Source organism: Nycticebus coucang, chromosome 3, assembly GCF_027406575.1.
Source record: "Nycticebus coucang isolate mNycCou1 chromosome 3, mNycCou1.pri, whole genome shotgun sequence".
In the NCBI taxonomy this organism is placed as follows: domain Eukaryota; kingdom Metazoa; phylum Chordata; class Mammalia; order Primates; family Lorisidae; genus Nycticebus; species Nycticebus coucang.
In genome coordinates, this window is record NC_069782.1 from 116,283,426 (window position 1) to 116,770,237 (window position 486,812).

The following is a 486,812-nucleotide window of genomic DNA, read 5'->3' on the forward strand; positions in this document are numbered from 1 at the left end:
CTTTAAACAACCCCCAAGGCCTCAAGGGAAAATCATGCTTTACAAGGTACATGGCTGCTGGAGAAGATAAATGAGGCACACCTCTCTTCCTCTCTCCCTCCCTCCCTCTCTCTTGCACACACACACAAACATCTCTGTCCTATTAGCAGTAAACTGTCTCTGTCGCCCCCAAACAGGGACAATTATAGAGGTCAACAGGATGGCTCACGAGTCACATTCATGTGAAATCACTTCTATAATGCATACAGAGTAAAGCTGCTCTTTGAATGATTTGTTGACTTTTCACTAAGTGGTTACAACTTCAAAAGCAGAGGAAGTGCCTTCAAATGAAAGTATGACAGCGGGCTTCAGAATGTCCTGCTTCCGATTGTGTCCGAAATATTTTATTCTGTAGATTCCAGGCTGGGCAGTGTCCGGAATATGCCATTCTATGGTTGCATTGCTCTGACCCAGTAATCCCTTGTGCCAATGAAAACTGTTGGTAGAAAACAAACAAGCAAAACCTAATTTTACTCTTTAAAATGTTTAATCAGAAAAATGCATAAGTATTCACTGAATGACTATTCAAGAAGGACCTACAGTGAGCAAGGCACTATTTAGACGCTAAGGATACAAATTTTAAAAACCAGCTGTTTTGTAGAAATAGCTTTATGTGTTCCTCCTTCCTAACTACTTCAACTCTATCCATCCCAGGAAGCCTTACCTGATACTCAGAACACAGGCTATCTCCTGCTTTAGAATTGCTACAGCATCCTTTCAGCCCTGATCATACTCCATGTCAACTGACATTTCTTTTCACACCTAGAGTCATTTGTTAAAAACAGGAATCTCCTGAGCACACGTGCCAGACTCTATTCCCAAGTACCGAGGGTACTGCAGCATACAAGAGAGACGTGGTCCGAAGCTTCATGTGGCTTATGTTCTACTCAGGTGGGGAGGGAAATAAAGCCAATTGACAAACCAACACATTGGAACATTTTAAGAATGGTGACTATAGGGCGGCGCCTGTGGCTCAAGGAGTAGGGCGCCGGTCCCATATGCCGGAGGTGGCGGGTTCAAACACAGCCCCAGCCAAAAACCACAAAAAAAAAATAAAAAAAGAATGGTGAGTATAATGCAGAAAATAAGACAGTCTAAGGAGAGGTCATTCAAACAGTCCACAGAGATCTAGCAAAAGAGCATCCTGGGAAGAAGGAATGGAGAATACAAAGTGTTCAAAGCAGGAACAAACTTGCTATGGCCAAGAAACAGAGAACAGGTCAGCTGGAATGGGGAACAGTGGACTAGGGGATGACAGCTGAGAGAGAAAGATCATGTTGGCCCCTGCAGGCACAGAAGAGAGTTCAGATAGTCACAGAGATACAGTGCAATACAGAAGGCTAACCGATTGATGTCCTCAGTGAGGTTGCAGGTAAATTCCTTGGGCACAGAGAGCCTGCTCAGCATCCCGCACTTCTCAGTCACAGGACAGGACTCTCAATAACTGATGATCCTGCTACTAACCAAAAGGCAGATCTAAACAGATCTCCAGTATTGATTGCTAGTCTGACTTTCAGCTTTTGAAAATAAATCATTCTTTTTTATTATCTGCATAACCTTCTTTTACAATAAATATCTATTACTTGTTAAAAATTACCTATGCTGTAGAGCTCAAAAGAGCAAAGAAAAAATATGCCCATATTTATACATGGCTATGAAAATGGGCCACAAGGTCCCTATCTTCAGGTAACAATCTGAACCAGACCAACACACAAATAATCGCTTAGTTTGAGGTAATCTGAATTAGACACAAATTACCCAAAATTTTACCCACTTACCTGCCACTGTCCTGTGGTGTGAAATTTATAGAGCTGGGAACAGCAATGTTTTCTTATTTCAGGTGCATTGTCAAATCTTTAAATACCTATTCAACACAGGAATCTGATAGCAAAAGGTACAGAGACAAGGTCTCTCTGAGGAAACCGCATGAGCATATTATCTCCTTAGTTGAGTCAGGAAGACTTCAACACTCAAGCCTCTAGTAACTACAATGAAGAATCACTGGCCACATACAAACATGCAATACATGTCAGCCGTAGGCCTGTGATGTTCCCAGGTTTTACAGAGAAATCTCAATGCCTTCACCCAATACCCCTTTTGACCAATCTGCAAGGAAGCTAGTTAGCTTGTAGGGGTGATGCCTGTGACCATGGGGGGGAGAACAAAACAGAATGAACAGATGTCTGTAAGAACGGAAGCTATAACCTCATTAGTGCCTAATCTCACAAAAGCACATTGTTCTGTAGAAAAAGAGAATCAAAATGAAGTCTAATAAATCAATTAAATGCATCCAGAAGCCTCCTTGGCAATTTGACATTATTAACATCACGTATTGAGTCAGCCTTCTCATTTGTCTTCCCTGCAACTGTTTTCAAGTTTTGAAAGACATGTTGACATGTTACATGCTCACCGCGTCTCCCAGGAGACATCGTTATCCACTGTCTGCCATGAGGCTGACGCCGCCTCATACTTCTCCACAGTGAGGAAGGTCTGATGAGTCTGAAACGCAAATCACACGCGTGATCAGAAACTGCACAGTCGTGAGAAGGAAGCCAGTTTTCAATGTTCCCCCTGCTGACCGTACACTAACTTACCAATGTTGGATGGAGATGTACTCGTAATTCACCCCAATTCATAGGTGTTTCTGTTAACATTCTATACAAGGTCGTCACAATGTCAATGGATCTAGTCCATTAAAAACCATGACTTTGTTTTGGAAATTTGAAAGAAGAGTAATTGAGGAACTGATAGCAAATGTTGGGAATTAAGGGCCAGAAGAGATGGGGAATAAAACTTGAGATTTAAAAAGACATAAGTCTAGCCCTTTTGTGACATCTTTAATGATCTTTGTCTAGTCACCCTAAGATTTAGAAGAGATAATGGTAAAGCTTCATCATCTTTCTATCTTCAGGTAAATGAATTATTAGTTAATGCGCCTCCCTGAGTGAAAGAATTGAAAAAATATATATAAATCTTCCTTGCCCTGTGGTTCTCAAGGCAGCCCCTATATTTTGTTGTAATGGATTCCTGGAAACCACATCATAAGCAGATTTTATTTCCCCACTGAAGATTGGTATAATAGAACAATTTGTTTCAGACCAAGAATTCAGTTTCAAATAAAGCACAGATTTGAATTAATGTGACAAGTTTATAGAGATAAAGGCCATAAATCTCCAATGCCCCTTAAAATCCCTTAGACTGTAGACCTTAAAGCCAAGACTTCTATCTAATTCACCTTTATCCATCACAGTTCTTGACACCTGTCATTCACTAGTATTCAGATAACCCTTTGCTAAACAGATCACTTATTTACAGATGGGCCACTTCATTGTTTAAGATTCTTCTCTGATTATTCAACTGATGGATTATATTCAATAAAGATGTTCTCATAACCATGGTAACTTGTAAAGAGACCTGTTCCTGTTCATTTAAGGAAAAATGATATTGGGAAGGGCTTAGATTGAGTAGGAGAGAGGGTAGGCCCTGAAAAGCGTGTGAAACACAGACTGGAGAACAGGTCAGGACCTCTGACTATCAGGGCTAGCCTGTCCCCATCTTCCTACCATAATCTGCTCCAGATGGATAACAAGTTTCTACAAGTTACTTAACTTCTCTAGGCCTCAGTTTAGTGATCTGTAAAACAGGAATAATTAAACTTAAGTCATTTGGTAGTAGTGAGGATCAAATTAGGTTCATGTGATAAGTGTACATAAAGCACTTAGCCTGCCACTAGTAAGCATTCAATAGTGATGATGATGATAATTACTAATAAAGAAGCACACTGGAAATGATTTTATACCCAGTCCCAGAGCATTCGTAGAAAATAATTTTATTACCATGATAATGCTTTAAGCATTGTTTTTTTTGAGACAGAGTCTCTCTTTGTCACTCTTCATATAGTGGCATGGCATCACAGCTCACAGCAACCGCAAACTCTTGGGCTTCGTAAGAGACTAGTGGCAGAATTACCTCTGGAAAGCAGGTAGGTGGGTAGAGGGATACTTTTACATTCTATTTTATGCACTTCCATGTTGTTTTTCCTTGGAGATGTATTCCACTGTGTCATTTCTTAAAGATTAATAGATAAATGTCCTATGAGTGGTAAAGACTAGGGAAGTGGCCAATGCAAGATGAAGTAAGCACATGGGCCAGGACTCCAGGTCAGGAGAGTGTCCACTAGGGATCTGTGGTCAACCTGCAGTAGTTGAGGTGGGACTAGAAGTAGCAAAGCTGGAGGAGGAGGAGAGGTCAAACGGGGAGGAAGGAGCCAAAGACACACTTCGCTAGACTGGTTACTCGGCCATGTTTAGTAGAGTTTTAAATCTGAATACAGTCAAGTGTTGGATGTATTCCAAAAAATGTGGCATTAGGTGATTTTGGTACTGTGTGGCCATCATAAAGTATACTAACCCAAACCTACATGGTGTAGGCTACTGCACACCTAGGCTATAGGGTACAGACCATTCCCTAAGCCACCAACCTGGTTAGCTTGTTACTCTACTGAACGCTACAGACCATCGTAACACAGTGGGAAGTATTTGTGTATCTCAAGATATGTAACAGAAAAGAGACAGTGAAATATGGTATTATAATCTTCTGAGACCACCATTGGCTATTCAGTCCATCACTGACTAAAACGTCATTATGTGGCCATGACTGTACATAAATGGGATTGTGCTCAAATTAACCTCTTCTTGAGAGACAGTGCCATTCTATACACATTGTGCTGTCTGTGGACCCAAGAGGAGCTCTTTGTTTCCGCTGTGATTTTTCCCAAACTCAATCCACCTTAACTGTACCCACTGAACACTTTTCCACACCAACAAAATAAGATGGAAAACAAGTTGGCACACTTTTTCTTTATGTTATTAACGTTAGAGGGATATTCAAATAAACAAATGGCAAAAAAAAAAAAGTGGATTTAAATTTGCAAAAGAAAAGCTTTTGATACTTACCCGGTTTTCTGCTGAATTTTTCGGGTTAGCACCTACAAATGTAACTTCAGCAACTTCTCCCTGAAAATAAATTTGATAACTTTTAATAAAAAGATTTTTGTTGTACTCCTATTTGGGGCATTATCTAGTATACATTCTAGGACTCAGGGTGCCTTATGGATTCTACTCTACTTAATCAGTGAGTTATCTTCTAAGAATATTAGAGAAAATAACTCTTGCAATAATTGACTGAGTCTAGTAGAGTAGTCAAAACTTCCCATGGATTACTTATGCTTACATGTACAGTTAAACTTATATTTATAGAAGATGGAGTGACAGGGAGTATATTTACCCTCCCACCTGAAACAACTAAAAAACTGGACAAAATATGAATTAAACAATGATTTTAGAGACAATGGACATTGGTCAATGAAGAACAGCGATTCTTGAGTGGCAGAAAATAAACAAGGTGAGCTCTCTAATCACCCCACCTTAATGTCTCCTGAGAGTTTACAGGCCATGGCAGAAGGAAGCAGAAGTCAGGCCAAGTCAGATGGTGTATGTAAATTTAGGACATGAAGGTCAGAATCCCTGAAGGACAAATAGTCTTGAGTTTAGGTGCGAAATAATAGTGAGAGGAAAGCGGCACAGAAAGAAGAAACTCAGAGAGAGAGAAAGCTCCCCTCCACTCTACACTCATGGAAGGGAACCACCTGAAGCTAGGACAAGAACAGCCCAACAGGTTAGACGCAGTGGTTCTCAACCTTCCTAAATGCTGCGGCCCTTTAATACAGTTCCTGTGGATCACAACCCACAGGTTGAGAACCGCTGGATTAGAGGCACAATCCCTGGCCTCATACAGAGTTATAACAAGTTCCTACTCCCACCAACCAGGCTGAAAAACCTCACAATTCAAAAGACCTTTACTTCATTTTTCTTCAATGTGTGTTTGGAGTTTGGGGAAGGGTGGGGAGGGAGTTGCTGGGGAAAATAGGGAAGGGATTTTCTGAGAAGAAAATCTGCGCTGGCCCTTCCTAAAATGCTTAGTAACTGGTAAAACGATAGTTAAAACAAATGAAACTAAGAGCTACTTCACTGAAGATACAAATTACCAAAATCAGGTAGAAAGAGGATCATTATTCACCCCACAGAAATTAAAAGAATTATAAGAAACATTATCAACCAAAAAAAGAACAAATTTTATATTAGACCAACAAATTAATAACTTAAACATAAGACCTGAAATTATAACACTACTAGAAGAAAACATGAGGGGGAAAGCTCTGTGACATTGGTCTGGGTAATGAATTTTTTAATATAACTCTAAAGGCATAAGTAGCAAAAGTGAAAATAAAAAAATGGGACCACATCAAACTACAAAGCTTTTGGACAGCAAAGAAAACAATCCACAAAATGAAAAGGCAATCTATGAAATGGGAGAACATGTTTGCAAAGAAAATATTTGATATGGTGTTAATATCCAAAATACACAAGACACTCAACTCAATGGCAAGAAAACAGTCTAATTTAAAAATGAGCAAAAGACATGAATAAATATGTCCCAAAACAAGACATATGCATAGCCAGTGGATATATGAGGGAATGTTCAACATCACTAATCATTAGAAAAATGCAAATGAAAATCACAATTATTTGTTACCTCACACTTGTCTGAATGACTTTTATCAAAAACACAAGAGACAGACATTGGCAAGAATGTGGAGACAAGAAAACTCTTTGCACACTGTTGGTAGGAACGTACATTAGCACAGGCATTAGTAAAACAGTATGAAGGTGCTCCAAAAAAGTAAAAATATAACTACCATACGAACAACAATACCATTCCTGGGTATATATATGCAAAGGAAATGTCATCAGTCTGCCAAAGAGCTATCTGCATTCCATGTTCGTGCACCACTACTCACAATAGCCAAGACACGGAAGCAACCTCAGAGTCAATCACTGGATGAATTGGGAGAGAAAGTATAAACACAACGGAGCACTATTCACACTTTATTTATTTCTTTTGTTTATTGTTGGGGATTCATTGAGGGTACAATAAGCCAGATTACACTGATTGCAATTGTTAGGTAAAGTCCCTCTTGCAATCATGTCTTGCCCCCATAAAGTGTAGTCACACTATTCACACTTTAAAAAGAAGGGAATCCTATACCAAGCCAATAGATGATCGAATACATTCCCACATAAGAGAAAAATTCAAATCAATTCAAGGTGGGGGGCAGGGAAACGAGTGTGTAGGGAGAGGGGAGGAGGGAAGGGATATGGGGTCGCAGTGTATGGCACACCTCTTGGGGGTGGCATAATTATAAGAGGGACTTTACCTAACAAATGCAAACAGTGTAACCTAATTCTTTGTACCCTCAATGAACCTGTAACGATAAATAAAGAAAAAAGGGAAGGGAAAGAAGAAGGGAGGGAGGGAGGAGGGGCGAGTGAGCTCAAAGAACTAAAAATAAACTTTCCATTTGATCCTGCGTACTTTCATTCTTTCCTATTCATGGACTTAAAAGTGTTTTTGGCTATACATTGTCCACTTACCACTTTCAATATTTTCCATGTTAACTTGAATAAATCCAATTTAAAAATAAATAAATAGGGCGGCACCTGTGGCTCAAAGGAGTAGGGCGCCAGCCCCATATGCTGGAGGTGGCGGGTTCAAACCCAGCCCCAGCCAAAAACTGCAAAAAATAAATAAATAAATAATAATAATAAATAAATAGACGGGAAACCTATTATTTAAGACAACACGGATGAACCTGGAGGACACTATGCTTAGTGAAATAAGCCAGACACAGAAAGACAAATGCTGTGTAATCTCAGCCATCTATGTAATCTTAAAAAGTTGAACTCACAGAAGAGCAGAGTGTCAGTTACCAAGGACTGGGAGCTTGGGGCATTGAAGAGATGTTGGTCCAAGGATATAAAGTCTCAATTAGATAGAAGTAATTAGCTCAAAAGACCTATTGTGCAACATAGTAACTGTAGATAATAAAAATGTAGTGTATTTTGAAAATTGGTAAGAGAATAAATTTTAAGTGTTCTAATCACAAAAATATGGCAAGTGTGTGTGAAATGGCCATTCCACATTTATACATAATTCAAATGTATAAATGTATTGCACACATTAGTACACATTTAGATATATTTCAAAACATCACATTGTATATAATAAATACAGTTTTATTTATCAATTTTAAAAGTCAAATTTTTAAAAACAAAATATTCTATTTAGCCAGTTAATAAGGGGAAAAATTTCAAGACATTCAGAAAAGAAATTCAGAAAGGAATAAGGAAACTTATTTTTATTTGCAGATGTCATGATGCTATATGTAAAAGTTATTAAGGAATCCATACCAAAAAAATAAATATTGGAACTAATAAACTATTTAGCAAGTTTGTAGGACACAAGATTGATATACAAACCCTGCTTCACTTCTTTAAGCTTTTCTTATCCTTGATTTAAGAGACAACTTAACTCTAGTGAATGGTTCTACAACCATCCACTTAAGAAAAGGAATAATCTGGATTTTAGAAATTCAAATTTATACAATTGTCCCCAGAAAAAGATAATTATTTCCCCCTTCCCATTACTTTTACAGAGCTCTGCAGAAATAAGCACAATTAATTACCAACATAATTATCATTGCTAACAGCTGGTCTATGGCATGATTGGTGGCAGATGGTGACATTTCCCTCAGCCCCCGAATCAGGCCCCTGAAGGATTCAAAGTTCTCTCTGAGTCTTACCACTTGGTAAGTGGGTTTAGCCGGCTGCAGGACATCCCCAAACATTCTGCCGATTGGTGCTCTATCCACAATGTTAGGAATTAATGGGATTATTAGTTGTTTGAAAAATGGAGGCTCTGGACCTCTGCTCAGGTTGGCTACTGTGTCCTGGAATAAGAAAGCATTTGCTTAAGGAGTGTGCATGCAGCGTCAAAGAGCCTTTCCCCAGAGTCCACCCCCAGAAATGCCTTCATTAAAGAAGCATGTGCCTCACACCCACACACCACGCTTTCTCTCTCTGAGAGCTAACAGCCTTTAGCAAAATATGAGGCCAACCTTGATAAAATATGAGCCTAGAGGTCCATAATTTAAACTGTTGTCATTAGAAGGAAGTCTTAGCGATTGACAACTCTACATTCCCCTGGGCAGTTTAGTGATCAAAGTACAAGGTTGGAGGCACACCACTCAGGTTTGGATTGTGAGACAGATAATTACATGACTTTGGACACAGGCCTAACACATGCTAAGTAAGCTTTTGCAATGATGACGCTGTAATTATTCTTTTAATTTTCAAAAAGTAATGAGCTTCTTTCACCCAGAGTCAATACCAAGTTTTTTTTTCTTAGATCCTTGTATGTGCTAATAAAAGAATATATTAAATACATTTTTAATTTAAAATATTTAAGACCAGCCTACATCTTGACTGGTATAATCTATGTTTTCCATAATATTTATCATTTTAATAGTGTCATAAAAATGCAAATCTCAATTTTTAAACAGCCCTTGATATATATTTAATGTTCCTTAATCCTCACATCATATATTTAATCTTGACAACAGTAGATGAGAAAGGGATGTGTTACCATTCCCCTTTTAAAAATGAGCAAGGAGGGCAGTGCCTGTGGCTCAAGGAGTAGGGCCCCGGTCCCATATACATATACTGGAGGTAGCGGGTTCAAACCCAGCCCTGGCCAAAAAAAAAAGGGCAAGGAGATAATGGGTGTTTTTAAAGGTCACATACCTAGTCTTAAGGTACATAACCATAAAGTTGACCATGAAACAGATTTCTGCAGAATGAATGGATCTTCCTTCACTAAATATCACCAGAAAATTTTAAGAATCTGTTTTTGTGGAAATACCGATATACCTATGGTTGTAATAAAATTTAAATGGTGGTTATCTCTAGGGATGGGTTATAAGTTTAGACTTTTCTGTACAATCTGAGTATTGTATAGGTAGGTTTAGCTTTCGTGATATAAATAAATAAAAATGGCTCTACTGTGGAGAAAAAAATAACAAATCTAAAATGGACAGCAACATTAAGATCAACAAAAATCAAGTCATTAAAATACATGCAACGTAAAGACATTGTTCTGAAATTTGAGACACAATTAGCAACTAATGATGAGGCACGTGAAATTGCCAATAATCAACTGATCTAACCTACAGAAACAGTAATTAAATTAGTTTCAATCTAATATACCCAGGCTCTTTCCTTAAAAGCGTTTTGTGAGTAGGGTGCTGGCGCCATATGCCAAGGGTGGCGGGTTCAAACCCAGCCCCGGCCAAACTGCAACCAAAAAATAGCCGGGCGTTGTGGCGGGCGCCTGTAGTCCCAGCTGCTCGGGAGGCTGAGGCAAGAGAATCGCGTAAGCTCAAGAGTTAGAGGTTGCTGTGAGCCGTGTGACGCCACGGCACTCTACCCGAGGGCGGTACAGTGAGACTCTGTCTCTACAAAAAAATAAAATAAAATAAAATAAAAAGCGTTTTACTATCTTTTCTATGCCATAACTGTTTACCAGCTTTTATTGAAGCTTATCCATCATAAAGGGTCCATTTATTACTTTAAACGCTTTATCCTGTTTGTTGACTGACTTTTCTGACACCATGATTATAGCTTCCTAAATAACTGTATCCCCAAAAGAAGATTTTCACAAGTGAAGTCCCTTTAAACTCAATGAACTTGTTCAGGTGTGCATATGTTTTAGGTAGATGTGATGTGTGCATTCCAAGGCACTATAGATTTCATCTAATCTAAACCCCCATCAATTGTAACAACTTATTCTTCAAACCATCAAGAATGTAAAAACAGGCTACAAAATATAATCCTAAGAGTTCTCTGATTGGAAAATGCATCCCAGTTTCACAGATATTTGTAATGCGAAAAATGGGCGTTTCCGACTCGATGACCTACCCCTCAACTCTTGGAGTGAGTAGAGACAATCTAGCAAAGATTAGAGAACGCCGACTCAGTTCTCAGTTATTGTTACAGTTATAGCTATAGTTACCTTGATTGCTTATCACCTTTAAGCCTATTTGCTCATCTGAAAAATTGGGGGAAATGATATCTCCTTATTTCATATGATGCTTGTAAGGATAATCAGATACCATACGTGAAAACATCAGCCACTGCTAAAAGATGTTAACTGAATCTTAATTTACCACCAATAAAATTTCATTTCTTTTCTTAGAAATTCCACATAGCTATATACTTTTTTAAAGTATAAAGGTCGTCAAAGAAATTAATGTTCTCTTGCTTTTCTGTATGTCTCCCCCCAGCACCTTCCCCAGCCCCATTTGGTTACCGTAGCAATGGCCTTAGCAAGGCCTTGGAAGAGCTGGATGTAAGCTGACAGAGTGTGTGGTCCATAAATTGTAGATGCGGCCTCATATCGCTGAGCCTGCAAGAGAGCCACAAGTTGTGCATAGTTCTGCACGTTCTAATCTATTTACAGAGGTGTAGCATTTCAGGGAAGGGGGATGTTTGAACATCTCACATAATTCAAAATTGGAAGAATCTTCAGGATTGTTTATGGCAAAAAAAGAATTGGCATTTCCATTTCCTAAGCAAAATAATTGGCTCCTATCAACTACTTGTCAAAGATAGTGGATTCTCTTTGCTTATAATATTTAGACTGTCAATCCCTTTAAACTGAAAGAGTGTGCCAGCTTTGGTCTATTGAAAGTATTTGCAATATTAATGTTTTTCCCCAGGGCATGTATCAGAAGAAAAATCAAAAATAGTCCTAGTAACTCTTGGAAAAACTGGATGCTGATGGTACTAAGTGGAGGATATTTAATCCATCATGGAGCCATGAGAGTGACCCAAAAGCATCTCCTTTTACCTGGCCACCAAGCCTGTGGTTATTCCACAGAAACCTCAACGTCAGCTAACCTAAAACAGACCTCACTGCTCATCACAGACACACCAGCTTCCCCTCCAACATTCATCTCAGTGAACGACTGAGGTCTCCCAGGTGAGGATCATTTGGAGTTACCTTACACTCTTCTCTCTTTCTACATTCTATGAGTTTCCAAATCTGGTAGTTCTACCTCCTTAAAACTGGAGTTTTTAAATGGAATCAAGTTCTTCCATTTTCCCATCTCTACTCCTTTTACCTTATTCAAAGCCTGATCTCTCACCCAGATCTTAACCACAGCTTATTAATCAACTCTCTGCCTCTACACATTCTTTTCCAATTTGTGTTCTTCCCTGCCATTCTTGTGACTTTTCTAAATCACAAATTTGATCAGAGCATTCTCTTGCTTTGAACCCTTCTGCCCTTCCCCAAAGCTTTCCTTACTGAGTCAAAGCCCTGGTGCAACTCACAAGACTATCCAGTAACCCCTGCCTCCCACTCTAACCCCATCATATTACCATTACCCTCAAAATACTTACTCCATGGAACTCAACTAATTATGGTCCATTGATGTGCTGAGTCTGCCCCTCCAAACCTTTACACATGTAGTTCCCTCCATATGGAACACGTTCTTAGTTTTTATTTGCCTGACTAACCCTCCCTTGTTCTCAGGAACTCACACAGATGTTACATCATTCTGAATATTCCCAGTCCTCAAATACCCAATCTAGATTGGTACTCTTTCTCCTTATTTTTATAGCAACATGTGCATGCCTTTCGTAGAAATGTAATCATCGCAGTAGAGGCGGCGCCTGTGGCTCAGTCGGTAAGGCGCCGGCTCCATATACCGAGGGTGGCGGGTTCAAACCTGGCCCCGGCCAAACTGCAACCAAAAAAAAAATAGCTGGGCGTTGTGGTGGGCGCCTGTAGTCCCAGCTACTTGGGAGGCTGAGGCAAGAGAATCGCTTAAGCCCAGGAGTTGGAGGTTGCTGTGAGCTGTGTGAGGCCACAGCACTCTACTGAGGGCCATAAAATGAGACTCTGTCTCTACAAAAAAAAAAAAAAAAAAGAAATGTAATCATCTGCTTTCCTTCATCTTTCTACTAGACCATTAACACATAGTCATCTTGAGAACAAGGACAGATTCTTTTCATTGTTATGTCTCAGAAAGTGGCTAGTACAGTATCTGTCACAACATATGTCTGTTGAATGAATGAATGAGCTAATTAATAGTAATCCTTGCAGAAGCATATTCCTTGACCAGGAGACAACATCACAGGGTTCTTAACTTTGTTTGTGCCATGGACTTCTTTGGCAGTCTGTTGATACCTAAGGACTTTTCCTTTTCCATAAAATGAAATGCATGGGCTTGACAAAGGAAACCAATTAGATTGAAATACATTTATGGACTATAATAAAGCATTTTTGAGATATAGTAACTTATATGCTTCTTTATGATGCTATTGAATAACAAGATCTATGTGCATATCTAATAACCACTGTGATTATAAAATAGCATAAGAATAAAAGATATTTCTAAATCTGCAACTGTATGTGATATGAAAATATCTAGTTCATATTGTTGATAGAGAGACTGCTAATATTATTTGTATTTCCTTCCTATATTTAGAATTGAAGGAAATGCTAGAAGTAGAGAATAGTGAGAAAAAGCAGCAATTATTCCTGTCCAAGTTCATCTCAGTTAAGAACCCTTGTTCAACAGGATTTCTTGGAAGGCAGGGACCTTCAGTAAAGCCAACAGAGGGCAGCAGGGCAGATTCCATTCCTACTATCAACGGAAGATTCCCAGGGGTAGACTTTGGGCCTCTGTATGAACTACGTGATACAAGGTACACCAGCAGATATGATAGAAGTCATTAATTGCGGGACTCTAGATTATTTTCATATTTATAACAACTACAGTTACTAAGTACTTGGACTGCTTTCTGAACTATTTATAAACAAGGAAGTATTAACAGCCATCATTCTTCCCCTCTCTGGGACTCTTAATGTACATCATGAATATAATAATACTCTACTTCAGGACATTCTTAACTAGTACATTCAATAAATAGCAGCTAGTAGGAGTTTTCCCAAGTTCTACAGAGGCTGAAGGCATCAGATGCACCATGAACAGAGTTTGGAATGTTGTATGGCACAAACAAGGATTATTATCAGTGCCCTGACAAAATAATTGATTTCAGGGAAAGAGGAAGTGAGTGAAAGTAGAATTCTTATCCAAACTTGGAAATAATAAACTTGAAACTCCCAAATGATAAAAAATAAGTTTCTGACTTATCCTTCTCTTATGTGCCCTACCTAAAACAGGTAATCTCTCAGAAACACGTCTGGGGAAATTTCGAAAGAAAATCTGTATTTAACACAATAGTCTTACTCAGGATACAATTCATTTAAATAATGAGAACTTTTTACTTTACCTGGTATTCTTCATAGGTGGTAATGTAATGAGTATAGACATTACATAGACCTGAAATAACGACAGTCATATTCTGCTTCCCATAAGATGCAAATTCCTAGGAGGGAAAAACCCAACAAAATTATCTTTATCTTCGAGTGTACTATTATCCCAGTTATATTTAACACACAATCATTGATATAAACTATTAGTGTAAAATATCTCTTTTAACAAAATTCTTCCCAATGATTAAAACTTCCTGAGAATTCAGAGGTATCAAATAGTCCTTGATACCTACCAAATAGTCCTTTTCATCAAATAGCTCTTGATGAAAAGGTACACATTAGAGTTGGACAAATCCGTGATCTATGAAAATCTTAATGATCACATTTGTAGGTATAGAATCTTTTTCTTACTTTAATAGAAATTATTTTAAATCAATTTCCTAAAAAATATAATGGGTAGATATTTTAGCTACCTGGAATAGTTTTTTTCAGCTCCAAGGAACAAGGCTGTTGTTGATAATGTCACTGTAGAACCATTACAATATTTACTGAATATTGAAAAGTCACAAATACAGAATTCCCCAAGTATAACACATTTTATTTAGACTGTTCACAGAAATTAAAGATATTAAAGTATGTAAGGATTTACTATTTAATCTATAAATTAATATCATTTCAAATTATTAATACCTATGAAATATTTTTAACATAATGATAATGCCCTGATATTTTTAAAGTTTTGTTCTTCTAACACCAATATTTCATATTCACCTCTAGCCAAGAATTTCAAACAGTGTGGAACGTCAGTCACCCTAGGGAGAATTCATTTAAAAGGTACGGGATTATAAAGAGAATTCTTTCTTCTGCACAAATATAAATGTGTAGGTATTTTATTTCATTTTTAACTTACTGCTTGAACTGCCTCTCGAAGTCTTCGTCCAGACATGGTCCTGAGTCAAGAAAACAGAATTAAGTTTTCTTATGTAGCATGTGTGCAAAGGGTCCAGAAAGACTTACTGTGAAAGCCAAAAAGTCACCCTGGCTCATCACATGTAAGTACTCAAAAATAATCCAAAGCTAAACTAGAGTTTTTTATTCCTGACTGTCCTATCCTTAAAACACATTGTACACTGAAAACAGTGCATGTGATGAAAGGAGAGAGACAGAATCAGCGAGTATCACTGGCAAAAGATCATCATCATTTTTCGTTCTTGATTCCACAAAATATACCAGTGCGGTCTATGCTAATAATTGCTGCGGCAGGTGGAATATATACTACTGTTCCTGCCAACAAAGAACTTACCATTTCTTTCATTCGTTTAATCCCTCAATAAAACACTGAGCATCTATTACATACCAGGCCCACTTCTAGACACTAAGGATTCAACAATATGGAGCTTACATTCTAGGGGGGAAGGTCAATGAGCAAGGAGAAAAGTGAGATGACTTGCCAGGCACAGTGGCTCATGCCTGCAATTCTAGCATTCTGCAAGGTTGAAGTAAGAGGATCACCTGAGGTCAGGAGTTCAAGACCAGCCTGAGCAAGAGCAAGATCCCATCTCTACTAAGAATAGAAAAATTAACGGCATAGTCTACCTGTAATCCTAACTACTCAGGAGGCTGAGGCAGGAGGATTACTTCTGCCCCAGAGTTTGAGGTTGCTGTCAGCTAGGCTGAGGCCATGGCACTCTAAACTGGGGGACAGAACAAGAATCTGTCCACAATTGGACAGTGATATGACAATAAGCACTAAGGAGAATAACACAGCAGGGGAAGGATGAAAGGGAGTGGTGGTGGCTCTTGTGGTGATGACGGTGTAATGCAGGTGCTGGTGCAGTGGTGGCAATGGTAGTAATGGTGGGTGAAGACTACTTTATACAATGCAAGCAGCACTGCCACCCCTGTTAGAGATTTGAGCAAAGAACTGAAGGACAAAAAGACCTAGCCATGGAGATAACCAGAGAGAAAGTCTTCTAGAAAGAAAGAACCATAGTTCAAAGGCCTAAGATAAGAACATCCCTGATAAGCCTGGGAAATACAGTAATATCAAGGTGGCTGAAACAGAGGTGAGGAAAGGAGAGAGGTAAGAAACTAGATCAGAGAGTCTGCTGAGGACCACAGGATGTAGGTGTGAGAAGTTACCCAGAACAAAATGGGAAGCTCCTGGATGGTTTTAAGAAGACGGGGGGAAGGTTTCACTTATGTTTTATAAACCTTAATCTGGCTATTATGCTGAGAAAAGATTACAGAGGAGTAAGGGTGGGATTAAGTAGACCAGAGAGATTATTGCAATAATCTGGGTGAGAGATAATTGTAGCTTAGACCAGGAGGAAGTGAAGAAATCAGCTAGAAAAATAGAAAAGTGGGACTTACTAGGATCTGAAACATTACATAACAAGCAGATTTAAAACATTCTTCCATGATTTTAATACCCAAACTGACTATTTCAAGTACCTCTATTTTAATCTTATTTAAAGTCTTTCTATTGACACAATAATTCATGGCATCACTTTTGTTTGAAATACGTTTTTAAAGTTTCATATTTGCTTCAGGTTAACCACAGTAATAGGCAAATGGGGATTTATTCTTCAAAGGCCCTACCAAAAGTGGGTAGGAATATTTGTCACTTTTGCCAAAGATAGTACAGTCAGTAAAGACTTATCTTCCAATGGTAAGAACCACTCCAATAGAAATACACACAAAATAAACACCCTTTTAAACTAAGAAATAAAAAAAAAAGAACTTACGTTAACTCCCCAGGTATGGCAGTTACAGCCAAGAACCCCAGAGTAATGATCTGAACATCAACGATATCTGGATGCCAGGGGTGAGGTTTTGAGAGCTAAGAATCCAAAATTAAAAAAATAAATGTATGTTAGGAATGTTATTCTTTCTATGGTCAGCAGACAGGTGATAGTCACAGAAACATCTTCATTAAAGGATTTTAAATATTTCAAGCTGGTTTTGATTTTTTATCCTGTTGTGGGATTTATTTCTAATTTATGATTAAATATTCTGTGTGGGCATTTATGTCCTGGTAATAACATGTGAATCACAAATACCAATGACCCATTAACCTGGAATTACTAATGAAGTTTTTGGTAGATTTGTCAATATGGAATTACAATGTGTAATAGATAACCAAAGGCTCATCTAAAGTATTATGAGTGACTATCCTTATATGTACACGATAAATAAGGAATTCCATTTTTTATAATTTAACTTAATTATTTCTCTTTTTACTCTAATAGCACCGTAAGTTTATAGTTCCTATTCTTGCCTTATTTTCAACCTCTGTCTTTCTTTTTATTACTAATAATTGCGTTGGCTATATGGGTTTTTTTTCTGGTTCCAAACAAAATGAAGAATTATTTATTCCAAATCTTAGAAGTATGATGCTGGTATTTTAATGGGGATTGCATTGAATCTGTAGATTGCTTTGGGAAGTACTGACACATTAACAATGTTTATTCATGAACATGGTATGTTCTTCCATTTGTTAATATCTTCCGCTATTTCTTTTCTTAGGGTTTCATAATTTTCTTTATAGAGGTCCTTCACCTCTTTTGTTAGGCATATTCCTAGGTAGTTTATTTTTCTGAAGCTAATGTGAAGGGAATTGTGTCCTTGATTAGCTTCTCAACTTGGCTGTTATTGGCATAGACAAAGGCTACTGATTTGTAGACATTGATTTGGTATCCTGAGACATTACTGTATTTTTTGATCACTTCCAGGAGTCTTGTGGTTGAATCCTTGGGGTTCTCTAAGCATAAGATCATTTCATGAGCAAAGAGCAAGAGTTTAATCTCCTCTGCCATTTGGATGCCCATTATATCATTCTCTTGCCTGAATGTATTGGATAGAACTTCCAGCACTATGTTAAGTAGTAGTGGCAATAGAGGACGACCTTGTCTGGATCCAGTTCTAAGCGGAAAAGCTTTCAGTTTTACTCCATTCAGTATAATATGAGGGTTCGGTTAGTTGTAAATGGTTTCAATCACTTTAAGAAATGCACCACCTGGGCGGTGCCTGTGGCTCAAAGGAGTAGGGCACTGGCCCCATATACCAGAGGTAGTAGGTTCAAACCCAGCCCTGGCAAAAAAAAAAATAAATAAAAGAAAGAAAGAAAGAAATGTGCCACTTTGCTTATATTCTTAAGTGTTCTGATTAGAAAAGGATGCTGAATTTTATCAAATGCTTTTTCTGTGTCTATTGAGAGGATCATATGGTCTTTCTTTTTGCTTCTGTTGAGAGGGTGAATTATGTCTATGGACTTGTGTATGTTAAACCAGCCTGCATCCCTGGGATGAAAACTACTTGACCATGATGTATGATTTTTTTGATGTGAAGCTGTAATCTATTAGCTAGGATTTTACTGAGAATTTTTGCACCTATATTCATTAGTGAAATTGGCCTGAAATTCTTCTTTTTAGTTGGGTCTTTTCCTGGTTTTGGTATCAGGGTAATGTTTGCTTAATAGAACATATTGGGGAAGATTCCTTCCTTTTCAATTTTTTGGAATAATTTCTGCAGTATGGGTATAATCTCTTCTTTGAAGGTTTGATAGAATTCTGGTGTGAAGCCATCTGGACCAGGGCAATTTTTTTTGTTGGAAGATTTCTTATTGTTTGACCTCATTTCTTGAAATTGGTCTGTACAAGAGATTTATTTCTTTGTGGTTAATTCTAGGGAGAGGGTATGATTCCAGGTATTGATCCATTCTTCACATTGTCAAATCTCTGGGCCTAGAGTTTCTTGCAGTATTCAGATATGATTTTTCTTTATTTTTTTACTAAATCATAGCTGTGTACATTAGTGCAATCAAGGGGTACAATGTGCTGGTTTCATATACAATCTGAAATATTTTCATCAAACTGTTCAAGGTAGCCTTCATGGCATTTTCTTAGTTATTATATGTAGACATTTGTATTCTTCATTTAGTAAATTTTGCCTGTACCCATTCTAAGATGCATGGTAGGTGTGGCCCCACAAATTACCCTCCCTCCACTCCAACGTCCCCGTCCCCTCCCCTCCCTTGGCTCTTTCCCCATATTCATGTGCTATAGTTGGGTTATAGCCTTCATATGAAAGCTATAATTAGCATCATAGTAGGCCTGATACTTTTTCTTCTATTCTTGAGATACTTCACTAAGAAAAATATGTTCCAGCTCCATCCATGAAAACACGAAAGAGGTAAAGTCCCCATCTTTCTTCAAGGATGCATAATATTCCATGGTATACATGTATCACAATTTGTTAATCCATTCGTGGGTCAATGGGTACTTGGGCTTCTTCCATGACTTAGCAATTATGAATTGGGCTGCAATAAACATTCTGGTACAGATGTCTTTGTTATATTGTGATTTTTGGTCTTCTGGGTATATACCTAGTAAAGGAAATATAGGATTGAATGGCAGATCTATTTTTAGATCTCTAAATATTCTCCAAACATCCTTCCAAAAGGAACATATTAGTGTGCATTCCCACCAGCAGTGTAGAAGTGTGCCCTTTTCTCCACATCCACGCCAACATCTCTGGTTTGGGATTTTGTTATGTGGGCTACTCTTACTGGAATTAGGTGATATCTCAAAGTAGTTTTAATTTGCATTTCTCTGATGATTAAAGATGATGAGCATTTTTTCATGTGTCTGTAGGCCGTGCACCTGTCTTCTTTAGAGAAGTTTCTCTTCAAGTCCCTTGCCCACCCTGAGATGGGATCACTTGTTCTTTTCTTATTAATACGTTTGAGTTCTCTATGGATTCTGTTTATTAAACCTTTGTCAGAGGTATAACCTGCAAACATTTTCTCCCATTCTGAGGGCTGTCTGCTTGCTATACTTACTATGTTCTTGGCTGTGCAGAAGCTTTTTAGTTTGATCAGGTCCCAGTAGTGTATTTTTGATACTGCTTCAATTGCCTTCAATTGTCCTCAGGCTGACTCCTTCAAGAGTTTTCCCTGCACTTTCTTCAAGTATTTTTATAGTTTCATGTCTTAAGTTTAAATATTTTATCCAGTGAGAGTCTATCTTAGTTAATGGTGGGAGGTTTGGGTCCAGTTTCAGTCTTCTACAGGTCTCTAGCCAATTCACCCAGCACCATTTGTTAAATAGGGAATCTTTCCCCCACTGAATGTTTTTAATTGGCTTATCAAAGATCAAATAACGGTAAGTAGCTAGATTCATCTCTTGGTTCTCTATTCTGTTCCAGATATCTACCTCTCTGTTTTTGTGCCAGTACCATGCTGTTTTGATCACGATCAATTTATAGTACAGTCTCAGGTCTGGTAGCGTGATTCCTCCTGCTTTGTTTTTGTTTCTGAGTAATGTCTTGGCTATTTGAGGTTTTTTCTGATTCCATATAAAATGAAGTATTATTTTTTTCAAGATCTTTAAAATATGACAATGGAGCTTTAATAGGAATTGCGTTAAAATTATATATTACTTTGGGTAGTATAGACATTTTACCAATGTTGATTCTTCCCAGCCATAAGCATGGTATGTTTTTCCATTTGTCAACATCTTCAGCTATTTCTTTTCTTAAAGTTCTATAGTTCTCTTTATAGAAGATATTTCACATCCTTTGTTAGGTAAACTCCCAAATATTTCATCTTCTTTGGCACTACTGTGAAAGGAATAGAGTCCTTGACTGTTTTTTTGACTTGGCTATTGTTGGTATATAGAAAGGCTACAGATTTGTGGGTGTTGATTTTGTAGCCTGAGACATTGCTGTATTCCTTGATCACTTCTAAAAGTTTTGTAGTAGAATCCCTGGCATTTTCCAGATATACGACCATATCATCTGCGAAGAGTGAAAGTTTGATCTCTTCTGACCCTATATGGATACCCTTGATCACCTTTTCTTCCCTAATTGCAATGGCTAAAACTTCAATTACAATGTTAAGGAGCAATGGAGACAATGGACAACCTTGCCTGGTTCCTGATCTAAGTGGAAATGATTTCAATTTAACTCCATACAATACATATTGGCTGTGGGTTTGCTGTAGATGGCCTCTATTAGGTTAAGAAATGTCCCTTCTATACCAATTTTCTTAAGTGTTCTTATCATGAAGGGATGCTGGATATTATCAAAAGCTTTTTTTGCATCAATTGAGAGAATCATATGGTCTTTATTTTTTAATTTGTTTATGTGCTGAATTACATTTATAGATTTATGTATATTGAACGAGCCTTGAGACCCTGGGATAAAGCCCACTTGGTCATGGCATATAATTTGTTTGATGTGTTGTTGGATTCTGTTTGTTAAGATCTTATTGAGAGATATGATCTGTTGTATCTGTTGTTATTTCCCCTTTATTGCTTCTGATTGAGGTTATTAGAGATTTTACTTTTCTGTTTCTAGTTAATCTGGCCAAAGGTTTATCCATTTCATTTTTTTTTTAAATCAACTTTTTGTCTTGTAATTTTCTGATTGATTCTTTTGTTTTTAATTTCATTCATCTCTGATTTAATATTGTTTCTTTCTTTTCTTCTGCTGGGTTTAGAATTAGATTGTTCTTCTTTTTTCAATTCCATAAGATGTTTCATGAGTTTGTTGATGTACTCTCTTTTTGTTTTTCAGATATAGGCATCTAAAGTGATACATTTTCCTCTCAGGACTGCTTTTGCTGTATCCAACAGGTTTTAGTAGCTTGTGTCTTCATTGTTCTTATATTGAAGGAAGTTAATGATTTCCTCTTTCATTTCTTCCTGTTGTAATCTATTTCCAGGGCACCAGGTGGGCTGTACCTTTTTATGGGATGGAGAGCCCAGCTGGGAACCTCTGCCCTAGTTTCCACGCCTGGTCCTGGTTCCTACTTTAGTTGCCCTCAGTGATCACCTGATTGTGTCCTCAAGATTCAGACTCTTCCAGGTTAGGATCCTCAAGCTCTCCAGAATCCTTCAGAGGCAGGTCTCACAGTGCCACCTGACAAGAGTTCCCGTGGAGTCTGGGAGCTTCTCAGCCTGTCCCAAAAGTGGAGTTCTGATCCCAGCAGGCAGAACAAAGACAACTATGATTTAGGTCCCTGCTAAGAGGCCCACCCACACAATCTTCTCATGACTTTCCCACCATGGCAGCCCCCTGGCAGCCAGGACCTTCCCAATATGGCTGCCCTGCCAGCCATCAAACTGATGGCAAATCCACTCCAACCGCTACTCAAATCTGGCTGCTGTATACTATTCAAGTCTGCCCACTATTCTAAACTTTCACTTGATGTGCAGCTTCCTCCAAAAACCAAAAACTACTGAAAGGCTTCCTCCTGTCCCAGCCCTTGTGGGGGCTGGCCATTCCTGCTGGCTCCCAATCACTTGCTTCATGAGTCAGATCTCCACCAAACTGGATCACATGCTTTCTCCTGTATACCACCACCTCACTGTGCACCCTGAACTACAACTCCAGGTAACATCCCCCACCAGGTATGGCTAGGTTCTCTTTTATTCCTCAGTAGTACTAGGAGAGATCATAACAATCCTTTTGGTCCATCATTTTGCTCCACCCCCAGCATCCATATGTTTAATATTGAAAAGTAGATTCGAAAATATCTAAATAAAGCCTTCCATCTCAGTAGATATCTACTATTCATTCTCTGATAGTTATACACACCAATTTGATTATGTTAATGAAAATACATTACCTCTCCAGTGTGAAGAAGAATTGGCTTCGGCTTATGACATTCTTTGATTTCTTCAGATGGTTTTCCCAGTAGCTGGTCCCGAATGATGTCCCAAAATGGATCCCCTTCTGTTGCCCCTATTAGAAATGCTATGATTAGCATAATTCCTTGAAATAAGTCATTATTCTGACAAATGTTATACAATAATCTTTTAAAGAGTTTCAGAGATTTTATTAAAGTTACTGTTCAATGATTCCAAAATGTTTGAATAATAGAAAAGGCAGAATTTCTTGTGCATAATAATTGAAGAGCCTTTAGGTCCTCAATGTGGTCAAGAGGATAACAGAAGATATTTTATTCAGTATCATTAAAGTTTTGTTTCTATCAGTTTTGCTAATCCATGTTGCAAATAAAAATAATCTGACATAATTAATTTTAGATTTATGAACTAAGTCACCCTTTTCTTGTTTTGAAAACTAAAAATGACCTCTCCAACTTGCAATATTAGTTTTCTGGCTTGTAGTTCCTGAAAGAACCTCTCCTGAATCCTTAATTATCTATACACACACACACACACATACAAGCAATAAAAACCAAATCTAAAATGAATAACATGGGGGGAAAGTTTTGTTAACTATACAAACTATGAATTAAGAATCTATACTCCAACAGAAAAAATATGATAATTATAATCTACATAACTAATAACAGAGCAACAAAAACATAAATTAGAAGTGACAGAAACAAAGGGAGAAATAGACAATAATAATAGTGGAACTTTCAGCACTCATTTTCAATTATGTACAGTTAGAACAACAGAGAAGTATAAAACTTGAACAACACTAGAAACCAACTAGATTTAAAGACAACCTATAGAATACTCCATTCAACAACAATAGACTATACATTCTCCTTATGTGTACATTATCTGGGATAGACCATGTGCTGGTTATAAACAAATCTCAATAAATTTTAATATAACACAAAGTATGTTTACAACTACAATGAAATGAAATTAGAAATAAGTAACAGGAAAAAATTACAAATATGTAAAATTAAGCAGAATGATCCTAAATAGATAATGATCAAAGAAGAAGTATGAAAATCTAAAAATACTTAATGATGAATAAAAATGAAGACACAGTGCATCCAAACTTATGGGATGTAGTGACAGCAGTGCTTGATGGGAAACATTTATAGCTCCACATGCCCATACACATATTAATAAAGAAGATCCCAAACCAATAACCTAACTTCTACCTTAAGACACTGAAAAAGTTAAAAAAAGAAAAAGAACAAATCAAATCCAAAGTAGGCAGAAAGGGGAGATAATAAAGATATGAGTAAAAAGCAATAAATAGAAAAAAGAAAAACAATGGTAAAAAAAAACTATCTTAAACTCAAAATTATTGCCATAAAAAGATAGTAAAATATCCATTTCATTTTATTAGATATTGATAACCTCTATGTAGCCAAATTGATCAAGAAAAAGAAAAGAAGATTACACTTTTATGTGGAATCTAAAAAATCTGGACTCATAGATGCGAAGAGTAGAATGGTGGTCAGGGTGAGGAAGGGTGGGAACAAGGTAGGGGAAATGTTGGTCAAGGGACACAAAGACGGGAAAGATAAGTTCAAGAGATCTATTATATACCACGGAGATTATAGTTAATAACAATATGTTGCATTCTTAAAAATTGCTAAGACAATAGATAAGTGTTTTCACTACACAAAATAAGGAATATATGCAGTAATAACATGTTAATTAGCTCATAGTGTATACATCTCTCAAAACATCAGGTTGTATGCAATACAATATGTAATCAATTACAAATAAATCATGTTTAAATATTTTTAAAATTAAAAAAGACACTGAAAAAGAAGAGCAAATGAAAACTAAATAAAGCAAAAAGGAAGAAATCAAGATTATAAAGAAAATGAATTAAACAGAGTATAGAAAAACAACAGAGAAAATGAATTAAAACAAAAGCTGGTTCCTTGAAAAAAATCAACAAAATTGACAAATGTTTAGCTAGATTGACCAAGAAAGACTGATTTAAATTATTAGGATCAGAAATCAAAGGGGACATTATTATCAATTTTAAAGAAATAAAAAATATAAAGAAATACTACAAATAACTGACTCTATGCCAATAAACTGGATAACTTACATGAAATAAATTTCTAGAAAGACACAAACTATCAAAACTGACTTAAGGTGAAATAGGCATCTAAATAGACCTATAAAAAGTAGATTGAATTGATAATATTTTAAGAAAATTACCTACAAATCAGTGTAACCTGGCTTATTGTACCCTCAATGAATCCCCAACAATAAAAAAAAAAAAAAGAAAGAAAATTACCTACAAAGTGTAGTCCAGCTCAGATGATTTCACTGCTGAATTCTACCAAAGAATTAATACCAACTTTACAAAATCTCTTTCCAAAAATAGGAGGCAGAATACTTCTTAACTTATTCTGTAAGGACTATGTTACCCTGATACCAAACTATATAAAGATATCACAAAAAAAGAAAATCACAGACCAATGTCTCTTATAAAGGGGCACACAAAAATCTACAACAAAATAATATCAACCTGAATACAGCGGCATAGAGAAAGAATTGTTACCATGCCTGGGTGGGATATATTCTGGAAATATAAGGTAGGTTTAACATTCAAAAATTGATTAATTTAATACAACATACTAATAGAACTTTTTAAAATCACATGATTATCTCAACAGACACAGAAAAAAAGCATTTGACAAAAGTCCAATACTGTTTCACAATAATAGCACTCAGCAAAGTAGAAATAGAAGTCACTTCCTCAACTTGAAAAAACTCACAGCTAGCATCACACTTGATGATAAATGACTGAATACTTTCCTCCTACTATCAGGAACACCACAAAATAGCACTCTTGTCACCTTTGCTCAACATGTGCTAAAGACTCTAGCCAGAAAAATAAATAAAAGACATCCAGATTGGAAAAGGAAGAGTTAAAACTGTATCTATCTACAAGTGACATGATCTTATATACAGAGAATCCTAAACGTGGTGTGGTGCCTCAGGCCTGTAATCCCAGTGCTTTGGGAAGCCAGAGCAAGAGGATCACTTGAACCTAGAAGTTCAAAATCTTATCTCTACAAAAAAAATTTAAAATTAGCCAAATGTGGTAGCATACGCCTATAGTGCTAGCTCCTTGGAAGACTGAAGCTGGAGGATTGCTTGAGCCAGGAGTTGGAGGTTGCAGGGAGGTGTGATAAGGCCATTGCACACAGGCCTGGTGACAGAACAAGACCCTGTCAAGAAAAAAAAAGAAAAGAAGAGCGAATAGAAGAAAGAAAAGAAGAGAGGAAAGGAAAAGGATAGAGAGAGACAGAAAGAAAGAGAAAGAAAGAAACCTATAATAACCCATTAAAAAATACAGAATATATGAATTCAGCAAGGTTGCAGTCAAAGGTTGTATACAAAGTCAATGTACAAAATCAGTTGTATGTCTATATACTCATATGAAAAATCCAAAAATGAAATTAAGAATAGCAACTAAAAGAATAAAATACTTAACTTGGACTTTTTTTACCTAACAAATGCAAACAATATGTACCCTTTATTAATTTGAAATGAAAAAATTTTAAATGAATAAAATACATAGAAATAAATTTAACAAAAGTATAAAATTTATACTCCAAAAACTACAAAGTATAGCGGAAAATAATTAAAGAAGATGTAAATACAGGAGAACCTCTGTAAATTGACCACTCAAGAGCCTGTAACAAACTGGTCAACATACAGAGGTGGTCAACATGAAGAACCAGGACTACTGTACTAGTAATGTACAGGTGGTACCTGTCCAGTCCTTAAAAATTAGGTCAACTTAAGGAGTTTGTGAAAATTAGGTCAATGGAAGGAGGTGGTCAGTGTGGAGAGGTGGCCAACCATAGAGATTTTACTGTATATGGCAAAACATCCGTGTCCATGGATCAAAAGATATAATATGTTAAGATGGCAATACTCCTCAAATTAATCTACAAATTCAAAGCAATCAGAATTCCAGCTGACTTTTTTTGTAGAAATTTATAAGCTGATTCTAAAATTCCTGTGGAGTTACAAAGGACCCAGAATAACCAAAACAATCTTGGAAAAGGAGAACAAAGTAAGAGGAGTCTTACATTCCTATTACAAAACAGTCTACAAAACAACAGTCACCAAGACAGAGTGATACTGGCACAAGGATAAGCATATACATTAATGAAATAGAATTGAGAATCTAGAAATAAAACTATATGTTTATGGTCAACTAATTTTTAACAAATATGCCAAGATTATTCAATGGGTAAAGAATAGTCTTTTCAATAAATTGATGCTTGAATAACTGAATAGCCACATGCAAAAATAACATGCTCTTAATGTCACAAAACATATAAAAATTAACTTAAAATGAATCAAAAAAGGTAGCAGCTAAAACTATAGAACTCTCAGAAGAAAGTAGGGGTAAATTTCCATCAGAACAAATTTGGCAAAAGATTATTATATATGACACCAAACCATTTGTAACAAAAAAACATAGATAATTTGGTCTTAATAAAAATTTAAAACTTCTGTGCTTCAAAGAACACAATCAAGAAAGTAAAAAGACAATCCACAGAAAGGGAGAAAATATTTTCAAACCATACATCTGATAAGGGACTTGTCTACAGAATACACAAAGAACAAAACTCAATAATAAAAAGAAAAAATCCAAATTTAAAAATGAAAAAAATATGTGAATAGACATTTCTCCAAGGAAGAAACACACATGGCCAATCAACACATGAAAACATCATGTGTTTGACATCATTAATCGTCAGGAAAATACAAATCAAAACCACAAGGAGCTATCACTCACATTAGGGTGGCTAGGTTTGTTAAGTCAGACAACAAACAGTACTGGTGAAGATGTGGACCACTGTTCACGGCAATAAAATAATGCAGGCATTTTAGAAACAGTCTAGCTGTTCCTCAGATGATTTAATGTAAAGTTTTAGGGTCCAGGAATTCTCCTAGATACATACCCAAGAGGAAAAATGAAAACATACGACCACACAAAAACTAGTACATCGATATTTACAGCAGCATTGTTCATAGTAGCCAAAAAATAGAACAATGGCAATTAACTGAGGAATGTATAAACAAAACCTCATATATATATATATTGATACAATGGAATATTACTCAGCCATAAAAAGGAACAAAGTTCTAATCCGAGCAACAACATACGTGAACCTGGAAAACGTGGTGATGGTTGCACCAATATATATACTCAGATATATTGAAAACCACTGAATTGCACACTTTAAATGGGTGAATTGTATTGTGAATGAATATTTCAATAAACCTGTTTTTTTTTTTTTTTTTTTAAACTTTTTTTAAAGGTATATTCCACTAGGAATGTTCAAATTTCTGTATTTTAAAGTTTTTTGTAACGATTTCTGAGTAGCAATGTCATCATCCAGAAACACAGATTTGCTTCTTTAGATTTTACTTGATTTTTAGGAATTGCTCTTTATAATTAGATTCTTTTAAATTACACAAAACATTTACATGGTTCCAAAATGACATCTATAAAACAAAATATAGTCAAAGAAGTCTAGCTTTTATTCCTGTATTTCGTGCTATTGGCTCCAGTGCTTTCCCTTATTATTTTTTTTTTCTTTTTTTTTTTTTTTTTTATTGTTGGGGATTCATTGAGGGTACAATAAGCCAGTTACACTGATTGCAATTGTTAGGTAAAGTCCCTCTTGCAATCATGTCTTGCCCCCATAAAGTGTGACACACACTAAGGCCCCACCCTCCTCCCTCCATCCCTCTTTCTGCTTCCCCCCCCCATAAACTTAATTGTCATTAATTGTCCTCATATCAAGATTGAGTACATAGGATTCATGCTTCTCCATTCTTGTGATGCTTTACTAAGAATAATGTCTTCCACTTCCATCCAGGTTAATACGAAGGATGTAAAGTCTCCATTTTTTTTAATAGCTGAATAGTATTCCATGGTATACATATACCACAGCTTGTTAATCCATTCCTGGGTTGGTGGGCATTTAGGCTGTTTCCACATTTTGGCAATGGTAAATTGAGCTGCCATAAACAGTCTAGTACAAGTGTCCTTATGATAAAAGGATTTTTTTCCTTCTGGGTAGATGCCCAGTAATGGGATTGCAGGATCGAATGGGAGGTCTAGGTTGAGTGCTTTGAGGTTTCTCCATACTTCCTTCCAGAAAGGTTGTACTAGTTTGCAGTCCCACCAGCAGTGTAAAAGTGTTCCCTTCTCTCCACATCCACGCCAGCATCTGCAGTTTTGAGATTTTGAGATGTGGGCCATTCTCACTGGGGTTAGATGATATCTCAGGGTTGTTTTGATTTGCATTTCTCTAATATATAGAGATGATGAACATTTTTTCATATGTTTGTTAGCCATTCATCTGTCATCTTTAGAGAAAGTTCTATTCATGTCTCTTGCCCATTGATATAAGGGATTGTTGACTTTTTTCATGTGGATTAATTTGAGTTCTCTATAGATCCTGGTTATCAAGCTTTTGTCTGATTGAAAATATGCAAATATCCTTTCCCATTGTGTAGGTTGTCTCTTTGCTTTGGTTATTGTGTCCTTAGCTATACAGAAGCTTTTCAGTTTAATGAAGTCCCATTTGTTTATTTTTGATGTTGTTGCAATTGCCATGGCAGTCTTCTTCATGAAGTCTTCCCCCAGGCCAATATCTTCCAGTGTTTTTCCTATGCTTTCTTGGAGGATTTTTATTGTTTCATGCCTTAAATTTAAGTCCTTTATCCATCTTGAATCAATTTTTGTGAGTGGGGAAAGGTGTGGGTCCAGTTTCAGTCTTTTACATGTAGACATCCAGTTCTCCCAACACCATTTATTGAATAGGGAGTCTTTCCCCCAAGGTAAGTTCTTGTTTGGTTTATCAAAGATTAGGTGGTTGTAAGATGTTAGTTTCATTTCTTGGTGTTCAATTCGATTCCAAGTGTCTATGTCTCTGTTTTTGTGCCAGTACCATGCTGTCTTGAGCACTATGGCTTTGTAGTACAGACTAAAATCTGGTATGCTGACGCCCCCAGCTTTATTTTTGTTACTAAGAACTGCCTTAGCTATACGGGGTTTTTTCTGGTTCCATACAAAACGCAGAATCATTTTTTCCAAATCTTGAAAGTACGATGTAGATACTTTGATAGGAATGGCATTGAATAGGTAGATAGCTTTGGGAAGTATAGACATTTTAACAATGTTGATTCTTCCCATCCATGAGCATGGTATGTTCTTCCATTTGTTAATATCCTCTGCTATTTCCTTTCTGAGGATTTCATAGTTTTCTTTATAGAGGTCCTTCACCTCCTTCGTTAGGTATATTCCTAGGTATTTCATTTTCTTTGAAACTATGGTGAAGGGAGTTGTGTCCTTAATTAGCTTTTCATCTTGACTGTTATTGGTGTATACAAAAGCTACTGACTTGTGGACATTGATTTTATATCCTGAAACATTACTGTATTTTTTGATGACTTCTAGGAGTCTTGTGGTTGAGTCTTTGGGGTTCTCTAAGTATAAGATCATGTCGTCAGCAAAGAGGGAGAGTTTGACCTCCTCTGCTCCCATTTGGATTCCCTTTATTTCCTTGTCTTGCCTAATTGTATTGGCTAGAACTTCCAGCACTACGTTGAATAGTAAAGGTGACAGAGGACAACCTTGTCTGGTTCCAGTTCTAAGAGGAAAAGCTTTCAGTTTTACTCCATTCAGTAAAATATTGGCTGTGGGTTTGTCATAGATAGCTTCAATCAGTTTTAGAAATGTGCCACCTATGCCTATACTCTTCAGTGTTCTAATTAGAAAAGGATGCTGGATTTTATCAAATGCTTTTTCTGCATCTATTGAGAGGATCATGTGATCTTTATTTTTGCCTCTGTTAATATGGTGGATAACGTTTATGGACTTGCGTATGTTAAACCAGCCTTGCATCCCTGGGATGAAGCCTACTTGATCATGATGAATGACTTTTTTGATGATAAGCTGTAATCTATTGGCTAGGATTTTGTTGAGAATTTTTGCGTCTATGTTCATGAGTGAGATTGGTCTGAAATTCTCCTTTTTGTTTGGGTCTTTTCCTGGTTTTGGTATCAGGGTGATGTTTGCTTCATAGAATGTGTTGGGGAAGATTCCTTCTTCCTCAGTTTTTTGGAATAATTTCTGCAGTACAGGAATAAGCTCTTCCTTGAAGGTTTGATAGAATTCTGGAGTGAAGCCATCTGGACCAGGGCATTTTTTAGTTGGAAGCTTTTTTATTGTTTCTTTGATCTCAGTGCTTGAAATTGGTCTGTTCAGGAGGTCTATTTCTTCCTGGCTAAGTCTAGGGAGAGGGTGTGATTCCAAATATTGATCCATTTCCTTCACATTGTCAAATTTCTGGGCATAGAGTTTCTGGTAGTATTCAGAGATGATCTCTTGTATCTCTGTGGGATCAGTTGTTATTTCCCCTTTATCGTTTCTGATTGAGGTTATTAGAGATTTTACTTTTCTATTTCTAGTTAGTCTGGCTAATGGTTTATCTATTTTATTTATTTTTTCAAAAAACCAACTCCTTGTTTCATTAATTTTCTGAATGATTCTTTTGTTTTCAATTTCATTGATCTCTGATTTGATTTTGGATATTTCTTTTCTTCTACTGAGTTTAGGCTTAGATTGTTCTTCTTTTTCCAATTCCATAAGATCTCTTGTGAGATTGTTGATGTGCTCTCTTTCTGTTTTTCGAATGTAGGCATCTAAAGCGATGAATTTTCCTCTCAAAACTGCTTTTGCAGTATCCCACAGGTTTTGGTAGCTTGTGTCTTCATTGTTGTTATGCTCAAGGAAGTTAATGATTTCCTGTTTTATTTCTTCCTTCACCCATCTGTTATTCAACAGAAGATTGTTTAATTTCCATGCCTTTGGGTGGGCTTGAGCATTTTTGTTAGAGTTGAGTTCCACCTTTAGTGCCTTATGGTCTGAAAAGATACAAGGTAAAATTTCAATTCTTCTGATTCTGTTGATATTTGTTTTGTGTCCCAGGATATGATCAATTTTGGAGAATGTTCCATGGGGTGGTGAGAAGAATGTATATTCTTTATCTTTGGGGTGGAGTGTTCTATATGCATCTATCAAGCATAGTTGTTCTAGGGTCTCATTTAAATCTCTTACATCTTTGTTTAATTTCTGTTTAGAGGATCTGTCCAGCTCTGTAAGAGGTGTGTTAAAGTCCCCTGTTATGATGGTATTATCAGATATCATATTGCTCAGACTGAGTAAGGTCTGCTTCAAGAATCTGGGAGCATTTAAATTGGGTGCATAAATATTTAGAATGGAAATGTCTTCTTGTTGTAGTTTTCCCTTGACCAATATAAAGTGACCATCTTTGTCTTTTTTGACTTTAGTTGCTTTAAATCCACATGTATCTGAAAATAAGATTGCAACTCCTCTTTTCTTCTGAATTCCGTTTGCCTGAAAAATTGTCTTCCAACCCTTGACTCGGAGCTTTAATTTGTCTTTTGAGGCCAGGTGTGTTTCTTGCAGACAGCAAATGGATGGCTTGTGTTTTTTAATCCAGTCAGCCAATCTATGTCTCTTCAGTGGGGAATTCAGGCCATTAACATTTATTGAGATAATTGATAAGTGCGGTAGTATTCTATTCGTCTTATTTGGTGAGAGTCCATTGCTTAATTTTATCTTTTGCATCAGTGTGGAGGTTAGGTTCTGTCCTTTGATTTCTGAGTTCTTACTTTGCTGCTGATCCATTGTGGTGGTCAGTGTGCAGAACAGGTTGAAGTATTTCCTGTAGAGCTTGTCTTGTTGTGGCGAATTTCCTCAATGTTTGTATATCCGTAAATGATTTGATTTCTCCGTCAATTCTGAAGCTTAGCTTAGCAGGGTACAGAATTCTGGGCTGAAAATTGTTCTGTTTAAGTAGATTAAAGGTAGATGACCATTGTCTTCTTGCTTGGAAAGTTTCATTAGAGAAGTCTGCGGTCACTCTGATGGATTTGCCCCTGTAGGTCAACTGGCGCTTACTCCTGGCAGCTTGCAGAATCTTTTCTTTTGTCTTGACTTTGGACAGGTTCATCACAATGTGTCTTGGAGAAGCTCGGTTAGAGTTGAGGCGACCCGGGGTCCGATAGCCCTCTGAAAGCAGTGTGTCAGACTCTTTGGTGATGTTTGGGAAATTTTCTTTTATAATATTCTCTAGTATGGCTTCCATTCCTCTGGGGCATTCTTCTTCCCCTTCTGGAATTCCTATAACTCGTATGTTGGAACGCTTCATAAAGTCCCATAATTCTGACAGTGAACGTTCTGCTTTCTCTCTCTTCTTTTCTGCCTCTTTTACTGTCTGAGTTATCTCAAGAACTTTGTCTTCTACCTCTGAAATTCTTTCTTCTGCATGGTCTAACCTGTTGCTGATACTTTCCATTGTATCTTTAAGTTCCCTAATTGACTGTTTCAGTTCCTTCAGGTCTGCTATATCCTTTTTATATTCTTCATATCGTTCATCTCTTATTTGATTCTGTTTTTGGATTTCCTTTTGGTTATTTTCCACTTTATTAGCAATTTCCTTCATTGTTTCCATCATTTCTTTCATTGTTTTCAACATGTGTATTCTAAATTCCCTTTCTGTCATTCCTAACATTTCTATACTGGTGGAATCATCTGCAGTAGCTACCTCATGGTCCCTTGGTGGGGTTGTTCTAGACTGGTTCTTCATGTTGCCTGGAGTTTTCTGCTGATTCTTCCTCATGAGTGATTTCTTTTATCTGTTTCCTTGCCCTAATTTTCCTTTCACTTCCTCTTGCTCTTTAAGTTCTTGTGCCTGTGGACTAAGGGTTACAGGACCAGAAGGGTGAGAAGGTTGAAGAGCAAAAAAAGGGGATGAAAGAAAGGAGGACCGAGTGATAAGAAAAAAAGAAAGATAGAGAAAGGAGAGGGGGTGGGTATAAGGAATATTGACAAAAAGAAGAGAGGCACAGAAAGAGGGAGACAGGGCAATATAGGTGTACAGTAGGGTACTTTGACACAACCTTAAAAAACCCCACCTTCTGGGGGTGCCCAGTTGCGTGGTTCCCTTGAGGTCAGCAGCTCTTTGCTAACCTGATCAGACACAGTACCCCACCTCCACCAAGTAGAGAGGAAAGACAAAAATGCTTTAAATCAAACCAAAAGAAGCAAACAGAAAACTTTACGGGGATAAAATTGGGTGAAAAACCAAATTATATCGGTAGAAACACTAGCAAAAATGAAGTTGAAGTTATTAAAAAAGGCAGCAATGGGAAATTATAATTAAACTAGGAAAATTGAGAAAGAAAAAGGGATCTGTGTGGAAAAGATTGAAATTAAAAAAACAAAAGAACATCAGCAACGTCAAAATAAACAAACAAAAAAAACAACCAAACCAAAAACAAAAAGAAGAAAAAAATACACAACCAAAAAGAAAGCAGTTTGTATATGTTATTGAATATTGTCTGGGCAACACGTGGTCTTCTGGGGTATGAGATGTTAGTCACAGTTCTGATACGACTGGAGGCTGCTGATTTCTCAAACCCCAGCAGGTAGACACCCTAAATCTCTCTTCAGCCTACTTAAAAGGCACTTTGAACTTGTAAACTTGCTGAGCAGAAGCTTTCCCAGCTTTCTCGCTGGAATCGCTGCTGAAGTGGCTATCCACTTACTCAGTGTGCCAAAACCGATCTCACTCTGCCCCTGAGGGTTAGGGCTGCAAGGCGGCTCAGACCCCACCCTTAGGCTACTTGGTTGCTGGGTTACCAGCTCCCACCCGTTTCTAGCTCTGCGACCCTGAGGGCAGAGCTTGCCGGGGCAGATCACTGACAATGGATCCGTGTGACCCACCGCCAAACACTATCAGCTCCGTCTGGCTCAGCGGCTCAGACTGGGGCCCTAGACAACGGCCAAAGTTCTCCGCACTCCCGCTCAGCCCTTCCCCAAGGCAGTTCAACTCAGTGCCAAGTCCAAGGACATCAAAACAGTTCACAGGTAAGGCCTTTCTGGTTTGCAGTCTCGCTGCTACTGAACTTACAGTTGTGGGCGGGTTTAGACGGATTGAACACACGCGACCACTTGCCGGCTTTCCACTGTTTTAGTCCTCCTCTTGGGGTCCAGAAGTCTCTCGCTGACTCCTTCAAATTCTTTTACAAAATAACGAGTTTCACCTTGAATAACTGGTCTGTGATCCAAGAGCCTTGAATGAATTTCTCCAAGATCCTTGATAATGAGGTGCGCTGAGCCCGCAGTCCCCAGAGAGTCCCTCTTCTTGTGGCCGCCGCCCGGGGCGGTCTCACAACCCACCAAACCTGTTTTTTTTTTAAAGAAATTATTCTTTTAGATCATTAGACCAAAATGGATAAGAGATTATCAGGAAACATGGTTCCAGTATTTCAACTTACAACTATATTCATTAGTTTTTTAATTAATGATTCCAAAGTAAATATGACTCTTGGACAACATTGAAATGTGCAAGTCCATTTATCCATGAAGTTTCTTCTGCTTCTACCACCCCTGAAAGCAAAACCAACCCTTCTCTTCCTCCTACTCCTCACCCTATACAACATGAAGACAGTGAGGAGGAAGACCTCTATGATGATCCGCTTACACTCAATAAACAGCAAAGATGCTTTCTCTTTCTTCTTAATAACATTTTCTTTTCTCTACCTTACTTTGTTTTAAGAATACAGTTTCAAATAGCATAGCAATATGTGTTTATGTTACCAGCCAGGCTTCCAGTCAACAGTAGGTTATTCATAGTTAAATTTAGGCAGAGTCAAAAGTTACACTCAAAATTTTGACTGTGCAGGGGGTCAGTGACGGGCCAACTGGTCAGATAAAAAACAAGAATGAAATAAGCAAAATGATGCTCGTAGGATGCTTCAATTTTCTCCCCATGTTTTCTACTTTACAATGTATATTACTACAGTGATCATTGGAGTAAAAATATATAAAAGCTAAAATAATCAGTCACAAGTTTGTGGAAATGCATGCAGGAAGAGGAGCTGAGGCCACATGCTTTAAGCTCCTAAAAGCACCTGCCCTGAGGAATCCTGGTTCTGTTGAATGAATCAGAGAAACCTCAGATAATGACCTTGAAGAGCGATTCAAATTGCTGAAGGTTCATATTGTTGAAGAATGACTCCCACCCTATCTCCTCAACTCAGCCCAGCACAATTTAAAATTATTCACCTATACATTGAAATGCAAAGAGATTTTGTCTAACGTGCTACAATAGGAGGTCTGACAATTCAGTTCATGAACTTATCCTAGAAAAAGTGCTACCTACCTCGGTGTTGAATATCACTAAGGTCACCTTCAAAGTACTCCCCTTGGGAAGCCAAGTACTAACATCGCACCCAGTTCTACCCTTCAAAGCAATTTTAGAACTCTTTTTCAGAAATGGCCATCAGAGCTATCATTTTATAGCACAGAAAACTGTGCGACAACAATATTGAACTCTACTCAGCAAGATACCACCACACGTTGCCAAGAACACAGCTGTGAGACACCGATATACCAAGGCTATGAAATCTTACCAAGCTGTTTGTATAGTGCCACCAACATAAAGCAAACTTAATGGTCAGACCTTGTATGACATCAGCTTTGATGGCCAGTCCAGAAAAAGAGTGCCAAAATTTCTTTGAAAGGTGAAGTAAGCCCTGGCATCAGTATATAGCTTCCCAAGTGGAGTACTTTGAAGGTGAAGGTAATGGTGATATTCAGCAATGAGGTATATAGCACTTTTTCTAGGATGAGTTCACAAACTTAATTATTTAAACCATATTTGAATTAATGAAAAGCTAAGTCACAAAAGAACCTATCCTTGGAAAATGTAGGCTGTCGTGTACAAAACTAGAAGACCAGCAGACCCCTGAATTTAAAAATTAATAAATGTGTTGACTTCACGAAAGCTTTATTAAGGAGCAGACCCTGATGCTTCAGAATGTGGAATCACAGGTGTCATCAGATTTCACCTCACCCTGTGTAAAATTGAGACTTCCAACTCCATCAATTGTGCCAGCTGCAAAACTGTAGCCCAGTGCTGGTTTACATGTTTTCGCCTAAAAGAAAGATTTTAAAAACAAAACAAAAACAAGAAAGAAACAGAAGTTAAGCTGAAAATAACGATATCAACTCAGAGTTTTACCCTTGCAACATAACCAGTGTGACTCAGTGACACTTACTGTGTGTGTGGAATTAAGCCAGACGGTCACATCCGTCATATTTACCCACTGGTGTGCTGAAGCCAGAGGTCCAGTCACCTCCTGGGAGGCGGAAGCATACAGTTCCTAGAAAACACACAGGCTTACTGTTCAAAGCAAAAAAAGTGACGCAGATTCCACCAACTGTACCCAGTAAGTACCAATTTGGAAAAGCATCTCTTTGCAAAGCAAGCTTTTGTTTTGCTGGCTCCTGAGAAATAGCCACTGTCCAGGTGGGTCTCTCTACCAGCCCCAGTAGTTTCTCAGAAACGTGGTATCTCCGACACTGTTGACCTGTATCTACTCTCCACCGTAATTCAGGTAATAAAAGCTATGGCACAGAAGGCCCCAGTCTCACCTGAAAGATTGTCAAGAAGAGTTAAGATTAGGAATAAGTGGGCCAGATTACTTTCTTTGCTAGAATGTGAGCGTACCCTCTGGTGTTTCATGGAATCTTCTCAGAATCCTTCAGTCCTCTAACAGGACTGGGGCCGAGGGTGGCTTGGAAGACCTGAGGCCCCACTTCATCTGCATCAGTTTTCCCACCCACAATCCACTCTCTGGTGCTTTTGTTAGTGTTTTTAACACACATGCAATCAATTGATGCTTTTTCAACCTTTGGAGAGATGTGAGTTAAAACGTGTTTAGAAAAAAAGAAGTGTTTAGAAATTTGTGTTTTTATTGATGCACATTATACAATAGGCAAATCCTCACCTGGCACTGGTGCCTAGCTCATTTCCACTGTCCCCCTCCCAATTTCAAAAGCTACCTCTGAGCTCTCAGATTAAATCGTCACTAACACCAGCTGCAGCCTGCCTCTCCTAATTAAGAGGGAAGTTATGCCTTGCCGAGAAGGGAATCCAGAATGTGGGACGGATCTCTACGGCTCCCAGGCCCAGAACGAGAATAAAATTTCTGACATTAAAGTATGTCATGGGTGCACACACTAAAGAGAATCTGTTAATTTAGCATAATCCACTGACAATACCACAGTAATTAAAAAGAAACTGCAGCAATTAGGCTGGCTGTTGCTAACGATTTTGCGTCTGATGTTTTTAAAGAAGCTTTTGTTCTTCCTTAATTGCTCCTGAAACATTTTAAAACCCATGGCTTAAATTATTTACTCAATACACACATACACGCACTCGCCCCTGACACACACCACATGAGACAAAGGTAGGAATAAGCTATAAAGAGAAAGGATTTAACCATCTTCATCAGGGACGCCTCAGTTCGAAGTCATCTTTTGTCTTTCAATGAGAAATCTCCCTCCATTGAAACTGAAACAAAACATGGGGGCAAATGGTAGCTAAAATTTAGGAGAGGAGGAGGTACAGTAATTCATCCTCACTGGGGAGAGTGAAGGAGATTCTCCCTTCTTTTAAGAAGGAAAAGAAAAAGGGAAAGAAAGGGAAGAGAAAGGGGAAGAAAAACAAAGGAAAAGGAAGGGAGAAGGAAAAGGAAAGAAGAAAAGAAAAAGGATGATCTTTGCCATAGTGAAGAAGACTCAGAATTAATTTCAATCTAAGTTGCAAGAACTGGGAGTTGTGCTGCTCAGCTTTGCCTTGTCCCCAAAGGAGAAGTTGAGAAATCCTCAGGTAACGTTTGGCAAACAAAAGCCTGAGGGACTTCTGAGACGGTGGATCAGTCCAGTCCTACCTGACGCCAGGTTGACTGAAAACTTTATCATCCGCCTGCTGTCTGAAGCAAACACTCTGGCTTTCTAAACATTCCATCATAGAATGCTTTCCTGATTATTCGGTTTTAAATGTACTTCCTGTAAGAAATCAGACTGCAACGGGCAGGGAGAGGCTCCGAGTGGCTGCCAGGGCCACCTGCCGAGCTGACTTCTCAGACCCCCAGGCGCAGCCTGCGTCTTGCTGTCTTCCTTACAGTTCTCCACTTCCTAATGAGCAATGGCTGTGGATTGTGAAGAGCAATTTTAAATAAAGATGAAAGGCTAAGACCCATGACTTACCTTCGCTCTCTGATAAATGGTCCGTCCTATGATTTGTGTGCTGTCAAGCATGTCCCGTCCGGGTCCCATAGCCATACACATACCAGGCTGGAACCAAATGAGACAAGATGCATTCTTGGTGAAATAAGCGATCATTTTAAGGAATGGAAAATCACTACTGAATCTGAGCAAATAGATTTTTAAGCCACATTCTAGTACTTGTTTTCAGATAGTCTCTCAATTTCAAGGCTAGAAAAAAAATCATACATGGAATTGGGGCAGTGAATGCCTTTAGAAATGATCTATTCCAGCACCTTACTTTTAAGAAAGGAAATTGAGGGTCAGGTGAGTTAAAGAATCAACTGGGGATTATACAGGCAGCTAACACCTGAGGCGAGACTTGAAGCCAGGTCTCTGCACTGGCTGTACATCTTTCTGCTTGCTTGTTCTCTCCTATGACTCTTGCTCACAACCACCTTAAAATAAATAACTTGGCCCTATGTCCTACTCTTTATATCAGAAAAAATGAAGATTGAGCAAACACTCAAATATTACACCAGACGTGGTAGCTCATGCCTGCAATCACAGCACTCTGGGAGGCTAACACAGGTGGATCACTTGAGTTCAGGAGTTCGAGACCAGCCTAAGCAAAACTGAGACCCTGTCTCTACTAAAAATAGAAAAGTTAGCCAAGCATTGTGGCAGGTGCCTGTAGTCCCAGCTACTCAGGGGCCTGAGGCAAGAGGATGGCTGTGCCCAGGAGTTGGAGTGAGACTCTGTCTCAAAAAAAAAAAAAAAAAAAACAAATATCGTGGGTGAATATATTCATATATTTCATAGTCTAAGGGTGTGGAAGTAACTTCTAAAAATTTTTCAGAATAAGTTGAGTTAAATTTGAGCACTTAACATTTTAAACATATGAGCCAAAAATAACATAAATAAGTCTGAAAGACAACTGATAAGCTGGGAGAGAAGATTGTCTGATTTGACTTCAAGATACTAGGAGCTTAAAAAAAGTCAATAAGAAAATAATACCCTCACTAATCTTTTTTTTTTTTTTTTTTTTTGAGATAGAGTCTCTCTGTTTCCCAGGCTAAAGTGCAGTGACATCAAGTCATCATAGCTCACTGCAACCTCAAACCCCTGGGCTCCAGCAATTCTCACGCCTTCGCCTCCTGACTAGTTGGGACTTTAAATGTGAGCTACCACAGGTGGCTTATTTTTTTTTTTTGTAGAGACAAGGGTCTTGCTCTTGCTCAGGCTAGTGTCAAACTCCTGGACTCAATCAATCCTTCTGCTTCAGCCTCTCAGAGTGCTAAGATTACAGTAATGAACCATCACACCTGATTTACCTTATTAATACTTTTTGGTTCATTCATATTAAGTTGGGTTTTCTCTTACTGGCAGTAGAATTCATCCTATTGAATATATTATAGAATATGGATGAAATAGGTAATTCACAATTTTATTTATTTTATTTTTTTTTATTGTTGGGGATTCATTGAGGGTACAGTAAGCCAGGTTACACTGATTGCAATTGTTAGGTAAAGTCCCTCTTGCAATCATGTCTTGCCCCCATAAAGTGTGACACACACCAAGGCCCCACCCCCCTCCCTCCGTCCCTCTTTCTGCTTCCCCCTCCCATAACCTTAATTGTCATTAATTGTCCTCATATCAAAATTGAGTACATAGGATTCATGCTTCTCCATTCTTGTGATGCTTTACTAAGAATAATGTCTTCCACTTCCATCCAGGTTAACACGAAGGATGTAAAGTCTCCACATGGATACTCAATGTTAAAATAAGTTCAGTCTAATGAATAATTAAATGTAAATTTAAACAATGAGGAGACAACTTTTTGCATTTTGTGTTGGCAAAGATTACAAGAGGGACAACCCTGGTTTGGGGAAATTGTCACTAATACATAGTGTGTGGAAACGTCATGGAGAGGGTAGTTGGGCAGTTTAGCGTATGTTAAGTGTACTTTCTCTTTGACAGCAAACTCGCTTTTAAGAATTTATCCTAAGGTGAGACTCATACATGTGGGAATACATGTGATGAAAATAGTGATCATAGCATGCTCGCGTGAAGGAAGGAGGGAAGCTAGATGGGAACTGAGCATGCAAAGGAAGGAGGAGGTAGGAAAAGAAAACACCCATCAGTAGGGGGCGGGCCAGCTAAATGACGGCATTTAAAATCGAAAACAATGAAGTCAAACAGAGCATATTTCTTAGAAATAAGAAAGCAGGTCATAAATAGGGTACAGTGTTTCATTTATGTAAACGTGAACATGTATGTATGGGATGGAGATATAAGAAGCTAGGCTGTCCATTCAAATTTTAACCATGGTGATCATTGTGGAGTGAAAGGGGGCTCTTTTGGAGTAATTTTTTTTTTAATTTTCTGAACTTTACAGTATTGTTCGAAATGTTTAATGAGCACATGCCATTTTTAAAAACATTAAAGCTATGTTCTAAGTTTAACAAAAGGCTTTTTAAAGAAACCACATCAAAGCAGAAGATGTGGCAGTGTTTGCCCATTTCTCATTTTCCTTTTCTTTCTTTCTTTTTTTTTTCATGACAGAGCCTCAAGCTGTTGCCCAGGGTAGAGTGCTATAGTGTCACAGCTCACAGCAACCTCCAACTCCTGGGCTCAAGCCTCTCTCTGCTTCCCAAGTAGCTGAGACTATAGGCGCCTGCCACAATGCCCAGCTATTTTTTGGTTGCAGTTGTCATTGTTATTTGGTGGGCCTTGGCTGGATTCAAACCCACCAGCTCAGGTATATTGTAGCTGGCCCCTTAGCCACTTGAGCCACAGGCGCTGAGCCTCCTTTTCTTCAGAGAACCCCAGTTTTGTTCAGATAGCCGTCTCTCTCCCTGTGGCCAAAGGGACTCAGAGGAAGCTGACCCCATTCCTAGTTGCAAATAAATCAAAGGGCATCATGGCGATTCCCTTGACAGATGTTGTTTCAGGAGCCTCCAGCTTAATCCAAACAACACTGCCATTTCCTAAGCAGTGACCAACTGCTTTGGTTCAGAGATGGGCATGTGACATAAACTGTCTCATTCAGACTGAAAAGATGAACTTTCATTCCATGGTTGAAGGAGAGGTTCTCTCTCACTTCTACTGTATATGGGGAGGCAGTTGGTAGGGGCAGGTGGAGAAGTTGTTGGGGGGGGGATCCTGGCTTCCTTGCTGCTGACAGCCCCCTGCCCAACCTGAGGGAAACCCACCTAACAATTGGAGAAGCACAAAGAGAAACAGGATTCTATTGTGGGGGGAGGGGAGTTGATTTTGTCATAATTTTTCTGATTATGAAAGTAAAGAAAAAATATTCAAATGCATAAATATTATAGAAAAAGAAAACCTCACAATATTATCAAAAATAAAAAAACATGATGAATAATTCACGATGTTTCATTTTGTGTTTTTATTACGGTACACTATTTTTAAAACTAAAATCATAATGAATATATAATGTTAAATCCTGAGTTTATCAACATTGTGTAGTATAAGCTTTTTCCCCAGATTATTCAATATTTCTACAAGACATAAAGTTAATGCATGATATTCTCTTGCAAATAAGTATCATAATTTATTTAACCATTTTACCTGTGAATTTAGGGATTTAATAAGCAATTTTAAAATGTATTGCAAATTAATAACATGTAAAGATTTTTCAAATGAAGAGTAACAAAGACTTTCTAAATAGTGACATAAAATACAAAAGTGTAATAGTGAAAACTGTATCATTCATTGGACGGAGTTGACCAGCATAGAAAAAGTAGCCCAGAAATAGTGCATAATATCCCAGGTGATATCTTCTATAAATACAAGAATAAGAATTGAAAAACTAACATCTACTGTTCATGTCAAAGTTGAAAATAAATCTAAATGAACATTGGAGGAAAACAGTTAAATAAATGATGCTATAGCCTTCCTTGGTGTCTTTAAAAATTGCTACACAGATGTAGACATAATTATAAAAAGATCTCTAAGACAAATTAGGTGGAAAACTCAAGTCCTGAAACAATAAAAAAATCCGTAAATAATACATAAAATTGAATTATGAATTCATAAAAACATAAAGACATATGAGAACAGTAACTTCTGGGAAGCCGAGAACATAGAGGAAAAGGAAATGAATGGAGACTTTTACTTTTTACTACCTCTATGCTCCCACATTGCTGGACTTCTCTAAAGCAATATGTTTGGTTTGTAATTTTTAAAGAAATGAAAGCAATTTTAGTCTTATATAAAAAATATAGATTTTTATAATCAGTGAGAAATGTCTCAGGCAGGCCATTTTTGGTACAAATGTTGACTTCAGAAAGGCTAAGGCAAAATATTTCAGATTGAAAAAAAAATTTTTCAGAGTGTCCAAGTTTAGGAAAAGACAGTTAATCTCTGACTGTTCCTAAATTGTCTGACCATTCAAAAAACTTAACAGTCATTCATATGGAAAAGTATGTCTTTACTAATCGAAATGTAGTGGTTTGGGGCAGGTGCTAGAGGTAAGTAGGCCAGTGTATACTTGAGGACAACATATTTATAAATTAATGATAAACATTAAAACATGAAGGCTATGTGAGATGCAAAAACCGAGATTTCACGTGCCATAATTACCTACCCCACCGATGGGACAGGTGCTATTGGCATTATCACAAGACTCTCCCGTGTTGATGCAATGAGGGCCGAGAATGTTGGGGGACACATCTCCTAGGTTTGATGAAGCAAAAGCTGCTACATATGGTCCCTGCCAAAAGAAACACTCAGTTGCCTTTTATTCTTTCTTATTTTCTATAATGACTTCCATTACATTTTCTATGACATTCAATCCACTCTGGTAAACTATTTAAAAACATCTGCAGACTATAAAAAGAGGATATGCAAAAAGAGAATATGAAGAATTTTCATTTCTGAAAAGGCTCCCAGTACAGTTAGTATACATATTCTTACTGAAAATATTCAAATTATCAGCAAAGCTGCTTCAAGTATGAGAGTTTCACATTTATGCCTTCAACAGAAACATTTTGATAAGAAAAAGTGTGCAACAACAAATTATGAAATGCTGACCTGTCAATCTAGTCTCTGGTGTTTAACCGGGAGTTAAGAGATCCATTTGCTCTTTAAAAATAAGTACTCTACTGTCTTGAAAGAAAAGAACAAATGTAGGGTAGGCTTTCCTAATGCAAAACTGAACCTAATATACCACCTACCATCTGGATCTGCCCTCTAAATATCTTTTCTCTCTCTCTCTCTTCAGTGGTATCAGAGCAGAGTAAGACTTCAGCCTCAACCCAACTAGTCTACCATTCCACCCTAAATGTCTTAAATTTTCTTAGGGAAAAAAAAAAATATATTGGAGATCATATGTCTTTTTTGATATCAAAAAGATAATTTATCTCAGAGTGTCTAGCACTCAGGTGGTGATCATTAATAGGAGTCTTTTTTCTTTTCCCTAAAATGAAGGCTAAAATGGGAGAATAGAGTGAGGTTTACCAACAAAGAAGCTTGTAGTGGTTTGGATGTGGTCTGTGCTCCCTAAAACTCATGTGGCAGGGTTGAAAAGTGGGGCTTAGTAGAAGGTGATCAAGTTGTAGGGATGGCTCTCTTGAGAACAGATTACAGGGTGAATGAGTTCACACACTCCAGGAGTGTATTGCAATCGTTCCCACAAGAATAGATTGTTTCCTTCTGCACATGTCTCTGCACATGCTTGCTCCCCTGTAGATTGTTTCCTTTTGCTTCCTCTTTCACCATGCGGTCTCTGCACATGCTCACTCCCCTTCCACTTTCTACCATGAATAGAAACAACTTGAGGTCCCCACCAGACACAGCCACCCATCTTGAACTTTTCAATCAAAGAATCTTAAACCAAAATAAACCTTTTTGTTTAAAATGTACCCACTCTCAGGTATTCTGTTATAACAACACAAACTGACTAAGACAGAGCTTCAAGAACAGGCTCAATGTTAATGGGAACAATATCGTCATTCATACCTTTATAATGGAACATTAATCCTAGGCAAGGCTGGGACTCTCATTCTGTCCTCTATTCATCTGCATTTGGTGATTGGATACTGGGGCTAAGCAGGGCAGGGTCCCTCTTTCCATTTATTTATTGGTAGCTACTAATGCACCCCAAGTTGAGGAGATTTCTAGAGTGCCTGGACTGGGTTCCTGTCCCTCCCCCATGTCTGATCATGTCATTCAGTGAATTTCAAAGCTACAAACACAAGTATGACAGATTAGGCTTGTCTCTGATGTAGGCCTTATTGCAGGAAAATAGAAAGGGCCTTGAAAGGAAATTCACCATTAAGAGAGAAAACTGGACCAGCAGAAAGGACTCACCTGTCCTCATTCAGAGTTCTTACACAATTAGAATAGCACTTAATATTTTTATAGCTCTAAAAACAAAAGTGAACATCAATACAGTTTGTACTATTTTCAACTTGATCAAAACTGACCATATTTCTCAAACATCTTGAACTTGCTCTTCCCTATTTAATCATGACTTAGAATGCTGTCAGTATAAGTAATACATAACACAAAAAGCAATGGTTTATTACTCACTTTAATTTTTCTTCTCCTGTTAAGTAGATGGTGGATGCTTTCTATCCAAGCATATCTATCCAGGATAACAGTTTATCCCGGGGGTTTGAATTGCCTGTTCTGAAAACCACATGAAGCTTACAATGACATAAATTCTCACCTCTCCAGGTAGATACCCTCTGTTCTTCTCTTGCTCAAAAAGGTAAGTTGCATAGCCCACATTGTCACTATTTACAAGATGGTTGCTATTGTTCATGCTGACTGGATGGATGGGAAACCAGCTGTAAAAGATTGAGAAACTCTATGTTAATCAGAATCAGAGACTGGGGCCAAAAATGACAAGTAGGAGGTTAAGATGTCCCCAGCAGGGAACATATATTTTAAATGACAATCATTCCACATTTATATTCTTATTGTTCATACACTCCCAGTTAAAAATAATGTACTTGAGAAATCTGATCATTTACTTAAATTAAAAATATAGAACCCTATTTTCATGAGTGTTTCATCATCATCATCTTCATCATAAGACCAGTCAGCTACTACGTTACACCTAAAGACCTTGCTGGGCATAGACTCTGTCCTTCCAGACAGGCTCAAGTAATAATTGTTCAAATTAATTCAGATCAATTCAAGAGACATTTACTGAAAGTTAGCTCTATGCCAAGCATGGAATAAACTGTGGTTTATGCTCAGAATCTGACAGAAAACGGAAATGTGAACAAATGGCTTTCATACAGTGTGACAAATGTTGTAAAGAAATAGGCATAAAGTGTTTGGGGACCACAGATGACTAGCAATTAATTCTCGAGGACATTATGGGGAGAGGGAACAGCAGAGCAAATGCATAGAGAAATCAAAGAAGATGTTATGCATAATTCAGTATATCCTATGCATAGTAATATGTTTAATCTAGAGCTATACAGTTTACAAACTAATTTCACATCTATTACCTTATCTGAACTTCACAACCCTGAGAGATAGGCTGTTTTACTCTGCAAAGGTGACACAGAGAAGCGAAATGATGGCCCACAGATCCTGGAGGTCTAGGACCCAATTCTGGGTCTTCTGACACCTTGCCCAGTGCCCTTTGGAGGATCCAGCTCCACACAGGTGAAGAAGATTTTTACAGAATGGAAGACAATAAAGCAGGCTCGGCGGCTATAGCTCAAGCGGCTAGGGCGCCCGCCACATACACCAGAGCTGGCAGGTTCAAATCCAGCCTGAGCCTGCCAAATGACAATGACAACTGCAACCAAAAAATAGCTGAGTGTTGTGGCGGGTACCTGTAGTCCCGGCTACTTGGGACGCTGAGGCAAGAGAATTGCTTAAGCCCAAGAGTTTGAGGGGTCTGGGAGCTGTGATGCCACAGCACTCTACCGAGGGCGACAGCTTGAGACTCTGTCTCAAGAAAAATAAATAAATAAAGACAGTAAAGCAGATTGACTGAAATCCTCCAGAAAAGAGAGATGCCAGTTTATAAAGTGTTGGGTTAATTTAGGATGAAAAAAAAATCTTTTGTTGAGTCAATTCTTGCTGAAAGATTATAAAACATTTTAGTTTACATTTCTACCTAAGTAACATAGTGCACAAAACTAAATATTTATTTAGTGACTAAGGAGATATTCAGGACTTTATTCAGATGTCAGTTCTCCTCACCTAACAGAAGTAAATACAGGCCAGAGGTAGCCAGCTCAAAGCCCACTGCCACTGGGCAGACCACATAAATGAGTTATGACGGTTGGAACAAGACAGCCAAGTGTGGACTGTGGGGAACTTGCAGGATCTAAAGGCTGCACCCTCCGCCCAGCTCCAGCCAAATGCTGCCTTACTGGAGTGTAATCCGGTACAACTAGCTCTTCCATTTTTTTTTTTTAAAGGAGACACATATCCACATTTTCATCTGTGTTTATCAACTTTTAAAATTTTCAAGAAGTAAATGGTATGGGAACAAAGAATGAGAACTTCTTCAAATTAAGAGACTTAAGATATTTAGCCAACAAATATACTTTGTGGACTGTGTTTGGATTCTAACTCAAAAAAAAAAAAAACTGTTTTAAAAAAACTTTATTGATATAATTAGGGAACACAGACTGGGTGCTAGACCATATTAACAGACCAATCTTAATTTGTTATGTTCATTGAGTGTGATTATAATTTTTAAGTCTTTATCTGCTGAAGATACACATTGAAATACTGATGAATGAAATGCTCGGTATCTGGTATTCGCTTTAAAATACCCTCACAAAACAAATAAAAAAGGGAGGGGACAGGATGAAACAGAACGACAGCATATTGGTATAATTATTGAAGCAAGACGGTAAGTTACAAGGAGATTCATTACACTAATCACTCTATCTAGGGATGTTTTTGAAAATTTCTATATAGTTTCTTTTTTCACGTGGGCATCCATTTTGAATTTTTTTAAACATAATGTCAAGCCACATCACCAGTTAGTGAGCTGAATTAAGTCCCCAAGATGCCTATTTACACCTGTGCAAAGAAATAGAAGTTTAAGGTGAAGATCTTCTAAGCTCATCCCCTAGAAGTTACTTGCTATTTTTTAATTTTTTACAATTTTTCTTAAATTTTTATATTTTTTCTTAAATTTTATAATTTTTCTTAAATTTTAAAGTTGTTTTTATTAATTTATATATTTAACAAAAATCCAAGAACCTGCCTTCACCCAGTGTAGTTTATGACCACCTGGTCACGATACACAGAATAGAAGAAATAGAAGAAAAATGAAATAATGTCATCCACTGGAATTGTCATCTTCCAGTCTTCTCAAAATTAGTGCTTGAGAAATTAAGTACTATACAGGATGTCCATGAAGTTTGGGGGCGGGACACGATTATAAGAGGAACTCTATCTAACAAATGCAATCAGTGTAACCTAATTCTTTGTACCCTAAATGAATCCCAAACAATAGAAAAAAAAACTTTTAATAAACCAAAATTTAAAAAAAAGACCTTGTTCATAAATATTTCCATTGCATCTCTACTAAACTAGTAAACAATTTAAGGCTGTATAAATATTCCATAATATGAGGATGATTGGGAAAATTATGGAAGCCCCCTCCACTCAGTAAAATATACATATCCAATAATAATTTGTGTTATCAGGGACAGCCATAGGTTATAATATTTAGCTAACTAAAAGTGTCCAAAACTAAACATACAGATAGACAACAAATGTTCTGTGTAGAAAGGTTCTACGTAGAAAAAGTACAAATGAATAAATAAATGAAATGCAAATAGTTTTCTTTCTAGGATGAAATTTTCTGCAATTTATTTTTCTTTTCCAACTCAAATTATCCATGATGAGTACTTATTACTTTCATAATCAGAAAAATAAAACACCTTTTTAAATGTATGCTCATAAATCCTGTTCTGCACAATAAAATAGATGTATCTCTTTAAAAAAATCCTTTACAAAAAAATAAAAGTTAAAACTATTTTAAATTGCACACAAACTTTATGGACATCCTGTATTTCAGACGCCTTTCAAATTGTAGATATACGTTAGATATATCCTTCACATGGTATATGTATATGTGTAAACATACTATATTTATTTTACATATGTATTTGTGTTAAAAACATTGGGGAAAAGCCCTTCTAAGTTTGTGTGTGCATACGTGTATGTGTGCTTTGTCTCTTTCTCTTAAGTGTCAGGAAATTCTAATCAATGAGTATTTCCTCCTTAGGTTGATTTTTGCTTTTCTGGAGTTTACTCTTTAGTTTGGAAGGAAATGGTGGTGGCATGGCACTTCTGTTGTTCCTCAACCAAAATATTTCTTTCTGATATGATCACATTGAGGCCAGCCAGATTCAACCATGATGCACTGTTTCCAATGCAAATCAAAGAAAAACCCAGAGAAGAATTCTCTTAGCATTGACTATTATTTAGCACTTATTAGGCAGAGAATTTTATATACAGGATCTCGTTTTATTCTCACAAGAATCCTTTGAGTCAGGTACTATCATTATCTTCATTTTACAACTAAGGAAACATAAGTTTCAGAGTGGTGAAGTAACCTGACCTGGGTCACCCAGCAGTGAGTCAAGAATCCACGTTTGTCATACTGAACTGAAATGCCCTTCTCCACTAAGGGATACGAGTTCTGCCCCTTTTCTTCATTCACTTGATTGTTCTTTACCTGTTTAGATATTTCTGGCTCTGTGCCGGACATTGGGAACATAAAGATGACTGAGGCCTCATTTTGGCCTTGAGAAATGCTTTTTGTTTGTTTTCTTTTTGAGACAGAGTCTCACTCTGTCACGCTGGATAAAGACCATGTCGTCATAATTCACAGCAACCTCAAACTCCTGTGCTTAAGTGATTATCTTGCTCAGCCTCTTGAGTATCTGGGACTACAGGCACCCGCCACAATGCCTGGCTATTTTAAGAGACGAGGTCTTGCTCTGGCTCAGGCTGGTCTAGAACCTGTAAGCTCAGGCAATCCACCCACCTCGGCCTCCCAACTACTGGGATTACTGGCATGAGTCACTGTGCCCAGCAACCAGAAATGCTGGACAGGTCCTCTAAACAGAAATTAAACAAAGATGTTAGAGATTTAAATGAAACCCTGGAACAACTGTGCTCGATAGATGTATATAGAACACACCATCCCAAAGATAAGGAATATACATTCTTCTCATCATCCCATGGAACTTTCTCCAAAATTGATCATATCCCAGGACACAAAACAAACCTCAACAGAATCAAAAGAATTGACATTCTACCTTGCATCTTCTCAGACCACAAGGCACTAAAAGTGGAACTCAACTCCAACAAAAATGCTCAACCTCACACAAAGGCATGTGCTGAATGACAGTTGGGTTCAGGAAGAAATAGAAAAGGAAATCATTAACTTCCTTGAGTATAACAACAATGAAGACACAAGTTACCAAAACCTATCAGATACAGCAAAAGCAATCCTGAGAGGAAAATTTATCTCTTTAGAAGCCTACATTTGAAAAACAGAAAGAGAGTGTATTGGCAAACTCATAAGCCATCTGATGGAACTGGAAAAAGAAGAATAAAATCTAAGCCTTAAACTAAGCAGAAGAAAAGAAATACCCAAAATTAAAGCAGAGATTAATGAAATTGAAAACAAAAGAATCATTCAGAAAATTAATGAAACACAGAGTTGGTTTTTTGAAAAAATAAATAAAATAGATAAGCCTTTGGCTAGATTAACTAGAAATAAAAAAGTAAAATCTCTAGTAACTCAATCAGAAATGACTGAGGGATTGATCCCTGTGAATCGAATAGTGACTAATTCTCACATAAATTGAATTTAATTTTGACCAAAGTACATTATTTAAACATTAATTTTTAATTCGACTTGTTAATATGTTGTTTAGGATATTGCATCCTCATAAGTGACATATGTTTGTAATTTCCCCTTTATAATAATATATTTTCTTCAATTTTAATATCAGGTGTACCCAGATCAAGTAGAATGATTTTAAAGCATTTCTTCCTTTTCTACTGTCTATAAGATTTGGCAAGATCTGTTTTTCGAAATTATCTGTTACTTTCATTTATAAATATTAGTTGTCTATTTTTTGAGACTAAAAAAAATAGTAAGTTAACTGATGACTCCATACTGAACCTCAGAGTCAAAGCATTCTATAATAGACATACTCTTATTTGACAATGTGAATGTTACTTTCTTTTCATTATTATTATTATTGCTTAATATGTTGATGAAGCAATAGTCTGATTCCTTTTCTGAATGTATTTATGTTCTTTCATTCTTTATGAGGTTTTGTTTCTAGTCCTTATTTTAAACATTGTCATTGTTATTAAAATTTAAGCCTTTTAAATTTTGTGAAGACAAAAAAATGGAACCCTAATAAACACATGTATATGTAAAAATTAAAAAAAAAGAAATGCTTTATAAAAGGTAAGACATTTGAGCTGGGTCTTAAAGAGGAGGAGGAACTTGGCAAAGGAATCACCAGAAAAGAGACATTTCTAGCAGACGAAATGGCATCTGCAAAGTCACAGAGATGTGAAGGACAATGATGTGTTCAGAGAATCAATAAAGCAGAGTGGACATGAGCAAAAAAATATGGCAGTTGTACCATCCATTGAATCAACACGAATTTATTGGGAGCCAAGTATATGATTAGCATTGAGTTAAATACCAAGGAACTTAAAGAAGAATCAGATATGTTCTCTCTACCATCAAAACCAACAGTCTTTGTGGAGAAAGCAAATACTAAGAATTTCAGCCCACTAATTAGAACACAAACTTGATTTCTTATTTATTTTAGGCTTTAAAAAATAAATCAAACTTCTCTACAAAATTGAAAAAATAAGTATTCAGAAATAATTATTTGAATTATAAGACAGTAAGATATTGTACTTTTTTTCTTCTGCCATTTCTAACATATGTATTAAAATACTGGGCTCATCACAGCAAAATACTATGGTAATACATGAATATTTATAAAGAAATACAGAAAAGTGGTCATTTTAATTTTAAAAACTGCACTTAGAGCTTCTTTTATCTGGTCAAAAAATATTCTTCAAAGCAAAGTTCAAAAGAGAAGAAGAAAGGCTTGGTTAGTTTCAGAAGAAGTTATAAAAAACAAAAAGGATGAACACAACTCTGACAATAAACATTTTTAAAGTGAGATATCACAACTAGATGTCAAATAAAAAATCAGGGCCCTACCTAAGCTAAAGGAGAGGGAAGAAATGGGGTATCTGATTCTAGTTTGTAGCAAAGTTAGTTAAAATTTCTGGATCTCTGTTCCTGAGACTAAAAAATAATAGATTTCAACTATGTTTTATGAATCAATAAGTAGCATATTAATATAGAACAGAAAAACTATTTTTTCCTCCTGTGCAAATGAGTCATTTGGAGCAAAAGGTTTCTAGAGCCTTTTTAAATTCAGACATTGTGTGTTTCCTATTCTGAAATAGAAAAGAAAAGCCAAATGTAAAATAAAGCTCCTTAAATATTCTATAACAGTAACAAATCCACCCTAGGTTCCATTCTCTCACACCTAGGGCCCCAAATCCATAGTGCGGGTTGTTCCCTGTACATAAGTGACTATCCAAAAGGGTAAGCGGAGATTTAACTCCAGCTCCAGCTCAGCTCACCAAGCTAGGAGCCTCAGTCAGCCCAGAAAAGGGTGGTGCCTTCATGTGCTTTAGACCAGGGCTCTGCATGCTAGCTATGACCCTTTCCAACCTAAATGCCCACAAATAGGAAAATAAAACACCAACCATCCAAAGATGGTGTTCATGAAAATTCATAGTAACATAGACGCTCCTCCTATGTAGTACTGGGTAAATACAATACAGGAGGCTGCCGTGGGCTGAACAGTGTCCTCACAAAACTCATGTCCATCCAGAATCTCCGAATGTGACTTATTTGGAAAAGGGATCTTTATAGATGTAATCAAAGTAAAGATTGAGTGATATTATACTGGCTTAGTGTGGCCCTAAATCCAGGGACTAGCGTCCTTATGATAAGAGGAAAGGATCAGAGAGACACCCAGAGATACAGAGAAGATAATGTGACGATTGAGGCAGAGATTGGAACAATAGGTCTACAATTCAGTGAATCCGAGGATTGATGGCAAATCCCCAGCAGTGAGGAGAGGAGCATGGAAAAAAATCTCCCTGGGAGCCTTGCCTTGATTTTGGACTTCTGACCGCTTAATCTGTGAGGGAATAAATTTCTATTGCTTTAAGCCACCCAGACTGTGGCAATGTCTGGTTTCCCTAGGAAACTAATGCAGAGGCCGTGTATTACAGTGCTAAGAATACTAGCTCTGGAGTTAGACAAAAGTTACTAACCTATTTGAACCTCAGTCTGCATATCTGGAACATACGATAACAATAGTATCTACCTGGCATCATTTGACAACTAAAAGAACTAATACACGTAAAGTGCTTAGCACAGAGACTGGCCCCTGCTAACAATGGAATCAATGTTCCCCTTGATGCTGCTGGTGTTGACACAGCCGCAGCTGATAATGTTGATTATGATGATAATAAGGGAAAGAGACGCAGAGCTCCGAGCTTAAACGTATGTATATGATTCATAAGATTAACACAGTGTTAAATATATAAAGGGGTGTCGAACATATAAGCACATGCATTAATACATTCAACCCAAATGATACGAGCATGAAATGATTAAATGAGAATAACCTGCCCTCTTGTGGCAGAAACGGCGTCCTTACAAAATGCCCATGTGCTCTTCCATTTCCCAGTCCCCCATACCGGGCAGGGCACGTAAGGGTCTCTGACCAATAACAAGTGTGCAGGAGGACCACCCAATCTTCATTAGACTTTGCGTGAGTGGGAAATAAGCCTTTAATATGTTAAGCCACTGCATTTCATGTTCTATTGCTGTAGTTGGCTTTCATTGCTTTGATGAACACACTTCTTTTTCACTTTGTTCACAGTTGTCCTCACTCCACCCCACTGCAAACCACTTGGGGAAAGAGAGAAGAAAAACCACTTGTGTTATCCTGTAAGGTTTACTGGGCCCAGAATTTTACCCAGTGGGCAGTCTCGGGTAAATTTTAAAGCATCCGCAGCAATGGGTAACAGCCAGAAGACCAGACTGCTTAGATTTTAAAAAGAAGTCTACTAATTTGTGAGTATTGATTTTGTATCCTGAGACGCTGCTGTATTCCTTGATCACTTCTAAGAGTTTTGAAGTTGAGTCCCTGGGATTTTCCAGGTATAGGATCCTATCATCAGCGAAGAGTAAGAGCTTGATCTCCTCTGACCCTATTTGGATACCCTTGATTGCCTTCTCTTGCCTGGTCACGATGGCTAAGACTTCCATTACTATGTTACATAGCAGTGGAGGCAATAGACATCCTTGCCTAGTTCCTGATATGAGTGGAAATGTTTTCAATTTTACTCCATTCAATATGATATTGGCTGTGGGTTTGCTATAGATGGCCTCTATCAGTTTAAGAAATGACCCGTCTAAGCCTATTTTCTTAAGTGTTCTAATCATGAAAGGATGCAGGATATTATACACAGTTATGATTTAACAAAAAATAATTTTGCTAATATAAAAATAATAAAATAAAAAGACAAGGAGTTATAGCCTGAGGAGCCCTTCTAAGTCCCAGGTAAACCAGGGGCCGCCATCCAGAAGCATATTTCTACCATCTAGAGATGTGCATTCTCAACTAATCTTTCTATTATCTTCAAAAATCCTAAAGGAAAAAGTCTCTGTAGATAATGACATCAAAGAGATATCTGGTTTGGGTCGATTCCATTAAGTTACACCAATCAAAATTCTTGCATCTTTACATGGTATGATTAAGTGATCAAAAAAAGAAAAACAGGAAATGGCCAACAAGAATTTTTTTTTTTTAATTCAGCTCAACTATGAGTTGAACATATACAAAGGAAAACAACAGTAATTTGGCTTTTTTGAGTCTGTTACTTGGCAACAATTGTAAAGCATGATGATACTGAAATTGGCAAGAGCAGGGGAACAACATTCTGCTCCTATCTGAGTAGCAGAAGTGTAAACCAACAAAACCTTTCCAGAGGGCTGTTTGACAATGTAAAGGAAAGGCTTTAAAGTAAAAACATTCTCTTTGGCTCAGAAATCCCATTCTAGGAATGTAGCTTAAGGAACTTGTTGGCAGATCTATGAGCTATCTGTTTGAGAATGTTTGTCACAATGTGTTTTATGATGGGAAACACTGTAAACAACCTAAATAGCAAATGGCTGCTGACTGGTTGAGTATATCACAGAGCATGGAATAGAATACCACACAGTAATTTTTCAATAGTGATTTCAGAAACACAAACTAGCAAACTAGCCATTGAAACGTATTCATAAGGGATTGCTAAATGGAAAAAAAAAGTTACCAAATTATGAATACAATAAAGTCTCCCTTTCTTTAAAAATAAAAAATTTATGGCAGTGCCTGTGGCTCAAAGGGGTAGGGCGCCAGCCCCATATGCTGGAGGTGGTGGGTTCAAACCCAGCTCTAGCCAAAAACTGCAAAAAAAAAAAATTTATGAATGCGGCTAGAAAAAAAGTCTGAAAGGCTATGTAACAAAACATTCATAGAAACTATCTCTGAGTCCCAGGATTATCAGATGATTTTTTTTAACTTTTTAATTTTTTTTTCTTATTTTGGAAACTTTAGAAAATATGTAAATGCACTATCAAGTAAAAACTACTTGATAAAACACAAGGAGTGACTCCTAAGGTAAACGATGGGTAATAATGATATGTCAATGTAGCTTCATCAATTGTAACAAATGTCCCATTCTGGTGGGGGGTGTTGATGGGGGGGAGGGGCTGTGTGTGTGCCGGGGTGTGGGGCACAATGTGTATGGAAACTCCCTGCACACTGTGCTCAATTTTGCTTTAGAAAATAAAGTATATTAATTTTAAAACTGCTTTAAAATATTTTAATTTTAAAAATCATAAAGCCTATTAAAAAAAATAAAACTGTACACCGGCACAGTATCACTTCTGCCATTTTCTGTTGATCAAGCAGTCACAGGACCAGCCACATTTCAAGGGCTATGGAAGTCATCTCTATCTCACGATGGGGAATGGCAGAGTCCCTTTGGATAAAATGGAGAATAAGAGCTATCCTTGCATTGTTGTAGTCGTCTTTGAAAATTACAATCTGCCATTTGACGGTTGATTTTTCTCAGATTACTATGAGGGTACATATAATGAGGTTGCACTGTTTGCATTTGTAAGGTGAAGTCTGAGATGCAGTTGTGTCCTTCACTCAGAAAGTGTGCATTGCAGCCACTGGGTGGGAACTTACCAGCCCTCTTCCTCCTTCTCATCTTCTTGAACTTAATTGAGTTTTTCCCTAATGTGGGACTGTAGTTGTTAATCTACTAATTTCAATTTAGCATTGTCAATTCACAATAACAAAGATGTGGAAACAACCCAAGTGCCCTTCAAACCATGACTGGACTAACAAACTGTGGCATAAATACACCATGGAATATTCTTCAGCCATAAGAAAAGACAATTTTTTTTTTTTTTTTTTTTTGTGAGACAGAGTCTCACTATGTCATCCCCTGTAGAGTGCAGTTACATCACAGCTCATAGCAACCTCAAACTCTTGGGCTTAAACAAGTCTCTGGTCATATATGTCCAAGTAGCTGGGACTACAGGTGCCTGTCACAATGCTTGGCTATTTTTTGGTTGTAGTTGTCATTGTTTGGCAGGCCTGGGCTGGTTTCAAACTCACCGGCCTCGGTGTATGTGGCTGGCACCCTAGCTGCTGAGCTACAGGTGCAGAGCCAAAAAAAAGACAGATTTTTTAATCTGTTATAACAGTGTAGAAGGACTTGGAGAACCATCTCCAACATATCACAAAAATAGATGTTTTCTTAGATCTCTATCAATGCAAAAATGGTGAGATGTGAGAGAGGAGGAAAAAGAAGCATCGAACAAGTGAAATACACAGCACAAAGTAACGAGAAATGGAAAAGTCCAGATATATGGTAACAACAATCCCTGAAAACAACCCAAATTCATTTATTTAAAGATGAAAACTATTTGAGTACAAAACAAATAACCAAAGCCATATGATATTTATAAGAGATGTGTCAAAAACATAAGAACAAAGAAAGGTGGAAAGAAAATTGTAGAAAAATTCACGTTGCCAATTCTAACCTGCAAAAAGCCAAGTTAACCATACTCATGTGAGAATGCATAGACTTTAAGACAAAAAATTAAAAGTCACTATTAGATGTAAGGAGGATCACTGCACAAATAAATCAACAATCAAAAAAGCAACCTTGTAGTCTTAGTACAAGGAGATAGTGTTCTTAATCTTTTTATAGTATTTTACGCTTCTGGTGGTGCAGAGTGAGTGAAACTAAGCAAACATCCACTTATTGCAAAATGACCATGCTTATTGCTTATTTCCACATAGAGAAATGAATAAAAGCAAACGCACCTGATTATTAACCACAATTGATTTGGGATAGTATTATTTTGAATTAATTTTTCTTTCTTTCTACTTTGTCATATTCTTCAAGTTTTCTTTGGCAAGTACTTATTTTTAGGCTAAAAAGAAAACACATGGAGGCTTGGCGCCAGTAGTACAGTGGTTACGGTGTCAGCCACATACCCTGAGGCTGGTGGGTTCGAACCCTGCCCAGACCAGCTAAACAACAATGACAACTGCAATAAAAAACAGCCGGGTGTTGTGGCAGGAGCCTGTAGTCCCAGCTACTTGGGACTGAGGCAAGAGAATCGCTTGAGGCTGAGGGAAGAGAATTGCTTAAACCCAAGAGTTTGAGGTTGCTGTGAGCTGTGACGCCACGGCACTCTATCAAGGGTGACATAGTGAGACTTTGTCTCAAAAAAAAAATAAAAAGAAAGAAAGAAAAAGAAAACATGTGGAAAATAATAATAACCTTACAGAGCTCTTTGGGTTAAGAATGTTCCAGAAATTCAACAATCAAGTTAAGTCCAAATATCTTCTGCGATTGGTTTTTCTAAACATGGGACGATTTAAATGATCCAAAGCTCATTCATCTGTGGTGATGGGTACATATCAATCAACTGTCATCATCTTTGTCATCAAAAGGCCCTTATGAAGCGCCTTCACTCTTTGTGAGGATGACCTCAACACAGACCAAAAACCTCACTACCCAACCATGGCCACGTTCCACTAGAGAAGAACTCAGGCAAGTGGATAGAAAAGTGAGCAAGACATCATCAAGCTTCACAACAACACAGAGGGCCAGAACAAGAAAGAGAAAGGCGGTGAAGGGTGTGGAAACAGCAGGGCTTTATAAACCAGTTAATGCTAATGGAGAAGCGTTGTGAGGGCAAAGACAAGGTGAGATGGAGAAAGAAAAACAGGTTCAGAATGGTTTGGGGAAGGGAAGTCCCTGAGATTTCAGCATTTGTAATTTGAGGGGGGTTAAGTGGACTTGGGAGAATGTAGAGAGAGAATAAAGAGTCATACAGAATAGTCAGATATTGTAATTTAAGAAGACGTGCACTTATTATGCATCAATTAAACAACAAAACAAGAGGTAATGGTTATAGATGGTAGAGAAGATTTACACATGCAACGGAGTTATATAAGCCAGTGTCAGTTGAATAATTTGGTGTAATTCCACAAATTGGATTTTTCTAAGTTTCTACACAAATTATTCAAATAATTTTCATACAGCACTGCCCTGGTTCTTTTTAAAATGTAACTTTAAAGGACCCGCTTACAAAGCCCCTTTCTATGAGAAGGAAAGGATTTGCAATATATAAAACAGAAGGCAACAGGGCAATCATCAAACACCTGCCCAGACCTTCCTTTCAGCTCCATTGAGTAAGAACTATGTCATACTGACTCCTAGAGAGCTGAGAAGCAGAGGAGGGAGGAGAGGCGAGAGAAGGGAGGGGAGTCCGTGTCACTTCTGCAAATTCAAGGAAGAGAACTCACATAGGCAAAGGAAAGAAAAGCAGACAAAGCCTGGTCTGTTGCCACAAAGCTGAGGGAATCGGCCCACCTCCCGGCCACTCCCAGAGCTGCCTGCGCTCCAGTGGCCGTGGGAGAAGCGGCTCTTCACTAGCCAGAGCTGCCAGTCAGATTATCCACACGTGGGACTCTCTTTCTGATGTGGACATTTGAAGCCTGTTTTGTGTCTCCTCCCTTCATAGTTTCTGCATACACAGGATGTCTTAATACACCAGGATCTCTCAAGATGCCATTTCTGCTGCTGTGTTGGATAACAGATCATTTGAGTCTCCCTAAGTGAAGTTTGTAAATGCTACTCCACTTATGTTTTAATTCAGATTTCAAAACAGCTCAAACATATTCTCCATGACTGGAGAAAAATCATGTGTTTTTTTTGTGTGAGGGAGGAGACAAGCACAGAGATAGAAACATTGTTTTATCTACATAGATCAGCTGGAGCAAATGGCAGCCTCGCCATCGCAGAGGGCTTGATGGTGTGGAATAGTTTCAGGAATACAGTTGTATTAATATTTCATTCCTCGAGTTCACTGCTGTTCCTAACCCTTCAACAGACATCACCCTGACCACAGCTTAAAACGCTGTATGATTTTCCATTCTTCTTGGTGTACAGACTAAAATCTCTACCATGGAGTCTAATCCCTGGCTCTAACAGTCTCACAACACCCTGCCCCATTGTCCTGTGCACTCCAGCCCCATAGACCTTCGGTCGGGTCTGGAAATGGACCCTGCTTCTCCATCTCTGTGAAATGTTCTTCTTCTTTCCCCACGCCCATCTCCTTTACCAGTTTATTCCTCCTCTTCCTTCCGTTTTCAGCTCTGTTGTCCCTTCCTCACGAAAATCTTTCCCAATCTCTCTGACAAAATCAAATTCCTTTAAGATAGCTCTACACTTTCCTTTCCCACCCCTTAACCCAATTATAATTTAATTATGTACTCACATAATTCTTTGCACTTAACCCAAGGACAATTTTATGTGTACCCCAAAACTACCTGGGTGCCTTCTGTTCCCATCACAGACTGTAAGTCCTATAAGAGCAGCAACTTTGCCTGGTTTTACTCGTAAGTGTATCCCTAATAGTAGCTCAGGTCAAGACACATATATTCCACAGACATTTAATAAATGAATGAATAAATAATAATCTCTGTGTGGAGACAAGATCTTACATCTATATTTGCAAAATATGGACACTCCGTCTCAAAGAGTTCAAGGGATTTGTCCAAGGAGCACAAACATAGGATTGGATTCAAAGGTATCTGCCGATTTAAAGGCTAGGAAATGCATCATTCCAAGAAAAGTATTACATAGCAATAGTAGATGCCTAGTGCAGATTTGTTGAATAGAGAAAGGAAAACAAATAGGAAAGTAGGAAGGAAGGAATTATAAACTCCAAAATGGTTTTCACTAAAAAAATGATCGTCTTGGCTGCAGCCCTGGGTAGACCACATCACCTTTCTAGGCCTCCACTCCCCAGACAAAGGTCAGACTCGATGATCTGAGTTTCTCTGCTTTTGAACACTGCACACCTCGGGATTCTGTCTAACAGCAGGCCCCTACATATGGCGGTTGAGTTACTTGGCAGCCCAGATTTGACTTTATGTTTTGGATCATTTTTAATGTATTCAAAGAGCAATTACACTGTGCAGCAAGAGGCAATTGCAGGAGCAATTACATCAAAGATAACATATGGAAGCTATGGAAACAATAGAAAGTTATTGCAGGGTGTTAAGCATAGCAGATGGAAAAGCTTTGCCATAACCTTGATAGTTGACCCTAGAACTTCCAGATATGTGATATAATTATATGTAAGGAAGCGAAGAACATCTGGTGGAAATAAAAAAAAGTCTTTTTGAGTTTTCTGTTTCCATCATTAAATGATTCAGAAACAAATAAAAAGGAATTGTGAATGGCCTCAGTCATTCAGCCAAGAATTAAATACAGACTATGAAGGAAAAGCCCCCTTCTTCTCCAGATTTGGGATATTCTCTCTAACTAGTCAAGAGATGTAAGCTCTTATGACTAATCGAATTCCCCACTAACATGCTCCACGATCTAGAGCTAGCTTACCCTTCCAGCTCACCTCTCCCCACCCCCTGACCTGCCCCACTCTCTGATCTCACAACTCACACTTTTCATGACTTCTTTAAGGTCCACATCAAGTGGACTTTCCTTTCGGAAAGTTTTCACAATGCTGTCAAGAAGAACGCAGGGCTAGCTCCTCCAAACTCCCGTAGCATTTATTCCTGCCCACCTGATAGCACTGTTGGTTATCTGAGTACGTTATGGTTACTTATCTGTCTGTCTGTCTCTATCTCCTAGTCAACCAGCCCACCAAGCCACGAGGCCCTCAAAGATAGAGAACATGCCTTATTCACCATATTGTACCCCAAGCACGCAATCGCATGCCTGACATTTAAAAAGTGTGTTGAATCGAATACTAGGTGGTAACTAATCAATAGAAGAATTTATTGTAATGGAACAGTAAGTCCTATTGTATCAGCCCATATGGCACATTTTATCAAAGAGTCTCCAGTGACCCTGCTTCAAATCCAAAGAGCAACTCCAACACTAAGAATTTCAAGCACTCTGATATGTCAAAAATGAAGTCACTTAGAAGACGTAGACTCTCATTCCTTTCCTTACCTTTTGACTAAAATGATTAAACTCTTTTCTTACACCAAGCACAGAACTATAGCTTTGCAGACATTATTTTCTCAAACAACCCTATGAGAGGTTATTATTTCCATTTTCAAATAGAACAGTTGAGGCCTAAGTAGATAAGTTGCTTTCCTCGGGGCATAGGGTTAGGAAGTGGCAGGTAGAGATGGAATTTAAACCCAAGTCAACCTCACTCCAAAACCTGAACTCCTTACCATCATGTCGCTTTCCACCTAGTTTGGGGGCCAACCCTGGTGTCTGAGCCGTGAGTCACACTTAATGTTTTTCTTCACCACTTTGTTACTTTCAATTTACTGTTAATTTTAGTCACATAGAAACTGTCACTTAGATACTTTATAATTCTACTTGGCAGATCTTTCATCACTTTCATCAAGCTTGTTATTAACATTTTAAAGGGTCAGTTTATCCCACACTATGTTCGAAAATGTTTAGGGATAAGAAAATGGAAAGACGAAGTAGTCACAAAACCTCTCCAAAGTTGCACAGCTAATAAGGGCAAGAGCTCCAGATGAACCCACGCTACTTGACTCGAGGACTCAAGAGCTATCACTGCCGTTAGGGCATCTCTGAATCATCTGTAAGTCCACAGGTCAAGGTGTCTGGCACTCTGTGACCCAGCCAGTCAATTCCCAAGTCAGTCCAATCACAGTCAGCAAAATCACACGTGAATGCAAATGCCTTCTTTTCAAAGAAAACAAAATCCATGTTTTCCCATACACTGTCTCTGCCAGATAATGGTGCTAAAGTCTGTGCCACGTTCTAATTTTACTTCATCCTCCCTCTTCTTTAGGTGAGCTCGGTCTACTTTTCTTCTTGCTTGGCATTGTCCTGCATTAGACTTAATCCTTTTAGAAAAACACACATAAATAATCTTATATTCATAATTACTTGACTGGTTGGTCAGATTGTTTTTTTGTTTTACCAGGAGGTAACTGTCCACCATCATAGAAGTGCTACAAGTGAGAGCTTGATAACATAAAGGAGCAAGTGCTAGCCTTTACTGAGTTTTTATATCATATAGCAGATACTGAGCTGAACTCCGAACTGATGTCATCCTTCTGTGGACTCTGAACCCCTGCAAGGCTGAGAACCTTGCCCAAGGACCCAAGGTTGGATCCCACTTGTATTACATTGGGCTCCAGAGTTGGCACTACTCTACTCTCTCTTCCCCCTTTTTAAAATAAAGCCCAGACAGAATTTTTAAAAAAGAAAAGAAAATAGAGTACCTGATGAGGCCCAAGTCATCTCCATTCAAATCTACCATTTTCAAGACTACCATTTCCTTGTCTGTATTTGAAGAATACCTAGTCAGCAAAACAAAGAAACTTAGTTCTGGGTTAGAGTCTGACCCTCAAGTATGACAAATAGCAGAAGCTGACATAAAAACACCCCCCCCCATTAAGTGAGACACCCTTACAAACAACAGTCCTATGAACAGCATGTACCCAGGAACTCAATCCTCAGATGAGAAAATGGTTTAAAGTTGTGATCAAAGTTTGGGATACTAAGTCAACTCACTGGAACTGAAATATACATTTTTATGCAATATACATATGATTATATAACCTTATGTATTTCTTACAAAAAGGATTTATCCTTGAAATTTCTACACCAATCAACTTTTAATGGAATTTCTTCAAAAGAACAGGGAATATGCAAAATCAAAAAGCATTCAAGACCTGCAACTAAAGTGTTCTTTTATGTCTTCTCAAAATAAAACAGATTATATTTTCTAGAAATCAATTCCATTGAAAGCCATTCAAAAGCATGCAGACAAATGTAAAACGTCAGGTGGGCAAGTGAAAACTGAAATAGTATTTGATACTGCCATAGTAACCAAGTACTTTTGTCATAAACCTGGTTTGTCACTGAAAGAAAGATTTAAAAAAAAAAACAAAGAAGAAGACAAAATAATAATCACTTTTAGTCGCTCCATTCAATTTTGTGGGGTTTTTGTCTTCTCTTCCATCTGTGTTATTTATTCTTTTACCTTTTCTATCTTACCATACTCTCCTGGACTGAATGGTTTCTTCTGGATAACACATAAAAAAAGAGCTTTTTGTTAAGTAAAAGAAAAAAATGTTTATGCACATTTTTATCTCCATTTTACCAATGAAAAAGCTGACAGCCAATAAATTAAGGTAAGTAAATCACCAACAGTCACATAACTGGGAAGTGACAAAGTGAAGATGAGACCACAGTTAGGCCTGGTATCAAAGCCCAGAGCCCTTCGAATACCTACATTGGCTCCCATAGCCAACAAAGCGGAAAGTGGAAAGCTATGTGCAAACACCATTGTTCTCCATTCAGTTTTTATCCCTACTTGTCTTAGATTATAAGCATATTTTAAAAATATTTAAGCTCTAATGCTGTCCTAGGATCTCATAATATTCACTAAGTAACAACCCTATGCTGGGATTTTCGGCGCTGTTCCTTTAAAGAAACACAATGATTCCATTTTAACAATTCCTTCTCACCTTGCTCTCTCTGATGGAGGATTCTGAAGGTAAGAATAAGGGCTTCGGTTGATCTGTGTACCTTCCACATCTCCTTTATTGATGAAGATTTTGCCTGGTTTCATATTTTTGTGTGCTATCTCAATGCTCTGAAGGTTTAACAAAAAAAAAAAAAGAAAGAAAGAAAAAAAGGAGTCATAAACTTGGAAATCCTGGTGGGGATAATGCCTTAGTTGATATAAACAAAAGAGCTCTGTGGACAACTTCTTTTGTAGGCACAATGGGACAAAAACTGGAAAACCACATGGCTGGTGGCTTCAGCAAGTAAACAGGAACAGTTTCCTAGGCTGAGACAGAGGGAACGCTGTCTGAGACAGATGTCCTGTGCTAATTAATGCCTGAACTCACAAAGAGCCCCATCTTCTTGTCTCTCAGGACTGCGAAGTTAGGCAGAATTTGCAATTCCAGATGACCAAAATGGGATGCTTGACTTTTACCACCACACTAGAACATGATTTGTTAACCCGTGAGTGTTCCCACCTCCCTATCCTCTCCATCCCACTACCCAAGGCAGAATTTTTCAGACCTTTTTTACTAAGAGCCACAGGGAGAGAGAATGGTTGTCTTCGCAACCTACACACCAACACATGCCTCCTAAAACAAAAGTTCACAAAGCAAGCTATGCCCTCACTATGTATTACGCACTACAATACTTTAAAATTGATTTTATTAGAGTTCTTTTTTTATTTAATGCTTCTTGAAAACCATAAAATTGATTTCATAAATCATTCAGACATTGCAAGCCACAGTTTAAAAAACTTTGTTGTAAAGAAATGTGCTTTGGTCACTTGGATTTCTAAATTTTGGAGGTGATTCTGTGAGGAAAAAAATAGAGAAAGAATAAGCATGGGAGGCAAAGAAAGGAAGAAAACTGTCAGCAAGGATCCTATGCAAGAAAATAGCCATCTGAAAGCCCGAGGGCAGGAGTGCAAGGTGAACACCAGAAACAGACGATGAGTTTGGGGGTGTTTGTCCGAGAGCACCAGGGAATTCTGGAGCTGCTACTGAGGACTTGAGAAATGAGGATGTGCATTTAAAAAGTAGATCCTCTGTTCTTTGGGAAATACAAAAAGAAAAAAATTAGAATTATTTGTAATTACCTTCCACCCCTTGATGGGTTCCTTTGTGCAGAGAACAAACCAGAGGGGGCCTGTACCTTATAAGGAACCCTGAACCGAAAGGTTTTCTGCCCCTTTAGAGGACTATATGGGCTCTACTGCCAGAAACCCTGCTCCTCCAATCAATCACTTTGCTCAGACCCCAATAGTCAGAACCAGAAGGTAAAAGAGAGTCGGGGAGGAGAAAGAGAAGGAAGAGCTAGGACTGTGCTCAGGCCCCAACCCTCTGGGGACTCTCCCTGTCATACAAAGCGCTTCCAAGACACCCATAAGCAAAGGTAAGGAGCAGCAGATGCTGGGGGTCTTTGCCTACCTCCATGATACCAGCAACCACATACTGGAATGTTCGATTGCTGAATCCTTCGCTGGCGATCACAAACACAGTATACTGGAAGTACCCCGCTGGGGCCGAGTGTGTGTGAGTGCCACTCAGGATGACATTGTCTCTTCTGTACAAGGAGCCATATTTACTCTTCAGTCTGTCCAGGACCTTCAAAAAGGAAATAAATAAATTGAACTAACATGAGGGATAACATAGGAACATTGAACAGTTCAATTGCTGATCTGTACCAATGAAACCCCTTTCAGTCTATGTTGGAGTTGATCGTCACAGTACCGACCACAAAAGAACAATAGCAATGCCGAACGTTTTATAGACTCTTTATGTGTACACAGACACTAGGTATGTTATATACAGTGTCATTTAAAAATCTGCGTAACAACCCCAAGAGCTAGATATGGTTTACCTCATTTTCAGCTGAGAATGTTGACGTGTACAGAAGTTAAATAATTTGCCCATTGATTTATTAAGCAGCACAGCCAGACTCTAGATCCAACTCTTTCCAACTGGAGAGCTAGTACCCTTCCTTGCGCACCATTCACTCACTGTATTAATTAATATTCAGACACATCTAAGCACGAAGAATATGCAAAGTTTCTGCCCTGAACATGGCTGTATTCTAGCGAAGGAGAAAGACAATAAACAAACAAATACGTAATATGAAATCATATAGCTGTAAATATGGTGAAGAAAAACATTGCTGGGTAAGGAAAAAGAGAACGATGCATGTTAGGAGTCAAGGGTCTCTCAAAGAGAGGCTGTCTTTCAGCAGAGGTTTAAATAAAGAAAGCAAGCTGGTCATGCGGTATCTGAGGGAAAAGCATCCCCAGCACAGGGAATAGACAGCACCAAGGCCTCTTAGCTTCTCTACCACCTCACTTCCCAAAATGAAGAATTCAGTATTCCCTGAAACAGACTAGTACACTTATTGGTCGGGGGAAAGCCATCTCCTACAATGGAAGGGTCCTCCAGTCATCCTGTGTAGAAGCCAATATGGGCAGGAACCACATTGCCAGCACTAACTTGCCAGCCATGTGGGTGAGCCATCTATGAAGTATATTCTGCAGCCTCAGTCAGGCCTTCAAACACCTGCAGCCCCAGCCGGCATCTGACACAGAAGTGATGATGTATGACTGCTATTCTAAAACAAGTCAGAATTGCACAACCCAGCCACTCTGAGATTCTGGCCCACAGAAACCGCAGCAGCAATCCATGATTATTGTGGCTTTAAGCCAGTAAGTTTTTGGATATATTCTGCAACAATAGATACAAAGAGACTCAGCAACTGTCCCCTGAATGTGCTAATCAAGAATGGCTAAATGCATGCCTTGTGTCTTCACATGGCGCCCACATCAAGAGAGGAATGGGGAGAAAATGATGGCACGGAGTAGCTGTTTCTGATTATGCTTTAATTAGCTCCGATCTGAAGTTTTGTATTATTGTGGCTTGTTTGTGAAAGAGCATTAAAATGATCCAGCAAAAACGTCAAACCCGACAGGGAAGGAGGGTGTGGGGTGGGGCCTTGGTGTGTGCCACACCTTTTGGGGGCAAGACACGATTGTAAGAGGGACTTTACCTAAGAAATGCAATCAGTGTAATCTGGTTTCTTGTACTCTCAATGAATCCCCAATAAAAACAAACAAACAAACAAAAAATGTCAAACCCAGAGCAATCATTCACACTTTTTATCTTGAATATGGCATAAACAGTCTGATAAACTGAAAAACAGAAGCCCTCATGTGTATTTTTTACCTATTTCTTTTGTGTACATATTCCCCCGCCATGGTCAATTTCAAGCTACTAAAAGTTTAACAGTCATGTCACAGCATTCCTGAATGTTTAACAACTGGCTCCCAAGAGCAGGCACAAGCCAGTTCTAGCCCACCCCTGGCACCCAGCAAAGAGCAGCTTCTGTGCTGTGCTCCTAACATACATAAAGATAACCTTCCACCTTCTATTGCAGGTGAAGAGCCATCCATCCTCATTCCACTCACATGCTCCCTGATGCAGGAAGAAGGTGTTGCAAACCATCTTGCTTCGTTAACCTCTCCACACCCCCAAGACTGATTGTTAGGTTGCCATAGCCACATAAATAGGCCTGTGACACAAGGAGTATATGGAAAGAAAATACGATATAACCAGACTAACATCCTCCTGTGTCTGATTCTAACTCCAGCTCCAAAGCCTCTTCTCTCCCACATACTCTACCTCGCAGTAATTACCACTTTCATGAAGGAGAAATGTCTATAAAAAGAAGGGAAAATGATCAAGGAAGGGACACCCTGAAAGCCGAACTAAAGTCAAAAGCTGATGTTCTTCTAATTCTGCGACCAAGAGGGGAAGGAAGTGGAGGAAAGGACCTGCAGGTGAACTTTACATCTCTCCCAACCCACCCTGTTTTATTCCTAAAGGGCTGTAACATGAGGATTTTAGAATTTAATGTTTCTCTTTAAGTCTATTCAAGAATCAAGGTCTTTAAAAGACAGTGACTATGAATCTTGAATTTTTTAAACAAAAAAGACTATAAATAGCACACATAAATTTTACTTTAAATCACAATCTCTGATATGAAATCAGACACATGAGACTTCTAGGAAAAATAAAAAGGAAATTAGAGGCCCAATCATGTAACAATGCCTGCAAAGAGCCATTATAAGCAGCGTGTTTCCCACTCCACGGAAGAAGGTGTATTTTAACACAGAACGCAGCGGTTACGTTAATGTCTGCAGCTCACGTCTTTGTCTTCAGGTTCCATTCCATTTCCTGTGGCTGACACTCTTGGGAGCGTGACACAGAAAGAGTTAGAAAGTCACTCTGTTTTCCTGCCCTGCCTCACTGCACAGAGATCTTCTCTAGTCTTCATTAGATGCCGGGAATTTCATCAATCTTAAAGCTGAATCTGAGAACTCACACAGTTCTCATAATAAGCTTAATGGCATTTATTGAGCCGCATTAATTTTTCACACCTCTCCTTGGGTTAACTTGGGATAACTAAGCAAGTTCATTCAAAGGCTTTCCCAGTGAGCCTCAGATTGCACAGGGAAGTGAAAGTAGGAAGAGATAGTTAAACACTCCCCACTATGGCCTGATAGCATCTACAAACCAACAAATGAAGCAGCCCCTCTCTCGTCTCCATTCCACCCCACAAAGTCTACTGTTTGACTCTTCTATTTCTTCTGATGAGTCTACAGAGGTAGGGCCCTGATTAGAACCATCTCTGATTCCTCGGAGAAGCAGTGAAGTAACAATGAGCATGGACTCCAGCACTAAGGTGCTTAAGTGTGAATCTCAAATCTGACAGTTTCTAGTTGTGCAAGCTTGGGTAAGTTCCTTGTTTCCCAGCTTCTTAAATGACATGATAATATTACAGTATTTCCCTCACAGAGTCTCTTGGAGGATTAAAGAAGTTAATATATAAAAGGCACTGGGAACAGCCCGGCCCATCACGAGGACCGTGTGTTAGCTTGCCTGTTCATCTCCAAATCTCATTAGCATTTAATTTTATCTTCTGCCACCATCAGCCTCACTGCCCTCCCATTAAGATCTTTGTGCCAGCCTCATACAATACAGGGGAAATTGTCAGGAAAAGTTAAAGAACGCTTCTGGCAATCTTAGCTTCCCTTTCTTGTTCTTTCAGTCTTCCAAAACCTTATAAAGCTCCCCTGTACAAAATCTCTCTGATTGAAATACCTAACAGGATTACTGCTTTCCAACAGAGCCTCAATATCAATTTACAGAATCTTCCAACTTATGTCCTCACCTCTGGTCCTGTTAGGGTTGGGTAACTTGAGGTATTCACTGAAATCATGAAAAGAGCAAGTAAAGTTTCAGCAGGAAGAAGAGAGTTTATTAATGATCTGTCCAGCAAGCTGGCCCTGTCCTAGTGATTGCAGGCTCCATGGAAAGCACAGCTTCTCGGATTTATACACAATTTATATCAGCTGCTTCTCAGAAATCTTGCAGGGCCTTCATAACAACCCACCTGCAGGGTCTCAATCAGCCTCATTCCCATAATATTCCATATCAGCCTGACCCAGACCAGTCCAAAATAGCCTAACCTCACTCATCATCCACCTCACTCCTATCTAGCTTCCTAACAGTTCCAGTCTATTCCAATTCACATCAAACATCACTGTCTAATTAATCATCCTAAGATAAAATTGTGTTTACACCACTCCACCACTCAAAAGTTTTCAAAGACTCCACATCATTCACAGAATTAAAAATGACCTGGCATTCCAGGCCCTTCTACGAGTATGACAAACACACCTTCCAGTGACACCTCCATTTCTGCCTCGGGGTGTCCACATAGAACTCCTTTGTTCCCTCAGAAAGGGGTGTGCTTTCTGCATTCATGTGCCCCCTCCATCTGATCTCACTCCCTCCCCATTTTACTCACTCAAGTATCATTTCCCCTATGAAAATGCTTTCCTAATTTCCACTTTCTGAATTCCCCTGTTCACAGATTCTCTGATACTGCTCCCTTCAAGAGGGAAAGCTTAATCGTCCGCCCTTGAACGTGGGCTGGACTCAGTGTCTTGCTTAATAGATAGAACAAGGTGAAAGTAATGGTGTGACTTTGGAAGCTGGGTCATATGGCACTGTGATTTCCTCCTTGCTTGTTATCCTTAGCCACTTACTCCGAGGGAATCCAGCTACTATGTCATAAGAGTAGGAAGACAGAAGGACTGAGGACTTCAGCCTGTTGGCACATGCACGAACCATCTTGGAAATCCGTCTTCCAGTCTAGTCATGTCTTCAGATGGCCACATTCTAACTTCAAGAGAACCTAGGCCACCTAGCCAAGCCAGTCCTGAATTCCTGAGCCACGTTAGATACTAAGCATTTGTTGTTGAAAGCCACTATATTTTGGGGTAATTCCTTACACAGTAATAGATCATTAATACGCGATTATCCTTGACTCCAGTGAAATATAGCCATCTATGCGTGTCCGTTATAGTCCTTTCTTCTATCCACCAGCTAAATAATGACTTCATGAGAGACACAGACTGTGAATCACTTAGCTGTGTGTCCCTGAAGTGACTAGCAAAGTGCCTTACAAAAAGCAAATGGTCAATGCCTTTTTCCCTCTAATAATGTCAGTTTTAAGAATGTTAAATGTTAATGTCTGGGATTAGGCATACACGTATTCAGAGCGCAGCTCTACCATTTACTAACTGTGTGAATTTCAGAAAGTTACTTACCTTCTCTAAGACTTAGTTTCTTCATCCATAAAAAGGGCATAACAGTGCCTTCCTCCCGGTTCTGTTGTAATTGCAGGAATGGGGAAGACACTTAGTCCCTTGCTCCTTACGTCTCCACAAGTGGGAGAGATTTCCACTCACTCTCAGAGGAAGCGACGTTGGAGTGACACCTTAGGGCCACCTTGTCACCCCTCTCATGGGCTCCTTCACACAGCTGCAGGAGCAACGCGTTTAATAGGTACGGTTGATAGAACCCGACACTGCGTGATTGACACTGATGTCTCTGTTCTGGTCTCTGCTTCAGACTCTGGCTTCCTCACATCATGAATGTGAGTAGACATTAAAACAGCACATCCTGCCTTTGTGACCTTACCCCATACAGAAAACATAACTGGGTCAGGGCTTAGAAATTAGCTTATAGAGACAGAACCAGAATCCAAGTCTATCACTCTATTTTTCTCTCTCCCTCTTTCCCCCTCCCGTCCTCTCCTCCTTTTCTTCCTCTCTCCTTTCTCTTTCTAAGCCTATTAAGACCTCAGACAGCCCAGGATCCTCCATGCACCTTTCTGCTAAGCTCAACTGTCTCCATAGAGGGCAATAAAGTCTACATTTGGGGAAAATCGTAAAAAAGCCTGCCATTTTTTATAATATAGTTTAACTATGAAAAGGGCTGATGTTACCTCATTTTTAAATTTTTGTTGAAGAAATTTTTTTTTATTGTTGTTGAAGAAATTTTTAAAACCATACTAAAGTAATCAAGACAATATAATGAACCCCACGTGCCTAACACCCAGTTTCTACAAATACCAGTTCATGGTCAACCTCATGTCAGTATTGCAGTTGAATTTTCTTTGCATCTATTCCTTGCATCTATTCTCTGTTATCTGAGAACTTGACAGAGGGGTTAGTGATGAATTGACATTCTCCAACTTCTAACAAGGAGGATTAAATTAGAGAATATATTGAAAGTTACCTGGAACATAATAAGCCTTAAAAAAAACATTCGCATGAATAATGATGATGAGCCACGGGCAGAACTGAAAGCAAGTTGTGACCAAGATAACTTAGACTGAAATAGTGAGGACCATTCTCCTTGCAGGATTGTCTAAACGGTGTGTCAAGAGCTACTAATGCTCAAGATAGTAGGAAAACTCCCTGGATGAGAAGGCAGGAGGGCTTAGCTTCTGTGATCTTCACCCACTGACTCTCCTTCAAACTATGTGATTTCTTTCCTCCGTCAATCACGTACCTCCAGCCTCAGCCTCTGGGATACCATGCCTATGTCGATGCTGACAAACACAACTCGATTTGACCCATCAGGTTCTGCCATGATGAAGGCACGGCTGTACAGCCGCGTCAGGAGGCCCCGTGCATTCTGGCCACTTTTGCCAAAGCCCATCTGAAGAGGAAGAGAGAATCAGAGTCATTCCGTCTTGCTCCCTGCTACCAGGAACCAGGCGCAAACAGAAGAACAGACTTCTCCAGAAAGACAAAGAAAAGAAAATCCACATGACCCCATGGTGCTGTAATGTGTGATGTAACATGTGGTCTAATATGTATGTTTTCAAGAATTAAAAAAAGAAGGTGGCTGAAATCATAAAGAGGCTTTAATCTTCTATGTAGAAAAATTGAAAGGCAAATTATTGATCAAGTTGGCAAAAGTCTCTGGGCAAGGAAGCCGCTGGTGGGGTCTGCGCATTCCACCGCTACCCCAGGGACCTCTCTGATCATTCTGTTTCTTGGATGAAATCTTTTCTCTTGCCTTTCCTGAGGTACTAGAGAAGAAAACGTTTTCCCTACTTCCGCCCCCACATTGCCCAGGGACATTGTGATGATTAAAGGCCTTCTGACGTTGGTGGTTTGGTGTGATTTTGTTTGCTGAAGAAAGTGGTCCCTTTATACTTAAGGAATCTCCACTGAGGGCACCTCGCCCTGGCTTTTAGCATATTATCACTCTCTGGGCCAAGTCAGACCACATACACTAATCCCAAGCCCCTTCTCTTGCTGTGTCATAAACCCTCTCACAAAGACTGACACCCAGGTCTTGAGAATGTTCCCTAGTGTCGGCATTACACACACATACACCCCACCCTGGGAGTGTCCATTTAATGTTCGCAGCCAGGGTCACTTTGCAGAACAAGCAGCTGGAAATAATTCCTAGAATCTAAAGATCACTTGGCAGCAGGGAGCAAATCCCATTAGACAACTTCATGCTCTAGTTTTCTAGGGAAGTGTTGACATAATGGATATTTCCACCACCATGGCCAAGAGGCTGCATGCTAGCGATAAACAGCCCACATCTGACACAGGGATGTATTTCATTTCGCTGATACAGTGTTGGTCCATACTAGGTTTCTAATTTTAACTAGAACTGCCTACATTTTTGAAGTGAGAGATTTAAATCTTCTAATCTTCAATACAGAGATTTTCTGCCATCTCTTGAAAAAACTTCAATACAGGACAGCTCTATAAAAATAAAGCCAAATGCTTTATTTTTATTAAAAAATTTTTTTACACTTTTCGGCCAGAGACACCAGTAATTCCAGTAATTCACCAAAATGACAAACACAAAGGGAAAGAGGAGAGGCACCCAATACATGTTCTCTAGGCCTTTTAGAAAACATGGAGTTGTTCCTTTGGCCACATGTATGCGAATCTACAAGAAAGGTGATATTGTAGACATCAAAGGAATGGGTACTGTTCAAATAGGCATGCCACACAGATGTTACCATGGCAAAACTGGAAGAGTTTACAATGTTACCCAGCATGCTGTTAGCATTGTTGTAAACAAACAAGTTAAGGGCAAGATCCTCACAAAGAGGATTAATGTTCATATTGAGCATATTAAGCACTCTAAGAGCCGAGATAGCTTCCTGAAACGTCTGAAGGAAAATGATCAGAAAAAGAAGGAAGCCAAAGAGAAAGGTACCTGGGTTCAACTGAAGCGCCAGCCTGCGCCACCCCGAGAAGCCCACTTTGTGAGAACTAATGGAAAGGAGCCTGAGCTCCTGGAACCCATTCCCTATGAATTCGTGGCATAATAAGCATATAACATAGCTCACAGGAGTACTAGTGGACCCATGTTTTTAGGAGCAAGAACCTATTTATTCCCCATGAGCTCATGGCACAATATGTGTACAGCATAGCACACAGGATAACCAATAGTCCCCATGTAACAGTGATACAAGGTGCTGGGACCTATTTCCCACAAATTCAAAAGTCAATCAACACTTTGTCACATTAAATGCTAAGGTGCCTCCCTGAGCTGCTGGAACCTCTTCCCCTATGAATTCATGGCATGGTAGATACAAATAATAGCATAAAAATGTTTCTTTGTTCATTCACTACAAGTGTGTTTTTTTCCCCCCAAAGAAGTATTAAAGCAAATTTTAATGTGTCCTAAAAAAAAAAAAAAAAAAAAAAAATTTTTTTACAGCATTCCCAACTTTTCCTGCTGCTCCACCCCCACCCCAGCAAACTGCGGATTTGCTAGACATTTATCATCTTACACTGGCCTGATTCAGTCATTTATGGTACCTGCCCACTCCCTGTAGTATTCAAGTTTGCCAGCTCTGCCACTGCAATTCACTAAAAAATGGGCAATTGACCTATACAGGAAACTGTGATTAAATAAAAGTTTCCCTCTTACTTCTAGTATGATAATTCATAATTCATAGTGCTAAGTAGACTAGTCAATGAAAAAGCTAGAAGAAGAACATGCTGATGATGCTATAATAATCAGGAATGAAGGCAGGATGCAAAATTATCAAAATTACTTGTTTCACAGTCTCCTTAAGAAGCCCGCCATTCACTTACCAAATTGATGTCTGATACTTGTCCTGTGCAGTCAGCTCGTCCAACACCAATGTGATAACCAGTGAAGTTCTGAAACAGAGGTGTCTCCGAAGTGTGCATCACAGATGGTTGGGTGGCCATGGGGCCCTGGGTGGCTGTGGGACCCTGGGTGGCTGTAGGGCCCTGGGTGGCTGTGGGACCCTGGGTGGCTGTAGGGCCCTGGGTGGCTGTGGGACCCTGGGTGGCTGTGGGGTCCTGGATGGTTGGAAAAACATGGCTTCCTGAATCTAAAACATGAGAGTAAGATCTTGAGAAACAAGATTTCAGCCTACATATTTGTCAGTATCCATTAGAATACAGTGCACAGGATGGGGTTCTTAAAAAAAAATCTTTGTAATTTTTTTCTGCATAAGATATACAGTGAGAAATACATTAAGCCCTGTTTGAAATCATAATTCTAAACAGGATCTTTTTCTTGGACTAGAGATGTTTCGAACCAAAATTCAAGGTCTCATCATGAGGCACTCCGAATCCAACAAACTCACCCTCTTCACATGACACCCTGCTCTTCTGTTTTATCCAAACACAACAGATGCCAAGTTTCTGCCACGCAGCCTACTAAACCCGACCGTGGGGGACTGGTTTCTTCCATTCTATCTAGGCTCCTCACACCTTTCCACCAGCCACCCCCTAGCATGTGTGTCATCACACCTGGATCCATCCAGCCCAAGTGCTCATCTGTGGGATGCCACCCCCACCACCCCACCCTGACTCTGATCCTCTTTGACTTTCAAAAAAAAGGCTTTTACTTTTAATACAACCTAGATTATTGTACACTTGCTGTGGTTTTCCCTTACTGTAATTACTCTCTTATCTGTACATTCACACATAGATGTGTTTAAACACATCTATTTATATTAATATGTGTATATATTTCTCTCTCCTCCCCCACATACACACCCAAATAGGAGGGGAGATTGACATGACGATGAAGAAGGCAGGTGTCAGCAATAAACTGCCTGGGCTTGAAACATGACTCTACCACTTAAAAATTGAACACACTGCTTAACCTATTTTATCACAATTTTCTTATAAAATGGAGATAATAATAATGTCCCACTTCCTAGGATCGTTTGGAATAATATGTTTATACATATTAAAAAAATCAGAACAATGGCTGATATATAGCTTTGATCTGCTTTACATAGCTAGACGTTTTATATGTTCATTTGTTTGTTTCTTTGTTTCCATGTTCCAGATAACACCCAGGAGTAGCCAAGGCCACACATGTCCGGGTTACAAGGCATGAGTGGTCACAAAGCACTTAGACAAGAGATTGACAGATGATTCCTTCTGGAATCCTAGAATTTTGGACCTCAAAAACACTTAGAGATCATCTAACACAACCTCCCCAGTTTTGAAGATGAGAAGCTTGAAACTCAGAAAAGTGACAACCAAGTTTCTGCAGAGCATGCAATGAATCTGGTATCCAATCCAGATCCTCAAACTCAGGACCTTATGATCTCTCAACCAAACTGTGGAGTTAGAATCCGTGACTTCTCATCCCCAAGTCCACATTTTCCACTAGACATCAAACTTAGCAAGGAGGCAGCGGCTCCTTTCTCATCACCTCATTGCAGCCAGCCTCGGAATGTTCAGTCTACGGAAGCCAAGCCTAACCGTGTGACCAAGGGCAAGCTATTTGCAACCTCAGGGTCTGGGTTTCCCTGTATGAAAAATGGCACTAATGGAAAAGGAAGGACTTTAGCACCTATCCCTATAGAATTGTTCTGAGAATTAGATGAGAAAATTATGTAAAGCCTTACGGTAATGCTCAACACAGAAACCATTCAATAAACAATAACTAGCCCTGGGAGAATACTTACTATAATTATTAACAACCTCCCTGAGTCTCAGCCTCCTGAGTCTCTAATTTTAAAAGCTAAAACTAAATAAATTTGAAGGATCCTTTTATTTCTATCCATCCAAGACCCTGCTCGGCCCACTGCTGGATCGGAGGATCTCTGTTCCTCTGTGTTTGCTGGGAATTCAAAGCACAGGAATGCAGCAGAATGTACCCTGGTAAAGAGGAGAGGTCGCCAAAGGGAATAGTGAGGCCCAAGGCCAGCCCCCCACTTACTTGATCAAAGCATCCAGTGCCTGCCTAACTTCTCTGCTCATTCACCAAGTATATAACCCAGCAAGGGCTGAAGCAGAGGCTCCTACAAAGAACTGTTGCCACCACTACCTGCAAACGTAGCCCACATAGTTTTCAAAAACTAAATTTGTTGCCAACATTTTAAAAAATTAGGAGATATCTAAAAATCCAAATTTCCAGCTTTCCTTGAAACCTCCAGAGATCTGAGACTACGTGACATCATGACAACAAACATCTGGCACTCTGGCGGGGACTGTGGACCCCCTTCACCAGAAGCGCACCTGCCTCCCCCTTGATCTGCCTCCTCTCTCCACCTCATTTACAGAACATGATTGGCCCTTTTATGTATTTCAGTTCGAGACCCCCTTTCTCTAAAGCTTTTCATAGACCAATTGATATTCAGCGAGCTTTTCCATCTACTTTTGATCCCAGGAAAAGATGATGTCAGTGAGGAGACAAGGAGAAAGATGAGAGGCTGGAGGACGACGTCTCTGGCTTTACAGAATCCCGGGATGTGCTTAGAGCAGTGGAAAAGTGAATGGCAAACATGTGCATGTCAGGATGCCTGTCAACTGGCTATTTAGGAACAAAGGTAAACCTGATAAAAACTGCTGTCATTGCAGAAAGGGCAATTAATGAAAAGGGAGATGGCCACCCCAGGCCACTTAAGTGAACACTGAACTATCAGCAGACACTGTCACCTTTGCTGTCCCCAGTATTCAAGAGATTTTTTTATAGGCCTAAAAATAGCATCCAAGAGAGCCCAGGACACTTGCCTTTGTTGTTTTCAATGGGCCCACTGGTGATAAACAAGAGACTGAGAAGAGCCACCGTGATTGCAGTCATCATTACAAGGAGGAAAATCAGGAATGTCTCCAAGGTAGAGAACGTGCGCTTGGCCATTTCTTCTGTGGTGAAACAGAGATGGAGGAAGAAAATTAGAAGAGGAAGAAAAAGACCAAAATTCAAATTAAAATGTATAGGCTTCAAGTTGCCCAAGGCTAAGATGTTTTAGCTCTTTCATATCAACACACTGTGCCAAGGAGGGCAGCACAGAGCACACTTACCACCAGTTCTATATCCCAAGTCCTTGGCAGACGAGACCAATCAATTATAGCACTCTTTTTGAAAAGCTTGCAAGTGTTTTCCAAATTGTTCTCAGCACAACGCTCCTCCTGGCAGCCACCACTCATGATTTGGTATTGGCAACTGAGCAAAAATCTACTTACATTCTTTAGCCGTAAGATACTGCTTTCATTGATGGCAATGGTGCTATTTATGGGTCTGTTCATGGGTCTCAGCTGGGAGTGCATTCATTTGTCAACAAGGATGACTAACGAATGTACATCACTTACATTTGGTAGAAGACTGGCTGGGCTTGGGACTGTACATCGTGGTCATGGAGTAAGTAAAATTATCTTATCCACGGGGAGGTAAAATTCATAACTTTGGCCTTTAAATTCTATGCTCTAACTTTCAATTACTACCTGATAATAAAAAGGCATGGAAAGGGGGATTAGCATCTCTGGTCTCAAGCCAGGCATTAGTACAATTTCCTTCTTCAGTGATCAGAAGGATCCTACACATTCTGCCAAACTTGTATCAAAGGATGAAGATCAAGAATGGCCCTAAGGAGGGGGGTGGGGCCTTGGTGTGTGTCACACTTTATGGGGGCAAGACATGATTGCAAGAGGGACTTTACCTAACAATTGCAATCAGTGTAACCTGGCTTATTGTACCCTCAATGAATCCCCAACAATGAAAAAAAAAAAAAAATAGAAAAAAAAAAGAATGGCCCTAAGTTCCACAAAAGCATAAAATGTTGTTAGAGATGCCTTAAGATGCTTTAAGAGAAAAATTCATCATCACACAAAAGGACAATACAAGCAAAACATCCACATTTACAAATCTGAAAGTTCAAATCTTCCTTTAAAATCGTTCATAAAGGGGCAGATCACTCACAATGGCTCCCTGTGGCCCACAGCCAAACACCAATAGCTCTGTCTGGCTCAGTGGCTCAGACTGGGGCCCTAGACAACGGCCAAAGTTCTCCGCACTCCTGCTGAGGCTCTCCCCAAGGCAGTTCAACCAAGTGCCAAGTCCAAAGACACCAAAACAGTTCACAGCAGGCCCAGGCCGGGTTTGAACCCACCAACCCTGGTGTCCGTGGCCGGAGCCCTCACCACTGACCTACAGACAAGGAGCCTGTCCCTGTCTTTTTGCTTCATGCCTGCTCGACAGATAATCTGGGATTTTGATACAAGCCTTGCCCCTGCAGCCTGGAGCTGACATATTGAAAACCACCATGTACCTCACCGACATCCATTCACATACCACAAGTGTCCTTAAATAGAAACAATTTTTACTTAGACGGGGAGAAGTTAAAGGAAAATGCCAACCCTACAACCTCTTCATTGAGAACACGTAATAAGAGTTTTAAGATCTCCACTGATAAAAGACAGCAGTGAGGCAGATAATTTCTGAAATATCCTCTGGCTTAGTAATAGTTGTAATAGTTCACATACTTCCTTTTCTTACAGTCACCTTTCCTCATTTCCTCAGTTATGAGAAAAGAAGGGCACAATCCTCGAATAAACACCAGTGTTCTGACCTAATGGGCAAGTTACACCAGCAGCAATAACAACAGGAATGGGGGGGAAAAATCGTTCATAAAATAATGGCAACACTGAGCCAGCATTCCCACATGCCAGGATTTTCCTAAAGCTCAGTAGCTGCTGTTCTCTTTAGATGGGGATGGATTCTCCAGTCTGCCAGTCTCTACTCAGCAGGCCTCATCCATCTGACTGACAGCCTGTTCCATGTAGGTGTTTGATTTCACTGTCCCAAGGCTAGGGGTGGTGGATCAGCCTGGCAGCAGACACTTCAGAGGTAAGGCTGAATTGAGGGTAGACAAAGTGACTGAAACATCTTCCCAGACTTCCTGGTTAACAAGAAGCTTTCCTCACCTATTTCATCATCATAATCACCTTCACACCATCAGCAGGGGCAACTGCAATTCTGGGGCAAAACACATTAGGTCTATGCCTTAGTCACCAGGAGTAAGGAAACATATCTAAATGGCTCTGAAGTCTGATGATCTATAAAGATCTACTAATCATTAGCTGCTGTTTCATTAGCAAACTTCAAACCCAAAGTTTTGATTTCTCTGAGCCTTTCTGGGAACCAAGATGACCAATAGCTGGACCTCCCAACCTTGGATCATCGACTTACAAATTGTGTATATAAAAGTGGTCACATGATAGGAAACTGCATATCAGACAGAAAGGGCACAAAATGAAACATTTTTTAAATTTATTTCTAGTTTTGCTCTGTTGAACTGATTACTGCAGCAAACCTTTTACACAAGTCAACAATGGAACTTGAATTCACATTAATTTCCACCTCCTACTCAAACTTGGATGGTCTACCACATGTGTTCCCCCACTCTGGTTAAGTGTCAGAATTGCTGCCAACACATTACCATTATTTTTTAACTACATTAGCTGACTGTACAACCACCTTTAGGGAAATGAGAAATTAAAACTTGAGTTAGCACCATTTCTCATTGATGATTAAAATCTGAATTCAAATTTTAAACCAGATGCCTTGTCTACCTTCAGAATGCACCTTGGAGAGGTGGGCCAATGATTATATCTCAAAGAGGAGTCTACATTTCATAATGGTTGCCACTCAATCTGTCATAATCCTGCAAGCTTAATAATGAGGTCTAATGACCCATCAGTAAGCCATTTGCCATCTTCACCAGACTGAGGACCCTGTTTTTCAAGAAGCTGATGGTAACAAGTAATAATTTAGCAAAGGTAATTTCCAAAGTTAAGAAAATAATGTAATACTTTCAGCTTTCTTCAAGATATCTGAGACAACAGGATGATTCAGGATCCCTCCTTCCTTTTCTCCCCAAGAAAATATAGTCATTCTTACCTGGTTCTACTATTCAAGAGTTTCACAGCTTAGGAAAACAAACGGCCCTCCAGAATCTTGTTCTTTTTCCCCTCGCACGTTGCTGGGCTTAGACTTCTTAACACTTTGTGAAACCTACTGAAAAAAGATTTTTACAGTCACATCCAGGAGAGTTAAGGTTGTCATTAGCGTACCTCTAAGGGCTTGGTACCAGGATAAGACTAAAGTGTATTGATAACACTCTCTCGCAGGATAGCCTGTTATCATTGGTAGAAGTTACACAAGGCCTGCTGGGCTGAAGGTCATTTCAGCATTGACATAACTTTTCCAGCATGACGTGTTCTGTGCAAGGCCTACCACCTGGATCACAAAAACAAAATGTACCTGCTTCATTTACTGGTCCTTCTACCAGTAATCCAAGGGGCATTATTGTGGGCTACGGATATCACTGAGCAATATTTACACTAATTCCAGGGCAGAAAAGTGATCTTAATTATTAGGAATTCACATTAAAAAAATACACAAAATTTTAGATTAGCCAAGAATGCAAATAATAAATAATGCAACAGGGCAAGAATGCTATCCTAATCAAGAATTCTACTGAAAAAAATTTAATGACATGAAAAAATTCCCAAATATTACACAACAATGTGATCTCATTTTTGTAAAGCATACATTATTTATATACATATAGTCACAAAGATTGTGAGAAAGTGCAGCAAAATGATAACAAGTAATTATTTGATGATTATGGGTGGTTTTTGTTTTTACATTTTTTTCTTCTTGCTATGTTCTAAAAGAGCCATGCTATGTTACATTTGTAACGGGGAAAATAAAATGGTTTTCTTTCTCATGAAGATCTTATACTTTAAGCAGCATGAAGTTAAACAATGGACCACAGGAGACAAAGCAAGTCCTAGCAAATCCAAGCTGCTCAGCACCCACATTGCAAAAAGCCACCTAGGCTGCTTAATTCCTTGCAGAGTTTGAAGAGAGATCCATGGAGTTTCAAGTGAAATATTATAGATATAAATGTCTTCAGACAGGGAATTTTATAATACATTTTAGATTCCTCTCTGCTGCTGCAGAAGGGAACAGGGTAAATCATAAATCATGATATTGAACAAGTTTTTCTTAAGTGCATCATTGTTAGAATTTTTGGTTACAAACAACAGAGACCAAATCCGGCTAGCTTAAAGGAAAGGGGAAAGAGGGAGAGGAAAAGTAAATTAATCAGAAGGCAGCAAGAAAAACCACAGATCCAGGCTCAGGAAGTACAGAAAGCAGGAATGAAGGCGGCCTGTGGCTGTAGGCAGCAGGAGCTCTGGGACAGTATCTTCAGGGCACCCCCACTGGGAAGGACCCTCACTGCAGAAGGCCTTGGTGTGCTGCACTTAGCAGCCAGGTCCTGACAAGGCATCTGACTGGCCTGGCCTAGGTCAGACACCTATCCTGTCCTTGGAGGGGATACTTAAATGCAAATTTTAATAAGACTATCCCCAAAGAGAGAAGGGTAGTTCTCCAAAAAGAAAATCAAGGTGATTTAGAAGTTGAGCAGTAAAAACAGTGGCTACCTACTGGTGACCTGTCAGTGGATTTCCTTCACCCAGCCTTCTGCCTTACTGTGGGAGGTCTCTACACAGCCCCTGTGGTCTTTCCCAGACCTCTTCAGACCTTTTCTTCCTCATAAACAGGGGCCAAGCTATGCACCATTCACAGTGTCCTGCTTGGTGGCCAACAATTTAATCAGAAAAGATCATTTTGCCAGAGTTTTAGAGACAATAATAGCTTAACATATCACCTTTCCTAGACTACATGTGAAGGTCCACATCTGCACGATAAGGGGCGAGCATTGAGGCGACTCCAAGCACTATTGCAAAGCCAGAGGAGAAAAGCTTTTGGGCCCATGGAAATAGCTGGCTCCTCTCGCCAGAGTAACACTAGCCTGGGGTGGGATGAAGACTGTCATCGCAAGTTATTTCAAACTGTGCATCTATTCTATTTCTATCTGAATGGCCCCCACGTAAATCCTATTACCTATGATAATCTAACTGTTCTCTACACTCCACCCAAACAGATTCACTCATATTCACATGCTCTGCCCATTTTACAGATGAGGAAACAGACACAGATTTCTAGAACAGGAAAGGATAGTTCAAAGTGAGCATGATCCTGCAATTGTTATGCCAGAATACAAGCCCGAGTCTCCAGACTCCTAGAGAAAAACTTCCTCCCGACCCCTGCACCAACACCTACTGTATAAACGTACTGTGGGAAAGCTAAATGGTTGATGAGAGAGAGTTTCTCTTACTCAAAGTATCCTAGCTAATAAATAAGGAGGGGATGATAGCCTTAGATGTATATATTCTTGCAACCCCTAATAAAATGATGAATCTGGGCAAAGATTATCAGCAGCTGCTTCTGTAGCTAAAAGAGAGACAGCCAGACATAGCAAGCTTCTGAACAATGTACACAACTTTCTCTAGTATTCTTACTAGAAAGTGAAACCGAAATCAGATCTGCCTGTTCATAGGAAATACGAATGCAACTGAAGACATACGTCGGGGTGCAACATGGGGATGCAGAAAGCCCAGTCCAGAGTGGGAGAAGCTGGGTGACTGAGGAGCCAATTTCTTTAAAAGAACAAACTGGAAGTGAAGAGCAAGATAAAGAAGGAAGAGGAGCAGTAGGAAGAGGGGGTGCGGCCGAGGGAGACGGGGACAAGAGCAAGAATGGATGGGGGAGAGGGGCAGAAGGCAGAGGAGGGATGGAGAAAGTGGCCGGGGAGGGCCGGGGAGACAAAGAAGGAAGGGAGAGAAGAGCAGGAGACAGCGAGGCTTCAGAGACGCAGCAATCAACTGTCCCACCTAGGTTCAAAAGCAACCTTATTTGGAACCTGATCCAGATAATCATCCAAACAAACTTTTTTTATAAGACCATTGAGGAAATTGGAACACTGACTAGATATATGACAACGTTAAAGAATTTCTGTATTCAGCTATTAAAAAAAATGGAGACTTTACATCCTTCGTATTAACCTGGATGGAAGTGGAAGACATTATTCTTAGTAAAGCATCACAAAAATGGAGAAGCATGAATCCTATGTACTCAATCTTGATATGAGGACAATTAATGACAATTAAGTTTATGGGGGGGGAAGCAGAAAGAGGGATGGAGGGAGGAGGGTGGGGCCTTAGTGTGTGTCATACTTTATGGGGGCAAGACGTGATTGCAAGAGGGACTTTACCTAACAATTGCAATCAGTGTAACTGGCTTATTGTACCCTCAATGAATCCCCAACAATAAAAAAAAAAAAAAAAAAAAAAAAAAAGAATTTCTGTCTAAAGGACTAATGGCAGCGGCTCACGTCTATAATCCTAGCATTCTGGGAGGCCGAGGCGAGTGGATTGCCTGAGCTCACAGGTTCGAGACCAGCCTGAGCCAGAGAGAGACCCGGTCTCTAAAACTATCTGGGCATTCTGGCAGGTGCCTCCAGTCCCAGCTACTTGGGAGGCTGAGGCAATAAAATTACTTGAGCCAGACAGTTGGAGGTTGCTGTGAGCTGTGACACCACAGCACTCTACCAAGGGCAACAAAGTGAGACTCTGTCTCAAAAAAAAAAAAAAAAAGATTATATATGAGAATGGTATTGTGATTATACTTTTTAAAGAAACTCTTATCTTTTTTAGGGATGCATTCTGAAACACGGAGTTAAGACACAATACAAGCAGTGCAAAAATAGTATGGATGAATGGATGGACAGTTAGAAGGACAGATGGATGGATGTAAGGTTTGCTCTTGAAATATTCTGGCTGGCAGGAAAGAGGTAGGTTGAAAGCCCTGTGGCAGATACTGTGACGTCTTCACTCAATGCCCATTTCAAATCCATCTAGAGTGCAGAAGTAGGACCCCACTTTGCCTGGAGTTCCAGATGCAGTTAGGTCTGCCTTTTAGAGAGACTGGGTTGAGACTTACATTCACAATTGAGCTACCTGGGGAGAGACGCAGGGCCGGGGACATCCACACTGCTGATTTGGATCATGGCCACTTCCAGATGCCACAGGCTGCTTCCTTTTTAAGGGACGGGGCTGAGACAGCCCACCTCGAGGCAGCTCAGTGCTGATATTTCAGTTTGGGGGTTGTCTCTGAACTCAACGCTCTGTCTTCAGCCCTCACAATGACTCTGCAAGTTATCTCTATTCCTTAATAAATCCTTTTCTTTCTAAGCTCCCTGGAGTAGAATCTCTTATCTCTAACTAAGAACTTGTTGGAGCTAAAAATCACAAAAGTGAGATTCTGTGAAGAATCAACACTTTCCAATCAACTGAACCCTCTGTATGTTTCTGGGAAACTCCTAAAGTTAAATAAAAGTGATGAACAGTTTGACAAAATGAATTTTATATTGGGTCCCAAAAGAAATTTAAGTACACAGGGCCTCTAGTACCACTCATGGGTTTTGTTCAGAACTGTAAAATCTCTTTGGACCAGTCTCATCCTTGGTTAACTAGAGACTCGTTTTTTCGAGCAGTAAAACAGAAGCCTCTTCTGTTCCAAGCCGAAATGTGTTTCATCTTTAACCCCTTGTGCATCCATCACATGTTAAGCCTGAGACTGCCACTAGGAATGTGCCCTGGTACACAGGGGAGCCCAGGACAATTCCATGAGGGAGGTCCCTGCTCTGAGCATAGTGGCAGGGCAGGGAATTTAGGAAGCCCATGTTGCCAGCAGAAGTAGATAATGACAATCCTGCCTTTCTCAGAGAACAGGGTGGACAAACCACTCCAGGGTTACAGAGTTTCTTTCCCCAAATTTACTCTAGTCCTCCTTCTAGTGCAAAGGAAAAAGATAAAGTGAGCCATCAAGAATATGAGACGAACTGAGATTTAAATTCAAAGTTTAAGATATTTATATTTGTTTTTCTTTTCTTTTTTTTTTTTTTTTTTGAAAGACAGAGTCTCACTCTGTTATATTGGATCCCAAAGAAATTTAAGTACACAGGGCCTCTAGTGTGCTAGAGGCCTTGGCAGAATGCCCTGGGCGTCACAGCTCACAGCAACCTCAAACTCTTGGGCTTAAGCGATTCTCTTGCCTCAGCCTCCCAAGTAGCCGGGACTACAGGCGCCCACTACAACACCTGGCTTATGTATTTGTTTTCCTACAGTATTCTTAATTAGAAGCACAGAGACTAACAAGAACCTACCTTGTTAGAAGATCACCTGATGATGGGTTTTTAAAACTACTCTGCCAACTCTCTAACAGGATGCAAATTGCTTTATATTATTTATAGGTGAGTACATTGTGGATGCTCAAGAGTGGCAGGTTCTGTGCTTTTTAAACGAAAACACAGTTATCTTTTCTTGGTGTATTCCTCATACTGGCTTCTAAACATCTCCCTCTTCAAGTTAGATAAACTCAACCTTAAGGGAGGAGGAATGTCTTTTGCTATTTTTGACACGTACAGAGAATTTTTAACTCTAGATGAAATTGGAATTGCAAAACTTCCTAATTTCTCCACTGTTAACAGTGGGGGCTGTATAACCCTTTCCAGAGTATTTGGAAATTATTCTCTGATGATTTTTCTTTTCCAAAAGCCGCACATAAGCATTTCTTTTATTTGTCAGTGACAAATTTGACCTGTTTGCCATACAAGATTACGGAGGTAGATTGGGAGGAAGCAGGCTGCAGCTGCATTTATCATCATTTCAGAGACAGGATGAAAATATCTTGTGATGTAACTTGTCCTCTACATAAATCTCAGATGGTTTGCAACTCCCTCTGCACCGAGCACCTACATAAGAAACACCACATGGTTCTTTGGTAAAGCTTGGAAAAGCAAGAACCAAGGGAAGCAGAAAGCAACTTGATTCTATCAAAGTCCATCCTGACTCAACCAATGTTCTTTCTGCCAACTAGAGGAAAGAGGGAGGAGAATCTGAATAGGGCTTAGCAGGAAGGCATGTTGCCTTTCTTGTATTGGGCAGAACCAAAGCTGAGGAGGAACCCTGCCAGGTCACTTGCTCCCTTGTCATCCTGAAGCAAACTCCCTGGCAACCATTCCAAGGATCCCCCCGTTACCAAGATGTAAAAGGGGAGGAGAACCAGACCCTCCTGTGAACGCACATCCTTGCTCACTGCAATTGTCTACATCCTCCCCAAGGACAATCTAGTAAGACCCTAGGAGAAAAGGAAGAAGTTCTTATTCATGTGTATCTACCTGGAGGGATAATGCCTTTCAGTGGACTTAATGCCTTGGGTTTGTCACGGATTTGGGATGGTGATGAGGGCCAGACAACATCTGAAATACCAGGCTCAAAGCCTACAGTCACTGAAATGAAAGTGGGTATCCAGCTGATTATCCCATTTTGTGGAGGCTGAGCCCAAGCCTTGGCAAGAATCAGAGACTGAGGCAAGGGTAGGAATTCCTCAGAGTCTGAGGTTAGGGCAGGATCCTCCAAAGAGTCAAGGGGCCAGCCAAGGAAAGTCTGTGAGAGTCAGCCAGAGCTCAATGATGAGAGGGAAACCAGGAAGGAGTCCTGAGTTTGCAGAAGCCAAAGGTAGAATTCAATTCATATGTCAGAAACAAGATGGGACCAGGAAGGGGTGGAATCTAGGCTAAAGTGCCAAGGCACAAATCTGAAGGAGTTGATTGCCTTAGGCCTAGGCCATGTATGGATAGTATTTGTGACTACATTTTATGAGTCAATCGATTGGAGAGGCTTGTGTAGGTTGGGCTGGTTTATCCAGCCAGGACAAGAAGAGTGATAATTAAATTGACAACAATTCATTAAGCTCTTACTATGTAGATCCGTATCAAGCCAGGTCAAGAAGAACAGTCACATTCAAAATAATAAAAAATAAAATGGAATTAATTTATTGAACTCTTACCACGTTCTAAACACTGTTCTGAGAACATTACATGAATTACTGCCTTTAGTTCTCACAGTAACTGTAAGAGTGGTACTATTCCCATCCCCCTTTTACATATCTGAATTAAAAAACCAAAACTAAGTCATAGAGAAGTTAAACAAACCAACAGAGGTCATATAGCCAGTAACAGATCAAGCCAGATTCAAAACCAGACTATTTGCTTTCAAAGTCCTCTAGCTTAACCACCAGCTATGCCATGCAACATAAGCATTTGCCTTTTACAAGTATTAATATACTTCACATCTTTAAAGTAATGATAAGATAATTCATGCAAAGTAGTCAAAGCCACAAAGCTGTTATCAGAAGAATCAAACCTTTAGATGGAGGGATGGTGAGAAGAGGGAAGGATTCTGCCGTCCTCTGGGCCAGAGAGGTAAAGCCACGTTACCTGCCCTGAGGTGAAGACTTAAGCATTCAGTCATAGCTGGTTCTTGATCCTTTATGGAACTATGGGAAGGTTATGCTTTCCAGCCCCCTGTAAAGTTACTAGCCAATGGGCTGTGAGTGGCAGTGACGTGTGTCCCTTCTGGGCTGGAGTATTTAACATTGAGGCATCTGAGAGGGCGTGTGAGTTCTGTATGGTGTCCTTTCCTCTGCAGTGGTGACCCTGATTATCACCTATCGAGATGACAGGTTACAAGATCCTTAAGACACTACTTGGAAGAAACCGACCTCCACGAGTTGCCAGACCAGGATAGGGCTTTGCATAAGCAAAAAATAAATGTTTATGTGTTAAGTAACTAAGATTTGGGGGGTTTATTTGTTACTACAACAAGCCTCCAACCCATCCTGACTAATACTATCACAATGCCAGTTAATGAGAATGACTCCTTATCTAAATCTTCTTTTTAAATTCTTTTGGTTCAATAAACACCTTAAATGAAATTGTTTTATTTCTGCTTTTAAAAATATATTAAAACATCTCTAATCCAGAGATCAAATTTCATGCTATCTGAACTCCAAATCAGGAGGGGTTCTTAGGTCACAGAAATTGATGAAATAAAGTCCACACTTTTTATACTACAAGAGAGATTGCTAGACTCCTTCAGATAGAGGAGACTTTTAATTTACATACAATTCCAACCAACTATTTTTTTCTTTCAATTACAGAAAATTAGAATAATGCAGGTTTCTGGAAGCAAGCACACAGTTAGCAAAAGTGCTAGGTAAAGGAAACTCAAGTGAAAATGACAATAATCAATGGTCAGAGAGACAATCTGAGTCATTTTTAGTAAGCTTTAAAACAGCAGGATTTGGAGCACATTTGAAAATGGTTTTCTCCAAAATGTTTTTTTCTCCTAATTTAAGGCTTTAGAAGACAGAACCCTAAGTTTTAAGACTATCAAAATATAAAGGTGGAGATAGAGACAAAGAGATAAATAGATTAATCCATGTTAAAATGCAACACTTTTGTTAGGATAGGATTTGGGTATTTTTTTTTTTATTTTCTACATTTTACTTAATCATATTTTAAGTTTTTCCACAATGATCAGATGTAACTTTTGTGACATAAAGGTAATTTTTTTTTTACCTTTAGTGTTTAGTATCATGTGATATAAAGATAAATTCTAATATTTGAAAAAGTTACAGAGTGTGACTTCGAAACATAAATTTAAACCATTTCATGAGAAGGGGGGAACTTTAATTCCCCAACAAAGCTAACAAATAAAAAAAGATTGTCAACTCTGCTTGCCTATTCTTATGCATTCTCAAATGATAAGGACTACTAAAAATAGAGTTTCTCTTCCTTAGACTTATGCAGAGGAACTGTGCTGACCTCACACTCCACCTTGGTTGAGCTCCGAAGTCAGAGGTCCAGGTGCATGGGACCTTAAGAAGTAATAATCACTCTCGGAGGCCGAGGCAGGTGGATTGCCTGCTCACAAGTTTGAGACTAGCCTGAGTCAGAGTGAGGCCCTGTCACTAAAAATAGCCAGCTGTTGTGGTAATCTCACCTCATACAGGCACCTGTAATCCCAGCTACTCAGGGAGGCTGAGGCAAGAGAATCACTTGAGCCCAACAGTTTGAGGTTGCTGTGAGCTGTGATGCCAGAGCATTCTACTGAGAGTGACAAAGTGAGACTCTGTCTCAAAAAAAAGAAAGAAAGAAGTAATAAGGCATCGACCAATTTAGTCAGGACTAATGGAACAGAGAGCGTTCTACTTGCTTATTCACCTCACTAATCAGAGAACAGACTGAGCTATCTTTTTATGCCCAGGTGAGCTGAACCTTGGATGCACCATAAGAGATAAAAGGGTTTCTGAATAGGATAATCAAATTACTGTTACGAAGAAATTGATAATGTCAGGTTGCATGGAGCTGTGATCAAGTTGCCAAGCCTGTAGCCTCACAACTGAGTCCAAAGTTGAGAACAGGATAGAAGACTAGTATTTTTCCCATTTCAGTGTGTCAGTTCTAGAATTGATACATTCAGAATGTATAACTACTGGTTCATCATGGGCACCAACCAACCAGAGCAGATGCCAGTGTAAACAGCTGGTAGAGTAGACCTGTAAGAATGCATTCCTGCTGAACATTTACCAGACTGCTGGGTTTCTTTTTAAAACCTGGAATTGTGCATTGGCTGAAGGCTTTCTTCCTTCAAAGACTCAGTCATTGAGTTATAAGCCTTATACATAGAATGAGTAATCATTAAAAATCAAACCAAATGAAAAAAAAATACCTTTGGTAGGCACCTCTAATCCCAGCACTTTAGTAGGCCAAGTTTAGAGGATCATTTCAGGCCAGAAGTTCAAGACCAACCTGAGCAACAAAGCAGGACTCCCTTTTCTATAAAAAATAAGAAAAATTAGCCAGGTCTGGAGGTGTGCATCTATAATCTTTGCTCCAAAGGAGGCTGAGGTGGGAGGAACACTCAAGCCCAGGAGTTTGAGGTTGCAGCAAGCCACAATGCTGTCACTGCACTTCAGCATGGGTGACAAAGTGAGAACGTGTCTCAAAAAACAAAACCTAAAACTAAAACACCTCCAATCTCACCTCATACAGCTAAAAAAATTACTTCTATCCATCATGAGGGGGACATGACACCAATAGTGGTTTTATGTAGAATCTTAAGACATAAGACTTTTCCTGCTAAAGGAAAATACATCAGAAAACTGGCATGATGTCCCCAACAGGCCTGCCAACACTGCTCGGTGTAGACACCTCCAGCCAAACCACAATTACTCCATAACAAAAATGAATTATGTGATGAAAGAAAACATCTTGCTCTCATTTAGGCAGGTTATAAGCCAAATTATCCTTGAAAGCCATTTAGAAGGATAGAAAACAAACCCAGTTTATAGGGGAGGAAAGTGAGACCATAAGCAATGCTTAAAATCCTGCCCAGAGAGAGGCTGCCAGCATCACACTTATATTTAAAGCCAGAGTAAATAAGTAGGCACATATTTCCATTGTTCTCCTAACTGTTGAGTTCTTTACAAGCAGGTAAGTATGGGAGGGAACCTGGCAAGAGGGAAGAACAGATGTGATGATAATAATAATAATAGGTGGATCTCCTGGACATCAGTTTAGACAAAGAATTCATAACTAAGCCCCCAAAGGACAGGCAACCCCCCCCAAAAGTAAACAAATGGAATTTAAACTAAGAAGCACCTGCACAGCAAAAGAAATAACACAGTGAACAGACACATAAAGAATAAGAGAAACTGTACATCCAACAGATTAATATCCAGAATTTGCCAAGAACTCAAACAACTCAACAATAACAATGAGGCAACCCCATTAAAAAGTAAGCTAAGGACATGAATAATCGTATGTCAAAAGAAGACAAATAAATAGCCAACAAGCATATGAAAAAAATTTCAACATCACTAATTATCAGAGAAATGCAAACTAAAACCACAATGAGATATCATCTTATACCAACAGAAATGCCAATTATGAAAAAGACCAAAAATAACAGATGTGAGGATGCAGAGAAAGGGGAACTCTTCTACACGGTTGGTGAGAATTTAAATTAGTGTGACTTCTAAGGAGAACAGTATGAAGAGCTATCAAGGAACTAAAAATAGAACTACCATATGATCCAGCAATCCCCCAGCTGGGTATCTACCCAAAGGAAAAGCAATCAATATATACAAAAGGTATCTGCACTCGTGTGTTTATCACGGCACTATTCCTGATAGCAAAGATGTGGAATCAACCTAAGTGGCCATCAGTGGGAAATTAGATAAGGAAATTGTGATATATATACAAAATAGAATGTTATTCAGTTATAAAAGGAAAGAAAGCACATCTTTTGCAGCTACATGTAAGGAATTGTAGGCCATTATCTTAAGTGAAACAAGTCAGATACAGAAAGACAAATACTGCATGTTCTCACTTGTAAGTGGGAGCTAAATACTGTGTACAAAGGAAGCAGAGTGTGGAATGGTGAACAGGACAGACTTGGGGAGTGTGGGGGTGGGGTGGGTGGGTGATCGGAGGTTGCTTGATGGGTACAATGTACTTTGCTTCAGTGATGGATGGACTGAAGGCTCTCACTTCACCACAGTGTAATGTATTAATGCAACAAATTGCATTTGCACCCCAAGAATATACACAAATAAAAAATAAGTTAAAAAAGTAAATTATCAAATTGAAAAAAAAATAACAATGGGTATTGAGGTGATAATGAGGAGGACCCCAGCTGTCATGGTCAGAAAGTGTATGCCCAGGCCGGGCGCGGTGGCTCATGCCTGTAATCCCAGCACTCCGGGAGGCCGAAGTGGGTGGATGGCTTGAGCTCAGGAGTTTGAGACCAGCCTGAGAAAGAGCGAGGCTGGTCCATTTAGTAGAGATGGTATACGGTTTTTCTCTAAAAAGAGAAAAACCAGCTGGGCCTTATGGTGGAAGCCTGTAGTCCCAGCTACTCAGGAAACTGAAGCATAAGGATAGCTTGAGCCCAAGAGTTTGAGGTTACTGTCAACTATAATGAGGTCATGGCAATTAACCCCAGGGTCACAGAGTGAGACTCTGTCTCAAAAAAAAAAAAATGTGTGTGCCCTATCTAAAGGGGACAGCCACCACTCATTGGAACCATGAGAAACCATAAGCCTTGTGTTCATGGATCTTCCTATTTTTTAATGAAAACTAGTAATACAGGTATTAATCGCTAATATCTTGATATTCAAAGGTAGTCCAACAATTTTGGGGGGAAACATGTTTTTATGACTCTTCAGGTCAACACTATGCAGGACAAACTGAATACACGCAGTCTACAGCTTACAATTTCCAACTCAACCCATCCCTGGAGTACCACACACTGTGCTAGGACTTAAGGACACAATTCAGAAGGAAAACTTCCTGCCTTCAAAAAGGTAAAATAGAGACGATGCCCAGGTCATGACAGCACTGAACTGTGTATAGCTCTGGGGTGGGTAAGGAAAACTCTAACTGAGGCTTGAAAGGACTCAGAAAAAGCTTTACCAGATTGAGACCAGAAAGGCGGCTGTTAACCAGAAAGGTATCAGCTCACTTTGGCTGCAACAAAAATGACCCCCAAACCTAATACCTTATAATAACAACATTTTGTTTAGTTCATGATCCTGTGGGTTAGCAATTTGGGCTGGGCCCAGCTGGGTGGCTCTGATCTGGGACTTTCTAATGCAGGTTTTTTTCAACTTTTTTACCACATAGTACACTTGAACCTATCAGTTAAACTTCCACAGCACTTAAATCATGTTGATCAAAACAAGACTAAAAAAAAGAATATACTTACTGCTCTTTGAACTTCTTTTGAAAATAATTTAATTAATGATCTTTAAAATTTTTCAAAGCACACCTAAGATCCTCTCAGGGCACACCAGTGTGCTGCTGCACACGGGTTGAAAATCACTGCTCTAATGTATCAACAGAAAGCTGCTGGGTTGGTTGGGAGCCGGGTGGGGGATGCTGATCTGGGATGGCCTCTGCTTGGACAGTTTGTCTCTTCTGCACATGTCTCTCATCCTCCAGCAGGCCAGCCTAGGTTCCCTCCCATGGGCAGCTGGGCAAGCTTCCAAGGGAATAAGTGGAAGCTTGCAAGGGTTGCGAGGCCTCGGCTCAAAACTGGAACACTGGAACATCCTCTGCATTCTGTCAACTGAAGCAAGGCCCAAGGCCAGCCCAGATTCAAGGGAGGGTGGGGGCAATGGTCTCCACTTCTTGATGGGAAGTCATAGAGGTGTGGTTACAGGGCGGGTGAAGAACTGTGGCCATTACGGCAACACACTTCACCTGACAAGAAGGCGTGGCATGCACCAAGGCCTGAAGGTAATTGAGAGAGGAAATGGAGTTTGGGGACCTGCAAGTTGTTTGGCATGACAGGGACACAGAAGGCAAAGAGGTTATGAGGGAAAGCGTGATACGTGTGGTCAGGATGTCAGACAGGGTCAGTGTGGAACAGCAATCAGGAAATGTGAGTAACAATAAAAACAGTATTGACAACAGTTCCAGAGATTCTCTGGGGCCCTTGGGGCCTCATTTCTTGGCAGAGCCCCAGGAAGCCCACGTTACCATCCTGAGCAGACATTGCAATTCTCCACGGTCACCAGTTCCCTTGTCTGTGCTACACTCTTGTGGCTTCGCTGGCTGCAATAATCTGGTGATGACTAACCCCTAACCACCTTCTTCTCCTGAAATGTCTCACTGTGGTTGCAGCTGTTGTCAGTGAGATGTTACAAGAAGCCTCCCTGAGTCATAGATACAACTGCTATTGGACCCCACCTTCCTGGAGAAATCTAGGACAAATTTCCTCATCCTGAATGGGAAAATTGCTGAGTAGTGCAATTTAGAGTCAGAACCAAACGTATCCCTTTGCTGCACTCAAATCCAGAGATGTGGGGATAATCCCTGTTCCAGAGTCTTGATCCTGGGGTTAGAGAACTGGCCATTGCAAAACTTCTGTGACCATTCTTCCAAGGGTGCCCATTCCTCAATGACGCTTGCGAAACTGGTGCCTCCTCTGAGGGGCTGGCTCCTTTCCTCTGTGTGCACAATTTGTGTGCACTGGGGACTTGATGTGTCCTCTACTTTTCTGGCTTATGGTCGACCTGGCCTTGCCTCTTTGCAGAGAAGCAGGCACTCCTCTCTCTGAGGAGGAACTACAGAGACTGGCATGGTCTTGCTGCAGAAAGGCTTTGGAAAAGTGCCAGTTTGGAAGGGCTTTCAGAGTCAGTGCCTGGCACCTGTGCTTTTACTGATGAGGTGAGGTTTCCAGCCATCACTCTACTTTATAGCTCTTTTCCTTAGTCAGTGGTAACAGGGATGGGCCCTGCCTTTCCTCGTCCTACTACCCAGAGTCTACTTCCCAGAGCAGTGGGGCCAGCACGGAGAAGGCATGTGTGATAGTGCTGTGTAAACTGCAGCACGTTCCAGAGATGTCCTTTGGTACAGTGGTGATCTCCCAGAGTCAGCTGCTCAACCCATTTCTTCCTCTTCAGCTGTTTGCTTTCTCCTGATCTGGTCCTTGCTATCTGATGAGTTGGGCATCTCCATCAAACAATCTGGCATTAAGAATCCCATCCTGTTCCTCTCTGACCCCAGCACCAACCCAGAGATTGGCAAACAGGATCCCAATTCTACAAATGAAGCAACTGAGGCTCCAGAAAGTTTAAGGAGCTAATAAGTCATAAAGGATTTGAATTCACATATTTTTACTCCAACAGCAGCAATCACGCCACCTGACACATGATAGGTGCTCAAAAAATGCCTGATGCAAAAGCATATTAGTGAATAAACCCTGCTCTTCTTTAGCCATTGCCTTAGGAAAACCGCTCCGCCATTGCACATTCTATCTTCACATTGCTCGGCAAACTACTAAACACATCAAAGAAACCACCCAGCTGGTTCACACAGGAAGTGACATGGAGGCCGAGAAAGGGCGCTGCAGGACCTGAGAGGTGCAGGATGCAGGAGGCGCAAAGCCAGGAGTGGACCAAGGGCAGAATCACTTCCTATCAGAAAGGTTTATCTTACCGCCAGGATAATATACACCAGGGGCCCTCACAGGGTTTTCCTCCAGAATCCTCTAAAAGAATTTTTCGAAGTCATGTATACCTTTGCACATTTTTAAGGTGACAACTCTCATGTGTGAAAAGCTTTTATATGCCTAATTAGTTGTGCTATCTGATTTTCTGTATATTGTACACATATTTTAAATATATTTTGACCCAAATCTTGAACAACAGAATCAATTGATTAAAGTTACAGAAAATATTCCCCTCAAACCATAATTATCCAAACCAACTACCTCATCAAATCACTCATTCAAATCAAAATTGCTATTAAAAATCGTCTAACTTTGGGCGGCACCTGTGGCTCAGTGGGTAGGGCGCTGGCCCCATATACCAGAGGTGGCGGGTTCAAACCCGGCCCTGTCCAAAAAAAGAAAATCATCTAACTTCATTCTCTGTTTCCAATAAATGCATTCATACATAACATTCTGTCCTCATAATAACCTTTTCTCCCCTTACCTGTAATTCTAATACACAGAACCCAGAAACAGAGCTTTTGGCATGAGTTTGAACCCTGGATGAAATGAGATGTGGTCTGCTTCCGTTTGCTTTGCTCGTCCCAGCTCTCCCTCTGGAGCACTGTGTATGGCAAACATCCCTTTGTGTGATGCCAGGAGATTTCCTGGAACAACGACCCATGGTGAGTTCTTGAGGGGGGAATGTTTGGAAAGTTCAAATGGAAGCTGGTTCTGGACACTGACTTCCTCAGATGCCAACTAGGCCCAGCTGCCCCTGCAACTCTTCAGGTGCCTTCACCTCCACCACCACGCACAATGCTCCCCAGATCTTGCTCTCCCATCCCAGTTGCTCTCTTCCCAGGACTCTGTATTCAGAACTGGCCTTGTTGACCACTGCTGAGGCTCCTGGTTTCTTTGGCCTCCAGCCTTAGAATCCAGGCTCCCAATACCTAGTTCTCATCACCTTTTCTTCATGTTAACAAACCAAACCTTCTTCAGGGGTTCTCAAACTATGGCCCGTGGGCCACATGCAGCGGTGTTATTGTATTTGTTCCCATTTTGTTTTTTTTTACCTCAAAATAAGATATGCTCAAGGTGCATAGGAATTTGTTCAGTTTGGTTTTTTTTAACTACAGTCCGGCCCTCCAACGGTCTGAGGGACAGTGAACTGGCCCCCTGTTTTAAAAGTTTGAGGACCCCTAATTAACAAATCTCCATCATTAGCTCAGGGAGAGTTAAAGAGGCATTAAACGGATGTATTTGACAGCTCTAATGACAGCACTAAAACTTGGCAGCTCGCACAACTTTTAAGCTACTGTTTACATTTTTCCAAAGAAACTTATCAAAGGAGTTTCCCACTGGTTGTTAATTCAAACTAATAAAAGAGAAGCTCTGAGCACTGGGGAGGAAATGTTCTAGATGGTTTCAAGACAATTTAAGACTACTTTTGATGGCTGCATGGGAAAGCAGTAACTTGTTAAGCAGGATCTAAGCCTAACAAGCAACATCCGTATGTTAAATCTGCCTTTGGTGTTAACTGGGAAAAAGTCACCAAGGTCCTGTAGCCATTTGGTGGCTGATAACTGCAATGCCGGAATGGAGAAAGAATGACAAACTTCCTTCCTTATATCCTTACAAATTCAATCACATCCAAGTCTTTGAGGAGAGTTCTAGTCTGCTCTGAGTCTCAGTTATTTTTTATTGATAGAATAGAAAAAGACATCCAGGGAAGGCCCAGGTGATCTAACCTGGGAGAGTCATTAAAAAAACTGGGATTCTGAGGGTTATTTCTAGTCACGCTGCATATACCCAAGACTGAAGTTGTCAGGTTATAAGAAAGAAAAAGGCCATAATCAAGATGATGCTTCTCTAACTCCGGCATATGGTAAATTTGGAGAAGTTTTCTCCTTCAGTCTATGGATTTGAATCTTGCCTTCCAAAATGCAGTAGGAAGATGGATTTATGCCACTCGGCTTCACAAATTCAGCAAGTAAGTCTTCAAACCAAATCCATATCTCTGAATATAAACATGAAGATTCACAGAGGGAACACAAAGAAATATCTTTTGAATTCAACTGTGACCATGACATTCAAACGACCTGGCCACACAGCACTGGAATTCAGATAGAATTAAAGAAAACCTACCAATGCCATCAGAAACATAAACGAGTGTGAAGAATCTGCTCCCCCACTCCCTGCACCTCTGTTACTTATTTTTATGATAAACATCAGACTAATAAATATCTGTCCCGTCTCAAAGTCCAAGGGGTCTGGTTTGCAAACATGAACAACCATCGCTTTGTTCTCTCAGGAGAAAACAAAACACTATCAATCAAAGCAAAGCTACATACCCAGACCTGCTGCAGCAGCTGCTTGTTCAAAACCGCATGTCATTCCCCTGCAAGCCGAGTGCCGGGACGCTTTGGTGTCCTCTGCCCTGCTCCTCAGAGCAGTGCTGCGGGTTAACTCCTGGAGGCTGGATGCTCTGACCAGGGAAGCCAAGTCTCGCCAGCCAACTTAACCACTGTCATGCTGACTCATGCCTGCTGATGGACAAACTCCTGCACCATCCTTGGAAGGTCACACCTGGAGTTCGTCATACTGTACCCTGCACAAACCCAGCCTGAGAAACAGTCACTCATTTTCTCAGGTTAACCTGCTAGTCTTATTTGATTTGGAAAATATTCAATTCTTTCTCCATCCTATCGACTATCTACCACCGAGAGGAGACTTTATAGCACAAATCTGCAGAGATGTAAGTGAAGAGCATTTTGGATGAATGAGTTAAATTCTGGGAGTGCAGATGCCCCATTTTTCTAGAGAGATTGCAACTAGATGGAGGAAGTCAATTGCACATGGTCAATCAACTTGGGAGCTCAGGAAATCAAATAAGACAGTGTTTACATTTTCCCTGGTGTCCTTCATAAGCATAACCAGAAACCAACTTCCAGCAGTACAGCCTCTGTTCTAATCCACATGGACATTACTAGAGGGTCACTAGGGGAAAAGTTTGTGATTCTAACCCTTTTGAGCTCAGATTAGCAGGTTTCAAAGGCAGGAGAAAGAAAGGAAAGGCTTTTAAAATGTTTGATCTGGCATGTGAAGCCCAGTTCAGCCCCCCCATATCACCATGCAAGAGGCTCAGAAGCCTAGAATTCCTACGGGGGGGGGAAAAAAGGTGCTTCTTCAGTTGTTGAGGCGTCACTTAGAATAACAGCTATGGGGCAAAAACTTGCCTCCCCACCTGGGGCAAATCTTTGGTATTTTTCAAGCCACAACAGGGTGCACTGTGGGATTCAATGGAAGTAAAGTTGGATGTGAAGCAGACAGGGGTGGTACGTGTGTTTGGTAAACAACGCATTTTTGAAGGCAGGCATGAAATAGACTTGCAGCCCGTGGGAATTGCGGTTAGAGAGAGACTGCACGGCTTCCGTCTTCGTTCCCCTGACTGGAGCCCCATGTTGCCTGCTGAGGTTTATTAGTTACTAATTGGGCTCCACAGCTCTCGGGCTTCCTTTGCCTAAAGTGCATCTGCCTTGGGGGCCCAAAGTTCCAGAAAAGGGGATGCAAATCTGTCTGTGCAGAGAGCACAGCTTGTAGACTGAATGTATAATATTAATAAGAGCAATATTAATAGTGATAACCACAGCAGCAGCTGCTATGCTGACCGCTTACTGCATGCCAACGAATGGGCTGAATGATTGACTTGCCTTACTTATGTTCTCCAGTAAGGGCTGCTAGCTCGTCTCAAAAGCTGTGTTTCCTCCTTCCTGGCCTTCCCTGCCTCCAAGGCAGCCACGTAAGGAAGCTCTGGACAATAGACAATAAGCAGAAGGGATATGCCATTCCCAGCCTGTAAAATCGTCCACCTGTGTGACCCTCCCTGCTCCAGGGACAGACTTGGAGGGGAGGGATCCATTAGGACCTTGTGAGGTGTAGAGGAAGAAAGTGAACAGGGATTAAATGAATTACCATTTCATGTAATCATTAATTCATTTACTCCACTACCTGAATAAACCATATGGAAAAGGGCTCCTGACTTTTGCAATTACTTCTAAGTTACAGGGGAAACACTGAATGTCAATAAATAAATGGATTTTTTTTTCCAAAATTCATCTGGAGATATGTAAGCAAAAATTTAAAGACCACTTTTTAACAGACTAAAGATGAGACTAGACTGGGTAACAGATATTCATATTCCCCCCAGCCCACCCAAGCCTTTTGCTTTATATGTGACTCTTTCATTCTAGGCACACAGGTCTCTTTACAGTTTGTACCTGCTCTTTCCCACCTCTGATCAAACTCTTAACTATCTCTAAAACACGATTCAAACTACTCCCCTTTTCACTGAATCTTACCCTGCTGCTGAGACTTTGAAAACGTGGCAGCAAATTCTCTGAATCCGTAGGCTACGCCTGCCTGTGACTGTCAATGGAGAGTGTGGAAGCGCTGCCAATGGACTCCTGAGGCTGGGTCACAAAAGGCCCTGCAGCTCTGTGTGGCAGCCTCCCCGGCCATGTTCCTGAAAAATTTACCCTTAGGGCTGCTAGTCACCACACGGGATATCTGGAAATCTTGATGCTGCCGCACTGGAAAGACCACAAACAAATGCTTTGGTCACCATCCCAGTTACACCCATCCTTCCAGCCATCCCCACCAACCAAGCCAGCCCATCCACCGGCTGAATACCTGGAGTGAACCCTATCAATGCCACATGGAACAAAAGCATCACCCAGCCAAGCTCTGCCCCAATTCCTGACCCACAAAGCCATGTACTATATTAAAACCATAGTTCTTTTAAGGCACCATGTTTAGGATAGTTTGTTACATAGCAAGAGGTAACTGGAACAGCCTCCTTAGGACCCAAGACAGGGGCCATGTATTTTAAGAAGCACTTTTCTGACCGCTCTATCCACCTGCATTGCTGAGTTTCTTATCCTTTTTGTTTCTGGTCTTACATGATTTTTTTTTTTAATAAGGAGTTGTCCCATTCCACTTGGGAGTCCAAGTTCCCTTTTTTCATTGTACCTCTTTACAGCACTTCATATAATAGGCCTTTGATGAATGTTTGCTGACTTGCTAAGCATCCTACTTGTGTGACATGAGGCATATCCATAACTGTTGGGCGGAGGGTCGGGTGTGGGGAGGTGGTTCTCCCTGACTGCTTCTGCTTTCTGGCCATCAGAGCCTTGACTGTCATTGCAGGTAGGATTAGCCGATCTTGCATTTATTATTATTCATGTGTTTATAAGCTTCTATTATTTGCTTGGCACTTTTTAGGCCTCAATGGTGGAGTAATGAACAAGGCACAGTCCTTCTTTTCATGGTGTTTCTATCGTAAACAGAGAAACAAACAAAACATAAAACGACGTATAATTTGTTAGGTTATAAGTGGTAAGAAGCCTGAAGCAGGACAAGCAGAGTTGTTGTTTTCTGTAGCATAATATTTTATATAGCATAACCGTTCCTCTCTAATGAGGTGATGTTCCAATAGACACTTGAAGAAGAGGAAGAAAGCTGCAACACAACAAAACTCATGTTTACGCCTTGGGTAAAAGCACTCCAGGGAAAAGGAGCACCAAGTATGAAAGTCCCCAGATAAGAGCATGTTTGATGGGTTGGAGGAAGAGAAGATGGCCAGGTGGCCTGAGAAGAAAAAGCAAAAGGAGAGGCAAAGGGCCTGTGGTCAAGATACCCAAGGTGGGCTCGGCACCTGTAGCACAGAGGTTACGGCACCAGCCACACAGACCGAGGCCGGCGGGTTCCATCCCAGCCTGGGCCTGCTAAACCACGATGACAAGTGCAACAGAAAATAGCCAGGGGTTGTGGCAGGCTCCGGTCGTCTCAGCTACTTGGGAGGCTGAGGCAAGAGAATTGCTTGAGCCTAAGCGTTTGAGAATTGCTTGAGCCTAAGCGTTTGAGCTGTGACACTACGGCACTCTACCAAAGGTTGTGTGCCCTGTACCAAAAGCAAAATAGCATTTGTAGATTATTCTTACTCCATGTTCCTGTGTGATTGCTCAAAGCCTACTTTCGTTGGAGTCCTTATTATTTGATTGGTTTCTAGAAACACATTTGCTTTCTTCCAATGAACTCTACACAGGGTCATTTGCTACCTTCACCCCTTTCCCCAGACAGCTAAAAGCTGCAGGCAGCTCTGCCTTCAAACCCCAGCAAGTGGGACTGGGACTTCCTGTGGCTCTTATGCTCCCAGTGATTTCCAGCCTTTCAGCTAATAGTGGTTGTGGGAAGAATCCTGTTCTGCTTAGGGTGGAATCCGGAAAGAAGTGATTCCACGAACCAGAACACGGCCCTTGCTACCTACTGCCCGTCAATCCATGCAAGCCCTTCACACTCAACCCCCAGAATGGGTCCATGAAGTAGATACTATTATTTTAACTCATTTTACAAATAAAATACCACCCCAGATTTCAAATAGCCAAGTTTCAAACGTCATCCGTCTGGTCAGGAGGTGACTCCTTTACTCTCTGCTGAGTCTTTACTTTCCCCACCATTCAGTGGGACACTACGCACTTTGCAGGGTCACTTTAGTACAGTTGCTCCCCCTGCACCCAGGACAACTTGAGGAAAATCCAGTGATCACAATTTTAGCTAAACAGAGGGCTTTTACCTTGCTGAATGAAGTGTGTAAGAAGAGAGACTCTGGAGAGAGAACAATAAGAGAGGCCTGCAGCGACAGTGTGGCCGCAGGAGGAGGTTTCCAGGACGCGGAGAAGCCAGGGGCAAGACAGAAACTTTGAGCAAGAGTGAGGGAGGTCTGATTTCATTTTTGTAGAGAATTAGTTTGATTTCGTCTCTAAATGTTTGATAAAATCATCGACCAGTTGGCGGCGCCTGTGGCTCAGTGCCACATACAACCAGGCTGGCAGGTTCGAACCCAGCCCGGCCAGCTAAAGCAATTAGCTGTGGCAGGTGCCTGTAGTTCCAGCTACCTGGGAGGCTGAGGCGGGGGAATCACTTGAGCCCAGGAGTTTGGGGTTGCTGTGAGCTGTGACGCCACAGCACTCAACCTGGAGCAACAGCTTGAGACTGTGTCTCAAAAAAAAATCATCTAGCAGTGAACTCATTCAAGTCTCTAATTTCATTTTTTTTCATTTCTAATTCTTGTGATGTATGAGATACAGCCCCATTTCCTCAAGGCCGCCCTGACCCTGAGCATGTTCTGTGTCTTGAGGACAGAACTGAAGGCCAGAAGGGCGGGTACATTCAGAAAGTGAATCTGTATGTACTTTTCTGTGTGTATGTAACAACCCAGTAAAGTTGATTAAAAAATATTTTTACTCTGTAAAATAAAACTGAAAGGAAAGTATCTCTGACTCAAACTGGCTCAAATAATAGGGACTGTTGTTAACTCAAGAAACAAAAAGTCCAAGGCAGACCCAGAGTTTATTTCAGAGTCCAGTGATATTGTTAAGGACTCAGGGCCTTTCTACGTGTCCAGAGCTGCAGAATCTCTGGGCATCAGATGTAGATATAATCTTGCCCGGAGGAGGAAGTGCGTATTTTCATCAATGGGTCTCTTTACACGCAAGAAAAATTTCCTAAAAGCAGATCTGGTAACGCATAAAATCAAACGTACGTCCACTCTGTGATCCATCAATCCTATTCCTGGGTATTTAGCCATGAGAAAACATATGTATATACTCATATACACAGGTGTGAGCACAGACACACGCACACCCACATAGAGGGTGTCAATAAAAGGGACACGCAGGGCGGTGCCTGTGGTTTAGTCAGTAGGGCGCCGGCCCCATATACCGAGGGTGGCGGGTTCAAACCTAGCCCCGGCCAAACTGCAACAAAAAAAATAGCCGGGCGTTATGGCAGGCACCTGTAGTCCCAGCTACTCGGGAGGCTGAGGCAGGAGAATAGCCTAAGCCCAGGAGTTGGAGGTTTCTGTGAGCCGTGTGAGGCCACGGCACTCTACCGAGGGCCATAAAGTGAGACTCTGTCTCTACAAAAAAAAAAAAAAAAAAGGGACACGCATTTTAAGAAAGGAAAAAAGAACTGCATTGAAATTATAATATTCAAGGTCGTTTGACTCCTGCAATTGCGAGAGATACAAGATGAAAAATGTTATTGGCATATATTGAGTATCACAATTGAGAATGTAATATAACCCAAAGGATGGACAGAGGTTGCCAAAAATGAATACACATTTTAAGACAGGAAAAAATTGTGTATTAAGATTGTAATAATACATACCAATTACAAAAGGTGAAATCACGTTTGAGCACCACTTGTAATTGCCAAAGTCAAATGTGACTTGAACATTACAATTTTAATACATTTTTTCCTTTCCTAAAATGCGTATACTTGTTTGGCATCCTCCACATATTCAATAGAGTTCTGCTCCCTAAGAAAAAAATAATAAATGACCAATACAAATACATAACATCAATGAATCTAAAAATATTATGCAGAGGGAAATAAGCCACACCAAAGAATACGTATAGATATGAAGATATGTATATATGGTAGGGGAAAAAAATCTATGAAAAGAAGGGCAGATTCAGTAGGTATTTGCCTATGGGAGGGAAGGACTGGAGAGCTGGCCAAGACTGAATTGAATGGGGTGTAGGGGAGGTTCTGGGGAGATAGTAATGTTCTATATCTTGATAGGTGTTTGGGTTACATAGGTGCAAGCATTTGTCGACATGGCAAATATATACTTAGCATTTGTGTATTTCATGGTCTATGAATTTTACCTCAAAAGAAGAAGAAAAAACTGTGAACAAAGTTTGAATGTTACTGATGATGTGCATGCCAAAGGATTTAGAGAGAAGTAAACTGAGACACCTGCAAAAACAAGATTAATTGACAGATAATGCGATAGACCAATGGGTTGATATTTGGCAAAGCAAATGGAGTGAAATGATGGAAGAAATGAGATGTGCCTGTAGGGACTGTCACTGTGAAGATCTTACAAATTTGGCATATAGTTGAAATTTTTCAGAATGCAATGTTATTTCAAGATCAAATAAAGTTGGAAAATACTAGTTTGATGACATTGAAGTAGGTTTCTTTAAGATTTGTCAGAGCCTTAAATACACCTGTATTCACACTTACACTGTGTGTGTGTATTCCCTAATGAAATTTTATGTTCCATCAAAATCAAACTGAAATGCTAGCGAGGACTAGAAACTGAAAACTGTGTTCTCTAGTACCTAACATTCACCCTCCAGGACCCTCAGTGGCCACGGCAACAGTTCTTACCTCCTGGCCTTCAGCGTCCATCTCACGAGCTCATTTCCTTTTGGTCCTGGGCTTATGAAACAAGCTGCTCTAAATCAGAACAGAAGCCAGCAGGCTCTGAGAGTGAGCTTGGCTGCCTTTTCTGCTCTGACCTCTTTTAGCAGCAGGAAGATCGCCATCAATTCCTCATCATTTTTGTCAAATGAAAAACACTTGGATTCGAGCCCCCCTTCATTTCCAACAAGGAAATGGATTTCCTAAGGCCTGGGCAAATTCATTGTTGATACTGATTCATTCTAATTGGTGATTCAGCCCTGAACATCTTGAGAATGTAAGTCAGTTTTGATAGCCCAGATCTACAGGAAGCCAAATTGTCCCAGTTCTCCATATTTGCCATGTGTTAAAGTGACATTTCAGATACCTTTCCCTCTAATTTGGGAGACTTTTTGTTTGAATTTGTACTTAGTGAATGTTAATAGTATGTGGGGGTTATGTGTGCTGAATACATTAACATTTTCTCTCCTGGAGGAAGAATCAGTTTTTTACCTTCTCCCCCCCAAACCCCAAGAAATTTTGCCGTGTGTTGGATGTACTTGGTACGGAGGCCTATGGGACAAGACCTCTGGCTATATTCCTTCCTTCAATTCCTCTGCCCCCTGCAGCTGCATCCCTCTGTGCTCAGAAACCAGGAGCCTGGGGGAAGCCTCCTTAGGCAGCCACTCGCCTGGGGGTTTCAGAGGGTCCACTGTGCGCTGCATCAAGCTCTGTCGAGTCATCTGTCTGGTGTCAGCTCATGAGCAGCAGAATGTGAACCAGGATCTGGCACCAGAGACACTTGCAAAGAGGGAAACAGTGGTTTTTTATTCAGCACTTAACTTGTACTCATAAGACTACCCACTTTACATACAAGATAGGCTAAATTGTCCCTATATTACAAGTGAGAAAACTAAGGCACAGAGACGATACTCATTTTCCAACAGGCACAGTTCCTGCAAGCAGCAGAGTCGGGATTGAACACACACAGGTTCCCAGTCCATGCCCTTGTGGACAATCTAAACTTACCCTATCTCCTTCTGGAGTATCTCTTTTCCCCTAGGCAACTGCTGTCAATCTTCAGAAAACCAATGGCACCATTCATTGCTACATCCTTTCAACTATCAAGGCCTTGTTCAGTGTCTAAGACTTATGTTAATCAGCAGGAAGGTGCTGAGATCTCTTCCCAGGCACTGTCCTTCCCTCCATGCTGCTGTTTTCTCCCCTATCCACTCCCCCAGGGCTTTTTGATTCCTACAGATAAACAGGTACTTGCACAACCCACGGTGGTCTGCAGAGTTTGTTTCCTTCCCAAACAGCACAAAGGTGGATGGTAACTCTGATTTTAAGGGTTTCTACCCTGTGAATGTGTGAACTAGAGCAGCTTCCAAGTTCAAGAGCTCTCTAGGAGGTTAGACGGCTCTAGCAGTGATCTGAAAGATTCATGTCCTTTCAGAAACTACTCTGGCTTTGTACAGATGCTCCTCAACTTATGATGGGGTTACATCCCAATAAACTTATTTTTTTAATTTCAAATTATTATGAAGTTACATACAATTAGGTTACATTGTTTGTGTTTGTAAAGTCTCTGTTGAGTTGCGCTCCTCACCCAGGAGGCGTGCCATGTGCCCTACATTGTGCCTATTAGGTGAGAGCTCACCAATCCCTGTTCCTCTCCCCCCTCCTTTCCCTCAACTTGAATTTAACTGAGTCCGATTAACCACCTTAAGTTGAAAATATCATAAGTTGAAAATGCATTTAGTACACCTAACCTACTGAACGGTATAACTTAGCCCAGCCTACTTTACTTTAGACTACAGTTGGACAAAATCATCTAACACAAAGCCTATTTTATAATAAAGTTCTGAATATGTCATGTAATTCGTGGACTATTGTACTAAAAATGAAAAACAGAATGGCTGTATGGGTATCAGTGTATGGTTTCTACTGAATGTGCATCTACTGAATATGTGTTCCTTTCACACCATCCTACCGTAGAAACTTCTAAATGGAGCCATGGCCAAGCCGGGGACTGTCTGTGCTTAAAAGTGACTACACCTCTCCAAGCACTGATGCATCATAGATCAAGCAAATGAGAGAGGAGTTGGATGAAATACGTGGGAAATAAAGGTAAATGTAGTACCCTGGTTAAAGTTCTTGCCCAAAATAATGTTATTCCTAGCTTGGTGCCTGTAGCACAGTGCTGGCTACATGCACTAAGATTGGCAGGTTCCAACCTGGCCCAGGCCAGCTAAACAACAGTGACAACTACAACAACAAAAACAACAAAAAATAGCTGGGCATTGTGGTGGGTGCCTGGAGACCCACCTACTTGGGAGGCTGAGGCAAGAGAATCACTTAAGCCCAAGAGTTTGAGGTTGCTGTGAGCTGTGACACCACAGCACTCTACTGAGGGTGACATAGTGAGACTCTGTCGCAAAAAAAAAAAAAAAAAGTTATACTTATTCACAGTGAGAAATGTTTTGGGTTATCCAAGTTATTTTAGAACCTATCTTGGGTCACCCAAGCCAAAAAACAAAAAGTATTCAGAAGCAGCTACGGACTTTGCACTTTGCTTTAATGCTGGGCTTTGGTCAAATAAAATATTATTCTTGCAACAGGCTTATTTCTAATCATGAGGACCCACCTCTATATAGAGTTTAGGACCAGCGGAGACAACCTCATTTTTTACAGTCTAAAATTTCCCAATATGTGAATTTGCCATCACTCTGTGGAGGTGGCATTTTGGGTATTCTTTGCTAATCTTCGCCAGAATGACCACTACACCTGAGTTACCAATTTAAGTATTAAGAGAAAATGAAACTCCAGGAGGGAGTGCCCATAGGAAGGAAATGCAAAGATTGAAAGAGTGAACGGACTTATCTCGCATCCCTGGAGAGTGCAAGGAAGCCACCTGAGGGCTCTGGGTTTGTCAGGGACCTCCTCCTGGGGGCTGTGTCAGGAGGACCACAGGTCCCGGCCAGGCCACAGGTCTCCACGGGTGTTCTACTTTCCTGTGTCTGCCTAAGGCTGGGTTTTATGGATGTTAGACAAACACAGAAGGCAACTTCCTGGATATTAACATGTCCTTCTGGGGAAGGCTTTTCTGCAGTCTGGAGTACAGAGGTTACGGAAGGAAAAGTAGGAATCCTGTGACTAGTTCCCAAGACTCTCCTAAAAAAGTCAAGCAACAACTGTGAGAACATGCCCTGGGGACTACGGTAGGCACCACCAAGAAACAATAAGGAATCAGAAAAGCTGACTGGAGGACTAACCACATGGAACAACGAATTTAGGCTTTTATCACTACCACTTCTCCCTCCTAATCTGGGCTTAATTGGTAAGTTATCTCTCAGGTTCTTTCATAATATCTTACTTAAAAGTTGGATTAATAGGACATTCTGGTTGATTTAAATGTCTAATTCCAGTTAATGGGGCTTACTCAGCAAACTGAAAACAGAAAAGTCTTCCTGAAAGTCAGCTTTTGGGACCATTCTCTTGCTCCTTTTCTCCCCACGCCCCTGGCTTCCCTTCTCTCGCTCCCTGTTCTCTGCTTTCTTCTCTTTCTGTTTCTCATCTCTTCACCCACTCTCTTCCCTTTCGCTAATATAAAATGAACGTATACTTCTATATTCTAAAAAAATTTTTTTTAAAAAGTCTGCTTTTGGAAACAGAGCAGAGTGAAAGGATTTAATTATTTCCTTGATGACTTGAAGATATTCCAGTGTTTGAACGTGGATGCTCTTTGTCCAATGCTAACAACAGATACACAAGAGTCAAATTTCAAGAGCAAGCATAGGGCGTTCCTAGGAGAAATTGTATTTTTAAGGAGGAAATATTTCTACACATCTAGTGTATTTCTCATAGTTTCTTTAAAACTCAAAGAATCCAAATTGGAAGAGTGCTCATTGAGATTTACTTGACTATCCCTTGACAACAGCTCAGATGGTAAGCTTTTATGTGGGCAGGCACCCCAGCCTGCTCTGCGTGTCCCCAGCTCCCAGTGCCAGCACAAACATGCTTGCTGAATGAATGGAGGGAAGTGAAGAGGGAGGGGTAATTAATGTGCAAATGACTGACTGACGGAATGAATGACTAGCCTTGAAGTTCACTGGGTTCTGTGGCCAACTTCCAACCTGGGCATTCCTTATTGGCAGACTGCTTTTATTCCTTTACTATCTGAAGATGCAATTGATAACTGGCAAAATCCCAAGGGCCTATGAAGTAAACTAATACAAGGGTTAAAAGAGTAAAAAAATCAAAGATTACGACCCCTCTATCCTCCAAAAGAAAAACAGCAGAACCATCCAGTGCTCTACAAAGTCAACCACAAGAGGACACTGGAGGCTGCTGGTAAAAGTGTCATGCTGGGAGTTGGCCATATGATCTCAAAGGCCATTTTTCTTGGCATTTTTATTTGTTTTTGTCAAGACTTTAACCAGATTTGAAATTTGTCCCCTTGACATGAGACAATATTCTACCTCTATCAATCAACCTTGCATGAAGATCCTGGTGTAATTGGGGAACCACAGACCCAGGAAGCAGCGCCACATTCTCACCCATTATCACAAGAGACTTTCATTACCCATGCAACAAGAATCCACAGAAGCCCAGTGGGAGTGGGTAGCTGATGGTCAATATGCTGGCGAGCATCTAAGGAAGGAATTATACATCGGTCTAGAACTGACCTCAATTTATTTCCACAAAAGCTTTTATTAAACAAAGACTACCGGAAAGAATAAAAAATAAAAGAATTGAAGACAAAATACAAATAGGGGAAAAAAGATAAAACCAAGCATACAAATGCATATCCTAAAATTCTGTACAGTCTACAAGGATGGACAATAAATTAGACTCAGCTTCCCAAGCACCAAAGGAAAAAAGAAAACACAATCAGTATAAAATTTAATGGCCATGAGAAGGCAGTCTCAGAGAAGAAACTTAATTCTCCTTAATAATAAGGCTAAGAAAAATCTCTGTCCACATGATGTAATATAGTATGTAGTAAACAAAAGGACCCCAAAATTTCTTACAATGGTCTTCAATGAGGTTTTTTAGTTTTGTTCTGGTTTTTTACTTAAAAGACACATAGTTATTCAGTGAGTTTTAAAGGAGCCTCATTTGAAGATCTGGGCTAGTTGGGGCTGGAGGAGGATGATGGCAATGGTATAAAAAACCATAAGGGAGCTGACTAGAGGCTTTCCTTCCTAAAATTCTATGTAGGTAGTAAGAGTCACAACTGGACTTCTGATAAAAATACTGCAGCTCAGAATGTGGACTTACATTTTAACTCTGCACCAGGCCAATGCAAAGGAAGATCCCTTTCTGCCTTTTGACAAACTAAAGGGAAAGACAGAACTGACACCAGAGATTCACGTGTCCACAGAACACATATTCTAAAGATAGAAATGACAAGGCCAGGGGCAGCCCCAGATGTCAGGCTGTTGGCAGTGCTAAGAGGATGACCCCTACCACAGAGGAAGCTCACTCGGGGCATGGAAATCATCTTTTTTGACATAAGTTGCTATACTTCAGCAATATCTGCATGGCACCCATCAGCGTTATAAGGCATTTGGAGGTTCCATTTTTAACTCAATCTCTTAACAGGTACAATTATTTCCCCTGATGAAGTTATTTTGGGAACATACATTTTTCATAGAGCAGTACATCCCCAAGTGCCTTGTGTATGTTAATAACCAGTCATTAGACACTTGGACTTGCACACAGCTATACCCTGTGTCCTCTCTCGGAGAATCATAATGCAAGTTACCACATAAAGGCTCCCACAAGTCCTGCAGTTAAGAAACCTAGAGAATGGCCTCTATGTTCCCAGTGCATGCTACCTAGAAGATACCTGAATGAATCGCCTCCATTCTCCACATCAGTGTTAATTGTCCCCCTATTCTTCTAGACGCTTCTGTACTGAGAGCTGAAAGTCATTAAAGCAGATTGACAGCTGTTTCAGCGCTTCAACTACAACTGTTAGGACATGTATTTGTGCATCGAGTCATTAAGCACTCTGCAGATAGCTGCTCATTTGTTGTCTCCCACATTTACTGTGCATGAGAACTGTGTCACCAAAGTCTTCTGGTTTCATCTTCTACATATAAAGAGCTTGAGAGTCATCTCTACCATCCTCACAGCTTTTCTTGGACCCATCACAGAACAGAGGCCATAGGTCCAAAAACCACACCCCACATCTGGAGAGACAGATGCATCCAGAGTCATGGTCAAGAGCTGCTCACATAGAGAAGAATCCAGCAGAGCCATAAACTGAGAGAAACACCTGCCTGGTAACTAACCAATGAACTGTGGAGCTGCTCCTCCTGCCCCAGCCCCTTCTAGCTTTCCCATCTGATGCAGAGAGAAAAAACATAGGCAATAGGGGCCAGGGCTTCTGGGAAATAGACTGGGAATGCTACAGTCAGGGCAAGAGTAAGGGATGGGAGCCGGGCGGATTTCATACCACACTTGTTCAAGCCTAGAGAAGTAAGCCAAGTAACCAGCTGAGAGATTTATAACTTGACTTCAAGAGAGCTGTCCAGAGATTATCTGATGCTCACCACCTCCACAAAGTGAAACCAAAACAGTGAATAGACAATCATGCTTCAAATAGCTCACCAGAGAAAGAACACTAGAATTCAAGAGACAGAACAGGAAAGCACCTAAAGCAAGGAAGGAGAGGGCTGCCCACCCAGCCAGGATCATGTGAGGTCTTGGAAAGGCTCCCCAGTATGGGGAAAGGGCGAGTAAGTGGCCTCCAGGTAGTCCACGTTCCCACTGCAGACTTCTATAGCTTTTCTGCAGGGGAGCCGTTTGATTTCGTGGGCCCTGAGACTAACATAGGCAGCTGCCAGGAGACTGTGCAAGGGCATCGCTCCAGAGAGGGAGCTCATACCAGATTCCATGGCCTGCACCAAGTCCCGAGCAACCACAGCCAGGAGCCAGTCTGAGAGCTCACACTGCAACAGGCTGTGTTCCGCCTGAGGGCCCAGAGCCCCTGCTTCTCCACAGCACTGGAACCCCACTGACATCTCCCACATGCATCAGGGCACTGCTGCAGGCTGCTGCCACCACTGGTACCAACTTCACCACCATCAAGAACAGAGCTCTGAGGAAAGGCTGCCAAGTTTAAAAGAAATTTACAAATATTTGTTCATTGCTCTAATTTATGCTCAGACATTCTCACGATGGTACACCAAGAACATGCACAGGTAATAAATGCAAATCAGAAAGACACCAGGCACATGTTGACATGAACACAGCTGTGAGATACTAATATGCCACAGTTATGAAACCCTACCGAGTTTTTTGCACAAAAGAAAAACCCCAGTAGCCAAAACAATTTTGACTAAAAAGAACAAAGCTGGAGGTATCACACCACCTGGCTTCAAAATATATCACAAGGCTATATTAACAAATCAGCATGGTATTGGTAAGAAAATAGACATATAGACCAATGGATCAGAATAGAAAACCCAGAAATAGATGTATTTACAGCCAACTGACTTTTGACTGTCAATCAGAACATACACTGGGGAAAGGACACTTTCAATAAATGGGGCTGGGAATACTGGATATTCAAATGGAGAAGTATAAAAGTGGACCTCTATTTCTTAACATATACAAAAATGCAATATGGAGTACAGACTTAAATATATGACATGAAATTATAAAAATACTATAAGAAAACACAGGAAAAACATTTCAGGAGATGGATCTAGGCAAGGATTTTATAACTAAGATCTCAAAAGCAGTCAGGCCACGGTGGCTTATGCTTCTAATCCCAGCATTCTAGGAGGCCTAGGCAGGTGGATTGCTTGAGCTCAGGAGTTCAAGACCAGCCTGAGCAAGAGCAAGACCCCATTTCTACTAAAAAAAAAAAAACAAACAAAAAAACTGGGTGTTGTGGTGGGTGCCAATAGTCCCAACTACTCAGGAGGCTAACCCAAGAGGATTGCTTAAGCCCCGGAGTTTGAGGTTGGTGTGAGCTATGATAATGGCGACAGAGGAAGACTCTGTCTCAAAACAAAACAAAACGCCTCAAAAGCACAGACAACAAAAGCAGACCAATGGGACTATATTAAACTAAAAGCTTCTGCAAAGCAAACAATCAACAGAATGAAGAGACAACCTGCTGAATAGAAGAAAATATTTGCAAACTATTCATCCAACAAGAGACTAATATCCAAAATATACAAGGAGCTCTAATAATAGCAAAAAAAATTTTGATTAAAAAAAGGGACAATGAATATGAATAGACATTTCTCAAAAGAAGACATATAGTAAGCAGATATATGAAAAAATGTTCAAAATCCGGGAAATGCACATCAGAATGGCTATTATTACAAAGACAAAAAAATTACAAGCTGGCAAGGATGTGGAGAAATGGGAATTCTTATACACTCTTGGTGGGGATGCAAAACAGTATAGAGATTTTTCAAACAACTAAAGTCAAATTACCAAACAATCTAGCAATTCCACTACTGGGTGTTTATCCAAAGGAAAAGAAATAGTTTATCAAAGGGATACCTGCACCCCCACGTTTACTTCAGCACTATTCCCATTAGCCAACATGTGGCATCAACCAAGGTGTTCGTCAATGGATGAACGGATAAAGAAAATGTGGCATATACACACAGCGAAATATAGGGTGTCCCAAAAGTTGCCCCTAAAGTCACTGTACATAGGGACACCCTGTAATACTGTTACAAAAAAGAATGACATCATGTCACTTGGAGCAACATGAACAGAACTTATGAACATTAAGTGAAATAATTTAGGCCCAGTAAGTCAAATATCATGCGTTCTCATTCATACACGAGAGCTAAAAAAAGCTGATTTCACAGAGGTAGAGAGTAGACTGATAGATGTCAGAGGCTGGGAATGACATGTAGGTTGAGGTGGAGGAATGGAGAGATTGATTAATTAGTACATACATACAGTTAGAAAAAAATTTTAAGGTTAGATAGCGGAGTAGGGTGACTATAGTTCACAACAATGTATTATCTATTTCAAAATAGCTGAAGGAAAGGACTTGAAATGTTCCCAAGGCAAATGATAAATACTCAAGGTACGGGCACTGTAAATACACTGACTGGATCATTACACATGCTATGCATGTAAGAAAATATCATATGCACACCACAAATATGTACAAATACTATGCATCAATACAAAAAAAAAACAGTGGATTATAATTAAAAGAGATACAAGACACAGACTCTCTCTGAGGAGGGCTATTAAGCAAAGGCCAAAGTCAAGAAGAGAGTTTCAAAAAAGTACACAAGAAGAATTCAAAGCCTCTGGCACCTACAGCTACAGCAAGCATTAAATACTATCCAACCAACAAATTGATTAGCAAATCTTCACGCTAAAAACTGATTTACCTCGTTCCTCTTTCCCAATACGGTATGCTCATCTTTCAACAAACAAAAAAAATCACAACACATGCCAAAAGTCATGAAAAAACAATCTGAGGACACAAAACAAGTATCAGAATGAGACTCAGATAGGACAGCCATGTTGAAATCATGGGCAGAAAATAAATTTTAATTTAAACAACTATGATTAATATTTTCAGGGCTCTAATGGAAAAAGTAGATAATATGAAAGACAAAGCAAAGAGAAATTTGAAGAACTGAAAGAAAATAATAAATACTGTAACAAATTTCTGTAACTGTAAGAGAAATGAGGAATGCCGTTGATGGGGTTCTCAGTAGACTGGACATGGTCAAGGGAGCAGTGAGCTTGACGGTATAAACTTCCCAAACTGAAATATTAAAAGAAAAAATGGAAAAACAGAACACCCAATAAATGCAGGACAACTTCAAAATGCATAATGTATCATAAAGGGAATATCAAAAAGGAAAAAAGAGAAAGTGGAGAAATATTAGAATAATGACGATCAACTTTCCAAAGTTAATGATATCCAACCACAAACCCAGAAAGCTAAGAACACCAAAAATACACAACAACAACAAAAAAACCCCAACACCTAGGCATGTTATATTCAACTTGCAGAAAACCAGAGACAAGGGAATTTTTTTTTTTTTGCTGTTTTTGGCCAGGGCTGGGTTTGAACTTGCTACTCCGGCATATGCAGCCGGGGCCCTACCCCTTTCAGCCACAGGCGCTGCCTGACAAGGGACATTTTTGAAAAAAGTTAAAGAAAAAGAATGCATTACCAATAGTGGGAGAAGGATAAAATGGCAACAGACTTCTGGGTGAAAAACTATGTAAGTGAGAACAAAGTGGAATGAAATACTTGAAGTGTTGAGAGCAAAGGCCAGCAAACCTGCACTGTAGAAAATGGGAAGGTCTATCAGTGGAATGAAAATGATGTGGGTTAGAAGCTTGCATCTATATAAATTAGAAAATCACAAGAAAAATAAAATGCAAACAAAATCTTGTTTTTCTTTAAATTGATCTAAAAGATAGCTGTTTCTTTAATAATACTAACAATGACTCAGATGATTATGGCATAGCGATGAGTCAGATGAATGACCGCAACAGTGTAGGGGCAGAAATGAGGAACTGGGAATACACTGACATGAAATACTTGAATTTCACTTGGAGACAGGTTTAGATGAGGAAAAAATGTATATATAAACCCTACAGCAACCATTAAGAATTTTTTCCAAGGGCGGCACCTGTAGCTCAGTGGGTAGGATGCTGGCCACATACACCCAGGTTGGCAGGCTCAAACCCAGGCCAGCCTGCAACCAAAAAACAGCTGGGTGTTGTGGCAGGCTCCTGTAATCCCAGCTACTCAGGAGGCTGAGGGAAGAGAATCACTTAAGCCCAAGAGTTTGAGGTTGCTGTGAGCTGTGACACCACAGCACTACTGAGGGTGACATACTGAGACTCTTGTCTCAAAAAAAAAAAAAAGAATTTTTTCCAAAAGTGCATTTGGTATGCAGGAGATAAAATGGAATCATAAAATACTCAAAACTGGAGGAAGACAAAAAAAGGCAACAAATGGGAAAGAGCAGATACTTGGCCAATTACATCAATTGTCATTTCAAATGCAAAAGGTCCTTCTGATTGATCATGTACCTTCCTTCTGATGTGTATTCTGTTCTAGAAAGACGGATTAAGTATTTTAGGATGGTGATGAACAGACTATCAAGTCAACAGTTTTGATTTGGTCAAAGCAAGTCTCTTCGCCACAGGAGAAACAGATCAAGGTGATCAATATCTAGTGATCGAAGCAACATGTTTCCTGGTTAATTTGAAACCTCGCTGTCTTTTTGTACATTGGTGGTCAAATTAAGGTTGGCATGCATTGTCATTTTATGTGATTCTTATTAAGTTTATGAGGTATTTATCAAATTGATCAATTTTAGTATGTGTTTTCATATAGCAATTAGGACACTGGCAAAATTCTCCTCTCATACCTTAAGGTGTGAATTTCCTGTTGTTTAGTCCAAAGTCAGTTATGCTAGTTTATTTTTATTTTTTTGTTGTTGTTGCGGATTATTGACACTCTACTTAGCTTTACTACTGTAGACAGAGATTTCTCTCACTGCATACTTAATAAAAAGTTTATGAAAGCTCAGTGTTGGTGGGGTGGGGGAATAGTGGAAACTGGACTCTCACGAGATTTTCAACACTTACCAGTTGCGAGCCCTTGGACAAGTGATTTAATATATCTGAGTCGTGTTGTTTGGTTTATCTGTAAAATGAGGATAATAACTACAATTTGTAAGAGTACGAGGGTTAACAAGCTAATGCATGTGAATTGCTTAACTTATAAAGTGTGGAGGGGCAGTGGGGGGTTGAGGGAAGAAAGGTATTGAAAAAGCACATGTCCTTATTCAGACAGGTGTTATCAAGTGCACTGCAGCTCTCCAGAACACAATGAGATTTCTTTGCCCTTCCTGGACTTCACAAACCACAGAACCAGAAGTTAATTCATAAATCAGTGCAGTCAGGCAAGATCAGCAAGTGAATTGCTTAGTACTATGTGGTATGTAAACTCATAAAAGTACTTCTATGTAATTATTTCTACTTTCATAGAAAAAATTCTATTTTTAACATGTGCCAATAATTCATTCCCACTTAATTTACGTTCCCTTTCCGTGTGCAGCAACCTGGCCAGTAGTCAAAGTTAGTGAAAGGCTGGAACAGTTACATGCAAACCTATTCTACAGTTCTACTCTATTTGCCTTAGGAGGCCACCGCCACACTTTCTCCACCTGACACACAAGTTCAAAACCCCACATAGGAAAGATCTACTGGTTTTACATTTCTGATCTCTCTGAACACAGCCTTTACGAAAGGCCTCCACTTTTGATACCTTCCTTTCCTCACTACCCTAGAAATAATGATAATCATTATCTCTTCTTTTTAACGAGCTCTTTTTCCATTACCACTGAATATCAAAGTTCTATTACTCTATTTCTTACTTCGGATTTACTTTTCTGTCTAAACTGGAGAAGTCACAGTGCTTCTAATTACAGGGGAAAAAGTGACTCTGTCGAGAATTAGAGAAGTCAAAACAGTGGTTCTGCAGTTTGAATGTAACTCACCTGTGATTCTTCTTATATATTTTTTAAAAAATACTCTCAACCTGTAAGGCTACTGAAGATTAAAATACATTTTAAGGAATCCCGAGGGGGGGTGGGGAGGGAAGCCAGATAACTACTGAAAATCCCACATCAAACATACAAAGTTAGTGAAGAAATTGTGAAACTCGTTTTCTATTTATCTTGTTTTAATAATGCACTGAAGACTTTTGTGAAGAACAAGAACACACTAGAAATAACAGCCACTTATTTTAAGTTTCAGTTTTTATTAAAAAGTGCATTTTGATTAATTTATGACCTAGGTAAGCTGTAAGATATCAGTATATTCTCTGGAATAGTAACTTTACAAAGATTTAAAACAAACAAAATTTTAAAAGCCTTTTTTAATTTCCTTCACCATTATTGTTTTACAATACAAATATCACCTTGTGAATACACAAAAAAACCCTACGGAAGATAATTCTGTTGCACGTAAAATACAGAAGGGATATATATATATACTTCTTCATTCTTAAAAAACTATTTTGTTCTCCACATTGGCAAGTATAGAATAGAATACTTCCCCAAACATATGTATGTTAGGAGTAAAACTCAGAATTACATGCAGTTTCTGCACAAATACATTTTAAAGAAATAGATCTCTTTTTTGTTGTTTACCAACAAAGTTGTCATGAGAGTATGGGTAACTAATTCATAGCTTTCAAGTTTTAGGTTAAGTGATCATTTTCAAAACTCTCTTTTAAAAAAAGATATTCATGGCTGTTTTTCATTGTGTAGTTAAGATTTGAACTACCAAATAGATGATAAAATAATTTAAGTGGTACGTGTCATTGGTACCTGCTCACAATATGTGAACAGGCTCTGACTCGGATTAACATCCCCCTTCTTTATTCACTGCAACTTTAAAACCATAAGCAGTCTTCTGATTTAATTTAGCTATAAATGCGAAATTTAGTAGTGTATATATATATATTTATATTTTCATGGAATACTTTATTTTAAATAAAAACACGTAAGATTGCCTACTGACCATACAATCAAGACAAGAAAGGCACTAGAAACATAGACAAATTTCTCTCCCAAGACGCATTTTTAACTTTCCTCTCTCTGACATGTAAAAATCTTTAAATTTGGTTTCATAACATCATTTTGAAAAATAAAGTTAGGAAATACTTAGAAAATCACTTTATAACAGAATTTTTTTTTTGCACTTTTTGACACACTGTCTCTGCTGATTTTACAAACCCAAAGTCACCAACCTTTCCGCGTCTGTCATTTTCATTTGAACATCGGTGCAATAGGTAGAAAGATTTCAGAATCAAACCCCATTCAGGTACTTAGAAACCTTCATAGAGACATTTGCTAGAAAATGGCTTTCAGCCCAATCTTTGGGGCAAGAGATATGAAAAGTATGTTTTCCCAAGAAAATAATATACTTTATTTCCAGATGTGACTGGAAAGACCAGAACTGATGATATAAAAGCTTACATTTATGCTATGGCATCATATACAAAGGAACATGGTGGTCGCGGGTTATGTGAATCCCAAACTTATGAACAGGAGATGTGTACAGTGCATGATAGGTGAAATTTTTCTTTATTGTTGTCCAACTCAGGTCCTTTGGAGAGAAAAAAAGATCACAGTGCTGACCAGGTAACTCAATAGGTTAAGTCAAGGTAACCTTTGAAAGATAACAGGATTAGGGAGGTGTTTATTTTATGGCATCTTCTCTCATGGAGTTCTTAGCACTTCGGACAATTCGTCTTCCCCTCTCTGGGTACAGCTGTTATGTGTCGTTGACCAGCCGGCTGTATTTAACTTGCCTACTGAGGTGCACTACTGGCCAGGGGAAAGGCCAATGGTAAGATCGAGGTACAATTCCTTGGACATTCTTTTCAAAGTACTGAAATGGCCTGTACCACCACACCCTGGCCAGGAGGTTCATCTGGGAAGCTTCCTTTAGCACCTAAGATAACAAAAAAATAACATAGATTTCTCACAGTCTTTAAGTTCAAATACTTCCCATGTTAAAATCCTCAAAGGTCCCCAGACCTGTGCCACACCCACCCCCTCATCCCAGCTTCTCCCACACGGCACCCTTCTACACTCTGCACTCATCTGTAAACTAGGCAGTGAGTCCCTCAGTGGAGAAACCACCCCTAATCCCACAGGGCAGGAAGAACTTGTCTCTCACTTGTCTCTTGCCTATAAGTAAATACCCTGGTTAGCTTTTCAGTTATTCTTTTACGCTAAAACTAGAAAGACTTAATTAAATGCTAAGCATTAAGCTGGTGATGGGCCCATGGCAGGGTGAAGAGGACAGAACCACAACTCAAGCAATGAGCGGATGTACATAGGCTTAGGAAAGGCTTTTCGTGGACTATGAGAGTGAGACACTGTTGTTCTAGAAGGAAGCAATCTCCTACGCCCTTATATTAACACACTTTTCTCTTGATTCTGAAGAGAGTCAGTGTCACAGAAGATGATACAATCCTGTGAAGTTGACTACCCCTTAAGACAGAGAAGCTTAAGACGTCCATGGATTCTCCACCCCACTATTCCTCTACCCCCACCCCAAACCAGCACTGCCAAGCCAGGAGCAGCAGATGCCAAGATCAAAATTAAATGGAGGAAAAACTCACTTGCTGATTGGCCATAGTGTGATACCACCAGAAGAGTCTCGTGGTGATGTAATATGCCACCACCACGTCCACAGTGTAGTGGTCATGTGCCAAGAGAATGCAGAAGATTCCAACCACGCTGAGAAGCCAGCAAATCCAGTGATACCACCAGAGCCGTCGAGGGGAATCTGAAAGGAGAGGAAATTACAAGAGTCCCATTATTCAGATGATACCCAGGGCACCTAGCCATGCGTCTACTAGTGCTTCTGAATCAGTTACCTTTGGTCTTTCCTTTTGAAAATGGGTCTCTCGGGCTACCAAATCTAAGGGCTTTTGCTTTAATCTATAACCAAGGTTAGAATGGAAACAGCTATTTATGAAGTGATTTTACTAGCAATAGTAATTCTTGTTTGGTTATTACATGATGCATATAAGCACAAATATAGTTAAGAGATGAATTTAATCAAATAAGGATAGGTTAATACATTATGCTCCATTTAAAAAAAACTATCCACTAATATTTCATTAAACTCACTTGTAGCTAATCTGGGGTTAATGCTCTATTCAAAAATCAACACCTATTACTCCAAAGACTCTCACATAAGGACTAAGCAGTTATGATTGATAACGTCCGTCTTATTTCCTTTTCCCTTCCAAGTTCTACAAATAAAATTAGTATACATGAATCTGAAAGTCTCTAGGATTTCTGCTTCTCAAATACAAATAGTTTTCTTTTGGATCCAAGTGCCTCCCCAAAGGTGGACAGTTTTAGATAAATATTTTCTGTCCCCTCACTTGGGACATCCCCTGAGAGAAACACCCAGATCTCTGTTAGTGCCTTTCTGCCTCACATTCTCAATGAACAGAGATTCAGAGGTTCTGAAATTTTAGACTTGAATGTGATCTACCCCTGCCACATCAGAGGGGGGAGGTTCAGGCTTTTAATGAAATTATCAAGGGGTCCAAGAACCATTCATCTGTGCAACCAACTGAGCACCTTAGTAAGCCAGGGATAGGCACAGCTCTAGAGCCTGGGCCCACAAATGAAACAGGCAAAGAGCTTGTCTTTGCGGGAAGATCCCTTCCTAGTAGGGAAGAGAGACAAGACACAATAATTATAATAAAGGAATCCACACTATGTTAGGTGTTAAGGGCTACAGAAAAAAAAGTTGAGCTGGATAAGGGAGAGCAGAAATAGAGGGAATGAAGGGGAAGTTTGCAAATTTAAATGGTGGTTCATGTAGCCAGTTAGTTAATGTTCCACTGATATTTTTATTTGCTACCTTAACAATACAGCAACAAATAGAAGCTACCATTTATTCTCTGTGCAACTTTGAGTACCCACGTGTCATCTATTTTAACATTAATTTTTATCATTTCTTCCCCACCCATGCGATAGATATCAACATCTCATCCGGAAGATGAAAAACTAAAACTTAAGAGAGGTTTCCCCAGGGTCACAGGATTAGTAAATGACAGCACCAAAATCAGAATTTTGTGTTTCCCCACATGGCACACTGCCTTGACACCATTAAAGGATTTCAGGTATTGGCCAGAAGGGGACAGGGATCCCTTTCTTGGGGCTGCTACTATCTGGCCAATATGGTTCCCATTTTCCAAACCCGGTTAGTTATATCATGGTTCAAGGGCTAGACATGCCTTTACAATTCTGATGACACATTACTAAAATTCACTCTCCCTTTCCTATCTCCGCCCTGAAGTGTACCTTTCCTTCCCTTCCATTGTTCCCTTATCTTAGCTTGGGGGCAGAAATCTGGGGACGTAAGCCCGCACGCGTGGCCTTCAAGGTCCTTGCTGCAGCCTTTTCACTGAATCCAAATTTTGCAAAACAAATCTTTTTTATTTTTATTAATATACTTTTGTTTGTCTTTCATGTTTTTATTTTTTAAATGTACATATTTATATACCAAAGAATAAAATAAATTTCCATGAAATAATGCTTCCAGATTGACTGGCACAATAAGAACATTAAGCCAAAAGGGCTAAATCGGCAGCTGGTACCCTCATGGTTTAGTTCTAACTTCCCCGTCTCACTGGTGTCACTACCACATGAGGCTGGTTGGTGACAGTTTCTGAGGGTTACGTATGCCAGTCTGTTAAAATTTCTGTCTGAAGGGAAATTTGTGAATAGTTGCACAGTTCAACAGTTTTCATTCTGTCTGTTTAACAGCCCATCATACCAAAGAAGACCACAGAACACACAGATTTCCTTCTGGCTCTTTTTTTGTTTGTGTATTTGAGACAGTCTCACTCTGTGCCCTGGGCAGAGTGCCGTAGCATCACAGCTCACAGCAACCTCCGACTCCTGGGCTCAAGCAATCTCTTGCCTCAGCCTCTTGAGTAGGTGGGACTATAGGAGCCCACCACAACGCCTGGCTAGTTTTTCTATGTTTAGTACAGACGGGGTCTCACTCTTGCTCAGGCTAGTCTTCAATTCCTGAGCTCAGGTGATCCACCTGCCTTGGCTTCCCAGGGTACTAGGATTATAGGTTTGGACCACTGCGCCCAGCCTCCTTCTGGCTATTGGTGCAGCTGCACAAGTGGCTCATGCTACACCCTGCACGCTGTGCTATAAAATGCCTTCACTCCAAGGCCACGGCTGACACTCCTCAAGAGGTGCTGCTACATCCTTCCCGAAATGTCCCTGGGTGCCAGCTGCATCCCAGGCACGCTCATGTGACAAGGCTGCTGCCTCTCTGAAGCCTCTCCAAAAAATGTGATTTATCAGAGACCATTAAGAAGTGGCAGGTGAGGACTGAGAATGGAAGGCTTATTCAAACTTACACTCTTTGATAAACAAGTAGGTGAGAGTTAGCATGACCGTATGGCCACTGTACAGATAGTCCCCACACATGTTGTGGGAGCCAGTGATGGACAAGCCGCCTCCAGCAATAAGCTTCATTATTCTCCGCAGTTGGGCTTCCCAGTCTCCAAAAAGCTGGTGGAAAAGAGAAGAGATTCATTATTGGCCCTCATGAAAGTGTGCTATGATTACTATTCACATCCAGAATTTAGCTTATATTGACATCCCCACAGTGAAGTTTGTCCCATTCCATGGGTAGTCTTTTGAAAAAGTATGGTCCCACAGATGAATCATGTGGCTTCAGAACTTTCCTCTTATGTTAGAACTTTGTAAAACACATTTTTGCAGATGTTTTCCCAACTATTTTTGTTGTACCAATAGAGAAGGACTACTTCTACCTGAATAACTGACCTACCAGAATTGTCATTTGGAGAAAAGAAAATTTCAGTCTCTAGTCTAAGAAAAATTTAGACATGTATTTTTGGCATCCTTGGCCTAGCAGACAATTGTTTTGCTAACTTCGCTGGAGACTGGATAGTCGAATACATGACTATTTTTGGTATGTAAATGTTCAAGGATCAAATTAGAGTAAGGGATGTGTCTTTAATTTTCAGAAATAATGCGGCTATTAGATGTTTTTCCTTTTAATAAGAGTGAAAAAAGTTTATCAATTAATCTACCTTCCTATGACACAAGTTTAGGCTGCATACTACAGCAATAATGGCTTAAACAACTCACTAATTACAACTTTTATTTGCTCTATCAAAGAAAATGTGACTGTCTATATTTTACACTTTACAGAACTCTTAAAATCCTGGTTGGCCAATTTAATCACCATGACCCCTTTTCAACTTTTAACTGATTACAATCCAGCTTTGGGAAACATGTTTCATTACAATTTCCCTTTAAAAAAAGTTATCAAGGGGCGGCGCCTGTGGCTCAGTAGGTAAGGCGCCGGCCCCATATACCGAGGGTGGCGGGTTCAAACTCGTCCCCGGCCAAACTGCAACCAAAAAATAGCCGGGCGTTGTGGCGGATGCCTATAGTCCCAGCGACTTGGGAGGCTGAGGCAAGAGAATCGCTTAAGCCCAGGAGTTGGAGGTTGCTGTGAGCTGTGTGAGGCCACGGTGCTCTACCGAGGGCCATAAAGTGAGACTCTGTCTCTACAAAAAAAAAAAAAAGGTATCAAGATTGGGCGGCGCCTGTGGCTCAAAGGAGTAAGGCGCTGACCCCATATGCTGGAGGTGGTGGGTTCAAACCCAGCCCCAGCCAAAAACTGCAAAAAAAAAAAAAAAAAAAGTTATCAAGATTTCTAGTTAAGAGTGGCAGGTTGAACACATCACTCAGAGTATACGAATGTCCAAATTTAAAGGGATCACTGAATGCCCAATAAACCAGGAGAAATGGATGTTTCTTAGTGTTGCAGAATTTCAGAAATTGGGGACTGAGAACCTACAGCCTCCCAAGATTAAAAATAAAATTCATACAAATAATCATTAGAATAAGACTTTCATATCATAATAATCATAAGACTAAGACTACATTGGAAAACAGAAAGCTTTGGAAAAATGTCTTCAAAGTCTCAGGGAAAACGATTTCCAAGTTAGAATTCTATACCCAGCCATATTATCTAAGGATAAACAAAAGCCTTTTTCAGATACATAGACTTTTAAAATATTTATCACTTATTTACTCTTTTCCAGGAAGTACAAAGGATATACTCTACAAAGCAGGGAGCAAATATGGAGAAAAGAAGAAAAGGGACTTGCTAGGTCACCAAGAAGGACAGATGAAGAACTGTGCAGTAGCTCAAATGTTGGGGCTGAAAAGTGAACAGCCCACATGTGCTGCAGAGGTGCTGTCAGGGAGATGGGACCAACAGAATACCCAATGCCTTTGACTGTACATAGAAAATTTTCAAAGCATAACCTCGGACCCAGTTACATTGCTTCTAGGAGTCTACCTGAAGGAACAATACCACATGTGAAGAAAAGCTTCATGTACAAATATCCCACAGCAACACTGGAAGCAATCTAAATGGGAACTGTAAAACGACTACTCCCTTGCTTGCTATACAAAGCCTGGTCTGGTGTAGTACTGGTGAGACAGGATCCTGCTAGAGATACACTCTCAGGTCCTGAGCTAGACCTACAGAACCAGCATCGAAGGCGGTTTAAATGCACATTAAAGTCTGAGAAGCCCCGAAAGAGGCTATACCTGCTGTAATCATAAAAAAATAAGTTCACAATCATTGTGTAGGAAGTTGACATATCACAAAGGGTTCCCTCTATTAAGACGAAACACAGAAAAAATGTTTGATATAATTATGTTTTTAAAAAATTGCATAGAAAACTTCTAAGTGTTAACAGGGCTAGCACGGAAACTGGTATGACTGCTCCCAGTCTCTGTCTCAAACCAGCTTCTTTTTCTTTCCTTCCTTGGGGCTCTGTCTAATGCTGGGATTTGCATTGCCTTTGAGTCCAGGCAGGAGACATGGGTAGAAAACAAAACAGGAAACTCAGAGCTGGATCTTCATGCATTACATTTGGATTTCCTTCTCCAATCTGTCTGCCACCATTTACTTATTTACCTTTTTTTTTTTTTTTTTTTTTTGAGATTTCTCAAGCTAGAATGCAGTGGCATCATCAGAGCTGACTGCAGCCTCTAATTCCTGGGCTCAAGTGATCCTCCTGCCTAAGCCTCCTAAGTAGCTAGGACTACTGCACCACCACCATACCAGGCTAATTTTTCGTAGAGACGGGGCTCTTACTCTTATTCAGGCTGGTCTCGAACGCTTGGCCTTAAGCAACCCTGAATGCTAGGATTACAGGTGTGAGTCACTGTGCCTGGCCTACAATATACTTTTAATTTCTCTAATAGCTGCTTCATATAGTCTGACCAGTGGGGTTTTTCTTTTTTTTCGGGGTGGTGGTGGATATTTTTTCGCTGTGTTCAAAGGGAAAGGATAGTGTGCTTACTATATTGGAACTGGAGTTGGAACTTCACCTGTCAGTGGCTTTGAACATCTGTTTTTGAAAGCACAGATAATTCAAGAGACAGGTACATAAAAACTTACAGTGGACACTACAAAGCTGTGACAAGAAATTCTCTTATCTGTAATTCTATGTGAATTATGGTCCCCAAGGTCACAGAAAACCAATTTCCAGTAAAAATAAAGCAACTTTCTTAGACACTCTAATGAATGGCCAAGAAATTAAGTAAATTAGCCACATCCCTTAAGTAAAACTCAAGCACAGAAAGAACCTCAGAGCAGGGGGAAAGGGCTTCGAGTGCGACACATCATCAGGTGTATTTAGAACCAGTGAGCTTTGCTTATGGAGAGGCAGGTTCCCCAAGCAATTTTCCAGTGCTGACGAGCTCAACGTGCTGGTGAGAGCCGCTTCTGTCAGTCAGTTTGCACACACTAGAGCACTCCCTTTCCCCAGCTGCATTTACGGAGCGGGGCATTCAGGAGAACCCAGAACTAAAACCCATCAAATAACTCTGCATAAATGAAGGGCTTTGGTATAACTTTGACAAAGGACTAAAAGTACCAAGGCACAGAAATGCAATTTTAAAGAATCCTTCACCCTCACTAATGCTACAGCTTAGAGAAGCCCAGTAGAGTTAGCGTGTTAGATCCTGTTAGTCCTAAGCCCCCAGTTCTGGAGCGGGGCCTAGAAGCCCAGTCCTCTGTCACCTTATATGTACATGTGTAATACTATATGCAAAACTCTATGCTGCCTTGTGCACAGCTGAGGTCTCCACCAGCGAGGTACACATAAGTACCTTTTCCTTCAGCAAGCTAGGTACCTCACAGAAGTTATATCTTCCTATCTTCTTATTCCAACCACCAAGAATAGTAAGGCATTCTTCAAAATACTCAATCGTTCACATTCATTCAAGGAATCTCCCTACCAGAAGAAATTATTTTGATTTGTTCCTGAAGAACAGTCTCCCACCAAAACAGAAAGTTGACTATCGGGTGGCGCCTGTGGCTCAAGGAGTAGGGCGCCGGTCCCATATGCTGGAGGTGGCAGGTTCAAGCCCAGCCCTGGCCAAAAACCACAAAAAAAAAAAAAAAAAAAAAAGAAAGTTGACTATCACCCATGCAACGACAACAGAAGCTGCTCTTAAACACTCAGCCCAAAGAGTAGACTCAATAAAGGAAAGAAGCATCAGGAGCAGAAGGAAGACAGGGAGAACCCTTGGCAGGCTGTGTTTCCAGACACTTCCCTCCACGTCGACTCCCCAAAGGGCCTACAACAGTGAATCCATGCCACTTTCAAATTTCAACTGGCATGCAGCCCTCTGTAAGCTGTGACATGTCCTTGAACCCCCTACTCCATAGGTCGTATGTCTGAAAGTGTGATCAGTGTTTCAAGTTTCACAGAAGCAGTGAAAGACTCAAAGACAAACCTTAAAATTTTTCCTAACTCATTTTACTGTTACCTGGCTGTGCAGTAAGAAAAAAAAAAGGGAGGGGTGGTTAGGTGGCTTTACAAAACAAAACAATACTTTTTGTTTGTGTAGAGACTTCAACTTTTTAATAGCATTTTCCCATCAATTATCTCATTCTATCATCACAAGCCTGTCAGCAGGTGAGCGCAGGCACTACCACATCCTATAACAGAGAGGCTACTGACCAGGACATGGGGTTACATGTAATGACTCAGGATCTGAACCCAAATGGCTTATTTCTGAGCCAAACAATCCTTCCTTTGGGTTCCCGGAAAAGCCTGCTATTATTATAAACACCTTCCCCCAAAATATGGACAATGTCCAAGGCTGGACAATATTGTGGGGCTCACTTTTAGTAGTTATTGTTTTTGATGAAATTTAATCATTGTACATGTCATTCAAATGCAAGTAGAAGGTAGTTTGTTGGGTGACATGTCTTACATGCCTGGGTATCCTCAAAATTGATCACTCTGCTCATATAGGGTAGGTTCTCCAGAGATGGCTGTTCAAGAAATAAAGCAACCTGCATCTTTATGGAATCACATCAACAATCTGGCTGCCTCACAGTGTGGGAAAGTGCTATCTTCTTTTCAGTAAGAAAACCATTTAGAAAGGTTAGAGTTTATAAAATCATGTAAAAATGCCTGTAACAAATGTTAGATAGAAAGAGACAGGAATAATAAATATGTATACCGCACCATCAGAATTATGTAAAAAAAACATGCATAAAGGATGCAAATACCGAAATATTAATAGAGCAATGATTTTTTAAATCTTCCTCCTTTTGCATTCTTTCAATGTCTATAATGAACGCTCAGTTTCTTTGAAATCAAAACAGTAACAAATAAAAAGGAAAACTTTACTTACAATAAGAAACTGGGAGACAAGCAGAAAATTAGGTAAAATCAAGTTCTGACAAGTGAAGCTCTACACGATTCAACAGGATAGCACGGGGTTATTTTGGTAATGGAACACAAGCCAGGTTGGGAAACACTGATAAGGCTGGCAGAAGCTCATCGGAATATTAAGCTTTCTTGCAAGGCATGGAGGGCACCTGGAATACTTTAACTGCTACCTAGGGAAGCAGGAAAGAACTAAGGAAGGCTATAAAATCCAGTGACGTTTTTGCTTTGTAAGACTGAACTCGTGCCAGGGTGGGGATCCAGGAGGCTGATCTTTACTGTATCACAGCTCGGCTACAAAGCAAAGGGAGCGCTTTGGTCTTTCTAATCCGCGCACTGCAGAAGAGCTGATGGTGGCGGGGCAACATGAAGGCTGCTCTGCCGTTGCATTTGTATTGTATTGTTTCAGTGAGCCATCAGCCTCAGATGTCACCCAGACGTACGTAACCCTGCCCCAAATGCGCTGTGTTCACAAGTGTTCAGAGCACAAATAAAAAATAAAACGTATCTTGCAAGTTCAAGAGAATCGTTTCACTGAAAACTCCGTTTCGGATTATTGCTTTAGCCAGCTAAGTGCCCTTGCTGTTAACATAGTCTCTCTTATCAAAGGTTTTCAAATCTAGGGTCACCGTAGAGAACATAAAACACACCCAAGCATGCATGTCACTTTATTGCTTAGTTGCTATTAGATTAACTCAGATTACTAATGTGACAGCTGAAAATGTGTAAGGTATTGGTTCTATTCCTCTAGCATGAGGCCGTCTGTTCTGGGACTAAAGTAGGCCTTCTTTTTCTTTTTTAGGAGTTTATTAAAACAGAAAAAAACTTTCCTACAGGAAGCTTAGAACACCAAAGATTCTCATAAGTTTCTGTCCTTTTTATATAAAAAATGTATTTACTAATAGTTGTAAAAAGATGAGACGAGATTGCTTTTAGGATAAACTCATGCTCCTAAGAGAAAATCTATGGTGTGATTAACATGAGCTGATCAAGGTATCAAAAGCTTGGCAGCCTCCAGTATAAGCCCTCCATGTGTATTCCCTGGGATACAGAACAAGTGCTTCCCAGAAATCTGTAATCTAGGAACAGAATACACCCACTTCCCTGTCCACTTCCTTTCCCCAGTAGCTTATCCTTGATACTGCCACATTTAATGGGAAGCCTGCTTTTCTTCCCAACTTGATCATCTCGAAGGATGATTATTTCTCCAAGCTGTTATATTCTGTGAACGAAAGAGTACACTGCCATCAAATGCATGAACAATAAGATCAATTTGCATAATTACTGCTGCATACTTGTTGGAACGTTTTTCTTAGAAACTCATTTTGAGTACTGGCATTAAGGGAAACATTAAGTTCACTATTATGGAGTTTAATGTGATGGTAAAACCAAGTTTAAGTTCACTTGAGTATGTTACATAGGAAGTTATATTCTCAAGCTCCACTCTCTTTCCCTAGAGTTTAATGATGATTGAGTAACTGTAAGAGTATCTACCAACTGGCAGGCCTTAACTGGCATCTCAAATCACAGAACATCCAATTCTGGTCTGGAGGTACTATACTTTCAACATCCTGTCTCTGGGCCTTTTCATCTATCCCATAGCTTTACCTGCCATCCAGAACATGATAATTCACAGTAGACCCTCCATAGTTGACCACCTCCCTCAGGTGACCTTTAAAACGTTCAGAGACTGGACATGCACCACATGTACGTGTCAGTACAGTGAACTTGCTCCTTATGCTGACCACCTCTGCATGCTGACCAGTCTGCTACAGCGCCCCGGATGGTCATCTTACAGAGGTTCTCCTGCATATCCTTTGTAGCTCTGTTTTTCCAATGTTAGCCCTGTATATTGTCTAACTGTCCTGGATGTTACCACTTCGATATCTCACAGGCACCTTAAACTCTGTGTGTTTAATTCACATAGAGCTTTCCTTCCTACCTTGTAATGATCCCAGTGGTAAAATCCAGTCTTTGAAATCCTTCCCTTCTGTTCTCATTCCCGACATGAAATCTATTACCAGGTTGCATCAATTTTGCCTCTTAAATATTGCTCAAATCTATTTCTTCCTATCCTTTGGGGCAGAGTAGTTTAGCTTGAGGTCCTTGTTACAGCACTTGCTACATAAAATACAAGTTTAGATGAGGTGGTTTTTAAGGTGCTTTCCACAAAGTCAAGGATCTGACCTACCTCACTCACCTCTGGTTCTCTAGTACTTAAAATGCAGAAGGCATTTGTTAAATCAGTTCTCATTGGATAAGCAAGAGTTTAGGGATCAAAGCATGATGATACCACCACATTCTCTTCCCATTCCTATACTTAACACTGACAGCACCCCTATATACACCCACAATTTTCACACCCCAAACTCCTTGGAACAGATACAAAAAACATCATTAGGTCTATTTTGCCAGTAAAGGAACTGAAGCCCCGAGGAGTCAAAGGATCTGCCCAACACGCAGGCTGCACAGCCAGTGAATGGATGTGCGTCTGTCTCCCCCTGACCCCAGCGTTCTTTCCACCACCAGGAAGGTCTGTGTTTTTACAGTGGTCATACACTCCCTCTCTGTACAATGGTTCAGAGAGAAGCTGATGAAGACTTGGTAGCAATGACGTTTAGACATCAAATAGAACTCAGGCCTGTGTGACTTTAATAAGGTTCCTTTGAATTCTGATTCCTGTAGCCCTGGGCAGCTTTAAAGCTGCAGAGCTGGTCTCTGAGGTCTCTGCTGTCACCTTGTCTCCCTTCTACACTGGTCCTCAGTGCAGCCTCCCCCGCGCTTGCCTGACCAATCAATTCCTCAAGCTTCATCTGCCATCCAAGAGGCAGCACCAAGCCTTCAAAACCTTTTCCAACTCTTCTGTCCTGTTTAGTGTCAGAAATCCTTTTGTTCTACTGGGAAGTCTTCTTGCCAAAGCAGTTAAAACTGAATCTGAATCTCCAGACCAAATTTCTATTTGGAGGAAATATGGAGGAAAGAGGAACAAGCTAGCTGACCAGAAACAGAGAAATCCAGAATGTGGGACAGTTTACCGGACAGCTCATCCGGCTGGAAAGAGTTTAACCAGGACAACTAACTGGATCTCTATAAGCTACTGGCAAGGGAATAAATGAAGGAGGGACTTCTCTGGAATTACAAACTTGACGCAGAAGGTGCACACGTAAAGACTGCGGATCCTAACTGTATGAACCAACTATAAAAAACGGGAGAGGAGGACACTTTAAGGCAATCTGTGAAATGGTAATTGCCAATATTGAAGAACTACTATCTATTTGGCTAAATACCAACAGCATTATCATTACACAACAAAATGTCCACGGTTTTTAGATGCATCCTAAAGTACGTAGTGATGAAATGACACTGTCTGGGATTTGTTTTTAAAAACTATTTCAAAAAGAAATAGATGAAACAAATACAGCAAATCTTGATAATTATTAAATCTGGGAGAGGCACATGATAGTTCCTTATACCAGTTTTAAGATACACTTGAAAATTTTCAAAGTAAAAAATTATATTCTGAATCCTTTCTTCCAAGGGTCCTATTCTACATTAAAGTAGTCATTAGATTTAATGAGTTTTAACTATTAATAATTTTTGCTAAGGTGTGCTAATACTTCACACCCTATTTATTTTAAGATTCTAGTCTCCAGAAGATTATCAAAGAATGACGGCCCCAGTCGAGATTTCTGACAACACAATAAATGAGCAACACGTCTGAGTTTGGTTTTTGTGAACAGTTTCTGCTATTACCTCTGCCAATACCGAGAAAACATACAAGCCACAGGATCTTGGTTAGATAAGCTGATGACTCAAGCTGCTTCTCTAAGTATCAATGGCTTACAAATCTGGGATTCCCAGTAACTGGGCGGAGCTGCAGAAATCCTCAAGAAGAAGCAAAGCAGTTCCTTAGTGTTGGGGAGATCTCTAACTTGTGCTCAACAGAATCCATAGCTACCTGCTTCTCAGTAGGAAGATTTCCCAATGCAGCGGGGCACCCGTAGCACAGTGGTTACGGCGCCAGCCACGTACACCAAAGTTGATGGGTTTGAACCTGACCTGGGCCAACAATGACAACTGCAACAACAACAAAAAATAGCCGGGTGTTGTGGCAAGCACCTGTAGTCCCAGGTACCTGGGAGGCTGAGCAGCAAGAGAATCGCTTAAGCCGAAGAGCTGGAGGTTGCTGTGAGCTGTGTCAGGGCGACAGCCTGAGACACTGTCTCCAAAAAAAAAAAAAAAGATTTCCTAATGCACAGGCTTTTCTGAGGAGTTGGACAAAACTTAGGCAAATGCCCTGTCAGTTTACTACTTAAAACGTGCTGCTTATCAAGCTGGCCTCCCACAAGAGGCCACATTGTTAGATTCTCCACGATAACAAAGTATTTCCTCTAACTCAGGAGGTGCAGGCAAGCCTTTACGGCGAATGAAAAACGTGTGAGGCTGGCTTCTCTGGGAGGGCTGAAGAACTTGAAGGAGAAAGCAGGGAGGCAAGAACACCCACACAGGGGACGCAAGGCTGAGGACGTTCATGCTGTATGACAGCTATTCTTTCTAGAGCTAAGGACGTAGAGTAGAGCAAAAACTGGGAAGAGTCCAATTAAGAAACTAGCTGCCTGTACGGCATACTTGTACGTTTAGGAAGGAAAGGGACCACAGTATAAACTAAAGGGAGCTAACATTTGATATGACGAAGACAGCACTTTAAAAGTCCACAGTGACTTTTTCAGCCCCTTTCCAAAGGTACTATCATAAAGAAATGTCTCTTCTGGAAGGAACAAACAGGATAAAGGGATGAGACCAAAAGAGTCTGGCTATTTCATCAGCACAGGAGCAATGCAAACAAATGATCTCAAATACATCATAGTATTTCCTATATTCTCCCATCAGAATCAAGGAGAGAAATCAGCCTCTTCTATTTCTATTGCATTAAAGAGCTTGAAAGTAAACATTTCAAAATTTAAAACTTCTGCTAATTCTTTTATGAAATAATTCCAGTGATCTTCCTACTTAAAAATTCTGCCAAGGTAAAGGTCAGGGTGTAAAGAGTGTCATATGAATCTGATAGAAAGGCAGAAATAATGAAAGGGGAATAAAGTTTATTTAAAAAAAAAAATATGTTGAAGCTACTTAAGAGAAAATCAGTAAGGCGATATATAACTCCAGAGAACAGTGATCTTATTTGGGTTGGTGAAGGACTACAAGGGGATAGAAATACTTTCTCTTGCTTGTTTTGCTAGGGATTAATAGAAAGAAGGAAAACAGGAAAAAATATATCATTTGAAATTGAGCTTTCCCTCTAAGAGAGGGGAAAAGCATGTAAAAGCTTCTGGGTATCTGTCAAGGGAACGAATGATATTTCAAAAGTTTGGCTGGAAACCAAAGAGCTACACCCACACACACAGCTTAAGTGCTTCCAACACACTAACTAGACCACATATTTCCCCAGCTGGGAGGTGCTGGCAGGGTTTGACAATTCTGGGATGGGTGGGGCTGCCTGGCCATGCTGCATGAGAACATTCCCAGATGAAGGTGGAGAGATCTGACTGTACTCGGAAGAAATTTTCACCTGTAGCCTCAGGCAAAGGACCCGGGGCAAGACAAGAAACAAACAAAAAGGGAAATTAGAGTGAGGAATAGTTTACCTTGGGAGAACAGTTGAAATGCATGCCGGGTACTGGGAGTGTAGTTACATACATTGTAATACACCGATACAGGTACAGCGTGCCAACTATGCAGAAAAATCTTCTGCTAATAATAGACCTAGAAAAAGGGAAAAACAGGGCAGATTCTCAGTCAAGAAATTCCGCAGGTTCATTTAAGTTTTCAATGACACAACAAAACAAATCCAAAAAACGGCTTGAGTACTTGATACCAGAATGAATATGCCATGACTAGAACTATAGCTAATAAGCAGCAGATTAAGACAAAAATGTGGAGAATAATGTTCTGTTGTGCTCTTTTTCACTGGCGCAAAGAGCTTAAACCACTCTCCATTGCTATTAACTCGTCTTTGCAAGGCCTTAAACTTGAGTTGACATTGAGCTGCTGTCTAAGGGGCACCCATTCTTACTGGTCCAAGCTCACTCACTTTTGTGGGGGAGGAGGACACAGACACTGTTTATTGAATGTAAGCGTAAGAGGCAGCTAGGTCTGGTGTGGAGGTAAACGTGGCAGGTCGTGCAAGGTGTGGGCATCTGGTGGCCAGGGTTGTGCCCCAATCCTTGGGGATGGCATGAGCTCAATATGACAGGAGCAGCAAGGGGCCAGCCGGAGGAAGGGTGGCCATGCTCCTAGAACCCTGGGCAAGAAGCAGCAGATGAACTTGGCCCAGGGGCCTGCGGTGGGAGGAATGGGGTATGAGTTTTCAGGGGGAAGCTTGGGCAATCGCATCTGTGGGATACAGACTATGGTGGTTGCCACCTGGCCTTGGCACCTGGGAAAACAGCAGAGTGGTCTTTGTCTGGCTACCCCACCTCAACATGGTTTACACCCAGTGGTGCCACACTAGTTGTCAGAGGCTTGGCTGCCTGACGTGCTGGAGCCCTTGTCTTCCCAGTGCCTGGACTGGCTGAAAGCCCTGGTGCTCAGGTCCTGTGTGTGGGTGGGGTATACCCAGAAGAAACCCACCAGCAGGGTGGTAGACAGCAGTTAAACATTTAAAGAGTCTTCTCTAGCATGAATGGGGAGATCTTCCAAACATGACAATGGCCTTAGAAAAGAGAATTTAAAACTCAGAGGCTACCTAATGAGTCAGAGACATTCAACATTTTACTCCCCCAAACTGACTCTCTAGTAGCATGATGCCAAGGAAATTACCTATCTGAAAGACAATCCAACCCCCACCCTATCTTGAGAGAGACTATTTACTTCTGAGTCTCAATTTCCTAATTAGTGAAATAGAGATAATAACATCAGAAATAATGCATAAAGAATCCCTATCATGGAGCGGCACCTGTGGCTCAGTCGGTAGGGCGCCGGCCCCATATACCGAGGGTGGTGGGTTCAAGCCCGGCCCCGGCCAAACTGCAACCAAAAAATAGCCGGGCGTTGTGGCGGGCGCCTGTAGTCCCAGCTACTCGGGAGGCTGAGGCAAGAGAATCGCTTAAGCCTAGGAGTCGGAGGTTACTGTGAGCTGTGTGAGGCCACGGCGCTCTACCGAGGGCCATAAAGTGAGACTCTGTCTCTACAAAAAAAAAAAAAGAATCCCTATCATATAGTAGGCACAAATCGTAGCAATCAATTAATTGGATAAGAAGATGAATAAAAATGAAAGCAGGAATTAGAAATAGTTTTTATTAGCGGCTCTAATGGAATTATTTGATATATACATATATTGAAATTATTTGATACATACATGTATATTATAGTGAATATATTGAGTTTGATAACTTTTCCTAATATCAAATTCCATACAATGGCCAGGCACAGTTGCTCAGGCCTACAATTTCAGCACTTTGGAAGTCTGAAGTGGGAGGACTGCTTGAGGTCCGGAGTTCAAGACCAGTCTGAGTAACATAACAAGACCTTCTTTGTCTCTACAAAAAATTAAAAAATTAGCTAGGCATCATAGCACACACCTGTAGTCTTAGCTGTTTGGGAGGCAGAGGCAAGAGGATCTTTTAAGCCCAGGAATTTGAGGTTACAGTGAACTACAATTATGCCACTACACTCCAGCCCAGGCTACAGAGTGAGACCCTCTCTTAAAAAATTCCACATCATTTTGTACAATTTAACCTCATTTATATAAGCCTTAGTGTATTCTTAGACAAGAATGCTCTTTCGCTCTCTACGTCTCTCCTGTTTTCCCACAGGTCAGAGCATCGTACTTCTTCCTCAACCTTGAAGAATTCAGGTTGATCTGGGATAACTTGAGTTAATTAAACAAGGAAACTTAGGAACAGTGGACTGCCTTTCCTCTTAAAATACTGAATGTTTAATCACTATAATCATTTAGTGTAGCTCTCTCTCTTTTTAACCAGCGTAGCTCTCTTTTTATGCAGAATGGGAATGCCTACTTTAGTATGGGAAGTCAGAGGAGAATCTGTCTCATTTCTAATTTTTTTTAAATCTTATTCATTTATTTATTTATTTTTTTAAGAGACAGAGTTTTACCTTGTCGCCCTTGGTAGAGTGCCGTGGCACCACAGCTCACAGCAACCTCCAGCTCTTGGGCTTAGATGATTCTCTTGCCTCAGCCTCCCGAGTAGCTGGGACTACAGGTGCCTGCCACAACGCCCAGTTATTTTTTTGTTGCAATTTGGCTGGGGCCGGGTTTGAACCCGCCACCCTCGGTATATGGGGCTGGTGCCCTACTCACTGAGCCACAGCAGCCGCCTTCATTTCTAATTTTTAACAAGAAGAACAAAGAGCTATGTCACTTGAGTGATTAAAAATTAATTTTAAAAAACCACTCATGCAATGATGTTAGCATTTCATTTGTACCTGAGAAGTCCATGTAAGTTACTTAGGTTTTATGAGTAGAATATGGGTGTCTTCCTACACAGATTTAGGAAACTGGGTCAGATTTAATTTATCACACAAGTCATCTTTGCTTATTTTCTCTTAGTTAAGCTATGTATGTCACCTCCAAAGATAAGAATGTATCTAGCATAAAGCTGTCTTGAAAAAGGCATATGCCCCAATTCCAAGTTTATGATAAAAAGCACAATATAATTAAGCCATATAAAGAGGCACAATACTAGAGAAAATACTGGCCTCTAGATGTCTTTGCCAAGAGCACCAAAGAGAATACCTAAGTGATTTTTACGTTGTAAGGTATAATGGTCATCTTTCTTAAAAAGGAAATGCCCATTCTAATCATCCTGCTCACACAAATTATCTGCAACTTCACTTGGACTACACAAAAACATCTATACCAGTCCCCATTGACAAGTATCAATGACCATATAAAATCCTCTGACATTTGATTTGTTTCCCAGAAATGGTAGATTTTCTGCAAGCAAATGAGCTAGGCATCAGGGCAGACTTCCCGATGCCAAGATGACCATCCTCCACAACCTACCCCCAATTTAAGTGGCCCTTTGTGAGATATATCATGACCTGCCCTAAGACATGTGGTCCTTCCATGATCTTCCGGGCGGCACCTCTGGCTCAGTGGGTAGGGCACCAGCCCCATGTACGGAGAGTGGCGGGTTTGAACCCGGCCCCAGCCAAACTGCAACAACAACAACAACAACGATGACAACTAGCAAGGAGTTGTGGCAGGTGCCCAGCTACTCAGGAGGCTGAGGCAAGAAAATTGCTTAAGCCCAAGAGTTGGAGGTTGCTGTGAGCTATGAGGCATTCTACCAAGGGCGATAGAATGAGACTCTGTCTCTAAAAAAAAAAAAGTCCATGATCTTCGTTAGCCAGAGAGATAGACTTGAGGTTTCTCCCATTTTCCTTAATAATACATCTGTAGTATTAAAAATTTCTTGATAATCTTCATTGTCACAATAATTGGATCTCTGTGTGATGAGCAGCTGGCTCTAGACTGAAACCCCCCTTCAATTTCAACAACACACCTAAGAAAACTCTCAAATCTAGATCTGTTGAACTCTCAGTGGAAGAAAAGGTAAAGATTACTATCTTAAAATCACTTAGCCTGGTTATTTCACGGTATACAAAAGGTACACATACATATGCAAGCCCTGCTCCACGAGTCACACGTGAGTAACAATGAAATGACTTCAGAATTATCTGGGAATGAGGTAAATAAAAAATAATAAAAGACGAGAAAAGACAAATCCTTAAGACATCTTAAATTAAAACATTGAAAGCTCACTCATATCTACTGCTTGACTTATAGTGAAAAAAGAAGTTTTGCATAGGAATTTGTCGATGTTAACAGTAAGCTTGTTAGAAGTGGTTGTTTTCAAGAATTTTCTGATCTTTGGCATGTATTTTTTTTTTCAATCTAAAACTAATCCTGTGATAGATTATGATCTTTGGCATTCAATCCTTTGAAATTAAGCTTAGAATGTCTTTAATATACAATGTTAAACAAGGATTTCCTACCATAAGCTTTAAAAAACAGAGTATAATAGTGTTTCAAAGAATTGTATGCACTTTTGGCATTCATTTCCTTAATCAAAGAATGATACACATTTAGAAGTTTGTTTTTTTTTTTGTAGAGACAGAGTCTCACTCTATGGCCCTTGGTAGAGTGCCGTGGCCTCACACAGCTCACAGCAACCTCCAACTCCTGGGCTTAAGCGATTCTCTTGCCTCAGCCTCCCGAGTAGCTGGGACTACAGGCGCCCGCCACAACGCCCGGCTATTTTTTGGTTGCAGTTTGGCCGGGGCCGGGTTTGAACCCGCCACCCTCGGTATATGGGGCCGGCGCCTTACCAACTGAGCCACAGGCGCCGCCCAGAAGTTTTTTGTTTTTTTTTTTTTTAACAGAATTCTTATTCACTGAAAGGCATAAAAGTTCAAGCTGTGTTTTTAAAAAACAAACACAGAATAAATGTTAATGAGATATTGCTAGAGACTAGCAGATGTCAACAATAAGATGAATGATACAATTTTCAAAATCACAATGGTGTTCTTCTCACATGGGACAGACCCCTCCGCCTCCTTTCCCATTCAAGGGAAGCCAGTTTCCAACTAACTCACACTTTGCAACAAGCATCCTGTCGAGACATGTATTTGGTCACAGTTGTCTCGAGCACTGGGCTCACTACCATTTTTTCTGAGAACAAAGAAATGTACTTGTTCAATTCGATTATAAGGAAATATGAATAAAAGTATTAACATTTTATAGATAATTACAGTAACCCTCCATCATTGACCACCTCCTTAAGTTGACCTAATTTTCATAGACCAGATAAGACACATGTACTTATCAGTACAGTAGGCCTGGTTCCTTACATTGACCACCTCTGATGCTAATCAGTGTGTTACAGTCCCTTGCAGGTCTGCTCACGAAAGTTCTACCGCACTGAGAGTTGCTAGAATAGTATGTTATGTCCACTAACATAATGGTGGCTTTACCAAACTTTTTAATATCCCTTTTTTTTTTCCAAAGGAAAAGGTGCTCAGAACTTGATTAACTACTACCCAGTCTTTTTAAAACAGCAAGACTATAATGTTTTTAGCATTTGGTACAATGATCTAAAATACTAAAGGGAAAATGGTGAGAGAAAGAAATTAATATACTGAAAAGTAAAAGTCAAAGACTATAACCTTCTGTTTGTTTACCACAAGTGGCCTCTATCAATAAATCTGCAGCAGGTAGACACAGATGATCCTCTCAGCACCCAGACCTGGTTGCCTAGCTCTTCCTTGAAGTGGCTGGCTTTTATAAACAAACAGGCCCTGACACATAGCAGTGGAACTGAGCAACAATTTGAAACTAAGCCTTAATAAACAACAGTGCACATGTGTCGCTCTGACACAGAATTAGGAAGGCCCAACCTTCTGGAGCAGCCGCCGAGGCCGGTGCCAATCGCAGCCCCTGCTTCGTGACTCTGGTATAGAAACACAGACATGTCACTGAGCTGTATCTTTATTTTGATGCTAGTTGCACCTTAAAACTCACCTGGTGACCTTGACCATCTCAACTAATTTTCTCCGAAATTAGCTTCCTCACCAACTTTTCCTCAAAGGAGGAAAAGTTCACTACTTTCTTGTGAATCAGAGAAATGGGATAGAAAAATAATGACTATGAAATAGTACCAAGAATAGGCACATGAATACTCACTTTTTCTTAATATAAGAAGTTAGAAAAATAAAGTAATTTGGAGCCAACTACCATACTATCTGGAGGGGGAAAAAAATAAAGTTTCTATGGGGGCATTTCCTCTGGCATGGTACTAACAACAGCAGCAACTGTTTTATCGAGATTCTCCTATGGGCCAGGCTCTGTGCCAAGTTGGCAACGCGTGACTATGATCCTTATTGTACAGATGGGAAAGCTGAGGTTCAGAGAGTTTAAGCGGAAATATGTGTTACATAAGACAAAATGTTCAGGAAATTACTGCAGATTGTATAAGAAATCCCAGTTTTGATTGCCTATGGATGAGGCAACATCCTATCACATTTTAGTTACATTTCAGAATCGACTTAACTCTGGTTTTTCCCTGGTAGTTGTTCTATGTCATATTTCATACTGAACAGAACTCTACAAAATAAAGTGCTTTGAAAACAACTTAATATTAAAGTACTAAAAAAAAATCCTTAGTACAGATATCCAAATTAAATGTATCCAGTTTTGCATTATGGTTTGCGGTCTGTGCCCTGCCAGATTTGCTCCCTCCCCATATGTTTAATAAATACCCCTCCCCATATGTTTAATAAGTCATTCTGCAAGCGAATCCATTTCTTAACGCCCTGCCTCACCTGAACTTCCACAATGACATTCTGTTGTCCCTCACCTGTTGTCTCTTACCTCCTGCTATGGTCTAAAGCCTAATCACCAGTATTAGGTCGTAAAGGCAGAGACTTCAAGTTTGGGCTTTGTGTCCTTGTAAGTAGGACCCCTGCGAGCCAGTGCACCCTTCCACCACATGAAGGTGCAGCCAGAAGGCACCACTATGAACCAGGAAATTGGCTTCACCAGATACCAATTAGCCTATGACTTGATCTTGGACTTCCATTCTCCAAAATTGTGAGGAACTAATCTCTATTCTTTATAAAATACCCAGCCTATGATATTTTACTATGGCAGCTTGAACAGACTAACGTACCTCTATCAGATCCATTTTGCATAGAGCAGCCAGAATTATTTTTTTTGAAATAGTGAAACAGTATGTCCTTCAAGGCCTTCCAATGGTTGTCAAATGTACTTTGAGAAATCCAAATCCTTTCCCAAGATGCTAAGGCCCTAGATCTGGCACCTCTCCAGCCACCCCCACCCCACCACCATTCTCTACGCTCCACCATCAGCCACAGCTGCGCTTGGTGCTCTCTGAAGATACCGTGCAAAGTCCCTCATGCCTTTGGTAGGATCTTTGTGCAGCCATCCTCTCTGCCTGTTACTGATGTTGTGTCCAGCGTCATCTCCCAGGGAGGGCGCCTGCTCTAGAGTCCCTACTCCTCCCCACCCAACCCATCTATTTTGATTTCTTCACAGCCCTCCCAGCAATGTTCCCCACCCCCACATTCCCACATTCTGTTGAAGCTAACTCCAAAGAGATTCTACAATCTGGTTTCCTCCCTTTAATTTCTTGCTACTAACCCCTGAATTCTCTGAATTGTGCCAATTGCTCCCAAGGCCCTTCAATTCCCTTCAACATGATGCCTCCTTAGTCTTCTCTTGAAATATGAACGCCACTACCCTGAACAAAAGGAGTCAGTTATCGGTCCCTAAACTCAACTGTTTCTTGCTATTGCCTGCCAATATTGCTCCCTGGCCTCCCCTAATTTCCTGTCTGCTGTAATCCTATCACGCAAGCCTTCCTGATGTCCTCAACTGGACAGAACTACTTCAGAACTACTTCAACTACTTTTCCCAATTGCTTCAGAACGTTGTTTCTATTGTGTAGTTTTAATAGGGAGACTGGAATCACCACCACCAAAAGAGGTGAAGTCTTACCCCCTTAGAGGAAGCTCTCAGGAGGAGCCGTGCTGACTTGTCTTTTAGTCCCAGGGAGACTTAAAGCGGCGCCTGTAGTGTGATGGGTGGTCCTGGCGGGAAGAAGCCAGGTCTCTGTGCTCTAGAGCTCTACTTCCTCATCCCTCTCAGAGCCCTTTCCTACTTCTTCCTACAGATGTTTGTCCTTTAAAACACTCTCATCCAGGGCGGCGCCTGTGGCTCAGTGAGTAGGGCACCGGCCCCATATGCCGAGGGTGGCGGGTTCAAACCCAGCCCCGGCCAAACTGCAACAATAAAATAGCCGGGCGTTGTGGCGGGCGCCTGTAGTCCCAGCTGCTCGGGAGGTTGAGGCAGGAGAATCGCGTAAGCCCAGGAGTTGGAGGTTGCTGTCAGCCGTGTGACGCCACGGCACTCTACCCAAGGGCGGTACAGTGAGACTCTGTCTCTACAAAAAAAAAAAAAAAAAAAAAAAAAAAAAAAACCACTCTCATCCATCTGCAGGAATAATCTCACTGTCCCTTCACTCTGCATCCTTCCTGTATTCACGTTTTCATTTAAAATGGAGCAGAGACCACTCCATTTGTCCAACTAGGACAGACACCCCCTGGTGACTGGGCACTGTGAGTTGGTGTCCCTCCCACCCTCTCCTTGTTGACCTGGAGGGCTCTCCCCCATCACCGCTTCAGGCCGCTTAAATGGCCACTGTGCCAAAACCCAGGTCTCACGACTTTGAATTAGCTGTTCCTCTCATTACTGAAATTGTCAAGTTTAGAAAAATTTTTTTTTTCTTTTTTTAGGCCCTATGTAAAAAACTGCAAGATAATGCAATAGTTAAGGTTCAGGAAATGATCCCAACTTGTTTGAGGAATTTACAAAGAAGAGACCACATTATAAAACTGCCCCTGCTCTACCTGCCTTTTGAAAAAATATTATTTCCATGGGCGGCGCCTGTGGCTCAGTGAGTAGGGCGCCGGCCCCATATGCCGAGGGTGGCGGGTTCAAACCCAGCCCCGGCCAAACTGCAACAAAAAAAAAGCCGGGCATTGTGGCGGGTGCCTGTAGTCCCAGCTCCTCGGGAGGCTGAGGCAAGAGAATCGTGTAGGCCCAAGAGTTAGAGGTTGCTGTGAGCTGTGACGCCACGGCACTCTACCCGAGGGTGGTACAGTGAGACTCTGTCTCTACAAAAAAAAAAAAAAAAAAAAAAAAAAAAAAAAAGAAAAAATATTATTTCCTGATTATGTACAGATTATAACGGAAGAAAAAAAATGTTGCCCTATTAAGATATGAAAGAAAACTTCAATACAACCCGCTTGAGATAGTTACTAAGAATTAAAATCAAAAATCCTCCAGAAACTGCTATATAAAACTGTGCAATGCCTAACAATTGCAATCAATGTAACCTGGCTTATTGTACCCTCAATGAATCCCCAACAATAAAAAAAAAAAAAAAAAAAAAAAAAAAAAAAAGAAAAAATATTATTTCCTGATTATGTACAGATTATAACGGAAGAAAAAAAATGTTGCCCTATTAAGATATGAAAGAAAACTTCAATACAACCCGCTTGAGATAGTTACTAAGAATTAAAATCAAAAATCCTCCAGAAACTGCTATATAAAACTGTGCAATGCCTAACAATTGCAATCAATGTAACCTGGCTTATTGTACCCTCAATGAATCCCCAACAATAAAAAAAAAAAAAACAGTTCAAACAAAAAGAATAACATTTCTCAGTTGCCATTTTAGGCTATCAACAAAGATAATATATGTGCACAATAGCTCTGATGGCCGTTCCAGAAAGAGAGCTGCAAAATTGCTTTGAAGGGTGGACTAGACCCTGGCATCTGGTCATGGCTTCCCAAGGGTGCCTGTGATATTCAGCAATGAGGTGCGCAGCGCTTTTCCTAGGACAAGTTCACGAACTTAACTGTCCAACCTCATACATGGACATGTACCTATGTAATTATTGTATCTGAGTATACAGAACACAATTATGTATATGCACATAGTACAAATGAGCACACATACACCTAGATCTCTCCTCGTTCCTTCTCCTTATCAAAACTTCCTCACATTCTCAGGGGCTTGTTCAGTCACAGCTAGTGAAACTGAACAACTCATGTTCACTCTTGGGCTAAGATTAGCCTCGCATCACTGTCATTTTATAGAGGGTTTCTAAAAACAAAATAAACACATACATCACTAGTAGTGGCTAACATTTATTGAATTCTAAGCATAGTAACTAGCATACTGCAACACTTGATAAATGTTAGCAGCTATTATTATTGATTTATTCTCATAACAAATACATAGGTGCTAGGCATTGTTCCAGCACTGAACAAAAAGCCTGCCTTGAGGTAGATAATTAAGTAAATAAATAAAATATAGAGCACATTAGATAATAAAGGGCAAAGGTAAATGAAGTGTCACCGGGAAAAGGGAGGTGACAATTTAAGGCTAAGTTAGTCAGAGCAAGTCTAGCTGTAAGAGTCAGAAGGGAGCATGTGCTGCTGTCTGCTGATAACCAGGGGGGTCAGGAAGCAGGGAGCAGAGTGCACATGGTAGTGAGGTCTGGAAGGGCCTCCTTGGTCACCATGAGGACACGGGCTTTGCCAGTCTATGAGGTGGGAGAAGAGTGATGTATGCTGACTCTGTCACCAAATTTATGCTGACTGACCCTTTCACCAAATCGCATGAGGGAAGCAAAAATACATAGTAATCCAGGTGAGAGATGACAGTGGTTCAAAATTTAGGGCAGTAGTAGAGTGGTGAGAAGGGTCTGATTTATAGAATGACCAGAGGTGGGGTACAAGAAAAAAGAGAAGAGGAGAGAGTGGGAAAAGTAGAGGCCTACGAAAGGCTAGGAGAGCCACATGATCTACTAAGGGAAGGGGCCCAGGAAGGTCCCCAGGAGAGGATCTCAGGCCTAGACACACAGGCCTGGCTCAGAATCAAAGGGAAGAGAGAAAAACTGCTAGGAATAAAAAGGAAAAAATAAGGCTGGGCAGCCCTGGTCAGTGGTCTTTGGTGAAGCAACATGATTGATGTTGGTGGCAAAGGGAATGTCCCAGGCTGGTGGTGAGTAGGGCCCACACCATCCCTGGGAGGGTCCAGGACAGTAGTCAGCAAGGACAGAGCTAAGTACATTTTCTACAACCTATAGGGAAAAGACGTGACAACTATCAGGGTTGGCGGGTCCATTCTGGAGCACACACATCTCCCAGATGGAACAACACATAAACATTATTAGAAAACTGACCTGAGCCAGGCACGGTGGCTCACGCCTAGCACTCTGGGAGGCCGAGATGGGTGGATTGCTTGAGCTCAGGAATTTGAGACCAAGAGTGAGACCCTGTCTCTAAAAATAGCTGGGCATTGTGGTGGGCACCTGTAGTCCCAGCTACTTGGGAGGCTGAGGCAGGAAGATCAGGATCAGTTGAGCGAAAGTTTGAGGATGCTGTGAGCTATGACACCACAACACTCTAACGAGAGTGACTGAGACTCTGTATCAAAATAAAGGAAAACAAACAAAAAAACCCAGACCTGATTTATTTTACTCTGTCTCATGCACATGGATTCTATACCACTGTATCTGCTAAGAAAATATGACAGGTACCTACTATACTTGGAAATTTCTGGACTGCATTTATAGTGAAGAGCCTTCAGTCCCCAAAATACGCTACTGTGGTACAGTGGGCAAATCAATAGCTTCACCGAATCTCAGTTATTGTCGCTGAGAGAGGAGACTAATACCATTTATTTCAAGGGTTGAGTGAATCAATGACAATCACATAGACAGTTCTTGTTGCTCAAAACTCAGCTGGCTGGGCATCACTGTGATAATTTTTCACAACGCGGATGAAGAACAACAGAATAAAACAGACTCTGAGTAAGCACGTAATTGATGTGGCTGCATGTGTGGCAGGGGTGGATAGAGACCATCCTTGAGATCTTACCTCGCTTTATCACTGGAGAGAAAAATGACACCTTACAGACAATTAAATAATGGGAGAGGTGTTGAAAGAAGCTGCAGCAACATGAGGGAATTCTGTCCTGTTGACTTTTATACACAAATGGAGTTCAGATAAAATCCTTTCAAAAACTGAGATGTCTCTGTGTGACCAAACATCCCTCTGAGTAGAACTGCTTTGCTAGCACAGTCTCCAACAATTCTAGGTGGTAAGTGACTGAACATAAAGATGTTCTGAAGTTCCATCAGAGACTACCTTTGTGGTCTATGGCATCAGGTTCATTTATAATAAAATGAGATGAACTTAAGAAAGGTTCTTCTGGAACTCAGACGTGATTCATATCAAATGCTCTGTATCAAGGGCTTTTCAGAACTTTGCTTACTCACTACTATCAAAGACCAAAAAAAAGGAAAAAAAAATGTTGACAGCATAGTGTGGTCATGAACCACATATACTTGGGGAACAAAAGATAGAGTATTTTGATCCAATCAACTTAGTATACAAAGAAACACTGAAGGATGGAATTACAATAGAGTACAATGATAGATGTTAATGGAGAGTCTAATCCATTGAATAAAACACAAACTAAAACTAACCCAATTAGTATCTGACAGAGTAGCTGCCAATCAGCACAAAGGTGTAATTTTTGGATATTATATTCCATTCACAAAAGAGTGGTGAATGGTATGGATAAACTTTCTTATACTGTAGATACCCACCTAATAATTAAGGCCACCAAAACCATAGCCTTTATCAAGGGTTAAAATATAAAATAAGTCTTCCCAAAGTGATCTCAGAACTTAAGATATATCATGCTAGTAAACATCTAAAAATCCATCCCAGTCCTCTCAGAGGCCCGAGTCCCAGAAAAGCCAAGCTGAACACTACACCTGGTCCTTCCTGCAGCGTCCACAAGGCTCCTAGAATCAGTTCTAACAGGGACTCCATGACATGTCCTAGGCAAGGCCTGTAGTCACCACTTCCCTTTCCCCAGTTCCTTCCCTTTCCACACTGAACCTCCTCACTGTCCATTTCACCTGTCTCTCTATAAATCTACACAGCTCTTCAAGCTAAAATACTCTATCCCATCTCTCAAATATATATACCACTAAGCTCTCTCAATTCCAGCTCACATCCCAATTGCCCAATGGCCCAAATCTTTTCCCTACCAGTGGACCAATATATCCTGAAATATTTAATCTACCCTTACACAAGCTGCCCCTCCCTAACCCAACTGACTTAGACTACTTCTAGGCAAACGTCTAGCCCCAAAGAGGCTTTGGTAGAAAACACCCGTCAAACATACATGTAACTTGACTTTTCTCAGAAATAAAATATAGTCAAACAAAGTTGTATGATTCCCCAAATTACTAAATGTTATTTTGCCATTAGATTGCAAATGTAAATCAGGAATTCACAGAGAGAGACCCAAAAACCCTGTAATGAGAGCGATGCTGCAACAGAAGCTATACAGTCTACTATACTGGACACGCAGCTCTAAATGTAATGGGAGCCATGGCTTCTAGAAGGATCAGACCTTCCCACCACCAGCACAAACTTTATTCATTGAACAAACTTTGCTGAGTCTAAGTCATGACCATCTTCTACCTGCACTACTGCCCCAGCGCCCTAACCAGGGCCCCTTGCTTCAACTCTTGCTTCCCTGAGTCTCTCTCTACGTTGCGGCCACAATCACTCTTATAATTTGTTCATTCCACTCTCCCCTACTGGGAATAAAACCCAAACTCTCAATCCACAGCCCCGACCTCTCTGATCTCCCAAACCAAGGCTCTCTCCTCTCTCCAGCTCACTCGGCCATCTGGTCCCTTGACTTTCTTTTTTTTTTTTGAGACAGAGTCTCACTATATCACCCTTGGTAGAGTGCTGTGGTGTCACAGCTCACAGCAACCTCAAACTCTTGGGCTTAAATGCTTCTCTTGCCTCAGCCTCCCAAGTAGCTGGGACCATAGGCGCCTGTCACCAACTCCAGGCTATTTTCTTTTTTGTGGTTGTCATTGCTATTTGACAGGTCCAAGCCTGAACCCACCACCCAGTATATGTGGCCAGGGCCTTAGCTGCTGAGCTACAGGCACCATTCTCAATTAAGCCTCAGAAGGCTGCACTTGCTCTGTCTCTTTTGGTGAAAGAACTGGTCTTCTCAAAACACCTGCCTGTAATCTCCCTCATTTAACTCAGGGGTCTGCTCAACTGTCATCTCATCAGAGGCCTTCCCCAATCGTTTGATCTAACAATACCACCCCGCCCCACTATCTCCAACACTCCCTAGCGCTTTACACTGCTTTGTTTTTCTCCATTTCTTTCATACTAGCTGACATACATTTATTTGTTTACTGCCTGCCTTAACTTGGCCAAATATAAACCTCATGAGAGCGTCAAGGTCCTCTGCTCACGGCAGCCCCCCCAGGGCCTGCGAGTGCTTGGCACAGAGTAGGTTGCTCAGTGAGTGAGTGGAGTGAATGAATAAATGGATTTTTAAATGAGCACTTTCTATGTGCCAGGCTCTGTGCCATATGTAAGGAAGGTAAGGATGAACAGGATAGATGAACAGGATCTAGTTTTTTCCCTGAAGGAACCTAAAATCAAAGGAGATCCATATCCAGCTAATAGAGAGGAAGGTGAAATGAGCTTACAGTGTTGGAGGAGAACTGTGGGGTAGCCAGAGACAGGGCAGGACAGGTGGGAACTGGACTGGGAAGGACCTTGGGCTAATGAGCCGCTTCTCTCTGTGAGCACCACCCTGGAGCACTACGAAGAGAGGGAAAGAGGAAATGTATCTGATTTAAAATCAGAACTGGCAGAATTAGAAGGGACAGAATTTAGTGACTAGAGGGGTTACAGGAACTGAGAAGTTCCTGGTTTCTAAGAAACGCCACTGGCCAGACAGGCGGAAAAACAAGGTGGAGGATGAAGAGAAATCTAATTTTAGACAAACCGAGTCTGAGGTACCTACGATCCTCATACTAAGTCATAATGATTTCTCTGGTGACTCAGAAACTCTACAGTCCTCTTCCCTGGCTTTCTCTGGCAGGTGTTTATACTGTCCCAGGCGAGCTGAGCCACACGTATCAGACGTAGGTGCCACCGGGTTAGCCATGATTTAGCCATGCATGGATAGTCCTGAAGTCTTCAGGCCCGATCAGATCTGTAAGTTTAATATATTCTTTATCATGCTTTCTTAAAACAAGGGATACCTGTTTTGCAGTGAAGTCTGACACAAAGGCAGAGATTTCCCAGGAATTTTTCCTAGTCAATGGCTTGAAAGTCCAACTCTAAACAGGGAGACAACATTATTTAAAATTTTAAAAACCAATCAAAGTTCTCAAGGACAGGCATTATTGTTGCTTTCCACTCCAAAATGTCATGGAAATCCCACGTGGATGTATGGAGGGGGAGATGGTAAGAATGAAAGGAGGGGCAAAGGAAATTCAGGTACAAAGCCTCAAAACCCATGTTTAGCTGTAAAGAACAATTATATACAACACACTGGATGCATTCTGGGAGGCCAAAGTGGGAGGACTGCTTGAGGCCAAACCCAGTTTAAGACCACCCTGCCTTAAATGTCACGGTGTCACAGCTTCAACATCAAGGTTTTCTAACACTTGCAACACTGGTTAAATGTGTGTTGTTAGGGAACACTGGCCAAATCCCAGTGATTTCCTTGCTCAGTTAGTAGGTCATCCTTGACAGTGTCAAACCCTGATTCTTCTCTAAAAAAGCAGAAGAGGCTGAAATAAGGGGGAATAGGCTAATTTTTCTTACTGGCTCCAGGACTCTTAAAATCAAAGAAAAATGCCCTGTTGGAAACTACTGTCCAAACAGGCTTTATTCTGAGGATTTGTGTAAAATGGGGTCCTTGGTGGCAAAACTCCTGGTGAAGCTGGAGAAAGGTCAAGAACTCTGAACAGTCAAATGCAAAAAGGAGTGATTAACTCTGTTCATTAGAATATCCCACAGCCAGAAGGAGTCATTTCCCTAAAATGCCAGATAAATACATGACTATGCTGCAATCACCAACTGACTACAAACCAGGGGTCTCTCTGACACTCCAGAAGATTTCCTCTTCTTTACGAGAGCCAGGGAGAGGCAGGTCACCCACACTCACCTCCTGACATGTCATCCACATCCTTCTTCCCACCTCTTCCATGCCCGCTGGGCCCCAGGCACTGAAGAGGTCACAAGCGGGGAGATGGGAAGCCAGGGACATGCCCAGGAGAGAGACGGGGAGGGAGGATGCTTAGGGCTGTCTTAACAACAGTCTGATCAGTCTGCTTCCACTTCCTACATTTCTATCCACCACAGCTGGAAACCAGAGAGAGGACTTTAAAGGATCCTCGACTGGATGCATTCTGGACAAAAACACTCCAAAGCTAATAAAATTCAAACATAACTAGTGCATCCAATAATATCAGAATCAAGTTGAACACAGAGAGGCACAGGACAACGACAGTCATCTAGACTGAGAGGCCCTTATTTTATCTGTGCTAAGAACAACGCTGCTGTGATTTTGGGATCCGCCCACACGACCCTACATGTTAGGGCTCAGCTGGAGCTAGACCTCAGGCTGCCTGCGCGCTAATACTGGGTTAATTTTGTCCAAGACACAATCGATTGCTCTACTGCTGCTGAATAATTGGCTCTAGTATTAACAATAAGGACCAGGAAAACAAAAGTTAGAAAGTTTAAAGATAAACAAGTTTGAAGCAAATTCTCTGCTAGGAAAAACAAAAATAAACATCAAAAAATTAGTCCTGGGCAGTGCCTGTGGCTCAGTGGGTAGAGCGCCAGCCCCATATACAGAGGGTGGTGGGTTCAATCCCGGCCCTGGCCAAAAAGGAACAAAAAATAGCCGGGTGCTGTGGCAGGCGCCTGTAGTCCCAGCTACTTGGGAGGCTGAGGCAAGAGAATCGCCTAAGCTCAAGAGCTGGAGGTTGCTGTGAGATGTGACGCCACAGCACTCCACCAAGGGAGATAAGGTGAGACTCTGTCTCTTAAAAAAAAAAAAAAAAAAATTTAGTCCTATAGTTAGGACATTTTCTTAGAACAAGAATAAAATTACTTAAAAGTAACAGGTCTGTGAAATATTTGAACTTATACAATTTATGACTTAACCAGAATTATATTCTGGGGCAGTAAATTATTTGCTTGCATTTAAGAATTTTAATGAAAAACCAGAACATGAACTCACAAAAACAAAACAACAAACATCAGGAGAAAACTAGAAAGCATAATTTTAATTGACCTTGCCTTTGTAAAGGTAAAGTACTGACATTTTTTTTCCCAATCAGTTTTTAGAAAAAAGTTTTAAAGTCAAAAAGATAGGCTGGGTGCAGGTGGCTCACGCCCGTAATCCTAGCACTTTGGGAGGCCAAAGTGGGAGGACTGCTTGAGGCCAAACCCAGTTTAAGACCACCCTGCGCAAGAATGAGACCCATTTTCTACCAAAAATAGAAAAATTAGCCAGGCATGGTGGCAGATGCCTGTGGTCCCCATTGTTCAGGAGACTGAGACAGGACTGCTTGATTGAGCCCAGGAGTTGGCGGCTGCAGTGAACTATGATGATGCCACTGTACTCTATCTTGCCTGGACAACAAGCATGCTGTCTCAAAGCATACCAATCAAACAACCAACAAAAAAACCCCACAGCCAAAAAGTCAAAAACGGGACTAAAATTTGGCTGGCAGCTGAAAAAAAAAAATCAATGTATTTAATAAATTGTTATCATTTCTTATTTATAAAGCTTATTTCCATCTAGTTAGCCTCTTAAAGCTAAAGCAACAAAAAAAAGGTCTTCCACCAAATCAAATGCAGCCCAGACCATCAATTCCATTTCAAATTTAGCTTAAATCCTAAGATTAAGTGACTTTCTTTACCTTAGTTAAGACAGTCCTTCCCTGGAAATGAGTTAGGAACTACTTTCATTTCCAATGGCAAATAACAATTTATAAGGTTTAAAAAAAAAACCAAAACAACCCACAGTCCTTATAAAACATAACAGGAAAAAACTCATCATTTCTGTCCAAGAAAGTTCCACATGAACTCTCATTCTACATTTTGATTTCTTGATTTAAGATGATTTCCTTTATATTCAACCACACTGTGGTCATGAAACACAGTCCACCTCAGATAAACTCAGCTCCTTAACAAACCCTTTTCCAACCTCCATTTGTGGAAGCAAAAAGATGTTTCACAGTAGAGAGAATCAGACACCAATGATAGGGCAACGTAGGTGTTTACTGGCCACAGGTAACCTGAGCGGACAGCCTGCTTGGGGAGTTCCATGCTGAGTTTCGAGGTTGGGATGCGAAAGCCACTTTGGATCCCCCTGAAACTAAATGCCAGTTGCCTACTTAAGGCCCCAGGAAACCTGAATGACAGAGCCACATACTGCTTTAAGTGTCACATCTAGAAGGTAGGAATTCATTCATGTTTATCCTACCCCACCTACCCTGAAGGCATCCTTCCTCCACCCCAAGCCATTCTGAATTTTATGTGTGAAACATCTTTAAGTACGTATTGCTAAGGTTCCAGATGTCTGACTCTGTGTGGGAAAAGCCATGTGGCAAGTCAGTGCTGAGACCAGCTGTCAACAATTTATTTAATAGGTTAATAAACCAACCCAAATTAGGTATTTTATCTGTTGCTCAGTAGCCTGTACTCTGAACACGTTTGAAGAGTTCCCTCCTTGTTAAGTGAAAACAAAACATCATCTCTAACATTCTTTCCAGTTCCTCATTTTCTCTGAATCTCGTACCAAATAAGCAACAAACACAGCATTTTCTTAAAGCTGCCAGAGTGAGTTAGTTGAACAGGGCACGTGGTTAAAAAAGAAACAAACAAAAAAATTAATATGTGTTGATTCCAACTACTTGGTAAATGTCATTTCTAAATAATAATTGGATGTCCACAGTGCAAACCCCACCATCACGGAATCTTACAGCTTTTACTTTACTTACTTGTATTTTAAGAGCAGCCACTGAATTAACCAGAGTCCTACAAGGATCATGCCGTTAATTTCACAAATAGAAAAGGCCCACTGCACCCGGTTAAAATGGTCAAAAAACGTGTCCGGTAGTGGAGGCTGCACCTCCTTAGGAGGTACTCGTTCGTGGACGACCGAGATCATCACTGTGGTGAGGACAAAACAGCAAAGTGCATAGAGAAAGGCCAGGAAAGTCTTGCCCCACTCCATGGGGTACTGCGAGCGCTCAGGCTCTGGCATGGGGATCTTGATCATCTCCTTCCTGTATCCATTTGGCATTCCGTTGGGTTTCATCTTGATGGTGAAGCTGCCGTGGGGCGTGGGGACGTCTGTGCCAATGCCGAGGTGCCCGTTGGCGTGGCCGTTCTTGTGTGCTTCCATGTGGTGCTCCATTTTCAGCGTCTCTATCATGTCCAGGAGCCGCTGCCCGTTGTCAGAAGAGACTCTGCACAAGGGGGGTTTTGTGAAATCTTCTTGGGTCAGGTTGATCAAGTCCCGGCCTGTGAAATGTTCCAGAGGTTCACAGTATTCTGGCATAGCATTCTCCAGCAGCCAGTCTGCCACCTTCTTGGGTGACCAATACACCACCTCCTTCATGGTATTGGCAGACAACAGGCAGGCCCAGCTCACGCTCAGCAGGTCAGCAATCACCGTTCCTACAGGGCAGGACACCGTCCTGCCATGGCTCACTCATCCTTTCAGGCCTCATGAGCAGAGATTTGTTTGGCAAGAAGGTCAGGAAAGTTTTTAAACACCTCATGTAGCTATCCAGGGTTCCTGAGTGCCCGAACATTAATTCACCTCATTTTTGAACGGGATTCTTCCTTCTGTGGAGATAAGAGAAAAGTTCAGGATATTGGGACTTCCAAAGCCCTCAAAATGCAAAGCTATACACAAGGAAATGGAAAACAGGTTACTGGTAAACTCTGTGGTTTCCAAATGTATATTAATGGATAAGTTGAAGGGAACACGTTTTATAGGATTGCCAATGGTGTATTTTCTAAGAAATAATTTGGACATTGGACTTTGGACATTGCCTAATACAGACCAGTGATTCTCCTTGTCCTTACAGGCTTCCTAAGAGAATTTGAAAGAATATGGTAAATTTGTTTAATCTACCATTCTATCTGGTTAAGAATATTTAAAAATGTACGTAACATACAGCAACTTAAAAGATAGCATAGAAGAAAATCACAGGAATGCTGCGCTTCAAGTGATCCTCCTATATATTACCAAAAAATCAGTGAGTCCCCTTTTCCAAAACGTATGAAGGAGTTATAAATGCAGCTGCCTGGGTGAAAGCACAGGTGGAGTGAAGGCCAAGTTCCTTCACTATTCCAAGCCTCCAGGGGACTCTATGGAAGTTTGGAAATGAAGAATCTGATCAAATTTCTTCATTTGCAAGTGAGGAATCTGAGATTTAAAAAGGTCAAAGAACTTGCTCATGGCCAAATAACCTGTTTCTGAGTCCCAGTTCAGCATATTTTTAAATTAAAATATGTGACAATAACTAAAAGGCATATTGGTAAAGAAGATTCTAAGGCAGGATTCAAAATTTTATAAATGTAATATAAAAATATATAAACAGTATATATATTATAACTATAATTATGGCTAACAAGTACAGGGTTGAGCATCTCTCGTTCAAAAATCCAAAATCCAATGCTCTGTATCCAAAACGTTCTGTGCCCCAACATGACACTCAAAGAAAATGCTCATTGTAGCATTTAGGAGTTCAGATTTTTGGATTGGGGATGCTCCACTGAATGAATTCTGCAAATATTCTAAAATCCAAGAAAACAGAATCTGAAACACTCTGTGTCCAAAGCATTTCCCATAAGGAATATTCAACCTGTATTAACATCGCTTAAAATAACTGGAAAGAAATATATCACATATTAACTGAAGTTATACTTGATGATGGTTCTGGGAGTATTTTCTATTTTTCTTTAAAAGGCACATATTAATTTTATAATGAGCATTTAAAATAAAAAGTTAAAGACAAAAGACCTAATGTTTTAACAAAGTATCACAGTTAAGGAAGTACGGCCTTTGGCAGAAAGAGCGCACTGTTCACTCTTGCCCATGCACACACAACCTACAACATGAGCTTCAGCTTACTCACCTATAAAATGGGAGTGTGATAATGAGATATTTCTCTCATAGGTTGGTATGAGTATTTAAGTAAGAAACCAGATGGGAAAGTTAATGAAATACAACCTAGCTTTAAAAGTGATTTTTAAAGGGGTCTCTCTTGGTGTCTATAGCCTTTTCTTCCCCATCTCAAACTGTTTATCACCTCTAATAGCCACTGTCCACTACATCTCTCCAGTAAAAAGCGCCTTGTCTACCAGTAGGCTAACTCTTTTCTCAAATGATAAATATTGTGTTAATTACAAAGTGCTTGCACAGAGCTGGAGGTTTAAGAGCTGAAAACTACTGATGACACTGTTTTCCAAAGCATGTTTCTGTAGAATAACAATCTTACAAAATGTTCCATGCTTTAAAAAAAGAAAGAAAACTCTAGGCAAATAAGTCTAGAAAGTGCATACTGTGACAGCTTCCTGGGGACAGCAGGACACATTAGTATGTTAAAAGCTTGAGAAAATCTTCCAGTAAAGAAACTATCACCAGGATTTCTCAAATAGACTTCATCAGGCTATCCTACTCCCTGCCCTTTTTTCTATTGGAATCATCTCCAGTGAACCCCAAAATCTGTCCCTGGAATGAGAATGGTCCATTCCCAAATTTCTAGTCTAGATAATAACCAATTGAATAGCAGTAATAGCTTTAAAAGATATTCCAGACCAATAAGGCATCCCCTGTACTGAGTGTCCATGGTTCTGTACACCTGCACCTTCGCTATCACAGCCTGTCTGTCTATATCACCACCCCTAAAGTCTATAAATAAGAAAGAGCTACAACTGCAGAAGGTGCTCACTCAGTGGCTGCTCAGTCGCTTCAAAACTATGTGGATCACTATGAAAGTTCTGAGACAGACTGTGTTATGTCCATTATTTCACTTCCAAGAAACACAGTCAACAGCATTCTGTCTGATTCATCTGCCCAAGTTTCAACTAGCTAGGTATATGGGTGTTGTGGGAAGGGTTTCATCTGTTTCCATCCATGTGGATTTTACATTCTTTGGTTTTTGGTTATCTCAAAAGTTTCATAAAAACCCACATACTATTCACATCTTGTAACATGTGCGTGGTTTAATGGAATACAAAAGTACTGAAAATGTCAGTGATATTGAAAAATGCTTTAAAACAATTTGGATGGGCAAGAAGAAAAAGACAGGTGTCCTCTAGAAAGAAATAGAAAACAAAAGCGAATCTCAGACCACATAACAGCCACTACAGGGGAATTTCAGTTGCCACCAGCGCTGCCCAGAGAGTGCTGAGAAGACACGCAGGCCAAATGGGAGTTCTGACAGGAGGTCGTCCAGGAAAAGGGATCTCCTTGGCGTTGGACCCAGGGATTCTCTTCAAACACTCCTCAGCAGAAGCAGGACAACAGCCAAGGGACCCCTCCACATTTTGAAGTGGTTAAAAGAACTCTGAAGAAAAATCCTCAGTGGAGCGTTCAGCCCCAAGGGAAACGACCAAGGCTTTACACCCAAGTTCTCCACTTTCCCCCTTGGCCAGTGCAGGAAGCTGGCCAGGACGGGAAACCCCCTCAGAACCACAGAGACAGACCAAGACCAAAGTGTTATTTCACTTCTCTCTGATGGGAGGAACAGATTTTCTCCTCTGAAGAGAGAATAAACCTTAAAGTAGGAAAAATAAATCAAATGGTAGGAGACAATTTAATATAGGGCCACGAAGCCACTACCTGGTGCTGCAGCACGGTAGGCAGCCACGTAAGCCAAGAGCACTCCCAAAGTGAGCCAAATGGGGAGTTTCCGAGAGCCAGAGAACTGACAGCTGGCAAGACAACTAATAGCTCCCAGTAGTTAACTGGGACAAAAAGAAATCATCCCCTCCTCAAGAGAACCTCTGTTTGTCCCTCCAACTTGGAATTCCCACCCCCCCCCCCCCCACCCCCCAGTCCTCCTTAAGTCCAGAGTCTTCCCTTAGCCGTTACGGTCCTTCTCTACAAAGCCCCACCTGGCCACTCTACTTCACAGTTCTTTGGATTTCTGCCTGAATTCCTACACCATGAATGCCCGTGACACACAATATAATTTAACACTCTTGTGGGCATGTGTAGGAAGGGCATTAGCTGTGAGTCGAGAAGCCTGCCTCTGAGATCCAACTCAGCTACTTCCCTTCTTGACAAAGTTCTTTAACCTCGCTAAGCCTCAGTTTTCTTTGGAAAATGGGATCAAAGACAAGCATCCCTGTCTCCACACAGGCTCCTGCTATTAAGATACAATTACGTAAAAAGAATACAAGCTATTAATTATTCCAACTACATACATCCTGATCTTTTTGTAATGTCCTATACTTCTTTGCTAATGCCCAACTGGACCCACAATGGCATTTCATAAATACCTAGTGAAGCTGCCAAGTTCAAACAACCCTTTTAAAGCCCTATCATTCTGACACACATGAGTAAAGACAGCCTTCCAAATTTCATGAGTAAATAAACCTTTATTTCTCAAACAAGTTTCGAAGTTTGAAAATAAAGGCCCGTGGCTCGGCACCTGCAGCACAGTGGTTATGGTGCCAGCCACATACACTGAGGCTGGCGGGTTCAAACCTGGCCCGGGCCAGCTAAATAACAATGACAACTGTAATAAAAAATAGCTGGGCATTGTGGTGGGGGCCTGTGGTCCCAGCTACTCGGGAGGCTGAGGCAAGAGAATCGTTTAAGCCCAGGAGTTGGAGGTTGCTGTGAGCTGTGATGCCACAGTACTCTAGTGAGGGCAACATGGTGAGACTCTGTCTCAAAAAGTAAAAAAGAAAAGAAAAGAAGGCTTTTTTTTTTTTGAAAACAAACATGCATGCTGTTTTGCTACAGCTGATGCTGAAGCTGTACAAATGGGGAAAAAGCTAATTGCTATGAAAGTGAACTGCTAGACTTCTACTCAGCATTCAAAGACCACTGCTAAAAGATAGAGACTTACTCAGAGACCCTAGAGCCCAGGTACAGAGGGAAAGGTGAGAACTCACATACTCGATACAGAATATACTGTGGTGATTTTGAAAAGGAAAAGGCAAAGTGCTTTCACATCTAGGTCCAGAAGATTGCATGTTAGCCTCGGCTCATAAAACAGCTACCATCATCACCCAGAAAACCTATCTAGAATCCATTACAGTGAGAATTTTAAAAATAACAGAGCCTAAATTATTGGACTTATTTCTCAGAACTGGGAAGAAATAATGGAAGAATAAAAACTGTATTAAATTCTTTATTCTGAAATATCACACAATTCAGAAGAGGTGCAGGAACTCTCATTCAGCTGTGATTTTTAGAAATAAGTGAACTAAAAGCTCATTGAGATCGTGATTGAGCTAAAATCTCATGTACAGCCAAGAGCTGACCCTGGGGCTAGACTGAGAGGCAAGATGCTTTTCCAGTCTCTCTCACTACAAAATATTCAATGGGCTCACAGATTTGAAAATGTATGAAAGAAAGTCTAAAAAATCTTTTTTAAGGATATAAGGTGTCCATAAGGATAAAAGGCAGGAACAACAGTACATATTCATGACAGATCTAAACTTAGTGGGATTTTCTATCTGTCCTCTACTTAGTAAAACATAAATCTGCTATATTAAATTTGGCTCCCATTTTTTAAATAGATTTTAGTCTTTAATATTATAAAATCCATCAGATAATATGCCATGATACTGTATAAACTATTTATAGTTAATTATCAATATCAAAACCAGGCAAATCTCTAAAACAGAAAAATAATTATTCTGGTAGTGAAAAACATTAACTAAGCAAAATCACAAAAGAAATCATTTATAAATATTTGCTTATCCTTACTCAAAAAGAATCTATTGTGTTGCTATCTGACATTATCTAAAAGTAACACAGTGTTGTATTCACAAAAATCTACTGTATGAATTACAAACTGAATACAAGTTTAAGAAATAGGATATCACGAAATGCATCGTACAATTAGACATGGGGCAACTGCTCAGAAAATCCAAGTTCAAACATGCATTCCAACCCTGGTACCTCTATCATGACATAAAGTTTAATTGATACATTTATTCCATTTTTCCCCCCAAAGTACTGTCAGGTACGTAGAAAACAAAGCAATACACAAAACTGTAAGAAATTATTATGCTGAATGTAATTAACTCTTTCCTTAAAGATTCAATAGACTTTTAAAATGAGTGCCATAAAATTAAGAATTAAATTCTTATGATCTTTCTAAGATGTGATGAACCCAGCAAAAACACACAAGCTGCCTGGGTGGGTTCTAGATGTTTCTAAATGCTGATATTACAAATCAAAGTAGGAAGTAGTACATGTATAATTAGTCTTATAAACACAAAGTGAATTAAACTTTCCACTTCACATATCACACTTCAAAGACAAAAGCAAAAGTAACACGGAGTATATACATGATATACTCCAATAGCTTATATCAACTTAACACACAATGACAATTTGGTGGGCAGGCAGCATTTTGCTCAAACTTTATAACCCCAAACTGTGGATTTTTGGTATTTTCTAATTTCTCTGATAAATACTTATATGTGTTTAGAAGAGATAAAGTTTTGTTCAAGAGCTATACAAATGACAAGTTAATACTAGTTTATTATGAAACATACTAACTGCCTTTTTGAGAAAAGCTTCAAGTTCAGATAAAGTCTTTACATCTACTATAACTTTCCATAAAAGTCAATTATAACCTAATTGACCTTTTAGGGCAACGAAGCCCACTGAAATACTCTTGAGAGATATGTGTTTAATTTTTCCCTAACTTAATTTGGAAAGCTCCTGAATGTTTTTCTTCAAACCAATCTAATAAGCTATAGATTATTTTTTATTTAGCATTTGAAGAGTTAAGTTAAATAGGCAAAGTTCATAAAATCGTATATATTTGAAGAACAAAAAAGGTTTAATAGTTTCAGCTGAAGAACCTATGTATTTATTTCAGGCTACAGTTGAAGAAATTTTAGAAGATTACTTTTGATCCCTTAACCTTTAAATTGTCCTTTATTTTAAATTGCTATTACATGCAGTGCTCACAATTCTGCAGTCCAACTCTGAGCAAATAAAATCATCCCTTGCAAAAAAAGTCCCTTCAGCTAGGTGTGTGCTCAACCCGCTTTGCTTAGACAGGAGAGAAGGGCTGGCTGAAGTCTATGTATTTGCCCTTTTGTCCATTTGGGCTCTCAGAAGAGCCTCATTTAATGATATTGTCTGGTTTCTTCCACAATTCGTTTATCTAATAAACTTAGCTTTCACAATATCTGAGATATATTCCTTCTCCACAGCTGCCCTATGTTAATGTACCCAATTGATACCTCTCTTTTTGTGTCCCTCACCTCAGAATGACCCAATTCAATGTCACAGGCTTCGATGTTCCAGAAGGGAAGAGACAATTTCTGGCAGACAAAATAGATAAAACATAATGACACAGCCAGGTCAACCGCACACCACATATCACGGTGCTAGCGTGTTCTCCACCCTAGGAGTAGAAAACGGTTTTATTCCTTTAACAGAGAGTCCTACCACAAGAAAGATCAGCTCATTTTGCCTCCCCTGCCCTGTGCCTCCATTTGAGTCATTTCACAGCAGAATATCTGCAGATATTTAGTGATCAGAAAATTCAAATAATCATTTGGTATGGCAAAAAATTAGAAATAATCTAAAAGTTCTACGGTGGAAAAGTAAATGTTATAAACAGAATACAAAGCTCCTGCTAACAATTGTCCTATATTTGTGTTTCTGTATCTGCAGTGATGTTTATATTTATAGTTTGGTCATGTGAATAAACAGTTACCAAATAGAATGTTATAATTTTTGTAAATCCATATGTGTTACAAATATCCACTGAAAAAAGGGCTACAAGGTGCGCACTCCTTTCATAGGTTTTACCTCTGGGTAACAGAATTGTATGAACGTCTTCATTTTTTTCAGTATTTTCTGATTTCACTGATACACATACATGCACATGTGGCACTTATTAGAAGGGGGAAACGCTGTTTTTAGTTCAATTATATTCTATGTTTTCAAACATGTATATTATGTTGTAAAATTAAAAATAGATGCTTCCTGCATTAGTTTTCTTTAAAAACAGGAAAGCAGCTCACGGATTTCTCTAAATCAGCAGTTCTCACCCTGTGGGTCGTGACCCACGGGAACTGTATTAAAGGGTCGCGACATTAGGAAGGTCGAGAACCACTGCTCTAAATAATTGGAACCTTTGTCCTCTGTGTATAAGTAGGTTATCAAATTCTTCATATTTCCAAAACAAAATGGTCCAGGAATGTGAGCCAAACCTCCAATAGAGATGAGGCCGAAATTCCAATCTCAGGTTATTTCCCATCACTCCAGAGAGAAAATAAGAACAAACCACCAGAATTACAACTGTTCTAGCAGCTAGATTTTCTTCAGTATCCTTCCACTTAGGCTACTGCAAAATAGAAAAGATTATGTGAAAACGCTGCCTGCTGCCATAGGAAAACTTTGCATAACTCTACTGACAACTAAGCACTACTGTATTCCCATGGGAATTCATTCTTTTTTGCAGTTTTTGGATGGGGCCGGGTTTGAACCCGCCACCTCTGGCATAAGGGGCCAGCGTCCTACTCCTTTGAGCCACAATTGCCGCCCTGGGAATTCATTCTTAAAACTCAAATACCTCAAACTCCAAAGATAATCTATTCCTACTCAACTGATGAACTGCCTAAGTCTAAATCAGCAGGGCTATTTTAATATTTGCCTACTTAATCTATGGGACTTGGACCCGGATTCACTGCAGCAGCTCTCAAGAATGTAACACAAAGTCCACGTTTCCAAATTCCATTAGCTCTCACACGAGCTGATGTGCTGATTTCATCTGCCCAGGAAGCCTGGGAAAAGCTATGGCAGGCTTTCATTTCTATCGCACAACACTCCATTCCCTCCAGTCCTTCCATTCTCCCCACTCTTCTTTAAAATGGGAGCCCAAATCCTTTTAATTTACTGCTTATTTAGCTGGAATAAAAATATTACGTGTACCTTGGACTTCCTTATAAAAGTAAATTAGGACTGTAAAAAAAGACAGCTTAGAAAAAGGATGGGCCCACGATTTACTATAATATCTTCTGTCTTTAAGAAACTTCAATGTGGTATAAGGCACATTGGCAGTGCCTACCCAGTCACTCAAGGGACTAGGCTAAGCATGGGAGTGGCAACTGGAGGTTGGGGGTGGTAGCAGAGCCGCAGTCAAGAGGACAGGAAAGCAGTCATCTTGCCCCTCCGTTCCTTGGTCCTTCCTTACCCCTCTCTCTCCTCATACCCCCAGGAGAAAAAGGTATACATTTAAAAAGCTGCCCAAGGAAGTCATTCCACCAGGCCCTCAACTTCAGATGCCTTCAGTGCCCAAGCCATAAAGCCAACCTGGGTCACAGTTGAGGCCGAAATTCCAATCTCAGATATTTCCCATTTCCTTCCCAAATGGCAAGGATTGTGGCAAACAGGATAGGGGAATCCATACCCAAGGAAATCACAGTTCAATTTTCTAAAATGGCAAAACCAACCAAACAAAAAAAAAAAAAGCAAGGTTAATCTGGCCCATGGGATTGCAACACACACGTTCTCTCAGTCCACCATGAATTTCTAGAGATCCTGCCTCGAAGATTCTCTGAAACCTTTTTCCCTTTTCCGGGGTCCCCATTTGCTTCTGCCTTAGTTTCTGCCTCCAGCGTGGCTCAAGCGCAACCCTCTGCCACACTGCTTTCAGACGGTCTTGTCAGCACGTAGTCTGAACCCCTCACCTGGCGCTGACGGCCTCTGATGGCTCCCCACAGCTCTCGGGGCGCTTAGCTCCAAGGCCTTCCACGAGGCAGCCTATTCCTTTACCCTTTCGAGCCTTCCCTTACAAGCTCTGGGCCTGTGTTGTTCCCCCTCAAAGCAGTTACTGCATATACCTCACAAGTTGTTCCTTCTACCCTGCATATTCTTCCTGCCTTACATCACCTTCTGAAAGCCTAGTCTAGCATGCAGTGTAGTCTCTAGAGCCTCAGAGACAGCACATTGACGTTTATTGAATATATGAATAAATGAGAATACAAAGGAAACACTTATGGTTCTAGAACATGGGCCCAGTGATGCGCATCTCATTTGTATGTTAAATGTATAAAAATCTACAAAAAATAGGGCGGCCCCTGTGGCTCAAGGAGTAGGGCGCCGGTCCCATATGCCGGAGGTGGTGGGTTCAAACCTAGCCCCGGCCAAAAAAAAAAAAATCTACAAAAAATATAAAAGCTGAAATTTTAGTAACCAAGTATCAGTTTCAAAATGAAGAAAAGGAACTTGTCACATATCAAAAGAAGAGAAATCTCAAAGCCAGACCGAAAAGACACAAGCTAACACTTACAGTTCACGGGGGCACCAGACTTGGCCTCTCCTTTCTTGGGGCTACGTAGGGTCTTAAGATTCTAGCCAGAGCAGGGACTAGGACTGAGACCTTTAATAAAGCAAAGATCACTGTAAGACCAGAAAAATCAGACCCATGCAATTGGCGCACAACAATAAAGAATCCAAATTTATATTACCTGTGTGGTGTGAGAGTACCCTACTAAGAGATCAGTGGAAATACAAAAGAGAAATAAATGCAAAACAGCTCCTTAGAGACCCCTCAACAAAACAACGGTTCACAGGACTCCCCTGAAAAAAGGAATACTGCTGAGGATAAGAAAATAATTAAAAATTATAAATCACATGAAGAAGTGATCAACCACAAGGGAGATGTGGCAGGTGTGACAGATAGGAAGTTTATTTTCTAAACTATGAATCTGAGAAAATAGGACAGGTTTAAAGAGACTGAAGTGAGCAAACTAAAGAGATTGGAAGGAAGAACTGAAACCTTAATGGAATAATAAGACATAATTTTTAAAAAGAAAAAGGTTACGTTTAAGAAAGTATAGGCGGGCGGCGCCTGTGGCTCAGTCGGTAAGGCGCCGGCCCCATATACCGAGGGTGGCGGGTTCAAACCCGGCCCCCGCCAAACTGCAACCAAAAAATAGCCGGGCGTTGTGGCGGGCGCCTGTAGTCCCAGCTACTCGGGAGGCTGAGGCAAGAGAATCGCTTAAGCCCAGGAGTTGGAGGTTGCTGTGAGCTGTGTGAGGCCACGGCACTCTACTGAAGGCCATAAAGTGAGACTCTGTCTCTACAAAAAAAAAAAAAAAGAAAGAAAGAAAGTATAGGCAAATGTGAGGTTCACTCCTCTGTGACCCTCTGGTACCTCCGGAGGAAAGGGGAAGAGAGCAAAAGGTTAAAACCAGGTCAAAAGAGGAAGAGAAATCAGCAAAAATATGAACTACGTAAATTGAAAGACAATTGAAAAGTTTTTCAAACCTCCAACATTTTAAACGATCCATCTTTGGGGCGGCAAAAATGAGAACAGAAAACAGAATCCAGTCAATTAAAAGGTGAACCAGATTTCAAAAAGATAACTAACTAAACACATACATTCCTTTTGTTTGCCTCCCCAAGCTCCTCTGAAATGGTAATAGAGGGATTAAAAACAAAACAAAACAGGGTAAAGAAAGCAAAAAAGACAAAGAAAACAGAAGAGCAGAAGAGAAAACAGCAACACAATTTAGGAAGATGGGAAGCAGGTGAATTAGTGGTGACAGGACCCACCAGGCCTAAGACAGGAGAGCCCTAGGCCAGCAAAGGGGAAAGAGACAGGAAGCAATCGGAATGATGTAACAGAAGCCTTCTCAGTAGGAGGAATTGGTAGCATCAAGTACCTTGGAAATGGCTGTGAAAGTGTAGCTAGAAACAGAAAGATTGGTGGAAAGACCACTTAAGAAGTTACCTGTAGATTCTCACTTTGCATAGCTGAGCAACTGACCCCTACTCTGAAGACTGGAAGTTTGTTGTCAGGAAAGGAGGAATGGAGAACCCTTTAGACAGCCGACACGGAACTCGGATCAAAGCAGGGGCACCACACTAAAAACAAGAGATTAAGTAAAAACTGCAAACAGATTAAGTAGGATATGCCCTCATCCTTTACCTCATTAGGCACCCAAAGTAACCCCAGGTAAACGATCAGATAATTTTTTTTTCTGGAAGCTTCAAATGTTTTCAGACAAAAACACGTAAGGATACTGATTACCTTGCACTGAAACCCATATAAACAAGTTCCTCTTGTGCAAAGAGCTTCCAAAGGCTTTATTAGCGCCTATTGGAAAGTATGAATGGACAACTGAAAAAAAAAGACTAGACATTTGAAGAAACTTTCTTTTTTGTAGAGACAGAGTCTCACTTTATGGCCCTCAGTAGAGTCCTGTGGCATCACAGCTCACAGCAACCTCCAACTCCTGGGCTTAAGCGATTCTCTTGCCTCAGCCTCCCGAGTAGTGAAGAAACTTTCTAATAAACATAAAAGCCAGAGATAAAAAAAAAAAAAAAAACAAGAAAAATGTGGAAGAAAGGAACAGGCTAAGTAGGGAAATGATAATGTTGAGAAAAACTAATATTCTCAGAGGTAAGGTATCTAAGAACAAGATGGTACCTCCCCCGCCCCCCAAAAAAATAAGGGAGAGAGAATTTTAAGAAGAGACCACCTAGAAATTTATGGCAAATATGAAAAATTCAATAGAAACAAGAGAAAATAAAGTTGAAAAAAATCTCAGACACAGAACAAAAAGAAATATGGAAAACTAAGAGAAAAGAGTAATAAAGTAATCTAGGAAGTTCAATATCTAAATAGTAAGAGCTCAAGAAACTGCATGTTACAGATTTTAAAATCTTTTAAATCTAAAAATTATCCAAAAAATCATTAAAAAAAATCTTATCAGAATGAAAAGGAACATGAATTGCCAGAATGACAGGGTTCATTAAGTGTCCAAAAAACAATGACTGAAAACATAAAATACTTAGTTCCATTATTATTACATATTAATTAATCATTTTAAAGAGAAAAAGAATAAAATGACCGTGAAAAATGATACAGCCTCATCCGGCTTCTCATCCCCCTGGCTGTGTTTCCCTGCATCTCCCCCCTACCAGCCTCCGGGATCCATCCCTGACTTTCTTTACTGGACTTTCTGGCCCTGACAAGAAGAGCCCCAGGGCACATACAGCACAAAGACAGTGCTCTCGACAGCTGAAAGTAAACTTTTGATGGTGCTTTCAATCCTAACCTTATAATAGGCAATAGGCCTTTTCATTAGCATAGAAACAAATGAGAATACCATAAAATTTATACATAGGAACAATTTCCTCCAGATTTTCTAAGGCAGCTCAGATTTTATATATATTTTTCCTTTGTCTCATACACTATGAAAATGTCCTACAAGATTTAGTATTTCAGTTTCTTTCTTTTTTATAGAGCTCTTTTTATATTCTGAATAAAACTCATTTATCATACATCTGGGTTTTTAAAATATATTTTCCCTGTGATGGGCCTTTTCATTTCATTTCTTTCTTAACTTTTAAAAAAATTATGGGTTAACATGAGGGTACATATGATTAGGTTTCATTATTTTTGTTTGTAAGGTAAAGTTCAAAGTCTAGTTGTAGCTGAACCTTCCCCCAGGAAGTGTGCCATATATCCCTGCATCGGACCTGATAGGTAGAAACTAATCAAGTCCCCTCCTCCCTTCTTGAATTTAACTGTGTTACTCTCTCATGTGGGCCTGAAGTTGTTGGTCTATTATTTTCAGATCAGTATTAAGTATATGGGATGCTTGCTTTTCTGTTCTTGAGATAACTTTACTTAGGAGAATGCACTCCAAATCCATCCAGGTCTCCATTTTTTCTATGGGTGAATAGTATTTATTCCATGGTATACATATGCTACAGTTTATTAATCCATTCGTGGGTTGATGGGCATTTTGGTCTTTTTCCACATGTTTGCAATTATGAGTTGAGCTGCTATAAACATTTGAATGCAAATGTCTTTGTGGTAAAAAGATTTTTTTTTTTTTCTGGGAAAATACCTACTAATGGGATTCTGGGGTCAAATGGGAGCTCTAATTTTAGTTCTTTGAGGACTGTCCATACTTCTTTCCCAAAAAGTTGTAGTAATTTGCAATCCCACCAATCCCATCAAGTACCCCCTCTCAGTACCCACACCAGTATCTGCAGCTTTGGGACCTTGCTACATGGGCTATTATCATTGGTGTTAGGTGACATCTCAAAGTGGTTTTGATTTGCATTTCTCTGATGATTAGGGACAATGTTCGTTTTTTCATGTGTTTGTTGGCCACTCTTCTGCATTCTTGGGAAAAGGTTCTGTTTATGTTGCTCGCTCCTCTCTATTGATTTACTTGAGTTCTTTGTATATTCTGGGCACTAGCCCTTAGTCCCATTTGTAACATGTGATCATCTTCTTTCATTCTGTAAGTTGTCTATTTGCTTTGTTGATTGTGTCCTTGGCTGTGCAGAAGCTTTTTAACTTGTTCAGGTCCCATTTATCACCAACAATCAAATCAAAGACACAATACCCTTCTCAATAGCTTTAAAGAAAATGAAAAACCTTGAAATACACTTAATAAAGGAGGTATAGGTTCTCTATAGAAAGAACTATCAACCTCTGAGAAAAGAAACAGCAGAAGATGTTAATAAATGGAAGAACATACCATATTCGTGGCTGGGAAGAATGAATATTGTTAAAATGTTAATACTCCTCAAAATGGTCTACAGATTTAATATAGTTCACATTAAAACACCAGCATATCACACTTTGAACAACTTGAAAAAATCAGTTCTTCAATTTGTATGGAACCAGAAAAAACCCTGAATAGTCAACACAATTCCATGAAATAAAAACAACCCTGGAGGCATCACATTACCAGACTTCAGGTTATACTATGAGTCTACAGTGATCACAACAGCATGATATTGGCATCAAAATAGAGACACAGAGCTATGGAACGGAATATAGAACTTAGGACAAAACCAGCCTCACATCACCATCTAATCTTCGACAAACCAACCAAAAGCATGCACTATTAAATAGGAAAAGAACCCCTATTTAATAAATGGTGCCTGGAAAACTGGATAGCCACATGTAAAAGACTGAAACTGGACCCACATGTCCCACCACTTACAAAAATTAACTCACACTGGACAAAAGTTTTAATCTAAGACATGAAATGATAAAAACTCTAAAGGAAAGTATGGGGAGAAAACTTCTTAATGATTATCAGCCTCAGGAAAGAATTCATGGAGAAGACCCCATCGGCAACTGCAGCAACAATAATACTTCAGTTTCTCAATCACTTCTCTCCCAGAATGCTTCTGCTCCATAGTAGTGAAGAAATTCCTGGTCAGACGTGTGTTGTTTACTCAGAAGCATGGCCACTTCTAACAATCTATGAACTTTGGAAGACTGATTGGGTCACCCGGTCACCATACCCGATGAAGACAATCAAAAGAAACTAATTTAAAGAACACTTTCGGTGTTTTCATTGGAGACTGACTAGTTTGGTAACACACTGAGAGCAGACTGAAGGCAAACAACACAATTTCTTGATCAATATGTTTTTGTAAATCATATTTATACTGAAGTTAAGTTTTTTATAGTTCAATGAGGATTAGAAATTCCCATTAAGTGCGTAGCCAAAGGTTTTCCATTTCACTGAGAGAAGTCTATCAGACTACCCTTATAAAAAGAAATTTGACTCAGTGTGGTAAGAAGAAACCTAATTTAAGAAACATGACCTTGGGACTAACACCAAGTTTCAAACTTAGCAATAATGCACAGGCTAGATAGGAGAAATCAAGTTCCAGTCTATCTTCCAAAATAAATTTCTAGCAAGAGAAGTTCAAAGTATTTTGAAGGGATATATTCTAAATCGAAGGCAATTAAACGCATGTGCCTTGAGCATCCTTGCAGCGAAGGCATTGTTCACGTTCCCAGCATGTTGTACTAGCCCTCGTCCGGCTCTCCCTGCCTCCTGACCGTGGTCTCCTGGAGGTAAAAGAATCATCCAAAGAGTTCAAAGAAAGCAAAGGTATATCTCCTCTACCTTTTACTCCCTCCTTCCCCTAAATGCATGAAGTTTTTTTTTTTTTTTTCTTGAAAGCAATTACACCAGTTCTTAAAAATGAATCTCCATCCATCAATTCGTTCCTTTCTCTCCACTAACCGATGACTAGGACTTCTTGATTCTGCTTAGGGTCTGAACATTTCCCACAGGTCCGGGTCCCATCTTCCCTGAGCTTCTTTATCAACTGATTGCTAGTTACCAGCACTGAAGCTCAGCTGTCTAGGAGCGTAGCCATGCAGCAGCGCAGGCCAGATGGAGCCCGGGATCAGGCTGCCAAGCGATGGTAGCTCTAGCTTTAGGGGAAGGTAGAATACTCCTGGGGTGGGGGGGCATCGAGTCTACCACAGGACATCCTAATCCCTCTACTCTTCTCAAGCTTCCAAAAGACATCCTGGGCCCACATGATCCAACTAGGTAATGGAGCTGCAAGGACTGCTTCCTGAGCCATCAACTGATACGCCCGCCTCTATACCCATGTGATTTTAATCTAGCGCATCTACTAATCCTACAACTTAATGTGTTTCTAGTGATCTTGACAACTAACAGCACAGCCATTTCCAAGTTTTTCATGTAGGTCTGAGTTATTCTGCAATCTCACAAGACCTTGTCTAGAACCTCAAGGACTCACAAAGGTCTAATCCACTAGAGGAACTAATCCCAAAACCATTACTGCAAATACTGATTCTTGCTTTACACAAAATTTTAATAAGCTTTATTCTCTGGCTTCCATAACTATAGCTTAATGTAACAAAATAAGAACTTTGTAATTAATTAGTGATGACCATGGAACTATAAAGAAATTACATAAAATTATATCAACTATAAATTAGTTAATAAAAAGTGTGATAAAACAATTTTAAAAACAGATAAAAGATTTGAACAAACACAACCAAGTCTGTTTTGCATTAGGTCAAATAGGTTCATTACTCTTAAAAAAGCCTTGATTAGGCTCGGTGCCTATGGCTCAAGCGGCTGAGGCGCCAGCCACATACACCTGAGCTGGCGGATTCGAATCCATCCTGGGCCCGCCAAACAGCAATGACGGCTGCAACCCAAAAATAGCCGGGTGTTGTGGCAGGTGCCTGTAGTCCCAGCTACTTGGGAGGCAGGAGAATTGCTTCAGACCAGGAGTTGGAGGTTGCTGTGAGCCGTGACGCCACGGCACTTTACCCAGGGTGACAGCTTGAGGCTCTGTCTCAAAAAAAAAAAAAAAAAAAGCTTTGATCACATATCACTGTGGTATGTTACTCTGAAAGAACCAAATTTCAAAATGAGTTTAGGTGGTGCCTGTAGCTCAGTTGGCAGGGCACTGGCCACATACACCAAGGGTAGCAGGTTTGAACTCGGCCCAGGACACTAAAAAAAAAAAAGAAAAAGAAAAAAACTGAGACAAGAGGATCACTTGAGCCCAAGAGTTGGAGGTTGCTATGAGCCAAGATGACATGGCACTCTACCCAGGGTGACAACTTGAGGCTCTGCCTCAAAAAAAAAAAAAAAGAGTTTAATATAAAAGCATTCTCTCAAGCTCATAAGTATTACAAAGTATCCAACATTAACATGCATAAGACACCAAGTGTATGAACCATAACTTAAAAGTGAAAATGCTCCATTTACAAAATTAAAAGATAAAAGACAACAAAGGACAAAAAAATTTTAAAATTTGCCATAGATTCCAAATATGAAGAGTTCTTAAAAATCTGGTAAGAAAAAGGCTCTTCACAGATTATATGTGGCCAATCGCATGTGTGCGCACGCACACACACACACTCCCACACAAACACCAACAAATGTGGAGGGAAAAAAGCTCAATATCACCACTTTAAAATATAGGAAAAAAAATTAAAACAATGGCAAGATACCATTCTTTAGGTGTTAAGTTGGCAAAGACAAAAAAAGAGCCATATTAAAAAGAACCAGTGTCACCAAAGATCCAGGTTCTGCAAATTCTCTTCAGTACATCATGAATCCATTTGTAGTCACGTGACACCCAGTGGCGGGCACCTTCTGAGAAACACAGGTGGTTCCACCCCGGTTTGGATATCATAGAGTGTACCTGCATAACCCTCAATGGTGCAGCTTACCACATGCTGAGGCTGAACAGTGCAGCCTGCTGGTCCTAGGTACCGTAGAGAACACTAAAGGCAAGTGAAACACAACAGCAAGGATTTGTGTATCTAGCTTAAATATAGAAAATGTACAGCAAATAAATGGTATAAAAAATGGCGCACCTGTACAGGACACTTACCACGAATGGCGCACCTGTACAGGACACTTACCACGAATGGTGCACCTGTACAGGACACTCCTGCAGGACTGGGAGTTGCTCCGGGTGAGTGCGTGTGTGCTGGGTGAATTCGAAGGCCTAGGGCATCACTGTGTACTACTGTGGACTATAAACACTGCCTGCTTAACTACACTAAATTCACAAAAGGGATTCTTCTTTCAAGAATAAATGAGTCTTAGCTTACTGTAACATTTCAGTTCATAAACTTTAATTTTTAAAACGTTTTTACTCTTTTGTGATAACATTTAGCTTAAAACACATACTGTACAGCTGTACAAAACTATTTTTCTTTTTATATCCTTATTCTATATGCGTTTTTCTACTTTAAATAGTTATTTTACATTTTAAATTCATCATTTTTTGTGAAAAATTAAGACACGCACACAGTAGCCTTGGCCTACAAGGGTCAGGGCCATCAGTATCCCTGTCTTCCCCCTCCGCATCTTGTCCTACCTAAAGGTCTTCAGGGACAGTAACACGTATGGAACTGTCATCTCCTATGACAGCAATGCCTGCTTCTGGAGTACCTCTCAAAGGACCCATCTAAGGCTGTTTTACAGCTAACTTTGTTACTAGTAGGAGGGGCCCACTCTAAAATAACAATAATACATACAGCGGAGTAAAGATATAAACCAGCAATATAGTCATTTGTTATCAAGTACTATGCACATAACTGCATGTGTAATTTTATACGTGGCAGGGCAGTAGGTTTGCTCACACCAGTGTCACTACAAACCCCTTAGGACGACTATGTTTCTAGGCAAGAGGTATTTTTCAGCTGCATTATATTCATACGGGACCACCACTGTATATGAGGTCTGTTGTTGAAGAAAACATGTTACACAGCAGAAGGCTGTACTTGACTTTCACTGGAACCACCGTAGTTCAGGCATTGTCCTATTTCATTTTAATTACTTCCACGGCCACCTCAGTACTGCTCCTGTGCAAACCCCATTCCATCCAAACTCCAACTGCCTAAGTCAGCAAAAGGGAACTGACTTCTAAAACTATATGTCTCCCACCTCTGAAATCCTGCAACAACTTTCCACTGTTCTTAAAACAAAATCCATGCTCAGTTATCACATGCCGTACAGGACTCTGGCTGCCCTCGGATGTATCAGTGCGCACTGCAGCTCCATTATTACCCTAGTCTACTTCTCGTTTCTACCTGCCTCAGGGCCTCTGAACATGCTGTTGTCTCTACCTGGAAAACCTCTGCCCTAGGCTTCACAAGACGGGCTTCCACTCCACTTTCAGACCTCTATTCCTACATCTCCTCTTCAAACAAGCCTTCTCTGATAATCCCTTTTGTCTCAGTCCATTTCACACGGTTACAACAGGACTGAAGGCTAGGAAGTCCCATACCAAGGTGCTGGCATCTGGCTTATGACACAGCAAAGAGAGGGAGAGGGTGGGGGTGACTCACTCCTGTAACAATGGCATTAATCTATTCACAAGTGCAAAGTCCTCATGACCTAATCACCCCTTACAGGTGACACCTCTGAATACGGCTACATGCAAGATTAACTTTCTAACACACGAATTTGAGGGACACACTCAAACCATAGCAGTCTTATCTACACTGTCTTACTACAGAACGTCTTTCTGCTCTATTGGAAATGAAAGCTCCATAAGAGAAGGTCCCCTTGGTTTTGTTTTTCATTACTGGATCTCTAGGAGCTGGCGCAGTGTCTATTACATAGTAGGCAATCAATAGAAATATCTGCTCCATGAATGAAAAAAATGAACACTAGAGGAAGAAGGTGGTCAACTGCCTTTGATCCAAACAGCATGTCTTAATTCTAGATTCTTCACAATGTGAAGATTATCCTCTTTAAAACACGCTTTTCCCTATCTATAAAAGAAGAACAAACTCAAACTATTTAGAGATTTCATCAAAAGAAAACTAATGTAAAAAAAAAAAATAAGTGATCTCTATACCTTAATCATACCATTTCTTCTTAAATTTGCTTTAATAGGAAAAAAAAAAAACACAACGAGGCCTACTGGCCTTAATAAAGATGTAATTTCTTAAATATATAAAGAAAACCAGCCATTCAATTGTTATATTCAAGAGAGATTCAAGAGAGATTTCCAATTTTTTATTCTTCGCGATAAGTAAACTCAAAATCGAAAGTCAGTGCTGTTACACGAAAATGAAAAACATCCAAACAAAATTCATTTCATATTTGCACAATGATGAAGAGAAAAATAGTTGAAGCTTTTTTCCTTCAAATTGTCTCCAGAGTCATCTTCCACCTAAAATTAAGCCATCATGCTCTTCAAATGTACCAAAATTTCTACAGACAGATGAATTGTACCTTAATGAGACCTTAAAGGTATTTACCAACAGATTCCAAAAGTATGATAAGTTTTCTACATCCTTTGTGGGTGAGTTGTTCATTAATTTGCATCAGTGATGGAAACACTGGTAGGAATAATAAGAGAACACACAGCTGACCAGCACAGTAACAATACATCCCTGATTATGCCTCACCTAACCCTAAAATAGAACTGCAGGTGTCACTGTTCTAAGTTGTCTTTTTTATGTCCAGATCATGTAATGCTCGATGTTTTCAGAGCTTGGTATGCATTAACACCTTCTTCAACCATCTGACGAAACGTCAGTCTCCACTCCAATGACAGCATTGTGTTATCATACCCTGAGAAGGCGCCAGGGCTCATTAGAAGCATTTCAAAATCTTGTCAAGTGATCTAAAGATATAAACTGTGAGATCAAACAATTTAACTTTCAAATGTCACAGGTTATTTCGGTATAAAAAAGAAACAAGGAACAAGGGACAATATGGATTTAATTTGTAAAAGAACAGAACGTCAGTCACGAAGATCAAAACTGGGAAAATGACTAAGAACAGCAATTATGTTCTACACCTGGAGGAAAAGAACCTCTCAGTGTGGGGGTAAAATTTAGCACCTAAAAGTGCCCCAAAGTGACTCTTCAAATGACATCTGGAAACTGATTTCTTACCCTAACGTAACAGTGGCAGTCTCATGGGTGTCTATTCCAGATTTTGACCATGCTCTATTCCTATGACAGAGAAATTAAACTCCACATGTAATACAAAAATCTCATGACCTAAAGTAAGTTATGTTTTACAGAGCGAAGCTATTATATAGAGATACTGTTTACAAAGGAACTTGATGATTAGCATTCAGAGAACAGATTATCAAAGCACGCTGGCAAAGGCTATAGCCACGTCAGTTTCACTAAAGACACAGCTCAAATTTATCTTGTATTTATAAACCTAATGAGCTTTTCTCTTTGGTATAAAAAGAGCTAGCATTAAGGAGCTAAGGACTGAAAACTATATATATATATATATATATATATATATATGTGTGTGTGTAAAAGCCAACTCACTGAATGAAAATGAAACCAAACATTTATTAAGCATGTACTATGCACAAGCCTGGTCCTGAGTATTCGGTGAGCCGCACGAAGCATACACCATGGTTCCTGCCTAACCAGGTTGAAATATCCAAAGCCAAACACCTGCTTTCTCCTCCAAACTGACGCCTCCTCCATGCCTTCTTCAGCTCCGTAAACCGCAATTCCTCCCTGCCATTTGCTCTGGCAATGACTGGTGACCGTATGTGCGAGTGTTCTTTCCCGCCTCCCCATCCAATCTATCAGAGTCAATCTCGACAGCTTTACCTCCTAAACCAGCCGCCTCTAACTCTGATTCCACCTCTGCCCCTCAAAACCACTTCCGTACTCACAACCCTCTGTGTTAAACCTCCAAGTAAAACTCAAGCTCCTTCTTGCTAGGCCCCCACAAGGTCCCACAGGGTGTGACTCCTGCCGCGCCCCCAATGTCACCCTCTTCCACACTCTCAAACTCACCCGGCCATCACCTCTCCCCACTTGCCCATTCCCACACTGGCCACTTACCGTGCCTCTAACAGTGGCTAGAATAGTACAGTAGGCGCCTTTGTACTTGTGGTCCCTTCTGGAATATTCTTCCCCAAATATCCTCCCTTGCCTCCTTCAAGTCTCTATTCAAATATCCTTTATATCAGCTGAACCATCCCTGACCACGACCTTTCATACCATACATTTTACTTATTTAGTGTCTTTTTTCACCTAGGGCAGGTTAAAAATAAATAAAGAAAGAAAGCTAATCTAGGACTGAGGACTGGGATAACAGAATTTACAGAACTCAGGACAAAGGCAACAAGAAATTCTAGGGCTGTGGTCAAGAGAGTATTAAAAAACCATGACCATCACTTGGGAAGGGGGCCAGAGCACCTAGGCAGAGAGAAGCGAGTAACTCCCCAAAACTGGAAAGGGAATAACTCTTGGTAACTCCCCAGAACTGGAAAGAACAGGTTTGGTGGCTGTCCGGGGGGAGCAGTAGAGATGACTATACCAGAAGGGGTGAGGAGGCACACAGGATGGAGCTTACAGACGTCTGGTTAGAACAATCTAAGAAGTAAAAAGATTTAAGGGTGTGACTTGGCACCTGTCTGCCTTGTCACAGAGCATTGAGCACAAGGATTTGTAAAATGGGTCATGGCTGAGGATACTGAAGGTATCAAAAATGGCACAGAGAGAAAGTGTTTTTAAGAGTCAGGCCCTGGCCGGTGTGGTGGCTCATGCCTGTAATCCCAGCAATTTGGGAGGCTGAGGAAGGAGGATCACTTGAGGTTGGGAGTTTAAGACTAGCCTGGGCAACATAGTGAGACCCTGTCCCTACAAAAATAAATAAAAATAAAAATTAGCCAAGCATGGTAGTGTGTGCCTGTGGTCCTAGTTACTCTGGAGGCTGTGTCATGTGGATCCTTCGAGCCCAGGAATTAGAAGTTACAATGAGCTATGATTGTACCACTGTACTCCAGCCTGGGTGACAAGATTCTGTCTGAAAAAAAAATAAGAAGGAAAGAAAGAAAGAAAAATTGAAAAGAGTCAGGCACTGCCTTATAGCAATCTTGACCCAGGATGGCTCAGCTCAGCAGCTAGAGTGGATTCAAATGAAGAGGAGGGTGGGAGGGCTGCAACTGAACAGTTGGCCAATGCGCCACTTCAAGAAGGAAGACCAACTTCTGCTTAGCTGCAGCAGAGAGGGTGATGCCGCGGGGGAGAAATTAGCAGGGGATAAGCCGTTCTGCAGAGCAGGTCACATTTTCCTGAAGACAGAAGAAAGAAGAGTGGAATTGTATCAGACAGAGAAGGTCACATTCTGGCTTAAGGTCTCACCGAAGTGAGAGGTAGAGAGCAGAAGAGATGCAGAGGGGGATCCCGGTGTGCTCAGATTATCTGATCACATGTGAAGGTGTACCTACCTCAAAACAGCAAGACTTAGCATGACATAAACATCAACTATTTTTGCCCTATTATGTAATAGTTTTTCCTTACCAAATACATTTTTGGGGGCGGGGGGCAGGGGGAGAGGTGAACATCAGTCTTCATTTTTTGGGGAAAAATCCCCAAGAGCTCAATTCCTGGTTTGTATGGTAGCTGTATGTTTAGTAGTTCAGGAAACTGTCAAACTGCTTTCAAAAGTTGTTTGTACCATTTTACATTCCCACCAGCAAAAAAAAAAAAAATTTTTTTTTTTTTTTAAAGAGACAGGTTCTCACTATGCTTCGCAGGCTGACCTACGAATCGTGGGCTCAAGAGATCCTTCTGCCCTAGCCTCCCAAGTAGCTAGGAATGTAAGTTTGTACCACTTCGGCTGTTTTTTGTTTGGTTGGTTTCTTCTTTTTTTAAAGAGCTCACAAATATTTCTGTATTTTATTTTTTATTCAATTCAAAGTCAGAAGTTTGGTCTCATGCTTTTATTTCTCCCATTTAAAAGGTGGATTTACTGGAAAAAAATCCAAGAAAATGCCAAATAAATTTGTTCCAAAAAGTTGAAAGCACTTCCACGTGACCGGTAACAATATACCTCATCCCTGTCTTCTGAGGGGCTATATGTGTGCTGAGTAGGGAAAAAGAGAGGATAAACTAAAATGCACGTAAGGCTATCAAAAGGCTTTGGTTTTGGAGTGACCTACCTGTGGCCAATTCTTAAAGATGTGCCTTCCTCTTGCTAACTTCTTCATAATAGACTCCTCCTTACACTTATGAGCTAGAGTCCCTCACCCTACAGGCTAAGGTAGAAAAGGCAACCAGTTCTCTGAAAAGATTGTTTCAAACTCTGTGGATGAGGATTTTTTAAAACTATTTCCACAGAAATAGTTTCCATGAAAAAAGTTTACTCACATCAATCAGAGTGAACACAGCTAAGACTAGCACAGGGAGCAAAGTATCAGTTGAAGAACTTCTTGCAAAAGTGCCTTGGACTACTGCATATTTGGCTTGCTAACTGTCTTCCTCCATTTACGCTTGCTATCACAGAATACTGGAGACTGGGTAATTCATAAAAAAGCAGGGCCCTGCTTCTGGAGGCTGGGAAGTTTAAGATTGGGCAGCTGCCTCTGGCTGGCTTCTGGTGAGGGCCTCAGCAGCATCCTAACAGGGCAGAGAGCATCCCGGGGGGAGAGAGAGTTCCTGAATAGGAACTAAATTGGCTTTTCAAACAGAGAGTTATCACTCTCATGATAACTAACGCATTATCATGATAACCCATTAATCCATGAACTAGCCCATTCTTGAGGGCTCAGTCCTCGTGACCCATTCACTTCTTAAAGGTCCCACCTCTTAATATTGTTACACTGAAGATTTAAGTTTCAACGTGAGGTTAGGAGGGACAAACATCAAACCGTGGTACTGAAAGAAGATGTTCTTATCATGTTTTCTAATCATTAGATGTATGCTTTTGTTATAGCAGCCACCGCCTTCCTGGCATGCTATGCTCCACTAGATGCGACTTGGACTCAGTTGAGCTGCCATGCGTTGAGATTTAGGAGACCTTAAGTGTTTTAAGAACCACTCAAAGTTATATTTATGTATTAATTTGAAATTTTTATTCAGAAGTATTCCATAACATGAAAATATACAATCAGACCTAAAGGCACTTGTCCCTGAGACTGTATCAGAAGAACAAGGACAAGTGGTTGAGGAAAAGAAAAGAGAAATTTATTAATCTGCTGGCAAATGAGGATGGAATCTCCTGTCTTAAAATGCCACCATGCTCATCATAAGCAGAAATATAGAGCTTTTAAAGGGAAGGTTGTTAGCATTAGGGTACTGCTGTTCAAATGCAATTGATGGTTCTGGTAAAGCCTCTGCCCTCTCAACCTTGCCCTGACAATTGTGTTGAGCCATTTTCAGTCCCCTTTCCCTTCTGACTACTGGCCTGAAGCAAGGATGTAGGTTTTAGTTCTCTGAAAATACTGAGGGGATTTTAAAGAGACAGAAAACATTTTTATCCCTTTTCAGGTATTACCTCTGTTACATAACAAATAACCACAAACTGGGTGGCTTTAAACAACAGAAATTTATTATCACAGTCCAGAGGCCAGGAAGTGTGAAATCGAGGTGTTGGGATGGCTATACTCCTGTGGAGGCTCTGGGAAGAATCTGTTTCTGGCCTCTCAATCAGTTGGTGCCAACTGGCATTCCTTGACATCCCTTGGCTTGTGGCCACATCACCCAATCTCTCTCTGCCTTTGTCTTCACATTACCTTCTCCTCTGCAGGTCAAATCTCCCTCTGCCCCTCTCTGATAAGGACTCACATGACTGCCTTTGGAGCTACCTGGACAATCCCGGATAGCTCCTCTTCTCAAGAACCTTAGTCACATCCTTTGCCTGAAATATTTATTCCTCTACCAAGATAGAAAAATTTTTAATTATTTTGCTTCTACATTGAATTTTTTTGGCCAAAATTTCAAAACCAATGCATCTCCTTTATAAAAGTGCAAATTTTCCTTTAGACATGTCATTTGCAGCTTTTACACCAGACTTTTTCCTGGACATATTTTTCATACTTGATTTATGGAGCCACTCCCCTCTTTTTACTGACTCCTCTTCACATTTCTTTTTTAAGGCAAAACAAATAAAAAAAAATCATTTAAAACTAAAAGAACTCCAGAGAGAAATGAGACAAAGGATAGAAACAAAAAGGCTAAATTCCCTCATGTTTTATTTCAATTTTAGGGCCTGTGACTAAGAATTTTGCCTCTAGTTATAATCTTTGGATCTAACCTGGAAAATGTACATTCTTCAACATAAACACGCAGATCATAAACAGAGACAGAGACAAATGAGTCTGAACTTCTGTCCAAGGCAGAGTTTTCTCATTCACAGCCAAACGCAGCAGTAAAACTTAAAATGTTTTAAGAACCTCTCAAAGGTATACTCACATACTAATTTATTCAGAGCTATTCCATACTTACATAAAAACATATAGCCAGACCTAAAGCTTGCAGCACATTAGTACAGCACTTGGCGTAGAACAGGCTCTTAAAGAATTATCTGCTGAATGAATAGTGACACTAATTATTAATAGTGTCTAGTAAATCTGGGCACGTCCTCTGAATATCTTACTTCTTACCTGATAGTTAGTACCCATCTTTGAGGAACAACAAACCAGTTCCTATAAGGATGGCAGGATAACACAGTGAACTTAGAGTTCTATATTATTTCCAAATAATTAGGGAGGATTTTTAGTTCCAAAATCCACATTGTATTGAACACATGTATCCCTGACAATGAGAAACTCATAATCTCGGTAGAGAAGCAGGAAGAACACCTTAAGGCAGAATACAGAGAATAAAATGTCAGAAAACCATGGAATAGCACGTAAGGACAAATAATATATACTCAGACTAAATAAAGGCAAAGATTAGTTAAGACTGGTATTACCCTTATGTAGAAGGCCATGTGACATTATTTGCCAAAACCTATAATGTAATTCATGTCCCAGAAACTCCATTTTGCGCTTACAGAAATGTTAAAAAGTGGGTCAAGATACATGTTCAAAATGTTCACTGCTGCCCTAGATTTGTATAAGAATTTCCAAAAGCACCTAACCATCCTGCATTATGGTTTAGTATGTAAATACATTTTGTACCTCTTCAAAGACAAAACCATGCAGTCACGTCAAAGAATGAGATGTATCTACAGATAATCAACGTGTCAGTGATACGGAAACATAACGTTTTCATTTTAAAATGTATTTATCACATTTATGTGAACATATCCTTTATTAAGTATTATATGTGCATACGTATATATAATCATACAAATCTAGAAACATAACACAGACAGAAGCTAGAGGGGAATCGGAATATAAAATTGCAGATGGTAAGGAAATTGCACTTGTTTACAAATGATTTTTACGTAATAGTTGTGTATCATTGTATGCTTTCAAAGAGGTAAAGGTTAGAGAGAAAGCAGGAAGAAAGGAGAAAGAGAAGAGGAAAAAGGAGAAAAATTATCTAAGAATTCTCAGTCCAGAGCTATAAAGGTTTTCTGAAATATGAACGAACATTAGGAAACAGCTGCCAAGGTCAGGCACTCATGGAACGCACCTCTTCTTACAGCCCTGTCTTCTTGAGATTTCCATTCCCCTCCCTCTAGCGAAACCCAGGTTGCTTTGGACCTGCCCCAACCTTGCTGGCTGTGGCAGTTCTGGCAAGAGCAACAAGAAAGAAAAACAGAAGAGAAGCGGGATCTGGAGAGCAGCTCCCTCCTTCCCTCCTAAGCCCCCTGCAGGCACTGCCATCCCTCAGTTCAAGGGCTAAGCACTTTCAACCTCTCCCAACCCTCAAAGCTTGCTCAAGTGACAATTCCTACCAGTATGATCATTCTTCCGAAAGACTTACAATGGTTACCAGAATGAACCTTTCTCTTTCTATCCAAGACCTGAATAAAAAAATAAAAAGGCAGCCAGCACAGTGGCTCACAGCTGCAATTCAAGCACTCGGGGTGATCAAGGTGGGAGGACAGCTTCAGCTCAGGAGTTCAAGACCAGCCTTAACAAGAGTGAGACCCTGTCTCTAAAAAATAGAAAAATTAGTCAGGTGTGGTGGCACACACCTTAGTCCCAGCTACTTGGGAAGTCTGAGGAAGGAGGATCACTGAAGCGCAGGAGTTGAAGGCTACAGTATGATAATGCCAATGCACTCTTGAAAGGAGGGAGGGGAGGGAAGGGGAGCCTTACAACTTGTTACACAACTGTAAATTATCTTCTTGGAAAAGGTGCAAAGATATGAAAAAATGAATGTAATATTCTTTACTGCTAATTTTAAGTAATTTTATATTCAGCAAATGTACAGCATGATCATGGTTTTGAGTTATCTGTATCATATATGTACCAGCACAGAACATAGGAATTTAGGTCTACATACAAAACTGATAAAGTTACTCCTGATGGTTTAACAATTCTGCGTATCTTCTCATAGTGAAACATTTATTACAATGAATAGTTACTTTTATAACCAATAAAAGTGCATACAATTAATAAGATGTTTTAAAGGTGGGTGCCTTTTAAAACATATACATCCACCCATCTGCCCCATCTCTAAACCTCACTGTGACTAAAAAAGCCACACACAAATACCCTTCCTCTCTTATAAACAGAAATGGAGAGGAGAGACTCGGCAAGCCAACAGACTAAATTTAGCAGACAAATATAAGTTACAGGTTCTCTCAAAAACAGCCCCTGAAATAGTTCCGGTCTTAAGAAACTAAACTTCATAGGCCTATTACTCTGGGCTTCATTTTATGAGCTTCTAGTTTTATCCAATGGCCACAGGAATCACATATTATTAAAAATAGCACCACCGTATGCCAGCTGATGCAATGTCTTGGCAGACAGCAACCTGTTTTCTGTATTTCCATGAAACACCTAACACAGGTAAATCAAATAACAAAGGTCAAAGTCTTCAGAAGTAGGTTCTCAACTTCAGAAGTCACAAACTGCATACACTGGTTCTTAATACAAAAGGAGAAAAAGAGTTTTTTAAAAGAAGGAAATACACGTTGAAGTCCTTCATTTGAAAGTACTTTATAAAATTATCCAATTCACTCAGCAAACAGTGTATTGTACCTATTTTACAGATGAGGACATAGAGGAAGTGCTCTGAAGTTTGATCTTTGTACTACAAACTAATCCTATTACACTAAAAAATCATCCAGAATTCACCATTAAATTGGTGAGAAAGTCAAAAGATCCATTTCTTTCTTTTTTTCAAGTTTAAAAGATTTCTATTATAATTACATTTTATAAAAATTTTAATATTTATATAGGACTTTCAAACTTGCATTCTTCTTTTTGCACTAAAATTTCAAAATAGTCTACATATTTTTTTCAAAAACAAAATGATGGGGACGGCACCTGTGGCTCAAGGAGTAGGGCGCCAGCCCCATATACCAGCGGTGGCGGGTTCAAAGCCAGCCCCGGCCAAAAACTGCAAAATAAATAAATAAATAAAGCTAAATGATGGGTTTCTTCTTGCATCTTTTGAATTAAACAGTATAAGCTTTACTTGTATAACTCTACCAATCATATTCACAGAGAAAAGTCTGAGAAAGCTGGGCAGCAAGAAGAGAGATAAATAAGACATTTGTAATTTGGAGGCACGTGATGTATGTATTACTTTAAAATATTACAACAGCTTATAACAACAACTCTTTATTTTCCTTAGGGGGAAAAAAAACTTTGATTTGTATACTGTTTTGTGTGGTGTTTAATTGCCTTAAATATGAAATTATGACTATTGCTCTATTCAGACACACACATGAAATACATATATGTATGTCACATATTATTAATAAAGTATATGCATTGCTTTTCAAAAAGCAGGCTCAAGATACCATTTTTCTCAGCATTAAAATAAAGACTAATAAAAATAGGATTTGCTGGGCGCTGCTGTTTAACATAAGATAGCCATAAAGCACAGCAGTTAACATGTATATAACAACATATAACTTGAATGTGTCCCCCACCCCAAATGCACATGTTGAAATTCTAGGAGATGGGGACTTTGGGAGGTGATTAGGTAGTGAAAAAAGCCCTCACTAATGGGATTAGTGCCCTTAAAAAGAGGCCCCAGAAAACGGGAGCGGTGCCTGTGGCTCAAAGGGGTAGGGCGCCAGCCCCATGTGCTGGAGGTGATGGGTTCAAACCCAGCCCCGGCCAAAAAAAACTGGAAAAAAAAAAAAAAAAAAAAAAAAAAACCCACCAAAACAAAAACAAAAAAGAGGCCCCAGAAAACTCCTTTGACCCTCCCATCATGTGAGTGCAATGAGAAAAAGGTCACCCAGGAGGAAGACAGAGAACCGGCCAGCACCTTGATCTTGGACTTCACAGCCTCAAGAACTGTGAGAAAGAAACCCCCGCTATTTATAAGCCACCCAGGCTGCGTTGTTTTGTTAACAGCAGCCTGAACGGACTAAGACACATGGGCTTTGAAATCTCCAAGACTCGGTTAGAAATTACTTTCCTTCCTTCACTAATTACTACCATTGTTATGGACTTGAGTATGTTACTTTACATTTCAGCCTCTTATTTCCTCTTCCTAAAATGAAAATAAATAATATCAACCTCACAGGGTTTTTAAAACATTCTACTTTTTATTTTGAAATAACCTTAGATTTACAGAAAAGTAGCTGTAATAGAAAACTGAGTCATACCTTCACCTAGCTTCCTCCATATCAACAACTGAGATAAGGATGGTACAATGACCAAAGCCACACAGTTGTTACAGTACTATTAACTAAATGACATTATTTTCTCTGATTTTAATCAGTTTTACATCCTATATCCTGTCCTCTGTTCCCCCAATATTCTAGTCTTGTGTCTCTTTCTTGTCCTTACATGAGGCAGTTCCTCCATCTCTCCTCATTTTTCATAACCTTGACAGAATACCGGAAATGGTGATGTGTCCACCTCAGTGATGGTATCAAAGGGCACATGCTGTCCACGCTGTTCGATTACTGCTAACACTGACCTCGATCCCTTGCTTAACCTCAGAGAGTTGCTTCTGTAAGAATGGTTCTGAAATATCAAGTCTTCAATACATGGCAGCTATTACTATGGTAAAGTCCAGACTAAGAACAGACCTTTTGAAATCCAGTAGACTTGGGCTCCAATGTCCACTCTCCAAGTTCCTGTCGTGCGACCTTTTTCAAGATGTTTAACTTCCCTGGTCCTCTTTCCTTCACTGTACCATAAAAACAAAGCTACCTGAAAAGTTATGAAGTTGTTACAAAATTAGTATGGAGATTAAATAATATACATAAAGCACTTAGAGCCTAGAATTTATAACCAATCCATGAAATCAAATACTTTTTAAGTGAGTTATTATTTTTCTGCAAAATAAGCGCTGTGAACTAAGACAAAGGAATCTGGGATTTGATTAAGAAAGGTGACTGGGGAATTCAGTGAGATGGAAAGACGTCAGATGAGCAGGAAAGGCATGGGAGAACCTCAGCTGTGGGAGTATCACAGCATGGCTCTTTTTTTGTCCTTGCATAAACAGGTTTTGCGACTAGAGTCCGAGTGAACAAAATCCTAGCACATTGGTTTCTAGCGTATTAACCACATAATGTAAGAACTGAACCCCTACTATATATTATGGAGGGGTCTCTCTCACAAAACCATTACCCTCTGCGTGCTGGGCTTGCCAGCAGGGAGTTTTAGGCTAGGACATCACAAATATCTCCTCTGCAGCTGCCTCTGGTGCTAACAATGGAGTTTAGATTTATATAAAGGGGCAACTCTAGGATACCTAACATATGGTAGTTAAAACACATTATTAAATAATTGTTCCTTTTAAAATATAAATCTAACCCTGAAAGAACGAGAAAATCAACTTAAAACTAGCCTTACTAGTCTGGAGAGGCAAGTCAAAAACTGAAACACTTCTCTACCAGACAACATAAAGAATTACAATATAAAACGAGTTACTGTACCACAGCCTTTGTGGCTTTAACCTCAACTTTGGAAATACGCATCATTATTTATAAAAACGAAAGAACAAGATTTACTACACTGCAGCATTTCCTATCACTCTTAGATGGTAGTCATAGCACAAAAGCATTAAAGCAGTTGAGAGAATTAGAACAGCCATGTGATACAATGGCCCTTCCATGGGACACTGTCATCACTAGCCATGCTCTCCAGCATCCATAACCTAGAGGCCGGGAAGTTAGCAGTCACTTAGGTTTGCCAAAGTGGAAGCCTACACGCTACAAAGAAATGGTGTCTGTGTGTGTGGTTCCTCAAACAAACCATCTGGATGGACAAGGCTTCATGCTCTGACTCCCAGGCCAGGAAAAGGTCCACAGGACCTCTGACCAGGACCCAGATGACTCCTAAATTACTCTGAAGATCCCTGCACTTTCCAAGGCCTTACCTATCTAGCAGTTTATGCAGAGAACTGAACAGGGTCCGAGAGTCCAAGTTCTTTTCACAGAAAGCCCTTGGCCCACCTATGAGACAATGGACCCGTTGATTCTTTCCTTCCTATATTCCTCTTCACAGGGAGGAAAATGATAACAGCTAACATGTACAGTCCCAGAGTGATAAACATTTGACTTATGTACAAGTCATATTTATGGATAGAGGCTATTATGGTAAATCCCGAGTTACAAACATCTGATTTACGTGCAAGTCACACTTATGAACAGAGACTATTACAGCAAGTCCCCAAATGACACATTTGACTGATATACAACTCACACTTACAAATGGAGGCTATTACAGGTAACGGGTAAGTGTACCTGTTCCAACACACATAAATTCAACTTAAGAACAAACCTACAGAACCTATCTCTTTCGTAACCCACAATCTGGGGAGTGCTTATACTGAACGTCTACTATGATCTAAGCTTTTTACAAGTACAAGCTCATTAAACACAAATCATTTCTACAGAAAGGGACAGAAATACCTACTGCCAGGTGAAGAACCTAGGTCTTGAGAAGTGAGGCACCCAAGGTTAAGTGGGGTGTCCGAGGTCACTCACGGGAGCAGAGCCCCAGGAATGTGCCCCAAAGCCTGAGTGCTCTGCCGAGTGGTGCAGCTCCAGCCAAAGATGTCATCGCTTGGGCGGCGCCTGTCCCATATGCCGGAGGTGGTGGGTTCAAACCCAGCCCCGGCCAAATTAAAAAAAAAAAAAAAAGATGTCATCGCTGCCTCCAGACCTCGAGATAACTCTGACACAAGAATCTGGAAGGTGTTTTCAAGTCCTTACAATGAGGCGCACTGTGACCATAGTTGTTGTTTTTAACAAATTCTACTCTTTTCCCTCCCTTCTCCTCCTCGTCCTCCCCAAAGCTTCCAGTATAGACCTGGCGTCAAACACTCCAGCACTCTGGAGGTCCAAACTAAGGCTCTCTCAACCCTCTCTCTTCCCAGATTAGCACGTATGCCCACTGTTCCCACCTTGAATTCCATTAGCAGGGAGACAAGAGCAGTTTTCCTGAAAAGTTTCCTCCCAGGCTCTGGAGCACCCCTCTCACTCCAGGGCATGTTCTACATCTGCGGCCCAGGCAACTCCAAGCTCAAGTTCAAGGCATCTGCCAACCCTGCGTCACACCTGAGGACAAACTGCCTAGAGGAGGAAATTCCACGGAGTTTCACTTTCCTTGTGTTTCACTGTCATTAACCATTGAGGCAAAGGTATAAAATCATGCTTGGTGGGGCCTCCATATACCTCCCTCAACCCAAGACCCCCAGCCCCAGAGGGAGTTGTTAGAAAAGTCCAAGATCTGATCTGCACGTGCTTGTGTGCACTGATTTGCCTTCTTTCTTCAAAAAACGACTTTTCCACATTATCGTATATTCTCCCTATAAAAGGGCTGAAACAAGATAGCAGCACATAAACTTAAAGGGAGAGAGAGGCACTGCAAGCCAGCCTCCCCCTCCTTATCTTCAGAGATAACAAGAGCTAAGGGTTTGGCATAAAAGCTTCAGGGCCAACCTAATTATTAAATAAAAAAAAAAAAGGAGATGTATTCCTATGTATTGTATGCTGCCATCTGTGTAAACAAGAGGGAAGGAAGGAGATCCCTACATATTTGCTCACAGATATATAAACAGCTTCAAGGCTTCAAAAGCAACACCCAATGGCCTCAGGAAGTGAACCTGGGGCTGAGAATAGTAAGGTGCACTTGTCTCTGTATCTCTTTTCTTACCGTTTGAATTTCGAACCATATGTTAAGTTAAATATTAAAATAAAAAAAAGCAGGGCGGCGCCTGTGGCTCAGTGAGTAGGGCGCCGGCCCCATATGCCGAGGGTGGTGGGTTCAAACCCAGCCCCGGCCAAACTGCAACAAAAAAATAGCCGGGCGTTGTGGCAGGCGCCTGTAGTCCCAGCTGCTCGGGAGGCTGAGGCAAGAGAATCGCGTAAGCCCAAGAGTTAGAGGTTGCTGTGAGCCGTGTGACGCCACGGCACTCTACCGGAGGGCGGTACAGTGAGACTCTGTCTCTACAAAAAAAAAAATAAATAAAATAAAAAATAAAAAAAGCAAACTTGTTAAAAGTCCAAACAGCACCTCTCATGCAGCAGGTGCTTGACAAATACTGCAGAATGAATGAAAAAAAAAAGAGCCTATATATTTTAACATAATTGGAATTATATGACTTAGATGGCACAAGCTGTTTTAAATAAGCTATCACATAAAACAACACAACAAAAACGCTTGATCGCCGATATGAAAAGGCACCTGTGATTAGTTCTTAACAGAGGAATGGTATAAATGAAGAAAAAAAGAAAATTTTAGATGCCACCTAGCAACTAGCAAACAAGTCTAAAGTACAACATGAGGACCAGATAATAAATTCATACTGTGTTGAGGATTCATAATAAACAAGTAGATTTTAGCTACTGTTGCCACAAAAACAAACAAAAGAATGGATAATGTGAGATGATGGATAATGTTAATTTGCTTCACTATAATTAACCTTTTTACTATTTTTATGTGTGCTATCAAGATACCTTAAATATGCATGATAAAATGTTTGTAAAAATATCACTCTAAACATTTTCTCCCCAAACTGCTATGGGTAGAGGTCAAACATAGCCACCTGAAAGTCTGCGTACACAGCCCTAAGGGGCTCTAAAAAGAGGGGCAAGTTTTTATGTTCAACCATTACAAATTCACCTTAAAATGACATGTAACTTTTCTGGTTCATTCTATACTATAATCATGGCTATGCTAATATAAAAACCACTGTCTTTGCACAAGTCTTTAAAAAATACGTACAGTGTTCAGAGTGTCATTTTACACGTCTTGGCCTACCACCTCCCGTCTGAGGGAATTGGAGCACCCCAATTTGAAAGTCACAGATTCTAACTGAATTCTCAAATTGTCTACAAACTGGGATCTTCAAAGCAAAGTGCTTTGCCCAAAGTCACAAGGCAGACACTGTAGATGAGACCGGTCTATGAGAGCAACTTCCTAACAGGAGCACAACAGTCAGGTCGCACTCATTCTCCTTCCCATTTCTCCTCTTTGCATGCAAATAAAAGCCCTCTGAGGTCTGGTCCAGCTCCAGAAGCTCACGTCCAGTCATCACACTGCTCTTGGATCTCACCATAACTGGCTAACTGAGCCAAGCAGCCCACCAAACATAAAATTTCTAAAAAGTCCCACATCGTATTAGACTTCCTATGAAATTTTGTTTTTATAAACAAACCTCCTTCTAAAATACTTTAGCAATCATTAATGCACTAATTGCAAATCTGTTTTATTTATTTGTTAAAACTAAATGCTTTGACAATCTTTGATTAACCTACCATTTTGGAGACTTTATGTGTTAGAAAATAGCATTGCCTATTCTTGAAAATACTCCATAATACACATTTCCCCTGATTTTAGCTGACTTTCCCTAACTTTGCCCAAAGCAATTTCCTATTAGAAACTTTATTAACTTATTTTATATAAAGAATTCCTTGAATGATAAACAATGGTTAAAATTCCTACACTGAAATTATGTTCAATTCTTACTCGAACTATTTGGTATTATGAAGATGAGTAATATCTCTAAATCAAATGCAGAAATCACGTTTTATGAAACACATCTGCAGCAGGCAGGACACTTCAGTAGGAACCCGACTTTAACTGATGAAAGAAAATATCTTTGCAAGAAACAAAGCATACAAATTTTAGACTGCTACGTATTTTCCCGAATAAAAGCATACACCCTGAAGCATCATTCCTTTCCCTCAGGGAATTTAAGCCATTAGAATATTCATGTCTAGATATTTTAAAAATCTTTCTTGGAATTGTTCACTTTGAAAGAAATTGGGCAATTTGGTGCTTGTACCAACATTTCTATTGAGTGGTAGTAGAGGAATAATCTGAGAACAATTTCTCCACTAGATCAAATATCTCTAGTCTCTAGGAAAAATTCCTTTTTTTTTTTTTGTAGAGACAGAATCTCACTTTCTGGCCCTCGGTAGAGTGCCGTGGCCTCACACAGCTCACAGCAACCTCTAACTCCTGGGCTTAAGCAATTCTCTTGCCTCAGCCTCCCAAGCAGCTGGGACTACAGGCGCCCGCCACAACGCCCGGCTATTTTTTGGTTGCAGTTTGGCCGGGGCCGGGTTTGAACCTGCCACCCTTGGTATATGGGGCCGGCGCCCTACCGACTGAGCCACAGGTGCCACCCCTCTAGGAAAAATTTTAAACGTTTTAGGCTCAAATGAATTGCACACTGTCACAAAAGTAACCAGCACACCAGGATAAAGAAAGGTCTCTGGCAATGGTCATAGCCTGGGTGTGGGGTAGCACCGGAGAGAGGCAGAAACCGCTGTCTCGGGAAGAGAACTGGCATCAGGAATCAAAGGGCTTCAAGAGGGGCTGTACCCACTGCCCTGGCCCTGCCAGGGATTAAGGTGCCAGTGAAAGTGCAGTCTGTCCCAAGCATCTCCCCAGGACCTTGCTAGAGGTGCTGTGAACTTCAAAAGACTACAACTATATAAAGAAATGTATGAAGTACAAAGGAAAAGGCATGCTTCAGTTTCAATACATTCCAAAGCAACTCAAGACAAATTCAAAAGAGAAAATCTTCTAGGCTGGGAGCAGAAGACCTAAAGATGAGTCACTGACCAATGTGCTCACCTCCACTCTGCTCTGACTTAAATGAGAGGAGCTGAATATTTTTTCTTACTTGTAATGCTATTGTAGGACTAGAATAAAATAATTGACATGGAAACCTTTACAAATTGCAAAATGTTAAATAGATTATTACTGTACTCAATGGATGACACATTTATATATAATTCTACTTTATAATTAGGTAATTATAAAAAAATAGGATCTTGCAACATCCATTTAGGAAGTCTAATTATTCAAAGCCATGGTTTCTTTATGAGCTTAATAAATAATACAAGTCATTATGACTTAGACTTGAGTCTCCTTCTTCTAAATATACCCAGCTGTACACCCAACTCAACGAGGCAGGAAGTAGCGGTCATACCTCTGGGGTCTGCTGGCCCCTGAGACAGGAACCCCCACATCTCAGTATCCCGGAAGACTAGCCCAACAAGCACCATGGAAAGGACAACGTTCCCAGAGGGTGCACCTTTGTAACATAACCAGGGCACAGTACAAGTGTCACTTTAGAACCAGAGAAAGAAAAGTCAACAGACAAAAAGCAAACAGCTGAATATCAAAGATAAGAACAAAGTACTGGAGTGCAGTGGTACGATGTCTGAGATTTGCTTTAAAATACTGCTCCCTTTCTCCCAGAACAAAATGGAGGAAGGGAAAAGAGAGAACCCAAGAATCATAGACAGGTGATTGTTGATGCTGGGAGGTAAGGATATAGTTCACTGTACTATTCACTCTACATTTTATTTTATGAGGGAGGGTCTTGCTCTGCTGTCTGGGCTAAATTCAGTGTGATCATCACCACACACTGTGGCCTCAAACTCCTGGGCTCAAGCAATCATCCTGCCCTGGCCTCCTGGGTAGCTGGGACTACAGGTACCCACCAGCAGCACACAAGGCTAATTTTTCTATTTCTTTTTTTTGTAGAGATGGGGGCTCACTGTATTGCCCAGGCTATGCTTTGTGTCTGTTTTAAACTGCCATAAGAAAATGTTTTCTTAAGTTGTAATTTAATCTGGTGTGACCCCCATTTGGATAAAAAAATAATACATAAAGCATTCAGAAACAGAGGTAAGAACAGAAATGAGCCACACAATTTACAGGTTGGATGCTGGATGAAATCAAAGAAAAGTCAGGGGACTTCACACAACTGCTAAGCAGAGGGGCCAGTATTCACAGCGAAAGCACCAAGCCTCATACAGACAGCAACACTCTGCAGGGCCACCACCTTGTCAATAAGCTACTCATGCACACAACACTCCTTGGAAAGTGGGCCCTGACCCTGAGAGAGCACCCAAATATTACCCTCCTCATACTCCACATGGCAGGGCTTTTACCCCTCCCTCATTCCTTCCTCAAAGAAAGAAAGCAAGTGTCCAGTTTCTCACACTGAAGAAACCAAGTTGAGTCAATAGGAGAAGAGAAAGGGAAGGCAAAAAGATCAAACCCAATGCTAAGAACGCCTTCCATAGACTGATGCTAAAAGGCGGAGCCTGAGTCATATACTAAGGCAGAACTCTGTATTTTCTTATTTACCTTCTCCCTCCTCACTTGCTCTCTACTTCCTTTCTAGATCCAGGGGCAGGCAAGACAGGAGTTCACAGTGGCAGGTAAGGAGCCGGGTCAGGCAGTGACATACTGTGCTCAGGAATTCCCTTCCACAAAGGCACTGCCCACCAGTTCTGAGACCAGTTACAGGGGTCATCTGCAGAGACTGTGGACCTTTTCCAATACCTATTCCTCAAGAAGACCGAAGATTGTCTTGGCAAAATATTTTAACATGAGTATGGACAATCGTATTCAGCTAAAGCAGATCCGGCTGGTGACTGACAAAGGTCCAAACCCCAAACCGAAGGGAATCCTTTGATCTTACCTGTGCCAGGGCCACCATGCTCAGTTTATCTTCCTAGAGCAAAGTACTCATTACCCGAATGTTCAGACTCCTGACCTTTGCCACCTGAGTCACATACCCTATCTCTATACAGATACTGAAAGGGGTGGGGGTGGGGGGAGTACTGACATATAAGCCAATTTTCTGGGTGAAGAGGAAATTATTAAGATCTCATTCTGACATCTGTCCTCTTTGAATTTTTAAGAGAGCTTTACTTTTCTTAAAAACTAGTCAGTTCCCATCTTATGGATAATATGAATCTTAATGTTTCTAATTTTGCTCTGGCTACCAGGAATCCCTGAGCCAGTTGTGCAGGGCAAATCTAGTAACAGGACTGAACTAAAAGATTCTGTGCTGATACCTGAAGTAAGTGTCGCATGTACCCTAAAACAAAGCCTCCCTCACCAGCCATGTGGATTTCTACTTCAGGAAAGAGAGGATCAGAAATGATAACACAGGGAATAGCATAAATGCTGGGTTTCAACATTGCTGCACTCTGCATCACAGTTTATGGCACATGATAAGGCAGCATTTGTCCGGTCTTGGTCAAGAATCCCAGCTGGAAACTCTATTTGCCATTCAATTATCCTTCACTTTAATATGGTCAGTTTTCTCAGAGAGTGTTGCTTTTAAATAGGTTTGTACAAATTCTGGTGCCAGGCAACATGAAATGGCAATTAATATCAATCTAAGGTTCTATGCAATAAATACGTAATGGCAAAAGCCACAAGTTTTGGGTTTAACAGCTACCTATGCCTTTTGGGGGGTTTAACAGCTACCTATACCTTTTTTATAACTCATCTAAAACTTAATTTCAGGGGAAGGAAAACAAGTCAAATTTGACCTCAACTTTTAGGCTTTCACACCTCCCCACCCCAGGTTTTTGTTTTTCATCCAATACCAAATTGTTTAGCAACTAATAAATTGGTATACATTGTTTCTGCCTAACAAGTAAAGATACTTAAGTTAATAACTGTGCTTCTTAAAGTCGGTCAAGTGATAAACAAATCACTATGCCATTATAAACGAATCATCACACACAGAGTAACTTCCACTTTCTAATCTGTCCAGACTCCTTTTAGGTTTTACATAAGAAGAAGAGCAGCTTGGCAGAAGCTCTCTGACAGCACTCAGCAGTCCCACGCCAGTGGGGTGTGTGTGTGTAATGACTTTTTATTGCATGTCCCTGATTTCCCCCCATTGGTTTGGGACTGAGCTCACTTCTCATTAATGAGCTTGTCCCTTATCCAGAGAGACACTATCAAGCCCTGGGATGATAGAAAAATAGAATTTGTGCTCTCTCTAACCCATATGGCTACTTTTTGGTGATCACCCCAAAAGCCCCAGTCATAGGTTACCATTATAATTAGCATGTTGAATGTTTAAATTTCCAAATGCAATTCACTGTAAAAATTAAACAAACTTCTGGGGGTCCCTGGTATACCTGTAATAAATAGCTCCTTTAAGCCACTAAGAAGCAGGTATAACACTGAACCATAGCTAAAGTTCTCTTAACCCATCTCCACTCAGCCCTCAGTTGGCTGGACTGCGGCATCCTTGCTCAGACACACTTACGCCCATGGGTGACTAAGCGCCTGTTCCTGTCATTGGAATCAGCTAATCTAAGCCTGGTGACTCTGTTCCCTCTGGATAATGTGCAAAACTTACCAAGACTCAGCTGTATTTGCTTCCGAAGCTGTTTCTGTAGGCTGCACTTGTCTCTGTTATTACCTAATTTAATTAAATTATCAATGAAATTTGATTCTAAAAAGCGAGCTGTTATTTCTATAAAACCAAAATGATTTAGAAATAGTAGAGGTAAATAGCTTAAAAAGAAGACTGAAGCAAAATTAGATGCTTGTTGAGACAATCTTACTTTCTGAGAGGAAAAAAGTGACTGATCATCAAGAAGTGCTCAGTTGGGGGGCTGCTGTGAACATTTTGTTGTTCTGACACCACTTCAGAGAAACAAAGACTGGGCACTGATGAGGCATTATGGGTGTGGTTTTGTGCAGGAAAGACAACAAATGCCACAAATCAAAGGACCCAGGTGCAAAAACAAAATTCCTGGACACTCCATAAAAGATCAACAAACCGGGCAGCACCCACGGCTCAACGGAGTAGGGCAACAGCCCCATATGCTGGAGGTGGCGGGTTCAAACCCAGCCTTGGCAAAAAACTGCAAAAAAAAAAGAAAGATCAACAAACCTTAAACACTTACATTTCTAACTTTAATGAAGTGCTAACAGTAGGAATGTGTTTTATTATTGTTGTTGTTGTTTCTGCGCTTAACTGATTAATCACCCAACTATGGGCCTCAAACACTGAGAGAGCAACTAAATCAAGGTGTGGGCCCTCCCATTTCTTTTTTTTTTTTTTTTTTTGTAGAGACAGAGTCTCACTGTTCCGCTCTCGGGTAGAGTGCCGTGGCGTCACACGGCTCACAGCAACCTCTAACTCTTGGGCTTACGCGATTCTCTTGCCTCAGCCTCCCGAGCAGCTGGGACTACAGGCGCCCGCCACAACGCCCGGCTATTTTTTTGTTGCAGGTTGGCCGGGGCTGGGTTTGAACCCGCCACCCTCGGCATATGGGGCCGGCGCCCTACTCACTGAGCCACAGGCACCGCCCAGCCCTCCCATTTCATTTGCTCTCCTTCTTTGACGAAAAACTTCAACAAAAATTAAATGAGGGAAGTCGCCTTCAGTGCTATCCCACCCTCCTCTCAGTCTCACCTCGGGGGTCTACACTCCCCAAAGTCCCTTAGAGTGGGGTCCCAGTCCCAACCCTCATGGTGGCCTAAACTCTCCCCCCTTTTTACTTTATAGCATCAGTTTGCTGGGAAGCGGTGGCTGAAACGTAAAGACAGACTCTTCTCTCCTTCACACATACAACCTGCATTATCTCAAGTTTGGATAGTCTCATCCAGGAGCTGAACAAGGCAAAGTCAATACACACTGTGAGGTCCATTCCTCTGTGTTCCCCACCTGTAAGTGGTGCCACCTGAAGAGTATACAGAAAGGAAGTGAAGAAATCCAGGACTGGGGAAGAGGAGATATTTTGGAACTAAGGAGAGTAAGCAACAAGATAGTCTTAAGGTAAAGAAGTTACAAAGTAGGAAGAACTAGACTTAAATTCCATCTATGGCTTTCAGGAAGTGTCAACCTCTTCAAGCCTGTTTCCTTTTCTATGAAAAGATGTTTAACACCACCTGCCCCCAAGATGGAATGACACCAAGCTGCAGAGCACCCCCAGACAGTCCAAGCACACAGCAGGTGTCAACAACTTGCTGTGTTTTAGTAATCCACCTTTGCACATCCAACTGCACCCCACCCCCAAGATAGCATTATTTTCCACATCATCTTCCTTCCCCCAATTTTGGTATCCAAAGATTCTCTTAAAAGTAGCTGGGTCCTCATCCCTCGATGGCTCCCCGAAACAGCAGCCTCAGTGCTCTGTTAGGAAGAAACCTGCACGGTGCTAAGCTGTTATTACTCAAAGATATGTGCTCTGCACTCGGCATGCTCTTAGGAGCTCAGAAAGCCCAGGACAAATAACTCAAATGCAAGTAACTGTTGGCTGATTTATAGTATCAAACTTACTCAAAATTAACATATAGTAAGATCAAAAGTAAAATAGTAAAAAAAACTTACTCTCTTTACATGAATGTGACCAACCCATTGTCTTCCAGTGACTCATCTAAGATATCTAATGTGGTTGCTGGATTTAAAGGTACAAGCTGCGCATACTTTGCGAACAGCAGGTTATCACCCTTGAGGAGATGGTTTGCTGCACTCGTAGACTGGAGGCCTGCTCAGGGCGAGGCTCTCTGCAAGTACCAGGTAGGACATACTGTCCCTGTCAGCGTCTGTGTATGCTGTTAGTCCCCAATTCAAGAGAAAAATCTTGAATCTCGAATTATACATGTCCACAATAAAGCAAGATGCTCAAGCGGACAGGAAAGACTAGATATGGTTGACCTCATCTTAACTAGGAAGGGGACAGTCACCACGCCAAACCAAAGGAGAGAGTGGCGGGGAGGATAGATACAGCCAGTCGACTTCAGCAAATCCTGGCTACACACACCACCGATCACAGTTCACTCCCTCTCCATAAAAGAGACAGTTCTAAACAAAGGGTCTGAGTTTGTTTAGAGGTTATGTCTCATTGCCTCTGTGCACATGAGGTCCTTGTTCTGGAGACACAGCGGTCGCTGCACATGGCCTTCGTTTTCCCTTTAGAAGACAAATGCGAGTGGAGAAAGCTGCTTTCCCATTTGCCAAAGATGGTAAAATGTGACAGCTGTTACCTAAGCAACCATTAAGATCCAAAGGCATTGAAGAAAGAGCTGTTATTTCCTTTCAAGAAAAACATTTTTTTCCTCCTCAGGTGCTTAATTATTGATTCATAAAGAAGTCACTAAAAACAAGTAAGTCATGGGGACGACAGGGGCAGACCCTGCCTCAAAGAGGTGGAGTGGCGCTGACAGCTGGGAGGCTGCACCCTTTCATTTCTCTGTGGCGTGTCTCCTTAGGACACAGTTCCAAAGGCTACACACAGAAACCTGTCCACCCCTGGATTTTGCACTCTGGTGTGCTAACATTTTAGAGTATAGGTAACATCATTTTGCAAACATTTTCTCTCTGTCATAAAAAAGAGGCAGATAGTCGTGGTTGTTTTTCTATTCTCTGAGCTTCTTAAAAGGTACAAGTCTTTAGGAGATAGCAGTTATCTATTTGAAATGACAATTAAAAGTTAAGCATGTACTTCAAATGGAAACCCCAAAGTAGATGATACAAAAAAAAAACAGGTTCTAAACAGATCTATAAACTCAAGGAGTAGGCATCTAAAAATACTTGCAGGAACTGTCTGATCTTCAAAACCCCATCAGATACTGAAATATTAAATACTAAAATAAATTATTCTAAAATTTATTTATTTATTTATGTAGAGGTGGATTCTCACTCTGTTGCCCAGGCTAGAGTGCTATGGTGTCAGCACAGCAACCTCTAACTCATGGGTTCAAGCCATCCTCCTGCCTCAGCCTCCCAAATAGCTGGGGTTAAGGCACCTTCAAGGATGCCCAGCCGGTTTTCTATTTTTAGTAAAGATTGGGTCTTGTTCTTATTCAAGCTGGTCTCAAGCAATCCTCCCATAGGGGCCTCCCAAAGTGTTAGGAGGTGGATAGCTACCATGACCAGCTTATCCTAAACTTAAATACATATCAGATTTTAACTTGAAATGGTTTATAACGGCAATAAAATAATTTAAAAAACATTTTAAAGTTATTTTAACAGTACAGAATCATTCGGTTCTAATAAGTCGCACAAATTTTTAAAGCAATTTGAAGCTAACACTTAGAAACAAAAACAGGTTTGGGATGTCATGACGGAGAACTTTTCATATTACTTCTCAGAGGATCACGTTCTGATAAGTTCTTGCTATGTTTTGGTAACATGTCTTTTGTGAAATCAACACATATTTAATTCTCAATCAAACTAAGCCAAGTGGCAATTACTGTGAAGCCATCACATGGAGAAGTTATTAAACAAGCTGAAACTCATTCAGCAGTTCATTTTTAATACGCCAAGTATTAATGAGGAAGCCCCACAACCACAGAAGCACTTCATCTCTGTGGAACGGAAGAAATGTATATATTATTATTATTATTCAAGCCAGTGCTGAGCCCTAATACAGTGAACAATTCTAGTCAGGAGTTTTATGGGCTAAATTATTCAAAATAACAAGAAAAGAAGTATTACTCATGGATATCGAATTCATAAAAGTGACAGGTTATTTGAAATGTCCAGGAGAGACAAATCTATAGAGACAGAAAGTAGATAGGAGTTGCTGGGGGGGGGTGGGGAGGGGATTGAAGGTAAAAAGATAACAGAGGAATCTTGGTGGAGTGATAGAAATGCTCTAAAACTGGCATACAGTGCTGGCTGCAGAACTCAGGAAATTTACTAAAAGTCACCTATCTGTACACTTCAGAGGTCAATTTTATGGTATGGAAAATATACCTCAATAAAGTTTAAAAAAAAAAAAACTGACAGAGTGACCATCTGGATTTAGCATTTCATTATAATTGGGACTAGAAAGTAATTGCATAAGGATATCCATACTCGGATTCTCAGTTTTGAAAATGTTCATCCTGTATCTTTCTAATAACCTAAATTTCAAAAGAAGATTATTTAAATTACAGTACTTTCATACAATATGTGCAGCTATTGAAAATGATATTTAAAAAGTGAAAACTATCTACATGACCATCAGGGAAAGTGGTGTGCTGAAAGAAATTACGGTACAGCCACTACAAAAGTGGTGCAGTCCTTACGAAGTAGTCAATCTCAGTGTGTGAGATTACACACAACCACTCGTCCAGGACACGCTGAGGGGGAAAGAGTGCCTAGCAGAACAATCTATGTATGTACAATGTGAATAACTGTGTGTATATCTGGAAAGATAAATACCAATTGTTCATCATGGTTAACCCTTGGAAGTAGAAATGGGCAGCGAGAAAAGATTTTCCATCAGGCTAAGGAAGCTGGAAGTAGGTGCCTTCAAGATGTCAAGAATGTCACCAGATAGATGGGATTTATAAGGCTATTTATGTTCTTTTTATATAGGTTCAAAATAACTCTCTATGCTTCCTTACTGGAGAGGAAGGTCAGTATAGTAGTCAAAAGATTCTGGAGCCAGATGGCCTGGATTGAAATCCTACCTCTCCTGTTTACTTGCTGTGAAACAGTGAGCGAATTACCCACCCGGTGCTGCAGGTTTTTGCTTCCGCAAATTAAGGCCCAAAGAGTACACATGCCACAGCTCGTGAAGATCAGCTAAGCATGCTATGTACACAAGGCCCTCAGGACAGAGCCTCCCATCTAAGAAGTATTCTGTTAGCTTTCATCAGCAATATCTTATTACTAAGAAGAAAATGTTAAAAGTAGCTTCACTTCTGTGTGTGTGGGGGGGAGAAGTACAAAAACACAAGTGCTGACTGTTCCTTTACTACAAGTGTGCTTCACATCAGTATGTCTGCAGGACGTATCAGGTGACAGTGAGAGGAAGCCTGGACAGTCATCAGCTCCCATCTGATGGCCAGACTGATGTAACCAACCTCCCAGTGGACCACACCAGGGCCAGAGGGTGCCTGGGCAGGAAGCTCCCAAGTGCCTGTACTCAAACTGTTGTGACCGACTCATAATGCTGCCACCCAGGCAACTGCAATGCCTCACCACGATGGCAGTAATTAGCATGTGTGACCAGACCAGTGGCAGGAGACTCCTGATACACAAACGCTCTCATATAAACACTTAGGCCTAATAATTGACCTCAGTGGGACTATGGCCTCATCTTGAGACATATAACATAAACCAAGGTCAATTATCTGACACTTGAGCCAGCAATGAGAAAAAAATCATTAATTGTCAACATTTTAATAACACAGAGCAAATCTCTGCCTTGCTGAAAAACAGCAAGTTCTAAACTTGTACTATTTCCCATTCCTTATTTGTTAAGAGGCACTTTAAACTTTGATAGCCCCGAAAATATTTTTTCAATGGCCATCCTCCTGATGTACATACTAGAACCTCTTTCTTAAAGTAATATTGCATTTTGTTGAGTGATTACTATGCATGAAATTCTTTTTCTTTCAAAACTCTTCAAGATAGGTAGTTTAATCTCCACCCATACAAATTAAGAACACTGAGGTTTGGAGAGTACATTCTTTACTGGGCTTCCCCCAACAAGTGGCAACACTGGGAGCCAAACACAGAGACATCCATTTCCAAAGCCTTTGTTTTCCCATTTGCTGTAAATCCCTCTAGTCTGATGATTATGGAGCAGTTTATTCTCCATTTCAACTGCAAAGAATTCCTCCAAAAGGTCTGGATGTCACCGAAAATGTATACCACCTCACCAGAAATACCCCACTGAAGATCTCGAAATTTTCTTAGTATATATGATTTACATTTGTTGCCAGCAATAGGAGAATTCTATTTTTCATTTGCTTTCTTTCTTCAAGGCCAACTGGTTTTCAACAAAGCACTAAGGTCTCACACAGAGACCTGTATTCACTGAGACTAAGAAATCATAAAAACTCCTTTCAGAAACTCATTTTTCGAAGTAGTTTCTATTGTCTTATTCATTTATCCTCCTGTACAAAATGCCAAAGACAAATTTACAGATGAATCTCTGTCAGCCTTATTTACTCACCTTGATTTATAAGCTAAAGATGCAAGGTGGGTCAAAGTGGGACAAAACTATTGTATCTAAGACATCATTTGTGAGCTTTCCTTTGAGAGACATTTTAAACAGCTCTATTCTATTAAAAGAGAGAAAAACTCTATTTTCCTTCATCTGAATATACCGTTTAGAAAAGAAAATTGCTGTTACCAAACTATAATAAATTTGTCAGGTCAAAGGCCTAATTAATGGCATCACTCATCAATTATTTCATCAGTCTGCATTGAAAAGGATGCTTAATAAGCACCGTGATCATTCGCAACAACGATGGCTGGCTCTCTAATGTTCTGGTGTCCAATTATTTTTGCACTGAATGCCACTGCACAGTTACAGAAGTCAAAGCCTAGCCTTAGCTTTCTCAAAAATAAATCTATTTTCCTATTGTGGGCTTTTATTTCAGTAAATTCAAATTAACGGGAGTCAATTGCCTTCGTAAACCTATGAGGAATAAATAAAGCCACCAGACATCTCATCTCAGGTCAAATGGCAAGAGAAAGAGTCCAGGATCCTACTGGAAATTAAGATTTGTCATTTTCAAGCAACACCGTAGATGCCAACCCAATAAAATACAGCACCACAATAGCATACCATTAAGAGGCTTTTCATACATATTAATAATGATATAAACATAGATTATTTGAATTGTCAGGAAATCCTTAAACTCTTCTCCAAGGATACTAAATAAAGAACTAGCCAACCATTTTTCTGGGACTTAGGTATCTTACTTTGCATAGTATGTAACAAGCCATTTGTATATTCAATTTTTCTTAACCAGATCTTTTTTTTTTTAAGACAGTCTCACCTTGTCACCCTCCACAGAGTGCCATGGGGTCATAGCTCACAGCAGCCTCAACTCTTGTGCTCAAGCGATTCTCTTGCCTCAAGTGTTCCATGTAGCTGAGATTACAGAAGCCCGCCACAACACCTGGCTATTTTTAGAAATGGGGGTCTCATTCTTTCTCAGGCTGGCCTTGAACCTGTGAGCTCAGGGCAATCCACCCACCTTAGCCTCGCAGAGTGCTAGGATTACAGGCGTGAGCCACCGTGCCCAGCCTTAACCAGAATCTTTTTAAATGTTTAAAGGAGAAGGTTTAAAATAAATAAATAAATAAATGAGAAGCTTTACTCTTTGAAGAGATTGAGAAATCTATTCTTTTTTTTTTGCAGTTTTTGGCCAGGGCTGGGTTTGAACCCGCCACCTCTGGCATATGGGGCCGGCGCCCTACCGCTTTGAGCCACAGGCGCTGCCCCGAGAAATCCATTATTGATCAATTATTTTAAAATCAGATAGTTTTAATAGTGCTACTCACAAGAGAATAGGTATGATTATCACTCACTGGCCAGTCTAGACAGATAGTTATGTGATTGTAAAGAGAGAAGAGGGCCAACCAAGTAACACTTGGCACAAGGATTGTGTTTTGCATGTTCAGTGGTCAATGAAATTTACAAGATAAATAATGTAGTATTATCTTAAAACCCACGGCAGCTGTCAAGAAGCTAACTGAGTAGGGGTTATAAAGATAGAAAATAAGAGTGTTCAGGACTCTAAGGGGTACCTGTGTCAGGAATGCACACATCTGGGTAAGTAACATGTTCTAAACCGAATCTTCACTTGAGTTCTCTATTCCTGCACATTCTCCCTCCAGAACCTCTTGCTTTTCCTTGTTTCCATTCATTCAAGACATCATGTTTCATGAGCCAGTTGCTATTCTAAGCACATAGGATACAGAAGTGAGCATTACCTACAACTTTTGGTGACCAGGAATGATCTTACCAGATAGCTAAATTCTGATGTTTATAGACAAGGCTGCTCATAAGCTTATCTCTCCTTCAGAGGCCCAAAAAACTGGAGAGGGCTAGGCAAATCCAGAGAGAAGTTTGCCAACACCTAGTGCCTTAAGATAGTCTTGGTCTGAATAAGACACAACCAAGGGCTCCATGGGTATAGGTCATACTAGGATCAGTGGGGATAACTTTTAGCCCCAAATTACAACTCAGGCCTTAAAAACAAAGTATGGCCAACTTTTCTCCAACCCCACCATTCTTTCTTTTCTATTGTAAAAGAAGATGTTTAATATTACTTGTACCAACATGAAGATATTTTAAATGATAATCAAAGATAGAAGACAACATGGGGGAAGTAAGTGCAATACATAAGAAATAAGACTATCTTCCCTCATTTAAGACAAGCTCATACAAATCACTATGAAAAATATAAGAGTGGGCGGCGCCTGTGGCTGAAGGAGTAGGACGCCGGTCCCATAGGTGGCAGGTTCAAACCTAGCCCCGGCCAAAAACCACAAAACAAAGAAAAGAAAAATATAAGAGTATACAGGCAAGAAAAGAAGGAAAAAGAAAAAAGAGGGAGGGAAAAGCAGAAAGCTCAAAATAGCACAGGAGCAGGTGGCGTACAGATAGAAATTCAAATGGCCAAGGAAACTGAAACGAACCGAAAGCCCACTCAGAAGTGGAGATAAGCAAGAAAAAACAAAGAGAAAACATTTTCAACTTATTAGGCTAGCAAAAAAATATTAAAGCTTGATGCTTTACAGTGCTGTAGAAAGGTGGGAGTGTTAAAGATACAACCTTGGTTTAAAAAAAAAAAAAAAATCAGTGACTTTCCTGGAGTGCAATTTGGTGATGTTTATCAAATATAATGCATTTACCTCTAAGGTAGCAATCCCACTAATAGGAATTTAACTGCAAATATGTCAACAAGTTGTTTACACAAAAAGTATTTACAGAGAGGCAGACTGCAATAATTCTAACAGCTAAATACCCCCTCTAATAATATGACAACTGCTAAAATATCCAGAAATAATGCAAAGGTGAAATCGATTATTGTACATCCATATAATGAAATACTGTACCATCATTAAAATAAATAAAGAAGATTTTAAAGTGCTGATGGGAAAAAAAAAACCCTCTAAAATGTATTAAGGGAAGTACCCCTCCCCCAAAAGATATGAAACAGTACATATGATATATATATATATAATCCTTTTATTAAAAAGTGTAAAAAGCAGAGAGCCAGATAAATATGTGCCAAAAATACTTTTTCCTGGAAGAAATCACAAGAAATGTAATCACAGTTGTGTCTTTTTCTGAACCTTTTGACATTATTTGTATATTAACCACATAGATACATTCTTTTTGTTTTCAATGTTGTCCATGGGTACCTGGGTATAAAAGCATATGGACAATTATCGTCTCTCTTTATACTGTTCATCTACAAAATCTAATTAAAAAATTAAAACTAGAAAATCTCAAGTATTTATTAAAAACCTTAATACCTGAACCACGCAAAATATATTTAATGAGTTGGCTTTTTAGGAGAGTTCTCTGGAAGAAAAACACAACAAAATAAGAGATGAAGAAGAAAAAGAAGGTGATGCAAACACAGGCAGATTGAGTATCAACCTGGGTTCAAGGACAAGGCTGAGTATTTCTTCCTTTCTAATGTTTTAAACAAAATGATAAATTATGCATTGCATGGTATTATGGAGCCAGAAGCCACAAAGAAATCTAGTAGTTTGATGCTGTGGAATGTGGAAAAAAACCTAGAGGAAAAATCTCTTAAAAGCCCTCCTGGAAGAACTATCTTCCCAATTCACAAAGAAACAGTAAAGAAATGAACTCACAAACTAAATGAAAAACCCAACTTATACAAATAAAACCATAATCCTAGAATGTATTATGAAATCTTTTGGCAAATATTTATAAAGCCTAAGAGATAAAATCCCAAATTGAATTATTTCATATGCAACTCTAATTCTAGGTTGTGCAATGTATCTTCACAGGCATTGAACAAAACCCTGCAATGCTATCTACCTAAGTTATTCATAAATGTGGCTCCAGTTTCTGATTATCTATGTATTTATTCAAAGTTTAAAAGGCAAACAATAAAAAAAGGAAACTAAAAAATTTAGTCCTTAACAGTCCCTTAGGGATGACGCCCAATATTAAATAAAACCATAAAGCATTAATTGTCTTAAGAAAAATGATGATGTACCACTGGGGGGAAAACCCACTCAAATATGTATATAACACATGCAATCACCTAGTTGAATGAAAGAAAAACAAAGAGTATTTCTTTCTCCTTGTGTCAGTTATCAGTTCACTGTCTCTCAGCTACACATTCATCCTTTACTGCCTGATCTGCAAAAATGGATCTGGGCCCTTTTAAGTATTTTTCCATTTGCTAGCTGGCACGAGGTTTGTTATGTTTTGTCAATAGAAGTTGCTGGGGAGACATTGCAGGAGGAAGGAGTTCTGCTTCCTGGTTCGGGAGTCATCACCCAGCAGGTTTCTGCAGCATGTACAGCTTCCTTAGCAACTGTCTCCAACAGTTTTGTGCCAGAGGGCCTCCTTAGACATCACTTCATGAACAGCTTTCCCCACTACACTAAAGGATAGATTTTCATCAAGTTCTGGAAAGTAGGTTGTTATCAAGTTCTGCTGGTGTGGCACTACAACTTCTCTGCCATGCAGTAAGCCAAGGCTGTGTCCCCTCCAACAAGGTTTGGATTAAGCTCTGGATCTCAGGTCTAAGAAGGGCTGGGAGGCGGTCTCTTCCTGGGTCCTCTATCTCAGCCTTAGGGGTAGAGGCTACTCCTTAAATTTCTACATTCTATTTCTATATTCTATTTCTGTAGTGGTATATTCTGTTTCTACATTCTACAGAATGTAGTTAATGTATCAACATTATTCTAACCCCTTGTTAAAGCTGATAATTCTTAATATTAAATTCTCCCTGTTCAAACTGCTATGTGGTTTCTGCTTCCAATTTGAACTACCGATGCACTCCCTTTACCTACCAGCTTCTGTGGTAAGCCTCAATGCAATGCGCACAAGTAAAAGAGATAGCAAAAATGTGCATTTTTTGAGTTCTGTCCCTAGCTACATGGCCTCTCTTCATTTGCTAAATGATGTACCAGAATGTGCCAATAAAAAGCCAGGAAGATGTGCTTAATTCTGCACAGCTGAAGAGAAACACAGCCACGGCCAGGAGCACTTCCCACTTTACTCTGAGCTGACACGTTTGGATCTCCTTTGTGGGTTCAGCTCCGATCTGCTGCCCCTGAGCGCCAACAGCAGTCTCCTCCAGTTGTCCCTCCAGCCTGGGGCTGGTAATCACCTCCTGCAGTTGCCCATCTCATGGCTTCAATATGCCCTATTTGCCTTCCTGCTATCCCACGTCAGTGAAAGTACCGTCATTGAATTCCCTCTGTTGTAAATGCAAGTGGATTTTCCCCCTCCTTAGGCCAGGACTAACCAGTTACAACAGAGTGACTACACGAACACGTGAAGACTCACTGTCTACTCTGGAAAGCCATCACGCCCTGCTAAGATCCAAAGCTGAAACCTGTGGAAACTTAAAATACTTTCAATTTGGCCTAGAGCCAAAGTCAAACCCTTGAAATGTTTGATTTATATGGGACTTTCTTGAAAATGGGTCCAATACTTTTATTAATAATATGTACTTTCTTTAAGGCAGAACTTTTGGTTGAATCATCTTTTGCAAATTTTTTTTTCTTTTTTTTTTTTTTGGCTGGGGCTAGGTTTGAACCTGCCACCTCTGGCATATGGGACTGGCGCCCTACTCCTTGAGCCACAGGTGCCACCCTTTTTTTTTTTTTTTGCAGTTTTTGGCTGAGGCTGGGTTTGAACCTGCTACCTCCAGCATATGGGGCCAGCGCCCTACTCCTTGAGCCACAGGTGCTGCCCCCTTTTGCAAATTTTTATCTATATATGGAAAAATTCATTTTAAAAAGCTCCCTTATGTTGCCAATGTATAACACAGTGCTGTCGATGAACCTCTGAGATAATGGAAATGTTCTGTACCCATTCTACCCTCCATGGTAGCCACCAGCCACACACAGCTCCCCAACACTGGAAGTGTGCTTAGTTAACTAAGAAATGAGATTTTGGCCAGGGCTGGGTTTGAACCCACCACCTCTGGCATATGGGGCTGGCACCTTACTCCTTTGAGCCACAGGTGCCGCCCTAAGAAATGAGATTTTGACTTCAATTCCTTTAAATATCTGTGTGTGGCTAGTGGCTACTGTATTGGACAAAGGTCTAGCACATGGTCATTTCTGTTATGGGGAAGGACTTCTGCTACCAGTGACGTTCTCCTGTGCTTTGGCAGAGAACAAATAAGTAATACAAAAATACTGTAACAACCCCTAACCTACCTGATCCTACCCACCTACAAATATGGACATATAACTTCCTCAGATAACTTGGTTAACATATTGTTAGAGCATAAAACTCACCTTAACACAATAGTAGCTTGAGAATGAAGGGGTGTGAGGGAAATTCTAGTGGTTTGAGAGAGGTGTAGACAGGAGCGTAGACCCATTCTAGGCCAAAGAAATGACTCTTTTGGGGGAAAAAAAGAACAGTGGAATTCTTGTTTTTTTTCCTTTTTTGTTGATATATAATATTTCATATATTTACAGTGTGTATGTGATATTTTATTACAAGCATAGAATGTGTAATGATTAAGTCAGGGTATATGGACTATCCATCACCTCAAGCATTTATCATTTGTATGTACTGGGAACATTTCGAGTCTTCTCTTCTAGCTGTCCTGAAATAGACAATACAGTATCATTAACTGCAGTCACCCTATTAGCCATTCCTTACACTTTTTCCAGTAAAATTCCCAGTCTTACTGGGACTACGTGGTTTTCATACGACATCTATCCTGGCACTGCTGCAACTGTAAAAAACATTCACTTTGACTTAGACCAGTGGTTCTCAACATGAGGATTGCGACCCCTTTGGACTATATTAAAGGTTCTGCGGCATTAGGAAGGTTGAGAACCACTGACTTAGACTAATAAGAACTAGTTTCTGAGCTGAAACATTTAATTTCCTATCTCTGACCTTTAAGCAGAGGTAATAAAAATAAATGACATCAGGTTCCCAATTCTCCTAAAATTTTGCTCCTAAAGGTAAATGCATATAACCACAGGCAATTGTTGCAGTGTGTCAAGGGGACTGGATGACTGTTAGAAGGACACTCACATATGAAAGGACTTTAATAGTACCACAGCTTCTGGAACCCAAAGCCCAAAGAACTATATACTGCCTACTGCCCTGAGAATCAAATTAAAGGACACTTCATAAATCTGTAAGAACTTTAGCAATATAAAACCGCACTGAAAAATTCTGTGAAATTTTGGCTATGAACTGTTTTGATTGAGGATTTCTATAGTTGTTGGGTAATTTGTGCAATTTAAGTGAGAATTACAGGACGTACAAACTAACAAAGTAGAAATTAGTTTACCTTGTGATTGTAACTCTAACAACATACCGTAGTTTGCTTTACTCAGGTTTATGTGAGCCACCCACAGAACCCTACTACATTTACAGCACGAATAAGCACTCAATGACACTCATTTTCCTTCTCAAAATTTCCTAAATTGCAAAAAAAGATACTGGTATTGTGATGACCATCACACTCTCGTGTTGCAAGTCAGGCAGAAAAGGGCGCTCACGGGAAGCCACGAGACCCCTGGGAAGCCAGCTGGTCCTTGGAGTGCAGGGTCATCTTGGCAGACTCACCACAGTCCAAGGCTGGCCCTTAATCTTGCAAATTCATAAATATGATGATCAGGAAAAGGGTCATGGTGCCATTAAAGTAAAAATGCCAGCTTAAAGCCTTATTGTGAGAAATATAAACAGCAATTTTGCAATAAACCAATTTAATACCTTATTGTGAGAAATATAAACCCATAATGCGGATTGGATGCTACCATCTGCTCTTAGTGTATCCCCGGAAAGCGTAACAGCATGAGGAAACCAAACTAAAATCAGAAGGATGCACAGCGGGCACGGAACGGAAATGCTTTCTGTGGCTTCCTGTGTGGCCTGACTCTGCACCGTGAGGCTAAGGCAGCCTCAGCGATGCTCCGTGATGAAGGCAAGCCTGCACTCAGTCAGGTGATTTCAAAAGCCACAGACAGCCCCACCCTGCAGGGGAAGATCAACCATCGACCTGTTCATGCTGCTCCATAGACAGGCCAGTTTGGCCTTTCAAACTCAGTCTTCCATCCCAGTCTCTAAATTCCACTTCTCTAAATTCCTCTTCAAAAACTTCTCCTTCAGAGTAACATGTTGTTAATAGCACCTTTAACCAAGTTTTAATTCTGCCCTGGAAGCCATTTAATCTCTTTGCTTACTTAGTATCTTGCTGGGATCCGTTTCTCACAGGTTTGTTTTAGAGTCAGATTTTTCTCTCTAATGCACAAGCGTGGAAGTGGTCTGTGGGCCCTCTGTATGGCACACACACCACGCCTGTGGTAAGAGCCAATAATTCCAGCAAAATGAAGGCTTTAGGAATTTCAAGGAAGGAGGAGAGAACTTTAAAAAAAAAAAAGAATAATAATAAAGGAAAGTACATGAGACTTATATTTAAAGAATTCACTAAATGCCAACCTTAAACTCTTTTAAAAATGCAAGCTAAAAGACCTATGACATGGATGATGACTCTACCTTGACTTTAAATCTCTTTGTTTCTACTACGGCTAATGTGTGTTTGGGTCTTTGGCGAGACCCTTATAACTTCAAAATGCAAAGAAATACATCTGTGTTTACTCAGCACAAGTCTAACCTTTACATAGACGTAATCAAAATTAGGATTTGGGTACCAAGTACTATAGAATTACAACAAATTGGTACCCCGGGGGCCTACAAATTCATAAATCAGCCTTCAAACATTTTCCACAACATTTCCAGCAGCACACAGCAATTTCTCGTCTCATCCACACCTCAGAAATCAAAGGGATGAAATGTACCTAGAGAAATCATCTATCGGGTCTCAAGAACTGTGGTCACGGGCACCATCTGAAATGGCAATTTTCCTAGTCCTTCGTTTATTTATTATTAACCTGACTTTCACCTTGGCTTGAATATCAAACTCTTGGCTTCTGACCCCACAGCGGAATGGCGTTTTGTGTAACCAGTTAAGGCTCACTTAGTGATTCTAACAGTTTTTTGCCAGTAATGATTACCCAGAAACTCAGGGGCAGCTTAAGGCCATAAGAATCTGTCTGGAGCATCACCTTTTATTTCTGTACCACCAGGAGAGTTAAGTAGGCTTCAAGGTTAGTTTAATGAAGGCCTCCAAGCATGAACAGGGCTTAGTCTGCGGTACAAATTAGTGTGGTTTTATTCCCAAGCCCTTCTCATTCACGCCACTTACCCTGTGGCTGCTGTACTTCCCCTTGCACTGCCCCCTTCTCGTTCTGCAAGGCAGCTGGGAGCTCTCCCTACTGCTCCAACAGGAGAGATTTCCTTCCAGATACCCACCAGGAGGCAAGCTGCCAGGGGCTGGAGAGTACTAACACCTGTGCCGCCTGAAGGTTCAAGTCACATGTTTATGTAAGGTTTGCGCAATTCAGTTCTAACGCAGTAGGGACCTTGAGAAAGAAAATTAACAGCATACTCTTTTCAAAAAAATTCCTAACTTTAATTCTCCCACCTGAGTAAGAGGCTTTTCCTAAGCCACAGAGTTTTTCACTGCTAGGCCTCCTATTGGTACCTCCCTAGAAAATTCACAGAACTGCAACACATTCTGCCTTTACAAGGCAGACAGCAGGTGGATATTCTGATATTTCCATCCGACCCTATCACACACAAAAAGTTATCCCTCTGTCAGGCCTTCGTGTCAAATACATACACTGTCAACTGCTCAAGGACAAGCTACATTTTACTTTAGGTCGCTATAGAGGCAGAAAAACAGTGGGGCTCCTGGGTGGACTCCAGACTCCTAGATACACACAAGTGGAGGTGACGGAAGGAAAGAGTGATGGCATGAAAGCTTTATCCTTTGGGGTGAAGCCGAGAAGAGGGTACAGGAAGTCACCAAGACAACAAAACTGACACATTTGCACATGCATTGTGTGTTGCTTACTTCTTAAGGCATTGGAAAATATATTTAAGAAATCACAATATCAAGAGTAAAATGAAAAAACAGATACTACACTGCTTAAGAACAAACATTACAAATTTTTACAATGGAGCGATTCACAAACACAAAGTTATATTCTTAGCTAGTCCAGACTGACATGAGGAAGCAGATTCTTGTTTCCCAAGCAAATTATCCCTCCCCCAACTAGGTACTTCTCACCTTAGGGCCAAAGTAACACCTCAAGAGACATTAATGTCTCCTAGGATTTTATCTCCTTTGCAAGGTAAGAACTCTTTTGCTTTTCATCTTTTAAGCATTAAAAATCTATTTTCCTACCCACCCCATTTCCAAATCTTACATTTTAATAAGCAGAGCTCAATGCCACTACTCAAAGTAATGCAAATTTTACAAAATAATAACTATAATTTGCTACTGTGCCCAAGGACTGTGCTGCACAATTTCCATGTATATCCTGTTCATTCCTCTAAAATCTATGAAATAGGGATTCAATTTTCACAGATAAAGAAACTTGTCCTGAATCACACAGAGGGTTAAACTGGTAGGACTGGGATTCAAGCCAAGCCTTATGTAGCCCCCAAACCACTGTAATGTATTCCTCCAAGAAATGGGGCAAGCCACACTTTACTGTGCTAATGCTAAAATTTATACACTGCATACACCTGAGGATTTCAGAATACATGAACTCTCCAAGGCCCTTTCATAAACATAACTCCTAAGTCTACTCGGTGAAATTGTTAAAAGCAAAGATTAAGTATTCAAAGTTCACAAACAGAAAACACATACGCTGGCCTGGAATGCAGGGCTCCTCAGCTCCACGCTACTGACATTTTGGATGGGGTAATTCTCTGTCATGAGAGGATTCCCTGTCCACTGTGGGATGTTCAGCAGCACCCTAACCTCTATCCACTAAATGCTACTAGCACATTTCTCCACACTCAGTTATGCCGATCAAAAATGTGTCCAGATATTGCCAAATGTCCCTTGAGGGTAAAAATGCATCCTGTAGAGATTCACTGAGTTAAGCTAATTACGTGAGAGTACACAACTGGTTAAAGACTGAACTGATTCCAGCAAAGTGCTTTCCTAAATCCTAACTTAAATTTCTTTTATATCAAGTTACAGCTCCTTAACAGAAGGCATTTATTAAACTGGATGGAATGTACAGAATTCAGAATGTGAACATGTCTATTTCACTATATTGATAATACTGCTGCTGTCTCTCAATTTTCTTTTTTTTTCAGTTTGTATAAGCCTCATACTTTATTTAATGAATTTCCTATTAATGGACATATAAATTAACAAACTTCCACTATTAAACTAATACTATAATGAATATTACACGCAAATATCACACCACACTTATCCACTTATCTCTTAGCGTTCTTAACATGGATGAACAGGTTAAAGGATAAATATATATTTAAAATTTTGATACCCACAGCTTAACCCTCCCAAAGGATTAAACAAATTACACTCTCACCAGGGTGTAGTCCCATTTTTCCATTGACAGTGAATGTTAGAAAACTTAGAAAATCTCTAACAATCTAGAACGGTGGTTCTCAACCTTCCTAATGCTGCAACCCTTTAATACAGTTCCTCAGGTTGTGGTGACCCCCAAACCATAAAATTATTTTCACTGCTACTTCACAATTGTAATTTTGCTACTTAAACCTCTATTCAAATACCAGTTTCTAGGCAATCTCGCCAACATCTGATTACCCCATTCAGGGAATGCATTTAAACACAAACCCAGAAACATGCACAACACTGCCTCAAGTAGTAGCAGTAAAAGTAACAGCAATAAGACTAACCGCTAACATATATATATATATATAATTTACTCTCCAATTGCGCTTTGAGAATTCACATGGAGGTCAGGTGTGGTGGTGCACACCTGTAATCCTAGCACTCTGCGAGGCCAAGCCAGGCGGATTGCCTGAGCTCAGGAGTTCAAGACTAGACTGAACAAGAGCCAGACAGTCTATTAAAAAAAAAAAAAATAGCCAGGCGTTGTGGCAGGCACCTGTAGTCCCAACTACTCAGGAGGCTGAGGCAAGAGGATTGCTTGAGTCCAAGAATTTGATGTTGCTGTGAACTATGATGTGATGCCACAGCACTCTACTGAGGGCAACAAAGTGAGACTCTGTCTCAAAAAAAATTAAAGAATTCGCATGGATTATCTAGGATTAATAGATCTTAATCTTTCAACATCTTCAACTGCCCAATGAGGTGGGTATTATTATCATCTGCATTTCACGAATGAAGAAATTGAAGCACAAAGAGCTCAAATAACTTGCCTGGGGTCTGCCTCCAGAATCCTGGTTCCTACCACTACCTACAGTGCTTCAAAGAACCGTGGGATTACCACCTCCTTGGTTCCAAATCCCCCTACCTCTCGTAATGTGTGCGCGTTCTTCCCTCAGCTGTACCACATGCCCTAATTAAGGCACACTGTTGGCATCCTGCTTACACGTGACATCAGTCTACTCATCAACCTTCTCGGGGGTACAAGACACAAGCCCGCTTATCTATACTGCTGTCCAATCCACATTGTTCCATCTTGAGGAAAAACACATATAGCCCTTTGTTAGATGTTTGTTGAAACAGACATGTCACATCTATGACAATGCCCTGATACACTTGTCCAACATTATCAGCAAAGAAATAAGGTTAATTGGACATGAGTGATACTTAGCAAACATCCGCTAGATACTGATCATTGCTTTTTTTTCTACATGATCCCAACAATTCTTTTTAAAAACATGATTTACAATTCTGCTAGATACCAACATAAGCTCTGCCTTTATAGTTTTCAGAATTTACTGTCCTGCATTTTTGAAATCAAGTCTTATCACATGCTTTCAAGATGATTCCCGAGTGGCTGCGTCATCACTTTGGCATGCTCTTTCGACAGCCTCAAGAAACAAGTCACTTAAAGCAGCTCAGAGTTAAGAGAGGACTCAGGAAGTAGTCCAGGTGTCCCTGCTAAGAAGGTGGGTGTTTCATGTCAAATAGATAGTGAGGCATTACATCAGGGATGTGAGTAACACCCAGTCCTGGAATAAATGCTGTAGCACATGGTCTTCTGAAAAGACAGCACTGTTTGTCCTCTTGTGTTACAAAATGCCAACAGATGTGCTAGCCGATGAACTCTCAGAACTGGCTGCCCTGTCAGACACACTGACACTTTCCCACTTCCAACCAAGTAAGGTTTTGGTGCTCACACAGAGTGCCTTTATGAACTTGCCGTTCTTAATAAACAGGTTCATCACTAACCTGGGTGCTAACATAAATTTAAAAACATTTTACATAGCATATAAAATACAGCAGGTATACAATCTAATGTGCAGTATTCAACTGCTGGGAATCTGTGGGTCCAGCTCCTGGCTTTACACTTGGGGAAAGCTTGCCGTGCACTTTGTGGGGAGCAGGTAGAATACACACACACAGAACTCAAAGGGCTTCAATGAAAAAGGAGGTGAAAGCCACCAAAGATCAGCAACTCTAAGTCAGCCACCTGTATTGATTAACGGGCTCATCAAGGGGAGGGCTTGTTGAGTTAATATTGGAAAACCACCAGCTTCCAGAGTAAACACATTATTCCTTGAACTTTGATATTTTGGCACTGGAGCAATGAGGAGCTTCTAAATCAGTTAAAAATCTGCTTTGAACCAAGAACCTCCTCTGGATCATTTCACACAGAAAAATCAAAACTATTTTAGGAGCAATTGGAGCCACATGGGAAAAATAAGAAACCTTAAATGCTAACTTCTAACATAAACTAAATTAACTAGCTGTGAAATTTGGAGCAGGTTTATATAACCTTGCTCAGCCTGCTTCTTCAACTTTCAAACCAGGACAATAATACCTCTACCTCTTAGCACTACTGTGAATAGTAAATGAAGTAATTCATGTAAAGCAACTGAGTACCTGACAAAATGAAATCCTTAAATATTTAACTTTATTAAAACTATTAGGTGAAACTAATAAAAATTCAAATTTAATTATCCTTTTAGATTTTACACATCTTAAGAGATTTAATAAAAATTTCCCCCTTCTCACCAGAGGGGGCTTTTCCAAGTGCCCCAGTGGACTTAAGCCATTTCTCTAACGTCATACTCGGTTTCCTTCCCCCAGAGGCATGTAATCAGTTAAACACAAAGCAACTGAGCTGCACCATCAGCCTGTGAACCTGGAAACAGTGTAAACAACCATTCCTAGGGTAACTTAAAAGCCTGCAAAGTTTTATGTTAATTATTTCATTTAGAAGTGATTTCTTTCCAAGAAGTTTCCTCCATAGACCTAAACAAAGTCAACTGTACAGAATTTTCTTCCTCTGTTAGTCCATCTACCGATTGTATCACAGTATCTTCATAACTGCTTCAGTGTAATGATACTAGGCATATTCATAACTTCAAGGTGCAGTTTACAATTCTTCGCACCATCCTTTACGCTACATCTTGAGCCTGCCTTTCCAGCACACAGGCAGTGTTTCTGACTGTGATAACTTCTGTTGCCCTGTGTCTGTCCTCCGTAATCACAAGATGCTGCTCTCCCGGTCCCTCGCCCTCCCCAACTCCTTGCAAGAAAGTAAGTTACTTGCACCATACAAATGCACTTGATAATTAAGTTTTCGTAGAAAATCAAATTTTTTGAAGAAGCTCACTGAGTTTATTTTTACATAAATTTAAAAACGATAACTCAATTGAATTAAGAATGGAATGATTTTTAATTCACTTGGGGAACGGAACTTGAGTCTCTAGATTTCTATTTTGGTACTTCGTAAATAATTACACAGAGCAAAAACAAATAGGAAAAAGAAAAGAAAAAAAAAAAACACCAAATGCCACGCATCCTTCTCCGTGCATTTATCTACACATATTCCAGCAGGGAAATTACCTGGCCGCACTGAATAGAAAGCCTGGCTGTGCAGTAAACACGCTCACTCCACAACACGGGAGCACGTGCTTCCCCCGGCCCTCGGAGCAAAGGAGTGGACAGAGGGACCGTTTCGTTCAGGGAACTGGAGTTGTTGAAAAAGAGGGTACTTCCCGCTTTGGTTAGTAAGCAAACTGTCAATACACTCCGGTTCTCTCAACCCCTCCCCCCACGAGGAAAGCCCGACACCCCGAAACACAAACCGCCAGGAGCCGCGGCTCTCAGACCACAGCGGTCAGCGCCACGCGACATTCAGGGCTCTGGCCGGTCCGGGCAGCTTCGCCCCGACCCACTGTTCGCAACTGCGATCGGCGTTTTCAGGTGTAAGTAGCTATTGCCTATTTTGTCATTGAAGAGGGATCCAGTCGAAACTAAGCTTCCCTTTACTTCGCCGGATCAGAGGAAATAAAACCGATTGCGATGCTGGGTATTTTCTAGAAGGCGTGGATGGTTGTTTTTAAACAGGTCCCACCGTCTGCGAGTGCGTTTTAACCAACCTCAGCATCCCAGAAGGAGCAACACTTACAGGCTCTCCTCCCCGGAGGCAGCGTCTCCTGGAAAGTTCCCGGGGCGCAAGTTTGCGCGCGCTCCACCTGCCCGGCGCAGGGGACTGGCGACGCGCGGAGCCCCAGCCGGCCGCCCGCGCAGCCGAGCCCGCCGCCAGCCGCCCCGCTCCTCTCCCCGGCCCGCCCGCCCGCCGGCAGGGGTCGTGGCGCCGAGGAACCCGGCCGGCAGGGAGACGCGCCGATCCTCCCCGGGAGCAGCTGCTAGCGCGGACGTCCACGCCAACCTCCGAGGCTCCCACAGCGAGAAGGCAGGCGTGGCCGGGCAGCAGAGGGTTTTTGGAATGTAGGGTGTGGCCCTCCACCACGGCAAAAAAGAAGTGAGTCAGCCCGTTCAGTCCTAACCAATAAGCGTGTTCACTGTCGGTTAAGGCGGAACTTGCCTTCCTTGATTTATACCAGGCTTAGCAGCTTTTTACAATCGTTTTTTTTTTCTTTAATCCTTTAACAACTTCGGCGCTACTTCTAGAAAATGGTAGGTAGCCTTTTTAAAATGCTTAAGAAAGGATTAATCGTGATTGGATAGTGACTATCGGTACATACTCGTTTGTTTCCATAGGTAAAAGTTCTTGAGGCAGGAATTCTAGGCGCAAAGAGCTTGGGATCTGGTGTCAAAACAGTGTCGGGTCTGCCTTCTGATGCTACATGAACTTGAACACGTTAACCACGAGCAATGGGGAGTATAAAATCCTTACCCTAACAGTCTGAAGACACATTGCAATAGTCCTCTCTTATCCACGGTTTTCCTTGCCAGGTTTTAGTTATACCTCTCCCAAAATGCAGTCCAAAAATGTCACATGGAAAATCTCAGCAATAACTCATAAGTTTTAAATTACATACGTATTGTTAAAATGGTTGTATTTTACTATGTTGTTGTTAATCTCTCACTGTGCCTAATTTATAAATTAAATGTTATCACAGGTATGTACATAGGTATAATAAAAACAGTATTCATAAAGGTTCAGTATGAAATGGTTTGAGGTCACCCCTGGGGGTCTTGTAATGGGGGGACCACTGTATGTGTAATAATCTATGCAAAGCATTTAGCACAGTGTCTGACACAAAGAGTAGGCACTCAAAAAATGCTACGCCTGCCCCTCTAAGTCCTCATCAGGATTTTCAAAACTGTAGATAAACTGACCATAATTTTTTAAAAATTCTTTTTTATGTTAAATATTGAAAGAATTTTGGAGCTGAAATAGTTCTTTGGTATTGCCTAGTGTGAGTCCTTTAAGGTGAGAAACTTAAGAAGCTTGGTGGTGTAGGATTCTTGAATTTCCTGTTCTTATCAGAGAACAGAAATATTACTGGTAGTAAGAAAATAAGGCTGCAAATTGGAATGATTTCATTTGGGTCATAATTAAACCAACTTTTAATAAAGTTAAGAAAATAGTCTATCTGGATCGCTGTGCCTTAAACATCATTTTGGAATAAAAATATTTAAAAGAAACTAAATATTTAGAAATTGGCAAATTACAGGAGGCAACAGAAGTACTTTCTCCTGAGGACTGTTAAGAAATGAGTTGATTATTAGTGCCAACAGAGAGTTGCTAAAGGAAGTAAGAAAAAAATTATTACAAATTAAACCTTCTTTGCTTTTGGAGAAACATCTCCTGAGTTTAACTTTTTCGTATTTGTTTAGTCATTCCACAAGCCAAAATGTCTTCAAAATACTCATTAGTCAAAATCTAAAGTGAGATCACAGGCCTTTCCTAAAATGCTGTTCTTTTCTCCAAAGCAGCATGGGAGAGTGGAGGGAACACTGCCCCAGAAACCAAGAGCTCCCTTCCTGGTTGCTTCATCCCTCTCTGAGGATCTTCAAGGCTGCTTCCAGTTGAGAGACTACTCTATGGTCAAAAGGGGCACAAGTAAGATAGACCTGCAGCCTAACGTCTGTCCTTAGCAACAGACATCTAACATATGAAGGGCGGCCTCCTAAACGATAAAGCTGATAAATCTCTCTTATGATGACTCTCATATTCCTCATAAAGGTAATATTTATTCTCCTACACACTTTTAAGTTCATCTGAGCACCTTCCTTCTCTCTTGACAATTCACTATCAACCGGTATAATATGCAGGCTTCTTTTACATATGGGCCATTTTTCCACTGTTGATTCAGGCATTCATCCCCTCATACCTAGGTCACTGAGGTTGAGTGTCTCCTCACCGAGGTTCCAGCTGGCAAGCCCCTTTGCACCTCCCAACACAAGAGCACTGTCATATGACAAATGTCAAAGTCCATCATGACATCAAGTCATAACCTTTCCTCTCTCAATTAAATAATTGTAATTTTATAGTAGAGATAAAAAGGAACACAATTTGTTTTATGGGAAACTTTGCTCAAACATTCACGTGAAGTTTATTATGCATGTTTAAAAGCACTGATGTTGTTTACTAAATGATTACAATGAATTATACTGGGCTAACTGATAGTATGCTGGCTCTTACACTAAGGACAGCAGCTCTTTTATATAAGACAATTACATAAAACCTATGTGTATATGAACAACTCAATCAACTTGTATTTGTGTGTGTAGGCATACATAGTTACTTTTGAGATGTGTGACGGAGGAAGGTAAAGACAGCACATGCGGGTAAGAGAAACCATCTATCTTGTTCCTACTGTTCAGGATCTGTTCAAGCTTAAAATTCGGAGTAGATCCAGGGAGAAGGAAGCCTTTATAAATATGTTCAGCTGCAATCATAACTCAAAGCACTTAAAAGAGGTTTCCAAGAATCCTTATGCGTTAGAAACAAGGACACCATTACCAATGTGGTTAGAACATTCTCATGGAAAAAAAAAAAAAAAAAAAAAACAACTCTTTCGAAGATGACTTTGTTGCCTAAAATTAAAAGGCAAAGCGCAGGATTCCAATATTCAATTGCCCCCATACCAAAAAAGTGATGAACTCACGGGCCCAGTGTTCAGATTCAAAGGTTGGCCCCCACCTCTCCAATCCCCAATCTTAAAAAAGCCTCTGCCCAACAACTGTGTTGTTCTTCTAAAGCTGTGGACCACCTCTATACCTAAGGGACAGTGAGTGCTTATAATTCTATGTTGCCTTGGCATACACTTTTTTTTCTTGGCATACATTTTTAAATATAAGTTTAACTTTCTCCTACTAGAAGCAGGACTTGGCCACCCTTGACACAGTTTCTAATACTGTACCCCACCTGAATGGCTCAACTGATGGCCAGAGTTAAAATGTACAGGCATCTTTCCCACCTACCTAGCAGGCTGGGCTCCTCACTTTCCCACCATGTCCTTAACAGACTATTCAAACATTTGCCTACAAGTGCAAAGTGACTACCTCCAAGTCACAGTGTGACCTCCTAGAACTAGTACTTGCTTGCTTTAAACCCACCAATTACAATTCCCCATGGGAAACCTGTTTGGATAATATTTGGGACCCAATCAAGGTGTTGGCTCACAGGTCCCTTATCTCTCTCTCTCTACTTGTGCTCTCTGGCCTGGGGTGGGGGGAGAACAATGGGTGTGCTGTGTGCTGCGTACCCTTCCAGGGCCTGTAAGTACTCAACATTCTTAGATTTTTTTTTTTTTTTTTTTTATTGTTGGGGATTCATTGAGGGTACAATAAGCCAGGTTACACTGATTGCAATTGTTAGGTAAAGTCCCTCTTGCAATCATGTCTTGCCACCAGAAGGTGTGGCACGCACCAAGGCCCCATCCCCCTCCTTCCCTCGCTCTGCTTTTCCTCCCCTCCCCATGACCTTAATTGTCATTAATTGTCCTCATATCAAAATTGAGTACATAGGATTCATGCTTCTCCATTCTTGTGATGCTTTACTAAGAATAATGTCTCCCACTTCCATCCAGGTTAATACAAAGGATGTAAAGTCTCCATTTTTTTTAATAGCTGAATAGTATTCCATAGTATACATATACCACAGCTTGTTAATCCATTCCAGGGTTGGTGGGCATTTAGGCTGTTTCCACATCATTCTTAAATTTTTACATTGTGGAGGCGGAGCAAGATGGCAGCCGAGTAACAGCTTCCTTACATCTGGGCACCGTGAGTCTGGGGAGATAGGACTCCAGGCGTCTCTGGCTGGTGGGAACTGCCTATCATCACTCCTATGAGGATACAGGGAGTCAGCGAGAGACTTCTGGACCCCAAGAGGAGGACTAAATCCGTGGAAAACCGGCAAGTGGTCGCGTGTGTTCAATCCGTCTAAACCCGCCCACAACTGTAAGTTCAGTAGCAGCGAGACTGCAAACCAGAAAGGCCTTACCTGTGAACTGTTTTGATGTCCTTGGACTTGGCACTGAGTTGAACTGCCTTGGGGAAGGCCTGAGCGGGAGTGCGAGAACTTTGGCCGTTGTCTAGGGCCCCAGTCTGAGCCGCTGAGCCAGACGGAGCTAATAGTGTTTGGCGGTGGGTCACACGGATCCATTGTCAGCGATCTGCCCCGGCAAGCTCCGCCCTCAGGGTCGCAGAGCTAGAAACGGGTGGGAGCTGGTAACCCAGCAACCAAGTAGCCTAAGGGTGGGGTCTGAGCCGCCTTGCAGCCCTAACCCTCAGGGGCAGAGTGAGAACGGTTTTGGCACACTGAGTAAGTGGATAGCCACTTCAGCAGCGATTCCAGCAAGAAAGCTGGGAAAGCTTCTGCTCAACAAGTTTACAAGTTCGAAGTGCCTTTTAAGTAGGCTGAAGAGAGATTCAGGGTGTCTACCTGCTGGGGTTTGAGTAATCAGCAGCCTCCAGTCGTATCTGAACTGTGACTAACATCTCATACCCCAGAAGACCACGTGTTGCCCAGACAATATTCAATAACATATACAAACTGCTTTGTTTTTGGTTGTGTATTTTTTTCTTTCTTTTTTTGCTTGGTTGTTTTTTTTGTTTGTTTATTTTGACGTTGCTGATATTCTTTTGTTTTTTTAATTTCAATCTTTTCCACACAGATCCCTTTTTCTTTCTCAATTTTCCTAGTTTAATTATAATTTCCCATTGCTGCTTTTTTTAATAACTTCAACTTCATTTTTGCTAGTGTTTCTACCGATATAATTTGGTTTTTCACCCAATTTTATCCCTGTAAAGTTTTCTGTTTGCTTCTTTTGGTTTGATTTATAGCATTTTTGTCTTTCCTCTCTACTTGGTGGAGGTGGGGTACTGTGTCTGATCAGGTTAGCAAAGAGCTGCTGACCTCAAGGGAACCACGCAACTGGGCACCCCCAGAAGGTGGGGTTTTTTAAGGTTGTGTCAAAGTACCCTACTGTACACCTATATTGCCCTGTCTCCCTCTTTCTGTGCCTCTCTTCTTTTTGTCGATATTCCTTATACCCACCCCCTCTCCTTTCTCTATCTTTCTTTTTTTCTTATCACTCGGTCCGCCTTTCTTTCATCCCCTTTTTTTTTTGCTCTTCAATCTTCTCACCCTTCTGGTCCTGTAACCTATAGTCCCACAGGCACAAGAACTTAAAGAGCAAGAGGAAGTGAAAGGAAAATTAGGGCAAGGAAACAGATAAAAGAAATCACTCATGAGGAAGAATCAGCAGAAAACTCCAGGCAACATGAAGAACCAGTCTAGAACAACCCCACCAAGGGACCATGAGGTAGCTACTGCAGATGATTCCACCAGTACAGAAATGTTAGGAATGACAGAAAGGGAATTTAGAATACACATGTTGAAAACAATGAAAGAAATGATGGAAACGATGAAGGAAATTGCTAATAAAGTGGAAAATAACCAAAAGGAAATCCAAAAACAGAATCAAATAAGAGATGAACGATATGAAGAATATAAAAAGGATATAGCAGACCTGAAGGAACTGAAACAGTCAATTAGGGAACTTAAAGATGCAATGGAAAGTATCAGCAACAGGTTAGACCATGCAGAAGAAAGAATTTCAGAGGTAGAAGACAAAGTTCTTGAGATAACTCAGACAGTAAAAGAGGCAGAAAAGAAGAGAGAGAAAGCAGAACGTTCACTGTCAGAATTATGGGACTTTATGAAGCGTTCCAACATACGAGTTATAGGAATTCCAGAAGGGGAAGAAGAATGCCCCAGAGGAATGGAAGCCATACTAGAGAATATTATAAAAGAAAATTTCCCAAACATCACCAAAGATTCTGACACACTGCTTTCAGAGGGATATCGGACCCCGGGTCGCCTCAACTCTAAACGAGCTTCTCCAAGACACATTGTGATGAACCTGTCCAAAGTCAAGACAAAAGAAAAGATTCTGCAAGCTGCCAGGAGTAAGCGCCAGTTGACCTACAGGGGCAAATCCATCAGAGTGACCGCAGACTTCTCTAATGAAACTTTCCAAGCAAGAAGACAATGGTCATCTACCTTTAATCTACTTAAACAGAACAATTTCCAGCCCAGAATTCTGTACCCTGCTAAGCTAAGCTTCAAAATTGACGGAGAAATCAAATCATTTACGGATATACAAACATTGAGGAAATTCGCCACAACAAGACCAGCTCTACAGGAAATACTTCAACCTGTTCTGCACACTGACCACCACAATGGATCAGCAGCAAAGTAAGAACTCAGAAATCAAAGGACAGAACCTAACCTCCACGCTGATGCAAAAGATAAAACTAAGCAATGGACTCTCACCAAATAAGACGAATAGAATACTACCACACTTATCCATTATCTCAATAAATGTTAATGGCTTGAATTCCCCACTGAAGAGACATAGATTGGCTGACTGGATTAAAAAACACAAGCCATCCATTTGCTGTCTGCAAGAAACACACCTGGCTTCAAAAGACAAATTAAAGCTCCGAGTCAAGGGTTGGAAGACAATTTTTCAGGCAAATGGAATTCAGAAGAAAAGAGGAGTTGCAATCTTATTTTCAGATACATGTGGATTTAAAGCAACTAAAGTCAAAAAAGACAAAGATGGTCACTTTATACTGGTCAAGGGAAAACTACAACAAGAAGACATTTCAATTCTAAATATTTATGCACCCAATTTAAATGCTCCCAGATTCTTGAAGCAGACCTTACTCAGTCTGAGCAATATGATATCTGATAATACCATCATAACAGGGGACTTTAACACACCTCTTACAGAGCTGGACAGATCCTCTAAACAGAAATTAAACAAAGATGTAAGAGATTTAAATGAGACCCTAGACCAACTATGCTTGATAGACGTATATAGAACACTCCACCCCAAAGATAAAGAATATACATTCTTCTCATCACCCCATGGAACATTCTCCAAAATTGATCATATCCTGGGACACAAAACAAATATCAACAGAATCAAAAGAATTGAAATTTTACCTTGTATCTTTTCAGACCATAAGGCACTAAAGATGGAACTCAACTCTAACAAAAATGCTCAACCCCACCCAAAGGCATGGAAATTAAACAATCTTCTGTTGAATAACAGATGGGTGAAGGAAGAAATAAAACAGGAAATCATTAACTTCCTTGAGCATAACAACAATGAAGACACAAGCTACCAAAACCTGTGGGATACTGCAAAAGCAGTTTTGAGAGGAAAATTCATCGCTTTAGATGCCTACATTCGAAAAACAGAAAGAGAGCACATCAACAATCTCACAAGAGATCTTATGGAATTGGAAAAAGAAGAACAATCTAAGCCTAAACCCAGTAGAAGAAAAGAAATATCCAAAATCAAATCAGAGATCAATGAAATTGAAAACAAAAGAATCATTCAGAAAATTAATGAAACAAGGAGTTGGTTTTTTGAAAAAATAAATAAAATAGATAAACCATTGGCCAGACTAACTAGAAATAGAAAAGTAAAATCTCTAATAACCTCAATCAGAAACGATAAAGGGGGAAATAACAACTGATCCCACAGAGATACAAGAGATCATCTCTGAATACTACCAGAAACTCTATGCCCAGAAATTTGACAATGTGAAGGAAATGGATCAATATTTGGAATCACACCCTCTCCCTAGACTTAGCCAGGAAGAAATAGACCTCCTGAACAGACCAATTTCAAGCGCTGAGATCAAAGAAACAATAAAAAAGCTTCCAACTAAAAAATGCCCTGGTCCAGATGGCTTCACTCCAGAATTCTATCAAACCTTCAAGGAAGAGCTTATTCCTGTACTGCAGAAATTATTTCAAAAAATTGAGGAAGAAGGAATCTTCCCCAACACATTCTATGAAGCAAACATCACCCTGATACCAAAACCAGGAAAAGACCCAAGCAAAAAGGAGAATTTCAGACCAATCTCACTCATGAACATAGACGCAAAAATTCTCAACAAAATCCTAGCCAATAGATTACAGCTTATCATCAAAAAAGTCATTCATCATGATCAAGTAGGCTTCATCCCAGGGATGCAAGGCTGGTTTAACATACGCAAGTCCATAAACGTTATCCACCATATTAACAGAGGCAAAAATAAAGATCACATGATCCTCTCAATAGATGCAGAAAAAGCATTTGATAAAATCCAGCATCCTTTTCTAATTAGAACACTGAAGAGTATAGGCATAGGTGGCACATTTCTAAAACTGATTGAAGCTATCTATGACAAACCCACAGACAATATTTTACTGAATGGAGTAAAACTGAAAGCTTTTCCTCTTAGAACTGGAACCAGACAAGGTTGTCCTCTGTCACCTTTACTATTCAACATAGTGCTGGAAGTTCTAGCCAATACAATTAGGCAAGACAAGGAAATAAAGGGAATCCAAATGGGAGCAGAGGAGGTCAAACTCTCCCTCTTTGCTGACGACATGATCTTATACTTAGAGAACCCCAAAGAGTCAACCACAAGACTCCTAGAAGTCATCAGAAAATACAGTAATGTTTCAGGATATAAAATCAATGTCCACAAGTCAGTAGCCTTTGTATACACCAATAACAGTCAAGATGAGAAACTAATTAAGGACACAACTCCCTTCACCATAGTTTCAAAGAAAATGAAATACCTAGGAATATACCTAACAAAGGAGGTGAAGGACCTCTATAAAGAAAACTATGAAATCCTCAGAAAGGAAATAGCAGAGGATATTAACAAATGGAAGAACATACCATGCTCATGGATGGGAAGAATCAACATTGTTAAAATGTCTATACTTCCCAAAGCAATCTACCTATTCAATGCCATTCCTATCAAAGTACCTACATCGTACTTTCAAGATTTGGAAAAAATGATTCTGCGTTTTGTATGGAACCAGAAAAAACCCCGTATAGCTAAGGCAGTTCTTAGTAACAAAAATAAAGCTGGGGGCATCAGCATACCAGATTTTAGTCTGTACTACAAAGCCATAGTGCTCAAGACAGCATGGTACTGGCACAAAAACAGAGACATAGACACTTGGAATCGAATTGAACACCAAGAAATGAAACTAACATCTTACAACCACCTAATCTTTGATAAACCAAACAAGAACTTACCTTGGGGGAAAGACTCCCTATTCAATAAATGGTGTTGGGAGAACTGGATGTCTACATGTAAAAGACTGAAACTGGACCCACACCTTTCCCCACTCACAAAAATTGATTCAAGATGGATAAAGGACTTAAATTTAAGGCATGAAACAATGAAAATCCTCAAAGAAAGCATAGGAAAAACACTGGAAGATATTGGCCTGGGGGAAGACTTCATGAAGAAGACTGCCATGACAATGGCAACAACAACAAAAATAAACAAATGGGACTTCATTAAACTGAAAAGCTTCTGTACAGCTAAGGAGACAATAACCAAAGCAAAGAGACAACCTACACAATGGGAAAGGATATTTGCATATTTTCAATCAGACAAAAGCTTGATAACCAGGATCTATAGAGAACTCAAATTAATCCACATGAAAAAAGCCAACAATCCCTTATATCAATGGGCAAGAGACATGAATAGAACTTTCTCTAAAGACGACAGACGAATGGCTAACAAACACATGAAAAAATGTTCATCATCTCTATATATTAGAGAAATGCAAATCAAAACAACCCTGAGATATCATCTAACCCCAGTGAGAATGGCCCACATCACAAAATCTCAAAACTGCAGATGCTGGCGTGGATGTGGAGAGAAGGGATCACTTTTACACTGCTGGTGGGACTGCAAACTAGTACAACCTTTCTGGAAGGAAGTATGGAGAAACCTCAAAGCACTCAACCTAGACCTCCCATTCGATCCTGCAATCCCATTACTGGGCATCTACCCAGAAGGAAAAAAATCCTTTTATCATAAGGACACTTGTACTAGACTGTTTATTGCAGCTCAATTTACCATTGCCAAAATGTGGAAACAGCCTAAATGCCCACCAACCCAGGAATGGATTAACAAGCTGTGGTATATGTATACCATGGAATACTATTCAGCCATTAAAAAAAATGGAGACTTTACATCCTTCGTATTAACCTGGATGGAAGTGGAAGACATTATTCTTAGTAAAGCATCACAAAAATGGAGAAGCATGAATCCTATGTACTCAATCTTGATATGAGGACAATTAATGACAATTAAGGTTATGGGGGGGAAGCAGAAAGAGGGATGGAGGGAGGAGGGTGGGGCCTTAGTGTGTGTCACATTTTATGGGGGCAAGACATGATTGCAAGAGGGACTTTACCTAACAATTGCAATCAGTGTAACTGGCTTATTGTACCCTCAATGAATCCCCAACAATAAAAAAAAAAAAAAAAAAAAAATTTTTACATTGTGCGTGTATCATCAAAGTTGTACCCACAATCCTAACCCTGATGGAGAGGCTGCCCCAAGGGATCGCATGCAGGTGGATCCCCCGTTGATGCTAAGTTGGTAGAGTCTGACGGTTTCATTCAAAGCACTAGGCCCACACCATGCCCTCTGACTGATGACCTTTTCTCATTCTTTTTACTATTTGTCCATCTTCAGATCCACTCAAACCCTCTTTCTCCTGGAACCCCACTCACTGGCCCAGGCCCTGGGGATCTCTCCTTTCCTCCAAATGTCAACAGACCTCATTCTTGGCATCTCCACTTCACTTTCTTTCATGTAATAGTATCTTAGTGTCATCCTTCTTTTTGAGCTCCCTGACCTTTCTCTCTCACCAGATAACAAAAGTCCATCTGAAGCAGAGATTGTGTTTCAGAGGCTTTGTGTCCCACAGGGCCCAGCTGATTCTGAATAAATAGTCATTGTTGTTGATATAATGATGTTTAAGTTACGTAACAGCCACAAAGGAGAAAGGAAAACTTTCCCTTTGACTGCTGACACATCAAGAATAAACAAATACTATAGCTGTTCAAACCAGTTGGCAAGCATGACCCAAGCAGCAGATGTGTTTCTTTGCTCTTTATGACATATTCCAACAATGCAGAATGCTACTGAGACAGTAAATCTCCTGCTTCCTAGAAGGAAGTTTACAAAACAGTGTTGTCACGTAAAATCTCAGTTCCCCAAACACTAAGCCACAGAAGGGAAGACAGGCCGTAAGTCATTCTTCCCTTTCAAGCAAGAAACACATATGTACATATTTGATAATATTGCAGAAGTATCAATTCCTCCTTCAATAGAAACATCCCTTTCAATGTATGTGTTATAGCCACAAACATCTTATTTACCTAAAGTGCTCCTAACCATAAATAGTAGCAAGGGACAATTCTTCAAGACAGTTTACACCTCCTAGAATCATCATACGTATACATTTGTTATATGACATCTTCATGATACAGCATCAGATATATAAAAGTTATATGGCATTTGTCATTAACACACATACACATACACACACACACACACATCCTTTAATAAGTTTCAACATAATTCTGCTTCCATGACAGATGGAAATAAATGCTACCACTGTTCTCAGAAAGCTGTGCCATAAAATCAGCTATCCTACTATGCAATTAAATACTTTTACTATAATTGCCCATGGCAAAGGCATGTTTGCTAAGTAAACACTCCAAGGACAAACAACCAAATGAATTAGTTAGCACTGTTTAACTTGAAGGTAACAGAAATGGCACATGAAGTAGTGAAGACAAAAGGGGAGAGAGGTGACTCTAAGCCAGCAATGGAAAAGCCATGGGGCTACCTGGACTTCAGAATCAACTCAAAGGGACTATACCAGGACAAGTTGGCATCTCTGCCTCTATAGGCTGGCTTTGTCCTCCAGCCTGAAGCCCGCCTTTTCCACTTTTGCCAACTCCAGAGAGGGACTATTTCTTTTTTTCACAGAATTTTTAAAACTCTCAAGAAAGGTGTAGCTTGGGCCATGGCCCCGTAAGTGGCTAGTCTACTCTCAGACCACCTCACTGGAATGACGGGAAGAGCAGAAGTCCTCCAGAAGAAGGGGGGGTCTACTTCTCAGAAGTGAGAAGGGTTCATTTGTCTGCCCAGAAAACATCACCACCTATCAAGGAATTCCATTTTATACCTAATGTGAAAGCTTATTCAAACAGTCCTTAACCTGGTAATAAATTACATTCTACAAGTTCACTTCTTGAGTCAAAAGTCAATGAACTTTAATGTGACACATCAAGTACATTTCACTTGAGACAAGATGTCTCTGGTGTCTATGGCCAGTCCTTAAAAAGATAGTTGACTCATAATTTATCGGAAAGATAATGTCAATAATATTTCATTTTTTTTTTTTTTTTGTAGAGACAGAGTCTCACTTTATGGCCCTCGGTAGAGTGCTGTGGCCTCACACAGCTCACAGCAACCTCCAACTCCTGGGCTTAAGCGATTCTCTTGCCTCAGACTCCCGAGTAGCTGGGACTACAGGAGCCTGCCACAACGCCCGGCTATTTTTTGGTTGCAGTTTGGCCGGGGCCGGGTTTGAACCCGCCACCCTCGGTATATGGGGCCGGCGCCCTACCGACTGAGCCACAGGCGCCGCCCCAATAATATTTCTAATAATGTCCTCTAACTCCATTTTTAACACTGTTTCTAAAAGAAAACATACATGTATTTGACATTTCACCCAGAACAATAAAAACATGCTCAATTTAATTCATTTCCTGAGTACTTACTAATGACAGTGGATTCCATTTTATACACCTTACTTTACATTTAAGACACATACAACGCTATAAGGCCAGTGTTAACAACTACTCTGAACCCGTGAGGAATCTGGGAGTGAATAATTGGATTGCCCACAGTCCAATCATAAAGCCAAGTCAGACAAGCCAGCTTCAAAGCCATGTTTGACCCCAAACCTGAGACTAGAGTTCTGACTGAGGCTGACAACCACTTCTGTGCCATCGGAGGAATCACTTGAAAGCCCCTGGTCCAAGATGAGGCTTTAATAATAAATTAACCCTGTGTCTTTTGATATTAAAGTAGATTCGTGGTCAAAAGTAAATCAGAAAATAGAATTCTGTCATGAAGGAAAAGAGACTGCTAAATCATTCATTGGCTTAATACAGAAACTACTAGTCAGACCTCTGTGAGCTGTTGATTTCACTCACAGCCCACAGCCAGGACTAGTCACCAGGAACATGAAAGAAGTTGGATCTTCTTGACATGTCAGGTCATTAGATGCAGGCCCTGACGTTATGAGAGGTCGACTCCAAATTATTCCAAATTGGGATAAGGTATTAGCTAAGCCTTAGTAAAACTGGTTTTCCTAGGAGAAAGTCTTAAACACATTGGATATACCGTAAAAAGCAATAAGAAAGAAGCATCCCAATCACACCACTGAACTGCACTTCACACACCGTGGGAAAGAGAACCAAAGGGTTGAGGGGAAAAATAAGCAACTCAAACCATCGATAATTCACCTAACTTTGTTCTAATGGTGTGTTAAGCAATTTACATGACAGGAAAAAATTGATATGTAATATATCATCTGTAAAATTGAAGAATTTACAATGTATGTTGAAGAAAAAACATAACCTAACTAGCGAACGAGTCAGTACAAACTGTTTTACTTAAAACTGCAAATTGAGAACACAGAAACCTACCATGTAGTATAAATTAAATGGTACAGTAAACGCATGCTAAGGAAGGGGGGGAAGAGAAGATAAGCTGAACGAACAGGATGCAGTGGCACTAAAAGAACATCTTACGGTGATATACAACCTAGTGGGGACACATACGTGAATGCAGTTGGCCAGTGATCAAAGTGGCACTCTAGCCCACAATGTCTGCTTTGTTTGACAGCTACTTGGGTACACAACATCTGTACCATGCTCAGATTCCTGAAGGCTGGGTCCAGGGCTTGGGTTACTTTACACCTCTTGAGTCCAAACCTGGACATGAGGTAGGTTCCACACATGCTTGAAGAAAACAACGAAAGACGATCTTGGTCAATTCTAAATAACTTATTTAAATGCCTCTCTTGAGTTGGTAACCTCTGATGAAGACTGATGTCTTCACTACAGGAGAAAGACCACAGTGCAGCAAGTGAAGGGGGGTACCCTCTCTCAAGATAAAAAGGAAGCTAAGTTCTATGTGCCTGTGTTGGGTGTGTGTGTGCGCGCACGTGTGCACGAGCATGTGCATGTATACGTGTTGGGTCTGAAAGAGAGAGGCTGGTATCTAAGGGGAGAGAGGAGGGTAAATCAGTTTAGGCTAAGTTATACTGCAGGAACAAATTGCTCCAAAACTGGGGCCAGCAATGGAGAAAGGCTCATTTCCAGGCTCCTGTGTGGCTCCTTACAGGTGACCTATGCTAGGTAGGCTCCATGTCCTCTTCACTCGGGAGCCCACGGCAGGAGCACCACTACTAGCACCCCTATGCTAGGCTGAAAGGAAGAGAGAGATGGCAGAACCGGGCCATGCCTATTAAAGTTTGTGCTCAAAACCGGACGCGGTGATACAGCTGGCACACCTGTAATCCTAACACTTTGGGAGGCCAAGGTCGGTGGATTGCCCTGAGCTCACAGGTTTGAGACCCCCATCTCTAAAAATAGACAGGTGTTGTGGTGGGCGCCTGTAATCCCAGCTACTTGGGAGGCTAGGCAAGAGAATCGTTTGAGCCCAAGCGTTTGAGGTTGCTATGAAGCTATGATGCCATGGCACTCTACCCAGGGTGACAAAGTGAGACTCTGTCTCAAAAAAATTAATTAAAAATAAAAAAATAAATATTGTGCTCAGAACTGGCATATATTATTATTGTCACACGTTTCACTGAGCAAGAGCTCAGGCTTGATTATCACTTCTTAAAGTCAATTCCAGAAGTGGAATAAGCCTGTCTTGTTTGTATTGGAATATACCCTCAAAACCTATGACTCCCAAGTGAACTAGTTGAGTGAACTATCCAGTGAACTAGTGAGTTTCTCATGTGAACATAATTCAAGCCTGTCAAACTTACACATAGGAAGACTGCATACTTAACAGCTAATAAAAGATTCATCTATACAGGGAATGTTCAGAAATAACATAAGTCCAATTCTGGGGAAAGAGATAATATAAATCAGAATATTTTATAAAAAAATCTCTCTAATAATCATTTTTCCCATGTTAGCTTTCAAAGTTACCAAAGATGACCATACTTAACTGGATTAAGCCATGAGTCAGTATGTCATAGTCCAAAGGCAAGTCATTTAGATTTAATCACAAGCTTCCTCTTAAAATGGATAATTTTACTTCTGCAATAATCTCAGTCCATTCCTGACTGAGTGGAAACTATAAATACCCTTTGTTTTATGAGAAAAAGAAGGGAAATAAATGTTTTAAGATTATGTAAGTCTGATTCAAAGAACTGAAACGAACGAATGTTTTGAAATATCCAAAGCATTTTTTAAGGTTCAATAAAGAATTTGTTTTGAGAACTAGGTGGGTGAGATTTAAAATAAAAACAACCACCACAATCTTTGCTGTTACTTAGCAATTTCAGGCTTCAATTGTTCCCTCCTAAAAGGCAAGTTAAAAAACTGAAGCAGAAACTGCTTTTGGAAGGAACAGTAAGACACCTGATTCAGTTCCCTGGCTTTCCTCCATTCTACTCCCCAAGAATTAAATCAAGCCCAGATGAACTTTAAATGGCCCAGGTTTTATTTTGTTTTGTTTCTCTCTCTGGAGGCAATTCACTTTTCGTCAAAACTTAAAATTTTGAATCAATAGCAAAGCTGTGTGGGTGTTTAGCCTGGGAGGAACCCAGGCTGCTTGTCCCCACAGTGTCACTATCTGGAGGAATTCAGACTCGAGGGAGTATAGGAAAAGAGAGAAGGTCAGGAAAGAGCGAGCAGACTGACCAGCCTCCAAGTGTTACCGTTCCACAGCCAGCACAGGCAAGGGGTACCAAGGGCGGTTACAAAGCTGAGTCAACAACTCAACAACTCCAGCCACACTCTTAAGAAGGTAGGTTTAAATTCTAAATTGGTCTTGGCATTTTTTTTCAATTCCAGAAGCTATGTGAGCAAGACAACTCGGGTTACACCAACCACCGATTGAAAAACTAACCTTGCTTTTATCAACCAAATCAAACTCTTAGGGCTGCGACAGATAATTGAAGAACTGTGGCTTAAAAATGACTTCATTAACAGGAAACCTACAATTAGCCAGTGGTATGTTAGAGCCAGCTTATACTAGTCCATCAGAGCCAATTAATTATTAAATTCTCTGGATGTTTAGCAAGCCAGTTGTTAAACACAGCCATTGTTTTTTGTTTTTTGTTTTTTAATTTTTTTAGAGACTGAGTCTCACTTTGTTGCCCTCAGTAGAGTGCCGTGGTGTCACAGCTCACAGCAACCTCCAGCTCTTGGGCTTAGGCGATTCTCTTGCCTCGGCCTCCTGAGTAGCTGGGACTGCAGGCACCCGTCACAACACCCAGCTTTTTTTTGTTGTTGCAGTTTGTCCAGGGCCGGATTTGAACCTGCCACCCTAGGTATATGGGGCTGGTGCCCTACTCAATGAACCACAGGTACCGCCCCACAGCCATCAGTTTTAAATAATACTAAAAACAAAGGCAATAAACACTCATCATTTCATAATTGTTTTACTATTATCCATGCCCTTAATGTTATTTGCAATATGGTATCCAGTTAGTAGAAAACCACTTCCCAACCCGGTTTCAGTGACTTTTGTTGGTAGCTTAAAATCAGCCATGGTAGGAGTGTTTATACCAGGAAACCTTCAAACACTAAAATCCTTCCTTCCAGCAGACATTGGCAGCGTGTTAGCATTCAGCACATGCTACCTACAAGGTTAATCACCACTGCTTCACAGAACCTGAAGAACCAGCTGGCCAATCTTTTGAGTCTGAATAAAGGCCTGGAAAATTGTAAATCATGATGCAACTACAAGGGGGAAATGTACATTTATTGTAACACTATAACGTACCAGTTGTAGCACAAAGTACTTTCCACGGTCTTTCATTGCATAAGAGGTATTACCACATCCAATAGACAGATGAATCAACTGAGGTTTTGAGAGATTTGAGCAACTACTAAAAAGCACAAGAGCAAGTCAGGCCTAGGAATGTCTGACTCAAAAATACACAATCGTTCCACTCAGCTACTCCGCATATTAACATTATCACTATGATAATGAAACCAAAATCAACCACGGGTAACCGTCAGATGATTAAACATCACTGGCCTCCCATGTACAAAAGCTATCATACACAAAGGAGGAGACGGAGAAGGTGCAGAGGAAGAATTCAGTTTAATCACATGCCCCAGCTATGTTCCTACTTAGTTCAAAACATACCCACAAAACGTACTTCGGTGAGAAAGGGAGCCCAGGGGACGACTGGGACCCAAAAGATCTACACATCAGACAGCCCCTTCCAACTTTAAATGATTCCTTGTGCAAGGAATCTCCTTTTCATTCTTCAAATGCTTATGTTCTATCCAAACTGATTCTCCCAACTTAAAAAGATACCCCCAACCAAGAAAGAATTATGCAAAAGTAAAATTGTTGGAAAATGTTGTTGCTGACAACATCTGACATTTCTCAGCATCAATTGTCTGAAGTGTTTAGATATTTACTTTATAAAACATTTTCTCTTTTACACTGTTAAGCTGTTTGGTCATGCTATCCTTTTAATCCAGTTTCTTTAATAACGAAAGTTAACTTACGGATTATTTTAAAAAGTTCTCGTCATCTTGGCTTCCTATAAGCTACCAGCTTCTCCCATTGTTCCAGTATAGTTCCATCACCTGATATGAGAAGAAAAGAATCTGATTAGTTACGTATCTCCTAGAGGCCATTTCCTGGTTCCCACCTTAGTCTTTTTATTTTCTTTACACCCCAAACATAGAGAAAAGTACAGTTGTTTCTTCTCTTTTTTTCCAAAAACAATAAGGAAAGAGAAAATAATAACCTAGAAAATCACCCTAAGGAAAAAATAAAAGAGCAGTATTTCCACTGTTGAAGATGAGGGTGAAAACCCCTTAAAATACCTTCTATTATGTTTTCAGCAGGAGATTTTTTAGTGTATTTCCCAGGAGGGAACAGTATTAGAATAACAACCCACTTCCTCTCTCCATCTCTCCTCCCCAAACTCCTCCTTCTCAAAAATGAGAGAGGAATTAGCCTGGGAGGACCAGAAGAGCCACTGCTCTGAGCCAGGCAACAAGGGCCTCCCTGCAGCTCCCTGCAGTACTGGATTCAGTAATTTCCAGTTGGTAAGCGGAACAGTGGCCCCTGCTCCTCAGAGGGCCAGCCAGCTCTCTCTGCCTATCACTGGAGGATTAGGTCAGGGTTGCTAGGGTCCAATCCATGTTATAGTTTCAGAGAAGCAAGTAACTGACACTTCTAAGTTCTCCAATCTTGCTTGTAATAGCAATTAAGCTACCAGAAATGCTGATTCCCATTTGAATCCTTGGTCTATTTCTCAAATTGCTCAACACTTACAAGATAGGAAAGTTGAGTAATGAAGAAATCCAAACCACCAACATCTACCAAAGGACACCACACACAGATAAAAAGCCTTGGTCCAAACCCTTCCACTTCCTAGCCATGTGACCTGAGAAAATACACTCATCTTTTGCCAGCCTCATTTCTTCAACTCTAAAAAAGAATCCAATGTCCCCTACAATACTGTGTAGTGGTAAGAATTAAGTAAGATTTAAAAACAACATCTGCCCCAAAATTCAGTATGTTTTGATACTACACAGGTATTATTACCAGCCCCAGGGATACCCAGTGTCTAATGATCAGAATTGCTACCTTGTCCATATGTCAAATTTGCTGAACATTGAAGATTCATGTAATTCACGGAATAATGGACTATGCCCAGCAAAGTGCCTTCCTTTTTCTAAGAGAATGTCCTTCAGAGCAATATGTTACTTTTTGTTTTTGTATTTCTTAACATTTTAAGGTCAATAACCCAGGGATAGGGCTTTCCTTACTTTCCTTTCACAGAAGGGCCTCAAAAAACCCAACACACTATTTCTAGCGGGTAGACTGCAACAATTGCCTATTGTATGGTAAAACGGGAGCCTGAGTTAACTTTCACTGCCAAAAGCCTCAGTGTTAATGCTGAGAGATGACGTTAATAATAACCATAACACAGCTCCATCCATATGAGAGACAGCGTCGCCTCAGTTACTTGAAGAAAACAAGAAACCTCAAGTTATACAAACCATAAATGGGGAGGAGTGGGCTAAGAAGGGAGGAGATGGAACAAATGCCATATAAATGTCCATATATGTCTAGAACGCTTCCCTGGTAATAAAAAAGAACTTGCTGACGTCAATAAAAACAGCAGGAAAGAGCTGAAGAGTCAAAGATCTATAGATTATACCCCACACTGAGAGGGGCACGCTCACTAACCAGCTACGGCTTTCTCTGCCTCACCACTTGGCATATATCAAGTTTTTTTCAAAGTGTGAGAAATGCAGTAAGTTTTGATAGAGGTTCCAAATAAATAGCTTTGAACACCACCTGTGCTATTTAATACCAGGCTGATCTCTGGCAAGTAATTTACTTTTTCTGAGGCTCCGTTTCCAAGTTTTTATAATAAGGACAGTAAAACATACCTTGCAGAGTAGTTATGAAACTTAGAGATGATGTATGCACAGGGTCCACCTGAAAAGATTACTGCAATTATTGTGCTTACTAGAGCAATTATAGTAGACAGTCTAGTAAATTCACGGGCTGTTGTCCACAGGTTCAAATCATACTTCTGACAACCTAAAACGCCTTTTCGTTTTTCTGAGACAGAGTCGCACTCTGGTGCCCTGACTAGAGGTGGTGTCAGCTCACAGCAACCTCAAGTAATTGGGCTCAAGTGATCCTCTTCTCTCAGTTTTCTACTTTTAATAGAGACAGGGTCTTGCTATTGCTCAAGCTGGTCTCAAACTCCGAAGCTCAAGCAACCCACCCACCTCCACCTCTGCCTCCCAGGGTGCTAGGGGTGTGAGCCTTCCAGGTGTGAGCCACCAGGCCTGGCAACAACACAGGACTCTTCTAAGTTGGTCTGAATGGATTGCTAAATAAAAATCCCTACCTTAGTTAATAGTCTTTACTGCCACGCTCAAACAGAAAGCTGAAGCTCTGCATTTATAGCACTCTTCATATATGTAACTGTACTGAGTTTCTTTTTCTTTTTTCTTTTTTTTTCGATGACAAATTCTCAAAAGGAGGGAATGAATTACTGCCGTCAGTGCTGATTATTCTGGTGCACACAGCAGTGCTGGGCACTCAACAGACATCTGTGAGAGTTATAGGCCTTGCTGAAAATGACAGGCAGCCTGTCACCAAGGCTGTCCTCAGCACCACATTACATACAGCCTCACTGCTGACAATGTGGACTTTGCCAGCTATGTTGAAAGAAAGAAAAGAAAAAACAAAGAAGGGAAGGAGGGAGGCAAAAGACCCACCAGGTGAGGCCATACGAACTTGGAAACAAGTGCCAGAACTTTATGTTTGAAAAAAGCCCTCCTGACTCCTCCCAGTCACCCTCTTTGGGTCTCACTGCAGTGACAGCTGCTATTCAGAGTAAGTCAAGTACTCTTCTGTGACCTCTAGACCTAGTGTGCAATGTTCACAAGAAATTTAGTTACCCTTGATTTTTAGTTAGTTACCCTTGATTTTTTTTTCTAACAAAAACTACTTTATTTGCCATAATGGAAATATTATAACAGGTTAATTCAAAGAATCAAATTCATCCTCAAAGATGACAATTTACCACCACTGAGGTTATATAAAAGAATTATAAGCAACAACTAACTTTACTGAACTTCACATTTGGCAGAAGACACTGTACTAAGCACTGGGGGGGAGGTAATAAGGCGACAGAGATGAAGTTCACTTTCAAGAATACAGAACAACAGCAGTATCGCAGAATGTAAGCAATTAATTGAGCTGATGCACTCAAAGAGAACAATCTGGACGCATGAATCCTAGTTGTGATTTTTAAAAGTCCAGTATTTCCTAATCATGCTTCACATACAATGATAAGATTCCGCAACAGTCATGTAAAAACCTGGCTAAAAAGAATACACTCCTTTTTGAATGTACACCTTCCGTGTGGCTAAGCCTGCTGCCCCTGGGTGCAAGCAGACCGAATGGCACCAAAGTCAGGAGTATTCAAAAGCTAATGTGACACTAAGGCTGGAGCAGCAGGAAAAAGACTTTGTGCCCAGAAGACACAAAGTGCTTTGGGTTCTTGGTCTCTTGCTCCCAAGGAGCTAGTTCGTTAAGAGGGGTCTAAGCTTCCTCTACGGGAGAGACCATGTCTTCTGGTCATTAAATGTCTGTGCTTTTCAGAAACACAGAACTGAACTCCCCAATCAGCCCTAAAGACTTTGTGCATGTTTAATTTCTCTAACCAGGGGTCCTCAAACTACGGCCCACGGGCCACATGAGGCAGTGTGATTGTATTTGTTCCTGTTTTGTTCTTTTTTACTTCAAAATAAGATATGTGCAGTATGCATAGGAATTTGTTCATAGTTTTTTTTTTTTTTAAACTATAGTCCGGCCCTCCAACAGTCTGAGGGACAGTGAACTGGCCCCCTGTTTGAACAGTTTGAGGACCCCTGCTAAGCTTTAGCTTCCTAATCTCTAGAATGGGAATGATTCTACAACAAGTAGAAGTACAACAATTAGATGTTGGCTTAGAAGTCAAAAAGACATAATGCCCACAGAACTTTAATGAAGCTCACAGCAAACAGTAAGCACTCGATTAAAGCTGTCATTGGAAAAAGGACACAATCCTCATCTTTAGGTGAAGTCAACAACAAAAAAGTATCCTTGTAAGTATAAGCTCAAGTATGTTGCAGCCCAATTAGCCAGGAGAGCAGAGAAGAGATTGGGGTCAAGTTTCCTAAAGGAATAACTGGCAAACTGCTCACATATCCGTGCGTGTATCTCGGGACCAAAGTGAGACTGGCAGCAGCAATCGGGCTTGCTGACCAGTGGGAAATTAAGACATGCTAATACCAGCCACATAGAAATGAAATGGAGTAATTTGCTCAAGACCATTCAGCTAATAAATGTCAAAACCTGGGGTTTGAACCCAGGCAGTTTAGCTTCAGTCCTTGTTCTTAACCACTGCACTACAGCGTCTCCACAGCAATGAGGAGCAATAACTAAAGGCCAGTACAGGCCGGAGGAAAGCAAGATACAGCACCCTACAGAAGACGGGGCAGAAAAGGAAAATAACACAAAGGAGCAGTTAGCGGGGCCAAAGCGTAAAAGGACCCAAACTGCTAATGATTCTGAACTAAAACCAACCAAGATAGTCCTAGCGAGAGATCCTGAAAGGACGGCACTGTGCAAGTGAACTTGTTTCAGAAATTAGTGCTTGCTTAAAGAGAACAGTGATCAGAAGAGACAAGAGCCGAAAAGACCTCACGTAGGTCCTTTATATAAGCCACATCGTGACTTTGAGGTCACCTGCACGGAGAACACGCCACATTGTCCTGGGAGAGCCCCAGCAACGCAAGCTGCTTACCAAGGCACAATTTCCTGCTACCTTTTCGTTACATTTTTACAGAAGAAAAGAGGAAGAAAAGTCACCCAGGGTTGTTGAATTCTCTGTAGGTCAGAAGAAAGGGAAAAAACAGAAGGGATGAGAAACACAGGAGAATGCACGGAAGAGAGGCAAGAAAGCAGAAAGAGAAGGCATTCCCTGGCCAGCCCAGGCGCGGCGGTCTCTAAAGGGCCAGCCCCTAGTGCAGTGGTCTCTAAAGGGCCCCCGGACCTTTGTCTCTTCTCATCCCTGCCTTAGGGAGTCTCCTCCTCCTTGTTGGGGCAGGTCCCTGGGACCTGCTTGAAACAAACAGAATAAGGCAAAAATGACAAGATGTATGTGACTGTCTTTAATAACTTCCATTCTGCTACAAGTTTCTCTCCCTGGCTGGCTTTTGAAACAGCAAGCTGCCACATTGTGAGATGCCTGTTGAGACAGCCGGATGAGGGGGACGGTTAGCAAGAGGCTGACACCCTCAGTCCAAGACCCAGAAGAAACTCAATTCTGCCAAATCACATGAGCTCAAAAGCAAATCCTTCCCCAGTCAAGCCTCAGCTAAGGCAGCAGCCCTGGCTGACACCATGACCGCAGCCCTGGTGAGTCCCTGGCGAAGCCATTCCCAGACTCCTGACCCATAGAAACTGTGAGATAATTTGCATATTAATTAAGCTGCTAAGTTTGTGTTATAATGTTACACAGCTATAGGTGTCTAATGCAGAAGGTAAGGTACTGACACCACCATGTGTCCCCCCCCGAGAGAGGGGACAAGGCCTGAGACAGGGATCCTGCCTTCACACTAACACGCAGCCTCCTTTCACCTGTCTCTGGCTCAGACCCTCAGCTTCTCCCCTTACCACAAAGGTCCTCTCAGCCTATTCTTGTTGTTTGGAGAATATAAGGAAATGCACTTGCCAAGAAAGTAACAATCTTACAACCAGTGAGCAGGTTCCCTGGCCTGCCTGCAAAAGCTATTCAACATGCCAAACACTGACATATTTTTAGAACAGCAAAGTAATTTTACCATTATATGAAGTTTATACTATGACCCTACTCATCATAAAGTAATTTTATTTATTTATTTATTTATTTTTTAATTTTTTTGAGACAGAGTCCTACTCTGTTGCCCTTAGGAGAGTGCTGTGGCGTCACAGCTCACAGCAATCTCAAACTCTTGGGCTTAAGGGATTCTTTTACCTCAACCTCCCAAGTAGCTCAGACTATAGGCATCTGCCACAACACCCGGCTATTTTCTGTTATAGTTGTCTTTGTTTGGCAGGCCTGGGCCTGGTTTGAACCTGCCAGGCCCAGTGTATGTGGCCAGAACCCTACCCACTGAGCTACGGGCACCAAGCCCATAAAGTAATTTTAATAAGAGTATTTTAAACATGACATATTGAGCTTAAACACTGTTTAAAACACATGTTTGGAGAGAAAAGTTGGAGACTTTTTGTATTTAAAAAGTCTTTTTGTATTCGGTAATTCTGAACCAGACAGTATGCAGCTAAGACTAACTCAGCAAACCACAGACCTCTCACCTCAACGGGCCGTCTTGCACAAGCATAAACTGGTCAGAAAATCCTACAACGATGTCCTTAGAAAGCTGAAAAGCCCTCATTGATGGTCTAGTCCCAGCCTCTCAGTGGACAAACGATGACACACAGACCCCAAAACTAAGTGACTATTTCAGATCACTCAGTAGCAGCATCATTTAGGCCTCCTGTTTCCAGGGTTCTTTACACTGAGGTCTGCCAAACTGAAGCTTTGAAAATGAGAAATAATGAAGTCAGCAGTACCAAATATTCCACAGGGGAAAAGAAGAGAAACTAACTTTTCATGACCCTATAAAGATCCTCCAGTATATCTCACAACTGAGCTCTGTAGCGCGAGGGAAATGACACTACATAAAACATTCACAGTAACTGTTCAATCCATTTTCAAAAGCAATGCACAGTATCTGCTAAGTAAACTGAGATGCTCCTGAAACAGGCTGCCTTTTCTTATGAATGGTCAGCTTTTTTTTCTTAATGAACGCTAAGTAGAGAAGAAAATCAAAAACAGCTGTCACTAAAACTTGTGCACGCGTATCCGCTCCATTGCTTTATATTTCTCCTAAATTCATCAGTTCATTCAATGGATATTTTAGGAGCATCTGTGATCCCAAAACATTATGGCAATGCTGTAGAAGCTTGTCTTGGGTGTAAGCAAACAGTGCTTACTAATATCGTCAGCACAAGTAACCACACTTAAACAGTGCAGAGTGGATTTCCAGTAAGCGTTCTGGTAGGCTATTAGGAATGCAGACGGCAGCTCTCTTTTCTCCAGCAAACTTCCATATCTAAAGTAAATTACAACTGTTTTTTCTGTGTAATAATATTGCCCTTAAGGCAGCAATGAGAGGTATCACAACAAAGGGGTTAAAACACCCTCAGGCCAATCCCTACAGAACTCCTATGAAACTCTCCTGGCAGCTTAAAACAAGAACATTTTTCTTTTTTAAAAGAAAATGGCCTTTCACTCAACGTTCTCCTTTTTAATCCTTTCCCTAATACCAAGAATAAATATATACTTAAAACAAACCAAAAGTAAATAAATACTTTCTCCCATGTAGCCAATAGTTTTCTGTCCTCAACATGAGTTACACCTCTCTAGTTATCATCATCACGGGACATTATTTAAATCTTCCATGTTTTAGTTTGATCAAGTCCCAGTAGTGTATTTTTGAAGCTGCTTCAATTGCCCGGGGGGTTCTCCTCATGAAATACTAACCCAGACCAATTTCTTCAAGGGTTTTCCCTGCATTCTCCTCTAGTATTTTTATAGTTTCATGTCTTAAGTTTAAATCTTTAATCCAATGAGAGTCTATCTTAGTTAATGGTGAAAGGTGTGGGTCCAATTTCAGTCTTCTGCAGGTTGCCAGCCAGTTCACCCAGCACCATTTGTTAAATAGGGTATCTTTTCCCCACTGAATGTTTTTAATTGGCTTGTCAAAAATCAAATAGCGGTAAGTAGCTGGATTTATCTCTTGGTTCTCTATTCTGTTCCAGATATCTACTTCTCTGTTTTTGTGCCAATACCATGCTGTTTTGATCACTATCGATTTGTAGTAAAGTCTGAGGTCTGGTAGTGTGATTCCTCCTGTTTTGTTTTTATTTCTGAGTAATGTCTTGGCTATTCGAGGTTTTTTCTGATTCCATATAAAACGAAGTAATGTTTTTTCAAGATCTTTAAAATATGACAGTGGAGCTTTAATAGGGAGTGCGTTGAAATTATATATTGCTTTGGGTAGTATGGACATTTTGATAATGTTGATTCTTCCTAGCCATGAGCATGGTATGTTTTTCCATTTGTTAACATTTTCAGCTATTTCTTTTCTTAGAGTTTCATAGTTCTCTTTATAGAGATCTTTCACGTCTTTTGTTAGGTAAATTCCCAAATATTTCATCTTCTTTGGCACTACTGTGAATGGGATCAACTAAAAAGCTTCTGCACAGCTAAGAACACAGTAAGCAGAGCAAGCAGACAGCCCTCAGAATGGGAGAAGATATTTGCAGGGTATAACTCTGACAAAGGTTTAATAACCAGAATCCACAGAGAACTCAAACGCATCAGCAAGAAAAAAACAAGGGATCCCATCGCAGGCTGGGCAAGGGATTTGAAGAGAAACTTCTCTGAAGAAGACAGGCACACGGCCTTCAGACATATGAAAAAATGCTCATCATCTTTAATCATCAGAGAAATGCAAATTAAAACTACTTTGAGATATCATCTAACTCCAATGAGACTAGCCTATATCACAAAATCTCAAGACCAGAGATGCTGGCGTGGATGCGGAGAAAAGGGAACACTTCTGCACTGCTGGTGGGAATGCAAATTAATACATTCCTTTTGGAAAGATATATGGAGAACACTCAGAGATCTAAAAATAGATCTGCCATTCAATCCTGTAATTCCTCTGCTGGGCATATACCCAGAAGACCAAAAATCACAACATAACAAAGATATTTGTACCAGAATGTTTATTGCAGCCCAATTCATAATAGCTAAGTCATGGAAAAAGCCCAAGTGTCCATCGATCCACGAATGGATTAATAAATTGTGGTATATGTATACCATGGAATACTATGCAGCCTTAAAGAAAGATGGAGACTTTACCTCTTTCATGTTTACATGGATGGAGCTGGAACATATTCTTCTTAGTAAAGTATCCCAAGAATGGAAGAAAAAATACCCAATGTACACAGCCCTACTATGAAACTAATTTGGGACTCTCACATGAAACCTATAACCCAGCTACAACTTAACAATAGGGGGAAGTGGGAAAGGGGGGGGGTGGGTAGAGGGAGGGGAATCGGTGGGATCACACCTGTGGTGCATATTATAGGGGTATTTGCGAAACTTGGTAAATGTAGAATGTAAATGTTTTGACACAGTAACTGAGATAACGCCGGAAAGGCTATGTTAACCACTGTGATAAAAATGTGTCAAATGGTTTATGAATTGAGTGTATGATGCCCCATAATCATATCATTGTATACAGTTATGATTTAATAAAAAAAATTAAAAAAAAAAAAAATCTTCCATGTTTTAAATGCATCTGAATGCTTTAACAATTATTAGTAATAAATAATGTTGGGAAGCACCTGTGGCTCAAAGGAGTAGGGTGCTGGCCCCATATGCTGGAGGTGGCAGGTTCATACCCAGCCCCAGCCAAAAACTGCAAAAAAAAAAAAAGTAATAAATAATGTTAATATTCCTAAAGGTAAACATAGCACAAACTGCTTCCCATGCTAGGCTCTTTTCTAAACGTCTCCAGTTTACTGACGCATGTAAACCTTAATAGCACTGTATGTTACTATTACTATCCTCTTACAGATGAGGAAGCCGAGACAGAGTAACTGAGAAAGCAGCCTCGCTGCTGAGTCAGAAAATAACTACTGCATGAAAAGCACATAAGGTATCATTCAACAAAGCGTCAGTGGAAACCTTCACTCCCCTGGCATGTTTTCCTGTGCAGAACTTTCCACTAGCCTGGAGTCCAGTCTCTCCTCCACCTTCTCCCTGGTGGAGGAGGAGTAAATTACGGGAACGCTGAGTTTAGAAGGCCTGGCCTGCACACAGATGGGTGCGTTCCCGGCTGCTCTCCCATCCTGGGAGGGGGAAATCAGACTCACTCAAGCATGTAATACCAGAAAACTCAGTTGGCCACAGTCCTCCAATCATCTTTACTTCTAAATCTCTGTACGTCTAACTCCTACTGGTCTATCCACTGGTCTCAAAATTGGGTGAGAACGTCCACCCTCCCAAATTCTAACACTGTAACTTTTAATGCCCGTTTAGTGCAAGATCTTTGTGAAAAAGACAAATACTTCTTTTTTTCTTCGTTTGGTTTTTGTGTCCAACCCTGCTTAGCTTCTGAGGGGAAAAAAAGGTAAATATTTATTTTACAGAAAAGAAAATCAGTGTTCTATAGTACTGAAGCATGAATACACTTAACCATAATATATTCCATAGTTTTAAACAGGTAGGAAGAGGATATTGAATGTTTCCAATGCAAAGAAATGTTTTAACATGATGGGTACCTACTCCCCCCATTCTGATTATTATACATTATATGTATCACAACACCATTATGTACCCCACAAATAGGTATAATTATGTGTTAATTTGAAACATTTTTAAAATATCAGAATCTGGTCACTTCTGAGAACTGTCACCTCTTAAAAAAAGTAAGAACATAGTCAACTCTGACTAACAGGTACCTGGAGTTCATGAATGAGCCTGCTACTCTAACGCACTGACAGGTGGCACCTAAACACAGATTATTCCTCCACTTTCTTTACCATGTTTGTCCTGAAAGCACTGTCTCCTTTCCAAATAAATAAAATACACACAGGTAACCTCTTCTATCATAGTACTCTAACTTAAAGTAGTAGACAATCCCTCAGCAGCAGTCTCATTATCACAACAAAACGTGCAATTACCATTATTGTTGTTATATTATTTCAATATTACACTTTATCTTCAGTCTGGCAAAGTCTATATTTTTACCCACTGCATAGATACTTCTACCATAAAAAGTATACTGACAAAAATACCACCCACAATTCTGTCATCTCAGAATAAAAATGTCTGTAATTTCTAAACTTACCATTTGATCTTTCCTCTCACCCTCAAAATGCAGTGCTTCTGGTTTTAAAATATATTTAAGGAGGCATTCATTAATATTGATTTTTTTTTTTTGCGGCAGAGCTATTTTAATGATGATAATTTGAACTTCAAGCTTTCCTGTTCAAATCATATTTAATAAGAATGGTTTCCTAGAGAAGCAAGAATCCAGTGTACTCAATTCTAATATGAAGGCAGAAGATGGTCTAATACAAAGTGGGGGGTGGGTAGGGGAATGAGGGAGCAGGGAGAGAGGAGGAGGGAGGAGGAAGGGGATCTCGGTGTATGGCACACCTCGTGGGGGCGGGACACAATTATAAGAGGGATTTTACTCACAAATGCAATGAGAGTCACCTAATTCTTTGTACCCTCAATGAATCCCAAACATTAAAAAATAATAATAAAAATGAAAAAAATAAATAAAAATAAAAAATAAAGTCCATTTTTGTGGGAAAAAGAAAGAATGATTTCCTTACTGTTATCTAAGCAAAAATTTCAAAATTAAAAAAAGGCCACTTTTTTTTCCACAGTAAATTTAGAAGTCAAATTCCCTTTTTCACAAATGTACACGAGTGAAGGAAGTGGGTCAACCCCCAGCTGTATGGAAAAGAACAAATGACAGGTACACTAGCACTTAGATGCTTGGATCCTTTCAACAACCCTGATGCAGATAAGGGATCCCTATCCTCAGAAGAACCTGGGGTTCAGAGAAGTACAGTGACGTACCTGAGTTAACCCGCTTCCTAAATGGCAGGACTCACACTTGAGACACACTTCTACTGGAGCCAGTGTTTGTGCTTTTTCTCCACCAGGCCGCTATGAACCAAGAAATAATGGGAAAAGCCTCTGTGAGTGAGAAGTGATCAAAGTTAAGTGGAAAAGATCCAAACACAAAGACTGACAGGGACGGAGTGTGATAGGATGTAATGTGGTATGTCGGCCCCATTCATTTACTGACTAGCACAGCAGGGATAACAAGTAGGAGAAGAAAGACAGAGACAGCAGAGGTGACTGACTGGCTGGCTGTGGAGAGTAAGAGAAGCAGGAATAAAAGAAGAAACACCAGCCAGAACAGAGAAATTCTGTGAGGGCATTTGGTTATGGATTATACCTAGACTGGTCGTCAGCAAATGTTTTCTGTAGAGGACTAGATGATAAATATTTTAGGATTTGCAGAGCATGTGGTATTGTTTTATAATTACTCAACTCTGCTGCTATTATATTGAGAAAGTAGCCAGCAATAATACTTAAATGAATGAGTATGGCTGAGTTGCAATAAAACAGTATTTATGAAAGCAGGTCTCTGTCCAGATTTGACCTGCAGGCTGTATTTTGCTGACCTCCGACCTAGACAGCCACTTGGCCTCAAAAGGAAGCCTATGGCATGCTGAAGAGGCAGAGAGGAAGATGCTACAGCCCACATAAAAAATCTGGGGACACTGCCGCCATTCAGCTGGCAACAAGTGCCCTGAGGGCTGCTGTTCCCACAGTGCCCAGTCTTAGGGGCTGGGTGGGGGCTCAGCACCGCCTCGTGATCAGGAGAGTAAAGTGATGTACTGGCGCGGTATTAGTTTATGTGAAGTAATTAACATTCAAAGCCCCAATCTATAAAATATTTTCTACATTGAATCACAAAACTGTTAAACCCTGTTACCACATATTTTACAAGAATGATTAGGAGCAAAATCACCCCAATGTTCCAAAAGTGACTGACAAAAAAAAACTGCCCAAAGCAAATGACAACTAAATGGAGCCTGGTTTCTGTCTCTGACAGTTCTGCCTGGAAGACTCTTCCTTGACGTTTCCCAACTCATTTTTCTACATAACTCAAATTCACATTTAGGTTCCAATTTGATCATTTCCTCCCAGAAACTTTTCTTAAACACCCCAAGTAAGGTCAAGACAGCTGCACGCATTTCTATGATCCTGAAGTACTCTAAGTACCCATATGATTCCTTGTCCAATGCCTGCTTCCCTCCTAGATGATAAACTTCTGTAACACTACCCTCTTCAACTTCCAGGTACAGGCTGCCAAGGAGAGACTGAATAAAGGCTCTGGCATTTCAAAAGGACACTCTGTCTTCCATGACTAAATACACAGGTGGTGGAGATCAGCAAAGTGTGACCTTACAGAGCAACTTTGGAGCTTTTCCAGCCTACACCATGGACAACATGATAAAGGCAATGAAAGAGGCTCTGTCCAGTTGCTGGTAAGCAGGTTGTTTCTAGATTTAAACAGAATAAAAGCAGGCCACTCATCCTTAGGCTCGTTAAAGTAGAAGCTACAAAGGAGTCTCTCCCATGCTCTGTCACTTGAGGAAAGCAAATATGGTTTCAGTTAGTGATAAAATTTTCATTATTCTAGGCCGTAGTATATTCAAAGATATTTCGCTAGATAGATTTAAAACAAGTATCTGCACAATTTTTTTGTGTATAAGATATATTTTTTCTAACACTGTATTATTATGAAATAATACAATGTTTAAATAAATACACACAATATGTAAATACACAAACATGCATATCAACAACTGGACTGACAGGGGGTGAGTAGTTTATAAAATACAAATACTATGACATATTTTTCTAAATTAAAACAGAAAAATGACCAAAAGGATAGATGTTCTCCAAAGTCATATAAATGGTAGGAATATTAGGGTTAATTTTATTTTCTTCCTTTTTACTTATCAGTATTTTCTTCATTTTATATAAACATTTTCATAAAGAGTTTTTTAAAGTCATTTCAAACAAAAACTCTGCTGATTAGATAACACCTCAAAGCTGTTTAATTGTACAAGGAATATAATTATACAAGGAAAATATAAAACAGGGAAATGTTATTATTTAAAAATAGCTTTGCTGACTGAGTAGAAATAAAATGTTTCTGACCTCCTTAAACATTGGCCCATGGCAACCAATATCACAATGATGACACATCTTACCACAGTGAGCATCAGCAGACAAAAGCAAAATAGTACCAATGCTGAGGGTGTGAATTTCAGTTTCTAGGTGCATTCTTACCTTTCCTGGAGCATGACATATTTTAAGTTGGCCTAATTTCTCTCTGGGCCTGGACGCTAAGAACGGCACTACCATTCCTGGCCAATGTTAGTGAGCAAAATGCATTAGGTACTGACAAGAAACTTCAAAAGTGAGATCTCCTATCTCATAGAGATAATTTTATACAGGTCAGAAATTGAAAACTTGATGAATTAGTTATGGATATTTATTTCTAATGCTTACATTGGAGTCTTAAAATACATATACTAAGTATTTTTACTTTAAATTCATTTGGTTGTCTAACATCAGCCTATGCCTAAAATAGAGAAAGTACAAAATTTCTCATGGTAGCTTGGGCTTTAATCTTATTTTATTTTCATAAATACTGTCCTATGTTTAAATAATGCACCACTGGCAGCAAAAACAGTTTTATCTGTTATAAAGACTTGAAGGCGTTTTGAAACCCCAAAGAGAAATGAAGTTTAAGCTCTCTTTACAAATGACGGAAATAAACCACTCAAAACAAATTCCTTAAAAGATCTCCCTTTGTAATGGTTTGCCCCTCTACCCAATAACAATTATAATAAACCATGGACAAATACAAAAATCAACTCTTTGAAGGTACTAGCGAATAACAAAAAGCAGACAGAAAATTGACAGTGTGTGGCCCTTCAAAGAAGTGAACCAGGCCAGATGATAATTTACATTTATACAGCTTATCCCACGAGCGCACAACCAAGTTTGTGTGACAACAGATGGAACGCAGGCAACAAACCAGTCTTTTTGGCCTAAGGAGTCAGAATATGGGCCTCCCAAGGGATCTAAAAATTGAATCAGAAAATTCCAAAAAGAAGTCATAGAGCGTGAACCCCAAAATTTGCAAATAAACTCACGATACTCCTTGACTAACTAACTCTGTAACTGCACATAAGCTAGGCAGTTACTCCCAAGGATACCAGGGAGAAAACAACAGTTGAAAAGTTTTAAAAAGCTGACAAACTCCCAACAGCTACCCATCACAGAGCAACTAGAGTTTAAAGGTCAACATCTCCCCATTTATAGGTGCCTGTAAAGTCCTCAACTTTCCTTTAAAATAACAGAAGCACTATGACTTAAGGAATAAAGACCATATACCCAGACTAGAGGATATTTCCTGGAAAATATAGGCAAAATGGAAACACCAAAGCAAAATATCCTAGGGGATTTTCCACTAATTTAATTGCTTAATAGAACAAAACTCAGTTCTCTTCAGAGGAGCCTAATGGATCCCAAGTTGTTACAATGAATCATCCACAATGTCCAGCACATAATTAAAAATCAATAGACATGTGAGGAAAATGGAAAATGTAACTCCACACGCAAAGATAAATGAGTCCACAGAAACAGATCTACAAATAACCCAAACGATGGTATCAGAAGATAAGGACATTAAAATAACAATGTTAAATATATTATATAATATATAAAATATTATATTATATCCAGAGAAAAACTGGATATAATGGATAAAGAAATAGGAGACTCCAGGAGAAATACAGAAACTGCAAAACAGGAACCAAATGGAAATTCTAAAACTGAAAACTGCAGCATCTAAAATAAAAAACACGTGGGATTAGATTAATACCATTTGGACACAATGGTAAAAGGACTAGTGAAAAAGGACTAATGGAAAAGGACTAGTGGAAGAGAACTTCAAGATATGTCAATATAAGGAATCCAGGTGAAACAGAAAGAAAAAACAATAATCTTTTTTTGTTTGTTTGTTTTTGTAGAGACAGAGTCTCACTTTATGGCCCTCGGTAGAGTGCTGTGGCCTCACACAGCTCACAGCAACCTCCAACTCCTGGGCTTAAGCGATTCTCTTGCCTCAGCCTCCCAAGTAGCTGGGACTACAGGCGCCCGCCACAACGCCCGGCTAGTTTTTGGTTGCAGTTTGGCCGGGGCCGGGTTTGAACCCGTCACCCTCGGTATATGGGGCCGGCGCCCTACCGACTGAGCCACAGGCGCCGCCCAACAATAATGTTTTTTTTTGTTTGTTTGTTTGTTTTGGCCGGGGCTGGGTTTGAACCCGCCACCTCCGGCATATGGGATCGGCACCCTACTCCTTGAGCCACAGGCGCCGCCCTAACAATAATGTTTTTAAAAGAGCCAAATTACTTGTGGGGCAGTTATCAAGGGGCCTAAAGTACATGTTGAAGGAGAATGGAAAAAATAGGGTGAAATATGTGACGAAAAACTGGCCAGAAATGTTGAAAATTGAACAAAAACAGCAACTTCCCAAAGCAGAAAATTCGGCTACAAGAAAATCTCACCTAACCATAAAAACCAAGACAAAAATTAAAAAAAAAATCTTTCAGGTAAAACTAGAGGGAAAAAGACATATATAGAATAATGAGAAGAATGATGGCAGATACCTCATCAGAAATGCGAGGCCAGAAAACAGTAGATAACATCTTTAAAGAGAAGAAAGACAGTCCACTTAGAATTGTACAAACAACACAATATTTTATCTTTCAAAAATAAAGGCATTTCCATTAAATGAAAACTTGACAGAATCTGTAGTCAGTGGCCCACACCGTATGAAACGCTGAAGGAAGCTCCTCAAGCTGAAGAGAAATAATGGCAGATGGAACCTTGGAAATAATAAATACACACATAAAGATAAAAGACTATATTTCTCTTTATTTAAAACCAATATGACTGCTTAATATATACTATATTAAAAGAGCAATACTGTATTGCAGTAATACTCCATTGCATAGATTGTAACATATTTGATATACAATATATGAAGACAACAGCACAATAGTTGGGGAGGGCAAATGACATGATATTATTATAGGCTTCTTACATTTTACAAGAAGTAATATATTTATTTATTCAAGGAAAATTTTTAAATTAAGATTGAATATTGTAATCTGCAAAAAAACTACAAAAATAATGCAAAGAGATACAGCTGAAAATCTGAGCGAAATTAAAATTTAATACTAAAAAATATTCAATTTAACAAATAGAAGAGAGGAAGGGAGACAACAGAATTTAAAATATCTAAAGAATCAAACAAATAAAAACCTAATTTAAAAGCAGTAGATCTAAAACTAACTATGGGCAGTGCCCATCGCTCAGTGGGTAGGGTACCAGCCACATATACCTAAGCTGGTGGGTTCAAACCTGGCCCAGGCCAGCTAAACAGCAATGACAACTGCAACAAAGAAATAGCTGGGTGTTGTGGCAGGTGCCTGTAGTCCCAGCTACTTGGGAGGCTGAGTCAAGAGAATAGCTTAAGTCCAAGAGTTTGAGGTTGCTATGAGCTCTGACACCATGGCCCTCTACCAAGGGAGACGGAGTAAGACTCTGTCTCAAAAAATAAAATAAAATAAAATAAAATAAAAAATAAAAATAACCATAGCAATAATTACAGTAAATGTAAGTGGACTAAACATTCTAATTACAAAGAAAAGATTATCAAACTACATAAAAAAGGCAGTATCAAAGTATATATTACCTACAATAGACACAGACAGACACCCAGGTAGAAAGGATAGACCAGTATGAGTTCAATAAAAAACTATAAAACATATATGCAAAAATCCTAACAAAATACAGTATCAGCCTAATGACAGATGATTAGAACAATGGATCAGAACAGAAGACAGAAATAGATATATGTATCCAGGGCCAACTGATTTTTTTGACCGAGGTGTCAAAGCAATTCAATGTATATGAAGAAAAATCTTTTCAATAATCTATGCAACAACAGGTAACAAAGGTAATTAACAAAAATTACTTTGAGAGAGGTCACAGAACTAATCATTAATGTTTAAACTATAAAACATTTATAGGAGACACAGGAAAATGTCTTTGTGATCAGGAAGTAGGCAAAGAATTACAAACAAAAGAAAAAACTGATAAACTAGACTTCACTGAAATTAAAACTTTTGCTTTTTGAAAAACACAATTAAGAAAATGAAAAAGCAACCACCAACAGAAAATATTCACCATACACATATCTAGCAAATGACTGCTATCCGGAATACATAAAGAACTCCTATAATTCAATTTTATAAAGTCATAAAAATAGCTTTTGAAAATATCAAAAGGTTTGACCAGATACTTCATAAGAGACGCGTAGATGATCAATACATACATGAAAACATTCTCACCGCATTAGTCATCAGTGAAATCACAGGAAACCATAGGAGACTGCTTCATACCCACTAGAATGCTAATATTAGAAAGATTTTAAAACAGCAAAACTTGGCAAAGACTTTTGAAATATATTGGTACGTCTCATACCTTGCTGATGGGCATGTGAAATTATATAACCCCTTTGGGAAAGGGTTTAACAATATTATTTTATAAAATTAAACATACTTAACTCTATGCTTACTCGATGATAAACTTTTAAGTATACATCCAAAAGAAAACTCAGATCCACAAAGAGCCTTGTACAATAATGTTCATAGTAGTTATATTCATAAGAGCCAAAACTACAGTCCACCCAAATGTCCATTGACAGATGAACACCACATTCATACAGTGAAATACTACTCAACAACACAAGGAGCAATCTACTGACAGCATGCAACAAGTATGAACTGAATCTCAAAAATATCTTTAAGTGGAGCAAAAGAGGCCAGGCATAGAAGTACATCTGGTATAACTCTTATGTATTTAAAAACTTTAAGAGGCAAGATCTGCTGATAGACCTGCACTAGTGTTTGCCTCCGGGATGGGACAACTGACTGAAAATGGGCACAAGAGAACTTTCTGGGATGACAGAAATGTTCTCAATCTTGAGAGATGCTTGTTCACTGAACTGATCACTTTAATTTGTGCAGAGTACACTATATGAATTATACAAATTTTAAAATAGTTCACAAAAAATTTTTTCTTTAACTGAATTCTGGAGAAGATATGGTCTCCCACAAGTCCAAAGTATTTCTCCTGTTATTATCTTGGAGACAGCTTCTAAAGCCTCAGTAACAGGTGTGAGTGTTTAATGTTCTCATGCCATTTTTGAAATGTACACCCAATCAAAACAAAGGAAAAAGACCTATTGTCTGTTTCCCATCAAAATACTCTTTGAACCTTTGTTCCAACCCGGAGGAATTAAAAGCAATATGTCTCTTAGGTTTTACTTAATTGTACTTATTCCATTAACAATTTAAAGGTTACTTTTAACAATACAAGGGGAAAGAGACCCAAAAAGAAAACAAACTGTAAAACACAAATTGAAATATTCCAGTGTCTTATTCATTCTAAAACATGTGTTGAATTCCTCCTGTGTTCCAAGTAAGATGATAGTCACTAGAAAAAAGAAAGAAATTTGTGCCCTGATGTTGAGGATTTCTCAGTCTGGTAAAAGAGATAGACATGAACAATTACCTTAAAGTGTAAATAAATGTTCTTGAATATAGGCTCAGTGCCTGTACTCAGTGGCTAGGGCGCTGGCCACAGACACCTGGGCTAGCGGTTTTGAACACGGCCCAGGCCTGCTAAACAGCAATGACAACTACAACCAAAAGAAAAAAAAAAAAAAAAAAGGCAATAGGTGGGCATTGTGGCAGGCACCTGTAGTCCCAGCAACTTGGGAGGCTGTGGCAAGAGAATCACTTAAGCCCAAGAATTTGAGGTTGCTGTGAGCTGTGACACTACAGCACTCTACAGGGGACAATACAGTGAGACTGTCTCAAAAAAAAAAAAAAATGTTCCTGAATATGAACTGGTTAAGACCTCACTTGGAGAAAATCTATCATTTCTTTTCTCTCTAAAATCATAATTTTTAATATTAAAGAATACATAAGAAGTAAATATAATAAATTCCGTTATTCCTTTTGAAGGGAACAATAATTTTACGAAGAATTTACTCCACTATCTCTATCTGATCATGTTTCTTAACTCAAGAAAAATAAGACCCATATTCCTTTTTTCTTCTTTTCTGTTTTAATTATTTATTTTTAAATCGACAAATAAAAATTGTATATATTTACTATGTATTAATATAACATAGTGTTTCGAAACACATACCCATGTATATAATAGGGCTAAATTGAACTAATTAACATATGCATTATATGCATTACCACACACTTTTTTCTGTGTGAGAACACTTGAAAATCAACTTTCTTAGCAATTTTTGAAAATGTAATACATTGTTATTAACTAGAGTCACTAGGTTGTACAATAGATCTTTTGTCCACATTCCTTTTTAAAGAAAATTATCCCATCCATAGCAAAGGAGATTAAACAGCTGTGTCTTACACCACTTCCTCTCCCTTTCCATTCCTCATCCCACAGCTGGTTCCACTGGGGCAGATTCCTCTGCAGAGTCATCCTGAAGGCTGGTCAGCAGCATAGGCCCCCACATGAAAAGATGGGATGGGCAAATTCACATTCTCGGGAATCTAAACTGTGATGCAAATCCTTTCTCTTCCCTCTTCTCCTGAATCTACTTCTGTCCCCACCACTGTACAACTTCAAGCTATCCATTTCAAAATCAACAGTGACCTTCACCTTGGATTAGCCAGTGGTCAGTTCTGTATTCTCATTCAACACGACCTACCAGCAGCATGCAGCACGGATGACCTCCTGCGTCTTCTGGAGCCAACTGTCTGTGCTTGGCCTCCAGAACGCTGCGCAGGCTTGACTATCGTCTATCTTTGCAGCACTTCCTTCTCACTCTCAGAGAGGGCTCTTCCTTATCTCCCTGACTACCCAAGGATTCTCAAATTCTCAGACCTCTTCCCTATCATCATCCACTCTCTAGGCCAGCAGTTCTCAAATGTTTTAGTCATAAGACCCCTTTACACTTTAAAAACTTACTAAGGTACTCAAAAAGCTCTTGTGTACGAGGGTTGTATCTGCAGATAACTATTGTATTAGAAAACTGAGAAAATGAAAATATACCTATTAATTCATTTAAAAGCAACAACAAACCCATGTCAACACATATAAGATATTTTGATAAAAATCTATATTTTCCAAAACAAACATATATGCATATAAATACTCAGTAAGAAGAGTAGCATCATTTTTGCCAATCTCTCTAACATCTGGCTTAAGAGAAAACACTGCATTCCTTTATTGATATCTCCATTCACTCTGTTGTGATATCCTCGTATAGTGTCTGAAAAATGATACTGTACACTAAGAAGCAAGAGTATAAAAAAGGCAAATAACTTCTCAATATTATTATAAAAATTGTTTTGGCTCTGCAGACTCCTAAAAGGTCTCAAGGACCCCCAGAGGTCCCAACAGTACTTTGAGAATGACTTCAGACGACCTCATCCAACCCACAGTTTCATTTACCATCTCTCCTAGGACAACTCTCAACCAAAAAAGACATGCTCAGGCTGGACTTCTCCCTGGAACTCGAGGCTCAAAGAGTCAATTGCCTACCCAGATACCTAACAGGTTATCTTGGATGTCTGTCTGTATCACCTCACTGCTATCTTAGACATCTACCCTATGTAAATATCCGGTAGGTTTCTGTTTTAACTAATAAACACTTGACTCCCTACCCTCACAACCCCAGTATTTTCTTACTGCACTTACCCCCATCTCAGTAAATGATTCTTCATTTACCAGCTGCTCAGTTCAAAATCTTTAAAGAAATCCTTGATGTTTCTCTTTTTCCAAGTCCATATCCAAACCCAAATCCAAATTAGCCCTTATTTAGGAATATATCCAGAACCCTTCACTTCTCATTCCACCATTTCTTCCATCCTAGTCCAAGCCTATGTAAGTTGGCCTAGACTTTTGTGACAGCCTCCTAAAGGATCTCCACGTATTCTCTCATGCCTCATTCTTCCGAGATCAGACGAGATCGGGCGCGTTCAGGATGGTATGGCCATAGACTTGTGCCTCACTCTTATCAAAAACAGTATACTCTTCACACAGCAACCGGAGGGATTTCTGAAAGCATAAATCCAATCGTGCCATTTCTCTGTTTAGTATCTCAGATACCTTCCTCACTTTACACAGAGCAAAATCCAAAGTCCCCGTGGTGTCCTACAGGCCCTGTGCCATCTGACCCTACCACTGCTCCCAGTTCATACCTTAACGTTCTCCTCTTTGCTCACTCCACTCTAGCCATCTGGTCCCCTTTGCAGTTGGTCAAACAGATCAAACAGTGTCATGCCAAGGCCTCTGGAACTGCCGATTCTTCTGTCTGAAACATGCTTCCCCCAGATACCCTTAGACTGAGGCCTCACCTCCCAGTCACAGTTCAAACACCACATCAAACATTCCTTTCTTGGCTTTACCCTACCTCAAAAAACATTCTCACCACCACTCTATAACCTTCCCCTACTTTAACTGTCTTCCTAAAACTCATCCTTATCTGACATATTCGTCTGTTCACTGTCTCTACTCCTCACTCCCAGACATTGAAAACAGGGACTTCATTCAGTTCCAAACCGTATCTCCAGTACTTAGAACCGCTCCTACTGAGTAGTAGGTGCTCAACACATGTTCTTTGAGAGATGAACAGAAACCCTAGTCCAGGTGGCATTGGGAGTTGAAGGGAAAAGTCCTGTCCCCTTCAGGAGGAGGGACAGCCACAGACATACCAATGCTCTAAAGCAGTGATTTTCAATCGGTGTGCTGTGAGAGGATCTGAGGTGTGCCATGAAAAGTTCTAAAGATCATTAATTAAATTATTTTCAAAAGAAGTTCAAAGCACAGTAAGTATCTTCTTTTCTTTACTCTTTTTCTTTCTTTTATCAACATAATCTAAGTGTGCTGCAAAAGTTAAACTATAGGTTCAATTGTGCTGTTAGATTAAAAAGGTTGAAAAACACTGCTCTAAAAGTATAGGAACTACAAATGTGGGGAAAGTAATACCATAGTCTTTTCAACAAATGGTGCCAAAACAACTGGATATCATATGTAAATAAATGAATCTGGACCTTACACCCCTTAGAAAAATTAACTCGAAATGGATCATAGACCTAACTGTAAAATAGAAAGCTATAAAACTCCAAGAAGATAATGTACAAGAAAATCTAGCTGACCTTGGGTATGGCAATGACTTTTTAGTTACGACACCAAAAGTGCAATCCACGAAAGAAAGAATTATGTTGAACTTCATTAAACTTTAAACGTCTAGTCTGTAAAAGACATTGTGAAAAGAATGAAAAGGCATCCCAAAGATTCAGAGAAAATATATATAAAAGACATACTGATAAAGGACAGTTATTCAAACATGAGAAAAACTCTTTTTTTGTGTGTGGTTTTTGGCTGGGGCTGGGTTTGAACCTGCCACCTCCGGCATATGGGACCGGCACCCTACTCCTTGAGCCACAGGTGCCGCCCACTTTTCTTTTTTTTTTTTTTTAGAATTTTCTTTCATGTGAAGAACTCTTAAAACTCAACAATAAGAAAACAACCTGACTTAAAAATGAGCCTTAACAGACACTTTGCCAAAGAAGATACGTGGATAGTGTGAATAAGTGCATGCAAAGAACTCCATATGGTCCATCATCAGGCAAATGCAAATTAAAATAACAATGACATGCCCAGGCTCCATGGTACAGCTACTAGGGAGGCTGAGGCAGGAGGCTCACTTGAGGTCAGGAGTTCAAGACCGCAGTGCACTATGATCAGGGCTGTAAAAGGCCACTGCACACTAGTCTGAGCAACACAGTGAGATTCCATCTCGCAAAAACAAAAAAACCCAACATACAGCTATACACCTATAAGAATGACCAAAAGCCAAAACTCTGATACCACCAAATGCTGGTGAGGATGTGGAGGAACAGGAACTCTCATTCAGTGCTGGTGGGGATGCAAAATGATACCACCAATTTGGAAGACAGCTTGGCAGCTTCTTACAAAACGAAACACATCCTTACCATATGCCACAATAATGAGGTTCTCGATTTTTACCCTAGTGGAATTCAAGACTTACGTCAGCATAAAAACCTGCACACAGATGTTTATAGCAGTTTTATTCATAAGTGACAAAACCTGGAAATAACAAAGCTGTCCTTCAGTAAGTAAATGGATAAACAGTAGTACATCCAGATAATGGGATATCATTCAGTAAGTATGTGTGTCAAACCTGAAAAGACATGCAAGACATGAAGAAACATGAAAGGCTGTATTTTGTATAATTCCAACTATGTGACATTCTGGAAAAGGTCAATCTCCGAAATTAAAAAGATGAGTGGTTGTCAGGAATGGGGGAAGGAGGGGTGAACAGGTGGAGCACAGAGGAGGTTCAGGGCAATGAACCCACTCTGTATCACACTCTACTGGTAGATACACGTCACTGTAAACCCTGATCAAACTTCTTATGCAGCATCAAGAGTGACCCTACTGACTCTGAGAGAGAAAATGGTCACCAGAGTCAGGGAGGGAAGGGAGGGAGGCAGGGGAGAGGGAGGCAATCCCCACTTAGACGTAAGCAAACCACACACTACTCAAGACAGCAAAATCTTTAAAGCAGCCAGAAAGAAAAAAAGACATGATCTTTGTAAACTAGACTTTGAGGAGCAAATAGGATTTATACAGGTAAAGAAATGAATTTTCTAGAAGTTGCTTGGGAAAAGGAAAGAAATAAAGGGGAACAGAAACTCTGGATGCTACACTGGGTAAAAGCAGGGATAAGGCGGGAAGATTAGGTTGGAGGCGGGTCACAGAGGGCGTCAAATGCCACCCCAGTCCGGCCTTTGTCCTGAAGTGAGTGGGAGGTTATCCCTAAAGGCTTTTCAAAAGGGAACAACATTATGAATCAGAAAAACTAAAACTGTATTTATTAAACCAGAGACACAGATATCTAGGGGAAAACTTCTGAAATAGACCAGCCTGAGGTAATAAGGACCTCACTACAGTGGTAATAGTGAGAATGAACAAAATAAACAGAAAAAATAAGGACATTTGAAGGGGCCTGGGATTGGGAGGGGGTTAGTGAGTCTCAGTGACCCATTTAACACGGGCAACAACACATCTAAAATCCTTAATCAAATCGGTCCAATTTCTCTATCTTCAACCTTTATAAGCAGTGTATCGCTATTTTCCCCTGGATGGATTAGAAATTTTCTTTTATATGCTATGGGTCAACAGTTAATTATTTTAAAAATCTATTTTGACAAACTACTTAAAAAACCAAGTTCTCTCAGTTTTACCACCGAAAACTGGTCCTTAAGAACCATTTTGATTCTATAGGTCATACAGAAAATCCGATTTTGATAGAGGAAAAATCTCACCTCTTCTTGAAATTATTTAATGAGAATGTTCGTGAATATAAATATATATACAGTGCAAGAAACAAACAGCCAACAAGAACATAAGTTGCACGTTTCAGATTCAATTTAAATTAGTCCTTCCTACCTAACATGGTCATTCTATTTTCTTTAGAGCATGGTATTTGAAATATTGTTTACCTGCCTCTTTATTATTTGTCTCCCTGAACCACCCTGCCCCACTCCCATTGGACTGTCCGTTCCATGAGAGAAGGAACCTCGTTTGCCTTGCTCACTATGGAATCTAGCACCTAGATTAGTGGCAGGCACCAAGTGGAGGGACTCAAAAGTGACTTGATGAATAGCAGAATGAATGACTACACCCAGGGCCGCAGCACTCCACAATCCCAGGGTGCCATTCACTCACATCTGGTTGAACATGAATGTCACCCCAAGGATTATGCAGTGCACAGAAAACTGCAGCCATATACTGTGGTGGGAAATAGGCCAGGAGCTGCAGCAGCCAACATACAGATAAATAGCTGGGGCCCTATGTGATGCCAGTGTGTCCTGTTACGTTTGCAAATTGGGCATAATTTGCCCCTTTCCTAATGGGGAAAGAAAGAATTTTTCTCTTCAGTTTTAACTTCAAGAAAAATTTTATTCATTGAATAACTGGATATGCATTGATGGTGAGGTCTTCATATTGACACCCCTGCATCTCTGTCCTATAAATAAATAGTGGAGTGTTTGAACTGTTGATTAAGGATTCTGAGCATCAATTGTAAACCAGTTATTGCAAATCATTTAGTTAGCTCCTCAGTCTTTGTTGGCTAAAAATACCATTCGAGAAATTCTTTAGCCAGTCAACTGACTGTGGAACAAACACTGCTAAATCTCCTGATTCAGGAGTAGTTGGTTCTGAGATTCACCAAGATAAATCTTCAGTTTTAAAGAGACCGACCAAAATGTTTTATAAGAAGTCTAGAAATAGATAATGAAGATTTCATAGACTGTCAGGCTGAGTTTCATATACCACATCACTGATAGAAAGAGTACCCTCCAGCTGGGTAACCCACATCAACCAGAATGTGGAAAACAGTCTCCCCAGGCCGCGAAAAGGTGGTGCTCCCCACCAGTCACGGGCTCCTCCCTGCAAGGGTCCTTTCCACTGCCAGGGCTTGTAAGGCAATCACTCCTTCCTCTCTCCTAACCCTAACGCTTCTGGACTCCTCTAAAACCACTGCCCTAAGGCAGGTCTGTCTATGAGTGCTCCAACCAGAGGGCAGGGCTCACAGAACGTACCATCCCAAGGAGGACTCTGTCACTACAGGAGAATCACAAGCATAATGGCAACTCAGACATGACACCATGGGAATGTCTATTTTCCATCTCTTTTTCATCTTTCCATAGGACCTATTTGTAACTGACTTTCACAGTCTTTACTCAACTTCCCAGTTTGGTAATTTCAATCCCCAAGGAGCACAGACCGCCTTGGTTTCAGGAGAAGCCACCTTAGGACTGCACTGTGAATGCCTCTCCAAGACAATACTAGAGCAGTGTCACTCATGAGGTCTGGGGCTTCCTCAGCTCAATGTGGCTGCTGACCCAGGATTTAGCCCATGCAAATTACTTAGCCAAAAAGGAGAGAGGGAAGAAGTTTGATTAACTCGTATAGTCAATGAGGAGGGCCAAATCACCTGCAAATGAGGATCTGAGAAGTGCTATGAAAAAGCTGATGTGACTTATCACTAGTGGCCACTTCAAAGAAAGAGAAAAAGGTGTTTCAAAGTTTCCAGTCAAAAAAGAATTCCCAACGCTGAAGTCATGCATAACATTTGTACTGGAAGCTTACAAGTCAAATTCACTATATGATAAGACAGAGGAAAAGATCAAAACTGGATTTTCTCATCATGTCCTAAACCAGTGGTTCTCAACTTTCCTAATGCCTCAACCCTTTAATACAGTTCCTTATGTTGTGGTGACCCCCCCAACCATAAAATTATTTCGTTGCTATGTCATAACTGTAATTTTGCTACTATATGAATTGTAATGTAAATATCTGTTATGCAGGATGTATTTAGGTGATCTCTGTGAAAGGGTCGTTCAAGCCCCAAAGGGGTCGCGACCCACAGGTTGAGAACCGCTGTCCTAAACCATCATTAGTTGCTTTACAAGATGTATGAAAATCTGTGGCAACTGTGTGAAATTTTGTTTGAGTACATCTGTCCTAACACAGTGAGCTAATATAAAGAGGTTCTAACTCAAATAAATGGATTATGTCTCCCTAATAACAGGATGGACTCACTTATTCTCATTACCAGACAGAATACTTTCTAGCCACTAAAGCATGTTGTAGGAGAATATTTAAGCACATGGGGAGAATGCTGCAGTTACACTAAGTAAAAATGGATATGGCTTTAAGTTTGTATTTTTAAATAGGCATACATTGAAATAAAAGCTGGATGCATCTACATCAAATATTGTCAATGGCTGTCTTTAAGTGGTGGTTTTTATTTTGTTGTTTAAACTTCTCATATTTACCAAATTTTCCATGTAATCAGGAAAAGATCCATTTAAAAAACAAAAAGAAATTTTACTTACCAAAATGTTATGGCATACCTACTATACTGAGATTCATATGTAAATGCTAGAACTGTGCTTAACTGTGTGATTGTGTGGCCAAATTCCAGTCCTTTTTTTTTTTTTTTTGTAGAGACAGAGTCTCACTTTATGGCCCTCGGTAGAGTGCCGTGGCCTCACACAGCTCACAGCAACCTCCAACTCCTGGGCTTAAGCGATTCTCTTGCCTCAGCCTCCCGAGTGGTGGCGCCCACCACAACACCCGGCTATTTTTTGGTTGCAGTTCAGCCGGGGCCGGGTTTGAAACCACCATCCTCGGTATATGGGGCCGGTGCCTTACCGACTGAGCCACAGGCACCGCCCAAATTCCAGTCCTAACATGCTTTAGGAGGAACAGCTACCCACACAACTGCTAAGGGGAGTCAACCCTAGTTGCTACCAGCAGCATGGTAAGCAGTTCTGAAGAGTGGCTCAGTCCACCTTAAACCAGAATTGCCTGGGCCTACTAAAACCTCATCACTAAACAGCACCAAGCCCATCTAAAAGCCTATGCGTCTGCGAGGATATGGCTTATTTAACTGTTTTAAGACTGCCTTGTATGAATGCAAAACATAGGAAAATTTTTAGACATGTCTGTGATCTAAATGTCACTACTATACGTAATCAGCAAGGAAGTGTGACTGTTAGAAACACTGTGAAATCGAACGGATCAAGTTTCACTTCTTGCTCTACCATTTTCTAACTACATGAACTTGGGCAAGTTTCAAAATCTCAGAAGCTGCAGCTTATTCACCGTTCAGTAAAGTTGACCACACCTACGTCCCAGGATTTGAAGGAAGATCTTAAATGTTTATCAGTAGACCTATCTGCTAATTTAATAAAAACATTCTAGAAGCCTAAACACATAGCACTTTCATGTAGCCCCTTATTAAAAAATATTAGCTATCATGTATTCTTAAATTCACTTAAACTTAAATCTATATTGCCCTATATTCTTCAGGGCAATTTCCCAGCTATCCACACCAAGCACCTGGATAGATATTCTATATTTTTAAAAATTCAGGTTCTAATACAATTTTGTGAACTATATAAGCAGACTTCTGGCAAACCTTATTCCTTTCCTATATGATCTTCACTAACTCCATATTGAGAGGAATTGGGCAATGGTACAGATGATGCCACAGACACGGACTATATTAGAAATATAAAAGTCTACTTCTGTCTTCCATGCTGGCCCATAATCAACTCAGCAAACACAGGATTAGCAGACGTGCCACTGCCTATATTACAAAGAGAGCATATTTTAATGTCTCATGCCAATAGTACGTATAATCTCAGGCCAGGCACAGTGGCTTATGCCTGTGATCCTAGCACTCTGGGAGGCAAAGCTGGGAGATCCTTGCAGCTCAGGAATTCTAGACCAGCCTGAGTAAGAGCCAGACCCTGTCTCTACTAACAATAGAAAAATTAGCTGGGCATTGTGGCAGGTGCCTATAGTCCCAGCTACTCAAGAGGCTAAGGCAAGAGGATCACTTGGGCCCAGGAGTTTGAGGCCGTTTGGCATCACGGCACTCTAGCCTGGGCAACAGAGTGAGACTTTGTCTCATAAATAAATATGTAAATAAATAAATAATCAATCTCAGTGAAATCTTGAAAACAATAAGTCAAAAATATTTAATTTTAATATGCGAATTAAATGTGACAAACATAATTATGAACTAAGATGCCATGAAAAAGCAGAGGAAAAGCAGAAAATAATGTGAAGAAAGTAGAGAAGAAGAACAAATAGGCCACTTTTAATTTTTTATTTTTTGAATGAGGATACTTTGAAAACCCTGCTTCAGAAAGGGACACAGCATGGCATGCTATTTCCGCCGGGCATGGTGTGAGACAAACAGACCCAGGGCTGAATCCCATTACCGCAACCTACTCTCTGGAAAAGAGTAGGTCAGTCATTAAACCACTTGGAACCTCAGTTTACCATTTAGGAAGTAAAACTTGTTTACTGCTTTCATGATGGTGTGACAATCAAAGACACGTAAAATACCTGGCGCAGGGCACGTCTACAGCGTTCTGTATGGGTAGATGGAAAAAACCAAAACCCTACTAAAGAAATGGGTGAGATATGACATGACATAGGCTATGGTTAGGAAAAGAGCCAGACATCCACTGAAGGTCACAGAACATGAAATGCTGGGTGACCCTGACCTTCAGGATAAACATCATTTCGGAGATAAAAATTAAAGGCTAAAAGCAAGAAAATGGAGTGAGCCTTTAACAGGGGTCAAGGAGAGAAGCAGGTTAAAGTAAATGACTAACAGGGAACTGCAGTCTGGTACCACCATCACCCAATCAGAAATGGCCTTCATGACTTTCAGGGTAAGTGGAAAGACAGTTAGATAACAGCTAGTTCAAAGGACACACATTTGCTGAGCTTTGATATCTGACCGTTCTATTCCCAAGAAAGAAGGCAAGGTGGTCTTTAGCTTGAAATTTGCTGTCACTTTCATCTGACCAGAGTGTAAGATCACCTGTCTTCTTTACAGTCCTTAAGGCACTGGGAAGGACTCTCAAGGGGCTGAATCAGATCTGCTCAGAGTGAAGAGTGACATCCCACCACACGGTCAAGTTTAGAGAACAACGGACATGACTGGTGACCCTGGGGGGGGGCAGGGGGGGTGCCCTAAGACCTATTTCTAGTCCCAGGGAATGGCGCAACTTGACTCACTAGAGCAGGGTGAGCTACGTCAGGTTCAATCCAAGCCCTCTATAATTACCTACCTCCAACAGCTACTGTTTTGCATGCATCACTAGGTTCCTTTAAAATTATTCTCATGTACGCTTGCTGAGGCAGGGTCTTGTCTTCTAGTTCATAAGTTTCCCAATCAAATGTTTTTGTGCATCCCAAGAATTCAATGGTGTACCTGTAACAGAGGAGCAGTTTAAGCTTAACTACTTCAAAATAGAATCACCAAACTCTAAAGCTGAAATAGACCTTATAAATCCAGTACAGCTCACTACAAATAAAAACATTAAAGTATCTATTAACCTGGAAACAAAAGATACAAAAGGAAGCATCCCTACCTGTCCCTGTATTTTCTTTTTTAGCTTTTTAATTTTTGTACTTTTTATTGTAATAAAACATAAATGACATAAAACTCCATCTTTTCATCTTACAATCTAAGTCTTTAACCTGTCACGTAAAGGTGGTTCTCCTTTTATAAATTTATCCACTATCTTTAATTGCCAACAAATAACGGATCATCACAAATTAAGTATAATGAAGTTTCAGCTTAAAATTGAAAACAAAGGTTAACTACTGAGTTACCCTCTTTATAAGGTGACTAGTCAAAAGGTACTTTTCTCTCTAGGCCAAAACATTATCCTCATAAATGAAATATTTTATATTCATACATAACCAGGAAGCTAGAGATGATGTTTTATGCCTGATGAAGAATTTAAAAAAGGGTTATTCATTGAATGTCTCATTCATGTAATTTGTACTTATATATGAAAAGAATGTAGAATCTAATGATAGCTAGAGAGGCAGAATCTTATTTTGATGTTAAATTTAATCAGTAATATTCCTTTGGGGGGGCTATAATACTCTGTAAACTGTAAGTGGGCTCCCAACCCTCTCCAAGATCATACTCCCGGGGCCTTTACCATTGATTATGTGCTGGGAACTGAAGCTATTCCATCCCCCCACACTGTAGTCAAATTTCAGGAAGATTGTGAACTCCTTGAAGGCAGCCTGGATGCCAAGATAAAAATCATAAGGGCTGCCATGTGCCAAAATGAACAGCTGACACCTTGAACTAACTGACAGATTTAATTCTATAAAGAAACAAATCTTAGGGAACAAAAGAAACCACTCACTACTCTTTATAGTCTCCATTTAATCAATCTTTCTCCTATTTGTAGAAAAAGTACTACACCTATAAATAATCAAACACAGTCACAAAGAAAACAGTTGTCACAAACTAAAACAGCAAGAAAACAAAAGATAAAACTGGGACTCCTGCCATTGCATTAGCTTAAAAGTGTTCAGCTAAAGCTTCAAAGTAAAATATACTTACATAAAAGAACATCATCTTCTGGTGACACCAACATACAGTTTATAAACCCAAATACAAAGTGAATAGTGTTTTCCAAAAAAAAAAAAAAAGCGGGGGGAGAAATTTTACCTCAGGAAATAGGGTAGCTCTTTAAACTCAAAAATCTCACAAACTCTCGCATGTCAGACAATAATCTCAGTCTATTTTGAATAATAAAATAATATCTGGGGAAGTAAACGTGATCAATGTAAGCTGTGGAAGCTTATAGTCACTTGACAGAAGCTGGTTAATGAAAAGAAAGCAAAGAAACAGATTTAATGACTATTTTTTGGAGATTGGCCCTAACAATAGCAAATACAGGATGTCATTTTTTAGAAAGCCTTTTAAGTATCCTTTGTAAAAGCTATACGAATTTGGGAGCAATGGATGGCCAATAGAATAGGCCTGTTTATCTCCTCTTCCCTCTAAATCCCCACTAAGATGACAGTAAAGTACGAAAAAGATACAAATCCATAAAGAATTTCAATGGTGTCTGGGAAGCAGAGGTGACTTCAGAAGGTCGACAGGGCAGACAGGAACCTCTCTGCTAAGAAGCACGGAGTCCGCTGAATGCTGCAGAAAAGGATCGGGAAACGGAGCTTCCAGCCCCTCAGAAAGAAGGGTGGGGAACACGGGGGGCAGGACTAAAAAGGGGGTGGCTGGGTGACAGTCTGAATAAAACAGCCCTTTCCCTTACACCATATACAAAACATAATTCAAAGTGGATTAAAAACTTAAAAGTCAGATGTGAAACTAAAATTCCTAGAAGAAAAGCTCCGTGACAGTGGGGCTAGCAACGATTTAGGGTGCTTTTTTCATTTTTTTGGTTATAAAACCAAAAGCAAAGATAACAAATGCAAAATAGGCAAGTGAAAATACATCAAACTTAAAAAGTAAATGAAAAAAACCAAGAGTGAAAGGGCAACCGACAGAGTGGGAGAATATTTGCAAACCATGTATATCTAATAAGGCATTAATATCCAGAACATAGGCTCGGCGCCCATAGCTCAGTGGTTAGGGCCGGCCACATACACCGCAGCTGGTGGGTTTGAACCCAGCCCAGGCCAGCTAAACAGCAATGACAACTACAGGTGGCGGGCACCTGTAGCCCCAGCTACTTGGGAGGCTGAGGCAATCGAATCACTTAAGCCCAAGAGTTTGAGGCTGCTGTGGGCTTTGACACCAGGGCCCTCTACCAAGGGCAACACGGTGAGACTCCTGTCTCAAAAAAAAAAAAAATTTTTCAGAATATACAAAGAACTCCTACAACTCAACAAAAAGCCAAATTAACCCAATTTAAAAATGGGCAAAAGATTTGAATAGACCTTTCACCAAGCAAGACATACAAACGATCAGGAAGCACGGGAGATGATGTTGAACTGATCATCAGGAAAACGAGACTCAGAACCACAATGAGCTACCACCTCACACCCACGATCAAAAACAATAAATAAAAGCAACACAAACAAACAAACACCACCACCACCCCAAGAATATAGCAAGTACTGGCAAAGATGTGGAGAAACAGACTGGAACCCTCCTTGTACACACACTGTTAATAGGAGGGTAAAATGGTATGGCCACCATGGAAAATAGTCTGGCCATCAAAAATTGAAATAGAATTAGCATACATGATCCAGCTATCTCCCTGCTGGTATCTATCCAAAAGAACTGAAAACAGGGTCTTAAAGAGCGATTTGCACATCCCTGTTCATTGCAGCATTATTCACAACCCCAAGAGGTGGAAGCCACCTAAATATCTATCAGCAGATAAAGGGCTGTAGAAAATGTGTTATGTACCTAAAGTGGAACAGCATTCAACCTTTAAAACGAAGGGAATCCTGTCATTTGCTACAAGGTGGATGAACCTAGAGGACATTATGAAACAAGCCAGTCACAAAAAAACAAATACTACATAATCTTATTATATTTACATGAAATATCTAAAGTGGTCAAACTTAGCAGCACAAAGTACAATGCTGGTTGCTACAGGCTGGGGAGAGGAAGAGAGAGGACCTGTTTTTCAGCGGGTACAGAGGTTCAGTTCTGCAAGAAAAAAAGGTTCTGGAAATCTTTGGCGCAACGATGTACGTATAGCTAACACTACTGTTCTGCACACTTATAATGATTTAAAAATGGTATATGATACGCGGTTTTTGCCACAATAAAAAAAAAAAAAGGTAGGAAGCTTATCCTGGATTATTTAGATGGGCCCAGTGTCAACACAAGCATCCTTAAAAGTGGACGAGGTCACTGGATAAAAGATTTAAACTTATGACATGAAACCAGAAAAATACTAGAAAAGACTACAGGGAAAACACTTGAAGAAATCGGCCTGGGAGAGTATTTTATGAGGAGGAACCCCCGGACAATTGAAGCAACACCAAAAAATACATTACTAGAATCTGATCAAACTAAAAAGATTTTGCACAGCCAGGAGCACAGTAAGTAAAGCAAATAGACAACCTTCAGAATGGGAGCAGATTTTTGCAGGTTATGCATTCCTGATACTAGAATCCACAGACAACTTGAACTAATAAGAAAAGAACAAATAATCCCATTTCTTTGTGGAAGAGACTTGAACAGAAACTTCTCTGAAGAAGATAGGCGCATGGCCGACAAACACATGAAAAAATGCTCCTCATCTTTAATCATCAGAGAAATGCAAATTCAAACCACTTTGAGGTATCATCTAACTCCAGTAAGACTAGCCCACATCACAAAATCCCACAACTACAGATGATGGCGTGGATGTGGAGCGAAGGGACATTTCTACCCCGCTGGTGGGAATGCAAGCTAATACGACCTTTTTTGGAAAGAAGTTTGGAGAACACTCAAGGAACTAAAAGTAGACCTACCATTTGATCCTGCATTCCTCTACTGGGTATCTACCTAGATGATCAAAAATCATTTTACTACAAAGACATTTGCACCAGAATGTTTATTGCAGCCCAATTCATAATTGCCAAGACATGGAAATAGTGCCCACTGACCCATGAATGGATTAACAAATTGTGATATTTGTATACCACAATGGAATTCTATGCAGCCATAAAAAAGATGGAGACTTCACATCTTTTATGATAACCTGGATGGAGCTGGGACATATTCTTCTTAGTAAAGTATCTCAAGAATGGCAAAAAAAGCATCCAATGTACTCAATACTACTATGAAATCAATATATAATCACCTACACATTCATATGATTAGTAAAACATAACTATAGTCCAGAAAGTAGGAGGGAAGAGGAGAGAGAAGGGAGAGGAAGGGGGAGGCGGGAGGAGGGAGGGTGTTTGGGGAGACCTCACCTAATGTACATATGGTATATTTCAAAACTATTAAGAAAAGAGGTTTGGGAATATATAGTGAAGTCTAAAGTTCTTAGCTGGGATAACTCCAACTATCAATTGGCTATCTACGAAGATAAAAGATCATGTTTTAAGTACTTTAGGGATTTTCTGTTACTTTAGTTTCCCCTTATTGAGGTCATACATTCATTAAAATTATTAAAAATATTTTACAATTATATAAGTAATAAACAGATACATTCTTGTTATATAACAGTGCCTGGTACATAGCAAGCAATCATTAAACATTTTTTAATGAATAATTATTGAAAAAAACTATTAAGAAAAGAGTTTAATTGTGATGATGTGTTGTTAATCAGTACAATGTAAGCATTTCACATCAAGTCAGTACACTGAACCCCATAAATGCAACGTACACAGTTATGATTTAATAAAAAAATTAAAAAAGAAATATGTGATTTTTGGAGAGTGGGGGGAAAAAAGTGGAAGAGGTAGACAGAGGGGGAAGTCAGAGTGAGCCAGCGTGAGGAACAGCTGACCCTCCACTACTGACTCTGAAGACAGAATAGCGCTGAGAGCCAAGGACGCAGCCAGCCTCTGCTTAGGGAAAGTAAGGAAATGGACATACCCTAGAGCCTCCAGGAAGGAATACAACCCGTGGACACCTTGATTTTAGCCCAGTGAAACCTGCATCAGACTTCTGATCTACAAAAGGAGGCAGTTTACTCCCTGCAGAAGACACAGAAATACTTGAGACTCGCACACCAGATAAGCCAGAAAAAATGCATTAGGATTTAAGCATTCCCAGGCTTTGATGGTAAGACCTCCAGCTTTTTCCCTTGTGTGGTTCCCTCAAATCCTCATCGGCAGACTTAGTCCCCACAAAAAGGGAAATAGAATATTCGGGCTTTTTGTTTTTGTTTCTTTTTTCTTTTTTTTGAGAAATTGAAAAGTCTAAGAAAAAAGATGTGCAGACTCTGATGCACAAGCATCACAGACTGAAGCCAACAGGTTCCCACTCAAAGACGCTCGAGTACAGCTCTCAAGAAAACAAATTCCCAGGCTATTTTTTATTGTTTCACTCTTAAACATGAACGATTTGAGAAAAGCCTCTATCATTAAAATCAGAAATCAAAACAAGCAGACAAAAAAGAAGAAACACACAGGAAAATGTGCAAAGAGCTTAAGACAACAGCAAAATAATTAAATTCATATTTTTCGAAGGACAAGATCCTATTTTTAAAAAGAAAATATTCAAAGGCCCAACCCAAAATTAAATTCAAAATTACAAAATTACAAACCTGCTAGAAATTAAAAATTGAACAGAAACTAAGAAAGCCTCTTAGAACATAAAGCAAAACTTCAGAGAGATGAAAAATAGCTAAGAAAATGGTGTGTGTCACACTTTATGGGGGCAAGACATGATTGCAAGAGGGACTTTACCTAACAATTGCAATCAGTGTAACCTGGCTTATTATTGTACCCTCAATGAATCCCCAACAATAAAAAAAAAAAAAAAAAAAAAGAAAATGACATAAGGAAATTAGAAAATCAAACCTGCAGGTCTAAATACACAACTAACAAACTAGCAGAAGACAGATAAAAGGGGTAAAAGAAAATTATCAAAGAAATAGTACAAGAAAATTTCCAAATCGAAGGAAATGAGTTTCCAACCCAAAAGTACCACAAATACAAAAAAAAAAAAATTAAAGTCCCAATATGAAATTTCAGAATTCTAGGTTAAAAGAAAAGCATCAGACCTTTTCCAGAGACATAAAACAGTTCATATACAACTGGGAAACAGAATGGCCTGAGATGTCTCAACTTATATGACAGAGCTGACCTGCAAACAAAATACAGTCATAAAGGAAACATTAATATTAATTTAGACACAGACTATAACATGACTGCATTGAGGAAATAGGAAAAGTAGATGTGTACTAAGAGTAAAAGATGGTCTAGGAGAGGTAAATCTTCAGTAGAAAATCAATGTAAGTCTAAAATTTTAAAAGAAGTCAATAAATGGCACTTCATCCATTTATCTATCAATAAATGGCACAGCATCCAATGTGTTGTTTAGAAATAAGTAGGTGAATACCAGAAAATACAAATAAAGGAGTTGAAAGGGCTATTCTTAGGCAAAGTAGCAATAAGAATATAAAAAGAACAAAAAATGGCTGTTGTAGTGCTATTAAAATTATTAAACAGGCTCGTAGCACAGTGGTTACGGTGCCAGCCACATACACCAAGAGTGATGGGTTCAAACCCGGCCTGGGCCAGCTAAACAACGACAACTGTAACAAAAAATAGCCAGCCATTGTGGAGGGTGCCTGTAGTCTCTCTTAAGCCTAATAGTTGGAGGTTGCTGTGACCTCTGACGCCACGGCACTCTAACAAGGGTAACATAGTGGGACTCTGTCTCAAAAAAAAAAGAAAAAAAAAATTATTAAACAATATGTATGCAATTACCTTGAAATAAGTAAATAGGAGAGGAGAGAGGGAAGAAGACAGGTAAATAGGTTGATTTAACAAAGTAGTTCTACAAATTGTTACACAATGAAGATCTTCACACAGAAGGAATAAAAATAGCAAATGTCCTAATATTATGCAAATGGTTACTTGCAGATTGTAATAAAATTTTCAATTACAGCACTGTAGCTGAATTCCAAAAGTACTGTACTGTAAACAACTAAAATGATAGTATGCTGCAGAAAACAGTATTGACTCCTTCAAAAATATGACTCGAATAATGAAGACACTGACATCAAATGTGTTTGTAAAGAGTTGGAAGAAAATTATTCTGGTGTACGAAAAGAGCATTAGTTATAATATTGTTTTGTAAAATGTACAACCTCATTCATTCGATATAACTAAATTAATCACATGGTATGAATATGTATTTGACTACTTCATCTATATTCTCAAAATATTTCTTACATATTCAAACTGGCCACAAAAAAAGTGTTTGCTTGTCGGTGGCAAAATATAAACAGAAAATATAAACTAAGCATAAAAGGTATGCAAAGAAATTAAAAATCCATTTACCTGAATCATGTTATTATTTTTCTTCATCAGTCTTCTTCCAATCTAGGAGAAAAGAAGTAAATTAAAGTCCATTCTTCCTGTACTGAGCTGCTTACAAGAAAAAAACTAAAATCCAAATCGATAGCCAGGTGTAGTGGTGGGCACCTGTAGTCCCAGTTACTCAGGACTCTGAGGCAAGAGGATCACTGGAGCCCAAGAGTCTCAGGTTGCAATGAGCTATGATGATGCCACAGCTCTGTACCCAGGGCGACAGAGTGAAACTGTCTCAAAAAATTAATAAATAGGCCAGACACGGTGGCTCATGCCTGTAATCCTAGCACTCTGGGAGGCTGAGGTGGGTGGATTCCTGGAGCTCAGGAGTTCGAGACCAGCCTGAGAAAAAAGCAAGGCCCCGTCTCTACTAAAAATAGAAAAAAAACTGAGGCAAGAGGATGGCTTGAGCCCAAGAGTTTGAGATTGCTGTTAACTGTGATGGCATAGCACTCTACCCAGAGTGACAGCTTTAGACTTTGTCTCCAAAAAAAAAAACCAATAATAATAATAAATTAAAAAATCCAAATCCAAGGAAATAAGGAAACTATTCAATTCCCAGCTAATTTCTGGCTATCACAGTATTCAGAGTAAGCTTATGTTAGGCAAAGCCCAGCAGAAGCACTCAAGTGATTCCAATCCCAATAAAAAAACTGCACACCAAGTATATCTAATGGTACGTAGTATAACATGAGTTTTAAAATCATGTACTTTTATAAATTATCTCCTCTCCAGTTGGGTAAATAATTGTTAATTGACTACATAGAAAAAAAAGAAGCAAGAAAGTACATTTTCCAAACTGCAAAAATTACTACCCCAGGGTAAAAAGGGCTGGCAGCATTTTTAAATTTTAATTTGTATGAAAACCAATCACTACCAAGTTAAGCAGAACAACCACAGAGCACATATATAAGCGTATGATCAAAGAGCTTATAATTAGACTTTAACCCACATCATCCTAAAGGCTTACAAATGCTTCTTCGTTTCATTTCATGAAAGATTATCTCAACTATAAATGAAATATGACCCTAAGTAAAACAAACACGTGAAATTAGGGTAGCTCACAAAAAAAGGGGAAAGGTGCCTTTTAAAAAATTAGCCCAAAACTCTTCGGCAGCTTAATAAATTTTCCTAAAGTGAACACCATTCTCCCGAAAGGTCACCATTACTCTGACTTCAAATAGCACACATCAGTTCTGCCTATTGGGCAAGGAGCTGTTATTCAGGCATCTGTCCGGGAGTCCAGAAATCCCTGTGTCTGGATCAAAATAAAATGCTCTAAAGAGAGAGGAGCAAGCAGTGACTAAGTGCAAGGCGATATTATTTCAGGAAGATGCTAACCAGTCTAAGGAAGGGGGGTTGTTGGTTTATTGGGGGTCAACATGAAACTTCTCCAGAGACTGCAGGACAGAGAAGCTGCTTTATTTGACACAAACAGAAGGGAAATACCTTCCTGTTTGTCCCAACAACTGTATTACCTAGAGCAAGATGGGAGACAGTGGGAGCGGAGGGAGAAGGGGCGAGGAGAGGGAGGTTAGCCTCCTTTCTACAGGTACAAAGACACCTATGAAATAAAAGTCATCATCAAGCTGGCATGTGCTGGAAGCTAGACTAAATTACTGATGCATCAGCTCACTGGATCTTCCAATTCCTTGGAAGCTGGTTTTGCTATCCCCAGTCAACAGACAGTAATCCTGAGCCTCAAATCAGCAGTACGTTTTCTAAAAGTGAACAGTTCCAGCTAAAGCAAAGCTATTCCTCTTCACAGTTTGTGTGCAGGGCTAGAGAACCCCCAACAAAAAGAGAGACACTGACAGAAAGGAAGCCACGTAACTAGATACGGAATCTGCTGTGCTGTCCCTGGCCGTAAATCACACCAAGGAAAAGAGCCAAGTTATCCAGGATAGACAAAGACTTCCGAATTACTGGAAAGCTGAATAGTTTTGTCACTGGTAAAGGAGGCCCACTTACCATTTTGTACCTCAAAGGGGAAGTTACAAAAGACATCTTTACACTTCACGAGGTATAATTTTCTGACATGTTAACTGGTTTGATAGTACTATGTGCTTTCCCATTGAAATCAGAGACATCTCTGTCCCTCAGAGGCAGTCACAGACGCAAAGAAGCAAATTACCCCCAGAGAATTGAGGAAAATATGACAGTGTCACCTTCAAACGACATGCCACACCTGCATGAATATTCGACTTCTATCCTCAGGCCTTTCAAAAAGCAGGGGCCAAAATGGGGACAGAGTTCAAAAAGGGAACTTTTCATTCTGCCACTTGAGGAAGAAGAAATAAAATATCCATTTTTTAAGACAGTATGTGATGTACAAAGACATGTAACTAAAAAGATCATCCTGCATCCTCACTGCGGTAAGTACAAAATCATACCTCAGTAACAATATGCCTGACCAACATCATGAAGAACCTTTACATGCAATCCTGCAACAATCTCGTGTGTGTGTGTGTGTGTGTGTGTGTGTGTGTGTGTGTGTGTAGGGGGCTAGTCAAAAATCCTGCTCTAATCAGAGGGAGACAGTGGGCTCAGGGGTTGTGCAACTCATCAGGTTGTACCGACAAGTGGGAAGGAGCTCCAGACCGCGTCTGTCAGACACCTGTATGGACCACGTGGAATGGAACAGCTCTAAACTAATGAGGAACATACACAAATGTGCTTTTCAACACCAAATCATTTCATGACCCTTTTGCTGTTTTCCAGTTCCAAACTGCTTTTGATATTATCCCAAGTAAAGAATATGGACCCTCCTTCCTGCTGTGAAATGGAACAAGTGTCTTGTTAGTGGCTTGAGGACAGGAAACAAAAATAGATCTGGACAGACGCTTAGAATAGATAACTGCTGAAGCCTGGAGAGCACCCTGGAGATTTTCCTTGCATAGTAAAAGCTGCAGGCCTGCCCTGTAGTGGACACGGGCTGTAAAGGTACAATCCAGGAAGTTCTTCCTGGGACTATCTGAGTAAGCAAGTTAACTACACATAAGCACCTGTGGCTCTAAACTTCCATCAAGATTGAGTAAAAGACAGCAAGAATCTCTGCAGGCATTATTAACCCATGGCATTCAGAAGAATACCAGCAGCAGAGAGGGCAGAACACGTACCCTTTCTCTATTCCAAATAATTCTGGTACCGCAACATCCAAACCCCTATGTGTTTACTGCCGGTGGCTTCCAAGAAAGGCACCACTAGAGTGGGGTAAAAAAGAATAGGCCTAACAATGAAGCTGTGGAGGAAAAAGATTAAAGTTCACCAAAGTCTTGCAAGGCACTGGCAATCCTCCACTTTTTAAGTTTACATTTACCTTTCAAAGCTGGTTACTTCCTCCTGAACTGGGCAGAGCAGTGGTTCTAACTTGGGGACCATCTGAGTGATAGGCGGGTGGGATAGCAATGGCCGGCCGAGGATGTCAAAATCAACTGCCACCGTCCACTACAGACACATGACATGGAATCAACAGGAATTATTCATTGTGACAGTCTATGAGAGTTGAATTGTTTCTTCTCAGGAGGAAGACGGTGTGCAATTAGAGGTGAGTAACATAGAGAAACCCTTAACAGCGTAAGCTCAAGTCCGTTACTGTCTCATTCTTACCCATGAACAGCAGGTTACACAAATCAGAGCTTGGTTTAACTGAACACAAAATCCAAAGTACAAACGTGGCGTTTCTTCTGTTATACAAAGTTAGTATGCTCTTCCTTTAACGTCTAGCTCTCAATAAACACAGCTTAACAGAACCTTTTCTTAGGAGAACTTTCACTCTCTCTCTCTCCGACCCCAGGCAGGATCTCCAGCCCTGGTGGCAGCACTTGCCCGTCTCCCCTGGAGTCACCAGGCTGCCTCCTGCTAGTAGCTGGCTCGAGCTCTCTTCCCAAAGAAGGACTTTCCACTGCACTCCAGGGAAGCCTCAATCTGCCCTTTCTTAAGAACAATCCAAGAAGTTCTTTTTCTCTGCATTCTTTTTTCAAGATTGAAGACATAATGCAAAGAGTAAGCTGAATGTCTTCTCTCAGACCTTCCTCAAAACTTGCCTCAACTTACACCCAATTATGATTCTCTTAGGTAAATCGCAGAGTTTTTTTCTTTGAGCTGCTTGGCTGAGGCGTAAAGAAAACACAAATCATCTATTAACTAACTACCCTGGGAGCTAAGCCACTTCCCAGCCTGCCTCTCAAATTGGCTTTTCTTTTCCTATAAAACACATTTGAATAGAAGAGTTTAGAAGAACAGGTTCACCTAGATGTAAAGGGCAGATACAAGCTTTGCAATATACTATACTAAAATGTGGGAGCTGGAGAAGATTTAATGGGGGATAAAAAATTCCAGAGAAATATACACTTAAGGAAACAGTTACTGAAAAAAGAAGATAAAAGTGAAACCAACTACATTCCAGGAAACAGTAAGATAAATTCATGGGAACAAAACCAAAACTGATGAAAGAAGAGAAAAGAAACGAAAAGAAATAAAAGAGAGAAAAGAAAAGGAAAAGAAAGAGAAGAAAGGGAGAAAAAGAAGGAAGGAAAGAAAGGAAAGGAAGGGAGGGAGTGAGAGAAAGAGGGAGAGGGAAGGAGAGATTGAGAGAGAGAAAGCAAGCTCAGACTCTCATCTGGTTTTGAGAGCCACCCAAAAGCAAACAATAGCTTCTCTCCTCTCCTTAACATGAACAGTGAACAAACAGGGCCTTCTTAGTGCTGAAGGAAAGAAAAGGTGCTTTTCCCTTCATTTATCAAGTATTGATTGAGCATCAAGGTGGGATTATATGGAGATGAAAGAGTAGCTTCCCTGAAGGTGCTCACAGCTTAGCAAAGAGAAAGAAAAACACATAACCCAGTATCTACAGAGTGATGCTACAGAGGTAAACTTCAACTACAAACAATCATTTCCCCTTGCAGCCAGACAAATAGTTCTGTATTCAAGTTAAATTTTCATATGGTAGCCCCCTCCCCAAATACAAATCTCAACCCCAATTTTAGCATTTATAGGCTGCCCAGCAGTATCTAAGCTTCCTGAAACTTTCACTGAGAAATTCACAAATTGAAGAGATAATTTTTTTTTTTTTTTGTAGAGACAGAGTCTCACTTTATGGCCCTCAGTAGAGTGCCGTGGCCTCACACAGCTCACAGCAACCTCCAAACTCCTGGGCTTAAGAGATTCTCTTGCCTCAGCCTCCCGAGTAGCTGGGACTACAGGCGCCCGCCACACGCCTGGCTATTTTTTGGTTGCAGTTTGGCCGGGGCCGGGTTTGAACCCACCACCCTCGGTATATGGGGCCGGCGCCTTACCGACTGAGCCACAGGCGCCGCCTTGAAGAGATAATTTTTTAACATCCTAAGTCTTGTTATCAAGGGCCACATCAATAATCCTCTGCCTCCAATTTAATCAGAGTAGTTTTGGTTGTTTTTAAATCCCTACCAAACAGGTGCAAAAATAATCTTGCTCATGTGTTATTTAATCACACCTTCGTGAGGGCAAGAGTCACACTGTACCCGCACTTACCAGCCCTCAGTACCCAGGATAGAACTGGCAAGCACCCAGGAAGATCTTACCGTGTCTCTGTTACCAGTTATACAGAGTCCAGCTCCTCAGTTCATCAGCAAGATCCACCTTTACTTTCCATATTTACCCGTTATTTTTTAATTTCATCTTATTTTTAATTGCCAGATGGTAACTGTATGTATTTATGGAGTACTATGTGATTTTTGAAATATGTTTACAATGTGGAACAATTAAATCAGGCTAACTAACAAATTCATGACCTTACATACTTTTTTTATTATGATGAAAACATGTTAAATCTCCTCTTTTGGCAATTTTGAAATATATAATGCATTATTTTTTACTATAGTCACCATTCCTTAGATTAGATCCCCTGAATATACTCCTCCTGATGGTAAATACATCCCCTTTGACCAACATCCCTCCGATCCCCTCCGCCTTACCCACTCCCACCTCTGGTAACCTCCATTCCACTCTCTCCTGTAGAGTTCATCTTGCTAGCCCTGGCCTAGTTCACATGGCATAATGTCCTCTGGGTTCATCCATGTTGTCACAAATGACAGGATTCCCCACATGTTTAAGGTTGAACTGTGTTCCGTAGTGTGCATATACTACATTTTCTGTATCCGCGCGTCTAATGATGGCTAAGTGGCTACCGTGACAACGGCTACAACGAACAGGCGACTATAGATGCCTCTTCTGCACACTGATTGAATGGATACACTCCCAGAATCAGGATTACTGGATTGTATGGTAATTCTTTTTTTTAGTTTTCTGAGAAACTTCCTTTACATTCCTACCAGCAACTCACAGGGTTCCCTCCCCCGCCCCCCACTCTAGTCATTATTTTTAAGAATAGACTATTACCCACCCTCAAAAGATGTATTTATCGCTTGGTGTTTGCTCCTGCAGTTCCCCATAATGTCCTTCCCGTGTCCCGGTCCTTGCACTGGTAACCCATGCTCACCACCTGGCTCAGAAAGAACAATGGAAATGTGTTCCAAAAAACTGTAGACGGAGAGTTACATAATTACCTCCACACTGTATCTGAATACCTTCCTTGAAATCATCTTTGCACAGTCTTATTCCCCTACCAAAACATGTTTTTAACCAAAATGGTAAGATTAAAACTATGAATAATCCTTTTTAAAAAATAGTTCTCCACACTATGTCTAATCTACTGCAGACCATGCAGCAGAAACACTGTCTCCCTAACTAGTCACAAAGTCCCATAAGCACAGGTCACACCATATCCCAAATACAAAGTATACAGTCCAGCAATTTAACAAATATTTAGAAAAGGAATCTAAATGCCTGACTTTTGAACTTGGATTCTTTTTAGATATGGAAAATAATAAATATTTATTGGAAATTAAAGCAACTCACAGAACAATGAGAAGTTTCTAAATTCCTTTCAAAATACTTTGAAGTAACATCATAGCTTCAAAAGAAGTCAGCATGAATCATCAAACCAAGCTATAATAATAAACTTTGCAAGTGTCAAAACCTGTCTTTTGTGTTCCTAAAAGAGGCAAAATTTAGTTAACAAGAATATAAAATGGACAAATAAGAAAATCCCAAGTTTACTCCAATATGGGAACAAACTAAAATATAAAACACACTTCCAAGGCAGATTAGGAAATGTTTTAATCCGAGAATCAACTAACTTCAAGATGTATTTCAAGATGTCTTCTCACTCCCTCCTATTTCTGGGGGACTCTGCCAAGATTGCCTTTCAACGGCAATCTTCTGTATCACCCAAGACACTTCCACATGCCCGCAGCCAGAGCTGATTGGACCTGAAGTGACACTTGACTCAAAAAGAGCCACTCTATAAGCTCACCAGGAGCCTAAACATGAATTTATTTACTGACTAAAATAATGGGCTCAGCCAATCAGACAGTCTCCCTTGAGGACCAGAGTCAAGAAATTCTCAAGGAAGTTGCCAGATAGATAGGAGAGTGAAGGTCAAGAGGAACATTTAGGGTCAGGGCCACTGTATGGGCCATGTCTGCCATAGAAAGCAAGAACCTGACTGGAGCCAGTTCCTGGCCTGGCTTCTCAGGAACCCCACATCCCGCCCCCCTACACCTTTCCTTGAGCAAGAATGACCTGGATTTTGCAAGGGGAAGACAGAGCTCATGATAGCAACCTAAGTTAAAGTTTTATGTAAAGACCTACCATTGATGTGTTTAGTTAGGATCAAACCACCTTCTTTTACACTAATTGGAAGAAACAGCTTATATCACTTAGTAATCTGAGCTATGACTAACTGGTCCCTGTGATTGTAAAGCAAGACCTTTACAATTCTGAGTGATACCGATGGTAATAAATACACGGCAACAACATTGCAGTGATTTCACCAGGAAAGCAGGTTATGTTCCCAGTCTCTTCTGGGTATCAGTGGACAACAAATGCTACACAGCCTTGAATTCCAATTGCACTGGAAGCAGACATGTATCATACATCTGCTTCTTAATGGATACAATATAAATAAAATCCAAGTAAATGAATTGTAGAAAAATGGTATGAGTGTACATGTGAATAAAACCGTGAATAAAAAATACAGTCAGATCCACTCAGTGAAGACAGCTGTAACACATAATAACCCAGAAAATGAAGAAATTCCATTTATTAAGAAATAAAATAAAGGGCCAGGCTTGATGGCTCATATCTGTAATACTAGCACTATGGGAGACTGAGGTGGGTGGACTGCTGGAGCTCAGAAGTTCAAGACCACCCTGAGCAAGTCAAGACACTGTCTCCTAAAATTAAAAAATAAATAAAAAATAAAAGCTAGCCAGGTGTTGTGGCAGGCGCCTCTAGTCCCAGCCACTCAGGAGGCTGAGGCAAGAGGATCACTTAAGCCTGGAAGTCTGAGGTTACTGTGAGCTTTTATGCCATAGTATTTTACCCAGGGCAACAGAGTGAGTCTATCTCAAAAAAAGGAAAGAAAATAATCTTATTCCCAGTCTGATTGCTATCTCCTTAGTTTTCTGAATGGAATAGCTACATCTGTAAATTAGGAAAGCAAGGCATGTATTTGTAAACAAAATTTTTAAATCTTCTGAATCTTTAAACACCCAAAACATAGGAGTTTAGGATTATCGTCCTTGACAGGACTTCTTTAAAGGAAATACTACAGACATTAAGAAGAAAATAGAGCCAAATGATTCCTTTTTACAGAAAATGAGTAGGAGGTGAAGCACGTCATTCATTTTTCTAAATGTTATAAGAAAATCCAACAACTGAAAATCAACAGAGGAGTTTCTTGATATAAGTAAACCTGATACATAAAAATATATTTACACAAAGGATTGATACAGCAGAAATCACAAAGATTCTTGCAAGTAACAAGTCTTCTACTGAGATTTTTAATTTACAGAAATGTCATTTAAACACAATCTTTCAAAGCTACAACAATCTATTCAATGAGAAAACCATTTCAAGCTTCATGTAAATGTAAAACTGCCCATGTTGCAACTACATACTGTATTTTCAGGTTTGGGAAACCAAAGATTTCATGTTACTCCCATACATGTGCAGAAACCACCTGGATCAATAAAATGTTCGATTCTCCACCTTTTCAATTTCCATTCTCTCCTTTCAGTGACCATACACCAGTCCCGATAGGACAGTCAAATTCCACTAATATATTTTTATTCCACTAATATATCTTTCTTTTAGGGCGGGAGCTCACACCTATAATCCCAGCACTTTGGGAGGCCAACAAGGAGGATCATCTGAGATCAAGAGTTCAAGACCAGCCTGAGTAACACAGGAAGAATAATTGGCTCTTGGGTTCCCTTCATTGAGTGTATGCCTGAGCCAAAAGATAAGTAAGTGTCCATCCAGGCCAGCCATATGCAGAGTCAAAAAGGGCCTCAATAGCAAGAATAATCTCAGGTGCCCAAGAATCATCCATCCACTCAACTCACTGCCCTGAGGCCTTACACTGGCATCATCCTCCTTGCTCAGGCTGGTCTCAAACTCCTTAAGAGGTCTGGGTTAAAATAGAAACCCCCAAATGGGGTATTTACCAAACAATACAATGTAGATACACAGAAAAGTAACTTTCTGGGCCTAATTTTTAATTTTCTCTTTTAGTAAATGATGATCTTTCTGAACTGTATTATACTTTTTTCTTACGCTCCCCATTTGCAAAAGCAATAGATGTTCTGTGATAAATATTTAGAAAATAAATACCATTTTGAAACATTTTTTAGTGGCTTTTTTAGGATAATAATAGGGGATGGCCTTTGATTTACTGATATGTATCTTAAGCAGCAAGAACAGGGCTTGACATATAGTGCTAAATAAGTGCTTACTTTCTATATGATTTCTGTACCCTTTTTGTATTTTTCACGTATTTTGGATACTTTTTGTTTTTTACATATACTTTTTGCATATTTATCATTTTTTAAATTCATTCATCTTATGTTTAGTACCATTTATACTGCTTCTTAATCTTTTTCATGTCACAACATATAGACATACTTCCAAGCTATGAAACTATTAAATATTTTTCTACCTTTTTACTCCAGCCTCCTTTTATTCAGAGATGGCTGATTCACCACTTTGTGGAAAGCTGGGGTGCCTTTTTTTTTTTCTGAGACAGAGTCTCACTCTATTGCCCAGGTTAGGGTGATGTGGCATCATAGCTCGTGGCAACCTCAAACTTCTGAGCTCAAGCAATCCTCCTGCCTCGACCTCCCAAGTAGCTGGGACTACAGGCACCAGCCACAACACCCAACTAGTTTTTCTATTTTTAGTAGAGACTGGGTCTCCCACTCGCTCAGGCTGGTCTCAAACTCATAAACTAAAGGGATCCTCCCACCTCAGCCACCCAGAGTGCTGGGATCATAGGGCCTGAGCCCCTCTGCTCAGTTTGTCTTTCTTCTCATAAGAAAAAGGGTTCACTGTAAAATTTGAAAAACAGAGTTGGGTTTGCTCAAATTGAGGGCATATATACATGCTATTTTATGAGGTGTTTTCAAGGAAGTGTTCCCAGAACATTTTCACTTGATCTTAGCCAAAAGGCCAAGAAGCGATTCCCAGAACATTTTCTTATCTCCTTAAATAAACTTTTAGGATTTTTTCCTGATTTTAAAAACAACAGGCCCCAGAACCCAATTTCACATGTTCTTCCTAAGTCAAAATAATTAAAAACATTGATTACTATAATATACTACAGCCATGGGTACAGTTAGTATGCACATAAATCAGAATAAACAATTCCAGGACATGCCCTAAATCTGTTCTGTTTCTTTTTTTTTTTTGCAGTTTTTGGCTGGGGCTGGGTTTGAACCCGCCACCTCTGGTATATGGGGCCAGTGCCCTACTCCTTTGAGCCACAGATGCCACCCTATTCTGTTTATTTTTTAAATAAATCTCTGATATCAGGTTTTTTTAATCAGTGGTCTATCTCCCATGAACATAAAATAGTTCTCATCACTCTAAGTGTCTACAAATAAGGTTGATAATTCGAACACTTTCCCAAGTAACATTCCATTCTCAATTTAAGAATAAGAAGAAGGAAAAAATTATTTTCCTATTATTTTGAGTTGGGTGACTTCCAAAACAACCTAAGATTTCTGAATCCCAAATGAAGGAGCTATGTTAACAGTTTCAATCAACTTCTTTTATCCCCAGTAAGAAATGCATATCCCTCAACACCTCCCAATTTGTAACAGGGCATCTGAGGTTTCTCCTACACCTGCCAATTCTCTCCCATCATTCACCAAGACACATTTCCACATTGGTCGGTCATAGTTTCTTCAAGCTCTGCGGCTTAACTGATTAATTATGAACCAAATTTCAAGCCCGAGCAAGTCCATAAGATTAAAGATGTTTTTCAAAAAGATGATCATTTGGTGGCCTTCCCTGCATAATGAATCAACTTCTTCATTAAATCTGCTCCACAAAAAATCATTTCATATTCTATAGGCACCTTATTAAACAAATGAGGCCAACAGTCAGGCAAAGAGGGGATACATTTGCAAGAACTAATCACTAACTCTGTTCCTATAGGGTGGGCATGAGAATTGTCTAATTACCTAAGTGGATATAAGGAGTGATTTTTTAAAAAAAAAAAATTATCTTTATTTCTTGTACCCTTATTGAGTCCCCAACAATAAAAAAAAAATTATCTTTCATTGAAGATACATAAAAGGTATGAAACCAACAGCACCAATAAACAACAGGTAAACCCTATACCTGATTCATCCGCAGAATTTACAATCGCGTCTTCCACACAGCAGAGACATTCAACAAATTCTCTGAAATAAGTGGATATTCTCAAATAACATTTTTCATTCGACAGAAATTATTTTCCCCCATGGGAACCCTCAGAATCGGTACATACAAGATTATCCAACCTGTCTCTTAAATTCTTAAATTCTGAAGCCTGATTCACACACACTTGCTAGCGTGAAAGTGACAAGTCTCATCTAAGCATCAGTTTTGTCAGTATTGTAAAACTGCTTAAGAGAAAGAGCATATTTAAAATCGCTTTTCCAAAATAGCCATAAACTTGTTCTGCAGTTCCATGGTGTGCTGTTTCAACTCAATTACATCAACCCTCCAAATGTCTCCCTTTGAAAGGTCAAAACCGCTCATTAAAAAATAAATATGGCTTAGTCAAATACATTTGCCTGAAGCAAACTGTTAATGCGAAGAAATAGCCTCCGTATCAAGTTCAGAGATACGGGTTGGGTCCATTCAGTTACCAGTTTGTTTTCTGACTTTGAGAAGGTCTTTGTCATTTCTGGGCCTTGGAGGGAAGGAGGAAGGGAAAAAAGTAAAAAAAGGAGGAGGCATAGGGAGAGGGAAAAAGAGTAGGGAGGAGAAAGAAAGGATCTGTGAGACAGGGCGTTGGGTTGGGTGAGATGCTCATCTGTGATTCTGTATTAAAACCATTTGCATTCACAATTATTCCAATTATTCTAACTATTCCAAATTATGAGCAAGAGTCATGTTTGATTACTGTTGATAAAAAAAATTGCCATGGGAGGTGATATAGAATATGGTAAGAGATAGGTTTAAAATTAATAAATGTAAATATGACGCCCAGCAGAAGGCATTAGAACCACGTAGGGGCATTTGTAAATGGCATGGTCATTGGGGTCCCTACCTGCAGTTAGTGGGTGGGACCCACTGAAATTAAATGTCCTGAAAGGTGAGGAACAAGCCTACAAGTGAGGTCCAGCCTTACATAACAAATGTGAGCATCTCTGAAGAATCTGGATTTCAGTCCATTTCTCATTAGCTGGGTGACCTTCAATGACCTATAATTAAGTTATTTAATTCTAAGCCTCAAGTTCCTCAAAGGTAAAATGGAAATAACATTACCAACCTCATGGAGACTCGAGTGTAACCACATGGGGAGTGCTGGAGCAAATCCCCACACTACCACTGACTGGCTAAAGGCCCTTATGTGCTCAGCTTTGCTTCTCTGATTTCCTCATCCATAAAACTGAGGCAAAAACATTGCAGGGATGTGATGAGTAGGGACTCAATAGCCATTAGCTATTATTAATAGCAGCGCAGGCCTAATTATTAATAGGAGCTCCATGGGTGCTCCTAGTCCATGGCCTCTCATGTTATGGGATCTAGATGCACACGTTCAAAAGCTCAGTAACTATACCCAGCCCAGATCACCCTTGACTAGAACAGTTAGTAAAAAGGAGTAAGGCTTATTCATTAGTGATATTAATTGACATTTTAGCAGATTGTCTTTCAAAATAAATTCACACCTAGTAGTTTTTTTTTAAAAAGACATACTAATAGCTTTGGCTAATTAGGCTTAGTATACACAGAGGTCTCCAGGTGTGTTCCACAATATAATTAATAGTCTAGAGGATTAAACTGCAAAGCCCAAGTTCAATGCTGAAAAATCTACTCCAACAACAACAACAACAACAACAACAAAACCCAGCTCCAATTTCTTTAAATACCCTCACACCCTCCCAGAGCTGTATCTGTCAAGGAAGGGGGGCTTCTGGTGAAACTGTACTTCCTGAAATAAAATTTGGCTGAAATAGCTGCAGTAGAAAATGTTTAAATAGAATGAGATATATATCAGCACTTTTTCATAAATGCGAGCAGGATGGAAACCATGTTTGGCCTCTTCGGTTTTTGTTTTTTTGGGTTTTTTGTTTGTTTGTTTTGAGACAAGACTCTCACTTTGTCACCCTCAACAGAGTGCCATGGTGTCATAGCTCACTGCATCCTCAAACTCTTGGAGGCAAGCTATCCTCTTGCCTCAGCCTCCCAAGTAGCTGGGACTATGGGCGCCCTCCACAATGCCCGGCTATTTTCAAAGACAAGGTCTCACTCTTGCTCAAGCTGGTCTCAGACTCCTGGGGGTCAAGTGATCCACCAGCCTCAGCCTCCCAGAGTGCTAGAATTACAGCCGTGAGCCACCATGCCGGCCTTGGAAACCATCTTAATCAAGTTAAATTCAATAAGATGACTGGTCATTCACACAATAGATCTTCAAAATCTAGCTTTTACACAGCCCAACAGTAAGCCTCCCAACATTTTCGGTGTACATATACACTTTGCTATAGAAGTTTATTCCATGATATACTGAGGCATGAGCGAAATAACATATGAGAATATGCTTCTCAGTATTGTTTATAAAAGCTTTAAGGTCTAAATAGAGGGCTAGTTAAATAAATTCTGGTCATTTTATATGCTGAATTGATTTCTGTGGCTGATATGGAATCCAAGAAGAATTGTAAAATGAAAAGAGCAAAGTCTGGGATGGTGTGCATGTTACACACGACCTGCATTTGTATCCACAAAGAACATATAAGGGAGAACATAAAATTGAAACTATCTCGAGAAGGCAAAGGAGAACCGGGACGAAAGGGAGGCTTTTTACCTTCTAAAAATCCTTCTATGTTGCTTAGGAAACTTTTTAAAGCCAGTGCATGTATTTCATTTTTTAATTTTAAAAAAGTAACTGAATTTTTTAAGATAAAAGAACAGGTTCTCCCTACCTGTCACTATTCCTTTAATACTGAATCCAACTTATTAAATGATAAGCATGATCAGTACAGGCAGATATTACAGTTCCTTTCTTCTCTAGAAACCAACAACCACCTTCCCTGAATTTGAGTAGATGAGGCACACATTTTGCATAGCCACCTGCAGGAAACAGGCCTATAAAACATTTTTAAAGTCTGGTTTTGCATTCTGGCATAAATAATTCTTTAATGGGCTCTAAATGTCTTGCTGCCTTTATTGTCAAGCAGGTAGTAGCGCCAAACACACTGTTTTGCATAAAGTGAACAGCTCTCTGCTGGTTGAGGGCTGTTCTTCACCCTCTAGCCAAACGCCTAGGGGACTATATTAACCTGTTCACGTCTGTATCAACGTCCAACTACTCACTAAATAGAGTCACACTGTGTACTCTGCCAGCACCTCCCAATACCACCAACCAAACACCCCCCCCCAGAAAACCAGGGAGGCACACAGCACTAGTAAATGTCCCCAAGTGGCCTTTCCTCAAAGAAACTCAGGCCAGCCCAGTTGATAATGGCCAGCAGCCATCATATACTCTAAGAAGGAACAGACGTGGTAGCCAAAGCCAGATAAAAGCAATGACCAGCTCCCCTGCACTTCCTACACCACACTCCCAGGTGACCCCAGCGGAGTCCTAGACTTCTGGCTCCAAAGTGGCCACGTAGAAGCAAGCAAGTCTCCCCCTAACCACACAAAAAACAAAACACACAGCACTGAAATTATCACCAGAATCAGACTGTTTCAGGGCCACAGGGAAGAGAAAAAACTTTGAATAGCTTCTCCCTACAAACACTGGAACGGAGGTAACGGACCTGAAAAAAGAGCAAAATGTTTTACAAGTTGTCTCTTTAAAGCTACACACACACACACACTTTTGTGGGAATTAAAACCTGCATCCCTGACAGACACCAGTAATCAGAAGGGCAGGGGAGAGTCCTTTGTTCTTTGCACCACAGAGATGGCTCGGAAGCATAGTCTGAAACTGAAAACTCCCCCTTTACAAACTGTTATTTCTGGGTTCAGTGCCTGTAGCTCAGCAGCTAGGGCACCAGCCACATACACCAGAGCTAGCAGGTTAGAACCCAGCCTGGGCCCACCAAACAACAATGACAACTACAAGAAAAAAATAGCCAGGCATTGTGGCGGGTGCCTGTAGTCCCAGCTCCTTGAGAGGTTGAGGCAAGAGAGTCGCTTAAGCCCAAGAGTTTGAGGTTGCTGTGAGCTATGATAGTACAGCACTCTACAGGGGACAATATAGTAAGTGTCTCAAAAAAAAAAACCTGTTATTTCTGCTTATAGAAAGGTCTGTGGTACTTTATGATCAGAGTCTGCCATGCTCCTCATTTGCTGGCAAATAAACTTTTTCCTTCTGATCGGTGCCTGTGGTTACAAGGAGTAGGGCATGGGCCCCATATACCAGAGGTAGTGGGTTCAAACCTGGCCACGGCCAAAAATTGCAAAAAAAAAAAAAAACTCTTTCCTTCTCCTCAACCACCTGCCCTTGTTATTCTGATGCAGCCTCTCTGATGCAAAACTTTTGGTAGCAGCACAGACAGCTGGCTACCACCTAGGATCCATTCGTATGAGCTGTGTGAGCTTGGACAACCACCCAGGATCCATTTGTATGAGCTGTGTGAGCTTGGACAACCACCCAGGATCCATTTGTATGAGCTGTGTGAGCTTGGGCAAACTGCTTAGCCTCTCTGATCCTGGATGTCCTCATCTGCATAATGATGCCAGTAATGCCACCCCACTTCTAGCTCACAGAGCTACCGTGAGGATAAGGCTTTTGGCAAGTATATCAACTAGTATCACTACCATCCTCTTTAGGCACAAACCTGAGGCAGTTTTCCTAATTCCAATCTAGCTTCCACCCATTACTAAAGTGACCTTAAAAGGGAGCTAGCACAAAATCATCCCAGTTCCATCATCTTCCCTCCACCGAAAAATAACAACAGCTCCCCACTGTCATCAGAAGGAAGTCCAGAATCCTTGATGTAAACTTCTCCAAGTCTCACTTTAACCATCATTACCTAGAGGAACTCAGGTTCTACCTCTATAACTTCTGCCTTCCATAAGAGATCAGCTAGATGTTCCCAATACTCTTTCCACACTTATAAATAGGAAGCTGCCTAATAATCACATTCTGCACTAGAGCGTGGGTTCCACTCACCACTCCCTGACCTGTCAACTAACTAGAAATGCCAGGACCCATCCTTTCAAGTATTATAATCCATGCAGCCCATAATAGTTAAAGCTATATTATAAAACAACAGAGCTTCATTTGTAAGTGGTCAAATTCTAGATCCTTCAATTAGCCACTTAAGAGCAAATGATTCCTCCACCTACCATGTAACTCTGTGCTTAACTGAAATGTGTGACTTTCAGTTACAGGTTTCACTTTAGAAATATCTGTTTACTTACAAATGTGATCCCCAAGTTATTTTCATATTTTGCTTTTCCTTTCAGGCTGAGAAAGCTGCTGCTAAAAACTCTTAAAGTGTAAGTACGCTGATAACACCTCTCCAGGAAACTCAGTTTCCAAGAAAAGGACACTCATTTTGAATCGGACAAGATAAAAAGAACAAAAGACTTCAAGCAAGTTGAAAATCAGGGAAATCCGGAAAACCCAAGGTCACAGTGATGGTCTGCCACCCTTGCATTTTCACTAACCTGTTTGGGTGGGTTGGAGTAACTTAATTTACCATGAAAAACATGACTGAGTAAAATCCCCTTTAACCTTAGGAAAAAGAGGAGTTCAAAGCCAATCACTTCAATCCCCTTCTTTTCTTTTTAACTGGTATTATTAATCTTGGCAAAACACATACAACATAAAATATATCACCTTGCCATTTTTGAGTCCACAGTTCTGTGGCATTCAGTACATTCATGTAGTTGAACACCACTACCACCATCTGTATCCAGAACTTTTTCATCATCTCAAACAGAAACTCTATGTCCATTCAATTCCCCATTGATTGTCCCACTACTTTCCATCCCTATGAATGACAACTCTAGCTACCTCAGTAAGTGGAACTACACAGTATTTGTCCTTTTGTGACTGGCTTATTTCACTTAGCATAATGTCAAGTTTGTCCATGTTACAGCATGTGCCAGAATGTCCTTCCTTTCTAAGGCTGAATAATATTCCACTGTATGTATATATCCGATTTTGTTTATCCACTCATCCATGATGGATATTTGATGGATATCCGTAATACCTCTTAGCTTTTACGATGTACTGTGATGTACTTGGGTATACAGATATCTCATCAATTAAGCTCAAGAACTCATCCTAGGAAAAGTGCTACATACCTCATTGCTGAATATCACTACAGTTACCTTCAAAGTACTCCCCTTGGGAAGTTATGCACGGACACCAGCGTCTAGTCCACCCTTCAAAGGACTTTTACTAGGATGACTTTTTTTTTTAAGACTAGTCAAATGCAATGGTGAGAAGGGGGAAGAGTATAACAAGGAGTTCAATCTGTAACTGACCAATCAAGTGAGGTGACTAACTACCTTCAGACCAGCCAGACTTCTTTTTTTTTTTTTTTTTTTGTAGAGACAGAGTCTCACTTTATGGCCCTCGGTAGAGTGCCGTGGCCACACACAGCTCACAGCAACCTCCAACTCCTGGGCTTAAGCGATTTTCTTGCCTCAGCCTCCCGAGTAGCTGGGACTACAGGCACCCGCCACAACACCCAGCTATTTTTTGGTTGCAGTTTGGCTGGGGCCGGGCTTGAACCCACCACCCTAGGTATATGGGGCCGGCACCTTACTGACTGAGCCACAGGTGCCGCCCCAGCCAGACTTCTTTAATTGTCAGACAGTGTATGATGACAGCTCTAATAGCCATTCCAGAACAAGACTTCCAAAATTGCTCTGAAGGGTGGAGAAGGCACTGGTATTGGTGCATAGCTTTCCAAGAGACTTCAAAGGTGGCTACAGTGATATTCAGCAATGAGATATGTAGCACTTTTTCAAGGACAAGTTCATGAACTTAATTGTCCAACCTTGTATATTCAGAAGTGAGATTAATGGATCACATGGTAGTTGTTCTTTTAACAGTTTTGAGGAAGCTTTGTACTGATTTCCATAGCAGCTGCACTATTTTATAGTCCCATCCACTGTGCACATGGGTCCCAATTCCTCCACATCCTTGAAAGTACCCATTATTTTCTAGATCTTTGATAATAGTCATCCCAATGATAATCCTTAATTTTTTTAATTTGAAAACTGGGTAGTTGGATTAAACTTTTGTTCCATCTATGCGTTTGGCTAAGAATATTTTAAAACCTGATTTTCAAATGTGGTGAACATTCACTTTCTCAGAAGCAACTTTAATAAAGCAAGTGTTTTTTTTTTTTTTTTTACATGAAAAGAAAAAAGCTTTGGATACAAAATCATCTTGCATTCAAATCTGATATAGGTACCTCTGAGGTAAAGTGCATCCCCTGAACTTCAGTTTCCTCATTTGTGAAATGGAGTTGTGAATAACCATCTTTGAATGTTCTTGGGAGAATTAAAAAACAACATTTACAAAGCACTTAGCACGGGGCCTGGCATCTAATAAGCACTGAAATAAAGACAGCTGAAGAAAAAGTATCCAATGTACTTAGTACTTCTGTGAAACCAACTTATATTTACTCACACTTTCTTATGAAAGATAGAACACAACTACAGCCCAGGATGAAGGAGAGAAATGGAGTGGGAAGGGAGGGGAGGGAGAGTAAACGGTGGGACCACACCTATGGAGCACATTGCAAGAGTACAAGTCAAATTTAACAAGTATAGAACATAAATGTCTTAACACAATAATCTAGTAAATGAAGCGAAAGCTATATTAATTAGTTTGATGTAAGCAGTCCAAATTATATAAAAAAGTCAACACATTGTACCCCACATATGCATAAATGTACTCATGATCTATGTGTATATGACTTAATAAAAGGGGAAAAAAAGGCAGCTGATGGAAGGTTCCATTATTACTGAAACACCACTAACAGGTAAGTCCCCAAAAGGTCTCATGGTTAGCCCTGCAAAATGCATATCCTTTCCTCATCTGTTCAGATGAACTTGGTCTACATGATTTACACGTATATTCCCCAAACCTCAACATCTGTCATTGTAGCCAAGACAATAGTTTCTTATATGCTCTTCTTAAATATAAACATATAAACACAAACACTCTCGTCCAGAGTAGGTGGGACACTAAGATGGGACACCAGCAGAGGTAGGCAGCACAGCACAAAATGATACCTGCGTTCACAGTTTGAAAAAGTTGTACAAAGCATTTGTCACATATTCAAAATTACACTTAGTCCAAGTTATGGCAATAAAAGTACAGTACATTGTAAGACAGTAACGTTTTTTCCCTTTTCTCTTGGTTACTTAAAAAGCTAATGCCAAATGGCTGTCTTTTAAAAACATAAGGCTTAGGATAAATTCATGTAATTCACATTCATTTAAATACAGTATCTCAGAAAATAAGCTTGGTCTGTTGAAGACTGGTTGTCTTTCACTTGGCATCTTTATCTGGCTTATCATTTAAATTTACAGAACCTATGGGAAAGTCTCAGAAATCCCTTAACCCAAACTCCCACTAAGTAGCTGCTGCTAGGTCTGTTTCTAGAAGTTTATTAATAAATTACAGTAAACTATAAAATGCTTGGGAACCCAAAGCAGTTGTGAAAGAAGATGTATACCTTCTTCACATTTAAACAAATCAAATAAATGGAAATAGATTTTAAAATAAAAGTTAAATCAAAAGAGTGCTAATCCATCATCAAACACTTCAAGACCCTTCACATGCACGTGCACTAGGCAATATTCTAAGCACTTTACAATTAACACTTTTAATTTCTACATAAGGATTCTGATTTGGGTTCTGATAATAACACAATGCATTTCAAATAGCTCCTTACGATTTTGACACATTCCTTTATTTATATACTCCTCTGGGATACTAAGATTCTAGGTAGTCTCCATCTTTCCATCTTGGCTAATATAAGCCCATGCTAACCATTTCCTTCCACCCACCTAGAGAAGTGGTTCAGAACACTGAGTTGCCCTGATAATGGTATTAGTTCACTAGGTTTATTAGTTCAGGAAACTGCTACAATCACTGTTCCATTAAAATGCTTTAGAATTACTCTTTAATTTTAGTAATTAAGGTATATAAGTATATAATCTTAAATCTTTCTTTGGTCATTCAAGATTTAATGAGGGATCTTGGTGTACTTGTCAAAGATCTCTTTAACCCATCCTAGCAAGGCTCAGGTTCACATTAGGAGTATCTATCATCCCTGTGTCTCCGTGACTACTGAGGCCAGCCAGAGGGAATTAGGCTGAAACGCTGTTGACAAAACATGCCCTACAAAATAAACCCTTATAATTTGCTCTACCAGTCTAAAAAAAAGAAAGACCATGCAATCTCCCCAAAAGCACACAACACGCTTTGAGTGTCTGGCATTCTCCCTTTCTCCTGTCCTCTAAGTTTCCACTTTAACTTGACCACCAAGAAGAAACCAACAAGTAAGAATAACCGTGACAGATTGTCAGTCGTTGTCTTTACCTTTGCCCCCTAAATGGTTGTTTCTCTGAAATCTGAAACCTCCCAAAGGCAACCTGAATAAATCCCATGGTGTCCCTCTGCCTAATACTGACAGCATTCAGACCATGTCTGCTGTTTGGATTTGAAGTTCTGTAAAGGCCACAGAGTCTCTGAATGGCAAAACAACAACCTCTGAGAAGAAAGTACAGCCACACAGCTTTGGTGGGAGAGCCTTGCCTAGCAGCCAGGGGTCTTCAATCCCACGGCAGGGTTCCTGCCCTAAAAGATCTTCCAATGGCCACCCTATGTCCTGGGGCGTGAACAGGACAGCGCTTGTGAACCCTGATGATTTATCCAGAGAGTAGTCCCTGTCCCTCCCCTCGGCATATTCTATTTTCAGCAATTGTCTCAATGTCCTAGATAGCAGTCCCGGCCTCCACAGGATCACCAACTGCAGTTGGCGATTCTGTCTCCTTTACTCTGAAACAACTCTTCAGCTTTTGTCTTTCATGCAATTGATATTTTTCAGCAATATACGATAGCCAATTAAGAGAATATCCTCCAAATACGATACTATATCTACTTTGTTTTTTCACAATTAGATTCAGAACGTGCAATCCTGGCTGAGCTACAATATAAGAACATAGCATATCACATCTAGATGCCCACTATCCCTTCTGGTGATGTTAATCTTGATTCCTTGTTTAGGACCTTATCTGGTTTCCCCACTAAATTGTTACTATTTTTTCCTTTTACAATCAATTATTACATTTATGTAATAATGACATCATTTGCTTTCAGAAATTGACCTTTTCATTTGTTTGGTTAGGAAATATCTGCCGAGCATCTGTTACTTGACAAGTACTATGGTGGCACCAGAGATATCACAGTGAAACAAGACAAAATGAAACTACATTCTCGTTAGGAAAGACAGACAGCGTGTAGGGAGATAAATAAAGCATATGCTGTGTGCTCTGGTGACAAGTGTGTCCAAGAAAATAAAACAGGGACAAGTGGCACAGAGAGATTTGATCTGTTACCACTGTCGCGGCCTTCGATCTGCTATCCAAAATAGTGCAGAAGAGATCTTCCTTAGAGCAAAAATTTTATCTTGTCACTTCCTGCCTAAAAGCCAAAGAGTAAGCCTAAAGTCCCCTGCAGGCATCCAGGATCTCCATGGGGTGCCTAGCCTCTCCCAAACACATCTCTCCTTAACCTCTCTTGGAATTTACGTTCTGGCAGTAACATCTATACTTCTCCCAAATGTGCTCTGCTGTGGCCCCTTTATCCTACTTGAAGTAACTTCTCTTTCTTGTCCTGTCACAAGGGACTTGTGGATTTTTGAGAGACAGAGAGAAAGATAAAAAAGGATTGAGTCAATAAACCCTAACAATCCAAAAACAAACAAAAAAGGGGCTCACAATTACTTGAGAAGTCAAAAGGCAACTACAATGGAACCTCTGTAAGTTGACCGCCCGAGGGACTGTAACAAACTGGCCAACAGTGGAGGTGGTCAGCACAAGGAACTAGGCCTGCTGTACTGATACATACACGTGGTACGTGTCTGGTCTACAAAAATGAGGTCAAGTTAAAAAGGTAGTTGATGTAGAGAGGTTCTACTATATTTACATTATCTATTTTCTATGCTTTATACAAAATTTTGTGTTATAAACAAATGGACTTTGTTACATTGTTTAATTAGGTAGAATACTTGCTGAAACACTTGATTTTTTCATTTTTTCTGAATTCATTAAGGAAATTAATTTGTATAGACAATTCCATACGATTCACAAATAGACTAGGAAAAATTACCAGGCAATTCTTGAGTTTAAACAGCTTGTAAATAAACATCATGAATATGGACAAAATGTGAATGCCCATAAGGTAAGTAGGACAGAATTCCACCTACATAAATTTAGTGAGTCACACTTTAATTCAACAAGTCCTCTCTAAGTCCTTATGGGGTGTTCTGTCCCATGTTTGATACTACAGGAATGTCCAAAAAGTATTGGATAGGAGTCCCATTTTCAAAGAGGTTAGAAAATGTGGTGGGAAGTGAAAATACGTGGAATCAAAAAAAGCCCTAGAAAAAAATCTTAGGCTTACTTTTTAAATAATGAGACATAATTACACAAACCATTGGAGGGTTTGAGTAGGGTTGTTAACAAGCTTGCACAACTTCTTCACTGCCCATCATTGTATATATGAATGGTTATTGGGGGAAGGAAGGAACTGGGGTTTTTCCATTGGTTTCTTTAGGCAGAGGGCTTGTAGACAGAGACCGTACTTTCACAGTGCACTCTATCTGCACTTCATAAGTGTGTGGGGCAGGCCTTGGTGTCTCACTGTCAAGAGATCTTCAAGTGCAGGCCACTAACTGTTCTCCTTACTGGGAACCCCTCCTCTCCAGAGGCTCTCGCCTGACAAGATACTCAACCTGAAGCTATGATTGATCAAAACCACTCACTTGGGTAATCATCTCTACTGCCTATAAAAAGATGATTCTTGAATTTCCACCTCCAGCCTCTCCCCACACAAAGATGATTTACAAATGAAGAAAGAAAAACAAACCAGAACAGCAAGAGAAGTCAGTAAAGAAAACTGCAGGGGAAGGCTCATCCTGTAACTCAGCTCCCCAGAGGGGCAGGGGAGAGGGGAGGCACAGGCCACTTCCTTCCCCTGTCCCTCGCAGGGAAGACACCAACACATCTGCACAATGACACCCCTCCCCGCCCTTCCGTTTTCTATCTGGATAGAGCAACAAACATCTGCCCACACTTCTTGTTTTCCTATTGAGTTATTCACCAAAATTTTAGCATTTCACTCTTTAAAACTGTACAGACACAAAAACTTTGTCACAGGAGAATACTGAGAGGAAAAAGAAGATATCCCTTCCTTCCCTTTCAGTCCTCAGATCCCTAACTACAAAGGTATTTATGTAGATGCCTTCCAGATCTCACACACTTTTTCTAAAAAAAGTAAAAACATGCAACTTTATAAATGTACATCAACTTTTCGATTTTAAACATAACCCTCAAAAAGTGGATTGTTTTTGTCAATGATCAGAACATGAACTTAGCACCCCAGTAAGATTCGTAGCACACCTCAGTTTCTCTCATAATTATACAAACAGAAAGATGCAGGTAAGCCCAGCCTAAAATGTAATAAAGTATCCATACAAAACCAACATGAAACATGGCTGCCACGGAAAAGTCTTTAAACCTCTGTAGAATCACGTGAGAGAACAACCAGCCCTAGTCCCGCCTGGCACCAGAGTATTCCACAAAGAGGTGTGAACTCCATTCCTAACAACTACAGAAAGTTCAGCCCTGGGAGTAAAACATTACATGTTTGTCTTCCTTTTTCACTGATGGGCCAGAAAGGGGAAATGAACTTGCAGGCTTGTGTGGAAACAACAAAATACTGTTCTTCCAAAAGAGCTGATTAAGAACACACTGTCCTAAGTGCAGTGGAGTGAGACGCTGCTTCCTGGCTCCCAGCTCTCAGAGCAGGGAGGAGCAGCTCTGCGGGCCCTGGTTTAAGACAAAGGCTGGGGTCCACATGCAGACACGACTTCCACAGTCACTGTCACTCTGATGGCCTGATGGGAATGAGGCTTCAGAGACGGCAGGGCAGAGGGCTGTCGACATCTGCAGACCGTGTCACCATATACATTTAACAGAGCAGGTCATCAGACCATGAAGGTTTTGTAAAGAAAAAAAGAAGGCCAGGACAGCCAAGTGACTCACACTGACACTAAGCTGTTTTGCAGGTACACACCCTCTTGTATGCCTGGGAAATAAGAGGCATGTTCCACGGGCTTCAATAAGAGAGAAGATTCTAAAGCAGATGGCCGCTGTGAATAGTGACCATATTTCCTGTCTAAAAACTGGGACACAATCAGACCAGTATCAACATACATCTGGAAACCACCATGCAGAGTGTAAGAAACCAGGGCAGGTTCACAAAGCCCAGGGTGCGGTGGCCTCCGCCTTCTTTCTTAGCAAGGTTCCCAGGCCCCTCCCCGGCAGATCGGATTTAGTAAGTCTGGGTGGTGCCTAAGAAGCTGTACTTTTAATAAGCACCAAGAGGAGATTGTTAAACTCAGGCAGGATTGGGAAACACTAGATTGACCCAATTATACCTTATCACACTTAGTTGTCTTTAAGAGAGTTCTACCTTTAAATGTCACTTAATATTAGCCATTACGTTAGTTTATAAATGGTAATAATGAGTATCTATCGTCTCATAATTTTCCAAACAATAATATAATTTGATAATATCTATTTTAAATAAAGAGGTTAAGTAACTTGTACAAAGTCACACAGCTAGTGAGTGTCAGAAAAGGAATTGAAAAAGAGATACACATCCATCAGCTGTCCTTGTAACCATTCTACAGCTGCTACACAAACCTAAATCCTGTTCATTATTTTAAAAAGTAATGCCAGTTGGTTTATTCCCCAAAGTCAAAATGAAAACATTTCTGAGTTATCAGTCTTTTCAAATTATTTGCTATATAGAGGCACAGAGATCCAAAATATATCTCCAACAAAATATTTCTATTGAATGCTGCCCTCAAATTTATCCTTTCATGAAGATTTGATCCTAGTCTCCATACCTTTCTCCACAAAGGGAAAAGATGCAATCAAAAAGTCAATGGCTCCTCCCATAAAAATAATTAGCTCAGAGGAATTACAATGGGTTATGATTTAGACCCCAATTTTAATACCAATTTAGAAAGAGCAAAAAGAAGTGATTTTTCAACAATTTCCTTGCTATTCTCTTCTATGGTGTCTAACACTGAAATTTTAAAAAAGAAGAAAATCTTCCGCTCACCCCACCCCCCTCCAAAAAAAGCATAGTATGTCAAATGAACGGTACACCTTCCGCCTCAGGTTAATTTAAAAAGTCATTCAAGTTTGAAAAGGACACAAAAACCATAACCAAAATCAAACTCATGACTCATTCAACAAGTGTTTGCCGAGGCATTCTAGAGAGCAGGCGCTATTCCGGGTCCTGTGGACACAGCCGGAGAGACACAGGGAGCCCTGAGCTGAAGCGGAGCTCACAGTGGGCAGTTTGTGAGGCAATGCCGGGAGCTAACGAGCAGGACGGTGGGCAGGGAAAGCATGCCTAAAAGGGGGCCACCTGAGCAGGGGCCTGACAAAAACAGTAAGCAAACCATTCATGTCCAGGTGAGAGCTCCCCCCCAAAAAGGAAGAGAAGTCCCTGCTTGCGCCACCCCCACCCAACCCACAATCCTCCACATTTTCTGCCTGCGTAGAAGACACCTCCTTTCTCCCAATTGCTTAGGACCAACATTGAGCTGGGATCCTCCCTCTCCATTTCCCCATCTTTCTACCTGAAGACTTGCCTTCCCCATTTTCCTTGGCCTGAAATACTCTCCCCCTAACCCTTCAGACCTCAAACTAAAAGTCCTTTCGCCAGGGTGATTTTTCTGATCTCCACATTACATGCAGATCCCACATTACACACTTAACATACACTATAGTTCTCCCAGCACTAATCACAGCCATAATCAAATCGTTATTTCTGTAATTTAATATCTGACCTCCCCCAATAAACTAATCTCCAGGAGGGAAAGAACCACAGTGCCTAAAAAATAAAAGAGATCAAGAAATCCTGGAAAAGGAATTCAACCCCCTTCTCATGCTTTTGTGCGCTCTTCTCAAAGAAAACATCCAGTTGCATTTTTTTCACTCTATCATCTATGCCACGCAGGTTTTCTTCCTAATAAAAAGTGAGAAACTGTGAAAAAGCCATAATGAAATAATGAAGTGAGCTGTCAGACTCTGTGTTCAGTTTTTCACTTTAGGTTACTGAACTCTGTTCTAAAAAGGGAAGCTGCCTACCCCTAAGACCACACAGGGCAATCACAAGCACAATTTGAGAAGCAAATTAAAGTGATGGGCTGCTTGTCCACACTTACTCAGAATTTATTTTAAAACTTGAAGATAATGGAAGCCACTTACTCCGTGGCAGCAAGTGCAAGGCCAGTGTGCAAGACTCTCCCGGACCACGCCATTCAAGTGCTCCTGGCAGCCAGCGTCAGCTGGGCCCTTACCAGGTGCCAGGTACTCTGCAGAGTGCCCGCCACACACTACCTCACTCACCTGAACTGGATCTTGGCAACCACATATGATCCGAGTGAGTAAGTGCTCCGACCCAGAGTACGGAATAGTCTCACAGGCTCAAAACCTCTGCAAAATTGGTCCTTTAGGACTCAACGTTCTGGTATCAAACGTACGAGTATCTAAAGTGCTGGTACCGAGTGTGAACCACTAAGCATCCCCAGTTTATAAGCCCAGAGAGGGGAAATGCCCCAGAAGGGCCTAAGATCACATAGCCCACTGGCAACTAGGTCTGGCCAACAGCTTGATCCCTATCAGATCATCCTTCTGTCAGATATAACCGTTCCTCATAGATGGTCCAAGAAACCCTCAGAAGAAATGTCCCGAGTCAAGCTTTCCTAAGGAGCATGGCGAAGTTATAAAAATCCTAAAGTACTGGTTAGAGTTGAGCAAAAGCAAAACAGAAGGACTTTATCACTCTTCTTTCTTGCAGCTGCCACTGGTCTAAATTCACACAACAAGGCCCTTGTCTCTCAGCGCACATGCAGTCCTTCTGAGGGGCAGAAGCCTGGGAACACGGAGGCCCTGGGCCCAGGCCAGCCCGAGCTGAGCTCCACAGTCTGAAAATGCAGGCGCCTCTTACACTCCTTTATCAAACACTCCAGAGGGGCAATACACACAAGTCTGCTCACACTCTGTCCAGCAGAGCAAGCGGAATACAGTGAGAGCTGTGGGGTTCACCCCGGCACCTTGAACTGCATCTGACTTTTACGGATCCCTGTGGCAAATTTTATCACTTGCATCCAACTGAATTTACTGTATAATACAACCACCTCCCCCCGTCCCCAAATTAGCCAGCTAAAGCCAACAGCTGGTATAACAACAACACTAAGCCAGCAATGACAGACACACACTTGGTGACGCAAAGCTCTTAGGGAGAAGCCACACTACATAGCTTTACACTATCCTTGGGGGCTTCACACCCCCATATGCTGATACCTAGAGTGGTGATACCTGGGAGAACTTCAGAACTAGAGAACTGGAGACTCCAAACCTGTGGCTCCCCTGGTGTCAGTAAGTCCAGCTCAGTCTGGGCCGAGAGGTCGTCTACTTAACCCTCCACAACAGATCCCATGAGGGCCCCTTTGTACAGTGGGTCTACTGAGGTGCGCCCACCGTGCCCCCACAGGCCTCAGCCACTCAGCCAGAAGCCCCCCAACTCAGGCTTTAGGCAGGGCACACACCCCTAATTGTGGTGTGACAGCAGCCCTCTTAAAAAATACAGTCACTCATTCTGTGAGTTGTTTTTTTAAGTAAAAAATCAAATGAGAATGTACATACAAGCACCTCAAACATTTAAAAAGCTACGTTCTACCAGTATTAGGAGTGTGTTGGGCCAGTATAGGCAATATGAATAAAATGAACAAGAGAACAGTACTTCTTGGCTTTAGAAGAACTTAGGGTAAGAGAGATTCTCACACACACACGCACGCACAGTGAAAATACTATGCACGAATGAAACATCAAAATGCAAGGCAAGACTGAAGCACAAGCTGGTTAAGACAGGGAGGAAAGTCCTTGTAATTGGGCTCCATCCCCAGACTGAGCATTAAGGCCTTCCACAGGAACAGGGCATCCATGTATCTGAGCCAGGGAGTGTTAAATATGCAACCAACAAGTTCTGAAAGCAGAACAGTGCAAGGGGAAGACTCTCAGGGCCTAAGAACTTCTCTGAAAACTACTAATCTTCTCCTTAGGTCAGAGCCTGGTCCAAATGATATACAGAATTGTCAATTACCCGAGTGACGTTACTTTAGAGACACCCATAGACCTGTATCTGTCCCAAAGGGTTCTTTTCCAAACATCTGCCACGGTAAGGCAAACTCCACCTCTAGAAATCCTTCAGGTACAGATGTCTCCCTCCGCTTTGGACTAGGCACAATGAAGTCCCATCAAAAAGTGGGGACAGAGAAACCCATTTCTGGCCAGTGCCTGGCATGACCGCTCCTTTTGCCTGAGGGATCCATGCTTATAAAATCTTTCAAGGCAAACTGCTCTCTCTTCCCTTGTAGCCCGTACACATTTTTGTTCTTAGTCTTTAATGCTATTTGTTCACATATCTCTCTCCCTGTTCAATATCCATAGCCCCAACAGTTTGATTCACCTCTAGATCTCCTAATATCTGCACCCCAGCTCCCATACACACAGTAGGTGGTCAAAACACACTCTGTCAACAAGCAAGTTATGAATCTCAGATTATAATGTTCACAGCAGGACTCTGAGGGAGCAGAGTATGAAGCAGATGGGTCTTAATAGGAAAGATACCTCTCAGAGGCATGGGACAGGCAGCCCAGTTCAAGAAGTGTAGCACAGAGTAGCTGGACCTAACAGCAGGGTGCCTGGGCACCCGAGAGAGGGCGGGGCGGACAGTGGGAGATGGTGTGAGAGCGCAGGAAATAGACTTGCCCATACATCACAAAGCTCAGCACCTGACCAGTCTGGCATACACAGAGGGGGAAAGCAGATATACTCTGAGGAGGAAAGGAGGGAGAGAAAGGCCAAGCTCTGTCTCCATGACTTCGTTTCTAAAGGCATTTGCCAAAAGCTGGGTAAGGGGAGAAAAGGAACTCCAAAAAAATGTAAGTATTTGCAGTAGCTGACTCCCATGGCAAGGTAAAAAACATTTTCTTTTTCAGAAAATATTAGATTGGCTGGGTACGGTGGCTCACGCCTAACCCAGCACTTAGGAGGCCAAAGCAGTGGATTGCCTGAGCTCATGAGTTCAGGGCCAGCCTGAGCAAGTGTGAGACCCTGTCTCTAATTAAAAAAAAAAAAAAAAAGCTGGGTGCTGTGGTAGGCGCCTATAGTCCCAGCTATTTGGGAGGCTGAGGCAAAAGAATCGCGTGAGCCCAAGAGTTTAAGGTTGCTGTGAGCTAAGACGCTACAGAACTCTACAGAGGGTGACCAAGAGAGCCTTTGTCTCAGAAAAAAAAGAAAAGAAAGAAAGAAAAAGAAAATAGCAGGTTATAGATGCTTCTTTTGTCTCTTTCCAGAGAGATCCTAATCTTTTCTAACCTGTTGCATGCCACTTCCAAAACCCTATGGGGGCTCTTTGTAAATAGGGCATGGCCTGGGTTGAGAGCCTAGGAGGGTTGGCTCCCAACCTGCAATGCCTCCTGGTCTGGCTAGCAGGAAGCTTGCAGGCTGCCCAAAAGCTGATGGTAAAAGAAGACACTACTCTTGGCCCTGCATTAGTTGAGCTGCCACATACAGAAACTGTTTGATGATTTGTAAGTGCAAGAATCCCAAATCAAAACACTTGTTTTGCAATTTTAAAGTATCAGAAAATCGTTCTGGCCACTGTTTCCCAAACTACTAGCTGTTACAATCACTACATGGCTTTTAAGGAGGGCTACCTCTTACCCAGCACCTTGACCTTTGCCACCATGCAATGCCCAGGGTAATACCATAGACATCTGGAGAAGAGGGGGGCCCTGTGCCCAGCTACTCTTCCCCACTACTGGAAAACTTAGCAAGTCTTCAGGGAAGATAGCCCAGAGAGCTCCTAGGTCATGATCTGAAATATACCTAAAAATTGTACAGAGATGCCCTTTCACCAGTTTTGCTTATAATTTCGGCATATGTCCACATGTGGATAATAAATGCTACCATTACAAGATATTTGGCAAAAACACTGAGCCTCTCAGATACCAGGTACTTAGTACCAGCAGATCCCCAGTCACACAAATTCAAGCTACACGAAATGCTTCCACTCTCTGTGGTAACTAAGGTTTCAACCAAGACAGCCCTTCCTTCCTGACAGCACAGAGCATCACAAGGTAAAACAGAAACTGGCAACTGCAAGACGGCTGTCCGTGGTCTCTGCAAAAAACAGCAAAGCAAGTATAACTTTCCCTCTCAGCTCCAGTTTGGAAAGGTCACCAGAAACTAGTGTGGCCTTCTGACCACCTAAAGGACCTCATGGTTGTTCCCAACAAGTATCCCAAGCCCCTACAATTTCCTCTCCACCCTCATTCCATCCCACATGCAAACTGCCCTTTCCAACCTGCTCAGTTAAGAAACGGACAGCCCAAGGTGTGGACAACACGATGGCTTCTTCTGACCCAGAGGTTGAATTAACAGCTCCAGACTCACCCAAAAGGTATTATGATATTTGATTAAAGATGAGAACAGCATTAACACATAGTCATCAATTAATGACATCAACATTAAGGTTTACATTAAGCTCAAAATAAAGCCACTTAAGCCCAAACTGTCTTATTATATTTATTTAATATAGACATCTTTAAAAAATATAAGGTAATTTAGCACAAATATTTCTTTTTTTTTTTTTGAGTTGATATGTTCTTTTTTCAGATGTTCATTTCTTTTTTTTTAATTTTTTTTATTGTTGGGGATTCATTGAGGGTTAGGTTACACTGATTGCAATTGTTAGGTAAAGTCCCTCTTGCAATCATGTCTTGCCCCCATAAAGTGTGACACACACCAAGGCCCCACCCTCCTCCCTCTGTCCCTCTTTCTGCTTCCCCCCACATAACCTTAATTGTCATTAATTGTCCTCATATCAAAATTGAGTACATAGGATTCATGCTTCTCCATTCTTGGTTATTATTTTTTTTTTATTTATTTATTTATTTTTTTTTGTAGAGACAGAGTCTCACTGTACCGCCCTCGGGTAGAGTGCCTTGGCGTCACACGGCTCACAGCAACCTCTAACTCTTGGGCTTACGCGATTCTCCTGCCTCAGCCTCCCGAGCAGCTGGGACTACAGGCACCCGCTAGCACAAATATTTCTAAGTGCTATTTCACATCAGAAAGTGGAACTGGGTTATTTTTCAACAACAGGACACTGCCAGGGAACAGCAGGGGCTATTTACAAAATGACCCCAAAGAAAACATCACCCTCCATGTATTTTCAAGCCCATGAGGAATAAAAAAAATGAAATCAAAGCCGAGTCTTAAACCTTACTTCAATTCCAACCTTCTTACCGAAGGAAAGAAGGCATATTGTTAAGTTCAAAAGATCCAAACAAGATATCAAAACGCTGCTTGTGAGCACCAAACAAAGGATATTTCATCTATTTTATCTACAAATGATAAAAATGCAATTCATTGCAATTACGCACGTATGCTTCTGCCTACCGGCCTTTGTGTTTTGTCAGACACTTCTGAACAATGCAGTCCCAGTCCGACAGAGAGGTGCATTTCTCCTAGCTAACACAAGGTCAAGAAGGGAAATTAACATTTTGGTGACTGTCTATCCACCAGGCTATCAAACTTTGATATAAGAAGTCTTTGAAATTGCTAAGCGTCACTGAATATCCACTCTCCCTTTCTTCCTTCTAACAGAAAGAACCCCCAGGTTTTTAACGATACCCATAATAAGAACTGCTGTCCCCATACCCTTTCAGCCAGGTGTGGCCATGTGGCTCTGCTCTAGGCCAGCAGTTCTCAAAGTGTGATCTGGGGACACCCGGGAATCTCTAAAATGCTTTAGAGACCCATGAGGCCAAAACTATTTTCATAATAATATTAAGGCACTATTTGGCTTTTTAAGGCTCATTCTCCCAAGTGTTTAGTGGCGTTTTTCAGAGGCTACTTGATATCCAAGACACCACAATATGCTGACTGAAGAAGCAAACGCTGACAACCCATCCAGCCAGACGTTAAAGAGATGTACAAAAATGTAACACAGTGATACTTTTCTCATTTACAGTTGGAAAATAATTATCCTTCATTAAAAGGTAATGTATGCTGACCTGTAATGAGGGTTTTTTTTCCCCCTTTGGCTTTTTTTGTTTTTGATTTTTGAGGCAGATTCTCACTTTTTCACCCCGGGTAGAGTGCCATGGCATCATAGCTCACCGCAACCTCAAACGCTCGGGCTCGAATGATTCTCTTGCCTCAGCCTCCCGAGTAGCTAGGACTATAGGCGCCCACCACAACGCCCAGCTATTTTTTTTTTTTTTTTAGAGATCACATCTCGTTCTTGCTCAGACTGGTCTCGAACTCCTGGGCTCAGGCAATCTACCTGCCTTGGCCTTCCAGAGTGCTAGGATTACAGGCGTGAGCCACCTCGCCTAGCCTTGTAATGGGTTTTTTTATTATTCTTAAATGAATTAAGTACTTTTAAAATTTCTCACTTTTAATTTCTAATATAGAAAATATATGTATTATTTTTCTATTGTTGCTGTAACAGCTATAAATTTGGGGGGGCTATAAAATAACACATTTTATTAACTTGTAATTCTGAAAGTCACAAGTCCAAAAACAGGTCTTACAGGAATAAAAACAAGGTGTTGTCAGGGCTAGTCTCTCAGGAGGGTCCACAGGGAAGAGTGCCCCCCGTGAACCTCTCCATAGTGTGGTCAGCCTCCCAGCAGCACTGTTACTTCAGCCTCTGCTTCAATCCTTACACCTCCTTCCCTGACTCTGAATCTCCTGTTCCCCACTAAGAGCTTTTATGACGACACAAGATCCACCTGGATAATTCAGGGTACTCTCCCTATCTGAAGATCATTAACTTAACCTCATCTGTAGTCTTCTGCTATGACAGGCTATACATTCCAGGTTTAGAGGCCTTATTCTGCTGCCACAGTCAGCAGGAGATAAGTCACAGAAGCAAAGCTCTTTGGGGGTTTTGGTAAGAGCATGAAGTGGTCTGAAAACCAAAGCATTTTAAAACCACTGCTCTAACACATCAATACATCAAAGCAGTTATTAGGTGTGAGAAAATAAAACTCGGAAGAGCTAAGCAATTAACCAAAGTTCTGCAGACTGTAAGTAGAATGAACTTCAACTTGAACCTAGGTAGTCTGGCTATGAGGAACCCTAATATGATTCTCCCATTCCATGCTGCAACCCCTAAGCTCTTCTGTAGCAAAGAAAAAAATTATTCTGCAGGCATCAAATAAAGAACATGACTACAAGCATTCAGATGTGAATTTGGTAAGCAGGAGGGGAGACAAGTTGAAGAGGAAGGTATTTAAAATAATCCTAACTTTTCAAAACCTTATTTAGAAATACACTAATTCATTATTTTCTGTAAGAAGGGAGCCAAATGTCACAAATGGCCGAGTGTTTCAGGGCCAAGTCAGAGAGAGATGAGTAACGATTCTCCCCGGAGAGGAACATGACTGTGACGAACACACAAGAGACACAGGAAGCAGTGCTTGGGGTCACATGCACACATGACAGGGCGGCCACCAAAGGCTATTCGTGGTCACTGTCTTGATAGTGACAGGCCCAGGGTTGGTTTGTTTTTCATTTTCATTTCAAATTAACAGGAGGGTACGAATTTTTAGGTTACAATGTTCAAGTTGTAGAAGAGCCCTTCGCCCACGGGGTGTGCTGAACACCCACCACCTGGTGCACATTAGGTGAGAGCTGGCCAAGCGGCCTCCCCCCTCCCCATCCCCTCATTTTTGTGTTTTATCATTCCTATGAGCATGTAATTATTTGCATATTGGTTTCACATTAGTGTTGAGTACATTGGATAATTTTTTTTTACCATTCTTGAGATACTTTACTAAGAAGAATATGTATAGAGTAAAGGTACCAGTTTTTAACACCCTGAGTTGGACATACCTGCAAGACCCCATTCTTGAACTGTTTTCTGCATCTTTTTGCTGTGACCAGAGTCATAATTTCACAGTAGGAAAGAAATCTTGCTAATGATCCAAATCACAATCTTCAAAGGGATACATTTTTTTTTTTTTTTTTTGTAGAGACAGAGTCTCACTGTACTGCCCTTGGGTAGAGTGCCATGGCGTCACACGGCTCACAGCAACCTCTAACTCTTGGGCTTACGCGATTCTCTTGCCTCAGCCTCCCGAGCAGCTGGGACTACAGGCGCCCGCCACAACGCCCGGCTATTTTTTTGTTGCAGTTTGGCCGGGGCTGGGTATGAACCAGCCACCCTCGGCATATGGGGCCGGCGCCCTACTCACTGAGCCACAGACGCCGCCCTAAAGGGATACATTTACAAGAAAAAAGGAGAACTGAGAGACTCACAGGGTCACTTACTGCTCTGCCAATGCGCTGCCCAGACCCAAGACAAGAGAGCTGCGTGAAAGCAATCAGGTTTCTTTCCTTACACCCAAACAGTGATCAACTGAGGCAGATGGCTCCCCAGCCCAGGATGCCTGGCAGGGTCCCCTTGGGAAGCCCTACAGGGTCCCCTTGGGAAACTCTGCCATCTGGCAAGCTTCTCCATCCTACTTTCATTGCTTCCCAGCTCCCCAGATGAGCTTCTGGGGTGCTCAGCTAACCCAACCCCCATTTAGCAAGCAAAAACCAACAGCAGTGCCTGAACTGCCAGCCAAGAAAAACCCAAAAATAGAAGGATACAGATGTAAGTTACTACTCATTGGGATTTGCTATCCAAGGGAGAAAAAGCCACAGAATTTTCTGATATTTATATTTCCCACATGAAAGTGTGGGACCAATAGCAGGCAATTTCTCAGAGAACCTCTACCATGCAACTAAGCACTTCCTAGGAATGGTTTCAGTGTCTGACTTTTCCCTGATTACACTGGCATTACAAAAATCCTACCTGTAAGCTACAAAACAAAGACTTTTACAAATTAGAGACACCTAACCTATCACTTTCATCCCCAAATCTATGTAGCCTCTAGCAAGGTATGGTTGCTGACAGGTGATTAGTCTGCTGCAGAATGAATAAAAACTAGTAAATCAACAGTCTCATTTGACATCCATTTTGAAAGAAGTTTTTTCATGTGCCAAAGCCCAAAGCAACTTTAACATTCTAGACACCAAAAATTTCACACTGCTTTCCATGCCTGTTAAGGAGATGCAGAATGTGGAGCTCACAGAGATGCCACCTATCACTCACAACAGCAAACATCTGCTTTCTGCGCTGCATGTGAGGAAGAAAGGGATCCACAAGGAAAGAGCCACACTGAATCTTTCATATGCAGGATTCTGAACAGAAAGAAAAATGACACTTTGACAGAAAGTAGATTGGGCAGCATAATGAATTGACGCTGCACATGTACTCCCTTCTGATGAGTTATCCCAAGAACGGTAATTCCAACTTCAAAGGGAGGAAATACTCAATAGGTGAACTAGAAAAAGAAACCAGGCAAGTGTGGAAGGATATAGCATATGATGTGGGTTGGCTAGTGTTTTCTTTTTTTTGAGGAGTCAAATACTATGATTTTATGCCTTTAACATTTGTTGCTTTCAACCCTTTTTTCTTTACACTTTCTTTTTTTCCCCAAAGTTTCAAAAAATAGATACCTAATATTTATAAATAAAAATAGAAGATAATTTCAAAAAAAAGATCATGCCAAATCTTATAGACAACAGAAAAAGAAGAAATGCTTCAAATTCATTCTATTTCATCTGGTCTATATAATATCATATCTATATACCTGATATTAAAATTAGAAAAAATATACTATAAAGGGAAATTACAAACATATTTCACTTATAAATGAGGATGCAATATCCTAAACAACATATTAACAAGTTGAATTAAAAATTCCTGGTTTTAAATTAAGGTCTTCCTGTTGAATTAAAAATAATTAAAAAGTAGGGTGGCACCTGTGGCTCAAAGGAGTAGGGTGTTGGCCCCATATGCCAGAGGAGGTGGGTTCAAACCCAGCCCCGGCCAAAATTGCAAGGAAAAAAAAAATTAAAAAGTATTGCTCAAATAATGTACTTTGGTCAAAATTAAATCCAATTTATGTGAGAATTAGTCACTATTTTCTTTTCTTTTCCTTTCCCCACTCTTTCCCTCTTTCTCTGTCTGCTCTTTCCTTCCCCCCCCATCATGTCATTAATTGTCATTAATTGTCCTCATATCAAAGTTGAATACATACATGCTTCTCCATTCCTGTGATGCTTCACTAAGAATAATGTGCTCCACCTCCATCCAGGTCAATACAAATGTTGCAAAATCTCCATTTTTTTTTAATGGATGAATAGTATTCCATGGTATACAGCTTGCCAAATTTTCCTAGGTTGAGGGGCATTTAGGCCACTTCCACATTTTAGCGATTGTATACTGAGCTGCAATAAACAGTCAAGTACAAATGTCTTTGCGGGGGGAAGCTGGGTTTGAACCCACCACCTCTGGCATTTGGGGCCAGCGCCCTACTCCTTTGAGCCACAGGCACCACCCTACAAGTGTCTTTATAATAAAAGGTTTTTTTGTTCTTTCTGGATAAATGCCCAGTAATGGGATTGCAGAATCAAACGGGAGGTCTAGGTTGAGTTCGACTTAGCTAGCTTTTAAGAAGATCACTATTCTAATATTTTCCTTTTGCCATTTAAAGTTTAAAGGTTTTAAAAAACAATTGATAAAGGGCACATACAGAAAACTAATTTTTAAAGATTATTCAGGCATGGTTAATTCAGGAATTATAGTAGATTAGATATTTATAAGGTCTTCCTGTTACAATTAGATGGGTCATCTCCAAGTTGAGAAATATATCCCATGAAAATATTAAAAATAAACTTTGTCCTGAGATCTGAACAAAGGACAATAAGAAGAAAGAAAAAAAAAGAAAGCCAAAGCTGCCTGGAGGCAACTATGAATACCAGATAGGAGGCTTCTGTACCTCCAGCTTTCACCAAGGTGGGGAAAGCTGAACCTGACATCAGGTTTCCAAAGGGGACCAAAATGGCGCAGGGACTGCAGCATCCTTCTGGCTGCTAGTACAAACACACACAGATTTCAAGAAATAACTATTTGAAGACTCCAAGACACAATTATCGAACAAATACTAGTACATAATCAAAACTCAACAAGCACACTAGGAAAGAAGTACGAAGAGAAATTCAGAACCCCAAGGATTTCAAATACTGATATTATCAAATGCTGGATAGGAAATAACTTTTCTTAGGTGTTGTTTAAAGATATGAAAGATGAAGCAAAAAAAAAAAAAAAAAGAGCAACCAAAAAGAAACCATCAAAAAATATTTAGGCATATTTAAAGCAAATGTAAAGATTTTAGAAACAAAAAATATATACCATTGAAATTTAAAACTCAATGGATTGGTTAAACAGAAGATTCAACACAGCTGAAGAGAGAATTATTGAACTAGAAGCCAAATCTTAAGAAATTATCCAGGATAAAGTGAAGAAAAGCAAGAAAGAAAATATGAGGTAAAAAGATATGAAGGATAAAAAGAGAAGTCCTAACATCCATTAATGCAAAACCAGAGGACAACAGAAAGAACAGAGAAGAGACATTTTTCTGGCATTAACAGCTGAGAAATTCAGAGCAGATGAATAAAATTAATCTATGGATACATAAAATACAATAAAGATTAAAAATAGAAAGCTGTACATAGACACATTATAGCAAAATTGCAGAAAGACAAGTAAACAAACTTAGAATAAGTGAAATCATCTACTAAAAAATGACAAATGAGGGCAGTGCCTCTGGCTCAGTGGATAAGGTGCCACCTTAGTGGGTAAAGTGGAGGGTTCGAACCCGGCCCCAGCTAAACTGCAACAACAGCAACAAAATAGCCGGGTGTTCTAGTGGGTGCCTGTAGTTCCAGCTACCGGGGAGGCTGAGGCAGGAGAATCACTTAAGCCCAGGAGTTGGAGGTTGCTGTGAGCTATGACGCCAGATCACTCTACCAAGGGCGATAAAGTGAGACTGTGTCTCCAAAAAAAAAAAAAAAAAAGACAAATGAAAGACTAACAGATGTCCTAATAGAAAAATGAAGCTATAGGACAATGAAACAGTGTATTCACAATGCTGGAGAAAATAATGTTCAACTAAGAACTGTTCACAGTAAAATAAAGACATTTCAGAAACAAAAACCACCGAGAGAGGTTACCACCAAGAGAGTCTTAGGAATAAAAGATTCTGAAAAAGGTAAATACCCACATGTATCATCAAAGGAGAGAAAGGAAAGAAAACAAGAAATTAAACTTAGATAAATGCCATCTCTAAACAATAACAATTGCATACTTGGTAAAGTGAAACAAATAACAGAACTGAAATACAGAAAGAAGCACATAAGCACAGAAGGAGAGTCTTCATTAGGTGTCTTTTAAGGGATAAGAATACCTTAAATAATGACTAACTTTAAAACTGTTAAGTTTGCACAGTGTACTTTCAAACACTGTTAGAACAGAAATAGAATGTATGATTTCCAAATCAGCAGAGAAAAAATTAAAACACAAACCAATAAAAACTTTAACACAAAAGAACAAAAAGATCAGCAATGAAAATATACCATTTACACACAGTTAAAAGAAAATTTCAAACTATACTTCAAAAAGAAAAACACAGAAATAAGCTGTATTAAGCCATATAAGAAAAGTATAAAATTTGTCTACATTAAAATCATTAACTTTGTTCTCCAAGGGATACTAAAAAACGAGGTATTCAATCTCACTATTAATCAGTGACAATGATACACCATTTACACCCACTCTTCTGGCAACAAAACACCAAATGTTGGAGGGAAATGAGACAGTAGATAAACTTTGACAGATTCTCACAACAGATCTGTATTTAATCATAAAAATTAATTTACCACCATCACATGCAACAAGTGAATCTGACAACAGGACCAAGCCACACAAAAAGAAAAGTTGAAAAATACTACATGCAAGATACCATTCGTTTCAAGCTTAAAAACAAGCAAAACTAAGCAATATATTATTTGGACATACATACAGTCACAGTAGTCATGTGCCACAATGGAAATCAACAGCTGACCTTCATGTTCTACTTCAAACTCTGTCTCTTATCTCTGGTTGGAACTCTTGATACAGGGCGGGTGGCACCCTGCAGTGCTGAGGGGAGGACCTGCTGCCTCTGCCCTGGCAGTGTTGCTGCAGAGGAATGTGTGTGTGTGTGTGTGTGTGTGTGTGTGTTGGGAGGAGGGTGGGGGGAGGCAGCAGGAGGCTCCAGAAGCCAGAGGAGCCAGACACCTGCTAGTGAGACACCAGGGCCTTAGTGAATCCCTCCCCTTGCACTGGGCTGAAGAAAATCTCTCCATTTCCTAGGCCTGGCCAATTTCATGTAGGTTTTCTAGGCCTGGGAACAAAAGGGATTGTATCCATTCACTTGTAGGGCTATATAACCCCTAGACGAAGGACCCAGAGAGATTTTTTTTCTGACTTGAGTTTTTCCCTCTGCCAGAAGCTCTGATGTTCTGTTTTCTTTTCTATAAAATAAATCTCGTCTTACCACTGATCTGTGGTCCCTGGATTCATTCTTCAAATCCCAGAGAAATTCCAGTATCACTCTGAGCACCACTGGTCTAAACTGTCCAACTCCTAAGAAGAGGGCAGTCCTACTAACTAGTCTTCCAGGATAAAAGCCTCAATCAAAAGCAATTCCAAATTAAGGGAAAAAGCCTGGGCCCGAATGACATTCTAGAACCTTTCCCACCTGGTTTATGTGACTTCAGATCTAGCAGCACCCTTTGCTGTCATTTCCAGTCACTCAAGCTAATGATACTAATTCCTGTGCTCTTTGTTTTACACATGTCTGCCATGCTGGCCCACGTCGCTTGCCTCCCTGAAGAGGGACCTGACCTCTTCAGTTCTTTCTCATACTTTCCCCAAACCACCTGGGCCTCTCCTTGGCTGATTTCACCCTGGGACACCACATAGGCCTGGAAGTTCCCCATCCCAAAAGAGCCTCACATACAATCTCAGAATGAAACATGACTCACCTGTACTGCCTTTTACGCACTCTGCTGAGCTCCAATGTCACTGTTTTTAAAATTCAGAAAGTCCACAACTCCTTTGGTCACTGAAGCTTTGCCTGGAATAACAAAGACCGGAAATGAGAAAGGAGGCAATGAGAAGGAACCGAAACGTCCAATGCAGAAAGAATCTCTCTTGTATCACCAATCAAGTAAAAACTCAATCTTTAATAGGAAAAATGACCAGCCAATTAAGGACAATCTCTGCCTTATTTTAACCAAAACTATTAATCTGCATTTTCACATGCATTTTCTCACTGGAGCCTTACAATCTTGAGAACAGATGAGTAGTAGTTTAACGTGCAACAGCTAAAGTTCACAAAGGCTAAGGAACTTTTCCCTGACCACTCAACCAACAAGTGAGAAAGAATGAATTGGAGCCCAGCTCCATGAACCATTGTTCCCAAGTCTTCCATGACACCAAATGGAGTAATACTTTCAACATGAACAGCGATCTTATTGTTTCTTCTTGTATTAGATATACCTCTTAGCCAACAGGTGTGGACTGGTTCTGCCTGCTAAAGACATAGACACTACTACAGGATTAATATATTTAACACAGACAACCCAAAGGGTAGAAAATTCACACCTAGGCAGTCAAGAAAAACCTTAATATGCCTTCCAAAATTTATTATTTGGAAATAATTTCGAGCTCACAGAAAAGTTGCAGAATAATAAGAGCCCAAAGACCACTCATGTCCTCTTTATCCAGATTCATCTACGGTCAACATGTAACACACTTCTTTCATCGTTCTCTCACTCTCACCACACTCAATTTTTTTCTGAGCCATATGGAGACAAGTTCCATGTAACATATAGCCCTTTTGCTCTAAATACTACATAATTTATTTCCTAAGAATAAGGATATTCTCTTACATAATCCCGATTTAGTTATCAACCTTAGAAAATTTAAGATTGATACAATATTTTAATCTGCTGCTATATTCAGTTAACCTAATAATGCCCTTTATGGAATTTTTTTTCTTCCAATTAACTGCCATTTTTCTCCCTTTAACCTAAAACACGCAGCTTTACTTTGTCTTTTATGACATTGACACTTAAGAAGAATACAGCTTCTCCCTTTTTTTATATTAGGGGATTTTATATTAATAGAACATTTTCATTTTGACTTATCTGACATTTTCTCAGGTGATTCCTGATGATTCAGTTCAGATTATACATTGTCAGACCAAAAACTACAGGCATGATATTTTCGTGTCTGGATATCACATGTGAAGGGACGTCAAGTCTATCTTCCCCAGCTTAGTGATGTTAATTATTCTGATCACTGAGTCAAGGTGTTGTCCAATTTCTCCAAGGAAAAATTATTACTTTTCCCCTTGCAATTAATAATTCATCTATGGGAAGACACTTTCAGACCATGCAAATAACTCATCCCTCATCAAAATGAGCCCCTCAGTTTGCACCCACTGTGATACCTGCCTCTTCAAAACTTTATACCGTGATGGGTGCAACACACTGACTGTTTCGATTCCAGCATTCCCTCTGTACTACCACTGATTACTCAGCACTCTACATGGTTCGTTCATCTATTTATCTACTTAGGATAAGCCAGGATACACAAAGTCCTACTTTTTAAATGATTCATAATTTATACCTATACTTGATTATTTTGATGCTTCAAATGGTCTCAGACTTACCCAGGAAGAGTCCCTTCAAGCTGGCTCCCTTAGCTTTGTTACATACCACATCTTTCTTTCTTTTTTTTTTTCTTACTTCTATTTCCTTAGTTTCTGACATTTACAAAAAATTGATCTGGACTTACCTTGTACCTATCCTAGATGTTGTCTCATCTCCAGAAAGAAGTTTCTCTCCATGGAGAATGCTGGTACAGACCAAGATCTGGTATAATACTGTTTTACAGTCACTATCTGCTTCTGCTGATTACTTTCTATTTTGAAGGAGTCACATTTCCCTGCTTCTTTTTTATTATAAGGCAGACAATAAGAAGGTATTCAGTTTGGTTCAGTGGCAACCAAATTCAGTACTCCTGATCCCGTCAGGCTTGGTTGAGATGGGTCTCCTTCAGTTATGTCCTTAGTCCCTAGGACAGACCTTACTCCAAGGTATGGTCCTCACCCTCAGCTGAAGGGCTAAGGTCAAGGCCAGACCCCTCTCTCACTAATGCGCAGCCTTTGGCTTTGCCACCCTCTTCTTAACCTGGCAGCAGCTGTTCTCTGCTAAGTCTCACCCTTCAAGAAGCTCCCTCCTCTCCAGCATCCTGCCATACAAATTCCAGCCTGGAACTCCTCTACCCGCCTTCATCAGGGCTGTGAGACCATCATGCTCTGCCAGGGCCTGCCACCCTGAACCATGCAAGGAAAGTGCACAAGTAGAAAACCAGGGTGACTGTAGGCCCCCTCATGTGATTCTCTCCTCTCCAGAATCACAGACCTGGCTGCCTGTCGTCCTCTGTCTCAGAGGTGGTTGTCCCATTTTCCACTTGTCTACCACAGGAGGGGCTAAGACCAACATCTGTTAACTCTCTTTCTCTCTTCATGCCTCCATCATTAAGTAATGACTGAGGAACACAGGGCCGCTCTTCCAGGGAGAGTTAGAATAAGACACTGTCAACACATAATAAATGCACTTCATTTCAACAATTCAGAGAAACTCACTTTCCAACTATCTGTTTCTTAGAAATGCATGTGCTTTTCCGGCAGCAGTGTGGCAAGAGAAATGCTCTCTAGCAGTGAGGCCAGTCCAAATAGAATGACAGGGAATGTCTCTATTCCTTCCAGAAAGCTGACCCTGACTTCAGATAGCCAGCTGGCTATCACTGTGACATACATTTGCATTTACTTCCATAACTCTTCCTCCAAATGGCATGTGCGTGCGCACGCATACTCACAAACTAGAGTCTATCCAAAGCAATGAAAGGTAGTTGAGTTTCTGTTCTTCATTTTTCTTGTTTATATACTGAGGGGTAGGGAGAAGATTCCTGTTCACATAAATCATTTTCTGATGTATTTCCATTCCCATTTCGAACAACTCTTGAGAAAATGATCAGAAAATAGTGAAAAAGAAAACTTGTAACCCTAGTTACAAAGCTAATTAAAAGAAAACTGTCAAGTAAGAATAGTATTTTATCACTTATTCCAAGAAAAGAGGATTTTGCAATCATAGAAAAATGGGGAACAGGTCTTTCCCCACACACAAATCAGTAGATTTATGCCCCCACGTGAAGACGCACATGCGTGATCTGGCTGTGTGCCAGGCTGACCTGTGGCCTCTTGCTACTTCCTGAGATGTCTTCACGTTAGAAATTACAGCCCATCTAACTCATTTTCTCAAAAGGAAGCAACGTGTGACAAGCTATGCCTTCGTCTGGTTTTACTTCAGGTCCCTTGCAGCTCAGAAGCAAGCGTCTGGTGTAAACACAGTGCTAACCTGTCCTTCGCTCCACTTTCCACCCAGGCAGTCCCCATCCTCCAGGGACTCTTAGCAAAGTCTTCTTACAGGTCTCTGCGGTCTCCCTCGAGTCTGCATCTGTCTGGTGCCCTAATTAAGTATAAATTCTTCTGCAGGTCTCCATATCTCAGGAACTCAGCCAGAGCCCCTGAGCTTGATGAAATAAAACCTTCACAACTGCTCCCAGCCCCTACTTGCACTCCCTCTCCCTACACGCTATGCCCCACTACTAGCAACACTCACACCCATTTCCCCTTCAGGAAACACCTTTTTCTTTCCCTGACTAATTCACTGGGGCCTGAAACCTCTGGGAAATCTTTCATGACCACCATTCAGAGCTCGGTTAGTGTCCCACCCCATGCTCACTTTCACAGTCACTCACCTCACTGAGTGCTTTATGTGAGCTCGGCACAGACAGGCGCTTAACATGCATTATCTCATTCAGGGCAGTACTAACTCCGTAAAGCAGGTGCTGTTATCGTCAGTCCACTTTACAGAAGAGCAAACACACACAGGGGCTGCACAGGGTCCCGATGTTACACACCCAGGAGTGACTGAGCCAACTTAACGGGCCTTTTATTATGAACAGCATGAAACATATTTAGCTGAAAAATCAATAGTATAACAGGGGTTTCCAGACAAGAGGCCCAGAATGGTGACCCCAAGACAACACTACAAAGGGTAAGAAGAAGATATAACTCATCAGATCCTTCAGAAGAGGGAACCATAAAGAGACACATGAACTAACACCAATTCCTCGATGATAATGCCCATAACAAAGAACAAGACAGGGTAGCCAGCAATTTCTAACAGTCTGGTAATACTGTGCCCCCAGCCCTCAGGCCACACAAGTACTGCTCTATGGCCTTTCAGGAACCAGGCTGTACAGCACATGAGCAGCAGAGAAGCAAGCAAGGCTTCATCTATATTTATAGCCGTTCCCACCACTCACATCACCGCCTGAGCTCTGCTTCCTGTCAGGTCAGTGGCAGCCTGAGATGCTCAGAGGAGCACAAACCCTCCAGTAAACTGCGCTCACGAGAGATGCAGGCTGCACGCTCTGCATGAGGACCTAATGCCTGCCCATCAGACGCAGAGCTGAGGTGGGATTGTCTAGTTGTGGGAAAACAAGCTCAGGGCTCCCTCCCACTGACTCTGCATTATGGGGAGTTGTATAATTATTTCATTATATATTTCAATGTGATAGTAATAGAAATAAAGTACACAATAAATGTAACACACTTGAGTAATCCTAAAATCATCTCCCTTGCCTCCCCCACAATCTGTGGAAAAACTGTCTTCCATGAAACCGATCCTTGGTGCCAAAAAGGTTGGGGACCATTGCATATACACCATAGCTCAAACAAAATAATGTTTAAAGGTAGTGGGGGGAATAAAGAATGATTTTTTAAAAAGAGGTATGAAGGCTCGGCACCTGTAGTTCAGCAGCTGGGGCACCAGCCACGTACACCAAGGATGGTGGGTTCGAATCCAGCCCACGCCTGCCAAACAACAATGATAACTACAACCAAAAAATAGCTGGGCATTGTGGTGGGCATCTGGGAGACTGAGGCAAGAGAATCGCTTAAGCCCAAGAGTTTGAGGTTGCTGTGTGCTATGACGCCGTGACACTCTACCAAGGGCAACAAAGTAAGATTCTGTCTCAAAAAAAAAAAAAAAAAGAAAAAAAAAAGAGGTAGGAAATCAAAGATTAAGAAGCGTTCTCAGAGCAAATAGTCTGGAGTATTTGCAAAATTAAATCAATTTCATGCTCAAGAAGTTCTTATATTGTAAAACCAATAGGATCCTCTATTAGGGGTAACATGTTGGCTCCTATACAAATCGAGTAAGTGAGGATTAGCATGTGGACATAAGGCTGCTCTATCCCATCTGGGCCCTGTATGTCACTGATCCAGGGTGCCGTTTCTGCTCCAGATTGTGGAGTTGGGGAGTTAAGCAAGGCATGAGCAGGAATGTTGATGACCTGCTGCCTACAAATGCCACCCTGACAGTCAGAGAGAATCAACATTTCAGAACAGGCACCACCTCACACAGTGTACAGACCCTGACTGTGATGGAGGACAGAAAACCTCATTTCATAATAAAAATCAACCAGGGCCAGATCCATGCTGGGCTCCATACTTTTGGGAAAAGTTGAAAAACAAAAAAAAATGAAAGAGGATCAAAAGTAGAAATGCAAAGATCACTGAAACCTAATTTGATGTACGAAATTCATAGAGAAAGTTTAACCTAGGGAAAAGAAAATCAGGAAGACCATTTTAATATCACTTTAAGCACTACTCTCTATGAACAAAGGATGGGATTTTTCCTTTTTCATCAAAGATACAGCAATGAAAACTTTAACCTAAAGCATGAGAATTTTAGTTTCAACACAAAGACTTCCCCCCAAGCAAGAATTTTTAGCTAAAGAATATGAAGTCTGTATATTCAGTCTATGTTAAGACCAACATGCAGATTCCCATATTGATATTCAAATAGAATACACGGTTCTGCCTTGGGAATTGCAACAATACTCATGAATATAACTTTACTAGAAGCTAAAGGTCACTCAGGAAGACCTGAGGGGACGCCCAGCTTCAAAATATAACTTCTTAACAGGGACAACACCCATGACACTTCTTTATAAAACAGGATGATACCTGTCTCATGAGGTTTGAGAAAGAATAAGTTAAGATTTAGCCTGTGCCTATCACACAAACATGACCTCGTCAATGTTAGCAATTATTATTGATAAATAAATTTATCTGGGCTTAGGCCAACTTCTTCCAGTTATTCAATCCCTGGATCTATTAAAGCCAAGAATGTTTGGGTCAACGGGGCAAATAAAACTTCAAGATGAAAAAGAAAAAGAACTGGCCATGTGTTCAACTCTGCAGCCTATCCATAGCCGCCCACTCCCTCTGGACACACACTGACATCGTGTGTGGAGCACCAGAGCCTCCAAGGAGAAAGTGATGACACAATGGCCCAGCCCACAGCTGTGCTCAAAGAACATCACCACCTTAATCATGAACCACAAACACTTGCAGTGTCCTCACCAGGTATCAGGCAGTGACTACACTGTGTATATTCTTATAAATATTTATTCTTTTCATCCTCATAACAACTCTTTAAAGTATTATTTATCATCCCTAGTTTACAGATGTGAAACTAAGTCACACAGAGAAAAACATAACCTGCTCTGCCCGTAGCTCGGTAGGTAGGGCGCTGGCCACACACACACCAAAGCTGGAGGGTTCGAACCCAGCCTGGGCCAGCTAAAACAACAAGGACAATTGCAACAACAACAACAAAAAAATAGCCAGGCGTTGTGGCAGGTGGCTGAAGTCCCAGCTACTTGGGAGGCTGAGGCAAGAGAATCACTTAAGCCCAAGAGTTAGAAGCTGCTGTGAGCTGTGATATCACAGCACTCTACCCAGGGTGACAACTTGAGACTCTGCCTAAAAAAAAAACAAAACCTAATTGCTCTATCTTACAGTAGCCTGCACATAGCTAGGCTGTGATTTAACTCCAGGCTGTCTGGTTGCAGGGTCTTGGTCTCTTAGGCACTTGATATACTGCCTCTCCCCAGATTTGACCACTAAGAATTCTTAGTGGTCAAGGACCCAGCAGGAATATAAATAAAGTGCAGTGCCTGTGGGTGAATTGTGCTATCTTGACATATAACAGAAAGAACATAAGTCCTTAAACTCCAAATTGATGTATTTACACACTGCAGCAATCCAGAAGGAAAGTCATCCAGGAACGTTTGTGCCTGTCACCCTGGAAGGCCATCTTCTCAGTTACTTCACACACACTGCAGCAAAAGAGAAGGGCTAAGAACCTGGGCTTAGAAGTCAGACATGTCTGGTCCTCTAATGACACTTCTGTGACCTTCAACAAGTAAATGACTTGTCAGACCTCTCTGTGCACCAGTGCTCTCACTGTAAGGACTGAATGAGACAACTTATATAAAGAGCTTAGTTCTTGCACCTGGCACTAAGTACTAAATAAATAAAATAATAAAAATAAATGAATATAATTCTGTTGCTTAGGACTCAGTCCTAAGCCATATGGACACAATTATGTCCATAATTTTGTTCTATAAACCAAGGATGCAATTTTTCTTTTTTTTTTTTTTTTGAGAAAGAGTGTCACTCACTATGTTGCCCTCAGTAGAGTACCGTGGCGTCACAGCTCACAGCAACCTCAAACTGTGGGCTTAAGCAATTCTTTTGCCTCAGCCTTCCAAGTAGCTGGGACTACAGGCGCCCACCACAATGCCCAGCTTTTTTTTGGTTGTAGTTATCATTGTTGTTTGGCAGGCCCAGGCTGGGTTCGAACTCACCAGCTCCAGTATATGTGCCTGGTGCCCTAGCTGCTGAGCTACAGGTGCTGAGCCACCAAGGATGCAATTTATAGGATTTGAAATACATTGGGGATCCATTAAGATATCAATAAGCAGTGGAGCCTGTAGCTCAAGCAGCTAAGGTGCCAGCCACATACACCAGAGCTGGCGGGTTAGAACCCAGCCCAGGCCTGCCAACCAATGACAACTACAACCAAAAAATAGCCAGTCATTGTGGTGGGCACCTGTAGTCCCAGCTACTCAGGAGGCTGAGGCAAGATAATCACTGAAGCCCAGGAGTTTGAAGTTGCTGTGAGCTGTGACACCATGGCACTCTACCCAGGGCGATAGCTTCAGGCTCTGCCTCAAAAAAAAAAAAAAAGATATCAATAAGCATAAACTATTATAACTCAAAAAGTATGATAAATCTGTGTTTCAAAATGATAGAGAATTTTAAAAGTCCTCTATCTTACGAAACAAAAGCCAGTGTTGTATATTGAGAGCATACTCTGTCCTGTAACGGACACTTCACAGATGTTATCCAGTCTGCAACACCACTCAAGGGCTTGTCAAATGATCCTGATTTTACAAATGAGGATTCTGACCCACTCAGGGGTTAAGTGACCGCACTAACAACAACCAGCTGAAAGATTTACCAGTGGGGCAGTCAGAAACACAGCCATTCCACAAAGCAGCTCGTTGGCACCAACCGGAATTTCACTGAGCAACATTCAGTGTAACCCATCTCTACCTCCCCAGACACATACTGTGCTTTAAAGAAGTCCAAATCCCTGAGAGATCATGATATGCCACCACACTGACACTCTACTACAGATCTCATTCTATCATCCAGTTCAGTCTCAATGGTCGTTGGAAACACTGTCAGAAGTGAGCAGTCTACAAAGTGCCAGGGCTAACCAAAACTGATTAGATTTCCATAGTGACGCGCTGGGTTCTAAAGCTGGGACACGGTGAAAACAAGGACACATCAATGGCATAAGACAGACAGTGTTTGGGGTATAGAGAGACGGGAAAGGTAATAAAAATATACTTATCTAATGTTGTTGATAACACAGCATCCTTATCACAAATATCCAAATCAATGACGTGTAAACATTTTCTTTTTTTTTTTTTGAGACAGAGTCTCACTATGTCACCCTCAGTAGAGTGCTGTAGCTTCACAGCTCACAGCAACCTCAAACTCTTGGGCTTAAGCGATACTCTTGCCTCAGCTTCCCAAGTAGCCGGGATTACAGGCACCAGCCACAACACCCAGCTTTTTTTTTGTTGTACTTGCCCTTGTTGTTTAGCAAGTCCAGGCCGGGTTCAAACCCACCAGCTCCAGGGCATGTGGCCAGCTCCCTAACCACTGAGCTACAGGCGCCAAGCCTAAACTTTTTCTATTTACACTTTTCTATGTGTCACCCTGCTCTCCAGAAAAAAGAAGACAGCAAGAAAGTCATGCAAACCCTAAGACTTAAGTCTGCTTCTGATATTCCAGAATATAACTGCCATCCCCGAGGCCAGGGTTTGGTCACCACTGCATCCTTGGCATAATACACCGCCAGGCATACTGCAGGCCTTCAATAAATACACATGGATATTCATACCTAGCCATGATACAAATGTAGAGGAGAAACGTGGGAAGGGCTGCCTGAGAAGGATTACTTTTCCCATTCAAACTACTCTTCGGAATTTAGTAGTCCTAGAAACATGGGATTACAAAACATCAGATTTTCTGAATCATTTTGATGTTTTTAATAAACACATATTACATTATACTTTGGGGGTTAAAACTGCCTCTCTCCACCCTTTGAATATTCAAAATATTTGCCAATATTTTAAAATATTTGCTGGCCTAAACAAATGCCTTGTAATCTACTCTTTTAGAAATATGAATCACATATATATAAATACATTGCATCACTGTACTTGACACAGCCGTTACTAAGAAAAAGGCTGGGCCAACTATAGTTTAATGGAGAGACAGACTATAAAAGAATAATTACGATACTGTATCATAGAATAAGTGTTTTCAGCAAAGTAAAACCATATGCCTAAGGGCACAGAAGAGAATGACTAACTGCTTATGTTTCAGTCCTCACTGTAAGAAAGGAGCTTGCTTTCCTGCAATACCCTTTGCAATTTCCTTATCCAATCCTCACTTTTTTCAAAGCAGAAAATAGCAGCACAATCAATCTACATACTAAATATTCCTAAATAGCCACTGTGCTTCTCAATCATCATCATATCCCTTGAAAAACTGCAGACTGCCTTAATGTGTACACACTAGTTAAATAAGAAGCTTCTAAGTAATGACAGCCACACTTGGACCACATAACTTGACCACTTCACTATTTTAGCTGACCTTTATCAGTATTTTTTGGCCTTAGCATTTCTTTTAATTAAAACCATATGGGATTTTTAGGGCCAGGCATGGTGGTTCGCGCCTGTAATCTCAGCACTCTGGGAGGCTGAGGCAGGTGGATTGCCTGAGCTTAGAAGTTCAAGACCTGCCTGAGCAAGAACAAGACCCTGTCTCTAAAAAATAGCTGGACATTGTGGTAGGCGCCTGTAGTCCCAGCTACTCAGGAGGCTGAGGCAAGACGATTGCTTGACCCCAAGACTTAGAAGTTGCTGTGAGCTGTGACACTACGGCACTCTACCGATAGCAACAAACTGAGAACTGTCTCAAAAAAATAATAATAAAAATAAAATCATATGGGATTTTTCTATCTAAAAATCTTAAAGACACAGCCAAATGGCTGGTTTATCTGAAATTATGACACCATCATTACCAGTTCATTTTATTAAATTATTTTAATTTAACTTGGTAATGCTATGGGTATGACTGCATATTAAAATTCTTTATACATTTCTGCTAGGACAAAAAGGGAAATGGGACAGGCCATATAATTCTGATAAAAGGAAAAAAAGATTAAAGGATTTACCCCCTGAGCACTGAGAAACAGAATCCTTTTTTAACAATGCTCTGTACAATATATATGAGAGGAGTGTGGTTTCTTGTGTTTTTACTAAAAAGCTGTAAGCATAAAACTAAACTGTGCCTCTGAGAGAAAACTACAGTGGTGGTCCGTACGTTGACCACCCACGGGACTGTAACGAACCAGTCAACTTATGGAGGTGGTCAACATAAGGAACTAGGCCTACTGATAGTTACATGAGATTAGTACATGTGGTGCGTCTACTTGTCTGGTCTATGAAAATCAGGTCCATGTAGGGAGGTGGCCAACTAGAGATTCTACTGTACTTCACTACAAAGAAAGCTATCACTCACTTGGCACCGTTTATATGTCAGCCCCATCACGCATAAATTGATCTCAAACTTGTTATCAGTGAAGAGCCTGTTGTCACCCACCTCATGGAAGGGGAAGGACTATCTTAAAGCATGCTCATGGGTTTACTGCGTATTTTTTAAAGAACATACATAACAAACTACCTGTTTGTATGTTACTCTCTTTGCTCAACTTTTACTTAACAATTACAAACTATTCTATTTGGGGAAGTACTACACTTTATGTACTTTTTATTATAAATTCCCTTATCCTTGTATTCCGAGTGGATCCTATTCATTTCAAAGTGACTTAGAGCACACTGTTCAATAACAATGATGTGTTTGATTCGCAAACATCCCCTAGCTCCAAGGGTCTATCACCATGCTCAATACCAAATCAGGAGTAAGAGGTGGCCACCGTACCACCTAGGTTACAAAAGTCTTCTCAAATCCCTGGGATGCCATTTAAACTAGGCTTTGCCTGACTCCAGAGCTCTGGATCTGCCCATTCCACCAGCTGCTCCCTGGATGGAGCTGGATCCACTCATCCTTCTCAAGTGTTGAGCTTCTTTGTCCTGGTAACTTGTGTTTTAGTAATGAGCCACTGCAGAAGCCAGGCTTGGTGTTGCATTATGAAAGTTTTGATGATGCCTTGGTCAAGACGCTAGATTTCTGAGGTTGTGTTTGGTACTCAGCTCTACTATGAAGCTAAATTATAGCTGTAATGAAGGCTGTAACCCAGCTATAGCACAAGACTATGGGAAAGGGCCAAGGAAGGGGAAGGGAGGGGGGAGATTAGGGTGGAGGGAGGGTAATGGGTGGGGCCACATCTACAGTGTATCTTAGAATGGGTACAGGCGAAACTTACTAAATGCAGAATACGAATGTCTACATACAATAACTAAGAAAATGCCATGAAGGCTATGTTGAAAAGTTTGATGAGAATATTTCAGATTGTATATGAAACCCGCACATTGTACCCCTTGATTGCACCAATGTACACAGCTATGATTTAACAATAAAAAAAAAAGAAAGTTTTGAGAAAAAAATAAAAAAAAGAAATTTACTTCAGTGCCATGTGTGTGAGATGATTCTCCTAATGCTTCAGCGTATACATGGGGTCATATACTATCACCATCTCCACCTCTTGACCACTTTGACACTGCCAGCTTCATCCTAGCATAATAAGATAGGCACTATTCTCATTTTACAGACAAAAACACTGAAATTCTGAGAGGAAGGTAGAGTGACCAGCTGGCCAATACTGCAACTCAGATTCTAAGACCAAATTCTGGCTTGGGACTGAATTATTTACATTCACAGGCAGATAGCAAGTCCTCAAAAAATGTCATTTTGTTATGACATCGAGGAGAAAAAAAATGATACCCTGACCAGACCACTGTCACTGTGTGGAGTTTACACATTCCCCCTATGTCGGTGGGGGTTTCCTCCGACGACTCCGGTTTCCTCTTGTATCCCAAAGATGTGCCCCGTAGGTTCACTGGCACAACTGCGTGGTCCTGGTCTCAGTGAGTGTGGGCATGTGGGTTCCTGCAACTCAGATGCAGGCCTGGCGCGGGGGTTCCCACCCTGTATCCTGAGTTACGGAGACGGGCTCCCCTGGAATAACTAGGCAAATATTAATTACCTTATTTTAATTAATCTTTCTTAAATAAATAAATATATATATATACACACACACACCTTACATGTATTTCCATGTTTGATATTAGAAACATCTTCATCTTTATTTAGAAGTTTGGTGATGTTTTTGTAACCACAATTATTCTTTAGGAAAGTAACTCTAGTTTATATCAGTTAGCCTGTGAGTAAAATAGGTTTCCTTACACATCCTTTTGCTTAAAGCTAGAGTTTCCAAGAACCTCTGGATGCTGTTAAATGACAACTGTGTGTAGTTAAACTTTGCACCAACTCAAATTATTTTTTAAAGCTCTAAAAATGCTATAAAACTTTGGTCTATAAATTGCCTCCACAATTTTCCCCAAAATTCACGAGTTGGAAGGTAACTTGAATTACCTTTACCCCTAGACAAGGCAATCTGTCTTTTTCAGCTGCTTTGTGGATTAGGTTTGTGATTTCCTGGACTTGCTATGACTGCAGGACAGACTGCTCACTGATTTCTTTCAACATGTGACTATTTCAATTCACTTATGCCATCCGGGGAGTGCAGGAACTAGGTACAAGTGTTGCGTTAGGTTCTAGAAATAGTCAGAGTGAGAAATGAACCTTGAGAGCACCAAACCTAGTGGCATATACACAAAATGCCCATAAATAAAGGAGACAGGTACCACAAAAACCCAAAGGATGAGATAACGATCTCTGACAAGAAACTGAGCCAATATATAGTAAAAATAGAATGTTTTAAAATATTCCTCTGAGGGGACTATGTGTCCTTATAACTCTATGAATAGAAACACTACACAAGTATTGAAATCTCAATGAAAGCCTTGACAAAGATGATGACAAATAAGAGAATTTCCTCCAAGAAACTCTTCGATTTTATTTTAGGCTTATTTTTTTAATGTATTTATTAGTTTATTTATTTTTGGCTATAAAACTAGCATAGGTCAGGATTAAAGGAGTTTTATCCCTTTAATTCAAAAATTTTGTTATGATGAATTTCTTGATTACATTTTTTACTTTCTTATAACAGCATTTCCTTTTCTTCAGTTTTCAGCACTGTGAATCAAATCAAAAGTGCTTATAGGTATTGGTAAGTTGAGACGTACGGCTCAAAACTCTGAAACATATGTTGAGTAATCATGTCAGTTTTAATGTATGATGAAAAAAATGAGAAATAGGACCTTTTTTCTCTAACCTTATTTCAATCATTGTTATACATGTTTTGCTTTATCCAGACCTTCTTAAAGTTGATTATTTATAAATAAATACACACACGTTTACACAATTTCTTAATCATGTACAGGAAATAACAGTGATTCATTATAAAAAAAACGACATATAAATCTGTAAGAAAAATATAGTAAGCCTTAAATAGAAAAAAAATACATACATACATATATAAAGGTTAAATAAGAAAATAGAAATGGCAATGGTTAAATGAACCATGGTGCATACAATGTCCTATGCACCAGTCGAAAACAAAGGAAGCTGAGCATGGTTACCACCCCTGCAGTCCCAGTGACAGGAGGCTACGGTAGAGGATTGCAAGAAGGAGTTCAAGTCCAGCCTGAGCAACATAGCAAGAACCCCTCACACGCAAAAATTAAGAACCACAACTTGCCCCACAAATATACAGAATATAAGTTTTTAAAAGGCCACAAAACCAGCTTGGTACCCATAGCTCAGTGGCTAGGGCACCAGCCACAAACACAGAGGCAGGAGGGTTCGAACCCATTCTGGGCCCACTAAACAACAACAATTGCAACCAAAAAACAGCCGGGTGTGGTGGTGGGCACCTGTAGTCCCAGCTACTTGGGAGACTGAAGCAAGAGAAATGCTTGAGACCAAGAGTTTGAGGTTGCTGTGAGTTGTGACACCACAGCACTCTACCAAGGGTAACATAGTAAAACTCTCTCTCTCAAAAAAAAAAAAAAAAAAAAAACCACAAAACCATGTATCCATGTATCTCCACACATAGATTTAAGTACAGTAAAAAGTCTGCAAAGAAACACTCAGCTGATAGAAGTGTCTGCCTGTAGGGATGGAGAGGGAATAAAGGGGAAGAGCATCAAAGGCCTTTTACGAGGTCTGGCTCTATAGCTTAAGCTTATAATCCCAGCGCTTTGGGAGGCCAAGGTGGGAGGATCCCTTGAGGCCAGTTGGAGACCAGCCTGAGCAACTTAATGAGTCCTCATATCTATAAAAAAAATTTCTAAAAAACTAGCTGGGAGTGGTGGCAGACACACCTAAAGTCTCAGCTACTCAGAAGGCTGAGGCCGAAGGATTGCTTGAGTCCAGGAGTGTGAGGTTGCAGTGAGCAATGACACCACAGCACTCACTGCCCAGGCAGCAGAGTAAGACTCTGCCTCAAAAAAAATAAATAAACAAATAAATAGCAATAATAATAACAAGTAAAACATAAATCTTTTATAAAATACTCATCTATCATTTGCATAACTAAAAAGAAGTTAAAATACAGTATTGGGAACATTAAAAATGAACTAATGAATAGACATTGACTCAAAGTTACCTAATACTCACAGAGACATAAATCGAACCCCAGAAATAAATTGGCACTTAAAAGATATTCAATGCTAATGATGATAAAGTGAGATGAACGCTTTCCTACACAGGGACTCAGTATGTCATTATGTAACAAGAGCCTTAAAAATGTTCATACTTTTTAACACAATTCCAGTTTGAACATACTTGAAAGAAATAGGAAGGAAGATATAATTTTATACATCAATGTTTATCACTATTTTCACTACTACAGCACAAAATCACCTAATTGTTCAACAATAAGAAAATGATTTGGCCAGGCGAGGGGGCTCACATCTGTAATCCTACTACTCTGGAAGGCCAAGGCAGGTGGACTGCCTGAGCTCATGGGTTTGAGACCAGCCTGAGCAAGACCAAGACCCCAACTCTAAAATCAGCTGGGTAGTGTAGAGGATGCCTGTAGACCCTGCTACTTGGGAGGCTGAAGCAAGAGAATTGCTTGAGCCCAAAAGAGTTTGAGATTCCTATGAGCTATGATGCCACAGCACTCTACCAAGGGTAACAAAGCGGGACTCTCAAAAAAAGAAAAAAAAAATTTTTTTTTTTTTTTTTTTTTTTGTTGTTGTTGAGACAGGGTCCCACCCTGTGCCCCTGAGCAGAGTGCAGTGGGCGTGGTAGCTCACTGCAACCTCAGACTCGGGCTGCGGGCACTCCGCTGCCTCAGCCTCCAGAAGCCACTGGGATTACAGGCGCTCTCGCTGTGGCGCCCGGTTGGGTTTTTCCATTTTTTTCATGAGTCGGGGTCTCACTGTCGCTCAGGTGAGTTTCGAACTCCTGAGCTCAAGCGATTCTCCCTCCTCAGCCTCCCACAGTGCTGGGATTACAGGCGTGAGCCACCGCACCCAGCAATGATTTAAGAAATTTTAAGATATCTACATGGCAGAATAGTATACAGCCATGAAAAATTATATTGATGCAGAAAGCTTAAGATATTAATAAGCCAGCACTCTGGGAGGCCGAGTTGGGTGGCAATGCCACTTGTTGGAAAGGAGAGGTTTTGTTCCACCTGCTTAGGCTCAGGAGTTCGAGACCAGTCTGAGCAAGAGCAAGACCCTATTTCCACTAAAAAAATAGCCAGGTGTTGTGGTAGGAACCTACAGTCCTAGCTACTCAGGAGGCTGAAGCAAGAGGATCACTTGAGCCCAGGAGTTTGAGGTTGCTGTGAGCTATGACATTACAGCACTCTACCCAGTGCAACAAAGTGACATTCTGTCTCAAAAAAAGAAAAAAGAAAAGAAAAGAGACTACATAAGGAAAGCAGGATACAATATTCTTAAAAGTACATAAAATATACAAATATAGGGCAGTGCCTGTGCTCAGTGAGTACGGCGCCGGCCCCATATACCGAGGGTGGCGGGTTTGAACCTGGCCCTGGCCAAACTGCAACAACAACCAAAAAATGGCCAGGCGCTGTGCCGGGTGCCTATAGCCCCAGCTACTCGAGAGGCTGAGGAAAGAGAATCACCTAAGCCCAAGAGCTAGAGGTTGCTGTGAGCTGTGATGTTACAACACTCTATCGAGGACGACAAAGTGAGACTCTGTCTCTAAAAAGAAAAAAAAATACAAATATACGCATATAGAAAAAGAATAGGCAAAATATACCACATAAGTTAATAAAATGACGGTGGTGTTTTCACACCTTTCTGGTTCAGCTTTGTATCCACAGCAACTAGAACAGTGTCTAGCTCGTTGTAGGCAGGTGGACATTGCTGACTGAATCATTTTCTCTACTAAAAAGAACAAATATCATCTTAAAAAATATCTAGTCTGTTTTTACTTGCACCCCGCTATTCATAAGAAATAACCAAACCTGGGCGGCACCTGTGGCTCAAGGAGTAGGGTGCCGGTCCCATATGCCGGAGGTGGCAGGTTCAAACCTAGCCCCGGCCAAAAACCACAAAAAAAAAAAAAAAAAAAAAGGAAAGAAATAACCAAACCTTTGTAAGAAGAGTGCCTGCTGGAACCACAGTGGGCAATGCCACTTGTTGGGAAGGAGAGGCTCTGTTCCACCTGTTAGTGAAAAGATCATGTAGCAGGAATTACATTCACGCTCTTTTCCATGGCTTTCCCACTATGCCGTGATACAAAGATAGCTTCTTAGGTATTTATATGAGTGTTCCTGTAATCTCTAATCTTTGCTCAGACAGTTGGAGCTCAAACGTCTTTTCTCTATCTAGGCCTTAAATTCCACATCTGCACAAGGACATGGTTGTACAACTTAATCTCAAAGGTTCATCCCAAATGTAAAATTAAATGCATCTATGATCTCATCAGACAGATAACAAAAAAGCTGCTAATCACCCCTGCAGCATTATCTTATACGCACATCCCAAATCAGTGTAGAATTATTAAAGGCATTAAAAGACATCTTGATATTCAGTTTCTTATGTAAACTACCTTTTGGGTGATTTGTTCACCTTTGTTTTATTGGGATGAGAGGTGCTTTAATGAAAACTTTATTTTTTAAGAATATATTAAATATATTGCTTTTAATTCCTTTCCCAGATTGGTCTCATTTGATGAAACAGGACAACTTCTTTGCCCTTATGAAACTCAATAAACCTTAACTTTTCATCGCCTGGTAAAAACTTGTTCTTGGTCCATTTCTTTTAGCAGATACGAGAGGGGGACTTGACTACGCTTTTAGGCACAAAGGTGGGGGCTGCAGAGCAGGAGAAAGGGAGCCTCACATCAATCTCCCAGAGGTCTGCCATCGTTGATGTCAATGAGAGACCCTTACTTGTTACACTGCACTTCTAGGGATTTTCCACAATTATCACTGACCATCTTTACAAGATTAGCATTCTCAGACTACAGAGCTTTTTAAAATCAGAAGCCTCACCCATTTTTATTGAAAATATCCTTTTCTACACTATCTTTCTACATTCCTAATCTCCCGAGTTTGAGACCCCACAATAGAGGGTGTATTAAAAAATCAGAAGTCTTAACTCAGAGTTATGTCCCCAGACTCAGAAAGAGTCCCTTCTATGTTGCAGCCCCAAGAGACTCATGGCAGCAGGGAAGGAGGGGGTAGCCCTGCAGGCATCAACTCGCAGCATGAACCCACCTTCTCTGACTTTCCAGCAGGCTCAAGCACACAGACACACGGATACTCAGGGTCTTCGGAGGGGTGCGGGGGACCCAGCACTGGCTCACAACACTCCCTCCAGCTTGCGGCAGCAGAGAGCCAGCTGTCGGGGATCCTTCACCTGCACCGTGTGTTAGCAGGCTGCCAAGGAGGAGAGCACAGACAGTAATGTATATTCACAGAAGGAAAATGAGAGGAGGGAGGACAAGACACCAACATTGTTGTGTATTACTTGCCATTCTTGTCATTTGGGGGGGTAGGACCAGAATCAACAGGCTGGCCAGGGACAGACACTTCCTACTACTGTGCAAACCCACAGTGTTCTCACAACAGTATGCCCCACATGGTGGAGAAGCAGCCATATTTCGCTGGGGTCTCACCCACAGGGGAACTATAATCTCTCAGATCTTTTTTTTCTTTTTTGAGACAGAGTCTCAAGCTGTTGCCCTGGGTAGAATACCGGGGCATCACAGCTCACAGCAACCTCCAACTCTTGGGCTCAAGTGACCCTCTTGCCTCATTTTTTTCTATTTTTAGAAAAAAATATTTGCTGAGGCTGGTCTCAAACTCGTCAGCTCCAGCAATCCACCCGCTTCAGCCTCCCAGAGTGGTAGGCTCAAGGCACAAGCCACTGCACCTGGCCTTAATCTCTCAATGCTAAATTCCGACTAGAATGAGGATCTTTTGAACAAAAGGCCATACTACAGTCACATATCAGAGTATCCAGCTTTACTTTACGTGGAAAAAAAAAAGTTTCCACAGCTAACAAAAATTAAAAACTCAGGATTAATCCAAATTCAAAAGATATCTTTAAAGCAAGACTTCTGGAGTCTTAATATACTAATTGCAGAGTGTGACTGGGCTGGCGAAGCAGGTGGACAAGCTGACCTGTCTGCTTTGATGGACTTGTTTGTCCCACCCTACCCCCTTTCATTGTTTTTCCCCTTAAAGCAGTGGCTCTCAACCTTCCTAATGCCTGATGTATTTTCATTGTTACAAAGGGGTCACGACCCACAGGTTGAGAACTGCTGCCTTAAAGAATAAGGTCCCACAGAGCATATTCTCAGAAACCCCAAAGCTGCCCATTTCCTGAAAGCAAGACCTAAATTGGTAAGGGGCCGATTCACTGATCTGCTGTGGCCTCATCCAGGAGGCTGGAAACCTGACTCTCCTCTCTAACACCTGACAGGCTCTTCACATCTTTGATTTAGCCACTTTTCGGGTCAAGGAGCCAAACCCAGGCTCAGTGGCTGTTTCCCAGGGGTTTGTGAGGTTCAGTAGGGAATGTCCTAGGCAGAGAATCAAAGTAGGCAAATGTAGCTGGTATTGCTGCATTAGATTTAGTTTTTACACATTCTCCCTAACTATATTGATATCCCTTTCCCCCATCCTTTAAGTGACCCACCTCTTTCCCCCACCCACATCTACTTCCTTGTAATCAAAGCCCTCATCTCCTCTGTGCTAATGATCAATAAATTCATAGTCAGGCGTAGGGACTAATCACCCCTTAGGACTCTTAGGAATATTTAGATTTTAAGTGATCGAATAATTTATGTTTAGTTTTTAAAGGATTAAAACTACCAGGAATATTTGAAGTAAAAGGTTGACAAAGCACCTTTTAATACATGTTTCTATTTACTGTATTAAACTGCTTGTTTTAATTACAAAAATTATGCACGCTCACAATAAACATTTTGAGTACAGTTCTAAAGTCCTAAGAAGGAAAGATTACCTGGAATTCTACTCTTCAAAGATAATCCAAGTGGACATTTTAATATTAATGCCTTTCCAACCCTCCCCCATGTTTAAATACTTTCTTTATTGAAATGTCAATCTTATGTGTTTTATTACAGCCTATTTTTCAGGCATTATATCCCATGTCAACATTTTTCTTAAATAGCATTGTCACAACTATACAAAATTCTATTATATTATAGGTGATTATATTATATTTATCCAACCTCCTTTTGAAGTCATCTGGGTCGCTTCCAATGCTCAGTTTCAAACAATGTTCACTAAACATGCTTGGAGCTGTTATCTCTGAACACATCTCTAACCATTTCCTCTGAAATTGCTCCTAGAAGCAAGCTCAGAGAGACAAAGGGTCAACACAATGCTTCTGGTTTGGTCACAGGAGACCTTCTCAGGAAAACAGTCCACTGAGTCATTCGGCATTTACATTTCCTTCAAGGTCCTCTGGTTGAATTTTCACAGTCTATTCCTGTTGCCTTTACTATTAGTAGAATTATCACCTGGTTTTCAAGATAGTCAAATCCCACATTCAATCAGACATCCTTAGTTCAACAAACTTAAGCTAGTACTCCTTAAGAATATATCTGATTTCATCCTGTCTGTTAATACTAATTTTTTTGTCGCCCTTGGTAGAGTGCAGTGGCGTCACAGCTCACGGCAACTTCAAACTCTTGGCCTCTAACAATTGTCCTGCCTCAGCCTCCTGAGTAGCTCGGACTACAGGCAGCCACTACAATGCCCGGCTATTTTTAGAGACAAGGTCTCGCTCTAGCTCAGGCTGGTCTGGAACCTGTGAGCTCAGGCAATCCATCCACCTTGGCCTCCCAGAGTGCTAGGATTACAGGCATCAGCCCCCATATCCTCCCTTTATTCATACACTCTTATTCCTAAATTTTCATCCATCCGTCCTATATCTGATATCTCTAACTGGATGATTTATGTCATAGGCCCCTACAGACCTTGTTTGATCCTTAGTTCTCCCCACAGTAGCTTTAAGATCTGGGCAAAGTACCTTTCATCCAGAAGGTCAGTGAGTTCAGAACATGTGCCTCCTAATATCAAACACTCCTACTGCTAAGGCCACTCACCAGAGATGGTGTCAGTGGTAAGACCTTGAGGTTCTCAGCCCCTCAGTCCTTTTGATGATGCTAACACGTCCTTTATATTTACTTAGTTAGCATCATTACCAGCTTTGGGTGGTGTTTTGGAAACAGAAGTGCTGCCTGCATGAGACAGCACCTGCTCAACTCTTGTCCTCACTGTCTAAGCTGCGGAGAACCCCCAAAAGTGGTACCTTCACTGTCAGAGCACAAAAGCTAGCTTCAACCATTTGATCATTTTCTCTGCAAGTAATTAAGCTCATACTGCATTAAGCACACAAGTTCTATTACATATTAAATGTCTGGCTTATTTTCAAAAAGGCAATGGACAAAATGCAGAAAAACCCAAAGAACTCCGGCGTTCCTCAGCAGGGGTGCCACCAGCCTTCTGGACAGGACAGCCCTTCCCTGTGTGGAACTGGCCCAAGTGCTGGTGACATTTAGTATGCCATATCCTCAGGACAATGAATGCTAACATAAGCACCTTCATCGTCACTGCGACTCGTGCAAATGTTCCCACGTATTTCCAAACACCAGGAGAGAGAGGTGACCGCACACCCCCGCCCCATTGACAACTCTGTGTCTACTTTGTGGGACAGAGTTAATATTCAGGAAAGACAGAGAACAATGTTAATTTGGAGATGGAACTGTTAGGGAAAAGCTGTTAAGTACCAGAAAGGGTCAACTGAAAGGAACAGAACCAGCTTTGATAAGAACAGGAGAACAACGGATACTGCAACCTCCCCTGGGAGTCCAGTCCAGGGTGAAAGTCTGGCCTTCCCCTCAACACCCTGATTGCCCCTACTTTAAGACGATTATGTCAGCTAACAGGAGCACTGAACTCAGGGAGCAGCACATCCCACGTGCTTGGTAAGGCCAGCTTCTAAAGCACTGGTACTGTTCCCACCCTCCTGTTCAGGGCAAGTTTTCTCCTTGCACCTGGCCAGCCAGGGCGGGCAGGAGCACAGTCAGAGCCCTGGAGAGGGTGGAGGGCACCAGGACCTACCCCTGCTAGGCTCCTCCAGGACTAAACGACAGGCCCTGCCCACTCACTGCAGGACACCGATCAGATTCTTGCCTAGTTCCTTCCGCAAGCGGTGGTCAAAGGGCTGTTGTTCCGGAAGGCCAGTGTGTCTAAACCCTCCGGAAACAATGCCCCTTGTTGATCTTCTGTGCTCCAGCTGAACCACGTCACTGACTGTTTTCAACCTCAGCCACAATCAATGTCACCACCTTTTACTGTGCAGCACTGGCAGTGCTATGCTTTCTGATAACATCTTCACGCTCAGGTGAGACTGGAAAGGTCAGTGGACGAGCCACCTTCTATACTCCTGTTTAGAACTTATTAATGACGAGCTATAGACTAAGTACTATATGGGTTCTGGTTCTCAAACTTCTGGAGCTTAAAGTGCAAAGCTCTTATTTTAAAATACAGACTTCTGGGCCTCAGAAAGTCTGATTCAGTAAAGTGTGGGGCACCAACCCACAATTTAACCACCCTCTTAGGTTTCTGATAAAGGTGATCCATGGGTGCATTTTTTGAAACACTGCCACAGAATGATAGTAAAATAAAAAACTAGTGTCTTGTTCTGATATTTTATATTCTCTCTTCCTGAAATAGATTTTTTACTAGCAAAATAAACATCAAGTGAAAGTCAAATGGGAACAAAAATCAATTTAATTCTGAAAGAAAATCAAGAATCCTGCTGTAAGCCTCATGCCTTATACAGGGATATATGGTAAGCTATGCAATTAAAACTTTACTTATATATACATAAAATTTACATTTTAGTCTCAGTAAAAGAGAGGCTAATCACAAGATGATTATTTACATCACAGCATAATGAATATAATTATACAACCTTATATGCAGGGAAGCCTTACTAATTTTTCAATATTCCTTACTTTATCTCATGAAAGATCTTATCTTACCATCTGGTGAATTACATCAGACTGGCATAAAATGGAAGGCATAAATACTTTACGTAACATATCTAAAGGTCAGTACAAGGACTTAAACATCCGGAAGGCTATGACTTTTTCTGCTAGATTAGAAATGCCAAATGCGTTTCATGGCACATGCCAATTCAGATAGACCAGTAAGGCCAGAAACAGCAGCCCGGAATGCAACCCTAAGAAAGCCAGCCCCGCGGGAGGGCATGGTGATAGATTAGAATAGCTTGGCTCATCTGCCAAGTGAGAAAGGTGGTGGTATCCGTGCCACCCATATGTTAGACACGCTACCTCTTCAAGTATTTAGCAACACTTAAAATATTTATAAATACCACTACTTTCAATCCTTCACTCAACAAGTACGATTAAGTGCCTACTATATGCCAGACACTAGAAAGATACCTATAAAATGATAAATGCTACCAATTGGGTAGATGTGATACAAATAAGGTGGCTTCTAACGTAAGGCTTTGCCTGATAAAACTGGATTGACTGGCCAAGAGAAGAAAGAAGTCAAAATGTGAAAAAGGATGGGGGAAAGTAGAAGTGAATGCTATTTCAGAGGAAGTGAAACTAAGCCACCATGGTGGGACAATCAGGGGCACAGGGTTTGGGGAGAAGTGGGCAACTAGCAGGTCATGCAAGACTTTGAGGTTAGGAAATCATGATTTCAACTTAAGATCGTGGCAGGTCATGGAAAGGTTGGGTGCTGTAGGTGTATTTGTGAGGAGTGGCAGAAGAATGAGTTATCAGATCTGCATGAAGAATATAGAGAACAGTGGCCATGAGTGTGAAGAGTGACTGCCATCACCCCGGTGGCCAGACCGCAGGCGGCCAGAAGGGGGCAAATCTGAGATCGTTTTTTGAAGATAAAACCAACAGAAACTTGGTTCAGGAAAGAATGCAGGCAGTGACAAAGCGGGAGGAGACCAAGATGCAGCTCTGATTGAAGGCATCAAACACACTCACCTGGAAACTGCATATGGGGGTTAAGGCACAACAAAGGATAAGATAAAAAAAAAAACCACTCCTTCTTTATCTTCTGTTTTCCAATTCTAGTTAAATTGTATAACAATTACGTTGCTACACCTGTGAAGACTTAATCCAGCAGAGATGTTATCATGTGCCTGATTTTCTAAATTACAGCACTTATGGCAATCTTTTACCTCTCATAGCAACTTATTACACCAACATAATTTCATCTTTCATTGAAGATTTAATATCTTACATACCTTGACATTCCCACGAGGAGCATTAATGTTACCATTCAGAGCTCTGCCTATGTAACGACTCGAGCCCCCTCCTCCCCTGGAAGCATATTATTCTCCACACCACTGTGTGAATAGTGAAGGCCTCAGCTCCCCATGTCACCTTGCCATTCTTGAAGTGCACACACAGCCGTGGTAAGTTGCCCCACTTGGCGACTAGACTGGGGAGAGGGCCAAGATCCTCAAAAATGGAATAAAGGTGCTAGTACTTTGCTGAGCCACCCACTCTGGGTGACATCTGGAGCAAGAAAGGGCTTGCTTTAAATCTAATCAAGAGAACCAGGGTGCAGCCTCCAGAAGTCATGACTAGAACCAAACTGCAGGGCTTATTCGCTTAAAGACAAAAAGAGGACAAGGGTGGGGAGAGGGGGAGGGGAGGGGGTGAGGGAGAGGAAAGGAGAGAAAATTGTTGCTCCTGGAGCTGAAGTTTTCTTTTCTGATAAAATACAAACCTCCTAGGAAGGAGGTACTAAGACTACTGGCAGTTACCTCCACTTTGAGGAGGCTTTCTGATTCTTTCCCATCAACAGACTCTAATAAGAAAAGATCAAGGGGTGGTGCCTGTGGCTCAAGGAGTAGGGCGCCAGCTCTATGTACCGGGGGTGGCGGGTTCAAGCCCAGCCCCGGCCAAAACTGCAGAATAAATTAATTAAAATAAAATAAAATAAAATTGTAAAATTAAAAAATATTAAAAAAAGAAGGAAAAAGAAAAGATGAAAACATTGGCACTGAGAGGTGTCTAAAATCACCCTGGCAGGAACCATCATTTTCTATTCTCAAAACCCTCCCACCGTGCAACCACCACCACCACCACATCAGAGTCTCAAGATGCAGCTTTGAAGTCCCAGCAATGAAATCAGACCTTCTGGGGTGGGGGTGGGGGCACTGCGGAATGAAGGTAGCCACACCCCATGACTACCACTTTTCATTCTTTAAAGACTTGTTTCACATAGAAGAGAGGTTTGTAAGCAAAATTGTCCAGGTTCTGGATCTTAAAATGGGCGGAAGCATATTATTGTTCTCCTTAAATTTATTTTTTAAAATTCAAAAGGGATCTGGCACTTACAAGCCACTGTTTGAAGTGCTGCCACCCATTGTACTCTTAGACACTTGTTTAAGAACAGATTATGAGACACCTAAAAGCCTGAGATAAAGAAAAAAACTACAATTTTTGTGATGCCAGCAAAATGTATACTTGCCCATTAAAAAAGAAGCACGTAGGGCAGCGCCTGTGGCTCAAAGGGGTAGGGTGCTGGTCCCATATGCCAGAGGTGGCGGGTTCAAACCCAGCCACCGCCAAAAACTGCAAAAAAAAAAAAGCACGTAAAGAAAGGGAGGATTTATGAATAAATGAATCAAAGTAAAATGGTTAAAAACAAAATGGAAACTGCCTTCAAGAGAGTGTTGGGAGAGAACAGAGAAGTCATAATGTTTCTTTATATTACATATACATATCTTATAATACACAGCCATATATTACTTATAAAATATTATAATACAGTGATAAATTTAAATATTATTCAAAAACTACCAATTTTTGTTTAATTGGATTTCGTTTTTTAGCAACCGTTCGTGCAGATTCTTTTATTATTATAATAGAATTCCAAGTGCAAAAAAAAAAATAAGATAAAAGAAAAAAAGAAAAGTGTTCTCTAATCTGCCAGCTTATTTTTGGTTTTTCACACGTCACTTACCTGCTCCTCAGACAAGCGGCACGCCAGCTCTGAACCCGCTTCCCCCACGCTCATGGCTGTCTACATGATCCCTCTCAGGCCAATTTTCACAAGTCACCTTAGGCATACACATCTTATCTTCCACAACCCTGACAGTTCGGGAGAATAAAGATAGCTAAAGATAGCGCCCAACCTATCTTAGAGATCAAGTGTTGACTTCTGCAGAGCAGTGAATGAGTCAAGACATTTTCCATTACAATATGCTCAGCTGGAAAAAATGAGTCTGTAGCAAGGCTGGCAATCTGACTCAGGAATGTCTCTGAAACATGTAGCTGCTTTTCACATCACTTGGGATGGTGGAAGGGAAAGAGGACAGCGGACATGAGTGCCTCCTCACATTCTCACAGGAGGCCTGAGGGCTGGGCCTCCAGCAAGTTATTTTAAAAAGCCCAAGTGAGTAAATGTACACACCATCTAATTAACATACACATATACCCAGTTAATAAAAACAAAAACAAAAACCTATTAACTGTTAGAACTATTAACAGAGGGTTTGGGGCAAAAGAAAAAAAACATTCTGCAAAAGGTGCAGAAAATAAGCACACGGATTCTAGGGAAAAGGAGTTTCTGTAGGAACTGTGGCCTGCAGACCAAGTGAACCCCTGAAACAAAGTGTGATGTTCCACTTATAAAGGAGGCAGGATGGATAACGGGGTTTTGAGGTCAAAATAACCAGGTTCGGAGCTGTTCCTTCTGTAGAAAATAGATATGAACTAGTGACTCCCAAATCTAAAAACCCAAAATAATCTACATGTTAAACCAAAATAAAATCAGTTTAGATTGGATCAATAACCATACTTGTGAATAAACTTTATATGTAAGTTTTTAAAGCCCCCCAATTTTTTTTTTTTTTTTTGTAAAGACAGAGTCTCACTTTACTGCCTTCAGTAGAGTGCCGTGACGTCACAGGACTCACAGCAGCCTCCAGCTCTTGGGCTTCCGTGATTCTCCTGCCTCAGCTCCCGAGCAGCTGGGACTACAGGTGCCCGCCACAACGCCCGGCTATTTTTTTTTTTTTTTGGTTGCAGTTCAAACGGGGCTGGGTTTGAATCCGCCACCCTCGGTATATGGGGCCGGCGCCCTACTCACTGAGCCACAGGCGCCACCCCAATTTTTTTTTTTTTACTTGAATTGATTCCAAATGTATTTTACATTAAAAAAGAAAAAATTCAAACCCATGTTCACTCCAGGGACGAAAGCTGGCCATTACAGGAGCCGCATGTAGAATATAGCTACACAGTCCCCAAAGGGGCCACAGCGAGGCATCCCCCAAAAGTCCTTATAGACAGCACTACCAACATCAGAACTTCCTCTCCAAGAGAGGCCATTCTAGGGAAGACAAATTTCCTCCACGTGTAGGCTCTGATACATCTATTTTTTAAGTGTCTGTTATACTCATACATGCTGCTATAACTTGTGGGAATGTAACAGTAACAAAATCCATCCTGGGTAAGAGCTAAAAAATGCCAACAACTGTCTGAAGTGCTTCATGAATTAACCCATTTAATCCTTCCAACAACTCTGAGGTAGCTACTTTTATTTTATTATTATTCTTTTTTTGTAGAGACAGAGTCTCACTGTACCGCCCTCAGGTAGAGTGCCGTGGCCTCACACAGCTCACAGCAACCTCCAACTCCTGGGCTTAAGCGATTCTCTTGCCTCAGCCTCCGGAGCAGCAGGGACTACAGGCGCCCGCCACAACACCCGGCTATTTCTTTGTTGCAGTTTGGCCGGGGCTGGGTTTGAACCCGCCACCCTCGGCATATGGGGCCGGCGCCCTACTCACTGAGCCACAGGCACCTACTTTTATTGTCCCTATTTCACAGATGAGGAGACTGAAGCTCAGAAAGGTGGAGTGAGTCAGGTGCTTGAGGCACCCCGGTGGTAGCGCAGGAGACGCTACAGATGCCCTCACGAGTGCAGGAAGCCAGAGATCTAAACCAGGCGCGTCTGCACGCGAGTATTTAACGCCACCTTAGCCAGGACACTGTTCTACCTAGTGAAGGCAGACAGGTTCCAGAGCCTTCTTTGCTTCATCTGCATGTGTTCTACCGCTGGGACAGATCTTCAGCAGCAACCAAGAGTTTATTTTTTGCTCACATTCCATTTTTTCCTTAATAGAAAATTTAAATCAGAAGCTTCTATGGAAAAGCTTGGAGAGACAATGTGTCAGGTGTGACAAACTGCAAATTCCAAAGAAGGAAAACTGAAATTGATACTTTGTGCAACAATAAACTAAAATGCAACCTTGCGGTTTTAGAGGGTGAAATATTTTGCAGATATAAAGTAAACAGGAAAAAAAAAAAACAGAAAGTGCAGTGTAAACAGAAGCCCAGCTGAGGCTAGGGAGTGCTTGCAGGACACAGCGCTAGTGCTACAAACTCAGTCCAACAAACCACTGACCCCAGGGATCGGTGCTACAACCATCCCTTTTCATTTCCCCAAAAAGAACCACGCACCACTGATTTCCATTTATGTGTTCAGTCTACTGAAACTACTTTCCTCTTTAATTTGTGGGTAGTAAATAACTTGGTTACATTATTCACACTTTCTGTCTAAAGGAAAAGAACCCTAGAAGCTACACAAGCACCACCGAGCACCACCGCACTGACGGCCTCTGTTGCTCTACAGAGGAAGCAGTGGCGTGTGTGATATCAACAAAAGCAAGAAATGGGGACGCGCCAGCTTTGAGGATGACAAAGCAGCTATTCCCCTGAAGCTCATGAAGGCCTTCACCAACCTAGCTCAACAGGGGGAGCCATCTAATATAAAAGGGAAGAGCAGGCCACCCGTCCCCTGGCATATAGGGAACAAGTGACTATCCTCAACAGTGCCTTAAAACTGTCTTTTCCCTCCAGGTTTCTACAGGTAGTGAAGTCAGAAAGTCATGCTGGGGTATCCCCTGCTTGGTGGGTCTGTTGGTTGGACAATGTGGGTGGAGCCCAAATGTCTTTCTCTCTGCTCTGTTTCAGAAAGTTTTCCTGCTAAATAATGAGCCGGCAGCTCAGTAGCACAAACACAAGGCCCAGTCGCTGCAGTAAAACCAGAGATGGGATTTGTAAAAGTGGATCATAACAAGAGATCCCGCACAGGACATGTGGCACCAGCCTCCTACCAAGAACCTCGCAAGGTAGGTATTTTTGTCTTCATTCTACAAATTTTAGAAACTTGGAATTCCTCCTAAATGAAATATTTTTTCCACCCCAAAATAGGTATGCCTGCTCAGAAGTGAGCATAACAGATTCCTGGTTTACGAAAACACGCCAGCAGATGTACAAACAAGGATACTCCATTCTACTAAGTTAATGTGCTCTCACTTGATAACTAAAGACTGGTGGGAGAACAAGGGACAGGGGAGTTATTCTACTGCTTCTATTGAGCCAAATGTACAAATCACAACATTTGAGGATGGTTGAACTAAATAATAAAACAGGACTCTATTCCAGAATTGGTGGTTTTGTGTCCACACTAGTTTCAAGAGTAAAAGGATAATTTTAAAAGTTTAGATCTTAGCACTGATTTGGTGAATTTTCTTTTTTATAAAACATGTAGATTAAAGTGGAGTAGCATGCATCCTCCTGGTTATATGTAAAAGAAATAACTAATTTTAAACACCAGTAGCCACTCAAAAACAAAGAAGTAGTCCCAGGATTATTTCCTCCACACAACCAAGGCTCAGTGAGACTCCCTCCCTGCCATCAGTTACCTCAGAAGCACCATAGCGATTAAAAGCTACATAAATCTACCATCTAAAGAAGATAAAGCAGAAAGTTCAACAGAAAATAATTTTGAAGTTGACTAAAGACACCTTAAAAATCAAATTTAAAATTCAGGCTCCATTAACTTAAGACTGTGTGACTTTCCAACAGGGCCAAGTTCAAGCCTACCTTTCAATCTTCTCCCCAAAATGAAGACTGCACATACTTTAGTGACTACAAGGCAAAATAGATATTTTAAGATAGTGGTTCTCAATCTGTGGGTCACAACCCGCAGGAACTGTATTAAAGGGCCGCAGCCTTAGGAAGGTTGAGAACCACTGTTTTAAGACAACCTACTTTTCTAAATTATTGTTTACATTTGTAAGCAAACAGATTGCTTAATCACTAATTCCTCTCTTTTCTCCCCTGATTATGCAGAAATCCTTAGTAGTCAATTAACAGTCCCCTGTTTCCTGCCTTGCTTTACCATTCCTCCAGGCACCCACCCCTTTCTAATGGTTTCCCAGTGTAGCAACTGCAAATTCTAATCCCTCTACCTAATCTCTGTGAGGATGCAAAACTAACCATCCTGAAACACTGCTACAACATGCCCCTCCTGCCAGAGCCAGAACGCCCTGGCCAGCTTTTCAAGTCCAACCTTATTTTCTACCCTCCTTCCTTCCCAGCACTCCCCTCCAGCCAGACTCTGATATCTTGACCCCTCAACCTTGACTTACAAAGGCACATCAACATTTCTGGAAATTTGACATTTCTGGCAATGCTTACCAGCCTGGGATGCTACCTGTTTCTCTGCCTTCTCCTTCTCAACTTCCTCTGACAATTTTTTTTTTTAGACAGTCTTATTCTGTTGCCCCAGAATCAAGTGCCCTGGCATTGCAGCTCACAGCAACCTCAAACCCTCAGACTCCTGGGCTCAAGAGATCCTCTTGTCTCAGCCTTTTCAGTAGCTGGCACGACAGATGCCCGCCATAACATCCAGCTAATTTCTCTATTTTTCAGTAGAGGCAAGGTCTTGCACTTGCTCAAGCTGGTCTCAAACTCCTGTGCCCAAGCAATCCACCCACCTGGGCTCCCAGAGCTAGGATTACAGGTGTGAGCCATGGTGCCCGGCCCTGCTCTGACAACTTTTTACAGACTCAGACTTAGAAAACTGGCTGATTATAGGGCTGGAGCAGGCAATACACAAGACAAGCCTGAGCATCTTACAAGGCCAGAAAATAAGAAAGTGCTAAAACACATGCCCAGAAAGAACTGAAAGACTCCAATGGCCAAAGTTGTGACAACTTGAAAAACAAAATAAATAACACAGAAGTGGATTATAATCCAAAGCATAAATATCCATGAATCCACACTCACACAAAGGATTAAATAGATGTATAAATGGGTGTGGGGGGGGGGGGGGTCATATACAAACTTCCTGTGCAGAAGAATTCAAAGCAATCTATGTGGATAGTCCATCTGCAAGGAGAAGCCTAATGCTTCCCTCTCCTTACGTGTGGGCTGCATATGGTGACGTCTTTCCAAAAATATAGTATGGAGAAAGAGAAAAAAGGAACTCCACAGTGGAAAACCTGACAAACACTGTCTCAGCTTGATCAGTTGATTAAGGCTCATATTGGTAAATGATAAACCATGTTGGTACTCTGTATTCTACTCATGAAAATGGAACTTCACTCCTGTGATCTTCTTCATAACCCATAACCCCCATCTGATCCTAAGAAAAATATCAGACAAAACCCAATTGAGGGACGTACCTGCCTTGTACTCCTCTGGTACAAAATACCTGACTTATACTCCTAAGACTGCCAAGGTCATGAAAAACAAGGAATGTCTGAGAATCAGTCACGGCCTAGAGGTCTAAAGATAGGAAGGGATCCTGGAACAGAAAATGTGAATAAAATATAACTTATGATAATTATATAAATATTGGACCACTGATTATGAAGATGCACACTAATTAATGCAAGATGTTAACAGAACTCTGTGTACTACCTTTGCAACTTTTCTATAAGTCTAAATCTCTTCTAAAACTAAATGCGTATTTTTAAAGCTGGGATTTGAACCCAGGGTAAGCGTCCAATACACAAATCAGAGAGTAACACCTCCCTTATCAAAATCCTTCAATGACTTCCCACCAGGGATCAGGGTTAGCAAACTTTTTGTGTAAAAGCCCAGATAGCAAATATTTTAAGTTCTGCAAGCCTACTCTACTCTGCCATTACAACACTAGAACAGCCACGTGCAAGATGCAAAGCGCCATGGCTGCGTTCCAGTAACACTTTACAAAAGCAGGCAGAAGACTGGATATGGCCCGTAGTTCACCAATCCCTGGCCTACAGTGTCAAGTCCAAACTCAGACTGACAGTGAAGGCATGATCCCCATTACCCCCCAATCATTTAGTTGTGTATATTTATCACAGTTTTGTTCTTTCCAATCAATTTGAAGTATGACACTAAGTGATACAAAGCCAGTTAAAACACTTTCCATGCCTTCAAAAGACTAACAGGTAGCAATGAATTCAACTAGTACTTCCCAAAGCATGAGGTGTAAATAGATGTAGCCTTTAAAAAGAAGTGTTTTATAATCAGCTAAGTCTGAGGAGTCCTGGGTTTGACAAGATTAAGCAGCTTTCTTTGCCACAGGAATTCTCAAAGCTTTCATTGCCCCTGTGATTCGCCTTAAAGACGGATGGATATATTACACAACTCTCAAATCTGCTTGACCACGAAATCTGTTCACATTTTTAAAATCTGTCTATCGCAAAATAGAAAACTGTTGAAATTAAGCATACTCCTAACAAGACAGGCTGAAGTTCTATTTGCTACTGTAATAGGCTGAATAACGTCTCCCCAGAAGATACCCACATTCTAATCTCTGGAATCTGTGACTGTTACCTTATATGGTAAAAAAAAAAAAATGATGTGACAGATGTGATTAGGGTAAAGCTCTTGACATGGGAGATTATCCTGGTGGATCCTAAATCCACTCAAAGGTGTCCTTCGTAAGAGGGAGGCAGAGAAGGACCTAACATCAGGAGAGAAGGCAGAAACAGGGACGAACACCAGGCAGCCACGAATAGGGCTGGGGAACACCAGGCAGGGACGGATAGCCCGGCAGGGGCAAGGAACAGACTGCCCTAGAACCCGCAGAGGGGCAGAGCCCTGCCAATGCTTGATTTTGGAGCAGTGAAATCTTAGATTTCTCGCCTCCAGAACTGTCAGAAAATAAGTTTATGTTGTTTAAATCACTAAGTTTGGGGTAATCTGTATAGGAGCCATAGGAAATGAACACAGCCATGGTGCTGTAATCCATGCCAACCTTAAATATTCTTATGCAAAGATCAGATTAGCCTTATCCACAATTAGCCTTGGTCAGCAAGGTCTCATCATCCGCTTAAGGGAAAGAGGTTAACATTCTGGACCTAGCTTGAAATACCTGGGTTCAAATCCCAGCTTTAGTATTTAGTAGTTAAATAAATAGCACTGGTCATGGTGCTTATTCTCTTTTTTACTCAGTTACCTCATCTGTAAAATGGGACTATATTTATGGAGTTGTTTGGGGGATAAGATGAGATCATACATAAAAGCACTTAGTACAGTTCCCAACTGAACAATAAATAAATGAAAACTCAATTAAAAAAACTATTATTACAAGACTACTGCTCTTATTTGGGTAAGAAAAAAAAATCTACTCTCTCCCCAAGCTAAATTTCTTAAGATTCTTTCATTTTCCGTTTGACAAACAGCAAATCTTGACTCAGTTTCTATCTTAAGGCATTTAAAATGACCTCAGCAAGGTAAGGCAGGTGGAAAAGTTCATGCCTGCCTCTCTGAACCACTCCTTTTGGGTATCTGACCTGATAACTTCTGACAACTAATAGATAACTCCAAGACATGTGTTCAATGTGATGTGTTAAAGTCATGTCACTCATTAAAAAGCCTAAAGTTACTCTTCTTGCATGGGCCACCTACATTAGTTAGATCAAAGGGCCAACAGAGGCCTAGTCTAAGTTACATGCTGCTGATGCTCAATGCTAAGTTATGTTCTGAGCAACAGACGGAATTGTTTTGATAAGCCGCAATAACAGAATGGTATACAAGGCACCTGAAACAGCAGGGGAGATAAAGAGTGTTGATGTGATGTAAAAAAGTCTTCACAGCCCATTCTCACCACACCTACCAGTCTCCACCACGGCCTGGCACCACCTGCCATGCCCTGCAGGGTCTCCAGCCTACCCAGGAGCCACCAAGCAACACCCTAATCAAAACACTGGGTCACTGTTGGTCAAGAAGTGCTTGAGACTTAGACCTTTGATTCCTAAAGCTTTTTAAGAGCCTTCTATTAAAATAGAGGTATCCCTAGGCAAGTTAGTGCTTCATTTATTACCTAGGTACTTCACTCATTAGTGTAAAGGAACCAAAGGTAGGGCTGATATAAAAAGGTAGAAAGATTGTAAAACAAGGATTTTGGGGTGGGTGGAAGATCATACCATCATCACTATTCTTTTGAGCATCAAAATTTTCTTAAGAAAATTACAGGAAACTCCCCCAGGGCTCAAATGACCTGATCTACATATACTCCTTAGAATCCTGGTGAAGCAGGATGGGCCACGAATATTTGCATTTGCATGAAATAACAAGATACAGAAGAAACGTGATCAAGTCCTACTTAGGACTGTCGCCATTTTCCATTTTTGGTGGCAGCCCATCTGCTTGCAGATGCTCCTAATAAATCTCTGCTACTAACTCAAAAAAAAAAAAAAGTGACCTACTTAGGACACTGGAACTAAGAACCAAAGGTAGTTAAAGGGGCCGTCCAGGGTAGACGGGGTACTCACCAACAGCACACAAGAGACAGATAACGGACAGACAGATGTCCTTCACTTCAGCAGGAGTTCCCAAGTCACAAAAGACGAAGAAAGAGTGACATCATACAACCAACAAATTTCCCACCCCCTTCTCCTCCCCAAATGCCAAAGTTAGTCTGTACTTCCTAATACAAAGAAATGACAAATGCCTGAGGGGATAGATATCCACCCATTACCTTGATTTGATTAATGTACATTGTATGCCTATAACTCAACATCACATGTACCCTATAAGATATACAACTATTAAGTACTCATAATAGTGAAAATGTTTAAAAAGTCTGTATGTACTATCAGGAGCAGCAAAGAAGCAATAGCTAAGGCCAAGAGATGTCCAGGCAAAGTTCAACTCCAGAATTGACAGAACTTTGAATAGTCTTCAGTCAATCTTTGGAGGCTACAGAGAAAAAAACTAAGCAAGAAGCACAGAGTAAAGGTCTCAGATGGCAGCCGGTGGGAGTTGGGATTCTCTACACTGATTACTACACCCTCATGGGTCCTCAGGCAATGGGAAGCTTGAGACACAAGTCCCCCTAAGAAGTTATAGCAAAAACAAGCCCAGTTAAGGGGCTGGGAAAATAATTCACACCATTGGCCACATTGAAAAAAGATGAGGAATCGCACAGCATACGTACAAGTGAGCAAATACGCCCAGCAATAAAATACGCACTGTCCTGGACACACCAAAACCTCAGTAAGGCCTCCTAATTTAAGCAAGCCTAAACTAATGAAAACTTTAAATATTATTGATTTTTAAGAAGCACCTCCATTATTTTTGCATTTGAAAATAGAGGTTGTAAATCCAAAAGCCAATGGCACCCGACGGGGAGGGCAAATTGTGACAGGGGTGGGTCTGAAAAGCCAGAAGGCACCCAGCCAGTCCAAGAGCACTGGCAGTGTCTCAGCTGAAGCCAGCCGCTGCCACAGAGGGCATGGGGTCTGCCCCCAGCACTGCAGAGGGTCCCAGACACACTGACTCCCTGGTTGCTTTTCTTTTAAAATTGTAAGAATCATATAAGTGAGTAAAACCTAGTTCCAAGGGACATAAATTAAGAAGTAAAACCCTGTCCTTCCACTCCCCCAATTGCTAACAGATCAGATCACTATATATTGTCTAGACACACAAAATGTTCTATAAGTTGCTTTTCTCACTCGACATGTCACAGACATCCTTCCACATGGGTACATTCAGATCCACGGTATTCTCTTTACTAACTGCAGTTAGGACAGATTTTCAATGCTGGGAGATGACCAACAGCCTCTAGGCCAACACCTTCCACTAACAGACTGGGTCCCCAGAGGTCCTAGACGCCTCCAGCTCCGCAGGAAAGAAGCCAGAGCCTCCTGACACGGAGCAGCACCAGCAGGTGTCACCACCAGTATCATGCCATCATCTTCTCCTTCCAAAGGAGCCTGAGCCTCAGGAAGAAATGAGCAAAAGCTTCCCATGTGGCAGGTGATGAGGGAGATAAAATTATGCAAGAGCAAAGTAATGAACTGTCATCAGTGAAGAACTTCACGTACATCAAATTTGGGGGGTTTTAATTAACAAATATCTAAAATCATTCTAAATTCATCCGAGTGACATTAGGATTCACGTAGCAGTCATTCTACTTACTTCCAAAACATACCTGCACAGCAGTTCACTCAGAATATCATGAAATTTACCATCTTCCTGCTTTGAGACCTTAAAGAAACAGGGCAGGACCTGGATCACAAATAAACCGCTTATCGGAGTCAGCCAGAAGATGCAATTACTGGGCTTCACCAGTAAATCCAGAGTGGCAGTGGTGGAATAAAAGGATGCAGTTGAGGCCTCTGCTTCAAAGACCATCCTTACACAAGAAAGCATTAAAAGAGAGAACTGTAAACTTCAACCTTAAAATATTAATTCTGCTAGTAACTCAAGATACTGGAAGCTAATTAAGTACTCAGACTTTCAGAAACTCTAGTTTAGTTCCCAGATACAGGAAAATCTCTCTATCTAAAGATATAAACTCCCTAGAGGCCAAAGCCTTCCTGCATGGCTAGCTTTTAAAACATTTTAAGAAACCTGACCTCAAACTAAAATCAGCATTTCAGTGAGGGTTACGTAGAGCCTTGAGCCTTTGAGAAACTATACGTAGAGCCTTGAGCCTTTGAGAAACTATGTCTCAGATTAACACAACTTTCAGAAATAAATTGTTCTTTTGTTGCAGTAACATACAATTTGCTATTTAAAAAAAAAAAAAAAACTTATCCTTTTTCCAGGATTCTTTATCTTTCTTATTTTGTTTTGTTTTATTTTGTTTTTAAGACAGAGTCTCACTTTGTTGCCCTAGCTCACAGAAACATCAAACTATTGAGCTCAAGAGATCCTCTTACCTCAGCCTCCCAAATAGCTAGGACTATAGGCCCCCACCACAACACCTGGCTATTTTTTAGAGACGGGGTCTCGTTCTTGCTCAGACTAATCTCGAACTCCTGAACTCAAGAGATCCAACTGCCTCGGCCTCCCAAAGTGCTAGGATTACAGGCATAAGCCACTGCACTTGGCCTGAGGATTCTTTATCTTAGCTGAATGGAAAGATCATCTACCTAACTGCTAAGCTAGAAACAGAAAATTTTCCAGTATTGCTCTTCTCCCCTCTCCTGCATTCCAAATGAGATCCATGTGCGTGTGCCATGCCTACACACCCTAGCTCCTGACTTGGTCTCTTCTCCAACCCCTTGGTTTAGGAAGTCCCCGGGGCCCATGGCGATGGCCTCCTAATGCATCTCTCAGTCACCAATCTTATCTCTCTCCTATCTGTTCCCATAAAACTGCCAAAGTAACCTCATTCATTCATTCAACAAATATTCACAGAGAGAGCCTCTACTATGTGACAGGCACTGAAGCAGACACTGAAGAAACCACACTGTTCCAGCCAATTAACTTAGGTTTTTTATATAATCCTCACAAGCACCCTAAAAAGGAGGTACTATTATTGCCTACTTTCATCTTAAAAATGAAGACACTGAGCCACAGACAAGTGAAGCTCCTTGTCACATAGCAACCATGCAGTGGAGCCAGAGGCAAACCCAGATCCTATGATTTTCTGCCTCTATGCTTCTTCAACTGGACCCTAGGATTTCAGAGTATGAACGGCAATTATCTGGAAATGGTTTGATGAACTCTCACTAACCTGACTATTATTATTATCATTACCATGTATGTTCAGATTTTTTAACTATAAGGATATTTCACTTACGGGCACTCTATAAGCTTCCACTCTGATACCTCAGTCTAATTCCAAGACTGGAAACTTCCCCCATCTCTGCCCCAGAAAGCAAGTTACTCCTAGCTACTTAAATTTCATGCCTGAAATATCCAAGATAAGCAACTTGGAATGAGCCAAACACTATGACATAAAGGCATCCGGAGCAGCGACGTGACACGCGGTGAGGATGTGTGCCCCCTCGCTCCTTCCTCTTTCTCAACTCCATCTCCGTGGTAGCAGCTGCAGGGCCCACAGTGCAGTCACCAACATGCAGCTCTTCATCTGCGCCCAGGAGCTACACCCAAGAGGTGACCAGCCAAGAGACAGTGGCCCAGATAAAGGCTCACGTAGCCTCGCTGGAGGGATGGCCCCAGATGATCAAGTCCTGCTCCTGGCAGACATGACCCCAGGAGATGAGGCTATCCTGGGCCAGTGTAGGGTGAGGCCCTGACAACTCTGGAAGTAGCCGGCCACAAGCCTGGCAGTAAAGTCCCTGGCCCCCTGGCCTGTGCAGGGAAAGTGAGAGGTCAGACTCCTAAGGCAGCCAGGAGAAGAAGAAGAAGACAGGCCAGGCCAAGCGGCGGATGCAGTACAATCAGTGCTTTGTCAATGTTGTGCCCCCAATGCCAACTCTGAAGTTCTTTGTAATGCTGGCTCTCTCTAATTAAAAAAAGCCACTTAGCCGAATCAAAAAATAAAGGCACCTGGCATCTTTTCAGGATTAATGGGAGAGGTAGATTCTGTCAGTGTTCAACAACATGGTATCTTGAAGCCTTGGACCTAACATTCACTGCTTTACTCGCATGCAGATTTAATTTCCACCTCTGCCACCAGAGACAGTAAGGCCACGCCTCTCCTCTCCCTCCTCCTCAGCCTATTCAATGTGAAAATGCTGAGGAAGGATGAAGACCTTCACCAAGATCCACTACCACTTAATGACTAATCAAAATAAATAGATTTTCCCTACCTTATGATTTTCTTAATAACAAACATTTTCTTTTCTCTAGCTTACTTTATTATAAGAATACGGTATAGAATACACGTAACATACAAAATATATGTTAATCGACTGTTTATGTTAATTGGTAATGCTTCCAATGGTAGGTAAGGCTTCCACAGAAGGCTATTAATAGTTACGTTTGGGGGGGGTCAAAAGTTACACCCAGATTTTTGACTACACGGGAAGGAGGTGACACCAGACACCCTGTGTTGTTCAGGGTCAACTGCATGTATTAGTCTGAAAGCTGCTGAGGACTGGCCCACAGCAACCCATTCAGAAGACACCGGAGAAGAGAATCCTACCTGAAACAGACCTCGATGCTGAGGGGACTGGCAAACACGCTGCAGGACGCACACCACACATCCAAGGCCTGGTACTGAAACTGCAAGGGTCGGACCAGGACAATCCCCAGAATGTTGCTTTACCTGCCACACTCTTCATTCAACTTACTTTTATTTCTCTAAGCAACATCAATATCCAAACGGCCAGCCATGCAGTCACACAGCCCACCCCACCCAGCTGCTGGGCATCCCCTAACCTGTCATTCCAAGGCCTTTCTCATCACTGATCTTCCTGCGTGTCCCCACATCTATCATCCTGTCCACAACAGTAGCCACATACAACAGATACCCAGGCTGCTTGGGGAACAAAGAGAAAGGATTAAACACGGCTATCTTGGCCAATTCTCTGAACAGGAAGATCTACCAGATACACACTAGAATTAAACCCATTTTATTCATAAGGAAATTGGACTCTACAAAACTAAGTAACTTATCCAAGGTCACACACAGGTCTGAGTATAAATTGCTACCCTGTTATTAGGAAGGTTCTAGTAGACTTTCTCAAAAGGCTGACCCTCTCCACGGCGCACAGGAAAAAAATTTTATCATCAGGGAGAAATGATGAGTCTAACAGCATGAACTCTGGGTAGATACTTACACGAGGTACAAAAGTGCATACAGTCTAAGTTCCACCACTTGGAAGTTTTTAATAACAAAATCTACTCTCTTCTGTGTAAAACTATAAGTAATTCCAATTTAACTATGTAAACAGGAGGAAACATCTGACACCTCTACCTTAAACAAGAAAAGTTAAGGTAGAAGGGAGGAAATAAAGCAGGCACAAATAACATGGAGAGAATTTTATTTCATAGTGGGGACTTTCGCTATTTTTTCTTTCTATTTTATACGCACACATATCCTTCCATACATGTGTGTATGTGTATGGAAGGTGCCAAAAAAAAAAGTATGCACATTTTTTTTTTAGTATGCACATTTTTAAGAAAGGAAAAAACTGTATTAAAAGTTTAATGCTCAAAATACACCACCACCAAAAGATGAATACATGTCACATTTGAGCACACCTAAGTAATTGCAGAAGTCAAATTACAACGTTAATGCGTGACACAAGGAAAGAATATTTCAAGTCCAAATCCAAATCTATGGAGTAATACAGGTCCTCTCCAAATGTACCTGGTGGCCCACCCTTTCAGTAAGAAATCTAACAGCAATAATCCTAAAAGCATCAGTCCCTTGGACCTAGCCTTTCCTGATCACATTCACTGTGATCATTTTAGTGAAGTTTCCTCCACCCTTCATCTTGTATTTTAATCCAGTGCTGGTCACAGCCCACACTTTTCATTTTCATCTTTAAGGCTCCATTACTTGACCAAGGACCATAATCTCTGAGACAGAACAAGCCTGCTATGTCTCTCCATCTTTTGATGTTTTAATCACATTTTGTTATTCGAAGATGGTCTCTGAGCACCAAGCAGAGCTTCACGAAGGTTGGTGCTTACATCAGATAAATAGAAACTTTTAAATTCATAGTTTAACTGAGTTAACTGCTCAGTTAATAAAAACAAAATAAGATGAGGAGTAAAACAGGCCTGGTTTCTGGCCAGGTGGGGTGGCTCATACCAGTAATCCTAGCACTCTGGGAGGCTGAGGAAGGTGGATTGTGTGAGGTCACAAGTTTGAGATCAGCCTGAGTAAGAGTGAGACCCCCATCTATACTAAAAATGAAAAACTGAGGTAAGAGGATCACTTGAGCCCAGGAATTCGAGGTTGCTGTGAACTATGACGCCACAGCACTCTACCAAAGGCAAGAAAGTGAGATTCTGCCTCAGAAAAATAATAAATAAATAGGTTTCTGAAATTTGAACTAATAGATGCTCTCAGGCAAATCAAAATTACTAGGTCTGTTTCTTCCCCTGCTACATGGCATGTGCGTGGTTTGCTATGTTTTGGGCACCTAGTCCAAGCATTTTGCACATAACAAGTCATTATAATCCTATGACAATACTATGAAGTAGGCATCCCCATCCTCACTTGACAACTGAGGAAACTGAGGCACAGAGTAATATAGCTAGTGAAGGGCATGGCGTGAATGGAACACAGGCCATCTGGGTCCAGAATACGACCTCCCAACCACTGGCACTCCCATCCACTGGTGGATTAGAGGATTTCTGGGATTCCCTCCAGCTCAAACTTTCTATGATTCTGAAATTCTAAGAATGTGCTATGCTTAGTTGGTCAAATTGATGCCAATTTCTTGAAGTTGCCCAATGTCCTTCAAAAGTAACAAATCCTTCATCTTTAAACACTGGAGGATTTAAAGCAGCAACCAAGGACACTGACTTCAGACATTCACTTTAATGAAAAGCCAACGTAAAATGAACTAGAAATTCACGTGGGGCTTCAAATGCTTCTTGTTTATCCAACCCTCAGTTTATATGGGAAGAACTAAGTTAACTGCCTTGAAAGAAATAAAGACGTTTTGCTTCAGGAACAACTGAAACTAGAAATCAACCACAACTAGGTTAAGGTTCACCAGCTGGTCTGTGTTCACTATGATTGCAGGTGGGCCTCTCCGCATACAGGACCCCAGCAGTCTGTCTGCCCTCCTCCTCTCAGGGCAAGGAAGGAGAGGCAGCAGCAACATCCCTGAGGCACCTTCAGAGTGCATCATCTTCACCAGGTTCAGACATTTTCAAAAAAGGTGACTTAAAATCTGAGACCTTTCCCAGAGAGCATGGAAAAACCCACCCTAGTTTATATGCATTTCCTTTTTACAAATCGAAAAATAAATCTGAGAATCTGAGAAGAATCTTTCTTCTTTCAAAGTCCAAGTTCAACTCACCCCTCATAAAAATGAATGAATGAGATTGCCACTTCCTAGGTCAGAGATTAGACACTGCTATGCACAAAACTCAAGTTGTCCGATTCAAATACAGATTCCCAGCCTCTACACCCATTGGGTTATGATTTGGTGGGTCTAATATGGGGGACAAGAATTGACATTTCTGACAAACACTCTCTGCATGCACTCGTTCATGCCTAAGCACGTGAGCACGCACACACACACACACACACACACACACACTACTACCACCCCCACCCCCGCCCCTGGTTGACAGAGTTGTTTGGCAGACCATGCTTTGAAAACCCCATGACAATGCTGGAAGGGCAAAGTTGCATCTCTATGAAGCCACGGCCTGAACACTGTCTCCACAGTCTCTAGGAAAGGGAAGGTTTTCTCCAGTATCCATTTTCCCTATGCATCTGCCCATGATTCCAGGTGCAACATCCTCAAAATAGACTTCCCTGCTCGGAGATGGTCATTGCTTTGGCACTTACTAGGTGAGCCTGGCTCTTCCTGTAAAAAGGAAACCTCCAGGTAAAGTTCCTGACAACTCATTCCCGGCACCAAATGCCCACCTGGAAAGCATCAGAGCAATAATTTCCCTGATGTAAGTCATCAGCCCACCAGATGCTGGCACTCTGTTTGGCACCCTGGGACATCCAGTGCTTATGGCAGGACAAAGTGCACCACCTGGGCCTTATGGTCAGCGCCTGGTCATCAGTGTTTCAAACCCACCATTCTCTCAGCAGTCGGGAGGGTGCCCTTGCCTACAGGAGGGGCACTCTGCACACACAGGGCAAGCAGTCTTGTGGCTGCTGACATAAAACAATGCTGGTGGGTTGCTAATTTGCTGCAAGGACTGTTATCATATCATAGTTAAAATGAACTTCTGTAAAACACTATGATACTAAAAACTACATTAAATCCTCTTACATAAGAAGCTCTTTTTATGGAACCCATTTCCAATGCAATCAGTCCCACAGTGACTATGGTTTCGGTTACAAGAATCCACAGGCCCACAGTTTCTGATCACACTTGTGTGTGTGCTCTGGAATGAAGGTCCTGACGACCTACCTCCAAGTGCCAGCAGCGGCCCGGATGGCAGCTCCCAGCCCAGCCCTGACACCAGATCCCACCTGGTAAAGGCTCAGCCAGCAAGGAAAGCATCTACCGCCTCCATCCTGCACACCAGGCCTCAGACTACATACATTCCTGTTCCAGCCACAAGAGCACAAACTCTAACTGTGACAACTCGGGAGACTGTGTGCCAGAACTGGCTTTCCTGAACCCACTTACATACTTACCCAGGCAGAAAAGATTTGGCACAGCCACAAGGCAGAAGACCTGGGCCGCAAGGAGGTCAGACCCTGGCTATCTTTGGGGGAAAGGAGAAAACTGTGACTGGGAACGGGCACAGGAGCTTCTAGAGCACTGGCAAATGTCTGTCCCTTGGCTTAGGAGGTATGACTTGTGCTCACTTTGTCGTCATGAACTTTTGTCTTACGCTCTTTAATGAAAGTGCACATTTTTAAAAGGCACCTGCAAAATGACTTTACTGCCAGACTCATACTCTGGCCTTAACTCTTGGGCTCACACACCCCTGACGGCTACTGGGCCAATCAGACCACAAGCACGAGAGGCAGTCAGAACTCAGCCATGTATGTGACCACGGGTGGTCACACATCCACTCGCAGGGTCATTTGTTTATGGAGCTCTCAAAAGTCTGCAACTCAAACGCAGTGGTAGTTAATGTGGCATTTTATGAGCAACAGAGAACATAAAAGAATAAGAATTGGCCACAGTTAATGGATTACAATAAAATAATGTTGTACCTATTGCGAAAATGTCATAGAGCAGCACAGAATGAGACAAAGGCACATAATCAGATCATTAAAAAAGGCTTCACACAGGATGGACTTGCCAGTAATGCCCTTTCTGGTCTTCATGGGCCTTGCTCCATCCCTGGTGGGCCACAGGCTTTTCCCCTTTCCTGCTACCCACTTTCCCTACCCCCATATCATAAGTGATATGAGGGTAAGGGGATTAGCATAGGTCACTTTCTTCTTTTTCTCCATGTACTTCAAATGTTTTGGAGGGTTTTCCCCTTTGTTGTCCTTCTGTTGATGTGTTTTTTCATGAACAAGGTGTTTATATACTGTTGCCCACCTTTTACTTCTCTCTACAGGAATGAGTACTGAAGGCAGGGGTCTTATTCAACTCAGGATGCCTGGGCTTAGTACGCAACGTCTAGCACCTAGCAGACACGTGATAGGTATTCAAAGGATGTGGGGGGGGAGGAGGAGGAGTCATTTCTAAAACCTATGCTATAACCATCTACACTGCCACTGAGGTGTTTCCTGCTGCTGCAAAGCCGGTGACAATGTCATCTACCAGGACAGCGCTGACCTCTGCGTCTGCTTGCATCAGAAAGTAAGCAGCACCCTTTGGGTTGGACATCAGGAAAGGGCTTGTAAATGCTGCCATTTATGCTACCCAGAAGATGTCTGAATTAAGAAGGAGTTAAGAGCACAGGTTTGAGAGTCAGAAGCAATGAGTTAAAATGTCAACTGCATTAAAATATCCCAGACAAGCAACAACATGTCCTCTCTGAACCCTCCTCCATTTCTGCCACAAGCTACCACATCCCAGGAATGACATGGCATCTGATTCCTTCACATCAAGTCAGCTTCCGATGCCTCTAACTTCTTCCTCTGTGAGTGATTTTTTTTTTCTTTAATCATAAAGGGTATTCCCCTAGCTGGTCTCAAACTCCTGTGCTCAAGCGATCCTCTTGCCACAGCTTCCCAAGTAGCTCAGACCCCCAACATACACCATCACACCAGGTAGGAGCAATTCAAAAGTCGACAAAATGGTGTCCAGCATCTGAGTCACCTCCATTGGGGTGAATACTAGTGGGAGGGAACCCATGCCATCAGACATGCTAAGACCGCCTGCCCCTGCCTCCCCGTGCACACCCACGACAAACAGACAACCCCTCCTGAATCTGGAGCAAGCAACCAAAAGAGGCAAAAACAGAGGAGAATGCAGTTGAGGGGTGTGGAGACAACCCCACATCCAGTGTCTCCGTGGTCCCGGCAGGGGCGTCCTCACTAGGTGTCCAGGGTACAGTGGTGACTCACTCTTCCTGTGGTGCAGTCTTTGCTCTCTTCCTGGAAACCAAGTAGGGTTTGCTTACTGCTGGGTATTCTCTCACGAAATGTTTTTTCTGCTTAAGTTCTTATTTGCAGCCAAGAACACATGGGCAGGGGTGGGAAATTTTTCACGACCTTTGGCTTTCAGAAGTGCAAGAGGATGACAAAAATAAAACATCAAAAGCAGTCAAGCCAGAGAAGTAATAGCTTAGAAAACAAAACTGAGCAAAGATTCATACTACAAAAGAGCCTCTTCCTGAGTCTGCCCTCCTCTTTTTTTACCTTAACCTTTATGTTAGCTCCTTTGTTTTTGAAAACAGATGCTTTCTCTACTTGCTTGACACAGCAGAGGCGGCTACAACCAGAAAACATATTGATTTTCTTTATTTTACTCTGCTGACAGCTTCTTCTCTTTTGAAATTTCTCTCTGATTCTTGTACACTGGAAGGCTATGGGTTATTGCACTCCTTAGCATTCAGTTCAGGTTAATAAATCTTTATTAAAGGCCTATTGCACATAAGGCACTAAGGTATACATTTACAGTTAAACTCAGAACAAATCAAGACATTTGAATTCTATTGGAAATTTTGTAATTCATGTGTGAAAATTTTTATTTTTAAATGTAAAACAGAAGTCATTTTTGAGCATTCTGGGTTACATGCAGTACACCAGTCCCTTGGTATCCCGTCCATAGGGGATGGGCTCCAGGAGTCCCAGCAGACACCCAAACCCACAGATGCTCAAGTCCTTGACATAAAATGGTGCAGGATTAGCATAGAATCTACACACGTCCTCCCATATACCATAATGTCAACCATCTCCAGATTACTTATACTACCTAAGACAATGTAAATACTATATAGTTATACTGTATTTTTTAATTGTTTTTATTGTTGTATTATTTTTATTGGGGTTGTTTTTCCCAAAAATGTTTTCAATCCACTGTTGGTTGACTGAAGGATATAAAAACTACAGATATAGACATTCGAGTGGTGCAAAAAACCAAAAGGTTCCAAACTGAAGACTCACAAGCCAAAAGCAAACCACAGTCAGATTCTGTTTGACCCACACACATGTTGTTGGTGTCAAGATTTTTAATCGGTTACTTTAAAATCTGGATTTCCATGAAAATTGGAAGACCACTCCCCCACCTGGGCTGCCACCTGGCAATGAGGGACAGGTTCCAAGCAGCAGCTGCTCCTACTACAGAGAGAGGCAGGCAGCTCTCTGCTGTGCCACAGCACCCAACCTCCGCTCTTACGTAACATCCGACCCACTTCACCAGTTTATGTTAACCTGCCTGGCCGTGAGAGGTATTCCAACTTGAGATTCTTGTTTTAGAAACATCATAAAGCAAGCTTAAAAATATATACATAGACACGCATCCACACACACACTTATTTCAAAGGTTTCAAAATTTCCTTTTTCAATGGGGAGAAAAAAGGTAAGAAAATGTCCCTTCCCACTTTAATCAAACATTCCCTGGATTTTCGACTTTCCAGAAACATTAAATTTCTAAACCACAATATATCTCTGATTTCATCATTGTATTTTTTTTTTTTTTGGTAGAGACAGAGTCTCATTGTACCACCCTCGGTAGAGTGCCGTGGCGTCACACGGCCCACAGCAACCTCCAGCTCTTGGGCTTCCGCGATTCTCCTGCCTCAGCCTCCCGAGCAGCTGGGATTACAGGCGCCTGTCACAATGCCCGGCTATTTTTTGGTTACAGTTCAGCTGGGGCTGGGTTTGAACCCGCCACCCTTGGTATATGGGGCTGGCGCCCTACTCACTGAGCCACAGGCACCACCCTCATCATTGTATTTTTTATTGCAACATTTCTTTTCAGGAAATGACAAAATTTTATTCCCATTGCCACCTTTTAGTTGCGGGAAGGAGTTTGGGGACATTTATCTAATTTACTAGAAAAACAGCAGGTGAGGTAAGAATCTCACCATTTTCTAAACACTCTTGCCTTGACCATCACATTTCAAAAATATACCGAACACCCTGCTTTATAAACACAAAGCACCTAGTACTATAGGAGCAATATTTTTAAATGTTTGCATGTAAATATTTTTATCTCCCCCAAACTTTCTTTTCCTCCCATTAAAAGTAAGCAGATCAATTTTCTCACATTTTATCCTTACACAGCACTGAACAGAGCTTGAAAATAGCGGACATTCAAAAGTGGCTGGTAAAGCACAAATGCTTGGAGAAAGGAAGGAAGGAACACACGAAAGAAGAGAATACCATCATCTGTCAGCAAAGAGCAGCCACCTCCACCCCTTGCTGACTGCTCTCCAGTCCCTCCAGCTGTCTGATTTCCCTTCCTTTCCTACATCTAAGCCCGCACCATCAGAATCCCCATCACTCCATCCAATTCATCATCCCTACACTCATGTTCCCAAACCTCTAACTGAAATAAAGTTTGCTTATAAATATCTATACATCAGACACAAACTTATATATGTCCCTGTGACCACTTGTCTCTACATTAACACAGGAAAAACACAGTGCACTGAGGAGGTATTTCTTTTTTTTTTTCCTTGCCCCCCACCCCCCATGACCTTAACTGTCATTACTTTACATCCTTCGTATTAACCTGGATGGAAGTGGAAGACATTATTCTTAGTAAAGCATCACAAGAATGGAGAAGCATGAATCCTATGTTCTCAATTTTGATATGAGGACAATTACTGAGGAGATATTTCTTTGTAGAAAAGAGGTCAGGGGCTTATGTGCTGCCTGAGGCACCTACAGACTGATAAACAGTGTGGACTGGACAGCTTTTTTTTTTCTGAAGGGATGAACAGTAAGGATGCCAGTGGATGGAAGAAACTGACAAAGCAGAAAGAAGATGGATGTTAGAGTCAGTTGAAGGTTTCTAGCAGGGAGGCAACAGCATGTGTCCTCAAAAGCATGAACTTTGGAGACAGAGGCGCAGGGTCGGTGCTGAGTTAGCTACTCTGAATGCAAGCTGGCTGTGTGGCTTCCTTTCCTAGAGTGTTCCCTCCCTGGATGATCCCCACCTCAGGAGGCTTGTGGGAGCTGTGACAAGGCCCCAGGACAGCATCTGGCACCCAGCGTGCCTTGGTGGCAGCACTGGTGGTTAATCTTTTCCCTGGGTCTTTTTCAAGGCTACCTGCTGCCTGTTTAGAAATGTATGGTTGTATTTCCTAAAACTATTTTACATTAACAGAGCACTAACTGTGTACCCTCCAGGGGGAAATGCCATGAAAACTAATGAAAAGTTCCTCTAGGCTTCCTAGCTTCTTATCCCCAGAGGGAAGCTCGGGGGTGGGGGTGGAAGAAAGATATTATCTCTATAGCCCTTACTATTGAATCAGTCTTCTTTACTTGCAGAAAAAGTCACACAACAAACATCCTGTAGTCTCAGTCCTTCAATACTAAATGGTAGCAAAGGGCAAGTTATGCAAAATCGCTGAGTATCACAGAAACCCTCTCTCAGTAAATCCACGACCAAGCCTCAGGTCAACCCTTACAATGTTAATGATTCAAAGGAAATGGACATTCTTGTGGACTTCAAGTATTCTGCACATATTTTTTAATACTCTTGAAAAAAAATCCACAGAATCTGGGCCTTTATGAGTATAGCTTATGCCACTGCAGTACACATGGAATTCTTTTTAAAAGTGAGAATAAAAACCCAATGAATGAAATGAGAGACATAGTCGAGGTTTATGCGCTACTGATCTACATCCATGGTTCCCTATTAGGATCCTAACAACACAGTACTAAGGTCCCTTCAATTCTCTGCTTTTTCAAAAAAAAAGAAAAGTAAAAGGAACTGATTCTACCAGTGATCCTTCTGGGCAAGCTAAGTGCCAGGACAGCCATTGCCTCTAGCAAGAATTTTACCAAGGCCAACTGCAATAACTGATTATCTCTTGCTGATCAAAGTTCTATTCAAATTATTGACAAAAACTAATGGCTGCCTAATAAATTCAGTTTGTCTGATGAACAAATACTTTCTCCTTTAGTGTCTATGAAGGAAAAGCAGACTTTAAAATGTAAAAAGATTAAGAAGTAAGTCTTTATGAGGCTGCCCTGCCGTTGCCCCAGCAGCTGACATTCCCTGCCCCAGTCACAAACAGGCCCATATTAGTTTAATAGTTAAGATTATAAGAGAATTCAGTGGACATTAAGAAAAGTCAAAAGCTTAAGAGTCAGAAGGATATGAACTAAGAAAAGCAAATTGGAATCCGGATCAAAGAAAGCCTGGCACCTCTTCTGTTTCAGTGGCACTGCCCAGTGTCCGGCACATCACAACACCTGAGGAGAATTACAATAATAATAATATATAATAGTTTGATAAAAACGTCTGCTGTATAGTTAGCATTTACTATGTGTCAGGCACTGTACTAAGCACTATATATATTCAGTATGCACATAAATATATGCATATTTAACAGATATAAAATATATTTATATTTTTTCTTTCTAATCATGAGGATATTAAACTCATACATTTGTAGAAATCTTACAAATACATGAATACACATGTACACAATTCAGATAATCTCATTTCAGCCTTAAAATAATATGGAGGCAAATGACATCCCCATTTTGCAGATGAGGAAAACAAGAATTAAGAAAGTTAAGTAACCTTCGCATAGTCACAGGAAAATAAGGTATGCATCCATATCCTGTGTATCTCAAAACAGGTTCTGGCCAGGCATGGTGGCTCACGCCTGTAATCCCAGCACTTTGGGAGGCCGAGAATTGAGAATTGGTGAATTGCTTGAGCTCAGGAGTTCAAGACCAGCCTGAGCAAGAGCAAGACCCTGTCTCTACTAAAAATAATAGAAAACACTAGCTACGCATTGTGGTGGGTACCTGTAGTTCTAGCTACCCAAGAGGCTGAGGCAAGACGATCTTTCAAGCCCAAAGTTTGAGGCTGCTGTGAGCAATGACACCATAGCACTCTATGGAGAGGGACAGAATAAGACTGACCGTGTCTCAAAAAAATCCCAAACTTGAGTACTAATAACAACTGAACAGCCACACAGCAAAATGAGGATCTACTACCACAAATATTGTAAATGTTCTGACCACAAAGCCAGCCACCTCTCTCTTTGATTAGAAAGAGAACTGTGTTGGGGATTGGTTGGCCAGCTGACCACACCATGTTCTGTAAAGCTAGGCTCCAGGGTGAAGGCCACTTCCTCTAAGGTTGTGTCCCTTCTTCTAAGTAAAATGAAGCAAGTCATGAAACTAACACCATGAAATTAATTTTGTAACCAGGGACACTAAGAGTACTGCAGCATCCAAGGTAACCCACCTGCCAGAGGTTTCCCAAATAACTGAGAAATCAAATTTGTATGTGAGGGAGGAGTGGTAAAGAGGCGAAACCCCACCTGTTGCTCAGTCTCTTAATATTTTTGTTCATTTGCCAACATCTAAAAAATTCACAATTCCTTGGAAATGACATTTTTCACAGGCAAGGAAGGATTCTTTTTCCAGTATGCCTGCAGTATTCTAAAGGTCTCTTCAAGCACCGTTGGGGACACAGAGAAGGGATGTGAGGAAGAAGGAAGGGGAGCGGAAAGGGAGTTGAGGGGAGAGGGTAAAGAGTAACGGAGAGACAGGAGGGAACCTCCCACCCTGGCAGCTTCACAATCATCTATTTGCACACTGAGTCTTTGTATCACAATGTATTTGAAGAATAGTTTCCAATGCTAAAACTATGATTCTGGCCTTGCCAAAATTAATAAGAAACAAAATACTGCAAAGATGTCTGCTTATCTGTTGATTTTTTAAAATTAAATAGTCATAATTGTGAATGCCTGCCAGTTAGAAACAGAGCCTTTTTTGTTTTCCTCTCAACTTCTCTACCTTCTCTATACTCTTTTCTCTTGTCCTATACCCTCTTTGTTCTCCACTTCTATTAACATACATAGTAGTGAAATAAACTATAGGACATGTCTCATTTCATTCATTCCTTCATTCCCTAAACCAGGTCTCCCCCTGGCAGCCAGGCTGGTGTGCAGGAGTTCAGTGATAGCTCACCCGGCTGCAGCCTTCAATTCCTGGCTTCAGGTGAGCCTCCCACCTCAGCCTCAGGCCTAGCTGAGACTACAGGCACATGTCACCATGTCCAGCTTATTTTTTTTTTTTTAATTTCTGTAGAGACACTATGTTGCACAGGCTGGTCTCAAACTGCTGGCCCCCTGCCTCACCTTCTCAAAGTACTGGATTACAGGTGTGAGCCGTGGCCCTTGGCCATCTCCATTATTCAAGACAGAACACAGACCACTGTTTTTAGCACTCAGAGAGAACCTCCAGAAGACCCAGAAAAATAGCCGTCCTCTACTCTCTGCCAGCATCACACTAGACAGAACGCATGCCATGCACCTTGAAAGCTCAAGCCCAGATCACAGAATCATCGCCACAGATGCAGGAAAGGCATCTGACAAAACTCAACATGGTATTTCCATAATATAAACTGTCAACAAAGTAGCTATTGAAGGAACGTAACACAATGAAGGCCATATATGTGAAAAGTGAAAAGTCAACAGCTAACATCACATTAAAAGGAGAAAAACTGAAAGTTGCTCCAGTATGAGGACAAAAATGGCCACACTCACCTCTATTCAACATTGTATTAGAAGTCTTAGGCTAAAGCAATTAGGCAAGAAAAAGAAATAAATGGCATGCAAATGGAAAATGAACAAGTAAAAGTATCTGTTTGCAGATTATATGATCTTATATGAACAAAACCCTAAAGATTCCACCAAAAAAGGTTAGAATAGATGAATTCAGTAAGGTCATGGTATACAAAAATCAACACACAAAATAAGTTGTATATACACCAATATTAACAATCCAGAAAGGAAATTTAAAAACAATCTCATTTACAGTAGCACCAAAAAGAATAAAATACAGAAGCTCTGTAAGTTGACCACCCAAGGAATTGTAACAAACTGGTCAACATACCAACGTGCTCAGTGTAAGGAACTAGGCCGACTGTACTGATACGCACAGGTGGTGCATGTCTGGTCCATGAAAATTAGGTCAACTTAAGGACCTAATTTAAGGAGGTGGTCAACCAGAGAGGTTCTACTATACCCAGAAATAAACCCAACCAAAGAGAGGACAGACTTGTACGCAGAAAACTGAAGAACCCTGCTGAAGAAAATTACACACATAATTAAGTGGAAAGACATCCTGTGTTCATGGATGGGAAGAACATTACTAAAATGTCCATACCACTCAAAGCCATCTAGATTCAATACACTCCCTACCAAAACCCCAAGGACATTTTAAGAGAAGTAGAAAAAAAAAAAAAAATCCTAAAATTCATATGGAACCATAAAAGACCCCAGATAGCCAAAGCAATTTTGAGTAAGAAAAACAAAGAATAAGATTGGAGGCTTCACAGTCACCATCAAAACATATTACACAAAGCTACAGTAATCAATAAAGACCATTTGTTCATGACAGAGAACTCAGACATAAACCCATGCACATATGGCAGCTGATCTTCAATAAAAAGGTACCAAGATGAGGGTGCACAACACTCTCCCTGGGTAAGGGGCTCTTCTACACATGGAACTCTACCCTGGAAGTGAGAACAATGTAACCTAAATATCATACCCTCATATTAATTTGAATAAAGTTTTAAAAAAACAAAGGTACCAAGTAGGGAAAGGACAGTCATTTCAATGAATGGTGCTGGGAGACTGGATATCCACTTCCAAAAACAAATGAAATTGGACCCTATATCATGTCATTTACTCAAAATGAATTAAAGATTTAAACATAAGATCTGAAAATGTAAAACTCCCGGTGGGGGTGGGGGGTACAGGGAAAAGCCTGTCAGTGGAAAAGAAGCCATACTCAGTAAAATAATTTAAGGACGTTTATTCTGAGCTTTAATCATCAGAGAAATGCACATCAAAACCACTCTGAGATAGCACCTACCCCCAGTAAGAACAGCCCACGTCATAAAGATGCACAACTGCCCATGCAGGTGTGGGTGTGGAAAGAAGGAACACCTCCGCGCTGCTGGTGGGACTGCAAACTAATACAGCCTTTCTAGAAAGAAGTATAGAGAATCTTCAAAGAACTAAAAGTTAACCTTCCCTTTGATCCTACAATTCTATTACTAGGTATCTACCCAAAAGAACAAAAATCATTTTATCACAAAGACATTTGCACCAGAATGTTTACTGTGGCTCTATTCATAATTGCCAAGTTATGGAAGTAACCCAAGTGCCCACTACCCATGAATGGATCAACAAGCCGTGGTACACGTATGCCATGGAATACTATTCAGCCATTAAAAAAGTGGAGACTTCATATCTTTTACATTTACCTGGATGGAGCTGAAACACATTCTTCTTAGCAAAGCATTCCAAAAATGGAAAAATATTCAATGCAATACTAATATGAAACCAATATATAAACAATTACATGCTCATATGAACAATAAAACACAAATATAGTCTAGTCGGGGGCCGCAGGAGGAGAGAAGGGGAGCGGCGAGGGGAGGGGGAAGATGATTGGCAGGAGGCAGGATCTCACCTATCCTGCACCTTGTGAGGGTGTAGAACACGCCCCCGGGTGAGGGGCTCTTTTACAACTGGAACTTTACCCTGGAAGTGAGAACAAGGTAATCTAAAACATTCATATTAACTTTAAATTTTAAAAAGAATAATAATAATTTTTAAAAAAGAAAAGCTTGTCAATGGAAAAGAAGCCATATTCAGTAAACTAATTTAAGGAGGTTTCTTCTGAGCCAAATTTGCAGATTGTGACCTGGAGGAACACCCAAGCAGCCTTAAGCATGTGGACTCTGGTGGGGTAACAGTTTGGGTTCATACATTTTAGGGAGACAGGGATTACAGGTGAGGTCATAAATCAATACGTGGAAATCATACACTGGTTGAGCCCCAAAAGGTGGACATCTGGAAGCAGGTAGCTTACGGGTCATAGTGGGTTTAAAGATTCTTTAGCTGACTATTGGCTTAATAGAGTTAGGCTCTGTCTAAAAGACTAGGAGTCAGTGAAAGGAAAGCTTAAAATAAAGAATCTTTAATTAGAGACAGAGTTCCTGCCAGCCTTAAGCGGTTTGTTATGTATATTGAGGTCCTGCAGGTAGGTCTTGCAAAGCCTTAAGCCTGTTAGTGAGTCACAAAGGATGTCTCTAAGAAGGGGAGAGGACAGGTCGGATCTCTCTCACAGTTAACAACTCAGTTTTAGGGATCCTCTTGGCCAAGAGGGGTCCATTCAGTCACTCAAGCAGGGAGGTCCTTAAGATTTTATTTTAGTTCACAAAGTTCTTAACATCAGATTTGTCAATGATTCCTTGGCTGTGACACCAAAAGCCCAGGCAAGGCAAGGAAAAATAGATTCAGACTAGACGAGCGGAAAAAGGTTTTACACAACAAAGGACACAAATCCACAGAGTGAAAAAGCAATCTCCAGAAGGAGAGAAAATATTTTCAAATCATGTATCTGATAAAGGCAGTATATCCAGGATATATAAAGAGTTCCTAAAATTCAACAGTAATAAAAACAACTCAATTTCAAAAATAGGCAAAGGAATTCAATAGACATGGCTCCAAAGGAGACACACAAACGGTCAATAGATATATGAAAAACAAGTAATAGATATATGAAAAACAAGTCAACATCCCTAATCCTCAGAGAAATGCATATTGAAGCCATAATGAGATTCGCCTCACACCTGTTAAAATGGCTATTCTCTAAAAGAAGAAAGGTAACAAGTGTCAGTGAGGTCAGGGAGAAGCTGGAACTCTTATACACTGCTGTATTATCAAAATTCTATCATTTGCAATAACATGGTTGGATGGGGAAGACATTAAATTAAGTGTAATAACTCAGTCACCGAAGGACAAACACTACATCATACATACATCCAAATTCACCGAATTGCACACATTACATGGGCACAGGTTTTTGTATACAAATTATACCTCAATAAGGCTAGGAAAAACAAGGGGGAAAAAACAGCAAACAGCAAGAAAGCAATATAGCCCAAGCATAAATGTTAAATTGTCCAATACTTTCTTAAAGGCTTTTTTAATTTCTGCAGAAAATCAAAAGAAAAGTAAAGCAAAGAAGTGTAACTGCTCACCTGAAAGCCCACATGTCTAATTTTCCCAGGACCCCTGCCCAGCCCACATCCTGCCTGAGCTCATTCCAGTGGAGCACTACCCTCTGGGTTTCTTCTTCCCTCTGGCATCACACTTTCCAGGTTAGAGAAAAAGGACCAGATTCCCTTCCACAGAAAGCCAAGGGGGAGATGGGAACCCCACCAAGCACCTAACAGGCTCTCTCAGCCCAGCCTCTGAGCCAAGAGGTGCTCCATAGAGAGGGCAGGTGATGGACATGCAGGTGAGACTCAACTTCTTTAAATACAATGGCCAGTTCATCCTCATAACTGGACCCAACAGTAAATCTCTCAAACAATGTCATAACTGTGACCGCCACACAAGGTATCACACACGGGGTCTCAGGTGAAAAGCAGGCAAACCTCTAAGAGCCCTCACCAAGGACACTGTTCTCTGAGCCTCTTAGCAGCCAACTTGTCCCCACTAGCCTCCCAGCAGCCACCACAGCTGTCGTTGCAGAGCACACCCCTTTCAGCAGAGCAGCCAAATTCCATAAATGCCACCCTTTCTTCTCATCCCCCTCCAAAAGCAGGGGAGTCCCACAATAGACGGAATATTTCATTCACACCTTGTCTGAAGAACAATTTTTCCCATAGAGAAAAATTGTTAAAGTCTCAACCAGATGAGGAGCCTATTCATGACAATCTCAAATGATTAATGAATGACAAGGTTGTTGTCTGTCTCATAACAGTTCACACATTTTTCAAATCACAAAGTCTTGTATGTCATCAGTTTAAACCCTCATTTCCTGATGGCACTTTTAATATCACTCCTTACACTACAATGTAAGTATATAAGCTTCTGCCAATGGAAGTTTGCTAAAGAATACAAATTATAATTACCACGTACTAACAGAATTTTAAATAATAGTTGTCCTGTAGGCATATAATCTAAATCCACTTGGAGACTGTAAGGATTTGGCTCTCCTTGGCTCTTTTATCCAGTAATCTATAAATAACACACAGAGCTGGGACTGTAAGCCCTGGGAGTGAACTAGTTCTAACAAGATCAGAAACCGGTAGTGTCTGCAAAAAAACAGTTATAGCTCTCTTTTTAATAAGAAAAAGGTTTCATTTCCTTTGCTGACCCTCAGAATTTAGAAGAGTCTTTTTGGAAGACTCAGGCTGCTTCAGTTAAGCTGAGGGTAAATAAGGAAATACTCTGCTTGCGCTTAGGCTAGAACTTTAAGAGTGAGAGTAAGGCAGAGGCAGCCACTGTGATAATGAACAGGGCTGCTGAAACTGGGCATGGGTCAGCTAACCTGTCATCATCTGCAAGGTCCCTCTTAGCAGTAAAAACCCTGCTCTATGCTAAGTAATGGACATAGCTCCTAGCATTCCTCTCACTACCATACAATCCTAAGAAACAAGACAGATTTGGAGAGCGTGGGGAAGAAACAAAAGGATAAGGAAAGGGAAGAGTCACTAATTAAACAAAAACGGTCTCTTCCCAAACAATAAGAATTCATGTAGGCATCAACCAGGCATCTCTGCTGTGATGTCCTTCCCCTTAATTTTAATTCAACTTCAAGACAATACCTAAAATCTAGATTGTCTGTGGCTTCAATAACAAGAGTAAGCAGCTTTCTTCATATAGGAAACCTATGAATCTGATTTCCTCAAAAGTTCATAGAGGAAGAATAGGCCAATGCTTTTAAGAGGAAAGCAATTTCTCTGTTTTGCACACAGCCCTGCACATCCACGGGTGGTATCTCGGGCCAACTTTTCACAGTAATCAGCATGAAAGCAGACAGGTTTTACTTTCCTTTCACAGTGGTGCAGTTACAGTATTGAAGAGCTGCCACTGAGCAGAGCTGCCAGGCTTGTGAGAGGACTTCTGTGATCTGACCAACACCAGAGCCATGAACAACCATCTTGGTTCCTACACAATGGCTAAGGCATGTCTTCTGAGGTGCTGTGCTCCAGTGAGCTGGAAGCACGGACATTTGACAGAGGACACATCCAACATTCAGAGAGAACAGGGAGCAACTGAATTTATCACCACAAGGAATGGGTCATGAAATACTCCAAAGCCAGTTAGCCTATACAAAAAGAACCACTCTTCCCTCCTAAAACTGGCTAGTTTTTGCAGAGACCTACTATCAGAAAGGCTAACAATAGCTTTCTGCCTACTTACTCTCTGCCAGTCTGAGCTCGAAAGCTTTGTTGAAGCATCACAATCACAAACACAGGCCCAATCCCTTTGCCATATTTATGTCCAATCTCTTTAGCTGATGGAAATGGCCTTTGTGGGTGCTCAAGGACAAATGGCATTAAAGCCTATTATTTACCTTTTCATATAAGAAGACTTAATGTGTCAGCTGCATTTTAATCTAAGGATTATATGCTTACCCTGGAAAATTCCTTTTAGAAATATCAATAAGGATTTTTTTCCCTAGAATTCTTATTTTTTAATACATAGTCCAATTATCATTTATAAATTTATTGGTATTTTAGCACCTGAAATAAAAGCCTTTAGAGGAGAAAAAGAGGCAGCTGCTGCAGAGTTAATAAGAAAGCCAAGATCTCTGCTGAGACCATCTAAATATATATCATGCCTTAAAAAATAAAAGAACGCCACGCTAATGCTTTCCACCCCAGGTATGTGTCTAAGCAAAAGCTAACACTACAAATCTTGACCTGAATTTTAAGAATTATTCCAGTTATAGACAGTGAACGAACACACACATTTAGCTCTTCTCCCTCCTAAAACCCCAATACAGCACCACATTTCTTTTTAAAGGTATAAATCCACATGGACAAAGATAAAAGAAGCAAAAATTAAAACACTAAGCTTTTTAAAGTTAGAAAGTCTTCCAATTTGCGAAGCCCCTTTCTTAATCATGAACAGATAGTCAAACAAACAAAGCATCTAACAAGAAAGATAGAAACGAATGGGGGGAGAAGCAACTTAGAAATTATGCATAAAAAGAAAGTTTCAGAAAGGAAAAAAGACATTACCTCCTCAGAGAGCTGAGAAAAAATACTGTCATGAAATAAAAGGACTCCATAAAATAAAAGCATTCAGAGACAACAATAAAAAAGAACTGTCAGAAAATGAAACAGGATAACAAACATGATAAATGTAATAGGAAGGTTAGAAGATAAATTCAGAAAATATCTTAAGAATATAGCTTAAATGCAAAGGAGGAAAATAAAAGATAAGATATAGCACAAGTAAGTTCACATCCAAGAGGAATTCTCTAAAGAAAGAACGGAGAAAACAAAAGGGTTAAAAATCAATAATGATATACTTCAAGAAAATTTCTAAAAATGAAGGCTATGTTTCCAAGTAATGAAAATAGACCACCACCAAAAAACATTATCATAAAATGTAAGAACACTTAAGATAAAAGAACTAAGTACTCCAAGAAAAACTGACCATCAACAGATGTCAGAAAATAAAGAACAACGCCTTCTCTGTCCTACAGCTCAGTGATTTCCAACCTAGAATTGTACTTGCAGCCAGGCTGTAAATTAAATGCAAACGCAACATTCTTAGATATGTAACAACTCAAAAAAGTCTTACCTCCTGTGTGCAAAAATTGCTTGTTAAGATGTTTCTATGAAAATGTGCTCTGCCAAGATAAGTAAATCAGGAAGGAAAACAATATGGGATAAAGGAAACAAGGAAGCCAATGCAGGAACAAGATACAAGAACTTCCCAGAATGGTACTGAAGACAGCCCCAACACGTGGTTCACAGCAGGTCTGGGAAGTAAGGCATCTAGACTAGAGCAAAGCGTAAGACTCAGGATGAGATCTCTCCAAGATGTAATTGTCTTAAGATATTAAGAGGAGATTCACGTGGAAAGCTATTTGGGCACACAGAAAACTTAAATTTTAAAAAACAAGACAATTAGTAAATCCAAGGAAAACAAAATTTATGCGCAGGAAAGTTAAAGTAAATAAATTATAGTACCTATTATACCGTGCACCTGTGAAACTTGTTGACCTAGTCTAACGTAAATTCCAGATAAATAGGGGAAGAAAAAGAGAATTATGCATAATGGAGACTCAAATATTTCACCAGAGGCCTTGTGGAACTACATAACCCTTTAAAAAGCAAAGACGAACGACTGAAATAAAAAGCAAAACCTAAAATTACAAAGGAGATGACTATTACAATCTACACCTAGTATTTCTTTAATATAGCACCTGACAACTTATAAATTGCTTACACAAGTGTCTAATGATTTAACGTTTACCACAATTCTGAAAGTTAGGATTACAGAGAAGAGGAAACTAGCTCAGGGAAATTAAGTTAACTTGATCAAAGTGACATAGAACAAGGCGGCAAAGGCAGGACTAGAATAGAAACGCCATGGCCTGCAGAAGGTAAGTCTGGGATTTGCAACATGGTTGACATTAACCATGTGGGGGGGAGTCTGGTCCAAAACTCCAAGTTGAGTTTTGGAGCTCCCTAGTTCTCAAACTTGAGCTTGCACAGGAATCACCTGAAGTTCCACTCACAGGAAGTATGTGAAATATGAAAGTAGAATGAAGCTCACCAGGAGTTGGGGGGGGAGGGAGAAAAGGAGAGTTGTTTGATGGGTACAGAGCTTCAGATTTGTGAGAATGTTTATTGCAGCCCAATTCATAATTGCTAAGTCATGGAAGAAGCCCAAGTGCCCATCGATCCACGAATGGATTAATAAATTGTGGTATATGTACACCATGGAATATTATGCAGCCTTAAAGAAAGATGGAGACTTTACCTCTTTCATGTTTACATGGATGGAGCTGGAACACATTCTTCTTAGTAAAGTATCTCAAGAATGGAAGAAAAAGTATCCAATGTACTCAGCCCTACTATGAAACTAATTTAGGGTTTTCACATGAAAGCTATAACCCAGTTACAACCTAAGAATAGGGGGAAGGGGGAAAGGGAGGGGAGGGAGGGGGGTAGAGGGAAGGGGATTGGTGGGATTACACCAGCGGTGCATCTTACAAGGGTATATGTGAAACTTGGTAAAGGGTCTGTGAAGCTAGTGAATGATGCCCATGATTATATCAATGTACACAGCTATGATTTAATAAAAAATAAAATAAAATAAAAATAAAAAATAAAAAAAAGATTTGCGAGGTGAAGAAGTCCTGGAAGTCTGTTGCACAACAATGTGAAATGCTTCACATCACTGAACGGTGCACTTAAACGTGGTTGAGATGGTAAATTGTATGGTGTGTATTTTTTACCACAATTAAAAAAAAGAAGAAACACCTGGAAAGTTTGTTAAAACACTGATTGCTAGACCCTATCCCCAGGGTTTTAATTCGGTAGGTCTGGGTGGTACCTAAGAATTTCCTCTTCCAACAAATTACCTGACACCACTATCCTACAGAGATTTTAACCAGCACTGCTCTAGTTCAAATATTCTCAATCCTGTGCACAGTAACCTCACCTGAAACCCTAGACCAAGCAAATAAGAATGCAAGGGGAGGGGAGTTACATAACTGGACATAAAGTGCTTTTAAATCCATCAGAGTGATTCTACGAGAGCCCCTGGCCTGAACACTGGCCCAGGCCAGTCAACAGCAGGACAGTGTTTGTGACAAGGAGTAGCCTATGGTCCCTCAGCCATACCGGGCTTTGCCTCAATTTCCTCACCTACAGAATAATGATCATAGTTGCTGAGAATAAACAGGATAATCAACAAAAGAACTCAGGGCAGTGCCTATCACATAATGAATAATAATGTTATTACTTTTCTTGCCGAGTTACAGGAAATAAGGTTGACCCTGTTTTGTCAGATATAAAATGGGGTCAGGTTAAAGCCAATAAAGACACTATTAATATTCAATCCCAGACTACTTATCAAGACAAAAGGCACCCAGGGACATGAGAACAAAGTAAGTGAGATTAAATCTAAGAACCTATGACAATTCCCACAAATATTTAGCAAATTTAGGCTTGTTTCTACAGAATTATAACTAATCCTTTTACTGTCTGAATAGGTGCTGTTATATGGAATAAAAATATCATTGTAAAACCAGGTGTTGGAATCAATATTCAAACACCACCACCACTTCCATCTTTTTAGATGGAATGACAAAACCAATGAGGTGTGTTTAGAAAGAAGGTAATGTAAGACTCCAAGGAGAAATTCTTGAAGACACCTACACAGTAAACAATTTCTTGTCAAAAGAAATTGAAAATGAACACAAAGGCATGCATAGTTCATTCAAAAATCCTGAGCACCTCCCACATGGGAGGCAATGGCTACAGGGGAGGCCATGGCCAGGGCAGAGGCTAGAGTGTAACAGGCAGAGGAGCGGGTGGGTCAGGCCATGCAGCAAACTCTGTGAATAATAAATCGCAGGCACCAGTTTCCTCAAAAGCACTGCAGGGAGAGCCCAACTTGTGTTTTCTGGTAAGTTTTTCCTTGCCTTCATAGCATATTTTGGGAGGGTATCATGGATCGCCTACAGAAATGCTAAAAGCTTCTGATATCTTGAGTCCACAGTAAATACAAAAAAAAAATATTGTCATTGTCCTCAGAAAGCAACGTGACCCTCCCTAGATGTCCGGGCAATATGTATCACTCTCAAGGAAAACTCCGCCTTCATTAAGTCATTTGAATAATTTCCCCACAAAAGATTCTAAGCACTTGTGAGAAAATATTCTCAATGAGGAACAGTGTTTATTTGCTGGTGGAACTGGCTACCGGCCCTGAGAACAGCTCTCTCCAACAGTCAGAGCCTCTCAGTCAGTAATTATGTTCTCATACCATATTGACATGTTCAATCACCTCCTGACCACAAAAATTTGTGTTTCCTCTATAGCGCAGAATGCTGGATCTGACTCAATGATTAGGTGACAATCCCAAGGGGACACGCGCACCAGAAGGGAGCAATGCTAGCCAGTGTGGCTTTCCTGGGGCATGACCCCCTAAATATTCGGGGACAGGGGGCACGCTCCATGTAGGAAGCTAGGGATCAGCTTTCAGGTAGAATACAGAAACACTGCCATTTCATACGCTTACATCCTTCCACGAAGCAGGCCTACTTTGTAGTGGTTTTTCCCTCTCTGCTTCCTTGATTTATTATTTAATCCAAATGCCCACAATCATAACACAGAAGCAAGGATGAAGACAGGAAAATGAACAGGACATACTCCTGCTGAAAGGGCTATTTTGAAGGTTAATAAAATAACCAATGCCCTGCAAATGCCCACCAATTTGATTCTTCTCAGAACCCTATAAGGTAAATACTTTCATCTCCATTGTACACTGGAGGAAACTGAGCAAAGAGGTTTAGAAATTTGTCAAAAGCTCATGCAAGCTAGTCATGGAACCCCATCTGGCCCCAGAATCTCATATTCTTCATCACTTTTTTATGCTGTCCCCCCAGATACATGTTTCAGGTCAAAAAAAAGAGAATACACCTCAAAATGCTTTGCTAACCATAAAAAGATACAGTAATAGTAATAATTATAATAATTAGTGTGCCTCCCTGCACAACAGGTGGTGACCCTCCCGGTATCCTGAATTCCTTTGGAGGGAACTTTTTTTCTAGCTGTCATTGACTTAATGTTTCACCTTCAGCTGAAGATGTGCCAACTTTAGGCTCTGGGGTGACCTGGCGATCCAATCAGAACAGGGCAACGTTCTGTGACTGTCCTGTTGAGTGACTAGTCAGTGACCCGGCATGTGCCGTGTCACAGCCAGGAACATTGTTTGTGTAGTATCTTCAGGATCACTGCAGTGATACGCACCTAAAGTTGCTAGAAGTCTCTATTGGAAGCCCAAGAATACACAGATAAGAAGGATCCTCACAACTTGGTTTGGATACCAAATCCAGCCCTTTCTTGGGCAGATCCACCCCAAGACTTGTAATTACTTCAGTCCGTAAGTGTTTTTACTTATGATAGGTTGAATTGGGTTTTCTGTCACTTGCAACCAGGAGAATCATCCTGACACTCTAAGACACTTCTTGTTCTATCAAGCTATATATCTATATGGACTTCAGTACTTTTCCCATTTCCGAAAACATAAATTTGAGAGACAGACAAAATAAATTCTAATTAGTTAATCTTATAATAAATAACACTCCAGAGGCTGGAGTTCTTGACAAGATCATTCCATATTATGTAAAACAGAACTCATTTTTTCCAAGGCCACAGAACAAATGATTTGACCTATCATCAAAAATTATTCAGAAAATTTTATTTTTAACTCAAAGAAGTAAGCCTCCCTTTTTCCACCTTTCTAAGGAAAACAACTACAATATTTATTTTCCCAGTCTTCTCAATTTCATCTTCCCTCTAAATGTAAACTATATAGAATAACTAAAATAGACCGGGCATCGTGGCTCACGCCTATAATCCTAGCACTCCGGAAGGCTGAAGCAAGTGAATTGCTTTAGCTCAGGAGTTGAGACCAGCCTGAGCAAGAGTGAGACCGTGTCTCTACTAAAAATATAAAAACTAGCCAGGCATTGTGGTGGGCACCTATAGTCCCGGCTACTAAGAAGGCTGAGGCAAGAGGATCACTCGAGCCCGAGAGTCAGAGGTGGCTGTGATCTGATGGCCATGGCACTTTACCCAGGGTGACAGAGATTCCATCTCAAAAAAAAAATTACTAAGATAAAGAACAGGATTGAGAGAAATAAAGGTTAAAAAAAAAAAAAAGAACAGGATTGAATTTTTTTGAAACATTTTAAAATTAAGAAGTAGAAGACACAAATGGATACAAACCATTTCTTCCTCCTTCCAAAGATCAACTACACCTTTATTAATTTTGGCAGTAAAACAAACCGGTTTGGAGTTTTAATCACATCCATTAAACTAGCCATTGTGGTTGCTCCAAGAGCCTAAGATTTCAGAAGATACTTAGGGATCACCCAGATGACTGCCTCAAAAGGTGGCAAGGAGCACTCCCTTGCATGTCTGACAGCTCCTAAGCTCATGTGTAAATATGACCAGGGCTTCATGCATTTTCGTATCTTTCAATTATAGCACACGGCCAAAAAACATCCAATCTCACTTCCTAAAACACCTCTCAAGCTGAAAGATGGCCATCTAGCCACTGTGGCTTATCATGGCTCAATCATGTGATTTGACTGTTTCTTCTGACCACAGTAGGGGTGATGAACAGGCAGTTGCTTCCAGCCCAAGTGTCCATACACAAAACATACATCAGCACGTATGAAAATGTTAACTATGTTAAAATGGTATTAAACAAAGTTTCAAATTTTCTAAAGAAATGTAAAAAAAAATCTGTATTTTCTATGGTCACTACAATACCCCTATAACCTTCTATTAAGATGAAACAAACTTTTTATTTACAACTTTGAATAAGCAAACAGATATGCATGCCAACGTAGACAGATTAATTTGTTAGGCTATAGTCCAAACTTCATTAACTTAGTTTGCTGTTGTTTCTGTTGAGGTTTTTTTATTTATTAGTAAAGTAGCTTAAGACTGGCAGTGTACTCAGCTTGGTTTGGTAAGCACTTCAAAGGTCACTGGCCCTTCTCCAGATGTGGCTGCCTTCAGATACTTAGGAGCTACCATATGTAAACAATTAGGACCTTTAAAACTGGCCGAGAGAATGAAGGCGGCCAACGAAAAGTGCCAGGAACAGACTGCCAAGAGACGCGGTTTCCACTTCTAAGTCTGAATCCAGTCAAAAATAAGACTTTTTTTGAGTGATAAATAAATGAGATCATATCTCAAATAAAAATAAGATAAAACTGTAGTAATCTGTGTGTACGTCGCACTGAATACTTCTCATACTGAAGTAACCATTAGATTATGTAGAATAGCATTTATCAAATTTATAAAACAAAGGTAGCTGACATCTTAGTTTTAAATTGAGGATCTGGCTCTTCCCCTAAGCGGCCTGAAGTGATCTGTGAAAATCAGATCACTTGACCCAGAAAACCCCACAAAGTTACGCAGGTCAAGAAGGTCAAATCTTCCTGTTCATTTTAAGAACACACGTGAAACTGCCAGGCCATCAAGAGTACGCGTATACGAAAAGCCACCAAGTATCTGAAGGATGTCACTTTATTTTATTTGTTTTTAATTGTTAAATCATAGCTGTGTACATTAGTGCAATCAAGGGGTACAATGTGCTGGTTTCATATACAATCTGAAATATTCTCATCAAACTGTTCAACGTAGCCTTCATGGCATTTTCTTAGTTATTGTATATAAACATTTGTATTCTGTATTTAGTAAGTTTCGCCAGTACACATTCTAAGATGCACCATAGGTGTGGCCCCACCCATTACCCTCCCTCCACCCTAATCTCCCCCCTCCCTTCCCCTTCCTTGGCCCTTTCCTCACAGTCTTGTGCTATAGTTGGGTTATAGCCTTCATGTGAAAGCTATAATTTAGCTTCATAGTCGGGCTGAGTACAAAATAGTCTGTACCCTTCCAACGTTACCATGGTAGAGTTAGCAGGTGTGCCCAGACCAAACAGTGGGGCTGGTCACAGGGTGGGTGGCCCAAAAAGAGTGCTGAATTTTTGCTGCACATACTTAAAAATGCAGACAGTAATACTGAACTTAAGGGTTCAGATATAGATTCTCTGGTCATTGAGCATATCCAGGTGAAAAAAAGCACCCAAGATGCATCGCCAAACTTACAAAGTTCATGGTCACATTAACCCATACACAAGCTCCCCTGCCACATCAAGATGATCCTTACTGAAAAGGAACAAACAAACTGTTCCCAAACCGGAAGAGGAGACAGCACAGAAGAAAAAGATATTCCAGAAGAAACTAAAGAAACAAACAGTTATGCACAGGAATAGGTACAACCTAAGATAAATGCAAATAACAAATAAATAAGTAAAGGATATGGCAATTCTAGTTCCCTATTACACTTCTGCTTTGATTTATAGAAAGCACAATACTAGAATGGAAATTCAAGTTCACAGGAGCCTCTTTGAAATTCCCCAACAACGAGAACCATTTCTGATTATCACCATTTTACGCCTGAAATACAATAAGCACGGTGTCAATATATGCTGTATGAATGAAGACATTAACACTAAATTTAGTGGGCTCAGACTATTACATGGCTACAGAGGTTAGGATTACTGTCCTTGATTTTACGAAGTAAAGCATGAGTTGGCAAACTTTTTTGAAAAGGGCCAGATGGTAAATATTTTAGGCTTTGTGGACCATATGGTCACTGTTGTAACAACTCGACCCAGGTTTCCTTTGCAACTATTTAACTCTGCTGTTACAGCACCATATAAACAAATAAGCATGACTATTTTTAAATAAAGCTTTATTCACAAAAACAGAATTTGTCCATAAAAACATCCAAGTCCCCTGAAGAATACTTTCCTATAATAAACAGTCTATTCCCTAAAGGTTGCTGACTCCAGCCAGACATGATTTGTTGGGTCAAAACTTGGGGAGGGGATATGTCCTCATTCTCTGCAGTACCCACCGCTCTTGAGTTAATTTCTGTCCTGATACCAGTTTATCCCATGTAAGCCTTTGAATATATATTCCTGAATTCTACAATGGAACTAGTCTCCAGGGATGTGGCCTGTGTCCACACCTGTAAGTCCATAACCACAACAGGAGCTTTTCATGTGGAAGTTTTCAATTCTTTGCCCCTCATCTAACACTTAATATCAACACCTAATGAACTTCAAATATTCATTAACTGCTCTGCACATATCAAACGATAGTGGGGCTGTAGGGAGAATTATAATGGCAGAGAAGGGGATGCAGAAAACATGTGCCAGCAGAGAACAAAGAGAAAAGGGACATGGTGAGTCATAGGAAGAGCAGCAAGAATCATCTGGACCTGAAGAAACCACACACGCATCTCCCAAGCGTGTCTCAATCTTCTACCTGCTGTCTGGATTCATCCTTCACATCACAGCAGAGGGTGGGCACAGCCTGGGACTACCTGCACTGCAACATGATGATGAAACCTTATTTAATCCCTGTTTCTGCTGGAGGGTGCCCTGGATGGGTAAAGCCAAAAATTTACCTACATTTATTCTGCTAGTAAGTGGTTATTTTCTCACACAATGGAATGCTCTATACTAATGACAATGAATGACCGATAGCTATACGCAACAATATGGAGGAATCTTTCTAGGATGTTACTGAATGAGAGAAGCCCCGCACAAAAGAGTACAATCTGCATTCTACCTTACACACACATGTGTGCACACAGAAAAGAAACGGCAAAACAAATGTATGCTGCTAGAAGTCAAGACAGGAGTCATCCATGGAGTGGGAAGTAGTCGACCCTTGAACTGTGCATTAAACTGTGAGGGACCATTTATATGAAGATTTTTTTTTATTAATAAATACATTGGTAGCGGCACCCGTAGCTCAGTAGGTAGGGTGCCGGCCACATACACCGAGGCTGGCAGGTTCAAACCCAGCAGGAGCCAGCTAAAATCAACAACGACAAAGGCAACAAAAAAATAGCCAGGCATTGTGGCAGGTGCCTGTCGTCCCAGCTACTTGGGAGGCTGAGGCAAGAGAATCACTTAAGCCCAAGAGTTTGAGGTTGCTGTGAGCTGTGATGCCACAGCACTCTACTGAGGGCAAGAATGAGACTCTGTCTCAAACATAAATAAATACATTGGAAAAATTGCAACAATTTGAAAAAAACTCACAAACTACATAGCCTAGAAATAAGAAAAAAATAAGAAAAAGTTAGGTATGTCATGAATGCATAAAATATATGTAGTTATGTATCTACTGTTTATGTTACCAGTAAGGCTTCTAGTCAAAGGTGGGCCATTAGTAGTTAAGTTTTGGGGGAGTGAAAGTTATACTCGGGCTTTCCACTGAATGGAGAGACCCTTGATTTATTCAAAGGTCAACTGCCATGCCTAGAAGGAGCCATGAGACTGTGCACGTAATGTTCTGTCACCTGGGTGTTTTGTTGGTAAACCCATATCAACTAAATACTTTTGTGTATTTTTGGTTATGTATGTTCCTCTTCAACGGAAAGTTTTAAAAAAATGACCCTGTACCTAAAGTGGTCTAGGGCTAGGCACGGCCCACACGCCTTCCCTTCACTCATCCTTCAAAGCCCTCTCACCCTTCTCATTTTTTCAAAGCATGAACAGAGGCCAAAGAGGAAAAGAGCAAACTTAACCATTCAGAGTTACCTATGATTTAAAACACAGCTCCTTCTGAATCTTTCAAAGAGCCTTTACTTTCAACACTAACCTTTTGTTCTAAATCAAAATTGAGAGTATAAGAAGCTATTTTGCCTTAAATAGCTTACTTAGATAGACTTCTTTTAAAATATGCCTTAAATAGCCAACTCTCGCTCATAAGCATCTATAAAGAAATGCTTAGATACACAGGGATGAGAAGAAGGCACCGGAAAGAAATTGTAACTGAGATCAGAATGTAGAACAGTCCATAGCCACCTTGCAAGAATCATAGGTAACTGTGTAATTAGCTATAATGTATGATGGCTTACAACTATAATCACAGCTGAACACATCTCTGAGATTTTATGTAAAGTGTCAATTCCAGAAGTCAAATTACGGAGCTTGGAATCATTTTTAATCTCTCTAGTGTTGATTTAATATATTAACTTCAACTTAAAATTACCACTCATATTCTTTCCATGTTCTCCTATAAGATTAGGTTTAAAAAAAAAAAATCGGTTAAGACTCTTCTTGATCACCTTAGAGCACAGCTGTCGGGCTACCTGTGCATGCTAATCGGGAAGAAGGCAAGGGTGGTAATCAGGTTCACTGACTAACCATACTCATCAGCCACGGGGTAGGAGGGCTGCAGGGAATGAAGAAAGCACAGTAACTCCTCTCTTTTACAGGGCACATGTATAATACAAATTCCATGCTTTTAGATTCAGAAGTTTCTCTCATCAAACAAATTCATACTGCTTATCTATCCACTAAATAATCACTATTTGGAATGTTTTTTAAATCTGACTTATTTCTATCAACTATAAAGGTAGCATAATTCAAAGTTTGCACTCTTTAATAGAAAACTGTTTAACTAAATGATTCTATGTCACATAGATTATGATGGTTCTAAAATGTCTTTAAGAGGAGAACATCCTTATTGGTAAGAGCTGTATCCCCAAGAATTTAGGACAACTTACCATGATGTCTACAATTTACTTTCACAGGTTTTGGCAAAAAAGATACAAACCTACCTATAAACACAAAATGTGGCAAATGCTAACAACTGCTAAAACTAAGCAGTGGACGAACGGAAATTCATTGTATGTTCTTTGAACTCTTCGTTAAGTTTGAAAATATTTCATAACAAAAAGATGTATAGAAGTCTTTCCTCACCTTCCAAGCGATGGCTTTCCTCCTTCTCCCGTTCAAAAGGGAATGGCCAAAAGCGCCCACAGGCGCATCAGGGATCATTCATGCTGCCTTCACCCTGCAAGAATACGCAAAGCAAGATGCAACCACCAAGGATTTTTAGCAAGTTTCAGTTGAGAAAATGTTCTTAAAACATGACAAGCCTCTAAATTAAAATACTGCTTTAACAATTTTTTTTTAACAAGGACAAAAGTAAAGAAAAAAATCATGCCATCACATATTAACCATCAATCCCAGCCACTCCAGCAACTTCTGGAACAAAGGAACCCCTCGGGAAGTTGCTATTTTTCTTTTGCTCAGCTTTATTGAGGTCTGATTAACAAGTAAAAATTGTATGTAGTTAGGGTGTATAACCTGATGGTTTGATCTATGTGTACACTCTGATATGATTACCACAAGCTAATTAACTTGCCCATCATCTCACAGTTACTTTTTCTTTACTACATCGCATATGTCCTATACAGCAAACTGGCATCATGGCCTGAAGGTCAAGTTCCTGTGGCCACAACCCACCTTCCACTTTGGCATCATCTGTGATGTTTGATCTGCCCCACAGCCCTGTGAGATACACAGAGTTTACTGATCCTATTTTCCAGAGAAGGCAGCTGTGTCTGAGATAATGTTACGACAAGGACATTCAACTAGGTAACACCAGAAATGAAACTCCTATTTGTCTTCTGACCCCAAGCTCAGGGCTCATCTCACCCTACAGGCCGTCTCCCACTCTCCTGCCCCCCAACATGATGCTTTCCTTAAAACCAAGCCCAGGCCCAGATGGCCAAATGACATGTTCACATGAGGGGGGTGGATGCTGTAGTTCAGGCTGTGCTCTGAAAGTGTGTGTTCATAATCATCTTTAATAGTGCCATTAATACTAGAATCATCATTACCAATTACTATAATTACTATCAGCAATTATACTTCTCTTGTAGACATAATAATCCTCACCGTATTTTTAGCGTTTTCTATATGCTATACATTCCTCATTTTTCTCCCTTCTTTCTCAGGTGCTGATAATACATACCCCTTTGAGGGGTTTAAGCCTAATATTAACCATTTGGGTCTGTTTTGAAGACTTGCCACTTGAGATTTTAATTGTGAGATTCATCCCTGTTGACTCCTGGGCTGCAGTTCAATCATTTTTCACCACTACATAGTCCTCATGTTGTGAATGTACCCACAGTTTACAGCTCTGTTCTATGATGGAAGATCCTCTGGGGATGTTTCAGTTTTTGCTCCTTTGAGTAATGCTGCTATGTACATGCTAGTCCCCTGGTATACACAGGCAAGAGTTTCTCCAGGTTATATACCTGGGAAAAGAAAGCCGGCTTTGGGATTGCACATGTTCAACCCCTCTTAGTAATGCCAAATTGTTCTCCAATGTGTTTGTGTACAACTTACTCTTTAGCCGCCTTTCCAGTCTCTCTTCACATAAGAGGCATGCTTGTTTTGCTAATTACCGGGAAAGCTTTCAACCAACAAAAGGGAAAGCTTTTCCTATTTGCAGAATCACTACTGCAAATAAACAGTACTCCAAAGCAGTGACCCAGACAGCTGGAACATATTAGTCACAGGACATCAGTGTAGACTTCAGGATGAGGACGCAAACCCAGCCACCACCACACTGCCCACCACGTAAGTCAAATTTGATTTCTAGATGAACGACAAATTCAGAGACTGCTTCCTGGCATATTCACATAATATATAGTCCCACTGTACTGCTTTCATCTTAAAGGGGGAAAAATACAACTCACATGCAAACCAGACAAATTCAAGATTAAAGCAAGAGAGTCAAATCATTCCTGTAAAATAACAGGTTTTTTGGTTTTTATCTACAAATTAAAATTATATCTGATTTATTATAATTCTACCAAAAACGTGTAAGTATTTTCTATATAAACTCATATACTTTCTATATAAAATCACGCTGTTTCTCAACTTAGCTGGGTGGTTCTGACTTAGGGTCTCTTATAAGATTGCAGTCAAGATGTCAACTGGCATCTATCTGAGGGCTCAAATGGGGCTGAAGGATCTGTGTCCAGGATGGCTCAGGCACTTGGCTATTGCCAGGAAGCCCCAGGAAGCCTCAGTTCTTCACCAATTTCTTAGGTGGCAATAGTAATTTTAAAATATAATCTATTTCTAGTAAAAATATGAGATATCAAGTATTTCCACTGCTATTAAATACAAATCATGAGAAACTCTTTTGATGCGGGCTGGAGGAAAGAATAAATGTTATTATAAATTTCAAAGAGACTCATATATCATGAAAAGAAACAATGGTACCAAATAACTAAAGAGAGGTGATATCAATTCAACCTCTTAACCATTCTTTTTTTTAAAAAAGAGGCACTGTGTAGCCCAGGCTGGAGTACAGCAACCCAGTCATAGCTCCTTGTAACCTCACATTCCTAGGCTGTAGTAATCCTCCAGTCTCAGCATCCCAAGTAACCAGGACTTAAGTGTGCACCACTATGCCCAGCTAATTTGTCACTTCACAATCATTTATCCTGGTGATGTAGGAACTGTTATGTTACTCATTTTTCACATGAAAGAAACTGAAGTACAGGAAGGAATTAAGTTGTGCACAGTCACATACATAGCTGATATATGGTAGAACCAGGATTTAAACCCAAGCAATTTATTCCAGAATCCATACTTTTTTTTGAGAGAGAGAGAGTCTCACTCTATCACCCTGGGTAGGGTGTTGTGACATAATAGCTCACAGCAACCTCAAACTCCTGGGCTTAAGAGATCCTCTCACCTTAGCCTCCCAAGTAGCTGGGATATAGGAATGCACCACTACACCCAGCTGACTTTTCTGTTTTTAGTAGAGACAGAATCTCCCTCCTGCTCAGGCTGGTCTCAAACTCCTGAGCTCAAGCAATCTACCCACCTCAGCCTCCCAGAGTGCTGGGATTACAGACAGGTGAGAGCCACCACACGCAGCCCAGAGTCCATATCCTTAACCATGGCTCTAGGCAGCTGCTTCAGTCCCCCACGACCAATCAGAAGGCCTGGTGATGGTGACAACAATAGCTACCAATTACTAGGTACCAACAATTTGCTAAGCACTTGCTAAGCATTCTATTGCAGTATTTCTAATTCACCCCACATCTCTACCAAGTATTTCATAGTTGAAGAAACTTAGGATTTAAGTAACTTGGCCAAAATCACATAAGCAATAAAATAAAACCACGGTGACGCCACTTGAACCTCATTTCTCTTTCCACAGTGGGCCTTCTAGACAAAATAAAACTACCTATTGCTAGTGCTTGTGGTAGGCATGTGCGACCTTCGGTCCCAAAAACAGTCCACGTGAAGGAAATGGATGCCATACGGTGGAGGCATACTGGCCTTGATGGTGATAGTGGGCGGCAGCTGCCACGCTTCTGTCACCATCACACTAAAGGAGTGACCACCGCTGAGAGAGACTCCATCAGGGGACCAGGCCTCAATGCCACCTCTCTGCTGGGTCACTCAGCAGGTCAAACGGCCTCTCCAGCATATCATTTCCCTCTGTGAAATGAAGATCTCTTTTATTTCAAAGAGTTACCATGAGGATTAAAGAAATTAACACTTGGGCAGGACCTATGGCTCCGTGAGTAGGGAGCCAGCCCCATATACTGAGGGTGGCGGGTTCAAACCCGACCCCGGCCAAACAGCAAAAATAGCTGGGCGTTGTGGTAGGCGCCTGTAGTCCCAGCTACACAGGAGGCTGAGGCAAGAGAATCACCTAAGCCCAAGAGCTGGAAGCTGTGACATCACAGCACTCTACAGAGGACGACAAAATGAGACTCTAAAAAAAAAAAAGAAAGAAAGAAATCAACACTTTAAATGCACAAGTCATATAACAAGCTCTGATAAAGGCTTGATAATAACAAGAGTAAGAGAAAATATGCTCTAGCTAACTGGCAGTAAGAAGTGGGGAGCTGATTTTATTTTTTTATTTACTTATTTTTTTTTTTTGAGACAGAGTCCCACTGTGTTGCCCTCGGTAAGTGCCATGATGTCACAGCTCACAGCAACCTCAAACTCTTGGGCTTAAGCGATTCTCTTGCCTCAGCCTCCCAAGTAGCTGGGACTACAGGCATCCGCCACAATGCTCAGCCATTTTTTGGTTGTTGTTGTCATTGTTGTTTGGCAAGCCTGGGCTGGGTTCGAATCCGCCAGCCCCCATGTATGTGGCCGGCGCACTAGCCACTGAGCTACGGGCGCTGAGCCAGGGAGCTGATTTTAAACATAGTCTAGCCTCATATACACTTCATAATGGATGATTGGAGAATTTTTAAAAGACTATCCTTGTATCATGATTTTTTTTTTTTTTGGACTATACTTAACCTTGCCAATAAAATGAACCCTTTATGGTATGAGTAAAAGATATTTTTTGCACAAACATTGGCACTGGAATAGACTCAAAGTAAAATATTTGGCTCCCTTAGCTTTTCTGCCACCGATTTTACAAAATCTTAAGCATTCATTTCAAATGACAGCATCTCTTCAAAGTACTCCCTGTTTCCTGGAAATCATCCTCAATTATTTGGCCAATAAAGAAAGAAAGTGACTAGCACATAACAAAACAACACGTGACGACAAGCCTACAGCTCCACACATCGTCACTGTGAGGTCAGGGTCCTCAGTTATCCCTTTCACCACGCCTGTGATGAGGGGTTCAACATGCGCCACGTAGACTCAGAACAGAGCACCCGGGTCAGCTACCAGCAACCTCTGCTGAAGCCAGAGGAATGAAAGAACAGGGGTGGCTGCAGCCTGCAGGCCTGCTTTGTAAAGTTGGTCTAACCCCATCTCTTGACCAACCGATATAACCTACTAATGAGCTTCCCAGAAGACCATGTTTTTTAAAAGAGAAAGGCTAACCTTGTGTCTGTTTGATACTTGACAATATGGAGCAGAAGCCCACTGAGGGGCAGCTCTGCAGAGGGAGGCGGCCATCGAGGGGCAGAAACCACTGCAGAACAGTCTGAGGTATTTGAAGAGAAAAGAAGCAGCCACAGCTAACACCTCCTCAGTCTACACCACAGGCCAGAACTTCTGCCCAGCGCGTTTCCTGCCTTCTTCCTTAAAACCCCTCTCACTCTTGCAGGAGCCTGAGACAGTATCCTGCAAATCCCTATTTAACAGATAGGGAAACTGATTTATAGAGGCTAAAGGACTTACAGAAAGTCATGGAACGCGCAAATGCACATAATAACTGGCTCACAGCACGTAGCAGGCACTCAGTATCTTTGAACATGGGGTCTCTTTCTCCATTATAAATACAGAAAACACTACCAATCTCACAAGGATTTTGTGAGGATACAATGAAATTATGTGTATAAAGTGCCTACCTCAGTGTCTTGACCTTGGAATGTGCATGCTAGGTGGGCAACAATGTTGACATGGAAAGCAAGGTATGAGAACCACCTAGAACGGGGTTATGATAATGAAAACAAGCCTAACACATACTGTGATGGCAGAAGACATACGCATGGCAAATGAGCACATGAAGAGATGTTCAACTTCATTAATAATTAAATGCAGATCAAAACTGTAATGAGATGCCACTGCACACCTATTAGAGTAGCTTACCTGTAAAAACAGCAATATCAAACGCTGGCCAAGATGCAATGAACAGGATCTAACACTTTGTTGGTGGGAACACAATGGGTAAATAGGTAACCAAACCAATAATAAGGAAAAAATCAGTGATACAAACAACACAGATGAAATGCAAATGCATTATGCTGAGTGAAAGGAGCGACTTTCAAAATCTGTATAATCCCACTTATGTGATATTCTGGAAAAGGCAAAACTATAAAGGCAGAACAGATCAGTGTTGCCAGGAGTTCAGGGGGAGGGAGGAAGGGGCTTGACTACAAATAGGCAGCACCAGGGAATCTGAGGGTGATAAAACTGTTCCTTATGCTACAGTTATATATATCAATGCATGTGCTGAAATTCACACTTGCTATATGCACTGAATGTGTATGATCCCCTCCCCGCCGGCCAAAATTCATGTTCACATGCTAATCCCCAATGTGACGGTATTTGTAGATGAGGCCTTTGGGAGGTCATCAAGTCAGAGCCCTCATAATGGGATTAGTGCCCTAATAAGAGGAGCTAGGACAAGAAAAAGATGATCTCTCTCTTTTCTCTCTTCTCTCTCTCCTGGATGTGACAGCCCTCCCAGAGCCCGGCCATGCTGGCTGGCATTCTAATCTTGGACTTCCAGCTTGCAGGACCCCGTGAAATAAATGTTTGTGACTGAACCCACCCAGCCCTGGTATTCTTGTTACAGAAGCCCATATGACTAAGACAAAACTACATACCCACACAAAGGGAATTTTACTGTTGGAAAATTTTTTAAATTACTAAGAAGTAGCATTTTAAAAATCATAGAAAAAAATTAAGGAGTCTTGGTGAATGGCTGGATGTATGACATGTATGGAGCAGAGGTGAAAAAGGAAGGTCAAATATCTCGGAAGTTCCTTGTCCAGGGAATGATAAAGAGACAGAAGACCATCAGCAGTCGGTGTGGGGAAGCCCTCAGAGGGGCTGAGAGGTGCTGAGGGTCCAGAACTTGGTTTCTAGCCTGGATTCACCAAATGAGTGACTATGAATTATGCAAACCATGTCACTTCCCTGAACCTTACTTTACCTAACTCTAAAATGAGACAATGAAGCAAAAGATCTTACAGGTTTTTTCCTGTTACAAACATTCTGAGGTTAATTTGGGAGTTTTTGTTTGTTTGAGACAAAGGCTCAAGCTGTAGCCCTGGGTAGAGTGCCATGGCATCACAGCTCACAGCAACCTCTAACTCCTGGGCTTAAACAATTCTCTTGCCTCAGCCTCCCAAGTAGCTGGGACTACAGACACCCGCCACAACAGCCGGCTACTTTTTGGTTATAGTTGTCATTATTGTTTGGTGGGCCCGGGCTGGATTCGAACCTGCCAGCTCTGGAGTATGTGGCTGGCACCTTAGCCGCTTGAGCTACAGGCACCAAGCCAGTCTACTAAGACAGCAAAACAAATAAGGAGAAATATCCAGGTGTGAAAAATACACCTGCACAAATGCCATCAGAGAACAACAGTGAAAATCATCAATGTGTCTGAGTCATAAGGTGATGGTGGCAGAAGCAGCCAAGAGCAGAGAAAATACCACTTATGGCTTAAAGGAAATCAAGAGAAAAGAGGTTTCACGGGGGGGGGGGCAGGGGAACCGGAATATCCCAAGAATCAAATGCTAAAACCATCAAGAACGAGGACTGATAGAACAGCAAAACTATAAGACTTCCACATGATCAGCAGAGTAACTGCCAAGACGTGTAACAGAAAAGATGCCATCCAGACGTGCAGCAAGTCTCCCTGTCTTGGTTGTGTCCTGATTATTTCCACCATTGTATTTTAAATCTCACTCTGCCTTCATCTTTGTCACTGAGAGCACTGAATTTAGTAAAACAGGTAGTTTCCCTCACAACAGCCCACTTCAAAGGCTACAATTTTTCAAAATTTAGAAATTCCTGGAAATTAAGAATATGATTACTAAGTGCTGGTAAGCCATTCTCTGGTCCTACATAGGTTAATACAAAGACTCCAGAATATTAAAATGGAAAAACCACTGCATTTTTAAAAGAGTTAACAAAATGAGGAAGTATACAACTTAAGAAGTATATTATCACTTTATTAGTCCATAAACTACGAAAATAGCTTGAAGTCAGTAATATTCCCAAGCTGACCAACTGAACCGGACAAATGCTTCATTTCTGTCCAGAGTGGGCCTCAGAACACTTTGATGGGCTTCCACTATTTCAGCCAAGTGAATGCAGGGAGACAGACCACTTCACTGAGTTCACTTGCATACCACAGACCAGAACTGGAAGATTAGGGAAATTAGCAGCTAAAAAGAATCCGGGGGGCTAGGGGGAAGATGAAGAAAAGTGGGTTAAAGGGTATGAACACACAGTAAGACAGAAGAAATAAATTGCTTGATAGCAGAGTAGGGTAACTACACTTAAAAATGTGGTGTCCCCGGGTGATGGACACCCTGAATGCCTGGACTTGATCACTATGCATTATATACACGTTACAAAGCTTTACATGGACCCTATAAATGTGCACAAATAAAAAAATTAACTTGTGGGTGGCGCCTGTGGCTCAAGGAGTAGGGCGCCGGTCCCATACGCCAGAGGTGGTGGGTTCAAACCCAGCCCCGGCCAAAAAAAAAAAAAATTAACTTGTAAAAGAACACCTACATGCAAAATTAACACACCCCAAATTTTTCCAACACAACTAACTACCTCTGCCAGTTTTCCTTTTTGATGATGAAAAGTAAAATACCAATGTGATATAGCCTGGTTCTGCTAGTTATAAAAGAGGGGAGAGAAAGAACAAGGTACTTGGCCTTAGAGTCTGCTCTCTTCTACCACTAAAACTGAAAAACTTTGGGGAAATTTCTACAATGCAGGGATAATCACATCCTCCATCTAGCACTCAGGCTACTAGTGACACACACCAGGTGAGATCGTGTCTGTGGAAGCACTCACGGAGAATGCAAATACAAACAGAAGGTGTTATCACTGCCATTCTACGTGGGGGTGAGGGTGGGGGCGAGGGTGGGGGCAGGGGAGGTGAATATATCTCAAACACACAATCACATCCAAACTGCATCTTTCAAGTCAACCATAGGCTTCTCTCCCATCACAGCGGGGCTACTGACCAGATGCTGAATTGATGGAGACAAAAAAGGTGGTGAAAAGAATGCTTGTCACCCAGCTTCAGTCCTCCTGGCTATACGAAGATAGAAAAGTCCTTTCTTAGCAATTTTTTTTTTTTGCAGTTTTTGGCCAGGGCTGGGTTTGAACCCACCACCTCTGGCATATGGGGCTGGCGCCCTACTCCTTTGAGCCACAGGCACCACCTTTTCTTAGCAATTTCTACTCTACTAATCTTTTTGAGAGCCTCCTATGTGTCAGACACCATGCCAGGCACTAAGAAGAAGTTTTTTTTTTTTTTTTTGTAGAGACAGAGTCTCACTGTACCGCCCTCGGGTAGAGTGCCGTGACGTCACACGGCTCACAGCAACCTCCAGCTCCTGGGCTTAAGCGATTCTCTTGCCTCAGCCTCCCGAGCAGCTGGGACTACAGGCGCCCGCCACAACGCCCGGCTATTTTTTTTTTTTTTTGTAGAGACAGAGTCTCACTTTATGGCCCTCTGTAGAGTGCCGTGGCCTCACACAGCTCACAGCAACCTCCAACTCCTGGGCTTAAGCGATTCTCTTGCCTCAGCCTCCCGAGTAGCTGGGACTACAGGCGCCCGCCACAACGCCCGGCTATTTTTTGGTTGCAGTTTGGCCGGGGCCGGGTTTGAACCCACCACCCTCGGTATATGGGGCCGGTGCCCTACTGACTGAGCCACAGGCGCCGCCCAAGAAGAAGATTTTTAACAAAACAGGCCATGTTCTCAAGAGCGTTCACTCTGGAAACAGCCAGGAGCAGAGCTAGGAAGAGGAGAATAAATCAGATGAGTGAAACAAGGGTGAGGCACTCCAAGTGGACAGAAGGCAGAAGAGAGAGCATGGCAAGGGTCAGACAGAGACCCCGGGGTCCACCCAGGGCTCTCAGGCCTTCTCCTGCAGGCCATGGAGGCACAGACATGCCTTAAGGAGGCCTAACAAAATCACACTCACTTTACAGGACAGGATGCAGAGAGGCACTAAGGACAGCCACAGCCAAACTCCAGGCAGAGATGGCAGCTAGAGAACACGCATGAAAAAGGAGATAAAGCGGTAAGATGAACTTGCTTTGATGGCTGGAAGGATTAGGGGTAAGAGGAATTGCAGATGACTCCCTGGTTCTGCCTTGATGAAGATGGTGGCTTTTTCACAAAATACTGGGAAAAAATGCAGGTTGGGCAGACAAGGGAGTTCACTTTGCATCGTGTCACACTGTGTATAACCACACATAAATGAAGCTACTTTGTACATCTGGGACCAACCAAAAAGTCTAACGTTTCTCATAATTTAGCTGCCTATTTCAATGTTCCACAGGCAAGAGGACCTCTTAAGACAGAATAGAGGCCAGGCACAGTGGCACACACCTGTAATGTCAGCACTCTCAGAGGCTGAAGGGGGAGGATCCCTTGAGCCAGGAGTTCTAGACCAGCCTGGCAACATAGAGAGATGCCATCCCTACAAAAATTAGCCAGGCACAGTACATGCACCTGTGTGGTCTTAGCTACCAAGGAGGCTGAGGCAGGAGGATCACTTGAGCCCAGGAGTTCAAGGTTGCAATGAGTTATGATCATGCCAATGCACTCCAGCCTGGGCAACTATTATCTAAAATAATAATAGTACTAATAGTAAGATGACGACAACAGAATGAAATGCCTACCCAAGAATCAGTTCCATGCTCTTAATCTCTCAGTAGCCAAAGTGAGAACTCCCCCAACATTAGAACGGAAGCCAAGATCGCTTCTCAGTCTTTTAGCTAAGAACAAATACGGAATCAAAACTCAAACAGCGCAGGGACTTGCTCCAGGTCACACAACCAGAAACTTTAATCCAGGATAGTCTGCCTCCAGAATGTCCACTTTCGCCTTGTGTGCTATTCTGTTCCATTAAGGAAGAGCACAGTACTACTGGTCACATGCAGCACAGGCTAAGTATCCTTTATCGGAAATACTTAGGACCAAAAATGTTTCAGATTTTTTTCCTATTTTGGAATATTTGCTTATACATAATAAAATATCTTGGGATCCAATTCTAAACATGAAATTCATTTGTTTCATATACACCTTATACACATAGCCTGAAGGTAATTTTACACATTTTTAATAATCTCATGCATATAAAGTTTTGACTGTATTTTAACTGCAATCTGTCACAAGATCAGGTGTGGAATTTTCCACATGTCATCTTTGCACTTAGAAATTCAGATTTTGGAGCATTTCAGATTTCAGATTTTTGGACTTGGGAAGCTCAACCTCTTCTCTGGCCATTTTATTCTTCTCTTGATACTCCTCTCCAATAGGACAGTTCTCTGGGGACACTGTTGCCACTGCTGAGCTCTAGTTCCACGGTCCTATCAGCCTGGAAAGCCCAGCCCCATCTCTGCTTCTTAAAGTTCATTCCAGTGGCTACTTCTGATAATCAGCCATTCGGTGGCTCTGCAAATGCAGGGAGAATGCTCTGGTTCCAATAAGAGCTCCTGCTAAACGCACTCGTCCTACCGTATCTCTTGGCATTAAGAGCTCCTTGAGGGCACAGTCCTTATTCAAATGACTTACCTCTCCCTGGCTGAAACTGGCCTGATGCATCTTCCCACTAGACAGCTCTCTGTGTCCCTGCTGCATCTGGGGAGGAAGGCAGGAGTGCCCACTGGAGAAGATACAGTGTTTACCTGAGCCTGCCACTCGACAGGCGCCGTCCCAGGCACAAGAGAGCAGGGACCAAGACAGCAAGATCCCTGAACTTACGAGCCACTAAAAATGTGATGCTTATCTTTTTAAGTAAACTAATACATATACACATACGTATATAAAACAAGCACATCAAAACATTAATATTTGATAAAGCCGGGAATTGGGTATGTACGGGTTCATTGTATTATTCTCTATATTTTTCTAAACATTTAAAATACTTTACTAATAAAAAGATATTTAATAAGAAGAAAAATGTAAAGCCTCTACTGTCTGGGGAAAGAACTGCCTCATCAGACTAACTCATTTCCAAAGGGTCTGGATGGAGAAAATTGGCCAGTAATCTATTTTGTTTTTAACATCATGCTCCACAGCTGGAAAAGCAATCAGGAGAAAAGATGAAAATGAACAAACAATCGAATTCAACTGCACAATAAAATGAGGTTCTCCATCAGTACAGACTGTGTCATTGCTGCCATCTTATGCCTCTGAAATGGTAAGTGATAAAATAACAGAAAAATGGGCAGCGCCTGTGGCTCAGTGAGTATGGCACCGTCTCCATATGCGGAGGTGGCGGGTTTGAACCTGAACCTGGCCAAACTGCAACAACAAAAAAATAGCCAGGGGCGGTGCCTGCGGCTCAAAGGAGTAGGGCGCCGGCCCCATATGCCAGAGGTGGCAAATTCAAGCCCAGCCCCGGCCAAAAATTGCAACAACAACAAAAAAAAATAGCCAGGCGTTGTGGCGAGCACATGTAGTCCCAGCTACTTGGGAGGCTGAGGCAGGAGAATCACCTAAGCCCAGGAGCTGGAGGTTGCTGTGAGCTATGACGCCACAGCACTCTACCAAGGGTGACAAAGTGAGACTCTGTCTCTAAAAAAAAACACAGAAAAACATAGCAAAAAAGCCATTTTCCAGTACCCTTTTGCTTCTAGAGAGGAAGCCCTAGTATTAACCACCACTGCCCTGCTCCACACTTACCATGCTGGAGACGTCTGGGCATGATCCCACAACAAACCTGCAAAATGAGCATCATTATCCTCATTTTATAGATTAGGGAATAAAATCTGAACAACTCAAGTAATTTGCACAACGTCCACTGGCCCCACTGCTGGTGACGGACAGAGCAAGCGTCCAAATCCCTCCCTGCCAAGCGTCCAAAGCCTGGGTTTTATTTTCATTACGCCCTGATGCATGCCTCTAACTATCTGATGTTCCCACTCTCATTCCTCATAAACTTCTGGGCTCAACAAAGGATTGAATTTTTTTTAATTTATTTTTTTCTCAGACTTCAGTAAGCATCATAAAGGGAATGAATCTTATAAAGAAAGAAACTTCTAATAGGCAGCTCACTAAGTAAAAAATCCAAGAAATCAGTCTTGAGATACACAATATCAGAAACGGCACCTCCAAATCTTAAAGTAATAAAGAAAACTGAGGGATTAAAGAAAACTAAAAACTGTACAATACACTGTGGTCATTAAAAAAACAGCAGGCCAGAAGCAGTGGCTCATACCTGTAATCCCAGCACTCTGGGCGGCCAAAGTGGGACCTCCAGAGACTTTGATCCAAAGTTTGAGACTGCCTGAGCAACAAAGTAAGACCTCATCTCTACAAAAGACACAAAAATTAGCCAGGCATGGTGGGTAATTTTTACTCCCAGCTACTCAGGAGAGTAAACCAGAAGGATCCTTCAGCCTGGGCATTAAAGGTTATAGTGAGCTATGATTGTGCCACAGCACAATACCCTGGGCAGCGGAGCAAGACCCCTGTATCAAAAAAAAAAAAAGAAAAGACGCCTGTAATCCCAGCACTTGGGAGGCCAATGCGGGTGGATTGCCTGAGCTCACGGGTTCAAGACCAGCCTGAGCAAGTGCAAGACTCTGTCTCCAAAAAATAGCCAGGCATTGTAGCAGGCACCTATAATCCTAGCTACATGGGAGGCTGAGGCAAGAGAATCACTTGAGCCCAAGAGTTTGAGGTTGCTGTAAGCTAAGAGGTCATGGCACTCTACCAAGAGTGATCAAGTAAGACTCTGTCTCAAAAAATAAAAATAGGCTCAGCGCCCGTAGCTCAGTGAGTAGAGCACCAGCCACATACACCGAGGTTGGCATTTTCAAGCAGGCCTGCTAAATAACAGTGACAACTGCAACCAAAAAATAACCAGGTGTTATGACAAGTGCCTGTAGTCCTACATACTTGGGAGACTGAGGCAAGAGAATCGCTTAAGCCCAAAAGTTGGAGGTTGCTGGGAGCTGTGATGCTACAGCACTCTACCAAGGGTGACATAATCAGACTCTGTCTCAAAAAAAAAAAAAAGAAAGAAAGAAAGAAAGAAAGAGTCCCAGCTACTTGGGAGGCAGAAGCAGAAGAATCGCTTGAGCCCAGGAGTTGGAGGTTGCTGTGAGCTGTGATGCCACAGCACTACCCAGGGTGACAGCTTAAGGTTCTGTCTCCAAAAAAAAAGAAAAGAAAAGAAAAAAGATTGCATAATTACTTTAAATTTGAAAAGCCTTAACACTGTCTGAAGGGACCTTAAAGTTGCAGTCAGCAACAACCCTGTAAGAGGAAAAAATATAAATTGTTAAAGTCACTTTTTAATGTTATTTATCTTTAAACATTTGCTATTGTGAAGATTGTCCAAAATTTGTTTTGGACATGTAGACGGGACAGGACAAACTAGAGCATGTATGAACAAATTTTAAATTTTATTCTTTACTAAATTTTCAAAAACTAAGAATAGCATAAATCTTAAAATACGTGCCACTGTGTAGTCCAGTAGGAGTTACAATAACTATTCTGGAAATGAAAATACAGATAAGAAAATGAGTAAAGTCAGATTTAATCTAAATGTCAATATTTATGACCCCTAGGGTTTATTCCTAAAATAGAGGCTCAGCGTAAAAATGGCTCTGTATTTTTTCCTTTTCCATCACTTCCTCCCACACAGTCTAAGTTTTAGGGGCCAAAACCACTGTGACCACACGTCCCAGACAGTAAGGAAATTTCTCAATCAAAACCACATAGTCAGAGCTCTCTACCAGCTTCCACCACCCTGACCACAAGAAAGGGGACTGGTCCCCCTGAGTAGGCCTGCACATACCAGACTGCTCACCACAAGGCTAAACCCTGGGGACTAGTCACATGTGCAACTCAGGCAGAGGTGCCAGGGACAGAATCTAAGAAGGAAATATTAGGAAACGATAAGAGAAATAGGAATTAGGAAATATTCCTATTTCTCTTTCTCGTCTATTATAATATTTCTATTTCCTAATAGGAATATTGGAAAATCAAACAGTAGGAAATAGATAAGGAAAAAGATAAGAGACCAAAAGGGTAAGAAGAAAATACGTAAAAGAAGCGCATTCCACAAAGTCCAGGAGGAGATGGGTAAAGAAGTGTTTAATGTCACAAAGTCAAAAGTAATGTCACAACAGCAATCGCACGGGCTGGTCAGGGAAGATTCAGATTACAAGGGGCTCAGGAAAGGATGGAAGATGTAGACGCTGTGAATACAGATGCTCTCAAGACATGCTCCACCGCCTCTTCCCACCATAACCTCCTTGTAAATGGGGCCTAATTTCCCCGCATGCAGCCCGCAGCAGGAAGGACACAGATCACCCGATATCAGTCCTTCAGCCCAAGCAGACTCACAACGGTGACTTACCCAAGTCCAAAAATACAGCAGATTCGACATCTCTGAAGTCACAATGCTAGTCAGCCACCAAAAGCAAGATATAAAACAGACTTCAACTGCAAACAGGCAATTGTTTGCCTAGATGTCTGAGGCAGTGCCAAGTTAGCTCACGACATTCGAAATTTTAAGGGTACAAAAGGACCCCATTTATCCTTTTTCCCAGATGCATTTCTTTGATTACATCTTGCATGCTGAAACAAAAAAATTTATTCAAACAGTATTACAATTATTCTTTGAAATGGAATATTTGACTGATTGCCAAAAGTGACTGATTACATAAATTACGTGACTGAGTATTAACAAGTATGTTATTCTGTTACAGAGGTCACCTATTTAAATCAAGGACTTTTTAAAAATCCACTGTTGAAAAGGAAGAGGAATCATTCAGCCCTACAAAGCCATATAAACTCTCATCAGTAAAAAGACCAAGATGAACCCCAAAAAAGTCTAAAAAGAAAGATCACACAAGCAGGAAAACATTTTTAATATAAAAATACAATCCAAAATGCCGTCAGTAAACTCACAGATGAGACTCTCCCCCTTCAGTTATGTCATCTGCCTTTAGAAAATGTGGGCAGCATAAACAAACAGATTTGACTGGCATGGTTGGTTTAAAACCATGGTTAATCATATTTGATTCTTATCAGGCCTATAAAGGTACAAAACATTTCACTTTGGTTACCGCAAAATGGGAAGCTAACCTCAATTACCTACATCTCCACAAAAAAGTACCTATAGACTTTCACTGCAGGGTGCTGGGTACTGCAAAGCCACTGGCCTTAGCACATGGAGTCCAGGGAGCATCTGCCACTCTGTACTCTCCATTGGGCCTCCCCTACCACTCAGATTTAGAAAAAAAAAGTATAACTTGAAATCGAATGTTTGCTGCACAAACACAGCTTTGTAGCTCAGAACCTGGGCCCTGCTTGGGAGCAGACTGCTGTCCATAAATACAGCAATTCCAGAGCTGCCGCAGGAAGCCTGCTCACAGATAAGCACACCACTTCAATAAATCCTATCTGCGTACCCAAGAAGGGTTCTGATGAGAATTAACCAGCTAAGACCAAACTGAGGAACCAAACTCCACTGCCAGATTTTCCCTCCTGAGTTGCTGACAAGCAAGCGCTATCAAAGCAAAAGATATGAAAACACCAGGCTGTTTTCCAAGAAGCCTGACAGGCCTTGCCCGGGTAGCTGCCAAGTTTGCTGGTGAGACTGCTCTTAAGTACTGTGAAACCACACTCTTTTGACCTCAGAAAATACTAATGTCTTCAACTAAACACTGTTGATGGTGTTTGGGCAGTTTTCTGAATGTGAAATAGGCAATTCCTTGACCAAACTAGGATAAGCCAGCCCTCTAGTAAAACTGATCACAAGGCAGCACATATTTTTAAAAACACCCTATTAAAGGCAGCACATATATTTAAAAAGAGCCTACTGAAAGATGTTTGACTCAAACAGATTTTTTTTTTTTTTTTTTTTTGGACACAGAGTCTCATTTTGTCATCCTCTGTGGAGTGCTATGGCATCGCAGATCACAGCAACCTCAAACTCTTGGGCTCAAGTGACTCTCTTGCCTCAGCTTCACAAGTAGCTGGGACTACAAGTGCCCACCACAACATCTGGCTATTTTTAGAGACGGGGTCTCACTCTTGCTCAGGCTGGTCTTGAACTCATGAGCTCAAGCAATCCACCCACCTCAGACTCCCAGAGTGATAGGATTACAGGTGTGACATCACACCAGGCTGACTCAAACAGATTATTTATACACCTATGTTCATAGCAGCACTATTCACATCAGGCGAAAGGCAGAAGTAAGCCAAGTGTCCATCAACGAATAGATAAACAAAATACAATGGAGTATTAAAAAGGAAAGAAATTCTGACACATGCTATAATATGTATGAACCTTAATAACACTGTGCTAAGTGAAACAAGCCAAACACAAAAGGTTAAATACTACATAATTCCCCACATCAGGTACATAGTTATTCATATACACAGAAAGTGGAAGAGTGGTTGCCAGAGACCAGCAAGAAGGAAGAAAGGGAATTATTACTTAATGGGTATAAGTTTCAGTTTGGGAACGAAACTTCAGAACAAAAAAGTTCTGAAGATGGATAGTGGGGACAGCTGCACAAAATAATACCACTGAATTTTACACTTAAAAATGATAACATTCCGGGCTTGGTTACTGTAGCTCAGAGGCTAAGGCACCAGCCACATACACCGGGACTGGCGAGTTCAAACCCGGCTGGGGCCTGCCAAACAATGACAACTACAACAAAAAAACATAGCCAGGGCAGCGCCTGTGGCTCAAAGGAGTAGGGCACTGGCCCCATGTACCGGAGGTGGTGGGTTCAAACCCAGCCCCAGCTAAAAACTGCAAAAAAAAAAAAAAAACATAGCCAGCTGCTGCAGCATGCACCTATAGTGCCAGCTACTTGGGAGGCTGAGGCAAGAGAATGGCTTAAGTCCAAGAGTTGGAGGTTGCCTTAAGCTGAGCACTCTACCCCAGAGCGATAGCTTGAGATGCTATCTCAAAAAAAAAAATAAAAAAAGATAACATTCAGGGCCTGTAGCTCAGTGGTTAGGGCACCAGGGCTGGTGGGTTCAAACCCAGCCTGGGCCTGCTAAACAAAAAAAATAGCCAGGCATTGTGGCTGGTACCTGTAGTCCCAGCTACTAGGGAGGCTGAGGCAAGAGAATCACTTGAGCCCAGGAGTTCGAGGTTGCTGTAAGCTGTGACGCCAAAGCACTGTGAGCCATGAACCCACAGCACTCTATCTCAATTTAAAAAAAAAATTCATGTATGTATAGTTTAATTTTTCAAATGAAAAGACCAAAGATATGCTTTTTTAAAGTATAGATCTGGAATATTCTCAGTCACATCTTAGAAATACCATATTTTAAAACTATATATAATTAATACACATTTATATATATATATATATATATATATATACATACATACATAAGAATCCACTAAAGTTGTCTTCAGTTTCCATACTTGGCCAAAACCTAATCTTCCATCTCAGTCTGGAAGGCCAAAGAGCACACATTCTTCAAACATCACTTCTTTTTTTTTTATTGTTTGGGATTCACTGAGGTTACAAAGAATTAGATTCTCTAACAAAGAGAGAATTAGACAAAGTCCCTCTTATAATTGTGTCCCACCCCCAAGAGGTGTACCATAGACCATGAACCCCCAACGCCCTCCAGCTTCCCCTCTCCCCACTTCCTCATTCCCCTTGTATTAGCTCATCTACTGCCTTCATATTAGAATTGAGTACATTGGATTCTTGTTTTTCCATTCTTGTGATGCTTTACTAAGAAGAATGTGTTCCACCTCCATCCAGGTTAATACAAAAGATGTAAAGTCTCCATCTTTTATAATGGTTGAATAGTATTCCGCGGTATACATATATCACCGCTTGTTAATCCATTCCTGGGTTGGTGGGCATTTAGATTGTTTCCACGTTTTGGCAATTGCAAACGTCACTTCAGACATGCTTGACATGGTGTAGATCAATGACTGCATCCCCATGTGAGTTAACATCACATCAAGTCAACATCAACAATATAATCAAGGCACATTATCTGAGTATGTACTGTCAGCATCCACAGGCTCATTTCAAATGTTGGTGAGCATTTCAGATGTATCCTAGAATAAAAATTTCCTCTAGACAGAAACTATACAACATCTAAAGGATTTTGTCATGCACTTACCCAAGATGTTGAAAGATGGGATGGCTAGTTATTACAAATCTTAAAGGCTACTGGAAGAAAAGAAAGCTCTAGCACTGTATTTTGTGGACAGCAGCGTTGACTAGTGTGCTAACTAATGATATCAAAGAACAGGCTTCTAACAAACATGAGTGCTTGCAGAGAAAGCAGTCAATATTGAAAATCGAGGGTTCCTTGAGAGCTAACATTTTTCACATATTACCTCTGTAAAGATTCTTCTTTCATTCTTCTCCGGGGAAGATGCTGAAATTAATGTCAGGCAGTGAAAGCCAAGACACAGATGGAGATTCTCTAACAGCTCTGTTATCTTGAAAGCCAATTACATCGCTCCACTGCCACAGTTCTGGAGCCAAAGTCTCAGGATGCATTTTTCTCTCAACTGCTTGTGTGAAGCAGTGAGCACTTACAAAAGGATCAGGGGAAGATTTTTATAAGGACGATGACTTCACTTCTGCTTCTGAGATTATCCAGATATATTCTTCTTCGAGCAGCATACAAAGCTGGGGTGAGGGACTGCTGAAATGAAACTGCACCATCACTGCCGGGGAAAGCTTCAGGCTCCCTCTGGGGTTGGTGCCTTCTCCTAAACAACCGTGCCTCACCACCACACCCGGACACTCATGACCTTGCACAGTGCTGGGAGAGAAAGGGTGGCTGCAGGAAGATAGTGTAAAAGGAATGGGTATGATGTCTTAATTACTCCCAGCTTCCCAGATAATCAGTGATGTCAGGCCGAGACTCTAGCTAATAACAGACACAGAGAACACAGCTGTCGTGACGGTGCTGTTAAGGGAGTCATTCTTCTCATTCTTTCTGTAGTCCTCCTCTGAGTACAGCTGTCTCTCTGTATCCACAGGAGACTGGTTCCCAGACCACTGAAGATCCCGAAGTCTAAGGATGCTTGAGTCTCTGACATAAAATGTTGTAACACTGCATTTGCATATAACCTACACATGTTCTCCCATATACTTTAAAATCATCCCTAGATTACTTAGGATCTGAATACACTATAAATGCTATGTAAACAGTTGTTACAGCATATTTTTAATTTTTATTATTGTATGGTTAATTTTTCCTCAAATATTTTTGACTCAAAGTTGGTTCAATCTGAGGCTGTAGAACCTTAGTACTTACAAAAGTTTGTTTGTTTACAACGGAGTCAGTATGGCCTCCCTCCCTGTAGACTAACTCTTGCTGAGAGCAGGGACCGTATCTGCCTGGTTCATCACTGCATCACCATTACGCAGTCAGGTACCTACCTGGGTCACAGCAGGCGCCCAACTAGCACTTTCTGAATAGTTGTTGTTGTTGTTGTTTTAACAAAAGCAATACATATCTTTTTGCACATAAAAATATTTCAAGACTTTTCTTTATGATTATTCTTCTAGGTTTTATTTTTAAAGGTTGCCTAGTATTCCATTGTGTGGACATTCATAACTTGTTTAACCAATTCCCTATTGTTGGATACTTAGGTTTCCGATTTTTCACTATAATAAAGAACACTGGGATGATTATTTCTTACCCCCTAAAAGTAGAATTGCTGGGTCAAAGAGTATGTGAGCATCTATGCCCTCACTCTTCAAAGCTACCCTCCATTGCTTTACCTTGAAGGCAATAGCTCTGAATGTCATTATTTAGGTTAAGTTCCTCAAACAGGTGCCTCTGACATCAGCAGCCACAGTCCTACACTGTCTTCTCAAGACCTATTTTCAGGGCCCAACAGATCAGAAATCCAAGTAGTAGCGCTTGCTCCAAAGGGGCCTCCTGCATTCTTCCCAATGGCTGGAGCTACTCTTCGAGCTCACTGGAAGACAAAACCACATTGCCTCATCACATGCAGCTCCCCTCCTTAGCTTCCACTATGTTGGCTGGTCTCCCCCTACTTCCTCACAGCAAAAATGGAACCTGTCTCACCCATAAGACAGAGAAATGTCAAGCCTCACACAAATCCAATGAAGCTGTCCAGTATGTCTGCCTTCCCCTCCTCAACCCCATTTATGCAATCATTTCTCATTAGTTCCTCTAAAAAGAAGAAAGATGGTAAAAAGGAGAAACTCTCTATGGCATACATAGCTTTTTTTTATCCACTTTCATAAGAAGGGACCTTTCATACACTTTCCTGGTGAGTTTAATGAGAGCTTTAGACACTCTCCTCCAAAAAACACTCCAATACAAACATTCAAAATGACAAATTTGACTTTGAGGCCCCAACAAGAACCTCTGGGCCATTGAGAGGGCCTTGGAACAAATGGCAAAATGAGGCTTGAGAAATCCCTGAGTGTTTTCTCAGGATCCTGTCCCTGTTTCTAAAATCAAAGGGAGGGAAATCTGGGGCCCTATGGAAACTTGGAACATTGCCCAGCCAATTGCTCGTAACTCTGTACAGCCTTTCAAAGTAACTCAGGTGTCACTACATGGACGGCAGCAGTGGAGAAAAAAAAAAAAGTCCTATTACTGACCTTATGAATGGGCAACAGACCTGTTCCAAGCCCCGGGTACAGACTTGCCTGCCGACCACCTAACACGCTACAGATTTGTTTACTTGATTATTATCTGTCCACCCCATTACTAGGAAAACTCCATGCTGGCTGTGACTTTACTTTGTTCACACCTATATCCTAGCCTTGTCCAAAGTCAAAGATGCCAGTCCCAATGATTCTTGAAGGTCAAGACAGAGACTGAGGCCATCCACAAACACAATGACATAACACAGGAGATTCTGTGCATTCCTCATCTGGGGGTGAGGAAAGTGAACCAACAACCAGAAACAACCGGGACAGGCTCTGGGATAAGATCAGGTGGAAACACAGGAAGAGACTACACAGCGCAGGTGGCAAACATCTCCACAACACTAGGCCAGTAAGTGGGGTGCAGAGGGGCAGTGGCTGTGCAACAGCTCCAAGTCTCACTCGTGACCCATCTACCAGGTGACTGGTCAACACAAAAGGGAGCTGGCAGGCCCTCACTCTCAGCAGGGATCTCTGGCTAACCCTCCATTGCCACTTTCCAAGGCCACCTGCTACCCTGCACATGGGCCCATGCCAAAGGTCTTCATACCACAGCACTTGAGACACAGCAGTTATTATTTCCTCTTCACACGAGAGAAAGCCTGTGCCCCAAAAGGATTTAAACCCAAGCCCACTGTTATTTGTCATTCCCCAGCTGGCTTTCAAAACCAGAGTCTCCAGGGTCCTCCCCTTCCCAATTCCTATTATCCAGAGGACAATTGTCCCACCATGTCTCCAATGGCTCAAAAAGTTTAAGGTCAGGCACAGTGGCTCATGCCTGTAAACCTAGCATTCTGGGAGGCCGAGGCAGGTGGATTGCCTGAGCTCACAGGTTCGAGACCAGCCTGACCCAAAGCAAGACCTCATCTCCAAAAATAACAGCCAGACATTGTGGCAGGCACCTATAGTCCTAGCTACTGGGGAAGCTGAGGCAAGAAAATCGCTTAAGCCCAACCGTTTGAGGTTGCTGTAAGCTATGATGCCATGGCACTCTACCAAAGGTCACACAGTGAGAGTCTGTCTCACCAGGGGAAAAAAAAAAAAAAGTTTTTTAAAGCCTCACAAGTGTGCCTGGGCAGCCAGCCACATCTGCACCTCACCTGCCCTCCCTCCATCCCAAGTTAGCCAGTCCAGCTTGGCCTGGACTGAAAGCCATGGGTCCTCTTATACAGGTTGTTTCTAACTCCCTTCTGAGCCCACAGCCCTTCCTCCGGCATGCCACCCCGCCTATCTGCTCTCCTCTCCCCCTCTACCTGCCTGTGCACCTTCACCCTGCCACTGTCCCACCTGTGTCCACCCTCCAGTTTCCCCTCCAGTCTTCTCAGGAGTGATAAATTCCTCTTCTCTTTTAGCCTCAGGCACATCCATACCCCAACCCCTCTTCATACTTCAGCCTAAACCTCTGTCTGTTCTGTTAGGAAAGAAGCTGACGTCAGAGCTCTCTCCTCCCTCTGATTCCTCCTGTCCCTGCCACTGTCTCTGAGTTGGGTGGGTCCCACCATCAGCTAACCCTCCTTTCTCCTTAGGGGATGGCTTTCCTGAGGCCTATTCTCCACCACCCTGCCCCAGGGCTTTAAGTTTTTTTCAATCCCCAACCTTCACTTAATCTGTGACTCTGGGGGACTCCTTTCTCAATTTAAGCATCATCCACCTGCCTGACTTAGCTGAGAAGTCCCCACCCTACCGTACCACCTGAGAGTAGTTACAACATCCATCCCCTGTCGTTTATGGATTCACATAGTATACCTGCGTGAAACGTAGGAGCCTCAACGGCCACACTATGTTCCTTGACTGGGGAAAGCCTACCAGGAGCAGCATCAATTACAACCTGGACAACACACACGGCTGAAGGATCAACCACCACTGCTGTTCCTAGAGTTGGCTTGACATGCAGCTGAACAGGACTGGGGAAGGCAGTGCTGAAATAAGCTTCCTTTCTATTAGCAGGATAACAAACAACTGGTGAGGCAGAGTTCCTGAGCCACTCTCTTTAGGTGTCCCCTAGTCACGGTGGTGACGGAACCCAGGGACTAGCTGACACGGGATCATTCACAGACATGGAAGCAGAGGCCCCTGTTTCCCCAGGTCACACCGTTGGTACCTACAACTCAGCTTACGGATGATGAGGGAGGCAAGGATAAAGGAGAAAACAAGAAACTGGAACTACTGAACACAAAAAGGAAAGTGGAATTTAAGTCAAAAGGTAAAAGAACATGAAATTTTGTTTTTAATAACGCGGCTTTCTTTGAAAAGCTAATTTACCTTAAAGATAGAAAGTTGTGACTATTCCCCAGGTTTTACGTTCCTAGGAGCTAGCTAAAATTTAGCCACGTTTTTTAAAACCAAAGAAAGTAAACTATCAAATTTCTACGACTTCCCAAGGGCAGACCCAGTTCTGATTCTCCTTTGCAGGCTGACCACTTATAGCACACATCTTCCTAGATTCCTCACTGCTGTCAAAGAGGTATCTTGCAAAAAATGGAAACCTCATGTTACTTTCAACCCCAAAACAAAAGAGAAACAAAAACCCAAAGTACCTCTTCCGGCTCCATTTAACCATTCCGTGGTATAGGTTCCCTTCTGGGTGCTCTGACTTAGAGAACCTGGAACAGGTGACCACTGCCCCACCACTGCACCCTGTCCCAGGGAAGTTGGTGTGGGCTGCAAGGCTGCACTCACCACTCGGAGAGGACATTGTCTGTCTGTCCTGTAACTCACCAACAACTAGACCCAATCACATTCATCTCTCTATCTCAAGACTTACCAGAGGTCTGGCCCATACCGGACTCAACACACATTTATTGTGTGGTCAATGCCAAGTTTTAAAAAGACCTGGCCTCTCTAGCCCCCTCAGTCTGTCCCTGGCAATCTCCCACTCCTCTCGGCCCCACCATATCCCCTCGCGGAGCAAATGAACTGTTACAGGCTGATGGGGTTCAGGAAAGACCCGACTACTAGTCTGAGAAAAACCCAGGGCTGTGTATCTTCCCAAATACAATTTGCTCATACTGTCTTCCTGACGCAATTCTGTGCCACTGATTTTTGACCAGTATGCTTTGAGAGGATCTTAGGTATACTGAGAATTTTTTTTTTTTTTTGAGACAGAGTCTCACTTTGTCCCCCTCAGTAGATTAAACTATTTTCAAAAGAAATTCAAAGCACAGTAAGCATATTCTTTTTTTATTTACTCTTTATTTTTTTGATCAACATAATTTAAGTGTGGCGTGGAAGCTTAACTACAGGTCCAAGTGTGCTGTGAGATACAAAAAGCCTGAAAAACACTGCTCTACACACTGAATTCCTATAAAATCTTCCTAAGTTTCTCATTCCACAGTTTTATATCCGTAACACTGAGTAACACTGCTCGAATAGGAAAAATACAGTCTGAATTACAAAACAGGAAATGTTGGCTGTAACAACAGTTCATATTTACTGAGGGCTTAGCACACATAACTTCTTTTTTTTTTTGCAGTTTTTGGCCGGGGTTGGGTTTGAACCCGCCACCTGTGGCATATGGGGCCGGCGCCCTACTCACTGAGCCACAGGCGCTGCCCAGCACACATAACTTCTATACCAAGCTTGGTACACACACACACTTCTGACCCCCTGGCCATTGAAGGAGTAAGCTATAAAGCTCTTTTTTCCTACAAACAGTTTTCTACTATTAAACCAGTCAAGTAAGATTATTCTGCCTTTCCACTGTCAGGCTATCTAGCTTAATTTTTAATTTCTCTGTGCCTAAGTTTTCCCATGGGGATAAATGATGAACAGAAAGTCTTCTTTTTTTTTTTTTATCCTAGGAGGAGGACAAAAAAATAACCAAATACAAACAAATCAGGCTGATGGTTTGGGCAGAGGGTAGAAAAATGACTAAATAAATAAATCAGCCCATCTTCCTGAAATAAGACGCACTCTCGGCACTTTTAGCTTCTAATGAGTCTTAACTTTGATATTCTCTCCACCCTGGCTGATCATCTCTCCTGAGCCACATCAGACACAAGGGCCAGCAGGAAAAGCAAGTTACTACACGGGCTGTGACACCCCTCTACTGTCCTAGATAAACAGGACCACAGGAATTCACTTTTACTTCATGTGAAATCATCCCGCCTGACTGTAACCAGAACTAGGAGCAGCTGGTTCTGGCTGACACGTGTACTGTTTATGGTGGGGCTCTTACAGGGAGGTCCCCAGATCAGCAGCATCTGCAGCACCTGGGGACACATTAGCCAGGTAAACCACCCCCTGCTGCCTGCCCAGGCTCCTAGCCTCAGAAACGCCAGTGGGGGCAGGGCCCGGCCCTAGAGCCTGTAACCAGCCTTCCAGGTGATTCTGATACAAGCTGAAATTTGAGAGCCACTGGGCTTAAGCTGATAAACATCCAAAGTCCTGGGAAGGCCTTGCTGGGCTAATGTGTGTCACAACTCTAGTTTAAAAAACTGGCTCCCCACCAACAGCACCTACTGTCTGGCAAAGCCCACAAACACTGAACTCCTTTGGGGTGTCCCTTCTCCTGCTTCTCTGGCAAATTATTTGTGCCCCACTCTCTGAGTCTCCAAGAAGGGAATAAGGACAGGATCCCCCTCACACAGTCAAGGACTTAGAAAGTGTCTAGTATGCGATTAGCCCAAATGGGAATCCTTAAGATTACTACTTCTGTGCCAAAAGGTCTGATGAGAACTACGAAAACAGCAAAATAAAATTTGCTTCCACCACCCACCCACCAACATGCAGAAAACACCCACTCTACAGATCTTTCTGAACAAAAGCCAACAACTCTGGGGCACAAAGCCTCCCATACCTCAAGAAAAAGGACAGGATGAATTTCTTTGTTTGTTTGTTTGAGACAGAGTCTCACTATATCACCCTCTATAGAGTGCGGTAGCATCACAGCTCACAGCAACCTCAAACTCTTGGGCTTAAGTGATTCTCCTGCCTGAGCTTCCCAAGTAGCTGGGACTACAGCTGCCCACCATGACACTCAGTTATTTTTTATTATTGTTGTCATTGTTTAGCAGGCCCGGGCCAGGTTCAAATCTGCCAGCTCCAGTGTGTGTGGCCAGAGCCCTAACCACTGAGCTACAAGCACCGAGCCAAGGATGGGATGAATATTAACAAAAAGGAATCATCTCATACCTCACATTTATACTGTGCTTACCTTGCCAGGCGTTCAGTGCCTTACAAATGTTTACTTGTACAACCCCACGACAATCCTGTAAAGTAGACTTGGAGAAACCGGGGCACAGAGGATCTGCATAACCTACCTAAGCCCCACAACTCCTAAATGGCGAAGCTGAGACGGGAGCCTAGGCCTGGACGTCAGTGCTCTGAACCTCTGCACTGTAAGACAGAAAGCTCCCTGTCGTCTAGGCATCCACCAGCCACTTATCACTGATCCCACAGCTCAGTTTTTAGGACACTTAAGTTTAGGCACCGAACTACTGTCGTGGGGTTCAATGCTGGGCCCTCAACAGAAACGCTAATTAATTATACTTGGTTCCACCAGCCTCTTCACTCCTTCCTAATCTAGTTCTGCCTAAGTCAAATCAAAACTCTCCCAGAGCAGGATTTCTCTCTTCTCATAACTCCCCTGGTACTACACCGCTTAACCCCTAATTATATACCATCTGTCACACAGAGCTCTCTAATTGTTTCTTGTATATTAGCCTTTTCTTCCCCACTGGACTGTAAAATTCTTTGGAAGTATCCATATTTTCTATGAAATCCAACAGAACTAGGCAGCAGCATGGCTTGTGTATATGGACTCAGTGTTACACGTTAATTGGTTAGCTTATTCACTTTGCTTTCCTGACACTTCTTTGTTATCAACCCTTAGAAACACAGGAGTATGAAGTTTATGCTATTTAAAGCCAGCCTTAGGGGAGGTATTCCACCAATATTCACTGAGCAGCAACTGTTTCAAGATCTGTACTCCAAACCCCTCAGCAACCTAGCAGGGGAGAGTGTTGTCATTCCAGTTTGAGGAAAGGGGAACCTAGGATACCAGTAACTTGATCAGTGTCACTTAGAGTTGGTGAAGGAAGAATTTAAAAGCTCTACTTCCAAAAAGCCCCTACTCTGCCTACCTCTAAGTTGGAGACTGAGGCACTTAGACTAAAATTCTCTTCAAAGCAATAAATTATTAATACTCTTGTAAAAAATGTTATGGTGACAAAGAAAATTTTAAACTATTTTAAAACGATGATGACCATATTCATGGATAGAATTACAATATTAAGATAGAGCAGGGCGCAGTGGCTCATACCTATAATCCTGGCACTTTGGGAAGCCAAGATGGGTGGATTGCTTGATTTCAGAAGTTTGAGACCAGTCTGAGCAAGAGCAATACCCCATCTCTAAAAAAACTAGGTGGGGGGGCGGCACCTGTGGCTCAAAGGGGTAGGGTGCCGGCCCCATACGCTGGAGGTGGCGGGTTCAGACCCAGCGGCAGGTTCAGACCCAGCCTCGGCCAGAAACTACAAAAAAAAAAAACAACTAGGTGGGCATTGTGGTGGGTACCTGTAGTCCTAGCTACCCAGGAGGTGGAGGGAAGAAGATCACTTGAGCACAAGACTTTGAGAGTGCTGTGAGCTATGACATCACCACACTCTACTGAGGGTGACAAAGAGAAACTCTCTCAGAAACAAACAAAAAATATATATATATATAAAAAATAAGAAACGAATGGTCACTTCCCTCTTTATTAGATTACACATTCACTACTCTCTCTCACTAAAAGAGAGAACTAAAACACAACCTTCCCCCCATTGGGTAAGTTGAGTTTAGTGGGAACAGAATTTCAGTTTGGAGTAATAAAAAAAGTTCTGGAGATGGATAGTGGTGATAATAAAGTAAATGTACTTAATGCCATTGACATATATACTTAAAAATGGTTAGATGGGGGGCAGTGCTTGTGGCTCAAAGGAGTAGGGTGCGTGTCCCCTAAGCCGGAGGTGGTGGGTTTAAACCCAGCCCAGGCCAAAAACCACATAAAAAAAAAAAAAAAAAAAAAGGTTAAATGGTAAGTTTCATGATATGTATATTTTATCAATTAAAAAAAAGATTTTTAAAAATCAGTATGTTGAATTAAAGGAGTCAGACACATTAAAAAATAATACAAAATGCAACCTAATTTATAGTCACTGAAAGCAAATCAGTAATTGCCTGCATCTGGGATAAAAAGAGGGAAAAGTCTCTATCTTGACTGTGGAGGGAAATGTACATCTTCCGAAAACAATCAAAATGTACACCTTAAACAGATTCAAGTTTTGTATGTAAATTATAACTTTTAATGAAATTGAAAAAATAAACTTGCATATATTTGTAGAAAAGTAATGTATGAGAAAAGTTGCTCCACAAAAAAATAAGAAGAAAACACTGTTTAAGAGACGATTTGGGAAAACCATCTCATAAAATAAAAAGGAAAAAACTAAAGCTGATGCCTTCATTGTGTTTTATAAGATGAACCTCAAAAAGATTAAACCCTTCAATGTAAAAGGTAAAACTGGAAAGTTGGTGGAATATAAAATATCTTTGTGTTCACAGGGTAAGGAAGACCATCTTAAGACCCCTAAAGTGTAACCCAAGGCAAAAATTAATGGATTTGGACAACGTCAAAACAAAAATTTCTGGAAGTTGGCATTGACAAAGTTAATAGATGATAGGGTGGCATTAACATATAGCATATGTGGCTCAGCACCTATAGCTCAGTGGTTAGAGTGCCGGCCACATGCACCGGGACTGGTGTGTTCAAACCTGGCCAGGGCCTGCTAAACTACATTAACGACTACAACCAAAAAATAGCTGGGCATTGTGGTGAGCGCCTGTAGTTCCAGCTACTTGGGAAGCTGAGGCAAGAGAATCACTTGAGCCCAAGAGTTTGAGGTTGCTGTGAGTTGTGACTCCAGAGCACTCTACCAAGGGCGACATAGTGAGACTGTCTCAAAAAAAAAAAAAAAAAAAGCATGACTCAATCAAAAAGTAAAAACCACCACTGACTGAATTCACGTGAGAAAATGCAACAGCTCCTTCCGGCAGCAGTTTTAAAATAAGCAAGCCCACACCAAAAAACGATGTTTTTAGGGGAAGAAGAAATACCTAAACAAATAGAGGAAGGAAAAGAATAGTGACGATAAAAGGCAGAACGAACTGGGTGCAGGCTTATGCCTCCCTGCCAGATATTAGGGGGGTTAACGCCTATATGCAAACAATTAAAAAGTTTCATTCCCAAAACAGTATCATCTTTTCTACAGCAGCACTTTTCATTTGATAGTAAAAGGTTAGGAATTCTACCAGCTTCCTGAAATGCTCTGTATAAATGAATTCTGTAAATTAAAGTGTATTTGATGTGTAACAGTAGTACTTTTTAGGGGAAAAAAAAAAGATTATACTTAGGAGTTCCGTATATTTTCATGAGATACATGAGCAAAGCATGTCTATTTTTCTAGCTGATGTGAGGATCTGCCACAAGTTGAAAATTAAGGGATTTAACCAGAAAAAGAAAAAAAAAAAGAATTGAGTTGTCAAGCTAAAATTGAACGTCTACAGAAACTGAATGTCTGTGGTCAACACAGGCAATTATATCTTACAAAAATACACAAAGTTCTTTAACTATCAAACATACACAGGCATTTATGTGTATATTTTATTCTAACAATGTTGAAGGGAAACCCTCATATACAGACTTAAAAATAGTTGAAGCAGGAGGCGCCTGTGGCTCAGTAAGTAGGGCACCAGCCCCATATATGGAGGGTGGCTGATTCGAACCCAGCCCTGGCCAAACTGCAATTAAAAAAATAGCCAGGCATTGTGGCAGGCAGCTGTAGCCCAGCTACTCCGAAGGCTGAGGCAAAAGAATTGTCTAAGTCCAAGAGCTGGAGGTCTGTGAGCTGAGATGCCACAGCACTCTACCCAGGGCGACAAAGTGAGACTCCGTCTCAAAAAAAAAAAAAAAAATAGTTGAAGCAATTATACAAGGGTTTAAAAAAATAGCTGAGGAGCACAGTGAATACTGATAAACTCTTCTGCTATGAAGGCTTTAGTTTCAGCTGAATAGGCATGTATATTACAAGTTAGACACTGTGCAAGATGCTAGGAATCCTCCAAGGAATAAAGAAGACACTGTTCTAATGACTGTCCCTTTGCTGTCAGTTTAATTTATCCCCTTTAGTTCATTTTTTTTAAGTTTCTAGATATTTGAAATAGCTCACTACCAGCACGAAAAGCTGCAAAATATCTAGTTTACTAAAAACATAAATTTGTAGCTAGCATTTGAAACACAAATAGAAGGAAAAGACTACTACACACTTCTTTACATAGAGCTATCACTTTCTGCAAAATAGCCACTTAAACTAATGGGTATCGCTGCCACTCCCTGCTACCCAGCAGGTCAGAGACAGAAAAACTCAAGAATATGGTATATAGCTTAAGAGAAGCAGTAAGGAAACTCAAAAAATTAGGGCCTCCAGCCTAAACAGGAAGCAAGATAAGGAAAGTGAGCTGCTGCAGACAGAAGGCAGCTCCTGGAGGTTCCCCCTAAGCTGGAGCCTCCAACAACAGGCACAAGCGGCTGCTTGCTTGCCTGCTTGCTGGCTTGCTTGGCCAAGGCATGTCTTCAGAGCTGGAAGGCTGCCACCTGCTGAATCACCAAACATCCCCGGGCTTCCCTTGGAGCTATGACCAGACAGGCACCCATCCCCCTCCTAGTTTCTCCCCTGAACATCTTACACCAGAACCAATGATATCCCCAGCCCTCTACCCTTCTGCACAGGCCAAAACAGTCACCAACCCCACTCCATCTGGGTAGCCCTCGGCAACTCTCATCGCGTTCCTACGTCACCAGTCCCACTCCGATCCCTCCTTCGACCCACTGAATGTTCAATCCCCAAGCGCCAAGAAGCGTGGGGAGTTCACAGCACACCATAACAGGCATTCACCACTTACTCATCCAGGCAGCCAACCAGAACCATCCCCAAATGAAAGCAGAATAACCTGTCCAAACAGCTCTAAAGATCCAGGAAGGTAAATGTCAAAGGAGCTAAAACAGTCGCCAGGCCTCATAGCATACGATATAAACTTCCCTTTCAGAAAGCAGCCTTCAATCTTGGTTTCATAAGCAGGTACTGCTTAAGTGTGTACTGTTTGAAGGTGAAAAGAAACATCTGAGAAGCACCTGCCAGGATTCTCTTCGCTCTCTCAGGCCAGGGCAACCCTCATCCCGATTTGTATTTCGCAACACCCAAGAGAGAAACAAGCGTAAACCATTCGCACCAAGTTGATTCCGTTAGCTGGGCACAGGGCACCCTACCCGGCCCAAGAAAGGCACGAGCCCAACTTGGGGTTAAGACAGTAGGAGAGACAGCCGCTGCTGTCGCTGCTTTGCCCTTGACACGTCGCCTGGGAATCGCGCAGACCGCCTAGCCCACTGAAGAGCCGAGTCCAGTTCTGGGCGGCGCCAATGGCCCCCTCCAGGCCTTACCCCTAAACACCCCCACGCGGCAGGGGCAGCCCCGCGGCGTCTCACAGCCGCCGGGAGGGGGCCGTTGTGAGGCCTGGGGAGAAAGAGATGTCTCTCTCCTCAGGGAAGGTGATCCCACCTGTTATGTCGTCGAGGGGCATCCAGTGACCACGGAGGGGGATCCTGAAACCGTGGGCGCCTGGCCGGCCGCGATCTGTCCCTGAAGTACCAACTGTCACGCCGCCGCCTGGGCCGTAGGGGTGGGGCCGTGATTTGGGGTCAGCCCCTGCGGGTCTCTGGACCCCGGGCTAGCCACTGCCGAACCCTCCCCGCCTCCAGGTCTGCTCAATCCGACACCAGGCAGCCTTCCAGCCAGCACGCAGCACCTCTGAAAAGGTGCCCACTGACGCCTCCCCCTTCCTCCCAGCCTCAACTTGGCTGGGGAGCGCCCCCGGCGGCCCGCCCCCTCCGAGCCGGGATCCTGGCCGCCGGACCGCCCCCCCCCGCCCACCCGCTGGGAGCGGCAGCGCCGGGGCAGTGCCCGCCAGGTACGCGCGCGGCTCCGCGCGGGCAGCGCTCACGCCCCCTCGCCCAGGCTGCCCGCCCGCCGCTCCCCGGCGTCAGGCCGGGCGGGAGAGACTGGTGTCCGATCGGCCCCCTGCGACCGCGAGGCCGGCTCTCTGCCCCTGCCCCACGACTCACTTGCTCCGGAGTCGCGTTAGCCGCCGGAATTCCGCTCGCCGAGCCCCCTGCCGCGGAATGAAATCCGGGGCAGGGCAGCGTCGAGGCTCAGCACCCCGATCGCGCTGGCTGACTGGCTCTCCAGGCGCAAAGGGAGAGCAGCCTGCCCTTGCCGGCCCTTCCCGTTTCTGTCCTGTCCGCCGCCTGCCGCCGCTGCCCGGCCGCTGCCTCGCTGGTGCGAACGCTTCCGACTTGCCACCGCGAGCCTCCCGGGCTGCCGAGCATGCCCAGTCCGCTGCCAGAGCCGGCCCGGCTTTCCGCGCGCCGCGAATCCGCTCCTCCGGGTGTTCGCGGCGGCCGGGGGAAGAGCCGGGCGGCCGGGCGGGGCTTGGGGCGGGGGCCCTTCGCGGGAGCTAGAGGGACCCTGGCCGACTGCGTGCAGAGGAACAGTAGGGGCTTGGATCCCTTTGATGTTACTTAGAAGTAATGGGTAACTAGGGAGGCGGGCGCTTTCTCCAAAACCAAGGCCCAGCTTGCACGTTTTTAGGGGGCCGCTAGGTCAGGGCCGATGGGAGCCGGGTATTACAGTCAAGGATGGCAAACCACTTGGGATACAGCCGGAGAGTTGAGCAGCTGGAGCTGTTCAAAACACAGGGACCGCAGACTCAGCCTTCCGGAGCCCGGGCTCGAGGGCGAGAGTTTGCTAACTATACTCGGAGTCTCTTGCCCCACTAAGCCAAGGGCTCTGACACTTATGATTAACTATCGATTGATCATTCACTTAAAAAGGCGGACCTCAGAACTATCGGGCCCATTTTCAAACTTCTATCCATAGACTCCTATCCTCCTCCCCGCAAAATAATAAAAGCCGGCAGAACCGCAAACCCCGCGACTTAGCAAACACCAGGCAGGCCTGAGGAGCTCCAAGCCTCGAGCCGCGCCCCTCCGAGCTGAGGCCAAAACCCGGAAAGCGGGTTCTCTCGGACTGGAGCCCCGCGCATGCCCGGTAGCTCGACTTGGTGCGGGTCGCCCGAAGGAAGGTTTTCCCTCTGCTCCGGGAGCGGAGCCCCAGCACCCGGGTTAGCGGCCGGCGGCGACAAGAGTTGATCTTCTGCCCTGGTGCGTTCCCTCGCTGGCTGGCCCGCACTGCACCGCCGACGCGGAGAGACGGCCTCGGGCTGTGCCTCCCGCCGGGTCTTAGACTCGGCGAGCGGGGGAGGGGGCATGCGGCGACATTGGCGTGACACGTGACTGTCCACGGCGCTCCGGGCAGCCATCTTCCGCCCGGCCATCTGGCCTCAAGCGATCACCGCGGACCCGAAAGCCGGCCGGACGCCAGCTGAGCGCCCACTTATCCCGCCACGCCCTCCCGCCAGCTCCGGCCTCCGCTCCACACCGCCCTCCGCCTAGCCCAGAGGCCGGAATCGCCGCACTGATCCCCGGCCTGCAGGGAGAACCGGCTCTCCCGGTCCAGAAGCAAACGGCTGCGAAGGAAAGAGGGCAGAGCTCCGGTGGCAGATAGTCTCTGCTTTTCTCCAGAGGCGGAATTTGGAGCGAGGGGTCCCCCTCCGTAAGACAGTGACACCGCTGCTCCGGTTGCCTAGGCGTGATGCATTGGCAGGGACACCTGAACTGAGGCTCAAGTCGTTCTTCCCTGCGGTGCAGTAGCCCGGGGGCCCTGGTGGTGGGCTGCTTGGTTGGTGATGATGTTAGTAGTGAACGAGCTACTGCCTCGAGTCACTTGAGGTCCCTGTTATCTCTGGACCGGCGGCGTCCACCATCGCCTGAGAGTTAGTTAGAAATGCACATTTTCGGCCCCTCCTACAGCATCTAACTCTACGCTTGGGGTCCTGCAATACGATTTACAAGCCCTCCCGGTGGTTCTCATGGACGCCTCTTTATTTCAACTGTGCTTTACGACGATTCATTTTAATAAGTGAGGCACTGAAAATGTACGTAGTTTGCCCAAAGCACAGTGAGGAGACGAGGATTCGAAAAGAGGCATTCTGCTCCAGTGCAGATGTTTCATTGCGCCTTGCACCCCGGACTTCTCTGGCTTCTTTGCCTCTACGACATCATACTGCTTTTCTCAGGAAGATTAGGAAAGTACATTTGTCACGTATGGCTTTAAAATAACTGAAATTAAATTCGACAACATGTTTTGAGCGTCTACTGAGGGCAAAGCTCTGCGAGTCACAGTAGCCCTACTCGGTATTTTCGTCAGTTAGCACCTAAGAGGTGAAAGAAAATCTTGTTTTCTTGTGGTGTAAATTTTTTCAAACTAAGGAAGTGCCAGAAAGCTGCTAGCTGGTTTCTCTCAGAGTGCTACTTATGCAGAAAATGCTGTAAGCTTTGGACTTTTGTATGTGTGAAATGTTTCACAATAAAAAGCTTTTTAAGTTGTCCTCCGTGAGTAATTTTAGGATGATAGCACTTGGAAAAAAGCAGAATATAAAAGTTTTTCCACTTTAATCTCAATTTCATAAAATAATTCAGAGAAAAAAGTCATAGATGAATATACTATACTAAAAATACAGCCATAAATACAGAAAAACATCTAAAGAGAAATCACAAAAGATGTAAATTCTGAGTGAATTGTAATAGAGACACAAAAACTTGGCTACCCTTGAAATTAAATTTAACTATGGTTCCTAAGTACTACTTGGAATAAAAAAATTATTTGATAAAATTCTTCTCCAATCCACTTTGTTCTAAGGAATTTTAGGACTAAAATTTTAAGCATCTTATTAAGAGTAAGTTGAGTCTTTTAAGGTTCTCAGTACCATAAATTGCATTGCTGTCAAGACAATTAAGAAACAAAAATGAATCACCTCTAAGTCACAATCAGTCATTAAAAAATCATGTTAAAAATATGCTAAGAGCAAATACTGAGCCAAATACTTCACATGCCAAAATAGCTATTCTGAAGTAGGTGGTTTGGTTCCAAATGAATGACTCTTCTATCTTTAGTGGGTAATCAACCTGATTAAAGATGTGGTTTTAAATGAAGATTTTGTCCAGTTGACCTGTAAGCAGGAGCCACCATTCACCAACCTGTGCTTCAAATACTGCTCAGGGAGGAAGGATGCTTCTTCATGTGTCCAGTGGAAGAATCTGGAGCCACATGACTTGAGTAGCATGAGCAAGAACTCAGAAGCCCGCCTTACCCGTTAAACTCATCTAACCAACCCAAACGGGTTCACCTAAGGCTGACCAGAAATCCAGCTACAGACACCAAAGGCAGTTCCAAGTATCTGTCCAGAGGCTTAGATCTAATAGTACTCAGTCCTCTGTGCTCATTCTTATGTCACTGTCTTCAGTAACTGCTCGGCTTCTTCTCTGTCACAAAAGAAAAAAAAAGGGAATTTATGTGAAAATAACTGGGATAGATCCTGGATGTAGCTAAGGCTCAGGACAAGATCAAAATGAGGAATAAACACAATGGACAGGAACCCAGAAAGTCTCCTCTGCATTTCTATTTATTCTCTTCTCTTTGCAGTCTGGCTTTTTTTGCCTTCAGTTTCCAACCACTTAAGAGCTCCCAAATTTATAACTCTTCTAGAGAGTAGCAAGAATGACCTTAGCAGTAGTCATTAACCCCATTTGTCTAGTAGAATCCTATTTCCTTAGATTCTCACTGTCCACTTAAACCATTCTTCCTAATATTTCAATGTCCATCTCCAGTTACACCCTTTTTTGTTTTGAGACAAAGTCTCACTCTGTCAGCCTGGGTAGGGTACAGTAGCATCATCATGGCTCACAGCAACCTCAAAGTACTGGGCTCAAGTGATGTCTTGCCTCAGCCTCCCGAGTAGCTGGGACCACAGGTGCCTCCCATAACACCCAGCTAATTCTTCTATTTTGAGTAGAAACCCGGTCTTTGCCTTTCTCAGGCCGGCCTCAAACTCTTGAGCTCAAACAATCCACCTGCCTCAGCCTCCCAGAGTGCTAGGATTACAGGCATGAACCACAGTGCTTGGTTCCAGTTCCACCCTTTTTATCAAAGGTGCCTTCTAGGACACAGAAGCCTTCCAGACACACATTTTGGCTCTTGATTATATAATGTCTTTTACAGTTCTTAGTTTCTTGCAGGTTAAGTCTTAACTCTCCAACTACATACTTCATGTCATATCAAGAATATGTATCTTTCATCTTTCAGAGTACCTAGCATGGGACTTAACACCAAGTAGCCCATAGTAAATAGTTATTGAGCTGGCTCGGTGCTCGTAGCACAGTGGTTACGGCGCCAGCCACATACACCCAGACTGGTGGGTTGGAACCTGGCCAGGCCTGCTAAACAACATGACAACTGCAACAACAAAATATAGCTGGACGTTGTGGCTGGGGCCTATAGTCCCAGCTACTGGGAGGCTGAGGCAAGAGAATCGCTTAAGCCCAAGAATTGGAGGTTGCTGTGAGCTATGATGCCATAGCACTCTACTGAGAGTAACAAAGTGAGACTCTGTCTCAAAAAAAAAAAAAGTTATTGAGCTGTAATTTATGATTCTTTTCCTACCTTTTGCTTTTTGGTGCTGTTTTTGTTTCAAAAGGATAAGTCATTAAGGAACAGAAATGTCCTTGCTATATTATCTTTAATTAGCAACCATGCTTTATAATCTGCCATGTATATGTAAAAAGTATTTTCAGAGTGACACTCTGACACTCAATAGATAGGGCACCAGCTACATGCACCAGGACTGGAGCATTTAAACCCTGCCCAGGCCTGCTAAAACAACAATGACAACTGCAACACCACCAACAAAAAAATAGCAGGGTGTCAAGGCGGGCCCCTGTAGTCCCACCTACTCAGGAGGCTGAGGCAAGAGAATCGCTCAAGTGCAAGAGTTTGAGGTTGCTGTGAGCTGTGACGGCACAGCACTCTACCCAGGGCGACAGCTTGAGATTCTGTCTCAAAAAAAAAGTGTTTCAAATCAGTTACTTGCGACTGGACACTGTTTAGGATCTGATGAATCAAAGCCATCAGCAGATTGCTGCCCTGGCTGGCAGACATGGTGTGGTGCCATTGTTAAGACTGTAATTTACTCCAGGCTCTTCAAATAGTCAATATGTAACCCCAGGCAAGGTTTAATTATCGCCTCTTAAAGTAGGAATAATATAACCTACCCCTTCTTTGTTTCCCATAGGTATCATAAGAATTAATTAGGTCTTTAATGTGTGAGAATATGTCTATAAAATGTTTTATAGATAATTAGAGGTAAACATAATGAAAACATGAGGTATTGTCCAATGTATTATGAATGTTTATTGTCATTTTTAGCAATCAGCTTCCTTCAAAATACAAGTACTGTAGCAACAGCATTAGTACACAAAATAATTAAAACATGCCATGTCACCCTCTTCTCTAACTACTGTATGCAAACAAGTCCTGGTTGGCCAGAATTAACTGGAAGGTTGAGATAAAAATATGTCACCCACACTAGAGGAGGAGAGATTTACATAGTATGATAAGCTGAATCTCATGGCTCCTGCATGAACTCTTCAAAGACTTCAAATCTAGGGAAAACAGAAGAAATTGAAGACAGGAACTTTTCCTGGAACCTCAAAAGTACGTTCCTTGTTCTGTAAGACTTTAAAGGAGCACATCAAAATTCTTCCATCAGTTCTGTGACAGTACAGCAGACACAAGCCATTTTCTTTCCTGGGTTATACCTGGAAGAATAAGGTGCAGCATCCTCCAGCACATGGCTGGGGTAATCTGATGAAAGATTTGTTAAATTCTCTGCATTCCAGGGGTCCTCAAACTACTGCCCGCGGGCCACATGTGTGATTGTATTTGTTCCCATTTTGTTTTTTTACTTCAAAATAAGATATGTGCAGTGTGCATAGGAATTTGTTCATAGTTTGTTGTTTTTTTAACTATAGTCTGGCCCTCCAACAGTCTGAGAGACAGTGAACTGGCCCCCTGTTTAAAAAGTTTGAGGACCCCTGAAGACCGTAGTTGCTCAACCTCAGCTCTGTAGAAATGTGGGCCAGGTAAATCTTGGCTGTAAGAGGTATTCCTGTGCATCATAGGATGTTTAGCAGCATTCCTGGCCTCCACCAACTGGATGCCAGTAGCACCCTTCCCCCAGGTGTGACAGCTAGGAATATTCCCAGACATGGCCAAATGTCTGCTAGTGGAGGGGAATCTCTCTCACTTGAGAATCACTGGTTTTCAATGACCAAAGTCACGTAACTGAATCAAAAGAAACTGGACCTTAAGTTGATTGAGCATCCTGTTTGGAAGTCACTTGGCACTCTTATATAGTGTGTTTATATCTTAGGTGTCCATATTGCATCAATTCAGCCAGTGTTTGTTGAGCCCCCTCAATGGACAAGGCACAAGATCAAGCAAGTACTTCTGCGTATCCACAAAGCAGAAAAAGACAGTTCTCCACAGCAGGCACATACGTCATTCCCCTCCCTGATCACAGCTATCAGATACTGCGTGAGACATACTTACACTAAAAAATTATTCATTACTGATCTGAAACCCAAATTTAACGAGGTATCTTGTTTCATTTTTGCTTTTTTTCTTAAATCTGGCAACCCCACCCTGATAGACTCAAAGTTTTATCTCTGTTTTTAGTTCTGGCTCCATATACTTTATAATTTGACTTCACTAAAAATAATATAGAGGAGATTTGGGGCTTTTTTTTTTAAGTGTTGATACGATGAGTGGTACAACTAAATTTTAGGATAAATTTCCTTTGAAAATAACTCCTTAGAATCCACTCAAAGCATAATGGGATTCATTGCCTGATTTATTTCAAAGCACTTGGGATACTTGCAGACTGTTTAGCATTTCACAGCAAATAATGTTTTCTGGCATCCGTGTTGGCTTAGTCAGCATCATGGAAAGACAGAGAGGAAGACTGACACACAAACTTCTCAGAACCTCATAGGCAGGAAGAAAAGGAACTGAAGCACAGACTAGCTTGACTTTGCTCAAGTCACCTTCCCAGTTCTCCACTGGGAACTTAGAAATGCAGGTCTTTGGGGCCCACCCCAGACGCGGAGGGTGGGTTCCAGCAAACAGTGTCGTAACAAGCCTTCCAGGTGATTCTGATGCGTGTCCATTCTGCTTTAGAGCCCTGGTTCTCAACCCTGGCTGTAGAGGGAAAACATCTGGGTAGTTTTAAAATATTGTTGCTTGGATCCTACTCTAAGGACTTCTGATTTAAGTGGTAAAGGATGCAGCCCTGGCAGGAGCATTTTTAAATGTTCCCCAGTGAGAACAACTATTCTGCAGGATTTATTCTCAAATGCTAAAGAAAAGAGAAGCTCTTGATATTGCAAATATAGTGCTTTCTACTCCTACCCCACATCAACCTCATACAAAGGCAGAATGGATGTTTTATTTTGAAGAATACCAGATATATGTTCTCTTCCTCAAATCCCTTCATCTACTTTTTTTTTTGTGTGTGTGTGTGTGTGTGTGTGTGTGGGTTTTGGCCGGGGCTGGGTTTGAACCCGCCACCTCCGGCATATGGGACCGGCGCCCTACTCACTGAGCCACAGGCGCCGCCCTCTACTTTTTTTTTTTTTTTTTTTTTTTATTGAGACAGAGTCTCAAGCTGTCGCCCTGGGTAGAGTGCTGTGCGTCATAGCTCACAGCAACCTCCAACTCGGATTAAAGTGATCCTCTTGCCTCAGTTTTTTCTATTTTTAGTAGAGACAGAGTCTCACTTTTGCTCAGGCTGGTCTTAAACTGGTGAGCTCAAGTAATCCACTGACCTTAGCCTCCCAGAATGCTAGGATTATAGGCGTGAGCCACCATGCCCGGCCCCTTCATCTACTTTTTAAGGGCCTACCAATGTCAGTATGATGTAATAGTCTACCTGTCTACCAGCCCATGCCAGATGTTCATTAACCTCTCCGGGCTTCCTTTCTCATGTCTCCACTGCGGATATTAACTCTATACCCAGTTTTAGAAATGATGAAAAGAAACCACAGAAGTGAAGAAGACCTGGAAGCCAATAATCAATAATCAGATCTGGACCTGAAGGGGCTTTGCACCATTGAAATAAAGGAAGAAGGAGAATTTTAGAAGGACAAGACTCAGTAAATTCACAAATTCCAATATGTCTTTTTTTTTTGAGACAGAGTCTCAAGCTGTCATCCTGGGTAGAGTGCTGTGGCGTCACAGCTCGCAGCAACCCCAAACTCTTGGGCTTAAGCAATTCTCTTGCCTCAGCCTTCCAAGTAGCTGGGACTACAGGCGCCTGCCACACCACCTGGCTATATTTTTGTTGTTGCAGTTGTCATTGTTGTTTTAGCTGGCCCGGGCTGGGTTCGAACCCAACAGCCTCTGGGTATGTGGCTGGTGCCCTACCCACTGAGCAACAGGCACTGCCTCCAATATGTCTTTATTTTCTTTTTGAGACAGGGTCTTACTTTGTCACCCTCCGGTAGAGTGCTGTGGTGTCACAGCTCACACCAACCTTAAACTCTTGGGCTTAAGTGATTCTCTTGCCTCAGCCTCCCAAGTAGCTGGGACCAAAGGTGCCCACCCCTGCCTCGGCCTCCCAGAGTACTAGGATTACAGGCATGAGTCACCATGCCTGGCCTTCAATATGTCTTTCTGTAACAACTTACTTGACTCAGTTTCTTTATTTTTCACTTTCTTTTTTTGAGATGGAGTCTCACTTTGTCACCCTTGGTAGAGTACCCCGGCATTATAGCTCACAGCAACCTCAAACTCTGGGCTCAAGCAATTCTCTTGCCTCAGCTATTCTTAGAGACAGGGTCTCGCTCTTGCTCACACTGGTCTCTATCTCCTGAGCTCAATCAATCTGCCCACCTCAGTCTCCCAGAGTGCTGGTATCACAGGTGTGAGCTACCGTGCCCAGCCAGCCTAGCTATTTCAGTGGCACTAAAAGTGGCAGTTTGAAAAAACAATAGTTACGTACTGCTCCATTATTCCTAGGGCTGTAGCAAGGTTAACAGGACAGTTTTTGTTTTGCTTTCTTTTAACATACCTGTCTGGCAAGTCAATCATTGTAAGCCCTTGGTTCCCCCCAGGATGAATGTTAAAGGCTTCCCTGTGAGTTATAAACCCTTGCTGTTGTGGGGCTGCCCTCTAGAACTGTGAATTAAAGGGGACAGTTTTCTACATGGCTTCTTGATACAGAAGCATGTGTGAGATGCAGACACCTGAGTTAACTTATTGTAACAGAGAATGCTGTTTCCCTCCTACCGTACTGCTGAGACCTAAGGGCTTAAACCCTGACCACGTGACCTTGGAGGGCTGGCCATCAAAGAGCTGAGAAGGGCATTGGAGAACTTTCTAGGGAAAGCTGGCTGGCAAGAATGAAGAAACCTATATGGGCCATTGGCAGGAACCCTAGCTGAGGTCCAATGCCTTAGCCCTGAGCGGAAACTGCAGAACAGAAGCAGAAATTCCTTCTGTGAAGTACACTGTGAACCAGGAGCCATGGAGCAGTGCCAGAGGCAATAAAGAGAAAAGTCAAGGGGCAGAACCACAGGTCCCAGGGAGCCAAGACGGCCCTGAGAGCAACATTCAGGAGACCAGAGACAGGAACAGAGCTTGGGACAAGGAGGAAAAGCCACAGGAACCAGCAGGCAGAGTGGCCAGACCAGAAAACCTTGTGGAATCCTGGTTATCTGTGTATTTCTAATGACTGAGGTCTCTGCTTAAGTGCCACATTGTTTTTTATTTCAGTTATTTGAAAAAATAATTCTAAAAAAGATTATATATTTCTCTATCATCCTACAAGACACTACACATAAGTATTTTCTCTTGCAGGGGTTAAAAGCATGGACTTTGGAATCAGAAAGTGGCTTCAAGTCCCAGCCCTGTGACTTGCTAGCTGTGTGACACTGCTCAAAGAACTAAATAAATCTCTCGAGCCTCAGTTTTCTCACTTGTAAAATGTGGATAACAATTATAACTTTTCCTGGGCTGCGACAATTACTTGATAATTCATACAAAGCACTTAACGCAGCACCTGGAGCACTATGCCAGCATGCACTTAATGTTAGCTGTCATTCTAACACATGTGGAGATCATCTGTTTTTTCCGTCACTGTATGTTTCTGTTTTCCTTCTCTTCCTTCTCCCTCAAACCTGCCCCTATGCCAGCAGATGGTTTGTCCTGTAGTCATAGCCTCTGGTAAGGGCAGAAAGCCTGCTAGGTTTCCAAAACTTTGACACCTGTCCCCCCCCAGGCTTGGCTCTCAGTGGTTAGGATACTGGCCACATACACTGGGGCTGGTGGGTTCAAACTTGGCCCAGGCGTGCTAAACAACTACAACTACAATAAAAAAAATAGCCAGGCATTGTGGCAGGTGCCTGTAGTCCCAGCTGCTTGGGAGGCTGAGGCAAAATAATTGCTTAAGCCCAAGAGTTTGAGGTTGCTGAGAGCTGTGACGCCACAGCACTCTACCAAGGGTGACATAGTAAGACTGTCTCAAAAAATAAATGAATTAATTAAAAAACCCCAAAGTTTGAGACCCCAGACTGAGACAAGGTATCTTAGTCAGAAACAGGGAGGGAAGAGGGTGGTTCCTAGAAAGAGATTCTGTTTCTGTTTGTGGGCAGGGCCAGTGGCTCAAAGGAATAGGGCGCTGGCCCCATATGCTGGAGGTGGTGGGTTTAAGCCCAGCCCTCACAAATAAATACTGAGCACCTAACAGGTCATGGCCAAAAAATGCAACAAAAAAAAAAAGAAGAAGAAGAAGAAGAGAGACATTCTGTTTGTAAGAGGTGGGGAGAGAGTGGGGAGAGAAAGAAAAATGTGCCATACCTCTTCTCTAGCACAGCTCTCGGGGAGAAAGCAAGACTAGAGAAAATGGGCTGCCCAGAGTATCTGGGCAGATGTGAATATAAGCAGCCTGATAAAGGTCCCCATGCCTGAACTACAGATCCAAAGAGCAGAGCTGCCACACATAAAATGCCTTGGTGACCTTCTGCCCCCACCCACTATGCTTTACCTCTGGAAACCTTCACAATTGCAGAGAAAGCTTGCAAAACATTTACTCCACCAAAAATTAAAAACAAAACAAAACTGTAAGTAGAATGATGCCAAGGGTTTAAAGAGGACAAATTTACTACAGAGAAGTAGAACGGGTGGGGGTGGGGTATACAAATGGAAATTAAGTGTTGCTACTGAAAATAAGGTTGTGTGTATTTCCCATACACTGGCATTTGTAGATTTGTGGGCTGTGTTTCTTACAAAATTCCAGAACTTTAGATGTCTCAAGTAATTTTTTTAAGCCTTTATTCTTACGCTCACAGTACGAATGTTGATGTAGATGCTGGAAAGGGGAGGTAATACCCCAGAATCTGTATTAGCCCCCAAATACCTGGGCATTTGCTGAATTCCATGTCTCCTGGCATATTTTACATGCTCATTAACTGGAAGTGAGCCACTCTGGCTCCATGAGCAGCACAAGACAGACAATGTGCAAACGTGATTACCGGGTCAAGGGCTAGGATCCTCCTTGTCCCTTCCCTAAAATCTTTTTTTCATTCGTCAGAGCCTTTAATTACTTTGTAGCTGCATTTAAAATGGTTTTGATTATTTCTGCATGAGTAAGCGCATGTGTCGTTTCAGCCTCCTTGTCAGCTTCTGTTTCACATTCATTAATGTTGTTGATTGAGTGCAAAAAGGAAGGTATCGTCATCATCATCATCGTTTCCAGATTTTACAGATACGGGTTAGATTTGTTTTGGAGCAATGCTGTGATCCCCACTGTAATTCTGTATGGAGCCCTAGGGAGATGGATAGGACCAGGGAAGGCTTCTTACCCCCTTCCTGGGTTAGTGAGACAGCGAGAGGAGGAGGAGCATTCTGCCCTTCTCCATGTATTCATTCATTTGCTTCACAAATAAATACTGAGCACCCAACAGGTCATGGAGATAATAATGGGAAGCAAAAATAGGTCCAGTTTCTGGAAAGTCTGAGGTCCGGTAGTGAGACATACTTAATGAAATAAGCACAGTAATACATTCATAGTTTTTCCCAGAGTTCCTAATTCAATTCAACTAAAGCAGGGCCCAGGCATCAGTGATTTTTAGAAGTTCCATCAGCAATTCTGCCAGGTCTAGGAATCACTGGGCTAGACTACACAAATTCTAAACCCATAACTTCTTTTTTATTTTTTTTTTGAGACAGAATCTCAAGCTGTCACCCTGGGTAAAGTGCCGTGGCATCACAGCTCATAGCAACCTCCAACTCCTGAGCTTAAGCGATTCTCTTGCCTCAGCCTCCCAAATAGCTGGGACTACAGGTGCCTGCCACAATGCCCAGCTATTTTTTAGCTGTAGTTGTCATTGCTGTTTGGCAGGCCTAGGCTGGGCTTGAATCCTCCACCTCCAGCGTATGTAGCTGGCACCCTAGCCACTTGAGCCACAGGCGCCAAACCACTTGATCCACTTTATATGGTGTTACCTACAGTGGAAAGGAATCATACTCTAGATCAGCGGTTCTCAACCTGTGGGTCATGACCCACAGGAACTGTATTAAAGGGCCACGGCATTAGGAAGGTTAAAAACTGCTGTGCTAGAATTTGTTTGCCTATTATGTTTGTAAAAGGGACTTCCCAAAACCCTCTAGCAACGTTGTGGGAATTTTTTTTCTTTCCTTGAATCCTCTACTGCTTTACAATTGCCATTTTTCAGAACATAACTGTAATCCACATGATTGGATTTTACTTGCTTTTAAAAAATGTACTGAACTTTGGAATGAACTATTGACTGCGGAAGTGCCCCTTTGCTCGTGTCTCTGAAACATTATCTATTCCTAATGCTGTAATGTCAATGTCTCTGTAATATAGTATTGTAAAGATGTGTCTTGGCAACAGCAAAGGAAGAGATCAGAAGGCCTTTCTGAGCCTTGATGTCATCCAACCTGGAGATAGCAATTTTCACCATTTTATCTCCTTGCTTTACCATTCAAAACACCCATTGACTTTCTACTTATTAGATATAATTCAAGACATGATGCTTGCAGTCTCCTTAGACTGGGTCTTACTGTCTTACTCACTTTTGCCCTCCCACATCCAGATCTGTTACACATTGTTGCAAACTCTTATAAAATGTCTAAAGAAAGAAAAAGAAAATAATAAAGAATAATAATAAGAATAAAGAATAAAGAATATATTACCAGCTAGGTAATGTATGTAGAAATTTTATGATCTTGGGAAAAAACACTGGCCTTAAAAGTTTGCCATTCATTCATCAAACAGCAACATGATATAAGTTGCCCCCAATTACTGCCAATACCAAAAAAGGCCCTTACCCTCAGCAATGAGTGAGCCTGGATAAAAATCCCCTTAAGCAATCAGTGTTTTGCCAAGTGTGGTTCAACAATCACCTGTAGGAGAAGCATTTGGCAACTTCTTTAGGCATGAGGATGTTTAGGATGAAATCTTCAAATAAAGAAGTAATTGTTTTAACCAAGGTCAAGTTATGAATAAAGTTGAACTGTAAATAAAAAAGATGTTAACTGAAAAAAGGGTCAGTGCAGATGGTGGTACAATAGAGGTAATCAGAGGATCTCTACACCACTGTGGGAGGGACATTCAGGGCCAAAGGCACAAAACAAAACTGGAGAAAAAGCGAGTTATGGTCCCACAGGAAAGAAAATAAAAACTTTTCCAGTAGGGGAGACACCAAGCCGGAACTCCACAGTGTCAACAAGAGTTGGATTCTAAAGGCTTGAAATAACCCTTTCTCCCAGTTGAGTAGACTGTAGTGATCTGCAATTAAAAGTAGACACCCTTGGCTTGGCACCCGTAGCACAGTGGTTACGATGCCAGCCACGTGCACTGAGGCTGGTGGGTTCGAACCCGGCCCAGGCCAGCTAAACAACAATGACAACTGCAACAAAAAAAAACCGGATATTGTGGCGGGTGCCTGTAGTCCCAGCTTCTTAGGAGGCTGAGGCAAGAGAATCGCTTAAGCCCAAAAGTTAGAGGTTGCTGTGAGCTGTGACGCCATAGCACTCTACCCACAGCGACATAGTGAGACTCTGTCTCAAAAAAAAAAAAAAGGTAGACACCCTTCCTAGACCCATGGAAAAAATTCTGCTGTTGGCAACTGGGTGAAAGACTCCTCATGGCAGGCAAACTGGTTTAAATTTAAGTAAACAGCAAATCCTCCAATCAGGTCACTTCATTCAACATCGTCTCATCAAAAGTTGATGAGGAAACAATCAACGCCCAGTGGGAACCACTGTCTGTGTGAAGTCTGTACCTTCTCCCCATGTCTACAGGGTGTCCTCTGGTGCTCTGGTTTCCAACCACATCTCAAAGCCGTGGCCATTAGGTTTGCTGGCGTGTCCTCATGGTCCCTGTCTGGATGAATGTGAGTGGGCCTGGCGATGCCATGGTGTCCTGGCCAGCACTGGCTCCTGCACGGTGCCCTAAGCTGCTGGGATAGGCCCTTCCACCCAAGACTCTGAACTTGAATAATTGAGTAAATAACAATTTTACTCGTTTTCATTAATCTTTCTTAAATGTACGTACATATAGTTCGCGTTTATTTCAGTGATTACTATTAGAAGTTTGGTGATGTTTTTGTGACCAGAACTATGCCATAGAAACTTAACTCTTATTTATATTGATTAGCCTATGGTAAAATGGATTTCATTATGCATGGTTTCACTTAAAGCTGCATTTTCCAAGAACCTGTTGACGATGTTAAGTGAGGACTTACTGTACTCACAATGCCCCTCGTCTTTCATCTAAGTACAATTTGTCAACTTACTAGGAAGTTAAGTGAAGGCTGTTCTAACCAGAATACACATCTGTTATATGTGTTATATAAACGAAAATAAAATTGTCACTAAGCAAAATTCAATTTTATTTATTTATTTATTTATTTTGAGACAGTTTCACTATGTCACCCGTGATAGAGTGCCATGGTGTCACAGCTCACAGCAACCTCCAACTCTTGGGCTTAGGTGATTCTCTTGCCTCATCCTCCCAAATGGCAAATGTGGGGGACTACAGGCACCCACCACAATGCCCGGCTATTTTTTGTTGCAGTTGTCATTATTGTTTAGCTGGCCTGGGCCGGGTTCGAACCTGCCACCCTCCATGTATGTGGCTGGCACCATAACCACTGTGCTATGGGTGCTGAGCCATCAAAATTCCATTTTAAAATGAAATGATCTAATGAGTAATCATTTCTTCAGTGATCTACATTGAAAGAGCTGGGCTTGGGTAACTATAAAACAGTGGTTTGCACACCCTGGATGTTCAGGGTGTAAAAAAGTACTCACATCAAAAGTCCACTCTCAGAAATTCTCATTCACTAAATGAAAGAAGGCCCAGGTTTGGGCATTTATATTCTAGAATCTAAAGAGATAGCTTCATTCACTGGCTACATGAAATGGGATCATCAGGCTGAAGAGGAAATTATCAGCAGCTAGGGAGTTGCTGTCAAACCTATAAAGCTATAAAACTTTAAAGTCCACAACCTTGGCTGTTTCTTTCAATTGATGGGAAGCTTGTAAAAATCCCAAGGTCCAGGCTGCGCCCTAAACTAATTAAATCAAAATCTGTGCAGGTGGAGGGCGGCACCTGTGGCTCAAGGAGTAGGGTGCTGGCTCCACGTACCAGGGGTGGTGGGGTCAAGCCTGGCCCCGGCAAAAACTGCAAAAAAAAAAAAAAAAAATTCTGTGCAGGTGAAACTTAGGCATCAGCTTTAAAATCTTTATAGCTGTTTATAAAACCAGTGCATGGTGCCCCATGATCGCATTAGTGTACACAGCTATAATCTAATACTAATAAAAAAAAAAAGACCCTCAGAACAAAAAAAAATCACATTGTATACCATAAATACATGTTTTGTCAATTTAAAAATAACAAAAATACATATAAGAGTCCTAGAATATAAAATTGTTTGGCAAATGAATAAAGATGGGTTACTTAAAAATAATAATAATAAAATAAAATCTTTATAGCTGAAGCTGAGAAATGCCTTTAAGTTAGTGACTTTACTTTTTTAGATATGTGTTGCAGGAGTTAGAACAAATGTTTAGAACTTTGGTTCTAATCTGATCAACCAAAAAGCATTGCTTTACATTTCTATTGAGCCTCACTGCTTCAGTCCCTTAGCTGTTGCTCTTCACCTAGGGTTTGTGAAAAGACACTGGTTTCAAAAAGGACTAGTTATTTCCAACATGTGAGATAGTGTCCCATCTGTAAAGTACAAACTCATTGAGATTCTGTTGTGGTTACGTTGTGAAGCACCATCATCTCAGCATTGACCTAACTCCCATAGTGTCCCATCTGTAAAGACTCTCTATTACAAACTCATTGAGATTCTGTTGTGGTTACGTTGTGAAGCACCATCATCTCAGCATTGACCTAACTCAGACCTTTGATAGAGAATTTTAAGACTACAATTTACTGCATGCTTGTGCAATTAAAGGACAGAACTTTCTACCTAATGAAATAGGCAATAATGAATGTAAAGTCTTACTTTAAACAAATATATTGCTATGTACCTGACTGTAATTAATAAATTTGCCCATCAATTGAAAGAAATGGCCGAGGTTGTGGACTTTTTTTTTTTTTTTACAGAGAAAGTATATTTTATTGGCATTTAGGCCTAGCACAATCCAATTCAAATAAAACAGAACGAAGCAATTTATTTAAACTAATTGAATAAAACGTATAAACCATTTTTCTTAAGTTTATGTTTTGCCATCATCTGATTGTGTTCATGCAAATACAATCATCAAATCTGTCCTTCTAAGCATATAAAAGCACCACCTTTTTATCTGCAGTACTTGATACATAAATTTCATTGTCAAAACACATCTGGCTTTAGCAATGTAAACATATTTGCTATAAGTAAACTTTAAATGGCAAAAGTGAATGATACAAATGAATAAATCAAAATATAACTGAGCTTCACCATGTTACATAATTAAACAACCTTGTAATACTGTTTCAATATGAACCCAACTTAATAAATTTCACAAAAAGGAAGCAGAAACAAAATGTGTAAACTCCCAAAGTAGTGTTAAAATACTGAAGCATACAATGCAAAATTTACCTCAGAAAAACAAGGGGAAACAACCAAACCATGAAGCAAACGCCAAATTTGGTTTAGTAGTTACAATAGTCACTCTACCTGAAGGCTTACTCACCACTGTGCACTTGCTCTGCATGCTGACAAAATGATTTATTTTCTATGTCCCTTTAAGAAAATTTTCATGTTTAGTCACATAAGTTGGGTACTTTATAAAAATTTCACATTTATTGTCAGTTGTGGAATCATTACCCCCAAGTTTTTCATCTTTAAACTATTTTTCTTAATAACCAAAAACATTAAATTATCTTCATGAAAATTACCGTTATAAAGTCCAATAATTCCTAAACAAATCATCAGAAAAATAAAACTGCCTTAACAGAGTAAGTACAGAAAAAGCGTATACGTAGTGCTGAAAATCAAAAAAAAAAAAAAAAGGAGTAAACAAAAATGTTCACATTTATCATTACTTTTTTTTTCCTTTACTTTCTGACTAAAGTTAAGAAACAAGTTTTTTAAATGTCACCATGAACATTCAGTGCAACTTTGGGTTTGTCTGCGATATACAGTGAGATATTTAGCAGACTCTATTTTTACTTTAAAACATAATTCAGTTATAAAGACCCCAAATTTCTAAAACTGGTTATAATACTGTGGCAAGCAAAATAAATTTGTTCTTATTGCTCTCATTATATTCCAGCTGAACCTGCAAACGTGAATGTTTTTCAATATGTTGTCTCAAACCATACTAGAATAAAATAAAGTCTAGAGAGAGATCCCTGTTGGTTTCCACAGATATATTGAAAAAGGGAAAAAATGAAATTGGACGATTATTTAATCTTCTTAAACACCCGTAACATGTTTAGGTTGTGGACTTTAAAGTTTTATAGCTTTGCAGGTTTGACAGCAACTCCATAGCTGCTGATAATTTCCTCTATTTTTAGGAACAGCTAGCTGTGCATAGCACTACATCTATGATAGAGTTTCCATTTTTTGAAATAAACATTTCTTCATAAATGAGTGATTTTTTAAAAATAGTATGAAGCAATTTTGTGCGGGCATTGTTCTGAGTTGCTTTTGCTCTTTTCAAAGCAGTCAACACATTTTATAATAACCCTGAAAAGCATTTTAAACCCAATTTATTCCAATTCTCTGGTGGTCCATAAATATAGCTTTGGCTGTGAACAATATGAAAACAAAAGAGTATCTCCACTTAGTGAAGATCTTGGATTTTAAACTTAGAGAAAAAAAAACAGATAGAAATGAACTCCGTTTTAATCAACATGGATGGCAAAACTGGGAAGTAAATCTAGATTAGTCTATGTTTTCCACACTTCCTGGGAGCCCACTGAGGTGCTTTAAGCTTTTGTTCCAAATTCCCCTCTCCAGGCCAGGAGCGGTGGCTCATGCCTGTAATCCTAGCACTCTGGGAGGCCGAGGTGGGCAGATCGCTTGATCTCAGGAGTTCAAGACCAGCCTGAGCAAGAGTGAGACTCCCATCTCTAAAAAATAGCCAGGCACTGTGGCGGGCACCTGTAGTCCTAGCTACTCAGGAGGCTAAGGCAAGAGAATCGCTTGAGCCCAAGAGTTTGAAGCTATTGTGAGCTATGACGCCATGGCACTCTACTCAGGGTGACAAAATGAGGCTTTCTCTCAAAAAACCACAAACAAACAAACAAACAAAAAAAAAAACCCAAACATGGAAAACATACATTTGTTTGTCCCAAAAAGGTAGTGAGAGAAGATACCCAGGAAGGATGAGGTCTAGGAGAACAGGCCTTCTCAAAGAGACCACAAGGATACACCTACAGGGTCCTCTCCATGGTGACTCAGCTCTTAGAAATTTATAGACATAATTTCCTAGAACCTGGAAATTTCCACTTCTGTGAAATCCTGTAGTTCCGTGGGGTTAGAACAGCATCGCCTGCTTGATTCAAACTGACCAATGAGAAAGGTATCTGTGGATTGGAACTTTCTGACTGGAGATAAAAAGGGAAAGACCAAGCCAGTCGGGGAGTGTGGGCATTTTGAATTCTCCTATGCCTAAGCTCTGCCGGCTCAATAAAGCCTTTTCCCCCTTAAATATGGTGTTTGAGTGCTCTTTGTCTCCATTCAGCCTTGGCTTCCTGCAATCATAGAACATCTGGAAGTTGGTAACTTGCAGGTTACAGATGGGTTTAAAGATTCTTTAGCTGACAATTGGCTGAAAGAGTTAGGCTCTGTCTAAAAGACCAGAAGTCAGTGAAAAGGAAAGCTTAAGATAAAGGATCTGTTAATTAGAGACAGAGTACCAGCCAGACCCTCAAGAGGTTTGTTATGTATATTGAGGTCCTACAGGTAGGTCTTGCAAAGCCTTAAGCCCATTAGTGAGTCACAAAGGATGTCTCTAAGAAGGGGAGGAGGCATGCTGAGGTCTGTCTGATCTCCTTTCTCATGGCTAGCAACTGTTTTAGGGATCCTCTTGGCCAAAAGGGGGTTGAGTCAGTCAGCCGCTGAGCTGGGAGCCTTAAGATTTTATATTAGTTCACATAAGAATGTTTGTTTTTGAATGAATCCTCTTCCACATGTTGCCAGGATTTCTCTTTATGCCGAATCCTTTGTCTCAGGGTTCAAAGAATAAAAGCACAGACTGTGAGGATAAGCAACAGGACAGAGTTTATTGACAGAAAGAAAGACTCATAAATATGTTAAGCAAAAGAGGGGGAACAGGACCTCGGGCAGTGGAGGGGGGAATCCAAGTGGGAAGCTGCCCTGAGTCTTCAGGCTAGGGGGTTTAAATCTTGTCCTCAACGTGGTGCCTGTAGCTCAGCAGCTAGGGTGCCAGCCACATACATTGGAGCAGGTGGATTCGAAGCCAGCCTGGGCCGGCCAAACAACAATGACAACTACAACCAAACAATAGCCAGGTGTTGTGGTGGATGCCTGTAGTCCCAGCTGCTTGGGAGGCTAAGGCAAGAGAATTGCTTAAGCCCAAGAGTTTGAGGTTGCTGTGAGCTGTGACACTACAGCACTCTACTGAGGGCAATAAAGTGAGACTCTGTCTCTAAAAAAATATATAAATAAATCTATCTTGTCCTGCATGGGGGTTGGGGGGTGGTGTATGCCACAATTGGCCAGAGGTCTGAGGGCAGAAAATGATCCTAATAGCACAGGAATCCAATCCTTGAGGTTTTTGCCTCAGCAAAGGAGTTAGGGTGTGTGCTCCCTGCTCCAGAAGAACCCATCCAGAACCTTTCAAGGTGCTTTGCTCCTGACCTAGAGCTCAGAGGGTATAGTCTGGAAATGGCAGCATGTTTGTCCTAGAAATGGGGGTCTGATTTCTAAGCTCACCCAGGCCTAGAGAATGGGGTCCAGGATCCCTGTACAGCCCTGAGCCGGGGAACCCTGTATCACAAGGATATTTACATGTGAAGACTTATCTTTATTATTCTCATAGTAATAAGTATTGTTGTTGCTAAAAAGGCACAATCATACCCTGAAGGAAATAAATTAGAGTAACCTTGGATCAGTGGCTTTGTCTGTGACCTTGTGAACCAGAGTTACCCAGAAAAAAAAATACCTTATATATATGTACTTCTATCTTAAGGAGAAATAAATGACTGTGATTAAAATGCTTTAAAATGCCTTGAAAGTGCCAATAGAAAGATGAATTTAGAATATTAAAAGACTGGTCTATACAAAGAGAGAGCAAGAGTGAAGAGAAGGCCTTCGAGAGAGTCACTGCCTGGGCTGTGATCTAGAATGAATGACTCAGACATAAGAAATCTGGGAGCTCAAAAAGGCAATGAGTATTACGAATTCACAGGGGGTGACGGTGATCCCACGGAGCTGGTAGAACACAGAGTGGACATTGATGGGGACGGAAATTTTCATTTCACGATTCAGTCCATCTGTGCCCTTGGTTTCACACAGACTGAAAGTCCAGAAGATTGACTAATTAAACCTATGACAAAACAGATTTTAGGTTTTGATTGGTTTTCCGCTTTAAGCAGATGAAGTCCTGGAAGGAATAGAGGAAATGTTTAATACTTCCTCAGAAGCAGAGACATGTTAAAGTGAGGAGACACAGAGGAAGTTAATTTTGAGTGGTTCCATCAATCTACTTAGACAAGACTATCTTCTGGCTTGGTTTGAATGTCTATCCTCCCCAAAACTCATGTTAAAATGTAATTCCCATTGTGGCAGTATTGAGGAGTGGGGCCATTTATTTATTTATTTATTTGAGACAGAGTCTCACTCTGTCATCCTGGGTTGAGTGCTGTGGCATCATAGCTCACAGCAATCTCAAACTCCTGGGCTCAAGCCATCCTCTTTCCTTAGCCTCTCGAGTAACTGGGGCTACAAGGGCCCTCCACAATGCCTAGCTAGTTTTTCTATTTTTAGTAGAGACAGGGTCTTGCTCTTAACTCAGGCTTACCTTGAACTCCTGAGGTCCACCTGCCTTGGCCTCCCAGAATGTTGGCATTACAGGCATGAGCCACTACACACAGCTGGGAGTGGGCCCTTTAAGAGGTAATAGCATCAAGAGGGTTATGCCCTCAGGAATGGATCAATCCACTCGTAAGCTATTACAGAAGTGGGACTGGTGGCTTTGTGAAAAGAGGAAGAGAGTCTTGAGCTAGCACACTCGGTCCCCATAGCCACGTAGATACAGGTCTCCCCACTCAGGGCTGGACAGGTGAGAACGCCTGTAGTGGAAATAAGATGGAGCCGGTCAGGCGAGGGCCAACAGGATGGAGCTGGTCTGGTGGGTTGTACCTGACTTTTGCCTCATGTCTCCCATTCTTGTCATTTTGTAAATTCAGCTCTACCCTAAAGGTGAATATCTTGAGTAGTTTAGGGCAATTGATTTAGGAGGTGGACTTCTAAATTGGTGTGTTGTTTTCGATCACATGTTATACTAATTATAGTTTTCTACGGGTCATGGGTTATGCTGATTATTTTTCTTTTTTTGTAGAGACAGGGTCTCACTTTATGGCCCTCGGTAGAGTACCATGGCCTCACACAGCTCACAGCAACCTCCAACTCCTGGGCTTAAGCGATTCTCTTGCTTCAGCCTCCTGAGTAGCTGGGACTACAGGTGCCCGCCACAACGCCCGGCTATTTTTTGGTTGCAGTTTGGCCGGGGCTGGGTTTGAACCCGTCACCCTCGGTATATGGGGCCGGCGCCATACCGACTGAGCCACAGGCGCGGCCCTATGCTGATTATTTCTTAAGATAAGGTTTAACATGGTTTTTGTTTTAAACTTTTTTTTTTTTTTTTTTTTTTTGGTTTTTGGCCGGGGCTAGGTTTAAACCTGCCACCTCTGGCATATGGGACCGGCGCCCTACTCCTTAAGCCACAGGTGCCGCCCTAAACTTTAATGTATAAAACTGTAATGTTGGAAATGGAAGAATGGAACAGTCTTGGAGAGGCTACTGTCACTGTTCTCCAGAATCCCAGACTTCTGACAAGTAAAGTTTGGTGGACCTAACCCCGTCTCTGTGTATTGGTGGACAGTGACAGGCCAGACCCTCTTCATCCAGTAATACAGAAGCCCCTATATTTTTAGGCCTGGGTGAGCTCAGAAATCAGTCTTACCATAGACCCCCATCTCTAGGCACAAAATAGGCCTTTTCCGGGACAGATTCAAGCAAGGTCATGAAGAAAGCAGCCTGATCAGTTCTGGGCTGGTCCTCCTGGAGTAGGGAGCATATAGCCTAATGCCTGAGGAAAGAACAGCGAGGACCTCATTCCTGTGCTAATTTTAGGGTCATTTTCTGCCTGCCGGCCTCTGGCCAGTTGTGACATACTTCCCCTAAACCCCCTGCCTGCAGGATAGGAAAAGCAGTATTTAAAGCCCTAGACTGAAGGGGGGAGCCTCCCATTGGGGTCCCCCTCCACTGCTGGAGGTTGCGTTGCCCTTCTTTCCTTCTCTATTCTTTTCTCTGTCAATAAAGTCTATCCTGTCACTTATCCCCATGATCCGTGGGTTCATTCTTCAAATCTCCAAGATCAAGGACTCAGCAAAGAGAAATTCTGGTAACAGCGTGACACCCTGTGCCACCTCCAGCAAGAAGGGCCTCACCAGATGGGGTCCCTCAACTTCTTCAACTTCTCAGCCTCCATAACTGTAAGAAATACATTCCTTTTGTATAAATTGCCCAACTCAAGTATTCTGATATAAACAACAGAAAATAGACTAAAGCACTATCCTTTTAACCTGAGAATTTAATAACCATCAACTCTTGCGGCCCTTTCCCTACATTTGTGCCTTCATTACCTCCTTGTGACACCCCATAGCTTCATTCCCTCCTCCAAGCTTTTGCTCCAAGACCACTGACCTCAGGATTTAAAGGCCTACTCTCTTCTCCTTTCACTGATAGTCACTGCCTCTAATTCAGAGCCACCTCTTACACTCTTTAAAGTCTGGAGATTGTCACCACGAGCCTGGTACCATCTCTGGAAGAGAACACTGATGGCCAGAAATGTGAGCTAAAAGATATTGCTGAATTATATAATGGAGGCGACCAGGGAGAGGAGACACAGGAGGCAGCTCTGGTGGCCTGGATGGTAGAAGCTCACCAGAGGAGGAGCAGGGAGGCTCAAGGGGGAACAACCCCGAGGCAGGAGGTGCCCTGAGGGACACCATTGTTACAGTAGCCAGAGGAAGCAGCCAATGTTGAAAAGTTCTCTTCTCTGTCCCACCCAAACCCTCAGTGGTTTCCCCACTCCCAGCTCCTCCCAATGCCACTGTGGGTGGCACTGAGCACTATCCTGGGCCCCTAACAATCATCATTTTACCCAATTTGATTATTATTATTTTTTGGGTGCACAGTCTCACTTTGTCACCCTTGGTAGAGTGCTGTAGCGTCACAGCTCACAGCAACCTCAACAAACTCAACATCTTGGACTTAAGTGATCCTCTTGCCTTAGGCTTCTAAGTTACTGGGACCACAGGCGCTGGTTACAACACCCAGCTAGTTGTTTTTTTTTTTTTTATTATTAAATCATAGCTGTGTACATTAGTGCAATCGCCTGTACCCATTCTAATTTGCACCATAGATGTGGCCCCATCCATTACCCTCCCTTCACCAAAACCTCCCCCCTCCCTTCCCCTTCCTTGGCCTTTTCCCCATAGTCTTGTGCTATAGTTGGTTATAGTCTTCACGTGAAAGCTATAATTTAGCTTCATAGTAGGGCTGAGTACATTGGATACTTTTTCTTCCATTCCTGAGATACTTTGCTAAGAAGAATATGTTCCAGCTCCATACATGTAAACATGAAAGAGGTAAAGTCTCCATCTTTCTTTAAGGCTGCATAGCATTCCATGGTATACATGTACCACAATTTGCTAGTCCATTCGTGGGTCGATGGGCACTTGGGCTTCTTCCATGACTTAGCAATTATGAATTGGGCTGCAATAAACATTCTGGTACAGATGTCTTTGTTATATTGTGACTTTTGGTCTTCTGGGTATAAACCTAGTAAAGGAATTATAGGATCGAATGGCAGGTCTATTTTTAGGTCTCTAAGTATTCTACAAACGTCCTTCCAGAAGGAACGTATTAGTGGGCATTTCCACCAGCAGTGTAGAAGTGTGCCCTTTCCTCCACATCCACGCCAGCATTTCTGGTTTTGGGATTTTGTTATGTGGGCTACTCTTACTGGGGTTAGGTGATATCTCAGAGTAGTTTTGGTTTGCATTTCTCTGATGATTAAGGATGATGAGCTTTCTTTCATGTGTTTGTAGATCTTGCATCGGTCTTCTTTAGAGAAGTTTCTCTTCAAGTCCCTTGCCCCCCCTGAGATGGGGGTCACGTGTTCTTTTCTTGTTAATACGTTTGAGTTCTCTGTGGATTCTGGTTATTAGACCTTTATCGGAGGTATAACCTGCAAATATTTTCTCCCATTCTGAGGGCTGTCTGCTTGCTTTACTCACTATGTTCTTGGCTGTGCAGAAGCTTTTTAGTTTGATCAGGTCCCAGTAGTGTATTTTTGATACTGCTTCAATTGCCTGGGGAGTCCTCCTCATAAAATATTCACCCAGGCTGATTACTTCAAGAGTTTTCCCTGCACTTTCTTCAAGTATTTTTATAGTTTCATGTCTTAAGTTTAAATCTTTTATCCATTGAGAGTCTATCTTAGTTAATGGTGAAAGGTGCGGGTCCAGTTTCAATCTTCTACAGGTTGCCAGCCAGTTTACCCAGCACCATATGTTAAATAGGGAATCTTTTCCCCACTGAATGTTTTTAATTGGCTTGTCAAAGATCAAATAACGGTAAGTAGCTGGATCCATCTCTTGGTTCTCTATTCTGTTCCAGACATCTACTTCTCTGTTTCTGTGCCAGTACCATGCTGTTTTGATCACTATGGATTTATAGTACAGTCTCAGGTCTGGTAGCGTGATTCCTCCTGCTTTGTTTTTATTGCTCAGTAATGTTTTGGCTATTTGAGGTTTTTTCTGATTCCATATAAAACGAAGTATTATTTTTTCAAGATGTTCAAAGTATGACAATGGAGCTTTAATAGGAATTGCATTAAAGTTATATATTGCTTTGGGCAGTATGGACCTTTTAACAAGGTTGATTCTTCCCAGCCATGAGCATGGTATGTTTTTCCATCTGTTAACATCTTCGGCTATTTCTTTTCTTAGAGTTTCATAGTTCTCTTTGTAGAGATCTTTCACGTCCTTTGTTAGGTATACTCCCAAATATTTTATCTTCTTTGGCACTACAGTGAAAGCAATAGAGTCCTTGACTGTTTGTTCAGCTTGGTTATTGTTGGTATATATAAAGGCTACAGATTTATGGGTGTTGATTCTGTAGCCTGAGACATTGCTATATTCCTTGATCACTTCTAAAAGTTTTGTAGTAGAATCCCTAGTGTTTTCCAGATATACGATCATATCATCTGCGAAGAGTGAAAGTTTGATCTCTTCTGACCCTATATGGATACCCTTGATCGCCTTTTCTTCCCTAATTGCAATGGCTAAAACTTCCATTACAATGTTAAAGAGCAATGGAGACAATGGGCAACCTTGCCTGGCTCCTGATCTAAGTGGAAATGATTTCAATTTAACTCCATTCAATATGATATTGGCTGTGGGTTTACCTCTATCAGTTTAAGAACTGTCCCTTCTATACCAATTTTCTTAAGTTCTCTGATCATGAAGGGATGCTGGATATTATCAAAAGCTTTTTCTGCATCAATTGAAAGAATTGTATGGTCTTTATTTTTAAGTTTGTTTATGTGTTGAATTACATTTATAGATTTACATATATTGAACCAGCCTTGAGACCCCGGGATAAATCCGACTTGGTCATGGTGTATAATTTTTTTGATGTGTTGTTGGATTCTGCTTGTTAGGATCTTATTGAGTATTTTAGCATCTATATTCATTAGTGATATTGGTCTATAATTTTCTTTTCTTGTTGGGTCTTTCCCTGGTTTGGGGATCAAGGTGATGTTTGCTTCGTAGAATGTGCTGGGTAATATTCCTTCTTTTTCTATATTTTGGAAGAGGTTTAGTAGTATAGGTACTAGTTCTTCTTTAAATGTTTGGTAGAATTCTGACGTAAAGCCATCTGGTCCTGGGCTTTTGTTTTTAGGGAGATGTTGTATAGTTGATGCTATTTCAGAACTTGATATAGGCCTGTTCAACATTTCCACTTCGTTCTGGCTAAGTCTTTGTAGGTGGCGCGCTTCCAGGTATTGGTTGATTTCTTTCAGATTTTCATATTTGTGAGAGTAGAGTTTCTTGTAGTATTCATTAAGGATTTTTTGAATTTCTGAGGGGTCTGTTGTTATTTCATCATTACCATTTCTGATTGATGAAATTAGAGATTTTACTCTTTTTTTCCTGGTTAGGTTGGCCAAAGGTTTATCCATTTTATTGATCTTTTCAAAAAACCAGCTTTTGGATTTATTGATCTGTTGTATAATTCTTTTGTTTTCAATTTCATTTAATTCTGCTCTGATTTTGGTTATTTCTTTTCTTCTGCTGCGTTTGGGGTTGAAGTGTTCTTCTTTCTCCAGTTGCTTGAGATGTTCCATTAAGTTATTGACTTCCTCTCTTTCTGTTTTCTTGAGGAAGGCTTGCAATGCTATAAATTTCCCTCTTACTACTGCCTTTGCAGTATCCCAGAGGTTTTGGTAATTCGTGTCTGGATTGTTGTTTTGTTCCAAAAATTTGGTGATTTCCTTCTTAATCTCGTCTATAACCCATGTATCCTTCAGCATAAGGTTGTTTAGCTTCCATGTTCTTGTATGGGTATGCAGGTTCCTGCTGTTATTTAGTTCAACTTTTATTCCATGATGGTCTGAGAAGATGCAAGGAATAATTTCTATTTTTTGAAATTTGCTGAGGTTAGATTTGTGGCCTAGGATGTGGTTGATTTTGGAGTATGTTCCATGGGCTGATGAGAAGAATGTGTATTCAGTTTTGTTGGGATGAAATGTTCTGTAGATGTCTGTTAAGTCGAGGTGTTGAATGGTTGAGTTTAAATCTAAAATTTCTTTGCTTAGCTTCTTTTTGGAGGATCTATCCAGGACTGCTAAAGGGGTGTTAAAATCTCCAACTACTATGGAGGTGGAGGAAATCGAGTCGCTCATGTCTGTTAGAGTTTCTCTTATAAATTGAGGTGCATTGTGGTTGGGTGCATAAATATTAATAATTGAGATCTCATCATATTGAGTATTACCTTTAACAAATATAAAGTGTCCATCCTTATCCTTAATTATTTTGGTTGGTTTAAAGCCTCTTGCGTCTGCAAACAGGATTGCAATGCCTGCTTTTTTCTGCTTTCCATTTGCCTGGAATATAGATGACCATCCCTTCACCTTGAGTCTATATCTGTCTTTTAATGTAAGATGCGATTCTTGGATGCAGCAGATATCTGGCTTGAGATTTTGTATCCAGTTCGCCAACCTATGCCTCTTTAGAGGACGATTTAAACCAGTCACATTAATTGAGAGTATTGATAAGCCTTTCAAGAGACCGGTGGACATTTTTAATCCTTTTGCGACTGTGGAAGTTAGAATTTGATCAAAAATTTTGGGGGTGGGTTTACTTTTGTGGTGGAGAATTACATTGGTCTTTATGGAGGATTGGTCTAAGAATGTCCTGGAGAGTTGGTTTAGTTGTGGCAAATTTCTTCAAAATGTGAATGTCGTTGAAGTATTTAATTTCTCCATCATAAATGAAGCTCAGTTTAGCTGGGTACAGGATCCTGGTTTGAAAGTTATTTTGTTTTAGGAGATTAAAAGTTGATGACCATCCTCTTCTAGCTTGAAAGGTTTCAGCAGAGAGATCTGCAGTGATTCTGATATTCTTCCCCTTGTAGGTAATGGTTTTCTTTCGTCTGGCAGCTTTCAGAATTTTCTCCTTCATATTAACTTTAGTGAAATTGATTATGATGTGTCTGGGGGATGTCTTATTTGGTTTGAGTCATGCTGGAGTTCTGAAAGTGTCTGCTATCTGAATTTCGGAATCTCTTGGCATGTCTGGAAATTTCTCCTTCATAATCTCATGGAGAAGAGACTCTGTGCCTTGTGAAGCCACTTCGTCACTTGCGGGGGGTCCCTATAAGACGAATATTGGTTTTCTTCAAATTATCCGAGAGCTCTCTGAGAGAGTGATCTGTTTTTGCTCTCCATTTCTCTTCTTCTTTGAGGGTTTGGGAGCGTTCGAAAGCTTTGTCTTCAATGTCAGAAATCGTTTCTTCTGCTTGCTCCATTCCGTTACTGAGAGATTCTACTGTGTTTCTCAGATCTTTGAGGGATGCAACTTCTTGTCTCAATGTGTCAAAATCTTTGGTCATTTGGTCTTTGAATCCGTTGAATTCTTGAGATAACTTTTGGAATTCTAATTCAATCTTATTTGCTATCCAGATCCTGAATTCAATTTCTGACATCTCAGCTATTTGTTTGTGCATGGGGTCGTGTGCTGTGTCTGCCCCATTGATCCCTGGGGGAGTTGATCTACTCCGATTATTCATATTGCCAGAGTTTTTCTGTTGATTTCGCCTCACGATTGTTTTTCACCGTTGCCTCTGGCTGTCCTCAGAGTTGGGAGGTGTCTCTCCAAGATTAGACCCCAGTGGGATCACTCTATTGTTGCTGGATCCTTGTAGGGAGTGACCTGTGTAGTTCCTCTGGGGCTGCTCTAGCTAGGGAGTTCTGGCTGTGGAAGCAGCTCCGGTTTGTGACACACCCGGATCCAGCAACAGGACTGGGGGTGATGCGCATGGTTCTGGGAGTGCCAGGCGCCCAGTGACTTTGGCACAGAGAGCCCAAGGCTCCAGTAGTCTATGGCCAGGAGAAGAGCTCTGCACAGAGGCAGGGAGGGCTCCAAAGGGCACGCAGCTACCAGAGTCCCTGTCCAGATGAACAGGCTAGTGTGGAAGCTGGAAGGACACAGGAGGGAGGACACAGGGTTGTGTGGCTCCTGCAGTTCCTGGTCAGGGAATGTGGAGGCCCGGTGGGTGCGGGTCACTGGTCGGGGGTCGCTGCACAGCTGTTATGGAGGTCTGGGCGGCGCCAAGCCCAGGAGTTTGAGGTTGTTATGAGCTGTGACGTCACGGCACTCCACCCAGGGCAACAGCCCAAGGCTTCAGTGTGCCAAAACAGTCTCACTCTGCCCCTAAGGATTAAGGATGTAAGGCAGCTCAGTCACCGCCTTTAGGCTGCTCAGTCAGTAGGTTACTTTGACCCGCCCAATCCTTGCTCTGAGACCCTAAGGGTGGAGCTTGCCGGGGCAGTTCTTTGACAATGGCTTCCTGTGCCCAGCTCAGTGGCTCAGTCTGGGGCCCCAGACAATGCCCAAAGTTCTGCACACTCCTGCTCAAGCTCTCCCCAGGACAGTTGAACTGAGTGCCAAGTCCAAGAATACCGAAACAGTTCACAGGTAAGGCCTTTCTGGTTTGCATTCTCACTGCTGCTTGTACTTATGGTTGCCGGCGTGATTAGGTTGATCAAACACACGCAACCACTTGCCAGTTTTCTACTGTTTTTGTCTTCCTCTTAGGGTCCAAAAGTCCCTTGCTGGCTCCCTGTATCCTCAAAGGGATGATTATAGGCAGATCCCACCGGCCAGAGATGCCTGGAGTCTTGTCTCCCCAGACTTGCTGTTCCCAGTTGCAGGGAAGCTGTTACTTGGCTGCCATCTTTAATCTCTCCCAGCTAGTTTTTAAAAGCAGGGTGTTGCTTGTGTTCAGGCTGGTCTCCAACTCCTGAGCTCAGGCGATCCACCTGCCTCGGTCTTCCAGAGTTCTAGGATTATAGGTGGCCCAATTTGATCTTGTTCTACCTTTCCAGCTTTGTTTCTCTATTTTTTCTTTCCTGCTTCTGAAATTCTGGCTGAAGGAAACATCTTTCCATGCCCCAAAACATGCACCACATTTTCCCATCTTTAGGTCCCTGTTCACTAAAGTCCAGGCCCAATCACATCATCTCCACCTATCAAAATCCTACTCATAATAAAGAGAGGAAAAAGAAGGGGAAAAAAGAGCCTACATATGATTCAAGCCCAGCTCATCTCTTTAATGGGCAGATGGGCAACTGAATGAAGGCTCCAGAGGACCTCAGTCACAGCTGCACAATCCCCATTCCCAGTAGGGCCTGAAATCTGCCCCCAGCAGTGCCCTCTGAACACATTGACATCACACATTTTTCATTGACACCCACAGAAATTACCACGGTTCAGATTATTAAAGGTCTAAAAGAAAATTTGTGCTCATAGCCCACACCCAGGCCATAAATTTTGTTTGCACATACAGTGATTATCAGAAAGTGCCCCAAGACTTTCCTCCTAAGCTACAAAGTCACAGGGCCTTCCTGGCCTCTAGCTCTGTACTTTTGACTCTCTCATTTATTGATTTTAGCACCCGTCTTGCTCTGGCTTATGTGACATAATCCTGTAGGGAATCAAGTAGATGCATGCAATTAGATTCATTACAAGTTCCCTAAAGAAGTGATTAGGAAGCTGCATCCCCGAGAGGCTGGTTCCCTCAGTAATACTAGCAGCAGTTTTGGGGTGCTTGCCAACACTAGACTAGGTTTTATTTTTATTTATTTATTTATTTATTTTTTGTAGAGACAGAGTTTCACTTTATCGCCTTCAGTAGAGTTCCATGGTGTCACACAGCTCACAGCAACCTCCAACGCCTGGGCTTAGGCGATTCTCTTGCCTCAGCCTCCCGAGTAGTTGGGACTACAGGTGCCCACCACAATGCCCAGCTATGTTTTTGTTGCAGTTTGGCGGTGGCTGGGTTTGAACCTGCCACCCTTGGTATATGGGGCTGGCGCCCTACTCACTGAGCCACGGGCGCCACCCCTAGACCAGGTTTTATTTATTTATTTATTTTAATTAATTAAATAATTAAGTAATTTATTTATTTATTTATTTGGCAGCTTTGGGCTGGGGCTGGGCTTGACCTGCCACCTCTGGCATATGGGGCCGGCGCCCTACTCCTTTGAGCCACAAGCACCACCCCCTAGGCCAGGTTTTAAATGCCACATTTACTCATTGATCACCAGGAGATCCTTGGAAGCTTGCAAAACTATGGATGCAATGGAACATGAAGTTGTGCATTATGGAATCCCTTCCTATGGCAATCAGGAGGAAAACAGCAATATGAAGCCCTCCTCATCAAAAGGCAGTTTGAAGTGGTACTTAAGCAGTGCATAGAGTCTGGAGTCAAATGATACTGGCTTTTTATAGAACTTTGGGCAAATAACTTCTCTGAGGCTTGGTTTTCTCATCTGTAAGAAGGGGATAATATAGGAGTAGGGCTTTGGGGAGAGTTAAAAGAAGTCAGCACAATATTTGGCATAGAGAGGTCGAATAAATGGCAGCTATTATCATCATTATTATGGAAACCGACTGACATTCCAATGAATCCTGAGCTACCTCCCATTTCCAAAACCATGACCTTGCAGTTGCTAAGCTATTTACAAACTCTATAGGCTATAGGAAAGATGAAAAAGAGGAAGAGGTTTTCCTATTCTCAGTAGGTTTGAGGCTTTGATTGCTACTAAACTCTTTACGCAAGTATAATAGAGATAATATTATGAAAGTAGTTTTCTTTCCCTTTCTTTATAAATCCAGTTCCTTGCAGCTATTCTGCTAGTATGAAAGAAATCTTTAATCAGAATAGAGGAAGATCTAATGTCAATGAAGTTCTTCTGGTTTGGTGGGTTGTGGAGAGAATAAGAGCAGGGAAATGGTAGGAAAAGCAAGTAGGCAGACACCTGGGTCCTGCTGCTGCAGGTCACAGTCTGGAAGAGGATAGAAAGGGAGACGGTACGTGAACTAGGAGAGAGGCAGACACAGATGCTGACGGGACTCGTGCCCCGGTCCTTGTTCAGAACTCCAAGACTGCTACATAGAATGGCTTCCACCAACCTGGTCCTACCACAGGACAACGAAGAGGCAGGGAGGCAGAGAGAGGCAGGTATGCCCCCTACCAGAATTTCTTTGCTTCTTAAGGGCCACAGAACAGTTCTGAAAGTTCCCAGACTCCCCTTGGGGGACAAGGTAGGTAACAGAATTGGCAGCCTCAGGACCCAGAGGTCCCACTATAATGCGACCTCTATGGTTAGGTGTGAGATAACCCAACACCAAAGCTGGAAAGCAGAAGCTTATGCCAGGGGCTAGGAGGACTTGACCAAGACTCCGTAGGGTCTACTGTTCCAGCAGATGTAGAGTGGGCGGGTCTAACTGAATTGTGGAACAACACTGCACTTAAGGAAGACTATTGCCAGACTCTGGGAACCTGAGTTTGTGATCAGACACCCCCACAGTACAGCACGGGACAGGACAGGCCCTGCACTCACATCACAGCTCAACTCCGTTGCCACAGTGGCATCCACATGCCCAGACACCATGTGGTAGAGAAGTAAGAAATGAAGACCGAGGAAACCGGAAAGATAGCTAATCTACCCTGTGTGGGAAAGAATGAACTTTGCACAAAGAGAAGTTTGGCTTTTGCTCCTGAGAGATAATCTTTAAGTCCTTGGAATGTCTTGCCTAATAAATCTGTCTTTGTTTACCTGAGGGCCTTCAGACATGCCAGGAAGTCTATGCTAACAGCGTGATTATAGTGGGGCTTTGGACCATGAGGTAACAGCTCAACCTCTGAAGGGGCTGCAATCTAACTAAGATCTGCCAGCAGGTAGTCAACCATATCTGCTGGTGGTCAACTGTCTGTGTAATCAGATGAGCCTCCTTGGCTGGCAATACTCCACATCATTGCTGGAAGGAGTTGGCGTGGTCCACAGCAACGCAGGGAGAGGACAACCAGAAGACTGACACTCAGAATTCTTCTGGACTTTGCCCTATCTGCCTCTTTCTTTCTTTCTTTTTTTTTTTTAGAGACAGAGTCTTCCTTTGTCACCCTCAGTAGAGTGCCATGGCATCACAGTTCACAGCAACCTCCAGCTCTTGGGCTTAGGCGATTCTCTTGCCTCAGCCTCCCAGATAGCTGGGACTATAGGTGCCTGCCACAATGGCCCGGCTACTTTTTTGTTGCAATTTGAACCCACCACCCCTGGTATATGGGGCCTGTGCTCTACTCACTGAGCCACAGGTGCCGCCCAATATGCCTCTTTCTTTAGCTGGTTAATTTGCATCCTTTCACTGTAATAAACCATAACTGAAAGTGTAACAGTTTTCAGTGAGTTCTATAAAACTTCCAGTGAACTACTGGAACTGAGAATAGTCTCGGGGAGCTCTAATCCCCACAAACCACAAAGAGACTGAGCCGACTGAGTAAAGAAAGATTGCATCCATTAGAAAAATATCAAGTTCCTCATTGAATCTGGGCACAGTGGCTCAAGCCTGTAATCCCAGGACACTGGAAGGCCGAGGCAGGTGAATCTCCTGAGCTCAGAAGTTTGAGACCAGCCAGAGCAGAGGAGACCCCTCTCTCTACTAAAAATAGAAAAACTAGCCAGTTATTGTGGCAGCACTGGTAGTCCTAGCACCTGGGAGTCTGAGGCAAGAGGATCACTCACTTGAACCCAAGAGTTTTGAGTTTGCTGTGAGCTATGATGCCATAGCACTCTACCCAGGTTGACAGACTGAGACTCTGTCTCCAAAAGAAAAAAAAAAAGGCTCTGTGCCTCTAGTTCCGTGGTTAGGGCACCAGCCACGTACATCAAGGCTGGTGGGTTCTAACCAAAGCCCAGGCCTGCTAAAACAACAACTATAACAAAAAAAAATAGCCGGCTGTTGTGGTGGGCACCTTCCCAGCTACTTGGAAGGCTAAGGAGGCAGGAGAATCACTTAAGTTCAAGAGTTTGAGGTTGCTATGAGCTGTGATGCCACTGCACTCTACTGAGGGTGAAATAGTGAGACTCTGTCTCAAAAAAAAAAACAAAAAACTTCATTGCCTTAGCAAATTTGAGTGGTGCTTTGTGAATATATGATCCTACTACCGTAGCAAGCAAAGACTTCTTGCTACTCCAAATAAGGCATGGATGAAAGTTTTATAGTTGATTGGTCTTTTTCTCTCAGAGTCAGTAAAGGGACATGAGTACTGCCTAAAAAACATTTTAAAGCTGTCATGAGAGAAAGGAACTACAAATAGTATTTGTCTAATGGAAATTACAGAGGACCCGCTTTCTGAGAGGTCAAAGACCAAAAATAAAAGATTATTTCAAGAAGCAACACAGAAGTAAAACAGGATCCAGGCTCTGTGTGGGCAACCACGGCCTGTATTCCACCCTGGTGAGGGTGAGCTGAGAAGGAAGTTAGCATGTGGGTCAACATGGAGGGGGATTTTAAAGGTCGGGAAGGTGGGGGTCGGGACATTCCCTTTCCTGGGTTGGACATCTGTTGGAAGGGTAGGGGTTGCCCCATTTACCTTTCCCAGATGGGACATCTTGTGTGTTGACGCATTCACTTTTCTTAGGTGGGACATCTGGTGGGGGAGGGTAGGGGCTTGATTCTTTTAGGCTGATCCACCCTATTTGGGTGGGGTTTGATCTGTGAGTTTTAGTTCATTATAACCACAAACTTAGAGACAACCAGAGGCCTCTAAAAACACAAGGCACTGACTCAAAAATAGCTGAGTTTCCCATCCCCAGAGATGTTGAAGTAGAACCTAAGGACCCCTTGTACTGAGTTAGTATATGGAATAAGAATTGATCAAATGTCCTCTAAGTCACATTTCAAGCTCCATGTGATTCAGATGTAAGAAAATGTGGCAAAATACCAATAATTGGTGGGAGGCTGAGGCAAGAGAATCGCTTAAGCCTAAGAGTTTGAGGTTACTGTAAGCTTTGAGGCCGTGGCACTCTACCCAGGGCGACAACTTGATGCTCTGTCTCCAAAAAAAAAAAAAAAAAGAAAGAAAGAAAAAAAAATCAATAATTAGTGAGCTGGATGTGGATATTTATTCTTTCAACTTTTTTTTTTTTTTGAGACGAAGTCTCACTCTGTCACCCTAGCTAGTGTCCGGTGGTATAATCATAATTTTTTTTTTTGAGAGACAGAGTCTCACGGTACCGCCCTCCGTTAGAGTGCCATGACGTCACACAGCTCACAGCAACCTCTAACTCTTGAGCTTACGCGATTCTCCTGCCTCAGCCTCCTGAGCAGCTGGGACTACAGGCACCCGCCACAACGCCCGGCTATTTTTTTGTTGCAGTTTGGCCAGGGCTGGGTTTAAACCCGCCACCCTTGGCATATGGGGCCGGCGCCCTACTCACTGAGCCACAGGTGCCGCCCGGTATAATCATAATTCACTGCAACCTGAAACTCCTGGCCTAAAATGATCCTCCTACCTCAGCCTCTAGACAGCTGGGGCTACAGACATGCACCACGACAGCTGGCTAAAGTTTTCTATTTTTATGGAGATAGGGTTTCGCTCTTGCTCAGGCTATTCCCAAACTTTTGACCTCAAGCGATCTCCCACTTTGGCCTCAGAGTTTCACGATTACTGGTGTGAGCCACTGCACCAACCCTTATTCTTTCAACTTTTCTATAGGTTTGAATTCTTTTCAAGTTCTCTTATGAAGTTGTATAAAAATTTTTTAAAAATGGAAACAAACAAAAAAGGAAAAAAAGCATTTTGGAAAACTATTAATATTTGGTGGCTGGAAACCCTCAGCCATTCCAAAAAGAAATAGAATTTCTTTTTCAACATGTTAAGATTAGAGTCAAGGATAATGGGCTTTGTATCTGATGAAAATATTGTGATAATTCCTGCATTTTACCATTACCAGCACATTTAGGAATTTAGTCCTTTTTTTTTTTTTTTTTTTGAGACAGTCTTACTGTGTTGCCCTTGTTAGAGTGCTGTAGCATCACAGCTCACAGCAACCTCCAACTCTTGGGCTTACGTGATTCTCTTGCCTCAGCCTCCCAAGTAGCTAGGACTACAGGCGCCTGCCACGACTCCCCGCTATTTTTTTTTGCAGTTGTCATTGTTGCTTATCTGGCCCAGGCTGGGTTCGAACTTGCCAACCTTGGTATATGTGGCTGGCGCCATAACCACTGTACCACAGTCACAGATTGCTATGAACTAAATCGTGTCCACTCCCGCCAGAATTCACATGTCGAAGCCTTAATTCCCAGTGTGACTGTATTTGGAGATAATTAAGAGATTATATCTAAGAGATAATTAAGGTTAAGTGAGATCATGAGAGTATTGCATTAATATGATAGGATTGGTGGCCTTATCAGAAGAAGAAAGGGGCCAGGTGCGGTGGCTCACTCCTGTAATTCTAGCACTCTGGGAGGCCAAGGTGGGTGGATTGCCTGAGCTCAGGAGTTCAAGACCAGTCTAAGCAAAGCAAGACCCCCATCTCTACTAAAAATGGAAAAACTAGCAGGTGTTGTTGTGGTTGCCTGTAGTCCCAGCTACTCAGGAGGCTGTGACAAGTGGATGGGTTGAGTCCAAGAGTTTGAGGCTGTTATGAGCTGTGACACCATGGCATTCAGCCCCAGAGTGACTGAGACTCTGTCCCCCACCCCTGCCCCCCAAAAAAGGAAGAAGAAAGAGAGGGAGAGAGTGAGTGAGGGAGAGAGAAATAAAGAAAGAGATCTCTTTTCACCATCTATGGCGACTGTGAGAAAGTGGCCGTCTTGCAAGCCAGGAAGAGACTCCTCATCTGAAACTACTACCAGACCTTGCTCTTGGACGTTCTAGCTCTACCCAGGCCCTGGCATTTTGTTATGGCAGCCCTAGCAGACTGAGATGGTAATCTTCTAGTAATTTACTGACTTATTTCCTGCCTGTGTAATATTATTTATATTACTATGGCTCTTACATACAGTAAGGTATATACATATACCTTAGCATATTTATTATACAAAGCATTAACACTCGCATTTCTGAAGATGATTTTTAGATGTGCTACCTTGCAAGCACACAGGACAGAGAAAGTAATGGTGGTAGCAATTATTGTAGGAGTAACTCCAATGCCTCTTTTTTAGGAAGAGAAAACGATGAGATTTCTAACAAGCCCCTGCATGAAAGAAGAATAACCTAGGTACGTGACCATTGATGAAACCAAAATTAGGATTTGCTACAGACATGAGCTTCTGTACATATATTAATATCTGAGAAGATAGGGTTGGAGTTTTACTATGGTAGAAATCGTTATCAGTTAAGAATTGTAAACAGAAGAGATAGCAACAAAAGAAACAAAACGATTTGCCAGCTCTCTCCCAGAACAGCGCCATCTGCTGGACGCAGGCAAAATGCAAATCCTCCAACCCTGATGGAACTGAGCCACCTCCTTTCCAGCTCTTTCCTGGACCCTAACATCCCACGTCTTGTATCCTGACATTGGCTGACACTTCTTTCCTGTGCTCATAAATACAGATGGTCTATTTATACCTCTTCTTTCCAGTATGTTTCCTGGAGATTTGTTTCCTATACATAACGTATGTTAGAAGAATGAATGCAAGGACTCTGTCAGGGAGTTTTTAATAAAAAGGCTAGTTTCTTTAATGTTGCAGAGTTAATCTTGGAAAAGAGAGGTAATCTGAGGTTATCATGCTCCTTAAACTCACTTCTGTGCACATGCATGTGTGTGTGCGTGGTATGACTCGGGCTGGTGGGGGTTGGGGGCTGGGGGTCAGGGGATGGTTGTGGTGGTGGTGTTTTCACAGGTGGTGCCTGGTTTCCTGTCTTCTGTATCTAGCCCATTGGCCAGACCTCTAAGCTCTAAATCTCCCTCCCCATACCTTGCCCTAACCTGCTTCTGGCTTCCCAGATGCTGAGACTAATCCTGTCCTTAACCAGAAGAAGGTTAGTTAGCCCCACATGCAATTCCACTAATACGATATACTTGGTGTATATATGAGTTCTGCCTTATCACACGGCCCACTTCCCTTTCTCAATCCCCCATTTCCATACTGAATTTGTCTTTTTCCCATATGCCTGCATCCTTTTCTCGATTATTTGCCCAGATCCTCCATTTCCTGAGGCTCTCATAGGAGAAATTGTTGGGAGAATGATTTGAAGGAAAGAACGTTCCTTCTGGTTCCCTGGGAGATAGTTGGCAAACATCACGGAGGCTGAATAATAACAGCTAAACACAGCACTGCGTTTCCAGGAGTGGACTCTGAGATGGAGACCATGTGTAGAAGGTTTATTAGGGTGTTCCTGTGTGACTGACACCCAGTAAAGAAAGCAGAATGGAGCAGAGAGAGGCTGAACTGTGATGCAGGTTCATAAAGCCTCAGTTGATCCCGCCTGGAGTACTAAAAAGGGGGCAAACCTGCAGTGGCAACTTGCTAGGGAGGTGGGGCAAGAGGTCTCAACCCTCTTATCCATCAGCCACTGGCTACCTCCAGGGAGGCAATGCCCCACGTGAGCTGACCCAGAGGGCTTTCATCCAGCATCAAGGAGAATAAGTCCTGAGAAGCCTTGGCCTTTCCTTCAGTGGAATAATCTTTCCTGAAGAGACATCTGGGCAGGGTATCCCAGCATTCCCTACCATCTTTTCTCTGCCCATACAAGATCTTTCATTTTCCTCTCACTCTTAGTCTGGAAATCACTCCAAACCCCAAGCCCAAACAGAAGAAGCATTAACCCTTCTTGGGACAGGCAGCCCCAGAAGAAGACAGACAGTGCTGAGCAGCAACGGGAGTGTGTGAAGAGAGCAGAGTGGAAGGAAAGCGGAGCCTGGTCCAGGGAGAGGAAGCACCAGCAGCAGGCATTCTACCAGGCACCCACCAGAAAGAGAAAACCCACAGACAGAGCCAACTTGGACCTTTCTGCAGCTGGGAAATGATGGGCCCAGGAGACAAGGGCCTAGAACATGGACATAATCCATAAGAAGAATGAAAAAAAGAAAACCAGACCAGAAAATACATGAACAGAAACCATCCTCTTAGCCACACTGGGCTAAGAGCTTTCTCCAGTTTCCTTAAGAGAAAAAAAAAGAAAGAAAAGAAAGAGATAATTTCACAACTTTCTTTGTTCCATAAATGATTTGTTTTGCCAGATCCTTTTACTAGATCTCCTGCTTATTTTGCACAATTTCTGATAAATTGGACATAATTCTCTCCCTGTATTATTAACACAGATAGGGTAATTACTGACCATCCTTTGGTCATCTTTGTGAAGTCTGGGTTAAAGGTTCCTTCCCATGTTGTTTGTGCTCTGGTCTGCATGGCTTGCTCACTAATTCTGTTCAATATCTAGAGAAGACCACAGAAGGCCTCGCCTTACAGAACACCTTACCTGGATTCACTCCTCCCAGAGTGGGCTGCACAGTACATGGGCAGAAGAGAAAGGGCCAGGCGTGAAATCACCATGAAGAATGATAAATAAAAATGAGTAGAAGAAATCAGAAAGTTCAATGTTGTCCTGCACATATGGCTATAAGCAAGCTTACCCTGCATGAAAGAGTGCAAAAACAATTCACATATTGGCCCTTTCAGGCTTAATCTACATAAAGGAAAGGCTTTTAAAATGTATTTAATTTAACTCTTTTAAAAACATGCATTATGCACCAGGTACTATGTGCTAGGTGCTAAGGAAAACTCAGGGGATAAAGCAGACCTTAAAAGACTGTCTTCATGGAGCTTGTCATTAAATGGAGGAGAAAAGCCAATAAATTAAAAAGAGGAATTAAAAGTATGTTGATGGGGATGAGCACAACAGAGAAAAATAACACGGAAAGACAGAACACAGAGTGAAGTAAGGTTAGCGTCAGATGGGCAGGGAAAGTCACAGAGAGAAGGTGGCAAAGCCCTACAGGAGGTGAAGAAGTAAGCCATTTGGGTCACAAAGGAAGAATGTTTCTGCAGAGGAACTGTTGTGCAAGGGCAGGGCAGAGGACCAGTCTGTGTGTTGAGAACAGCAAGAGCCTCCAGCAGCCAGCATGGACTGCGTGCATTAAGAGTGACTGTGATGAGGTGCAAGAGGCCACGGGCCAGTTAGTGCAGATTAGGAGGCAAGGCAAGCTCTCCAGGTGACTCCACGGGAACAACCAGATTGCGAGCAGCACAGACAGGAAGAGTCTGTTATACTGGCCAACACTCTGGTACCTCTGTCTCCTAGCTTACCCAAGACACTCAGGAAAGCCGTCTCAAGGGCAAACACACGTTGATTGTGCTCAGGGTGTGAGCAGTTGTTCACTTCCCGAGAGAGTACAACCAAAGGCAGTTGGACAGTCCATCTTTGCCCTATTTCCTGCTTTCTTTGCTTACCAACTACAACCCCTTTCGGTTCTGCATAACAAGCTCCCCAGTTCTTCTGGCCAAGTTGGCTGCCATTTTGAGTAGAGATTGGTTGCACCACACAATTTATGCTATCACATCCACCACAAGATTTAACTCTTTGTTTCTCTAATAATCTCTTCTCACATTTAATTGTGAGCCCCTTAAGGGACAGATCTTATTACCTTCGGTGTCTTTTATGGCTAAATATTCCTTGTGACCCTTATTACTCATTATGTCTTCTGAGGCTGAAATCTGTGAAAGGAATGAAATGTCCAACTGCTGAGCCAGGCTAAGGGTATGGCACCACCGAAGATGTCAGAAGTGACTGCACTTTTGGTAACCAGGGCCTCTTTTCAGAGCTATTGGGAGTGGGTGCAGGGAATTGGCCTGCAGTATAATAATTTTTTTTTTTTTTGAGACAGAGTCTTACCATGTTGCCCTTTGTAGAGTGCTGTGGTGTCACAGCTCACAGCAACCTCCAACTCTTGGACTTAAGTGATTCTCTTGTCTCAGCTTCCCAAGTAGCTGGGACTACAGGCACCCGCCACAAGCCCAGCTATTTTTTGTTGCAGTTGTCATTGTTAGTTAGCTGGCCCGGGCTGGGTTCAAATCCACCAACTTCAGTATTTGTGGCTGGTGCCTTAACTACTGTGCCACGGGTGCTGAGCCCAGTATAATTTTTTTTTAAGAATCTTCACTCATTTACAAGATGTTGCATTATAAAATCAAATCCAAGTATGTTAATTTGGTATATTTATTCTTCAAGCTGTCGCCCTGGGTAGAGTGCTGTGGTGTCCCAGCTCACAGCAACCTCAAACTCTTGGGCTTAAGCGATTCTCTTGCCTCAACCGCCCAAGTAGCTGGGACTACAGGTGCCCGCCACAATGCCCAGCTATTTTTTGGTTGTAGTTGTCATTGTTCTTTGTCAGGCCCAGGCTGGATTCGAACCCACCAGCTCTGGTGTATGTGGCTGGCACTCTAGCCGCTTGAGCTACAGGTGCTGAGCCAATATTCTTCACTTCTTACTGGGAATAAGAGTGGGGAAGTTGGTACAGGGGAAATGTCTTTTATTCCCCCTCTATAAAAATGGTATAATTCCAGATCTTATAGGACATCAAGCAATTCTACCCCTCAAAAAGTTTTTTATTCTGTCACTTCCAGGAGACACAATAAGTAACTTTTTGAAACTTCATTCTTCAGTCCTGAAAGTTTTTACAGATAAAATGACACATACCGACATAAATTACATGCTTTAAAATCTGTCACCAACATCAGTTTTGCATTAAAAAGTACTAAGCAACCGTTACAGTGGCATTTCTTTTGTTTGTTGTGTAATATAATGTGTGAATAACTATGCTAATTTAGAGGCTATTTTCAAGATTCATAACTACATAAAAAAAGCTCAGAGCAGTTGAACAGGTAACGTTTGGAAGGGAATTGTTGGTAGACTTTCTTGTTTTATTCTATGTTGACAGACTGGCATGATTGAAATGAATTAAATGTTAGACATGCTTAATCTTTAATATGCTATATATTACATAATAGTAAAGTGCACAGATCGCATTAGTGACTGCCTTTGGATGTTGGAAATAAAGATTGCTATTCAGATGAGTACCATTGCATTATTGCCTGCCCTGCCCTGTCAAATTAAAAAATATAGTAGCTGGGCGGCGCCTGTGGCTCAAGGAGTAGGGCGCCAGTCCCATATGCCGGAGGTAGCGGGTTCAAACCCAGCCCCAGCCAAACCCCCCCCCCAAAAAAAAATATATATAGTAGCTATCTTTCATCCTGCTTTAAACGTGATAGTCATCAGAATGTTGAAGTTGATCATAGTGCTGTATTTTAAAGAAGTCATTTTGTGGGTAAAAGTTACACAATACATCAAGTACCTCCAAGGAGAAAGTCAATACTTTCAAGGAGATCTCGGAGCCTTAACAGACCTTAGTACCAACGCTTTATTCCCAACTCTATGCTCCTCCCTGCAAACTCCTGCAAATTTCAAGAATTTGTATGTGTGTTGGGAGAAGAGGGATGTTAAAAGTCTTTCTCTGTTTTCAACAGGTATCTTAGCTTGTAAGCAGCAGAAACCTACTTAACCCAGCTTCTATAAGAAAATAACTTACTGACGGCACCCGTGCCTCAAAGGAGTAGGGCGCCCACCCCAAATGCCAGAGGTGGCGAGTTCAAATCCAAACCGGCCAAAAAAATAAAAACTGGAAAAAAAAAAAAGCGATTTCAAAAGAAAATAGCTTAGTATAAAGATGTAGGGGTCTTTCTACATCACAAACTGGATATGTAGTTTGGTCTCATGAGAGATTAAAATTTAGAACTTGAATAAACTCAGGCAGGTGCATGTCCGTCTGCGTCTTTCTCTTTGGGTCTGCCAGCGGACTCTATCATCCTCTATCAAGAAGCACTGGCAACTCTTTCAGGGGATCCTGTTTTTTTCACAGGGCTTCAAGCTTCCTTCTTATGCCAGTGACTCCCTAATTTTCATCTGCAGCCCAGACGTCAGTCCTTCTCCATTGCTCCCTTGCAATCTGCTCCAGCTCAGCCATAGGCTCTACACTGATCGTTTCATAGCACCATTCCTAACAACCATCCATTTCCACACAGATGCCAGAATGATTAAAAAAAAAAAAGATAAAACAACAAATATTTCTGGAGTTAATACTAAAAAAATACAGTAGTTAACTTTACCCAAGTGTTCACTGTGAGCCAGAAGCTCTGCTGTGATTACATTTAATCTTTTTAATAGGCCTTATGGGGTTGGCACTGCCATTATCACTATTCAGCATATGTGGAAACTAAAGATCATAGAAGAAAAATAACTCCTCTAAAATCACAAAGCTAATACTAAATGGCAGAACTGAGACTATAATTTCCAAAATGAAAGCTCACTCCTTTTTTGGGGGTGGGGGGGCAGGGACAGAGTCTCACTTTGTTGCCCTCAGTAGAGTGCTCTGGTATCATAGCTCATAGCAACCTCAAACTCTTAGGCTCAAGCAATTCTCTTGCCTCAGCCTCCCAAGTAGCTGGGATTACAGGCACCTGCCACAACGCCTAGCTATTTTTAGAGATGGGATCTTGCTCTTGCTCAGACTGATCTTTAACTTGTGAGCTTAGGCAATCCACCTGTTTGGGCCTCCCAGAGTGCTAGGATTACATGAGCCACCACGCTGGGCCCAGCTCACTTTTTTTTCAATAATTTTTTAGCTGGGTATAGTGGCTCACACCTGTAACCCTAGCACCCTAGGAGGCTAAGGTGGGTGGACTGCTTTAACTCATGAGTTTGAGACCAGCCTAAGCAAAAAACAAGAACCCGTCTCTAGGGCGGCGCCTGTGGCTCAAGGAGTAGGGCGCTGGTCCCATATGCCGGAGGTGGCGGGTTCAAACCCAGCCCCGGCCAAAAACCACACACACACACAAAAAAAAGATATTTCGGAGGTAAAAAAGTCCTGCTAAATCTCTCAAAACCAGAATAAAAATCCAGCCCTTTAAAAAACAAACAAACAAAAAAAAAACAAAAGAACCCGTCTCTACTAAAAAAAAAAAAAATAAAGAAAAGAAAAAAATTAGAAAAACTGACGCAAGAGGATGGCTTGAGCCCAAGAGTTGGAGGTTGCTGTGAGCTATGATGCTACAGTACTCTACCCAGGTGACAGCTTGAGACTGTCTCAAAAAAAAAAACACAACAACCATATTTTAGCTGGCTCGGCGCCTGGTAACACAGTGGTTACAGCGCCAGCCACATACACCGAGGCTGGAGGGTTCAAACCCGGCCCGGTCCAGCTAAACAGCAATGACAACTGCAACAAAAAAAATAGCCAGGCGTTGTGACGGGTACCTGTAGTCCCAGCTACTTGGGAGTCTGAAGCAGGAAGGTCACTTGAGCCCAAGAGTTTGAGGTTGCTGTGAGCTGTGATGCCACAGCACTTTACTGAGGGCAATATAGTGAGAGTCTATCTCAAAAGAAAAAAATAGAAAAAAATACTTAAGCCATTCCACTCAAGAGCACCCTGGGCAGACCGACCCTCTCTCAGTACCTCTAGCTCGTTTTCATTGGTTCAGAGCCTTCCTACATCTTGTCCTGTGCCTGGGAAGGTTTTCCTTCCACCTATTCTCCTGTTTAAATGTTCCTTCCGCAGATTGTCCCATGCCGATTTAGACCCCAAGTTCTCCCCTTCAGCTTAATTCTTTCTTACAGTTCTTGACTTTCATCTCATTTATCACAATGGATAACTTTTATATTTATGTGCACATTTGTCTCTGCTACTGGACTATAAGGAATCGTCAGTTTTGCTCTCAGCATAGTACCTGGTACCTAGTAAGCACTCACTAAAGTGTAACAGATGTGTGTGTAGATACACGTATAGATGTTTTAGTGACTATCTGAGAATATATGTGAGACTATGGGTGACTATGTTCTCCAATAGTCTTTTACTCTATATAGAGAGAATAACTTGCAGTTAAAAGTATAAAAGGAGGGTGGCGCCTGTTGCTCCGCAAGTATAGAAGGGATAATTTTGAAAGGGATAATCTATGTTATTTAAGCCTTTAATTCTCCACTGTTCTGGACTATATGAACAGATGATTAAGGTTTGATAAGTCATTTCAGATTATCAACAATAATGACAAAAAGATACTCTCTTACCAGCACATAAAATCTTTCTCTCCTATTGTCCTGAAGAGTTAGAACTTTACTGGGAAACCACAGAGGGTGGATTGCCTGAGGTCAGGAGTTACAGACCAGCCTGAACAAGAGCGAGTCCCCTGTCTCTAAAAATAGCAAGGGGTTGTGGTAGGTACCTACAGTCCCAGCTACTTGGGAGGCTGAGTTAAGAGGATTGCTTCTGCCCAAAAGTTTGAGGTTGCTGTGAGCTATGATGCTTCAATACTCTACCAAGGGTGATAGAGTGAGACTCTATCTCCAATAAAGAAAAAAGAAAAAAAGAGTTAGAACTTCATAACATACTTTTCCGTGGGTCCCAAAAATATAATTAAAAAATATATATATAGGGCAGCCCCTGTGGCTCAGTGATAGGGCGCTGGCCCCATATAACGAGGGTGGTGGGTTCAAACCCGGCCCCGGCCAAACTGTAACAAAAAAATAGCTGGGTGTTGTGGCAGGTGCCTGTAGTCCCAGCTACTCCGGAGACTGAGGCAAGAGAATCACCTAAGCCCAAGAGCTGGAGGTTGCTGTGAACTGTGACACCACAGCACTCTACAGAGGGTGATAAAGTGAGACTCTGATTCTAAAAATATATATATATGTATAATTTTTTTCTCAAAAATGCTTTGAAAGTACTTGAGATTATCAATAAGAAATTCATGTGGTTTTCTTAGAAATGTTATGAGCCAGGTTCTAGAAACCTGTCTCTCAAGCAGTCAGTACAAAATAACCGTTTCCATTACCATGCAGCACTGATGGTCTGGCATCTGTTTTATCTGAACCAACTCCTTGCTTCAGACTGCTGTCTTGAAATATTGTTCTGCGCTGAGTATCTATTGCAGTATGCATAAAATGGAATTGCTCTCCATTGCACTCCACATGTGCTGTGGTTACTGGCACGATGGATTACAGGTACTCAGAGTGCATTTAGCATTATGTATGATAAAGTGGCTGAAGGGGGAAAATTTGTTCTCTTTTTGTTTTACAATAATAATAACAATAAAATTTATTCTCTTTTTGTTTTTATTAGAAAAGTAATATGTGTACATTGTTAAAATAGGAAAATTCCAAAAATATAAGGAAAAGAATGAAAATTGCTCATGATCTCACAACCAAGAAACAATGACCATTAATATTTTGGTATATTTGTTTTCAGATTTCTTTTCATTATGAAATTGTTGATATTTGATCCTTTTGACCTATAAAATGTTAATCTCGTATGGTTTACCCTAATCCATCTAAATAGTGTTGTATACGTACTATTTTCTGTACTGAAGAGCATACTAAGCAGATTGCCTTGTGGCTTGCTTTTCTCATTTAACCTTATATAATTTAAGTATTTGTGCATAATATAAAAACTTTTTGAAAACATTATTGTCAGCGACTATTATATTCCAAGGTGTGGCTGTACCACAATTACCTAAGGATTTCCCTGCTAGTAGACATGTCGGTTGTTTCTAATTGTCATCATTATAAATAATGCTCTGATAAACATCTCTATGATAATTATTTGTGTGTCTTTCAGAGTATTTTTATTTTATTTATTTAGAGACAAAGTCTCACTATGTCACCCTTGGTAGAGTGTCGTGGCATCACAGCTTACAGCAACCTCAAACTCTTGGGCTTAAGCAATTCTCTTGCCTCAGCCTCCCAAGTAGCTGGGACTACAGGAGCCTGCCACAATGCCCAGCTACTTTTTGGGTTGTAGTTGTCATTGTTGTTTGGCAGGCCCGGGCTAGGTTCAAATCCTCCAACTCCGGTGTATGTGGCTGGTGCCCTAGCTCCTGAGCTACAGGCACCAACCAGTAATTTTTTTTTTAAGAGACAGGGTCTTACTTTGTTACCCTCAGTAGAGTGCCGTGGTGTCTCAACTCACAGCAACCTCCAACTACTGGGCTTAGGTGATTCTCTCGCCTCAGCCTCCCAAGTAGCTGGGACTACAGGCGCCCACCACAATGCCCAGCTATTTTTTGTTGCAGTTTGTCCAGGGCTGGGTTCGAACCCACCACCCTTGGTATATGGGGCTGGCACCCTACCCACTGAGCCACAGGCACTGCCCACCAACCAGTATTTTTATTTTAGATATAAGATTCTTGGTTACAGTTATAATTAATTAATTCATTCATTAATTTACTTTTGAGACAGAGTCATACCTTGTTGCCCTTGGTAGAGTACCATGGTGTCATAGCTCACAGCAACCTCAAACTCTTGGGCTCATGTGATTTTCTTACCTCAGCCTCCTGAGTAGCTGGGACTACAGGCACCCACCACAACACCTAGCTATTGTTTTTTTAAGAGATGGGTTCTTGCTCATGCTCAGGCCAGTCTCTAACTCCTGACCTCAAGCAATCTACCCACCTTGACCTCCCAGAGTGCTAGGATTACATGCAGGAGCCACTGTGCCTGTCCAGGTTATAAATATTTTAAAGTCTATTGATACATACTGCCAGGACTTTTATTTCAAGAAGAAACACAATGTTGTATGAATGTAAGGGCTATTTTATTTTTGCTTACCTTCGTTTCCACCATGCCAGACTATTAAATGGTTTGGGCATTCTCAGGAATGTGAACTTAGAGGCTGGACATGGTGTAACCCCAGAACTCTGGAAAGTTCAGGGGGGAGGATCCCTTGACCTCAGGAGTTGAAGATCAGCCTGAGCAAGAGTGAGACCCTGTTTCTACTAAAAAAAAATAAAACATTTAGCCAAATGTTGTGCCATGTACCTGTAGTCCCAGCTACTAGGGAGGCTGAGGCAGGAGAAATCACTTGAGCCCAGGAGTTGGAGGTTGCTACCTCAAAAAAAGGGAGAATATGAAATTAGAAGAGATATTCAGGGTTGGTTGGGGAATTATCAGGATGTACAGGGAAGAAAGAGAGAGAAGCAGAGATGTTTGAGCATGTAAACCAGGACAGAACTAGACCTTCACACATAAGGATCATCTCGTTCAGATTTTGGTGCTTTCCCAATAACTAACCTCTTTCTTTTAGGATTAATTTTCATTTTTTAAATGTTTTCTTCCTTCTTTCTTTTAGCCTAATGCAGAAGAAATATTAGGCTACCAAAGTGGCATTGCTATGCTCTGTAATCAACCAAACAGTCTTTTAAAAACACCAGCCATGTACTAGCCTCTTCTACACCCAGGGAAGTTAGAAGGCAAGAGGAAGAAGTGAAGCTGATCCAACTTCCCTGCCCAATACCACCTTTCTCCCTCCTAAGTTGCCAATAATGACAATGAAAATTGTACCCCACAGGTACCCTTTAGCTGGTTAAAGCAAGAGCTACTGCTCCAAACTGAGTTCATCAGGAAACGCTTCATAGAAGATGTGAAATTGAGCCATCTCTTGCAAGATGTGTGCATTTAATTTGAATGAATTCCAAGTAGGGAAATGCAATGTGCAGAAGTGATGGCTTTTGAGAGGGACTATGGAACTGTGATTGTTTCCTCTTGATGACCTTGTGTGAAAATGAGAAACAGCATTTGAAAACCTCCTCTCCTACGTGTCCTAACACCTGTTATGAGGTGAATAGAAGCTGACTCAATTGCCATGCATGAGCTTGCTGGGGAAAATGGGAAGGCCTGATCCACCAGAGCAGTGTTCCTCTTGCAAAGATAGAGGAATATTATATTATGCACAATAAACTGAGAAAACTCATAAAGTGGAACATTTGTTCTGTATGCTTAAGCACCAAGGCACTCTCAAAATATGAATTTCTACTCCGTATTCCAGGTGTTATGATAATGAGCAGAGAATGAGTTCTGAAGGTTCATCTTTTTTCCAATAAAAATGTTCATCATGTCTCTCCAACATTTATAATAATTATTTTGGAACATTTTAGATAGGAAATTGAAAGCGAGAAGAGGGAAGGGATAATGACAAAACTGAAGAGGAACTGATGAAAGAGTCCACAAAGCCAAGGAACACGAGAAATGGATTGTAATGATGGAGTCGAGGATGCCTCCAGCTAAGTTAACCAAATCAACAAAGTCATTAGATTGTATATTTATTTTGCTACAACTTTATGTAGAATCAACAGTTCATTATGAAATGCAAAAACTTCCTGTATTCAGGATCTGAGAAACTGCATAGATTTGAGAAAACAAATTGTGGATATTGTTTTATGGAATGTTTATAGAACAGAATGCTATTTCCCCCCCCCCCCACAATAAACATTTTATTCTTTCTAAACACCCTCAATTTCCCCTACCAGGTGGCAGCTGTGGATTCCTCTCTAACATAATGTTGGATTTCAAGGTTACTCTTGACTTTGTAATATAAAGTACTGACTTGTGGGATCCACCAGGTGTCCAGGTGTGGAATTTTTCGAGGCCAGTGTCAGAAGCAGGATATTTTTTTTTCCCAAGGGTGCTGTGTATTATGGGTCCTAATGCTACATCTTACAAATTTCAAAGTCAATTTCCAAACATTATCTCCTTTTAACTTGATCAGAACTTGGAGGTAGGCTGTGCAAATAGTTTTACCCACCATTCTATAAAGGGGGAATTTTTTTTTAGATAGTCTTACCTTGTTGCCCTCAGTAGAGTGCTGTGGCATCATAGCTCATAGCAACCTCAAACTCTTGGGCTCAAGCGATCCTCTTGCCTCAGCCTCCTGAGTAGTTGGGACTACAGGCACCTACCACAACGCCTGGCTATTTTTAGAGATGGGGTCTCGCTCTTGTTCAGGCTGGTCTCAAACTCCTGACCCCAAGCAATCCATCCACCTCAGCCTCCCAAGGTGCTAGGATTACAGGCGTGAGCCACTGTGCTTGGCCTCTAAAGAGGGAAATGAAAGATCTGAGAATAACTTTCCAAAGGTCACATAAAGAACTAGGACAAGACCGTATGTGTCCTAACATCCATTATCCGGCTCTTCTGTTATATTATATACTTCATACTTGAATATAACCAGGCAGTTCTTTTTACTGGGAAACTCTCGGGAGAAATGTTCTCTAGTCCTGAATACCTTTTCCCTTGTCTAATTTCTGCTTAAACTCACCTCTTCTCCCATTGTTCCTTCTTGGTAGGCACATGGGATCTGTAGTGTGGAGAAGGCTGGTGATGCCAATCAGGAGGATGGAAAGCCCCAGGGCCCAGATCGCTGCTCTGGAGTACACCAGCAACCATTGCCTTGAGGCGTGAAGTGTAAGTGGGCAGAGGCACGTAACTTGGGAACCATGATATGAGTAGTGACCTTATAGAGTCTCAGGTCCAGGGGGAACTGGTCTGACCAAGCGGGCAGTGGTCAGAGGGGAATGTGTAGCCAGCAGCAGACCAGAATGGGTCACATCAGCAAGATTAGCACAGGAGCAAAGTGGCCAGTGGGGTAACTGAGAAACAATGATGTTCAGGGCCAGCGTGGAGGGGTGGGAGAGCACCAGTGCTGCTTTCTGTTAGAGTATCTGTCATGGCACGTGAGTGTACAGCTGTTTCTTCTAACCCTGGGACACTAGGTTACTTCTTGATTCTTCTCAGGATTCTCCAGTAGAAGAGGAGAGGCCGTGTGAGAGAGGAGGGAGCAGAAAGGAAAATGACACGGGCGAAGGTGACATACAAGGCCCAGTCCGTGAGATTGTCAGGGAGAAAGAAATGGGTCCTCCTTTCTTTGACATAATTGTCAAATAATCATTATTATCCAAGACCATTTTCCCATGGGAATGTTAAGGGGGAAGTAAAGCCACCGCCCTAGGGCCTGAGTTTATACTGTGGCTACGCCTTTGAGACACTGCACGTGTGTTTGGAGGCGGGCTGTGGTCTCATGCTAGTTAGGTGGGTTCTAATAATGAATAAACTTTGGTTCAAGTTACTAAAGTGAACCAACACTGTTTCCCAAAGTCGACAAGGCCTGGGTGATGCCTCTCAGACTTTAATGTGACTAAGAGTCACCTGAAGCTTCTGATTCAGGGGGCGTGGAGTGGACCCTAAAATTCTACAGTTCTTTTCTTTCGTTTTTTTTTTTTTGGACACAGAGTCTCACACTGTCCCCCTTGGTAGAGTGATGTGGCAACGTAGCTCACAGCAACCTAACTCTTGGGCTCAAGTGATTCTTTTGCCTTAGCCTCCCGAGTAGCTGGGACTGCAGGTGCCCTCCATGACACCCAACTAGTTTTTTCTATTTGTAGTAGAGATGGGGTCTAGCTCTGGCGTGGCGTTCCAGAATGCTAGGATTATAGGCATGAGCCACCGGCCCCGGCCTAAAATTCTACATTTCTAACAAGCTCTACACGTTGCTGTGATGCTAGTCCATAGACGGACAAGGTAGCCAGGAATTAGGGGACATTCATGTTAGACTGTGCATGTGTTTTTGCACTCTGTGAATTTTTTCCTTAATCTCTTGAATCTTTTTTACTTAACATATTACATGAATGTATTCCCTATGATATTTATTATCCTTTAGATTGATAGTTTTTAACTTTTAATGTTTGAATGTGTAGTGATTTATTTGATCATTTGTATTTTGTTTGAAATCAAAAATGCTTCCTTAGCTGTCACAAATTATGCTGCCCTTAGCATCTCTGTTCATAAGTCTTTGTCAGCTTCTCTGCCCTCAAACTTGTAACCATGTCAGAGCATTCCATTAGGGTGCAAAGAAACTTAAGAAGAAAAAGAGGTATAAAAGAAATTGTTTTACAACAATGGAGACCAAGCCTGTAATATCTGCCTCCAAGGTTCTGTGGAATTATAAAATATTGAGAGAAGTAGAGAGAGTTTTTCTTTTGCTATAATGGTGTACTTGGAAACTATACCATAAGATATAAAGCTCAAAAGTGGCTGGGATTTCTCCGTAAAAAATATTGTAATTAGAGATTGTGTTCCAAGATTCATAATGAACTTTGTGAAGGCAAAAATGCAAGCTTTGTGATATTGAACCTTAAAGTTATAGACTATGGATTACACAGTAGAAATAAAATGTACCATGCACATTGAATTGTTTGAAAACTACCATATTGTAATTTTTCACAAACACTAACAAATAAATTATATAAAATGAGAAATAGTTAATATGGCCTCTCTGGTTCACTGCTGTGTCCTTGGGTCCTGGCTCTCATGATGGTGACATCTAGCCCATAGGGAACCTTTGAATAGAAAAAGTCACTCCTCCTAAAGCACCTCCTAAAGAACTTTCATCCAGCTAAAACTTATGTATATTGACTGTGTTACGACAAGACACTGTGCTGCCATCTGCTAGAAAATTGAAGCAATAAAATACAAATATAAAATGTCTAGAATGTGAATGATATTTCCTTAGATGTTGTGCATAGTCTGCACAACCGTAGGCATTAGCCCTACATCTGAACAGGCATTTGTGGAACAAATGAATGAATAATAATGAATAATGAATAATGTATTCCGCCGCTTCTGGCTGTGCTTTGAAGCAGTAATCTGCCAGTACCTTCTTTTGTCACTAGCTGTTAAAGAAGCTAGTGAATATGCAAAGTGACAAAAAGAGGCTTACTAGGAAGGTTTAAATTAGTGCTTTTCAAACTTTTTTTTAACTTTTGTTTCCAGATTATTATGGGGGCTCATATGATTTGGTTTTGTAAGGTTAAAGTTCAAGTTGTTGTGTCCTCCACCCAGGAGTTCTGCAATCTACCTGCACAACGCACTCCTTAGGTGGGAATTTACCCATCCCTAACCCTCCTCCCTCCAACTTGAACTTTATTTTCACATGTGAGCATTAAGGTGATGATCTACTAACTCCAGTTTAGCATAGAGTCCAAGCATGTTTGTTTTTCCATTCTTCTATACTTAAGAGAATGGTCTCCAGTTCGATCCAGGTTATTAAAAAAGATATGAAATCTCCATCTTTTTAATGGCTGAGTGATATTCCATAGTATACTTATTCCACAATTTATTTATCCATTCACGTATTGAAGAGCACCTGGGTTGTTTCTGCAACTTTGCAATTGTGAATGGTACTGCTATAAACATTCAGGTGCAGGTGTTAAATACCTAGCAGTAGGCTTGGCACCCGTAGCACAGTGGTTATGGCACCAGCCACATGCACCAAGGCTGCCAGGTTCGAACCTGGCCCAGGCCAGCTAAACAACAATGGCAACTGCAACAACAACAAAAAAATAGTCGGGTGTTGTGGCAGGCACCTGTAGTCCCAGCTACTTGGGAGGCTGAGTCAAGAGAAGCGCTTAAGCCCAAGAGTTTGAGGTTGCTGTGAATTATGATACCACGGCACTCTACCGAGGGCAACATAGTGAGACTCTGTCTCAAAAATAAATTAAAAAAATAATGATAATAAAATAAATTCCTAGCAGTGGGATTTCAGGATGAAATAGGTCTACTTTTAGCTCTTTAAGGACTCTCCATACTACTTCCCATTGGGATTGTATTAGCTTACAGTCCCACCAACAGTGTGTGGTTGTTCCTTCCTCTCTGCGTCCACGCCAGCATCTGCTGGAATTTTCTGCTGTAGATCCATTGTGATTCCCTGGGGCAAGTTGTCTATTCTGGTTCTTCATGTTGCCACAGTTCGTTTGTTGATTTCTCCTCAAGTGTGGTTTTTCTTTTTTTCTTCTCCTCTTTTCTTCTCTTTTTCTTCCTTCCTTCTCTTCTTTAAATCTAGGTTATAGGGTTAAGATGACCCTGGGGAGGCCTTGCAAAGTCAAAAGGCACCAGTCGAGCACGGCAGCTCCCAGAGGCCAGCCATGGATGCACAGTCCTTCAGCCTGGGGGTAAAGGAGGCGGACAGCAGAGTCCGGGTGCTGAATCCCCACGTTGGCCTGGCAGAGGAGGCCCTGCCGGTCAGTGCCTCTCAAACTTCAGTGGGCACGTGAACACCTGGGAATCTTGTTAAACTGCAGGTTTTAACTCAGGCCCAAGACCTGGGATTCTGTATTCCTAACAAGCTCCCAGGTGATAAGGAGGCTTCTGGACCATAGAAAAGACTTCCCGGGCAGCGCCTGTGGCTCAAAGGAGTAGGGCGCCGGCCCCATATGCCGGAGGTGGTGGGTTCAAACCCAGCCGCAGCCGAAAACCTGCAAAAAAAAAAAAAAAAAAGACTTCCCTCTTGGAAGTAAAACTGTCACTCCTAGTTCACTGAAACTGATTCAGTATTCTCTTTTAATTTCCGTATTGAATCTAGGAATGGAAGATATTTCCAGGTGGGTCTAATGTGCAGCCAAGGTTGACACCCTTGGTCTAGGGGAAAGTCATGCCCTTAAAGCATCTACAGCAGCAGTTCTCAACCCATGGGTTACAACCCCTTTTTAGCAATGAAAATACATTGCGGCATTAGGAAGGTTGAGAACCACTGATCTAAAGGGAGGGACTACCGATAAAAAGCATTCACAAGTGAAAAAATCAAACAATTGTGATTTTAAAATCTTTCAAAAGTAGAATAGTTAATCAGAGGATCTCTGATTCATCGCCAAATGAATGATATACATCACTAAGTGTCTGAGAAGTTTAGGGGCAAGGAGAGCTCTGCATGGGGATCCTTAAGGAATAGAAGAGGTGAAAGGGACGGGACAAGACTCTACCTTCCAGGAGTCCCAGGGATGGCAGGAGCATAGGGAGCAGAGGTGGTGAGCACCTGAGCTAAGGACAGCTCTTCCACGCCTCTGCAGTTGTGCTGCTTATGGAGTTGAGAAACCCTCCCCCCATTTATGCCATTGGCCTGAGGATGATAGTTTGTAACTCCAATCAATCAACATGCTTGCACGTCATTTTCCTACCGACTGTAATCACATGGCTCGATTTTAATTCATAGATCTACTGAATTGTATTAGTAGGAGCTTTCTAATTCCCATTTTAAAAGTTGAAAGCCCACGGCGATTTTCTTGTTTAAAACCATTAAGGGTAGCTTTTGCAGTGTGGAGGGACATGTGGCCGACATAGCACTTCTCAGCCTGGAATAGTTTCCTCCCGACTCCTGCTGCCCTCCCTCATCCACCCTCCATCTCATTTTAGGCCTTCTTAGTTTAGCCTTTAACAAAAAGATTGTATTTTAGAACTCAGGTTTTCTTTGGGGAAGCCAGCGCCTTCAACATTTGTGTGGTGGTTTCAAAGATATATTCCACCAGCCTGGGCAACATAATGAGACTCCATCTCTTCAAAATCTTAAAAAATGAGCCGAGTGTGGTGGCATGTCCCTGTAGTCCTCCGCACTCCAGGCTGGCTGAGGCGGGAGGATCTCTTGAGCCCAGGGATTGGAGGTTACAGTGAGTTCTTATTGCATCATTGTGCTCGAGCCCTGGTGACAGAGCAGGAACTTGTCTGCAAAAAAAAGAAAAAGAAAAGATATGTTTACAAATTCTTTGCAGCTCCTGAAGAGATGGCACTTAATTCCTCAGTGTGGGCTGGATTTAGTGGCTTGTTTCTTTTTCTTTTCTTTCTTTTTTTTTTTTTTTAGGGAGAGTCTCACTAAGTCACCCTCAGTAGAGTGCTGTGCTGTCACAGCTCACAGCAACCTCAAACTCTTGGGCTTAAGTGATTCTCTTGCCTCAGCCTCTCAAATAGCTGGGACTCCAGGTGTCCATCACAATGCCCAGCTATTTTTTGGTTGTAGTTGTCATTGTTGTTTGGCAGGCCCGGGCTGGATTCCAACCCAGCTCCAGTGTACGCAGCTGGTGCCTTAGCCGCTGAGCTACAGGCACTGAGTTTAGTGGCTCGTTTCTAACAGAAAACCCTGGTGAAAGTGACAGATGGACACTTCTGAGATTAGGTTATTAAAAGCCTGCGCCTCTGTCTGGGGGGTGCCGGCTCACTCCTCCACTCTTCAGTCGCTCAGTCTGGGCAGAGCCAGCTGCTGTCTTGTGAGGCAGCCTGTGGAGAGGCTGGCGTAGGGAGGAACTGATACGCCAACAGCTGTAAGGGTAAGCGCAGAAGCAAATCCCTCTCCAGGCAAGCCTCCAGGTGACCACAGCCTGGGAGACACCTTGACTGCAGCCTTGTCAGAGAAGCTGAGGTAGAACTGCCCAGGTCAGAACTGCTGGACTCCTGACTCACAGGAACAGTCAGATAATTTTTTTTTAATTGCTAAATTCAAGTATAGCAATTGTCAACAAACTTGTCAGAAACAAATATATATATATATATATTTTTTTTTTTTTTTTTTATTGTTGGGGATTCATTGAGGGTACAATAAGCCAGTTACACTGATTGCAATTGTTAGGTAAAGTCCCTCTTGCAATCATGTCTTGCCCCCATAAAGTGTGACACACACCAAGGCCCCACCCCCCTCCCTCCTTCCCTCTTTCTGCTTCCCCCCCATGACCTTAATTGTCATTAATTGTCCTCATATCAAGATTGAGTACATAGGATTCATGCTTCTCCATTCTTGTGATGCTTTACTAAGAATAATGTCTTCCACTTCCATCCAGGTTAATACGAAGGATGTAAAGTCTCCATTTTTTTTAATGGCTGAATAGTATTCCATGGTATACATATACCACAGCTTGTTAATCCATTCCTGGGTTGGTGGGCATTTAGGCTGTTTCCACATTTTGGCGATTGTAAATTGAGCTGCAATAAACAGTCTAGTACAAGTGTCCTTATGATAAAAGGATTTTTTTCCTTCTGGGTAGATGCCCAGTAATGGGATTGCAGGATCAAATGGGAGGTCTAGGTTGAGTGCTTTGAGGTTTCTCCATACTTCCTTCCAGAAAGGTTGTACTAGTTTGCAGTCCCACCAGCAATGTAAAAGTGTTCCCTTCTCTCCACATCCACGCCAGCATCTGCAGTTTTGAGATTTTGTGATATGGGCCATTCTCACTGGGGTTAGATGATATCTCAGGGATGTTTTGATTTGCATTTCTCTAATATATAGAGATGATGAACATTTTTTCATGTGTTTGTTAGCCATTCGTCTGTCGTCTTTAGAGAAAGTTCTATTCATGTCTCTTGCCCGTTGATATAAGGGATTGTTGGCTTTTTTCATGTGGATTAATTTCAGTTCTCTATAGATCCTGGTTATCAAGCTTTTGTCTGATTGAAAATATGCAAATATCCTTTCCCATTGTGTGGGTTGTCTCTTTGCTTTGGTTATTGTCTCCTTAGCTGTACAGAAGCTTTTCAGTTTAATGAAGTCCCATTTGTTTATTTTTGTTGTTGTTGCAATTGCCATGGCAGTCCTCTTCATGAAGTCTTCCCCCAGGCCAATATCTTCCAGTGTTTTGCCTATGCTTTCTTTGAGGATTTTTATTGTTTCATGCCTTAAATTTAAGTCCTTTATCCATCTTGAATCAATTTTTGTGAGTGGGGAAAGGTGTGGGTCCAGTTTCAGTCTTTTACACGTAGACATCCAGTTCTCCCAACACCATTTACTGAATAGGGAGTTTTTCCCCCAAGGTAAGTTCTTGTTTGGTTTATCGAAGATTAGGTGGTTGTAAGATGTTAGTTTCATTTCTTGGTGTTCAATTCGATTCCAAGTGTCTATGTCTCTGTTTTTGTGCCAGTACCATGCTGTCTTGAGCACTATGGCTTTGTAGTACAGACTAAAATCTGGTATGCTGATGCCCCCAGCTTTATTTTTGTTACTAAGAACTGCCTTAGCTATACGGGGTTTTTTCTGGTTCCATACAAAATGCAGAATCATTTTTTCCAAATCTTGAAAGTACAATGTAGGTACTTTGATAGGAATGGCATTGAATAGGTAGATTGCTTTGGGAAGTATAGACATTTTAACAATGTTGATTCTTCCCATCCATGAGCATGGTATGTTCTTCCATTTGTTAATATCCCCAACACATTCTATGAAGCAAACATCACCCTGATACCAAAACCAGGAAAAGACCCGAACAAAAAGGAGAATTTCAGACCAATCTCACTCATGAATATAGATGGAAAAATTCTCAACAAAATCCTAGCCAATAGATTACAGCTTATCATCAAAAAAGTCATTCATCATGATCAAGTAGGCTTCATCCCAGGGATGCAAGGCTGGTTTAACATACGCAAGTCCATAAACGTTATCCACCATATTAACAGAGGCAAAAATAAAGATCACATGATCCTCTCAATAGATGCAGAAAAAGCATTTGATAAAATCCAGCATCCTTTTCTAATTAGAACACTGAAGAGTATAGGCATAGGTGGCACATTTCTAAAACTGATTGAAGCTATCTATGACAAACCCACAGCCAATATTTTACTGAATGGAGTAAAACTGAAAGCTTTTCCTCTTAGAACTGGAACCAGACAAGGTTGTCCTCTGTCACCTTTACTATTCAACATAGTGCTGGAAGTTCTAGCCAATACAATTAGGCAAGACAAGGAAATAAAGGGAATCCAAATGGGAGCAGAGGAGGTCAAACTCTCCCTCTTTGCTGACGACATGATCTTATACTTAGAGAACCCCAAAGACTCAACCACAAGACTCCTAGAAGTCATCAAAAAATACAGTAATGTTTCAGGATATAAAATCAATGTCCACAAGTCAGTAGCCTTTGTATACACCAATAACAGTCAAGATGAGAAGCTAATTAAGGACACAACTCCCTTCACCATAGTTTCAAAGAAAATGAAATACCTAGGAATATACCTAACGAAGGAGGTGAAGGACCTCTATAAAGAAAACTATGAACTCCTCAGAAAGAAACAAATATATTTTTTAAGTGAAGAATCTGCTACTCTGAATTTGCTGAAACTGGCTCTATACTAAATGCTAGAATGGAAAGGAATGTTTAGTGTCAGAACGAATCCATGGATCCGTGGACACAACAGAAACAAAGTGTGTATGTGTGTTTAAAATCATTTTTTAGAAGCGATGGAACTGCCCATATTAAAGTAATGTAGGGCCATAAGGCATGAACTGTGGCAGAAATCTGAATTCCACAGACATGTGGACGCAGCTGACGGTTAACGAGCCATTGTTTCACTGTTAGCCTTCCTATACTGCATACTGCTTAGGAGTCATATATCCCCGACTGTCACAAGATCGGTAACTTCCTTAATCACTTCTAAAGATAATATCGCTGTTGCAAAACCCAGGACTGAGCTTTGAGATATTTCCCACACTCTGCATGTGGGGACCAGTTGATACCAACTAGAACAGTAACCAGACATGGGAACTGACTCAGCAGGTCTTGTGCCCTCTACCCAGGAACTGTTTCAGTGCAAGAAGATAATTTCTGATTCCCAGCCCTCCGAGTTCCTCCCCGGCCAATCAGCAGACCCATTTTCCTGGCCCTTTGTCCACCAAAATACCTTTAAAAACCCTGGCCCCCAAATCCTTGGGGAGACAGATATGAGGAATTCCTCCTATCTCCTTGGTTGCTCTCTGCAATATTAAACTCCTCTGCGGCAATCCCTGCTGTCTCCACGACTGGCTTCCTGCTATGCAGCAGGCAAAGAACCTGACTGGGTGGTGACAGTGAAAGATGAATTCTTGAAATAAGCAAATATAGGTTCTTTGTTGTTATTGAAATCCTTTGATAATCCTAAGTACACACACACTCACTCACTCCCAAGAGAGTAGAAGATGGTGGCTTAGCAGACAAGAGGAAGATTGCTTAAAGTACTGAGGTCTGTGGGAGCCACCTTACAAGTGTGAGGTACCCATCAGGTGGAGCCATTATATTGTAAATGAAGAAAACGGATTTAAGCTGATCAGTGAAAAGAGAGTTTATTGGTTTGTATATCTAGGAAATCCAATGGTAGAACAAGCTTCACGACTGTCATTTGCATAGTTCTCTGTTTCCCTCATCATCTCTGGCTCTGCCTCCCTATTTCTCACCTTATCGTCTCCTGTGGCAAATGGCTTTCTTTGGCCACCAGTAGCCCACGTTCTCATTCTGAGTTTACCTACTCCAGGAGGAGCATAAGTCTCCTTAGAGCCATTCATTCATCCCTAGGAACACTCTAACCATGTTGGGTCATAATTCTTTTGTGGGCATGGTGGAGGGAAAAGTGGTAAAGATGCTGTGATTGACAGGCTTGCCTGGACCACATGGAGAGAGAGGGTGTGAGTGTGCGAGGGACCCTAGAAAGAAGGTGAATGAGAGGGCTGGGTAAACAAAAATATAACCACCACTATTACCTACAACCTGGAGGCTTAATAGGAATAAGCCATTCTAGACACGTGGTTGCTGTTCTTAATGTGCTTCAGGGAGATGTGACTAGACAGAGCTCAGCCAGGCATGAGGTTTTCTTCTAGAAACTTCCAGCACTAGAATGTTCAATTGCTGGGAAGTCCCTGGAGAACATGGCTGGCCCTCTAAAACTAGTCTACTTAGAGCTGTTCTTCTTATAAGTATGAGATGTTAATGCTTCTTCATCCAGCAGGACAGGAGAATGAGGTGTACCTGCCCTTATATTTCTAAGAGAACCCATTTAGAGTTTCAAAACACAGGGAGATTAAGGATGTAGGAGTGTGTGGAGGTGGTAGACATCTGCTGACTTTTTTTCTTAAGCAGTTTGAGTTGGGATTCTGACATATGCAACCAAAAGATTCTAATGAAGTTGGTTTTAAAAAGATCCAGATATTCATATCAGAAATATAGTAACTGAGATTTAAGTGATTTTATTAAACTTTATGTTAGAAATTAAAATATTTTGCACTGTAGCAAATCTATGCAAAAATGTACCAATGGAATCCTATGCATTCAGAATCACAGTGCGCTAGAACTAAAAGAGGCCTTAAAGATCCTATTTAACTGGTTTTTCTTCTAAGTGAGAAGAAGCATCTTTCCTTTTTTTTTTTTTTGATACAGGGTCTTGCTATGTTGCTCAGGCTAGAGTGCAGTGGTATCATTAGAGGTCACTGCAACCTCGAACTCTTGGACTCAACCCAGCCTCCTCCCTCAGCCTCCTTATAGTTAGAACTACAGGTGCATGCGACCACACTTGGCCAGTTTTCAAAAACAACTATTTTTTGTAGAGATTGAGTCTCTCTATGCTGCTCAGGCTGGTCTTGAACTGCTGGCCTCAAGTGATCCTTACACCTTGGCCTCCCTAAATGCTAGGGTTATAGGCATGGGCCACTGTGTTCAGCGTTTGGCTGTTTGTATTTCTTTTTTTGTAAACACCTTTAAAAATTCTTTGCCATCTTTCTATTGGAGAGCTTAATTTGTAAGTAATTTCTAAGTATTTTTATGGGTGGAATATGAACATATTGTCTGTCCTATACAATGTGCATCTTTCCTTATGGAACGCTGTATTCCCAGATCCCAGGATATAACCTGATACACAGAAGCTTCTCTGTATTAGGTTAAGCCATTTGGAATTGCCAGCTTATGGATATGTTTGACCTACAGAAATGGCAATTGCATACGGTTCATTTGGTTCATGAATATTTGCTGAATGACCAAATGAACCAAAATTCTGAGTCACTGCCATGGGAAGACAGTAGACACACTTGTGAGTAGGTAGAGAGGGTTTGCTCTCCTGAGTTCCTTTCATCACTTTTTTTATCCTGAACTGCCTCCCAAAGTACCACTGTGATTTTCTAAATAATAATTTCCTATTTATGAAGATTATTTACTAAAACAGACAACATGGGTCACTTACATGCAAAACTTAAAAGTAGTATTTTTTTGTTGTTGTTTGTTTGAGACAGAGCCTCAAGCTGTGACCCTGGGTAGAGTGCCGTGGCATCACAGCTCACAGCAACCTCCAACTTCTGGGCTTAAGCGATTCTCTTGCCTCAGCCTCCTGAGTAGCTGGGACTACAGGCACCCGCCGCAACACCCAGCTATTTTTTGGTTGTAGTTGTCATTGTTTGGCAGGCCTGGGCTTGATTCGATCCCACCAGCTCTGTTGTATGTGGCTGGTGCCTTAGCCGCTTGAGCTACGGGCGCCACCTAAAAGTCATACTTTTTCAGGGAAATTTACTGTAAGAAAAAATGTTTTCTATTTTTTAAAGTTTTATTGAAACATAATTTACATACAATGGAATTCACCCAAATGTACACCCCAATGCACAATTGGATGGGTTTTGACAAATGTAAACCTCCCGTTGCCACCACCATCATCATATACTACATTTGAACATGCCCCAAAGCTCTTTCTTGCCCTTCTGCCCTCCTAGCCCTAGGAAACCATGAATCTGCTATAACTGTCATTACAGTTTTGCTTTCTTCAAACTTTGCTTTTGAAAATTTTGTCTAAATTAGGTCATATACGTAGTTTTTATGTCTGGCTTCTTTCACTCAGCATAATGCTTTTGAAGTGAATCCACGTTACATGTCAGGAGTTTATTCCTGGCTGATTTTTAACTTCATGCTTTGTGGTGGCAGGTGTCTGGTGGACCTTCCTGAGCTTCTCAGAAGCAGATGGTTTTCTTTCAAGGTGAGTTTGCTAGCACAGGAGGCAGCTCTGCATGGTGACCAGGAAGGACCAGCTTTGACAGCAGGACCACTTGACAGGTGGGCTGTGCTACTTACCTACTGGCGCGGGGAGGGGGCACTTGGGCAGGCTGCTTGGCCTCGCTTAATCTGTTTCCTCAGCTGCAATTGGGATGATCAGCTCGCCTGTCTCAGGGTCACTGCAGGATCACATTGTTAATGAGGTGAATGAAACGCTTAGCACAGTGCCCAGCATAGAGAAAATGCACCAGGCTTTAGGACCTCTAGAAGAAGCCGCCTCTCCAAAATGTCTCCAGCTTTCCTTTTTGGTTTCTATTCAACTTTTAACTCAACTCAGCTTTTCAATCCCTAATGTCAAAGCTTTGGTAAAGAAAAGGAAGACTTGGATCAAGACTTCCATTTGCTTCTCAGAATTGAAACCCTATGCTTTCCTTAATCTAAGTATGTTTACTTGTTTAGACTTTTTAAATGCTTTTTCTTTTTTACTCCCCAATAAATGATTCTGAACTTCTCTTCCTTCTAATTGCTTCCTACATACAGGGCTTGGGGAGAAATAAATGTAATGGCCTCTAGCAATGGGTGTTCAGATAATCAAGTTTAAGTTCCTAAGCAGAGCATCAGTTTGAACAGAGAATGAACTGGTTTCGCCATAGAGTATTTCAATTAAGGGGAAGCAGGGTGCTTCAAGTGGTGATACAATCAGCATAATGTTGGGCGGCTTCTCCTACGTAACCAACTGTTGAAGAGTTGATTGCATTTCTGAATATCTCCCCTCTCTTACTTCTCTGATGACGTCTTGTGTTCCCTATCTCACTGACCACTCTTCCTTTACCCAGCAAACAGTTAACTCCGAGCGTCCCCGACTTGTCTCATCACCTTCCCCGTCACACCCGCTCCCCAGCCTGTTCCCATTCTGACGTGGACACTCTCCTTCTCATCTCTTGGATGGGAAGTAGTGGAGGCTTTATTGGGCACTTTTATTTCCATTCAAAGAACCAGACCGTTAGCAAGCTTGCCATTTATTCCTTTGGCCTCTGTCCTCAGCCCTTCCCGTTTCTCTAGTCTTTACTGTTGCCAGACTAAGGAGTCTATCAACCTGTCACCCAAGCCAATGAATGGAGAAGCAGATAAGAGATCAACAGTTTGACTTTCATTTAGAGAAAAGTCAGCAGTTTTGGAGAACGGCGAGGATATCTTCTCAAAGAACGGTTCTGCCCTCTTCTTTCCTTTTGTTACTTTTTGTTTTCACAGTGAAAGGAAACATCGGCAATGTTATTACTTACTATAGTATATGTTAAATGGATTTTTCCTTATAGATTATAAAGTTATATCTTCTTATTTTAAAGTGGTTATATGTATTATTTATTTATTTATTTATTTATTCTAAAGACAGAGTCTTACTTTATCGCCCTTGGTAGAGTGCCGTGGTGTCACAGCTCACAGCAACCTCTAGCTCTTGGGCTTAATTGATTCTCTTGCCTCAGCCTCCCGAGTAGCTGGGACTACAGGTGCCTGCCACAACGCCCAGCTGTTTTTTGTTGCAGTTTTGGCCGGGGCTGGATTCGAACCCACCACCCTCGGTATATGGGGCCCAGCACCCTATCCACTGAGCCACAGGCGCCACCCCATTACAGTGGTTATATCTTTAAAGCACTTTTATTTTAGACAAAATTTATATTAGCTAACACTTTATTGGGTGCACAGAGTGCCCTGGATCTTTGACCCATGGAGTCTAGTTTCCCAACTTATGTATGACAGTAGCCTTGGAAGTGAATAAATAATCTCTAGATGTCAGTACATAGGCTCATCTGGCCTTATTAGGGCCTGACTAGAAGAATCCTGCATGAAATGGACATTCAGGCTAACAGTGGTTGGTAACATTACTGTGATCATGACATGATGGCTAATATTTCCTGAGCGTCTCTCATCCTGGAGTGATGCTGGATGCACCAACTTTTTTTTTTTTTTGAGACAGAATCTCACTCTGTTGCCCTGGGTAGAGTGCTATGGCATCACAGCTCACAGCAACCTCAAACTCTTGGGCTTACGTGATTCTCTTGCCTCAGCCTCTGAAGTAGCTGGGACTACAAGTGCCCGCCACAATGCCCAGCTATTTTCTTTTTTTTTTTGCAGTTTCTGGCCGGGGCTGGGTTTGAACCTGCCACCTCCGGCATATGGGGCCGGCGCCCTACCCCTTTGAGCCACAGGCGCTGCCCAATGCCCAGCTATTTTCTGTTGCAGTTGTCATTGTTGTTTAGCTGGCCAGGGCCAGGTTCAAACCTGCCACCCTCGGTGTATGTGGCTGGCAGTGTAACTACCGTGCTATGGGCGTCGAGCCTGGGTGCACCTCCTTAATCCTCACAGTCACCCCGTGAGCAAGTTATTATCGTGTTTACAAATGGGCCAGTTCTAATTGTTATTGTACAAATTATTTTTAAAATTCCTTCTTTCACATTCTTTTCTTTTTTGGTTGAGACGGTCTTGCTCCATTACCCAGGCTAGAATGCAGCGGTGCAATCCTAGTTTACCGCAATTTTGAACTCCCAGTCTCCAAACCATCCTCCCACCCCAGATCCCAATAGCTGGAACTACAGACACATGCCACTATGCCTGGATAATTTTTTAAAATTGTGTAGAGACAGGATCTCACTAAGTTGCCCATGCTGCTCTCGAAATCCTGGATTCAAGCCATCTTCCAGCTTTGGCATCCCAAAGTGCTGGAATTATAGGCATGAGTCTCCTCCCACATTCCTCAAGAAACTTGCCCTTCTTTTAGAGCACGTAGGGAGCCCGCTTTGCTTCTTGGAGACTTCTCCAGCTCCATCATCTCACAGGGGCATCTCTTTTCACTAAATCGCCGTTATACTGCACTTCACTGCCCCAAAGTTAATATGGAATTGTTCCTTGGCTACGATATATATTAAAAATTATTAAAAGTTCATTTTCTTGGCCTGTTGTGGTGGCTCACACCTGTAATCCTAGCATTTTGGGAGGCCAAGATGGACAGATTGCTTGAGCTCCGGAATTCTAGACCAGTCTGAGCAAGAGCCAGGCCCCGTCTCTAAAATAACTGGGCTGGCTCAGTGCCTGTAGCTGAGTGAGTAAGGAGTCGGCCACATACTCTGAAGCTAGTGGGTTTGAGTGCAGCCCGGGCCTGCTAAACAACAGTGACAACTGTAACCAAAAAATAGCTGGGCATTGTGGCGGGCACCTATAGTCCCAGCTACTTGGGAGGCTGAGGCAAGAGAATCACTTAAACCCAAGAGTTTGAGGTTGCTGTGAGCTGTGATGGCACAGCACTCTATGGAGGGCAAATAGTGAGACTCTGTCTTAAAATAAAATAAAATAAAATAAAAAGAAAAGAAAAAGAAAAATAGCTGGGCATTGTGGCAGGCACCTATAGTCCCAGCTGAGGCAAGAGAATCACTTAAGCCCAAGAGTTTGAGATTTCTGTGAGCTAGGATGTTACAGCACTCTACTGAGGGCAACAAAGTGATACTCTGTCTCAAAAAAAAAAAAAAAAAGAAAGTTCATTTTTTCCTTCCATTATGGGAAGGATATATGCTCTTATTAGTACATTTAGAAAGTAGAAAAATATTATCCCCTTCCTACACTGCTTTCCATTTAATCTTTATGCATAGCTTTTGCTCTGCCTAGTTTCATCTTGTGTTTGTAGCTTGCTATTATAAAGTATGCATCTGCATGTTCACCATCAGCATTGTTTACGACCATTGAATAATATAACAGCAAGTGGATTTACATATACTCTGTGTCTTTCGTGTAAAGGAGAAAAGGTACGTGAAGTTAAATGAGAGTTATTTGCCATACAACAGATAATAAAAATATTATCACATAGGGTCAATTTATTTGTGTCTTATCGGAAGCTCCAAAATGGAAAGATGATAATTTTCTTTTCATTCCCCTAATTACTTACTGCAATACTGTGCTCATCCAAAGTGTGTGGTCATATTTGGGAAATAACTATTTTTTTCTCATTATGAAATAAGGTGTGTTCACTGCAAAACATCTACAAAATAAAGAGGAAAATACTGAAGGAAAGAATACTTCTGTATACTACCAGACCTTGGAAATAATCACTTTCAACATTGGGGGTGCATTTTTTCCTAATCTAGACGATTTTCTATATTCTATGTGCACATAGACACACAGAAGCTGAACACATATGTAAAACACATTTCAGATACTCATTTTTCCCCTAACATGTTATGAAATCTTATACAATAGCTCTCACCACACTGGAAAATGTTTTTGCTATATCTTAAAAATAAAGTAATCTGTAATAGGATCAGGCTCTCTAGTGTAATAATCCTAGAAATATTCTCAGTGTGAGAAAAGAACTTTCCTAGCAAATTTAGACCCAAATGAAAATTTAAGCTTCATCTTTATTTTATTTTATTTTGAGGCAGGGTCTTGCTCTGTCCCTAGGGCTAGAGTGCACTGCAACCTCGAACTCCTGGGCTCAAGCAATCCTCCTGCGTCAGCCTCCTGAGTAGCAGGGACTACAGACACACACCACCATACCTGGTTAATTTTTCTTTCTTTTTTTTTTTGGAGACATGAGGGTCTTGCTGTTGTTCAGGCTGGGCTTGAACTCCTGGTCTCAAGTGATCCTCCCACCACAGCCTCCTAAAATGCTAGGATTACAGGTGTGAGCCACTGTGCCCAGCCTAACACAACCTAGATTTTAGAGGTTCTGAAAATTCAACATTGAGGCTCAAGTTGATGACATCAGCTCTTACCTTTTTTAAATTTTGGAGCAAGTTTCTAGGCTCTGAATGAAGTGAGACAAGATCTCCAGGGCAATGTCATAAAGACAAAATCCATACTATGTGCAGCGCAGAGCTAACACGAAGAGCAGGGGAATGAGGAGAAACCAGAGATAGTCAGTCTCTGATGTAACACCAACTACGATGACGGGTCTATTTGCTTTCTGTGAAACAGACAATTGCAAATAATCACTGACATAGCTCTTTTTATTTCTCGCAGTCTTTAATTCTTTTCATATAAATCTTGAAAATGCTACAAACAAACCACATTCATTTCCTGTTACTTAACAATAAGTCGTTAGAGAAGCCTAATATCTTTTCATATTTTTGTCTTGCTCCAGTCTTATGATTCCCCAAAATAGTTACATTATCTGAATGAAGAGTTCACGGGCAAATGTCACACTTTTCTTGGTTGAGCTAATTATATTTCTGCTTTTGCTTAGAATAATATTAATTTTCCTGTTCTGCTAATAAACCAAGTGATGGCAAAATGCCTTTAGTATTTTTATGCTAAGAAAAAAATGCCTTTGGCATTTTAAAGAATTGGAAAGCTATTTCAGATAAGCCATCATGTACAAGAAGATTAATTTATTCATATGAAATGTTCAATAACCAGGAAAGACTGATTTAAATAAAACCATTTCACAATTAAAATTTTTTTTTCATTATGGACAGTTATTTCTTTTAAGAAATAAAGTGCCTGTCTATATGAAGAATAATTACAGTAATGGTCAACAAATATGGATTGGTCCAGCCAAGTAAGCAGTGTCTTTGATTATACAGATGTGGTGACCTTGAACTATACACATGCATAAGTGCTTATCATGAAACCTTGCAGTGGTTGTAATGGCTTCATTCCTGAGTCTCATGAATAGTTCCCAGCTCCTTTGTCCTGAATGTCTGCTTCATGATTACCCATTTCAAGGATAAAAGGATATAAATGATAAATCTATACTGAAACATTTTTTAATCAGAAAATTCATACACCATCTATTTCTAGTAAACCTGGAAATTGTCAGCGAAAGCTGGAGGCAGGGAAGCCTATTTATAAGGAAACTGATGCCAACATATTTAAGTTTATAAAAATTTTCTTTCATAGCACTATGTCCTTTTTCTTTCTTTTCTTCTCTTTTGTCTGATTTCCTACAGCTGACCTATTTATTTACTTGTGAAATTACTTTATATCTATCATCCCATTCAGAACATGAGCCCCATGAGGGCAGGGACTAACTTTATTCCCAGCATTTGTCATATTTTCTACACTAAATTAGTAAATAGTTTCAACATGTAATAGGGAGTGTCTTAAAGTTACTGCTTTTACTTTACTTACTCAAATTTTTTTTCAACCTTCTAGAAATGCCCCTTCATCTTATTATTCAATGGTTTAAGGAATAGACTATGTCTCCTTGTCTGTACTGGTCAAAGCTGTCTAGATTTTTTTTAATTAATTCATTATTTTTGAGACAGTATCACTACATTGCCCTCAGTAGAGTGCTGTAGCATCATAGCTCATAGCAACCTCAAACTCGTGGGCTTAAGTGATTCTCTTGCTTCGGCTGGGACTACAGGAGCCTGCCACAACGCCTAGCTATTTTTTTGTTGTAGTTGTTATTGCTGTTTGGCAGGCCCAGGCCAGGTTGGAATCCGCCAGCCCCGGGGGTATGTGGCTGGCGCCCTAGAGTGTCTAGATTTTAACTGTGCTCTTGGGCCTCCACCTTCCGTATCTGTGAATCCCAATGTTCAGGGTTTTCCCCGAAGCATGCTCCTATTTGCCCCCTGGTCAGTTTCTTTGAGCGAGAGACAGTGGCCACCATGTCCTTCTCAGAATGCTTGGGGATACAATGAAATAAAGAAGGTGATAATAACCCCCTAACTGTAGCCACTCCTGCTGCTGCTCCCACGCCTTAAGTAACTTTCTACCCAGTGGAGCAAAGGGTGGTGATTCTGCAAAGGTTCTGGTAGTTCTCCCTCCAAGCCTTCAGGCCATGTTTTTCCTTTTTCACTTTTCCTTTATAATCTGCTTCCATAAACAATCCTTTTAAGTGCAGGAAGAAAGCTGTTTTGAATGTGAACATTATTGTCCTGCAGTTATCTCAGGGTGGGAAGTCTCAGGGAGCTCTGACTGTGGGCATCATTCTGGCTTTCATACTAACATCTCCCTGAAGCTCCATGCTCTTCACTCCAACAGTCTTTACTTAATTCCCCGAAATATTCCTTTGCCCACAAATCCCAACAAGGGACCACATTTACCAAGACTTGAAGACTTCCCTCATTCCTTTTTCTCCAATTTTCACTTTTTCTCAGTGCCTTCAGCCTCATAGCCTTAAGGGCCCAACGCGCTGCATCCCCCTACACCGTCACACAGCACAGACAATAACAAACATTTCATTTTTCACTTTAGCTTAGTAAAAAGTAATATGTGTTCAGGTGTTTTATAGGTGTGACTCTCAGTTTCAGTTTGTCTGTTGATCCGTCCTTACTATGACCTTTAATCTATGTCCTGAGCTATTTCTTCAAGCTCATTAAGATAACTGACGCTAGATCCTAGGTCTTCTGCTCACTTCCCTGATTAAATAGTTCTCTCTACAGCTAACTTCTTATGCTTCAGGGGTCCTCACATTTTTTAAACAGGGGGCCCGTTCACTGTCCCTCAGACCGTTGGAGGGCCGGACTATAGTTTAAAAAAAAACTATAAACAAATTCCTATGCACACTGCACATATCTTATTTTGAAGTAAAAAAATAAAACAGGAACAAATACAATCACACCGCCTCATGTGGCCCGCGGGCCGGAGTGTGAGGACCCCTTTACATGAAGTGGTTTTCTTGTCCTGGGACACATTTTCTGTCTTGGACATTTGTCATAGTGAAAGCAAAGATTTTCTTTCATGTTTATCCTCATCTTCTTCTTCTTCTTCTTCTTTTTTTTTTGTAGAGACAAGACTCTCTGTCGCCCTTGGCAAAGTGCTGTGATGTCACAGCTCACAGCAACCTCCAACTCTTGGGCTTAGGCTATTCTCTTGCCTCAGCCTCCCGAGTAGCTGGGACTACAGGCACCCACCACAACACCCGGCTATTTTTTTGTTGCAGTTTGGCTGAGGCCAGGTTTGAACTGGCCACCCTTGGTATGTGGGGCCAGTGCCCTATTCACTGAGCCACAGGCACCTCCCTATCCTCATCTGTTTGACATGCTCCCCATGTTTTCAAGTCATGGTATCTCTAAAAAAATTCATTCCTTTTCATTATTGAACTCCCTTTTCCAGAGTTCTCCTGTGCAGCCTGTCTTTAAATTCTTGTAGGAGGTCTTATTTACCAAGTACACAACTTTCAACACTTACTGCTACCCAATTTGGGGTGCCAGAACATTTTTTTACATTGTAGTTCCTTTGTTCTTTTAAGAGTGAGCACTCTTCTGGGTACCTACACCTGCTCATAGCATTCCTAGTAAAGACACTAATAAATAGATTAGGACATTGTTTGGCAGTTGATTTTTATGTCCTTCTTGGTCCAATTTTACAAACATACCGTTCTAATTTAAAAACAATCTCAGACATCTTAGCTAGGCTGCTGCAGTGGCAGCTCCTCTCCGAGTTTCGCAATGGCAGCCATGGACAACAAGAAGAAGGGTGCCGGAAGGTCGGCCAAGAAAGACAAAGACCCAGTGAACCAATCTGGGGGCAAGGATGAAAAGAAGAAGTGGGGCGGCGTCTGTGGCTCAAGGAGTAGGGCGCCAGTCCCATATGCCGGAGGTGGCGAGTTCAAATGTAGCCCCGGCCAAAAACCAAAAACAAAGAAAAGAAGAAGTGGTCCAAAGGCAAAGTTCAGAGCAAGCTCAACAACCTAGTCTTGTTTGACAAAGCTGCATGTGACAAATTCTGTAAGGAAGTTCCCAACTATAAGCTTATCACCCCAGCTGTGGTCTCTGAGAGACTGAAGACTTGAGGTTCCCTGGCCGAGGCAGCCCTTCAGGAGCTCCTTAGTAAAGGACTTATCAAACTGGTTTCAAAGCACAGAGCTCAAGTAATTTACACCAGAAATGCCAAGGGTGGTGATGTCCAAGCTGCGGGTGAAGATGCATGAACAGGGTCCAACCAACCATATATTTTGAAAAATAAAACTTTATTGGAATACCCCCCAAAACAATCCCCTCAAACCCAATTAAAAATACATGAGTAATACATATTCATCCTTGATTATTAGAAAATATGGCTAATCCCATCGCCAAGA

At 41.1% G+C, this 486,812-nt stretch overlaps 3 protein-coding genes and 1 pseudogene across 24 annotated transcripts; 1 reads left to right on the forward strand and 3 right to left on the reverse strand.

Annotated features, from left to right (window-relative positions):
- Positions 1 to 211: 211 nt before the first annotated feature.
- Positions 212 to 81,094, reverse strand: ASAH2 (N-acylsphingosine amidohydrolase 2). Of its 4 annotated transcripts, XM_053585951.1 has the most exons (21): positions 80,913 to 81,094; positions 77,747 to 77,878; positions 74,834 to 75,099; positions 72,267 to 72,416; positions 65,787 to 65,963; positions 64,317 to 64,444; positions 63,066 to 63,143; positions 45,842 to 45,962; positions 43,757 to 43,882; positions 39,148 to 39,234; positions 37,152 to 37,256; positions 36,947 to 37,028; positions 22,913 to 23,028; positions 17,028 to 17,122; positions 15,191 to 15,230; positions 14,298 to 14,393; positions 11,305 to 11,400; positions 8,741 to 8,887; positions 4,995 to 5,054; positions 2,450 to 2,538; positions 212 to 475 (listed from the first exon to the last, which is right to left on the reverse strand). In XM_053585951.1, the coding sequence occupies exons 2-21, from the start codon at positions 77,871 to 77,873 to the stop codon at positions 286 to 288; spliced, it is 2,376 nt and encodes a 791-aa protein (XP_053441926.1). In that variant the 5' UTR covers positions 77,874 to 77,878; positions 80,913 to 81,094; the 3' UTR covers positions 212 to 285. The 4 variants fall into 4 exon arrangements, with proteins under 4 accessions (XP_053441926.1, XP_053441928.1, XP_053441927.1 ...); XM_053585953.1 differs by lacking the exon at positions 72,267 to 72,416; XM_053585952.1 differs by lacking the exon at positions 43,757 to 43,882.
- Positions 26,079 to 35,722, reverse strand: LOC128582514 (biogenesis of lysosome-related organelles complex 1 subunit 5-like). Its single transcript, XM_053586461.1, has 3 exons — positions 35,689 to 35,722; positions 35,094 to 35,273; positions 26,079 to 26,194 (listed from the first exon to the last, which is right to left on the reverse strand). The coding sequence occupies exons 1-3, from the start codon at positions 35,720 to 35,722 to the stop codon at positions 26,079 to 26,081; spliced, it is 330 nt and encodes a 109-aa protein (XP_053442436.1).
- A 36,704-nt stretch (positions 81,095 to 117,798) lies between the features above and the next one.
- SGMS1 (sphingomyelin synthase 1) lies at positions 117,799 to 415,485 on the reverse strand. Of its 19 annotated transcripts, none has more exons than XM_053582631.1 (14): positions 415,215 to 415,473; positions 382,658 to 382,751; positions 312,900 to 312,991; positions 271,986 to 272,027; positions 264,317 to 264,459; positions 245,490 to 245,579; positions 233,758 to 233,838; positions 184,249 to 184,372; positions 163,362 to 163,451; positions 152,844 to 153,696; positions 134,006 to 134,123; positions 122,979 to 123,132; positions 120,195 to 120,361; positions 117,799 to 119,518 (listed from the first exon to the last, which is right to left on the reverse strand). In XM_053582631.1, the coding sequence occupies exons 10-14, from the start codon at positions 153,464 to 153,466 to the stop codon at positions 119,339 to 119,341; spliced, it is 1,242 nt and encodes a 413-aa protein (XP_053438606.1). In that variant the 5' UTR covers positions 153,467 to 153,696; positions 163,362 to 163,451; positions 184,249 to 184,372; positions 233,758 to 233,838; positions 245,490 to 245,579; positions 264,317 to 264,459; positions 271,986 to 272,027; positions 312,900 to 312,991; positions 382,658 to 382,751; positions 415,215 to 415,473; the 3' UTR covers positions 117,799 to 119,338. The 19 variants fall into 19 exon arrangements, with proteins under 19 accessions (XP_053438606.1, XP_053438605.1, XP_053438609.1 ...); XM_053582630.1 differs by lacking the exon at positions 163,362 to 163,451 and adding an exon at positions 235,663 to 235,711; XM_053582634.1 differs by lacking the exon at positions 163,362 to 163,451 and adding an exon at positions 330,151 to 330,223.
- LOC128581094 (ubiquitin-like protein FUBI) lies at positions 351,166 to 351,601 on the forward strand (annotated as a pseudogene).
- Positions 415,486 to 486,812: the final 71,327 nt, after the last annotated feature.

Excerpts from the sequence above, each read along its gene's own strand:
- LOC128582514 (XM_053586461.1), bottom strand. The coding sequence starts at position 35,722 with ATGAATAACCTACTGTTGACTGGAAGCCTGGCTG. Across the intron at positions 35,274-35,688 it reads GTTGACTGGAAGCCTGGCTG|GTTTGGTGGGTTGTGAGACC; the intron begins GTAACATAAACA and ends AAAAAAAAACAG. Across the intron at positions 26,195-35,093 it reads AAAAGAATTTGAAGGAGTCA|GGTCTTGTTCTGTCACCAGG; the intron begins GCGAGAGACTTC and ends TTTTCTTGACAG.
- SGMS1 (XM_053582627.1), bottom strand. The coding sequence starts at position 153,466 with ATGAAGGAGGTGGTGTATTGGTCACCCAAGAAGGTGGCAGACTGGCTG. Across the intron at positions 134,124-152,843 it reads TGGCTGCTCTTAAAATACAA|GTCTATTATTAGCAGAAGAT; the intron begins GTAAGTAAAGTA and ends CCCTTTTTCTAG. Across the intron at positions 123,133-134,005 it reads ATTTCAACTGTTCTCCCAAG|CTTTTTGGAGACTGGGAAGC; the intron begins GTAAACTATTCC and ends CTTTTCCACCAG.
- ASAH2 (XM_053585951.1), bottom strand. The coding sequence starts at position 77,873 with ATGGCCAAGCGCACGTTCTCTACCTTGGAGACATTCCTGATTTTCCTC. Across the intron at positions 17,123-22,912 it reads TTCTTCTTCACACTGGAGAG|CTCTCAAAACCTCACCCCTG; the intron begins GTAATGTATTTT and ends TTGGATTCTTAG. Across the intron at positions 8,888-11,304 it reads TTGCTAAGGCCATTGCTACG|GACACAGTAGCCAACCTGAG; the intron begins GTAACCAAATGG and ends TTCTTATTCCAG.